At 36.0% G+C, this 470317-nt stretch overlaps 20 protein-coding genes and 2 long non-coding RNA genes across 45 annotated transcripts; 15 read left to right on the plus strand and 7 right to left on the minus strand.

The window, feature by feature from the left end:
- Positions 1-2543: 2543 nt before the first annotated feature.
- LOC135696609 (E3 ubiquitin-protein ligase rfwd3.S) lies at positions 2544-17781 on the plus strand. The gene is made up of 13 exons (XM_065216065.2): positions 2544-3691; positions 4847-5016; positions 5447-5538; positions 5946-6080; positions 8925-9089; positions 9705-9825; positions 12866-12964; positions 13369-13529; positions 13653-13859; positions 14336-14433; positions 15084-15175; positions 15436-15594; positions 16263-17781. The coding sequence occupies exons 1-13, from the start codon at positions 3634-3636 to the stop codon at positions 16413-16415; spliced, it is 1710 nt and encodes a 569-aa protein (XP_065072137.2). The 5' UTR covers positions 2544-3633; the 3' UTR covers positions 16416-17781.
- A 235-nt stretch (positions 17782-18016) lies between these two features.
- Positions 18017-31729, plus strand: LOC135696611 (CCR4-NOT transcription complex subunit 11). Its single transcript, XM_065216067.2, has 16 exons — positions 18017-18227; positions 18749-18857; positions 19578-19712; positions 20179-20274; positions 20955-21008; positions 21233-21345; positions 21935-21987; positions 22562-22641; positions 23168-23243; positions 23666-23730; positions 24511-24576; positions 25575-25654; positions 26378-26447; positions 27449-27553; positions 30001-30051; positions 31206-31729. The coding sequence occupies exons 1-16, from the start codon at positions 18190-18192 to the stop codon at positions 31332-31334; spliced, it is 1320 nt and encodes a 439-aa protein (XP_065072139.2). The 5' UTR covers positions 18017-18189; the 3' UTR covers positions 31335-31729.
- Positions 31730-32752: 1023 nt separating this feature from the next.
- Positions 32753-77537, plus strand: LOC135696607 (mitochondrial potassium channel ATP-binding subunit). Of its 5 annotated transcripts, none has more exons than XR_016144857.1 (17): positions 32753-32778; positions 34048-34238; positions 34372-34974; positions 35791-36093; positions 36702-36905; positions 37207-37472; positions 38401-38534; positions 39050-39121; positions 39562-39618; positions 39745-39803; positions 40730-40792; positions 41370-41428; positions 41897-41947; positions 42788-42825; positions 43326-43424; positions 44926-45025; positions 77340-77537. XR_016144857.1 is itself a non-coding variant. In XM_089113693.1 (16 exons), exons 2-15 carry the CDS (start codon positions 34096-34098, stop codon positions 43416-43418), a joined length of 2145 nt encoding a protein of 714 aa, XP_088969819.1. In that variant the 5' UTR covers positions 32753-32778; positions 34048-34095; the 3' UTR covers positions 43419-43424; positions 44926-45741. The 5 variants fall into 5 exon arrangements, 1 of the variants encoding a protein (XP_088969819.1); XR_016144855.1 differs by lacking the exon at positions 77340-77537 and adding an exon at positions 47455-48477; XR_016144856.1 differs by lacking the exon at positions 77340-77537 and adding an exon at positions 47460-48477.
- LOC135696619 (secreted frizzled-related protein 3) lies at positions 44952-65242 on the minus strand. Of its 2 annotated transcripts, XM_089113702.1 has the most exons (6): positions 65173-65242; positions 62416-63018; positions 53745-53783; positions 52807-52884; positions 46882-46968; positions 44952-46385 (listed from the first exon to the last, which is right to left on the minus strand). In XM_089113702.1, exons 2-6 carry the CDS (start codon positions 62858-62860, stop codon positions 46135-46137), a joined length of 900 nt encoding a protein of 299 aa, XP_088969828.1. In that variant the 5' UTR covers positions 62861-63018; positions 65173-65242; the 3' UTR covers positions 44952-46134. The 2 variants fall into 2 exon arrangements, with proteins under 2 accessions (XP_088969828.1, XP_065072150.2); XM_065216078.2 differs by lacking the exon at positions 65173-65242 and having other exon boundaries at positions 62416-63371.
- Positions 68232-69492, plus strand: LOC135696621 (leucine-rich repeat-containing protein 59). Its single transcript, XM_065216079.2, has one exon. The coding sequence runs from the start codon at positions 68366-68368 to the stop codon at positions 69194-69196; it is 831 nt and encodes a 276-aa protein (XP_065072151.1). The 5' UTR covers positions 68232-68365; the 3' UTR covers positions 69197-69492.
- Positions 71075-89936, minus strand: LOC135696618 (secreted frizzled-related protein 3). Its single transcript, XM_065216077.2, has 5 exons — positions 89157-89936; positions 75922-75957; positions 74679-74774; positions 72716-72802; positions 71075-72197 (listed from the first exon to the last, which is right to left on the minus strand). The coding sequence occupies exons 1-5, from the start codon at positions 89641-89643 to the stop codon at positions 71926-71928; spliced, it is 978 nt and encodes a 325-aa protein (XP_065072149.2). The 5' UTR covers positions 89644-89936; the 3' UTR covers positions 71075-71925.
- Positions 89937-91811: 1875 nt separating this feature from the next.
- LOC135696616 (EARP and GARP complex-interacting protein 1) lies at positions 91812-107384 on the plus strand. Of its 2 annotated transcripts, none has more exons than XM_065216075.2 (11): positions 91812-91960; positions 92555-92638; positions 94995-95071; positions 95951-96006; positions 97417-97588; positions 97883-97976; positions 98608-98744; positions 99481-99648; positions 100402-100545; positions 102629-106989; positions 107188-107384. In XM_065216075.2, exons 1-10 carry the CDS (start codon positions 91919-91921, stop codon positions 102801-102803), a joined length of 1149 nt encoding a protein of 382 aa, XP_065072147.1. In that variant the 5' UTR covers positions 91812-91918; the 3' UTR covers positions 102804-106989; positions 107188-107384. The 2 variants fall into 2 exon arrangements, with proteins under 2 accessions (XP_065072147.1, XP_088969738.1); XM_089113612.1 differs by lacking the exon at positions 91812-91960 and adding an exon at positions 92050-92353.
- A 3838-nt stretch (positions 107385-111222) lies between these two features.
- On the plus strand, positions 111223-116687 carry LOC148958050 (uncharacterized). 3 transcript variants are annotated; one of them, XM_089113614.1, is made up of 7 exons: positions 111223-111446; positions 112048-112164; positions 112549-112626; positions 112869-112931; positions 113490-113711; positions 114762-114919; positions 116548-116687. In XM_089113614.1, the coding sequence occupies exons 2-6, from the start codon at positions 112128-112130 to the stop codon at positions 114860-114862; spliced, it is 501 nt and encodes a 166-aa protein (XP_088969740.1). In that variant the 5' UTR covers positions 111223-111446; positions 112048-112127; the 3' UTR covers positions 114863-114919; positions 116548-116687. The 3 variants fall into 3 exon arrangements, with proteins under 3 accessions (XP_088969740.1, XP_088969739.1, XP_088969741.1); XM_089113613.1 differs by lacking the exon at positions 111223-111446 and adding an exon at positions 111458-111805; XM_089113615.1 differs by lacking the exons at positions 111223-111446; positions 112048-112164 and adding an exon at positions 111458-111805.
- LOC135696605 (uncharacterized) lies at positions 116635-125157 on the plus strand. Its single transcript, XM_089113611.1, has 5 exons — positions 116635-117184; positions 120689-121247; positions 122361-122640; positions 122955-123018; positions 124794-125157. Exons 1-5 carry the CDS (start codon positions 116635-116637, stop codon positions 125090-125092), a joined length of 1752 nt encoding a protein of 583 aa, XP_088969737.1. The 3' UTR covers positions 125093-125157.
- Positions 125158-130310: 5153 nt separating this feature from the next.
- Positions 130311-138170, plus strand: LOC135696601 (uncharacterized). The gene is made up of 5 exons (XR_016144843.1): positions 130311-130732; positions 131322-131389; positions 131463-133736; positions 134395-134439; positions 134795-138170. It is a non-coding gene; the product is annotated as an uncharacterized LOC135696601 (long non-coding RNA).
- Positions 138171-138622: 452 nt separating this feature from the next.
- On the minus strand, positions 138623-158982 carry LOC135696603 (uncharacterized). 2 transcript variants are annotated; one of them, XR_016144842.1, is made up of 5 exons: positions 157972-158982; positions 156834-156880; positions 141347-141411; positions 139752-139840; positions 138623-139354 (listed from the first exon to the last, which is right to left on the minus strand). XR_016144842.1 is itself a non-coding variant. In XM_089113616.1 (4 exons), the coding sequence occupies exons 1-4, from the start codon at positions 158118-158120 to the stop codon at positions 139335-139337; spliced, it is 333 nt and encodes a 110-aa protein (XP_088969742.1). In that variant the 5' UTR covers positions 158121-158982; the 3' UTR covers positions 138623-139334. The 2 variants fall into 2 exon arrangements, 1 of the variants encoding a protein (XP_088969742.1); XM_089113616.1 differs by lacking the exon at positions 141347-141411 and having other exon boundaries at positions 156806-156880.
- Positions 158983-165911: 6929 nt separating this feature from the next.
- On the plus strand, positions 165912-286993 carry LOC135681091 (enhancer of mRNA-decapping protein 3). 3 transcript variants are annotated; one of them, XM_089113861.1, is made up of 18 exons: positions 165912-166128; positions 166672-166763; positions 168140-168203; positions 168486-168637; positions 169155-169202; positions 169855-169948; positions 171356-171460; positions 175989-176066; positions 177050-177171; positions 178123-178222; positions 189174-189332; positions 192753-192796; positions 193236-198914; positions 202581-202625; positions 233972-234032; positions 255349-255418; positions 258851-258933; positions 284022-286993. In XM_089113861.1, exons 1-13 carry the CDS (start codon positions 166011-166013, stop codon positions 193365-193367), a joined length of 1308 nt encoding a protein of 435 aa, XP_088969987.1. In that variant the 5' UTR covers positions 165912-166010; the 3' UTR covers positions 193368-198914; positions 202581-202625; positions 233972-234032; positions 255349-255418; positions 258851-258933; positions 284022-286993. The 3 variants fall into 3 exon arrangements, with proteins under 3 accessions (XP_088969987.1, XP_088969986.1, XP_065051460.1); XM_089113860.1 differs by having other exon boundaries at positions 193236-202625; XM_065195388.2 differs by lacking the exon at positions 233972-234032.
- LOC135681092 (transcription factor Sox-3) lies at positions 235896-241187 on the plus strand. The gene is made up of 2 exons (XM_065195389.2): positions 235896-236476; positions 238874-241187. The coding sequence occupies exon 2, from the start codon at positions 238891-238893 to the stop codon at positions 239680-239682; it is 792 nt and encodes a 263-aa protein (XP_065051461.2). The 5' UTR covers positions 235896-236476; positions 238874-238890; the 3' UTR covers positions 239683-241187.
- Positions 286994-288277: 1284 nt separating the features above from the next.
- LOC135680902 (uncharacterized) lies at positions 288278-294717 on the minus strand. Of its 2 annotated transcripts, XR_016144864.1 has the most exons (5): positions 292968-294717; positions 292536-292592; positions 290703-292106; positions 289058-290364; positions 288278-288696 (listed from the first exon to the last, which is right to left on the minus strand). It is a non-coding gene; the product is annotated as an uncharacterized LOC135680902 (long non-coding RNA). The 2 variants fall into 2 exon arrangements; XR_016144863.1 differs by having other exon boundaries at positions 288278-290364.
- A 3146-nt stretch (positions 294718-297863) lies between these two features.
- LOC135696750 (uncharacterized) lies at positions 297864-310239 on the minus strand. Its single transcript, XM_065216248.2, has 12 exons — positions 309754-310239; positions 308108-308166; positions 306930-306988; positions 306306-306365; positions 303114-305700; positions 302410-302536; positions 301871-301895; positions 301162-301194; positions 300441-300499; positions 299895-299987; positions 299429-299486; positions 297864-299136 (listed from the first exon to the last, which is right to left on the minus strand). The coding sequence occupies exons 1-12, from the start codon at positions 309925-309927 to the stop codon at positions 299036-299038; spliced, it is 3435 nt and encodes a 1144-aa protein (XP_065072320.2). The 5' UTR covers positions 309928-310239; the 3' UTR covers positions 297864-299035.
- Positions 310240-310707: 468 nt separating this feature from the next.
- Positions 310708-312938, plus strand: LOC135696760 (uncharacterized). The gene has a single exon (XM_065216262.2). It carries the CDS (start codon positions 310792-310794, stop codon positions 311851-311853), a length of 1062 nt encoding a protein of 353 aa, XP_065072334.2. The 5' UTR covers positions 310708-310791; the 3' UTR covers positions 311854-312938.
- Positions 312939-331964: 19026 nt separating this feature from the next.
- LOC135696759 (m7GpppX diphosphatase) lies at positions 331965-351106 on the minus strand. 2 transcript variants are annotated; one of them, XM_065216260.2, is made up of 6 exons: positions 351048-351106; positions 338739-338983; positions 336831-337150; positions 336022-336246; positions 335225-335553; positions 331965-334732 (listed from the first exon to the last, which is right to left on the minus strand). In XM_065216260.2, the coding sequence occupies exons 2-5, from the start codon at positions 338980-338982 to the stop codon at positions 335263-335265; spliced, it is 1080 nt and encodes a 359-aa protein (XP_065072332.2). In that variant the 5' UTR covers position 338983; positions 351048-351106; the 3' UTR covers positions 331965-334732; positions 335225-335262. The 2 variants fall into 2 exon arrangements, with proteins under 2 accessions (XP_065072332.2, XP_088969723.1); XM_089113597.1 differs by lacking the exon at positions 351048-351106 and adding an exon at positions 342660-342691.
- Positions 351107-351245: 139 nt separating this feature from the next.
- On the plus strand, positions 351246-369870 carry LOC135696768 (uncharacterized). 2 transcript variants are annotated; one of them, XM_089113594.1, is made up of 14 exons: positions 351246-351653; positions 354251-355612; positions 356997-357136; positions 357599-357866; positions 358453-358620; positions 360969-361181; positions 361688-362218; positions 362508-362791; positions 363759-363978; positions 364381-364641; positions 365005-365402; positions 366018-366174; positions 367370-367717; positions 368447-369870. In XM_089113594.1, exons 1-14 carry the CDS (start codon positions 351584-351586, stop codon positions 368602-368604), a joined length of 4578 nt encoding a protein of 1525 aa, XP_088969720.1. In that variant the 5' UTR covers positions 351246-351583; the 3' UTR covers positions 368605-369870. The 2 variants fall into 2 exon arrangements, with proteins under 2 accessions (XP_088969720.1, XP_088969721.1); XM_089113595.1 differs by lacking the exons at positions 351246-351653; positions 354251-355612 and adding an exon at positions 355630-356811.
- Positions 369871-371415: 1545 nt separating this feature from the next.
- On the minus strand, positions 371416-387126 carry LOC135696762 (protein XRP2). Of its 3 annotated transcripts, none has more exons than XM_065216266.2 (10): positions 386899-387126; positions 386716-386800; positions 382154-382271; positions 376258-376349; positions 375777-375833; positions 375051-375166; positions 373935-374167; positions 373702-373773; positions 373448-373547; positions 371416-372870 (listed from the first exon to the last, which is right to left on the minus strand). In XM_065216266.2, the coding sequence occupies exons 2-10, from the start codon at positions 386790-386792 to the stop codon at positions 372701-372703; spliced, it is 1035 nt and encodes a 344-aa protein (XP_065072338.2). In that variant the 5' UTR covers positions 386793-386800; positions 386899-387126; the 3' UTR covers positions 371416-372700. The 3 variants fall into 3 exon arrangements, with proteins under 3 accessions (XP_065072338.2, XP_065072337.2, XP_065072339.2); XM_065216265.2 differs by having other exon boundaries at positions 386716-386804; XM_065216267.2 differs by lacking the exons at positions 386716-386800; positions 386899-387126 and adding an exon at positions 384354-384666.
- On the plus strand, positions 376561-381744 carry LOC148958051 (uncharacterized). Its single transcript, XM_089113596.1, has one exon. The coding sequence runs from the start codon at positions 378070-378072 to the stop codon at positions 380728-380730; it is 2661 nt and encodes an 886-aa protein (XP_088969722.1). The 5' UTR covers positions 376561-378069; the 3' UTR covers positions 380731-381744.
- Positions 387127-389529: 2403 nt separating the features above from the next.
- LOC135696765 (uncharacterized) lies at positions 389530-397322 on the plus strand. 2 transcript variants are annotated; one of them, XR_010517395.2, is made up of 7 exons: positions 389530-389685; positions 389840-389877; positions 390183-390266; positions 394141-394315; positions 395862-395912; positions 396574-396689; positions 396976-397114. XR_010517395.2 is itself a non-coding variant. In XM_065216270.2 (6 exons), exons 1-6 carry the CDS (start codon positions 389664-389666, stop codon positions 397254-397256), a joined length of 651 nt encoding a protein of 216 aa, XP_065072342.1. In that variant the 5' UTR covers positions 389530-389663; the 3' UTR covers positions 397257-397322. The 2 variants fall into 2 exon arrangements, 1 of the variants encoding a protein (XP_065072342.1); XM_065216270.2 differs by lacking the exon at positions 396574-396689 and having other exon boundaries at positions 396976-397322.
- Positions 397323-399259: 1937 nt separating this feature from the next.
- On the plus strand, positions 399260-469950 carry LOC135696748 (voltage-dependent L-type calcium channel subunit alpha-1D). Of its 7 annotated transcripts, XM_089113598.1 has the most exons (46): positions 415870-417528; positions 418011-418115; positions 429019-429376; positions 431777-431882; positions 433737-433876; positions 434369-434487; positions 435647-435805; positions 436100-436317; positions 436671-436783; positions 437856-437971; positions 439148-439189; positions 439820-439973; positions 440575-440747; positions 441304-441416; positions 444197-444306; positions 444977-445108; positions 445592-445664; positions 446289-446412; positions 447164-447416; positions 447766-447802; positions 448236-448374; positions 449394-449617; positions 451137-451196; positions 451743-451849; positions 452566-452674; positions 453157-453264; positions 453835-453887; positions 454350-454395; positions 455007-455107; positions 455816-456017; positions 456624-456788; positions 457457-457564; positions 457982-458068; positions 458739-458855; positions 459289-459354; positions 459836-459927; positions 460745-460889; positions 461975-462102; positions 462796-462892; positions 463081-463285; positions 463647-463756; positions 464481-464504; positions 464685-464839; positions 465840-465990; positions 466363-466527; positions 467838-469950. In XM_089113598.1, the coding sequence occupies exons 3-46, from the start codon at positions 429036-429038 to the stop codon at positions 468642-468644; spliced, it is 6294 nt and encodes a 2097-aa protein (XP_088969724.1). In that variant the 5' UTR covers positions 415870-417528; positions 418011-418115; positions 429019-429035; the 3' UTR covers positions 468645-469950. The 7 variants fall into 7 exon arrangements, with proteins under 7 accessions (XP_065072316.2, XP_065072314.2, XP_065072317.2 ...); XM_065216244.2 differs by lacking the exons at positions 415870-417528; positions 418011-418115 and adding an exon at positions 399260-401633; XM_065216242.2 differs by lacking the exons at positions 415870-417528; positions 418011-418115 and adding an exon at positions 405002-406886.
- Positions 469951-470317: the final 367 nt, after the last annotated feature.

The following is a 470317-nucleotide window of genomic DNA, read 5'->3' on the forward strand; positions in this document are numbered from 1 at the left end:
TCCTAGAGCGTTGCCAAACGGAAGACATAAGGTCACACACGACAAACACCCACGACGTAAGGAACACAAACATCAGATTATCCAATAGGACGATGACGCAAGTCGGGAATTCTTGGTAAAAGGTGACTTCTGGGCAACGAGGTTAATATAGAATTAGTGTCAGTAGATAAATCAACATGTCTTTGTCAAACAATGGTATGGGTGATAAGAATAAGAAGCAAAGAAATGGGAATATTCCCAAAGAATATTTATAGGAAATCTTGAAGGACACAGTGGGCATCGACAAGAAACGTGACAGTTGCTCCTATGGAGGTTTGATGTAATCGCCAAGAAAAATGTAGCTTGAAACCAATTATGTAATGTTTTCATGGCAAAAAATAAAGGAACAGTCTCATAATAAAGTTGTATACATATATATTTGATATTTTCATTAGTGGCTTTATCTACATAAAGTTGTATACATAAAGTGTAGAATTTGATTTGATTAATTTGATCTCTAAAAAACAAAAGATACGGCTTAGAAATATCTATGGCAACTTCTATCAAACAAACTTGAATAGTCAGATCCCCATAGTGCACCATTTGAATGGATTAATGCTTTCTTGTTTAGGACCGAACATGCATTTAGATTCTGAAGTATAGCATTGAATATGCACTGCTTTGGTTCTTAAAAACCCTCTATCAGGGATCTTTTTGGGCAATTGGCTTTGACGCAAATTTCATGCTCCCTGGTCTTCGTCGTTGTTTTTTTATAAAGGGGCTTTTGTTTCGGCACCAGACAAAGCTGCGTGAAAATCTCTGAAGTTATTTAACCTCAAAGCAGGTCTGTTATACAGACGTGCGCCTGATAGCGTTCATTTATCGGACAAAAGAACGGAGTTTGATTGCGAAACGGTTAGTTGCGATTTGTTCAACGCAAGAAAGGGTGTCGAAGATGTGCAAGGTGTCGACGCTACGAAATGTGGAGCCACCGGTTCCAAAGTTTCCTTGTGGAACAAACCAGTTACCAAAAATAAGAAATGGACAAGACATCAAGATGCCTCTTACTCAAATAAACGAAGACTCTGTGGCGAGGTTTTCGCTGCCAAGCCTAATTGAAAGCCATTTGCCGACACCGTTACCGGCATCACCAAGTCAAGAACCGGAGGGATTTTTGCATGAAGAAGTTGATAGCGAACCTGGACCCATTATAAGCAAGTTGCCTGGTATGCGAAGATGCAGCACTCCTTTTGTCAAAAGGAACGATAGCAAAACCTTGTTTCAGAGAGAGAAAACTGGAAATAAGCTTCTATCATCTAGAGCAAGCATCAAACAAGATGTTGGCATTGCAAGTCCTGTGTTGAAAAGAGCACCATTGCATGCATCAAATAGTTGTCCAAACATGAGCTTCTTTAAATCTGACAGCGTTAAGGTGCCATCTCCGCCCCAGTCACCGCCATCGAAAAACCGACCGTCTACGCCATTTCTGTTAAATCGTGCCAGAATTGCTTGTAATAAACCATCCAAAAAGCATTTTCAGGCATGGGCAGAGAAAGTGGAGGAGGAATCACCTGATAAGGAGGATAGCGAAAGCGCAGATGAGTCAGGAGAAGAGACAGAATCTTCTGATTCAGTGGACTTTGATAGAAAAACCGACAGGGACAAGATCAGGTATGAGGAGTTTGGAAGCACGAAAAACCTGCAACCTTCATACAAGATTCGCATGGATAAAACATCGTTCCAGCAATGGATACAGGAGCATAGATTGCCATGAAATGGACAGAATATGCACTTGGTCTTAAAACAAGGGACAATTCTTTCATTAGAATGTAATGTGCTTGTTTTGAATATGATTACATTGCTGAAAGGAGCTTGACTTTGTTGGTCAGTAAGAAAATATGAATCTAATGCTAGTAAAAAAGACCGAGATAACTAAGCTTTTAGTATCTACAAACTAGCTCCGGTATAGGTGTTAATGTTTGCATAAAATGTGATAATTCCTACTTATGATAGCAACTCATGCTGATCACACCCATTTTTACATTTTGAATGCAGAATGCTTAGGAAGCTCTAGATTCTCCTTCAAGTTTGACGCAGATTTTCAGCGGATTCTTTTCAAATTCTGGCACAGAAGGATCTGATTTTCCAAACTTTCAAACTGGCAGTATTGAGCAATTTTAAAACTTCTTCTCAAACATATATTCAATGCCATCTAAATGCATTGTTTAAAAGAAATATTCGACAAAATGAACAGCTTCATATTTTCTCGCACAAATTATTTCTTGCAAAAAGTAGGAAATTGAAGCAAAATTGATATGTATTATAGAAAAAATAAGCAATGTATAATTTCAACGTTTGTATTTTCCCAATTGTACCATAGTGTAGAAATAGTTTTTCTTGGTTTATCATTCTTAATTCCGTCTTCTAATTCCTGGATTGGCTGTCTAGAAATTCTTTCATTGCACTCGCCTTAAAGAAAGGAACGAAGTTGCTTCAAGTTATGTGCGTATTGTCGACAAATACAAGCGGAAGGCCGTAAAAAGCAGCTTTTTTCGTTGAACGCAAATTATAAATCACTTAATGTTAGCAATAGGAATACCCCAAGAATTTTCCCCCTTCTATGATGTTAACAATTTTGCACCAGGAAAAGACGGTCCTGGTAAGAGCGCAGCCCAAATAAAATGCGCTTTGACTTTACATAAGCATTCACATAAGGCTCCATGTTTCGCAAAAACTATATGTTCAAGAGTTGTAATTTTGAAATTTTTTGGCAAGCAAAGTCGCATTCAAACAATCACTCTTTATGGGGCTAATCAGGGTTAGTGGAACAGCATTAGTGGAACAGAACTTTAAGAAGTTTGGTCCAGGATTACGGACGTTTGGTAATTTCTCGACAGAACGATGGGATTCTCCACACTTGCCGGATGCGGAGCTTCTTGAAAATGGTGCGCGGAATACGAGATTTTTATAATGTTTGCAGAATTCTTAACATGTTGTCTTGAAAAAATAACTAGTCAAGTCCTGTTTTTTTTGTAGCAGGCTAGGTTTTTCTGGTCAACAATTTTGGGACGCGTAATTTTCACTCAAATGACCGGAACGGAGAGACTGCGCAATAAATTGCGCAAAACGGTGGATTTGTACCTCCTTGATGACCCCCCTTTATGAATTCATATGCCAGTGTGATTTTAGCTTTGTAGGACGCACATCCCATTATAAGTATAAAAAACATGATTGGCCTGTTTCGATCCACCACTAGGGGTTTTATTCTCTAAGAAGTGTCAGATGAAAACTTTTTAGCACGCTCTAAATTGCTTGCTTTTTCCAAATCCAATATCAAATTTTGCACCGCTTAGAAGTTGTGAACATAAGGTGTATCCCATTATTTTCCATGTAGGGACAAATGACCAGTGCAAATGACTTGTTAACTGCGAAGGAGCCCATTAACAACAACAACGATATATTGACGCGCCAATGTGAATGTTGTGTGTCCATGCTGGGGCTGCATAAATTTGAAGTCAAATGTAACAATAATCGAAAGATCTGAATATTAACCTGCGATTATTTTCAATATTTGTATAAGATAGTGCAGCAACTGCAAATCGTTCATTGATCTGTTTTGGTTAGGCCGTCTAGGGGCCAGCAAGGTACGGTTCCATGGAAATTGACGAAGAAGATGGCGCTGGTGGTGAAATAAGGCAGACGGTCGATGCTGGTAAACATTTTTTTTTAATTTTTTAAAATGCCTTTCTTATCAAACTCATCTTCCATTAAAACACGTAATTATTAAACCGTCATATATGTATGATGATGCGAGTAGTTTCGCTGAAAGACTGCAAAGTATTTTTTCTGCGCGGGGAACGATTCTGCCACTTATGCTTTTGCGCGGGAACATCACAGATCTTCAATCGTTAACTCCTAAAGGCTATACAACCAATCTGGAGCATTTACTCAAGATTAAAATCGTTTGCTTATTTGTTATACAAAAATATTACAAAAGAAAATCTTTGCGGTAAAACATTTCTTTTGCTTTACTGTCTATTGAGTAAAAATATTTAAAGGGTGAAGGAAATCAGTGATTTTTGTACACTTTTAAAATATTTTCAAATCTTAACTACCAGGGTGCATTCCATGTCAACTGTACGCCGAAGGTCCACAGGGGCATTTGTTTAGGTACCCCAAAAATATAAAAGCAGTTAGTAAAACTGTAAACATTATTGCGCCAGACAAAGAAAACTGATTATTAGAGAAAAATGTGGTGTATGAGTCTTTATTTTACGTTAACTATGTACATGGCTTCATGTTTAGCATGCCAACTAACTAAATTTTAAGTATGCCAAAAAAATTTTTATTGGTTTATATGCTGAACGCCAAAAAAACCTGATTGTACACCAAAGATCTTCGGGCCTAAGTACATGGAATGCACCCTGGTTTCACCGATAGCAAAGTGCAACCTCTTTTAATAACTGGGTGGCTTATTGCTATACAAGGGACTGCGAAGCAGGGGGCTGGGGCTTTAGCCGCCACTTCTTGCCAGAAATGCAAAAAATTAACCAAAGGAATCACCCTTCAAGCCTCTTTTTATTCGTTTTTAGCTACCACTTTTTTTAATGATTGGCACGGCCTGTGCTCTATTCTCTCAAATCCTTTTGTTTTTCAGGTATAAGACAAACATGTTTAGAACATGGAAAATTTATTTGAATAGGGAACTGATTATTTCATCAACAATTCTTTTCTTGTATTTTGTTAATAATTAATGCTTGACTTGTTCCCTGGCACAAACCCAAACTTTGGTGTCTGGCTTGACTAAACAAACCAGTTTATATCTATGCATGCTCTATTTCTTAATTGTTTCTTATCTTGCTGTCAGATGACCCAAATGAAGGTGTAATGCCTGGCATTGAGGAAAACACTAATGATGTTGTAATTATCAGAGATGATGAAGAAATTGATGAACAAAAAGTTACTCCACAGAATGGGGAATCTAAACCCAAAGACGAAGTAGAGGATTTTGATAATGGCCCTGAAAGTGATGCAGAGGTAAATTTTTAGTACATGTCCTACCTTATGCACTTGTGAAATAGAGCATAAAAATTTTGATAGCTTTTTTCTCAATCCAAGCAATCCTCTTGAAGGCGGAAAATTTCTTTGTCTAACTTGTTTACAACTTTCTTGTTACCTACAGGCCTTTTCAAGAAGAACTGTCCACAAGGATGACAGACTGTCCACATGATTTTTGTCATTTCTGTCACATAATTTCTTGCAATAATAATGGCCTGATTTTAGTTAACAGGTTTTGATTTCTAAGTTCTTGAAAGATTGCAACTACTCTAAAGCCACCTAAAATAAATTTGTAAATATATTTCCTATTTGAGTAAAACGTACATAAAAGAAATTTCATATTAAGAACCCTTGACTGAGATTTTGGTTTGTCTATTTTTTAACTGTATGGATTATGGTTGCACCTCAGGAACAAGGCTGTCCTGTATGTTTTGAGCCATGGACCAACTCTGGATCTCACAGACTTGTTTCATTAAAGTGTGGTCATTTATTTGGTAAAAGGTATGTATATTTACACTTGTTTATTGAATATTTGTTGAAGTCTTTCCATGAATATCTATTTATTAATCAGTTCCTATGCTATTCTCATTTACTGCCCTATCTTGTAATGTCTTGTAATAAAGATTATAAAAGGAGCTTTGAACTAGAAAACACATCTAAACTTTGAAAAAGACTTTGTACTGAAAGGGAATGCAAAGTCATGAACAACCCTCATAATCTTTTTATGGCAAGGCAAAAGAAGCAGAACTACAATTAAAAACAATTTTTGTTAAATGCTCAGATTTTCCATGTTTGGTAGAATGATGAAAAAAGAATGACAAGAGAAAAGCTTATTCCCAGATGTCATTCAAAATGATCTGTTTTTGTACTTTTTTATTTTGTAGTAAAAAAACTGATTTTAATTCCAGTTGTATAGAGAGATGGCTTAAAGGTAAAAAAAAGACAAGGAAGTGCCCGCAATGTAATTGTCCAGCCAAGAGGGAAGACATTCGAAATATCTACTGCAAGGCTCTAAAAGCCACTGATACATCAGAGCGGGACAGGTATGATACTGCGTTTTCTCAAATGAATGCAATTGGTCTATGTCCTGTTTTATGCAATCTTCTTGTTGCTTAAGATGGAGTGAGCCTACTAATGATATTTACAAGGCAATTCAGAATAGTAATGCCAAAAAGGTGCTAAATTTTGTTTTATAAATGTATTGCCCCCCCCCCCCAAGAACCAAGACTAAACATTAGCAACATGGATTTCTCCCGCTAACCTGATGACTTAGATACATATATCAACAACTTGTTTTTCTGCCTCTTCTCAAAACTTGTTTTGGAGCCTTTTTCTCAGATCGCCTTTTTATGCAGTAATAGATTCAGCTAGTTTAGCATCACAATAAAATGCTGGGCCAGGCCTTCCAGGGAAAGGCGTGCGATCGCACTCACACGCGCTGGAACACCCCTCCCTACACCGAGAAGTGTTTAATCGCACGCCTATTTTTGTAATCATTCGTTTGTGTTTTAACCAAAGCACCGGAAACTAAGAAGGTAACAAAACAACAATAAATTGTTATGTGTGTTTTATTTTGATGTGTATTACCAGTCTTGCCCACCGTGCTGGCACAGAATAGAAATGACTATTCTGTGGTACTGGGTCACCGTAATCATTTTGAAGAGCTGTTTTGACGACACTTGGAAGCAATCAGACACAGACCAAATTACTCCGGTAAATTTCATTCTTACGTCTAAGGCTGCGGAAACCATTATTATACAACAATTTGCAATCATATTCTAGCCCAGTGTTCGAGAAAACTAAGTCGCATTTTTTATCATAGACCTGTGTTAGCATGCACATATTTCTAAAATACCATTTTCGAAAGATAAACTTCGATAAGATTAAACAAAAGGCTTCCAGTTTAGATTTGTGCCGTACTTATTCTGATCTACACTCGTAAATTTGGTGTCTTCAGCAAAAAAAGTAAAGGGGTCACAAAGGAGCTTGCCATATTCCTGAAATGGGACAACGATGACATTTAAGGCTATACTATTTATGCCCATGACAGTAAGCAATATGTAAAAAAGATTTGGTGCAAGTTGTGTGTGAAATACCTGATCATCAGGCATTGATCATTCGAAGGAGCTACAGTTTTTATGTGAAAGACTTTCGAAGGCCCATGCTTGGAAGCTCGCTTTCTGTACGCCACTGATTTCAGTATCCAGTTTCTACCTCCAGCTGAGTTAAAAATTAGCGGAGCCCAACGCAACGCTAAACAACCCTCCCCAGAAGGGCTTACGCAATCTGGCAGTTCTTTAATAATGGCCCTTCCCCACCTAAAACAGTTTCTGATAGACCTATATATGATCTACTATAGGTTTTAGTACAATATATGGTGTTTTTGGAGTAACCGGAAGTCTTCATACTCGCCGTCCCGGACTTCCACAAACTATTCCATGTAGATCGTTTTCATATGAAAACGGAAAGATTTGAAAAACGGCAGGTTGTGCAAAAGGCATGAAATTTCCAAGAGTTACACTTGGAAACAGAATGATAGTACTCTGGATTCAAAGAGAGGGAAATTTGCAGTAGTATTGTTGTGAAACATTTCGTGCCGTTTTCAAATCGTGCCATTTTTAAATTGTGCCGTTTTCAAAACTTTTTTAATATCCCTTTCGATAAGACACGATTGACAGTTGGGGCCAAAATATTAAAATTTGTCAAGACTGCCACAATGGTTGGTGGCAAGAGGAATTGCTGGGAACTGAATCCAAAGTATTTTCAGTATCAAATTTAGTAAGGATGCCTGGCAATAGTTATAAGCTTTCCTTTATTGTTATGCCGCCAGAGATTTTTATTGTTAATCTTGCGAGAAAATTGAAGAATGGGGGTTTTTCAAGGCTCCATATACTATGTAATTAAACCTTTGAAGAAATAAGGCAAACACCAATAGCACTCCATCACACTCCTGAAACAGTCTAGGGGTGTGAAATGACACACTTGTGCCAATTTATTCCCAGGAAGGCCTGCTGGGCTGAGCCATGTAGTTCATTTCTTCAAAGTATCTAAAAATTGTAGTTCTATCTTATCAAGAGGCTCATAATTTAAAATCAAGATGCTCATTCTGAATGATTGAATTCTTTCCAATTGGCCAACTTATCGTCGTACCACTTTTTTGCTACCTGTCAATAAATCGTATTGTTTTTTATCTATTTAGTGTCTTTGCATATGATAATAAAATTTCTCCTTTGTACTTGAAAGTTTAAATGTACTTGTGACAATTCCTTTGGCTTTATTAACATTGAAGAAAATAGGTCTGCTTTTCCATTTTATAATTATAAAGGAAAACTTTAAGCCTTCCTCTTCTTCAGGCCTTTTCCCTGCTACACAAAGACACTCCATTTACATTCTGTGGGTTTCAACAAGCTTAATGTCACTAGTTATAAAAGACCATGATTTGTATGATATTTCCTTTAAACACCAAAATCCCTTTAACTTGTAAGCTCTTACGTGCAGTTGTCCTGGACACTTCCTCAAGAATGATCGTTCTGTTTTACACCAAGTCTGTTTTTCATCAGTTGCTTTACTGTGCCTTTTGTTGCATTATATAAGCTTTTCTTGACCTACAGAACAAGTTGTTTTTAAACTGTAACTCCAAGTCTCAAAATGCAATCTTTCCTATTAGGTTTATTTTTGGTAACATCTCAAATACCCTGGTATATATATATACAAGAATTATTCTGCACTCTTTGCATGCTAAAAAACTAAAGCACCCAAGCAGACGCTTTCACTGACTTTAAAATCCATTTGCACCTGCTTTCAAGCAAATAGTTACAATGTGGATAATAGGGGATCTTCAGACAGTGCTGCTGAAGTATGTTCACCATAAATCTATTTCTATAAAGGGCTTTGGAAGAGCTGGAGGAGGAGAAAATGAAGAGGATGAGGGCGGAAGACGAATGCTCGAGGACCAGGATTTATTTCGAACAAGCGAAGATAGAACTGATTAAGCTTCGAATGCAGTTGGAGCAAGAATCAATATCGCAAAGGCACAATGCTGCTTTGGAGGAGTACAGGCTTTTAACATTTTATTTGAAAGTTTATTATCTCTTACTCACATGTAAACAACATTATACAGAGATGAAAGCAGAAGACCCAATATCAATACCAATGTATGCATGGACTTTTATATAAGCGAGTATATATCAAGTATACTATAGTAACCCTTTTGATAACAAAGGAGATTGTACTCGTGTCTAGGAAGCAACACGCAGGTAAATCATTTTAAAGCTTACAACCTCTGGAAAAGAATGATGAGTTATGGTACATAATTCGTGAATTTGACAAAGAGAAATTAAGTAGAGAGGCGAAGAGTATTTGGTGTTTCAGGGGAACATGGAAGTTATATTTGACTCCTCAGGGGGCCAGGGAAGATATCCCTGTCTTTTAGGGAGGCAGGGAAAACATCTCGGAACAGGAAAGCTCTATCTGTCTCCTCAGGGGCCAAGGAAAAATATATCTGTCTTCTCTGGGTAATTTCGATGTTCAACGTTTCTTATATGGGGGACTCAAGTCTCTCGAATTATCTCCCTCCATTTTAACCTTGCCCACCATGATTGTCTTTTTCAAAACTTTTGTCAAAATATTGTCGAGTAGGGAACTAATGCGAGTCACTTTCATGACAGACCATCATCGTCACAAACTACGTCATCGCAAGGCCTATCTTCACAGGAAGCGTACCCAAGACCAAGCGAGAATACCACTCGACACAGGCTCATCCACCTAAAAACAATAAAAGTCTCTCAGGTATGATTATTAAAGTTTATATCAAAGCTATTGTTGTGACAAAGGCTATTTGAATAAAAGTGGTAAAAGGACGGTCCTTTTTATTCACAAGCATCAATCGCTGCCAGTGTTGACGTAACGAACCGTTCTTATTACAAACTTCATGACAAACAGGTTACATACAAACTACACGAACAAACCGATGCATGGGCCTGTGTTGCCAGTTGTCGAAGTTTTGCAGATTATCATGTCAAATATCGCCTATTTTCCGCCCTCAAAATACCGAGACTGCTATTGCACGAGGTCGGATCCAAATTGAAACGCGCCCAGTGTCAGATCCAATTATGTTCCCACCCAAACTGGTACGGATAAGCCTTGCGTCACAATAAAACTCGTAGATCGAAATATATATAGATTTGCTATCTGTACCCGTTTGGAATAGAAATTGACAAGTTTGAATCAGATCACAGCGAAGTCTTGCTTGCGTCAACGCGTCTGGATCTGGGCTCAAGTAAACGAGGTCCAGGCTTCGAAAATTTTGCTAATTGTTACACAAGTAAGGAACCGCAATAGCAGGTTACTGCAGAAGCTCACCTTGTTTTTCTTGTTACTTTCTTGCCTTTATCTATCTATTTTGACCAAACATAGCAAAACATTCAAATTTGTTGTTAAAGGTTACTTCTTCCTATCATTCATCATAGTAGCAAGATATACAGATAGAGCTTTGTTTAAAAAATGGATTTTTGCAACTTTTGGGGGCCGTTAACTGCCCCTTGACGTCCCCAAGTTTCGAACACTGATTCTATTGTCGCCTCTCTATCCATTGTGGTCTAAAACGGCTAATCTCCATTCGCAGTTGGAGGAATGTCTCCTAACAGCCGTAAACTCCCTTTATTTTTGCATTTCGATTGCTCCTATCTGTGCTCGAAATTTTCATTCGAAGATACAAAATCTTGAATGCGATCTCTTGTTTGGTTGTAAAGTTCTTATCGAAAGATCATTGACGGATATTCTATTACACACATCTTATAAATCTATGTACCTTATCATTGTTATCAGTTATCGTCTCCAGTCTAGGAGCTTCTTTGTAAGTTGATATCAACAAAATGAAATGAGAAGGATTTTTGTTTACTTTTAGATATATACAATGTCAGGGGGGGGGATGATTTACGCAATGTACTTTGCTGCTTTTAAAGACACAACACAATGTCATCTGATTTGAGCATTTTCCGTTAAAATAAAGTTTGACTTGGAATCTAACCATTAAACCATCTTTGAAGACTGTTGTCGAAGATACATGAATGATATCAAAAAGTAAATTTACAAATTAGCAATCTTTTCTTTCAATTGTTCTCCTTCTTCACCTTCTTCGCCTTCTTCTTCTTCTTCTCCTTCTTCGCCTTCTTCTCCTTCTTCACCTTCTCCTTCTTCTTCTTCGCCTTCTTCTTCTTCTTCTCCATCTTCTCCTCCTCCTTCTTCTCCTCCTTCTCCTCCTTCTTCTCCTCCTTCTTCTCCTCCTTCTTCTCCTCCTTCTCCTGCTCCTCCATCTGCTTCTTCTCTTTCTTCGCCTTCTTCTCCTTCTCCTCCTTCTTCTCCTTCTTCTCCTCCTCCTTCTTCTCCTCCTTCTTCTCCTTCTTCTCCTCCTTCTCTTTCTTCTCCTTCTCCTCCCTCTTCTCCTTCTCCTCCATCTGCTTCTTCTCTTTCTTCGCCTTCTTCTCCTTCTCCTCCTTCTTCTCCTCCTCCTTCTTCTCCTCCTTCTTCTCCTTCTTCTCCTCCTTCTCTTTCTTCTCCTTCTCCTCCCTCTTCTCCTTCTCCTCCTCCTCCTTCTCCTTCTCCTCCTTCTTCTCCTTCTTCTCCCTCTTCTTCTTCTCCTCCCTTTTCTTCTTCTCCCTCTTCACCTTCACCTTCTTCTTCATCTTCTTCCCTTTTCTTCTCTTAAGCTTTGCCTCTTTGCCTTACATTTTTATTTTGTAATTTTGTGACCCGATTAAATTTTATTGAAAAAGTTTTCTATGGTTTTTATCGTAGGCAGAAAAACTGTCAATGTTTCTGAATACTTTCCTTTATTTTCTGTTGGTCATTGTGCAACTTTTTACGTCGTAAATAATTTAAGTCCCATTAGTTTTAAAGTAGTTAAATCGCTTTTTCACAATGAAACTCTCTCCACTTGACTAAAAAGTTGGGGCTTTCTTGCTACCCATTGTAAAAAGTTGAGCGTTTTAAGTTTCGTTGATATTTCAAATACTCGGGTTTTGGTTTGCTTGTATACTCCTCCATCAAATTGGCAGAGGGGTTCGAGTGTCTGACGGAGAAAGCTGTAAATTTGAAATGAAGGCAAACTTAGAATTTATGGTGAGTCGCTTTTGCGATCCCTTTTGAGAGTTTTTTTTAATTCAAGGGTCCAATACACAACAAATTTTTGTAGAAAAATAGAAGCGTCTTTATTAAGGAAAATTAATTAAAATTAATTCCGATCCAAGTTAAGACCCCGTATACACAAAAGGAACTTGCTTCATTTGAGACCTGACTGCTGTTAGATAAATTATTGAGATGAACTCAACTAGATAAGTTTGGACATGAAAATGTTGAGATGGCTGATTGGCTGATGCTCTTTCGTTGCATTCTTAATATGCGACCAAAAATACGTTCAATTATACGTTCGAATTTAGAAATTTAATAAAATTTATTCTCTGGCGTCATCACAAAGCTGCTTTGTCGTTATGGATGCTTGATTGACCATCCAGAGCTCACAAAACGCCTGCAAAAGTTTCATAGCTGTACGGGAAGCCTCATCCTGGGTTCTGTACTGTTCCCAGTTGTACCAAGATACCCACATAAAATGCGATTAAAATGATACAATACAGTGTCAAAAGCAACCTACCATACACGCGTTTCGGGTTAGATGAAAAACACCTGAAAAATGTTCGATTCAGCGTGCACAGATGGTATCATTAGGATTTCCATCGTTTAATAAAGAATACACTTTCCTTTTGCACCTTAAAACGCTCTAGCATTTATTTAAAGAACGTTAAATGATGTGTAATTCTCTCATCTTCTGCAGAGCAAAGCCCGTGTTATGGCCTATGACAAAACCCATGCAATGATGGTTGCCTCAAAACCTTCACCGAATCAAATGTTTCCTGGTTATGGTATTGCCAAGGTAAAAAACGCATTATTTAATTCACAGCATGTTGAGAAAAATCAGATTATTGTGCCATTCAGTTTGAAATTCAGTTCGGCACAGGGGCGTGTACTTGTGCGTCCGTAAAGAGATATATGCAAGGTCTTCGATGCATTTAAAGATAAGGTTTGGAGCAAGGGTAGAAAGGGGAATCATGTCTAAATTGATACTTTTCCGTTGTTCTAAGAGGGTACCTATTGAAAAAGTGGGATTGCTTAAAACCTAGGCACGTGCCTCTGATGTCAATAGTTTTTTGTACATCTTTCTCTGCGCAAACATTACTATGAGCATTCACCCACTCATTCACCCACTCCAGATCTTCTATCGATCGCCCTTCTTCAGTACATAGCAGTTCCATAGATCTCTTTTACAACTGGTTTCAGGTGAGCTCTCTTGAATCACGGACCAGCGAATATGTTCCAGTGCATCAAAGCTGCATCCGCGATATCTGTTTTAATTCAAGCGGTGATCGACTGCTTCTCAGCGCATCAATGGACAAGACTCTAAAGATCACAAGCATGACTAGCAGTATGGTCGTTCTAAGGTATGTTGTTTTATTAACATCAACTTTCTCTCTAGCCTTACTAAACACTTTGTCTGTTAACCTCTCTGTAAAATTTTTGTCGTGCTCGTTTGTTTTAACTGTTGATATTTGGTTTGCATTTAGCTACACATGCCCTGCTTCCGTTTGGTCCTGTCAGTGGAAAAGCACAGACACGAATTACGTATTCGCTGGGTTACAAAACGGTCAGTGCCACGTGTTTGACATCCGCAACACTGATGAGCCTTGCAACATCTTTCAAGCCTCGCAAGATGCGTCTTGTCCCGTAATATCAATGGTTTACCTATCTGATGTTTCAAATGGTGGCGCCGGGTAATCATTTCTGATCAATTTTGATGTGCATGAAATCATAATTTTTGGCAAAGTGGCTTTCTATACTTCAAAATTAGAGATCTATGAGCCAGAAGCTATTTTGTTTTCACAATAATATATAAATTAGAACTGACCAATGTGAGCAGTGTTTCGCAACATTGTCTGCATTTGGTACTGCATCAAAAAGTAGATAGAAGAAGGCTGCAAATAAAGTGAAAGAAGACAGATAGAACGTAAAATTAGTTTGTATCTCATTCATGTCACAGAATCTTTGTTGTTTTCTTAATGTAATATATGTTTTGATATTAAATCATGATTTACGATCTGTTCTATATCACTTGGTGATCAGGGATATTTCAAATGGAAAATGTGAACTCAGTTTCATTAATTTTGCTTGCTCTGAACTTGTATTCATGAAGGATTATTGCCTTGTTTCTGGAGAAATTTAGGATGTATATTTTCTTTTTATCCATCAGCCCAAAAGGCCTTCTCACTTGTTCACTCAACCGACCAGTTTTCTGGGAATTTCGGGATACAGATGGGTTTTACAATCGTCCATTTAATGTTTCTTCAGGTAAGGCTCCTTTTTTATTCATTTTAATCTTAGTACAACGAGTAAATCTTTAAGTGAGGTTTTAAAAGATTTTGTTCTTCAATTTTAAGTATAGTTTTTCTAGGGGTGTGCAATCTAACTACCAATTCAATTTTCTTCTTACAATGCAGCCTAAAAATACAGTTAAAACTGCCTTGGCCTTTTAAGTTCAAATTGACCCATTAAAAGACCTCCAAAGACTGCCTACAAGCGAAAGGTAGCGCAATAAATGTATGGATATAGGAAAGATTTAACTGGAGCAAAATTTGAATTTTTTTCTTTTTATGCATGGGTCTCATTGTTGAGTCGATTTTCTTGAGGCAGGTTAACAAATATAAATGTAGCAAATATGAAACACCGCAATACGACGAGAATAAACAACAATAAAAACACGTAAATCAGTAAAGGCTAATATTCCGCCCCGGCATACGGGGCCTAACCGAAAATTGGAACGCCGCTTGGGGAATACCAAAGGAAATAGCGTTTGTTTGTTCTCTGTTATCATTAGCAATTATTTCTAAAAATTTCTGTAAGAGAAATTTATATTCTTGATGACTTTATTTGTCCTTAGTATGAAACTTGCTGAACAATTTTATCTAGGTTTTAATCTTGAATCTATTCAATCATTCAAGGGCCACTTTGTGGGTTGGCTGTCGACGAAGTTTCAAGGAAGTGTCTTCTATCATATCGCCCTTCAGTGAAATTTCCGAATTTGAGGTACCAGGTATGTTATTGAGACGAAAGAGGTCTTGTTATTTATTCTCACTGTTGTGGTCATTCTTTCGCAACTTTTGTTCTTACGCAGCTTTTTCTTTTGTTTTCTTTTTCGGTTCTCAGACGTTTCGAATTCTTCCTAAAGATATAAAAAATCTTCAATATTTACAAATAAAAATTGGCTTTAACACAAAAGTGTTTTCCACTAAAGAACGAAAACTCCTATAGAAATATTTATTTCCGAAAACTGATTTCACGTTCTTCTTGCAGGTGTATAGTCTGACTAACCTTGGAATCACAAATCCGCTTCCCAATAGACCTTCCGCCCAATTTATTGGAAGCAGCGTAAGCAAAGTGCTATCCCGCTCAGCCTTGTTCAGCTACGATGACGTATTGTATGGGGCTACTGGTGACCAGGCCACTTCCACGGTGAGTCAACTTTACTGTGTTGCTTTATGACATATGAACAATTTTTTTGCGGTACAGAATTTGAAAATGGCTTTAAAAAAGCAAACATTTTACTACATACTAAAAGCTTTTTCGTCTGACACTCCATTGGTAATTTTTCTTTAGGCTTGCAGCACTGATTGGTCAACTATACCGGTCTTGTGCTTGCGTTTTTCTGATTGGCCTATTTCGATCCACAACTGGGTATATATTTTCCATCGTGTTCTCTCGGAACCTTATTCTGACGTTTCATGCTCTGAGAAGTGTCAGATGAAAAAACTTTTAAAATGTCGTAAAATGTTTGCTTTCTTATGATATATCTTGTTTACTTCTTGTAAAAACAGAGGATATGTCTGTATCTGTATAATCTGTCAGTGTGGATTACACTGTATAGTTTAAAAAAAGATAGTGGTACAGCTTGGAAAGCTTGGTAGTGAACGAGGTTGCTTCTTAAGATGATGGCAGATGTTTAAGGAAACATGGAATTTCTCTGTATGACTTTTTATACTCATGTCAGATTAATATTGAGGAACCTTAGGTATTCTTGTCATTGTATTTCAACGTCACAGTCTTTCAGTATTGATAAAGAATTTCCTTCAAATTGTGTTTTATTATGTATTCAGTATCACAGTGTCTGTTCTCATTAATAGACGGTGCTCTGGAATGGCAGAACTGGTGCAGTAAGGCAGAAAATCCAATCATCGGAACCAGTGCTTGATATTGTTGCATTCAACTCAAACGCAGATGTCAGCTTTGTATCTACGCTGACAGAGCAGAAGCTCAGTATCTACAGATGGGAATGAATTGCAAGCAACTCGATTATTGTCATTGAAGAGGCATATAAAAATGGCGGCTTGAATCCAAACTGAGGCAATTTGGAAATGGCTCTTGGCTTCATGACTTTTAATGGGTGAAAGCAATGAAAAATTTATTGGATTGATGTTGAATGAATTTAAACTTCTATAGCGTGGCTAGGTTGGATGATTTTATGAAGGACTCTGGTGCTAAGCTGCTCATGCTGCATTCCATTGCTAGAAGTGGAACCAATGCCTTCATTAAAAGCTGAAAAGCAACAAAGGCTAGCAGCATGCTTGTTATGATTGTGGCCTAATTTAGTATGGTCAGAAGGATTTTTGTGTGGAGACAGAGGAGTGGGAGGGGAAAAAGTTTAACAGAAAACTGATGTCAGGGTAGAGTTTGATAGAAAACTGATGCTATTTCATGTTAAAGAATAATAATGGATAATTGTTCAGACACCCTTTCGAATCTTGGTATGGACTAAAAGACCCCAGAAACGCCTCCCCTCTTCAGTTTGTACTGATATCTAAAGGTGTACATTTTTTAACCAGTTTTTAGTAGCGATGAGTGACTCCCTGAGGGCAACTACTCTCATTTTGAATGAATAACTCAAGATATATGAATCTTTTAGATTTCTTTATGTTATTTATACTTCTATATGAGTAATTGAACAAATTTTAATCGACCTTATCCTACTAGACTTTAATAGCTTGGTCCGATATAACCAGGTTTTTTAAACCTTCGTTTTAACTTTTTGGGAAACACCTCTATTAAACGGCTTGGAATGCTGAAGGTCACCTTCCTAAACTCTTTCTGTTATGACAAAGTAATTGTGCATTTCAATATTTTACATTGTACACGAAAATTTCCCTGTTTTCCTTATATCAGAAATGTTATAGATTGGTTAAACATCCTTTTTAATTTCACTGTTTTTTACTAACTTCTGATGAGAACTTCCTACGATTTCCACGAACCCTGAAGCAAATTTAACAGATATACCCAAGTAAATGGGGCACCAGGGTAATTATCACAACAGGGTAATTATCACACCAGGGCACCAGGGTAACCCTCTACTTCTGCCTCTGAAAATAATAGTTGTATTTGACATATAATATCGAAATTGAATTTTATTTCTAACACTCCAGTATCGAGCAACCTGTATTGAAAATGTAATTTTTCTATTGAATTGTAAATAACTTGACACAATGCCGCTATAATAGTTTTAAATAGAATAAAGAAAAAATGTCAGTTTTGTTTAAATTGTTATGTTGCTACAATATTTTGTTACAAGTTTGTTAAAAATTTAACTTTCTTATGATGTTCTTGCCTTTCAAGGCTAATTTTTAATTCAAATATATGTTCCTTATACGAAAGTTGTTTTTTGGAAATTCTTGTTAATATCTTTCTAGAAAGACCTTTCTTAGCGTGCGTAAAGAATGTTTTGCACTGTGTTTTATCCTGAACAAACCTGCTTTAAAACTCTGCGAGAAATCCAATATTCTCTATCTTTGTGTTTAAAAGTCATTTTAATAATAACGAGTTTTGATTTTCTATCAAAGGTTTTATCTTTCCAATGACTGGGTTACCGAAAACAACGTTTTAGGATACAAAATAGCTTTGATTATATCTCAGCATTGAGCACTCTATGCAGATTGTTTGTGCCATCGTGTTGAAGCACAAGTCTTTTCGTGAGCCTCGTTTGCATTTTTCTCAATATGGTAGGAATTGCCAAAATTGCCAAAATCGATGTAAAAGCATGATAAAAACAAAGAAAGAATAATGACGCTTTCTCCTCCAGAGCTCTCGACGTTGATGAGGTTTGTGTAATTAAGTAACTCTGCTTGTAACTTACCTTAAAAGTCCCTTGAAATGTTCCCCATAGATACAACAGGGCACGACGAATACTCAGTCTCAGAAATGTTTACTACTGCAAAAGAGAATGGTTACTAGAACTGACTTCTGGGGGCACCATAGTCCTGTTATCTCGCGGTATTTCTCCAAATATTGCAAAAAATCAGTAATTTCTTTTGATTGGTTACTTAGTTTTATGTCTATGTCCACAACTCAGCTCAAAAATTGCATGCGATTGCCATAAGTCATACGGTGGCCCAAACCAGGCAGCAAACATATACACCCTCATGGCAAGATATGGTATTTTCTTCATCTTACGCCAGTTCGCCAAGGGAATTGTGAAGTCCATGCCAGATATCTTTGGTGCAAGTTACATAGATTCGACCCTGGAAGCTAACCTGAAAGGGAAGATAATAAACAATAAAAATGAGGCCAAGCTATTTACAATTATTAACATGAATTTATTTAAAAGTTCTTTATGTTGCAGCATACTGACAGAAGATGCAGCTGCAGGCTCTTCATCATTTGAAACATTGGCCAATGCTTTGCATCATCACTTTGGCTCAAATGATTACTTCAGAGTTGGAACAGCAATCGTAGGTGTCCCATACCCTTTAATTTTTCAAATAAAAGCCAATAATAGGAATGTAGTAGCTTTTAAGTTTGATTTGTTGGAGTTTAAACAGAGATTTTGAGCTGGACTCCATGATAATGGATCTTATTCATTGAAAGAGTTGGTACTGTAGACTCTGGTTAATGTTGTTTGAAAACTTGTGACTGTAAAGGGGGTTTGACAAATGAAGCTAAATATGATGGTTTGCATATTTGGGTCTAAATTTTATGTGACTGTAACCAGTAGTTTGACTTTATGAGGAGTAAACTGTATTTCATGCAATTTAACATGAATATTGTATAAATTTTTTATAGCTAGGAATTCATTATATTTGTAATAAAACCTCAAAAAGCACCCCTCTATTGCAAACTTCCAGCACCCGCTAAAACAGGGATACTCATTCAATAATTACAGTAACTGTCTTTACAAGTAATTGTCAATCTGTACTTCTTAAGTATAGTTTCTATCATCATTTCATGTTTTAAAACCTTATTGCATCAATAAATTCATTGCATCAGTAAATAACCACTTTTGTCAGGGTGTTAATGGTGTGATGATAGAGATAACAAAAATTTCATGAGAAATATGTTGTTTGTCAAATTTTAATGAAATGAAGAGCAAATGAAAATTTAATGAAATGAATAGCAAATGAATGTTTCATTATGAAAATAATGGATTAGTTCACTTTTTGTGTCATTTGTAGCTTGTGTGGCTCCAGAATCCAGATTTACTATCTCACCAGTATCAACAAATAACAATGCTGTTTCTGTTACATGAAATGTACAAAACGCAGCCATTTGCAAAGAACCCATTCGCACAAATATTTATAGATGTTTTGGTGAGTACAGAATAACTGCAAAGATATACTGCAAGTCATTTTTTTCTTTTTTTGCAAAATATTAAAGAATCTTCTAAGTAAAATATGAATATGGCCATTTTTTGATGCTGTATGTAACCAATTTTCATTTTTAACTTTTTTCCCTCATACTTCGTTATTTTCTCCCCATTTAATTTCTTAAATCTTCAAAAATTCTCTTACTTTATTTTAATGGAATGATATTGGCCTCACAACAACTTGCTCATCTAGAACAAATATCTTAGATTCATTGCTTATAATTGTTTATGACCTTGAGGGTCATCTTTTTAAGAATAAATTAGTTGTTGAGGTGATTAAAAATAACGAGTATTTTTGTCTTTTTGAATCTTTGAGTCTTTTTGAAAATGCATTTTATTCAAGAGATAACTAAAGAATTAAGGAATGCCAATCTCACCCAGTGATTTGGTGGAATCTTGTTTTCTTTTAGAGTGACAGAAATGCAAGTTCTGGACTACCAAGGCTCACTCTTTCTGAAAAGTATTTCATCTTTCAGTTAGTTACCTCAACAGCATTCACACGCGAGGTAAAGTGCATTTTTTATCAAAGCAATGCTTTTGTAACAATTTTAAAGATAAGGTGATGTTGATGTACCATTGATCAACTCTTAGATAATGTCAAGCACTACCTAAATGCAATAGAGTTTTGCAAAGGAAAGTAAAAAATTTAAAGGCAAGGCAAATTTCAGCCAATGTTTATTGTTTACTAGAGTTGTGAGAATTGAAATGTTTTTGTTTGTGCCAGGGCTGAATAGGAATGCAGCCTAAAGTGAAATTATCTGAAATTTTGGAGTCGGAGAAAATGATTTTTCATGTTGAATTAAAGCTTACTATTGTTATTAAAAGTAAAAGTCTACAAGCACTTCATCAGGATTTCCTTCTCAATTTGTTTCAATTTGTTTGTTTTTTTCAAGACAGCTGGTAATTTAGTTATTATTCAATGAAAATAATTATGTTGAATGTATTTAAAATTATAAACATTTAAGTAATTATCAATGCAAGAATGCTTCATTAATTGATTAAAGAGGTTAATGATTGAATACTGTGTTTCATGTTTACCCCCTCGCTAGGTATTTTAAGGTACATTCCATATTTCACAGAATTCAAAATTTGCCAACTGTTGATGTTTAGCTAAAGATAAAATGAAACATAACGTTGTTACTTATTTTGCAATGAATATGGTAATATCAGATAATTTGTTCTCTAGATGCAAAAGAAGACACCAAAACATATTCTTTCCTTGGATGCAAGCAATGAGAAGGTAAGTTACATATGAAGCCCCGAATGCCAGGGCGAAATATTAGCCTATATACTCCAGCCACAAAAGGCATATGCTCATGGTACAGACAGTTTATTGATTTTACTAAGGCAAACATCCAAGCAGAGTTAGTTAGCTTGATCATGCTGGAAAAACATTTCATAACCAAAACCAATTATTTATTGTTTTGAAACTTATTGTAAAACATTTCATATGTTTGTTGATAGCCCTATGACACCAGTACTCTACAATCTGCCATTAATGAAAAGATGAAAAATCTTTCAGAAGTTAGCAAATCAGGAATAAGTTGTGTGGTTTCAGATCCTGATCCTGACAAAAGGTTTGGAGTTTATTATGCACACTAACATGTTTTTATTTTTGAAACCATACATGCTCGCATGAAGGAACTGGGGAATACCCCCAGTTTAAGTGGGAAATGCTGAACTCATAAATTCATAATGATTCAAGTCCAAAACATTTAGATTTTTATATTTTTTCTCGATCTTGTATGACAAATTGTTTTTCAAAGCCATGCCATCTCTGTAATGTAATTATTGTATGGAGTTATTATTACATAGATTATATAATTTCTTTCAAAAGATATATCTACATTTCAAACTTCCTGAGCTGCTTTTCGACTTGATTGCATCAGAGGTTTAAAGAAAAACTTGAAATTTTATGGATAGAGATCAAATTGCTTTTGCGTCTTTTTTCGTTTCGGCATTTATTTTATCATAATATTCTTATAATTTCAAAGTAATAGTATGTATATTTTTCATTTGTTTGAAGATTAAATTGCAAATCTCATAGCTGTGATCCAAAATAGTTCTATTCCGTGTCACTATCTTAGCATCTTTTTGTCATAATGAAAATTGACCATATGGAGTTTTTTCTTAATAGTAATTGTATCAAATGTTTGTTATTTTTAGTGGTACACTAGACCTGCGTATTATGAGAGAGGTCGTGGAACAACTTATTTGTTGTAAGTGGTTAACTAAATATTTATAATAAAATAGAATATAGGCTAGAAATGAGACATGTTCTCTGTTACTCCGAGTTTTGTGTTTGCGCACTCATCAGACAGACTATAATGAAGAATATTCCTGCTACTGTGGTATAAATATGCAGAAGGTATGATAAAGTTTGACAAAGGAAATTTTATTAGATGAGGTTAATTAGTTAGGTAGAGCTCTATTGTTCATGAGATAAAACTTGTTTTCATGTCGGCATTTGGAGATTAATTCGGATCATTTGTTTAGAAGAGTGTTGTTATTTGCTTTGATGATGTATAGTTTTTCTGTTAAGCATAGGTCGCACCTTTTTGTAATGTTGTTGTATGGTTTGGCTGAGGTGATGATGGTTCATCGTATGTCATAATCCTTGTTATTATAGATGCCTTAGAGATTTTTTATAGACTAAATATTTATAGATGCTATAAAGCTAAATATTTTTGACACTGAAATTTTGTATTGTCTCGTAAATGAAGACATTTTCACACCCAGTTGATATAAAATTGCCTCTTTGTAGGAGTGTATTTTTTTGCTTTCTATTCACAGCTTCAAATCCACCTGCAGAAGATACATTTCAGCCTCCTTTTGTTCGATTGGCTCCTCCATTACACGAAAGTGAAAACGAGGTAACTGTTTCTTGAATATGATTACAAAAAGTTTATCTTCGAAAGTCTTTGCTCAAAGTAATTGTCAATATTAAATCCATATTCTCAAACTTGGTGTTTTCACAAAATGAAGCAATGAATTTTGAAAGCCACTCACACTATTCAACTAGAATTTTTGTTGGAAAAAGTTAGAATAATCATTCTATTTTGAAAAATGAATATTTTGTCGTTGGGGCATTGGGTATTGGCTAAAGAGATTTTGATGAGCATGACTTATCTTTCATGCCGAAAAATTAGAATCCAGACCTTGGAACTATCTTAAATGAGGACATGCTATAGCATTTTTCTCTCTTTGATGTATCAATACTTAATCCACCAATATACTGATTGTCTTCTAAAATGAAGCTTACAATCTTAAACTTTGTGTATATCATAAAGTACCAAACGTGTTACTACAAAGGAACGCCATTTTAGCTCTATAATTCCCTAGAATTGCAAAATTGCAACTTCACATTGTATTATTGTCTCATTATTGAATGATTTGTAGATGATTTGGTTGAATCCGCCAGAATCAAGTTACAAAGTTGAATGGGATCTGATGATGTGTGCTGAGAACACCAAAGGTATTATTTCACAGATATCTATCTGAAGTTGATGATTATGGTTATCACTAAATTGTCACGAAAGAATGTTTTCGGTCCACCTATTTTTAATAGTAAGGTCTTTTAAGGTTTTCTTAGACTTTTCTTGCATCTTCGTGGGTTTGTAAATAATATAATATATAGTGTGGGTTTATATTAAAGCGGCATTGATATGGCAGCCCTCACTGTTATATGTTTGTGTTTACACAGCTGGGATGTGTATATTTCCTAACTTAACCATGATATGATATTTTAGACCTTTAAGGGGTTTCGACGAAAGGCTTAAATTTGTCTTGATAATTTGCTTTTTTCAAAGCTTTTTTGTGTTTGCACTTATCAGACAGGAAGTTTAGAAGTTAATCACAGCTATTTGTGTTATTTATATGAGCTTTTTGAATTTTTAGAAGCAGAGTTGAGACAGCTAATGTCAAAAGCATTTAAGGGTCCGTTGACATTAATGCAACAACAGGTAATGACTTTCAAATTATTTTATCTATGGTTCTATTTTCGTTTACTTTCTTGTGTGGTTTCTGTTGACACTTCAGAGTCATGTTCTTGACATGGTGGGCATACTTTCATGATTGCATACGACGATTTAGAATTGTTGTCATGGTAAGAGAGAAATTACAATAAAAGACAAAGCTTCTTTCCAGATAATTTTGCTGCTTTGTTTTTGGCAAATCAAGGCCAAGAAATGATCATCAAAGATTGCCATATATTTCATATCATGCAAATTTCTTGACAGTAATTTATTATCGCGAAATCCTATTTGTTGACTAGGAAGATTAGATAGTTCCCTAGTCTTAAAGCAGTGTGAGTATTTCAAAATCCTCCGTAATTATGGGATTATGGGCCTTCGTAACTAACATCATCAGAAAAATCTCTACTTAGTGTGTAACGGCAGTTTTTTGTGCATTTATCAAAAGTATCTGTATTTGAAGAAAAAATATTATCTTTCAACATATTTTACAATGTATCTCTTTCTGCGCTGGTTAAAAACAAGAATCAGGCCTAAATCTATCGAGGCATGTTTGTTGTCAAATTCTTAAACTCTGATTGGTAGTATGGTGTGGTGAATTGTCTGTAATCGGAGCTCTTAAAGAGCTAGAACATATGCTTCATCGCTATGTTTACAGAATCAATATTCTGTATGCGTGTAAATTTTATATTCGATTTCGTTACTCGTGGTCAGATGAAGATTCCTGTCAGCCAACTGCTTAGACGTTGACTGCATATTCTTTCTTTTCAGCAACTTTTAAGTGAACTTGATAAAGATCCAAAGCTAGTTTATCACGTTGGACTCACACCAGTCAAGGTAAGTAGAATAAACCTGTCCAATTTTATCAGACGCCCAACGCCCAACGCCCAACGCCAGACGTAAGCCTTTGAGCCGTCACTCCGCTAATTGAATATGGCACAAACTTCCTAATGAAGGTGCTGCTTGAATAACTGGCTAGTGTAGGCTGTTAGCTTTGTTAAGAAACTTAGGAATTTGTCAATATCAAGAGAAACATCTTATGTTGGAGTTTGTATCAAAATGTTGAACGAGGTTAGAGGGTGCTGATTGGCTAAAACAACCAGTCAATTCAGTCTTATTGGCCAACGTCGATTTACGTGACAGTATTAACACAGTCGTCTCTGATTAATCATCGTCCAGCAATTTGATACTCTGATACACGGCTGGTAAAAGAGCTTTTAATTTTGGTGTTGCCCTCTTTCCTAGTCACTGAAAGAATTCCTTGATACGAATCGAGTATTTTGGATATATTGTTAACATGTATTAGGCTCGGTAGCTAATCCATCCCTACTGCAAACATGGCTGGAGCCATGTCTCTAATCGATTATGTCAAAGGTCTACCCTGCATTCGACTCTATAAATCCACTCAGGGATGCCGTGGAGGGGAGGCTCAGGGGGCTTAGCTCCCTTGTTAAAATTCAGAGAGATTTTTTTAGAAGCAAGTATATTTTGGTTGGGCGAACTTCTTACTTTGCAATGTGAAGTAACCCTTTATTTTGCTGTTGATCATCCATGAATTTCGCAAGTTCTGTCAGCCTTTTGGTCTCGCTGAATATTTTGGATCAGAGATGTGCAGTCGGTTAATATGCAGAGCAGAGAATCTTTAACATGCATCTTTAATATTGGGTTGATTATGGGTGTGGTTTTAGATGTGACTTCTAGAAGTTTCCTACAGCAAAGCCCCCCCCCCTCCCACGGTTTAAGGACGGCACCCCTGAACCCATCGGTAAACTTGATATAGCCGAACAGCCATGTAATATCTGTGCATGCATTTATAAAATGTGAACTTCCCGCAGCTTCCTGACCTTGTGGAAAATAACCCTCTAGTTGCGATTGAGGTGTTGTTGAAGATGATGCAGTCAACGCAAATCACAGAGTAAGATATCTTATATATACTAAATGAGACATTTCATTCATGATTTATTTACATCGTTCTGTGATCTGTATGTTTTTAACCTGCTCTCCACTATAATTTTGCAAGCGAGAAAGCTCGAAAAATAACTTTCTAGGAAATGATCATACAATTCTTGGAAATTGTTATAGTATATTCATTGCTACCTTGCTGTGATTGGTACAATTACTGTCAAAAATCTAAGGAATACTCCTGTCGATTTAAAAGTTCTTATTCAACAAATCTCTCTACCTGTACTACAAAGTCACTAGTAACCTAAGATGCGTACTTTTTCACGTAACTTTCCTGATATTTATCTAAGCTGTTCTTAATTTGGTGCGATAGTTATTTGGTGTGACAGTAATTGGTGGGGACAGTATGTGGGTGTGACAGTTATTGAGTGTGTAAGTACTTGGGTGTGGCAGTTAATTGGTGTGATAGTTATTTGGTGTTATTAGGACTATTGACAGTCATCGTATGCTTTAAGTCACCGTACAGCTAAGATTGACGAGTTTTTCTTCTGTCTATATGTTTGAACACCGCGATTTCCCATCCCAGAAAATCTGGCCACTCTCCTCACAAGATATCCTAGTAATCTGAGCCGCATCTGTTTCAGTCTCTTTTTCAGGGCTTCTTGAAGGAAATTTTTATCTTAAACTAATTTTTCTCTCCTCGTCTGGCCATCTTATTTTCTGCGATTGTTTTCAGATATTTCACAGTCCTGGTTAACATGGGGATGTCGTTGCATTCCATGGAGGTTGTCAATAGACTGACAACAGTAAGTTTATTTTACTTTGGTCTGGATTCTTCTTGGACTTAAAAGTCCCAGTGATTACGTATTTCTAGATCTCCTAACCATGGCTACCAACTGTCCGTCTCAATTCTTAGCAGAATGTGTCTGATGACTGTTGAAGCACATTTTCTTGTACCTCTTCGAACCTTCTCTACAGTGTTAACCTGCTAACAAAAAAACGATAAAAAACTCAAGTTACCGAATGCTTAAGTTATATGATTCTCCAGCGTGTTCGGGAAGGTTACAGGGGAATGCAAAACCAGTTCGAGTTATCCAGGTTTCGAGTGACCGAGCGCTGGAATTATTCTCATTATGCTGTTTTTCTTTCTCTTTTTTTCGAATGTTACCTTGACTCTACTGAAAATTGTTTTAATTTTTTTACCGAATATTTCCTTTTGACCTATTTACGAAATTTACACAAGTTTTCTTAGCAAAAAGAGGAAAGTTTTTCTTCACCCCGGAGTCTACCTTTTTGCAATGCTCAAAATTGAAATTCTTATGACTTTGCGATCCGGAAATTTCAGATATCTGCTCAGGGCTATTTTTGTGCATATTACCTTACTGGCCATGGCTATTATTTGCCTCAACATTGTACAGAGCATGACATCTTTACATGGTCAATTAGAGGCCATTTCTACTAGAGGCCATTTCAACTAAAGGCCATTTTATGGTGTTCTATCAATGTCCACAACACAAGCTACTGTTATGTCGATCTAGGGAAATTGCAGATCCATAATCGTTTTACTCTTTTCAATATAAATAACACACGACTCCTGACTATATACAGATCATCATTAAACAGCAAACGAACAGCCCAAGGTTAGGCTTCATAGCAATTCCTTTCTGACGAAGCCTTAGTTTCACTGGACATATCATCGTGACCTTATTGTAAAAAGCACGTGTATTCCAAACAGGGTTCTGAACCATTATCCTCCAACAGCTACTACGAGGTTATAAACTTTGAAATTGACTTTTTCGTATTTTAGGCTGTGGAGCTTCCGCGCGAGTTCATTCACCTTTACATATCAAACTGCATTTCCAAATGCGAGACGATAAAAGACAAGTACACCCAGAGCAGACTTGTGCGACTGGTGAGTCGTGTTTCTATTTATCAATTGCCTTGATAGGTTTTCTTCTAGGAAAGTAATTAAACAGAAATCAGCTGCAATTGCCAACTTAAGTCGACAGCAGACGTGGATGTGTTTGGTCATCTCATTAGTTATATAGTGAAATTTGCAGATGCTACCGTCACCAGTGTATGTCTTAAGGCAATCGAGCATAACATTATTCCCCTATTTAAAATGATTAACGCATCTGGGCAATGTTCATTAAAATGTAAGGGTATTTTTTAGGATTGGTGTTCTATAGAATAGGTAACAATCGCAAGGTGCCTTCACAATAATAAAAGTTGTATTTAAGATGAAATTAAAATCTATCTAGATTGTTTTTCTTTCACAAGGCCATCCTTCCATCCTTCCACAAGGCCATCCTTCCAGCTAGCGCCCTTGTAGTTACTATTCACGTGAGAGTAAACGTGCTCGCTCCAACTTAAAAATGAGAGAAAACAGAGTTATAATCCTTTGCAAAATTTACATTCTATTCAAAAGTAATACAATTAGACATTCATTTACAACTTTTCGTGATAAGAAATATTTTACGTAAGCTAAATCAAGGAATTGATGGCTCCAAGAAGGCTTGCGATTGACTGCAAGGTTTTAAAAAGCATGTTACAAATTATTTAACATTCTTTTTGAGAAGCCTGTGATAGATAGTATCAAATTAAAGTATAGTTTATTGCTTTTAAACAAAATCGCTATATTTATAGTCAATATGATTTTCAACCCATGACTTAAGTCAATCCGGTAAGGTTTTATCTGAAATATCTGAGATGACACTGCCAGTTTTATCTACATTACTTGAGATTTTATTATAAAATGTGAAAAGTCGAGCAATGAACGGATACCAAAAACCAAATTGCTAATGGCAAAGGACTTTAGACAATTATCTGCAGTGCTTGCTAGCTTTATCATGCTTCTTGTAGTCACCTAATGCCTAGGGCAGCGAATAAAGAAGTTGTTGTGGCATTTACATCCACAACCTGGTTTCAAATCTGGCTTTTCAGATTCAGATTCTAAATCGTTTCCCAAATCACAGTGTTTCCCATAAACTTCCATGAAATACAGCGTCTTAAATGCGGGAAGTTCGCAAATGTCTAAAAAGTTAATGCCGTTTTCAGTTTCCTTGACAGTCCTTTTAACCTTACCATCTGGAAGAACGCAAGGTTTTCTCAGATTGGTTACATGATTTGTTGAAAAATACCGCTCATCACACTGGATATAATTAGATGAGTAATCTGAGTCAGGATCTAGACTGGATTCTAATCTTGTGGCGCCATTATTTGATACCAGATTTATGTTTGAATTCCATTTAGTCTCCATATTGTAAATTGGAGTAAAGCTCATTTTGCCATTTTTCAATTCACGATCTGTAGTCTGCATCAGTACCATCGTATTTTCAAATGCCCGATCATCAGTGCTCACGAAATTGATATTTGAATCCCATGTTACGTCCATATTAAAAGCTGGTCGAAATGGTCTAGATTCAGCTTCAGTGTACAATCCAACATGACACTGTTTGTAACGGTTGTTCGAATCCAGCCACCGTTTAACTCTTGATTCATAGCCCTCCTTAAGGCCATCAAGCTTCGATAGCATCTTGGTTATTTTTAGTTGCTTGCTTCCCCCAGTCGCCCTCTCCAATTAAAGCTGATGGATTTTGTGTCTTATTACGTCCAAGTATGTCTTGAGATTTTCTTTGAAAGTTGGTCTAATTGTCTTTGCTTGAGCAGCTTTCAAATTTTGCTATGAAATGCTTTGTACTTTGTCAACTGACTGAGATGTGCTCTAGGCTGTGTTTGATGAGTGAATCGAAGCTCGAATCACGAATAATCGGTTGAATGATTCGAAAAATCGCATTCTCGTCGATTAGTGTAACAATGAATCCGCAAAGCATTTTTTTGGAAAAAAGTTTGTTCGATACATTATGTTTTCCAATTTGCACCTGTAGCATCTTTTCGAAAGATTTCAAAACTGCAGCTGTAGCATCTTTTAAAAAGAATTCAAAACTTGAGGTACTTTTTAATCCCTGATAGAAGGGGGATTGGAACAAGCGGGTGGGGTGAAATAGTCGGGAGGTTGGAAAATTCCCAGAAACTTAATAGCAAGGGGGTGGAGAAAAGCAATAATTCTTTAAATGTTAAATTTTCTTATAGAATATCACAGAAACTGTAATAAAACAGCATATATCAGATATTCTATTCAAAAATTCAAAAATTGGAATAAGAATGTCCTGGGTGGAAAAAATTAAAAAAATAATAAGCGGGGGGCGGGACGTCTATTAGGCACCAAAGAGTACATTGCATACATTTTAATGCATTTAATATTTTAGTTTTAATGATATGAATTTTGGGTGATATAGCTAGGATGTGTTTGTGATAAGAATGTTTGTCATCGTATTACCTATTGTTATTCTATTTTAGGTCTGTGTCTTTCTCCAGTCATTAATTCGCAATAAGATCATCAACATTCAGGTAACTATCTGGTTCAGTTTGTATCGTGCTTACAACTACGCTCCAGTATTTTGTTAATACCAGAATTAAACCGGTATTTGGTTAATACCAGAGTTAAACCGGTATTTGGTTAATACCAGAGTTAAACCGGTATTTGGTTAATACCAGAGTTAAACCGGTATTTGGTTAATACCAGAGTTAAACCGGTATTTGGTTAATACCAGAGTTAAACCGGTATTTGGTTAATACCAGAGTTAAACCGGTATTTGGTTAATACCAGAGTTAAACCGGTATTTGGTTAATACCAGAGTTAAACCGGTATTTGGTTTATAATACCGGTATTTGATACATCTTACGTCATATCTCTTCACGCCAGTTCTCTAACATCGGCCCTCGTCCAAGGTTCCGCCGCTGTATTTTAAAGTTTCCCCGAACTTTGAATTTGTAATAAGAATATTCAATTATCCTTATTTTCCCAACGATAGAAAATTTTCGCAAAAATGTGGAAGAAATACTGATAAAGGCTTTGAATAATTTTTTTTAACACTCAGAATTTATGAAGGTCACCATAATTTTTTATTTGGGCAATTTGGGTTTACTCCGCAAAAGTTTTTCAAACAAATTTTATGACAACTAGTTTATGAGCAATAGCTCCTCCAAAGATTTTGCACTATTTTTGTTTCATCGATCTTCTGCGAATATGAGGTTGCCTCGTTCACGTCTGAGTTTAATGCTTACGGGTTAATATATCAACATGACCCGTTAGAGAGAGGAACGCTTTATGTTCATGTTCATTTGATTTTTCTATCAGCACTCCAGGCTTCCTTTGTTCCCCACGTTCGTTTTTCAAGGATATTTACAAAGCTGTGTATAATAAGAGCAATTTCCGTAAAATTTTGTGGACCTGATTTAGAATAAAGCACAAACCAATTTAAATTCTCTAGATCCAGCGATGAATTGTAGACCCAAGTAAAAAGGTATATCGGGTCTGAATCTGACACTCTTTACTTAATTACTCGTTCTACCACGCCTTAGAAATTACTCCTAAAACTACATGTAGCCTTTTAATTTAATCTAAAGTATAATCATCGATGCACGTTCACTTTCTGCAACCCAGCTGTCTAGTATTAACGACAGTAAACAAAAATGATTAAGCAATGCTTCTTTTATTTCAGGACATACTCATCGAAGTTCAGACATTTTGCCTTGAATTCAGCAGCGTTCGAGAAGCAGTGGCTCTCTACAGATTATTACGCGCCGTTGAAGGCCATGATGTGGACAAGCCCGTGACGTCAAAAGCATAGTTATTAAACAAAGTAGTTCGTTATATTTCGCTGGGTCCAGTGGGGGCTACTTATACCGGGTAAAGGTTACTTTTTAGAAGCAAAGAAAGTAATGGTAGCTCTTTTCTCAGTATCACCTTCATTTTGGACGATAAAAAAGAGAGGGACTGAAGGCCTCGTTTCGATCAATCGGATTCACAAAGAGATCCTTGCTGACAACTTTCATCGTCCTTATAGTCATCAATTTTTCATTTCTCATCGTGTTGCATTTAGACTGCTTTTAAGGACTAAAAGTGATCGAATCTTGGAATAAATTCCCATAAACAAATCATTATAGCCAGTTGTTGTACGTAGCTTGATGACATTATAATAATTGTGTTGGTAAAAGTGTCCAATGAAATTGAACTGTGTCCATATTTTTGTCGTCTTGTCACTTTCATTGCTTTAACTCTAAACTGCTTGCTTCTGAAACATTTCTTACACTTGCCAAAATCTTCAGACACATTGCTTAGCCAAATGCTTCGATACTTTTTTGTATGAGACCATTTTTTTCTTTCCCTGTGTTAAATGTTTGATGTTTTTTCAAAAAATATGGAAACCGCTATCTTTTGTCGCAGTTCTTTTACAAAAAAGGCATCTCCACAGGTCTACTTTTCCTCAGAGGTTTCCATATTCATAATAGAAGTTGCACAAAACTATTGGTTTAAAACTTCTTTAAATGACAAGGGATTGCTTGCAGCTCTTGAAAAAAAATAATCAAGTAATACAGCATAGCAAAGCCACAGCAAAGAATCAATCAAAACCATAAACTTTGTTCTTAAAAGCTGCCTGGTATGTAAGAGTGAATAATTCCTTCTTGGCACCAAGTTGCAACTACTCACCCTTCACAGAAATGCTGTGCTAAAGAGACAATATATTTTTTATGTCTGCACAAGGACTTTTTTGGTACAGATCTGATACAGTCAGACTCCTAATAAAGAAACGGCCTTGCTTGCTAATGATTAAAATGGATATCACGACTCGTTTTAGCGCAGTCTTGATTCTCGAGATAACACTGACTCATGGCCACAGTCACTTTGCCTATGAACGTGTGCTAATTTTGTTCACCATGTGACTATTCTTCTTAGCCAGTTTTTTGTCCAATTCTTGTGCCAGGCCCTAAAAGATTCTGTATAAATCTTGAAATGAAAAAATTAGCAATGCTTTGATTCTAAAGCTGAGAAAACGTGCAAAAAGTCAACAGAGGCTGCCATAAAATGCAGCTGAAACTAAGACTGAAGTTAGTTCAAAACTAATTAAAGTATTATTTGTTGGAAAACCCAATAAATTTTAATCTAAGTAGAATCGTTTTTGAAGCTAAATCTAGTTTGAAAACACTATGCTAAACTGACAGCCCTTTGTTCGTGTGAATATTTACATGAGGTACCTTGTATCATGGCGGTCCAGTTCTAGAGTTCAATGTTTAGTGACTTCGGTACCGCGTACCATTCAGCACCAGATTCATCCCCAGATTCATCCCCAGATTCATCCCCAGATTCGAAAACTTGCTTGTACTGCTCGAAATGTATCGAAATGACAATGATTAGCAAGAAAATATGTTATTTCCAGAGTTTCCTTTCTATTTCCACTCGATAAAAATTTTTTCTTGCCAATTTATTCTTGATGTTTTTAGCGGGCCTAGGCATGCGTATTTTCCATCCCCAGATTCATCCCCAGATTCGCGTTTTGTATAATATGGGTCTAATAACAGCATGAGAGGTGTCAAAATGACAATAATTCGAGAGAATATGTAGCAATATGCGGTTCTCCGTCAATTTCTACTAGATAAATGTCACTTTTCTACCACTTTGTTTCCAATGTTGCTTGTTGGCCTAGGCAGTACTTTTCATCCCCAGATTCGCGGCCACAGGGATACCAAACGACCACAGGGATACCATTGCCAATATTTTTCCATCCCCAGATATGTATATCCCCAGATTCGCGTTTTGTATAACATGGGTCTAAAAACAGCATGAGATGTGTCAAAATGATAATAATTCGAGAGAATGTGTAGCAATATTACGATTGAAACTGCTTGTACTAATGTATCTATTATAATTATCTTAGTTAAACAAGGCTTAGTTACCGCAATTACATAAACTAATCAACATTTTGGTTAAAATACATTAATATTTAAAAAAAGAATTAAATCAAACATTATAATCGTATATATTTTCAATTTATACAAAACGCGAATCTGGGGATATACCTATCTGGGGATGGAAAAATATTGGCAATGGTATCCCTGTGGTCGTTTGGTATCCCTGTGGCCGCGAATCTGGGGATGAAAAGTACTGCCTAGGCCAACAAGCAACATTGGAAACAAAGTGGTAGAAAAGTGACATTTATCTAGTAGAAATTGACGGAGAACCGCATATTGCTACATATTCTCTCGAATTATTGTCATTTTGACACCTCTCATGCTGTTATTAGACCCATATTATACAAAACGCGAATCTGGGGATGAATCTGGGGATGGAAAATACGCATGCCTAGGCCCGCTAAAAACATCAAGAATAAATTGGCAAGAAAAAATTTTTATCGAGTGGAAATAGAAAGGAAACTCTGGAAATAACATATTTTCTTGCTAATCATTGTCATTTCGATACATTTCGAGCAGTACAAGCAAGTTTTCGAATCTGGGGATGAATCTGGGGATGAATCTGGGGATGAATCTGGTGCTGAATGGTACGCGGTGACTTCGGTATTTAGAAAGAGCCGGGCCGATTCTTTCTGTATTAAAATGTCTGTTTTGTTCAGACGTCCTTTGTACAATTTATGTCCAAACTTCAAAACTTTGCGATGTCATGTGTTTTCGCAGAAATGGAGCTCTTCATGTCCGCTTAAAACTGTGAATCGTGGCTTAACTTTAGGCCCAAAATTGCAGTAAGTTTCTTCTTACTATGTGGAACTGAATAATTTTTCAAACTTCAAATGCCATTTAGTAACTTTTCTCTAGAATTTTATGTGTTACATTGTATTTCAAACAAAGTTAAATAATTTTTTTCATTTTCCTTAGAACTCTAAAGAAAAATTTTCAGTTGGAGAAATTTTCAAACTTTTTGACAAACTTGTCAAAAAATGAAAGATTATTTTTCAAATGTTGTGGGACTATTTCATTAATTGGTGGAGTATCTCTGAGAAAGAAAATTGCCAACTGTGAAGGACTGAAGTTGAGTCATAAGAGTAGGATACCTAGAAGCAAAAATGAGGAAAAGAAGGACAAAGACGAGGACCCAGAGCCTGCCTTAGACTGGAAATTGTTTTTTAGACTGCTTCTTCCAGATTTATGGTTGTTTACCTTAGCCTCTTTGACAGCATTTTTGGTTGCACTTGTTAATATCAAACTTCCTCACCTCATTGGCGAACTCATCAATGCAATAAGCTCATTGACGCAAGAGAACTCAACAGGAGATAATGCATTTAATGTGCTTTATAGACCATCAGTAAAACTGATTTTAAACTATGGACTTCAATCTGGACTAACATTTCTATATATTACATTGTTGTCTTCATTTGGTGAGCGATTTGCTGCAAGATTGAGAATCACTTTATTTGAGTCACTGGTTAACCAAGACATAGCCTTCTTTGATGCACATAAAACTGGGGAGATTGTGAACCGGTGAGTGAATTCTATATTATCTTCTCAAGTTAATTTTTGTTGAGAGTTAAATCTGAATCTCTGTAAATCATTATGTTAATTTTATGTCTAGCTTTTTAATGGGAAGAGGCCAGCTGCACAGATTATTTGTGCAACTTACTGAGACACCATCATATCTCAAGAGATCTAACCAGGGCTTGCTACAAAGTGTCGTATGAAGCCCATTTTTGTCTTCAATGAGCCAAAGCCAGATGCAACCTAAAAGATGTTTTGTGCAAATTGGGGTCCTGTGTGGCATATTTGATAGGAATTTCAAACTGTGGTAAAACTAGATAGGAATATCAGAACTAGATAGGAATTTCAAACAGTGGTAAAACATTAACAAAAAAGGGGCACCAGCCATCCATCAATTATTGGAGCTGGGGTCTAGGGCCAGTGAAGGCCATTCAGTGAGGTCCAAGGGCAAAACCTTTTCCCTTTTATGTTGAGAATTTCTTTTAGTCAATGCACTTAAAGCAGTGCTCTTAAACCAGGTTGAACTAATGAGACAGCACATGAAAGTGGTTTAAAATGCAAAATTTTAGAATACAGTCATTGCCATCAGAATTTTGCTCCCATGGACAGTGACAGGGGCCTCAGTCTCTAGGCCACATGCTTATCGTAGCCCTGCACCTAATAAACAAGATAAAAATTGTAAAGAACAAGGTTTAAATAAACAAGGGAGAATTAGTGGTCCCAGGCCTTGCAGTCCCTAAAACCTCCACTGCCTTTATAATATAGGAAATTAATATAGAAATGTGCTTTATCCATATGAACTTTTTATTTACTTTTTTCCAGCCTGACAGCAGATATCCAAGACTTCAAGAGCTCGTTCAAGCAGTGCATATCACAGGGTGTAAAGAGTGTAACTCAAACAGTAGGTTGTGTCTGTATGCTTTACATCGTCTCACCCAAGCTAACATCAGTGATGCTTGTACTGCTCCCTGGCATTGTATTGTTTGGAACTTTTCTTGGCTCAATGCTTAGGAAGATGTCAAGACATGCTCAGGAGCAAGTTGCAAAGGCAACTGCTGTTGCAGAAGAGACACTTGGCAACATGAGGACAGTCAGGGCATTTGCAATGGAGGCAAAAGAAACTGAGTGAGTTCGCTTGTAGAGCCATTGTTCATTGCACATGGAAGTTTGGCAGCCGTGAAAAGCATTTTTTATGATTTAATTTTTAAGGCAACATTTGTCAATTGTACAGAATTATCAAGAGGACACCAATTTTTGAGAACAATAGGGGTTGTTTATTAGAAGCAAGGTATTTTGATAGTTTTTTAGGGCACACTCACAAGAACAATAGTTGCTACAACAGCCCTGTTATATGTAATTTTTCAGGATTATTGGTAGTTGTAAAGAGCATTTGTATAAGCTGACTGCTATCTTAAAGACTCATTGCTAACAATGAGCCATTGCACCACGTAAGCATTCCATAATGCATTTTCAGACTGTCTGAAATCAATTTTGGTTAATCTGTAGAAGTTTATTGCCATTGTTTGGACCTTTGCCACGCTCGCAAAGGCCCATTGCTAGCAATGACTCTTTAAGTCTCACAGAGATTGGATGGTTATTAAAGTTTGTGTATATATGTACCGCATTTTTATATAAAGTTGGATATATCGAAAGAGACACCATAAGAATACCAACTTTCCTTGAATAGAAAATGATCTTTATAAACTGACAAAAAATGATTTATTTCACATCAGGTGGTATAGTGATGAAGTTGAAAAATCAAAAAGCCTCAACGAATATCTAGGAGCTGGAATTGGGGTGTTCCAAGGACTGTCCAACTTTGCAATCAATGGAATGACATTGGTTGTTCTCTACTATGGTGGTATATTACTTGACTCAAAGCAAATCACTCCTGGTGACTTGATGAGCTTTTTAATGGCCACACAGACAATTCAGAGGTATATTTTTAAGAAAATGAGTCAAAAACAATGAATGATAAGTAATATTTTTGTTTGAAATATTTCAGCATTTCACATATGGCCTGTTGATGATTCCAAGTCAGGCCTTTGCTCAGTGCATAGCAGGGTTTAGATTCTATTTCCATCTACCACTTTGCATACAACCAGCAGCCATTTAGAATACTTAGGGAAGACTTTTTCTTGTCTCTTAAGAAATAAATCACAGCTCTTATCATATATTTCAATGTAGTTTTGTTCACAAAATGTTTCATATTTCTTTTATTTGCCTTATCTATTTCAGGTCTCTTGGAACATTATCTGTTCTCTTTGGGCAAGTAATAAGGGGGCTTAGCTCTGGTGCCCGAGTATTTGAGTACATACAAATGAAACCAAAAGTTGAGTTGAAACATGACAAAATAATTCCAACAGGGAGCATCCATGGACATGTCAGGTTTGGGTCTGTCACCTTCTCATACCCAACCAGGCCTGACCAGAAAGTATTGGACAATCTGAGTTTAGATATTGGTGCAGGGAAAGTTATTGCACTTTGTGGACCAAGTGGTTCAGGTTAGTGCTTCCTAGGTATTTGCATAACTCTGTCTAGTTATTTACATATAAAAATATTTATAATCCAACAAAAATTTACAAGTACATATCACAAAATACTTTACATACAGGAAATTCTTCTTCAACACTACTAAGGACGATACCCTGTAGAAAGAAGTATCAGTCTATCCTGGGGCTATTAGAAATATGAAAGAAGAAAAAGGTTTTGTGAAACTTAAACATACATCTACTTACATACATGTGTACTAAAACAGTATAAAATTCAAAAGTGTTGGCATGTTGCAAGTAAGAGACGATCCTAAACAAGTCAACCGTTTTTACGGGTAAACTACAATGTTCATTGTAATATATTTCTATTAATGTCATTGGGTAAGTCTTTATTACCACACAGTAATTGCTCAATTAAAATATTGCCTGAAGGATTGGTATATCCATATGGTCGCAGAAGTGCAAATACTCCAGCGAGAAGATCATTTCATAACTCTGTCTGCCCCATGTGAATACCCCTTTGATTACTCAGTAGACCTTTCTTGGACATGCTGATACACCCTAGATATCTTAATAACCCTGTATGAACCTAATCAGATGTACCCTAGATATCCCTGTCTGGAACAGATGTTTGCCCCATCCTTATGTAACTCTATAACATTGTATTGGTCAATTGAGTACCCATATTTGCCTACCAAAATAACTCTTTTAGAAAAACTCGCTTATGACAATATGAAAAGCTACATTGTCAATGAGGAGCAAAAAAAATATGGAATCGATGTGGCCCCGTCTTTAGTAGCATATCTCCCAATTTTTTCCTGCAACTCGAACTTTCAACATTTTTCTGGTATGTGATGAGGACAGATTTGATACCTAACACTCTTGTGTTTATTTATGACTGGCACCAAATTCAAAGTGTTTTTAATTTGTACATCGGTAGGCAAGTCAACGATAGCATCGCTTCTTGAAAACTTCTACGATTTGGACTCAGGTGCAGTCACTATTGACGGCTATGATGTGAAGGAGCTCGATAAGTCATGGCTAAGAGGCGACCTTATTGGTTTCATAAACCAGGTTTGTATAATAATGATGTTAATGCTTACTTTACAATATCCGAACAGATGAACATTGAAGTTGCAATCTTCCTTTAGGTTCTTTTTCAGTGAAGAAGGCAACATCATTTGCACCACCTTCTCTTAAGACCACGAATACACTGTTTCGTAATAAAGTAATTTATTTGATAGTAAGTGTAGAATTTACGTCTCGACGATTTTCATTAGAATGTACAACTTTGATCGAAAGATGACCAAATAGCTGAAATTTGCAAATACAGTCGTTTTTTGTATTCCGGGAAGATTTTTTAAAGAAATTATAAATCTCATTACTGTACTCAATATCTGATGGGTAGCTCGAGACTTTATTAAATTTACATGTTTCGAGAGCTTTTCCATGGTGGTATTGTCATTCATGTTATTTGTATGTTCTTGCTAGTTTTCTTTTAAGAATCGTTGTCAATGCTTTAAAGGCTTATATTTCTGGTCCGTGTTACAACTTCTTCCTGTTGTACTATTTCTTAATTTTCTTTAAAGGAACCCGTTTTATTTGCCGGAACAGTAAAAGAAAATATTAGGTATGGAAAAACAGATGCCACAGATGAAGAGGTGAGATTTAGCAATGTAACTATTGCGTCATCTTGGTAAGAAATATATCTTGTGATAGGAAAACGTTTTCCCCGTAAATGTATTTTGGAAACCAAGTGAAAATTGCATGATTATTTTGTATTTCGTTACTTACATGGAATATATAAATTTGACATTAGTGACAAAAGATGTAGAATAGATGAAGCAATAAGAATAACATAACAAAGGACATTGAGATAATATTGATACGAATCGATATGATTGGATCAAATTGATTGGTGATGGTACAGAACGAATCGACTTAAAGGAAGCTTCATGGTTGCAATATTTTGTTGCTATTTTGTACCTGCAGGAACTCTCATTTTGGCATAGATTGAACCAGAGCAAAGTCCGTTAGGTTATAAAATGAACTATTGGGTTATTTTGGTAAATTTAATGTACTTCCGTTTTACCTTTCTCAGATATATCAAGCTGCTCGCTTGGCAAATGCTGACGATTTCATAAGAAGTTTTCCAGATGTACGTATAATTAGAAGTATATAACTTTACCCTTCGCTGTTGATACTTTTAATTGTATATTGGTCTTCAGTTTAAGCTATAAAACACCCAGAGCTTGTACCTAATGTCTCTCTCTATACATGCTAGGGTTATGAGACTATAGTTGGAGAAAGAGGCGTCACTGTATCAGGAGGCCAGAAGCAAAGGTAATTCCTCGATCGTCTATAGGTGTATACCAGTCTTTCAGTTTTTGACCTTAAAGAACTGTCAACCAACAAAGATGTTTTTCATTTATGTTATAGGGTCTTCTCTTGTTTAGCAATATGGTGCCTCCTCAATTTCTCAATTCTCAGTGTCAGAAATTCTTCAGTTAACCCAGTAGGAGATGATTCCAATACAGGTTGTTAGCATCGTTTCATTTTGAGTTCAATGGGAGCTGTGATAGCTAACAAAGTTTTTTCATTTCATTTGAAGCTCCTTTCTTTTTACCACCCTCTCCATACTCTACCAAGATATCTGTTGGCCTTGTTAATTGACATTCAAACCCAGATCAACAAAGCTCAAGGGCCTAAATACAGTGGTTCACTATTTTATCATCTTAGTTATGAGCTAGATTATGGCGGAGACGTAGTTCCAGTCGCTGAAGTTGAAACCAGTTTTGTTTTGTCGCTGCGATTTTACCAGCTAGTGTCATCCGGCCTGTGATGTTATTGAAAAACTATTTAAGTTACCAGAATAAAAAAAACGATTACAATCATGAGGATGAAACCAGACCTAATGTAAATCCAAAGGAATAAAAATTTCGCTTAAACACGATTGCAAAATTGGAGTTTGGCAAAAGCCTACACAGAAGACGGTGTCTCCAAAGTCGAGACGCGAGATCAACTAAGGATGAAAGAGAGACAGTTGATCAGTCAGAAGAGATTTCACATAGAAAAGTTTCTAAAAATGAGCAAGGCGTGTATTTGATCGAGGTTTACATGTAACATAAAGTGAATGTTTATTTCAAAATATTAGAGATATTTCTTTGCGTAACTGTTTTAATGATTTGAAAAAGTGAGGAATATAAAGAATATGTTAGGCGTGATTTGAGAGCGAATTCTCATCGATGAATTTTTTTATTTTGTCTTAGGATAGCGATTGCAAGAGCGTTGATTAAAAACCCCAAGATTTTGATACTCGATGAAGCAACAAGGTAGTTTGCAATTCTATTTTTCAGCAAGTTGAATTCCTTTTTGCAATGACAATCAGGGTGGAGTGAATTTGTTTGTAATGTGAAAACTCTTCTCCGTGCTACTCACTGCGGTAATTTAGTAATTTTCAGGGAGGGTTGACTTACAAACTTTTTCGACTGTTCCCTTTAGACCCCTAACCTCCCCTAACCTCCCTGACTAAGTAATGCCTCCCTGACTAAGTAATGCCTCCCTGACTATGTGCTACCCATTTCTGCTTCTTACTCGTTAGACAGTGATGCGCGAATTGGAATGTTTCTTAAGAAACGATAATGGTTTATGCCTGCTTTCAACAGAGAGCTGTTTTCCGCATCTCTAAAAAAGCTAAATTTGTCCAAATTAAAAAAGAAAAACATTTTCTATTCAAGGATTCCTTTTCTTCATTTATAAAGTTTTGTCCCCTAAAAAGTGGCTTTTATTAAAAGGCTTGCTTGTCTGACTTATTATTTCCTTGTACAATGTTGCCTGTTTACGGGTGAGACTTCTATGTAAGGGTGAAACCTTGAACTGACATCTGAAACTTTTGATTGGCTTTTTCAGTGCATTAGATGCTGAATCAGAGCGGATTGTCCAAGATGCTTTAGACAATGTCTCAAAAGGTAATTGTTCGTCTTTGAAAACCTAAGGGCAAAATATGGAGTCTTGATTCTAAAAAGACTTTTGGTTGCATCAAGGGCCTTAAAACGCCTGCTCTTCAAGGGCGACGGGGATAATCGTCCCATCCCTTTGTCTAACTGGCACAGAAGAAGGAGATCTGTCTGCTTCTAGAAATGGTGTCAACTGTAAAATGTACTGCCTAAGTGAGTTTCGCAGTCATATTATAAACAGCTATATCAGCAAGTAGTTTCAATACCAAGGCCTCTTTTTGCTTTCCATATGTCTTGAACTTCACAACTTATTTTTCAAGGTTTTTATTGCTTTTGAGAACCTTGTTTTATTTTATAATGGTAGTAGATAGTTGATGAATAGTTAGTGCTCACGTAATGTCTGCCTAGCATGTTTAATGTGCTTTTTGTTTCAATCTTTTGTACATTTGCTTTTCTGACGAAATAATTGCTTTATTTTAGGGAGGACAGTCCTTGTTATAGCTCACAGACTTAGCACAATTATTAATGCAGGTTGGTTTTGCTGTATGTCTGTACAGATACCTTTGCATGCACAGCCTTGGGTTTAATATATAATCTTTTTTATCCTAAATAGACAATATATCTTTATAATATTTTCAATGGTGATGAAAATTACTGTTTACCTGTCTGTCATAAAGTTCTCCATACCGTATAGGACAACTAATGAATGCCTATTTCAGTTGTTACTTCCTGCTTCAGATTGCCGTCTATTGCAATAGTTGTGAATTTCCTTTATCAAAGATAATAGTTGCGTATATGTTTTGTATGATTTTAAAAGCTTGTCTAGCGGAAGCAATTCTAGTATTAATGCGATACTATTCAATCTTTACTAGTATTGCATCATAGATTTATCAAGACCAGTAATAATAACAACAATCTTAGAAAAACATGGGTGCAAAACCGTCGTTAGACCACTTTGAATAAATTCAAGCAATTTTTCCTTTAAAATTTTTGTTTCCTGCACCTGCATAATATACCTCAGTGTATTATGCCAGAAGTAGGGTAATTTTATCTAACAATTTATTCCTATCAGTTTATCTCCTTGTCCTACACTTTTCGATTGTATATGCCTAGTACCAAAGACCGAGATACAACTTTTGTTTGGGGGGGGGGGGGGGCAGCCCTTATAAATAGGTGTAAAAATAGCCATATTTTACAAAACAAAAGTATTTAACCTATACCAGTTAAGTTTTTTGCGGGGGCCAAGGCCCCCCCGGCCCCCGGTATCTCGGTCCTTGCCTATTACATATCTATTTTCCATTACCTCATCTCAAATGCTTTTATCAGCTGGCATAGCAGTCCAATTGCTCTAAAAGTAATGTATTTTTACAGATCTTATCGCAGTTATTTCAAATGGAAAGATTCGTGAGGTATGCCGCTCTCCTAATGTTTATTCAGTTACTACTGGTTTAAGTTCCTACTTGTTTCCAGTTAGCAATTTAACCTCGTTTTCATTACCTATTTCCCGATTTCTGATCTTATTGTGCGATCTAAACTCGTTTTCACTTCAACAGATGATCTCAATTAAACTATTGTACCTCATCTATACCCTACTCTTTGTTCTGTTACAGACATGTAATTAAGCACTTCTTCCATTTACAAGTTTACTCAACTTATTATAGATTTGTTCTTTTATTCAAGATATTTTTACAGTGATTTCATATGCCAGTTCAAGTGCAGTCGTGCCAAGGCCTGTAGGAGTATTCTCCAAGCTCAGTTTTGTCTGTCAACGAGGCATCTAGTCCATAGTTTGCTGATAAAAGATTTTTTGAAAATTGACGAAATTCTTAGTTTTTAGAAACAATCAAATACGGCTAAGAAAGGCAAAAACTATCGAAACGCATAAATTTTTGTCAACTATTTTCAACAGACTGGAACACATCGGGAGCTGCTTCAAAAAAACGGGTTGTATGCAGAGCTGGTCAGAAGACAGACATCGGAAAAACAAAAAAATAATGTTTAGAAAATGGTATTTATTTTTAGCTATGTTCTAGTGGTTATGATATGATCTTCTGGTTTATTTCTTAATCTTCGACACATACTGGAATAGATTTATCCTGTAAAAATTTCTGCCTTGACCCCTATATTCATTCCACTGAGAACATTTCTCAAAGTTTCCCTCGAATAAGTAAAGTTTTAATCTAGCATTGTTCCTGCACTGTATTTTACGCTAAAGTCAGATCTTATTAAAACGGATAAAGATTTCTAACAATAGGTCTAAATCAGCCATTAGAGAAAGCCAGATGTATACTTTCAATTTCTTGTTATAGCTGGTTCGCTGTCAATTTTTTCAATCTCGCATCTCTTTGATCAGTGTCTAGATAAATACCTCTTATTTCAATCCCTTAAATGATTTTATTTCTACCTATCAAATTTTCCATTCCGAATCCTGATAGGCTCGTAAACAAATTCTTATGTACTCGTAACCCAGTCTTGATCTACTCGTAACCAAATCCTGATCTACTCGTAACCAAATCCTGATCTACTCGTAACCCAGTCCTGATCTACTCGTAACCCAGTCCTGATCTATTCGTAACCAAATCCTGATCTACTCGTAACCCAGTCCTGATCTACTCGTAACCCAGTCCTGATCTACTCGTAAACAAATTCTTATGTACTCGTAACCCAGTCTTGATCTACTCGTAACCAAATCCTGATCTACTCGTAACCAAATCCTGATCTACTCGTAACCCAGTCCTGATCTACTCGTAACCCAGTCCTGATCTATTCGTAACCAAATCCTGATCTACTCGTAACCCAGTCCTGATCTACTCGTAACCCAGTCCTGATCTACTCGTAACCAAATCCTGATCTACTTGTAACCAAATCCTGATCTACTCGTAACCAAATCCTGATCTACTCGTAACCAAATCCTGATCTACTCGTAACCCAGTCCTGATCTACTCGTAACCCAGTCCTGATCTATTCGTAACCAAATCCTGATCTACTCGTAACCCAGTCCTGATCTACTCGTAACCCAGTCCTGATCTATTCGTAACCAAATCCTGATCTACTCGTAACCCAGTCCTGATCTACTCGTAACCCAGTCCTGATCTACTCGTAACCAAATCCTGATCTACTTGTAACCAAATCTTAATCTACTCGTAACCTAGTCCTGATAGGCTCGTAACCAAATCCTTATCTACTCGTAACCTAGTCCTAATCTACCCCTAACCAAATCCTAATCTACTCTTAACAAGTCCTGATAGGCTCATAACCAATCTTGATCTACACGTAACCAATCCTGATCTACTCGTAACCAATCCTGATCTACTCGTAACCAATCCTGATCTACTCGTAACCCAGTCCTTATATACTAGTAAACCAATCCTGATATGCTCAAAACCTAATCCTAACATTCTCGTTACCCCCATAACTCTTCAAGGCCGGGAAGTATCTCTATGCAGTGCCTTCAGAAATTACTCACTTCCCATCCGTTGAAGTCGCTAAATTGGTATTTTCTTTCAAAGAATTGAGTTCAATGAAGAGGCGTTGGTGTGCAGTATGTGTTGATGACAATATTTTGATATGATAAAAGTGAAACAACGAAATCTCAAGAATGAAACAAAGGTACTAAAAGTATATATTTTTGATAATGTCCTAAGAATTATCTCTCAATACGATTACAGCATGCGACACGAAGGAGATTTTAGCCTTTCATGATAAAGGTCCATTCCTATACGATCCCGTACTATCATGAAATTCGAAGTTTTTAGATTTCATTATTCTCGACGGTTTTTATCGTAAATCATTACAAATGAAAGCGATATTTCCTATTATATGATAAAATTTAATCAATATGCGTTGCAAATCTTGATTTTTACATTTTAGATGATAGACAGTAAGTTTTATGAAGGCCTAATGTGTATTATAATTTCGTAAAAACCTCGTATAAACAACAAATCATGTTTGTAGAATTGTTGTTACCTCGTGATCGCACTGCCTCGCATCGAACCCAGCCAACCACGCCTCAGGACCCGTATACTGGTCTCCCACCTTTTATACCCCTGGCAATGGAAAGCAAATACTGTCAACTTGAAGATATATTAATTGCAATACATATTTAAGGATTTGTCGGCTTTTTGATACCTTCGGAACACTCATGAAATGGTCAGTCATAAATAGGTTCACTGTCAGAGATTTTTACCGAATTTTTCTTTGTTTAGACATTAATTGCAAGCACAAATATCGCGAAGGATATGCACTTAAGGACTCTGGGAACGCAATTATGGACTTTGTTTTTAACTTTGTACCAATTTCTTTATCCATTATGAACTTGGCGAAAACTTGATTCCAACTCTGATTCCATCTTTTAGTCCGACTAGTAGAGCCCTTTCAATCTGGTATTTCTTGTATGCCAAGCAAATATTTTCGATCTGTAACCCATATGCAAGGGATTTGGTTCAATCAGGAAGGAGGAAAAATTTCTACGTGGTCATTTTTACACATTTCTAGATTATATAAGGAATACAAAGAGTGAAAACTGTCGTGATCAAGACATTAAAGATATATCTACAAGAAAAAGTCTCACTTCGTACCTAAACTTGTTCACATTGAATTTCTGCTTATGTGTTCAAAGACATGGGTTAGCTCGTGGTGGAAGATTTAAACGTCACGGGTTAAGAAATAAAAACAATGCTTTTAATACATGTCGGATGTTGAGAAGTCCGAATCTAAATTCAAGATGGCTTCTGCTTTCGTTTCTGCTTTCTTGTGACATGACGGCTGTATTTTTTCACCCACTTCTGTAGTTTCTTTTTCGCCTGCTTCGAGGGTAACGCGACTATGGATCTGGGGTCAAAGATCAGCGCTCCTCTTTTCTTGTCCTCGTGTCCAAATATGACTAATTTCTTGTCGAAATCCACCTCTGGACAGACACATCTTGTTGGAGACAAAAGTTGTTGCGGCCCTTTTGCTATCGTCACTGATCCTTGAAAAGAAGATAATGCATTGAACTGATATTGTCATCATAAAATCATTACTGCTGCGGATATGACGTCGAATTTTTGCTTTTGCTGTATGTCTGTACAGATACCTTTACATGCACAGCCTTGGGTTTAATATATAATCTTTTTTATCCTAAATAGACAATGTATCTTTATAAATATTTTGAATGGTGATGAAAATTACTGTTTACCTGTCTGTCATAAAGTGCTCCATACCGTATAGGACAACTAATGAATGCCTATTTCAGTTGTTACTTCCTGCTTACAGATTGCCAAACTAAAAGGTTAGTTTTAATGTTGCTTAAGATATTAGCTAATTTAGGTCACATTTGTGCGAAGGTTATCCTGTATTGGTTCACGGTCTTTCTCGCCTGTTGATCTAATAATCTACTGCCATTTCCTAGGAGTCATTTTAGGAAATACGAAGGGAACTATTAGCACTTCTCTGAAGAATGGTGGTTATAAAATATAGTTAAGAACCTTGTTTGTAGACTTTGCTGACCACGACCATGAGCTTTGTCTCTCCTTCTGCACTTGTCATACGCGACTTCACCTCAGCTTCTACGACTGATAAACATTTTTTGAAATTTGAAGCAGTTACCATATGCCATTGAGATAGCAATGACGCTATTGATATTCAAATGGATTGTAGTGATTTTTAATCGCTGCTACAGAATCGTCAGTGGCAACCGCAGCCTTTGATTTGGCTGCAATTCAACTTCAAAGTGATTGAAAATCAAGATATTTAGCACCTTTTAGTCATCTTTTTACTGAAAAAAATTGATGTGGCCAACACCTGATGCCACTGGACTTATTGGTCCTCTCTACTACGACAGCATCCCCTCCCAAAATCACCAGCAAAGATTAATACAGTTAAATAACGACTTTGTACATGAAAGAAAGATAAGACGAGGTCCAGAGCATAACTCTGCATCAGGTAAAAAGAATAGGAGAAGTAACGTAGTTTAAAGATAGAATGGAAGAATAGAATACCTGTTATCTTGCCATTTTTATTATGTATTCAAATTTTATACATTTCTTATTTTTTAACAGTCTAGAAAACAACTTCAATTCATCTTTTATCAAGACCTACGCTCGAGTTACTGTCATGTACAGAGGCATTTGAGCTGCCATCTTGATTTCATTAAGTTGAGTTACTTTTCATTTCCTCTGTTACGTTATGACTCCAAAGTTCTTTATTGATCAGACGCAAAACCATAATTAAATCATAATGATGCCATGAAAAGATTCATTACGAAAAGAAACATATTGTCAAAATTGCTTGAGATTATTAAGAACTTAACAAGACGAATGATTTAGCTTTTTCTGTGACATCTGTTTCATTCACTTTTCTGGAGCAATGTACTCATCAAATTTGTTCAATCGCTACTTAGACTCATTCATTCATTCATCTATGAATTGGTTATTGTTTTGATCTAATCTTTATAAGCTAGTTCACTTACCAGTTGCTTCAAATTACATTTCTGATTTTTTAAGGTGTTTCTTGAATTACCTACTGAGGCGACAAACATTTGTCAGAACCTTTCTATGTACACTTTGTAAAAGATACACTTGTGAAGAGCGTGCAATGCTTGACCCCTATCTTAAACCCAAAAAAAGCAAAACTTTGGAATTCAAGATCTTTCAGGCTGTTTTTGTCTGAATAAACACCTTGTATTCGCGAACTTATTTTTGCCTGACACCTGAACCATCTGTTTTCAAGAGACACTCTATTTCCAGCGATTTTCAACCGACTTCACCATCAAAACATACCTTCTACAAGTGCCTAATGTGAGTAATCTTGACCCTACCACTGTATTATGCACCTTTAGAACTATAACCATGGACAGTCCTTCTCTTGAGAAGCAGAGTTTTTTTTGCAGAAGTTTAGTTAAACTTATGGTCCGAAAGCTATGTTTTCTCAGCCCTTCAGCTTTGTTTTTATTTTGTTTTTGCTTTTTCCACTTGCTTTAAAGTTGCCTTATTGGATGTGGAGGAGTAGGTATGGAGGAATGTAATGTCAAAAGATTAATGTGGATAACCTAATGTTGATATTAGTGATTCCTCTTCATGTCATCTGCGTAAAGTGTGTTTTCCTATCTTACTTTTCTACTTTCTATTTGGCACTACCTTGAACTAACATTGACATCAAAAACGTAGCTAAGAAACCAATACCTAAGAATTTGCTACAATGAACGATCAATTTATTCATTATTTTAGCGCCATTTTTACATCTTCTACATTTTGTCATTTCGTGCAATGTTGGTCTTTTCGGTTTTCCAGTAAATCAAACATTTATCTGATGCAAAATTCGATAATAATTAAAATACTAATTTCTTTCTGTGCTTTTTCCGTGGTAGTTGAAATTCATATACAGTCACTTCTTTATCTTAAATAGATCTCTACGTGGTTGCACACGAGACTGGGCGGCTAATAATATACTACTTCTACCTTCCAAAACTTTTAAATTAGTGAAAGTGTACAAGTCGATTTTTGAGCTTTGGTGTTGCAAGGTACAGCGCCTAACTTTTCCTGTTTATCAAAATCAAACTTTGTAGCCATTAGTTTTTCAAGCACGCTACACCGCCCTACGCTCTTCAAGACTTGTGATCATTTTTATAAGGAGTGTTATTTGCGGTAAACCATCTAAGGTTATAAATATCCTAGCTGAAATTAATCAAGCTTAGATCCAGATGGGATTAAGGTTCCTCAATCCCAATTAGCGAGTTTCTTTGATAAGATGTCCACAAAGTATTATCGGTAAATACTGTATTATTGAGATCGCGGTTTTCATCAAGTTTGATAATAGGATTTCTTTATAAAGCCCATGATGGGAGTTCTGTGACAAGGATTCAACAGTGGACGTTTCTTGGTGGAGGTTCCTGGGGGTTCCTGAATAGAAGAGATTCTTTGGGGGGTGCTCCTTGAAGAGGGTACCATGTTGGGGGTTCCTTAGTACTGTATCCAAAACTGGGATACCATAGTTAGGCCCCCCCATATGTTCGTGCGTGAAATCTTGAAATCTTGATTTTTAAGCGTGATTTCGTGAATTAAGATTCCTACGTGAAACCTGAAACATGAGTTTTCCTTGCGTTATGTCGTGAAAAGGCTTTAACTATCCGTGAATTCGTGAATGAAATTTTGAATGATAATTTAAAAACTGCCTCAATTTGGTGCGTAATAAACCAATGATAGTTAAATCTCAAATTAGTATTCAAAGTTTGAAACTAATGTTGTAGTCCAGTATTTACATTAATTGTTTGCGTGAGCGTGAAAATTTTGCAGTGCGTGAATGCGTGAAAAGTCAAAAATTTTTGCGTGAATGCGTGAATCACAATCACTATGGGGGAGCCCCGTAGTTGAGGTTTGATAATTTGGTTGCAGAAGGAGCTCTTCACGAGTTTCAGTATAGTCGCTTAACAATCAGTCTAAGAAGATTGTTTCCATCAGCAGAGAGTTTTCTACAATGCAAAGCCTGCCATTCAGTTTAATAATTAGAATATAAGCCACAACAAGATAGTCAGATATTTAGAATATATAACCCAAGTTTAAATTCGGACGCTTTTAACGATCTCTCTCCTCTCATTTTTGTTTTTTTCCTTTCCTTGGGAAAATGTTTTGAAATACTTGCTTCGTTAAACCAAAGCAGAATTTTGAAAGGTGGTATAAATGTATTTCTGACTAATATTTATTTTTCTATGTTATGGAAAGCATAAGTGTAATGAGTCAGGGATAATGCCAAAGTCAATTTGATCTCGCCTGTTCCTTGAGGTGTCCATGGGAACCTAAACGAACTTTTTATCTTTAAAATCTTATTATTCCAATTATCTCTGTAATCTTATAATTCATTTAAAAAAATAATGATGTTGAAAAACAATATTGTTATTACAATCATGATTCAAAAAGGGATTTGTTTATAAAACATTTAGCTAGCTTTGTTTCTGTCAAGTAATGATTAATTAAATTAAGTTATCAGTATTATAATTCAGGTATATAATCAAAATAATCATAAATGTTTATTTTTGCCTTTTGTTGTGTGTTATAACAAAAATGGTTCGAGAAAGCGATTAATGTAAGTTTTTCGATACATTTTGTCAGGTTTTTTGGCGTGAAGCAAACCATGATTATGCCAGCATTTCACTTTTTGAAGTACGCAACCATATCCATGCCATTTTTCTCAGCTTTTGGTCATCGTTCACGTGAAGTCATGTTTTAGGATAGCTGTATTGTTTAAAGTATTCTAACGTGAATTAATATTTTTACATTACGTAATCCGTGTGGGAAGTAGCGGAGCACCATAAATAATTTAACATATAATTAAAATATTTGCAATGCACTGATAGAATAACTTAACATAAATCAACCTATTTGCATTACGCTATATGTTTAAGTTAGTAAACGAGCACAAAGAACACACATGTGTACAAACACTATTTCTCTAAAACTAGGCCAAGTTTCGCTTAGAAGTTTCACTCTCAAGGGGTATTGTCATTGCATTTAAGTAGCATTTAAGCAGCTAAAGTGATGTTTGAGACATCTCGTGAGTGTAAGATTTTAATTGAGTGAACATATATTCCACTTGATTTATCATCTAGTTCTTTGAGCCTCAATTCTGTGCTTAGATTTATTTTTAGGTTTCAAAACGCCCTTCCCGCCCTCCTCACCCCCAGTGTAATATGGTTAAGACAGATTAGAAACAAGAGATTGCTGTTGCTGTTGTATAGCTGTGGGTCTTCAATGCTACTGAAGGATGAAAATTAGAAGAAAAGCATAGATTAATACTTTCCATAAAGTTTGAGCCTGTCTTTTATTCTAAGTTTTTTCTAAGCAGTTATTGTTCTTCGATAAAAATATTCTATTTAGCTCAATCATGTAAAAAAGAATCTAAAAGATGGTTTTTTTCAAAAAGGCGATTGGTATATCACTTCGCATGTCAAATAAATAGATAAAGTCGTGAATTGTAGATCCCATTCTGAAGATGCAATTCTTCAATGCCTCAGATTTGTTGAAAAATATGATTGGAAATACCCTTGCTTTTAAATCCCAAATTTCACGAAGTACTCTTATAGCCATTTGGGGCTTTGGCTGTGTTTCTCACTCGATATTTCACAATATTGAACGTGATCTTTTTCAAAGACGGCAACTTATTAAGAAGATAAATGCATTTACTCCCTCCACTTGTGCGATTTGTGCGGTCCACTCTTTTCCAAAAATCAATATAGCTTTCCCAATCATTTCCTGAGTTTAATCGTGCAATAATTGGATTTTTTTTAAATGTTTCACGTCTTAAAGCCTTCTGTACGTTTTTCCTTCAACGAACTCGAGAGATTAAAACAGATTTAGATAGATTAAAGGAATCCTTTAAATAATAATTAGTTTCAAAATCTCCGCGTCTACCATGATGCCAAGTGTGTGGGTTTTCGTTTATTCTATATCGCAGCCGCGAGATGAATTTTCTACTATTGGATGGTGAGAGAAATTTATCGCAGCCGCGAGATAGGAGTTGTTGGGCAACAGCATAAATTTCGATTTTGCATTCTTTTATTCCCAAGTTTAAACTCAGCTCTATAAAAACTTGTAACAACTATTTTACTCTTAAAAATTATTTAGCAATAACTTTAAACGAAATAAGCTGAAGTCCTTATTCTTCATTCTCTATATTTTCAAATACTTCCATACCTTTGGTACAGTTGTCTTTTGGTACAAGAGCGTTTTTTCTAACAGAAAAAAGGCCTGGCCTAAAGTTTTTTACTTTGTCCCCTCGACAGTGTTAAGAACTGCGAGAGACGCTTTTTTGCAACAGCGAACGCCCGTGTTGTCAATAGCGAATGCCGATAACATTTTTTGTAGTTTTATGGAAGTCTCGATATGATGTAGTTTAATCACGAATTTTTGAAGCACGAAGTAAATATTACCCCTCTCCTCTGCCACTTTTTTTAGGATGCATTACAAAATCAATCCTGCCGAATTTCCCTCTCCTGTGGCCCCACCAAAGTCATTGTCAATTGATTTCCAAATTGTTGCCAAGACTTCAAATTGTTGCTTCAAATAATCTTCATAAAGGTCTGTCGCGGACTAGTTGTTGGAAAGGTCATTGGTTAACTCAATTATTATTCATTGCTTTTGACATCTATCTTAGACATACCTTTGGTACTTCTTAATCTTTCCAAAATTAATGTGCTCAATCCCTTGGTCAGTAAGTATGATTACACGTTGTATATTGTAGGTACAATTCATAGCCAGAACTCAGTGACCCCGTGTCTTTTTTGGCTCTGAATGGTCTTGATTTTATTGAAAGTATTTTGTTAGTTTTTAAATGGCACATAAGAAAAATATTGTTTCTCATAGCGAATGTCTTAATTCTAACTTCATAAAAAGATATCGTAAAGAGAAATTGATTCTTACCATAAGAGGCTCTTTTGAACTGCTTGAATCGTTGCAACTCTTGCTGTTTTTGACATTTTGGACAGGGTGCATTTCGCTCTAATATGATAGAAGAATCGGTTGATAAATTGTAGACTGACATGGGTTCAAAGTTGATAGGGTTTTAAATCCAAAATCAGTTGTAACAACGTGTATAGGAATTATAGAAAATGAAAGGGCATTTTTAATGCAGCCCACTGACTTTCTATGAAATATGCAGTTATTCATCTGATCATTCATCTTTTGCGACGGCTACTACAGCTGTTATTTGACACTAACAAGACCCAGGCCTCAAAAATCCATTCCCAACCTGCGCTGTTCAAACCTCCTTCGCGGTGTTGTCGGAAAAGTCAGACACTCGTTGTTATAGTCACCCTAGCACCAGAAAGATTTTCCTAGTCTAATTTGCCTAAACTCTTATTCCAAGTGCCGTAACAAGCAAATCCAACTTCCAAGTTAACCCTTTCAGGAACCTCGTTAAACCCATGTACCAAACAGTGGGTCCTTTTCCTTGATGTCCTAAACGTCGACCTAAACTGCCTTAGCACCTCTCCTTTGTAGAAAGACTCATCACCTCTGAAGGATAGGCTCATTTTTTGAGAAAATATAACGTCTTTTATCACTGACTGTCATCCACTACTCTCCTCCACAGAGGCTATTGGGGAGGGAGAAATGGTGAAGCTACGGAGAATTTCTCTCTCTCCTTCTCCCTCGCAGTTCCTCCACTTTTCCTTTCTTCCGCAGTTTCTTTTATCCTATCCTTTTTACCTCCAAATCTCCCTCCCCAATAGCCTCTGCGGAGGACAGTAGTCATCCACTTAAATTTCGTCCATGCTTGCAATGATGTGCACTGGAGGTTTTTTTATTGTCAGCCTTTGTTTGTGTTTCTACGTACAAGAATGAAAATCGTAGAAGCATACCCTCTTTGTTAGGTGTTTCTTCGTCCCTATTGGCACCACCTATAACAAAAAAGACACCATTTTATGAAATCTTAAAAAATTAACATTGTTTTGTGATTTGCAAACGTCGCTGCATTTTCAACGTTGATTAACAAACATTTTTTATCTTTTCTTGTGTGCATTCTTTGTTAGCACTTCATCTGCATGGAATAACAGTAAAGGATAGTGTAACACCAAATTGATTGTTTGGATGTCTAAAACCCCCGTTCCAACCTTACAAGACTGTGAAATCTGATGTATGGACGCAGATACTGAATATGAATGCCATTATCTGTGTTGGGTAGTTGGCTGAGCATCCTTGTAAGGATACACGGAAGGTCCTGCGTCCTTAGTTTCCAACATTTACGACAATTGTAAATATTAAGTCCAGCTATAATGACTAAAAGATTGCCAGAAGACGATGATAATAAAACAAACAGTTACATTTTAGACTGTGATGATTTGTGAATGAATAAATGAAATACAGCGTTTCGTTGTGATAATGCGTTCGTTCGCGATGATTTCAGGCGACAACTCTTTCTAACAACTTTAAAGATAACACCTTATACAGAAAAAATAAGAAGGCCCTTACGTAGGCGCTTGTACATAGGGTGACCAACTAAACAAATTCAACACACTCCCCCCGATTGACGAAGTCAATCTTGGAATAATCTATTTACAAAAAAATGTACGTTAGTTGTTATTTAAATAATGTTTGCTATGTGTTCTCGAATGTCTTCATCCCGTACCATAGTAATCGATGGTTCATGTTCTTTTTGACCATTAAGGTGTTCAATTTCAGTTGAGTTTTCTTCGTTAGCATTAACTTCAAGTGGGTATAAACGTTGTATCGGTCTTTTGATATAGATGACTCGTCGCGACTTATCTAATGTTTTGATTTCTGCAGCTCTAACTAGTCCGTCTCTTCCAGTTAGAAGTTTAACGACTTTTCCCATCGCCCATGTATGTTTGGGAACCTTATCTCTGAAAATGTGTACGATGTCTCCGACTTGTATTACGCGTTTCGGGTTTTTCAAACAACGATGTCGTTCGTGTAACGATGGAATATATTCCTTTTTGAACTTTTGGCGAAAATGTTCAATGATTAATTCTAAATAACGAGCGCGTTTTGTTAATGAAGTTTTATCCGAGGACAACGATAGTGATTCCGACTGATCGAGGATTCGTCTTCCGATGACAAGACACGACGGCGTTAATGGTGGTTCCGATATCTCTTCACCAACGTATGTTAAGGGTCTAGAATTTATGATTCCTTCAGTTTCGATCAATGCTGTTTCCAGTTCTTCGTACGAAAGCTTTGCGTTTCCCAGCGTTTTTCTGAGACATTTTTTCGTTAATTTTACGCATATCTCCCACCAGCCACCCCACCAGCTGGCAGTAGGAACGTTGAATTTCCATCGAATGTTCATATTTTGCGCATACATTTGAACGTTTTTATCCAGAAATGTTTTTCCATTGTCTGAAACGATAAGTTTACTTAGTCCTCTCCGAGCTGTAAAACGTTTAAGCGCGCGAATGAATGTTTCTGCGAAAAGATCTGGAACTAACTCAAGGTGTATTGCTCGCGTATTTGCACAACTGAATAATGCAATGTAGCATTTATTCATACGATCAGTTTTGGTGTAGATATCCTTTACATATAAAGGACCTGCAAAATCGACTGCAACGTTGGTAAATGCTGCATCTTCTGATAAGCGATATGCAGGTAACGGTGGCGCATTTGGTGTTTCGTATGGTTTTCCATGTATAGCTTTACATCTGGAACATTTCGCAATTAAGGATTTTACAATCTGACGACCTTTCGTAATCCAGTAATTGGATCGTACTTGCGCGAGTGTTTCATTGACTCCATTGTGTTTGACTGTTAAATGGCTATGCCAGATAACCAATTTTGTAAAATGATGCTGACGTGGCAATAATACGGGGTGTTTACTGTTATACGAAATCGATGCATTTTGAAGTCTACCCCCTACTCTGATTATTCCTTCTTTGTCGACAAAACATCCGAGGTTATTTCTAATTTCTTTATCATTTCCAGATAGATCAAAGACCTTTTGCACTTCTAAGTGCCACATGATTTTCGCTTCGTTGACTTTGGACAAAAAGTCGTCACTTTTGTCTGTTTGTAAATTTTTAACCTTTCCTTTTAAAATTGCCACGAATTTCAATACGAGCGCAGTTACCCGTATTAAGCGAATGAAGCTACTGTAATTTACGCATGGAATGATTTTGTTCAGATTTAGCTGATCGTTATTTTCAGTTACGACAACGTTTGTATTAATTTCGATTTGCTGCGAGGGCGCGATTTCATTTACAGGCCAAAATTCCGAGTCGTTTTCCAAAAACTGTGGCCCGTTCCACCAAAACTCGTTTGATTGCATTTTAGAACAATCAATGCCTCTTGAAGCGATATCAGCTGGATTGTTAGACGTTGGACAATATCGCCAATTTTTCTTTTCGGTTAAATCGCAAATTTCATGCACTCGATTTCTTACAAATACTTGTTTGTGTTCTTTGTTACCTAAAACCCAGTGAAGGACAACCTGTGAATCTGTCCAACAAAAGATTGATTCTAAGTTAATTGTGCTAATCAAGGCATTGTGGACTGACTTTATAAGACGCGAAAGTGTTACTGCGGCCATTAGTTCAAGTCGCGGTATTGTTTCACCTTTCATAGGTGCTACTTTGGTTTTCGCACAAATTAATCGGCTTATTACTAGTTTAGATGATGATTCGACGCGAAGGTATACACAAGCCCCATATGCATATTGACTTGCATCAGAAAAGCCGTGTAGTTGAATCGAAATAGCGTCATTACTGATAATATCTCCCATTAGGCTTCGTGGAAATTCAATTAGTGTTGTGTTTGCAATGTTGTTTACGATTTTGAGCCAATTATTGCAAATGTCGTCAGGGAGTTTTTCATCCCAGGCTGTTTTCAATTTGCACAATTGCTGAAATATCATTTTAAGCGGAAGAATTACCGGCGAAAGTACTCCGAGCGGATCAAAGAACCGCGCGGTAGTTCTTAAAATATTGCGCTTGGTTACTTCAACATTACTGCTAGCGGCTTCGATAAACTCCGAAAAGTCAAACACAAATTTGTCGTTATTTCTGTTCCAAGGCATTCCTAGGATTTTAGATTCGGTACCATTGCATACTGTATTAGAGATCGATTTTGTGAAGGTTTCATCATCGTCGAAAATGACATTACTTTCCTTCGAATTTGCGGTTTTACTATGCATATTTTCAGCTAGTTCAATGCGTTCAATAAGCGAATCATTGTTAGAGGCCCATTTCCTCATATTAAACCCTCCAGAAGCAAAACAAAGTTTGAGTTTACGATAAAGTTCGAAACTTTCCTCCTCAGTATCTAATGAAAACGCAAAATCGTCGATATATAGAGATTTTTCGACGGTTTGCACAAATTCGTTATCTGACTGTCGATAGTTTTCAAGGTGGTGACGTACAGTAGCATTAAGAACATACGGCGAACTCGTAAGTCCAAAAACTAAACGTGAAAACCTCAATGTTGCAAGCTCAGGATCTTTTTCAAAAACGTTATCGTACCACAAGAATCGGAGAAAATTCCTGTCGTTTTCTTGTATAATGATATTCAAAAATGCCTTTTCTAAGTCACCAATTAACGCTATTCGTTTAGCTCTGAGTCTCAAAAGTACATCAAAAATGAGAGGTACCAGATTTGGGCCTGGTTCTAAGCAATCGTTTAAACTTACTTCGCCGTTTTGTTTAGAGCTTGCGTCGTAAACGACTCGAAGTTTTGTAGTTTGCCGCTCTTCTCGAACTACTTCCCTGTGAGGATTATAATACACAGATCCAACAGGAGCTGAGCATAACTCCGTATCCTCTACCTTTTCTACAACACCGGAATTTAGTTGTTCAGAAATTACTTCGTTGTATTGATGCAAAACATCGGGTTTTGAATTTAAGCGTTTTAACAGGCTTTCGAGACGTTTACGTGCTACTTGATAATTGTCTGCAATTACAGGATGATCTTCCTTGAATGGGAGCGAAATCTCATACTTTCCGAGTTTTTGATTAAAATGAATTTTTCCCTCTAATGGATTTTCGCTACAAGTTAGTTCTTGCTCATTAGACTTGATACCCATAGATTCGATATCCCAGAATTTGTGAAGTTCGTTTATCAAATGTTTATCGCTATCAACGACAATATTGTCAGTTTTAAGGACATGTAAAATGATAATGTTCGATGAGTGTTCATTTGTTGACGGTATTTCTACGGGACCGTTAAGTACATACCCGAATCTGGTAAGTGTAGCTACGGGGCCATAACCATGCTCCCCCCGTACTACGTGATCTAACATGAACTGCCAAATGTAGTCCGCCCCAATCAATATGTCAACTTCAAATTCATCCATGCCGCTACCTTTATCAGCTAAAGGCAAATCTTTTATGTGGGGATATTTCAGTTTGGCTACGTCTATGGCTTGATTAGCAACCGGGCTACAAATATTGTCTACCACAAAAGCATTAATAAACACAGTTAGGTTATCTGCTCCTTCGATAGCAATTTGGATTGAATCGCACGTTTTTAATGTCCCACTAACGTTACCGAATTCTTTAATGATTACCTTTTCTGTGCTTATGGTGGGCAACTGTAACTTATCCCTTAGCCTGCGTGAAATATACGATTTCTGGGAGCAAGAGTCTAAAATAAGTCTTACAACGCATTCTTCTGTGTTACTGTCAACTCTTCTTACTTTAGCTCTTGCAGTTTGTAATAAGACAGCGGTATTTGTGGTGTTATTGCGAGACGCTAGTAAAGTACTTACCGATGGTTGTGTGGGCGGTGACTGAGGCGCGGCGACGGTTTCCTTGTACGCTGTTTCTCTTGCTTTTGCAAAACTTGCGGAACTGTCAGCTTTTGAGCCACAAATTGCAACATGGTGCTTTCCTTGGCATTTGAAACATCTAGTATTGCTTCTGCAAAATCTGCTAACATGTCCACCACGTAAACAAACAAAGCATCTCCGTTTCTCGCGTAATGTCTGCTTCCGTGCGTCAGGATTCGAAACCGTTGTGCAGCTCGAAGAAAAATGTTTCTGCCCACAAAATAAACAAGATGGTATTCCATCGTTTGCACTCCTTTCTCGTTTCTGGTTGTTGATTAGCAGTGTAGCTGCTGTGGATTGCTGAAAGGATGGTTTTGATAAAACTGTTTTTGTATTGGTAGCACTACCAATAGGTGCATAAACGCACTTTTCTCGAAGTGAAATTTCTTCACCGAACGCTAATAATAGTCCTTCTAAATCCCATTCATCCGATAGTTTCCTCGAGATAAGAAGTCTTAACTCTACCGGTATTTTTGACATTATGATAGGCGTCAAGATAGTTCCGTAGCTTTCTGCAGATACACCAATTCCATTTAAGCTGCGAACAGTGCTTTCAACTTTGTCGTACATTTGACGCAATTTCTTTAAATCCGCTCCGTTTTCAGTCCTTTGTAAATCCATTAAGGCTTCAATATGTTTTGAAATAATTATTTGACGATTTCCATATCGTTTTCGCAATAAGTCTAGAGCTATTTGATAATTTTCACTTGTGAGTGGAAGACCTGATATCGTTTTAGCGGCTTCGCCAAGCAGCGATTTCTGTAAGTATTTGAATTTGTCGATAGGAGCCAAGCCTTGAGATTTATCAATTGTTGAGGAAAAACTATCCCAAAATGATGGCCATTCTGTCGGGTCTCCATTAAACACCGTTAAAGGTAATTTTGGTAGCTTCACTTTTCCTGCTGTGGCAAAACCTTGTGATTCGAAGCTGCGATTAAGTTCATGTTGCGGGGCGATCGTGTCCTTTTTGCTAACTAGATCTATTTGACATATTATATCTTCCGTTTCTTCTTCCAAATCGCTACGATCTACTATTTCTTTCTCGATATCGACTTCTTCCAAAAGATCCTCAATTTCTGTATCTAGTGTCGTGATAATCAATCGTTTTCGTTCCAGTGTGTTTTTGATTGATTCGAGTTTCGATTGTTGTTCCGGTGGAAGATTTTGACCGCGCGGAGGCAACAGCTCTCGGGCCTTCGCGACATTTTTGCGAACAACCAGGCGATGACCGTTTCGTGCCTGAATTTTCTTCTTTAATGTTTCTTTTTCAGACATTACAGCTCCCGAGTCACGGCACCAAAATGTTGGGTAGTTGGCTGAGCATCCTTGTAAGGATACACGGAAGGTCCTGCGTCCTTAGTTTCCAACATTTACGACAATTGTAAATATTAAGTCCAGCTATAATGACTAAAAGATTGCCAGAAGACGATGATAATAAAACAAACAGTTACATTTTAGACTGTGATGATTTGTGAATGAATAAATGAAATACAGCGTTTCGTTGTGATAATGCGTTCGTTCGCGATGATTTCAGGCGACAACTCTTTCTAACAACTTTAAAGATAACACCTTATACAGAAAAAATAAGAAGGCCCTTACGTAGGCGCTTGTACATAGGGTGACCAACTAAACAAATTCAACAATCTGAAAAAGCCCAGTTAAAAAAACAAGGGGGGGGGGGGGGCGGGCGGAGTGGCCTTTTCCAGAGCCGGAAAAATTCACTATGATGCTATCGGGTATATAGAGTGAAATCGTGAACATTTCAAAACCAAAAAAACCAAATGCATTACCGTTGAGCTAGTCTATCAGTTGTTTAAAAAAATTCACAATTCACAAAGTTTGAAGGCCAAGAAACATTTACCAAGAAATATCATGTTTTTCATTTTCAATTCAAACTTTTGTTTACATGCCTTTACAGATCATCTTGACATGGTCACCAATACGCTTCGAAGTCATAAATGCTCAATTTGATGTCGTCGGCTGTTTGTAAAATTAGCACAAATTTTATCAATCAGCAGCAAGTTTATTCCTGTGAATGAATCAACTCTATTTATCTAAGCTAATCTGAATTCCTTGTTTACAAAAATGCGTTTTAACTATTTAAGAAAACATTTCCTCGCCATGCAGTTGCAAGATTTTATCAGTATTTATTTTGTTCTGAATGTGTACGAGAAGAAATGCTTATCACACTGAAAGTTTACAAGTTTTGTAGAAATTTAACTGAGTGGCTTAAGGTGTAATTTCCTCTTTCCTTTTTCCTGTCTCTAAACTTGTAAATCGTATCTTTCAGGCCATCTTGGGGATCTCGTAATGGAGCTGCAAAGCCTCTTTCCGGAAATTAAGATTCATTGTTGTTGCCAGGTTAATCAAAAGCTCATTTTGACAATGCTAAGGAAGCATTTTGCAAGGCTATTTCAATGGCGCTGTGATATAATTTCCTTTACGTAAAATCGTAAATTTGTGACTATTTGATTAGTTGCTAGGAATGAATAGTTTAAAGTCCGGGAAAAGATACCAGGACGAGCGTAAAGTAAACAAAATCGGTCCAAACCATTTTTGCCTTGAACCTGAGCTTCTAAAAAGGGGACAAAAGAGATTCACAACAAAGACCATCTCCATCGTCGTCCTATTCTTCAGGCACGCCAGGAGCCGGGGGGGGGGGGCTGAGGGCTGGTCTGGGGGCTATAGCCCCATCACTTTTCTTCTAAACTACTACAAAAGTTTGCCAATTTTTCTAGCCCCCCCTCACTCCAAAATTTGCTCGATTCCGGGTCAAGTCCTGATCCCCAAAGTTAAAGATTTTGCCATATTCTTCATTTTGTATCTTTAATGAGTTAGCTCTTCTTCAAAAAAGACTATTTTAGAGTAGGCGAGTTGCTTCAAAGGTTTACCTTTCAAATTTACCTTAATTCATAGACAATATATGATGATATATATCAAGTTGCCTATGTAATCAAGTGGTTATACCATTTTTGTACAAGTAAGCTCTTAAGAATGCGCATCTCAATGCAGCCACTGAAGCTACCAATATTTATAGTCTACTGGTTGCCCTGCTTGGCTGTGTTTCCATGGTGTCTTTTTAGCTGAGTCGATATTTTCCTCTTACTTTCATTAAAGTGATTACCCTTGCAGTAACATAAAACAGATGAAATTATGATTTGTTAAATTATCGAATTCGTTCATAGTAATGTTTATAGTAATCCTGTTAAAATACAAATCCGAGACAGATGTAATGTGTAACTGGCGTTGAAAGATTTCGGAGAGTGGCAGAGAGAAAGCACATTCATTTTTCGTAATATTTAAGCCTACAACTTTGTGAGTAGAATTTTCTTAACGACTTCATGTTTAGCAATATGCAACATGCAGTAAATAAGAATTATCAAGTTGGTTTGTGAATGGAAATTAGCTTTAAAATATTAAATTTTCTACCAGGGTCTTCGTTTGGTTGGCAAAAGTTTTAAGAATACCCTAATGGGACATTTTTGAAAGTCGAAGGCACACAACCTAGGAATACCAAGTCGTGTTCTTGCGAAACTGCGCTATGAACTTCAAAATGGAGGACTTTGAGTATGAATAAAACTTCTTTATCAACTATTTACAATACATTAATTGAAGTGAGAAAGACCATGTCTTCTTTTTTATTCTAAAAAGTACTCTCACACGCAAGGGTCGATAAGATAATCTGCATCTCAACCACTCTGTCCCAGTTTATATCTGTCCCAGATCAGTTTATACAGGTATAAGAAAAGTTAACTTACGTGCAACGATAGCACTTGGTCGGATGCACACTCCAGTGCTATATTCCGGTAGTCCATCGCAATCTAGTTCGCTAGGCCAGGAAAAGCCAGCAATTTTCACAAAGGGCAAGCATCCTTTCTTAACCCGCTCGCAAACGGAGCGACAGGGAAGAACTCTTGGCGTATAAGCTTCGAAACACACAGGGGAATATATTGTACAGAGAAAGAAAAGTGCGTCTTTTGAGCATCGAATGTCATCAATCAGCTTGATGTATTGCTGCAATACCTTTACTGGCCTGCTCAAATACACTTCATCAACTCTCCGTGTTTGATTGTAACCAAGTTTTCGGCAAGATGCGATTTCCAATGGCCGGCATTTGCTTCGATGTGAAAACGTCAGTGCCTCAGTTCTCGATGCCATCCAGACAGCAAAAGAATAAATCAAAACTATAAAGCTTAGCTCCATCTCTCTTCTAGTTCCAGGGCCTGTCTTTTCAGCTTCTACGTAAAACTCTTTTCTGTTTGTAACGTATTCGCTAGGTCGTTCTATTCTGAGTGTTTCCTGTCCGTCTTGCAGCTTTGTAGACTCAGATGACAATCATAAATTTCTTGAACGTAGTTCGACTGTGATGCAAGGAAAATAACATCAACTTTAAGATATTGCGTCGTATCAGTATTGATAAAAAGTTATCTCGGATTAGCCTTGAGCCAACCCTGACTGCCGAGTCGTTTAGAGAGGCTTTCAACCACGCTCGGTCAGTCGTGAAGAGATCGGGTGTCATTCGTCAAATCCCATAGAGCCTCACCAAGAAGCGCCTCTTTCCTTACAAGCCGCCTCAATTGAAAATGTAGGGTCTAAACTTAAAACTGCGTCCTTTGATAACTTTATAAATAGGTCTGTATTCTAGTGAGTGGGACGGGAGTATGCCAACGGCGCAAATACATTTCTGAAGACTGGGAAAGTGGAGTGACTTAGGCCTTTCAAATTGCAGCAGGTTTTACCCTTTCCCACCTTCATTTTGATTTTCAGCACGAGGCTCGCTTTTCAGCCAGCCAACCAGCTCTCAAACGCAAAAGGTAGACGTGCGTCTAAGGGTTGTTTTTTAAAATGTGTTTGAAATTTGCGAACAATTTTTTGTGGCACGGACTTTAAAGTGGCTTTGAAATGAGAAGACATTCTAAAAGCAAAACTCTCCCCTTGTCCCCTTGATAGCGCAGCCTACTTAATGCTGCATCTAAAACAACACGATGATAAGCTTCAGTCCGTCTCAAAATGTCTTCTTTTTAAAAAGCCTTGCTCGGTGGTACTTTGCAATATATTTAATCATTTGAGATGAAGCTGAGCTACAAGTAATGGTCCTAAGTTCAAATTTAAATAACTTAAAACATTGTAGCTTCGACAGTATTCAAGATTACTACGCGAATCGTTGACTACGCTCTCCCTGCATGGATTTAGGCCTGCGTTGAACCTAGCCTCGAGGTGAGCTTATGACGTCATGTAAATATATAGAATGTTTTCTAGTACGAACAAAAGGGCGATGAACACGCCTGCAAGCTCTTCTTCTAAAAGAGTACCGTGAAAGCAATATGTTCCCAGATAGAATGCACTGACACTTATCCGAAGGAGATTTTAATTCGAGCAGTGCGTTTGAAGAAAATATCGGTCAAAATAAACGACACCATCCCAGTTCAGTATTGGTTGTAGAGCTTATCTTCGCAAATATCCGAGAAGAGAATATTGGCCAATATTTAAGCTCACAAATCATATTGATTAATTCAACAGGCATTTTCTTGGACTTATTTCTAAATGATGTCTATCGAATATAAAGCTGATTTTTTTAATGGAATACATTTTTATGAGACTCTGCATGATAAGAAGCATGTAAATTGACGTTTTTCTAGAGTAATGGGGTGAGTGTTTTCTGTTAGGTGGGTGTGTAGCATCCAGACGATTTATACGTTAGGCATAGCAATATCCTGTTTTGGATAGCAAAAGTCTCTTATTTTCCCAAAGGTAACATGTTTCACCCTTTTATGCATCAGGAGCATGGGGCTAGAAGTGCTATCATTTCTGGCCTATCTGTTTGGCTCTCCCTTAAGGCCCTGCAAGAAAATTCAGACCAGGGTCCTATTAGAAACGTCCGTTTTGAGGTTTATATTTGCTTCTAAGGATTGATTGGAATTATTGGATCTTTTTGCTGATCAGGATGATGTGGTTAGAAAGCTTTTTGCTGCTCTTCATCACCTGTCTAACTAACAGTAATATTAGCACTTGTTTAGAATTTAAATCATCAAGGAATCATCGCACTTGGAGGGATCATAGCAATGGGTTTTAGCCACACTGACGTCTTACGACTTTTTATATGTTATCTGATCCTAGACCGAGGGACATATCATTGACCTCCAATCTCTGGAAATCTCTACTATGCATCCCACTCTGAAACATATTTTGCTGTGGACGATTTTGAAAAAAATGGTAACTTGCTGGAAGTCAAAGAAATTTTTCGGCGGAAGATTCGTTCTAATGTGCCTGGTCAATTATGCATGGGATTGCAAAACCTGTCTCAAAGAGTGCTGTCCCAATGAGTGCTGTCCCAAAAAGTGCTGTTGCAACAAGTGCTGTCACTACGAGTGTTGTCGCAACTTATCTTGTCGAGCCCTGTTGTAACCACGTCTAGAAGGGCTTGATAGTGCATAGATCATGTCATTTTTATTCTTGTAAAGAAAGGAACCTTTTTGGATGGTCTAAAGTCTTAAAGCTTGTGAATGCGAACTTACCTCTTTATGTTCTTCGCTATCATCGGGATTTGTCTGTGCTGCCTCTATCTTTTACATTCAGACTTTTCGCGGTCGTCTTTTATACACAATTCTATTGATCGTGTCATTTGATTCCTGGATTACTCCAACTTCTTGCCTCTCAAGTAACTAAATAAATTCTCAAGTGTTTGCTTGTTGTCGCCAAATGAGAAAATTCACTAATGTAAAACTCCTCCTTAAAACGATCGACTCAGCGTCGTTTTTTGAATTCACTGCCTATTTTGTGAATTCGCTTCCCAGGTTGAGAATTGGGGTCACCAATAATTTGTGAAAGAAATGAGTGAGAAGACGTAATTTTGAGAAGGAGGAGGGAGGAAGAAAAAGGTTTTTCCAAGCATGGCTGTGAATTTATAGCAAGCGTGAATGCAAAATTTCAGCCTCAGCTTTTCTGCGCCCTAAGGTCAAAAGTCGTATTCAGATGCCACGATTCTGCTAAGATGTTAGTTTGTATAGGTATGTCACATTGCTTTAATAAAATTTTATATAGCTAAAGCATTCGATATAAACACTTTTATAACATTAAACGGTCCCTAAGAAACCGAGCCTTACTGCCTTAGAATGACTAGAAAGCAGGGTTTATTTTAACGTGCAGTGATAACCAATTTGTGCAGAGGTAAATCGTTATTGTACAGTGATAAACTTAAATTTTGTGCAATGATAAAGCTACAATAAAGAGATTTGCCATTGAAAAAGCAAAATTAAAGCATCTGCCAGTAGATACATAAAGCTTATAAAAGAGCATTACAATATTAAAAACGAAAACGTAACAGTAACAGTGATCACAATCAGGTTGGTTTGATGGGTGTGATCATGAAAATTTTCAAAAGGTGACACCCAAGATATCAAAAGTTTTGAATATGTGCAGTGATAAAAATTCCTTAAAAAAAAGAAAGTTTAGTGCTGATCACCCTCAACCTCAAGCAACTGCTCGAAAATTCGAAATTACGAATTAAGTTCAAACCTGATTTATCAAAGATTTACATTTGCTTTTCTTTTTTTCTTTTCTTAAGCCATTGCTTTCGTAGCTGAGCGAAATTTATCATTATTGTAGAAAATGAGAAAATTATTGGAAGGGTGCGATTATTTGAAAACTAGTACCCTAGGTGCCAGAGCCTCAGAGAGTCAAAGGATGAAGAACGGGGGAAGGAATTGCGAAGGAGAATGAAAGAGGAAAGGGAAGAGACGGAGGGGTAGAAAACTAGGAACAAACTAAAAACAAAGAATTTCTGTGTATTTCGGGGAGCAGGAGCCCCCCCCCTACGAATGTTTGCAATGACGGCCCCTTGTCCACACCCTGTTTCGCAATGTCATACTGAAATAACACTTGTTATAATATAAAAATGCTAGAAGAGGATATTTACTATCACTTTTTATTCTCTATAGAGACCTAAAGAAATCCATCACTGTACACTATTTATTCACTTTCCGTTGTTTATTTGCCAGCCCTGTACATTGTTTTTTGTGCACCATTGTTCAGGGCTATTGTTCTATCCATTTGTCAGAACCAATGAGAAACGTGCATCATACAGGCACTTGCGCATACGGGCGAAGGCTCGCAGAAGAAGTTTCCTTCTTATAGCGTTTTATAGCATGTAATGAAAACTAGTATTCATCATAATGCCATAATATAAACCAGAGTTTTTTTTTCATTTTTTTCGAGACGCTCTTTTCTCTAAATTTTGCTCCTCTTTTGATTCGAGACTGGCTTATTACCACAAGAGCCTCGAATGTTCCTACCCTAGAATACATTATGGTATATAAAAGTAACGTCATCAATTTTAACTTCGAATGTGCAAATGATGCAAAATTTTGAGAGCCAACGGGCCTACGAAGAAATGCGGGTTCGTCTTTTTCCCAACAAGTACGTTGAACAGAAATATTTACATTTATATCGCAGCGCAGCGCAACAGTTGCTGTCTAGGACTTTCCCAAAACTTGAGCAAGTCATAGGCAAGGGTGAGATCCTTTGCTCTATGAAACGTCATCAGATTCACGGTTTACCGTGTAGTTAAGTTTCTAACACTTTGTCAATATTCTTCGAAGCGTTTTTCATAAAATGGTATTCTACATTCTCTGAACCGATATTTCTGGGCGGAGCCAGTAACTCTATGCCTCAATACTAAAGCGTTTGGAAACGCGAAGGTCAAACTCATTCGCTGTTCTGTTTACAACCCACTGTCAACATCACTTATTCGAAGCGCAGTATGTAAAATCAGTAGCAGGGAGCAATATGTACAGAACAAGAAACTACATCTTTGTGAGTTACACCAAGATTGGAAATGGATACCAGTTTTGATATTGGTGAAATACCGACCATTTTCTATCATGCTCAACTTCAATCGAAAATTTCAATGACTTCACGACAAGCATATGAACAAATGTTTGTAACCAGTGCCCAGTTCCCAGTGGTCTTTCATGGCCTGTGATCCTGTGGTGTTAGGTGAGAAGATGCCAGATGTCTTGTACTCGGGTGCTCGAGTTGTTCCGAAATAATAATTATGACTACAGTTGGCTCTGTCTAACTCGATCTTTTACTAATTCGAACTTCTACTAATTCGAACAAACTTTTCAGGTCCCTTGAAAATTCTCTCGTATGAAAACCCTCAAAAATGTCTATTATAATTGGAACCACTATAATTTGAACTGTTCATAGCTCAACCAATTTTGTCGCCTCCCTCAGGAAAATTTCCTTCAATATTGTGGAGATGAAAAGAATAAGTTTGAGGAAGCTTGGCCTGCTCGTTGCAGAATGAAAAACTAACGATATTCCCTACTTTTGTTTTGGAATTTTATTAAAAGACCAAATATGGTAGCAAAAGTGTCTTTCTAATAACACTTGAAAAATTCATATACATAATTCAAAATTTTTGATACAGTTGGAAGTACAGAGCTATCCAATATATAGGGAAACAGGGGTGCAAATTATGGGATATCACGGATGTAACGGTCTCCATTCGTAACTAGGGGGCAGCCAATATCGGGTTTTATCGCCACTAGCAACAATAGCCCTGTCTCGAATCTCTTTTCTGTTATGTGATATTGAAACGAGGTCACTTCTGGGAACGCTTGCACATTTGGCTTAGGCCACGTATTAACTGGAAACCGTTTCAGAAGAAAGGACCCTACTTTACAGTCTAGCTGCAAGCACGTGAAAATGGAAGAGAAGAGCTCATTTTCAAAAGAAGAGCTTAAAAGACGTTTAGATGGAAACGAGCTTGATTTAAGCCTTTGCTCTATCGTCAAGGTTCCTGTGAAGCAAATTTCGAGTTTGCCAAAAGTGACTGTTATTGATTTATCATGTAACAACATCAGAGAGTTGCCAGATTCATTTTGCACCTTGGTGGCTCTAACACAGTTGGATCTTAGCAAAAATGATCTTATTTCACTTCCAGGAATGTTTGGACAACTGAAAAATCTGAAAAGGCTTGATTTGTACAATAATAAATTGGTTAGTCTACCACTGAGCTTCGGGGACTTGAAGGGGTTAAAATGGCTTGATTTGAAGGATAATCCTGTTCAAACAGACTTACCGGATATTGTTGGTGATTGTTTAGAACCGAAGGATTGTGAAAACTGTGCAAAGAGGATGTTATCGTTTATGATGGAAATGAGGGCACAGGAAGAAAAAAAGAAAGCTATAGAAGCTGAAAAGGGAAGACGTAAAAAAGCTGAAGAGGAACTTGAAACTCAAAGGCTGCTTGAATTGAAAAAGAAAGAGAAGCAAGAAGAAAAAGAGAAAAGAAGAAAGGCTTATTTGGAAGAACAAAGAAAGAAAGAAAAGTCACAGCTTCACAATGATACCAAAAGGAAAGATGTATCTAAGCCAAAGGGAGATGATGATTTAAATTTGAAGGTTGTGAAAGATGGCCCAAGAAGCTCTTCAATGGTCTTCTTAGCACTTACTTCATTTTTAGTAGTGATTATAGGAATATTTCTTTATTTGTACAAAGAGGATAAACTAGATTTTGTCTTCAATAGAAAATAAATTGTTACTTTGAGCAAAATGAATTTTTGCCCAAAAAGTTGAATAACTGTTTTGCTGGATGGTCGGGGTACTAATAATAACTTAGAGAGGTAATGCAGTCTTTTTATTATTGTATCAAATCTTTTTGAGAAATTGAGATGGCTAGAAGTTTCCACTTTCTAATTTATCATAACTTTTATTTGGGCCAACTGTTGATGATTGGACATCTTGTTGGTGTAACGTTAATTGGTTCATTTTGTTAAATAATAAAATATAAAAGTATTTGATTAGATTTCTTATGAGAATTTGTGTTTTAAGCAGTTTATGAATATGTGAAATCATGCCCCACCAACAAGGCAGGTGCCATGCAGGTGCAGGTGCAAGTGAGAACTCAAGAATGGGTTCAAATGCTTAAAGGTGGTGCTATTTTGAATATTTTCATGATAAAGCTCTGTTAGAAATCCACAGGCTCTTGGCATAAGAATTACTTTGTTAACAACAAAGTTTTTATTCATTGATAAGTGGAGTACTTTTAGAAAATTGATGAGGAGCTAAAGTTGCTAGATGGATTCTTGGTACACTACACATGGGCTAATAGGACCTCATCCTTGCCTATAATATGTTGGCACATTTAGCTTTTCCTTGTTTTGTTGATAAACGTTGCTGAAGCTCTTTTGATTTCAAAGCCTTGTCATTTTGTGCATATTAGCAGCAACACCTTTTGTGAATTGTTCCAGTCCATTTAACTTTTTAGCTTCTTTTAATCAAAGTCTTGTTTCAATCAATCACTTTAATCAGTCAATCAATCACTCCACTTCAACCAAACAATCACTTCATTCAATTTTTTTGTATTGCTTTTATCTTTAAACTTTATTCTGAAAATCAAAGTGTGCCTGATTTTCAATTTCATCTTTAAACAAACTTCTCAAAATTGTTGTACATAACAGAATTTCTGTTTGATAATACAAGTGGTCTTAGTTTATGCCTGTGAACTTTGAATGTCTCCTCCAGTTACTATTCACCCCATATACTTTGCCTGTACAACCAAATCAGCCCACAAGTCTTAGTCAAGTTCTATGTGAATTCAGTATCTATGTCTTCACACAGAGGACATTTGAGCAATTGTTTTGATGACAAAAAGGTTAACTTATTCCCGGTTTTCTAAAATTATTTAAAAATTCTATTTAGTTGGCATTGGCATTAACTGCATCCAAGAACAAAGACGTTTGCGGTTTGTCATGATTTGTTACCTACTCATAGCTATTGAGCCAGCCATTTTGATTTTCTCTTAGGTGCGAAGCCCCGCCTGGCTACCAAAAGCGCGGGGCCTGAGGCCGTGCCCCCCTCGGGACCCCCTAAAACCGCCGCTGTTTAGAGCCAAAAATGTGAACATAGAATAAACCATAAATGTGATTGCCGCCGTTGTTGGTCTCCCACCAACCATGAGAATTTAGATCTCTGAAAGACCCCACCCACAAGGGTCATGGCTTTCACAAACAAATTTTTCGAAACTTCAGTGATACAAGTGTTAACAGTTTTGTTATTTGCGGCTCGGGATCAAACTTCGATTTAAAATTCTATACTGAGTAAAATTACATCATATTAACTTTAAGAAAGAAAGTTCAAAAGCTGGTAATTAACTGTTAGTCATTTTTTTAAACTATCAAACTGGCATTCGCATCCAACAGAAATCACTTTAAAAGGGATTATTTATAGATTTTCGCTCTCTTTTAAAGAAGGCATGGGTCAGAGATCTCTCCAACGCTTTAAAAACGAAAGTAGAAATGGGGAGGGGTACATGTGATGGACGCTGATACAAGCCATTGTCGTTGAATTCTCGGACAACATCTTTAAAAGTTTGCTTTGGAAGTTCAAATAAAGGAAACGAGTTATTTGTTTGTGATGATGTCTTATCTATACCAAATGCCCTGGTGTAGGAGCCTGCTACACAAATTACTTTGCTTCTTAATATACTTCGATAATGACAGTAACAGCTTACGTGTTGTCTACTTTATAAAAGGTATATGAACCCTACTATATCTGTAAAAGCTATTTGCATACAAGGTTAACTGTTCAATATCAGTTGACTATTTACAGAATACTGCTTTTTAGTTTTTGTTCGGAAACCAAAAGCCCGTTTACATATATAAGTATACCGTATAAAAATGGGTTTCAGAGGTTACAAAATATAAAATAAAGGAATTATAATCTTCTATTTTACCGCTGGTGGCCACATCTTCTAGGGAAAACTATTTCAGTTGTTGCATTTGATATTGATATAAGCAACGACACGATAAAGGTTCTAATGAATGGTACACGGTGTTACATATCGTTAAGAAGAGGAAATCTGGGGACTGGGGCGAACAGTGTCGTCAATCAAGAGTGCAATGTGATAAACGAAATACAGGGGACTGTCGTGCTAACATTCTATTTGCTGTTTTTTATCAAATTTGTGCAAAAGAAGACATGATACCAATCAATCAGGGGCAAAACGAATGTGGTTTGGCGATAATGACTGCATCTTAGGACTTTCCTGTCCTTTCCCGTTGTTAAATTTATGCCCCAATTACAAAAACATTTCTGTGGTCTTTCTGTGGATTATTTGACTACTTGTTCACATAAATACTGGAGCTTCAATTGTCCTTTCGTCCATCAATTCCACAGGATTCACTTAAGCGGCATAGCTTGATGACACTGCCAAAATGCAATTTGCCATTCTTTCAGTAGGGTATGCAATGCAGTGACGATGCTTAGCGTGTCTTCTTTTTCCGCAGCAATCTTAGCTTCTTTTGACGTCTTTTTTGCAGCCGTTCCTGATACCTTAATGCATATTTCATCATTCTTCTTTCAAAAAACGGAGTTGCAACTTCGGCAATGACTCTATCGTCAAAAAGAAGCTGTTTTCTTTTTGCATTCTGATAACCCAATATGATGTAAGTTTTGTCCAACTTCATGTTTGGACAGAAGCATGCACTTTCTGATTTCAGCTCAACGATGCCTGATGTTGGTATTCCAACTTCTCCTGTTGAGATTAAACCATATTTTTACCAGTCAAAGGTGAAAGGAATGTATGTGGTTAGGGCTTGGTTTGCTACAGGAACAAATATCATGATAGATTTAGCAAAAGGGGCAGAGGTAGGCATAGGTTTCATGTACCCATAGAAAATTCGGGGGGCATTGACACTTTATCAATGACCAACCTCAGAAAAGCCCAAATGGATAAAAGTTTTGACTTGGTTTTTGATGTTTCATATATCATATCATGTCTAAATAGAGTAAATACTTCATGGGAAATTCTTCCTTTTTGAATGCGCAAGAGTATCAACTACCCAGAACTCTTGAGCGCAAGCTCTTCTCTTGTTAGTTTGTTAGAGGGGGCTCAGTCAACCCCTAGTAGCTTTTAGATACAGCAGAGAAGCGGGTGTTTTCTCAATTTAAGCAGCAAGATAAAATTTTCTCCATTTGGCAATTGATATAATCACCCACCTCCAATTTGGATGGACATCGTAATGCTGATAGTATTGCTAAAAAGTAACTTACCAATTTTGTATGTCTTCAAAACTTTGACAGACAAAGACGTCTCCCCGTTGGCACCAGTTGATCTCTTTATAAACTGCCCTTGTAATGCTGTTGGAGATAGAATTTTCTATTAGAAAGCTGAATTTGGGATCACAATAACATTACCAGGTAGAGCACACAACACAAGCAAGTAGTTGGAAGGCATGATAGCATGGATGATTTCTGTTATGGGAATGAATTTCTTGGAATTCTAGAGCATTTCTGGGGAATATTAGGGCTGTATGACAGGAATTCGTCTATTTTGATCGCAAAAATCTCTATATGGGCTATGTTCTTAATGCAAATACCTAAATGGTTGGAAAATTGAGGGTGTTGAAACACAACTGGGGTGCTGCAGCACCTCACCTCCAATTGTTTCCAGATAGTAGGGGTTTTAAATTCTATCAAGGGGTTTAGAAACAATATCGTTAGATGAAAAACTGCGACCTTTCAACCAGGTGCCCTTGACTTGGCAAAAGAAAAGGATATTTCTTTAGAAAAAAAGAAGGACCACTCCAGTGTTTTGTTTGATAACGAGATCTAGAAAATTTTGAAACCAAACATGATCACAATTCGCAAAGGTCCACCCCTTTTTTAGTTGAATATAGTTTTTAGCCTGTGTTTTGGATGTTAAAGATATCTCAGAAGTTAGGCATTCTCTTGGTGGTCTTCTTTCCCACGTCGTTCAAATCCCTCTTTTGTCCCTGTGTTCTTATCTTTAGTAGTTGATAATTTCATCAATTTCAGAGATCAATTCCAAGAATCATACTGAGAAAGCAAGATATTAGCCTTGATTGCTCTAATTTTTGGGGTATTATGGGGAATGCTGTCTTGATATATCAAACACGTCCGATAAACTGCAATTTTCTATAGACAATAGTAGTTTAAGGTATCTGCGTCATATAGATAAATGCCCCCCTTTGTCGGTGTCCTTATACTTCTCGTAACCTGATTTCCAATAATTGCCTTCTGATAAACTTGTTTACAAGCTTTAGGTATGCTCTCCTAGCTTTTGATAAATTGAAAATCTTTACCCCATTACTCTTCAGGCTTAAAAAATTGTTAACAACCGAAAGAAAACCCTTTTTATAAAAGTCATCAAATATAACGGACCTAAGCTTACCGAACGGGAGATGAAAACTGCTTCGGGAAAATGTTGTGCCTAAAACATGCAAATCTGAGGGAAAGTTAGATGGGGATGGTGGTACGAGGTTTAAACTGAGTCTGATATTTGGCTTTCGGTGGGGAGCTACGAGGGGCAAATTACGCCATTAAAATCTCGTATGCTTTTGACAAAAATCATTTTATTTTCGAGAATGATCCTCGAAAAATACCTAAAAATCCTATTGTTTGAAAAAGTATGCTGTTTGGAGAAAGTGATACACCTCTCAGGGAGCTAATATGCTCTGATCAGGCGCTGTAGTCCCTATCACCCCCCTCCCCCTGTAGGACTATGTTTAATATTTCGGGAAAATATTTTTGGTTAAATCCGTTTGACAAGTAGCACCATCCTCTTGATACCCACACTTTGCATCAGAAGACGATATCTTGTTAGCAGAGTCCAGCAAAGTTTTGTAACCTTCCTCTAGACAAAAACATCTCAGAAGGCAAACCTTCCTCACAATACCATAGAAAATGGGCGTGGCTTGGATGTGTCACAGGAGCGTCTATTGGTTTTTCGTGGACCTTCCTTCTGTCAGTGGCCGTGCGACCGTAATGCCGACTCTAGCTTGGATCAAAGGGTGACAAACATAATCTCCTATACCCAAATGTGAACCATTGGGTTACAGGTACAGCAGAAACCCGCATTTAAGAACCAACGATTTTTATCATTGAAGCCCTGGCCGACATAAGCCATTGAGTATCTTTTATTGATTGAAGATTTAGACTACAGGTTAAAGACCACTATATGTAAGCATTTTTTGTATTGCCAAAATTGACGTACCAAAGTCGGCTCTCTTGTAATATCTGAATTTCTTCAGACTCCGTGGCTGTGGGCAAAGGGGGCAAGTTGTTGCTGCTGTTTTCTTTTCAGACGAAACTGCAAAGAACAATTGGGTTATTGACTTATAAGTAAGCACATCATTACTGAAAGATAAACAAAAATTGCGATTGCGATAGAATGTAGAGGAAGACCGATGCAATATTTCATTGTTTTCGACGTCGCTCAAATCGTTATTTTAGGGCAGCATGTAAAAGCGGAAACAGTTAAAGTGTATATTTTATAGTCATAAAAGAATTCCCAGCTCTTTAAATATGACGACTCGCCATCATTATTTTAAATAACAAGTCTATTAAACAAGATGAAGATCAATGGGTCCTTCAAGCGACATCTGCGCCTAAAAATAATCTTGTTCAATAATTAATTATCCTGCAATGTTAGAAATCCAAAGCCTCCAAAAGTTTGTATTTTTGAAAACAGAACTTTCCCATCTTCTACCACTAAAGAGACAGTTTTGCAAACTTGGAATCTGAAGAATTTGTTATTGCTTATGATTGCCATAAATGAACAATGCACTGTGTTGTCCGCTTGGCATTTTTACAACGAATGTCATGCACACACTACGACAACAAGCCGAACACCTTATTTACTCCATAGCAAAACCAGGAAATATAAACGAAAAGTTAACAAGACTGTTCCTTCTAATACAAACTACTTTAGCGTTAATCATTAGCAACATTAAGGGACATGTAAGGTTCGCTCCAGCTTGCCAAATAACTCGACAAGCTACAGCCTGCAAAAAAAGCACATTTGTCATCAACCATTCTATCTTGTATGTCAGACAATGTTGAAACTTCGGTTTTCATCGCACATTACGGTTTAAGTATAAATTCTTAGTTTATAGCAGGTTTTTTATGGCAGGTTTATCCCGAGAAAGACTCGGAACTCAATTCAAATTTTCAAAAATTGTTTTCTGTTATGATATGTACCGTTGAATGCAAAATGAGGGCAATACATAGCACATGAAAATCAAGCAATTTCCTTAGTTGGATATGGCGTTGAAGATTATATAAAAAACGGATCAAATTTGCAATTAAAAAACGGATGTATAGGTTGGCTTTGCAAGTAGACCGTTAATTGTAAGGAAGGAAATTTGTCAGAACAAAGATCTTGCGGAACTGTAAAGATTGGAGACTGTGAGGGGCTCCCTATCCAACAAGCAAATGGTGAAAATTAGGACGCTTACCAGAATTCTCAGACTGTTTGCTTTCATGTTCGTAAACTGCAAAAAGAAAGAAATTTAATCATGCATTCCGCTTTTAAAAATGCAATGTGCGGTTTGCAATTAAAAGTGAGGGAAATGTCCCAGAGCTCGGAGACCGGCAATTTAAAAAAGGAAAGCGATGAACAAAAACTGAAAAACAATGCTCTTGTCTGTAATAACGCGTGTTTAATGAAACAAAATAGAAGTTCTTCAGTATCGCATTTCAAATGGTAAACTTTCCATCAGTTTTAAACAGCAAAAGATTACTTTTTTCTATAATAAATGGGCTAGTTGAGATTAGCAGTCGAACGCCAAAACTTAACCCCACTTGTCTTGGGAAGGATTGGACGATAAAACTTGGAAAGCTTTGGTTCAGGGAAAACTTAAGTCTGCTTTAGTGGAAAGCTTTGACCATGCTGTAACGTGCTAACGTCGAAAGTATTTCAAGGTTTCAAAAGAAAATGGGTTGGACGGTACACCTTTTCTTAGTAAAAGCGAAACTATCCAAAAAGTTCAAAGGAGGTAACTTGAAAGAAAAGGGGCATTCTTCCTCATGTTGCGGGGAATATGACCGTGGTGTTCCCAGTTCTGATATCCCTGTAACCATTCCAGAACACTGAGAACTTAATCGGAACATTGCATTTGAGATCAAGTGAATCTTCTGGTTCAGAAGACCAACTATGATCATTTCAGGGCAGGCAAATGCATCACAGTTGCTTTCTGCTTTTTTTATTAAGTAAGATAAAGCAAGCTCCCTTAGCACACGTTTAGTACATGTTGTATTATGGCTCTAAAGAAAAAGATATTTATTTATTGAATTAGATTCAAAGATAATAGGTAGTTATCGATTTGCCCACGGATTTCTATTTTGGGCCAATTTTGAGGGAACCACACTAACAAGATGCATCTTTTATAAAGAGATGCACGAGGCCTTTCTTTTCTTGTTAGACCAGATGCCTGTCCTAGAAAAGATGTTTAGAACTTCGTAACTAGCTAAAATGATACTGCTTTTAAAATGGTTGATAAATTGGTTGTAAAATGATTGTTCCGTGTATAAAAGCTCTTCGCATCTACCCACGCCTTGATATTGGTTTCTATCCTGATTTGACGTAGGATTGCAGAGAATGGAAGGAGTGAAAATGTAGCTGGTTAACGCAAGTCTTTCTCACAACCTGACAAAAGAACACGCCAAAAATTGTCGCATTTCTCTAATGGGTTTAGGGGGAAGGAGGGGGGGAGTTGGTGTGCTACATAGAATTTTTGTTTTTGTCACGAGTCCTATTGTGCATGCGAGTTTGGCCATCTTTATCCGTGGCCCTTGATATTTAGATTGGTTGCCCAATTTTAAACATATCTTTCTGATTTTTCGTATTTTGAAGTATTCTATGACATTCTTTCAGATTGTGTGGTCAAAATTAAGAAATCTATCAAAGATCAAAGATCGAAGATCAAACCTCAATAATTTGACCTGGCCAGAAGAACAGTAAATACGTAAGGAAAACTTTAAACATTTCATTGGCCATACCTGGCCTGTGTTCCAGACCCCTATCTTGAATGGGGCACAGGCTAGCCATATCTTGCCCAATTTTAAACATATCTAGCTGATATTTTGCATATTGAGAAGTAATTTATGTCGCTCTTTCAGATTATGTGGTCAAACTTAAAAAATTTTAAAAAAAATTATTATTGACGTCACACTCCTCTTTGGAAAATCTTGGGAATGAGGCCCTGAAGGCAATGCTCCTTGGTCTCTTAATCAGATACAAGGAAAAACTTCCAAAAATGAAACAATTCCTGGCCCTTTTCGGTATCGAAGTACTACATTGCTCAAAGGCACCTGCGCAACCGGCATGCTTTGCGGCCATAATTCCAAACCGGCCTAATATCGTACTACTTAAAAATACAAAACACAGTCAATTTCTCAAGACAGCTACCGCTAAGCATGCCGGTTGCGGAAGAGCCTTTAAATGGAACTGAAGTTGGCTAAGTGGCATGCCATTTACGTCTAAGAATGGAAGGTCTTTTAACACAACATACGGTAGAGAATCCGATCAACTCTACGGAATTCATTTTGCATTTTACAATACTAAAAAGCTACCCGCTTGGCATCAGTTTGATTATGAAAAAGGAAGCTTTCACACCTCTCCAAAATTTTGCTAGTTGTTTTGTAGGGAAGGGGTGGAAGCTGGAAGCACAACCTTCGCTCGTATTCTATGGTGAAGTTCTAGAAAAAGGCATGCTGGCACCCCTTAGCCTTGTATTATAGTTTGAATTCTTTCTTCATGATGGAATCTCAATCATCATGTCAACATAGGGTAAAGGGGACTGTGGCAACAAATATTGTGGATGCCTATTAGAGTTTTGCAGAACAAAAGGGGCTTGGGGGTTGCTGGGGGTTCATATAAATATTCTAAGCTGTACCATTCCATGAAGGGAACAGAGATTTTGCGGATGTCGTCTAATTTAGTTCGCCCAGAAAAATGCTGTTTGTGGGGATGAGTACAATTAATTGCTTTTCTTCTTTCTACAAACCCACTTTTACTGATTCAGCCCCAAATGCCTTGAGTACAGCCGTATCTGTAAATGGGGAACAGTTCCTTTGGCGTTCCCCAAGAATTCTTGTTCCAGAAACACATCTAGGTTGAAGCAGACAGCGTTCTCACAATTTACCAAAGATTAACCTTAGCATTACCAAATATTAAGTGTTACATGCATTTTGTAATTTCCTAAACAAGCTTCATTGTAAGTCTTCAGACGCCACAAAAAATAAAATAGTGTATCTGCGTCTTGATAGAACCAATTAAGTGTCTAATGCTTTTAATAAAGTCAACGATATGCCGATTCATCAATTACAGAAAAGTATCACATTCCCCGTAATTGTCTCCCTAATATTAAGAGGCTCATTATCTCCTCCGCATTTCCGCTTTCGACATTAATACGCTTGAAGCATAATTAATTTGACAATTAGCTACGGCCAAAAGTTCCCATTCATCGGATTGAAATCATGACTGTCGCAGGTTTTTAATTGGTTTAAGCTAATTAGAAATAAGAAACACAACCGGCCACTTTGTGTACACAAAATTTAGGGTCATTGGAATGCTTTAATGGCGCTGCACACGCCTTTTAAAACGAGTGTAGAAAGTTAATAGGCGTGTGATATTAACTGTATCACTTCATACTATCGTGAATTGGTAATTGGCTACTGATAGAGTTGAATGACTTTGAATGAAGAAAGTATATTAATCGCATTTTTCCTCTTTTGTGTTTAGATTTATTTTTATCTATTAGGCAACCTGATTACGTCTAGGGTATTTTAGAATCATCTGGTTGTTTGTATTTGTTGTTATGGTATTTAGTACGTAGATAATAAATATTTAGCTGGAGGCGTGTGTGTAACCTAGCGACATAGGGCCAACAGCGCCATATGATGTAATCCTTAGTGATGTAATGTAGCTAAATTAATCCTTTATATCGCTATATATTCAGTAGGAATTCGTTTCAGACTTCATTCGGTCGAGAGACACCATAGGCTCTATTTTAGATGCTACCTATGCTAGGGTAAAATCTACATGTGAGTAAAATCTATGTCACTCTAGACTATGATATCTATACAGTCTCTATTCGATTTACCTAATACAGTCCTCTTAAGTTAATCAATTGTTTTTTTTCTAACGAGTTTTAATCTAACGGGTAGTCAGAAGTTAGGCTGGCTAAGCGATTTCTGACATTTTGGTCCACCGAGCCGGATATAAGGAACTACAAAGGAATGAGATGTCTCAACATCAAGAAAATCAAGAACTACAACAACGAGAAGAGTCTGAGCAGAGAGAACAAGAAGAAATCTACCCGCAATCACCAGCAATGATGTTTGGTATCAAGACCCCTGAGATCTTACTAGATGAGAGCCGAAAAATGCGAGATGTGGCGAAACAGACGTTGGACCTATTTCTAGATACAGTGGACGACGTTTTCCAGCGAAACCGGCCATCAGAGTTAAGAAGAACGAAGAAACGAATCGAAGAGAAGCTAGTTTCGTTGAAGAAACTGAATCAACAAATCAGTGAGTACATGATACAGATGGGTGTGTCTTGCGAAGAGGTGGCTCAGTTCAACTTCAGAAGCGAATCCGATTTGGACGCACACGAAGACACGATCGCAGACATCGAAGACGCACTACAGAGACTTGAAAAGAAGAAAGCACCAGAAATCAGAACTAACGTGGTGGCCCAACAGAATGCCAAGCTTCCAAAGCTGCAGATCAACGCATACGCTGGAGAACCTTTGAAGTGGAGGGAATTCTGGGAACAGTTCAAAAACAACATCCATTCAAGTTCTTTGGAAGCTACAACGAAATTCTCATACTTGAGAGAACTACTGATTGGTAAAGCATCTGCTGTCATCAGAGGGTTGTCCCTATCAGCTGAAAACTACGAAGTGGCTATTGATCTACTCCAACAAGAATTCGGAGATGATACAAGACTAAGAAGTGCGCACATAAAGGCCATTCGAGAAGTCCAGCCAGTCGCCAACGCCCACCATCTGAAACAACTGAGGAGATTCTACGAAGATGTTTCGATCAACTTTGCCTCCTTGAGATCCATGGGGTACGAAGCACACGTGATGTGTCTGGTGGAAGAAACCGTGATGAAGTTGCCACGCCCTATTCGATACGAGCTGACGAAAGACGACAGAAGTTGGACGAAATGGGATTTCACCAGATTCTTAGAAAGGTTGTGGATCTACCTGAAGACGTGTGAAGAAATCGAGCCAACAGAGACGTTAAGATTTGAACCATCATCATCAAGACGGCAAGTGGTGAATACGACAATAACAACACGGGTGAATGAATGCGTTTACTGCAAGGGTAGCCATAAAGCCTTCGAATGTACCAACGTCAGTAGTGTGGCGGAAAGAAAATCAATCCTTCAGAACCAGAAGCGGTGTTTCAATTGCACAAGAAACAACCACACCCTCAGAGAATGCAAAAGCCGGAATCTATGCTATCACTGCAAAGGCAAACACCATTCCTCGATTTGTCCCAGATCTGAAGCCAGCCGACCTTCCGCTGAAGCGATCCCAGGCACCACAAGAGCCCCAACTAGAGATCATAATGGACATATACAGAGTGGTCCAGCAGCCTATCAGACGGTCATTGCCAAAGTCGGAGGCCAAAGGTGTCGCATTCTACTCGATGGAGGAAGTGGCAAGTCATATATCAGCAGAGAGCATGGCAGGAAAATAGCAGGAAACCCAGTTCGCACCGAAATTCGAATCATTGGCACAGTAAACGGGGAAAAAGAGGTAAAGTGCCCAGTCTACAACCTTGAAGTTGCTGGAGTTGGCAAGGCAAATGGAAACAGATTCTCAACAGAATTCGCGGAGTTGGATCTTTACATGCTAACCTCGGTCCCGAACGCTCATCCAGAAAAACAGAGGCAGAAGTTTGCTCATCTAGAAGGAATATGGTTCTCAGATGTATCCCAAGAAGACAGCCTACCGATCCATGCCATACTTGGAGTGAGAGACTATGCCCACATCAGAACTGGAAAAATGATCAAGGGAAATGATAACGAACCGATGGCCGAAGAAACCATACTGGGATGGACTCTAATGGGAGCGATTCAAGACCAGCAGTCGAACGCAAAACAGTCCGTGGCAAACCTGATGATCGAGCAGCCGAGATCCGTCCACGACGAATTCAGACAGCTCTATGACTTGGATGTTCTCGGCATTAAAGATAGCGGTGAAGATGTCTTTGAAGAGTTTAAAGACAGCATCTCAAGGGATGAGGAAGGCAGATACTCAGTGAAGCTTCCTTGGAAGAAGGGGAACTTTTTCTTGCCCAGCAACAAACAGATGTGTCAGGCACGATTGACAGGACAGCTCAAGAAACTGAAGAAATCGCCAGAAGATTTGAAGACATATGATGACGTCATTCAGCAACAGTTGAAAGACGGTATAGTAGAGCCTGTACCAGAAAACCCAGATGGCAAGCATGTCCATTACCTACCACACCACGCAGTGATCCGTAGAGAAGCTGAGACGACAAAGTTAAGAATTGTGTATGACTGCTCAGCGAAAGAACGCAAGTATGACAAGTCAATGAACGACTGCCTTCACATTGGACCTCCTCTACAGCCGCTCCTTTACGACATCTTAATCAGGTTCCGGATGTATCCAGTGGCACTGCTTGGGGACATTCAACAAGCATTTTTGCAAATCAAAGTTGACAAAGAAGACCGGGACGCTATGAGATTCCTGTGGCCTAAACATGTTTCGAAGGCAGATTCAGAGATTCAAGAATTGCGCTTCACCCGAGTGATCTTTGGTTCAGGCCCCAGCCCTTTCCTTCTTGGTGCTACCATCAGACAGCACATGGAGCAATACAAAGCAGAAGACCCTGAATTTGTTGACCGTGTCACAAAGAGCCTGTTCGTGGATGATATGGTCTGTGGAGGAGCAAATACAGATGAAGTCAGCAGATTGAAGCAGAAACTGATCGAAAGATTTAAAAACGGTCACTTCAACATGAGGAAATGGAAGTCAAATGTGTCAAAACTGAGAGACCAAATTACTCCAACATCAAGATACAGCGAACAGACTGCGATGCAACCACGGACTGGCAGCACCAGCAGGAACAATGCAAAAGACAAGGTCTTGGGAGTCGCTTGGAATCAAGAAACCGACGTCATGGGTGTCAGCTTCGAAAAAGTCTCAACAATGGAACATGAACCTACACAACGAGGAATTCTAAGAACCGTGGCAGCGATCTACGATCCAATTGGAAGTGCAAGCCCCATCACTATCTTGGCAAAGATCATTTACCATGAAGTGTGTATGCGAAAGTTTGGTTGGGATGGAGAGATTTCAGCAGACTTACTCAAACGGTGGAAGAAATGGCTGGCGAATTTGAAAGATCACCCAGTTTTCACATTCGATAGATGTTTAATTGCACACCCACAAGAACGAATTGAAAGCATCGAAATCCACGGATTCGCAGATTCGAGTGTAGTAGCATGCTGTGCAGTGATCTATTTGAAGATTACACAATCAACTGGAACTTATGTGAAGCAGCTCACAGCGAAGGCAAGAGTAGCCAAACCCAACACATCGGTACCAAGACTAGAACTAATCGGTGCCCAGATGCTAACCAAATTGATTCAGAACGTGAAATCAGTATTGGAACTCGATGTATCGCAAACCTATGGATGGCTGGATAGTCAAACCGTACTTTGCTGGCTTGAAAACAATGGTGAATGGAAGCAGTTTGTTCGTAAACGAGTCGATCAGATTCTGGCTGCAGAGGTGAAATGGATGTACTGCCCTACTGAGTTCAACCCAGCAGACCTTGGAACGAGAGGAACGACTGCAGCTAAACTACAGCATTGTGACAAATGGTGGGAAGGACCGACATGGCTCACGAAAAGAGAAAACTGGCCGACCCAACCTCAAGCAATAGCGAGTGAAGAAGCCAAAGCGGAGATGAGACAAGCTACAGCAGTTATAGCAACAACCGAAGTGACCCTGGGAATAAGCAGCTTCATAGATCCAAGAAAGTACAGCAGTGGGAAGAAACTTTTCAGAATAACAGCCTGGATCTGGCGTTTTGTAAACAAACTGAAAGGAAGATCACTAGAAACAGCGGAAGCTCTGACTATCAGAGAAATCAAAGCAGCAGAAGATGCTTGGATCAAGGATATTCAGAATCAGCACAAGCCAACAAGCGAACAAGTAAACCAGCTTGGCCTCAGAGTTGATGGAAACGGTATACTAAGATGCTTTGGACGATTCCAACAGCACGAAGATCAGCAACCGATCTATCTGCCGAAACAGCACCACCTCACCAGCCTTTTGATTATGGATTCTCACAGACGAGTGTTGCATATGGGGGTGGCATCTACACTGGCAGAGATTAGGAGCAGATTTTGGGTGCCTAAAGGACGGCAAGAAGTAAAAAAGATGATCAGATCATGCAACCATTGCAAACGCTACAGTGCAAAGCCTTATGAACAGCCGGCAACAGCACCAATTCCTGACTTCAGAGTGACACCTGGCTACGCATTCCTAACTACAGGCGTTGATTTCGCTGGACCTTTCTACTGCAAAGACGGAAGGAGACAGAAGAAAACCTACATTACTCTCTTCACCTGTGCTACATCAAGAGCCGTACACATCGAACTTGTAGAGGATCTAACAGCTAAAACATTCAGGAAAAGCCTAAAGTCACTGATGACTCGGAGGGGAACACCGCAGCTAATAGTATCGGACAACGCCAAAACGTTCCAAGCAACTGCAAGATGGCTTCAGTCAATAGTTAAAAATGAAAGGGTCCAAGACTTACTTCAAGAGCAGAAGATCAACTGGAGATTCAACCTATCGAGATCCCCATGGTGGGGCGGTTTCTTCGAGAGAATGATCGGGATGGTGAAAACTACTCTCAAGAAGACCCTTGGCCTAGCGAATCTTACGGTTAGCGAGTTACAAGAAGTTCTGCTGGACATCGAGTTCTGCTTAAACAACCGGCCACTGACTTACCAAACGGATCAGCTAGATGACGAAGTGTTGACTCCTAACCATCTTGTCCATGGCCGGAGAATCAAACCAATCAGAGAGGAAGAGATATTCAGCGACGAAGACAAGATCCCAGCAAGAAAGAGACTAAGGTACCTTCAGAAGTGCAGAGAGAAGTACTGGAAGCGGTGGTCACGAGAATACTTAACCAGTCTCAGAGAATACCACAAAATACGCCACGGAGGGTGCAACGAAATAACGGTTGGAGACATTGTATTGGTGAAGGATGAAAACTTAACGAGAAACAAATGGAAGCTCGGGAAGGTTCTTCACATAATCCGCGGTAGAGATGGCATTGAAAGGGGTGTTACGTTGAAGACTACCACAAGAGGCAGAACATACGAAATAGATCGACCTGTTCAGAACTTGTATCCTTTGGAACTTAGAGCAGATTCGGATGAGAAGAGGGTTCAAGAAACGCGGGAAACGGGAGAAGTAGCCGACGCAAGGCCAAAACGGAAAGCAGCCCTCGATGCGAAGAGTGTGATCAAAGCGACTCAGATGCTGGAAGAAGAAAATCAAACCTAACTTTGATTTGGGGGTGGTGTATCGTGAATTGGTAATTGGCTACTGATAGAGTTGAATGACTTTGAATGAAGAAAGTATATTAATCTCATTTTTCCTCTTTTGTGTTTAGATTTATTTTTATCTATTAGGCAACCTGATTACGTCTAGGGTATTTTAGAATCATCTGGTTGTTTGTATTTGTTGTTATGGTATTTAGTACGTAGATAATAAATATTTAGCTGGAGGCGTGTGTGTAACCTAGCGACATAGGGCCAACAGCGCCATATGATGTAATCCTTAGTGATGTAATGTAGCTAAATTAATCCTTTATATCGCTATATATTCAGTAGGAATTCGTTTCAGACTTCATTCGGTCGAGAGACACCATAGGCTCTATTTTAGATGCTACCTATGCTAGGGTAAAATCTACATGTGAGTAAAATCTATGTCACTCTAGACTATGATATCTATACAGTCTCTATTCGATTTACCTAATACAGTCCTCTTAAGTTAATCAATTGTTTTTTTTCTAACGAGTTTTAATCTAACGGGTAGTCAGAAGTTAGGCTGGCTAAGCGATTTCTGACAATACCCAGACATCAAAAATCTCCCCCAAGAGTGCACCTGACAAGCGACATAATCACGCGGCTCGATTTTGTCGAAAAGCGAAATGTGGATTTATTTCATTTGACAGACCTAACCAAGAATGAATGATTTTTACCAGCCTTCCAAAGTACAGCAGCAGAAATGGAACGAGAGGGTAGCCTGCGGGGTGTTTGGGGGTACAAGAGAGGTGTTTGGGGGCCCATTGTGAATTGACGCACAAACGATTCGTAAAGATCATCGGGCCAAATCTTATTAATGATGCGAGGATGGCACAGTAGTTCAGGTCCTGGACTTCAGATCCAGTGGATCCTTTCGAATCCCAAAACTTTCACTAAGAATGAGAGGAGTCGCTAACTATCAGCAATTCCAGGCGTAGGAATCACGAGGCGGGGACACATCGATAAGCATAGCTTTCCAGGTACAAACAAAAACATTATCAATGGAAATATCGAAATATCGAGTTTATTCTAGCATGAGTATAGGGTGGTTGCTGTGGCACAGTAAACAACATAACAACAACAACATTGAACTTTATACAGTATGCATCCAATGGGTAAATAGTAGCCTTATTCCTGTCATCTTCCCTTACAAGGTATATCCCAGCTTTCAGGTGATGAGACTAACGATAATTGAATTTATTGAATAAAAATGAATTAATGACGGACATAAGAAACTATAATGAGTGATTGATTTGATTTAAAAATGAGTTAAAAAACGGAGTCATGCACTTCAATTGTACGAAGTGCATAACTATGAACTTTTTAATCTTTTTATGCTGTCTTGATGCCAGTCATTCAAGGAAAGCTAAAGTTTGAGTTAGTTATAGTCCATCGAGGGCAATTTACTTGATTTGATCATGCTAATTATATTTTGTGATGATTTCAAAGTGTGCTTAAACAAGATCATTTCTGGGGTCATGCATTAAGGCCCTCTAATGAATTCATATCTCTATTAAAGCATTCACAAATCTAGCATTGTTCAATGTATGTCTTCGGTCCAAGACAGATGTCAAGGGCAGTCTGTCTTGTATTTACTATAGGACGTATTTTGTTAATTTCGGTCTTCTAAATGACAGTTTGAAGGTTGTGGGAGCATGGATGAAAGTTTGATATACTTTTTAATTGATATTCCAGAACTACCACATCAACCCTGAATAGAAGGGCGCTTTTTTGGACCTAACCTAGGGATGTCCGAGAAAAGTCTCTAGGGGAAGTAGGCGTTTTTTTACACCCCCTCCCTAGGTAATATACTAAGAAAAACATTGATATACATCCACGAGGACTCTCCAAGTGAAGTGGACTAGTTCTGACACCAGCTCTACAGCTCTAGGCAATTTGACAGTGTTTTAGCCCCAGCCCTCATCCACAACATGCATCATAACCCTCGCCTAGAGTTTTACAAACCAACATTTATTAACATGGCCAGATATGCTTAAATAGCTTATAATGTGATATGAACAAGATATTAGAACCTGGCAAACTAATAGATTTGGAGTTGGCCTTTATCCTAGCTGGTTTTGCCTGTTTAGTGGCTTATCATTCCACACCATCAAGGATAACATCTTCATTCAATATCTTATTGATAGAACAAAACGAACTACTAAGTGTGGTGTTTTACGTCTTTAAACACACATGGAATTTTGCTGGAATTCGTTATTAGGCCATGGTTGACTTGGTCTGCTCATATTGAAAGAGAGAATGCTTTGCGGATATAATCTGCGGACATTTTTACGACAAGCAATATGAATGCTTTTTAGTTTACTATCATGTTAAAATCGGACAAATCTGCTTATACAAACGGGCGAAACATTGCGTTTGTCCAAAATTGGGGCCTGTTTGATGAAGTTGGGGAGACTCCCAGTGAAGGGTGATTAAAGAAGCTCCTAGCGAGGGGGTAAAATCACTCTAGGGAAATTATGTACACCTTTGGTGGAAATCATATTGTTATATCTGAAAATGTATGGAAATCTCTTTGTTTTCGTGAAAATCTCGTACGCCATTTGCAAGAGTGAATTTCCCTCGGTTCCTAGCAAGATCTCCTTAGCACTCTCTGACTTCTTTTGGGTGAAAACCTTTATTCATTCATATTGCATATTTGATATTAAATTATTTATACACTAAAATAAAAATCCCTTTAGCATTTAAGAAAACTAATTAAATAACATTTACAATCTAAATACCGTAAATTGTTAGGGCCGATTTTACTGTAGGTAACTTAGAACTATTGCTACCTATTGCTGCTTGGGAAGATAGTGGCATTTTTTGTTGCAGCCACTACGTCTTCTTTTCATTCTTCAGTTATCTCTGGAGGAGGTTGACAAAGCTTTTGCGAACAGGCGATTAAAGAAACGAATGACAAGACAAGTACTAAATTCATGTATTCCGTTTTAGGAAATCGGAGTTCATGGGTGATAGTATTACTTTTTCATGCTTGGTCAAACAAATCTAATCATGCCCCAAGCCATACCAAAACCTATCTATGGTATTTTTATTGCACCTGAAAAATTCAAATGAAATGAAATTATATATGCATCAAATGTGGCTTCTTATCGCGATTTCTTTCTAAAATACCAGGAACTAAACTATAAATAGAGGCGATTCTGACGGGTGCAACTATGCACGAGAGGGGAAGGGGAATTAATATGCTGTGCTTAATTCGATTTGAAGAACACGCTTAAAAACTAGTTTTGGAGTAATTCTATTATCAAGATTTTCTTTTAAAGCAAAACTGTAATGGTTCTTTTAGACGTAAAGAATAGATTACAAAGGGAATTGTTTTGTCAACAGTACTGTATTCGCCCCCTCTTCTGTTCACCAACAAAAAATTACCCCTCTTATGTGTTCCTAGCTTCTGCGATTTGTCACAGATAAAATGATGGATGCATGAGACGGAGAGTTTTCTTGCTGATTTTTCTTTCAATTTAGTAAAATTCAGTCACGGCCGGCAGGAAGCGAGCAATGACCTTCGGCTTTTCTTGTAAGAGCTCTGTATTTACAAGGAAAGGCCACGTTCATATAAATTTCCGGTTAACAACAATGCTTCTCGTTGGTTTTGAGTGTTTATTTATTGTTTTCAATAAATTTTCGAATTTGGTGCCACACTTTCCAATCCAAACAGGGATCTCAAACCTTGAGATGGTATAAGGTCTAAAACACAATAGAATAGTAGACTGAAATCAAAGCAAATTTGAGGTACTCTTATCCCGGGGTGATTTTTGGTTGGTATCGATCCTAGAAAATAGAATGCCACAAAGGTATTGGTATTACACAAGGCTGTAGTGCTAGGAGGCTCCAAGGGCTGACCCCCCTTGTTAATGCCGAAATGTAGCCAAATAATACTCTTTGCTATTGTTTTTCGCAAAATGTTGCGCAAGAACCCCCCTTTTGATAGCACTACACCCTTGCTAATACATAATCACTACTTTTAACGACTAGAGCTTGTTCAATGAAAAATTCCAGGCAAATCAACAAAAAGCATTGTGAACTTCTTCGGTCCACGAATAGAATCAAAGCAAAACGTTAGGAGCAACTCACTTTGATTTTTGATAATTGCACTTGGTTTGATGCAAACCCCATTGTGGTGATCGGGCAGCTTCTGGCAGTCGAGCTCTTCTGGCCACTGAAATCCGTATCGTGTGACGATGCCAATGCAGCCGTCCCTGACGTTTTCGCAAACAGATCTGCAGGGTGGAATAACCTTGTCGTAATCTTCGAAACAGATTGGCTGATACATCATGCAGATGAAAAATAACAGATCCTTCGAACATTTTGTCATTCGTAGCAGACCGAAATACTCGAAGACCTCCGACCGTCGTGACGTCAAGTAGATACTTGGAGTATACCGGGTTTTGTTGTACCCCAGTTGACTACAGGTAGACAGCTCTAAAGGGCTGCACTTTTTTCTCGGAAGATCCTTCGCCAGTCCAAAAAGCAAAGCAGTGGCTTGTGTGGAAGCCAAAGTAAGCAGCAGCAATGATGGTATTACTTTTAACTCCATTTTCCCAAAAGTTGATATTTTCATCAGCCTGTCCTTCCGATAACTACAAAACACTACTCGCAAGTCAGTTGTGTTATCTTTTTATAGTTCCCAGATGATTTAAAACTGTCGGCTGAGATTCAAGCGTTCTTGTTAATAGCTAATAAGATAACTTTCAGATTAGAATCTGACCAAGTTTCGCAATGCACATTAACCTTCCCAACGCGCTCATTCACTTCGCAACTGAACCCCTCTGACACCTAAGGGCTGCTTTATACTGTTGGTCGGCTAATGCTACTAATCTTTTAAATTATCATTAACGTGTTTGCGTAATTGACCCATTGTTTTGTTTTATGCCATGCGTATATTGCATCGTGACTGACAATATTATGAATGGTCACTGTACACGATTCAAATTCTCCACAGCAACACCAACAGTGACGTCATAACGATAAGTCTGCTTGCCTTACCGCCGCAATGCAAAGTCGCAGCAATAGCTTGATATTCAAAAATATACATGAATATATTTTATAGGTTTTGGGAGAGTATAAGCGATTGACACGACCAGGGCACGACTCAAACCGAAGAATGTCGTACAGAGTTGCTGGTCTCGGGCGAGAGGTAATTCACACTTGCAATTAGCGTACGAGACTTTCAAGAAAAGAAAAAGATTTCCAGGGATTTCTCTATGCTCACAATGCTTTCTAGGAAGTTTGCGGGAACGGTATATATGATCACACCCATAGAGATCACTCAAACATTTTGTAATCGTCCTACTAAACGAGATTTTGTTTTAGTCTTATTAAATGAGGTCTGACCAAATTGAATTTTGACCAATCTGATCATACATACTGAATATGTTGAACAACATAAGGACACCAGCTCAAAATAAAAGGACAATTAAACTTCCAAAATGTTTGTGGCGCACAATTTGGATCAGGGTTACTTTCCGTTCCATTTTTCGTTAACATAAATTGTTGATAATGGAGAACCCAGACTTATACTAAGGTATCAACTCCCGAGGGGCAATTCACTCTTGCCAATGGCGTACGAGATATTCCTAAAACAAAAGGATTTATGGGGATTTTCAGATAAAACAATAGGATTTTTACTAAAAGTGTACGAGATTTTCTTAGAAAGATTTGTCCCTCGTCAACTCCAAGGCAAGGCCAACAAATGGTCAGGTGCTCGTTTCAGATTTTGCACCAGATTTGAGATTTGGTTCTTGCTTTGTTACGTGCCCGTTACTTTAAACACGAAATAAAGTTGTTAATTACTTTCTTTGTGAACTGCCCACCTCTTGCTTTTGAGAATTTCAATTATTCGCCTCACACTAATTAGGTTGTCTCAAATCATAGGTATCAAACACTTTGTTAATGCTATTAAAATATTTTCGAATCAAATAGTAATTTACTGAATAAAATCACTTTGAAAACTCTCAAGAATTTAATTAGAGCTTCGATACCTCTAATACCTGAAAAATACCTTTCTGCATAGGGCAGAAGGCAGTGGTATGAGTTAATGCAGATTGGTTCGCAAATATTTAAGTTCTAGAGGACTGCGTATATTCAATATAAATATAAGATAAATAATTTAATAGCTTGACAACCGAAAGAAAAGTAGAGGGTAATCACTTGGTTGTCTTTAGAATTAATCAAAACAGTCACAACCTTGACATCAAGAGATCTATTTAGACAGAGTTTAATCAGATTTTTTTCGTGTTTCTTGATCATTTCAATTGCAAATGTTCTCACGTTTTTTATTAGAGGTTCTGTTATTGTCAGAGATATCTTAAAAAAACACTGGTGGGTCTAAAAACCGATACGAGGATCTACCGGGGCGGGAAGCCCTCCGAATGTTTTTAAAGCAGGGTTCGGTTGTACTTACCCCCTCATTCTACAGAAATAAAATTTGAATTTAAAGATTTTCATTCACACATATCATATTAATTTATGAAAATCAAGAGTTTCATAAAAAAATGGAATATGCTTCGATATTTACAAGTTAAACTAGATAGGGAACGGAATAGCAACCCTGGGTGTCAGAATCTCGATAATTTAGTCTCCGAAATATAGTTAGAAATTTTAGCGATTCATACCTTGTCGCAGCGGCCTACAATACTTTACCCCCAGTTTCTTCAGGCTCTGATACCCAAGGTACGGAATAGCTTGAGGGTTGCTTAAAAAATATTTCTGTGACGTCAACGTTTAAAATGTAACCGAGGCAATGCATGCACTTCAATATTATTTTTGGGACATAAGACCTTATCAGGCCTAAGTTTGCTGGCGATGGGTTGTAGGTGAAAATAGACTTGGAGACTATGGATGACGATGCAGCTGTCATCTATGGACTCGAATTCCAGGTAAGAGGAAAGAACCAAGCGAAAATTTGTGATATTTGGTGAATTTACCAATTTGATGCAGATTATGATAGAAATAATTCGTCAACTAAGCGGAGCATAACAAGACCAAATATAAATTTGTTCGTTTGCGCAAGTGTGCAGAAATGTTGTGCAGTCTTGTTTGTGCACATGCCACACTCTCCATTCATAACATAAATGACCCTTTTAAACTCACACTGCAAGCCCAAAGCTCACAGCCTCAAATATCTTTACTTGCATCCTTTCTTTCTGGGGTGCTGCTCGCATGCAATAACCTTTTGAAGCAATAATCTAATGCATTCAGCTACTAAAGTTATCAGTAAGAAATGCAACTGAAAAGTGATCAAACCAAGGGACATTGCTAGCCAGTCAAGAGTACTGACTTTTGATTTGTGCAAATTACATTTTTCTCGTTTAAGGACCATTTTTTCAATATTAGAGTTGTTTCAATCTTTTATCAATCTAGTTATTATGTTAAGACAAAACTTATTATACTTTATGTTGGTATGTTTTTTTATCTTCATCTGATAAGGTTTATAATATTGGTATTGAATTACATTATGTATCATGTTCTAGGCAAGATCACTTTGTCCACAGTATGGTGAAAATGACTCAATCCGGTTTCTGGTTGGCACACAGTCCCTGAGGTCAGATAATCAGGTGGGTTTTTTAGATTTAGAAAGCAAATAACTCATTCATATGGCCACAAATCTTTATTTGCCAGACACATTCACATGGCCACAAATCTTTATTTGCCAGACACATTCACATGGCCACATTCAAATTTCTTAAAAAATAAAAAATCTATCAAATAAAGGAAAAAGAAAGAGGGCAAAGAGCAAACAATTTTTAGGCTCAGGCATACACAAATTTCTGTGAGGCTTTTGTATGTTCTTTGACCACTTGATGTTCTGTGATATAAAGCGTGGCTGTTTGAGGTGAGCAATAGCTCACGCTCATCTCCATGCTCATCTCGCAACCTGAGGCAAGCTCTGAATTGCTCTCCTAAAAAGAACATGAAGAAATAATCACTCCCCTAAAATTTCCATTTATTTGCGCTTTTCATATTCACTGAACCCAGAAAAACTTACAAGGGTTACTTGGTTTATTTTTGTAACAAAGATTTCTCCTGTCATTGCATTTTTGCAATTAATTTTTTGCGTGTCTGGCGGTTTTTGTTATGATAGTCATATACTTAAATCTATTGGGAAAAGGATAGTGAAGTGAAAGGCAGGTGCAGATCCAGAGAAATTTATGACTGGGTTGTATTTGAATGCATTTATTAGGAACCATATTTTGCCCCTGGGATAGTCCAGTACATCCTTAGATCTCTTAGCCACTAAAAATACCTACCATCCTCTCTTCGCTATAAAAATAATGTTCATTTAAACCGTCTTATATCAATCAGCAAATTTTATACAGCAAATTTTGAACTCAAATTTTATGTTGCCAACAAAGGGATTTCAGTAGATTCTTGAAGGGGCTCTGGAGGTTCAGTCCCCCTTGTTAAAGTTCAGAGTTCAGAGTAAAGTTAGCTATATCTATTCACAAAATAGGAAAGTTTTTCCGCATATATTTCCCATGGCTTAGGTAACTGGTAACTTTTTGAACATTTATTTAATATAATGATGAAAAAATCAGCCCCTACCAAATAAAAAATTTACCCTTGGTACCAGAGCTGCAAAACTAATGGCAATTGAAAAAGTTTTTTCTGTTCATGTATTTCTGTTCCTTCGGTTCTTTGCCCTTGTGGGTCTCTGTTAGTCTTCAATAACTTTGCTTTGATTTCAACCGGGTTGAGGTAAAAAAACCTTTAAATGAATAGGTGACCGGGTTAAGTTTATCTTCGGTTATGCAACGTTGAAAACTCTTTTGAATTTCAAAGATACCATTGGCGGCGCGGGTCGGCTTCATTGACTGTGAGTCTGTGACACAAAAAGCACCGTCTATAACTTACTAGCTTCACAAAAAGTCCCCTTGTTTGTGCAATCAAGATGTTGTTTTGTTGGTAAATGGTAAATAACTGAAAAATGCAAACTTGGTGCCAGAGGTGGAGTGATGAAATATCCATAATGAAAATGATTAATGTTGATATTTTTAAGGGAGGTGATAATAATAATCATATTGAGAAACATTCTCTCTATATTTACTAAAACATAAAATAAAAAATTTCTAGACAGTTTTTTTAAACCTGTCAACCCGGTCTAGATCTGCGCCCGTGAAAAATATGTTTTGTCGATCATCATTCCAACTATTTGTTTTGAAATCCATCTACATGAACATGGAAAAGCTGGTATTGCCTAAACAGAAGAAGTTCACTTTCACTTTAGGTCGGTTGGTTACATTTACCATAGGCAAGTAACACTGATTGGGCAACCTCAACATCCATGTGCTCCGTTTCTGATTGGCCCATTTCAATCCACAACTGGATATATATATTTCCTGGCGTAGAGTTTTCAATCTATGTTTTGACATTTTACAGAATATTAGATGAAAAGCTTGTTTCAAAATTTTTTTTAAGCCATTTTTGAATTCTGTACAACAAAAAGATTGTTTGGTAAGATAGTTGTTTTTTTTCTGTTGTGCAAGCTTTACACAAAACTGAAAGAGTCCTTTTTTAAAATCCTTTAAGCAAAGGGGGTGCCTGAGCCACAGTTAAAGCAAATATAAATAGAAAGAATTAAAACAGCATACTCCTTGACTTTTTAAAGGCAATTGGTAGGTACTAAGGGGGCTTAAGCCATCTGTCAACTGCTTTAGAAGTACATTCTATGTTTAACTGATTTAGCTCGCCTCAGCAAATGAGGGGAGCTATTCACAGCTCACCTGCTACAGTTAGTGAATCCCAGCTGATTTCATCAACAAGTATTTGTTGATAAATGTTTAGAAAAAGTAAGCTTGAATTATTAATTTTTGCTAATCATTTTATGAAATGCAAATCAATTTTTATTGTTATTTTATGAAACACATATCTTCTTGAAATTTTATGAAATATGCTAAACAAAATCTTTTGCAGGTACATCTTATTGATTTTGATGATGAGAGCAACCTTGTAAACAAACACATTTTTATGCACAGTGCTGGTGAGATTTGGTTAGTGTCTGATGTACTGAAAACCATCTTTGAATAAATTTTTGCTCTGTTTAAGAGGGACATTAAAAATAGAGGCATGAATATTTTTTTTACAATTTAAGCCATCAATTTTTAGTTTGAACATTCATATCAGAATGAATATATCAAAAATTTTGCATAGAATTGCATGGAAACAAAAGAAAATGATTGAGAAATCTTGATTTTGTAGGCTTTTCTACCCAATTTGAAAGTAACGAATCCTGTATGTTTTGATTAAGGACATCTTGAAAAATTGCTAGATTATAAGGGTAGGATCATAGAAGTGACTGAATTTAAAGAACCTAGCTCTGATAAGGAAATGAAAAATAAAAAGCATGTTTTTTTTAGACTTAATCAAAAATTCTTGAGAATATTGTTCGTCATATTACACAATAAGATATGTATCAGGGATTTATCATATATTCCTTCACATTTATGATGGTGATATTCTATTCTTGTATATGATTCTTTCATTTTAAAGAAAATGTTTTGAATTCTGCAATTCTAATCCTATTATTTTAACACTGGTGTAAATTTTGTATAAATCAGTATTGAGAATAATTGAAAAAATTTCAGTAATTTCTATTCATGTACAAGACAAGTTTGCAACCCTCATCTTGTTCTGTTGGTAGCTACTCGTTTTTTTGAGATTTGCAGAAGTTTTAAAATATCTTGAAGATGTCCATTTTCTATAATATATAGAGTGAATGGCCTTGAATGGAAGAAAAATGAAGTCTCCTTTTCCTTATCTCATTTTGCAATTCCTATTCCAAAAACAAAAATCAATGTTTTTAACTGTGATTTACTGAATTTTTTCGCAAATTCTTGTTCATTTGTTGATTTTTCCATTTTGTTGCACAGGCATATCAATTCAAGTCCATCTGACAAAAGTGTATTGTCAACATGCTACAGCCAAAGTGAGCACACATCTTTTCATATAATATTCTTGCATGCTACTTATTCTTGAGTATGGGATAAATGGGAAGGAGGCAGGGGGAGTATGTTTATTCCGGACTCAAGAGTAGGTTAAGTGATCGGATTCATATTGGCTAAATTCATACCAATGTTTAGAAAAGAGACCAACCAACTTTTCAAAGCTTGAGGACCAAGATGCCAGGAAGATCATTAAGGAATACAAGCAAGTTTCATTAAAGGACACAGATAAACTCTCGCCCTGATGCTTACCATAGCCTGGACCTAACCCTCACCATAAGCTCACCTAACCCTAGCCCAACACTCACATTACCCTTGCACTGTGCTTACACTACCCTCAAGCTGCTTCTCCTAACCTGACACTCACCTTACCAGTATTTGCTAATGTACAGTTGCACAATGCTAACCAGTATTTGCTAATGTACAGTTGCACAATAAAAATGCAACTAAAGATATTTTTTTCAATGTGGGTTCTTTTTTCTAAATACAGATGTTCTTTGAAAATAGTTTAGAATTTCTTTTAAAAAAATGTTAGTCACTTTTTGAAGAATTTTTCGAAATGACCTGTGCTACGAATACTCGGTAATATGTAATTTGTTTGGGTGTTTACAATCGCATGCCTTGTAAAGTTAAAGCGTGGGATGGCGTGAGATCCAAAAAATGGCGACGTTGCGATTTTTTTGATGGCCTAAAGCCTTTTAATTATAATATAAAATATATTTTGAAAGTGTCTATCACTGTTTGAAAAAGGTTATGAGGATTTTGTGAACCAAATAATTTCTACGGAATTTTAAAAGATATTGCATGAATGGAAAATAATTTGACGAAAAGCATACATGTCTTTTAGGCCCTGTTGCCATTAATGCGTTTTTGTATAAAAGTCGAAAAAATCTGTTTTAAATTTTGCATTTCTATTAAAATGCTCGAAAACAGATGCATTTGATGTAAATCCGGAGTCTTTCGAAAAGGCTGTTCAAAGTGGAGTCATACGCAAATGGAGTCATTTTAAAAGGCATTGCTTAATGGGAACGGCAAAAACAGAGTCGTCGGATTACGAAGTCAATCATTCTCAGTTTCAAAATGTGATCCAACCAATGATAGGTGAAGGGATGAAAACAGAGTAATGTGAACATCGTTTGCGTTTTAGCCAAAAGGAGTTGGCCAGAATAACAGGAACGGGTAAAAAGAAAATCAAAAACCGAATGACCTTAAAACGGACATACGGAAGCCGAGTAAATGGCGTACGTGTGTTATCGGACATCTAATATTAACAGGACTAAATACTTTGTAAAGGTTTGGTTGCCCAACTATCTACCTTTAGTGATATTGAGAAGAACATATTCCTTATAATAACTTTGGCTTGTATAAACGCAGAGATTTATTTTATCTTGTAGTTAAAGAAAATAAGAGCGAATTGATAGCCTCGCTTTGGAGAATTCCGCCTCTCGATGACACGGAACCGCCAGGCAGTCCAAATGAACTTGGAAGTCCTATTTCTACTGGCCATCAGAACATCTCCCTAAGAAAGCTGTGTGACTTCAAAGGGGATCATAAGAACATCAAAAAGTAAGTGTGGATTTTGCATCAAGGTCATTCTTATTTAGCCTTATTCTCATTACATCTTCTCGCGAAAGTTTAAGCTCAATTAGCTGATGAACGCCGTATCTCGAGGCGATATATTTAATGTATTTAATTTATTTGTGGTCTTGTTGATTGTTCTAGACGCGTTGCGCTGTCAATTATTTTCTCTATTTTATCGGCTTTTTGTCCCATGTGTTACATCGGAGTCCGTCGCGCAGTCTGGTACCCTGACCTTTCCATTATTGACATATCATATTCTTGTTTTCCTTTATTCTAAAGCGTGCTTTGGAATCCAAGCGGCGATTCAAATGCTGTATTGACGGTAACTGATCAGTTTATTGACGTTTGGGCAGTGGATGAAGGCTCGGCACAGGTTCGTCCTCTTCTATTCTAGGAATTATATGGGGAATTTGGGGGCAGATCTTACTCTAAAGGGTGCCCTTTCACTGTTTGAATACATTTTCAAATACCAAGAAAAACTGATACGTTGCGCGTAATACTAAAAAACTTTTTGTCCCAATAGCATAAAACATTAAATAATATCCAAAAGCTAAATCTATATCAGGTATGCATCTATCAATATCATTGGGAGAATGACACTTTTACTGTTGGGGAGAGGAGTCTATTCCGATATTGTTTCGGGCTATTTTTTTATCCATTTGTCCAAACCAATGAGAAACGTGCGTCTTTTCTCATTAGTTTTCGAACAAATGTTGGTTCATCTCTGAAACTCTAACAACAGTTGGTAGATGCTCTAACTCTCATCAACAGTTGGTTCATATAACGCTTCTTTGATTTTTGAAGGTAAACAAGAGAAGCGATAAACTTATCTTCAGTTGCAGTAAAAAAAAAAGAGCGGTTACATTTGTTGCCGAGTCGTACCTTAAAGCTATACACACGATTTGAACTCGCTATATTTTTGACATGCATGAATTCTCACACAATTCATGGTCAGTGTCTCGCTGTTGCAGTTTGTTAGTATCATTTCTTTCTTTTATCAATAGCTCATTGACACGATGGGACTTGACGGTAAAAGTCAGCCGAAGTTTCTCAATGCCAGATTTAACCCACATCATGCTGGCAAGCAAGTAGCTGCTGCCGTGGAGAACACAATACGAGGCTGGGATCTTAGGTCATCCAGGTGAGGCTATCATCTGATCCTACAGTTAAGCTAAAATTTCAATAACGTTTGCTGTCAGTGGCGGGCACCTGGAGGTGGGGGGTAAAGGGGGGGGCGCCCCAATACTTTAGAGGACAATGGTCTTTTGTTCTAAAACAATGGGGAAATGTGATGTCAACTTATTAAAACAATAGGATTGCCCTCCCCCCCCCCAATATTTGACCAAGTATTCACCCCTGTTTGCTGTGATCAAACAATTGTAGTGTTGCTTCACCAATTATATTAATTAGGTTTTTTGCGACGACTGAAAAATCAATCTTTGCTGTAACTCGAAGAATTATCTTAGGGGTTGATAAACTCGTAGCAAATACTTCAATATTTCAACCTTCCAGCAATGATACTTTAGTAAATAGCAATAACAAATGTTAGAAAATTAGAAGTATATACTAAAGTTTTAGGTTACTTTAGATAAGTTTCTAAAAGTAACTTAAGAATTTAATGTAGTGCCATTAGCTAATGTATCCTAATTAAACTGAAGTGTAAAAAAGGGGTGTTTGAACAAGTCCAATTCCATGTTTGATTAAATTAACCGGACGTTTTATCGTATTCAATTTATGTTTATGATTGCTTGTCAAATGCAATTTCTTGTGGTAGTTTACCGTAAATATTCAAGCTACAAGCCTGCTAACAACAATTTTTTTTCGTTTCCATGACATGACCTTTTGTGAATATAAATGAATTTGTATTGTTTTTTTAGACAAGCCTATGTTATTGAAAATGCTCACAGCCAAACCGTACGAGACATTGATTTCAATCCAAACAAACAATATTGTTTGGTTAGCTGTTCTGATGACTGCAAAACCAAGTTTTGGGACGTCCGAAATATTGAGGCACCACTTATGGTTCGAAATGATCATTCTCATTGGTAAATTTTCGCATATTTTTTTGTATCATATCAATGCAACAGAAACTTTCGATAGTCTACAATAGGCCATGAATTACCTATATCTGATATTTCAACCATGTGAGATTTTCACTCTAATAAAGAACATATAATTGGGGCCTGTTTTGGGAACTTTCATCCCGTTTAGCCCCGAATATTGTTTCGCTTGCTCGGAGGAATTTCAAGCCGTAATCGGATCTGTGGATTAAACATTGAAAGTCACTTAATATCACTTAAGATCGTGGTGGGAACCAAGCCTGCAAATAGGCGGTAAAGTCATTTTTATCCCGGTAGGCTGAATTTTGTGTTTTTTGGAAATATTTTCATCCTACCTACCGAGATTTCACGTGACTTGGCCAAGATCTCATGTGACTTGACCGAGATCTCATGTGACTTGACCGATATCTCACGTGACTTGGCCTAGATCCTAGCAGGCGAAATAGTTTGCCTTTCCATGTGAACCAGAACATAGGTCAGATCTCAGAAAACAGGTTGGAATTTCCTCAATCCCAATAAGTAAGATGGAATTTCCCCACGTTTGCGAAGAGAAAGCATGAATTTGAAGATTTAAGATGACAGTAAATAGAAACACTAGAAAGATGAAGTGAAGCGGGTCTAACTGTGTCAAAATGCCACAACTGTGATATGTTAAGATATTATCTAAAGATTTTTAGTACAATTACCTGATAAATATCAACTGAAAGATACCAAAAGTCCTGCTTTCTGTTTTTGTAGGGTATGGAGTGTTCGTTATAACCATTTTCACGATGAGCTCCTTCTAAGCTCGAGTAGTGACAGCCGCGTGGTTCTTCTCAGCATTCCTTCATTATCTTCTGAACCTTATGGTCATCTTGACGAAGAAGATGAAAACGAAGAAAGGTTTGTTGCTTTCACTAAACAGTGTAATCAATTCTTAATGGTCATCTGCTGCAGCTAAATTCAGTATATGGACACCATAACCATAAAGGATAAATCACCCGGGTTCCTTTTTTACGCGTTAATTCATTTTAATTCTCACTTGATATCCCCGTTTTCTCAACAATGCTCAAAATTCTTAGGTGGACAAATTGTAGGTGGTCAAAAGAAACGTAGGGAGAAGCTATTCAAGTTACTCAGCGAAAGCTTTTCACCTAATAGGCTGTACGTAGGCTACACAGTTGCCTGATGATCGCGTCAAGCGTTAAACTCGGAATAGCAACTTAGAATAGTATTGTTCTATACACCAAAAGCGTATACAGCATTGCCTCTGCTTTGCCACAGCTATGGCGTCGAGCACTTTATGATAGATCGGCAAACAGTAATTTTTACCTAATAGGCTGTTAAACTTCACTGCAATTTCGTTAAGTGAACGGCGGTACTAGAGATGGCAAAGATGCATATGTCGGCCAAAAAACGCACAAAGTTACATTGTTATATCGATGCTAGCAGATGCTGACTTATTAAAGTGTACCTCAAACTTGTAAATGTATTGAGATTTAATATTTTTGGGACGGAGATACACCAAGCATTTACCAGAGTATCCAAGGCTTCTTCAGAAGGTCATTGCATATCTTCTTGATAATCGTATCTATAGCATGCAAGTAGAGAGACAATTGGATTAGAAGAAGTACAAAGTGCGAAGAAATAGCCAGTTTCTTTGCAGGGCAAACTTACTGGGGCTAAAAAAGTGCTGATCACTCCCGCAGACAATCCCCCTGGACAACACCCCCTCCCCTGGATAATTCCCTTAAGCTTCGGAAACCTTCCATAGAAAACAATGACAACAAGGCAGGGCTCTGATGTGGCACTTTACTTTCTTTTGTTTTGATTGGCTTTTATCGCGGTCTTTGACCTTGTGACCGCAATGCATTCTGGGCTCTGAAACTTGCTCACAGTTTTGCCTGTGGCAATCAGTATTGGTTTTTGTTCTAAGTCAGATAACATAATTTAAATTAATCCTCCACTGGGAGTTAGTGGCATACGCATTGTCATCAAAAGTTTTCCTGTTGTCATCGATGATTTGTTTGATACTTAATATATTATAATTATATATTATTCATTTCAGTAATTAGAAAAAAACATTGAATACTACTTTTTCAATGATAAAATGGAATTGCAACCATAGATTTAAGAATTGAAATGTAAGATTTCCAGAACTCCACCAAAGTGTTGCAATGCAAAAAAAACGAAATGCAGTTGCTCATCTGGCTGGGCACTTTGCATCTGCAAAGTTTATTACGCAAGATTAGTTCGAAGGACCTCGTTCTGACAACTTAGCGATTGGAAACTGAACAACAAACTTAAAAATATAGATAGAAATTCTGTAACAAAGTCATATTTCTCATTATACAATAAATTTCATACCATCCCTAGATAATTTTTGGCTGATGAGTTGCTTTTATAATGCCCTCATTTTATTTTCTGCCCTTTTCAAACTAATTGCTCAAATAATTCAAGAGGCACCCGCAACCACTCGCCATCTGAGTTTGAGGCTGCAACAAGGCTTTTTAGTGACTATTCTTTAACGCCCCATTTTTATCTTTTCATTTTGAGTTTTGCAGTTCATTTCTACTCCTTGGTTGTTTAGTTTTTACCCTGTTTGCCCAAAAAAGTTTTGTCAATCTGGGATGAAATATTTTGAAGTTTTCAGTTTTGTATGGCCTCTAATGTGAAAAAGCTTGTTGAATGTTGGAAAATGTATTGCCAAGATTAAAAAAATTTTTTCACAATATCAAGGACCCTTTTATCTGTGAGTTTGGCATTGTTTGTTTATCAACAGATATTAAAAAACTACCCCAACTAGTAGAGACTTGTATAATTTATTAGCCTGTGGGGCTCTGTGACACAGGGTAATAATTTATCTGCTGTTTTCTACTGTGATTGCTTTAAATTGTGTAATGAAAATTGATTGAATCGATTAGAAAGACAAGAAAAATTCAAAGTCTGCATAAAGAGAATATTTGTGTGAATATTATCTTTATAGGTCACGTGTACCGGAATCTGATCGGATTATTGCGACATTTGAGGAGCACGAAGACAGTGTTTATATTGTGGAATGGTCTACGGCTGATCCATGGATATTTGCCTCGCTTTCCTATGACGGACGTATTGTTATTAACAGGGTACCTCGCTCTGAAAAGTACAAGATTCTCCTTTAATAGATCGATGTTGCAGGGGATGTTGATTCGGAGAATACGTAGTCACTTTTTCACTACGTTTATAGCCAATTTTCCCCTTGCAGGCAATTATGTCTTGGCAAATGTTGAAATTTTTGCACAGAATTTGAGCCGTGAACGCTGTTGGGGCTCGGAGCCTATTAGGGACCCAGACTTGAATTAATTTTTGAAAACCATTTGCTAATGGTGGGCTTTGAGCGGATTTCAAGAGGAATTTCAATTCTTTTCTTTCAATCAGACTTCGTTATTGAGGAAAAAAATTGTTACTAGTGGTTTGCTGAGCCCACTAGGTTTGTGTCAATATGTGATTGGTTCATAGTTGCTATTGTGTTTGTCAGGCATGTAATTACCGCATTCGAACCTACAGCAGTCTACAAAGCTTAGAATTCCAAGTTTAATAAATAAAGGGGAAAGAAAATATGATCCTATAATCTGCAAATCACATAATTCTAAAGCTTTTTTAAGGCTTCTCATTAATGCGCTAAATTTTTACTTGGACGCATTACCCCCCTTTTGATGAAACCATGGTATATTGCACAGTCCATAAATGTGGCAGCATTTGTGGACTGGGGCACAGGCTATGGTATACTTGTGGAGCAATTAAAGCACGATACATGTTTTTCAAGATATATAAAGGAATAAAACGTCTCATTTTTGCCAAGATGCAAATTCTGTTCCATAGTTTCACATTAACTTGCTTATTGGCTCCCATTTACCCTGTTATTAATTGATATACCAATGTATTATATTTCATCTTTTTTTCTATTAGAGGAGTGTTGTCTATTTTTATCTTACCTTTAGAATGTAATTCTTTTATTTTCGTTACAATAATTATCTTCAGAAAAATGATAGAATTTAAGAATAGTGTATAATGTAGTAATATCATTGTTATAGATAAGGAAAGTAATGGCCCAAGAACCCTCCCTTGAGGAACACCTTATGTTGTAATAAGGGAACCTGTGCTCATGTCTCGCATTCTAAAAACTTTCTGTTCGGTTTTCCTTCCAAAAGAAACTGTTTGTTGGGCTCATCCATTGTCACCATCGTCAAAGGTTTGGATCCGGGGGACTTTAGTGAACTCGCAAAACTCGCAAAACAAACAAACTCGCAAACAAATAGCAGAGAACACCTTTTGTTTTCAACTTACGCAGTAATTCTTCAGCCCTATTGTTTTCATCTAAATCTTTTCTTTTCCTTTTGTATTAAATTCAATAACTCTCTATTATCAACTTTTGAGTTTGTACAAAGCTATTTTTTTTAAGTTAGTTGGTTACAAAGTTTCAGAGAGACACAGGTGGGAGTTTCTCTTTGGTTTTTCACTTTACCTTAGAGAAACAAGTCAGCTTAGCTTATTAAGATTCATTTAAATTAGTAAACAACCAAGCAACAACATTTACTAAAGGACCTTCAATTTTGAGCATCATTGTTCTCATTTACTTGATTGAGTTGTTGGGTTTTTGCAAATATGAATTAAATTTAAGGTTAATGCATTTCATATTGCATCTAAATTTTAGGATAGGGGTTTTGGATTATTATAAATGTTAGTGTATGTTTTCTTATTTCAATGTGGCATGTCCCCGTCCTTTGCCTATTGAAGTTACCCCCTGCCTTGCTGCTTCCACTAGCAGATTAGAATATAAATTTTTAACGTGTCCCATGTCAATGTGATTCCACCACAAGAAGAAAGACACTAAGGTGAAGCTTTGAAACCGAGCCTGGTTCCACTTTGATTGTAGTTCGGCTTTTGTAATGGAGATCAACATCTGTATCTGTTTGCCTTTGTTTGACTCAAAAGTCATATGATACACGTGTTATAGTATGACTGAATACTGAAATGTTATTCAATTATTCATTCTTTTTGTGGCTCTACTGTTTAGTAGTGTCGTTTGTTAAAAGTTTTTGCTTTATGAAAAAAAGGCCCTGCTAATTGTGCCCAGTCTTGCTTTTGGCAGTTTTTACTATTGTTCTACCATCTTATTTATTAATTCTCCTTCGCAATTCCCCGTTCTTCATCCTTTGACTCTCTCAGGCTCTGGCACCCAGGGTAGTTATTTATAGACGGACACAATTCTTGCGCCTTTTCAACAGTGGAAATTTCAAGGTGCCTATTGATCGGTTTTAAGTATTAAACTCATTTATTCAATCAATTATTAACATGTTAGATAACTCATCATAACTGGTGCTTTTTGTCGTTGGGGTTTTACCCAAGTTTCCAAAATATAGTTCTCTGCATTTACAACGTTTCTTTGTGTTTTCAAGATTTCAAAATCAGCTCAACCAAAGCGGGTAGTGTGTTTTGCAATTTTCTTTTCTAATGATTGCAAAGAACTTGACAATTTATTTATTGTAGAATTCCACCAGGTATAGGTACTTCGAAACAATCTTCTAATGAGGGGATGTTTATTTTTTATGAAAATTAATAGCTGCTTTTCCTTCCATTTAATGCAAAGGAAATAGGTAGTCCTTGTATTTTCAAAGAACAGTTACTCCTAGAGTGTCGAAACCAGAATACGTCTTTCGTTTTGTAGCCTATTAACAAATAGCCGTTTTTGTTTTTATTTTTTAATTTTGGAAACCTGATTTTTGTGATTTTTAGAAAAATTTATGCATTCCTCTGATTCATGATGCAAAATATATTTGGAGGGTAGGCTGTGGATTTGGGGGTGGGAGCTTCAGTTCCTTTCCTAATTGAGTTGATGTGATTTGGACTCAAGGAAACTGATGTTCTCTTAGGATCAAAACAGAAACATCTCTGTATGTAAGCTGTGTCAAAAGAAAATTATTATAAGATTATCAAAGCTCTTAATGGTTCTAATTTAAAATTAGTCGAGAATCATCGTGCCTTGGTGAAAATGAAAGTATTCAATTGAAAAGTGGCTTGATGCACTAGAGACCAACATACTGAAATTTTCAGTGAATTAAATCCGAATGCTTCGCAAGTTACAATAAAGAGCAATAAAAAGTCTAGCAAAGCATATTCTAAATGCCCGCACTTGCAGGAATTATTGCTTACTCAAACATAAAATCTTTTTCACAGTATGAACAAGTTGATTACAATATACTGAAAGGTAACAAGGAACGTATTTTATCTCAATAAAATTATAATGAATATTTTTAAAAATGATATAACAAATAAAATAGATCTATTGATGCCATGCACCCCAGTTGGAATGTTTTAGATTTACAAGCTACTAAAACTTAGTTTGAATACGCAATGGTAAAAACGACTATTTATATATTAGAATGGGAGCAAAAACAATGAAAAATATTAAATGAAACCAATAAATAAGCAACGGAATAACATAATAAAAAGTATTAAGATTATACCGCTATGTACCTATTCAGAAGTTTTATGCAATGAAATATTCCATTTTATTTGTAATAACGTTACTATTGTGATTCAGTGCAGTTAAATGTGTTACACACCACTTAAATAAAAAAGGGAATTCATGTAATAAATAAGAGCTTGAATATTGTGGTAATTTTACATTTAAAATGATATAGAAAGCCTGTTATTGTATTATTTCGCTATCTCTAAGAAAATTTGATAAAAGCTTGCTTAAAAGATACCTTTTGCCATAACAAAAATATGTTTCTACAATTTCGATAAAGGTTAGTGTTACAGGAAATTCAAATAGATTTCTAAAGCCATAGAATGGATTTTGCTGAAAAACTGTAGGGACTTTTTGGATAAACCATGACAAAAACCCTCTATTTTGTTACTATTAAATTTTTCCCTCTTTTGGCTATGTGGCACTATACCCGTGAGCCGAGAGAGGAGAGAGGCTGTGTGCTCGACCTGTAATCAAAACGAAAAAAACGTCTTTGTGATTTGCTGTGACTTCTCGCACTTGCTTGTTCATATTTTATAGCCGTTGTTTTTTTGGAACCAAGCCAAAAAGCCTTTCCCCCGTTTTATGGAACCGAGCCAAACGGAACTAAGTGTCATTCAAATTTTTCTTGGAAATGTCTTTTGCAGCCTTCGTTTGTACACTGCAACTTGCTTTGCTTGAATGACAGGCGATCGACGACTGATGTTTGCTCGGTTCAGAGAGGTCTTACTATCAACCATACCACGAAGCCATCACCGCCTTGCTGCCGCCAGTAGTAGAATTTTCTTACCTGTGCCAGGCCAATATAATTCCATCACGAGAAGAAAGACAAAAAGGTATAGTTTTAGAATCAACCTTGTTTTTCCAATTTGATTGTAGTTCCGCTTTTCTCATTGAGACCAACATTTGTTTGCTTTTGTTTGCTCAGTTTTCAAATACTTGGCTTCTTGGTAAGCAAAAGTACAACCTTTTACGTTACTCAATTTAAAGTAGAGAGTAGAGCTGATCTGCGAAATCATGCTTACTTTTATCAGAGGCGACGAACCTTCATGATGCGGCGGGGGCAGGAACTGCAGAAAGGGCACCTTGGGGATATCAAAGTTTGCTTTTGAAACAGATCGGGAATCGTCGTCTAGCCATCGACGAAGCCAGGTTGTAGGTAAAGGTAATGGAGAGAGGGTCGGTGGTCTTTTCAGGAAAATTTCGCGTTGTTACGCCCTAAAGACGCTCATAAATGGGGACAACACCAATAATGGTACGTTTGAATCGAGACTACAGTCAACTTCATTCTCGAAATTTCTTTCACCACAACATCAGCCATCAAGGGAGGCTGGATCCAATCCTACTTTACATAAAAACACAATTTTGTTCTCATGACCATATACATGGCTTTCGGATATAACTCCTCTGAACACACTGTTTTTTGTTTCTCTATTTATAGTCCAGAGGGACTAGGGAAACATTACCACCCGACGAGGGACTTTACCAGACCAACTTAACCATCCAAAGATGGTCCTTGTCAACATTTATTTTTGAATTCTACGCCAAAAACTGGTCTAGAAAAAATTGGTTTGGTCAAGCTCCTTCTCAGGTGGTCATTGACAGCTCATTCACAGGCTGCATCCCAGTTTTTGGACAAAATCCCCTGTATCTCTAAAAAGCCCCCTCCCCCACCCTATTAACATCCAGATTTGAATTCTACACCAAAAACTGGTCTAGAAAAAGTTGGTTTGATAAAGTCCCTCGTCGGGTGGTAATGCTCCCCCTTGTCCCTCTGGACTATCAGAGTTGGTACAATCTGTAGCTATATCAAGCTAAATAAAGCCAATTAATTCAAATTATCAACGTTGAATATGATTTAAATCAAATTCAACTGATGTTGCATGCTTATTCCTTGCAAAAATCAAAAGTACGATTGAAGGATGAAAATTCTGAGATTTTTTCTTGAATATTCGTAAAGTTGGGGAGTACTTATTTCGTTTGGAACTGAGTTCTACATTTGGGTACATTTGTATGACAAAAGTCTTTACAGCTAAAGCATTCATTTCGTTCTATTGTTGGGACTTCTGAAGAGAAGCAACTTGGCTTCAAAAAGGCTTCAAAAACTCGAAATTTCAGATTTCACCAGGGTCGCAATAAGGATATCATTACAAACTCAAATCACTCAAATCTTTACGAAGCTTTAAGTACTGGCTCATAAAAATAAATTCAAGCCAATCAATTCGAGCCAAGTCTTCAGGATATTTTTTAAGGACTTCAACTAGTGGGGATTCAAAAAGGCCCACCAGGACAAGCCAAAGGGCCCACTTGGACAAATTTCCAATCAGTCGGTGCGTTAAATGCATCGAATAGAAATAGCATGCTACATGAAAACCTCTTGATTAAAAAAACGTCTTGATTTCAGAGACGTAGGAAGTATTGTGGGGGAAGCCTGTCTAAGGGGGCACCCTAACAAACATTCTATAAGGTTTGAAGCCTGTTTAAGGGGCACCCTAATAACAAGACTGGAATTAATCAAATGTAAAAACCATGCCTTAAAAATAGCAAAATGTTTTCAAAAAAGTGACCGCAAGGAATATTCTGAAATGTATTTTAAGCTAGTCTAGAGTGTGTGGTTGCAAAAATTCTCTGCTCGCCTCGCTCGCAAGGAAGTCTCATCTTTGGATATTCCTAAGGCCTCCGACAACCTCTCTCCCGCCTTCCATTGTACCCAGTGGCGTACCCAAGGGGGGGAATAGAGGGGTCCGGACCCCCCCCACTTTTCTAAAATATGGTCCTCGAGTATTGTCCAAAAACGATGTAAAACTCATTGGGGGGGGGGGGGGGGTAGTATACTGTATGTTTGTGTCAATAACAATTGTAAAATACTTTGCTATTTACCGTAGCTAAAATGAATCAAATAATTGGGGAAAATTTGCAAAAAGGGCGTTTCCCCGCATTTGCGAGTGTTTGAAGGGCGTGGTCCAAAAAAATTTCTGGGGCCCGCGCCGCAGACCCCCCCCCCACTGCTAGAGCCCTGGGTACGCCACTGATTGTACCGTTAGCATAACGAGTGCCCTATAAAATCATAGGCATAAAATTTCGTGAAGCATTTCATTGCATTTTATAATGTTATCAACTCGAGCCCCCTCGCTTTGAATTTCTTTGCACCGCCCCTGAATAGAGATTCCAGAAAGGTTATAAAAGGCTGCTACATAAAGCCTGGTTACAATGATAGTTGTAAGCAGTGCCTCCAAAATGTTTTCAGAGGCCTCCCGGCAGGGGCGGATTCAAATTATGTTTACGGGTAACATCGAAGTCTTTTGTGGCAACATTTTCAAGGCTGGCTTAAAAGGCTATTGGAATATTGCCCGAGCAAGGTCCGGGGCCCGTGCTCCGATGGGGCCCGTAATAAAGTAACGAGATCTATTTCCAATGCAAGAGAGCTACTATGCGGAATCAACGCCTGTGTGTTAATCGCAGAGAGATGTCCACACGTCCTTGATTCATGTAAATTGTTTTTGCACATTCTTGAAAAAATTCTTAAAAAACTTTTCAACAATTGTACCTGAAAAGGGCGTTTCCCTTGTTCTCCGGGAGACTGAAGGGCGTGGCATTGAGAAAAGCGGTACTACACACCTTTTTTTATAAAAATTCGTAATTTTTTGCTGAGCCTCAATACTCGTAGCTTTTTGCTGAGCCTCAATTTTTATAATGAGCCTGAGATTATTGTAACGGCCAATCTCCATCGGGCGAATTTTGTTCGCTTTTCGCTGTATGTCGTTTCGTTTTGCCAACTGATACATGCGAATCACCAGAAACAAAGTGTTTAAGAGGCGGAACTTTCAGAGGCAATTGGTTGACGAAACTTCGATTCCTTCACTAAATATGGAACCACCATAGACAAAAATTGCTCAAAAGGCGTCGTACGAAAATAGGTAATAAATAGTTGGTCGTCCAATAATTGTAGATCTATAACCGGATTTCTGTAAGCTCCTTTGCTTTCTTGCTTTCAGTAGAATTTAGGTACCCAAAACCTTTTATTCGCTTTTTGATTTCTTTCTGTGCTCGACCTGTAATCAAAACGTAAAAAACGTCTTTGCCATCTGTTCACATTTAACCAAGCGCTTGCTATTAAAAAAGTTCCAGGAGTGTTTGTTTTTGTTTTTTAATCTTTATCTCCCTCGTTTTGTTCAGAGTCATAAAGTATTGTAGAATCTAGACAAGGTGTACAACAAGGGTCTATGCTGAGTCCCAGCCTGTTTAATATGTGTGTAAGCGATAATTCAATATATGTCATTGCTTATACTTCTCGTGAATTACTAAAACCTATCAATTCAAATGCAAACAAATGCATGGACTGCTTCAAATCTTACGAGGTGACTGCTTATCTATAAAAAAACAACATCACTTTGAAATTTGCTCAAATTCCAGCATCTCAATGAAGAAAGTAAGGTAGCCTTGCTGGAGGGTGGAAAGAAAGGGGAAGGGGAGGCTTGGGGCCCCAATATTCAATATAAATAGCAAATTTGAATAAATACAGACATTATTTTGTTTTACTTGCCTATGCAATAGAGAATCATGATCAAGTATTTGGCGTTATGGTATCTGCCTTTCAATTATTGCCACATATCAACAACGGCCCTTCATGCTGTCTCTCAATATATTATGAACGACAACTTAAATGGAAATCTCACTCTGTGAGATTGGACAATGTGTCCATTTATAAGGTATTTCCAGCCAGAGCTGTAGTATGTTATTTTTGACCAGGAAGGTAAACCAAGCCAATACATTTATCCCATAGTGAGCTCCAGAAATTGACGGCCCAATTGGCTTGTAGCAAACTTTCTGCCACATCCTATAATTTCAAATTTCAGGATATTGATTTTTACTACTGTTGCTTAACTCAATGCCTATGTATATCATCCTTTGATTGGTGATTAAGATAATAGCCTTGATATTAAATGTTATCTTACTTTATTAGATACTAGTAACAAAAAGCAATAATCAGGTTAAGATTGATATCACTTTGGCAGTGCAGATTATACACCTGGAATCAATGATGTCTGACATTCAAGGTGATGAAACATTCAGTGAATTAATCTATGTTTAATTTTCTTTTAATGATCTAAAACTCTGTACTCAAACTCTGAATTCAGTGATGTCTGACAGTAACATAACTACAAAGAAATGTAGTTTTTTATTTGATTCTTTTTGGAAATTTTTTTAATACCTATAGTCTCGGAAGGTGCAGATCATGTAGTTTCGAATTCAGAGAAGCCTGACAGTCTTGCTGATACAAACAGCAACAAACGTAATTGTTTATTTACTGTTTTCGAATCTTCTCTTTCTCAGAACTTGAATACGAGTAGTTTAAAAAGGAATATCTCTTCCAAGAGACTTTAATCTTTTGTACAGTGGAAGGTGGTTTATATCAAATTCAGAATGTTGCAATTTCTAACATTACTGTTCAAATGTCTATCTATGTATATTTGATATCAATCATCGCTAGAGAGAATGGCTTTTGGTGGTACATATAGTTTTTGCTTTTACTTGATGCCAATTCAGCAAATCCAGATTCAGAGAAAAGTGAATCGAACTCAGAAGGTGCAGATCATGTAGTTTCGAATTCAGAGATGCCTGACAGTTTTGCTGATGCAAACAGCAACAAACGTAATTGTTTATTTACTGTTTTCGAATCTTCTCTTTCTCAGAAATTGAATACGAGTAGTTTAAAAAGGAATATCTCTTCCAAGAGACTTTAATCTTTTGTTTAGTGGAAGGTGGTTGATATTAAATTCAGAATGTTGCAATTTCTAACATTACTGTTCAAATGTCTATCTATGTATATTTGACTTCAATCATCGCTAGAGATAATGGCTTTTGGTGGTACATACAGTCTTTGCTTTTACTAGGTGGCAATTCAGCAAATCCAGATTCAGAGAAAAGTGAATCGAACTCAGAAGGTGCAGATCATGCAGTTTTGAATTCAGAGATGCCTGACAGTTTTGCTGATGCAAACAGCAACAAACGTAATTGTTTATTTACTGTTTTCGAATCTTCTCTTTCTCAGAAATTGAATACGAGTAGTTTAAAAGGGAATATCTCTTTCAAGAGACTTTAATCTTTTGTACAGTGGAAAGTGGTTGATATCAAATTCAGAATGTTGCAATTTCTAATATTATTGTTCAAATGTCTATCTATGTATATTTGACCTCAATCATCGCTAGAGAGAATGGCTTTTGGTGGTACATATAGTTTTTGCTTTTACTAGGTGGCAATTCAGCAAATCCAGATTCAGAGAAAAGTGAATCGAGCCCAGAAGTTTTAAACCATACATTCTGTTTATGTATATAAAGAAGAATTTAGCAGTGGATGTAAGAACTTTGGATTTTAAACATAGAATTTTTTACTAGGTACCAATTTAAAAAGTTGCTACAAAGAGAAAGACATTTTATATTCAGAGACGCTTGCCTATCAGATCGATGAAAGAAGTAAGAAACTTAATTCTTCATTTGTTTGTTTTTGGAAATTTTTCTGTCTTCGTTTTAAAATACCTGTAGTTTAAAAGGATATCTTTCCTGAAGGACTCAAATATTTTGCATATTAGAAGAATGTTGATTTGAGATTTAGACAATAGTAATTCTTACTATTTTGGACTTGATATCTATATATATGTATTTGGAGATAGGAAATTTTAGCATTCTATTGTAATTGATCTTTTTTATTTTACTAGGTAGCAATTTAGAAGAACAAGGTATAAGGCAACAAGGACCTGTCAGTTACACTGACGATTTCAGTGAGTAATTCAATCGTTCAACTAACTATTATTAAGGGTTTTCACCCTTTACCTTGACTTTAAAATCTGAATGATGGCAATTCCTAATTAGTTTTACTCAGCTTAGTTGCTAGGGGTATAAGGCTAAGATTTACGCCTGTGAAGATGGTAATTGTTAAAAAAGTTGTTTTGTTTTGGCACAAAATGGTAATTGGTTAAAAAAGATTATAATCCAAGAAAAGACAAAAGGAAAGGAAGCTTTAGAAAACGGTTTTAATAACAAATTCTTTTCAACTACAAGTCTTTTCTAAAGCTAATTTTCTAATTAAGTTATATAAAGATATTCTACAGCAAGCAGTTATGTTAAGTCGTGCATTCTCATGGTTAAGTCATGCATTCTCATGGCAACGAACATTTACTGTTTTTTGTTTTCTCTTTGTCTGTTATTTGACATGCCAGGGCTGATAGCCATTGAGAATACAACGTCACAATATTTTGCTTTGATCTTATTCACCAAACGACTTCGAGTATTTAGCGTTACTTTGATTGAAAATATTGACACTTTGTTCATCGTTGCAGCATGTGTTCCAGTACAGGAAAGTGATGATTCTTTTGGCACAGAAGAAATTACAAACTCTTTTAATGCTTTCAAAGACAACGAAGTCAAAAAAATACTTTCAGAAACACAACCTGTCAGATATGTGGATTTGTTTGTGTTGGGTCCGACGACTGCAGAAACGTCGAGTCTCGTGGAATCACTTTGTGGAAAAGAGTTTGTCCCGGATGGACATACAGCTAAGGGTGTGATTCGATGTTTGTTTATCATTGGAAGTTAATTTTCAGTTTAAAAAGCAGTGCACATTCTCCCCCGGCTTATTTGCCAAAACTTTAAAGCCTTGTGCAAAAAAAGAAGTTATGGCAGGTCTGGGTAACGTAATTACGGTCCTTTGAAAATAATTTTCCCACAGTCGTCAGTTGTTTGAGTGCCACTTGCGCTGAACTGATCTAGTTTATCATTTCTTACACACGAAACCACTTAAATTAGAAAAACATGACAAGTCTGAAAACATTTTTTATATTATCATAACCCGAAAAAGAAAGGCTATTTGCAAACAAACTAGTTTGAATCTATGTTATGACGTTTTACACTCCGACGAGTGTCAGGCGATAATCTTTCGTATTACTCAAAATGTTTTGCATGCACTTTAGAGGGTCGTAAATACCTGTTCAAACGCTCTCGACTTTTCATTCGAAAACTCCCGACTTTTGTCATGAGTTTTGTCGGCATAAAATCGACCCTTAGTTAATCGAGCGACTCTACTTTGATGCTCCTCCGTGGCATTTCGCTCCGACAAGTCTGTTTCGCAAAATGGCCTATCACAATACACACCTCATTGCACAATACTAATTTGTCTATTAGAGAATGCAAAGACTTTTGTGACTTTCTTTCATGACTTATTTGCTACGCGAACAGATTTTTTTCAGGGGAGAGGAGAGGCGTGACAATTGATAACCAGTAGGACTGTCATAGAATTTTAAATCGTCTTCTTTATTTCGTGAGACAAGTAAAATAACAGTGTGATACCGTTGTAAATTTTCTCCATTTGCATATTTGACAGCGCATTTGTGTAAGAATATCTCAATTCTGTCTCATCGTTGCCCAAGAGCACTTTTCGTGAATTTTATTTATGAGATATGAATGTAAAAGACGTATCATTCTTGACCTATTCATAAGCGAATGAAACCTTTAAGGTATACCTTTCTTTTGGCATTGAAAGATACAGAGTATAAGAGTGGCACTCTTTTTCTACGAGATGGCGTGTAGCTGAAATATCTTCCTTTCGTTAATAGGAGCCAAAAAGTCTCGCACTGTAACAGTAAACGATCATTGGAATGAGGAGGATGTCATCGTGAAGATCTTGGATGACTGCTTTAAACGTATGCAGATTTAACCGATTAATGGTTGCGAAGAAAGTGATGGAAATTACCAAGACAGTATTATACCAAAGGCTCGTTGCTTATCATATGTACCTTCTATCTAATCAGTTGTTATCCCTTTAATCACATTATTTCATTTTCATAGCTCTATCCGATAACATATTTTGGTAGACCCAAATCGATTTTAGACTCTGATTTTAGATCTGAGATGCTGCGTTTACACGATACAGGATTTACTTCATATCGGATTGGCTGCACCGTATCGAATTGGTTTCATACCAGATAGGGCTCCTGTTTACACGAAACGGTTACTTCGCACTGCGGGGTGCACTGAAGCAGAGAAAAGTGGAAGGGGCGGGAAAGAAAGTGAAAGAAGTTCTGGGATGAAAATTCGTTTAAGTCAAAGAAAGTGTTCTCAAAAGCCGCCCTCTTCTTAAAGTTAAGCAATAACTTGAAATAAGATAAATATGGTGGGTAGTTATATGAAAAATGCTTTCAAGTCCTTTCATTGTGGTAGGAAAAAACTTCATTTTATCAGCATCCATTTTGTTTTCTTCTTTGATGAAACCACAAGTTGTTGAAAAAGCACGCCAAACGTGGGGTCGAGACCACAGAGTTTTTTAATGAGGTTGCGGAGCAAGTTGATAACGGATTCGAGCGTTTACACAAATTCTCTGCCCCATCCGATACATATCGGTATGGCTACATACCACTTTTCGAAATGGAGCGCAAAATCGGGGTGAAAGCATGTCGGATTAGGTCCTTATCGTGTAAACAGAACGCCTATTTGTTATGAAACGACTCCAATATGAAGTGAATCCGGTATCGTGGAAACGGGGCCTAATTGTTTATACGTGGGTATAGAATGGGAGGGATTAAGTGCGCACTTTTTTGAACAAGATGGGAGGTAAAGAGGCGACTTGTGTAGGCGATTGACTGTTTACACGGGATAAGATGCTAAGCGGAGTATTTAGGGTTGATTTTCACTTCAACTCCAAAGCGAACAGACTTTCCCAACTCATATCTGGCTTGGTGAAGCTCTTCGGATTGCCTCAGCTTTTTGTAGCTGAAACCCCTATCCGAAGTAAAAACAAATCTGGAGTAAACCAAACCCGGTACCGTGAACTCAGGCCTGAGAAAACATCTTTGCCCTTTGCATTTATTTGTATTCGCATAAATAGAGTCCTTCTGTGATGACGTCATAATAATATATTTTTTGAATTTTCGAATTTTGATCACATAACTTGAAGGAGCATCGTGTAATATCCCATCGAAAAGTACAGAATCATTCCATTGTGTTAAAAATCGGCTGAAATATGACCACTTTCGCACATGCTCTTTACCAAGCCAATCGCTAATTTATGACTAATAACGGAATTAGAGACTAACTAGAGCGGACTTTACCTGTACCTCTGTAGGTCTGTCAGGTAGATGCCCCTTCAATTGTAGTATATAGACACAAACTGTTTCAGTAATTATGTATACCTGTGTTCTGTTATTTTTGCATACAAGAGTTGTAGGTTCAACAATGATTGTTCTGTGAAGGTTATGTTGGGTTATGTTTGAAAAAACACTAAGTACTTTCTTCAGTTCACCTTACGAATTACAAAATATTATACCAATATCTTGCAATTAAGTTTCTGTTTAGTGTAATTGCTTTAATATTTAAATGCAAATGATCAGACCATTTGTCCCACAGGAACCTGTACCGGACAACACTTCAACATCAAATTTAATTCAAATTACCAAAATTTGGCATTTCCCTGGAGATTCACCCTGCCAGAAAATGTTCCGGATCTTTGCCAGTGCCAATTCTATGTACCTCCTTTGCTTTGATTTTCGCGAGCACAATAAAGATCCGTATAAGAACCTGGAAAAACTAAAGCACTGGCTGACCTCTGTTCCATCTTACAACAAACACAAGCCTCCTGTTTTTCTTATCGCAACACACATGGACGGTTTTGAGTCTGATAAGATTGACGACGCACAGAAATTTTTACACAAAGAACTATATGAAGGTTTCGGGTCATATTTAGCAAAGAATGAACACTGTATCCTGTTTCCTATAGAGAACAGCAAGGGCCATGAAGGTGTAGATGTATTAAAAAGATGTATTGAAAAAGAGGCTAAGGACATTCTTAGCAGTGATCCCAAAATTGGATGGCTGGTGTGTGAAAATCTTATTCACAAGCAGGTACGAAATGATGGTAAAATTTTTGCCATTGCAAAGGATGTTTTGATAGATAAACTGAAGGAAAGTCGCTGTTTAGGCGATGAAACTCAATTAGAAGGTCTATTAAGACACCTTCATGAAAATAAAATTATCTGTCTTCCAGGTATGTAAATTTTATATTTTTTGCTAACTTTTAAATGAAGATTCTAGAACTTTCTACTTTGAAATGCTTTGTCAAAGATTTGGCAAGGAATGCCATAAATATATTACTTTAAAGTGCATATGACACGAAAATTTTTATTCGCCCCTAAGACGTAATCGAGTATTCTGATCACGAAAATCACCATAAAATTTTCGAAAAACAAACACTTTCGTAATTACAGCTGTTTCAAGGTCGATTTTTTGCATCGAATTCTGTCACAAGGGATTGGGTCGAGTTTAACAGGAAGTGACGTAAAGTAGTTGTGTTGGTGAAAATTTAGATTGCTAAGGCGGAGTTTTACTTGCAAGTTTGCGAACATGTCTCACAGCAAATATTCAAGCTCGAGGGCGTCAGCTTTTGACGAAAGTGAAGGGGAATAGCTTTTAGGTGCTGCTGATGGGCTATTTTTGCCTTGGAAGAACGAACCAGTCTTTTTTCTGCGGATAATTCAGACGCGGAACCAGGCGAAGTTGGCATGGCTCGAAGCTTTCATGACCGGGCAGAGGACGAAGGTGGAACACAACAATCCGAACTGCCTGATCGATGGCGAGGAATTTTTACTTTGAGTCAATGGTGAGTGAAATAAGTTGTCATTGTGTTTTTTAGTGTTATAAATTCAGTACATCTCTGCTGTTTTTAGGCCACCATTCCCTGATCATAGCGGCCTAGCCTATCGCGATGTATGGGCGAATGAAGAAGAAGTTAATCTATCTAGAAATACAAATTCTGTTTGGCACCTTCAATTCTTGGAATTAGCAAATTTAATATTTTATTTTCATTAAATCTAGCAGAAAAGAGTATACCATATACATATAATATATATATGTAATGTTATGATCCTGCCGATTCTAAAGAATGTAAGAGAAACTCAAATCAACCATTATATTAAGTCATACAATGTTTTTGTTCAATAGGTATCTCTGTGCAATGGCATACAGTCTTGGTGTCTGTCAGAGACAAACGTAGATACTTCAATTCCAGAACTTCTGAGAGATTCAAAACCTTGTTGATGCCAAAGCAACTCCATCTGTGCAGAGCTTCCGTTTACGCTGCTTGCCTGTGAAGAACGAGGAACACAAATTTCAATGTTTACATTTAACAACAAACATGATACAAGATTAATTTTTTGGTCTTTGACCAAGGCTGACCAGGTCAAAGACCACTATTTCTGTTATACAGAAACGACTGAGTCCGTGATTTAATTGAAAGTTTTTATATCATGTTTTGCATTTTGCATCTTTATCCCATAGAATATCATTTCCCTGCTTGTTAAATATTTCTTGAGTTTCCAACCCCCTGCTTTTTGAGTTTCCAAAACCTTTTTCGCTTTTGTATAAAATATTGAAGTAGTTTACATTTGTTTAAATGGTTTAAAAAAATAACTTAAAAATTGAATATTTGGGTTATTTTTATGTATTCAAAACGGTGATATGGACCCCACACAGAAAGGCAAAGAGCCCCTTTTTCATAAAATCATTACCAATAACGTATCTCAGCTGTTACACAATATAATGTTGTTAGGCAGTTATAAAAAAAATAGGAATCATATTACTCACCATGCTTTTTTCATTCTTGCTTCGTTCTTTGTCTTGTTTTGGTTTGCGAACTGAAGGTAGATCATCACGTCGAAAAAATGTTTTGGTGTTTTCGGTGTCAAACCAGGAGGAGAGGGAAATGTACGGGGAAAATCAGTCGGAAAAAGGTGCTCTTGAATAAGATGATGGCTCGATAGCTTCACGCTGCATTTTTAATAAGTAATACCAAGCGGCGAACTTCTGTTGGGGCAGGTTTTCCAGGATGGCAGTCGAGCACAACGGTATCTTCCTCAAGGGGGTATTTGTTCCCTAAAGTGATGCACAATGGTTTACCGTAACGCACTTACCTGTTTTATAGTAAAAGTTTTCTAATTATCATGTTTTTGAATAAGCTTTTCTTGCAAACTAACTTGGGTTGGCCATATGATAACATTCTGAGTTGCGAAATTAGGACCATAGCCGGCTCACTTTATTTCAATTTTTATCAATTTTATAATGAACCAAAAAAATTTTCTTAATTACTTTCCGACCTTTGATGGCATTGCTTGAGTTATCTAAATAAAACTTATTACAATTATGGAGGAAAAAAATCTTTAGGGGTACAACAGTAGTGCCCGCACATGGTGAAACCATACAGAAGCCTTGTTCTATTCAACGGATACACAACCACTTTACGTCACAGGGGTCACGTGACCACAGGTTCGACCGCGTTTTTGTTGTGACACATTTTAGCTCGAGTGGCTGCTGGAAAACCCCGTTTTTCGGAGAAAGTAAATCGCAAATGAAAAAACTAATTTCACCACCGTTACGTAGCGATGTTTCTTTGATGATTTAAGCGAATAAAAATTTTCGTGTCATATGCACTTTAAAAGATTATAGATAGCATTTGTGATTCTTCCAGTTTTGCCAGGGAAAATATTTTTCAATTTTAGCCAGGCCCTTGAAAAGTGATAACTTAGATTCTACAGTGAATCTTTCCAATTTTTCAAAAAAGTGACAAAAATCTTTTTAGATGTGGATCAGTCTAATAATTCTCTTATCAGCGTTGTATTAAAAAAATGCTGGTCATGAAAATTTTACAACAATGAAAAAGTTGACATTACCAAAAAGTTTATAAATTCAGAAAAGCTTGTTATCTATGCATTATGTCTATGTGAATAGATTCTCCTATCTGAAGTTTGTTTGCATCAAAATCAATTAGACATATCCTAAACTTCAATATGTCATTGCTCCCCGTCATTACCATTACCCAGATATAAAAATCGGAGTTTGCAGATGAAACAAAATAAAGTGTCACTTTTCCAAGGAGTGCAATTTCCTAAACATTTTAGTAGAGTAGGGACTATTCTGTAAAACTCCTGGAGACAGATGACATCAAACGTCTACAGTTTCTGAAGACCATCAATACGTTACTAGTGACATATGACAACGGCAATGTTTTGGCGTTAGTTGAAGACCAGGGCAATTTTCATAATTTCTATACTGAACTCTTATAGCAGGAAAAGTTAATTTTTTGGCGAAATATTTGCCATTATACTTTCTGTAACTTTGCAATCTGATCATAATGCACAAGAGGTACCTTGACAAAAAATTACAGAAAATATAAAAATTAGATTTTGGAGATAGATGAAAATGAAGTGTCACGTGTAGAAGTAGTTTGTTGTGGACTTGTCATTAAGTGTATCCTGTCATGAAAGTTTGACAGAGTTGCGACGCCTCGTTAAGGTGGTGGAGCACGTTAAGGATCCGCGTTATAGGCTTCAGTTTGTAGCGATATTGCGTTATGTTCATCACTGCCAAGAAATTAAGATAAAATATCTATGTTGAATCATGGTTAAACTGCTTATTGAACTTGGGTAATGAAAGGAATTATTATACTGTTCTTTGACATTGAGTTTTTAGGGCTAAAGTTGTTTTTTATATTTTTTAGAATTAATGAAGTTAAAAAAACGGCCTTTGTCGCTTGAAAAAATAGCTATTGTGAACTTGGATCCTGTCATGGAAGCAATTCACCATCTTTGGAAATTTGCAACCTCTGATCCAGAAAGAAAGATGTACGAATACAAAGTTCGGCTTGCGAAGGAATCAAGGATATCACGCAAAGGTTTGAAGGAGCTGTTTGAAAATAGGCATCCACCTTTTGACAAGTTGATTGGAGTTATGGTTCTATTCAACATCTTGGTGGAATGCGATGTGAATGGTCAGGAGAACAACCGGGTGGAAGATTATTTTGTTCCATTCCTAATGAAGCCCTCCGATAACATGAGCGATAAATGGAAGCGTTTTGAGCATCATGGACAAACTGGCCTTCTTCTTATTGATTTCTTTGGCTTTGTATCGGCGGATGTTTACTGGCAGCTCCTTGCAAGAGTTTATGGGTTCTGCAAGCTTTCGGAGCCGAGTAAATTTGATGCCATTTTCTGTTACGATGAGAAAGCTTTTCGCTTGATCTATGATCCAGCCAACGGGCATATTCGTTGTAAAGTGCGGTGCGTATAACTTACTGCATTTTCATGCTTGGGTATGCGTGTCGTAGCTTAGAAAGGTTGACAAATGTTTATGACCTGACTTCAGACTAAGGATGTAAAAAATTGCCGACAGAAAAAAGTGAAATGAAATTGCTTGCATCTGTTGGAAGTGTTTTCATTTCATATCATATTTTTTACTCATTATAACCCCTCGGATGGGAGCAATGGTAAAATTTACACAGGGCTGGTTAACTGGGAGCAATGAGCAAATATTCAAAAACACGAATTAAGTTACTGCTAAAAGCTTAACTAAAGCTAAAATCAATAGAAAAGTCACAACATTAAGTACATTATGGTTTAACCCAACGTATTGGAAAAAATAGTTTTACTTCAATCCGATATGTTGCCTGTCGTAGAATGCATTTGTGTTACTAATTTACCAAGTATATATCAATCTAGTAGAAATCCATAAAGAGCCAGTATTATAAGTGAAGCTATGTGCTGTGTCTACCGAAGGGTGATGTTATCCGGGGCAGTGGGGTAGGCATATTGCAGACATGTCAGGCATCATATTTGCAGTGCTTTTAGTATCATTTTAATTTTGCTAAGCACTTAAATCTATAAATCCAAATGCTAGAATCTTTGAAAAGATGGCGGCCGGCAGACTCCTGAATTTTCGTGGTAAGATGACCGCCAAGAACGCTTAAAAGCACGACACGAAAAACCCGTCAAAAAGATATGAACGTTTTGGAACATTCAATTGCCAAGGGTTATTAAACATCGCAAAGCAAGCGCCCAGCGCTGACGATTTCGTAATGAACAATCTTACAGCGTTGGCAGTTCAAGAAATACACATGAAAATCAACAGCCTAAACAGAATAAGCGCAAATTTATTTACGAAAAAAGTTGAGGCAAGTAGAAGGAATGGGATGCCTCGAGTATTTTGAAGATTTCGTTGTCCCTTATTGCTACCCTGATAAAAAAACAATTGTAACAGCTAAAGCTATGCCTTATCGCTTTCTTCCAGAAATGTAGAAAGTTTTGCACGAGAAGCTTACATATGCATGTTCAGTCATGTTTTAAGATAATTCAAGACAACTGCATTCTTATCCGATTAACTATTTTGCTTTTTAGAGGGAACAGCGAAGTGCTGATACAGAAGCTTAAAGAGACGTTATGTGAGATTTGCAGCGATTTATTCAATCATCAAAAATTCCAATTTTTGGTACAATGCCCTGAATTCTGCCTTAGAGTAGGAAACTGGTCAAAAAATATATCGGTCAGTTTCCAGGATGATGACATCGATGGCAACGAGCCAATGTTCTTTGCACCATTGGGAGAGGAGCCTTGCATGACTTGCCTAGCCGGTTCTCACCCAAACCAAGATCTGTATTACAAACCTTCCTCTTCTGTGGTAATTATACATCCTATGAAACTTTTCATTCATTGCCTAACTTCCAGAGATACTTCATACGAGATGTTTGCCTTTTTAGGGAAGTAAGAGCTATAGTTAAGGAAAGGTAAATAATTTGAATTATCTAAATAAATGCATTAATTTTATCCAAATAACTTTATTTTTTCTTCCCTGTTCCCTTGGTGGATTACATAAATCTGAATGTCAATGTTCTGACGATGATCATTTATTGATTACGTCCATAATTTTAAACAATTGTTTTATTATTACACTTGTTTTGAAGTTTATTGAAATATTGCAATCTTTGCAATCAGGAGAAGATTGTACCTTCTGTTACCGGCTCTGAAGAAACTCATTTGAATGTCCCAATCGCAAAAAGTAAGTTAAATGATTTGTATTTTTATCCATAAATTTAACTGGGGCACCTTCCTAGTTTTATGTTAGTCGATTTTCGAAATTGCATAAAAAGGTATGAGGTCAGGAAATGCTATCTTCATCTATGCAATGGCTGACTAAAAAAGGGGGTGTTGCAGCCCCTCCTATATTTTGAAAAAGTAATGTTTTGACTCTCAGTAAACCTTGGAGTAAAGATCTTGACTTTTCAACATGTTACCTCAGTTCTTAAAGTAATCTTGCCCTGAAAAGGTTTTTGTCAACGAAGAAATGCTTTTAATGAACAATGAATCTCTGTTATTTTGCAGCAAAATTATTTTGCAAACATATTGTATACGTTCGTTTTCGAGTAAGATCTTAAAATAAAAAGTTTGCTAAGATTACATAAAAAAACTAATTGCATAATTTACAGCTTTTACAGCTAAAAGTAAGTCCACAACACTGTCTAGGGCCGTCGCTAGATATTTTTCCAAAGGGGTGTTTCCAACTTCCATTCACCGACAAGGTGGGCAGGCCATCCTTTATTTGCCGACGAAGCACCCCTAGATGGTAAAATACTCTTCTTGTTGGAGTGCCTTCCCAGACAAAATACCTTCATCTTCACTTATTGTAAATTGTAAAAGCTTATCTGTAAGCCAGTAGCAAATTCTATGTTATCCTCAACAATCATGAAAAATTTTCCTTTGCAACCTGTATATACACAAAAGGGTCTACGGCACGCCATTATAATTCATGTCTTTGTCAGTATAATTCATAAAGCACATTCTTGTAGCCTGTAAGGTAAAGTTCATCTCTTTCGATGAAAAGTAAGCTGAGGTGAAAGAGGTCAGCAAGTCAGTCGTTGTTTGTTTTTGCTCTTTGCTTCTACTTGGTCATAGGCTCTTTCATGTTCCTGTTTTTATTTGAATGAACTTTTATGCATAAATTATAGTCGCTTCTACGAGCCGATGTATATCTAAATCTTATTAATATCTTGCGCGCAGACCGGACTGGTTTTTCCAAAAACGAATTTAGTTGGATTGAAGAATTAGGTTTTTTATTCCCGTAGAGGAAAATTCAAAATTTTCCATTCAACTGTTTTCTTATCTGGAAAAACAAGTTGATTCTGCGCGCAGGATTCCTAATCTCCCCCCTCCTACACTTCTAACACGTTCACGTTCCCGCCAGCGCAAGAATAGCGTCTTGAGCATCTCTTCTCTAGGACCAAGTCTCTTCATATCTTGCTTGATGTTTTCCATCAACTTCGTTCAAGATTGTGATATTGTCCATCAACCTCATACAAGGTCGTCCTATTGGCCTCCTATCTCTCAGTTCTACTTGCTATGTCGCCGTCACATTGCCATTTTATAGTCAGTTCCTATCCTTTTTAGGTGCCCGTACTGTTCATGCATGGTTGTATCACCCTCGTTACCAGTGTGTCAATTCTTAGTTGTTGTTTTATGTATTAAACATATTTAATGTTGTTTTGTTAGAGTTCCACCAAATTTGTGTTGAAGGAACAGTATTGTCTGCTTATAAAAAGTGACAGGATAGATATTGTCTGCTCTAATTCTCTGTCAGTAAATTGGTGTATAGGCCAAAATTTCGCCAGAAATATGAAGTTTATTTGGATTTAGCAAACAGCCGAAGTCACTCAGAATTGTGACTTATCTGTGACAGGTTTGCATGCCTTATCTTTAAATGCTATTGACAAGTTATCTTCTGTTTTAAGAGAAAATTTATGAGATGTTGGAGTTTTTTTTCATTTTTCTCACTTTTAGATATGGGGCTTGTGGACAAGATTGGAGAAAAACTGGGTTCTTGCTGGGAAAATTTCGCGCGCAATTTGGAATGGCCAAAAGATTTGGATTGTAAAACCAAGATTGATAACATTAGATGTGACAACAACGCACATGCTAAACCGCAGGCCAAAGCAGTTGCAATGTTAAGTGAATGGATGCAAGCTTATGGACCTGATGCAAACTTTGGAAAGCTTTTTACTGCGGCTAATAAAATGGGAAATAGGGACATCGCACAATTCATTTCTGAAAATATCGATTTTCACGCTTCCAATCTGTAGACAGTCTTATCAATATTTCACGCCCAGTTTCTGAAGACTGTCTTATCAATATTTGTGAAGAGAAATTTTTCGTGAAAATATCTTGGTTTTCCTAGAATCAGCCAAACGCGTCACAGGTGTTGCCGTACGCAATGCACTGGTCGTTGTGTTTGTTTGAAACCATACAAATAACAAGCTCAGCTTGTCAGAAAACTAAGAAAAAATGCTGTAATACCAACCGCTGCCCTGCTGTACTGGGCGTTGTCCCACAGCCTTTTGCCGAACGAGATCTGGGAGCCAGTGTGCTATTGAAGTACTGTACCCGCATTAAAGGGGCGTGTTTCAGCATAGGCATTCTATACTGTTTATTCTCTTTTATATAGAGTGTTATATGTGTATATAAATATATAAATATATATTTATATATATTCTGTGATTATGAGTCCTTGGTAGCTCCTCAGCTAATCCACCAGGCAGAGCATTTCGGGGCTTATGATCAATATGCTCTTTTACACCTGGGTGCCCCCTCACCCCTGCGTCCAGGGATGATGCCAGCAAAGGTGTGTCAATTTGTTGTAGCAGTGTATATAAAATATGTGTATTGTAGCCATAGAGGCATGTATCATCCTTTGAATGTAGAAGTATATTGCATATGTGTATTAGTGTATATTGTATATTGCATTGCAAAACCACTACTGTGTAGACAAAAGGAGTTCGTTTTCACCTTAGGACTTCATTGGTAACATTCTAATAGGCAAGCGGCACTGATTGGTCAACCTTTACAGTCATGTGCTCGTGTTTCTGATTGGCCTATTTCGATCCACAACTGGGTATATATATTTCTCAGCGTAGAGTTTTCGATCTATGTTCTGACGTTTTAAACTCTGAAGAGTGTCAGACGAAAAGCTTTAGTTCACTAAATGTTTGCTTTTTTCAAAGCCATTTACAAGTTTTGTACCACCAAAAGATTGTTTGCATATATTGCATATATAGACAAATGGTTATAAAATTGGGATATCCTGTTTATGCAGATAAACCGCGAATAGAAAAGGGTACAATGAAGGGTAAAACAGAGCCCTTCGGTGTGGAGAAACTGCCGTCATTTATTTGTTTAGATTCAAGTAGTTGCAATTGCGATAGTCTGTTTTGACAGTCTTAACAGTTGTAAACAGTCTTATTGAACTGTTCATTTATATCATTTAGCAACGTGTACCATCCAAATGAAGAAATCTTGAATCGATTTTGTGATGTCATCACCTAGCCCGTTTGTAGGTCTCAATAGTTCTAGGAGTGCAGTTTTAGGTGAAAAAGGACCCTTGCAAAAATTTCATGATACTGTATTTGTAAGCAAACCTTTGCATAGGCTCAAAACCTGTTGGAAATCCTTTCATAGATGGCGTGTAATTGGGTGCGCTGTGAATAACACATTTGTAGTTTCTACAAAATCACTTCGGGTTTCAACCGTTGCCCGATGATCGTATTAATCGAGAAAATCTGAGTTGCACCTTAGAACCTTCATGCTCTATACAGCAAACCACATATCCAATATGCGATATGAGCATCGCAACTATTTGGGTCGTCGGCCTAAATTTGACACTTTAATAAGTCACCCGTAGTGATGAAGCTTTTATGAAGTTCCCTGTACATGATGTATTTCGAATTGATTCAAGAACTGCCTCAAAACAAAGAGCATTATTCCATCTATCTACAGCAGAATACAAACGGTGCAAATCCCGTCATGGACTTATAGCCAATGCATACAAGGATAAAGTTATTTCAAAATACATTTTGATCTACGGCCTAAAGTGATATAATTGAAATAAGCTGACAGTAACCAATCTTATATGTGGATGCAAAAGCGTTGTGCTACAATTTTTCCATCCCTGAGATCTCTCAACGCATTTTTGATGTTTAAAACATCGAAAGTAAGGATTCAAATCATTTTTTAAAATGCTTATCAGTTTAAAAAAGGCGAAGTTTAGCTGCTTTGTAAATAGGGTGTTCAAAGTGTCAGCACTGTCTTGAAAACGCCAAGAAGCTAATTGAAAGGGCCAATCTGTCCTGGGTAAGTTTGTTATTGTGTCTTGACTCCCTTTGCATGTGTCTAAAAAACAATTTGGAACAATGCGTCTTGACTCCCTTTGCATGTGTCTAAAAAACAATTTAGAACAATGCGTCTTGACTCCCTTTGCCCTGTATCGAATACTCAGGAGATTTGCAAGCAGGCGCAGAATCACTGCTTGCCATCTGAAACAACTGAGCACAAATCAATGGCGCCCGCGTCCCAAGACACTAGTCCCAGGGAAAAAAAGCACGAGATTGGGGTAGTATTTAAGCCACGAGCCTCTAGTTGTTCGGCCTTTGCTTCTCGAGGTTCGTTGGGAAAGGCAGCCCTGTAACACTTGGAAAAAGCAATGTATGTAAAAATCAACTCTAAATTCCCCTACTGTTAATTTTATGCAACTTTCTCATCATTAACAGCACCAAAATAATGTAATGTTTCATTTTTATTGGTTTTCATACTTAGGGACTGCCAGAAAGAAGAATTAAAGAAAGTTTCATCAACAGCGGGTTGAAATATTATTTAGGGCCTAAAGTGCATTAAGATTCAAATTCTATTTCCATTGAAAATTGTTCACCCTTGCCCTTACCCGCCAATATTCAAAGCTAACAAGCCTGTTCTTTACTTACCGATTTCTCTATAATTTTTATTTTTTATAATGATAAAACATATATTCTGTTGAAGCTAAAAAACGCTCTATGTGATTATTTAATTGTTTAATTACGAAGTTTCTATTCCTTATCTACCCTAGGTTGCAAAATTTGTCATATTTATCATGTTTAGGCCACAATAGTGTTTATCCATTTTCCTTTTTTAATTAGTTTGCAATGTTGCTTCGAATTGTTGTATTATAAGAATTGAATACTTTATCCCTGAACAATGTTTTAATATTTTATTGCTTAAAAGGTCTAACTCTGGGTACATCTCTTTTAGATAACCAAAATGGCCAACAGTTGTTGTCAGTAAAAATGATGCGCTAAAGTTAATGTTTGAGAAAACTTCAAAAAAGGTAAGCCTATCGTTTTTCTACTCAACAAATTTATTCGAAAGCTAGTTCGATCTTTTCACGAAAGTCAATTGCTTGATTTCCAATAGGAAATGGAAAGATAGATTTGAAAATAATAGAACTCGATATTTTTTTAAAAATTCCATACTATCGATATTATAGAAGCTATTTCAGGCAAAAGGACTTCATTTTTTCATCAAATCCATATTTGTTGAGGTAAAATTGGAATGTTTAAATCGAACTGGGTTTTAAGATAATTATTTCTGAATTTAAGATATAGTTTTTGTTAATATCATATCATGAAGGCAAACGATTTGATTGTGCTGTGATAAATGTTTTATTCAAACATTAATAAATATCTTAATACAATGTATGAATCAAAGGATGCCTTAAAATTAGTTGAATCCCAAAACTACTTTCAATTAAGTTACAATAACAAATGTTCTAAATTTCCTAACATAATGATAGGTAGTAGATTATAGATAAAATTATAGAGTATCATTTTCGAGTATCATTTTCAAATAAGTGTTTATTTTGCAAAACTTTTTAAGAAAAATATGCAGCATCATTAGACGTTTCAAATCTAAAATGCATTTTTACGCTGTATTACTTTATTCGAATGCAAGATTTGAAAATTTTAAGAAAAAAATCGTATTTTCGAAGCAAATCACGGACTTAAGAAAATTTGTAATTTTGTAATTTTTTGAGTCACTAGTTCTGTTAACGGTGGCAGTTTGGATGTTGGGGTTAGTTTGTTTTGCTATTAGGGCGCTGTTCTAGTTGTTGGTCACGGTTTGGTTGAGTTGCATTGGTTTAGACGTCGGCTAATGGTGAAGGGTGTGAAGGATTGTTGGATGTGGTTGGTCACCTCAAAACAGTCTAGTGATTCAAAGTTTACAAAAATCAAGAACAATCCTAAAAATGCCTTTCTGGATATACCTTCCGTTTTTTCTCTACCAACAATCGTATTTCAGTCAATCTAAAATATTTCCTTGATATAAACATGAAAATTCTATTATATTTTATTCAAAATTTAACACTTTGCATTATATAAAGTACTGAAAAACTTCCTATTTTCCTTCCAAGATCATGCTTTTGTTCAAATACAACTCGTTAGGCTAATATGAACCTGATCCACGGACGAACATCTTTAAGTAAATGTTTATGTTAAATGTTTAAGTAAGTTGATTTTAATTTGAAAAATCTAGTTTATTGTCTCTACTAAATGGTCTTGCTGACATTTTTCCAAATTTCTTTGTCGTTCTCCAGCAAAATATTAATGCAACTGCTTATTTTTTATTATTTGTTTGACAACACTACCCTCACAATTTTATCCACACCAAATTTTCACTGAATTTTTAACTAACTGTATCCTTTAATGACATCATTAAAAAGATTAAAAGGAAAGTTAATTTTCACTCGTTATTTTTAAGTTTAGACTTGTGCTTTGGCCTGCAAACTATGATCAAAACAGAATTAATTAACTCTTCGAACGCCGTTCTACAATTCATAATTGCATGTAAAAAGATGGAAAAATGCTTTATAGTTGTGAAAAGTAAAAGCAAATCATGGTGGCATTGGAAAAGATAAACTCTATATTAAATTTTATATAAATTTTATTCATCTCATGTATACAGCAACGTTTGTAAGTATTATGATAGCCATTCAAACAACTATTGTTTTATGAGAAACAGAATATTTATTGATCAAAAGGCAATTCCTTTTACGGTAACTCTAAATTAACAATTATTGTTCCCTTGTTTCAGAATATGATATATATATATATGTATATATGAATATATGTTCAAGACAAACTTTATCGCATTTCCTTAGGCCTCCTAAGTTTAAAATATTTTTAGATGATTTTCATCTATACTGGATATTTTTTCTTATTTTAATCGGAATCAACTAATTATGAACAACCTCAACTTCAGAAGAAACTTTCATTGAAATTTTGTGAAAGTCTAAACTGAGATATCTACCCTATTTGACGTGTTCTTTATTTTTTCCCTAGGTTTGGTCGCCGAAAGTTTTTCTTTTGTGACAGCTTTTGTTTCCAAGAGGATTTCTGGGCCGAGTTTTAAAGATTTTTTAACCTAATTTGTCTTCAGTTCTTCCCTTCAGGAAAAGAACCTTTTGGAATGGTTGATTTGAAAATATGGTGAGTTTTTTAATGCTAAGTTCAACTTGCTACCCTTGTGGCGAGCGTATAAAGGCCGTTTAATGTTCTATTCTCTATTTATTACGTCACAGAAGTAACAAGCCTAATGAGCATATCAAAACAAGTCTTTTATAGCCTGTAGTAAATATCCTGAGAAGAAAAAACTCAATACTGCAATTCCTTAAGTTCTAGTTGACCAATGATTAATCCAAACGGAGTAAAATATCCATTTGTACACAACAAAAATCCAATCAACCTGATTTTTATAATATCAACAAAACATTACTTTACCATGTTATATTTGCTGTTGTTTTTTACTGTCTTGTATTATTTCACACTTTAGATAATTTATTGTCTCTTTAAAATTCTTTCTAGCTTTGCAATTGAGTACAGTGATGGTCCATGAGATTGAAAACTACTGTTGTTTAGTGGGTGAGTGGATATCAAATTTATACATTTTTGTCAGTTATCGATTTAAGTTTTTTTGACTTTAAACAATTAAAGTAAGCATAATATATCTTGAACCTTGAAATTTCTGGAAAAAAATTCAAAAATAGATGCATCCGTTTGCTGAAGTTTTAATTTAAAAAGGGAAAATGTTTTGAAAAATCCCTGTCATTAATTTATCAAAACATTTTATAAGAAGAGAGAATCAAGGAAAGCCGACAAGTTGCAAGAAAGAAATCAAATTTCGAAAAAACATTCTAATACAAGAAATTTATATTCATTTAGGAAGAATTGTCATTTTGCTCTCATCAAGGATATGACATTATATACAATTGATAATCTTTATATTTTTAATAAACATTTTCTTTGCTATCGCAAAACATTACTCATAAGAAACTTGTACTCACAGTCTATAAAATTTAAAAATATGTACAGTTATTCAGCAAATGTATGAAAAGAAGAGACAACTTGCTGTCATAAGAGTTATAATACTAAAATTTCACACGTTTATCAATATTCACACACCAAAATTTACTCGTTATATTTTTTAACACTAACTTTCTCGCATTTCTAGGTAACTATTGCAGCAAAGTTTGCATCCATAAAATCATAAAATGTTGGTCCGTTTGAACAGATTTAAAGGTAATTCTTTACCAAATAGCTTGCTTTTTTCCAAAATCTTATTTAATACTTTGTTGTTTTTTTTGGTTTTCAGGTTTAATTGACATATATGAAACATTTTGGAGAGTTTTGCGATGTTTTTTGTATCCTTGGCTCTTGGCATTCATATTCTTTCCTTAAAAAACTTATAATTTTAGATCAAATGTTTCTCAGATTGTTCTAGCAGCTTCCAGTGAAAATTCAAGATTAGAAAGAAAGTAAGTAAATTATAACATAATTTTTTTGCTGATTTTTTCTGCGAAAATTAAAAGATAGCCATGATAATAGGATGGATTATTGTTCACCTTCTGGGCGTTTTGATGAACTTGAATATTTATATACTTTGTGCTTTTCATAACGATCAGCATTATTTTTACACAATTTTCATTTTTAGCCATTTCAATTCCAGCTTTAGACATTCAGAGGCAAAGCAGATTGATTTAAAAATGAAATAGAACTGCAATTTTTTGGTATATTCTTTTCCATTCGTTAATAGCAATTATTATAAATATTCAGTTTACAAACATCTTTCTCCTTGGCGATTATATTTTTCAAACATTGGCTTGACAATTGGAAGTTGGTTTGGAGGCGAGATGGTGAAAGACTATATTATCTTACTCGTTGAAGAAGATGCTTATAAAGATTATTTTGTTTGCATGTTTTTTGTCATTTTTGTCTGCCCTTTTGTCATTTAATTATGGATATTGAGGGACATTGAAACGAGAGACATGAAAAAGGTCTGAGGCTGATTTTGGAGCTATGCTAATACCTTCTGGTGAATTGCTGAGTTCTGAGTTTGGAAATGAGTATCATTTGACTTCCTGTATATTTTATGTTTCTAGAAAATAATCTTTGACAACTGTACAGTCATATATTATATCATTAAAATTTCTCTCGTGAGATCTTGGTGAAATGACCAAAATTATACAATTGTCCCTAATTTTGGGCATCTTTCTAATTTTCTTTGTGCCCTTATTGATTTTAGTGACTCAAAGGTTAACTAATCTGCTTTTATATTTTTTACCATTTTTAGGGGTCCAATATACTTCGAAATGAACTTTTGTTGAATTTAAAATTTACTTTGTTTCATCATTTTTCTTCACAACAACAAAGTAGACATAATTATGAAGCTTCAAAATGGCTTTTTGAAACATATAGGCATAATATTTTCAAGTTAAATTTCGATAATATTTGGAAGACCTTTTTTCATTTTTAGGCACATTTTTACAATGTTGAGCTTTTCGTTTCTTCACTGGAGACTGTCTTGGGCTCTTTTTCGTTGTTTTTCACAAGAAATTTTTTTTTTGATGTTTTAACCAACCTTTCCCAAGCTATTTATTTAGGAAGAAGTCTTAACGGATTTCGTGATTTCAAAATTTGGTAAGTTTTCCAATTCTTAAATAAAACTAACTTCAAATTTTAGTACATTCTGAAATCAATTGAACTCTATATTGTTTAATGTGATTATTTTTAAAAACTTTTATATTAATTGAGAATTGTTGAATATATAATGGGCTGTGATTATTATTTCTTTTACAAGAGCATCTAAGTTCCAATCTTTTTATGGTCATAAATGTAGCCACAAAATATATCGCAGTATTAAGTTTTGTCATCCAATTTTCTGACTAATCTTTATCTGACCCTTAGCAAACTTTATAGCCCAATTTTTCTATTATCGTGTATCCTTAAATTGTTCTTGTCACTAACATTATCTTTAACTTATTTCAGCTTCACTAGTGACATTTGTTGAAGCAAATAAAAGCTAATAGTTGTTGGTAAATGGGTATGTTTTTAATCCATAATTTTTTATTTAAACTTTCCTGAGATTTAGCGTGTTAGATGCCTTGTTAAATTGGGAGATCTTTGTTTTCAACTTTTTTTTTTATTTTGTCAGACTTAAAGAAAACAATAGTATTGGAAGAAATTTATGAATGTTTTTAAAGAAGAAAGTTTATTAAACAAATGTGGTTTTTTTAATAAACTTACTAGTTATAAAAAATAACACGTTATTCAATCTGTCTCTAAAAACTTGGATTGGATTAAATCATGGCTAAATTGGTTCATTAGAATCACTCTAAACCTCGATAAAAAGCCATAATGTTGATCCAGTCAATGATATTATCGTTTTTGATATCCCTCAGGAAGGATTTTCTTTTAAACTGACACTGTTTTCTTTTCCTTTCTAGGTATGGTGTTTTCATTTTTGCATTTTTGCAGTTTTTTTGCGAAGGTTTTTCAATGGCCAGTTTTTTATTTTTCTCCAGAAATCAAATTGCTTTTTAGATATCTTTATTTCTTCATCGCAGACTTGAATCAGGATGCGCCAAATGTGAGTTAAAGTTTCAATATTTTGATGCCTTTGCATTAATTCATTGGGAAAAATGTATTTTTCACTAAAAAGACATTATATATTCCAAACTCAAGCTGTTTTAAAGGTTGAGGAATATTGCAACTATTATCTATTCTTTGTGAAAATGATATGTTTATTCGAAACTTATTTTTTGATTTTTGGGAGACATAAAAATGAGCGACATAAAATGGTATGTGGCTAATGCATAACTATGCCACTAGCTTTAAATTAATGAACGTGATTTGAATTTAGAATTTGCGTTTGATAGCCTTCTTTTATCCCAGATTTGCCTCTGATGAAAATTAAAGAATATTTTTTGTGTTTTTTGACAAGTTATTGACAACAATTCCTAAAGAAGTTCTTGCGAGAAGAAATATATTTGAAGACTGATTTTTATGATAAAAAATGAATTAAAATTAAAACCTAGCAAAAATCTACCAATCATTACTTTAACTTTCTTTACTTGGCCATTACTCAAGAATTGAAGTTCTTTTTTGATATAAATTATTCTTTCCGGTTGCAAGTTTTTCTAAAGATTACAGGAATTTATTTTAACATCTAAAATGGATTATTTTTAAAGATTCGTGCATTTTATGACTTTTAAGTATGCTTTTACAATGCTCAACTTTACTTTTAGCTATTGGCCACTCAGAATTCTATTTGTGAAAACATATTGAAAATGGTGAGTTTATTTTGCTGTCCAGTCGTATCACAATTTCTTTCTCTTCATTTTTTTAAATCAGATAAGCTAATGCTAATGATGTCAAATATATTTGCTAGTTGGTTGACTCTCGGATTATGATTATTATTATGGCACTGGCAATGTATCATGGAATGTAATTGTTTAGAATATATTAAATTGTTTGCATTATACACAGAAAACAAGAAAATGATTGAAGAAAAGAGTATTTCTGAAATTCGTATTTAATATGTGTGTTGCATCTAAATCAAATATAAACATCATCTTGAAGCTGAGCTATCCGTTACAGAAAATATTTTTTTAATTCAAATGTAAGAAGTTTTTAAATTTTCTTTAGAAAACTGAATACTGAGTTATGGTCACATTTTGGCAACGTTGAGAAAGAATGTGGCACATAAATAACGGTGAGCTAATTTCAAAGATTTCTTTGGTTTAAAAAAAGCTGCAAATTTAGATGAATTTCTCATTTTCAAAATTTCTTTTCTTAAGTGTCTAAAATGATCAGGTTGTGAACAGAGCAATGTGGTATTAAGATCCAAGCCTATACGTAGAAACACAGTCGAAAAATAAGTTAGATGATTGAAGAATCTTTAAACGAACTTTTCAGCTTTCTAAAAGCAATACAGCCTTCAAGATATCAAGATATGAATCTAGGCATTTGAATGAGGAGATTAAGTTTGTTGGGCATTAAGATCATCTCTGGCCGCTCTTCTGATTAAGAGACAATCAAAGTTGTGAAAATTTCAATATTAAGGGTAAGCAAGTCAAAGGTTTTAAGCATCAACAAAAATAAAAAAGGTTCATTTCTTTCATTTGGAGACATCAAGCAAAGGAAAAAATAAAACGTGACATTTTGATTCATCGTGGAGACAAATTTAAGCTACACAAATTCCAGCCAGTTTCAATCTTGCAGCTTCATAGACCTTTGCTTTCACTTGCCAAAATGTTTCGATGTTTAGATCTGTGGTCTTGAGGTTTTGCTGTTGGTTTGAGGGGGTGGTTGATTTGTTGGTTGGTTTGGTTTTGAGTTTGTTGTTTTGAAGGGCGGAGATTTTGTCGAGTAAGTGGATGGCTGTGAAAGTAAAGGTCGATGTCGACTGCAGAATGTCTTTTATTATTCAAAAATCTCAAAAAGCCATCTTGAATATTTACTTGTCTCCCTTATAAAACAAAAAGGTTTTAAAACAGTAAAGAGACTTTCGTTTATATTGACTTTTTCTAAAAAAAATTGAAATTGCAGAAATAAATACTTTAAAAAAAATCTTCCCCTCTCCAAAACATAAAGGAGCAGGTATAAGGGTGAGGTAATTTACAAATCTATTTGACTCCATAAAACAATCGAGAGCGAAGGCAAATGATATGACAAGTATACTTCTGAAATAAAAGCATCGAAATTGCAATGTTGAACAAAGTCTTTCTAAGCTAAAACGCGAGTACAGATTTAAGGGGGAGCGTTTTTCACTTGAACTTTCTTCAATCAGACCAAAAGTACTCAGAATTGGAAATTGTGATGTGTTTTTGTTTTTCTAATGCCTCTGGTGTATTTTAGCTTTTCATAGGTTTGAAAATTCCCAAGAGAATTTCCAGGGCACTCTACACGAGGCACGCGCATGTGTGTTATTTGAATTGTTCATAACAATAGGAGATTCTAATCATGATAATAAACAACACTGTCGTTTTGAACTAGACCAGATCTTCAGGATTATCGAAAAATTGATAATCTTTAGGATAATTCCCGGTTTGACAGATTAGAGCAAAAAATATATATCAGAATCATATATCAGAATTGCACCTAAATTACCTGACTGCAAAAAGAAACGAAAAAAAACACAACTCGATAGATTTTATGGGGCCTAGATGCTCAAGGGTAGAAGTTGACTTGCATGGATACGAAGTGTCTCTTGTGCACTAGCAAAGAAAAGAAGCACGAAGTTTCTTTTACCTTCTTTCAAAACCATTGCATGTTCAATTTGAAAGGACAGTAAAGCTTGGTTTGTTCTGTCGCTGAATCTTTTAAAATCATCGAAGTTGTTCCTTGACTTAATCTTTAACTTCGATGGAAAATTCTATTTTCACTTCTTGGACATTGATGATATTGTTTTGCAAAGATGTCACATTTAACAACTGCTGCAGTTGATCATTTATTGCGATATTGCTGGCTTCTCTATCATTCTTTCAGATGATCGGTTTGGAAGGAGTCGATCGCATGGAACAAAGCAGAAGTTGAAGTAGAAGATATGAAGATTATGAAAAATTTTTAGAGATTGAACTTGAAATCACAAAATATTATGGTAGATCGCCGCTTATTCTCGACCGGTATTTTATCCCAACATTTATTAGTTTTGAAATCAGGTTCCCTTTTAGAGAGAAATAGAACGCTTTAAGACTCCCATTGGTTGCGAGCGATAGGACAGTTTTTATACGTTTATCGTCAAGGCAAATTACATAATATGAAACTATAGATTGCTAGTGAAAAAGGATAAGTAATTTCCTGAATGATTGATCCCTAAGATGTTTTTTCACCACCCGATAAGGTACGTGAATATCAAACCATAATTTGATCCATCAATTTCATTTACACTAGTTAATTTCTCCTTATTTCCCCCTCCATATCTGAAAACCCCTTTGATGTTTCATCCCGAGTTTTATACATTAACATATAAAGACATTTGATAGCCAAGCATACGACCTTTGCCCATATTAATTTGTTTATTGCCCAATTAGGAAGTTCCCCTTTTTTGAGAAGGTATCCGGTTGAGTTATCTATCGTCTTAATATTGTAAAACATGCATGGGTTTATTCTACGAATGGGTGTAAGCATGGCGCCTGTTTACATTTGTTTTTAGAATAGGCCCTTTCGTTTTTACTTAGATTTGTTTGTAATTGTAGCTTAATTTTGTGTAAGTAGTTTGTAGCTTGCTTAGGAGACTGTTTTCGGTGTTGCGTTAGGAGTTGTGGCACGGCGTTTTAATCGGAGAGTTACCGAGGGGGCCTTGTCCTTCTTGCTAACCCTTTGATTAAAACGCCATGCTAACTTAACCCCTAACACAACATACGAAGGGTTTTCTTGGCAGGGTGTTTTAATCGAAGGGTTAACAAGGGGGAATTCTTTTCCTTCTTGTTAACCCTTTGCTTAAAACACCATGCTTAGACAAACCCCTTTCGAAAACAGTCTCCTCGGCACTTACATAGGTAGAACTTAAAATTGTAAGTAGAGTAAGATCGCTTGAATGAAGAGGAGAAAATCGAGCAAAAATTCTTTCTGACCCCCGTCTTTTGACCGGTCCAAACGAGGCTGTAGCCCCCCGTCTTTACTGAGCATCAAAACGAGGCTAGATGGGCTGAAATGAGCGAATGTGATTGGATAAAAACAATTGAAAATACAATAGAATTCCCTAAACCATGATTGGTCAGGAAACAATGGAAAATTTGAATTGAAGGGTTCTGATTGGTCAGTAAACAATAGAGTGAGGCCGAAATGCCCCATTTTGATTGGTCGAAAGACAATGGTGGCCGCCAGTGGCCGCTGTTTTCTAAAATTTTGCTATATCGTAGGTGACGGCTCCCGCCCGCAGCCACCAAAATGGGCTGTAATAGAGCAACCTGATTGGTAGATAACAATGACCTGTCAATCATTTGCGGCCTCGAGCCCCGATTTCTTCAGCCACTGTCCGCGGGCTTGACCGCCAGTGAAAGACAATAGAAAAACGGGAGATTTCGGTTTCAAATATAAATGGAGATTTAATATAAACAGGGGGAAATTCATTGTAATTTTTTTTCAATTTCAAAGTTAAAACAAAAGAAAACTCGAAAAAATTCAAAGTCATCGCATTGTATATAACAAAGTAAAGTGTTGAAAATACAATGGATATTTAGGTAAAATACAATAGGAAACAGGGGCGAAATTCAAAAGAAATTTCTACAAATTTCAATAGAAAAACGGGGGAAAATTCAAAAGAAATTTTAACAAATTTCAATAGAAAACAGGGGCAAATTCAAAAGAAATTTCTACAAATTTCAATAGAAAACGGGGGGAAATTCAAAAGAAATTTCTACAAATTTCAATAGAAAAACGGGGGGAAATTCAAAAGAAATTTCTACAAATTTTAATAGAAAAACGGGGGGAAATTCAAAAGAAATTTCTACAAATTTTAATAGAAAAACGGGGGGAAATTCAAAAGAAATTTCTACGAATTTCAATAGAAAAACGGGGGGAAATTCAAAAGAAATTTCTACAAATTTCAATAGAAAAACGGGGGGAAATTCAAAAGAAATTTCTTCTAATTCAATAGAAAAACAGGAGGAGATTCTAAAGAAATTACGACAAAATTCAATAGTAAAACGGGGGGTTAATCAAAAGAAATTTCGTTGAAATTCAATAGAAAAACGGGTGGAAATTTAAAAGAAATTCAAGGGTAATGCAATAGAAATAATCAGGGAATCTGATTGAGAAGGTAAAATGTTTAGAGACTCAAAGTATAAAATAAGATTCAAAGGAAAGGGCTTAACGTAAGCGGCTCTGTTGATAAATGGCAAAAGCATGGAGCGCTTTAACTACCTCAAAATATAATAAAGATTAAAGACTCGCGGGGTTGTGCTTGGGGCAGAAAAGTCACAATTTGTAATAAAGGCATCAAGTTGAAAGATGAATATATTTTTTCTTTTACCAACATGAATTTACAAGTTTTCTAATGTTTCTCACAATAAAACATAGCGACAAAAGCGATTGATGTACTTTAAAAAAACAGATTAATTACAGCTTAATTGAAACCTGCAAATATTTCAGTCCATCTGTATAAGGAAAGTCCAAAGGCTTGTAAAATGCTACACCCAGGATGACTTGAATAAACCAAAGTCTTCCGACAAGTGCGATTCGATCAGTCGAATTCTTCCATCGCTAGCAAGGAAATATTAAACTTATTTATTTGAAATAAACAAAAAGGTGCCTTTTTGTACGTGGCGGCAAAAAGATATCATATGGCAAACAAATATAAGACGAAGGGAGATCGATCGCCACATTGGCAACATTCAGTAAATTTGAGAAGCCACTCTCCCAAGGACTCAGCCTCAATGTAAACTTGCTTAGAATCGAAATAGAAATTACTAAGACCTATGCAAAGTCGAACAGAAAATGCGCAACAAAACACCAACGCAAGATTAGGTTTGAAACACGTGGCTCCAAACGGGCGGTGGCAAAAGCGGGGCTTCGAGGGGTATACCTAGTAGATATTGTTCTTAGATAAATCATTCGACAATAAAGACGTCGAAATAAAGTTTGATTAATTCGCACCTACCATTAAATCCGGAGAAAAGTTCATGTAACCAATTTCCAAGCGATGATGAATTCAAATTTTGGCGATTTGTTTGGAAGAGTTGACTACGCCTGTTGGTGTGAAAAACTTTTGTTCTTAATCAAAAGCAGTTTATTCAAATTGAAAAGAGCAGATTCTAAACAATTTACGGTGAAACCTCTTAACAATGGTCACCTCCGTGCGACGGCCACCTCCAGGTCTGCGGCCAGTGGAGAAAGTACCTGCCGAATTTATGGTCAAACTCTCACAAAAAACCTCGCACAGCGGCCACCTGCAATATACGGCCACTGGGAGTGCCCCAGTGCCTTATTTTACTTCCATTAACGGTCAAGCAGATTACCTTTCACAATGAAATGAAAGTAAGATAAAAAAATATTTGCTTCTAATTAGAAAGTATGCATGTTTTTAAAAACCATTAGCTTTTTCCAGCCTTTTAATGTCATCACAGGCATTTCAAGTCCTAATCCAACCCCATGATTTATTTCTATTAAGTGACAGTGCATGATATCATAGATCACGACTTTGTAATATTTGTAAACAAAACTTACGTATAAATTCTTAATTCGCCCCATCCTCCCTCGTCCAGCCATCATTTAAGAAGATAAAAAAAACATAAAAAACCTCCCAATAGTAGCCGCTATTAGAGGTTCCACTGTATTCCAAAAGACTTGGGAAAGAGCTACTACAAGAGCCATCAGTGATGTACCAAGTAAAATTTCAATATTGTAAATTAATGTAGGCAGTGGTCTAGCGAGGGAGCTAGGAGGAGGGGGCAAGCAGAGGCAGCCCTCCGATGCTCAGTTAGTCTCTGAAAAATTGCAAATATGTACCTCAAATTAGTATCTCAGGGAGTGCTGATTGGGACAACAATCAGAAGGGATCCAGGAACTGCATTAGAAGTTGTGCAGGGTTGTGCCATTCTCAGGAAGTACCTTTTCATCAAAGTCCAGATCAATGCATATGCATTTGATGAAGCTGATGGAAATTGCACTGTGCTTTTCTCTTGGGGGGGGAGGGGGTTGTAACTAAGCAAGGGGGGTTGCAACTAAGCAAGGGGGGTTGTAACTAAGCCTAATTTTAGACGGGGACGTGACATTTTGGTTAAGAAATTTGGAACCATAATTCCGCACATGTCTGAAAAAATGTGACCCATAATTCTGCAAACATGATGAAAAATATATCCATAATTCTGCAAAGCAATGACATTTTTAAAGCACAACAAAATCATCAAACAAATTTTTTATGTCTTTTGCCCCAAAATCTCAATATTACACATACCTCATTCACATATAAGTGTATTCATTTCGTTAATGCTTAATCTACCTCCTAATAATTTTGTAATATTTTCCCAATATGGTACCCACAATTCTGCATGTTTTTCCAAATGGTACCAATGACACTTTTCAGAAAAAGGTACCCCTAAAAAGTGACACATCCCCGTACCTTCAAACATGTTAAACTTTTGGCACAAATTTTGATAACAGGCATAAAAGAAAAAAGGTTAAAAGACAATGAGTAAAATGTAAGACCCGAAATGGGAAAATGGGAAACGATGAGATGGAGGGAAAGTTACAAACCACTGGTTGCAGCCACGCATATTTTGAGAAATTGTCTTGAATGTAGCAGAAATAATACGATGGCACTAAAGAAAAAGCAAAGAGAAAGAATGGTTCAGAAATGACTTTGTCATTAAGTTTAGACTAATTTTAGATCGAATGAAAGGGAATTCAGTTGAATCGACGAATGGGAAAGCAAAATTCTATCGTTAAAGAGAGCAGAGAAATAAAAGGGTTTAAAGATGTCTCTGCAAATAAAGCTGGAACATGTTTTGGCACAAAATCATAAAGAGGTTTCAATTAAATCGAGCGGAGGGAAAAATAAAATCTATCTTCAGAGGGAGCAGATGAGAAAAGGGTCTAAAGAAGATTTTCTAAGTCAACTTGGAGCATTTTTTGGGAAGAAAGAAGACAGAGCTTTCAGGTAAACCAAAGAATGGGAAAGCTAAATTCTACCGTTGGAGAAAACAGAGAAATGAGAGGGTCTCAAAAAAATACTTCTAAGTGTGCTTTGAGTAATTTGGGAAAAGTCATAAATAGCGGTTCAATTATATCGAGGGAAGGCAAAAATAAATTCTGAAAAAAGAACGGTCTAGAAAAGATTCTCTCAGTCAATTTACAAAATTTTTTGGAAAAAAATATAGGAGAGAGTAGAGAAACAAAAGGGTCTACAAAAATTTTCTAAGTATATTTCGGGTAATTTCGGAAAAAATTGGGGAGGTGGTTCAATTAAATCAAAAGGAGGGAAAAAAATTTTATATTCAGAAGAAGCTGAAAAAAGGTGTAAAGAAAACTCTCTCAGTCAGGCAGGAGCTTTTTTGGAAGAAAGGACAGCTTTCAGGTAAATAAAAAATTGGGAAAGCAAAACTCTATCGTTAGAGAAAGATGAGAAACAAACGGGTTTAAAGATGATTCTCTAAGTATCCTTGCAGTATATTTTTATAAAGAAATAGGAAAAGAGTTTCAATAAAATCGAGGAATGGGAAAGCTATTTTCTATCATTAGAGAAAGAGAAGAAATAAACGGGTTTAACGTTGATTCTCTAAGTATCTTTGGAGTATATTTTTGTAATGAAAAAAGAAAGGGGTTTCAATAAAATCTAAAAATGGGAAAGCTGAATTTTATCGTTAGAGGGAGCAGAGAAATAAACGGGTTTAAAGATGATTCTCAAAGTATCTTCGGAGAATAATTTTGTAAAGAAATGAGAAAGGGGTTTCAATAAAATCGAAAAATCGGAAAGCTGAATTCTATCGTTAGAGGGAGCAGAGAAATAAACGGGTTTAAAGATGATTCTCAAAGTATCTTTGAAGTATATTTTTGTAAAGAAATAGGACAGGAGTTTCAATAAAATCGAGAAATGGGAAACCTAAATTCTATCGTTAGAGAAAGTTGAAAAATAAACGGATTTTGAGATGATTCTCTAAGTATCTTTCAAGTATATTTTTGTAAAGAAATGAGAAAGGGGTTTCAATAAAATCGTAAAAAGGGAAAGCTGAATTTTATCGTTAGAGGGAGTAGAGAAATAAACGGGTTTAGAGATGATTCTCTAAGTATCTTTGAAGTATATTTTTGTAAAGAAATAGAAAAGGAGTTTCAATAAAATCAAGGAATGGGAAAGCTAATTTCTATCGTTAGAGGAAGTAGAGAAATAAACGGGTTTAAAGATAATTCTCTAAGTATCTTTGAAGTATATTTTTGTAAAGAAATAGGAAAGGAGTTTCAAGAAAATCGAGGAATGGGAAAGCTAAATTCTATCGTTAGAGAGAGCAGAGAAATAAACGGGTTTAAAGATGATTCTCTAAGAAACTTTGGAGTATATTTTTGTGAATAAAAAAAAGGGTTTCAATAAAATCGAGGAATGGGAAAGCTAAATTCTATCGTTAGAGGGAGCAGAGAAATAAACGGGTTTAAAGATGATTCTCTAAGAAACTTTGGAGTATATTTTTGTAAAGAAATAAGAAATGGGTTTCAATAAAATCGAGAAATGGGAAAACTAAATTCTATCGTTAGAGGTAGCAGAGAAATAAACGGGTTTGAAGATGAGTCTCTAAGAAACTTTGGAGTATATTTTTGTAAAGAAAAAAGAAAGGGGTTTCAATAAAATCGAGAAATGGGAAAGCTAAATTCTATCGTTCGAGAGAGCAGAGAAATAAACGGGTTCAAAGATGATTCTCTAAGAAACTTTGGAGTATATTTTTGTAAATAAAAAAGAAAGAGGTTTCAATAAAATGGAGAAATGGGAAAGCTAAATTCTATCGTTAGAGAGAGCAGAGAAATAAACAGGTTTAAAGATAATTCTCTTAGAAACTTTGGAGGATTATTTGTAAAGAAATAAGAAAAGGGTTTCAATAAAATCTAGGAATGGGAAAACTAAATTCTATCGCTAGAAAAAGCAGAGAAAAAAACGGATGTAAAGATGATTCTCTAAGAAACTTTGGAGTATATTTTTGTAAAGAAATTAGAAAGAGGTTTCAATCAAATCGAGGAATGGGAAAGCTAAATTCTATCGTTAGAGAGAGCAGAGAAATAAACAGGTTTAAAGATGATTCTCTAAGAAACTTTGGAGTATATTTTTGTTAATAAAAAAAAAAGAGGTTTCAATCAAATCGAGGAATGGGAAAGCTAAATTCTATCGTTAGAGAGAGCAGAGAAATAAACGGGTTTAAAGATGATTCTCTAAGAAACTTTGGAGGATTATTTCTAAAGAAATAAGAAAAGGGTTTCAATAAAATCGAGGAATGGGAAAACTAAATTCTATCGCTAGAAAAAGCAGAGAAAAAAACGGATGTAAAGATGATTCTCTAAGAAACTTTGGAGTATATTTTTGTTAATAAAAAAGAAAGGGGTTTCAATAAAATCGAGGAATGGGAAAGCTAAATTCTATCGTTAGAGGTAGCAGAGAAATAAACGGGTTTAAAGATGATTCTCTAAGAAACTTTGGTGTATATTTTTGTAAAGAAAAAAGAAAGGGGTTTCAATAAAATCGAGAAAAGGGAAAGCTAAATTCTATCGTTAGAGGTAGCAGAGAAATAAACGGGTTTAAAGATGATTCTCTAAGAAACTTTGGAGTATATTTTTGTAAAGAAATAAGAAATGGGTTTCAATAAAATCGAGAAATGGGAAAACTAAATTCTATCGTTAGAGGTAGCAGAGAAATAAACGGGTTTGAAGATGAGTCTCTAAGAAACTTTGGAGTATATTTTTGTAAAGAAAAAAGAAAGGGGTTTCAATAAAATCGAGAAATGGGAAAGCTAAATTCTATCGTTCGAGAGAGCAGAGAAATAAACGGGTTCAAAGATGATTCTCTAAGAAACTTTGGAGTATATTTTTGTAAATAAAAAAGAAAGAGGTTTCAATAAAATGGAGAAATGGGAAAGCTAAATTCTATCGTTAGAGAGAGCAGAGAAATAAACAGGTTTAAAGATGATTCTCTTAGAAACTTTGGAGGATTATTTGTAAAGAAATAAGAAAAGGGTTTCAATAAAATCTAGGAATGGGAAAACTAAATTCTATCGCTAGAAAAAGCAGAGAAAAAAACGGATGTAAAGATGATTCTCTAAAAAAATTTGGAGTATATTTTTGTAAAGAAATTAGAAAGAGGTTTCAATCAAATCGAGGAATGGGAAAGCTAAATTCTATCGTTAGAAAAAGCAGAGAAAAAAACGGATGTAAAGATGATTCTCTAAGAAACTTTGGAGGATTATTTGTAAAGAAATAAGAAAAGGGTTTCAATAAAATCGAGGAATGGGAAAACTAAATTCTATCGCTAGAAAAAGCAGAGAAAAAAACGGATGTAAAGATGATTCTCTAAGAAACTTTGGAGTATATTTTTGTTAATAAAAAAGAAAGGGGTTTCAATAAAATCGAGGAATGGGAAAGCTAAATTCTATCGTTAGAGGTAGCAGAGAAATAAACGGGTTTAAAGATGATTCTCTAAGAAACTTTGGTGTATATTTTTGTAAAGAAAAAAGAAAGGGGTTTCAATAAAATCGAGAAAAGGGAAAGCTAAATTCTATCGTTAGAGAGAGCAGAGAAATAAACGGGTTTAAAGATGATTCTCTAAGGTTATTTGGATTATATTTTTGTAAAGAAATAAGAAAGGGGTTTCAATAAAATCGAGGAATGGGAAAGCTAAATTCTATCGTTAGAGAGAGCAGAGAAATAAACAGGTTTAAAGATGATTCTCTAAGAAACTTTGGAGTATATTTTTGTAAATAAAAAAGAAAGGGGATTCAATCAAATCGAGGAATGGGAAAGCTAAATTCTATCGTTAGAGAGAGCAGAGAAATAAACGGGTTTAAAGATGATTCTCTAAGAAACTTTGGAGTATATTTTTGTAAATAAAAAAAAAGAGGTTTCAATCAAATCGAGGAATGGGAAAGCTAAATTCTATCGTTAGAGAGAGCAGAGAAATAAACGGGTTTAAAGATGATTCTCTAAGAAACTTTGGAGGATTATTTGTAAAGAAATAAGAAAAGGGTTTCAATAAAATCGAGGAATGGGAAAACTAAATTCTATCGCTAGAAAAAGCAGAGAAAAAAACGGATGTAAAGATGATTCTCTAAGAAACTTTTAAGTATATTTTTGTAAAGAAATTAGAAAGGGGTTTCAAGAAAATCGAGGAATGGGAAAGCTAAATTCTATCGTTAGAGGTAGCAGAGAAATAAACGGGTTAAAAGATGATTCTCTAAGGTTATTTGGATTATATTTTTGTAAAGAAATAGGAAAGGGGTTTCGAGAAAATCGAGGAATGGGAAAGCTAAATTCTATCGTTAGAGAGAGCAGAGAAATAAACGGGTTTAAAGATGATTCTCTAAGAAACTTTGGAGTATATTTTTGTAAATAAAAAAGAAAGAGGTTTCAATCAAATCGAGGAATGGGAAAGCTAAATTCTATCGTTAGAGAGAGCAGAGAAATAAACGGGTTTAAAGATGATTCTCTAAGAAACTTTGGAGGATTATTTGTAAAGAAATAAGAAAAGGGTTTCAATAAAATCGAGGAATGGGAAAACTAAATTCTATCGCTAGAAAAAGCAGAGAAAAAAACGGATGTAAAGATGATTCTCTAAGAAACTTTGGAGTATATTTTTGTAAAGAAATTAGAAAGGGGTTTCAAGAAAATCGAGGAATGGGAAAGCTAAATTCTATCGTTAGAGGTAGCAGAGAAATAAACGGGTTAAAAGATGATTCTCTAAGGTTATTTGGATTATATTTTTGTAAAGAAATAGGAAAGGGGTTTCGAGAAAATCGAGGAATGGGAAAGCTAAATTCTATCGTTAGAGAGAGCAGAGAAATAAACGGATGTAAAGATGATTCTCTAAAAAACTTTGGATTATATTTTTGTAAAGAAATAGGAAAGGGGTTTCAAGAAAATCGAGGAATGGGAAAGCTAAATTCTATCGTTAGAGAGAGTAGAGAAATAAACGGATGTAAAGATGATTCTCTAAAATCTTTGGATTATATTTTTGTAAAGAAATAGGAAAGGGGTTTCAAGAAAATCGAGGAATGGGAAAGCTAAATTCTATCGTTAGAGAGAGCAGAGAAATAAACGGGTTTAAAGATGATTCTCAAAGTATCTTTGGATTATATTTTTGTAAAGAAATAGGAAAGGGGTTTCAATAAAATCGAGAAATGGGAAAGCGAAATTCTATCGCTAGAAAAAGCAGAGAAAAAAACGGATGTAAAGATGATTCTCTAAGAAACTTTGGGGTATATTTTTGTAATGAAAAAAGAGAGGGGTTTCAATAAAATCGAGAAATGGGAAAGCTAAATTCTATCGTTAGAGGTAGCAGAGAAATAAACGGGTTTAAAGATGATTCTCAAAGTATCTTTGGATTATATTTTTGTAAAGAAATAAGAAAGGGGTTTTGAATAAAATCGAGAAATGGGAAAGCGAAATTCTATCGCTAGAAAAAGCAGAGAAAAAAACGGATGTAAAGATGATTCTCTAAGAAACTTTGGGGTATATTTTTGTAATGAAAAAAGAGAGGGGTTTCAATAAAATCGAGAAATGGGAAAGCTAAATTCTATCGTTAGAGGTAGCAGAGAAATAAACGGGTTTAAAGATGATTCTCAAAGTATCTTTGGATTATATTTTTGTAAAGAAATAAGAAAGGGGTTTCAATAAAATCGAGAAATGGGAAAGCTAAATTCTATCGTTAGAGGTAGCAGAGAAATAAATGGGTGTAAAGATGATTCTCTAAGAAACTTTGGGGTTTATTTTTGTAATGAAAAAAGAAAGGGGTTTCAATAAAATCGGGAAATGGGAAAGCTAAATTCTATCGTTAGAGGTAGCAGAGAAATAAACGGGTTTAAAGATGATTCTCTAGGAAATTTTGGTGTATATTTTTGTAAAGAAAAAAGAAAAGGGTTTCAATAAAATCGAGGAATGGGAAAGCTAAATTCTATGGTTAGAGGTAGCAGAGAAATAAACGGGTTTAAAGATGATTCTCTAAGAAACTTTGGTGTATATTTTTGTAATGAAAAAAGAAAGAGGTTTCAATAAAATCGGGAAATGGGAAAGCTAAATTCTATCGTTAGAGAGAGCAGAGAAATAAACGGGTTTAAAGATGATTCTCTAAGAAACTCTGGTGTATATTTTTGTAAAGAAAAAAGAAAGGGGTTTCAATAAAATCGAGAAATGGGAAAGCTAAATTCTATCGTTAGAGAGAGCAGAGAAATAAACGGGTTTAAAGATGATTCTCTAAGGTTATTTGGATTATATTTTTGTAAAGAAATAAGAAAGGGGTTTCAATAAAATCGAGGAATGGGAAAGCTAAATTCTATCGTTAGAGAGAGCAGAGAAATAAACGGATGTAAAGATGATTCTCTAAGAAACTTTGGGGTATATTTTTGTAATGAAAAAAGAAAGGGGTTTCAATAAAATTGAGAAATGGGAAAGCTAAATTCTATCGTTAGAGAGAGCAGAGAAATAAACGGGTTTAAAGATGATTCTCTAAGTAACTTTGGTGTATATTTTTGTAAAGAAAAAAGAAAGGGGTTTCAATAAAATCGAGAAATGGGAAAGCTAAATTCTATCGTTAGAGAGAGCAGAGAAATAAACGGGTTTAAAGATGTTTCTCTAAGAAACTTTGGAGTATATTTTTGTTAATAAAAAAGAAAGGGGTTTCAATAAAATCGAGGAATGGGAAAGCTAAATTCTATCGTTAGAGGTAGCAGAGAAATAAATGGGTGTAAAGATGATTCTCTAAGAAACTTTGGGGTTTATTTTTGTAATGAAAAAAGAAAGGGGTTTCAATAAAATCGGGAAATGGGAAAGCTAAATTCTATCGTTAGAGGTAGCAGAGAAATAAACGGGTTTAAAGATGATTCTCTAGGAAATTTTGGTGTATATTTTTGTAAAGAAAAAAGAAAAGGGTTTCAATAAAATCGAGGAATGGGAAAGCTAAATTCTATGGTTAGAGGTAGCAGAGAAATAAACGGGTTTAAAGATGATTCTCTAAGAAACTTTGGTGTATATTTTTGTAATGAAAAAAGAAAGAGGTTTCAATAAAATCGGGAAATGGGAAAGCTAAATTCTATCGTTAGAGAGAGCAGAGAAATAAACGGGTTTAAAGATGATTCTCTAAGAAACTCTGGTGTATATTTTTGTAAAGAAAAAAGAAAGGGGTTTCAATAAAATCGAGAAATGGGAAAGCTAAATTCTATCGTTAGAGAGAGCAGAGAAATAAACGGGTTTAAAGATGATTCTCTAAGGTTATTTGGATTATATTTTTGTAAAGAAATAAGAAAGGGGTTTCAATAAAATCGAGGAATGGGAAAGCTAAATTCTATCGTTAGAGAGAGCAGAGAAATAAACGGATGTAAAGATGATTCTCTAAGAAACTTTGGGGTATATTTTTGTAATGAAAAAAGAAAGGGGTTTCAATAAAATTGAGAAATGGGAAAGCTAAATTCTATCGTTAGAGAGAGCAGAGAAATAAACGGGTTTAAAGATGATTCTCTAAGTAACTTTGGTGTATATTTTTGTAAAGAAAAAAGAAAGGGGTTTCAATAAAATCGAGAAATGGGAAAGCTAAATTCTATCGTTAGAGAGAGCAGAGAAATAAACGGGTTTAAAGATGTTTCTCTAAGAAACTTTGGAGTATATTTTTGTTAATAAAAAAGAAAGGGGTTTCAATAAAATCGAGGAATGGGAAAGCTAAATTCTATCGTTAGAGGTAGCAGAGAAATAAACGGGTTTAAAGATGATTCTCTAAGAAACTTTGGTGTATATTTTTGTAAAGAAAAAAGAAAGGGGTTTCAATAAAATCGAGAAATGGGAAAGCTAAATTCTATCGTTAGAGAGAGCAGAGAAATAAACGGGTTTAAAGATGATTCTCTAAGGTTATTTGGATTATATTTTTGTAAAGAAATAAGAAAGGGGTTTCAATAAAATCGAGGAATGGGAAAGCTAAATTCTATCGTTAGAGAGAGCAGAGAAATAAACAGGTTTAAAGATGATTCTCTAAGAAACTTTGGAGTATATTTTTGTAAATAAAAAAGAAAGGGGTTTCAATCAAATCGAGGAATGGGAAAGCTAAATTCTATCGTTAGAGAGAGCAGAGAAATAAACGGGTTTAAAGATGATTCTCTAAGAAACTTTGGAGGATTATTTCTAAAGAAATAAGAAAAGGGTTTCAATAAAATCGAGGAATGGGAAAACTAAATTCTATCGCTAGAAAAAGCAGAGAAAAAAACGGATGTAAAGATGATTCTCTAAGAAACTTTGGAGTATATTTTTGTAATGAAAAAAGAAAGGGGTTTCAAGAAAATCGAGGAATGGGAAAGCTAAATTCTATCGTTAGAGGTAGCAGAGAAATAAACGGATGGAAAGATGATTCTCTAAGAAACTTTGGAGTATATTTTTGTAAAGAAATTAGAAAGGGGTTTCAAGAAAATCGAGGAATGGGAAAGCTAAATTCTATCGTTAGAGGTAGCAGAGAAATAAACGGGTTTAAAGATGATTCTCTAAGGTTATTTGGATTATATTTTTGTAAAGAAATAAGAAAGGGGTTTCAATAAAATCGAGGAATGGGAAAGCTAAATTCTATCGTTAGAGAGAGCAGAGAAATAAACGGATGTAAAGATGATTCTCTAAGAAACTTTGGGGTATATTTTTGTAATGAAAAAAGAAAGGGGTTTCAATAAAATCGAGAAAAGGGAAAGCTAAATTCTATCGTTAGAGAGAGCAGAGAAATAAACTGGTTTAAAGATGATTCTCTAAGGTTATTTGGATTATATTTTTGTAAAGAAATAGGAAAGGGGTTTCAAGAAAATCGAGGAATGGGAAAACTAAATTCTATCGCTAGAAAAAGCAGAGAAAAAAACGGATGTAAAGATGATTCTCTAAGAAACTTTGGAGTATATTTTTGTAAAGAAATTAGAAAGGGGTTTCAATAAAATCGAGGAATGGGAAAACTAAATTCTATCGCTAGAAAAAGCAGAGAAAAAAACGGATGTAAAGATGATTCTCTAAGAAACTTTGGAGTATATTTTTGTAAAGAAATTAGAAAGGGGTTTCAAGAAAATCGAGGAATGGGAAAGCTAAATTCTATCGTTAGAGGTAGCAGAGAAATAAACAGGTTTAAAGGTGATTCTCTAAGGTTATTTGGATTAGATTTTTGTAAAGAAATAGGAAAGGGGTTTCAAGAAAATCGAGGAATGGGAAAACTAAATTCTATCGCTAGAAAAAGCAGAGAAAAAAACGGATGTAAAGATGATTCTCTAAGAAACTTTGGAGTATATTTTTGTAAAGAAATTAGAAAGGGGTTTCAATAAAATCCAGGAATGGGAAAACTAAATTCTATCGCTAGAAAAAGCAGAGAAAAAAACGGATGTAAAGATGATTCTCTAAGAAACTTGGGAGTATACTTTTGTAAAGAAATTAGAAAGGGGTTTCAATAAAATCGAGGAATGGGAAAACTAAATTCTATCGCTAGAAAAAGCAGAGAAAAAAACGGATGTAAAGATGATTCTCTAAGAAACTTTGGAGTATATTTTTGTAAAGAAATTAGAAAGGGGTTTCAATAAAATCGAGGAATGGGAAATCTAAATTCTATCGTTAGAGGTAGCAGAGAAATAAACGGGTTTAAAGATGATTCTCTAAGGTTATTTGGATTATATTTTTGTAAAGAAATAGGAAAGGGGTTTCAAGAAAATCGAGGAATGGGAAAACTAAATTCTATCGCTAGAAAAAGCAGAGAAAAAAACGGATGTAAAGATGATTCTCTAAGAAACTTTGGAGTATATTTTTGTAAAGAAATTAGAAAGGGGTTTCAATAAAATCGAGAAATGGGAAAGCTAAATTCTATCGTTCGAGAGAGCAGAGAAATAAACGGGTTCAAAGATGATTCTCTAAGAAACTTTGGAGTTTATTTTTGTAAATAAAAGAGAAAGGGGTTTCAATCAAATCGAGGAATGGGAAAGCTAAATTCTATCGTTAGAGAGAGCAGAGAAATAAACAGGTTTAAAGATGATTCTCTAAGAAACTTTGGAGTTTATTTTTGTAAATAAAAGAGAAAGGGGTTTCAATCAAATCGAGGAATGGGAAGCTAAATTCGATCGTTAGAGAGAGCAGAGAAATAAACGGGTTTAAAGATGATTCTCTAAGAAACTTTGGGGTATATTTTTGTTAATAAAAAAGAAAGGGGTTTCAATCAAATCGAGGAATGGGAAGCTAAATTCTATCGTTAGAGAGAGCAGAGAAATAAACAGGTTTAAAGATGATTCTCTAAGAAACTTTGGAGTTTATTTTTGTAAATAAAAGAGAAAGGGGTTTCAATCAAATCGAGGAATGGGAAAGCTAAATTCGATCGTTAGAGAGAGCAGAGAAATAAACAGGTTTAAAGATGATTCTCTAAGAAACTTTGGAGTATATTTTTGCAAATAAAAGAGAAAGGGGTTTCAATCAAATCGAGGAATGGGAAAGCTAAATTCTATCGTTAGAGAGAGCAGAGAAATAAACGGATGTAAAGATGATTCTCTAAGAAACTTTGGAGTATATTTTTGTAAAGAAATAGGAAAGGGGTTTCAAGAAAATCGAGGAATGGGAAAACTAAATTCTATCGCTAGAAAAAGTAGAGAAAAAAACGGATGTAAAGATGATTCTCTAAGAAACTTTGGAGTATATTTTTGTAAAGAAATTAGAAAGGGGTTTCAATAAAATCGAGGAATGGGAAAGCTAAATTCTATCGTTAGAGAGAGCAGAGAAATAAACAGGTTTAAAGATGATTCTCTAAGGTTATTTGGAGTATATTTTTGTAAAGAAATAGGAAAGGGGTTTCAAGAAAATCGAGGAATGGGAAAACTAAATTCTATCGCTAGAAAAAGCAGAGAAAAAAACGGATGTAAAGATGATTCTCTAAGAAACTTTGGAGTATATTTTTGTAAAGAAATTAGAAAGGGGTTTCAATAAAATCGAGAAATGGGAAAGCTAAATTCTATCGTTCGAGAGAGCAGAGAAATAAACGGGTTCAAAGATGATTCTCTAAGAAACTTTGGAGTTTATTTTTGTAAATAAAAGAGAAAGGGGTTTCAATCAAATCGAGGAATGGGAAAGCTAAATTCGATCGTTAGAGAGAGCAGAGAAATAAACAGGTTTAAAGATGATTCTCTAAGAAACTTTGGAGTTTATTTTTGTAAATAAAAGAGAAAGGGGTTTCAATCAAATCGAGGAATGGGAAGCTAAATTCGATCGTTAGAGAGAGCAGAGAAATAAACGGGTTTAAAGATGATTCTCTAAGAAACTTTGGGGTATATTTTTGTTAATAAAAAAGAAAGGGGTTTCAATCAAATCGAGGAATGGGAAGCTAAATTCTATCGTTAGAGAGAGCAGAGAAATAAACAGGTTTAAAGATGATTCTCTAAGAAACTTTGGAGTTTATTTTTGTAAATAAAAGAGAAAGGGGTTTCAATCAAATCGAGGAATGGGAAAGCTAAATTCGATCGTTAGAGAGAGCAGAGAAATAAACAGGTTTAAAGATGATTCTCTAAGAAACTTTGGAGTATATTTTTGTAAAGAAATAGGAAAGGGGTTTCAAGAAAATCGAGGAATGGGAAAACTAAATTCTATCGCTAGAAAAAGCAGAGAAAAAAACGGATGTAAAGATGATTCTCTAAGAAACTTTGGAGTATATTTTTGTAAAGAAATTAGAAAGGGGTTTCAATAAAATCGAGGAATGGGAAAGCTAAATTCTATCGTTAGAGAGAGCAGAGAAATAAACAGGTTTAAAGATGATTCTCTAAGGTTATTTGGAGTATATTTTTGTAAAGAAATAGGAAAGGGGTTTCAAGAAAATCGAGGAATGGGAAAACTAAATTCTATCGCTAGAAAAAGCAGAGAAAAAAACGGATGTAAAGATGATTCTCTAAGAAACTTTGGAGTATATTTTTGTAAAGAAATTAGAAAGGGGTTTCAATAAAATCGAGGAATGGGAAAGCTAAATTCTATCGTTCGAGAGAGCAGAGAAATAAACGGGTTCAAAGATGATTCTCTAAGAAACTTTGGAGTATATTTTTGTAAATAAAAGAGAAAGGGGTTTCAATGAAATCGAGGAATGGGAAAGCTAAATTCTATCGTTAGAGAGAGCAGAGAAATAAACGGATGTAAAGATGATTCTCTAAAAAACTTTGGAGTATATTTTTGTAAAGAAATAGGAAAGGGGTTTCAAGAAAATCGAGGAATGGGAAAACTAAATTCTATCGCTAGAAAAAGCAGAGAAAAAAACGGATGTAAAGATGATTCTCTAAGAAACTTTGGAGTATATTTTTGTAAAGAAATTAGAAAGGGGTTTCAATAAAATCGAGGAATGGGAAAGCTAAATTCTATCGTTAGAGAGAGCAGAGAAATAAACAGGTTTAAAGATGATTCTCTAAGGTTATTTGGATTAGATTTTTGTAAAGAAATAGGAAAGGGGTTTCAAGAAAATCGAGGAATGGGAAAGCTAAATTCTATCGCTAGAAAAAGCAGAGAAAAAAACGGATGTAAAGATGATTCTCTAAGAAACTTTGGAGTATATTTTTGTAAAGAAATTAGAAAGGGGTTTCAATAAAATCGAGAAATGGGAAAGCTAAATTCTATCGTTCGAGAGAGCAGAGAAATAAACGGGTTCAAAGATGATTCTCTAAGAAACTTTGGAGTTTATTTTTGTAAATAAAAGAGAAAGGGGTTTCAATCAAATCGAGGAATGGGAAAGCTAAATTCGATCGTTAGAGAGAGCAGAGAAATAAACAGGTTTAAAGATGATTCTCTAAGAAACTTTGGAGTTTATTTTTGTAAATAAAAGAGAAAGGGGTTTCAATCAAATCGAGGAATGGGAAAGCTAAATTCGATCGTTAGAGAGAGCAGAGAAATAAACGGGTTTAAAGATGATTCTCTAAGAAACTTTGGGGTATATTTTTGTTAATAAAAAAGAAAGGGGTTTCAATAAAATCGAGGAATGGGAAAGCTAAATTCTATCGTTAGAGAGAGCAGAGAAATAAACGGATGTAAAGATGATTCTCTAAGAAACTTTGGGGTATATTTTTGTTAATAAAAAAGAAAGGGGTTTCAATAAAATCGAGGAATGGGAAAGCTAAATTCTATCGTTAGAGGTAGCAGAGAAATAAACGGGTTTAAAGATGATTCTTTAGGAAATTTTGGTGTATATTTTTGTAAAGAAAAAAGAAAGGGGTTTCAATAAAATCGAGGAATGGGAAAGCTAAATTCTATGGTTAGAGGTAGCAGAGAAATAAACGGGTTTAAAGATGATTCTCTAAGAAACTTTGGAGTATATTTTTGAAATGAAAAAAGAAAGGGGTTTCAATAAAATCGAGGAATGGGAAAGCTAGTTTCTATCATTAGAGAAAGATGAGAAATAAACGGGTTTAGAGATGATTCTGCAAATGAATCTGGAACATTTTTGAGAAGAGATCAGAAGCAAGTGTCAGTTAAATCGCGTAAAAGTTTAAGACAATTTCTATCTTTAAAGATACCAGAGAAAGTGTAGAGGTAGAGATGATTCCCTTAGTCAATTTAGGTACGTAATTTCTTTGGAAGAAACAAGAAAAAGCAGTCAACTCAATCAAAGAGATAGAAAGCTAAACTCCATGGTTTTAAAAAGTAGAGAAGTAAAAGGGCTGAAAGATGATTCTGGCAGCAAATATTTTGAAAGGCAAGGAAAAGAGTTTTGTTCAAAAACAATTTTGTCAATGATAACAAGCACTTTTTGAGGGTAAAGAAAGCTGAATGAGAAACAGTATAGAATAGAGGTTGGATAGAGCCTGGCTCTGCCAGTGAATCAAAAGCAATTTTTTAAGACGAAATTACTAAAGGCATTAGGTTGTATCGAGGAGAAGAAGTAAAAATTCTACTTTTCGAAAGCAGGAAATTTGTTCGAAAATGTTGCTCTAAATTCTCTGAAAAATCATCTTTTAACCCTCCTTTATCCATTCTCCTCTAAGGATTGTTTTTAGTTTTCTTTTATCTCGATTCAGGTATAAAAGCCAGTTTTTGAATTCGTCAAAAATTGTTTTAAGTTAAATGACAGAATCATCCTTGAGCTCTTCTTTTTCTTTAGTCTTTCCAAGGATTGAATTCTTTAGCATTCTTTTAACACGATTCAACCGAATGCCCTTCTTCATTCTTGTCCAAAAATTGCTCTAAATTCGCAGACAGAATCATCCTAGAAACAACCTCTATTATCTGCTATTTCTTCGAAATAATTGCTCAAAATTGAAGAATTAGAAAGAGTAGGGAATAAAGATTGATTTAAGGAGAATTCTGTCAATTAGATAACGAAAGTTAAAAAAGCATTCAGTTGAATTAAAGAAAAAGAGAAAGAGCAAACAAAAAGGAGTGTTAAAAGACAATTCTTTCAGTGAATTTGGGGTTTTTTGGTTAAAATAAAAAAGGCTTCAAGTTGAATAGAAGAAATGAAGGGTAAATTCTATCTTTAGAAAAAGCAGAAAAATACTTTAAAGTTGAAATCAAAAAGTGGATGCTGCGAATCACAAACTTGAAGTTGATGATAATCTCTCTGCTTGAAAAAGCAGATTATTTCAGAAATCTTCTTATATTTGATAAGCTCCTTATTCAATTTATTAAAATAACTTATTTAATTTTTAAAGAAAAGAAGGGTGTTACGATTGGTAACAATTTTTCATGCATGATGGAGATTAATCTTCCACTAAGATAATGTATTCAGCTCAATACGGTTACTGTTTATCAAAATTACTGTTTTACAGTCATAAAGTGTTCAATGCCATTAAATTAGAATTATACACGATTAGAACTTTACATCATAAGTGGTAACTTTGAGTTTCACCTTTTTTACAATAATAAAGAAACAGGTGAATATCATCATTGTTAAAAAAATCATCAGACAATGGGCAAATGGTTTTTTGCATATAAGCAGATAGCAAATAGAGAATAAGAAAACTATGGAATGTTTTGCAAGCATAAAATTCTAATAAGGTTTATGAATATATATGTTAACTATACCTTATATCAAAAAAAAATTTGTCCTTACCAGCAGCTCTTACTCTCTTTCCCTTGTTGTTAAAGATCTTCTTGAATCTAGAAAATATGTGACTGTTAATTGTAACTGTTAATTGTAAAGCATGTAACTTGAACCCTTATAATTTGATAAAATAACCTATTCAAGAGCTACATTGCTAAAAGTACAATTCAAAATTCTATCAAAATTTCCTAGATTCCTGAAAATTTCTTTCTCTCATTATGTGTATTATTGTGATATAAATTATCAATCTGTATTTTATTGTGATGTAAGTTGTTTAATATTTTTGTTTTGTATGTACTGGAATTTTAATAAAATGAACTGAACTGAACAGAATGACTTGATGAAATGGTGGCAAGAATAATATCTGATGCTTTTTTGCGTTGTTATCATCACTGAAAATTTGATTGGGTTCAGGTAGTATTGCTTAGACAGAGCATCTTTTTGTTAATTTAAAAAGGACTTTTGGAACTTTATAGCTGAAAATTAAATCAATGGTAAATTTGCTTTGAAATGTGTAACACAGGATCATTCCATATGAATTCAAGAGCAAAGACAAGACTTTTTAACAATATGTTGTAGCACTGAAAGTGAAGTCCACTAATGCCTAAAGACTGGGCCAGAAAACCTCTGGGTTTGTCTCAATTTCCTTGACAACAATTAATGGAAATTGTATTTGAAATTGTAACTAATTGTTAGTTATTTTCGTATTCTAAAAGAATTGTGGATAGAAAATACTGTGAGAGGAAGTACAACACAATTGGTCCTGTATTTTGACCAATAGGTGATGGCTAGCTTCTGACCTAGTTGAAGTCCAAGAACTCTTTCTATCTACAAAATTTTGGATCTTTCAAACTGCATTCATAATACATTTTGGTACATGCTGGATTCTTGAGCAAATAAGGTATAAGAAATAGGTATATTCTGCCAAAACCTGACCTTTCTTTCTTTTTGTTAAAGCTAATCGAATCACTGTTGAAAACCTCATAAAACAGTCTGCACTGGGATCAGCAGGGGCTCAGGGGGCACTGGGATCGAAAACCTTTTCATTCTTTCAGTTGGTTGTATTTATCAATTGTTAATACTGTATCTTTTACAAGGTACCATTGTTTATCAGGTATTTGAAACATTGTAGATATGCACATTTTACCTTTGTGTCCGAAGTAGTTCTCTAACGTAATTGCTTGCAACATCATTTTCAACTTCTTCCTCGTGATTATTCCCGCCATTTTGCTTTGATACGTGATAATCCAAAACGAGGCCCTGATCTTGGGCCCAAAAGAATTCTCTAGGGGGCATGTCACAGATCAGTGGAGCATGCTCTGGTGGAGAAATTTAGAAAAAGAAGATTTCAAGTGAAGCGAGGACATTGTTTAGGTGTTTAATGAAGACTCTGCCTTGCATGTTGTTACTTCTGAAAGTGAAGTTTCTGATATATTTTAGAAATTATCTGTTTTGTAGAAAGCGCCTATATTTATTCTCTCTGATTTATTTGCGTAGAAACACCCTTTTTAGGAATCTATGGCCCATATTTTGCATTATACACAGGCACCGTGGATCAGAGGGGGGCTGGGGGGCTTTAGCCCCCCCCCACTTTTTGCAAAAAATGCCAAATATCAAGTATCAAACTACCAGAAAAGCCTCTTTTTATACGGTTTTAGCCCCCCCCACTTTTTTTAGACCCCCCACTTTTCTCAACGCTCCGCGGTGCTTGATACATGCCCCTTCAACCATGGTGCTGATGCATAAGCCACAGGAAACTTACATATGATTTTCTAGCAGAATATGTTGTTATAGTCAGGCTTGTATATATGAAGCATGCAAAACTTTAGGGGAAGGAACACTCTTTTTGGAAGGCAAATCATGGTCACAAATCACCAAGAAGTTATGCCAAGAAGGACATTATGACCACAAAAGTGTGAATATGCCAAATTGTGACCACTAAAATGCAACCTTGGGGCCATTTGATCTTTCGGAAAGGATACTTGCAAAAACCCTTGTGTCCTGGCTTCTAAGTTTCTGAATACATTTAGGTTTTTGTAACTCAACTTCCCCTGAAAGAGGTTATCCGATTTTTCCAACTGCCTATCCGATTTGTCCAACTCCTTGGTAAAAAGAAGTTATTCGATTTGATATATAAACTTATGTAAATTTATCTAATTTCAGAATGTCTTCTAAAGAGTCATGTGTATAGAGCCACTATTGTTACCTGATTTCATACTATATTCCTAAATATAGCAATAGGACCTTACCACTGAGTGGCCATATATTTCTATAAATTTTTGAAAACTTGTTATCCAACTTTATCCAACTGCCAGAGAGAACTCCAGTAATTTCAGAACACACAGAATTATAGTATATTATAACTTCATACATATTGCGGATTACCATTTGTATGGAATGCAATTCTTGGAATTCCAATCAAAGACATATTTATATCTATTTACAGAGTTGCATGTGTTATAGGTAGGAAATAAATAACCACTGATATTTGTTAAAAACAGCGTACATATTCTTTACTTCAACAACTGGTCCTAATAATGATAGTTCTCTATAGAAACTAACTTAGCTGTTCTATTGAGCCCTCTTCTCCATTTGTGCCTCGATCAAAGATGCATCTTGTATGTCAGCGTTAAATCCTCCAATTTGCTCAATCAAATTTTTCTGAGCTTGGCAATGTGCATCACATGCCTCTTTCTTTTCTGTTGCTGCATCATTTGATGGCACATCAGCTTCAAAGCCTCCAATTTGCTCAATCAAATTTTTCTGAGCTTGGCAATGTGCATCACATGCTTCTTTCTTTTCTGTTGCTGCATCACTTGATGGCACATCAGCTTTATGTCTTCCAATTTGCTCAATCAATTTCTTTTGAGCTTGGCAATGTGCATCACATGCCTCTTTCTTTTTTGTTGCTGCATCATTTGATGGCACATCAGCTTCAAAACCTCCAATTTGCTCCATTAGCTGTTTCTGAGCTTGGCAATGTGCATCACATGCTTCCTTCTTTTCTGTTGCTGCATCATTTGATGGCACATCAGCTTTATGTCTTCCAATTTGCTCAATCAGATTTTTGTGAGCTTGGCAATGTGCATCACATGCCTCTTTCTTTTCTGTTGCTGCATCATTCGATGGCACATCAGCTTCAAATCCTCCAATTTGCTCCATTAGCTGTTTCTGAGCTTGGCAATGTGCATCACATGCTTCTTTCTTTTCTGTTGCTGCATCATTTGATGGCACATCAGCTTTATGTCTTCCAATTTGCTCAATCAATTTCTTTTGAGCTTGGCAATGTGCATCACATGCCTCTTTCTTTTCTGTTGCTGCATCATTTGATGGCACATCAGCTTTATGTCTTCCAATTTGCTCAATCAATTTCTTTTGAGCTTGGCAATGTGCATCACATGCCTCTTTCTTTTCTGTTGCTGCATCATTTGATGGCACATCAGCTTTATGTCTTCCAATTTGCTCAATCAGATTTTTGTGAGCTTGGCAATGTGCATCACATGCCTCTTTCTTTTCTGTTGCTGCATCATTCGATGGCACATCAGCTTCAAATCCTCCAATTTGCTCAATCAATTTCTTTTGAGCTTGGCAATGTGCATCACATGCCTCTTTCTTTTCTGTTGCTGCATCATTTGATGGCACATCAGCTTCAAAACCTCCAATTTGCTCCATTAGCTGTTTCTGAGCTTGGCAATGTGCATCACATGCTTCCTTCTTTTCTGTTGCTGCATCATTTGATGGCACATCAGCTTTATGTCTTCCAATTTGCTCAATCAGATTTTTGTGAGCTTGGCAATGTGCATCACATGCCTCTTTCTTTTCTGTTGCTGCATCATTCGACGGCACATCAGCTTCAAAACCTCCAATTTGCTCAATCAAATTTTTCTGAGCTTGGCAATGTGCATCACATGCCTCTTTCTTTTCTGTTGCTGCATCATTTGATGGCACATCAGCTTCAAAACCTCCAATTTGCTCCATTAGCTGTTTCTGAGCTTGGCAATGTGCATCACATGCTTCCTTCTTTTCTGTTGCTGCATCATTTGATGGCACATCAGCTTTATGTCTTCCAATTTGCTCAATCAGATTTTTGTGAGCTTGGCAATGTGCATCACATGCCTCTTTCTTTTCTGTTGCTGCACCATTCGATGGCACATCAGCTTCAAAACCTCCAATTTGCTCAATCAAATTTTTCTGAGCTTGGCAATGTGCATCACATGCCTCTTTCTTTTCTGTTGCTGCATCATTTGATGGCACATCAGCTTCAAAACCTCCAATTTGCTCAATCAAATTTTTCTGAGCTTGGCAATGGGCATCGCATGCCTCTTTCTTTTCTGTTGCTGCATCATTTGATGGCACATCAGCTTTAAATCCTCCAATTTGCTCAATCAAATTTTTCTGAGCTTGGCAATCGGCATCACATGCTTCTTTCTTTTGTGTTTGAGCCAAATCTTGTGATGGCTTTACCGCTTCAGGTGCATTCATTCCAAGATGTTTAATCAACTGCTTTTGCATTTGACAGTGTCTGTCACAAGCCTCTCTTTTTTCTGTGCCAACAAAATTTGAAGACGATCGCTTCTGCTTATCAAAGAGACCCAGTTGATATTGAAGTTGTTTTTGCTCTTGGCAATGCTTGTCACATTCCTCTTTATTGTTCTGCTTTTTATCATCTGGGACAGAATCCATTCTACTTCGGGCATCTTTCTCCAGATGTTTAAGCAAATTCTTTTGCTCCTGGCAGTGATCATCGCACGATTCCTTCTTCACGTTGCCATCAAATTTGTGTGAAAGTTCTCCTTGTTTCAAAAAATCACCCTCGTTTGAAATTGGAGGCTCCTTGTCGATTTCTTTACTGCTTTCTTGATATATCTTTTCTTTAATTTTCAAAGGTTTAGCTTCCCCATGCCAGACTATAATTGCCACCATAAACACGCAGACAAGTAACCGACCCCTGTAACAACTATTCCGAGGCATTTTTAACAAAAGTGTCGACTTGGAACAGCAGCCAAGAAAAATTAGACAAGACACTTTGGTAAGAAAGCATACACGATCAAGATGCTTTTATATATCCATATTCTTTTTTCGCAAAACAAATATACTAATTCATGTAGCCCTTTGACGGGGGTGTTGTCCTATTGTATTGAAAACTTCGTTCGCCCATTGTATGTGTGGTAAGTTCTCAGTGTTCTCAGTTTTCCTTTTTCGGTCAGATAATTACCAATGAAGCATGGGTTACTGTATTTGCGTCAATTTGTTTACAAAATCCATACATTTCTTTTCACGTAGGTACTTCTCTTTACTAATTTCATCAAAATTTTGTTAGCAATTAAAACTACAACCCAAGAAAGGTAATATATCTATAGTTCAGAGTATTTCAAGGAGCATTAAGTCAACTTTCAAAGGCTTAAGAAGTTTTTCATAGCCAAAATAGACTGATAGAAAATTTAAATGCCGTGCTTAGAGACTGCTATCATCAACTGGATAGGCTTTAGAGCCCACATATTTGGCATTTTCTATTAAATTTAGAGACGACCTCAAAATGCGGAGTATTTGCTTGACGAGGCAAAGGTAAAACAGCCACAACTCTTTTACGCAAAAAAGTTATAAAACGACGGCCATTTTCAACAAAGCCCTAAAAATCTGAAATTTTTATTCAAAGCATTATATTGAATGAATCAATTACAAATGCAATAACCAGTTTCATCAAAACTTAGATTTGATACTTGGCGCCCCCCCCCTAAATGGCAATGCAATTGAAAAAATTTCACCAGCAGGATATGTGAACTTCCTTTGAAAGTAAAGAGCAAATCAAGATCCATTGCTCTTTTGAAACAAGATATTTGCACAGCTTTGCAAACAGGTGCACGATAGAGCAAAAAGCTGGTAAAATGACTGAAGAGAAAGAAAATAAACATTCTGTGCCCACTGCTCTTGATAACTAGCTTTTAATAAAATTTTGATCTTTTGTTTCATTTATAATCAATTGGCTTTGCAAAAGGTATTGTCAACATACATTGCTATCAAAGTTAGCAACCTGCCCTCATTTTTATTCATTCTATATCGCAAATTGTTTCAGCTGCGTCTTTTCCTTTTGCCTAATGTCTGCCTACTTTGTGCAACAAGTATACGTAGCGATGTTGGCATTGCAGAGGGTTTTTGGCCTGGTGCTAGAGTGTTTAACAGCAATGCTGAGATCGACATGACCCGTAGCAACTGAATGATCCCAGGATCAAACCTTAGATCGACATACTGTGTTGATATGGCTTGGTGAATCTTTTTGCGAACATCTAGGCTTGTTGTTTGATAAGAAACAATTACTTTCTTAATGTAGTCTACAAGGATCCTTTTTCGCCTCTATACTTCTCAACTTTTTCATTCATAGCCCTCATGGTTGTATGAAGCAAGGCGCTGGCTTTTATATATAGTGGTTGGCAATAATTTTGCTAGCATTGTTTTTAATAGTAATTGAAATTTAATAGTGCCAGTATTGTTTTTAACTTGATAAAGCTTGTTACTAGTCTTGTCCTATCATTATTAACAAAGATTGTAATGAAAATCTTTCTGTAAGTTTCATTTTTACGATTATATAATGACAAACTAATCCGAAAGAGATCGGCGAAGTGATGTCTTATAAGGCCAGGGGGGAAATTAGCTGTTCAAGTTTTAAATTGAAAGCTAGGCGTGACTTTTTATGGCAATCGCAGAAGAATGACATAGACATATTCTTATTATCTAGAATTTCACACCAAGAATTTAACACGCTGTTTGATGAATTTAGAACATTAGAATTTAGCACATCTGTTTTAAGAATCAGCACGTGCAAGATTTTTGCAACGAAAGACGTTTTTTAATCTTTATCAACTTCGTTTACAAGTATCGTTAAATAGGCCAAGTTTTTAAATTGCTACCTAGTTATAGCTCCACACTATTCTTTCCTACTTTGAATAAAACAAATATCTATAAAAAGTGGCAAAAAGGCAGAATCAATAGAAGAAGTAGTATATTGTTTTAATCAATGTAATTTTGAAAGAAAGATTTCCTTCTGTTGCAGTTTAATTTTTCATGAAGGAAATTGGGTTGACAACTGTGCAAACATAGAGGTTTTAGGATGTAACTTCTTAAGTTCCTCCACTGAAGCATCAAAAGGTATTCTACATAGAATAAAGATCTGGAAACCTCTTTGACAGCTGTCAAAACAAATCGAACATGCGTTGTACACGCTGATCAGAATGGATTTAATTTTTCTTCAACATTATCAACGATTGAAATTTTGAGCTCAACCAAAGCACGTTAAGATAAAATTTTATGCTTGAATGTGAGGTATTGATAGATGATGAAGTACGAGCTTGTGCATTATCAGGAGACATTGTTTTAAGAATAATCTATAAAAATCTAATCTTTTTTGTCATTTCTTTACCAACAATCGCCAAAATGATTGTACTAATCTTTTGCTAGGCTGATAAGTAGAGCCGTGTCTTACCTTAAACATGTGCATAGCAACAACCATTTAAAATATCGAAAGAGACCGTTTTTATTTTTATGCTAAAATCTTTAAATTTTCATTCTTGTTTTTATCAAAATTCTTATTGCTGTTTCAAACGTAAGAATCCGCTAGATAAACAATTTTTCATAAACAAATAGTCCTTACATAATAGTCTGATGCATTTAAAAAATACCTTCCTCAGTTATCGAACAATCATTGTTTTTACACCTTGCTATTTACTTGCTTGCTACTGCATTTGAAACAGATTTTTAACAGTGCATCCTAGCCCTACATGGCACCTTTCATGTCCTACACTATTGGATGGAACATTCTTTGCTCACAGGGGCACATATCAACCAGGCATCGATATATATCAACGAGTATTCATTTGTCTTTTAGCAATATATATTTGAACATTTCTAATTAATGAAATCATCTTCGATCAATGCACATTATTCGATCTATCATCGATCTGTACAAGGGAGCTTCCTCTTCTTCTCATAACAATTTATAAACCTGAACCCCGTCCTTCCCTAAAGTACTTCTCTCATCTATGGTGTGATGCTCCGGGCTTTTCTGACAAAATCCAATCTAAAGCCATCTGCAACAACTGCAACCTTGTATAGTCTCTCCAACCTCCTTCTCATCGACGAAATGTTGTTGATCTCACTTTTTCACAGATTCTACCGTGGATATTGCTCCGAGAAGACCAAAAATTGGCTCAAGGTCATAAGGATAGGGGGACATGATCTATTACAGGCTCACTCTCCTGTCACATGTCACGCAGGCGCCGTTAGTTAATAGTCACATGGCATTTAGTTAAATACAGGCCCGTCGGAACCGGGGGGGGGGGGTCTTTTGGGGCTGGAGCCCCCCCCCCCCAATAATTGTCAAGCTATAGTATGTTTCCTTTATAACAGTGTACTGAATGAGAGAACAAACAATGGGCAGCCCCCCCCCCCCCCCCCCAATATGAATTTCGTTCCGACGGCACTGAAATATATATTGTAAATAGAGATTTAATCAAGAGTTGATTTTATTCATGAAATATCATTACGCAAGAGTGCGTTATCATTTGCCTCTCGCTCTATCATTAAGTGTTATGAAGCACCTCATACAGATCCAGGGGCTGGGGACTGGGGGCTGGGGAAGGTTGCGCAAATCTACTGAAGAGTGAGTTATTCACGAAACAGGCTTGTAGAGATAAAACATGTAGTTTTGTTTTCTCCAACTCTTTGCTATATCACCCTCTACATGCGAATGTTTTGAGCATTGTGCTACGGAAATATCAACAGACAACTTTCTATATATATATATTTATCTATAAATCATCTCTTCCCTGCATTACTGCTTTATTTTTCACATGTCCGTCAGCACTTGTTTAACTACCTATGAGTAACTTTTGACATTAATATTTTACCTTGGAATTTGTTTTCTTCTTAATTATTAGCATCTTAATATTTATGCAATTTGTAATTAATTGCTGAAAATATGAAATGAAATCAAATGAAATGAATTGAAATGAAATAACCAACTAAAAACTAAACAAGTGTTGAACATAAAGTTTGAGCCAACTTGCCTCGTTTAGGATTGGAATGGTGACCTCGTTTGTGCGCTTCATATTAATCAGCAAAAAGAAAATATTCAAAAAGGTCTGAGACATTTTACCTTTTTTGAAATTCCTGAAAGGCTCGAAAAGCTAGAAAATGGATGCGTTTTCGTTTATTGGAAATATCATCGAGTTTGAATGTGGAGAAGACAATATCTATATTGGTTCTGTTCTAGATATTGATGCACAGAAGCAAGAGATTTCTATCAATAACGGTATGATCTTATTGTTTAGGTTGTAGAGTCAAATACTATTTTTGCCAAGGCTGGTCGTTAAAGTAGCCAAGGAAGTGTTAGCGAAGAGCCTGGAAGAACGGTACCTTTAATTTGCAAAATTAGCTGTTAAGTTAAAAGTATCTAGATTTAGAAAATATTAAAGTACAGGTATATTTGAAGATGTTGCAAGGAAAATTTGTTGCTCAGGAACTTTAAAAGGCTCGAAATTGACTGTCTAGAAATATCCAAAGGGGCTATCTGGAAATGCAAGGAGAATTTGATAAGAAAAGTAACTGAACTAAAGGTTCAAACAAAATTGTCTTGTTGTTTGAGGTTTTAGTCAGTTTTCAATCTCATCACTTTGTTTGATTAATATTAAGTCAACAGGACTACTGGGAAAACAGTGTAAATATGTATATATGCATATTACTACTGAAGTATTATCCTGTATAAATATTCAATAATAATAATAATAATAATAATAATTTAATATATAGATTTTTGTCAACAAAAATCTTATACACTGCTGTATTTTTTTTCAAGTTTCATTAAATGGCACCAAACTAGATGTTGCAAGCTTGAAAATCAAGGCTGAAGATATTAATAACCTCACAATACTTAGTCAAACACCAAAGGTGATGTTATATGTTTTTGGCTATTTTTTGTGTGGTGTCCTGATCTATACACCAAAAAGCATATAGAGCTCTACCTATACCACATCTAGCAAGCATTTTCATTGGCTAATGGAGTATGTAGCAAGCATTTTCATTGGCTAATGGGTCATGCAGAATTTTGGTTGCCAAGCCAATCAAAGATTTGGAACCCATGCTCATCTAGTTCTTTATGACAGACCAGTAGACAGTAATTTTCATTTTTTTCTTGTAAATTTATGTCATTATATGTTTTTGCCGTTTCCCAATGCCACTGTTTTAAAGTTATGTCCAGTGGTGGACACCTGGGGGGGGGGGGGCCCAGGTATTCAAAGTCAGTCCAGAATTCAAGTTCTTAAAAAACTAAAGCTTACGAATGTTAACAAATTGGATTTTACTAATATGAACTGATCTAATTGGATCCATCAAACAATTTCAGTTTCTGCTAAGAATATCAGTTGTATCAAAATAATATACACTTGTTTGATAAAAGTTTCTTGTTTCAAAAAAAATTTGAACTGAACAGCATATGCTTTACTAAAGATTCAGCTACAGTGTCTTTTAGTTTGATTTAATTATATTTTTAGTGAATATTTACCTAGTTTTAGTACTTTTCCTCTGAGGGAGAGGAGTGGCTCCTAATAAATCTCACTGCATTCATGCAGGCGTCTCTTTAAAGATTTTAGTAAGTGCTTGGCATATCGCGCATCTCAGAGCAAAACTTTTCTTCAGGGCAAGTAATTCATAATTTCCTGTTCAAATCGCACGAAAATCCTGTAATATCAGTACTATTGATGTCATTAGCCTTTCTGTTCAATTTTTAAGCTTTGTGGTGCGAAAAGGCATTATACAACTCTTGAATTTAAAATGTCATTGACACCCACAAAATAAACTTGTATGAGATATTATTTTGATCACAACACAAATTTGTTACTGAACAAGCATAGTAGACCATTGACACATTTTTAATCTAAAAGTTACTTCCTGTAAGGGTAACTGTGGCGACGCAGATTTAGAGTAGTCACACCCAACCGGCACAGAGAGTCTTCCATTTTTAAAATTTATTCCGTGTTATGCAATTCCCTAAATGGGGAATGATGACTCCCAGGGCAACAAGACAAAGTTTTTTATAACAATCTTGTCTAGGTGCGTGACGAGGCACGGTGCACAATCATGCACCTTAAACCGAGAGGCCTGTTCATGCTTTATGCTCTGTTCCTTTTTCATTGAATTTTTTTTAATTATGTTGTACTACTAAGTGCAATATATGGGCTTTTATTGTTCTAAGTTAAATCAGTTGTCTTTGTTGAGATGTATTTATTGATATTTGTTACTGAAACTGAAACAAATTTACATTTCAGGAAGAAAAGGCACTTATTCCTGATATAGAACAGAAACCAAGATCTATTGAAAAAAAAGAGAAGAGTAAGTAAAAGAGGCTTTTCTGTATACTAATTTTTTTGTTTTTTAGGGAATTGTGTTTCTCCTTTTTCTTTCAAATCAAAAAGAAACTTCTGAATAAGGAACTTCAAGCAGAGGAACCAATGGAGCTTTTTTAGTAATATGAACAACTCTTGTGATATGGAGGTCCATTTTTTCCTGTCTATTTTGTTAGATGAATTGATCATACCTTCTTTTTCTTGAAAAATGCATTTCTTTAAAGTTTTGATGGCACTTTAAGCAGTGCTCTACATTCTCTTTTTTCAGAGGAAGAAAGATTTAAAAGTAGCCAGGAGCAGATTCCACAAATGAAGAAGAACCAAATCAGAGTTGAGAAGAAGGGCAATAAGAAACAAAAACAGGGAAACCAGGCACTAATGAACAAAGCAGAAAAATACACAACAGAATTTGATTTTGAGGTTTTTGAAGTCATTCTTTATGAAAATTATAAAAGCTCCTAAAATTGTAAGAAGAATTTTGCTTGTTTACTGAAACAACTCTATTTTCAAATGATTTAGCTAATCATCAGCTTATTTCAACTGAATGTTGCTTCTCATATGTACCTAGATATTTTTAATTCATGTGATATAAGATAACTAATGGAGAGTTATGAAACTGAGGGGTGGATTTAGCATTGGAAGAGGGGTTGTACCCCTGTAATTTTTATTGTATCGGAAATAAATTTTGCTTCCATTAGGTAAACAAAAATTTTTTTGGTTGTTAGTAGTAACAAAATAACGCCAAAATTTTACTTTATTGAGCTACTTATTTTCATTACCTTGAAGTTTGAAGCTGAATTTTGAAAATTGGCATTTCCATAATATTCCAGTGACTTGAAGGGTGTTGCACCAAGATTCATTTAGTGTCTAACACCTCCTCTATCATTGTTGCTTGAATTCCCTGGTAAAATATCATAGTTTTCCATTTTTGTATTAGGGAAACCTTGCTCTGTTTGACAAAGAGGCAGAATTCAATGAGCTTAAGGTAGTATTTTTTACCTTTTTTGTGCTATTGTACTCTAATTTCTTATTTTGAATACAGGCTTAAATTATATTTAGATAATATACTTGTATCCTGACAGGAAACATAACAAATTTCATCTTCATTCAAACATTCAAATAAGTTTAGCTAAATAAATTGCTGGTTACACTTAATAAACTACTTGTAAATGATTAAACTAGTTCAGCACAATTGCAAGTTCTTGAATTATTACGTTTTTTCAATGCATGGAAACTAGTCACTTGTTTGGCCCTTTCACAACTAAATTATCATTGTATGCTGCTGATTTTGTCTAGAGCTGGTAGACATGGTAACAACACTCCCCTCCCCTGTGACAATTGTGACAAATCTGGTGGGGAGAAGCTGGTTACCCAATTTTACCAGGTCAATCCCCTGATGGAGCAAAGAATAAAGGGAAAAATCTTGTCTCAAGCATATCAAAACGGCCAAAAATCTTTACCTCCTGTAAACATAAGCCTTTTTGGCCAAAAACTGGCTGCAATTAGGACCAGAACTGGTACTAAGCAGAGTCAGTGTCACTTATGTGAACAGGGTTCCTAATTGCAATTTTATCACACTGCTTAGCTTCTTAACTTTGTAATGCTATTCTTTACTATCTATTTTCATTTTTTCTCAGGAGAACATATTGCAAGGAATCACAAAATCAGTAGTCAGAAATTACAAGGGCAATGAGAATATCCTTGAAAGCGAGCCTGTATCATTGAGACAAAGTAAGTTCAGAGAAGCTTCTACCTGCTTCCCGCCTCTAATATCAGTGTAACACCCCAAATTTAACTTTTTGCTACAACCTTCAGTCTTTAGCACAATTTTTGGTTGCTCAAGGGTATTAGAAAGGTGGTCACGTCTTCATAACTCCAACAACTAAACTTGTGGCTTTATTGGATTATTGCAATGTTTTACCAATAAAAGCAATAACTCCCCCAACTTCAAACTTGTAATTTTGCCTTTACCTTTTTAGTCCATGTGCAAGAAACTATGGTAGTAACAGATAATATATTGGAAATATTTTATTTAGATATTTCCATGTTGATCAGCAAAACCACGCAAGCAAAAAGAAATAGAATGCAAAACATTTTGTTATTTACGTTCATGAATTGCTTTACATTGACAATCATGTTTTTCTCTCATTTTTGATGAGAAACGTTTAAGGTTACGTTTCAAGACATTTTTGGAAAATTCAGAAGTATATTATATGCTATTTCAGTTTTGCAAAATCATAGTTACTGTCTTTTATTCAGGAAAATGACTTGTTTTTCGTTTTCACGAAAATACATTGATTGCTTTCAAATTTTTAGTTCCTAATTGCAGTTATCTTACTTTCTTTAGTCTACATAAAGTAGATGGAGTCCAAGACCAAGCTAGATTATAATTTATGATACTTCAATGCTGTTTCCTGTGAGATGATAGCTCTAGTTCTCTGAGATTTTCACCTGCACTTTTATATAGACTTTCTCGAAGGTTTTGCAGCCTCTTAAGAATTGGCAAAAAAGGATAGTTTGATTAGTATAAACAAATTGAAATAAACCCAGAATGAGCGAAAATAATTTTCACCAATTCTGTGTATTATGTTGTGAAAAGATCAGCATTAGTACTGAAACTGAATTGACATTATGCCCTTTGACCCCAGAAAAGTATGTCGTTGACCTTTAGAAGTGACCTTTGAAGTTTGATCTTTGAATTTTGATTTTTTCCTTTTAAAGGCATTGAGTCATGGTAAATAGGCTTTCTCTATAGGGGGTCATTTGGTTTCGGCGTGATCGCTGCTGCTTCATGTGATATTGGCATCCGTTGTTGACAACTTGCTATTGATGGAAACTGTTATGTTAATCAGTACGAGGTGAGTTCTTGTGACCAGTTCAAGGTCAACCAATAGCATCGCAGTCATGGAAATCATGACTCGGCGGATTTTGGCACTTAGGGTATACCCAGTCTATTTATCATGACTCAATGCCTTTAACTTTTGAATTTTGATTGGCAAATGTTTCTTCCTCAGTTCTAAAAAATCAATGTTTCTAAACAGACTGTTGAGCAGTGCTTCTTTTCGTAGGTTTATTTTGAATGCAGTCATTTGCAGGAAAAAAATCTTTTTATCTCATTATTCTTTTATCTTTTTCTAGTAAAAATACCAGTAGAACATGTTGGCAAAGAGTACGCTACCGATAGTGGCTTTATCGTCCCAGCAATTTCTTCAGAGTTGCGAGATAAACTCTTTACAAAAGCAGGTATTTTTTAATTTTGTTATTGTCGCCAGCCACAATTCTGCTCTTCCTAATCTACTTTTAAATTGACTTAGTTTCCTTTGGTATCAGCCAAGTTAAGATAAGTTCCCTAATTTTTTGCAGTTCCCCATTAACGGTGTTTACATTGGCACATTTTCAGACCCAAACTGTTGATCTAAGGAAAAGATAAATCTGCTGCTGCAAGTTTAAAACTCTTTAAAAGAGACCGATTCTTATTAAGTTTTTGTTTTGATGTTTTTTAGGCTGGAACATTCAGGCATTACAATTTTTAATTTGTCTATCCATATCAGACATCTTGAGCAAAATTTCCATCTCAGAGCTTCTAGACTTTGAAACATTTACCCTGTTATTGAATCCCGGATTCTCAAAACCTGTCTTCTCGAAACGAAATCGACTAACTTGATCTCCTTTCCTCTAGCTTCTCCCGCCTTTCCTTGTTAGGGTTGAGCTTTAGTCCTGCTTCCTCTCTAAATATTGGGGGTTGACTCTGTAACATTATAACCCCATTCCCCCACACATACACACCAAAACACACACACACACACCAACACACACACACACCAACACACACACACACCAACACACACACGCGCTCATCTCTATGTTAAGACTCTAAGACTCTTGTGCATTAGTTTAAAATGACGCATATACTTGTTTCGGAAATCACTGTTGATATCTTGTTGCTTTCATGCAAGCAGTTTTCTCATTATCTCTAGTCATTGTGGTTGGCAGGCATTAAAGATTTAAGATATATTCGATGCCCCGCTATTAAACGGCGCTTAGGCCTACTAACGTAAAATGGCTGAAACCTGTAATTTAATATCGCAAACAAATGGAATCGAGGTCATAGGCCTACAGCCTTTTACGCCTATTATCACGCTTGTCCGGAAATGTTGTCTTTTGGTCAGAAAATCAAATTATTTGATAGCAGTAAGCCGTTAAGTTGATATGCTAAGGCACGTGACATAACATGCCTTGACACACCAGAGTTTTCAGAGTGACTTTTCGTGTAAGCCTGTTAGGCCTCCTTTCTACGTTGGTCATGTTACTGTATTAGCCTTTTAATATCTACATAAGTTCTTTGAAGCTACATTTTGTGGGTTTGGCTCTGTACCTGTTGTCTGTCAAACATTTCTATGCATGTTTCAATAAATGCCACTTTCTTGTCGCTATCGATGTCTGGGTCATTTCTGTCAAAATATTGCACAACATTTTGTCATTGAATTGCATTTAACGTACGGCAGCCCTTCGCTTCATTGTTGCAAGGTGGCATCTCTATTCTGCGGTAGCATCAATGTAAAACTCTGGTGTCGAATTGATATCATAAAAACCAAGGTGGTGTCAAAAAGTCTATGTACAGCTAGTGGTCCCGCGAAGTCCTGCATTGTCCCGCATTTTCCTGCATTGCCTCGCATAGTCCTGCATTGTCTCGAATATACGCTCATTGCTATAAATATGTACCCTGTTTTAGAATTTAATTCAAAGAAGTAAAAGTACATAAGTGAGAAAAGTACAGAATAGTAGATGGTAGAATAAATACATTCAAATTGTTGTTAAAATTTTTGAATATCCAGTCACAAGTTTTTTCGATTAACTTTCAACTTGACGATATTCAATTGGCATGGTAATCTAATTTTTCCACCAATTGAACGTAAGCCAGGCTTTGCTGGATGCAGTTTTTGCTTTTGCATTTTTGCATTTTTTGTTCCATTTTTTCTTGTTTTTCTTTCATGTTTGTTTTTTGGTATTCACTTGTTATTTGGTGTTATCGGAGATCGCTTGTTTCTGTTTGTTTTTTCGATGAAGCTCTAGTCGATGTTACTTAATTCAAAATATTCAAGAAACTTTTGAAGTTTGCTAATGATATGAATTGAGTATTATTTAGAAGTGCTGATTTCAAATAGAAAGTGGTACAGTACAAAGTTTTCCTATATTGTGACCCCTAAAGTTGTTTTCACTCTTTATCGTTTATTACCTGGTTGGTTGGCGAATTAAGAGCGAGAAAAATAATAACTTTTGAATTTTTAGAAAAACTTAGAGATGCACCCTGCTTTTAGTGAAGATGTAGCTCTTAGATCAAGCTTATGATAAAGGGGATAATTTTGAATTTTGGAAGTTGGTGAAGATGAAAATCTGGTCAGGTTTTTGGTTTCCCTGGAGTAACTAGTCACTAAGTAATTAGAGAATACGAGGCTCATCCAGGCTGTGGCAGGGCTTTCTCTGACATGCAAACTAGGGGGACAATGACCTCATCAGTGCCGGTGGCTTTTGCTTTTCTAAAACTATAGACTATTGCTCCTCCTTTCTATGAATAAATGGTTTGGCCTCAACCTGAAGTTCTTCAAAAGGGGTCTCTTTCATTTAAAAAAATCATATAAGTAATTGAAAAAAGGAATGATGAAGAAATTATCAGCTTTTAAGCTTGAATTGCTCAGATAAAAATTTACAAAGTAGCTTGATGTGTTATCAAGACCATGGTGCAATTTGCAGAGGTCTGCTCTTAACTCTAACAGCTCTGATAAATGTTTTTTAAATATATTGTTTTTTTAAAAAAAAATTGCAGTTCTGTAACAACCATGATTTCACAATTTCAAGCATTGTAATAACAAAAATCAACGGTTTCACAATCTAATCTGCTACGATAATATATAAGCAGTTTAAAACTCCAACTAAGTATTACATCAGTTTAAGGTGAGCTGTTTTTTTCTTTGGCATATTTTGTAGGTGGTAACATCCCATTTTTAAAGGAGCTTTATGTGATAAATGGGTTTTTAATTGCATGCCCCTTCTTATGTCACCCCTTATTTGGATGAAACCCTTGGTCACCCCCAACAAGCGCATGACCCATATGTTGAAAACCCACGGTACTCAAGTGTGGCTTGAAGTGGCCTAAGTCGATGCTGTTTGTGCATGAATATATTCTTCACTTATCTGTGAAGAAATAGCTGAGAGCGTTAGTTTTTAATCTTAAGAGAATGCGTGGTTGCATAACGAGATTATTGTGAAGATGAAGGAGAGAGCTAGTTAATACAATTAAACATGTAAAGATGCCCGGTAATTAAGAGTCACAGGTACATCAAAGAACCGCACAAGACAAGCGAATGTAATTTCAATAACAGGATTTCCTCAACACACGTCGCAAAATCAAGTACAACTGTATAGGTCAAGAAAGTCCAGGGTTGATTGAAACGAAAAACAACGCAACGTATGGCAATACAGACAAAGGCAGTGATTTAAAATGCCTGATAGAGGTTCTGTTTGACCATGTTGTAATTGGATTTGGCGAGTTTCTACCAACGGCTCAATGAAAACAATCGCTTGAATAACAACTATTACACAAACAAATAACATATGTTGTCTTAACTAATCTGAGATCGGCCTGTGACACTATAGTTTTCGACGTCATAATATGGTAGCTAATATGTTAGATGATCTGCTTGCCGTTTGTGTGGCAAAGTACGTGGCCCAAAAGATACTACTATTCATTCTCGACTTCAAGTGGATACCCAATGTTTCAATAATTTGCCGTCAAACTCTCACGATACAAGATCCTTTTTGCTTTTGGATTATTTCGCAGGAAGTCAGCAAAAACCATATTGTAATGTCTTGCAAAGCTAATAAAAAGAGACAAAGGTATTTAAGTTAGTACTAGGCCCTAAAGCTAGGACAAATTCGTAGAGAAATACAGGAATTTGGCATTAGCCTCGGTCCCATTGATATTCTCAGCCTCGATGCAAATCTAAATCCATGTTTTGTATGGGGTGTGTAAAGCAAGCAGTAAATCGGTGAGCGACCTAGGGCGCTTGAAATGTAAACAGCGTCGTTTCAGAAGGTGCTTAGCTCTTTGTTGCAATCTTGCAGTGATGAAGAATCATGATTCTTTGTAACAAGAGTCGTGCCAATCTAACAAAATTCATTTTGACGGTAAAAAATTTGAAAATGGATTTGAAAAAACAATCATTTTACAGGATATATTTATATTTTATAAATTGTTCATCTTGTTCTCACGGAACCTTATTCTAACGTTTTATACTCTGAAGAGTGTCAGACGAAAAACTTTCAATAGGCTGTGAAGTGTTTGCTTTTTTCAAAGCCATTTTAAAAATGTTTTCATGGGAAATAGACTTCAAATACCGTATTTTCAATTTGCTTCTAGAAATTTTCTTACCGTGTGTTGTGTAGCAGGCATGTCAACCAAACTTCTTTTTTGAGTGCTGTTAGAAAGAGTTTTTTATCGCAAAACATTGACCCACAAATTGGTATAAAAGTAGGAATTATACTAGAATTATAATAAAATGAATATTACTTTATATAGCATAGCAAATGTTGTGTTATTTATAAAGGTGGCCTATTGGTTTGAAAATCTGGTTTGTTGCTTTTTTATATTAAAAAATAAGTTTTTCTGACATTAAGCATATTTGTTGCGATAAATTTAGAACTAAACAATCCCCAATACCGGTTGAGGAGATATTTATTTGAAATATTCAGTTGCACGTTGTTCATCTTACAGAAAGGGCTGGGCTGAGCGCGATGCAGAGAACAGAGAATGCTGGAGTATGTACGTGCAAAATGGCTTTACAGCTACTCGGTAAGTGTCATTTGCATATATTTAGATATATACAGTTTCCTGAAGATCGCATTGAGCGTGAAACTCTAGGTAGCCTAAGAACCTTCTATGGACCAAAAGATTATGGTGTCTAGTCCATTGAATACTGTCTAAGGCAATAGGAATAATTATGCACCTTAATTATGCACATTGTTTATAGCCTCGATTGCGCATTTATGTTTACTGCAATCATTTATATATATTGAGTCAGTTTTTCCCTGTAACTCTTTTATTTTATCTTGGTTACATCTGATTGTGAATTATTCAAAAGTAACGGACAAGAAACCCAATTCAACAACGAATTCCAGGGGAATACAAAACTTTGTGTTTTCTGCGAAATTGTGTCTTCCTAGGCTGTACAAACTTTTCGGAATAGATGTTAAAGTTATTTGGAAATCAACAGCAAACCTTTGTTCTCTATAAAGCGAGGCTATAGCACCTTTATACATTCTTATGTGATTTTTAACGTGCATAAACTACACTACATAAGAAATTTTGATGAATGAAGTTCGTCTTTTTTGAATATATTTTCTCTAGTTTTGATTTGAGAACCCAGTTCTTCTGTGTATTTGGCTCGTCAATAAGCCTTGATCCTACCTAACTCCAGTTAAGGATACCTTTTCACGATGATACCTGGTTCACCCTTATGCTGCTACTGGGGCCATCAATGCTTCGAACTTCTGACCTGTTCATATTGGCACTGGATAAATGGTTTTAAGAGTTTTTAGTTCTTACGAAGTTATTACATTTTTCTATTTATGATATCGCAATGACTTTAAAAGCTTTGAATTTGGTTATATCTTGGATTGATACTTATTAAATTTTGAAAATCAGATGACTCAAAGCTTGATATATAACGGAACTTGCAGATCTGTCTTTTAAATTTGCAAATCTAGTTTGCTTCTTTGCTTTTCAACTTTTATATTTAGCTTTTTAATCTAGCCTTGATTATTATTTATTGGCAGGCGGAGAGCGACGAATATGTCCGAAAAACGCGCACCAGGCCCCTGAGATTGTTTTGTTAGCCGGACCAAATCTTAGCGGACTTCAAGGTATATGTGCCGCTCGCCATTTGGCAAATCACACGGTAGGTTCTATCTTATATTTCGCTTTTCCTTTTTTTCATTTAGGTAGTTGTTCTGTTTACTTAAGCGTTTAAAACTTGCTAACAAGAACTAAATTAAAAATAGAGAGAGCTTGATCAGGCTGAACTTGGATTCATGATTGCCAGATATGAATTCCTGTCTAGTGAAAATTTTTCTTTAAGGCTGAATTATGAAGTATTTGTAAGTAGGAAAGGTATCGATTTTATTCAAGAAATTTCTAAAAAAACATGCGGGCCTAATTCAGAATTTTCCGAACGAAAGATGATTAAACATAACACATTGTTTGACGTTTTTCACTAAAAAATTTGACTTTTATATGCCTCTGTTTTCTCTTTTGTTAATTTAGCTGAAATCTCCCTCTCGGAGCTTCAATAAAAAGCTAGCAAAGAGGACAGTTGTAAAATATAATTTTGTTCTGTCAAATAAACCATTGCTAACTGGAAAAGTAAAGTTTTTTAAGTAAAGTTTGATTTTTGAAACGTTGAAACTTCCCCTGAGCTATTATCACCAACCGGTTTTAGAATAGGTTGGTGACAATTTGATACTTTTTGTATTTTTCTTAATCATCTTTGTATTTGGATATTTTTTCTTGTAATCTATAAATCTATACTTGTATTTATATTCCCAAATAAAAGTCGATTTCCCTTAACTCAAATTAGTTTCTCCCCGACTCTTTCTTTCCTTTCCACGCCTAATGACATTCACAATCGTAATTATAATGCGCCTCGTATTTCGTGCTTTGAATATACTTTAAATGTTCACTAATCGAAACTAAAAAAGGAAATAGAATTGTTTAGAGTGCACGTAGTAATTTCATGCAGTAAGATATTAGGCCGGTTTTAAAAATATTGTCGCAATGCATGCTGGTTGCGCAAGAGTCTTAAATGATGTATCAATACCTTCATTAAAATAATTCGGTTTTTATTTACTAGGCAACAGTGACATTATTTGTTCCAGAAGTCAATAGCTTGTTGCAGTCGGAGATAGAATTGTTTAAAAAGACAAACGGAGTAATTATCAATACAGTTCAAGGTATGTTTTGCCTTTCTGATTCTTTCCTTATCAACTTTGTTTCTACCAAATGTATGTAATTGCTATACACGAGGAGCTATCTGTGGTCAATTGTCAATCAGTTGACAATAATGTCAATCAATTGACAATAATGTCAATCAATTGACAAGAATGTCAATCAATTGACAAGAATGTCAATCAATTGACAAGAATGTCAATCAATTGACAAGGATGTCAATCAATTTACAAGGATGTCAATCAGGGGTGATATTCTTTTTCTCAATCTATTTTTGATCCGCAACTGGATATCATTCTGTTGTTCACATTCTAATCATTATCAAATTTATAAACTCAGCCATTCGCTGCACCAAAAGTACGTTGATAAAATTACTTGTAATTTCATCAGTTTGTTAAATTATATACTGCTCAAGAATGTGGATTGTATTTGATGTGGTGAAACGCACTGATCTATACAGAGACTGGATCGAGTCTCTCTTATGACCAGAGTGTCGCCATCACAGGAGAGGGCCCCAGAACAGTCCATGCGAGGAGACGGCCTTCGCTGTGATTCCTAGCCATGCTTTCAGCTGCTCTGGCCTTGTTCTTTTTCATTACTCATACACTCAGCATTGCAGCTCTCGCATATCCATATCATTCAAGTATTGGTTTTGAGGAATATCTTCCCGCTTTTGTTTGGGGGCCCTCGCTCATTTGAAAATGAGTGGACTTCACACTTTGGTGTTTCAATTCAAGATAATAGGAACCTTGAACCTTGAGTATTTTTTTTTACCAGCGGTGAAACGTTCTGATTACTGTAAAGCATGGTTTTTCCAAACAAACCCCCAAGATTTTAAGACTTACCCCTGATAGGCGTATATTTAAATGGGTCCCGTACTGCATTGTGTCTCCGTAATAACTCTGCAGCAAAACTCTTAATCTGAGTTTCATCAAACATATTATAGCTACATATCAAATTATGCAGAGATCAGGGATACAACAATGGTCTGATATAACAGGGTGAATCCTCCATACAGAAGTTTGTTTGCTAGTTTTCTGTTTTGATTTACTGGGTCTTTTTATCAAGCAATGATTTATTTTCTGCGGTGAACCTAACAATTTTGTTAAAAGATAAGAACTTTTTGAAAACCTCAAAATTTAATCAGTTTTTGGAAAAAGCCTTAAGGGCTTACACAAGTTGTCATGGCCTTAAAAGGAGCTTTTTCAGCATGGGAACCTTCAGGATTAATGTAACAAGAGGAACAATAAATTGAAATGTTAAAAGCGTTTGATTTTATTGTTGCAGTACCATAAAACTCTTACTTTATATAGAAGGCAATTTGGCCTAATTATTAAAAGCCAGCGCAAAATCGCTTTGCAACTCAAGCGGGGCTGCAAGTCCTTTTTATTAAAGCCAAATCGAAAGTTTTTATTTTCCTGATATTTTCACGTTAAAGTTAGTTATACTTCTCAAGGAGTTTGTAATCGCAAACTCTGTGTAATCGTTAATGTAATCGCAAACTCCGTGTAAACGTTAATGTAATCGCAAATATATCTAGTAATTATAAGGGTTTTGAAAACAATATCCTAACAATAAGAACTCAAGTTTTGATGATACTCAAAGTTCAGACTTTGCTTTTGTCCCCACTCTCGAATAAACCTTCCCTAAAATTGGCACCTACCCTAACAAGCTCGTTTTTACAATATACAATTTTAGTCCATGATAGATAAAACATTCAACGGAAAAAGAAAAACTGACGGAAACAAAAGTTTTTCAGTTTTTATGTCTATTTCCATAGTTTTATGTTGTTCAAAGTGAAAGTGAAAATAGCGAAAAAGCTTCAAAATGGCGATTTTAATATAATTGTTGCAAGCCAACAACTTTTTTCAAGCCTTTCCTTGGATTAGCCCCCAGGAGGGCTTATTAGGAAGATTTTCGGTATCTATTCGATGCACAAAAAAGTTTTGCTCACATAATTGTTTCTATATCACTTTCTGTATCGTTATCAGCTTATCAGCTTTGCTAAAAATATCAAAAACTATATAATACAGCTTGCAACAAGAAATTTTGTCATAAATTTCATCATCTGTTCACTGAGATATATCATGACATCTCCCCCCTAAACCTGAGGCACCAATCCTAACTGTCTACTGATTTTTCTCAATAATTACAGCTGAGTTGAAAATCAACCTTGTTTTAAATTTTTTTTCTTTTCATGAAATAGAAAAAGTTTCTGATTAAACCTTCTAATCAACGCATAAATTCTTACTAAACCTGAGGAGCAGTCAGTAGATGTAGAATTTTGCTGATGTAGAATTTAGCAACTTTGATTAGGTTTAGCTGGTTCGTAGCTTATACAGTATAGCCACAATTTAGTTGTTGGCTATTCTTTAAAACAAAACAATTTCCTAGATTGCCACGAAGACAATTTCAAAAAATTTCTCCGCCTCTCCCCATCGAAATGACGTTGTTTCGCCACCTTCTGCTTGGATCATACATTATCGCTGCTCTCTATTCAAGATGAATTTGCAGGGAAAGTTTGTATATTTCGAACTGTGATAAGTGCAAGGTCCTCCCATATACTGTGTCAACACAGATGTGGAACCCATCTGAGCGTTGAGCACCGCCTCTTTCGTTTAACGAAACATGCAGTTATTGACTTTCAGTCGCTAATCGCACCGTGCATGCATTTATCTTCATTAATCTTTAACAGTTTTCCATTTTTGATTTCGTGATTCTTCAACATAATACGTTCGATAATGAGAGCTGTTATCATTCATCTATTATGTAGATTGATGAAATGAATGGCCAAGAATAAACTGCATGTCACCGTAGCTTTAGCTAAACTGCAGGTCATCTCATAACGATTGTAAACACTATGTGATTCTTCACGTATTCTTCCATCTCGTTGCTACTCTACAAATTTTCTCCATCTCATTCCATTTCTTCACACTTTACTGATTACCTCTTTTTTCTTTCCCGCCCCTTTCTTCCCCTCGATTTTCCTCTCTTCTCCTCTTCTTTTTACTCTCCTCTCTCTCCATTTTTCCTCATATCTCCCCCTTCTCTTTCCCTTCTCCCTTTCTTCCTTTATAAAGATAAATTTCTGAGCTTGGAATAATGATTAAAGGTTGCTTATGATTAAAAAACAAGACAATCCTCAAACCAACATTTAGGAAAGAAATAATTATAGCTTAAAACGTCCACTGTATCCTTAAAAACATATTTTCTCGCGGAAAAAATTTATGGCATAAGCTGCGATATGAATGAATGGGGTCAAAAAATTTAGCCACATTTAAGACTCGTATAAAGAAATGCAATGCAATAGAAGGTGACTGAAACTATATAAGAGCCCTTTGGCTTAGGTTAGGCTCAACCACTTTTTAGTTAAAAATCATTTTCTTACATCATTTGAATTTTTTTGTCTCTTGTAACCAAGCACATTTTCATAACTAATTTGTAATTATTTTTTGTTAATCCATGAGGGTTTGGTTCTTTTTTACTTTTGGCAATGCCTGCACATCTTTTAGCAAAAAGGATATATAAATCAAAACACAAGGGCTGTTCTACCTCCAAATTTTTACAGCATAGCTATTCATACCAATTCCAATGCTTTTTGTTGAAGTATGGAATATAGATAAATCAAGCATTTTTATTCTGATAATTTTTTATCAATTTTTCCTGTTTATAAGTTTTGTTTAATCTTATTTTGATTAAATAATCTAGACCCAGGCTAGCCAGTTGCAATCTAGCTATGTATAAAAGAGGCTCAAACTATTTCTCTCATATACGCAACAAAACGACAAAAGCAATAACGAAGGAAGTCTTTGTGTCCATTGGTTTTTATAACCCATCTTGTAAAGAGGAGCGCGTTTACTATAACAGGAAACAACAGGAAACAACAAGAAACGAATACAAATGAGAAAAACGATAAGGAAACAAGATGAAACGATTTGTGACTTTGCAGACACGACTAGGTCTCTAAAACGAGGCAAGCTTATCCATCCACGTGAGCATTATCATCTTCGCTGCAGTGGCCTAATTGTTCGGTCATGTCGTTCTCCAATAGCTGTTGTCTTAGATGAAGTTACGAAAACCCAGTGATAATGTTTACTTATTTTTTCACAAAGCTAGTTTTAAGCAAAAGCAACAAAAAACTAAAAGAATAAATTCTAATATATTAGAGGAACAGGCTGTATAGGTTGACAATCTACTTCTTGAATAATGTTTGGGGTGGGGGCCTAACCCTAAAGCCTCTATAATGTTTTGGTAAGTTCCTAAAACAGTTGAATTCAGGGGTAAAAGGCTTGATTATTAGCCGATAATTCAAACGAAGAGCGATGCACTCTTGCAAGATTTTGCCTACAACAAAAGGATTTCTAGGGATTTTCAGATAAAACAATAGGATTTTCACAAAAGGTGTACGAGATTTTCTTAGAGTGATTTGCCCCTCGAATTTAAATTGCTTTATTTCGACCTTCACGGTAGTTGTTCCATGTTAATCCCAATGCCAGCGAGATTTTCTCTTGCAATGCTGGCATTTCATATCAGGCTTCCATAGTTTATTTTCTTTTACAAAAATACCATAATGGCTTCTACTATCATAGCTAATAATGCAGGATTTCCACTAAATAAATAAAATTGTTCCGCAGTTAAAATTTTTCCAAATCGTTTCTTCTTGTTTCTTCTTGTTTCCTAGTCGTTTCTACTCAATTCCCGTTATCTTAACCACCCAAAAGGAGTCTAATTCAACTGGACGAAATCTAAACTCTACGCATTTTTCGAATAAGTTAGTTGAGAGTTTAGCCAGTTAATCAAAATTCAGTTATTAAAATTATTCTGCTTATTTCATTGTCATTTTCATTTTAATATATTAATACACGAATACTCTTACAGCTATTTCTAGAAATACCATAGATAGTCATATATAAAATATGTTTCGCTGGCAACCCCCCTGGCTACTCACTTTGATTCAAACATGAGAATCTTTTAGAACAATAGGTGCGTTTGCCGGGCGCGCACGAAAAGACGAACGGTTGCTCCGTAGAGCTTTGCCAATAAACCGCGCAAATATTACGGGCGGATATTAAGATGATAATGGCTTCCAAACAAATTCTAAAACAAGAATTCCCTTTTCAAGACATTGTTTGGTGATAAATATACACGTGTGGTTTCATGTACCATTATCGCTTGTTCTAGTTATATTGAAATAGAGCAGACCCCGCTTCGTGCAATTAATGTTCTGGATGGTGCGGTGTAAATTGGTGCTTGGTACGTGTCGCCTCGTTAAGATAAATGCGGTTGTGTTTTTCCAGTTTTCTGTTTTGTAGCTTTTAAGAGACGGTGCAGAGGCTTGTTCTAGTTTCAACTGTCGTGGTTTCTCGTTAGCTGTTTTGAAGGATATTGTTTCCTTGTTGGATGATAGCAGTTATTCTGGAATCGCAAGTAGGGGCGACGTGGCAAAATTTCCGCGTGGTTAAATTATTGTAACTAAATTAGATTTTTGTCTTATAATGAAACCACTTCTAAACCTGTTTTTGGAACTGTAGTCGCCTCCTTCCTCCAGAAGCAAAATCAATCTTCTTTCAAATATTTCGCGTTTGCTTTATTGCAAACAAGAGGCTTACGCAGAAGAAAACTAAAAAGCAGTGACAAAATATTATCTGAATTGGTCACTATTAATTGGTACTTTAAAGTTTCTAGCTACAGTGCCATTTGTTTCTACTGTGACGTCTTCGTGCAGTTTCTTTGGAGAACAGAATATTACATTTGATTGGTCCCTTGTTTTTGACCAATCAGCAACCGATCCAGAAAAGAGCAGTCGCCGAAGTCTTATGTATGTCCATGGCCGGCCTACTGTAATATTGCCCCCGTCTATTGTCTAACAGTTGTGCGAGATTTTTCTTCAATGCTTTAGGTGTCAATAGTATTTGATACCCTTAAAGCTAAAACTGTGCAATGACCCCCTGACATTCTAAAGAAAAAGGACGATCTGTTCTTTTGCTGATCGGACTATCTCCTTTTTTCTCATTTTTCTATTTTGGATTTTATACTTTGATTCACATATTGGTTTTTTAGTTTTTACCTTCTATGCCTATAAAAACAACAATCTCACAAGGCAAAGGCTGCATCGCTGCCAAATCAACAGGTTGCATCGCATCTTTTTCCCCGCCTATCCCGTACGCGCACTGCTGGTTCACAGGCCAAACAGATGACCCATAATCCACGATAAAAGCATTAATTTTTCAAAGGACACCGCGTCTCTCCAGAAACAGCTGAAATGACCTTTTTTGAATCAAATCATAGGTTATCCGATTTTTCTTTATTTTCGTCGAATAAGGCCAACAAAAGATTCACGGCATTTCTAAAACTGGCCTTTGGATTGTCACCGTTTGAGTCGAATTAATATTTCATAAACTTTATACCAAGCAGCGTTTTCTGTGCGGTTTGTAAATGCTGGACCACAAATTGCCTCACACCTTGGTTCGGAAAAATTGTTAAAAATGTACACAAACTGAGAGAAAGCTCCTGGTTTTAAGACCCTGTAAAGAATTCACTCTTAAAAATTCCGCACGGTAGTATTTCCTTCAATTTTAGCCTTTCGGCCAAGGAGCTAGAGAGGATGCTTGTCGTGCCTCAAATGCTGTGTTTTTCGCTCCATTCTGTCGCAATTTATTTTTTAAGAGTAGGGCAGAAGTTGTTTAACTGTGGTATTTGTATTCCCTTTCCAAAAGCGTTTTTCTACGCATTTTTAAGCAGTCTGTCATGCATACATTACCCAACATTGCTGCCAGGTTAGATTTGAAAGAGAAACCCTTAATTAAAGCTCTTTTAAAGACTTTATTCTTTTTATTGGGCTCTTAAAGCCCACTGACCCGTCTTTTCCCGTCGTTTGATCATGGTAGCTGTCCTCGACACGAAAAACCATCGCCAGATTAAAATCGTGCGTAAATTTACGGACCAATTGGCAACATACCAAGGTCTTTTTAGTCCAGATGCCTTAATTTCAATAGCAATTACTCTAGCATGGGTCTAATCTTAATGAAATTTAACAGAAAACGCTATGTGAAGATTTGTTTTTGCTTTAATTAGACGGATCTGAAAAACAAGCGAAGGTCTCTTTTCTTCACATTTCCGGCTGACTTTGAAGTTTGCTGAGTAAGAAGTTTTATCAGCGATCAATAATAATTATAATTATATGATTTACGCCACATTGCACTGTAAATGAATTTGTTTATCGCATTTCGTATCATCAATTCCCTGTAAGTTTTAAGTCTTAACCGGTTTCCCATGGCATTTTAAACCTTGTTTTGCTAAAGAATTTTACCCTTATTAATAGTTTGAAAATATCTACAATTGGTAACCAAGCCTTTGAGATGTTTGTCACATCCAAATACTGAAATAGAAAGATAAATTAAAGTTAAAAAGAAAAGCAAAAACATATCCACATCAAAACAGAAAAACTAAGAAAATTCACAGAAATTAGGCAATACACCCTTTTTTATAAGAACAATTTTATAAGAACGCGAGCCTCAAAACTGGTCAAAAGGTAAGAACAAATTAAGAACAAGCTGAGGCTGAGCTACTGTAAAATGCAATTTTGAACAACGTTTTTTCTCAAGATCGAGGATTTTTAGCGAGGTGTGGGTGCTTTTTCGGTGCAAATTTGTCAGCAAATTAAGGCTGTCTCACTCACTTTGTTGGCAAATGAGGCCTGAACACCTCCTTAGGGCGAAAAAGCTAGCAATAGGACTGCTTACACCCTTTTAATTTAAGAACAAATTAAGAACAATCCAGCCTCAGATTTTCGAAACAATTAAGAACAATCAGCCTGAACTTAAATTTACTGGTTCTTATGAAAAAAAGAGTGTAATATTTGTCATTTATATATTGAATTGAATTTTGATGACGTCTTTTTAAAAGCAATTTTCTTATGTTTTTCTCAAAAAGCTGGTACTTTTTAGGCAGCCCTTTCATGAAACTAAACGCTTGATCTTTATTTTCTTATTTTTCATTGATATAGTTTCATTTGCTGTGATTTGCGATAATACTTAATCTTTATATACGTTAAAAAATTATATTAAATCACCTAAATCCGTTCTTTTATCGACATTTTTGCAGTTTATATGAATTCAGGTTTGGTAGCAATGCTTTGATATATCAAGTTAAATTTCTCCTAGTAAACATTTCTTAAAATTTGTAAATATTTTACTCTAGCGACCCTGTGGCAAGCGTAGCCACTTTCCGCTAGAACTTGTTGCGTGAACATTAACAATGATGGATAGTTTGATTCAAATTTTGTTCATTTTAAATCCCTAATAATCTTCAAACAAATCGATAACCCAGTGCCCATTTTCAATACATTTCCCACGATATTCTATGCCTTAAATATTGTATTGATTTCCTCGTGCAATTTCTTAGGCCTACTTTATTGCCAGGCACAAGCAACACAAAGTTGTTTGAATCGCGTATTGTACATCGACTGAAAGGCTTCTCCAGTGATCCTTGTCAAACACCCATTCCTATATAGTACTTTGTAATGTTTATTCACCTCCTTTGCTCTTAAAATAATGCCAATACAAATTTGCATTTACGAGCTTTTGCATTATCACCAAGCTAATTGAATGCATTAAGGCGAATGGTGATCGATCTTATCACAAGAGATTTTCGTCTCGCATAACAAAGAATGGGCAGACGATGATTACATGTGACGACGATTCTGTTAGATGTATTCAAAGACTCGAATATGGAATGTTCAGATGGGAGATGCCAATATCGCATTATGAGTTTGCTTAATAATATGCAATTACAGGATACAATAATAGGCATGATAAATGATGCTGTCACACAGTAATAATCTCCTGGGGGGAAGCGAACAATCGAAAGTGTTTTGTCCATTTGGTCATCCCCACTGGTCAGTGGTCATCCTCCTTTTGGGGTAAAGGCAAGCGTAATAATAATTGACCTTAATGCGCATGTCTGCTCATTGGGTGAGCTTCTTGCCTGTTTCATGGCTTTACCCAGGTCGGATAAAGGCACCGCGGTGCAGGGGAGCTGGGGGAGGACTCTACCCCTCTTTTTGCAAAAGATGCCAAATATTAGGTAATTAACTACCAATAAAGCCTCTTTTTATACGGTTTTAGCCCCCCCCCCCCAATTTTTTTAGACTCCCCACTTTTCTCAACGCTTCGCGTGCCTGAAATAGCTTTTTGATATCAACATTGCGTTAAATATAATCTGGATTAAGTCTGTACCGAAGAATAAGTTTGAAAATATGTCTGTTTGAAAATCCTTGTTGTTTTCTTATTATTATTTTTATTTTTTGTAAAAATCTTATGCTTTTCAGGTAGAGTGCTGAACATATTATAAATTAGTATACTCTTTAAGTTTAATTTATTTTGAAAATTTATTTCGTGACATTGGATTCTCGTCGTCGTATTGCTTTGTTCCTGTTTACCTTTCATTTTAAAATCTCATTGCAAGATTCACAGAATCCGGCAGACAGCCTATCCTGCGGTTCTTCCTTCTCACACTTTATATTAAAAATACTTAGGGCTAGAACATCATTTCTCGCCAGTGTATGGAAACAACAAACGCCTGCCCCATCATCCTCAAGTTTTTATCCTCCAAAAATCCCATGCTCTCCTACCTCTAGCGCCTTAATTTCTGCGATTTAATTATGTAAATCTCTTAAGCTGCTTAATGCATCCGGAAATGCGCTGTACCTCCGTGCCGCGCGCTGTTGCCGAACAATTTCTTGTCCCGTTTGTTTATTGCTTCCGTTGTCCATAAATGGTATTGTCAATTTGTTCTGCAAACGTACCAAGATATACTGGCCCAAGTTGATGGATCTAATGGAAGCAATTAAGAGCTTTTAAAGTTCCTCGGATGCCTTTCTTCTTATCACGAAATTTCCTTCATATATAATATTATTTATTGCATCCACAAGTCAACAATACATGTTTATTTCTCTTGAGCCAAACAGGGGAACATGAAATCGGATATTTGAATGTAAATTTCAGTCTGGCACGCCCCAGGCACTGGATCGAAAAACCCTCTAGAATATATTGTAGCTTTTTACCCATCAATTTCTATATTTCGTTATTTTTATGTAGTTCAAAAACGTAATATCATAGATCTTAGCATTTAGTTGTTTAATATCATCGCATTGTTTCATATTGATAGAACAATTTCTAGGACAATTTAGAGACTTGGAACTTGCAAAATATCTTACACTTAATCGCGTGTTCTGTTGCATTTTGCAAACTTGTTAATGATACACGTGTTTTCTTTTAGTTATGGCCAATGTTGGTACTTTATAGTAGTCAGTTTAAACAAAAGCTAGCACTACAACCATGTGCTTGCTCCATCCTTTATTTGAATTATAATGCACTGGATGTCAAAATTTCCCTGCCAATCCAGCTACAAAAAAAGTTGCATTTCTCCAAGAAATGACACCCACAAATTTCCTTTTGCGATTTTATGAAATTTGCAAACCAAATTCTAGCAACTAGTTGCAAGTAATGTTTCGCGTTTATAAAAGTCTGCAAAACGAGTTTTCCTATCGGAGCATTAAGTCGCAAGTGATGTTCCACGTTTATGAAAATTACAAACTTAATTTGGAGCAACTGGTTGCAAGTGAAATTGTACGTTTATAAAAAATTGCAACTCAAATTACCTATTTGAGCAACTAGTTGCAAGTAATGTTGCGATAGTAAAAAAAGTTGCAACCCATAATTTGTTGCAAAGTCGTTGATGAGACAGTTTGCCTTTTTCAATTACAACCCTTTTAGGCCAAAGTTTTGCTTTCCTTCCTAGTTAAAAACGGCTAGTTGCCAGCAACTGGATCAATATTTGCATTCGAAAGATATTTTTATTTGTATTGAATTTCCTATGATCATGGTTTGTTATACTATAATGATGGTAGTATTAATCTTGACTATTTGTTTTAATATCTCTCCATTGATTTCGCAGAGCTTCCTTCACTGCCTGTTGATTTGGTCATTGATGCTTTGACATGCGTTGATAACAATGATACGCAATACGATTGGCTGCCAATTGTTATAGGTTGGGCGAATCACAACAAAGCACCGGTTCTCGCCCTAGATCCTTGCATCCGGACAGCCAAACAAGGTACGTGTGATTAATCCAATTCAATAATTCAATACTAGTTCAGGTAGAGGTTGATAAATACTCATATTCGTATATAAAACCGAGAGTGTGAGGTGTCCGAGGTGTCCGCGAGAATATGGAGTATGGAGTATGGAGTATGGAGTATGGAGTATGGAGTATGGGTTAAGGAGTAGATAGAGAGTAGAGAGTAGAGAGTAGAGAGTAGAGAGTAGAGAGTAGAGAGTAGAGAGTAGAGAGTAGAGAGTAGAGAGTAGAGAGTAGAGAGTAGAGAGTAGAGAGTAGAGAGTAGAGAGTAGAGAGTAGAGAGTAGAGAGTAGAGAGTAGAGAGTAGAGAGTAGAGAGTAGAGAGTAGAGAGTAGAGAGTAGAGAGTAGAGAGTAGAGAGAGAGAGAGAGAGAGAGAGAGATCGATTGGACCCTCCTGTCAGGCCCTATTGGAAGTACCCCCCTTGGGTGATGGACGTGTTAGGCAGGAGCGTCCAATGGTTCCATTTCTTGGCTGAACTGTTGAAAAAATTAAAAAATATCTCCTTGATCCTTAGATAAAATACTATTCAATGATTTTTACTTTTAGCAATGTTTAAAAGTGTTTTAAAGTGTGTTTAATTGTGTCTTGGTTCGGTTTCTTATAAAAAAGTGCCTTATAAAGATTGTCAAAGCCCCCTTTCCTTTTTCGATGCAAATTCTTTAGTTACTAGCTATGAAGTTAATTTCTTCACCTCTTGAACTCACTTCACGGGTAAGAAGCCGAGCACCGAGGAGAAATTTCCTACATCAATGCAGGAGCTTGTCATTTATCTGGAAGTATACGGCCCCTTTGCACATTTTCACGATTTGCCTTTCCAGTGTAGTTAAATTTTCGTGCCTTTGAAAATGTTGGCAGATGTAATCTTTGTTAATATGCAATTAAGATGCATTTGAAAAACTAATGGTTCTTAATTCTGCCAAGCATTCACTGCATTAAGTAAGCCGCCTAATTATCATGGATTGAAACAACCGTTAAATATATTGGCAATTGTTAGTTATCACTTTGGCAGAGTTTACGCCTCCCGTTATCTATGACGCTAGCATATGCCCGCAACGTTATAAGCCTAATTAAGCTGGTCTTCCCTTACGTCAAAGCATAGACCCATTCTTAAAGGTCACTTTCTCTTGGTTGTCTGACGTCATGTGTTATTGTAGCGATACGATAAAGCTTTTAATCGTGTGACTGTTGCCATGAAGTCTATGTTTTTTCCGTAGGGTTCATTGAAATCCCAATTCTACATATCATGATTTTTGAAGTTATCAGTTGCTTTCTAAATTATCAGAGATAATTGTAGCTAGACTGTCGCGGTACATCTCATGACGTTTTTTTGAGTCATAATCACAGAAAAGGAAATATTATATGTCAATGTAAAAAAAATTGTTTTTCCTCTTCTGTGTCACAAGCCTAACAGCGTGAAAAATTTAGAACACTAAGGTCCCTTATAAACGACCCCCTTGTGCTTGTGAATTCTCTGGTTTTTATCCAGCTCCTGAAAGTATTTGAGTACTCTCCTGTTAAGTAATTTCCATGTTTTTGGTGTAGATGCAAAAGAAAATGAATGGCCTGTACACGAAAGAATTTTTGTAACCGAATGGTCTGTACCTAGAAAAGTGTAATACTTGAATTTGGAGATAGAAAGAGGAAAGATGATTTTTGAAGTTCCCAGCTGAGTGGGTCTCCATGGCTTTTTCTAATTCTATCAATCCTCAATGGTAATTTTATCAACATAATTTAATTTATTTTCGTGAAAATTTATTTTAGGCCAGTAAATGAATAAGCTAGCTTAGGCCAGGAAACGAAGGCGATTCAGTTCATGAAAATTTCGTATACTTCTGGTGGAAATTCTATTGTTTCTATCTGATAATCTCGAGAAATTCTTTTGTTTTCTTGGAAAGCTCATACGCTTTTTCCAAAAGTAAATTTTTTCTTAGTGGGAAAATGCGAAAAATATTTCAAAAGCAATACAAGCTGCTGTTGAAAAAAGACCGCCTTCTTTACCCTTGGTCACCCTGGATTATAATTGTGTTTGGGGATTGTTTTGCCCCCAGGCTCAGTTGATTATCCAATTAAGGACTTTATCTTTTTATCTAGAGTAATATATTTTATGACGTCTCCATCTATGTATGTTTAAAGTTGCCCTCCCAGAATCAACATTTCAATTATAAGTATCAATTAAAATAGATCTCATTGTAATGCCATAGATGTTCGGCTCGTGTTTAGCGGGGACATTCCATTAAATCCTTTGAATACCAGTCGATCAAAATAACGTCATTTACAGGCTTAGCCGGATGCTACATCGAATCACCAAGAAATTATGTTCAAATTGCATTCCCCGAAGTTTAGTCAAATAGGACTTCTTATCCTTAGATATATTTCACGGCCTCCGACGTAACTTAAAGGGTGGGCAAATACATATGACAGGCTAATTGCAAATGATACTGAACCCATGTTTACTGCTCTGTTTACATAGTCGGTTTCAACGTCGTCTGAAGCCACCCTGCATTCTGATTTAAAAAACCATTATTTGTTTATTTTTCCTTAAACCATGCTAACCTTAGGTTTCCCTTAAAAACTGGATTTCCAACCTCTTCGACGTGCTTTTTCCTCGCTGGCAGGTTTACAATTATACGATTTGCAGTGCAATGGCGGGTGAGCAGGGGATAGCCCTGAGTTGCATGAAGACCTGCAATAACGCATGGTACACCGGTCGGTTCAGCCTGACCAGTTCAAAAAGACACCACACATGTAAAATAGGGCGATCCTAAAAAATTATTTGCCCTTCCAAAATTAAAAACTATCTTTAGAAAGTAAACGATCCTAGCATTGAGTGGTTACCATGATTCTCTCCAACAAGTTTACCCACGGCCTTAGATCTTGAGCCACCAATGTCCAAGATCTCGCAAAAGGGTCCCTTCTCGCCAATTTGCAAATTTTGCTTCATAGTTTAAATGAAATGAATCTTTCTTACATGACCAGCGTTACTGACACATGATTCTTCGAAAATATATCAGCTATGCGTTTTGTCAGTCTATGATAGTGATAATAATTATAATTATAATTCACTTATTAACCCTCGTGTGCCTGTTTAGGATTCAGTTGAATTTTGATAAAAATGGACCTCTCATCATAATGATTTATTGGAGATCCTCCGCTTGCTGACCTGTACACATTCCATTAACTGTGCAATGCTATTACGCAACAACTCTGCCTTTCTAAGGGCTCTTGATTCTTTCCACGTAATGACTCTGCGGAGGATGTAAAAACTGATCTGTCAAAATGTATTGATTCTTTTCCTGCTTGAAAATCTGTTAAACTTTCATTTCAAACAACGAAGCTCTCATAAATTTTTACATTTTTAATTGGTGCCTTTTGATTTTCTTTATTTTATTTCTAGATTCAATCGTGATAAAATGGTCCATAGCACTGGCATTGCCTTTGGTAAGTAACGTATCTGTTTTGTAGAATTTTCTAAGTTTTAAAGAAAAAAAACATCATGAAAGCATGGACGCTGGATTATCGAAACACTCGCTGAATCCATAACGATATTCATAATCGTGGAATCTCTCCGATTTTATGCTAGATTTTCCATAAAAAAGGGACACCTGGCAACGAGAGACACCTTCCAACGAGAGACACCTTCCAATAAGAGACACCTTCCCATGACAGGCACCTCCCAATGAAAGGACATCCTAATAACAGGCACCTCCAAAGAAGAAACAGGCGATTTTGTACCAATTTTTTCCCTATCTCTAGGCCTAGGGCCTTGTATAAGTAAATGTCCGGACATCGGCTGCAACGAACAGAAGATAGAGTACTATAGGCTTTTGTCATATATATGTTCAGCTTAATGTTCATACATATCAAATTTATCTTGTAGATTGGCTCTTCTAAATGTGGACGCTTGTATCTTGTTGACGTTGGCATTCCATCCGGCATCTTCAAGGATGTGGGCATCACGTACAATTCGCCGTTTGGTGACAAATTCGTTATCCCTTTGCATGAAAGCTAGTTCCAGTTTTCTTAGCGTCGCTATCAGAGACTGTTTGGCTGGTTTTTCTTAGTTCTTGGGAATATGTATGAAAAATGACGCTGGAAGCAAGTTTGAGGAATATCAAATGCTTCACAAGGAAGCAAACATTATGTTAATTTACTTGCTTTTTTTACTGGTAACCTTCATAAAAACGCTTTTCATTTTCTGCAGAATTTGAAGAAAATTATTTGCCCTGTTTTCAAACAGAGAATACTCTTTTTCAGAAGTCTTGCAGAGTTCCATTGGTGTTAGCTGATGTTTAAAGTTTCCCTTTTTAGAATAAATCATTTTCCAGTTTCTGCCAAATCTGCTTGATTTTCTTTGAACAACTTAATCCACCAGGCTTTGATATTATCCACCCAGGGTGTTGAATGGTTAGAAAAGAGACCCTATTTGCCTACCCAATCGCACCTCGTAACAGCAATGTTTTGAAACAGTAAATAAAACCCCTTTTGAAGAGATTTGATATGTGATTGTTTGGCAGCAATAAACTTTTTTTGTTGAGAATAAGATTTTCTAAGATCATTGTGATACTAGAAAGGCTGCTGATGTACGTACCAGAATAACGTTTCGAGAAAGATCAACAATTCTTAGCCGTCAAGTCTAATACCGGATGGATAGTGTAAAATTTGTATCGCAAGTTTACTTTTTGCCTACTTGCATGGCGTGATTTTAGTTTGCTATTTTTTTGTTTCTTCAAAATGAGCAAGACTGCATACTGTTTAACAGAGCTTTTATTTTCTTGGACTCGTATCTGTGGGAGTTGGGTGACAGGGGTGTGATCAGTGAGCAGCTTGACGTGATTAACATGGTTATTGCAATCGATGATAAATGGTACTTTGTTCGCACCAAAATTAGCAAGTCTGGTAGGTGTCCGTGTCCCCGAGATAACACTTCAAAAAGAATTATCGATTTGTTAGGTCCTGTTCAAAGTAACTACCAAACAAAGTAGCAAGAAACTAGAAATTGTTCTTCTTAATTTCCTTTTTTTTGCCTTCATCATTTGTTGTTAAAGCACATTGTTGAGACTCTAGAACCCATTATAATCTAAGACATGCATAGGGGCTTGGTCTTAGAAAAATTGTTATACATTATCTTTTTGTGATTTGTTTCTGATCGAGTGATTTCTAGTATCTAACAAACATCGTTCACAGAATGATTAGCTCTGATTTCTCTTTGTGGCAAAGCTCATTTGAAAAGGTGTCTCTGATAGATGTTTTCAATATGAAGTAATAACGAGGAAGTGTAACTTTAACTGTTTTAAAAAGTTCTTGGCTTGATTTCTCAATTGAACAGATTCCCTTAACTGCCCCCTTCAAATTAGATACCCCCCCCCAATAAAACGTTCCCTTTCATCTTATAATATATCCACCAATGGTCCTCGTATCAAATAGATTTTTATTTACTAAACTTACGCAAGATTTTATTAATAGCAAGGACATCGTCTTAGGTTAATCGCATTTTCTTTTCGTTTCAGCTGCGCTCGCCCATGAGGAAGAGAAGCGTGTTCTTAGCGCACGGGAGATGCGCCAAGGCTGCAACGAGGTCAGTGAAACTTGGCTAATAATCCAAGTAAATTCCTACAGGGAACACAATAAGGCTTCAAATGGCTTCGAGCTTAGGCCGGATTATGCCCTTCAGTTGACTCAAGCATATTCAATTAGAATCCCATGCTCTCCATGAATCCAACGGATTAAAACCCTTCTCGAAATTCCATGCTGTGGACTTCAATTCTAGCGTTACAAACTTTCGTTAGGAACTTAAATTCTGTTAGCAGGTCTTTCATAAACCATAGCGCCAAGGCTTGAGACAGAATCGTTGTTCATTGTATGGGTGCAAAGCTGGTTTAATCTTTAAAATATGTATGCGAGAAGGAAGCAAAAGATGAGTAGTGTAATGTAAGGAAAGGTTTTTGACAAAAGACAGGAACACTTGAAGGGTTTGTTTAGTCACTGGCCTTGTAGTGCTTTTGAAGGTTGTTGAATGAAGTAGAAAGTCCTAAACGATGCATACTAGATACTAAGGGTTAATTAGGCTTGTGGGTTATTTTGTTCCGTGACTTCCGTGATGAGTGATTTCCATAAGGTACATTGTAGAAATATTCTGTTTTTGCTTGCTCTTAGAGAGAGCAACATGTTTCAGGCATCGCAGACAACAAGTATTCACTGCGGTCTATTTGTTTTTTCCTTTTCTATATTTTTCAGATTTCTAAATGGATAGAGAGAGACTTGTAGCAAGTCCAACTCAATGACTACGCTGTAAGGATAGGGATAAGCCTACATAATACATCTTTAACCTTAAAATGTAATTCTTAAACCGGGTTCATACACAAGTCTTCATAAAAAGGTTAGAGAATTCTTAACCTATATTTGCACTGCCTGTTTTTACATTGTGCGTTTGTAGCATCCTTCAGGAATTAATTCCAGAAACATTTTGCTATTATGCTGGTCACAGTATTTCTGATTCTAAAAACGCAGCTGTTTCGATTACTTGAGCTATTCTCATTCACCATGTCATATTTTATGATTGGCCTAGAATCTCAAAGAAATAGCATCGGGAAGAAATCATTTAATCCATACTGTTTACCTTACATAGAGTATCTTTCAAACTATAAAACCCTACTATGCACAAGAGACACTCGATTGTCTTCCCAATGAGGTAGTTTCCATCACCAGTACAAGATTCGATAACTTTCTGGACCCTGAACAAGTACAAAAATAGATTCGAAAAAAAATTGTATTCATGGATATTGACGACGAGACGATCGATTATTCAAAATTCATGCAAATTAAAGAAGGCAAGCGTAGAAACTGCATCATTAAGGCAAATTTTCTTCACTGGGTTTCTAACTGCGTGCTGCTTTCAATTGGTGAACCTGCGACGCCAAGATCATGTTGCTGAGACAGACTCTATGATCCATTTTCCTTCTTTTTGCAGAAGGTCCGAGAACGTCAGCAAGATGGCTGTTCTTTTTTGCCTATCTACCGTAGCGCTGAATCTTGAATGCAAGCATCTGATGCACTGCACTACAGTTGTTTATGTTTGACAAGGTTTCCTTTGACAAGAAAGCCTAAGCTGAACAAGAAAAGAGGAGAGGGCATTTTATACTCATACTTGAGCAGATTTGAAAGGTATGAACTTCTTTTATTTTTATGTGTTCGTTTAGAAATGTAATTGGGTGGAGCAGCAACCACTCGATTCAGCCTTGAAAATCGATATTGTAAGAAGATTCAAATGTGATTTTTCTAGCTGAACAACAGAATGTTGTTCTGAATAAGAACGTAGAAAAAGAATCTGAATAGTTTTTGTTTGCCCAATTTATTTTCTTTTTACCTACTTGCAAGAATGTCCCTAATTGTACCTCATTTGTTTCTGATTGCCATCAAGATAAACAGCCTTGTGAGTAATTTATTCGTACCAAATACTGCCAAATACCCTGCTGTGAATTGCAAGGAGAACCCCCCCCCCCCACCCGTCACCCCACCCTCAAACAATTCTCTTACAAGGACGGTCTGAATAAATCGAATTATTTTCCTGTAATTATTCTTCCTTCTCCGTTTTGCAACTTTTATGGTGATAGCTGTTCAAATGAACAAGTGGCGGATAGGTACCATTTTTGTGAAAGAAAATAGCAACGGGCCCAAACATGATCTTGTGGAGCAGTTATGTTTTTGTAATAGAGCAGCCTCGAGATCAGTAGTATGTTTTTGGCTTTCAAAAGTTGATTTTAAGCTTTCATTAACTCCAAAATCCACAATAGAACAAATTTTACTATCAAGAAGATTGACACGTCACGTTCAAAGGTCCCTTTTATCATACTTTCCATAACTGAATGCAAGGATTGAAACCTAGACAGGTACGATAATACAAAAATTAGAGCGTCATTTAAAAAGCTTCACAGACATCTTATTGTAGATTATCTTAAGAAATCTTTATAAATACAACTGGACATAATTGTATCATGTTAATAGTGTGAATTGACTGCTTTAATCGTAAATTGTTATCAAATTAAAAAATAAAGACAAATATCTGGCTAAATCGTCGCCACTTGATATGAGCTATTTCTAACTTGTAAAAGCCTAGGGCCTTTAGAGGAGTACTGTTTACTTGTCTCTATGCTATGTCTGCTGCAGGGCTGTCGGATGTCCTACAGAGCTTTACACGGGTTAATGTGAAGGAAAGGACAGTTTAAAAGTCGTAACTCCTAGTGTCGCAATAAATTCATAGGACCTTTTTGGCCAAATTAAGACAGATGTCACTTAATGGCACTATGTCCCTTCAGTCAACCGTTCAGAGTTAGCTTTGTAGTTTGTTTAAAGTCTAATCTAACGAATGGGAATTTAAGTGGCCAGTGAAATGCGTCAGGACGGGGCAGTCGTATTCAGGAGTGTAGAGACAGGGGGAGTCAGGGAGCCGAAAAGTTTCTTTTGCTCATAGGGGTGGGGGGAGGGGGGTTGAGCCCTTCGCTTATGCCGAATAGTAGTACTTCTCTACTTGTAGCTATTGGCTTTTAAAAATATTTTAAAGAGATCCCATTGCTCTTTTTATAGCACTGCACCCCTGTTCGTGTCTTATATTTTTTGCCATACTAATCATTTTGGCAACTTAATATGACACATGATAAATGAAAGGTATTTTATAGCACTCTACGATCATTCCTAACAGCAGATGGGCTACATACATTCTGAAGAATCAGTCAAAACAGAGTTTTTTTAAACCTCTATCTTGCAATCTGGACTTTCGAAGACAATAAATATCTTCTAACGAGCATTTGTTGAGAATTTCTTTTTATCTAACAACCCGTTTCTAATCTACCCTAGATTTACACTGTCTTTGGCCGCAGAAATCCGACCGCAAGCTCAAATCTGATCTTGAGTCGTTTTTATAAGCATCAATTTCATTTCAATAGTTTTGAAATAAGTATCAATCTTTCTTGGTAAAGTACATTAAAGGCTTTGTCATCAAATTCCCATTCAATATACTCAAAGCGAATAAACTCTAACAAAACCTGCCCATTTTTTCACAAAGAGACCGGAGAAAACTTGAATAACGACACGAGCGCTACAGTTAAACTTAAACTGCCTTTTTTGCTTCGTCATTAACCGTGTTAGATGGTCTTTCATGTCTGATAAATACATTGATTTTATTCAATGAGGATTTTGGCTGATTTATCTTGTGCTACGCCCCGAATTGTAGTCGAAACAAAACGAAGATAAGATGTGATTCCTATCGCTGTGACATTCACCAGATGTGCCCTCTACACAATTCATAAAAATCGGACTGTTCTGTTCCAATGAGGTACCGCTCGCAGCTAATTTCCGCAACAATGGTACTCGTGGATGGATCTTCCTGACCTCATATCAGTAGCTGGCTTTGCATTTCATTTCAGTGAAGTAGATGTGGAATTTAAAACGCAGCTGCAGTATTTTGAAGGGAATTTCCGTGCTAAAAATGTTCTCTGCAGCCTCCATTATTAGATGTTGGATTCTAAATGTATGCTTTTCGGTAGAACTGGGCTATTAGAAGGTATTTTTAGACGTTTTCTCGACAGCTAGACTCAGAATTGTACACTTTGTACCCGGTTCTTTATCAAAATAAAACAACTCGTAACTAATTGGGTTTATGTTGACCAATAAGTGTCCAGTTTCCTTTCACGTGACCGAAAAATTCAACTAAGAACGAAGTGGTAAGAAAGACACATACAAAACCTGGATCCAGGCCCTTAAAAGCGCTTTTGCTAAAACTCTGTTTTTTTAGTCTTTTCTGCAATCCAGGGCTCGAAAGCTTTAAAATAACATGAATTATCTGACTACAGATATTTATTTTAGACATTTGATTCCAGCATCATTGTCGGATTTCAAATTGAAGATTGAGCGAACAATTCAATGCCTAATGCATTCAGCCTGCAGAAAGATAAAAATCGATTTCATGTTCTGAGTTTATGCACTGCATAGTGCCTTATTGAATCATGTTAAACAGAACCATACTTTCTGGCAACAAGTTTCTCTAATTTGTGCAACCATTTATTTTTTGAGCCGCATTCCATTTCCAGTCAATTAAGTTTTTACACTTCACATTAGAATACATTAGAACGGTGTTAGAAGTCTATTGCCTGCAATTCTATTGCCTTCCTCGCGCCATGCATTTTGCCATGCATTTGACAAGCCCTCTTTTGCATGGCTTAGGGAGAGTTTTACATCAACTTGGGAGTAATTTCAGTACCCATGTGAGTTTCGCAAATCTTTTCGGGTGTCCGAAAGTGTCATTAGGGAGATGACGCCGGCCTGATTCCCAGTACAACATTGCACGTGGTCCTGAACCTTAGTTACATAAATGTTTATGAATTTAGCTAAAGAGGATATTCCAAGTTGCAAACTGTCTGTCTGCCTAAACTGCTTCAAGTTCAAATACTAGCAACAGGTAAAACATAATTTTTTTAAACGTAGCATTTTCGGTGATTTAGAGGCTCTTGTGTAACCGGCATGCTGTGCGACTGTATCATTAAAATTGGCCTAAAATCATACTGCATGAAAAATGCAAAATACAGCCAACTTCTCCTTGCGTAAAAACAAACTACTGCAAGGCATGCCGTTTGCGCAGTTCTGGCTTCTAAACGCTAAAAACAATCTAATATGTGCCATCTTGTTACCTGCTTCACTTTTTTAAAATCTGCACCTTCATATCACTCCCTTCCACTTCTGCTAACATCAAATGCAAAATATAGCGTTTCATGTAATTGATGTTGTTTCATATTGTCTCTTGGAAGTATTTTATGCCGCGTAAACAAAAGCTAATAGTACTAGGTCATCAGCTGCTTTTTGCTATTAACAACTGGAATCCATTGGTTTGCCATATTGTAGTGATTCATTAGGCCCAGCTTCGAGTTTCTGAAATTTAGATGGAATCAACATTTGCTGTATCGATACCAAATATTTTGAGTTTTGCCTTTAATCTGTGTAATATTTTTAAGCTGCGAGCTTCGATCCTTAGCCTGTGGGTGTACCCAAATCTGCAAGCTTCCAAATCTAGCCTGAGGCAGACTGATGGCCTAATAATAATGAAAGTACTTTAAGAGTATACAGCAACCGGATAAAAATTTCCTGCATAAGAGGACCCGATTTATTTAAACTGATTTGATAACCTCGAAAACATTGCTAGTCAAGACATTCTTCTAGTTGATGCAATGGCATGGGGCTACCTAGCTAGGCCTCATTGTAAGAGTTTGATTTTTCTTTCGGACAAACCCAGGGCCCCATTGAACGGTGTAAGTGGATGACAATTTCCACCCTTTGAATTTCCATAACCAGTGTCATTAAAGCCTTTCAGTAAATTGATTAGGTAACGGAATTGCGAAGGAGAATCTCTTCCCTAGTATGTAGCAACTTTTTTTTAAATTTTGCCAAAAGCGACAGTTTTATTTGACACAACGGTGCAGCTGATAAGTAAACGGGATTTTTACAAGATTTGACCATGTTTTGTTTATGCAGGTGCACAGTTGTACAGTGATTTTTCTATAGCAATGGCAACGGAGGCTTTGTGTGTTGTACAATTGATGTAACCGAGTCCAGGAGGCCTAGACCTTAGTGATATTCTTATGGTTGGATTGTTTTGAGTTTCTCTCACCTCAATCAAGCCTTGAATGGAATATATTCGATCGTTTTTATTTCTTTTGTTTTCGATTTAAATAGGATTAATGTGTTTCCTTCACAGGCCTCGTAGCATCGTGAATATTGTTCACTTTTCCTTTTGAAATGGAAGAACAACTTATATGATAACAACATCTGTCACTGATTGTCGCTTAGCAACTCGGCAACATGGCGTCTATGACGAAGCGAAACTCATATGTTAGACACAATGCAATATGAAAACACGGTTAATGAAATCCGAATCGTGGCTTATGGAAAAGCTTTGGTAATCAAAACCAACAGTAATTTGCACGTGACAAAGAATCATACTCCAGAAATGTGTGCGTATTTATCAACAAAGATGCGCGGGCACTGTCATGATAAGCAAACCTATTTAGGCCTTGTGCAAACACTATGATCAATTAGGTCATAAATTATAATATTCTTAGCTTTTTAAGTCAATAGTGGCTTTTCATATAGCCCCTGAGGGATGTTTTCTTTTATTGTTTTTCGTTTAAATAAATCGCATCTCATTCCCGCATCAACCTAAACATCCTTCTTTTTCCTCAAAATACCACAATGAATAATGTTCTATACGCATTGTCCTGTCTCCTGCGCCATTTCACCAGTGGCGGAGGTAACTCATATTACGTCAAGAGAGGCAAGTTTCCTGCCTTATATTAGGAAATTCCCTTCCTCTCTGTTCAGGAATACCTTAACATTACAGGAAAGGAACAACAGAAGTCTTTATATTTGAATCGGTCTTTCTTTTCGTTCTTCGGCATTCTCTTAACTAAGCGTTAGATACCACAATTTCCACCTTTTTTCATTTGCTTGAAAAACTCCATATCGACCACCTATGACCAAATTTGTCACAATATTTTCTACGCACACATCTTTTCCCATACCAGTGAAGACTTTTCAAAAGTCTTGTTTAGACCAAGCGGGACACCGGGGAACGGTCTCCTGACGGGGAAATTTATGAGACTTAGTAACTTTTTTCAATTTTGGGGCCCTGCGTTCGAAAATCGTTGGAATTCAGACAATCGGCGGGACTCGTTTTCAAGATTTAAGCCTCGTTTTGGTTAGAAATGATATTTTCAGGGTTGCAACAAATAACACCAAGATATTGTTGAATAAGGACTAATTAAGCAATGTTGGGTTGCATCATTAACCAATCAACGATTCTGTGATAATATATTTTGCCTATCACTTCTTTCCGTTCCGTTCATTTGCATCGACTTTCCGTTCTTCTTCTGGTTTTAGCTCGTATATCCGATTTTTTTTAACAGAATAGCTAGGGGCGATTGCCTCTCCAGCCCTATTGACATTTTTTTGTTAAGAAATAAGGCTTTTGCCCCCTAACAAAAGTTTGTCACCCTAGGTACAGTCATTTGAAAAAGGCTGTTCGTTCGTAGGATTATCGCTGACTTCCCTACGCCTCATAAATTGCCAAAGTTTTTACTTTGACTTAAATTTTCTTAGGTTTTTTTATTTTGCTAGCCATTAGGTTAGTGTTTTGAAATTTTTAACAAATATAGTTACATTTTCTCTTTTATTCATGTAGTTCCTGATTGGAGACATCAAGTGCCAAACCCTAGCAAGATTTGCGGTAAGTGATTTACTCAATTTGCGTATATCTTATCATTTTTAGCTGTCTTTCATCACTTTAAACATTTAATCAGCGAAAGGTATTTTTTTTAAAAATTATAAAGCTTAAAGCTAGCTGTGCCGGGCCTCCGTTGCTTAGGTTCGCGGAAAACTGTGCTGTTTGGGTCACCGATAATAAAAGACCTGTTCTGTTCTATGTCCACTTAAGATATATAAAACTTTCAAAATCTTCCTAAAACAGTGAATGAAGGTATTTTTTTAAAATTATTTTGCCTTCGATGAACTATATCACAACTATACAACTACCGTTTTTCTGGACTCTTGTATTACGCGGTGTCAGTTGAAACCGAGTTGGAATGTCATTTCAACCAGGGATTTTTGCTGTCAGTTCACCCCTCGACTTGATAGCGTAAACTACAAATGCCAGAAAGGTTAACCATTCTAAAGGTCTCATTCAGATTGAGTTTATCTGTATTGAATCTGACTAAGACGTAAGACCTACAAAATGGTTTACAAAGCACATGTCTAAAAGCCAAATATATCGCTTATAGTCTGGTTTAGTTTAGCATTGCAGACGCTAAATGGGTAGGATAAGAGTGAAGTCACAAAATGAGGAAGCTCGAATTTACTGCAAGTCTTTACTGCAAGTCTTTGTTTTCAGTTCTGCGTTGACGAACGTCTATTGTGAAGTTGCAGCAGCTAACTCTCCTTCGCTGACTCTCTGTTTTTCATACCACATCCATAGAATCCAAAAAACCTATGATTTCTGATTTGATTTGTCGTTCACCTGCTTATTAGTGTTCCCGCAAATTCTGCTGTTTCTGTTAACTGTGACAAGTTTTGTCTACGAGGGCAAGAAAAGAATAAGGTCTAGACGATGAAATGAAAATGTTAACTGTGATTCTTTTATCATAAAGAAAATAAAAGGAGAAATAGGCCTAGTCAAAACCCCATCTGCAACTTTCCCAATTCATTCATTTTCTGCTATTAACAATCACATTCAGCTACTGAAAATAACCAGGAAACGTGACAAGTAATCTATTGATAATCTTTATGGGGTTCAAATTAGCCTTGGATATGCTCTTTAAAAGGAGGGGCGGTTGTACCACAAACCCATACTACACTCTTTTTTTTATAAGAACCAGTAAATTTAAGTTCAGGCTGACTGTTCTTACTTTTTTCGAATATCCGAGGCTGGATTGTTCTTAATTTGTTCTTAAATTAAGAGGGTGTAAGCAGTGCTAGTGCTAGCTTTTTCGCTCTAAGGAGGTGTTCAGGCCAAAGTGAGTGAGACAGCCTTAATTTGCTGAAAAATTAGAATATTCACCGAAAAAGCACCCACACATCGCTAAAAATCCTCGATTTTGAAAAAAACGTTGTTCAAAATTGCATTTTGCAGAAGCTCAGCCTCAGCTTGTTCTTAATTTGTTCTTAACTTTTGACCAGTTTTGAGGCTCGTGTTCTTATAAAATTGTTGTTATAAAAAAAGAGTGTACGTACAGTCTTTTTCTTTTACAAAAATGTTGTTTATAAAAATATCCCGGCTCAGAATCATCGAATTTGTAAAAATGATATAAGAAAATTACTCAGCCCTAGTTTGCATCCTTGTGATTCACTTTTTAGTAGTTACTTGTTTTCACATGTTCAAAACAGAGAATCGCATGATTAACATCTTGTTTTTTTCTAAAAGCGTTGGTTTCCCCTGGTTTATGATCTCCTGGAACAATTTTGAAAATATTAAGAATTCTTTAAGAATGTATTCAGGCTTGAAATGAAAATTTTATAGCTTTTGTATAAAAAATAGCTGTAATGCTTTTGCTTCAAAGTGATCTAAAAATAAGGTTATCTAGAGGATCTAAAAATAAAATAAGAGTATTTCATTTAATTATTAAAGGCGATCTAGAGGTTTCATCTGATAAAAAATCTGTTTGTAAATGATAAAAACTTCATTTCTCCATAAAATCTAAATTACAAGCACAAACAAAATGAAAAATTGTATCCAGCCTAAATCTATTGTGATAAAACCAAATCTGAGCTTAAAAAAGTCATATAATTAATTTGGGAAAAATTTCCAAAACGAGGCCAGAAGTCGAATAGGTCTGCTCTATTTGTACCTAAGAGTAACCTGGGTACAAGTGCCTCATAAATCCGGGGATAAAGTATTGTAGACAGCTGCGGTGGCAAATAATGAATACTCAAAGCATTTTTCTGTGGCTAGTTTCTAACTATAGTTCTGAGACTGAATAATGGAGATTCTGGTACCCAGGGCAACCAAAGGGGTAAGACATTTTTTGCAGTGAAGCATCCATGTTCGCAATTTCACATAAGATGATTGAAGCGAAAGCGCTATTTTTTGGCCGGGAAACTTGTGCCATGATATTCGAGCCAAGCCTATTCTGTAGCTGCGCTTGTCTCCGGCCTAGACGCTATATGGTAACTTTAAATCAGTTAAAATTCTCCGAACCTCCGATCCGATATGAATCAGGCTTCCTTGTTGGAGATCAAAGGAAACCAATACATGCCTTAATGAGATATTGCATGACGCGTGTGTACATGATTTATAAAACTATTGGCTAATTAGAAGGTCGGCCTTTGTAATCAAAGGTCTTTTACCGCGAACGACAAGAAATCTTTTTGAAGTAATATCTTGTGACGTCATCACACGCAAAGGCCAAAAAACTACTAAAGCACATTTAATCCCAATGACTGTTTCTTTTATCCTATGTAATAACCATGTGCCGAGAATATGCACAGAAAATGATCGCCTGCCTCGTTTTCTCAAACCTGCTAATTGGCGCTTCGATATAAAAGAATGAGCATAGAGAGCATTAGAATAAATCGTGGGTTTATACCCGAGTAACATTTTCCCGAAGTTTATTCCTATCCAATGGACCCGTTGTGCATGAAATGGCCCTCGTTTTTTGTGGACACAAATCTCCTCAAAAATACAATGAATTTAATCGGATTCCTTTTTAAGCCGCAAATGATTTCAGGATGATGAATAATTTCTAATTAACCGCCGACGGTGAATATTTGTGAAAATATTACTAAGAAAGGGCCTGCCGGCTTTCTATATATAGCAGTGTACTGTAATTGGTTGATGCATCGTCACTTGTGGTCAGAATACAAAGGACTTTTGTGCACGCGAAATCTTGTTTTTCTTTTCGTGCGTGCACTCTATTTTCTGTAGTAGTCACATGAAACAAATCTCCAATTAAACTGATGAAGCAACATTCAACGAGGCTTTTTACACTGTGCACCAATAGAGGTTACATTAAGCTAATCACCACCTTATCACGGTACATCATTTGTTGCACTCTATGAAGTAGTTAATAATACTTAGAAGTAGTTTAAAACTCTCCTGAATAGTTAATAATAGACTTGCTAATAATAGACATTATAAAGCCTTTCAGTTTCGTTTCTTGTGTTAATATAGCCTCCTATATTCAAATATTCAGAAAATGCCCTGGGCTTTATCAGATAAAGACTTTCCCTAAGTCTATTTTTGTTAAATCCTATAGGCACACGTACTACTCCCAGGGCAAATCAAAGCTGCGAGGGCAAATCTCCTTCGCAGCTAAGATTTATCCTCGCAGTATTTCGAATGCCTTACAGATTTAGCAAAAATAAATATAGGGAAAGTCAACATCAGATATCAAACCTGGCCTTCGTTCATAAAGACAGCTTGCTGCCTGTACCAATATGCGCAGAAACGCCTGTTTTTAATACTGGTAGGCCTACGGGGCAATTGCAAATAGAAAACTTTAGGCATACTGTCTTAAAAAGAGAACAAGCCTTAAAAAGTAAAAATTGTTAGTCTTCCAATTAACTGCCATATATTTCTTTAAATGCCTTATATTTCTACGAATGGATTATTTTTCTATAAAAAGTCTTTAAATGAGAAACCCTCTATTTGGATCCCTCTATAGAAAACTCTCAGCCCACATTTCCAAAGCCTAAGAAACTTTGGTATCTTAATATCTTGTCTGGTTCAAAACAATTAGGAAGCTTAGATTTTGGATTATCAAACATTTAATTACCTTACGTAAATTCTATACCACTAAGTTTGACTAAATTCTATACTTAAGTTGTCAAATTTTGTGGCAAAGGGGGTCCCTGCAAAAATTGTTGGGGTTATCTTTACTTATTGGCTCCAAGTTGATAAGATTTTGTAAATTAAGAAAAACCAAGTTTCCACCTACGAAACTTACTAATAAACCTCTTGTACCAAAATCGGGCATGAAGATAAGAAACCCGTGTACAGGAATTTTGCAAAATGGTTTTAGCATTCTGTTGAAATTTGGACCCCATTGACTCGTTCGAAAAAGCGGCTCCTTAGCCTCAATTGGAGTTTGACTCCACGACGCATTTTTCTGTTAATGGGGTTTCAACGCGAAGGTTCGCGCCGCCCTTGAAAGACAATACTTATAGTTGTCAGATTGTTTCTCTATATTGCTAATACGGTTTTATTTTCATTCAAGGTTTAGGGTGTTATAAATAAATAACACAGTGTTACATGACTCTGTCCTTTATTGATAAAAATCTTATCCAATTTAATTAAGTAAATCTGATGGGATAAACAAGTGATAAAACTCGATTAAGCTGGTAAGGAATCTCACCCAAACATCATTATTTTGAGAGTTTGTGTCTGACGTCAACAAACGTTATTGTTCAAGTGTAATGGGATTTTCAATTGACTCAGATTTGGAATTTTATCTTGATGGCACATCCGTAAAAATGGTACATTTGTTAACAATGGTACAACTGTAAATTATGACACAGCTATGAATGCTGCAAATCACCCTTGGCATTTTCATGACGAGATTTTCTAATTTCAAGCAACTGAACAGAGTACAAGTATTTCAGTATGAAAATTGATATAAACTTGCAATAGAATGCAATAAAGTTCTGGGTATTATCAAAATTAATTGCTTTAGACACTCAAAAGAAATCAAATAGTCCTCTCGAGTCACGTAAGAGTAAATGTGAATTAGAAAAATATTTTTGTAACTGTAAGTGCTGAAATATGAATGTAAGTGCTAAGTGCTCAGAAAAAACAATATTTATAAAAACGATATAGATGAAACAGTTGGCACAAAGATCATTAAGCAGTAAGAATTTCGAAAATATTTTTTTAGTATTGATCGAGCGAGCAGCAACTTCTTGCATCTTTTAGCAAACAGTATTTTTCCTTTCCAAGTAACAGATTTTCAATGGAATCTTTTCAAGTTTGGAGTTACATTAGAAGTCTGTCTTTTAGAGAATTTATGCTTTTCAGAGGTTCATTTAAAGTGGTGCAAATCATCAAAAACTTTCACTTTCCTATAAAACTTTTCACTGTTGTGCAACTTTCGTTCCCGACAACAATGTACAAAGTTGAAGTATAATCCCATTAACTCGTTCCCTCAGTATCTCGAATCCAAAATAACTCTAGCTGTAAGAAATCGGACTATTTTTGCTTTCCATTAGGACCTTCCCACATACGTCCAAATTCTTGACCTCGAACGAAGCGTGAGTTAGCGAGATTGTACTGTATCCTAAAAACCCCTAAGTGTGTTAAACAAACTATATATTGGCTGAGATACTGTGAGCAAAGTTTTTTCCCTATCAAATCCTTGAAGATTGCTCTATCTTTAATCCAGGCTGAAAAACATTTATCTATTAGCAAACTCTGTTTTCGCTTGCTGTCTTCGTGTCAGTGAAGCAGTCAGTCTCGAGAAATGACAATCAAATCCCGATTTCCGGAATATTTCATTTTTCCGCCATAAAAAAAGCAGAGATTACAGGGCTCTGGCGCAGGATGGAAAGTATGGGGGCAAGAGCAAATCTAACACCCAAAACAAAGATTTTATACAAAAACGCTTTATTCTTTTGAAATAAAAGTGGGGAGGGGGGTGCATAGAAACAGAGCAAAGTGTTTTAATGAATGAAGCTCTTATCAGTAGTGACTCTACTGACAATATAACAGTAGATGGGAATTTTTCCTGACCGCTGTTCGTGTTCTTCTTGCAACATTATTGCATCTCTAATGTTGCATGGAAGGCAGTTCACTCTTGTATGAAGCGAACGAGATTTCCACGAAAACGATAGGATTTCAAGGGATTTGCAGATAAAACAACAGGAGCTCCATAAAGAGTGTACGAGATTTTTCATGGAACGATTTGCGGCACGATGTAGGATGCCCACCTTCTTCCCTGCAATAGGTCACTGCGAATCGCATGCTTGAAAACCCAGACATCTTGTGGGGTGATTTAAATTGATAAGGAATGTATTTCAGATTAACTCAACTTTGTTTTTATTTTTGTTTGTATAACGAGCAGTGATTAAGTTATGGACGACGCCTTCGAAAACCAACACCATTGTCTTTAGCTAGAAAATATACTTTGGTGTTTTACAGTATTGTGTTGATCCTTGATTAGCCACCCAATTATATAGAGGCGGTTTAACATAAACAACATACGAATTAAGTTTCACATTTCTCATTAGGTCATACTTTGTTATCTGTGTTCAAGGAGTTTTCGGAAATGTTTCTGCGTTTCGTAAGGTACAATCTCTGCCAAAACTCCTTGGAACACCTACATTTTTTGCTAATTTTTTGCTTTTTTCGTATATTTCCCGTGTTTCTAATAGACAACCCCCCCCCCCTAAAACAATGTTGCTTACAATGCAGTTTATCACAGCGATCGGTAGAAAAAGGTTTGCCACAAAAGCATGTCTTAACTTAGCTGTGAGACAACATTGTTTGAAGGGGGGAGGGGGGAGGGGAACGGATGCATGAAAACGTTGAAAATATCACAAGTGTTCCAAGAGTTTTGGCAGTGATTGTAGGTGTTTCGTAAGCAAAATATCAGTGTGCCCTTACGAATTGCCTTATGAAATTTCTTAAAGTTTTATTGGCGTATTTGATTATTTCTGATGATCATTAGCGTGTTTCGCAAGGAATTAAGCTGGTGCCTATTCAGGGGGCTGCCGAGAGGTTTTGGAGGCCTTTGGTAATAAGGAGAAAGCCCGTTGCTACCATGCTCTTTAAGACTCCGTTTACACTACAAAAAAAAGAATGGAACTCCTTGGTTGAAAAAGCGACGATAGCCCTAGTTTGGTAACGGTTCCGTTCTTCTCTGGTTTTGCAAATCTCTTTGGTTCCGTTTCCAAATTGTGCTTGTTGTTTCTACTGTGAATGGTCAGGAACGGAAATTTTTGGTTACAACTGAAAATGGGGCTTAGTCTAGCGTTGGGGAGAGGCTTTCTAATAATGTCAGACGTCATTGCAACGTCATTGCGCACGCGTCGCGTCAAAGTCCCGTTCTTTTTATTCAATGTAAACGAGCAAAAATTTGCTTCCGTTCCTTTTCCCAGCAGTGTAGACGCGATGGAAAAAGAGGCATCGTGTCCAAATAAGAACGGAACCAAAGAGTCCCGTTCTTCTTTCTGTAGTGTAAACGGGGTCTAAATTAGCTAGCAATACGCTGCTAATCTATATTCTTGCTATCGTTTAAAACTTTTACCCCTTTTAGACCTACTTTTATAAAACTTTATCAATTCCATTTTTAAAACGGAACTCATTTCTTTGTGAGGCCCTCTATACCTCAAGGTCCTGGGACAATTCGCCACATCTGTTTCCCTCTCTGGGCGGCCCTGATTATTTGCGACCTTTCCGATCCCTCCCCAGTCCTGGTCATCGGCAGTTCTTTGATGATCTGTATTGGTGTTTCTCAAGGATGATTCCTGGCGCCTTTTTTCTGAAATTTGATATCTCAACAAAGAGTGATCGATTTTTAAAACTTCTCGAGTTATTACATGTAACCATTTAAATGTAACGTAAACCATTAATTTAACAAAGTGGTGTTTCTCAACGATGTGCCCTGGTGCCTATGGCTACTGATTTTATATAATGCATTCGGAAAGATTCTGGCCGTCTTTGCAATGACCGCACTATTAGCATTTCTTTCTGCTATAAGCTTTCCATTCTGCTATAAGCATTTCTTTACTGAGCAGATGGCCTCTTTATGCTTCTCTACATTCACTTGTGCCGATCTTTAAAGTCTATGTTCGCAACATTTCCATTAATTGAATTGAGGATATTTGCCTGGAGTTCTGTTTCCTATAACAAGCTTTCCACTCTTTTCTGAAACAGAACCTCGCAAAACCATTTTTAAGCCATAGCGAAATTTCAACTTCTATCGCTTTACTCTTCGAATCTCCCAATTAATAAATCATTTTATGTAAAGGCACAAGTTACTGATAGTACTTATGAAAGATTGAAATGTCGCGGAAAGCGATTGGCTCATTATCTCCATTTCCATATGTTACAAAACGCCGATGGCTTCGCATTTTTAGGTCATTACATGCCCGCCACTGTGTCATACCTTTGTTGGACACACTCTCCTTGATTTTATTAGCAATGTTAACGAGATTGTTCCCCATTAATGTTGGTCTAGACAGAATTTCGTGTCCTCATCGCTAAAAGCATCTCCAAGAATATACTGACTTAAATTCGTGATTGAATCGACTACAAAGTTCTGTACGAAATTGCATAGTCGTGTAGGGTTATCTTTTTCTGATAAATCCCAACGGAAATCGTGTTTTGACCTTCAGACGAACAGCCCTTGTCGCAAAGTAAAATTTTCTGAAGATATCTATGGGGTTCTTGAAAAATTATTTTGCTTCTAAACCTTGAAATTTTCTGAGTTAGGGACGTATCAGGAGATTGCGTAAATAAACATCCTTATAATAGCTTTGTTTACGAAGGCCATAAAATACCTGTATTGTGAATTACAGCAGGGTGCACTTTACTCAATTATTTGCCCTATTAAAAGGGAGTCTTTTCCGTCAAATATAATAACTTGGACAAATATGCTTTGTTTCAACTACATTGTTGTAATTGTATAAGAATGTTTGGAATAAAAAGTTGCTTGATAAAAACATCAGGGGAAAATAGCTGTTTTCAAAAGTTGAGGCTGTTAAAGTTAGGTCAAATATTGGAAAGTCATTAAAAAGTTCCTATTTTCAACTTTTTCAATAAAGTACAAAAGTTAGAAATATTTGGAATAGTTCCTTGAGCTAAGATATATATTTTTAAAGTTTTAAAGCTATAGTACATTAGAATAATATTTCTAAGGAAGTTTCATCTTTTTTGAAGTCATGTGTTCGTCAAACATAAACCCTGTTTTTGCCATTTTCAGTGCTCAATACAATAGCAAGCATTAATGTTGTATTGTGCTGATTAAGCTGTTTATGGCGTCGATTATGAGCAACCCATGTCAACAGGAGCATTTTTAAAGGTTTGATTAAAATGCTCTAACAAGATGGAAGGTGTTCGAACAAGCAGATCTGGTTTTTGGTGGTATAGTATGCTTAGCAACCTCGATTGAATCGTTCATTGTTAAAGGTGCTAACAGATTTTTAGGTAGTTACTCATTGAAGGGCTTAAACAATCAAACACATTACAAAATATGCATATTTGATTTTTAGTACAGAGACACATAACCATGTCAACAGCAGCATCATATTACTTATTTAATTCATCCCAAATCATGTTTGTGGCATTTTGAAAAGAACAGTCGTGGCACTGTTAATTGTTTCAACAAAAACTAGCTGTTGGCCGAAAAGCCAGTGATTTCGTAGACCAGTGATCTCGTTGCTGGATAAGAATTAGGAGACTGCTCCCCACCCCCACCTGGAGAACTTGTGAGATTTGTCGTTATTGTTTCTGTCCCTGATATACTTGCTCACATATACTGTCAAAATATAATATTGTTGAAAGATGTATCTTTGTCAGCCATATTGAGTTCACTTGCCATGATGCAACCCGTGTGTAGTATGGTAACCATCACGACACTCCAATCCCAGCAATTTAACAATCGGTGTCAATTCATGTGTTTGGGCCCAAAGGTTTCCACATTTTCCAGTTGTCATATTGCCACTGTGCCTAAATGATCTTGTAAAGACCACCAAGAACATTTCGGCTTCAATGTGACATTGTTTCTTACAAACCACATTTAATATAGGGTTCTAAAAGGCTCTTTTAATCGCTAATAAACGCATTCTTAAGCTTATCGTCCTATCCTGGTAATAAAGGTTGTCTCAACCTGCGCGTGCATTTGGCGGCTCCGTTAGCAAAGGGCATTCGATTCCAAACGAAGTCCTTCTCGTGTTTGGATAATTACCGTACACGGCGTAACGTAGGAACGCAAATAAGACTATTGTTATGTTGTGTCTATGTTTATTAAAAGCTAAATTGGCATAGAGTTGAGAGTTATTCTGTGAGTTATTCTAAATTTGAAGTTATCAACTCGTGCTTAATTCTTCATTTCAGAAAAATTTATACTTAAAATCCCATTTCATTTTTTCTTTAGTGTTTGTATTTTGAGGGCGCGGTTGTTTGAACTGCATAGTGGATAAGATAATTCATCTATCTTGATTTAAAAGAAGCAGTGCCGAGATTGCGTCTTGAACCATAACCGTCCAGTTATTTTATCCACATGCTGACTCTATATTTTCAGTATCAGAGTTTTTCTGTAGGGTGTTGGTTTTTGCATTAGATTCGCAATGTGTTCGACAAGGGTCAAGCATTATAATCAGGGCCCTCCTTACGTTGGGGCTTGGGGGTTTCAACAATTAAAAGTTGACTCATGGCCCTGTGTCATCCCCTTTTTCGGCAAATGGGACCTGTGTCACTGAGCACAGTTGCTAGCAACGGCCCTTATCTTGTTATTGCTTGCAACAAGTTTAGCTGTTTCGGCAAGCAAAAGATGAAGGGCCGATTACCAACTAGCATTAGCTATTCTCAAGAGCCATTAGCTCTGCATTTTTAACAGTTATTAAAGGCCTGCAGCCCACCACCACCTTGCAAGCCTATGATGATTCAGTTATGTGATTGAACCCTGTAAAGGAAGAGGATGATCAAGGAAGAATTAGAGAAGGCGAATGCAGAGATAAAACCTTGTGTTTACTATTGATTCCCGCAAGAAGAGTATGGAATTGAAACACTTACAGGCTGTCTCCCATTTATCAAGCAACTTGTGTTTAAGAACCTATGTGTGCCTGAAAAATCATATGATTTTATCCAAAAGGGTATTGTCTTCTGAACCATTGATTTCAACCCTGCACTTCTATCGCATTTCAGACATTCCCAACAACCTCGTCATCAACATACACTTTTATGATAAGAACCCGACGTAACACTAAGACCATTTGGTCCTGCTTCTAAAGCATCCATATGCACCCTTTAAACCTAAGAACAACCTCGTATGTTCTTTGCGGAGATTCACTGCGTTTTGTACATATGACGGGCATTGTATAGTTAAACGTAGATAGGTAGGTAGCCTTGAGAGCACTTCTGTTCAGCTGCTTGTAAAAAGAAAACATTTTCAGTGTACCAAAGAAGTGGTAAAATTTATTCCATTATAAAATGATTTTTAGATGCAAATTCCCTGATTTGATAAAGGCTACTTTATTAAAGCTACTGAAGAATTCTGGATATTCATTGAAAGGGTAAGCTGGCAGCTCGCTTAGTTTTAAAATTTTGAAACCTGATTTTCCGATAGCATAAACGGTTGTGGCAATTAATACTGTGATGTGATTGATTGCTTGACCTTGAGTGTATAGGATGTTTCATTGTAAAATGACGAAGTAGAGAAATAGGTTTTCTTTCTCCAGTAGGTTTTATGTGCAGTAATGATATCGGCCATAACGGGACTAAAAAAGGCAGGGAAATTGATTGTAATTTCATTAAGTGGCGGCAGGATGTAGTAGAGAGTTTTTACATAAAAGCAGATAACGCATGAATTTTTAATTTTCGGAATCTTCAGATCTTTGTCTGGCTTACTCCAACATGCACATGACAAAGTCTACGATATTTGATATTCAGAGAAAATTTGGATTTACTTTATAATTCTCAAATTACGCCAAATGGTGCAGTTGGTTGTGTGAGTATTAAAGCAAGCAAAGAGGCGACGCGAAGAATGGATTAGGAAGGCGCGGGGACCAATCCTATTCGAATGACTATTAGGAGCCCCGTGTCACGTTTTTACGCCAAAGAATCACGGGAAATAGCTTCACGGACTGTACAAGTAGTACAGTTTGGAAATGCCCATTTTGCCCTCTCACCTTGATATGTAGGGGTAGGAGGCTCTTCTCCCTAAAGGCTGAAAATTCTAATTCAGAAAGCGATGTTTGAGAACTGGATAATCGAAAAACGAAAAATCATCAAGAAGTTGATATTTTGACACCAGAGGGGAGAATATTCATAAAGACTATTCATTGCAATTAAAATTAGTTATGGAGAAAGAGTTTCAATGTACAGATTGTTTCAGGCCAAATCTAATAGACAAACCCACTTCTTAATCTAAAGTGTTTGGGAACAGGATAGGCTTTGTTCATAAGATGGGCGTCCACTGCCTGGTGTCGTAAATGAAACCCATGATGAATCAACAGACAAAATCTAAATTGTTTCGTCTTACTTATATCAATAACAAACAGCGACTCAGATGTTCCTTATTCATACTTTGAGCACCGAGAGTCAATTAGAAAAATCTCTTCCATCTTTATCTTTCATTTATCTTCAGTGACCTGTTGAATCGTCAGAAATAAGTTTCGGTATCTAAAAATTCATCATCGAATCATCGGTATCTAAAAATTTAGTTCTATACCTTTAGTCTTTTCCGTTCCTTAAGAGTGTCTGTTCAGTATCCAAACGTCGAGCCATGCTAAACGTTTTCAGATTCATTTTTGTTGTGGAAGAGGCGATGCAGATTTCCTGTTCACTGATCCTGGTCATTTAGGGCCTTTTTCTCCCAAAATGATTAGGTGAATCAACCACAAGAGCTCCATTTGGATGTGGAATAACCAATGATATGTGTCCTAATATCTTGTCTTATCTTTAGATGACTGTAGTCGCCATTTTCATTCTCTCTGTTACTTTTTAATTGTCTCTGTTATCGTCCTTGCTGTCGTCCTCGTTGTCATCTTCGTTTTCGTTGTCGTCTTCGATGTCGTCTCTGTTTTCTTTGTCGTTGTCATCTTCGTCTTCGATGTCGTCTCTGTTTTCTTTGTCGTTGTCGTCTTCGTTTTCTTTGTCGTCTCTGTTGTCGTGTTTATCATCGACTTCCTCGTCGTTCGCTTTTTTTGTTTTGATACAGAGTTGGGTATATGGAACTTTAAGTTGAATGACATTGGAGCTGAGTTTGAGCAGGTTTTTTGATACTAGATTAACTGTCTGAAAGCAAGGGTTTCTAAGACGAACATCCAAAATAAAGGTTGCGATGTTTGGTATCGAACTTATTTTTGGTCTGAATATCTAATTCAAGTCGCCTGAATATCTAATTCAACTTTAAGATTATTACTTTAGCTTAGGTTTTATTCCAAATATATAACTAATAAATGCGTTTTAACACGAGCCAGTGAAGATAAGCCTCAAAGAGCAAAATCTAATTTAAAAAATAGGTTATTGACATTTGTTTCAGCAGGCAGTGAATTGAAACGATTATCTGTGGTTAACTGCCAAAAACTAGCTTCTAAATTTGGATGTTTTAGCCAGAGATTCTGATAAAAGAGCTTCCAGATTGGGCTTATATTATAAGCCCGATGCTAGATGCGCTGGTTTTGCGTCACTATCGTGCGCCAGATACATCTATTAAGACCATTGGTTCTGTGCAACTACCAGAAATTTCTTTGAAAAGACTTTTAAGCTACATCAAATCTGAGACTGAGCTTCAGATTGTAAACCAGTTGGAGAATTTGCGGTTAATTCTGATTTCATTCCTTGCCTATGTAGAGTCTTCGTAGACAAATGATAGTCGCTGTCAGATCTTGAAGATATGATTAAATCGCTAAAGGCGATTAACTATTTTTACGATGAAAACATTTCGCAGTCAGATGTCTCGTAACTTTCAGTGCATATATTCGGCCTCTGCAAATCAGTTACTCGATATATCATTTAAACTAACACCAATCTATTCCTAGATTGTTCTTGATCATTGAAAATAGTCTCATTTGAAGCTGATCATGTTTTCTATTTAGTGAAAGAGCAAATGTTTTTTACTCTGTGAAATCCTTTTTCTTTGCCTAAGGAAGACAGGTAACTTTTCTCACCAGGAATCGCATTGCATGCTCTCTTGCAAGAAATATCGTGGTTCAGCCAGAGGTGCGGACTGTTTTCGCAAAAAAGGCAAGCATTGTAGATTTTAGACGTTTGGTTGCCAGCAACGAAAATTTAAACATGAAGCGCAGTCGCTGGTGACAAAAATCGCTTGACATTTTCAGCCTAAATAGACAGTCAAAAAATCAGTTATAATTAATTTCAAGTGAATATGAAATATATGCATTTTGATTAGATTTTCAGCACTTCCTGCTTGTACCCGTATGGACTTTTTTGAGAGCTTCTTCACCACTATCCATCAAATACTCAAACTCGACCTGGTCCAATCACCGGATCAGTTTGCAGAGGAGTGTAGGTATCGGTTATTTCAAATTCCGAAAAAAGTTGCCCTAGCTTCGATTAATTTTTGAAAACATCAAAACCTGTCTCTTTAACGATCATCTGATACTAGAATTAAAATCTTTAATGGTTTTGTCGATTCAGCCGCTAACCAGGGCTGATATATGGCACCTGTAAACAACTTATATCATGGTGGTAATCTTTGTCATTGGATTCTAGAAGATTGTAACCTTCACAGCTCACACCACAGAGTTTGTATTAAAGTTATGATGGTCACAATTTCTCTTTTCTTCAAATTAATTAGTTTATTAGAAACCAATATCTTTGCTATTTCAAAATACCACATGTTAACGATGCGTCAGTAAATCTACATCTCGGTAACAGTCGTTGTTTTTTGAGCCTTGTTGTTTCCATAATTCTCAAGATTCGGCCTCTAAAACCTTTTATTGTGTATTTTTTTCAAATCTAAACTATCGGAATAAAAACGAAAGACTTTCCATATAAATGCTTTATTATTAAGACTTAGTAATTTTCTCATAACCTCCCACTGAATTGTTTCAAAACAAACGGCCGGATTAATTCGGACAAAAATTCTTCGGTTGCGTACAAAACATCTTTGTTTTATTTGTTAAGTCATAATAAACAAGCAATGTCGTGCGGACACTTTGTTCAGCCCCAAGGTATCAGCATTTTGGCAGGAAACTCTGGAATTTCCTTCATCCTATTCTAAAATTTTGGCAAGGACTTTTACTTGATAACTTCTCATTATTTGATTATACACTATTCAATGATTATTCGGTTTTGAAAATACTTGGCCTACGCCATTGGCGTACCTTCTGGCGTGGGGTTGGGCTACCTCTTGGCATAGCAGTGGTGTACATTCTGCGTACACCAAGCCTACACCAAATTGATCTCTGCTAGGCCATTGCTACGTCAAATGTACACCATCCTTACACCAAAGGTTACGCCAATGACGTAGTCCACGTTGTGGCAAAACCCCATTTTGGCGACTGCTGTACCATTTGAAGCAACCGTCGAGGTCGAGGTGTTACTAAGAACGATTTATGGAGATCTTCTTGTATACCTTAATCACTTCTAGTATTAAAATATAGCTTTGATTAATTATGGCACCAAATTCGATGTTTCTCAAGGCTCATTTTTAAGTCTCTTTTTGCCGTCTGTGATCGGTCCAGATAGACCTGCTCCCAATTTGATCATCAGAAGAACCTGTATTTACTTATCGTAGAGATCTACAAAAAAATGACATTTAAATATCAGCTTCATAAAGCAAATCTTCGAATAAAATGAATTACCTTACAATCTAAGGCATTCCTATAAACTATAACTACTAAAGGTGAAGCCAGCTTACCTTTTGAATCGATGCATCAGGTTTATAGAAGAAAAGTATTGGAGACACTATCATAAGAATTGAAAAATTCAGACTCTCGTTAGTAACTTTAAAGACTTATTACTAAACCCAAGAAATGCCAAGCTTGAATGACAGATTATGTAGGATATTTTATCTAAATAAAAGTATTTTATTGCAAAGTGTACCTTTCTTATTGTATTTTTCTAATAGTAAATTGTATATTTTTTGAAAAACGTTTTTCTTAACAAGTATTTTAAACTATAATTGATTTGCAAACTTTAAATCAAGGAACTAATAAGCAAATCAAGTTTTTTTCTGCAATAAAATGCCTACTGTCATACGTTGTATTGATATAAGCTAATTAAAGTGGATGGTAATAATATTTCTAGATACCTTTGAAGATGAAGATTACTGTTTGTGCGTGCAAATCAATGCATTAAAGCTCTTTGTATCAAAATAGGAGTCTGTAATATTAAAGCTTTCTATTTACTGATAGGCATTAAGATTTGCATCTGGTTTTTCTTGAAAGATGCTAATCTAGCTTATAATCTCTCATGTTTCAATGAATTGTCACCACTCTTTTCTGTCCGTATCAATCACCTAAGTCTTGCAAAATCTTATCTTTAACGCTGTTTTTGCTGATTCTATGTTTTGACATCCAGGTAATGAAAACTTTTTATAACAGTGGAAAGATTATATTTTGTGAAGAAACAAGGTTTTCCTATCGCTGACAAATGGGCTTTAACAGGATTAATGCATTGGCAAAACTGCAAAATCTGTGAATTCAATAGAAACAGTTATTTCTTTCAGCTTATAAAAATGATACCGATCTTTTCCCAAAACGGAAATCGTTCCATTGTTTTCATATCTTTACTATCTGATTTCATCTCTGCTTATTTGTGACAAAAAAATAATTCTTTCTTACCAATACTTTCCAACTTTTGAAAGTGCTTCTTCATGCAGCCAAACTTTCTAGTAAATATACCAAAATAAAAACAAAAAGCGGTTTTACATATGACTCATGCACAATAATAAAAGTCAGTCATCTAAATCTTCTCCATTGATACAATCATACATAAATTGTCTCCAAGGTATTTTATATGACGTCATACGTTTTTTATCTCTAGCTTACCCCCTGGAATCGATAGAAACCGACACCCCTTCAGGAAATGTTCTCCATGCCCCAAGTATCACCATGAAAACTTTGGTGCTTTGTTCCAGTCTGTCACGATATTCACCTTAAGCGACTGGACTATAGTAACCAGATACAGTAAAAGCCTGTATAAAATAAACTGCAGAAACGAACCCTTTGCACTGTAGATTTGCCTTCGCAGTAGTCTGAATGCCTTACGGATTTTACAAAAATAGACATTGGGAAAGTCTACCCCAATGGTGATGATTCACCAGTCAAGCACCGTCGATAAAGGAACCATTTCTGTAATATTATACCAGTCTGGTTGTCATAGGGGGGAGTGTACTTATATATTCTTAGGGTAGGGGTGCTCAGATTACTTTTTGGGTTTATACTTTTATCCTATCTTTATCTTTAGGTTCTTTTTTGGGACAGTCATCATTTGCACTATTACTTTTTTGGATTCATGAAATTCAGAATAATTCATTAGGTTTCGAACATGAGAAAAAGTTTTTAATAGTAGCATTCCAATTTTGCAGATATCACAGCTACATTCGAAGGTCTTACCCTAAAGCTCACAGAACTGTTTCCCTCTCTGTCCCTCTCCTTCGCCGAGGTCAAAAGAAAGAAAATTATTAGCTGGTCTCTCAGTTACGAAATAGATTTGAGGCAAGTCTTTGAAAGCCCGTGATGATTTTGGATAAATTTCTCATTACTTAAAGTCTTTGGGATATCCTAATACCATTTTGAACAAAAGCAATAAGCCATTCTTGTATTCTTAGCCGCAGTGAGCTGAAGAAATCCACATAGATAACTGAGCAGTGAAATAACAGTTGTTATGCGTTAGATATGAGAAGGCACTCCTCCATCAAAGCTGTCTGTTCGTTCTTATCGATTTTATCAATAACCAGGGGGTATATTAAAGGGCTGCTGTGGTAGAAAGATAGATACGTGAACATTTGATTTATAATTTCAACAAAACTGCTATGCCACTCTAGTTGAATTCAATGATGATTTTTAATTTACTACATTTCGTTGACTGTTAATTTAAAATTTAATTAAACTTCTATGAATTGAAATTACAATGGTAAAAATATTCAAACATGAAGAAAATTAGTTGAGTTGTCATAGTATAACCTTAACGTTTCAAAGAAAATAGAAATATTTGCTTCAAGCTATGAAATATCAATGTCATCACGAATAGGAAATTAATTAAAAAAAATTTAAGTCCTCATTTCGGCTACAAAGAGATGCTAGAAAGTTGAACAATCCCCTTGAAAACACGTGTTGCGACGAAGAATCGCGCAAACCTCGGATGCAAAATGAGCACTCGCCAATTTGATTACGCTCGCAGTAATGACATTACTTCAGCTTAAAACTGTTGGTGACTCGTTTCCATGGCAATTACCTAGATCTGCGGTCTTGTAATAAACAACATCAAAACTTTAATCTAATGCAGGCGTCTTTGGGTTTTGAGATAATCTGAAATTTCAGAAGTCACTGCATCACCGGCCACGCCATTTCATGCTACGTTGCTAGCTGCCATTGAGCTCTTTTACTGATGACTGAATAGACTCATTTTTTTAATACGTAGCCATTTACAAGAAATTCTACAAGCCACTTTAAGGAACTCTATTAGTAGGAAGTAGTGATCTAGTAGAGTTTAAGAAAGTAAACATTTCACCTCGGAATTAATTTCTTTTGGTTTCTGAAAAATGTTTACGCAAATTATTCCAAATTTTGTTCAGTTTCTGATTTTTTTCTAATTTAAAAATGATAAATTGTGTGGGGTTGAGTCCTCTTTGTCAGTTTTGGTACTCAGTTAAGTTCCAAAAACTTTAACTTGGACCATTAGAATTCTCTGCAATAAATATATACCATATTAACTCCTACAAATTTTAGAGCAAATTTTCTTTCTTGGGAAAAGGTATGATACGTGTCTGCTGGCGTGTATAGGATAAATGTTTTCGAAAAATTTGACATTCTTTCAGAAAATGTAATCTTCATGTAGGTGAATGCAAAACGTATACAGTTTCGTAGGTATAAAGCAGAAAGATTTTTTGAGCGAAAAAATGTATATTTCTTGCTACGGACTGGTTGCAAGTATTTTCTAGCGGTCTACGATTTCCTTCTTGCTCAATATAAACAGTTTTTTTTATTTTGCTGTTGATTTGCCCCTTTCTTCCTTTGCATCTATATCATCCAAAAGTTCCTTAGATGAAACATTTTCTTTGGTCTGCTTGAATCAGCAGACTTGAAATGCTCAAAAAATATTTTCCAGCATGCTAATTTTGTCTCTTTGAAATGCTGCTTATTGCAATTACAGTGAAGATAACTATTTTTCAATTTTCAGTTTGATTTTTAGAAGAAAAGTAAAATATACTGAAAATGTGAACCCCAGTGTTAGTTCTCTTAGTCTTTGAAGGAAAAGTGCTGTCTAACTGAGCCTGCTATAAAACTCTTCTGTACGGTAGATGACAGTGAATTATTCCCGAATCTCCTCCTACAGCTCTTATTGTTATCTTAAATGCCTTGGCAGGCTAGCGTGGTTTTTATGACGAGCAGGTTGGATTAGTAAAAGAGCGCTTAAGAACAACTGTGAACTCGGTCGTTATGGTGAATTGTAAGGGATCTGATCGTTATTTCAGCTGTTTTAGCAATCACTCTGTAACCAAACTGCCATCACATGATCTTGCTAATTTCACTCTCTGCTAAGATTTCTCTGATACAACAACAGATGGTTTAAATATAACATTGAGCCTTCACGTGGCTTGGAACCGATATGAATAATCAAATTTACTGCTGTTAGTTTCGAGGCTATAGTTTGCAAAGTAGGCCTGTGAACAATAATTTCCTTCACAGAAGTCAACAGCTGCACAATTTGAATGATATTCACCAGCAATTTTGAATGACAAATCGCAAGAAAGTAGCTTTCGTATTATTAAGAAATTACGCGAATGAGCATAAATTGGAGGGTAAGATAGGTCACTCCCCTCATAGTTTCAAATATCCTTCCAAACATCTGATTTTCCTAAAATTAGATGATCTTTATCTTTAAGTTTCCACCCCTTATGAATAAAGGAAGGTTGCCGTTACACAGCTGCTGAACGAAGGGCGAGATTCTCAACATAAACTTTATTTTCCTCACGATATACAAACTGCCCTCCTACCCCGAATAGAAAGCATCCAAAGGTAGTACAAATGTTTAACAAGAGGAGAGTTTGCTATTTTTATGTTCAGTCTTGATCCCTTTTATTGTTTTTACCCCTCAATCTAACTTCAATTTGCCTTAGGGTTTCTGTCCATTTTCACAACCAAACCGCAGTAGCCGCACGGGTTGTAAACAAAACTGTTCCCATGCATTCAAGATCACTGAGGAGCAACTGCGATTATTTTATATCATTTCGATATATTTTCTTATTGCTTATCAAATATTGTCATCGGTTCAATGTTGTACAGATTTTTAAGAACTTCAAGCATCGATCGTTCTGTTTCCTTTTCTGCTGTTCTTTTCTTTAATAATTAATACTTTGTACCTATTCATCATATATAGATATTTAGATTCAGAGGAGTAAACATTGTAAAAATGTTTTTTTTCCAGGGACAGTTAGAAAACAGATACTTGGTTTGAATTTCTGACTCTGTTGAAGAAAATTGCAATAAATAAAAAAACAGCAATTTTTATACGTAGATACAGTATGCAGCTAGAGTAGCTTTCATACCTATCAGTCTTGAAAAAGCAAATAAAATTATCTTTGTACCCAGGCGAGTTTCCCCCTTCCATGAAAAATGCTTGTCGCTAATTATCCTAGCCAGACCTGTATCCCGCATCCATTGACATGCTTGTCGCTAATTATCCCAGCCGGGCGAGATTCCTGCTTTTTGTTTATTTAGATCTTCTTGCCAACTTGAACAAATACTTTTTTATTATATCATATTATTATGCTGGTTAAAACCGAAGCTAAAGTTTAGCTTTATTTTACGTTATCATGTATTTCCTATCGGTTTTAATGGACTGCGTCTGGAGTTACAGTAATTTTTATATGAGACTAATCTCGGGATGAGCAATCGCTTTCATTATTTCATTTGATGATTTCAGTGCTAAAATTTGCTTGAGTTATTCGTAAAAACCAAGTGCTAAAAAGTAACTTTTTAGTCATAGAATTGGGGGAAGGAAGGTAACGTGAGATAAAACGCCTTATAATTCAGAAGGATATTTTCTTGCTATCTGGCTATTCCAATTAAAAAGGAAATAGGTGCCTAATTTTCGAAAAAAAGCCAATTTAAAAAAAAAATTTTCGAGCAGTTTCTTAAAATTGAGGCTGATCAGAACTATGAGTTTTTAATTTTTTGATCATCTCAAGGCTCGGTCTGTTGAAGAAGGTATCCTGAAAAAATGATTGTACACCTGCAAGAAAGATCCGTCAAAGTTACTGGCTGATGACTGTGATACAGCGCATATTTCCGCCCACTGACTGTTTGATTCCCTCCTTTGAAAGTCTATATTCCATGTTATAATTTTATGTTTTAATGCATGCAAATTCAAACCCAGCCTTAAAATTAATTATTCAAGTTGCAAAATATGGACAAAATCATAAGTTCGTGAAGTTATTGACGTTAATACAAGTCAACAACCACCAAGTTTACCTTATTTGGAAGCAAGGCAATTATCAGTTTGAGGTCGTGTATAGTCAGTACGAGACCTTTAATTGACTGTCCAGATCTGAGACCAACAACTTAGTGCTATCACTTTGGGTAATACGTTTCTACCGCACTACCGCATCCGAGCGCGCGTGCAAACGCTACTACGTCAAATCTATCAACGTTTTGACACTGAATAAAGATTGATAAAATTAGATAACGACTTTGTACAAGAAATGAATGATTGGATGAATTCTTGTTCATTACTGGACGTGCAACTCGCACAACTCCACTGTTTTGATACTGAGGCTGGTTTAGTTCTTTATGACATCGCCGAAAGTACATCCTCTTTGCGAAGTGAAGGCCGAGGTAGGCTGCTTCGATACATGTATTCATAGTAACTTCAGGTTCAAAAAGTCGATCATTTTGTTTGAGTTTGAAATGTCCCAGTGATCTTTGTATTTTTGGAAATTGTATATATACAATAAAATGATTTATCAATTCCCCAGGCATCACGAAAGAAGGGAGCTAGAGAAAATACAGCCCCCTTAAGAATTTCTGAAAGGAGTTTTATGAATTAGAAATTGGATCATAATCAACCTCCATTCAAGAATCCCATTAAATGAAATTTGAAATAAGCACCACTCCTCCAAGTCCTAAAGCCCCTGTTTCTAAAGATCAGGGCGCCCCTTTAGGGTTGAGTTGCTTGGCTGAGTCAGGTATGGAGCATATACGCCAACAGCTGTAGCCCGACCCCAGTGAAATTCAATCACTGACATGATCTATTTAAGAACGATGTGTGGGGTATTTTACTTGGAATCTTATATTAATCACAAAGAAGTGAATTGGCTCTCAAAGAAGATCAAGAACTGCTCATATATTGAGTAGATTGTTTTCGTAAAAGGCGAACAACTGCTTTATAGAAACTACAAGCCACGTATTTATTAGCTCCAAACGGAAAGTCATTAGACTTTCTTTGCACATAATCCTCTGTTCTTATACGCGATTGTCAAGACATTGTTAAAATTTGTATAACCTTCAGAGATCGTTCAAAATTGTCATTGGGGATTTTGGTAAGGCACTGTTAGCGTTTCAAAACAAGAGGTTTTCAAAAGCAGATCTTCTTTATGTCGAATGAAAAGAACAGAACCGTTATCTTGTACAGATAGTCGTTTATCTCAGAAAGCTGATTTATTCAACATTTTCCCACACTTTTCTATTAGGTTTTTGAATTAACTCGCTTTATTCAATCTCAAAAGTACAATGTATGATTTCTTCAGCAAAAGAGATACTTTTTAAACTCTCCATTGTCATTCTAAGTATGTGAATATAAATCCCGCAGTTATCAAGATATGCCACCCTTCAGAAAACAAATTGTTAGCAATTTAATCATTTCCAGCCGGACACTTAATAAAACCTTGTATTTTAATAGGAATTTTATTTCAATACTCATTTGGGCAGGGTTCATTGTGGCTATTTGCATAAAGTGACTTGAAGGAACGTATGCCCTCGCTCTCACTCTTTGACGTAACGCGTGATGTCACAATAGCCTCTGTTATCTGTTGCCTTGAAAACAACACGCAGTGCGTCCCATGAAAGGCTTTCATATGCTGCTGTCATCTTTTCAAATATCTTCGTCATCTTTTAAAATACCCTCAGCAGTGAACACATTCTTTCTGCATGCACAGAAAGGCAGGTGAGGGTTTACATTTTTTATGTAAGAATCATGGTATTGAGATTCAGGCTGTATTGGATTTTCTAAATTTTGAGCTAGATTTTTTTTTATTCTTTTGTTAATTTTTTAATTTCTTAATTTCATACAAGCATTTGAACTGTAACATGCAATAATTGGTTTTTGATACCAAATGGAAATTAACTTCCACAATACTTCAGCTTCAGGTTGTTCTCAGTTTTGAGGATGATTTCTTGCAACGTTTTCCTGATAAGAAAAGTCTATCTTGTGATGAGTTTAAATCTGCCCGATTTTATATGAAGTGTAAACAAAAGTAGAAAAAATATTTCTAGCCGAAAAACAAAAATTGGACGCTCAGAGAATACTGAGGTTGCATATGGGCGTTGGCGGTATTTATATGTGGTGTTGCAAAGGTCCTTTGTTTTTATTTGAAGCAGCGGATAAAGACAGCCAATCAGGAGCTATCTCCAATTAGTGTGAATTAATCTGTGCTAGCACAGTGAGCCTCGATGCGAAGAGGAGGCGAGAGAGAAGTTTCTAGGGGAGAATTTTCATGCAGTGGATAGACAGCATTCAAACCTAGCTGGTTGCGCAATTTCTGTTTACGATCAATCCAGAGGTTCTACAAGTCTTTGTACTGAGCCTCGTTCATGGGCTCCATTTCCGAACGTCTACTGTGGAGGAGCAGCAATGAAAGAGATCCAAATTTGACAAAACATCAGAATTTCGTATGTACTAACCCAAACAAAGGAGCGTCTAGATGAGAGGAAGGAAAATTTGACGCTCCTTCACTTCTCCACTTCTATCTTCTGTTTCCGCTCTTGAATTTATGTAGCTCTCGGTAGGTTAGTGAAGCGTTTCGTAGTCTTTACTGGATACTCTTTCAGTTCGTGTTATTTATTGGCAAAAATACTTATCGAATCGAAATGACATTCCTTTTTCTTTTTATTCGTTACGCGGTGTGTCAAGTACTCACACTTAAGTTCCCTTGAACATTCTACATTGACATGAATGATCTTTTTACTGAAACATGCATGCCAATAAAGTGAGGTAATAGGCATCGAACCAGTCATCTAGGCAAAAGTTCGAAAATCGATTTAGTCTGCAAAAACACTGTGACAATTTATATGGTCAACCATATTCAAAGTACATTTGCATCAAATTCTTCTTGACCGTACCTTCGGCACTTAAACTGTTTGTCGACGATCATTTGGGACGGGAGAGCCTTGATTAAGCTCTTTGGATAAAGTTTTCAGACGAAATTGCAAGGACTGTTCTACCTCTAAGGTAACGCCATGATTCTAGTGCTTGCAAAGGTGTCATGTGCTAGGTCTTGTAAACTATGAGAGAACAAGGATGCTTTGGTAGAGTAGACCGTACCCCTTGCTTAATCTTTATTCAGATTCTCCTGAATTATTCATCGATTGCCGCTTTCTAGTCGTTGAGATCAACTTTCGAGGCGGCAGCGTTAAGCTGAGATCAGACTCGGCTACAAACACCTCAGTCTTGCTATCCCAGCTGTTCCGTGTCAATGCCCAAAGGTATTTTTCCTTTAAAAGCATGGGGCAGGTAGGGTTAGGACTGGACCATCTAGCTCTGCTTTTTATGGCTTCGAATATCCCTAGATTAACAACGTAGTGCTAGAGTATGTTTCTGAGGTACCTTTGAGTAGCAAATTAAATATATTCATCCGGCTTGAATGACTCGATGTGCTTACGCGGTACTGCCAAAATTTGATTACAGACTCATGTTGAGGCAGTAATGTCTCAAGCACTCAAACTGGCCCTATGGACAAAATAAGCCTGATAAATCTCTAATACAGATCTCGAAATACTACAAATGCAACCCCATCCGATCTGAGTAACGCTTCTCAGGAAATATGTACATTAAAAGGTTTCGACAAGCTGATCGGAGAAGCGCATCGGTCTCGATGTGATTCGAAGGCACTACAGTCCAAGTGTACCGCAGCTGCTACATTCAAAAACCACTCCATACCGGACTGAAATCAATCCGATCTGGTCACAGACCGGTATGGTATAACTCAACGTTTAGGATCATACGTTATAATGAATCGCAACTCTATAGACAAAATAACTGCGTATAGTGGTGTTTATGGAATTGAGATCAGTGTTAACATCCCTAGCATAATCTCCAGATGACATCGCTATAATTTGCAAGCTCTAAATTCCCTTTCAAAATTCGAAAACATTAAGAACGTTCTAGGAGAGAGGAAGACTGAAGGTGACAGATAAAACGAGCTTATAGCATGCTATCGCTTGTTTTTGTTTAATGCCGATGCGCACTCTCCAATGTCTCTTCCAAAACCAACGGAAAGATGCTTCCAAACGTGAGATGGTCCCGCCATTTGATTTACGAGCGATCATGTTTTCATAACAAAAGGCATTTGCGCTTTGCGAAGAGAGCTGTCTGATTGAAATAAACAGAGATATTTATAAAATATCTAATCGATTCGAAGCTTTTTTTGCGATCACTTATGATAATTTGTTTTGATGAAGATACGACATCTCTTAGGCCGCGTAAATTATGAATGAGCAAGGCCTACCTGACGAATCTCTTATTCTTTAATGAAACCGCATTGCTTGCAGCATTAGCAAATTAAATGCATATCACGGCAATTTTCTAAAAAGTCGATTTCTCGCCATTTGTTTTGATGCACACTGTTTAATGCTCAGAATAAAGTTGTAGAAAATATGATCATGAACATTGTTTTAAGGACATGATTTATTCATTCTGGTGAGCTCATTGAATAGGCGCAGTTGTTTGAAATTTCCAAAAAACACTGTTGGAAAGCCTCTTCACTCATTAAACGCAATGATTATTAATTACCATTTGCTTATGTCCACGAGGAAGTCCTCAATTTCCTAGACTTGCCCGCTTGGATAGACTCAAGTTTGGGAATCTTCTTTGTTACAACTAACGCTGTTGTTTGTGATTTCCAAAACCAACCGCCTAGCTTCTCTAACCGTTAACACGCATTTTATCAAAAACCTTAGTTAACAACTGTGTATCGTGATATTTTGGTTGATTTCAGCTCTTGAGGCGTCGGCAATGTTTCTTAATGAGGAAATTCTAGATTACCCAAAAGACATGATGTTCAACCTTTAGCAAAGCTAATACATAGCTATAATAACCACCTTAAGATCTTATAGCACTCAGGTTAAAAAGATCGTCAAAAAATTCCAGTATGACTGATTCACATTACATGAGAACGTAAATCTGAGATAATAGGCTTTTCCTAATGTTTGGCTTCTTCTGTAAGCATCTAGAAGTCTCAGCAGAAATAAGTAGCACTCCAATAAAGATCGTCAGCATAGAAGTATTCTGCATTTTATGTTGAGAGCATAATCTTTGCCAATCTTTGTAATGCCCTTTTAAGAGCTAAATGAGTCATAAGAAACGGATATAGTTTACACGAAGCCACAACATTCGAAATGTAAATACAGACAGCTACACCAAAGCATTTAACTGCAGAAGATCTTTTTGCCGTAAAAATGTAATGGATATCTTTATAATTCAGAAGACTAGTTGATGTCTGTTTAAAAATGGGTTATAAAATGAGGAATGTTAATGCTATTATAGGGCGAAATTTATGAGAAAACTACGAGAAATTTAGCAGAGTAGAATCTTTTATTGAGGCGCTAGTTACAATACAGAGACGTTGCATAAAAAACTGCTGACAAAATGCTGAGATGAATCAAGCTTTTTTGTCATTTGATTGGCTTAGACCATGCTACATGTGCGTTGATTGGTTAATACAAAGCAACACTTCTTTTAAGATATGCTAATTGTGCAAACATTGCCTTTATCATGAATATATAAAATAAACTTTGTTGCAACAATCAAGCAAGAAATCGCTGTCTATAACAGTTGCGAATTTTTTCCAAGAGTCAAACCACAGCTGACTCTTATTATTCATAAAAAATCTCTTCGGCTTTCCTTGCAATCGTTGCACCCGCTTTTGCCAACTTGATTCACCTGAAGTGTGCTTGACTATCGTTTTAATGTATGGCGGAATCACCATACAGAACAGAACGCATCACCAATTGTACCACCCACAGTGCTTTGCGTCTTTCGACATGGCCAAATTTTTGCTCATCAGCTCTTCTGCTCAAAAATGTTCAAGACAACGAGAACCCTTTCTCGTACCTATAAGCACATATTGCCATCAACCCAAACATTATCCTATCTAGATATTTTTATCATTACATGACCTGTTTCACTCTGTAATTAAATACAGATGATATTTATACTCTTCACCCTGAGGCAATTATTTGAAAACAAAGTTATTAACAAATAAAACAAAACGCTTGCCGTAAACTGGAATGAAGGACATAATGGAAGATGGAACCCTTTGGCTTTGCTACACTGCGAGAGTGGCTAACGATTGTTTTGACTTCCATCCATTCCCATATATATCCGAAAATAAAAAAAGAATTCTGTTTTTATGAAACTGAAAATCCTAGTTATCATTGCACGAGAAATTCTAGTAAGTTTTTCAACTAATTGAATACGGCAATGACAAGCGTACAGGCTACTGTTTTCAAATATCCTGTGTGCTGCAGTGTCATTGGTGGACCTGAGATCGATCACATGAAAAAGTCCTCGTTCTTTTCAAAGCTAGAATAGTTTTACAAACATCTCGCTATTTGCAAAAACTCGAGCCTTGGCAACGCAAATGAGAATTGCCACGATGGATGTTTTTGAGTGCTGACGTAACTTGACATATTTTGGTCCGGTTATTTTTTCATAACATTCGAATGAATAATATCCGCATTCGCAATAACAAATATATTGTTGTCCTTTGATTCATAAAAACACGAACACCGTTCTGAAATGAATAGCTGATTTGACACCATCTAAAGATGCATTCATGTAAGGCAGTGTTGATATAATTTGATGGATTTAGATATCTATAAAACATATTTAGATATCTATAAAACAAGGGATTCATTGAAATAAAGCATTTTCAGACAGTCAAAAAACGTCATTATAAAAAAGTTCGAAGCAGTTATCCTTGCCAAGCCTTTCAAAACATTACGGTTCATTTATTTTTATTTCCAGTTTTATAATGCATATAAATTTCATCCCCAACAGACAGTGTTAAGAAATGCTAACTAATTCAAAGTTGCTGCTTATTCCATATGTGCTTGCTGTTTTCGTTGAGATCAATAGTTGAAAATTGTTCATACGTTCTTTATAATCATTTTTTCTTTATCAGAGCCCCTATAAACGTTTATGGAGGTCGGCCTACTAAGTGCACCTGATTTCTAACGTTCGCCTAAACAAACAGTTCACTGCGATGCTGCCGATAACCTCCTTGAAAATGTTTTCGAATGCAAAGACGACATATTGAAACTCCCTGATAGATTCATGTTTTTGAAAAAAAATCAGCACCAAATGATTTAAAGAAAGCTTGTTCAACCATGGCAAGACTGCTTTGTTTATTCTACATCAATCCGGGAAAGATGTAAAGCAGTTACCTGGCCGTCTACCCCCGGTTGCTACGCCGTATAATAAAAAATTTCATATACCACACCTTAAATTTGTGCGGCAGATCAAACAAGATATTTAAAAATTAATTTCATAATTGTAGATCCCAGGACATAATGAGCGGCGAAGGGCTGTCTAATTCCATGGAGGGGAATTGCCCCCCAGGGGTTTTAGGCTTGGCAAGTGAGGGATATAGCGAAGTTTGAATCTGAAAATGGGCCATAGGAGACTCTTTGAACGTTGCCCGCTCCACACCCTGAGCAGATTTGTGCAAAATCAGTATTTTCTACCAAGAATTGGCTCTCATCGTTGTTTTCACACACTTCTCTTGCTTATGAATTCCGTAGGTATACTTAAGGTGTTATTTAAGTGTTGGAAGCTGTGGGGTGACAGCCAAAGAGTCCCCAACCCCTCTATTCTACATAGCACAATTGTCGATGAGTAGCTAACCAGATTTTTCGCACATGGAAGAGATTGCTAGAAAAGAACTTCGTATAACCAATCAAAAATTTTTGAATTTCATAACGTTATCATATAAGCACGTCTTTAAAATCAGCATATATAATTAACATTAATATTGCATAAAAACTCCTTGACGAATCTAAACACAGGGTGCTATATTTACATGCAGATATATTGATTGCACATTCGGCTTGAAATTCAAACTAAGATCATTGTAGAGGACATAATATAGTTAGATATTGTCAAAATGTTGTTATTTTGGTGGGAGATGCAATCTGGGTTTATTTAAAGAAATTAAGCGAAAGCCCCTAGTGCGCACAAGTTCCAAAACAATTCCATTTCCTTTCTCGTTGCTTGATATCACAGTCACAAATGCGCATGAATAAAGTTTTGCGTATCATAAAGAGACATGCTGCCCGTTGCATTTCGCGAAATAATGCACGGATAAACGCTACCTAGAAATGTGCTTAGCATCGCCGTTGGCGCCTGACCGCGCGCTTTGTCCATCGATAACAGGAAAATTCCGCCCCGCTGTACTCTTTCTAAAGAGACCTTCGGGGAAAAGCAGATACCCAAGAGGCAAAAATCTCCCCTGCTCGAAACAACTCCTTTGAAATTTTGTTTTTGTCCAACTCATGTTCTCCTTGTTTGCAATTAAAGCTCGCGGATAATTGACTATATCTGTTGGTCTTTGTTTGTGCGCTATGCATGAGATACGAGTCTAGATTTAGACTCGGGGGTGGAGTTTTGTTTATCGCATGGCCTCGGGACTTTTATCAATTATCACATGGTTTTGCAGTGGGCTAAACATCACAAAAAGCGCTTATGAAACCGTATCTGATAAGGAAAACGAAACGAGTTTTTACGTTAGCCACACAAGTGATAGTTAAAAGCTTTCTCCAATATTTTTGCATCGCCAAAAAACAACACCATGATTTTAATATAGAGTAAACATCCGACTACAGATTTTATGCCTCCAAACTTCAGATCTGACTTCAGCTAAAGCTAGCCAGTGAACATGGTTTTGAAACTGAAGTACACAAATGAGCAGAATTTAGTTTAGTTGAAAGTCAGAGCATAAATTCGTGTGAACATGAATCTTGTAGCTTTAAATCAACTCAAACTCAACGAAAGCTAGCTATTCCGCAGGGCCTTTCAACCACGCCTGCAGAAACAGCGAAAACCGCGTTTGAGTAACGTTACGATAACTTACGATTGGTGTCTTGAGTCAGCAGGTCGAATTTAGTTAATTAAATGTGTCGATTCGATGCCATCCGAAGACCATGTTTCCACGGAAGCGTTTATTCGCAAGCGAATCGCCACTTGGACTGTCGATTGACAAAGTCGTACTGCCATTGCTTTGAGCGAACGATTCAGAAATGTGTGTTTATCGTTCGTTACACTAGTTTATTGAGAGGCCATACTTCAACAAGATCATTATATGCATATTCAATAGGAATTTGCCTTATCAACCCATTCGCATATAACAACTTAGCGCGACATTTAACCAAATCTAAAGAAGAAACAATAATCCCTCACAAATTTGTCTTTAATTTTCAGACAAAGCATAGCCAATGCGATTTCAATGTAAAATAATATTATCTAACATATCATTTTATGCGCTTTCTTCCAGCCTTGGTCTATGAATAAAGGAATTGAAAAAACTCACTGTTTTGTGTTTGATTTTAACTCGCCTCTTTACTAAGATCGATTCATAATGTATTGTCTTAAACATAAGATGTACAGATACGTTTGGTTAGAGAAATTATTAATCCTCGTGCTCTTTCAAATGAACGTTGGTGATTTTCTATATCATATTTGCCTGATTATCGCTGTCTGTTTTCCAAAGAAATTTTACAAGCTTACTCGGTGCGCTGTAAGGCTGGATCCTTATTACAAAGCGAATTATGTAGTCTCTTTCGTATTATATCTTTTTAATGCCCTAAAAGATTTGTAATGCAACGGAGCTTTTTGCCTAAGCGTCTGTACCCTTTAGTGTCTGTTGACCATTGGAAACATGGCTATTGACGCCTGTGGTTATTGCAAGTCGGTGGCCCTGTGCGAAATTAGATTTCATGATTTGTTATATTTTCTTACAACAGAATACCACAAGAGAAAGCACCTTCCGTAACTGAGTTCGGCATTACTGAGTCTCTGCAACGGGTACGTTTCGATCTCTTGTTTAAATTTTGACAGATGAAGGAAATTAATATTTGTTACTTTGCTGAAAATTCCTGTATTTAAATATAACACTTAACTGTATCTTAGAAAGAAAAACGTTTCTATCAATATCACTTCATCTTGATATTTGAATCCAAACTATATTTCCCAGAAATTCTAGCACCAAAATTAAATTAAATATTGATTGAATATATATGGATGCCCAATATTTTAGCAATAGAAATCGTGTTATATTAGAGAAATGTTTCAGTTTCCAGTTTCAGTTTTCTTAAAACCGTATTGCAAAATTGAAACCATATTTCTTGAAATCGAAGCATTACTCACACCAAGATATCTCCTTTATTATCTTGCTCACACCCCCACAACTCTTATTTTTCAATATCATTGTTGTGTTACGTTTCCAGTGCATACTTGTTAGGCGAGTTTCTGTCGTTGCAATTTTTGGTCTAGAAAAATGCTAGGGCCAAGGAGCAATTCACAATATCCTTGGCCAAATTTCAACAGACAGACAGATGACATCGCGCTCTGATACCTATTCTAAGTAATTTCAGTATAAGATAGCGGTTTATTTTTGGTCACTTTGCCTTCATGTGTACAATTAAACTTTATCTTCTGCTTTCCTTTTCAATTGACTTTTGATTTACGAAAGTGGGAGCCTGTATTTGAATACGTAATTAATCCGAAAATGCGGTTGATATTTGACATTACTGGCCTGAACTGGAAAGACGGCAAAATCGTTTAAAAGCAAGACTCGCATATTGCTTGTGGCACGGAAAATCTCATTATGTAGATTTAAATTATTTTTTATTAAAGCGTGTCATGGGCGAAACAAATTCACAAAGATGGGCGAACAATTTCAAAAGCAATAGAAATGCTTACTGTTGAGGAAAGGGAACAGCAAAGAATGTCAAGTTTATTTATATAACGGTATCGAACCAAACCGAGTTGCAAATGGGGGGTGCGTAAAGAAGCACATATTTTAGGGGAGGGGGAAGCAGATATCCTGCCCCCTCAAGTCCTAATCACCTTAGAATCTTATAGCTACTTCGGCAACTCTACTCTTTGTTCACTAATTTTGCCAATCCAACATGGACACCTTAAACAGCTCTAAGGTACAACACACACAAATTTCTCATCGTGTTTGATTTTCCATTAGACAACCACGAGACTCTCGGAGACACGAACTTTGCTCGTTGATTCGCCGAGTTAGATTTGACTTCACCTAAAAAGATTTCGTCAACTTTCTGAATTTGTTTCTCAACTGAAAAACAAATTTGAACATGAAACTGAAAAAAACCTCACACTTTCGACATCTGTGATGCTTATTTCAAAATTGGATTGAGTTCCGCTTACAAATTCTTACGACAACTTTATAAATAGAAAATGAAAATTGTTGCCTCGATTTGATAAGGCAAAAAAATAAGTAAAGAAAATATTTCTAAATTTATCATTCTGGAAGCGTTCTCGTCCGTTTGGCGAGAGATAGAATCAATCATAACAACTTTTGTCTGTCAACTTTTGTCTCATCTTGCTCGAGGTCACCCCGGCCTAAATTCGATTTTCACGCCTGACGTAAGATGGAAATTTATCAACTTAACTTTGGTAGCCGACAGTGAATAATTTTTTTGTTCGATTTTTTCATATCTTTCTGTTTTTTGTGTTAAAAACATTATCAGAAACTGTGCTATAAGCCTGCTGAAAAGTCGCCGAACTTTCGAGAAAAATTCATGTTGTAGGCTAAGCTACGAAAGAACCGTTTTCAAAGTTATTTGTTTTATTAGGAACATAAATTTGCGTCATAGTTTCTAAATACTAGTTCATTCCTAGTAAACCTATGTGAATCTTTTTATTATAGATAGATTTTCACAAAGGTGATTAGAAAAGGGATGAGGGTTGAGAACGCGTCTCAATGTAAGCTTTCGTGTCACATCAAGAGATGTAGCGCGGGAAGTAATGTCTCCGCAAAGCGCTGTAACGCCAGAATTTACGATGTAGTAGCAAGATTTGATCAGTGAAGTTACCGTCGCGGACGTGCTATTTCAGATGTTTTTTTAGCATTTTTCTAGTTTTATTGCGATTATCCTTTGAGAACGCCGGTGCATGCTGCTGGCGATTACCCCCGTCTCGATGTTCGCTGCGAATCCCCCTGAGTCTTTATCGGGGGAAAACGCACGTGCTGATTGGCTGGAATTGAATGTAAGAGAGAGTGCGCGCGCTTTCTGGCTGTTGTTCAGCCAGTGAGCGCGATCTGAATAGTCGTGTCATACTTGAATAGACGAGCGGCCTAGTGTCTTTGAATAGCTCGCCCTCCTACCATTCAAAGCATTTCTGAAGAAATTCGAAGAAAAGTTGACCTTTTGGTATCTTATACAAACGAAGAAAGCAGGGTCATAGACAAATACGACAACACAGATTTGTGCGCTGAGGTGAGAATTCAATAGTTTCGTTGATGACTTCTGTTTAGTTTGTCCAATTTTGCTCTACGCAAACTCTACTCTCGTTGCGTTTGCACATCGATTTTATCTCACTTGGGTGAACTGTTCAAATTTAAAAAAATTTGCAGTTCCCCGAATTAATTCCTACTTTAATATTTAGATTTTGAGTATAATTTCATATATAGTCGGTGGAAAATGATTTTCTACCGCATGTTGATTGATGCTAACTGTCGTTTGAGCAACGTTTTAATTCTATGCAAGAAAGGAAACTTATCCTATTTGATTCAGTTCACTGCTTAAATTATGGCCGCTCCTGTCTACTCGCTGAGATATGTTGCCAAATTTCATGTTTACTTCGTCATTAAAAATTCACGTCTGTATTCGAGTGGTAACTTGTGTTGAATGCTCATAGAACTTTTAATCGCAGAGCCCGTATGATTTCCCTATGATTGCCGTAGCTAGCCATTAACAATGTGCTTCGTTTATTGAAAGTTTTTGTTCGCAATTCAAAGCCAATTTTACAGCTTTTTGTTGCCGTATCATAAGATTGTCAATTGAGGCTATCAATCTGTGGTTTCGCACACTTTTTATCCAGGCAAGGGTTTTACAATGACTTTTCAAAGCTAGAGACAAGGTATTCTAACTGTCAGATGTTCGAAAGGTTCCTATACTCTCTTCTAAAACCGAGAAAGGGTATTTCGTTTAGTTGTACACTTTGTCAAGAATTTCTCAGATAAACAAAAACACATTCGTTTACTCGCTAAAAAGTACTTTAAATAACTTGATAGCTAGCGCTATCCGTCCCGTTACGCAAACAAAATTACTTGAACCTGATTCCGCCCATTCGTGTTATGTAAAGATAGGCTGTACAGTCGCAGAACTATTCGGCGTAAATTAAAATCAGCTTTAAGGCTATATTCGCTCCGTTTGTGTTCATAAAATGAGAGTTCCTAAAGATGAATTTACGAGCTAAACTGACGATGTCGTTGTATCTCAGCGCTCCTTGGCTTACCTCGAAAACAAATATTTATTTTCAGTCCAATATTAGAAACAACAATCTATCTTTTACAAGAAACAATCTATCTTTTACATAATAACCATTATAACACTCTGTTTTTTTCTTTTAAGCGTTTTGAATTTTCCCAAGGTTCTCTAAAAACATTAAATTAACTTTGATTTAGTTACTGCTCTGTCTCAACTATTTTTCGCTTACTAAATTAAACTTGATTAGCGAAAGCATCATTGTCAAAAATCTCCCGTAATCGAGTTTTGTTATAAAGTTTATTAGAATAGTCACTTGTAAAACCCACACAAGTCGTACCTTCGACGATGCAAAGGCACTGATATTACTGAGTCGTTAATTCATGTCATTTCAAGGCAACTTACGAATAATCTTAACAAGATAATGTTGAAATGTAGAGGCTTTGTGTTTCGATGTCAGAAGACACAGACTTTCGCTTATTACTCTCCATGCTGTAATAAATGCTTTTTATTGTTCTATAACAATTCTTTTTCACAACCTATTTTAAAGGAAAGATGAACCGGTTGTAAAACTCTTCTGATATCGACAAAATGGTGTCTTTGAATAAATGTTTTAAAAGAATTGGCTGTGCAAAGCTCTGTAACTACTGTATGGATAATTCTTGTGTTCATGTCAGCGCATAAACCCTAACAAAGAATTGTTCTTTACCTGCTTGAATGGGTTCTAATCGCAGTTATACCTTTCTGTGTTTATCTCAACCTCTATTAGACTGACACAGCCTTCAAAAGTTTTAATCAACTGCTCTATATCACGGCATTCAATTTTCAGTTGCTTGGTGTTTTTACACCCTACTATAAACTCCAGCATTTACATCAAACAGTGCATTCTCTTCTTGAGTGCCTTCGATTAGCGAAGAGATACAAGCATTTTTAAAGCTGTTCATACCTTTCTGCATAAAAAAGAAGATAAAATGATCATGTTACACGCTAGTGTAATTCAAACAGAGAAATATGTTCATCGTGGATGTTACTTCGTGTTACGTGTCGTTGCGTGACAATAGCACATAATTTCTGTGATGGGCAATTAAAGTTCCTACAAGAGCTTCATTGTTTGGCAAGTGAAAGACATTTTAAGCTTTTCCTCAATTTCGAAAGATCTTCTTTGTACTGATTCAACTACCCATGCATAACATTATAATCGACCATATTTCGCAATTTTTGCAGGGGTATGACTGAAAATAAAGGATAAGAAAATCCTTTCCGTTGCCGACTTGGTGTTCAATTCTAAAATATATGGTAGAGGCCATGAAAGTTTCATTAATGAAATTTAAAAATTTGAATTTATTTTTGTTCTGCATGTATTAAAATATTCTTAGCAAGACGTTTTTAAAACTTTTTTTCAATTAGGTTCTAGATTCCCAAAGATGAGCCAAATCACACAAATTAAGATGGAGAGCCAACCCTCTCCCCAGGCCTCCGTCAATAACAATCAGACCAACACGAATGCAGACGTGAATAAAAACAAGCAGGAACATGTTAAGCGCCCGATGAATGCTTTTATGGTCTGGTCAAGAGAGAGGAGAAGAAAGATGGCCCAACATAACCCAAGAATGCATAATTCTGAAATCTCTAAGATACTTGGTGCCGAGTGGAAAAGACTCCCCGATTCAGAGAAGAACCCCTACATTGATGAGGCAAAGAGGCTCCAAGCCGAACACAGTGCCCAACACCCTAATTACAAGTACAAGCCAAGGCGCAGGAAAGCCAAACAGATTCTGAAGAAAGATAAAATGGGCTTCCCGTACCCTGGAGCTGACCCCAATGCTATGTCGCCGGCAATCAAATTCCCATACCCATCACCATTTCCACAAGATCCCATGTACCCCCTGTACAATATGAGTCCGAATGCTGCTTATCAGTTGTATGACTCTTGCGTTACGGGGTTACCGAGGCAGACGATGATTACATCGCCGCAACCGAGACATACAAGCGCTCCAAATACACATGACTTCTACTCATCAATGGCGATGCAGTCAAGAGGCTCAACCTCAAGTACCTCTGATATGATGTCACTGCAGACAAGGTATGCTAACCCTATGGATGTGGCCGTTACACAGGCGTTCACGACGACGCAAAGTATGCACGTTCAACAACAGGAATCACCGACAGTGAGCAGTTACTCTCAACTCTATGGACATGCTCAGCGGCACTTGTAGACTGAGATAGTCCTTATGATAATCAAATTGCATTGTGTTGCATCTGGGTTGCATTGTGTTGTTGGTATTTTTGGAAGCCATAATAAATCTAACGCGACACGCATCTTTATTTAGTTGCAACGTCAATGCAGTTTTTTAACAAATGACAATTGCATGTTGATAATAGAACTGATTCGAAAGCAGATTATTGCTAAACGGATGTATATGTTTTTACTGTCAGTCGGTCAGGGTATAGTGGTCAAATTTTACGTTATTATTGTTTAGGCCAAAAGCCGTTAAGAAGAATCTCGTGTTTTTCATGCTTAGAAGAATAGGTGAACATATGAGACTTTAAATACGATCATTTTATCGTATTGGGATAATATTGGTCCATATTATTTGATTAATGTTGTAATATAGCAATAACTTTCCTTCTTTCCTGTATTCAGTGATACCTTACCATGAATTTAGTTCTTTACTGGCTCAAGCCATTGAAGCCTTTCATTTCAATCATCACAATTTTTCTCTCTATGAATCCAATAAAGCCACACATTAACTAGACTCTGTACCCCGTGGGTTTTAAAATGGCCTCATCATTCCAGTACTAGACCTTCGGTTATCAATTCAGTGGCGCTGATGCGAGACATTACAGTATAAATTCGAACTATTCATAAAATCAGGACATTGCAGCGCAAAATACTTTCATCATGAAGTACATTTTATATTAGCTTTTTGTTGCTGCTCACCAGCCATCTTTGGCACAGTAACACGTAAAGGCTAGTTCCCGATACTCACCCACTACAACACTTAAAACACAGCACACTGAAAATATATACAGTAAACTCCAGATAACTCGAACTCCCGGTAACTCAAACATTCACTAAGTCGAACTTATATTGCATTTCTCTTCCAATACAGTCATGCAATAATGTTCCCAATAGCTCGAACATTCTCTATCAAGAAAAAATTTATTAGTTCCTTTGGGAGGTTTGAGTTATTGCGAGTTTACTGTATGCAAAATATCACTTACGACGATTCAATTCACGTTTGCTTATAGCTGAATTGTGATCTTTGAATAACTCTTTCGGGCCTAGCTAGATAATACGAAACTTTGCGTTTCCCACGTTTAACACTTATTTAATCTTTATAATTCTTATCGTTATTTAAGCTCGTACGCACTAATATATATGTATATATATATTTATATGTATGATTTCTGTTATATATGAATATATTATACATATGATAAATTCTCCTGTGTAAGTATGACCGAAGATGATGACGTCATAGAATGAAGAGCCAGTTTGAAAAAAACATAATATAAAAAATATGAAAAAGTTAGATTTTACCAATTTACCTACAAAATTGTGCAAAATGCTTTTATCTCGGGATCACTTACACAGAGTTACTAACATCCATTTTCATAGCATCCAAGCTCTCCTCAGAAATTTAATTTAGAGCAACACGCACGGCTAGTTTTGTGTTTATACCAGGACAAACGTTCATATATAATTTTAAAGATTTGATGTTGTGTCCTTTCTTGTCAGAGGTCTTTTTTTCTTGGATTTACAATTTTAGAAACGTTAGTGATCTCAGTTCATATTGGTTTTTCAAAAGCACTCAAAAAGCAAACTATTTTTGTTAAGTCTTAGCAATTGCGAAGCTATAAAATGATCGAGAAGAATTTTAGGCTTTTAGGGGTTTTCGATAGTGTTTCCATTTATGAAAGTTAGAGATTGTGCAAGTTTTAAAAGGCCATGGTCATTCACAGTCTAAACTAGAGATAAAGCTTCTGATACAGGATGGCGGTCAATTGGATGGTATAATGACTCATTGGCGATGGCCGCTAGAGATGACTCTTACACAATATGCGATTTTGATCCACCAGGCACAGGAAATGGGGCGGAGCAGGGGGGGCTGGGGGCTATAGCCCACTTTTTGCAAAAAATTTCAAATATTCAAGTGTCATACTACAAGAAAAGCCTCTTTTTGTACGGTTTCAGCCCCCCACTTTTTAGACCCCCACTTTTCTCAACGCTCCGCGGTGCTTGTCCACTGATGTCTGTGAATAATGTGCGGTTATCACTTGCTCTACAAGAGATGCAAAACTGCTTTTTAGTTATCATAGAAAGCAATTAATAATCTGAGAATATAGAAAAGTTTATGCTAAACCCCTATTCTCTATTCAACCAATGATAAAAACAACGAGCCTTGTCAAAAATTGTCTGGTTCTTATAAAAATGTATACTGATTCTTTTGGATCTGGGACTTATGTTCAAGGCTCGTTTTTAACAACCAAGAGGTGCTTGCTTTAATCAAGAACGAACTAAAAATGTCTTATGAAGTGAATAGTAACAGAAGAATCTCTGAATTGATCAAATTTCGTTATTTAGATAAAGAGTCTCCAGTTTTCCCCATTTTGATATTCTGGATACCGAAGCCTAAGAAGCTAGGAGAGGACAGGCGCTGGTACCCAGAGTAACAAATTGGTAGATACCCAAAGATAATTTCTTTTTGGCCCAAAAGTTAACCCTTTGATTAAGAGAGGTGGTGCTTAATATAATATAGCTAATCTTACATAGAATAATATTATGATATAATAATTGCTATAACTTAAAGAAAATATCAAGTTGCTACGTAATTTAAAATTTCACGCAGATCGATGAAAATTTTATTAGCATCTTTGTGACCAGACATACTACATAATTTTTTAGCCGTTTTGCTATAATAAACAGTGCAATAATAGACATGGTGCTGTCCATGTGTTTGAAGGATGAATAAAGCAAGCTCACCACCTCTATTACATTTGAGACGCTGTTGAAAATAAGACGACTGTCTATTAACAACATCAAGAGCAGATCGAGAGAAATGTGACCTTGTTCCAGGCGCATCTAGAATCTTGTTGGTCATGCCTTGTACATTTTATAGCAAGTTAACATTATCATTAGTTAGCGGAATCGATTGGCTTTCAGCCCCTTGAAGAGTGCCAGAAGAGAATATTCTTCCTTTTCCCATTAACAATCAAAATAGAATGACGATACAAGCAAATTGTATATCTTCTAGGATTGTAAGTCTTTGTCACAAATTGGTATGTCAATATTTTGAAGGGAATTTTGTATATGCTGAGGTATTTTTCTAATCTTATTGCATTATTTGATTTTGCTGATATTTGATCCTGTTTTCATGTAGTCCAGCAGTTTTAGCAGAAGCTACTGCAATTTTAATATTTTTTGGAATTATGTCCAGATGCATGCATTTTTTTCTGCCAAACTGTAGCAAAAATTAAAATGCGACAGAGTTGTGAATTGATGACAAGATTGACATTTGGGTTTACCATTGTTGCTTTAGGATTTAATAATGCTAACGGACATTCTAAACTTCTTTAAATATGCAAAACAAGATAAATTTGATACACTTTTCCTGATATTATCCGAAGGACTTTACAATGTAGCCCTATTCATTAATATTGTTTCCGATAAAATTTTGTAAAACCAAAACATCCTGAAGTATATTTTGTGACATCGTCATTGAAATTAATTACAACGGCCTAATTCGTCATATATCTGAGACCCAAAGTGATTTTCTGCAAAGTCAGCTAATTTACACTGATGTTAAGCATCTTTTAGAAGGCATTTAGTACCGTAAATCCTCGAATTAGCCCCATGGGGGCTTATATTTTCTTGAAATTTTTGGATTGGGGCCAATTCGAGGATTTACGGTATATAGCTAGATAGAATCGTGAAACAATAGAGCAACAACAACATTGTAACTGGATTTGGTGAACCCAATCATGTCAAAAAACTACTTATTTGCGAGGTCCACATTACATTTTTGTTCTTATAGCCATTTCTGACATGCATATGTAGTGTCAGAGAAGAGAGTCTGACATTTGTATTCTAACTAAATGCCAATGCAGGAAGCACATGACTGCCACTCGCTATTAAACTTAAGAATGGTGTCCAGGTCTGGTTATCTGGAAAATTTAATGAGACATCTTCTATTCCCCAACAAGGTTTAAATCAGCTGAAGAAGCACCCTTTAACGGCAAGAAACTAGTTTTAAGAGGAACTTTCTGTAAGGGAATTTGAAGAAAATATTGCCCAGATTTGATGGTCAAACAATCTTTTCTTACCTTACATTCTTTTCTACAAGAGTACTATAGATTTTTCCCAGCCTAGGTACTCTTAAGAAATATCATTTTTAGCCTGAATATATTCTTAAAGCATTCATATTTTTCAAATCTGATATGGTTTCAGGGGAACATCGCTCGCTTTTTAATAAATACCACGCTCTTTGAAAAACAAGTTCACTTCGATCTGTGATTTTCTGTAACGAACTTCTTAAAACAGACAATTGCTGAAAAATGAGACACAAATATGCAATCTAAGGCTGAGTAATAATTTTACCAACTTTTTATCTTGATAACAAAATTTAGCATATTTTGTCACCGAGGTTTTTAAAAACACGGTCGATGTCTCTAAGCATGAAGAAGATAAACGGATTTCTACAAAGATGTGGGTTGATAGGAAATATCTCAGCAATGACGCAGTAACCACTTCATATGTAATCTTTGACATTTAAAACCTATTATTGTTAACTTTCTGTTCGACTCCCATCGGTGATCATCTAAATTCTCATTGGGTGATATCAACAATGGGCAATTGTTTCTTGTCCTATCATCGCCTATCGTGGCCTGTCGTTTTCCAATTTCTCTATTCTAAACTTGGGGCATTGTCGGTGAACCAATTTTCAACGTGAACAGGATAATTCGCTGAATAATTACTGTGAAAATTCTTTGAGGAAATTCTTTCTTGTTAAAATATTTTTTATATAGATTGAGATCACAGATTTCGGTTGCTAATAATTTCTATTTTGACTTCAATTGTTTGAAAAAAGGAGGCAAATATATCTTAAATAGAATAGCAAAAATAATATAATATTTTTTTGTAAAATGATAAATAAAGGTAAATTTTGTATAAATATATTAAAAACTGAAATCTCAGTAAGGTTGGAAATCTTCATCCTTTTCACCTCCTTCACCCCCTTCACCCCTCCCCTTCATCCCCTCTCCTTCACCCCTTCCCCATTCACCCCCTCCCCATTCACCCCCTCCCCATTCACCCCCTCCCCTTCACACCCTCCCCCTCATACCCTCCCCCTCACCCACCCACCCTTGAGTATCAGTCTTAGAGAAATAAGCCGTGAACTTTGTAAATTTAGCCTGTGTCCCAGACTCTACTTTCAAGTTAGGGGTCTGGAGCATAGGCTATGTACACTCAGAACAACGGTGACGATGTCCTGCATCCGTACCAACAATTGTGTATGATAATGAATTTTCAGTGTCAAATATGCTGAAAATTATTCAAATCTGATTATATTTTGTAATACACCAAAGTCACACAAGAATTTATTATCTTTTTTTATTAATTTTTTTGCCAATTTGCTCTCTTCTTCCAATTAACAAAGAATCTATTATGCGGCAAAACATTGTTCGACTGGGAATAAAACCTTGAGTGGGTTTTCAAGTCATTTCAGCTTGGTTACAGCGCATGTGATCCGCCCTTTAATCTTTTCGTAATAAGTTGCAAATGATTTCCAAAAGATATGCAGATTACATGCAAATAGGCGCAAGGCTGAGACAATGTGGCCACTGCAACAACAATCATCCCAGCCCAACTCAACCTGCTGCCTTCTTCTATGAAATCTTCTACTCTTCCTTTAAACCGAATGTAGGATATCCCTACCAAGTGCAACGAATAGAAAAAATTGTCACAATGTTTGATCCGCGCGATCGTGGCTCGGGGGGAGGGTACCTTAACATATTCGAAGGTACGGGGACGTGCCATTATTTAGGAGGTACCTTTTTTCTGAAAGGTGCAGAATTATCGGTAATAATTTTTGAAATTTGTGCGGAACTATAGGTACCATTTGAAGAAACATGCAGAATTATGGGTACTATTTTGTGGCAATATTGCAAAATTATTAGGAGGGAGATATAGCATTAACAAAATGAATGTCCGGTAAGAAATAAAAGTATGAAATATCTGTAATATTGAGATTTTGGGGCATAGGACATGCAAAATCTGGTTAATGATTTTTTATGTGGTTTAAACATTTTATTTGCTTTGTGGAATTATGGGTATAGTTTTCCTCATGTTTGCGAAACTATGGGTCACACTTTTTCAGACATTTGCGGAATTATGGGTCCAAAATTTTAACCGAAATGGCACGTCCCCGTCCAAAATTAGGCATGGTTTACCCCCTCGAGGATCGTGACAATCCATGGCAATTCGTAGGTGCCAGGACTTAGAAGGAAACTTATTCAGATGAGATTCCTATCATTTCGTTTACTTTCTTGAAATATGTTCTAGCAAAAAGAAGTGCTTTCCTAGAGTCTTCTAATCCCTTCGCGCTCCGAAATTATTCTCTTTTACCACCGATCTCTAGAAACTTTGAGGCTATGAACTTGTATCCTATGGCACTAAAGCATCGGTTACAGACAATCTTGGGTTACAGATTTGGTACAGCACTTGTTTGCTGAAGCTCCCATTGATTTTTGGTGTTTAGAAGCTAGAGAAATTGAAGGCCCCTGAGAAGTAAGCGTCTAATTTTTTGTTATCCAGGCGCGATGTTCGTGGTTGTCTCTTTTCAATACATTGAAATTTGAATTTTACAAGGGCTTTGGTTGATAAGACTACTGGACACATAAGAATCCTAGAATAAGTGATAAGAACGCAGACTGAACGCAGCAAGGTAGCAATATTTTTAACATTATAACCTTGGCAAGAGATATTTTTGCTATGGTCTTTCGATGTCTTCTGAAATCATCTCTTCTGTTCGCTTTGGAACATGATTTCACTGAAATCAAGACCTGGGAAACAATGTTGAAGTCCTTTTATTGTTGAAGCAATTTTTTGACTGTTAACAATATATTTGCAAGGTGGATATTCTTCTACTAGTTAATGATTTTTTACAATTATAAATTACTAAATCAAGCCCGAAATTGAATATTAAAGGATCTGAAATTCATCCTTGGTGAACTGCTCTAGGGTCTAATTATTGCAATTGCCTTCTTTTCTCAAGTCAAGTTTCCTTGTTGATCTTTAGGAAGAAAAGTTCAAATTTTGAAGGGCTTATCCTTACGAGTAAACGTCGAGTTTATATCTTGATTAGAAGAGACTTCATAAAATTACTGCTTCCACTTTAGTCTTAACAAAAGCCTCTGAAATTTTGCATTTGTGAAACTCTACCAGAAACTTTACTAAAGAATGGGCGGCATTTATTTGTTTTCATGGCAACATGTTTCTTTCGCAAAGAATGTTAAGCAAATTTCTCCCATACTGCGACTATTATCAAAGAATAAATAAACAGTAGAGTGAAAAGCTGCATGACCTCAGAACCGTAGGAAAGTCGACCCCGTGAATAGGTTTAAGTCAACCTCCCCCTCCCAAAAAAGGGAAGACCCAAAGGTATAATCTAAGTGAAAATAAAAGTAACAGTAAATTATCCTTGGTTTAAGTCATGCACAGATTTGGGAGCCTGACTACAGACGAGTACAGATGTCAACTCATATAAGTAATTTTTTGTTTTACCTACGTTATGAGACCACTGAACAGTGCCTGGGACCAACCGTTTTGAAATGGTTAACCAAAGTTCTTTTTGATATATATATTTCTGTAGAAAGAGTAAGTAGAGGAAATAGAAAGAACACACACCAGATTGACTGGCCCTCACCAACATATGTTTGGGTAGGTTGGGTCGGGCTTCGTAAGATTGCGTGATCTTTTTAAGACTTTTCGTTAAAAGTTTCAACAATTACCCATTTTTGCTTTTTGTATGAGCGGACACCTCCTAGTGACGGACACCTCCAAGTATCGAACACCCTAGCTCTAAATGTGAATAAAACTCTGCCATAAATTTCTATTACTTATCAAGTGGACTATAATTTATCAAATATTTGTTTCACAATAATAAGTTTGGGTTTAAAATAGTTCTTAACGCAGCAATTTAAATGTTAATGAAAGCTGTCTTCCATTTGACAGCCCTTTCCAGTTCCTGCTGCCATCCCAAACAGCCATGATACCATGGCCGTCTTCTTCTTCCTTTTTCTAAATTTGCGATTATTTCCCTTTGCGTGACGTATCTTGATTCAAAACTTACGTTGAATTTTTTCCGTGAGTTTCTCAACTGCTACTATTGTACGATAAGGTATAAAAGATTCAAATCTCAGAACAATGGTCGCTATTCTGGTTTGAAAGTAAAAGCGAAATCGGCGTCAGAAAATCTGGGAATCAAAACTATAGGATAGAAACTTTTTGCCAAGTTCAATGGATCACGTACGCAAGATAAAAGCAGTTTTTACAAAAACTTTTCCCTCTCCCTACCATATGTTTGATAAATTTCAAATGCAAAAAGTCGAAAGCTGAAAAAATGTAGCGACATAGCTAATAAACAATGTAATTGGAAAGAGAGCAAGAGGGGAAGAGAGGAAAAGGGGAAAAGGGGAAAAGGGGAAGAGGGGAAGAGGAGGAAAGGGGAAAAGGGGAAGAGGGGAAAGAAAGGATAATGGAGAGAAGGGGGAAGAGAGAAAAGAGAGGGCAGAGGACGGAGAGGGCAGAGAGGAGAGAAAGGAGAGAGGGGGGCAGAAAGGAGAGAGAGGGGGCAGAGAGGAGAGGATACTGAGGGGACAAAGGAGACAAAGGGGACAGAGTGGAAAGAAGTTCGATAGCGAAAAGCAAACACAGAGAGCCGAGGATTTTAGTCTCAAATATAATTGCTTTAGACAATTGTGTTAAAAATTTCATAAAGACTTCATAATCGCGAGCTACGTCAAGTAGAAGTTTTCAATTTGCGGTTTGGTAGGTGAATATAGATGGATAAAGACCAACAGCGAATTTGGAATAAATTAGGCAACAAGGAGATGGAATTTTAAATTCACTAATCATGAGGGATGAATGCAAATGCTTCGAATTCATCTAGCTTAAGGGACAAAGGCGCTGTCGTGGGGGCTCACAGGGGAGCATGCAGTTTTATACGTAAAACCACTTTTCAGGACACAATAATAACATCTTTTAACAAAAAACAAAAGGCCTAATTTGACTTGGGCCATCGTTCCCACACTGCGATGAAAAGCCAAAGGCTCTTTGAGCAAATATACCTTTAGTCAGTAGGTTAAAGAAATATACTCCCACCGATGCTTTCTTATTTTTTATAAGTATTTTTTTATCTGTAGTTTTATCTGTTTTTTATCTACAAACCAAAAATGATTTATATAAGAAGGATCCACTAGGACTTGTCTAGCCATAACAGTGTAGCGTCAGTTTTTAGACAGATTAATCATATATATCGGATTAGGCTTGTTCTATAAAAGTATGAACTGTAATATTAGCAAAGTCGAGATGACTGCTATTAGTCTTGCAATAACAGCTACGAAAAAGTGTTTATGTTTATCAAATTGTCATTCGTTAAACGTTTTGTGCTTCTCACAAGCTATTAACCCTGCAAACAGTTTGACTCAATGTGCGAAATCAACTAAATGTGTTGAAAATTGGCTAAGGTAGTACGAAGTAAGCAAATACTCTTTTCCTAACAAATCACTGTAACTTGGTCTGTGTTCATAACTTTATGAACCAAGCCAAATAAAAGTAAGCCGTTAGCCAAGTTCAAATCTTTCATTGGTCATATCTCGCCCAATTATTAACATATTTCATTGAGTTTCCATAGCTAGAGTTATTTCATGATATTTTAATCTGTGTGGTCCAAAATTATCAATTCTGGAAATAGATTATTCATGATGTAACTCTTAAAATTCTATAGTATTTTGCCCTTTTTGATAACTGCTTATTTTTACTGCAGGTTAAGAAGAGTATTTGGTGAATAAGGCTCTAGCTATTCTCTGGTGTAGGTCATATTAGTCAATTTTGCTGTTAGAATAAGGAAGACTTTGAATAGATCAGCAGTCGAGTTTTGATATAAACGTTTTTTGTAAGAAAGTTCTGCTTGATTCTTCAAAAAGTCTGGGCTGAATCTTTGAAACCTGCGAAACTTGAAAAATTTAGATCTTCAGAACTATAATGAAAATTGCCGTGCAAGAGTGAAATGTTTTGTTTTGTGACAATAATGTGCTGAACAGGAATTTCCTAAGGTGCGAAGAAGCGAGGGTACCGAATATGTTTTTCGGGGGAAGCGACATTTTTTGGAGGCGTGAATCGAGAATTATCAAATTTTTATTAGCGCGATTCGGGAATCAATAACACCGAGATTCGGAAATTGATGGTCGAGAATCGGGAATCGGGCTAAAAAATTGCGGGAATTCGGGAATCAGGCGACCTATTGGGTACCCTAAACTGTATGGAAATGGATTCTCTTCGATTGCTTATGTTTTAACGTTATGAGTTTTTTGGACAAATATAGTGTATTTATGGCATTTCACTGCGCATGTTTAGTGACGTAAAATATTTCATTTTTACGTTTAAAAAGTGTTAAGAAAGTTTAAGTGCTGAAATTAGGAAATAGCTAAAAAAGTCGAAAAGCTTGACTTAAAAAACTTCGGAAGATCCTCTTTAATCATATTGCTACCAAATTATGCAAGTTACGTAGGCTGCACAGGTTATACAATGTGTATAAGATACCATTTTGGGAGAAGAAACATATTGACCCCTTGCTCTAAAAAGAGATAGGCAAGGACAAGTCGGTCCTGCCTCCCCCCCCCCCCGGAAGTTGCTCCAATTTCTTTCTATATGTAATCTGGTCTGTCTCTATTTCAAAAATTATCGTGTCTTTTAAGATGTTCTCTCATAGAAAAGCATTGCCAGGTAATTTGAAGATTTGCCAAACATTTGCAGCGCATTATTACAATTTGATTTCCAATCTCTCGTTTTTCCCAGAGTTCCCAGAGTAAAAATTGTCTTAATTCATATCAAATGTGCCATTGTTACAACTTTCTTTGCTTTCAGAAGTCAACATCATTGCTGTCTAGGATTTCGAGTTACATAAGAAAAATAAAGCATGATAAGACATTGACAAGAATTACCACAATGATTTACATGACAATAAGCTTGAATAACATCAGAATTTTTCCCAAGGGTAGAATTTTCCAAGATTAGGTTTACAGCAAAGTTAAATCTTGAAACAATAAAAGAATTTTTACTGGATCCTCCAAAGCGATAGAAACATCAAGTTTCCAATAACAGCAACCTTTTGCTTCGCCAAATGGGGGAGATTCTGCCAAGATATTAAAAAGATATCCTAAAACTTAATGATTTTAAAGTACAGAATACATTGAGTGTAGAGAAAGATTGAATAACTAATATCGTTTTTTATATAAATATTGTACATATTTTTTATTACAAGAACACCATCAAACCCCAACCCACCTTACACTCCAAATTAGTTTGCGACCATTTATATGTTGTTTTTATTTCGTAATCTGGGCTTCCAAAGTTAGGACTGTCTTGAAAAGTTTGGGCTGCCTTATAACTTTCCTTGTAACTCCAAAACTCGTAAATAAACCTATCTCTTCTATGTTTCCTTATTAACTGGTTAACCTCCTTACTTTGTTGTAGGGAGCCATGCCCCCCCCCCCCCACTTTTTTGCGAAGAAAATAGTTTTAAAGCCGTAACTAAAGTTGAAAGAAGCATTTGGCCCAGTGGTGTAGTGCTATCAAAATGACAAAGGGGCTCTTACACAAAATGTTGCGAAAACAATAGCAATAGTAATATGCTGATTTTCGGCATTAACAAGGGGGTCTCAGCTCCCTAAGCCCCCCTAGCACTACACTCCTGATTGGAACCCCAACTTTCGTAATTTTTTGGATTTCACAGGATTGAAATCACAATAATAGGAAGCATTATAATGACTGTCATGTCGGAAAAGCCAATTCAGCTAAAACCCTTTGAATGAATAAAAACATAATTACTAAGAGTTGTTCAATATTTTCAATTAGTAAGTAAGAGTAAATTTTGGTTAAGAACTTGTTACTTCTCGGTTAGCAAAAATTTCGCTGTAGGGCCTTCCATACATTACCCAGGGTACCAGACTCACTATATAAAATAATAGAGTGAGTCTGGTACCCAGGGTATCCACACATCAAGTAACGTTATATGCAGCGCTGACCTGCAACTTGACTACATTGCATTCTAAGTCTTACGAAAATTGTTGTAGATCGGAGGAGCCGGGGTTGATGGGAGGGACGTCAGCCCCATTTTTTTCCAAAACTGTTTTGCACATTATTCAAATAAACAGCCCTTACATAGCTCTGATTTGCTAGCCCCTGAGGTGAGCATATCCTTATAAGGCCCACGGCTTTTGCATTAGCCTTAACAAAATATTTCTGCATGGTTTTGTTGGTTTGGCTTGTAATCAAGGGAGGCTTATAAACAAGGGCGACTTATAAACGAATAGGTACTGCATGTGGGTAATCTGTGTGGCAACAAAAAAGCTGTTTTGCTATGTAACGAAATTCATTGGATAATGCAAAAGTGCAAAATAAGATAAATTTCTTGCAAATTAATATATTAAGTGAAAGAACTGTGCTTGCTAGCTCTGGTCCATAGATTTTAGAACCAAGCCCATGTAACCGATTTTGAACTTTAGAGGTATTTCCTAATTGTTTTTAGGGTTATGTGGTCCAAATTGAAATGTTCTAGAAATAGATTTTTATGAAGTCATCAAATGTTCTCGAATGATTTTGTAGAAAGTTTGTCGTCGTCACCAATTCTCTAGGTCGTTGAATCAACGTTTTGCCATTTCTTGGATTTCCTTTTCTCCAAAAGAATCAAAACAGGCTGATTTTAAAGTCCATTTTCACCTTCTCTGGATTTCAATGCCTACCAACTCTGAATCAATGAAGTATTTTTCATACTGTTGCCTGCACAGGCATTGAGATATGAATAATTTTCGGATCCCCTTGAGCACGGAAGCACATCTGGTGTGCCATTGAGCATTGTCAATTGGATTCTGACTAGTATTTATAATGCGATGAGCTTATAAAGAGGATTCTATTTTGAATTCCAAGATGCTTGAAAATTCACTCTATTGAATTCGCCGAGTTGCGTTCAACGTAATAGGATCTTATTTAGGCAAGTAGTGTAAAGGGTTAAGGCCGTTAAGGAAAATCTACGCAAGGGGTGTGTATGAAATTGACGTAAGTGTACCCTACCTATATTTTTCCTTTTTCTCCTAATAAGTTCATGTTATACAGGGGCAATATGTTGTACCTGTCTCCTAAGACCGGTCCATAAAGTGTAGGGTCCTCCAATTAACGGGGCCCCAAGTAGTTCCGTCGTTATGCCACAATAATAGTAATACACTAAATATCAGTAAACGAGACAATGTAAGTCTGTATTGCGTGACTGTGGAGGCTCCATGAAGTTATACTGATGGGCAATGGGGAAGCACTGAAAACGATTTCGTATTAATCAAGAACCTTATAATTAGTTTTATTAAAGCACAAAGCATGACTCAGCTAATGCAAGGCATTTCTTTGCCCAGTTTGCAGCCTTTAGAAATTCGCCGATTCGAAATTCTTGCACTTGCAGAATCAGATGTGTTTACGCACGATAAGACAACGGATGGTATGCTATGACGTGTGCCGGGTGTCCCTGAAAAAGAATTACATCAAGGATAATATTTTCGCCCACGTCTAGGAAGGAAAGTAATTGTATAATAAGCTTTTACTTTCTAATGAATCAATCGTGAAAATGTTGACGAATTGTCTTTTTCCTTATTATCGTTATCTCTTCCTCCGAACCTCCTGGTTTTTTGCAACAGAAGTTTTGAAGAAAAATATTATGCACCACCTGAGAATAGTATCCAATGGCACAGTAGGTGAGAGAGCAAAGGGCTATGGCCCCTCTACAGAATCAAATAATTAAAATATCCTGAAGACTTTATGACAGAATTCGTCAGAAATATTTTTCTTCAAGCCCCCTTTCAACTCTAACCACACCACACTGGTGCAATTTCTCTTCTTCCATTCAAAGACTGGTATTAGATTATTGGAAGAGAAGTTTTCCAAACTTTTTCCAAAAAGCACTTTTAGCAATCATTTCCAATTAAGTACATTTTTTTTCAATCTAGGTATATTGAGAAATCTTTAGCTCCCAGAAATGCCCCGTAATTCCTAAAGCTCCGAGGGTAACAATAAGAACTCAATCTCGTCACACTAACTTCGCAAAAGAATCATTTCCAAAATGGCAGCAGAACAGCTGCCAAGTGCCACAGCCGATAAAGTTTAAAACAATTTACGCCGTGAATGGGGATTGGCAATGACGTTTATGGCAGAAAAACGCATTTGACATCGGTTGAAAACAAAATTGTTATGCTACAAATAAAATAATTATAATTAGTTGGCTGTTTGAGCTAGAAATTTAGCGAAGTGTTTAAACCACTGTTTCAAAAAGTTTCTGTAAAAGATTACCTAAGAATTCGGAAATGTGACAATGAAACGACGCCTTTTTAGAGAAGAATGAAACATACGTGTTAAAATTCAGAGCAAATTTCTGGAAGCTTTGCTCTGACGATAAAACTATTACTGAGGAGACTTTTGGCAGAAAAATTGGACCTCGAGGTTGCAATATTTTCACAAGGTGTATGCCTCTGCATTTGACTAAATGAATAGTTGTATAAGGCATTTATTGTGATTCTTGAATGATTGTTTTTATTAGCAACGCAAAACAGTAAAGGTTTGCACCTTCTTTGTAAATTGTGTTCAAACGGCAAGTGTTTGGATTTCGATTGAGGATCATTTGATATCGAAATGTTTACTTGTCATGCGCGCATGTTTGCTTGGTGCAGTCCCTTAAACTTTGAAACTGCTGATGATGGAATATCAGGAATATAATCTTGATGTGCTGTCCTAATGAAATTTATCTTGTTGACCTCCATAGTAGGTTCATATTTCCGTTTTATGTTTAATTCAGGAGGCCATAACAGACGCATTGCTGTTTAGAAGACATCGTTTCGAGACATTTTCATGTTCGAAAGGCTTATCACATGGCCTAATCGAGCATTCCATCCGTAATATAACAAACTTGCCAACAAATCTCATTCTTCTGGTTTGATTATAACGCTTCAGTTATTTTTCTTTGATTTTAACAAAAATAAATATCCAAACGAAGCAAAATATTCGTCATGATCATCAAAGATGGCAGCACCTGGTTTCAAGAGTGTTTGCACCCTGCTTTAAAATTCATACCAGAGAAAAACACCTCAAAAGGAACAATTGGAGGAAAGAAAAGCTCTAAAAACTGCTTCATCATAATGCTTTTAGCAATTTTGAAACGTAACTCACATCCAGTTCACTAGCCTGACTGGAGACTTTATGGAGTCAGTGTTGTATATAGATTTCAAGCAATGATAGCAGAAAACAAAAGATTGCTGTGCAAAATGTAGAGTTCACTGATACTAGGCCAGACTTTTGCAAAAGCTTGATTGTTATTGTTACTAATATTGCCAACTTTCTTTTGCAAAATTTCCAAGCAGGGCGACAGCAAAGATTAAACAGTTTTCCTCCACGTCTAGCTCTTGTGTTTACGATTAAAAGGACAAAGCCAATTTTACGTCCGCAATTGTCTAGCTATTGTTTATTCAATAATAGCGCGCTGAAGTTTGACTCTCATTTGTACACGACAGATCACTCGTAGAAATATTGCAGACTGGAGAATTGTTTCATTTTTGCATTCTAGAGACACGATTGTATGATCATTGGAACCACCTGGCAAGCCGACTTTTGGTAACGAACTAACAAAGAATTGCGTGAGTTCTTTTGAGTCTACTGTAAAAATCAAACAAAGAATGCAGGCCACTAAAGTCTTGTTTCGACGATTCCCTTAAAATAAAAGAGTAACTGTTAAATGTCTAATTTGTCTTAGCAAGAAAAAGGTTAATAGACTAATTAAGGCCCTTACAATAATCAAGTTATTTGTGTTGGGTCAGCTATTCTGACGGGGAAGTTTTACCTTAAGCAGCAAGTGTGTCAAATCCAGATAGATCAGTGCTTTTGTAAGGAAAAAGCTTCAAAGCATGAAAATTGATATTTTACCATGATTCAAAAGACAAATGAGGCAACTTATGCATGCTATGCTCTACAAAAATTTGGTGCCCTTTTGGTATAATCGTTTGGTAAGCTTTCTTGAAAAGTGCCTCTTGAATCGTCGTCATCATCATCATCATCAAGTGTCGTCTTCGGTCCAAAAATTAACAACCAGATTCCTCTACAAACTACGATTTTCTGCCTTGAACTTTATTTTTCCTAAATGTTTAGATGTTGCGTCGGCTTATGTGCCTCTCGAAAGCCAAGCAGAAATTAGATTCAGGCAGTGAAATATTCGTCTCAAAATGAATTTTTTAAAAAAAGGCGTCTAAGCCAAGAGGGTCTCTTTCCTAATAACAATTAATTTACAAAACTTTTTTCATAAATCAGACCTACTTATAACTTATAAAAAGTTATGACTTTTGTAAAACACATTCGAAATAATTGTGATTTCGGTCTTTAACTGAGCTTATTTTCAGTAAAAGCTTTACCAAAACCAATATTTTTTCACTTTTATATTATGTATTTTCAGCATAATATTTGTCTGTCTTTAGACGATAAGAAAATAGCACTTTTACCTTTTTAGATTAAAGAGCTTTGAAAGCTTCCTCTATTTCGTGCCATCCTCAAATTTTGCGGTACCAAAAACATTAAAAAGTGACAAAATGTAACTGATAGCTTTGCAGCTTCATAAAACATAATGAATCTCTTTCTAAACATTATCATGTTTATTGTAAGCAAATAAAAGAAAAACGATAAATAACTATTCAATAATAATAGTGTGCCTAGAACTAGCACAAATGAGCATTTCTAAAAAGGAACAAAGCTGAGCCTTTCGTTATGAGATTTTATTTAGCATGAAAATGAAATTGCTTATTAATCCACCTATTATGCTATAAATTAATTCATTATTTTCTCGGGATCATAATTTTTATCTAAAATGGTCGCAAGATTGATAAGGGAAAAACATTCATTCAATAATTCATTAATTCATTTATTCATTCATTAACTCATTCACTAATTATTTAGTTAATTTACTCATGTATTTTTACATTCATTTCATCATCCTCGTCTGGATTCTCTGGCATTTCCAGTCTTCCCTATTTGATGTACTGATCTTCAATAAAGACTTTTTCATAGATCAGTGACTTGGCATGGTAGTTGAGAAGTCAACTGTATCCATCGCCTTCCTAAGTATATACAACAAATATAAATACAAGATCCAGGGTCATTGTGGCGATTAAATCCTAAAGCCTTCTTCCTAACTCCCCAGCCGCCCCCCTTCTCCCTGGTCACGATACCAATATTGAAAGTGTGACAAGTAATCTTCTTGGGTTCTTGCCAGAGCAGAGGACCAACAGTTGTGCCTTGCGGTACCGCGAAAATTATATTGTAGCCTCGATTCGATAAATTTGCCATCAACAAAATGGCGGTCGAAAAAGAGTTGGAGGTTGAAAGATATAGGGAAAAAGGATATGTTATTAGAAGGGGGTGATCTGTTCCTGACAAACAGGTTTGTTGAGATTGTTGATCGATTATTGAATCGATAACTTTTTGTTGGATAACATTTGATTTTCCGCTTGGCAGTTTTTGCAGTTTTAATTAATGGTGTTATTAAATGTTTGCCCCATTACATTTAACGTAAATGAACCGCTAATGAACCCCTCTTCTACCCTTTTAATGGTCAAAACCACTTTTTAAAACCTATATGTGCAACGAAAATGAAGACAATTTGTTAAAATAGTATGTTTAGGTTTTGATTAAAGGATAAACTGTTGGTTCAAATTGAATTACTAATTTGTTCATGTAGAACAGGGAAAGGCAACCTTTTTCTTCCAGTTCTGTTCTTTTTATTTCAAATTCCACTATATACAAATACGCAAAACATTAAATAACTTACAACTATTTTAATATTTACAGGCCACAAATGATATACAAGCATACAGATTAGTCAAAAGAGAAATTTGCTATACACAACTAGAGTATTTTGGTCCATTGTGTTTTATTAATCTGAGAACATGTTGATTGGTAATATTTTCTGAGTTGAAGAGATGTGATCTTTGCCAACTTGACGTGTACCATGGTAATGAACAGATACCACAAATGTAAAGAAGTTATAGAAACAAAAAGGGGTTATTTTATGAACAGATTTGTATACAAAACTAAAAGTTTTAGCTGAAGAGGTTGTGCAGCTTTAAGATTCAGTTCAGTTCAGTTCAGTTCATTTCATTTTTAAAAAATCCATACATGCAAATCTTTTAAAATACAGCAATAGGTTACAAAAAATGAAATAAATTACATACAATGAGAGAAATAGAGAACAAGAAAAAAATATAGATGATTTTACAAAAACAAAAGAGATTTGCATGCAAGAATTTCTTAAAGGAGGGGCTCTCTCAATAGATTTTTATATCAGAGAAGCAAGGACTTGAGTGAGGGTAAGGTTTTCAAATGCAGTCACCCTTAACCTGTTGCTGTAACAGAAACACTGGTTTATAAGTTTCTTATGTAAGACCCCTACCTAAAACTCCAAATTGAAGAAAGGGTGAAAATATAGAATTATAAAGGCACATTAACACATTAATTGGCTAGAAGACCTCATATAAACTAGAACTACAACCCTCCTGGTTCACTAGGTAAGCTCTCTAGATTGGATGTTTTCTTTCTGTTTCCTGATTGGAGCTAAATTTCTCAAAATTTCTTATATTTTCAGAGGAAATTTAAAAGGAAAATAAACTTCATCGTATGTGCTACAATTTAAATCTTCCTGTGATGAAGCAATTGTCAAGACTAAGTTTTAAAGAAGATTAAAGAAGAAAACCTCTTTGTGGAAAAAATTTTAGGCTGAAAGCACAGTGAATCATTGGTTACAATTTCTAAGAAAAGAATCTTGTGTTGACATCACATTATGTTCAAAGTGCAAAATTTTTTTTGATGCAAACCCAAAATTTCTAGGAAAAATACCTTGCATTCCAACAGGGTCTACAGGGCTCTTTACTTGCATTAGCCCCCTTCATTCAAAACCAAACCTTAGTAATATCTTTGGCCTAAACTGCATGTCAAATTTGACTTAACTATGGCCTAAACTTCTTTCATGTGCCATTCACCATTTAACCTGCTAATAAGAATGATGGCATTTTCTAATTTATTTGCAGAGTTTCAAAAAGCTGCTGTTCTTGTCAGAGAATCTGCATCAGCAACAAAAGATGAAGAGGAAGTAATCCTAAAACTATCCAAGGTGCGATGAATTTTTCAATTTTTATGACGTATTCTAACATCAAATTTTGACTTCTTATTTAAGGACCTGACCAGCAGGCAATAGATTGACAAGGAATACAGATATATGAGATATATGAGGGTCATATAAAGTTTCAGTATAGCTCTGCCTTTTTTCTAAGCTAATTTTTGTGACACAAGGTCTTCTTTCTAAACCCTCATAAATTGGATTGGCAGCTTTCTCTCTGATAGGTCCATAGCCTGTAAATTTATTGTTACATCTCCCATATCATTAAATTAATGCTGACATTCCAAGTATCCTGTAGTATTTTATTCACTTTCTTCCTCTGCTAAGCCTGCATGCAGACTCCATTGGAAATTTTTAGAGTCTGCTAGAGGCTACCTCTGCTACAAGTATTTTTTCTTTCTCTGATTACATTTTTCTGAGCTCTACATTCTCCTTCCACTTCCAAATACAATCTTGTTAGGTATAATCAAGCTAAAACCATGCATGTTGACATTTCAGATAGTTACAATCCTGATTTTTCTCCTGTTTCCATGAATTGTGCTGATTTAGTTATTTTCACTTTTTTTCACATCTAGACCTTTTTGTATTATCCATCCTAAATTGGAAACCTGGCAGTTTCAATTGCTGAGCATTCCTCTCTAAAATTTGTGTTCCCCTCTACATGATGGGGATTCTTCTAAACTACACAACTTGACAATTTATGTGTCCCCAAACCACCTTTCCTTGGAGTACTGCTCTCGTATTTTAGGTGTTATCCTAAACCTTGCCCATCCTTTCTTAACAAGATCCAATCCAAGGCCATTAATCTCATCAACAGCTCCGATCTTCTATAATGGACATTGCTCCCAGGAGATCAGAGAAATAACCCTGCATCCCCTAAGATAGACTTCATTACCAGATAGACTTCAAATGCTTACCATTTCCAAGTCTGTTTCCCAAACATAATACCAATGCAATTTGATGCCAACAACAATTGTTGTTTAAACATTCTTTCAATGCAAATCGCTGCCAAAAAAAAGTACTTAAGATTTTCATCACTTTCTTTTATATGCAATATCCCTTCCTTCCAATGCTATTTTCTGTTGATAAATTTGGTCTTTTAGACCTTTTCTTTCCAATGCAGTCTACTGCAAATAAGTATATCCTTTTATCTCATTATTTCTGATGCAGTTTTCTTCGAATAAAGGTAGTGTTAAGGCCCTTGACTTCAAGTGCTTTTCTCTTCTGATCAATGTAGTTTTTCAACTTATTTTTCACCCTATTGATTCCAATGCAGTTTGCTCCAAATAAATGTGGTCTTCTGCACATTTCTTTCATTGCTATTTATTGCTTAGAAATATAATGTTTAAAACCTTTCTTTCAATGCTATTTGCTGTTATTAAATGCCGTCTTTTACCCTGCCCTACAGATGAAGTTTACAAAAAATATCTGTAGTCTTCTACCCCTTGCCTTCAATGCTATTTACTGCTAATAAATGTTCTCTTTTCCCCTGTCCTTTCCAAAAAGTTTACTCCAAATAAATGTAGTATTCTACCCCTTTCTTTTAGTGATTTTTACTGCTAATAAATGTCGTCTTTTACCCTGTCCTTCCAAAAAATTTTACTCCAAATAAATATAGTCTTCTACCCCTTTCGTTTAGCGGTTTTTACTGCTAATAAATTTCCTCTTTTTCTTTATCCGTACAAAAAAGTTTACTCCAAATAAATGTAGTCTTCTACCCGTTCATTTCAATGCTATTTACTGCTTATAAATGTTGTCTTTTAACCTGTCCTTCCAAAAAAGTTTACTCCAAATAAATGTAGTCTTCTACCCCTTTCTTTCGATGCTATTTACTGCTAATAAATGTCCTCTTTTCCCCTGTCCTTTCCAAAAAGTTTACTCCAAATAAATGTAGTCTTCTACCCCTTTCTTTCAATGCTATTTACTGCTAATAAATTTCCTGTTTTTCCCTCTCCTTTCCAAAAAAGTTTTTTCCAAATAAAGGTAGTCTTCCACCCCTTTCTTTCAATGGTATTTATTGCTAATAAATTTCGTCTTTTTCCTTATCTTTACAAAAACGTTTACTCCAAATAAATGTAGTCTTCTACCCCTTTCTTTTAGTGATTTTTACTGCTAATAAATGTCGTCTTTTACCCTGTCCTTACAAAAAGTTTTACTCCAAATAAATGTAGTCTTCTACCCTTTTCTTTCAATGCTATTTACTGCTAATAAATATCGTTTTTTAACCCCTTTCTTTCAATGATTTTTACTGCTAATAAATGTCGTCTTTTACCCTGTCTTTCCTAAAAGGTTTTTTCCAAGTATATGTAGTCTTCTACCCCTTTTTTTCAATGCTATTTATTGCTATTAAATTTCGTATTTTTCCCTGTCGTTCCAAAAAGTTTGCTCCAAATAAATGTAGTCTTCTACCCCTTTCTTTCACTGCTATTTATTGCTATTAAATTTCGTCTTTTTCCCTGTCCTTCCTAAAAAGCTTTTTCCAAATAAATGTAGTCTTCTACCCCTTTTTTTCAATGCTATTTACTGCTAATAAATTTCGTTTTCTACCCCTTTCTTTCACTGCTATTTGCTGTTATTAAATGCCGTCTTTTACCCTGCCCTACAGATGAAGTTTACAAAAAATATCTGTAGTCTTCTACCCCTTGCCTTCAATGCTATTTACTGCTAATAAATGTTCTCTTTTCCCCTGTCCTTTCCAGAAAGTTTACTCCAAATAAATGTAGTATTCTACCCCTTTCTTTTAGTGATATTTACTACTAATAAATTTCGAATTTTACCCCTTTCTTTCAAAGGTATTTATTGCTAATAAATTTCGTCTTTTTCCTTATCTTTACAAAAAGTTTACTCCAAATAAATGTAGTCTTCTACCCCTTTCTTTTAGTGATTTTTACTGCTAATAAATGTCGTCTTTTACCCTGTCTTTCCTAAAAAGTTTTCTCCAAATAAATGTAGTCTTCTACCTTTTTCTTTCACTGCTATTTGTTGCTAATAAATGTTCTCTTTTCCCCTGTCCTTTCCAGAAAGTTTACTCCAAATAAATGTAGTATTCTACCCCTTTCTTTCAATGATTTTTACTGCTAATAAATGTTGTCTTTTACCCTGTCTTTCCTAAAAGGTTTTTTCCAAGTAAAGGTAGTCTTCTACCCCTTTTTTCAATGCTATTTATTGCTATTAAATTTCGTATTTTTCCCTGTCGTTCCAAAAAGCTTTTTCCAAATAAATGTAGTCTTCTACCCCTTTTTTCAATGCTTTTTACTGCTAATAAATTTCGCCTTTTACCCTGTTCTTCCAAAAAAGTTTACTCCAAATAAATGTAGTCTTCTACCCCTTTCTTTTAGTCTTATTTATTGCTAATAAATTTCGTCTTTTACCCTGTTCTTCCAAAAAAGTTTACTTCAAATAAATGTAGTCTTCTACCCCTTTCTTTCAATACTAGTTACTGCTAATAAATTTCGTCTTCTACCCCTTTTTTCAATGTCTTTTACTCCTAATAAATGTCGTCTTTTACCCTTTCTTTCCTAAAAAGTTTTCTCCAAATAAATGTAGTCTTCTACCTTTTTATTTCACTGCTATTTGTTGCTATTAATTTTCGTCTTTTTCCCTGTCCTTTCAAAAAAGTTTACTCCTAATAAATGTAGTCTTCTACCCCTTTCTTTCACCGCTATTTATTGCTATTAAATTTCGTCTATTTCCTTATCCTTCCAAAAAAGTTTGCTCCAAATAAATGTAGTCTTCTACCCCTTTCTTTCAATGCTATTTATTGCTATTAATTTTCGTCTTTTTCCTTGTTCTTTCAAAAACGTTTACTCCAAATAAATGTAGTCTTCTACCCCTTTCTTTCAATCCTATTTATTGCTAATAATTGTCGTCTTTTACCCTGTCCTTCCAAAAAAATTTACTCCAAATAAATGTAGTCTTCTTCCCCTTTCTTTCATTGCTATTTACTGCTAATAAATTTCGTTTTCTACCCCTTTCTTTCAATGCTTTTTACTGCAAATAAATGTCCTCTTTTCCCCTGTCCTTTCCAAAAAATTCACTCCAAATTAATATATTCTTCTACCCCTTTCTTTCAATGCTTTTTACTGCTAATAAATTTTGTTTTTTACCCTCTTCTTCCAAAAAAGTTTTCTCCAAATAAATGTAGTTTTCTACCCCTTTCTTTCAATGCTATTTATTGCTAATAAATTTCGTCTTCTACCCCTTTCTTTCAATGATTTTGACTGCTAATAAATGTTCTCTTTTCCCCTGTCCTTCCAAAAAAGTTTACTCCAAATAAATATAGTCTTCTACCCCTCTCTTTCAACGGTATTTACTGCTTATAAATTTCGTTTTCTACCCCTTTCTTTCACTGCTATTTATTGCTATTAAATTTTGTCTTTTTCCCTTTCGTTCCAAAAAAGCTTGCTCCAATTAAATGTAGTCTTCTGCCCCTTTCTTTCATTGCTATTCATTGCTAATAAATGTCGTTTTTTACCCCTTTCTTTCAATGATTTTTACAGCTAATTAATTTCGTCTTTTTCCCTGTCCTTCCAAAAAAGTTTACTCCAAATAAATGTAGTCTTCTACCCCTTTCTTTCACTGCTATTTATTGCTAATGAATTTCGTCTTTTTCCCTGTCCTTCCAAAAAAGTTTACTCCAAATAAATGTAGTCTTCTACCCCTTTCTTTCAATGTCTTTTACTGATTATAATTTTCGTCTTTTTCTATGTTCTTCCAAAATGGTTTGCTCCATGTAATTGTAGTGCTCTACCCCTTTCTCTCACTGCTATTTATTGCTATTAAATTTCGTCTTATTCCCTGTCCTTACAAAAATGTTTATTCTAAATAAATGTAGTCTTCTACCCCTTTCCTTCAATGCTATTTACTGCTAATAAATTTCCTCTTTTCCCCTGTCCTCTCCAAAAATGTTTATTCTAAATAAATATAGTCTTCTACCCCTTTCTTTCACTGCTATTTATTGCTATTAAATTTCGTCTTTTTCTCTGTCCTTCCAAAAAAGTTTACTCCAAATAAATGTAGTCTTCTACCCCTTGCTTTCAATGCTGTTTACTGCTAATAAATTTCGTTTTCTACCCCTTTCTTTCACTGCTATTTGCTGTTATTAAATGCCGTCTTTTACCCTGCCCTACAGATGAAGTTTACAAAAAATATCTGTAGTCTTCTACCCCTTGCCTTTAATGCTATTTACTGCTAATAAATGTTCTCTTTTCCCCTGTCCTTTCCAGAAAGTTTACTCCAAATAAATGTAGTATTCTACCCCTTTCTTTTAGTGATATTTACTACTAATAAATTTCGAATTTTACCCCTTTCTTTCAAAGGTATTTATTGCTAATAAATTTCGTCTTTTTCCTTATCTTTACAAAAAGTTTACTCCAAATAAATGTAGTCTTCTACCCCTTTCTTTTAGTGATTTTTACTGCTAATAAATGTCGTCTTTTACCCTGTCTTTCCTAAAAAGTTTTCTCCAAATAAATGTAGTCTTCTACCTTTTTCTTTCACTGCTATTTGTTGCTAATAAATGTTCTCTTTTCCCCTGTCCTTTCCAGAAAGTTTACTCCAAATAAATGTAGTATTCTACCCCTTTCTTTCAATGATTTTTACTGCTAATAAATGTTGTCTTTTACCCGGTCTTTCCTAAAAGGTTTTTTCCAAGTAAAGGTAGTCTTCTACCCCTTTTTTCAATGCTTTTTATTGCTATTAAATTTCGTATTTTTCCCTGTCGTTCCAAAAAGCTTTTTCCAAATAAATGTAGTCTTCTACCCCTTTTTTCAATGCTTTTTACTGCTAATAAATTTCGCCTTTTACCCTGTTCTTCCAAAAAAGTTTACTCCAAATAAATGTAGTCTTCTACCCCTTTCTTTTAGTCTTATTTATTGCTAATAAATTTCGTCTTTTACCCTGTTCTTCCAAAAAAGTTTACTTCAAATAAATGTAGTCTTCTACCCCTTTCTTTCAATACTAGTTACTGCTAATAAATTTCGTCTTCTACCCCTTTTTTCAATGTCTTTTACTCCTAATAAATGTCGTCTTTTACCCTTTCTTTCCTAAAAAGTTTTCTCCAAATAAATGTAGTCTTCTACCTTTTTATTTCACTGCTATTTGTTGCTATTAATTTTCGTCTTTTTCCCTGTCCTTTCAAAAAAGTTTACTCCTAATAAATGTAGTCTTCTACCCCTTTCTTTCACCGCTATTTATTGCTATTAAATTTCGTCTATTTCCTTATCCTTCCAAAAAAGTTTGCTCCAAATAAATGTAGTCTTCTACCCCTTTCTTTCAATGCTATTTATTGCTATTAATTTTCGTCTTTTTCCTTGTTCTTTCAAAAACGTTTACTCCAAATAAATGTAGTCTTCTACCCCTTTCTTTCAATCCTATTTATTGCTAATAATTGTCGTCTTTTACCCTGTCCTTCCAAAAAAATTTACTCCAAATAAATGTAGTCTTCTTCCCCTTTCTTTCATTGCTATTTACTGCTAATAAATTTCGTTTTCTACCCCTTTCTTTCAATGCTTTTTACTGCAAATAAATGTCCTCTTTTCCCCTGTCCTTTCCAAAAAATTCACTCCAAATTAATATATTCTTCTACCCCTTTCTTTCAATGCTTTTTACTGCTAATAAATTTTGTTTTTTACCCTCTTCTTCCAAAAAAGTTTTCTCCAAATAAATGTAGTTTTCTACCCCTTTCTTTCAATGCTATTTATTGCTAATAAATTTCTTCTTCTACCCCTTTCTTTCAATGATTTTTACTGCTAATAAATGTTCTCTTTTCCCCTGTCCTTCCAAAAAAGTTTACTCCAAATAAATATAGTCTTCTACCCCTCTCTTTCAACGGTATTTACTGCTTATAAATTTCGTTTTCTACCCCTTTCTTTCACTGCTATTTATTGCTATTAAATTTTGTCTTTTTCCCTTTCGTTCCAAAAAAGCTTGCTCCAATTAAATGTAGTCTTCTGCCCCTTTCTTTCATTGCTATTCATTGCTAATAAATGTCGTTTTTTACCCCTTTCTTTCAATGATTTTTACAGCTAATTAATTTCGTCTTTTTCCCTGTCCTTCCAAAAAAGTTTACTCCAAATAAATGTAGTCTTCTACCCCTTTCTTTCACTGCTATTTATTGCTAATGAATTTCGTCTTTTTCCCTGTCCTTCCAAAAAAGTTTACTCCAAATAAATGTAGTCTTCTACCCCTTTCTTTCAATGTCTTTTACTGATTATAATTTTCGTCTTTTTCTATGTTCTTCCAAAATGGTTTGCTCCATGTAATTGTAGTGCTCTACCCCTTTCTCTCACTGCTATTTATTGCTATTAAATTTCGTCTTATTCCCTGTCCTTACAAAAATGTTTATTCTAAATAAATGTAGTCTTCTACCCCTTTCCTTCAATGCTATTTACTGCTAATAAATTTCCTCTTTTCCCCTGTCCTCTCCAAAAATGTTTATTCTAAATAAATATAGTCTTCTACCCCTTTCTTTCACTGCTATTTATTGCTATTAAATTTCGTCTTTTTCTCTGTCCTTCCAAAAAAGTTTACTCCAAATAAATGTAGTCTTCTACCCCTTGCTTTCAATGCTGTTTACTGCTAATAAATTTCGTTTTCTACCCCTTTCTTTCACTGCTATTTGCTGTTATTAAATGCCGTCTTTTACCCTGCCCTACAGATGAAGTTTACAAAAAATATCTGTAGTCTTCTACCCCTTGCCTTTAATGCTATTTACTGCTAATAAATGTTCTCTTTTCCCCTGTCCTTTCCAGAAAGTTTACTCCAAATAAATGTAGTATTCTACCCCTTTCTTTTAGTGATATTTACTACTAATAAATTTCGAATTTTACCCCTTTCTTTCAAAGGTATTTATTGCTAATAAATTTCGTCTTTTTCCTTATCTTTACAAAAAGTTTACTCCAAATAAATGTAGTCTTCTACCCCTTTCTTTTAGTGATTTTTACTGCTAATAAATGTCGTCTTTTACCCTGTCTTTCCTAAAAAGTTTTCTCCAAATAAATGTAGTCTTCTACCTTTTTCTTTCACTGCTATTTGTTGCTAATAAATGTTCTCTTTTCCCCTGTCCTTTCCAGAAAGTTTACTCCAAATAAATGTAGTATTCTACCCCTTTCTTTCAATGATTTTTACTGCTAATAAATGTTGTCTTTTACCCTGTCTTTCCTAAAAGGTTTTTTCCAAGTAAAGGTAGTCTTCTACCCCTTTTTTCAATGCTATTTATTGCTATTAAATTTCGTATTTTTCCCTGTCGTTCCAAAAAGCTTTTTCCAAATAAATGTAGTCTTCTACCCCTTTTTTCAATGCTTTTTACTGCTAATAAATTTCGCCTTTTACCCTGTTCTTCCAAAAAAGTTTACTCCAAATAAATGTAGTCTTCTACCCCTTTCTTTTAGTCTTATTTATTGCTAATAAATTTCGTCTTTTACCCTGTTCTTCCAAAAAAGTTTACTTCAAATAAATGTAGTCTTCTACCCCTTTCTTTCAATACTAGTTACTGCTAATAAATTTCGTCTTCTACCCCTTTTTTCAATGTCTTTTACTCCTAATAAATGTCGTCTTTTACCCTTTCTTTCCTAAAAAGTTTTCTCCAAATAAATGTAGTCTTCTACCTTTTTATTTCACTGCTATTTGTTGCTATTAATTTTCGTCTTTTTCCCTGTCCTTTCAAAAAAGTTTACTCCTAATAAATGTAGTCTTCTACCCCTTTCTTTCACCGCTATTTATTGCTATTAAATTTCGTCTATTTCCTTATCCTTCCAAAAAAGTTTGCTCCAAATAAATGTAGTCTTCTACCCCTTTCTTTCAATGCTATTTATTGCTATTAATTTTCGTCTTTTTCCTTGTTCTTTCAAAAACGTTTACTCCAAATAAATGTAGTCTTCTACCCCTTTCTTTCAATCCTATTTATTGCTAATAATTGTCGTCTTTTACCCTGTCCTTCCAAAAAAATTTACTCCAAATAAATGTAGTCTTCTTCCCCTTTCTTTCATTGCTATTTACTGCTAATAAATTTCGTTTTCTACCCCTTTCTTTCAATGCTTTTTACTGCAAATAAATGTCCTCTTTTCCCCTGTCCTTTCCAAAAAATTCACTCCAAATTAATATATTCTTCTACCCCTTTCTTTCAATGCTTTTTACTGCTAATAAATTTTGTTTTTTACCCTCTTCTTCCAAAAAAGTTTTCTCCAAATAAATGTAGTTTTCTACCCCTTTCTTTCAATGCTATTTATTGCTAATAAATTTCGTCTTCTACCCCTTTCTTTCAATGATTTTTACTGCTAATAAATGTTCTCTTTTCCCCTGTCCTTCCAAAAAAGTTTACTCCAAATAAATATAGTCTTCTACCCCTCTCTTTCAACGGTATTTACTGCTTATAAATTTCGTTTTCTACCCCTTTCTTTCACTGCTATTTATTGCTATTAAATTTTGTCTTTTTCCCTTTCGTTCCAAAAAAGCTTGCTCCAATTAAATGTAGTCTTCTGCCCCTTTCTTTCATTGCTATTCATTGCTAATAAATGTCGTTTTTTACCCCTTTCTTTCAATGATTTTTACAGCTAATTAATTTCGTCTTTTTCCCTGTCCTTCCAAAAAAGTTTACTCCAAATAAATGTAGTCTTCTACCCCTTTCTTTCACTGCTATTTATTGCTAATGAATTTCGTCTTTTTCCCTGTCCTTCCAAAAAAGTTTACTCCAAATAAATGTAGTCTTCTACCCCTTTCTTTCAATGTCTTTTACTGATTATAATTTTCGTCTTTTTCTATGTTCTTCCAAAATGGTTTGCTCCATGTAATTGTAGTGCTCTACCCCTTTCTCTCACTGCTATTTATTGCTATTAAATTTCGTCTTATTCCCTGTCCTTACAAAAATGTTTATTCTAAATAAATGTAGTCTTCTACCCCTTTCCTTCAATGCTATTTACTGCTAATAAATTTCCTCTTTTCCCCTGTCCTCTCCAAAAATGTTTATTCTAAATAAATATAGTCTTCTACCCCTTTCTTTCACTGCTATTTATTGCTATTAAATTTCGTCTTTTTCTCTGTCCTTCCAAAAAAGTTTACTCCAAATAAATGTAGTCTTCTACCCCTTGCTTTCAATGCTGTTTACTGCTAATAAATTTCGTTTTCTACCCCTTTCTTTCACTGCTATTTGCTGTTATTAAATGCTGTCTTTTACCCTGCCCTACAGATGAAGTTTACAAAAAATATCTGTAGTCTTCTACCCCTTGCCTTTAATGCTATTTACTGCTAATAAATGTTCTCTTTTCCCCTGTCCTTTCCAGAAAGTTTACTCCAAATAAATGTAGTATTCTACCCCTTTCTTTTAGTGATATTTACTACTAATAAATTTCGAATTTTACCCCTTTCTTTCAAAGGTATTTATTGCTAATAAATTTCGTCTTTTTCCTTATCTTTACAAAAAGTTTACTCCAAATAAATGTAGTCTTCTACCCCTTTCTTTTAGTGATTTTTACTGCTAATAAATGTCGTCTTTTACCCTGTCTTTCCTAAAAAGTTTTCTCCAAATAAATGTAGTCTTCTACCTTTTTCTTTCACTGCTATTTGTTGCTAATAAATGTTCTCTTTTCCCCTGTCCTTTCCAGAAAGTTTACTCCAAATAAATGTAGTATTCTACCCCTTTCTTTCAATGATTTTTACTGCTAATAAATGTTGTCTTTTACCCGGTCTTTCCTAAAAGGTTTTTTCCAAGTAAAGGTAGTCTTCTACCCCTTTTTTCAATGCTTTTTATTGCTATTAAATTTCGTATTTTTCCCTGTCGTTCCAAAAAGCTTTTTCCAAATAAATGTAGTCTTCTACCCCTTTTTTCAATGCTTTTTACTGCTAATAAATTTCGCCTTTTACCCTGTTCTTCCAAAAAAGTTTACTCCAAATAAATGTAGTCTTCTACCCCTTTCTTTTAGTCTTATTTATTGCTAATAAATTTCGTCTTTTACCCTGTTCTTCCAAAAAAGTTTACTTCAAATAAATGTAGTCTTCTACCCCTTTCTTTCAATACTAGTTACTGCTAATAAATTTCGTCTTCTACCCCTTTTTTCAATGTCTTTTACTCCTAATAAATGTCGTCTTTTACCCTTTCTTTCCTAAAAAGTTTTCTCCAAATAAATGTAGTCTTCTACCTTTTTATTTCACTGCTATTTGTTGCTATTAATTTTCGTCTTTTTCCCTGTCCTTTCAAAAAAGTTTACTCCTAATAAATGTAGTCTTCTACCCCTTTCTTTCACCGCTATTTATTGCTATTAAATTTCGTCTATTTCCTTATCCTTCCAAAAAAGTTTGCTCCAAATAAATGTAGTCTTCTACCCCTTTCTTTCAATGCTATTTATTGCTATTAATTTTCGTCTTTTTCCTTGTTCTTTCAAAAACGTTTACTCCAAATAAATGTAGTCTTCTACCCCTTTCTTTCAATCCTATTTATTGCTAATAATTGTCGTCTTTTACCCTGTCCTTCCAAAACAATTTACTCCAAATAAATGTAGTCTTCTTCCCCTTTCTTTCATTGCTATTTACTGCTAATAAATTTCGTTTTCTACCCCTTTCTTTCAATGCTTTTTACTGCAAATAAATGTCCTCTTTTCCCCTGTCCTTTCCAAAAAATTCACTCCAAATTAATATATTCTTCTACCCCTTTCTTTCAATGCTTTTTACTGCTAATAAATTTTGTTTTTTACCCTCTTCTTCCAAAAAAGTTTTCTCCAAATAAATGTAGTTTTCTACCCCTTTCTTTCAATGCTATTTATTGCTAATAAATTTCGTCTTCTACCCCTTTCTTTCAATGATTTTGACTGCTAATAAATGTTCTCTTTTCCCCTGTCCTTCCAAAAAAGTTTACTCCAAATAAATATAGTCTTCTACCCCTCTCTTTCAACGGTATTTACTGCTTATAAATTTCGTTTTCTACCCCTTTCTTTCACTGCTATTTATTGCTATTAAATTTTGTCTTTTTCCCTTTCGTTCCAAAAAAGCTTGCTCCAATTAAATGTAGTCTTCTGCCCCTTTCTTTCATTGCTATTCATTGCTAATAAATGTCGTTTTTTACCCCTTTCTTTCAATGATTTTTACAGCTAATTAATTTCGTCTTTTTCCCTGTCCTTCCAAAAAAGTTTACTCCAAATAAATGTAGTCTTCTACCCCTTTCTTTCACTGCTATTTATTGCTAATGAATTTCGTCTTTTTCCCTGTCCTTCCAAAAAAGTTTACTCCAAATAAATGTAGTCTTCTACCCCTTTCTTTCAATGTCTTTTACTGATTATAATTTTCGTCTTTTTCTATGTTCTTCCAAAATGGTTTGCTCCATGTAATTGTAGTGCTCTACCCCTTTCTCTCACTGCTATTTATTGCTATTAAATTTCGTCTTATTCCCTGTCCTTACAAAAATGTTTATTCTAAATAAATGTAGTCTTCTACCCCTTTCCTTCAATGCTATTTACTGCTAATAAATTTCCTCTTTTCCCCTCTCCTTCCAAAAATATTTACTCCAAATAAATGTAGTCTTCTACCCCTTTCTTTCAATGCTGTTTACTGCTAATAAATGTCCTCTTTCCTCCTGTCCTTCCAAAAAAGTTCACTCCAAATAAATGTAATCTTTTACACCTCTCTTTCAATGCTATTTACTCCAAATAAATGTAGTCTTATACCCCTTTCCTTCAATGCTATTTACTGCTAATAAATTTCCTCTTTTCCCCTCTCCTTCCAAAAATATTTACTCCAAATAAATGTAGTCTTCTACCCCTTTCTTTCAATGCTGTTTACTGCTAATAAATGTCCTCTTTCCTCCTGTCCTTCCAAAAAAGTTCACTCCAAATAAATGTAGTCTTTTACACCTCTCTTTCAATGCTATTTACTCCAAATAAATGTAGTCTTCTACCCCTTTCCGTCAATGCTATTTACTGCTAATAAATTTCCTCTTTTCCCCTGTCCTTCCAAAAAAGTTTACTCTAAATAAATGTAGTTTTCTACCCCTTTCTTTCAATGCTGTTTACTGCTAATAAATGTCCTCTTTCCTCCTGTCCTTCCAAAAAAGTTTACTCCAAATAAATGTAGTCTTTTACACCTCTCTTTCAATGCTATTTACTGCTAATAATTTTCGTCTTCTACCCCTTTCTTAATATCTTTTACTGCTTATGATTTTCGTCTTTTACCCTGTCCTTCCAAAAAAGTTTACTCTAAATAAATGTAGTTTTCTACCCCTTTCTTTCAATGCTGTTTACTGCTAATAAATGTCCTCTTTCCTCCTGTCCTTCCACAAAAGTTTACTCCAAATAAATGTAGTCTTTTACACCTCTCTTTCAATGCTATTTACTCCAAATAAATGTAGTCTTCTACCCCTTTCTTTCAATGCTGTTTACTGCTAATAAATGTCCTCTTTCCTCCTGTCCTTCTAAAAAAGTTTACTCCAAATAAATGTAGTCTTTTACACCTCTCTTTCAATGCTATTTACTCCAAATAAATGTAGTCTTTTACCCCTTTCCTTCAATGCTATTTACTGCTAATAAATTTCCTCTTTTCCCCTGTCCTTCCAAAAAAGTTTACTCCAAATAAATGTAGTTTTCTACCCCTTTCTTTCAATGCTATTCATTGCTAATAAATGTCGTTTTTTACCCCTTTCTTTCAATGATTTTTACTGCTAATAAATTTCTTCTTTTTCCCTGTCCTTCCAAAAAAGTTTACTCCAAAAAAATATAGTCTTCTACCCCTTACTTTCACTGCTATTTATTGCTAATGAATTTCGTCTTTTTCCCTGTCCTTCCAAAAAAGTTTACTCCAAATAAATGTAGTCTTCTACCCCTTTCTTTCAATGTCTTTTACTGCTTATAATTTTCGTCTTTTTCTATGTCCTTCCAAAATGGTTTGCTCCATGTAATTGTAGTGCTCTACCCCTTTCTTTCACTGCTATTTATTGCTATTAAATTTCGTCTTATTCCCTGTCCTTACAAAAATGTTTATTCTAAATAAATGTAGTCTTCTGCCACTTTCCTTCAATGCTATTTACTGCTAATAAATTTCCTCTTTTCCCCTGTCCTCTCCAAAAATGTTTATTCTAAATAAATATAGTCTTCTACCCCTTTCTTTCACTGCTATTTATTGCTATTAAATTTCGTCTTTTTCTCTGTACTTCCAAAAAAGTTTACTCCAAATAAATGTAGTCTTCTACCCCTTTCTTTCAATGATTTTTACTGCTAATAAATGTCGTCTTTCACCCCTTTCCTTCAATGCTATTTACTGCTAATAAATGTTCTCTTTTCCCCTGTCTTTTCCAAAAAGTTTACTCCAAATAAATGTAGTCTTCTGCCCCTATCTTTCAATGTCTTTTACTGCTTATAATTTTCGTCTTTTACCCTGTCCTTCCAAAAAAGTTCACTCCAAATAATTGTAGTCTTTTACACCTCTCTTCAATGCTATTTACTCCAAATAAATGTAGTCTTCTACCCCTTTCCTTCAATGCTATTTACTGCTAATAAATGTCCTCTTTCCTCCTATCCTTCCAAAAAAGTTTACTCCAAATAAATGTAGTCTTTTACACCTCTCTTTCAATGCTATTTACTCCAAATAAATGTAGTTTTCTACCCCTTTCCTTCAATGCTATTTACTGCTAATAAATTTCCTCTTTTCCCCTGTCCTTCCAAAAAAGTTTACTCTAAATAAATGTAGTTTTCTACCCCTTTCTTTCAATGCTGTTTACTGCTAATAAATGTCCTCTTTCCTCCTGTCCTTCCAAAAAAGTTTACTCCAAATAAATGTAGTCTTTTACACCTCTCTTTCAATGCTATTTACTGCTAATAATTTTCGTCGTCTTTCAATGCCTTTTACTGCTAATAAATGTCGTTTTTTACCCCTTTCTTTCAAAGATTTTCACTGCTAATAAATGTTCTCTTTTACCCTGTCCTTCCAAAAAAGTTTACTCCAAATAAATGTAATCTTTTACACCTCTCTTTCAATGCTATTTACTCCAAATAAATGTAGTCTTATACCCCTTTCCTTCAATGCTATTTACTGCTAATAAATTTCCTCTTTTCCCCTCTCCTTCCAAAAATATTTACTCCAAATAAATGTAGTCTTCTACCCCTTTCTTTCAATGCTGTTTACTGCTAATAAATGTCCTCTTTCCTCCTGTCCTTCTAAAAAAGTTTACTCCAAATAAATGTAGTCTTTTACACCTCTCTTTCAATGCTATTTACTCCAAATAAATGTAGTCTTTTACCCCTTTCCTTCAATGCTATTTACTGCTAATAAATGTCGTTTCTTACCCCTTTCTTCTAAAGATTTTCACTGCTAATAAATGTTCTCTTTTCCCCTGTCCTTCCAAAAAAGTTTTCTCCAAATAAATGTAGTCTTTTACACCTCTCTTTCAATGCTATTTACTGCTAATAATTTTCGTCGTCTTTCAATGCCTTTTACTGCTAATAAATGTCGTTTTTTACCCCTTTCTTTCAAAGATTTTCACTGCTAATAAATGTTCTCTTTTCCCCTGTCCTTCCAAAAAAGTTTACTCCAAATAAATGTAGTCTTTTACACCTCTCTTTCAATGCTATTTACTGCTAATAATTTTCGTCTTCTACCCCTTTCTTTCAATATCTTTTACTGCTTATGATTTTCGCCTTTTACCCTGTCCTTCCAAAAAAGTTTACTCCAAATAAATGTAGTTTTCTATCCCTTTCTTTCAATGCTATTTATTGCTGATAAATTTCGTCTTCTACCCCTTTCTTTCAATGATTTTTACTGCTACTAAATGTTCTCTTTTCCCCTGTCCTTCCAAAAAAGTTTACTCCAAAAAAATATAGTCTTCTACCCCTCTCTTTCAACGGTATTTACTGCTTATCAATTTCGTTTTCTACCCCTTTCTTTCACTGCTATTTATTGCTATTAAATTTCGTCTTTTTCCCTTTCGTTCCAAAAAAGCTTGCTCCAATTAAATGTAGTCTTCTGCCCCTTTCTTTCACTGCTATTCATTGCTAATAAATATCGTTTTTTACCCCTTTCTTTCAATGATTTTTACTGCTAATAAATTTCGTCTTTTTCCCTGTCCTTCCAAAAAAGTTTACTCCAAATAAATGTAGTCTTCTACCCCTTTCTTTCACTGCTATTTATTGCTATTAAATTTCGTCTTTTTCTCTGTCCTTCCAAAAAAGTTTACTCCAAATAAATGTAGTCTTCTACCCCTTTCTTTCAATGATTTTTACTGCTAATAAATGTCGTCTTTCACCCCTTTCATTCAATGCTATTTACTGCTAATAAATGTTCTCTTTTCCCCTGTCCTTTCCAAAAAGTTTACTCCAAATATATGTAGTCTTCTACCCCTTTCTTTCAATGCTGTTTACTGCTAATAAATGTCCTCTTTCCTCCTGTCCTTCCAAAAAAGTTTACTCCAAATAAATGTAGTCTTTTACACCTCTCTTTCAATGCTATTTACTCCAAATAAATGTAGTCTTCTACCCCTTTCCTTCAATGCTATTTACTGCTAATAAATTTCCTCTTTTCCCATGTCCTTCCAAAAATGTTTACTCCAAATAAATGTAGTCTTCTACCCCTTTCTTTCAATGCTGTTTACTGCTAATAAATGTCCTCTTTCCTCCTGTCCTTCCAAAAAAGTTTACTCCAAATAAATGTAGTCTTTTACCCCTTTCTTTCAATGATTTTTACTGCTAATAAATGTCGTCTTTCACCCCTTTCCTTCAATGCTATTTACTGCTAATAAATTTTCTCTTTTCCCCTGTCCTTTCCAAAAAGTTTACTCCAAATAAATGTAGTCTTCTGCCCCTATCTTTCAATGTCTTTTACTGCTTATAATTTTCGTCTTTTACCCTGTCCTTCCAAAAAAGTTTACTCCAAATAAATGTAATCTTTTACACCTCTCTTTCAATGCTATTTACTCCAAATAAATGTAGTCTTATACCCCTTTCCTTCAATGCTATTTACTGCTAATAAATTTCCTCTTTTCCCCTCTCCTTCCAAAAATGTTTACTCCAAATAAATGTAGTCTTCTACCCCTTTCTTTCAATGCTGTTTACTGCTAATAAATGTCCTCTTTCCTCCTGTCCTTCCAAAAAAGTTCACTCCAAATAAATGTAGTCTTTTACACCTCTCTTTCAATGCTATTTACTCCAAATAAATGTAGTCTTCTACCCCTTTCCGTCAATGCTATTTACTGCTAATAAATGTCCTCTTTCCTCCTGTCCTTCCAAAAAAGTTTACTCCAAATAAATGTAGTCTTTTACACCACTCTTTCAATGCTATTTACTGCTAATAATTTTCGTCTTCTACCCCTTTCTTTCAATATCTTTTACTGCTTATGATTTTCGTCTTTTACCCTGTCCTTCCAAAAAAGTTTACTCTAAATAAATGTAGTTTTCTACCCCTTTCTTTCAATGCTGTTTACTGCTAATAAATGTCCTCTTTCCTCCTGTCCTTCCACAAAAGTTTACTCCAAATAAATGTAGTCTTTTACACCTCTCTTTCAATGCTATTTACTCCAAATAAATGTAGTCTTCTACCCTTTTCCGTCAATGCTATTTACTGCTAATAAATGTCGTCTTTCACCCCTTTCTTTCACTGCTGTTTACTGCTAATAAATGTCCTCTTTCCTCCTGTCCTTCCAAAAAAGTTTACTCCAAATAAATGTAGTCTTCTACCCCTTTCCGTCAATGCTATTTATTGCTAATAAATGTCGTCTTTCACCCCTTTCTTTCACTGCTGTTTACTGCTAATAAATGTCCTCTTTCCTCCTGTCCTTCCAAAAAAGTTTACTCCAAATAAATGTAGTCTTTTACACCACTCTTTCAATGCTATTTACTGCTAATAATTTTCGTCTTCTACCCCTTTCTTTCAATATCTTTTACTGCTTATGCTTTTCGCCTTTTACCCTGTCCTTCCAAAAAAGTTTACTCCAAATAAATGTAGTTTTCTACCCCTTTCTTTCAATGCTATTCATTGCTAATAAATGTCGTTTTTTACCCCTTTCTTTCAATGATTTTTACTGCTAATAAATTTCTTCTTTTTCCCTGTCCTTCCAAAAAAGTTTACTCCAAAAAAATATAGTCTTCTACCCCTTACTTTCACTGCTATTTATTGCTAATGAATTTCGTCTTTTTCCCTGTCCTTCCAAAAAAGTTTACTCCAAATAAATGTAGTCTTCTACCCCTTTCTTTCAATGTCTTTTACTGCTTATAATTTTCGTCTTTTTCTATGTCCTTCCAAAATGGTTTGCTCCATGTAATTGTAGTGCTCTACCCCTTTCTTTCACTGCTATTTATTGCTATTAAATTTCGTCTTATTCCCTGTCCTTACAAAAATGTTTATTCTAAATAAATGTAGTCTTCTGCCACTTTCCTTCAATGCTATTTACTGCTAATAAATTTCCTCTTTTCCCCTGTCCTCTCCAAAAATGTTTATTCTAAATAAATATAGTCTTCTACCCCTTTCTTTCACTGCTATTTATTGCTATTAAATTTCGTCTTTTTCTCTGTCCTTCCAAAAAAGTTTACTCCAAATAAATGTAGTCTTCTACCCCTTTCTTTCAATGATTTTTACTGCTAATAAATGTCGTCTTTCACCCCTTTCCTTCAATGCTATTTACTGCTAATAAATGTTCTCTTTTCCCCTGTCTTTTCCAAAAAGTTTACTCCAAATAAATGTAGTCTTCTGCCCCTATCTTTCAATGTCTTTTACTGCTTATAATTTTCGTCTTTTACCCTGTCCTTCCAAAAAAGTTCACTCCAAATAATTGTAGTCTTTTACACCTCTCTTTCAATGCTATTTACTCCAAATAAATGTAGTCTTCTACCCCTTTCCTTCAATGCTATTTACTGCTAATAAATGTCCTCTTTCCTCCTATCCTTCCAAAAAAGTTTACTCCAAATAAATGTAGTCTTTTACACCTCTCTTTCAATGCTATTTACTCCAAATAAATGTAGTTTTCTACCCCTTTCCTTCAATGCTATTTACTGCTAATAAATTTCCTCTTTTCCCCTGTCCTTCCAAAAAAGTTTACTCTAAATAAATGTAGTTTTCTACCCCTTTCTTTCAATGCTGTTTACTGCTAATAAATGTCCTCTTTCCTCCTGTCCTTCCAAAAAAGTTTACTCCAAATAAATGTAGTCTTTTACACCTCTCTTTCAATGCTATTTACTGCTAATAATTTTCGTCTTCTACCCCTTTCTTTCAATATCTTTTACTGCTTATGATTTTCGTCTTTTACCCTGTCCTTCCAAAAAAGTTTACTCTAAATAAATGTAGTTTTCTACCCCTTTCTTTCAATGCTGTTTACTGCTAATAAATGTCCTCTTTCCTCCTGTCCTTCCAAAAAAGTTTACTCCAAATAAATTTAGTCTTTTACACCTCTCTTTCAATGCTATTTACTCCAAATAAATGTAGTCTTCTACCCCTTTCTTTCAATGATTTTTACTGCTTATAAATGTCATTTTTTACCCCTTTTTTCCAATGCTATTTACTGCTAATAAATGTCATTTTTAACCGCTTTCTTTCAATGCTGTTTACTGCTAATAAATGTCGTCTTTTACCGCTTTCTTTCAATGCTGTTTACTGCTAATAAATTTCGTCTTTTTCCCTGTCCTTCCAAAAAATTTACTCCTAATAAATGTAGTCTTCTACCCCTTTCTTTCAATGATTTTTACTGCTAATAAATGTCGTTTTTTACGCCTTTTTTCCAATGCTATTTACTGCTAATAAATGTCATTATTTACCGCTGTCTTTCAATGCTGTTTACTGCTAATAAATGTCGTCTTTTACCCTGTCCTTCCAAAAAATTTACTCCTAATAAATGTAGTCTTCTACCCCTTTCTTTCACTGCTATTTATTGCTATTAAATTTCGTCTTTTTCCCTGTCCTTCCAAAAAATTTACTCCTAATAAATGTAGTCTTCTACCCCTTTCTTTCACTGCTATTTATTGCTATTAATTTTCGTCTTTTTCCCTGTCCTTCCAAAAAATTTACTCCTAATAAATGTAGTCTTCTACCCCTTTCTTTCACTGCTAATTATTGCTATCAATTTTCTTCTTTTTCCTTGTCCTTCCAAAAAAGTTTACTCCAAATAAATGTAGTCTTCTACCCCTTTCTGTCACTGCTATTTATTGCTATTAATTTTCGTCTTTTTCCCTGTCCTTCCAAAAAATTTACTCCTAATAAATGTAGTCTTCTACCCCTTTCTTTCACTGCTATTTATTGCTATTAATTTTCGTCTTTTTTATCTGTCCTTCCAAAAAATTTACTCCTAATAAATGTAGTCTTCTACCCCTTTCTTTCACTTCTATTTATTGCTATTAATTTTCGTCTTTTTCCCTGTCCTTCCAAAAAATTTACTCCTAATAAATGTAGTCTTCTACCTCTTTCTTTCACTGCTATTTATTGCTATTTATTTTCGTCTTTTTCCCTCTCCTTCCAAAAAATTTACTCCTGATAAATGTAGTCGTCTACCCCTTTCTTTCACTGGTATTAATTTTCGTCTTTTTCCCTGTCCTTCCAAAAAAGTTTACTCCAAATAAATGTAGTCTTCTACCCCTTTCTGTCACTGCTATTTATTGCTATTAATTTTCGTCTTTTTCCCTGTCCTTCCAAAAAATTTACTCCTAATAAATGTAGTCTTCTACCCCTTTCTTTCACTGCTATTTATTGCTATTTATTTTCGTCTTTTTCCCTCTCCTTCCAAAAAATTTACTCCTGATAAATGTAGTCTTCTACCCCTTTCTTTCACTGCTATTAATTTTCGTCTTTTTCCTTGTCCTTCCAAAAAAGTTTACTCCAAATAAATGTAGTCTTCTACCCCTTTCTGTCACTGCTATTTATTGCTATTAATTTTCGTCTTTTTCCCTGTCCTTCCAAAAAATTTACTCCTAATAAATGTAGTCTTCTACCCCTTTCTTTCACTGCTATTTATTGCTATTTATTTTCGTCTTTTTCCCTCTCCTTCCAAAAAATTTACTCCTGATAAATGTAGTCTTCTACCCCTTTCTTTCACTGCTATTAATTTTCGTCTTTTTCCCTGTCCTTCCAAAAAATTTACTCCTAATAAATGTAGTCTTCTACCCCTTTCTTTCACTGCTATTTATTGCTATTAATTTTCGTCTTTTTTATCTGTCCTTCCAAAAAATTTACTCCTAATAAATGTAGTCTTCTACCCCTTTCTTTCACTTCTATTTATTGCTATTAATTTTCGTCTTTTTCCCTGTCCTTCCAAAAAATTTACTCCTAATAAATGTAGTCTTCTACCTCTTTCTTTCACTGCTATTTATTGCTATTTATTTTCGTCTTTTTCCCTCTCCTTCCAAAAAATTTACTCCTGATAAATGTAGTCTTCTACCCCTTTCTTTCACTGCTATTAATTTTCGTCTTTTTCCCTGTCCTTCCAAAATATTTACTCCTAATAAATGTAGTCTTCTACCCCTTTCTGTCACTGCTATTTATTGCTATTAATTTTCGTCTTTTTCCCTGTCCTTCCAAAAAATTTACTCCTAATAAATGTAGTCTTCTACCCCTTTCTTTCACTTCTATTTATTGCTATTAAATTTCGTCTTTTTCCCTGTCCTTCCAAAAAATTTACTCCTAATAAATGTAGTCTTCTACCTCTTTCTTTCACTGCTATTTATTGCTATTAAATTTCGTCTTTTTCCCTGTCCTTCCAAAAAATTTACTCCTAATAAATGTAGTCTTCTACCCCTTTCTGTCACTGCTATTTATTGCTATTAAATTTCGTCTTTTTCCCTGTCCTTCCAAAAAATTTACTCCTAATAAATGTAGTCTTCTACCCCTTTCTTTCACTGCTATTTATTGCTATTAATTTTCGTCTTTTTCCCTGTCCTTCCAAAAAATTTACTCCTAATAAATGTAGTCTTCTACCCCTTTCTTTCACTGCTAATTATTGCTATTAATTTTCGTCTTTTTCCTTGTCCTTCCAAAAAATTTACTCCTAATAAATGTAGTCTTCTACCCCTTTCTGTCACTGCTATTTATTGCTATTAATTTTCGTCTTTTTCCCTGTCCTTCCAAAAAATTTACTCCTAATAAATGTAGTCTTCTACCCCTTTCTTTCACTGCTATTTATTGCTATTAATTTTCGTCTTTTTCCCTGTCCTTCCAAAAAATTTACTCCTAATAAATGTAGTCTTCTACCCCTTTCTTTCACTGCTATTTATTGCTATTAATTTTCGTCTTTTTCCCTGTCCTTCCAAAAAATTTACTCCTAATAAATGTAGTCTTCTACCCCTTTCTGTCACTGCTATTTATTGCTATTAAATTTCGTCTTTTTCTCTGTCCTTCCAAAAAATTTACTCCTAATAAATGTAGTCTTCTACCCCTTTCTTTCACTGCTATTTATTGCTATTAATTTTCGTCTTTTTCCCTGTTCTTCCAAAAAAGTTTACTGCTAATAAATGTAGTCTTCTACCCCTTTCTTTCAATGCTATTTATTGCTATTAAATTTCGTCTTTTTCCTTGTCCTTCCAAAAAAGTTTACTCCAAATAAATGTAGTTTTCTACCACTTTCTTTTATTGCTATTTATTGCTTTTAATTTTTGTTTTTTTCCTTGTCCTTCCAAAAAAGCTTGCTCTAAATAAATGTAGTCTTCTACCCTTTTCTTTCAATGCTATTTATTGCTATTAAATTTCGTCTTTTTCCCTGTCCTTCCAAAAAATTTACTCCTAATAAATGTAGTCTTTACCCCTTTCTGTCACTGCTATTTATTGCTATTAAATTTCGTCTTTTTCCCTGTCCTTCCAAAAAATTTACTCCTAATAAATGTAGTCTTCTACCCCTATCTGTCACTGCTATTTATTTCTAATAATTTTCGTCTTTTTCCCTGTCCTTCCAAAAAATTTACTCCTAATAAATGTAGTCTTCTACCCCTTTCTTTCACTGCTATTTATTGCTATTAATTTTCGTCTTTTTCCCTGTCCTTCCAAAAAATTTACTCCTAATAAATGTAGTCTTCTACCCCTTTCTCTTAGTCCTTTTTACTGCTAATAAATTTATTTTTTACCCCGTCCTTCCAGTACAGATTACTCCAAATAAATGCACTCTTCTTCCCCTTTTTTCATTGCTGTTAACTGTTTAGATAATAGTTTTGTACCCTCTCTTTTTCCAATGACTTTTTTTTGTTAGTAAATGTAATCCTATACCCCCTTTCTTTGCAACGCTGTTTTTTGTTAATATCTGTAATTTTTAGCCCCTCTCTTTTCAATTACGTTCACTGGCAATAAATTTTGTTTTCTATCTCATTCTTTTCATTGATTTCCCTGCATTTTATCATATTCTATTACCCTCTTCTTTCAAATGCAGTTTTCTTTGATTACAGTTTATTATTCATTCTTTTTTTTCCAATGCTACTTTCTGCTAATAAATGTAGTCTTTACCCCCTTTTTTCCAATCCTATTAACTGCTGATAAAGATAGTCTTCTACCCCTCTTTTAATGGAATTGGCTACGAGTGATAACATTTATTCCCTTTTCCTTCCAATGCAACTTTTGCTGCAAATTGTTGTTGTCTTTTCCTCTTTTCTTTTCAATGCAACTGAGTGCCATGTTTTGTGTTTTATCTTTTTCTTGGAATTCTGTGTTTTACCTTTTGTGTTTGTGTTTTTTTTTGAGAAAATTTCTTGAGGGATACAAATTTCTTGATATTTTGAGAGTAATGATAGATTGTCTGATTGATGGTTCCTCAAGCCCTTGTGTTTTTTTTTCGCCAGCTCACGGCTCTGAGATGATGTCATTTATTTTGCATGTTGCTTTGTCCAGACTCTTATTCTATTATCCATTTTCGACAAAACGAAGACAAAATAGACTTTATTGGAGCTATGAATGGTTTCGCTATATTAAGGCTGCTCGAGGTATTAAGACACATTTGTAGTGGAGAGAAAGATTATTTATTCATTCTGAAAATCTCTCAAGAATCCACGTTACAGCGCGCCACTTTAATGCAAGCCCTCTGAAATTGAAATAAATAAAGGCTAAATGCCCTTATCTTTGTAATTTACTTGTTATCTTCAGTATTGTTTTCGCTATTCGCAACCAGAGTATACTAAATTAGCGACAGAATCTGGGTTGCTTTGGGGGCTCGATACGCAGATTCGCTTTCTCGTAGGAAAATTTTGCCTGTCAAATATTTGAGCTTATAGAGTCTGTCCTCTTGTCGGATAACCATAGCATGACCCAAGATCAAACGCCATCTACCGCACCCCCCCCCCCCCAAATGAACCTTTGAATTTTCGACAATTGGCTGCTTCACATAAAGTATAAAATGCATAAGCATTTTTGCTCGTGAACATAGCGATTAAAAGAAAGCTTGGTATCAGTTGAACTGGTGTAAATATAGATAATTATTTAGCGGGAGTAACTTCAATGTTTTCTGTGCCACATCATAAACTGAACCTTTTGTTTGTCATGTAGTCTGCAACAGCAATGACAAATAGCCACGTTCTAGAAATTTCTTTGAATCGAAAACAAAGGTTTTTCACACCAAAAGGTGTAGTAAGGGTTTTGTCAATAGAAAGCAACTGGACTTTAGTGTTCGAAACAAAGGCTTTTTCACACCAAAAGGTACAATCAGGGTTTTGCTAATAGAAAGCAACTGGGCTTTAGATTTCAAAAACAAAGACTTTTCACAACAACAATTAAATAAACAACTTTCGCTACGAACTTCTGTTGCACAAAGATTGTGAGGAATATTCAGCTCATTTAAATACAGGTACAATTTAATATGATTATAAATTTTTCGCTTTCTCAATAGTATTCAAAAGTATCTAATTGGTCGTAGAAACCCCGCTCTGTTTTAGCCCTTTGAATTCCACTGTTTCATGGGTGCTATGTGTGGCTGAACTGCCTTCTAATACATAAGAGAATTATTTAGTAAACCTTTAGAAACATATACATGTAAACATGTACTCGATATTTTTGGTGGTAACTTCACGGGCACTGTTATTTACGAGACGAGTTAGGGAATTGAGTGATAACGCTTGTATATTTTAAACATGGTCTAGAATTGAACGAGTCCTTCTTTTGATTTACAATTTGAGAATTAAAAATCTGTCAACATGGTTTATTTATCTCTTGTTTTCCTTTGCTAGGATTGTATGATTCTACCTGCCCTCAATTCACCCGTGCGAAAGGCTTTGGCTCTCTCGATTCGCGTGCAATTGGACTATGAAAAATATTTTACAGACTTGCGAACATTAGAAATACTTGAGATTAATAGCTGTGAGATTTTTTCAGTTATCTGGTAAAGTATTTTAAAATGCTTGCTTAAATTGGCTATTTATCAGTCGTCACTTCGAAATACATCTCAAGTCTAATTTTTTGAAATAAATTCTGATCAGTGCTACTTGTCAATCTTAATTAAAAATACGTACTTCATATGGTTGTTTGCATCCCGCTAGCCCTGCAAAGAAAGGCCGTTGTTAAAGAGGTCTGCCCTCACTCAAACACAGCCCCGCACAATCTTACCTTCATTTTCAACGCGTCTGGTTTGCCCATATATCCAAGATAACTCCGTAGTTAACGTGCCCCAAACCTTACCTTTATACCGCAGATGTTTTCGCTAACTTCGAATTGCTTTTAATTTTTACAGTATTTATATATCTAATTTCTGTTCGATGTTTTGCATGTAGTTTCATATTGTTGAAAACGAAGTCCCCTATGTATCCTTTTGGATGTAAACTAAATTTCCTTTGAATTACCCAACGTTTTTCATTAAATTATGCCTAGGTTTCTTTAGAATTTCCCCCCGTTTTTTTATTGAAATTTGTAGAAATTTCTTTTGAATTTTCCCCCGTTTTCTATTGAAATTTGTAGAAATTTCTTTTGAATTTGCCCCCGTTTTTCTATTGAAATTTGTAGAAATTTCTTTTGAATTTGCCCCCGTTTTCTATTGAAATTTGTAGAAATTTCTTTTGAATTTGCCCCCGTTTTTCTATTGAGATTTGTAGAAATTTCTTTGGAATTTCCCCCCGTTTTCTATTGAAATTTGTAGAAATTTCTTTTGAATTTCCCCCCGCTTTTCTATTGAATTTCACCTAAATTTCTTTTGAATTCCCCCCGTTTTTCTATTGAAATTTGTAGAAATTTCTTTTGAATTTCCCCCCGTTTTTCTATTGAATTTTACCTAAATTTCTTTTGAATTCCCCCCGTTTTTCTATTGAATCTTCCCCCGTTTTCTATTGTATTTCACCTGATTATTTATTGTATTTTCAACGCACTTAACTTTGTTTTAAACAATGCGATGCCTTTGAATTTTTTCGAGTTTTCTTTTGTCTTACCTTTGAAATTGAAAACAAATTACAATGAATTTTCCCCCTGTTTATATTAAATTTCCATTGATATTTGAAACTTATAACTCCCGTTTTTCTATTGTCTTTCACTGGCGGTCAAGCCCGCGGACGGTGGCTGAACAAATTGCGGCTCGAGGCCGCAAATGATTGACAGGTCATTGTTATCGACCAATCAGATCGCTCTATTACAGCCCATTTGGTGGCTGCGGGCGGGAGCCGTCACCTACGATATAGCAAAATTTTAGGAAACAGCGGCCACTGGCGGCCACTGGCGGCCACCATTGTCTTTCGACCAATCAAAATGGGGCATTTCGGCCTCACTCTATTGTTTACTAGCCAATCAGAACCCTTCAATTCAAATTTTCCATTGTTTCCTGACCAATCATGGTTTAGGGAATTCTATTGTCTTTTCAATTGTTTTTATCCAATCAGATTCGTTCATTTCAGCCAATCTAGCCTCGTTTAGATGCCCAGCAAAGACGGGGGGCTACAGCCTCGTTTGGACCGGTCAAAAGACGGGGGTCAAAAATAATTTTTGCTCGATTTTCTCCTCTTCATTCAAGCGATCTTACTCTACTTACAATTTTAAGTTCTACCTATGTAAGTGCCGAGGAGACTGTTTTCGAAAGGGGTTTGTCTAAGCATGGTGTTTTAAGCAAAGGGTTAACAAGAAGGAAAAGAATTCCCCCTTGTTAACCCTTCGATTAAAACACCCTGCCAAGAAAACCCTTCGTATGTTGTGTTAGGGGTTAAGTTAGCATGGCGTTTTAATCAAAGGGTTAGCAAGAAGGACAAGGCCCCCTCGGTAACTCTCCGATTAAAACGCCGTGCCACAACTCCTAACGCAACACCGAAAACAGTCTCCTAAGCAAGCTACAAACTACTTACACAAAATTAAGCTACAATTACAAACAAATCTAAGTAAAAACGAAAGGGCCTATTCTAAAAACAAATGTAAACAGGCGCCATGCTTACACCCATTCGTAGAATAAACCCATGCATGTTTTACAATATTAAGACGATAGATAACTCAACCGGATACCTTCTCAAAAAAAGGGGAACTTCCTAATTGGGCAATAAACAAATGAATATGGGCAAAGGTCGTATGCTTGGCTATCAAATGTCTTTATATGTTAATGTATAAAACTCGGGATGAAACATCAAAGGGGTTTTCAGATATGGAGGGGGAAATAAGGAGAAATTAACTAGTGTAAATGAAATTGATGGATCAAATTATGGTTTGATATTCACGTACCTTATCGGATGGTTAAAAAACATCTTAGGGATCAATCATTCAGGAAATTACTTATCCTTTTTCACTAGCAATCTATAGTTTCATATTATGTAATTTGCCTTGACGATAAACGTATAAAAACTGTCCTATCGCTCGCAACAAATGGGAGTCTTAAAATGTTCTATTTCTCTCTAAAAGGGAACCTGATTTCAAAACTAATAAATGTTGGGATAAAATACCGGTCGAGAATAAGCGGCGATCTACCATAATATTTTGTGATTTTAAGTTCAATCTCTAAAAATTGTTCATAATCTTCATATCTTCTACTTCAACTTCTGCTTTGTTCCATGCGATCGACTCCTTCCAAACCGATCATCTGAAAGAATGATAGAGAAGCCAGCAATATCGCAATAAATGATCAACTGCAGCAGTTGTTAAATGTGACATCTTTGCAAAACAATATCATCAATGTCCAAGAAGTGAAAATAGAATTTTCCATCGAAGTTAAAGATTAAGTCAAGGAACAACTTCGATGATTTTAAAAGATTCAGCGACAGAACAAACCAAGCTTTACTGTCCTTTCAAATTGAACATGCAATGGTTTTGAAAGAAGGTAAAAGAAACTTCGTGCTTCTTTTCTTTGCTAGTGCACAAGAGACCCTTCGTATCCATGCAAGTCAACTTCTACCCTTGAGCATCTAGGCCCCATAAAATCTATCGAGTTGAGTTTTTTTCGTTTCTTTTTGCAGTCAGGTAATTTAGGTGCAATTCTGATATATGATTCTGATATATATGTGTTGCTCTAATCTGTCAAACCGGGAATTATCCTAAAGATTATCAATTTTTCGATAATCCTGAAGATCTGGTCTAGTTCAAATGACAGTGTTGTTTATTATCATGATTAGAATCTCCTATTGTTGTGTACAATCCAAATAACACACATGCGCGTGCCTCGTGTAGAGTGCCCTGGAAATTCTCTTGGGAATTCTCAAACCTTTGAAAAGCTTCAATAATCCAGAGGCAGTAGAAAAACAAAAACACATCACAATTTCCAATTCTGAGTACTTTTGGTCTGATTGAAGAAAGTTCAAGTGAAAAACGCTTCTACTTAAAGCTGTACTCGCGTATTAGCTTAGAAAGACTTTGTTCAACATTGCAATTTCGATGCTTTTATCTCAGAGAGTATACTTGTCATATCATTTGCCTTCAATCTCGATTGTTTTATGGAGTCAAATAGATTTCTAAATTACCTTACCCTTATACAAATTATCTCACCTCGTTTATGTTTTGGAGAAGGAAAATTTTTCTTAAAGTATTTATTTCTATAGTTTCAATTTTTTTAGAAAAATTTAATATAAACGTCTCTTTACTGTTTTAAAGCCTTTTTGTTTTATAAGGGAGACAAGTAAATATTCAAAATGGGTTTTTGAGATTTTTGAATAATAAAAGACTTTTTGCAGTCGACATCGACCTTTTACTTTCACAGCCATCCACTTACTCGACAAAATCTCCTTCAAAACAACAAACTCAAAACCAAACCAACCAACAAATCAACCACCCCCTCAAACCAACAGCAAAACCTCAAGACCACAGATCTAAACATCGAAACATTTTGGCAAGTGAAAGCAAAGGTCTATGAAGCTGCAAGATTGAAACTGGCTGGAATTTTTGTAGCTACTTTTAGACTCCACGATGAATCAAAATGTCACGTTTCATTTTTCTTTTGTTTTTATGTCTTTAAATGAATAAATTGAATTTTTTCTTTTTTTGTTGCTGCTCAAAATCCTGTTTGTTGCTGCTTAAAGCCTTTGATTGGTTTACAAAGTTGAAATTTTCACAACTTTGATTGTCTCTCTTAATCAGAAGAACGGCCAGAGATTATCTAAATGCCCAAACAAACTTAATCTCCTCATGCAAATGCCTAGATTCATATCTTGATATCTTGAAGGCTGTATTGCTTTTAGAAAGCTGAAAAGTTCGTTAAAAGATTCTTCAATCATCTAACTTATTTTTCGACTGTGTTTCTACGTATAGGCTTGAATCTTAATACCACATTGCTCTTTTCACAGCCTGATCATTTTAGAAACTTAAGAAACGAAATTTTGAAAATGAGAAACAACATTCATCTAAATTTGCAGTTTTTTAAACCAAAGAAATCTTTGAAATTAGCTCACCGTTATTTATGTGCCACATTCTTTCTCAACGTTGCCAAAATCTGACCATAACTCAGTATTCAGTTTTCTAAGGAAAATTTAAAAACTTCTTACATTTGAATTAAAAAAATATTTTCTGCAACGGATAGCTCAGCTTCAAGATGATGCTAACGGATAGCTTTGATTTAAATGCGACACACATGTTAAATATGAATTTCAGAAATACTTTTTTCTTCAATTATTTTCTTGTTTTCTGTGTATAATGCAAACAATTTAATATATTCTAAACAATTACATTGCATGATACATTGCCAGTGCCATAATAATAATCATAATCCGAGAGTCAACCAACTAGCAAATATATTTGACATCATTAGCATTAGCTTATCTGATTTTGAAAAATGAAGAGAAAGAAATTGTGATACGACTGGACAGCAAAATAAACTCACCATTTTCAATATGTTTTCACAAATAGAATTCTGAGTGGCCAATAGCTGAAATTAAAGTTGAGCATTGTAAAAGCATACTTGAAAGTCATAAGATGCACGAATCTTGAAAAATAATATATTTTAGATATTAAAATAAATTCCTGTAATCTTTAGAAAAACTTGCAACCGGAAAGAATAATTTATATCAAAAAAGAAATTAAATTCTCGAGTAATGGCAAAGTAAAGAAGTTAAAGTGGTTATTGGTAGATTTTTGCTAGGTTTTAATTTTAATTCATTTTTTATCATAAAAATCAGTCTTCAAATATATTTCTTCTCGCAAGAACTTCTTTAGGAATTGTTGTCAATAACTTGTCAAAAAACACAAGAAATATTCTTTAATTTATATCAGAGGCAAATCTGGGATAAAAGAAGGCTATCAAACGCAAATTCTAAATTCAAATCACGTTCATTAATTTAAAGCTAGTGGCATAGTTATGCATTAGCCACATACCATTTTTATGTCGCTCATTTTTATATCTCCCAAAAAAACACCAAAAAGTAAGTTTCGAAAGAAACATATCATTTTCACGAAGAATAGATAATAGTTGCAATATTCCTCAACCTTTAAACCAGCTTGAGTTTGGAATATATAATGTCTTTTTAGTGAAAAAAACATTTTTCCCAATGAATTAATGCAAAGGCATCAAAATATTGAAACTTTAACTCACATTTGGCGCATCCTCATTCAAGTCTGCGATGAAGAAATTAAGATATCTAAAAAGCAATTTGATTTCTGGAGAAAAATAAAAAACTGGCCATTGTAAAACCTTCGCAAAAAAACTGCAAAAATGCAAAAATGAAAACAGTATACCTAGAAAGGAAAAGAAGAGTGTCAGTTTAAAAGAAAATCCTTTCTGAGGGATATCAAAAACGATAATATCATTGACTGGATCAACATTATGGCTTGTTATCGAGGTTTAGAGTGATTCTAATGAACCAATTTAGCCATGATTTAATCCAATTCAAGTTTTTAGAGACAGATTGAATAACATGTTATTTTTTAAAACAAGTAAGTTTATTAAAAAAACCACATTTGTTTAATAAACTTTCTTCTTTAAAAACATTCATAAATTTCTTCCAATACTATTGTTTTCTTTAAGTCTGACAAAATAAAGAAAAAAGTTGAAAACAAAGATCTCCCAATTTAACAAGGCATCTAACACGCTAAATCTCAGGAAAGTTTAAATAAAAAATTATGGATTAAAAACATACCCATTTACCAGCAACTATTAGCTTTTATTTGCTTCAACAAATGTCACTAGTGAAGCTGAAATAAGTTAAAGATAATGTTAGTGACAGGGAAAATTTATGGATACATGATAATAGAAAAATTGGGCTATAGAGGTTGCTAAGGGTTAGATAAAGATTAGCCAGAAAATTGGATGACAAAACTTAATACTGCGATATATTTTGTGGCTACATTTATGACCATAAAAAGATTGGAACTTGGATGCTCTTGTAAAAGAAATAATAATCACAGCCCATTAGATATTCAACAATTCTCAATTAATATAAAAGTTTTTAAAAATAATCTCATTAAACAAAATAGAGGTCAGAATGTACTAAAATTTGAAGTTAGTTTTATTTAAGAATTGGAAAACTTACCAAATTTTGAAATCACGAAATCCGTTAAGACTTCTTCCTAAATAAATAGCTTGGGAAAGGTTAGTTAAAACATCAAATCAAAAATTTCTTGTGACAAAGAACGAAAAAGAACCCAAGACAGTCTCCAGTGAAGAAACGAAAAGCTCAACATTGTAAAAATGTGCCTAAAAATTAAAAAAGATCTTCCAAATATTATCGAAATTTAACTTGAAAATATGATACCTATATGTATAAAAAAGCCATTTTAAAGCTTCATAATTATGTTTATTTCGTTGTTGTGAAGAAAAATGATGAAACAAAGTAAACTTTTAATTCAACAAAAATTCATCTCGAAGTACATTGGACCCCTAAAAATGGTAAAAAATGCAAAATACAGATTATTTAATCTTTGAATCACCACGAGAGAAATTTTAATGATATAATATATGACTGTACAGTTGTCAAAGATTATTTTCTAGAAACATAAAATATACAGGAAGTCAAATGATACTCATTTCCAAACTCAGAACTCAGCAATTCACCAGAAGGTATTAGCATAGCTCCAAAATCAGCCTCAGACCTTTTTCATATCTCTCGTTTCAATGTCCCTCAATATCCATAATTAAATGACAAAAGGGCAGACAAAAATGACAAAAAACATGCAAACAAAATGATCTTTATAAGCATCTTCTTCAACGAGTAAGATAATATAGTCTTTCACCAATTCGCCTCCAAACAAACTTCCAATTGTCAAGCCAATGTTTGAAGAATATAATCGCCAAGGAGCAAGATGTTTGTAAACTGAATAATTCATAATAATTGTTATTAACGAATGGAAAATACCAAAAAATTGCAGTTCAATTTCAATTTTGAATCAATCTGCTTTGCCTCTGAATGTCTAAGGCTAGATTTGAAATGGCTAAAAATAAAAATTGTGTAAAAATAATGCTGATCGTTATGAAAAGCACAAAATATATAAATATTTAAGTTCATCAAAACGCCTAGAAGGTGAACTATTATCCATCCTATTATCATGGCTATCTTTTAGTTTTCGCAGAAAAAAAATCAGCATAAAAATTATGTTATAATTTACTTACTTTCTTTCTAATCTTGAATTTTCACTGGAAGCTGCTAGAACAATCTGAGAAACATTTGATCTAAAATTATAAGTTTTTTAAGGAAAGAATATGAATGCCAAGAGCCAAGGATACAAAAAACATCGCAAAACTCTCCAAAATGTTTCATATATATCAATTAAACCTGAAAACCAAAAAAAACAACAGAGTATTAAATAAGATTTAGGAAAATAGGAAACACAATTAGAAAGACTATTAACTACTATTTTGTAAAGAATTACCTTTAAATCAGTTTAAATGGACCAAAATGTTTTGATTTTCTGGATGCAAACTTTGCTGCAATAGTTACCTAGAAATGCAAGAAAGTGTGGCGATATTTAATAGACAGAAAGATATAACGAGTAAATTTTGCTAATATGTAGATTATCAATTGTATATAATGTCATATCCTTGATGAAAGCAAAATGACAATTCTTCCTAAATGAATATAAATTTCTTGTATTAGAATGTTTTTTCGAAATTTGATTTCTTGCTTGCAACTTGTCGGCTTTCCTTGATTCTCTCTTCTTATAATTTTTTTTGATAAATTAATGACAGGGATTTTTTCAAAACATTTTCACTTTTTAAATTAAAACTTCAGCAACCGGATGCATCTATTTTTTGAATTTTTTCCAGACATTTCAAGGCTCAAGATATATTATGCTGATTTTAATTGTTTAAAGTCAAAAAAACTTAAATCGATAACTGACAAAAATGTATAAATTTGATATCCACTCACCCACTAAACAACAGTAGTTTTCAATCTCATGGACCATCACTGTACTCAAATGCAAAGCTAGAAAGAATTTTAAAGAGACAATAAATTATCTAAAGTGTGAAATAATACAAGACAGTAAAAAACAACAGCAAATATAACATGGTAAAGTAATGTTTTGTTGATATTATAAAAATAAGGTTGATTGAACTTTGGTTGTGTACAAGTGGATATTTTACTCCGTTTGGATTAATCATTGGTCAACTAGAGCTGAAGGGATTGCAGTGTTGAGTTTTTTCTTCTCAGGATATTTACTACAGGCTATAAAAGACTTGTTTTGATATGCTCATTAGGCTTGCTACTTCTGTGACGTAATAAGTAGAGAATAGAACATTAAACGGCCTTTATACGCTCGCCACAAGGGTAGCAAGTTGAACTTAGCATTAAAAAACTCACCATATTTTCAAATCAACCATTCCAAAAGGTTCTTTTCCTAAAGGGAAGAACTGAAGACAAATTAGGTTAAAAAAGCTTTAAAACTCGGCCCAGAAATCCTCTTGGAAACAAAAGCTGTCACAAGAGAAAAACTTTCGGCGACCAAACCTAGGGAAAAAATAAAGAACAAGTCAAATGGGGTAGATATCTCAATTTAGACTTTCACAAAATTTCAATGAAAGTTTCTTCTGAAGTTGACGTTGTTCATAATTAGTTGATTCCGATTAAAATGTGAAAAAATATCCAGTATAGCTGAAAATCATCTAAAAATATTTTAAACTAAGGAGGCCTAAGAAATGCGATAAAGTTTGTCTTGAACATATATTCATATATACATATATATATATCATATTCTGAAACAAGGGTACAATAATTGTTCATTTAGAGTTGCCGTAAAAGGAATTGCCTTTTGATCAATAAATATTCTGTTTCTCATAAAACCATAGTTGTTTGGATGGCTATCATAATACTTAGAAACGTTGCTGTAAACATGACATGCACATCCATGACAGTTTAATATAAAATTTATCTTTTCCAATGCCACCATGATTTGCTTTTACTTTTCACAACTATAAAGCATTTTTCCATTTTTTACATGCAATTATGAATTGTAGAACGGCGCTCGAAGAGTTAATTAATTCTGTTTTGATCATAGTTTGCAGGCCAAAGCACAAGTCTAAACTCAAAAATAACGAGTAAAAATTAACTTTCCTTTTAATCTTTTTAATGATGTCATTAAAGGATACAGTTAGTTAAAAATTCAGTAAAAATTTGGTGTGGATAAAATTGTGAGGGTAGTGTTGTCAAACAAATAATAAAAAATAAGCAGTTGCATTAATATTTTGCTGGAGAACGACAAAGAAATTTGGAAAAAATGCCAGCAGGACCATTTAGTAGAGACAATAAACTAGATTTTTCAAATTAAAATCAACTTACTTAAACATTTAACATAAACATTTACTTAAAGATGTTCGTCCGTGGATCAGGTTCATATTAGCCTAACGAGGTGTATTTGAACAAAAGCATGATCTTGGAAGGAGAATAGGAACTTTTTCAGTACTTTATATAATGCAAAGTGTTAAATTTTGAATAGAAGATAATAGAATTTTCATGTTTATATCAAGAAAATTTTTTAGATTGACTGAAATACGATTGTTGGTAGAGAAAAAACGGAAGGTATATCCAGAAAGGCATTTTTAGGATTGTTCTTGATTTTTGTAAACTTTGAATCACTAGACTGTTTTGAGGTGACCAACCACATCCAACAATCCTTCACACCCCTCACCATTAGCCGACGTCTAAACCAATGCAACTCAACCAAACCATGACCAACAACTAGAACAGCGCCCTAATATCAAAACAAACCAACCTCAACATCCCAACTGCCACCGTTAACAGAACTAGTGACTCAAAAAATTACAAAATTACAAATTTTCTTAAGTCCGTGATTTGCTTCGAAAATATGATTTTTTTCTAAAAATTTTCAAATCTTGCATTCGAATAAAGTAATACAGCGTAAAAATGCATTTTAGATTTGAAACGTCTAATGATGCTGCATATTTCTCTTAAAAAGTTTTGCAAAATAAACACCCATTTGAAAATGATACTCTAAAATATTACTCTATAATTTTATCTATAATCTACTACCTATCTTTATGTTAGGAAATTTAGAACATTTGTTATTGTAACTAAATTAAAAGAAGTTTTGGGATTCAACTAATTTTAAGGCATCCTTTGATTCATACATTGTATTAAGATATTTATTAATGTTTGAATGAAATATTTATCATAGCACAATCAAATCGTTTGCCTTCGTGATATGATATTAACGAAAACTATATCTTAAATTCAAAAACAATTATCTTGAAACCTAGTTCGATTTAAACAATCCAATTTTACCTCAACAAATATGGACATGATACAAAAAAGTCCTTTTGCCTGAAATAGCTTCTATAATATCGATAGTATGGAATTTTTAAAAAATTATCGAGTTCTACCATTTTCAAATCTATCTTTCCATTTCCTATTGGAAATCAAGCAATTGACTTTCGCGAAACGATGGATCTAGCTTTCGAAATTAGCTAAATTTGTTGAGTAGAAAAACGATAGGCTTACCTTTTTTGAAATTTTCTTCATTAACTTCAGTGCATCATTTTTACTGACAACAACTGTTGGCCATTTTGGTAATCTAAAAGAGATGTACCCAGAGTTAGACCTTTTTAAACAATAAAATATTAAAACATTGCTCAGGGATGAAGTATTCAATTCTTATAATACAACAATTCGAAGCAACATTGCAAATGGATAATAACTATTGTGGCCTAAACATGATAAATATGACAACTTTTGCAACCTAGTGTAGATAAGAAAGATAAACTTTGTATCTAGTGTAAATAATCACATAGAGCGTTTTTTAGCTTCAACAGAATATATGTTTTATCATCATAAAAAATAAAAATTATAGAGAAATCGGTAAGTAAAAAACAGGCTTGTTAGCTATGAATATTGGCGGGTAAGGGCAAGGGTGAATAATTTTCAATGAAAATAGAATTTGAATCTTAATGCACTTTAGGCCCTAAATAGTATTTCAACCCGCCGTTGATGAAACTTTCTTTAATTCTCCTTTCTGGCAGCCCCTACGTATGAAAACCAATAAAAATGAAACATTACATTATTTTGGTGCTGTTAATGATGAGAAAGTTGCATAAAATTAACAGTAGGGGAATTTAGAGTTGATTTTTACATACATTGCTTTTCCAAGTGTTACAGGGCTGCCTTTCCCAACGAACCTCGAGAAGCAAAGGCCGAACAACTAGAGGCTCGTGGCTTAAATACTACCCCAATCTCATGCTTTTTTTCCCTGGGACTAGTGTCTTGGGACGCGGGCGCCATTGATTTGTGCTCAGTTGTTTCAGATGGCAAGCAGTGATTCTGCGCCTGCTTGCAAATCTCCTGAGTATTCGATACAGGGCAAAGGGAGTCAAGACGCATTGTTCTAAATTGTTTTTTAGACACATGCAAAGGGAGTCAAGACACAATAACAAACTTACCCAGAACAGATTGGCCCTTTCAATTAGCTTCTTGGCGTTTTCAACACAGTGCTGACACTTTGAACACCCTATTTACAAAGCAGCTAAACTTCGCCTTTTTTAAACTGATGCAACATAATAAGCATTTTAAAAAACGATTCGAATCCTTACTTTCGATGTTTTAAACATCAAAAATGCGTTGAGAGATCTCAGGGTTGTAAAAATTGTAGCACAACGCTTTTGCATCCACATATAAGATTGGTTACTGTCAGCTTATTTCTATTATATCACTTTAGGCCGTAGATCAAAATGTATTTTGAAATAACTTTATCCTTGTATGCATTGGCTATAAGTCCATGACGGGATTTGCACCGTTTGTATTCTGCTGTAGATAGATGGTAAAATGCTCTGTGTTTTGAGGTAGTTCTTGAATCAATTCGAAATACATCATGTACATGGAAGCTCATAAAAGCTTCATCACTACGGGTGACTTATTAAAGTGTCAAATTTAGGCCGACGACCCAAATAGTTGCAATGCTCGAATCGCATATTGGATATGTAGTTTAGTGTATAGAACATAAAGGTTCTAAGGTGCAACTCAGATTTTCCCGATTAATACGATCATCGGGCAACGATTGAAACCCAAACGTGTTATTCACAGCGCACCCAATTACACGCCATCTATGAAAGGATTTCCAACAGGTTTTGAGCCTATGCAAAGGTTTGCTTACAAATACAGTAACGCCCTCTCCAATTCCCCAAAAGACCTACAACTTCAAGAGTTAGCTTGTTCTTCCAGCTTGTTTCCTAGCTGCACATTGGAAATGGAAGGTCAAACGCCTTACACTGGATTCTTTAGGTGTACTTTGGCCATGAACTTGATCAGTGAGCATTGGCCTAGCAGACGGTAGTTTAGGGGGGAGGGGCTTAGTATGGATCATGTCTGAATATGGTTTTTTCTTTGGGATGAAAACTGCCCGAATGGAGGCTAAATGCAATAACTTTTTCTTGATTAGGTGTTTACAGCCCCCAGCCACATATATTTCCTACACCCACGCCAGTGATGCATGGCAACAGAGGTATCTAAAGACAATACATTCCCTTTCATAAGAAGCAGAAAATCGAGGTTGTGTCACAATGTTCTAAGATTCTTATGTTTTATAGTTACCCAGCTTGTTCTTTATTTGATTTTAATATTTGATCAATTCTGAGGCTAGTGTTCTTAAAAAATTGTCCTGTGCTTAAAAGAGTGTAAATAGTCCGGTGGATAGTTACCCTGAAAAATATAAAAGGTTTAAAAATAAAGTCCAGGTTCCTAAATTCTTGAGCTACTCTTTGCATTGATCATCTCAAATATGACTTAAAGCATGAATGATGCAATTTTTTTTAGTTAAAGATCAATGGCGAATTCTTGGTTATGGGATTATTCTTAGATTATGTTGCATTTTCCTTTCAATAGGAAATAATGGTCAATAATGATCTAGTGTAATTTTGCATTTGAACTTGCTTGGAGTGGTAAATTTTGGCGAAAAAATAGGAACGAACATTAAGAACGTTTAGTTTGAGACGTGTGGTTTGAAATATAAAAGATTTCAAGGGTCCTATCAATGAAAAAAAACATTAATCGACGCATTTAGTTGGGAAACACTGGAATCGAAGAGAAGATCGTATCGAACATATAACTGGCTTATCTCGATATTATGTGACGTCATTAATCTATTCCCGCTTGAAGGACGTATTTTCGAACGAGGAATGTCAAAGAGCTGTTAATAGGAATGAATGAATGAATGAATGAATGAATAAAGTTATCGAATGAGGATGGCTATAAGCAAGCACGAAGTATACCGAAATAAACAGAAAAACAGTGAAATAAATTGGCCGTTTAGAGTAAGAAAGAAAAAGACAACATCCTTGTATGATTTTCTATCAATTAAATGACAAGACATTTGATTACAATCATTACAAATGTTTAGTTACGAGCAAAATTTCAGAGGCTTAAGAATATGTCACGTACAAGAATCAGTTGATATCAATTGCAAAGAAAAAAAGGTTCTCTTGAATGAAATTGTAGCAGCTGGCTAATAAAAATATCTTAAAAATTTCATACATAATATATGTCTTCCAAAGCAATAGTTATATATTAGTGGTTCCTCGTTGCCTTGCTGACTTGAACCAGGAACGAAAACAGAAAAAGTATTTTAAAATAGCCACTCGTAGTCGAACTAATCAAACTAATCTCAAATCAACTTTTTTAGAGATTGGGGGCATTCGGAGGGTACAAGAGGTGTAGGGGGAGGGGGTAATGAGATGTATTGATTACATTAAGTATTACAATCGACATTGATTACCAGTCAACGCAAAACGTGAACATTAACATAACTGAAATCTGTAAAACAACAGGAACTTCATGACAAGATATTCACAGAACCTGTTTTGTGACAAAACTTTCAAACCTTATTAGTACTGTACAAATGCCCCTGAACATATCATTAAACCCAGGAACAAAAACATTTTTTTTATGAGCAACAATCTGAAATTCCTTTTACAACAAAGTTTCAAATCAACCTGTGGCTTTAATGTTTATTATTTAATCGGTTTTCTTAAGGCCTTTAGCATCAGGTCACTAATGAACTGAATTCCCAAAATTCGCAAGAACATGTCAACAAGAAACCAGCGACTGGCATTAGTTAAGGACATTGATTTATTTCATGATTTTTGTTTGGTGTCCCTATTCGGACGGGTCCCAACGAGGACCGAGACCTGGGCGCTACAGTTGGCCAAGCTCTATTTGTTTCCAGTCCTTTGTTATCCTCTAGGGGCCGGGCCAGCTCATGGGCCGAAGGACCAAGAACATGTCAGTCCACCCCTGTGTAGAACACAGGCCCTTTGGTTAAGTTCAGCCTAAAAGATGATATACTAAAATTATTACAGTCTTTTAACTTTCTAGAAATACGAAACGTAAACCAAATCGTAAAAACCAACAGTAAAATCGTTACGCATTTAATCACTATCGAATTTAATTGAATTAATACTAGTACTTATGAGTCCCCCTCGATAGCTCCCGCGCTTTTTCTTCGTTTTCTCGTGCCTAAAAGATCTCCCTGTAAAAAAAAGGAGAAATGAACCCAATGAAAAAAGACAGCAAAGCAATGATGTACTACATTTTAATGTAATGTAATGTAATGTAATGTAATGTAATGTAATGTAATGTAATGTAATGTAATGTAATGTAATGTAATGTAATGTAATGTAATGTAGTGTAATGTAATGTAATGTAGTGTAATGCAATGCAATGTAATGCAATACAACACAACACAACAAAACAAAACACAGTAAAATACATGCAATACAATGCGCTACGATAAGACACAATATAATGCAGTAGACGCCTACCTTTCGTATGTCTTAAGTCATGATTAGCTTTCTCTCCCCAGTCCCCAGTTGCTCCTCTCTGAGATAAAGGAGAGAACAGTGGTCATTTTCAAGAAAAATAAATATAAAATCAGATATAAAATTAAGATATAATAAAATATTACGATATAGAAAATTTAAGCAAATCTGTTTATAGCAATAAAACATTTTTCAATTATTTCAAAAACAGGATAGAAAAGATATTCTTCATCAAGGAAACATTTTACGGAAACTGTATTCCAAAAACCAACAATCATTCCTGGTTTATCAATTAATAATTTATTCATTGGCCTCAACTCAACAGCAGGAAAAGGTCTAAATTTCTATGAACTGTAGAGATTAAAAGAAAAGGAAATAGAACGTAAGAAACTATTTATCTAAGGCCTTCAGCACAAAGGTTTTTTCCAACAAATCAACTATTACAGAATAATGTGTAGGAATCGATTACCCTCGCTTCAAAACTGTTGTCTGTCAAATCGCGGCGAACCTCAACCTCCTCATCAACGACACGTCTGAATGGCGTATTTGTTTTTACTTGCTTCTGCACAAAGATATGTTATTCCATATAAAATATCTTTCAACTTTAGGTGTATAATTGAAAACCAAATAAAGAAACAAAGAGAACAAAAATATTCGAAGCGTAATATAGATAGGTTGGTTACAGATGTAACGAATTTAGAATTTTTCAGAGTTAAATAAATCAGGTGAAAATGAGATTGGCTAAATTGGTGGTTTTGCCGTCTTTTGATCATTTAACTTATAAATGAATAAATGACAATCATGTCACCAAGATATATTTAATGACGCTTTGACAAATTTGAATCAAAATTTAATCGCAAGATCGGGTTCTTAATCACACAACTTACTGATTCCTCTAATACTGTTTCCATAAAATGTAAATTTTGGTTGGTTTCATATTCAGGATTATTCAGGAATAACACATGTTAAATGCAGGATTAAATAAATTGAAGTAAAATTTAAAAAGAGACCAAACCTTCTTTTTCTCTTTACCACCTAAAGCAGGTGCCGTCAAAGGAGTGTTGAACGCATTTGCTGTAAAGGTAGCAAAAAAATTAGAAATGTGGAATAGAATTCAAAGTAGAATTATACATATAAACAATTTGAAAGTTAAGAGTCTCATGATGGCACCCAACGAGGGAGCAAATTTACTGTTTTCATATCCCTCGTAGAAACAGTTTTATATCCACACTTTTCTTGTCATTAGTTTTTGCATGATAAAAATTGCCTAGTGGAAAGCTACAAAAATATAACGATTCATGTGATCAGCAGGGTTAATGTCTGACGAGGCATCCTTGAAAGCATTGAAGCAGCGTATACCATTACGCATATATATTTTGTGCAAAGCTGTGGTGTCGACAGACAGCGAGGATCACAGCTGCTTGCATGATATGTACGTTACGTGTAGTACTTTTTCCTAATAGTGATAATATATCAAGCAAATTAATTAAGTACCAAAATTAAATAGACTGATTAAACCTTCTTGTTTTAACACATGTTTTAATCCTTTTCCGTTTTGGTATTTAATCTTATCGCTCCTTACTTTACTCTCAGGACAGGCCCTGAGTTTGAAAACGTTACTGGTTTGATCAAAGAAATAATAAAATTTCGTTCATGTAATAAGTGTCATGATGATAAATCGGTCAAATAGTGACATTGTAATAGTGACAATAGAGCAACAGAAAAGTGTCCCTTACCTGATTTCTTCACTTCCGGTGTAATCGCACCAACTGTGTGGATAAAATGAACACATACATAAAGAGATAACACAAATATTTATTAATTTGGCCAATCACATCAATCCTTATCTAAAATAAACTCAAATGAAAATCCTGTACAAATCCTTGGCTTAAACATAAACGAAATCTTACACATGTTTTACTGTTCACAGGTGCATCTTTTTTGATAAACCCTAAAAACATTTTACGATACACTGTTTTGCTTGTTAAGCTGCCTGGATAGTTCAATATGTCTGTGATTGCCTAACTCTCTTCTCCGAGCTTCCAGGTGACATAAGGCATCTGTCACAGCTCAAACGGCTGCATCATCTAACTTAATCCGAGGTGGTTTTAAATCAACGCAAGCACCTGGGTAATTTTCAAATTAAATTTTCATTTGTCTATGTTTTATTTATATGCATATTATTTATGAGAATACACGGGCAACTTCGATGAAACCAGAAAGAAATGCAAGCATCATATTTTGTTTAATATGCTAAGCAGTATTTTTCTTTTTAAATCCCTTTTAAAAGCAATTCTAAAATTGGCAGTCAATCACTGTAAAATTTCAGGTCAGTTCTGAAGAGCGGAACTTTTTGTTACATTGCTTCCACTTTTAACGAAAATTGTTACTTTTAAGCAGGATAAAGAGCAAAGACGCTTTTTACATAAACAAAATAATTTTCACCTGTCTTGTTAATGGGCTTTGTATCCTAGAGCATGAAAAAAACAGTCAAATTTAGGCCGGCAGAAATCAGAAAGTCGATTATTACTTGATAAGAATATGATATTGAATGAGAGTTAAGCAAGATATTGAATGTTTTATCATAAACCAAACATCCTTTACAATCTATTATAGTAACAAGTATGGCATCAAGGTAACAGCGTTTTCAGGCAATTTTTGAGAGGGTAGCAAAATACAGAAAAATGCCTCAGCAAGATCACAACGGGCAGAATTAATAATTAAATAGCAAAGGCCAAAAGTTGCAGACAGACAACGAAGAACTGTTTCCAGATTTCCTGCGACGGAAATTAAATCATTGGTTGGTATGATTAATACTTCAAGGCAGCTGAACTGTGCTTTTTTATGATTTTTGGCAGGAAGTTTGACAAAATTGTTTGAGACTCCATGAAGGAAATATATTATTGACATTTGACAATATGCTTCACCAGATAGTGATCAAATGTAGCAATAAGATTTAATATAAATCAGAAAAGTTCCCAAACCTCAGATTCGGAAGAAGAAGATTCTGAAGAAGTCGATTCATGTTTTCTTTTGCTTCCGGCAGATTGCGGGGCGTAACTTCCATTCAGCACTCTATTCTTTATTGTTACTTCTTCATCTTCTGATGAGCTAAATAACAATATTAAAATCATACAGTGTCAACATTGTACCTGAAGACTATCTTTGATCAAACTAGAAAAAACCACAAAATCATTTGGTGACAAACTTGTTCAAGCAAGCACCAAGCAGCAACCAGTCTTAAGAAACAGTCAAAGTTGCTTTTGTGACCTCTAGAAGACCCCTAGATAACAAAGTACCACTTTGGTTCCAAATCACTGCTTTTAGGCTTGGTCCATAGACTTTAGAGCCAATTTTAAATTACAGAGACTTCAAGGCAAACAACCTTTGCTTATATGGCCATAAAACAACCAACCGCTAACACATTTAACTGATTTAAAGTTACATTAGAATTTTCCAGGTCATGTGGTCCAAATTACAACTTAAGTCTGTACTTGGGTATCTCATAGCTTTGTGGCTTTAATCATAATCTTAACAAACATTGCATCAAAGATGACAAAATATTGATGGCGCATAAAAGACTGTACAACCACAACGACTTACTTCAGTTCTAAACAAATAAGTAAAAGAGAAGCAAAAAATTTCAGCAAAACACAAGCTTTTTCTGAAACTTAAATGCTAATCATACCTAGATTCGGAATCTGACGATTCTTGCTGCTTTTTACTTGAAACCGGAGTTGATTTAATCTCTTTCTTAGAATTTTCCTCGTCTGAACTGTCAGAATCTGAAGAAGAATCCGAATCCTTCTTCGCATTTTCTAGTTTGTTGACTGATTTTTCTACTTCCATAGATTTCTTGTTATTTTTGCTCTTGGAGTCACCTTCGCTACTTTCGGATTCAGAAGAGTCCGACGAATCATCTTTGCTGGTAACCTTCGTCACTGGACCGTTTTTAGGGACAATCTTTGCCACTGTTGTCTCCTTGACTTGAGCCATCTCTTCGTCACTTGAAGAGCTATCCGAAGAACTGCTACTTTTTGCCTTTCTTGCAGCTACTTTTGGTGTTGCAGTTGACTTTGTCACTTTTTTGTCCTCATCGCTGGAGGAACTGTCAGAAGAGCTACTACTGGACTTTTTTGCCTTTTTTGCAGCTACTTTTGGGGCTGGAGTTGATTTTGCTGCTTTCTTGTCATCGTCACTTGAGGAACTGTCAGAAGAGCTACTACTGGACTTTTTTGACTTTTTTGCAGCTACTTTTGGGGCTGGCGTCGATTTTGCTGCCTTCTTGTCATCGTCACTTGAGGAACTGTCAGAAGAGCTACTGCTTGAACTTTTTGCCTTTTTTGCACCTTCTTTCGGGGCTGGAGTTGATTTTGCTGCCTTCTTGTCATCGTCACTTGAAGAACTGTCAGAAGAGCTACTGCTTGAACTTTTTGCCTTTTTTGCAACTACTTTTGGAGCTGGAGTTGATTTGGCTGCCTTCTTGTCATCATCACTTGAAGAACTGTCAGAAGAGCTACTGCTTGAACTTTTTGCCTTTTTTGCAGCTACTTTTGGAGCTGGAGTTGATTTTGCTGCCTTCTTGTCATCATCACTTGAGGAACTGTCAGAAGAGCTACTGCTTGAACTTTTTGTCTTTTTTGCAACTACTTTTGGAGCTGGAGTTGATTTGGCTGCCTTCTTGTCATCGTCACTTGAGGAACTGTCAGAAGAGCTACTACTAGACTTTTTTGCCTTTTTTGCAGCTACTTTTGGGGCTGGAGTTGATTTTGCTGCTTTCTTGTCATCGTCACTTGAGGAACTGTCAGAAGAGCTACTACTGGACTTTTTTGCCTTTTTTGCAGCTACTTTTGGGGCTGGCGTCGATTTTGCTGCCTTCTTGTCATCGTCACTTGAGGAACTGTCAGAAGAGCTACTGCTTGAACTTTTTACTTTTTTTGCAGCTACTTTCGGGGCTGGAGTTGATTTTGCTGCCTTCTTGTCATCGTCACTTGAAGAACTGTCAGAAGAGCTACTGCTTGAACTTTTTGCCTTTTTTGCAGCTACTTTTGAAGCTGGAGTCGATTTTGCTGCCTTTTTGTCATCGTCACTTAAAGAACTGTCAGAAGAGCTACTGCTTGAACTTTTTGCCTTTTTTGCAGCTACTTTTGGAGCTGGAGTTGATTTTGCTGCCTTCTTGTCATCATCACTTGAGGCACTGTCAGAAGAGCTACTGCTTGAACTTTTTGCCTTTTTTGCAACTACTTTTGGAGCTGGAGTTGATTTGGCTGCTTTCTTGTCATCGTCACTTGAGGAACTGTCAGAAGAGCTACTACTAGGCTTTTTTGCCTTTTTTGCAGCTACTTTTGGGGCTGGAGTTGATTTTGCTGCCTTCTTGTCATCATCACTCGAGGAACTGTCAGAAGAGCTACTGCTTGAACTTTTTGCCTTTTTTGCAACTACTTTTGGAGCTGGAGTTGATTTTGCTGCCTTCTTGTCATCATCACTTGAGGAACTGTCAGAAGAGCTACTGCTTGAACTTTTTGCCTTTTTTGCAACTACTTTTGGAGCTGGAGTTGATTTGGCTGCTTTCTTGTCATCGTCACTTGAGGAACTGTCAGAAGAGCTACTACTGGACTTTTTTGCCTTTTTTGCAGCTACTTTTGGGGCTGGAGTTGATTTTGCTGCCTTCTTGTCATCGTCACTTGAAGAACTGTCAGAAGAGCTACTACTGGACTTTTTTGCCTTTTTTACAGCTACTTTTGGGGCTGGAGTTGATTTTGCTGCCTTCTTGTCATTGTCACTTGAGGAACTGTCAGAAGAGCTACTGCTTGAACTTTTTGCCTTTTTTGCGGCTACTTTTGGAGCTGGAGTTGATTTTGCTGCCTTCTTGTCATCGTCACTTGAGGAACTGTCAGAAGAGCTACTGCTTGAACTTTTTGCCTTTTTTGCAGCTACTTTTGGAGCTGGAGTTGATTTCGCTCCCTTCTTATCATCATCATCATCTGAAGAGCTGTCTGAGGAACTGCTACTTGAGCTTTTTGCCTTTTTTGCAGGTAATTTTTGTGGGGATTTTGTCTTTTGAACCTTATTTTGTTCTTTCTTAGCCTCATCACTGTCAGATGAGCTATCCTCTGAAGAATCTGAGCTGGATCCTTTCTTTTTGGCGACTTTGGTAAATTTCTTAGGCGTTTTGGTGTTGCTTTTGCTTTTTGCTGCTTCATTTTCACTTTCCGATGATGAATCAGAAGATGAATCGTCGCTTGATTTACTTATCTTCTTAGATACAGTGACAGCTGCAAAAATGAGAGCAGAGTCTAGCTTTACGGAGAAGTTGCAAGATTATTAACATTCTCTAGATAGTAGTCATTTAAAACAACACAGGGGTTAATGAGACTTAAGCTAGAGTGTGGTTATTCATTAAAGGAGACAAAATACTGTCAAAACCAAAAAGATGTCACTAAGATGTTGATAATGAACTGGTCTTGAAATATCAAATCGATTATAATAAAGCAAGAGATTTTAGCCTTTTGGGTTTGAAGCAAAACAGAGAACTCAGATTGGATACTGCATGAATAGACAATAGAACGCATGAAAAGAGTTCAGGGAAATAAAAGACATTTGCAGGAATAAAATTCTGATCAATGAAGCTCTTCAGCTGCAGTTATTGTTGCATCAAATGGAATTGAAAGACTTTTCAAAAGACAAAATGATACCAAGACAGCATCACAGTAAACATAGTAAAGTGGAATAAAAACAGCTGAATAATGTTTAATCAATTGTAGGTATGGGGAAGGCATATTTTGTTGCAAGAAAAGAATGTGTAAAATAATAAACATTCTATACCAAACGGACATCACACAGACAAAAAGTATCAAGCATTGTTGAGATCCAATCTTACCTGGTGTGCTTGCAGCCTTTGGAGCTGCCAGCTTACTTCCTTTTGACTTTGGTGTTTTGCCTATAAATATACCAAAACAGCAACATATTACCAAAAGTAAATTTGTTAATTGATATAGAAAGAATCTAAAATACCAGCAGATAGGTCTTAAAGTTATGGGGTAAAGAGCAAGATGTATGAATATCAGAAATGCTCCTCTTCTCAACATGATAAAGTTTTACTTTGTATAATCAATCAACACAATGAATAGGCTTGGCTCTGATATTACTACAAGTGGAAACATGGCTTTAAGTTGGCTTAGAAGGTAGATTCAGGTCTCTCTACAGAATTTGAGAAAACATACACTAAAAGATATAAATCACATTTATTAAAAAGGTAGCTGGTTGCTAGGTTTGGTAGGACAAAATGTTCAAATATAAGGAGTAAATATGATCACTTGTACTTGAGAGCGACTTGAAAATAGTCTTTTATGTACATATCAAACCCAAGTAATTTGCCAAAGTATACCAGTAAGAGAAAAACACACTGAGAGAAATTAATTTAAACAAAACCATTAATCAGTAACTTAAACAATCTTGGGAATAAAATGATATTGTTAGTATAAATATTCCTGGGTGGAAATACCTTTAGGGTCAAGTCTTGCCTTCTTTGCAGGTGGTTCTGGTGCTGTGTTGATATTTGAGCTGGAAATGACAAAGAAACATCAATCAAAAACTTTACAGCTAAGCATCTTACATATCATCTATAAAAATTGGCAATACCTTTAGGATATCTCAATAACATAAGCAATATACATTTCTCACAATTCTTTAAACCCAATGTCACCAGTCCTGGTAATATGAAATTTGGCGGCGCGCTGGTAATCGCATGCCTTGAAAAGTTTAGGCGTGCGATCAATAAAATGGAGAGGCTCTGTTGCCATTACTCTGTTTCTGTATGAGAACAGAGTCGAGTGAATCTGCTTTTGAATTTGAGTTTCATTAATACGATCAAAAACGAAAAACGGTGTCATTTGATACCAAACCGAAGTTATTCAAAAATGCTGTTTAAAGTGGAGTCATCGAGAACGAAATCATTTGAATAAGCCTTGTTTTATTGGGAACAGCGAAGACAGAGGCATTCAAAAACTGAGTCATTCAATCTCAGTTTCAAAAAGAGCTCAAGCTAAGGATATGATAACGGACAAATATGGAGTAATGGAAACACCCACTTTATCGTTTTGAACAAAACAGAGTGGCCCGGGGGAATGTGTTCAAGAAAATAAGAAAAGAACAAAGAGAGAGAGAGCGGAGACATACAATAATGGAGTAACGGAATATCGGAGGAATGGAAACCAGGCATAATGGAAACGAAGTAGAGAGTTAAAATGCCTCTGGGAATGCTATGTTTCAAAATGTTTGCTTTTTTCAAAACCTTTCTTTAGAACTAACCCACGAGACAATTGAAGAGATTTGCTTTGAAAAAATCAGAAGAAAATTGATTGCATTTTAAACTGGTCATCTCCTTTCCTCATTTTGATCTTCCTTTTTATTTCTAATTGTCAAACCAACTGTGATATCAAAAAGTGATAAAGGCAAACAAGACAAGATTATTACGGTAGATTAGTCAACTCTGATACAAAACTACAGATTTTCATTTATATTTTATTGTTTTAGCATTGTACAGATTTTACAAAAAAATCCATAAGAATGAACTAACAAATGCAGACCAAAAGCTGTTGCAACACAAACATGAGATTATTTAAGTTGGCAATATAGCATGTAAAGACGAAAGATGAAAACAGTTTTGAAAGCAAAACTTACCAGGTGGAATAGTGCTCTAGTACCTCTTTTATGATTGATTCATTGCCATCTTTAGGTTTCTAAAAAACAAGAAGTTTTCACATTTGAACTTTATATACTGCATTAGGTAAATAAGATATTCAATATGCATAATTTGAAAATGGCTTTTAAAAAAGCGAACATTTTAAAACAAATATACTTAAAGCCTTTTTGTCTGACAGGTCTGACAGCCATTTTCAAATTTTGTACTGCCAAAAGAAGTTAATATGCATAAATGCCCCAACATATGTGGTACTGCTGTAACTCAAAGTTTGGCTCTCCTTTTTTGGAGAACATTTACACATAGATGCCTATATAGACGCCAAATATTTATTTGGGTTATTTTGAATTCTCTCGCGTCTTAAGATACCATTCTATTTTGAACTTAAAGTGCTACTGACATGAAAAATCAAAATTTTCCAAAAGGCTTTTTTTTAGGCATTAAGCATCCCTGATTCTATATCTGCAAATACTTTTTCAAAATAAGGGCCATAAGTTCATTTTTGGGGGGCTTGAGTCATAGAAGATTTTTCGAAAAGAGTCTAGGGAGAATGACGCATTCTGGTGGGTTATTATATGGTTTATAAAAATGGCTTTGAAAAAAGCAAACATTTTACAACATACTAAAAGCTTTTTCGCAAGACACTCCTCAGAGCATAAAACGCCAGAATAAGGTTCTGAAAGAACATGATGGAAAATATATACCCAGTTGTGGATCGAAATAGGCCAATCAGAAGGACGCAACCACAAGACCGGTATAGTTGACCAATCAGTGCAGCGAGCCTAAAGAAAAATTACCAATGGAGTCCAAGAGAGAAAACGAACTCCTTCTGTCTACACAATATGGCGGCTTTTTCGTTTTAATATAGATCAACTCCAAAACTGCTTCATGGAGCCTGGTCGTCCTTAAATGGATTTTATGAAGTTTTTTCATTTTTCACGTCAGTTCCACTTTAATAAGTTGAATGCCTTATAATTTATTCCAGATCAGTCTAGGAGATGAAACATCATACCAGTCAAAATTGATGGGAAAAAGGCCTCCATTGTTTCACTTTCATTTTTGTTAACATGCAAGGATGGGGCCACATAAATAATTTTTTTCAGAAGCTAACTTGAGAGGGGAAATGCTATACAAAGGGGTCAGATCTAAGGGTACTGCATACATTTATCTGGCATGAAGTCTCTGGTTTTCAAATTTTGAAGGTTACCAAAGAGTTTAATTAAGCAAAGCTTTTAGATCAGAGCCTGTTCCAAAACTTTTGATTTTGTTGTGTTCAAAAGCTCAATTTTTTGACAAACCAAATATATCTAACACCCTCATGTGAATCTCATATGTTAAATCTTAATCGGCGTTCTAAAAGTATCTGTACTAAAAACTTGACTAGGTTGTAGGGACTTAGTTATGAAAATAAAAAAAACTAACTAACTGCTAAATTAAATTCTTGATTTGAAGAAAGCAACGATAAATAGTTTGATTGAATGAAGAGGGGTAAAGGTGATTGCAGCAGAATCTGTTCTCTTAAGCCAGTTTCTTTTTAGGCCCCAATAATTTTTTGTAATCGACTTTGTCTTTCAAAAAATAGTGTGAATCGAGGCAATCTCTTAAAGAAAAGTTAAAAAATACTCACTGTGCCACTTTCTCTTGAAAACCATTTTGCAGCTCTTGTAAATTTACAATCAAGAAGGTATTGATATACTTGCTCCTGAACACCTAGGTTTGTCTTGGTAGCCATTTTGTCTCGCGTGGTGTGGGAGCACGCTTCGGCGAATGCACACAGCGGCAACATCATGCGCTTGCGCATTCACTTCAACCCGTAACCTTGACAATAGCATGAAGTTAGGGTTGGGATTTCGATTGTTACCTATAGTTTTTAAGTTTCGCAGGTCTCCAAAAAGTTTAAAATTCTTCAATTCTGAGTTTCACTATTAAAGTAAGTTCGTTTTGTTTAGAACTAGTTGAAAAACTTTTACAAAACATATAACTACCTAAAACTTGAAACACTCTTCTAAACCCCGTAACCCTTTACTTCTTTTTTTTCTTTTTTCCACATTTATCTTGGTTTTTGGAGGCCTTTTCAGTATTATATTTATCATTTAACTTGACTGTTTTTCATGTTCAATTCAAACTAAAATCTAGACTATATATAATCTTACTACGTACGTCGAACAGGGCACATGACTCGATTGCTTATCGTGAATTTTTTAATGTTTCCTTCAGCATAATTAAAAAACAATTGACTTTTTGGACTTACTTATTGCTCTAACTTTTGGACATTCTAGAAACTTTATTTCTGTCTGTGTTTTGTAATCAATACTTGTGTTTGGTGAAAAAAAGGAATTTGAAAAAACTGAGCGCTCTTTTCTCTTCTATTCTGCTTTTTACCTGTTGATTGAGAGAATAATTATTCCAGAGGGTACAAAATCATTGAATTAGCCTCTTTGGGTGAAATTTTAAGTGAATACCTATCCCTCTCTCCAAGGCAAAACCTAAATCTGAGTGAATCTTGTCTCTTGGAAATCAGTGGGCAAAAAGCGTTGCGGAGGAGAAATCAACAAACCGGAAATTGTCCATGCGTTGTTGTTGCTACCTCTAAAGAATGTTCTTTTGCGATATTGTGATTACTACCAATGTGTGATTCTTAAATCGAAAGTATTGTCACGCAAATATGGCTGATGTACAAGAAGAAAGCCCTCCAAGCAGCAGTGATAATAAAGATTCAGATGAAGAGGAAGAGGTGTCTCCAAAGCTAATCAGGCGACGGAAACATGAGGAGAAAAGATCGCAAGTACAGTTAGGCCAATCTGACCAGCAAAAAGACATTGCCAGTAAAGTAAGGAAAAAGAAGAAGAAGGAAGAGAATGTTCTTTGTTCAAGGTTCATTGCATTTCTTATGATATCACCTACAGTTATTTATGTTTTCTCCGTGCTTTATGATTTGGTGTCAAAATATTCTTTCTCGGGACGGATCTATCACATCGGAGCACTTGTTATTGGCTTTTTCTTAGCAGGCCTACTTTGTATCTTTGTATACAAGCCTCTGAAGCCATACCTCAAATATGTGGCATGTGCATCGCTGTTCGTGTTTTTCATACCAACCATACAAGTTTTCAATTGCTCTCCAATATATTTGAACAATTCCGAAATTGGCACATTGGTCAGTCTCAAAGAAGAAGCTGAAGGATTTTTGAAAATTGCATATCAGAATTCAGACTGCTGGAAACGCCAGTACTTCAAAACTCCTGCTCAGATGTCACTTTATTCACCAAAAATAAGCATAGTTTTGAAGCCATACCAAATAATCAACATTGGCATGCAGCATTTTGACCAGCAGGATAAAGAAAGGGAAGATGGCCCACCCCCTGAAGCCTTGCCATATACTCTGTACCTGTTGACATCCAAAAGAAGCGTAAAGAGACAGATTTATTATATAAACCTTTTGACAATGGTTGCAGGAAGAATTCGAGGTATTGCAGATGTTTTGGATTTGAGTGTTGATGACAGAGAAAATGTCACACTTCGCCTGACTGGGTCTTTGAGAAAGCTTGATGCAGGCTTTCAAGAGACAAAGAAAGAATTGGAAGCCATGGAATATTTTGTAAGGCCTGTTGTATATCATGTTCATGAGGTACATGTGCATGGAATGCCCGAAAAAGAAAATGACAAGGAAGGCAATGACTCTAATGGGGGTAGAAGGAATAAAGAGAAAGGCAAAAGAGAGCAAAATTAAGATGAAGATAATGATTACTAAGGCATGTTGAAAACTTAATTCTGCTGCCTCTCTTGTGACGGCAGAAGTGGAAAATTATCTAACAGTTCACTCAATTACAACAATCTTTGCATTACGGAACTCTTTTTGTTCTTTAATAGCCTTTGTATTTACTTTGAATGTGCTTTTTCTACCTACAGTGAAATTATTGTGACATACCAGCCTAAGAGAGACAATAACAAGTAAAGACCCTATTATAAATCTCTCTCTCTCTCTGCTACTCTTATGTGCAGGCAAGGTGGATTGGTGATTAAAGGGTTTGATAGCAGTGCTGAATTAGGTGGACATTAGCAAAGTTTTGACCAATTGTTTTGATACTCACTACATTTCTACCCATAAATGGGTACTTGTTGCTAACAGCATGATAGAAACAGGTAACCATACCTAATATTGAAGCTGGCTCTCAATATGTGTCCTCTAACAAACACTCTGGCATGTATTGATGGTTCATGATACTCCCTTACTTTTGCTCTTATGCTTACCTTTGAACAAATTTATAATATGCTCAAGGTGCAAGATTAAGAAAGTGATTTTAAGAAAAACCTAACAGTCAGCCTCACTTTTAGTCACACATAATCAACAGGAAATTGAGTTTGACTACAAACAGAGCCATAAGTACAGGCTAGGTGGGTGCTTTGGGGCCTAAGGCTCAAAATAGGAGAATTTAAAAGGCCCATCAACAAATCTGTGTTTTGCCCCCTTGATAGTTTTCCATTATCTCATAGACCTGGGGCTGTTTAAATAATCCATGGTACCATTGCATTCTGTCGTTAAATACAAATCTAAAACATTGGAATCTTGAACAAAAAAATCAACATAAATCAGCCCTGCTTGGATGGTACACTTGAAAGAAGCTTATATTAAATACGTTTGCATATCAGAACAAGTAATGCAGAATAGGACAGACAGATCATGGCAACTTCCCTTCCCACATTTCATCAGAAAATTCTATGTTATGAAGCACTTCTCTCTTATTTAATAGTACAGTACAAGTTTGACTGAACAATTAGAAACCTATGGTAACTTGTGAGAAATTTCTCGAGAATTGGCGAGATCAAACAATAAAAAAACTTCGATAGAGAAAAGAGTTTCATCTGTTAGCACTACTCAACCTGCTACTAAGAGTACAAAATGTTGAAAATTATTTTTTTGTGGTTTTTGTATGGTTGAAACAAGTGTTTAATACATGGAAATTAAAATATGATTGATCTCTTTATTGTGAAGTTATTATCAATACCAGGTTTGTATCAAGAATGTACCAACCTTAGGTGATAGTCAAACGGATTTTGATTTCTGCTCTTGATCAGTCCTGTCCACTGACCCTAAACTCCCTAATCCTTCTTTTCCTACATCTATTCACCCTCCCCCACCCTCCCTATCTTCCTCTCCCTGATCTAAAGGACTGGTTGACTCCACGTCACTTGAGTTGGCATTGGTGGCTCTTGTGGGTTGGATGAACCGAAGAAAGCAAAGACCTAATGGAAATCGATTCGCTTTGATGCTGCTAGCATGCCTTTCAGAACTGCGCTGCTCTTAGAATTTCAGCAAAAGATGAATAATTTTTGAGTAATTATTCAAACAATGTTTTCAAATTCAGGAATTTCGGTATAAAAATAGTACTAATTTAAAAAACCTTCTTATAACACTGCAAATCGATATTTTAACTTCATCAACAAAAAAGACCTTTTCTTCCTACTTTAAGAGTTTAACAAATTCTCGTTTTTTCTCAAGTTTCCAGAATACATCAAAAGTGACGTGTGTTAAGGAATGCCTGCTACTGCAGAAGCTCGTAAAGTACCAGGTAAATTGACTTAATGTCCATATGGAAGATTCTTGTCTATTTTTGAAGGCATTTGTCCGAGAAGGTTCGTGGTGAGTGGCTAAGGTCTGTTTGCGGCCAGCTATTTGTTCTCGTGATGTCTCAATTGAACTGGATAAAGACGGTCCATGTTTTGTAATGTTTATGTTAGCAAATTCTCGTGTATTGGTTCTAAGCCACGTAAATTAATTGCCGTGTGCAGACTCATTTCGATGTGTACACAAGAGAACACAAGCAAACACAACATGATGCGCAAGTTGAGCGGCCGAATGACAAAATGTACAGAGACTTACGAACGGATTTAACCATGGTGTGAAAACCCTAGAGAAGAAACGGGACCTTTTTGAACTAGCAATGTCTATAGAGTCTCAGACCTAGAAAATTAGATTTTGAAACGATGCAGATATTTGTGGCTCTATTGCCGCACATTTTGAGTACCTAGGCAGCCAAATTTAAGTCAGAGGAATTTGCTCCGGATCATCCTCGGCCGTCTATTGTTTGTTGAAGCGAATTTGTACTTTATAAGGATTCCGACGACAACTTTTAAGGTACATTGATCGTTTGTGAAGACCGGGCCTGAAATGTTTTCGGAACCATTTTGCTCTGCTTGTAGACTTAGGTTAGTCACCAGATAGATTTGAAGTCTGGCCAAAACAGGACATAAATAAAAAATGATTATACAATTCAATAGCAATGTTCAACATGTTTATGTCTTTGCGTTTCACAACCACCCTGTTCTTTATAATGATATGTTATTTTAAAAAGATCTCCAGACTTCTAAATCCAGGCAGGGACAAAGAGGTGGTCGTAATGACACTTAAACGTCATTGTCGCCAAAGTAGTCTAAGAGCATTACTTTAAGGCCAGGTTTGTCCAAGCAGAACCTTCTGACGATTAGTAAGCATCAAAATACACAAGACTCGTAAAACATGACATTCGAGCTTGTGAAGCACGATAAGCGAGCTTGGCAGTGTACCGTCCAATGCCTGCCTTTGAGGTAATCCTGGGTGGTATAATGCTATAAATCATGGGAATCAAACCTTTCAGCAACCTTTCTTTGTTGTGATTTATTGACAGGCAGCTTGAGGAGAGACCACGAGAAACTTTTGCGGGAAGACACTTTCGCACTTTTCACGTTTTTTACGTGAAAGTTTGATCCGCGAAACTTCCTGAAATACGAAATTCGCTAAAGCTTATTCAGGTGAAATATCCCGATTACTTTGATATTGGCCCTCTTGGAAAATTTGACGACCAACAACTTTTTAACAAATCTTTGAAAAGGTAACCTCGGTTGGATAGAAATGTTTTACGCGCGAAATTCATGATTTTAACTAGAACGCAAAAGTTTATCCTCGCGAAAGATCCTATTTCGCTTCTTCGCGAAAGTAAGTTCAAAACTTTAGTGCTAAAATAGGGAATTATTTGAATGGTGGCTTAATCAAATTATTACGGTACCTGGAAAACTTTGCAACAAATAAAATGGGAATTATGCAACCGCTGATCGTGTTAGTGCAAAAGCTAGCAGTTGGAATTCCAACTGAAGACAAATAAAACATGGCTACGTTCGTGATAATCACCAGCCAAATTAAATTCCTCTCGGCAAGATTCTAAAAAATGTCGATACTAGCACTTTCCCTTCTTCCTGATCTCTATTTTAGTGGGTCTTGTGCCATTACTGTCACCCCCCCCCCCCCCACCCCCAAATCAAGTGAACGTCCCTATTCGTTGAATATCTCTTAATGAGTTGCCTTCAGTGCCCTTAGCAGCAGATGACAGGCACTTCGCTAACGGAATTCGAAGCAGCTAACTCCCATTCAGACCTCATTAATGACAATGATTTAATACCGTAATTTATGCATGCTTTATTTGAGCGATCTTTTAATCTATAAACATTATCCACCAGCACATAAGTAGCTACGACGCTTTATATATCACACTACGAATTGCTAGTGACTTGGCCAACAGATGAGGTCGACGAAAAATTCCATGAATGCAAACGATTCTGTAACTCCTCTGCTTAAACCAGCCGACATTTTACCTAATCCTTCACCTCGCAGACGATTTTGATAAGAATTCTAAATTTGCCTTCAGCTATGGTTGCATTTTTTTTAAAAATCAGTTAAGTATATGTAAAGCTATTAAAATCCCATAGAAAAAGATCCCATATAGAAAAACAAAGTATTTTGGGTGTCTTCATAAATTTCACTACTGAAAAACTTGGAGAGAAGAATTCCTGGTATGACGCCTAACTTTCTCAATGTCTTGTGGAGGTTTTTAAAAATTAAAGTAAAGGGAAATTGGCTCTCTTTCGACTAGTTTTAATTCTACAAACTTCTGTAAAAAAAATTTCTGGTCACTAAAATTTTAACACCACTACTCACTTTCTGGAAAAGAAAACATAGCGATCTCAAGTTACAAATGTGCCCAGAATTTGGCAGCTAGTCAAGACAAATAGCAATCCATAACAGAGCTTCTCGCCTATTCAAATTTAAGCACATTTGGATCAACATCTTAAGAAGACGTACAAAGAATTCTAATTTCTAAGTAGTATTTACTTTAAGATCTTCATATGTTCCACATCAAGTGCAGATGGAAGAGTTTTACTCTGTCATCGCCATTTTTATAGGACTGCATATGGAGGGGCAAAGCCTCTGATTTACAAAGGAGGGGGGCAGTATGTTGTTTGAATCAGGAATGTCTCTGAGGCTGGAAGGGGTCCTTCCCCCCTAACTGGTACGCTAGAAAAGGTCCTGTTATAAACACATCCAACTTTTAGGGAACATTCATTCAGTTCCTATGACCATTTCCAGCACATCCCGATGCTCTCCCGAATAGGCAACCAGGAGCAACACTAGGAATAACAAGAAAAGGACCTGGCCAACCTACTTCCTCATCCTGTAGACCCAGGACTACAGGTGCCTGCTCTTACAGGCACTGCCCCCAAGTAGGGATCAAAGAAGCATTTCTACATTTTCTTCTAATTAGTTAAGGGTGAGTCCATTATATAATCAATACACCACGTAATTGCTTGCTAGACAGGTAAACAATCAAACTGTTTAGCATAGCAACAAGCATAATTTGGTAAGAGGCAAGCTCCATCAAAACTCTCCTAGTGCTCTACCCGATCTACACGATAGGACAAATGTGGCTGAACCAAGGGTCGAAGCTGTATTTGGCAAACGAATGGAAACTTGTAACTTGGAAACTTAGAAACTTGCCTTTGGCAAAAGTGAATCTGTGTCAACTTGCTGATATTTGTGTTTTTTGTAAATTTAGCTTATCCTAACCAAAATTTACATTTTTTGCTTAGGAATTCACATTGCAAGATCCACATTTGATTGTTTCTTTAATAAGAATTTTATAACTGTCAAGAACCGTACTCGAAACATCTACAGTAATCTATTCTTATGATCCAGTCATTTCAAAAGTGCATCACAATAAATATGATGCGAAGAAAAAGACCCCCATGATGGAATTTCGATCCAGTAAAAAGCTTAGAATTTTCAACGCAATATCCGCTACCAAAATAAAGTTTATTTGTACAAACAGCAGCCTAAATGAAAATATTTATTATTCATTAATCATTTGGAGTTGTAAACTGTCGCGAAGAGAAAAAAATCTTGAGGTCACGAAGCAGTCAAACTAGTAATTTCAGTGTGCTTCATCCAAATTTAATCAGCATTTTAACGGTATTTCATTTTAATCAGCATCGAAATTGCTACATGTAGAGAATCTTTTGAAGAACCTGTTGTTTCTTTGATAAAAAGGGTCGACAATGTTTTGTTTATATAAATTGCCTTATAGTCCCAATGCGCTGATTTAGATTTCTAAAAAACTGCTTAAATGGAACTTTAGTAATTTCATGAAGCTCTTCTAGAAATGATGGAAGGTCAACTAAACTTAAAGTAGTTTCAACATCCTTTCTCTAAGAACATACTAAAGGCGTACATGCTATTCTTCCATATGCTAGAGTCTCGTGGAAAAATTGAATAGAATAGTCATAGAATAGGCAATTGAATAGAAGAGCTAAAAAAAACGAGAATATAGAATGGGAATGGCCTATAAGAACACAAACTTGTTCGGACGTAGGAAATTGTACTCTGCCCAGCGAGTCTCGAGCCCCGAAGTATACGACACAGCCCTAAAAATTGATTGTGACTTTACACTGTAGTCAATAAAATAGTCTAAGTAAAACGATTCAAAACATTAGCTTGAATTTTGGATTTGATACCTAAGCTATTAAACTTTGAAATCTCAAATTCTCCTTCATTTCAGCTACGCACGCTCTTTTAAAAGAAATTGTCTAAACGAAACTGAGACGTAAGATGAAACCGCAGTACTGGTCACTCTCAACTTAAGAAAATGCTCGAAAATGAGCACTTTTTTGTACCTGACCAAAGATAATATTTTTGACCAGACGAAACAATGTAATTGGGGGGCTTCCTGTGACATTTTTCTGTTTCAGTGCAGTGCACCATCAAGGCTCTAGCCAAGTTTTCAAGAAAGGTTTTCCTCGCACATTCACATTTTCTTATAAATTTCATTTCCATTATCACATTGACTATTCTAGCCTGACCTTTTAACATTTAACATCCCACCTTTATCACGAATTTGACATGATTTTATTGGTTCTTGGCATCATTGAAGCTTTATTTTAAACAATTGAAATAACAAGAACAAAATAATAAAGTTTCTGTTTTCAATCAAAATTTGCTCATTTTTGGCCAAACCATCCTCCCAACAAAGGCACTTTTGGCCCTTAGGAATAAAAATGAAACAAGGAACTTATCAAGGTATAAAAATTATGATGTATAGCATATTGAATTGATTAGCAAGATGTGAAAAGATAACTTTTCTCTTTTCTAGGGATGCAATGATTTGCCAGCTCCGGTTCAAGACTTGAGCGACGTTTTTAAAGCAGAAGTATAACAAAATTTTGGGCCCTTTAGTTATCGAACCAAAGTACCTTAAACTGCGCCACGCCTCTGCTCTGGAGGCACCTGCTTGATTGACACTGATGATAAAAAGAACTCCTTATGAGTATTCAGGTTATCTCATGTTACGTTTTTCTGTTTTCAAAACGTAGCTCTGTAGCATTTGGCATTGGAAAAACACTAAAAAAATTTTAAGAAACTGAGTATAAATACTTTCTAGGCCTAATTGGCAAAAAAACCATATCGAGAAAATGAACTAGTTTTCATACCGTTAATAGACATTTAACTAAAGTCTTTGTCAAATATGCAAAAAAAATATAAAACCCTTTCTGCAGATATACACAAGCAGAGAGATCTGTAACATCGAGAGATTTACATTTATACCCCTAACATGAGCAGATCATACTAGCTTTTGTTCTCAATTATCTATATTTCCATGTAGACGAAGGTCACAAATGTAAAGTGAAGGGTACAAAAACCACTTTGAACTAACAAACATTCTGGTACGCCACAAAGTTCAGACCAATTTGCGTATAACATAAAAAGTATTTCTATTTGCCTTTCTTAGTTAGACAGTAAATTTGTATTGGCGCGGAATTTCAACTGCAATTTCAGTGAAACTAGAAACTGTTATCTAGACCTTGGTACCAGCCAAATGAACAAACGAAGTGTGCCTGTCGCGAGGTGCATAATCAGAGCAATGCATTCTCAGTCTGTTGAGATCCTTAGGGAAGACAGTCAAGCGATGTCTTTAGGGGAGACGGCCTAGCGTCAGAGAGAAGCGAGTCGTCCTAGGGTCCAATAGATTTGCGTAATGAAGATACATTGCAATGTGCGTGCTCGTTCACCCTGAGAATGTTCTTCAGGGGTGCATCTGATGGAAACTGCAGGAGGCTGTAAACCCCCTTCCCCCCTTCTGCAGTAATAATAGTCGTCATTAAGTAACATATGTAATTATTATGCTAACCTCGCTTTCGTTTGTAGGCAGCACTAAGTCATTTGTCTAGTAATTCAGTCAGTTATTAGCCTCAATACGAGTCACTCGCTTCTATGATCACTCTCGACACCAGCTCGTTTGACTTCTCAAAGTGACAATGGATTCCGAATATTCCGTTTTCATCCCTGTTACATCTGATACAGTTCTCATAAGTTAGTAACAAAAAAATTTAAACTGGTCGGGAAAATCGTTAGTTGGTTAATGATATTGTCTGGTGGTAGGTAATAGAAACAAAGCTCTGATGCTTTTGTCGGTAAACTTTTCATTTCGTGAACCTCCTTGATCAAATCGTAGGAATAACCACAAGTGAACATATAAAAGTAGCCTTGTTCTAAATTGTATAGATATTGTAACTGTTCACCTTTTGATCATGGGCGAAAATCCAGGGGGACTTTAGCATCTCCCCCCCCCCCCCCCCCCAATCTCAAATATAGTGGATTTCAAGAGGCAATCGTAGATTTCGCAGGGCAATCGAAGATTTCGCAGGGCAACCGAAGATTTCGCAGGGCACCAAAAAGAATTTTTATTGCAGCGCAGGAAAACCACCTCTGAAGTTCGTTTGTAATGGATATATCGTATTTGCGATGATGTATCCATTTCTGACATTGCATTCAAGCAAATGGAACAGGTATGTCAAGAAGAGCTCAGTTATTAGCAAGATGTTTATGAGTGCAAAGCTGTGTCCACACAAAAGAATTTAAGTTGTAAATTTTTCATGCAGGCACAGTGCTACTGAGGGCCAGTGGGGCTGAAGCTCCCATATTTTTCAGGAGATAATTTTTTTACCGTCTTTTTATTACTTTTTAAAACAGTATATGAAATAAAAAGATAACAAACTGTTTATATACCGATTAACCTTGTTTGATCTATTTACTAACCTATTTACGTACATATACCTAATTTGTTTACTATTTACATTAATTCAGTAACGATCACATTCTGTGATCACATTGAAAATGTGATGGAAATTGGACCTGAATATGATCGTGTAAACCGGCCTTAAATCACTTTCTGTATCATTGCAATGTCTGCATTTTGGATGTGTAAACATAGCCTTTTCGAGACAAGTAAGATGCACTTTTCTGATTGGTTCTAGGGAGTTGTTGCATATATGCACGTATTTTTACAAGAAATTATGCTCAGGATTAGTTACAAGCCTTTTGTTTACATGATTTAGCATAAATCATCATATTTATTTAGAGGTAATCAGTAGACGTAAATAGCAGAGCGCGGGGCCCAAGAACACGCAAAAATTAGGCCCTTGCAAATAGACTTCAGAACCTTTCCAAAATCCTTCTAATGTTTCTTTGAGTATAGATAGTTTCTTATAAATCAATTTGGAGTGAGCCAGTGTTGCCTTCTCCATATTTTACAAAGAGTCTACTGATTCTTGCTTGTCATGAAAGATTTTATAAACCACACTGTTGCAGGTTTCAATCCTATCTGAATTCGTAAAAATGAACATACATTTGATTTTTTTTAAAGCAGCCCCAATTCGCAGTGTTTTGTAGCAGCACTAATACACTTGTCGTTTGATTTAAACTTGAAAATCAAACATTTCTATGAATACAGCGGCCTCAAAAAAGTCATTGTCATGGCCAACACCACAGACAGGGCGGGGGCATGGCCCTCACTTTCCTTGCTAACTATAGGTATTAAATCCCCTTTTAGGTATTTAATAGGTAATCCCCCTTTTTGCCCCCCCTTACTTTAGAATCGGTAGCGCAGGCCTTGCGGGTTCACCCTTGGCTCGATTTGAGCGAGAAATAATTGTTTTCAAACTAAGGTTTGGTTCAACCTAGGGTGAAATAGCGTCGATTAAAACGGGTTCATGTTTCAAGGGCTCTGTTTCAGGTAAAACTCGCCGCAGTGTCTAGCCTATACTGTAAGTGTCTTCCAAAAGATTTAGGGATTGGTGCCTGTGTATTAAACCTAATCGATTTTGCAACCATCGTCTTCTCTATCAATCGCCCACACCATCTTTAAACGATAGAGCGACGGATAAAAAAGTAATAAAATTTCTTTGCATAGTCTTTCTGGAATATCCAAAGAATTTCAAATTTCTATAATCGGCATATTAATCCGTTTATCTCTTATAAATTTCGCGACAGCTGATAACCTCCTATGAGCTCATCCGTCAATTGGAGCAATGTAAAAATAAATGCAAATTTACATGATTGCATTCAGTTGATTAGAACCTTATTCACATTATCTGAAAATCCCATGAAACTATGGCACACTACACTAAAAACGAATTAATGCATCAGAGATAAGGCCTAGGCTGTCTGAACGAAGCTGAATTAAGTTATATTAATGGGTCTCAGACCTCTCAATTGCAGGTCAACTATTTTATGGGAGGATTATATGTCTGACGAGATTTCGAGCTTGTGTAACAAAAAGAACTATCCCAGGCCTACAGTCAAGTTGTGAATGTAAGCCTGGGATTAAGATTTGAGTCAAATTTTCGTAATTCTAAAAAGTTCCCCCCCCCCTCACTGCAATGAAGCTCAGATTAAAAATGCAATGTTTGTCAATAAAAATGATTAGCAGAGGTGCCCTAAATAAAGTAATCATCATCAAACGAAGGGGCGAAGAAACTTTGAGAAGGATTGGGGAATTAACTCTAGGAGACAGCCAAAGGGACATCGGAGCAGTGTCTTTTTTTCCGAGACAAACCGATTTAAACACTGTAGAAAAAAGTAGAAAAAAAGAATGGTGAAGAAAGATAAATAAAGGTCTCAACGTTTGTTCCTGCAAATTTTCGTACATCATACTGACGTCTTGGTTTCACTGTATTTGGTTTTTTAAGTTTTTGCAATTGGCCAGAGGAGGAATGCAAATTTAAAGCAGCCCTGTCAATTCACCCTCGCTTCTGTCAAAACTGACCTCTCTTTGAAACGCAGTCTTTGAAGCAAGATGTTTTGCATTTCGTGTTGTCGTGATGTAGTTTCGATGAGTGAACGATTCTGACGGAGACTGCAAATTACCGCGAAGCTCCTAAAAAGATTTTTGTTTGTTTAAAAGAGTCATGATTTTCTAAGACCATTGCGAGGATTTCAAAACAAGCAGTCGACCGACAGCGTATAAAAATGCCCTACGAAAAAAACACGATTATGCTAAAAGACAAATCTCAACGAAAAAATACGTTAGAATTCCAGCGACGAGCATCAAAAACCGTGCTTTCTTTTAATGAAACAAACTAACACGAAGATGACCCAAAAATTAAGAACCCTTAATACTGATAACTCATAATCGTAGGAAACGGCTCGAAAATCCTTCTTTTAAAGATGGAGTGGAAATGATTCATTTCGACTATTAGGCGCATATTTCCTGTTTAATTTAAATAGAAAGAACTCCTAACGGCTCTATAGGTGCTCTATCCGTGTTACGTTTTTGTGCTTCTAAAAAGGAGATCTCTAGCAATTTGCTATTTAAGAAACCTTTAATAAATAAACCTTTGGTAATGTAAGATTTGACGACATCACCGAAAAGCGGAATCTCAGAATACTGAATTACTTTTCTTCCGACACTCCTCTGAACATAAACGTCAGATGATAACATTAGGGAAGCAGAGATTTACACCCAGATGCGGATTAAAATCTTTAACAAACTTTTAGCACTGGCATCAACAAAAATAAATAAACTGATTACTAAGCCCTTGCTTAGTTTCTTATGTGTGCAGAACAAGATATTTATGATTATCTACATATCACTCAAGAACGTTGCTTGTAATAAGAAATCTTTAGAAGATTCAATATAGAAGTCAGAATTTCGAGATTTCATTTATTTCTCAAAGGGTTAAAAATTCTGAATAAATAACTGTTAAATTATTGGACATGTGGAGATAAATCCTTACGGTGGTAATTTATTCGAAATTTGAATATCTTACTAGAAGTAGCAACAATAATCATTCATTCTGCAAAAAAAGAAGAGTAAGGATATCGAAAATTTCCTCCATAAATGGTCTGTATTATCATACTGAATCTAAATAAACCCGTCATTGTGACGAGTTTTACCCAGCCCAATAGGTGAAGGACGAGGCCAGCTTTTTTATGTGGAAAACATGTCTAGTTACATTTTTAGAATACTGCAATGTAAAAATTAATTCAATACAAACCAGAAAACTATAGGTAATCAATAAAGCAATTAACATGTAACATAAACCAAAACAAAATGCAAATTTTAGTTTCTCCTCAGACAAAGTTTCCTTTGGAAATTCCCTCTCCTTCCTGAATTCTTAGCATCAAATACAGTATTGATGTTTGTTCATAAAGTATTTGAGTCTGCAAATAACTTAAACAAATATTTTTGCACTTTTGATAGCATCCTGAACAAATTTTAAAAATATCGATACACCGTTTACAAGTCGAATCTTGGGCCTAAATACTACTTTTTGCATGACGAGCAATACTGAAGTCTGACAATGTGTTAGGTGGGCATTTAAGTCTACTGTGCATGTAGTGCTGTATATGAAGCATGTAGTATTTTGACCTACAACCCATTTCAACCAATGTTTTGCACGATAGATAGTAATGACTATGAAGTATTTGGCTTTCGATCCCGCTATTGACACAACCAAGTATCTTACGGTAATGCCTTAAATAAGTGCCCGGGCGCTTATTTAATTTTTGAGGCTCCAGGTTGGGCGCTTATTCGATGGAGGCGCTTAATCGAGGGGAGCGCTTATCTAAAAAGTAGATTTGGGTGCAAATTGTGTTGTTCATTAATCTTTCCTATTGAATTGCCTTCCAATTATGTTTTCGTTGAAAATTCGAATAAGCGCCCGTTTCTGAAGGTTGAAGGATGGGCGCTTATTCGAGTGGTAAGCGCTTATTCGAGGGGGCGCTTATTCAATAATTTCACCTCTATGGTGGGCGCTTATTCGGAGGGGGGGATTTTATTTGAGGGGGCGCTTGTTCGAGGCATTACGGTCCATGCAGTTTGACCTAGTAATACTACGCTCAGTAATGCTTCCTACTTGATATCCAGTAAAAGCATGGAAGTAGCCGTCGTCTCTCGCTTGAGTTGCTATTATTTAATTAATTCTTTCCAAAAATATCAAAGAGATTCTTTTTCTATGCCCGTAGTTCTAAATTCATATCCCATTTTAATTCCTTGTCTAGCCAGATTTCAGTGGCTCCTTATCTAGGCATTTTACTATCGATATTTTATACAAGGAAGAGATTAACTGCCTATGTGCAGTATCTGCGTGATCGTTCTCGTTGTATAACGATGTTTTGCAGTCGCTTATGAGGCTGGATCAACAAATAGCAATATCACCTGGTAGCATTGAAAGGACTCAGAACAAGGCTAGTTCGAAATGGCGCACTTGTTCCTCCAATTTCACCTTCCGACGGCTGGTTTATTTATGTTGTGCTATGCTATGCTATGCTATGCTATGCTATGTTATGCTATGCTATGCTATGCTATGCTATGCTATGCTATGCTATGCTATGCTATGCTATGCTATGCTATGCTATGCTATGCTATGCTATGCTATGCTATGCTATGCTATGCTATGCTATGCTATGCTATGCTATGCTATGCTATGCTATGCTATGCTATGCTATGCTATGCTATGCTATGCTATGCTATGCTATGCTATCCTATGCTATCCTATGCTATCCTATGCTATCCTATGCTATCCTATGCTATCCTATGCTATCCTATGCTATCCTATGCTATCCTATGCTATCCTATGCTATCCTATGCTATCCTATGCTATGCATACAAACTAAGTGTCTGACAGGAATTAACCCTTTTTAATTTCGATTCAGTTCAACTACATATTTAGCCTTGTTACTTCAATAGAACAGTAAAAATTTAAACAAATACACTTGCAATTAGGACCTTTGTAAAAATTATTGAGCCAAACAGAAGTTTTGTTACCATATGAACCTGCCCTCCTTTAAAAAGTACCCATTCGGCCATTACGTATCTGAGTAATCAAAAAGGAAATAACAGGAGTTCTTTACCAGTTGGCCTAGACATGGCGGCGGAAGGTATGTTTGAAGAACTGCCAAAAAAGAAAGCTTGGAGGCCATTACTTTGTTTATTTCCTTTAGTATTTTCAAGCATGTTTTTCACCATTGTGTGACTTCCTAAACTCGGTCCGGGATGTACGCTGTAAGCGGCCTTAAGTTTGAAGACCAAGTGTGGCTCGCGAGTGTAGGGTCTGGACCGGAGGGACGGGCTGTCTCTTTTAAAACAAAAGAACTTGATTACATAGTCTTACCATTAACCTTTTATTTGCCCTTGCCCCTCCACGTTTAGTCTTGTGATAGGTCGGCTCTTGTATAAGATTTCTATAAGCCTTCTCTATATAGGGCTATAAAAGCTCTGGGGAGGGGGAAGTAATATCCATAAAACATCTATACACCTCTGCCAAACCAGGCTGGAAAAAACCATTCCCAGAGAGATGTGAGAAATTCCTGACCGTAGAGTCCCCTCTAGAAAAAGCTGGGTATTTTTCCATTTTCCCACGTCCCCTACAAGCTGAGACTTTTGGTCCTCAGTCATTCTTTAGTTCCCACTCTGCAACGAAACAACAACACGCGAAGCTTTTTGGATTTAGAAACAAATCAAGCGATATGACTCCGATTGACCTGTTTTACCCGATGGGCAAATCATTTGATGAAAATCTCGTACATCTTTGGTGAAAATCCTATTGTTTTATCTGAAAATCCCTGGAAATCCTTTTGTTTTTGGGAAAATCTCGTACGCTATTTGCAATAGTGAACTACCCCTCGGTTTTACCCGACCACATGATTGTGGATTTCAACCTTCTCAAGCCAGTCCCAAACTTTTCCGTCCACTGCCATATTTACCTAGCCTGTGCCCCAGTCCACAATTATGCCACATTTGTAGACTGTGCAATATTGATTATTATCCTGTCTGCAGTAATCTGATGGTAATTTATGCCACCCTCAAAAATTATGCAATTAGCTGAAAATGTGAATGCTTCAAACCTTTCAAGATTCTAACTCATCATGTACCATTTTATCTACGCCCTGTTTGGTTTCAGTGCATATTTCTTCGAGAATTTTCATGGTTTTATTGCAAAAATTATTCTTTATAAACTAGACCCAGCCCTCTGCCTGGACAGGATATTTATCAATATTGCAGTCTATAATAAATTTTGCAGCATTTGTGGACTTGGGCCCAGGCTAGCTAATCCCCTATGGGCTTGTTACACAGGGGTGAATCTATGACAGAAAATTCGCGTGGCCTAACACCGTCCATGACCTTTGGATTTCGTGATTGAAGCCAAAATCTTCAAGGAAAACTAGTAACTACAGCTACCTAAGCTGTTTTGCTTGTTACGTTTTTCAAAGTGCTCCTTATTGTTTAGTTACGATTCCGTTATGTTCTAAAGACTGTCTCTACAAATGGAAGATTATCCTGCCTTTGTCCTACCAAATGTATTTTTAATTGGTATCAACAGATTTGGAACCAAAATATCCTTGTATACAAACATCCTACGCGCTTTTTGTAGAATTTTTGGTCGGCACACAGTGTGGCGAAATGTTGTTATTTTTACACAGTTTTATCATCAACTGAACGGTCTCTAAATCCGCTTCCATCTTTTGATTCAAAACAAAGCAGGTTAACATTTGGATGAATGGATACAGGTACCATGAAAATTCAACATGTTTTTGACAGAACAATAACAACAACTTCAAAATTTTTGAGGCTTTCCGAAGCTTTGGAAAAGGGAAAAAACCAGTTGCTCTGAAGGTGAATCAGTTTGTAATTATCTGCCTGGAATTTTTCACTATGGGATGAGGCAATGTTGGGGACATGAGGGTAACAAACGCTTCATAATAGAAGTAAAGTTAGGTCTTTAAGTTCCATCTATTTAACCCTTCCTCTGCTATGTTTGCAATTGTTAATGGATGGTAAACGTGACTCAAAATGACCTCGTCATTTCCAGTTAATTTGCTTAGAATCATTTGAATTGGAACTCCTTGGCAACTGAAAAAGATCAGCCTTGATCGCCTGAGTGAAACTGCATCCTCCCGGTTTCTTCATCTTTGTTTAAGTGAAAGATGCTGCCTTCGTGTGACTCATAACAGGGTCAGTTGTTATAAAGTAGAGATATAAAGTAAAGTAGAGAAGTATTTTTTTTTGTTTTAACCCCATGGAAACCGGTCTCTTCTTCAAGTGCCCTTTTTAAGAAATATGTGAGACAATTGATGAACAATAACCGTATACCAACACCGAATAGAGGTTACTAAATATTTGATTTGCAATTAAATTTTCAGACAATGTTAAATTTGGGAGCTATGTCTGCAATGGATCTCTTTTTATTGACCAAAACTGTAACATAAAGCATAAAATTTGAATTTTTCTGTAGCCGATTAACATAGGAAACTGTCACGGTCATTTTGTGGAGTGTTACTCTGCGAAGGAGACATAAAAACCGGTACGGATCACGTTGTGAGGGCATGTGGCCGCCAAACAGTAGGGTTGGCGGCTGTCCTTGCAATGACCACGGTATCTGGAGGTCATCCGCGGGTTTTGGACCTGTCTCCCAATGAGTAAACAAAGAGTGATTGCGGACCTCTCAAAGGATGCAGCGAATTCTTCAGTTTATCGCCAACTTGAGTACGAAGTATGCTTGCAAGGGAGAGCTCGTCTGCTCGTAGCGTCTACACCTTGGAGTTGCGTCTTTTCCACTACATAACGATATACAACCTAGATGCGTTTCGAAACAGTGACAAAAGTTTCAGTTGGTAAGTGCTCGCTATGCACGGAAGTATCGTTCTCAACGCTATTACATGCACTTTAATGTTGTTTGTTATAATGGACAATGATAAAGTTTTTGCTTGCTCGCCGCCTGACCATCGCGTAACGAGGTCTTTCCGTGCCAGAGCACATGATGCAGAAATGGTAGTTTTTGCAACCGTGCTACAGACATCATCAAATGCAAAGCTCCATTTGAGAAGGTATTACTCGGCACACTTGACAATCCATTGCATTTTAAAAGGACCCTCTTTACCCAGAGTAATAAAAGTATATGGATTTGGAAATGATGGTGGGGGCTGCACGAGGACTGACGCAGTAGCTCACAAATCGTACATAATTTTAATTAGAAAATTTAACGATCGGTATTATCTTCACAATGTTGAAATTTCAACAGCAGCTAAAAAAGCACGGGAAAAGTTACTTTTGAGAATGTTGCCAGAATTTTGGAGCACAGCACATAGACCATACAGGAAGCTGGGCGATACGAGTAGATTTACACATTGCCCAAATTTGAAAAAAATGAAACGAATTTTACGCAAATCGATGAGAAAATACATTCGATCGAAGCCCGAGCTATCAAAGAAAAGACAGCAGTTGGAAGACTGGTTGAAAAAGCATCGTTTGGAAAGGAAAGAGGCCAAAAATTCCCGTAAAACAGACCTGATAACAATATCAACAACGCTCACAAACAGTGTAAAATCTTTATATACGCTTAAAGCTAATCAAGGTCTTTATACAAGTGATTCGTATGGGGTCAAACGAAAGAGAAGCGGTTTGGTCAGAAGATCCAATACTGAATTTACGGAGGACAAAGCTAATTACGCGGGATATCTCAACTCTGCGAAAGCGGTTTCCATTAGCTTTTGGTCGATAGGTTTCGCGTGGTTGATGATATGTCTTTTGCAGAGCTGAACTTGGTCGTGCTTGAATTCAAAGCAAAGTTGATCACGCTACCTCCACCTGAGCTAACCTTCAAAAGCTGTCTCCCTAGCTAGTTTGGGACAAGCAATCGAGCTAAAACTTGCAAGACAAGCCCTCTGTCCTGTGGAAGGAAATATCAACCCGGTTCTGTAACGATCAGATTTGACAGGCGAGCCTTGCTGAAAGTTTTTTTGATAGCGTGCCATCATAAGCTTGTTTCTGAAACGAAGAATGCAAAGCTGTGTTGGCCCCAATGGCTTAATTATACCACGTTGACAATACTCGGTTAATTAGCCCTTATGCGCTTGGTAACATCAATAACATCATTTATACGGTTGTATCCCCCAGGAGAGTTTCAGTTTCAAAAGCAAGCACGTCGATTGCCTGGAAACAATTGCAGAAAACAATGGTATTGTTAGAATTTGATGTATTTGCCATTTCGAATAAAGTACACACAAGACGTTTTGGGGCCTCGCGTTGTTCAATCACCTTCGAGCGATAGCCGCCGTGTGTCGTATCTTTCGACGTTCACATTTCTATAATGTCTGTACGATTTGGAAGAGCAACTCATATTCTACAGATGATGTCATTTTGTTCATCGAAACAGGAACTGTTCAACCATTTCATTTTAGTCTATCGACGCTGATGTGTGAATGACGTTGAATTTCTAGTTACAGTAGTAAATCATATTTTGCCTCGATGCTCAAATCGACCCCGTTAACCGCCTCGAGCCATACTTAAAAACATTTAATTGTAGCTATAAAGGCTCACCTCTATGGAGTTTGTTTCTTCGAATGCCCCCTTTTTGAGCAATAAACTCGTATTTAAGGAGATACACCCCTGTGTATCTTCCCCTCGCCGTACCCCGTGAGTTCTCTAATCCTGCCACCCAAGAGAGCCTTATGGGTGTTATTAATGTAACAGGGTATTATTTTAATACCAGCACCCGACCCAAGATCAATTTGATTTGTGGTTTACCGAACTGGTTTATATAATTTATAACTAGTGAGTTTGATCGTCCATGTCTCCTCTACCGTTTAACTCAAAGACTATCGCTAATTCTATTGTAATGCATGGTACCATAAAACGTACGAAGTTGGCAGACCATAGTTATAGTATTATTCATTGGAAGTAGCCACTCTCACCCTTACCCTTCCTTTAAAACATCATTTGTTCGAAATCAATGTAGCCGTATACAATAGGCCTTAAAATGTTATCTTGTCTGTATGCTTGACTCATGAAGGCTCGATATAAAGCTCAGTTAGCAGACTGTATATGTTAGCTATATCCCCCACACATCGGTGAAATTGCCCCCGTGGCTATGTTATGTTTACCTCTTAAATATATCCCAATCCTCAAAATGCCACACCCCTTTCGAGCCCAACAGGGACCATGAACATTTTTTAGTTCGGAGTTTTATCTCAGCCAACAGTAGAGGAACGTATAAAAGAATTAACATAGTATATGCTTACAGCCAATGGGAAAGGAACCATAAACACTATAGTAGTTCTTGGCGATGAAGCTCTATCCTTTGAATTGGTTTCCAGATTATTCGATTAACGATTTCTAATCTGAATCTAGACGCCAAATCAGCCTGAGCCAAATATATCTCAAAAAGCCACCTAGACATGCTGTCGGTATCCCACAAAAGAAAACATTTCCACAGTACATTTGAGATATTCAAAAAAAATCTAAGAGAAGTATCGATTTTTATTAATGCAATGTTGACAGTAATAAAAGACAGGGGAATAGAATCGCTGAAATTTTTGCTCTTGACGTAATGTAGATTGTGAAAAGCGTTAAAGGAATCACTTATGTAACAGCATCTCTTCGAGTTCGGCCAGGCTTTCATTTTACTTGCTTTTCCAATAAAAAATTTCCGACGGTGGAAAAGCAATTCAAGATGTTGAAACATAGCAAAGCACACGTCTAATAAATACAGCTAAACACTGTTCGTTGGTCATAAACTCAAATGTTATTTATGTTCAGTGGTCATAAGAGCAAAATATGTGTGTTTGATCGCAGTAGAAATAAAAACAACATTTGAGAATCACTAGTTTCGCAACCCAGTAAAGGTACCCTTCATACACAATGAAGGTACCTTATCGAGCCGTGTTTATCATGAGGCCCTCGTGTCGGGTTGATGTTGTTTCCAGCCGTGCGGTTTGGTATGTTTCAATTTGTGGCTCGCGGCCCAAGCGGCACGCCGTGTTAATAATTGATTTCTATTACTTCGATGTATAGTAATTGTATGATAATGACTTCATTTAATGAACGTGTGTATTTTGAAACCTAAAGGCGATCGAATTAATATGAAAATACCGGCAAACATGGCCTAGACCACGCGTGCTACTCGTTGTCCAAAGAGTAGGGGCTGACGGTCCAAATATGGGGGCCCAGAGCACGTTATAAACTTCCCATAATTCGAAATCCTGATAAATCGAACTGCTTTTGCATTTCAAAATTTTCGGCAACTGATATGCCTCATTAACACCCTTTAAGTCTGGTCTTAAATGGGGTGAGATGCCTCTCCTGTTCCGTGCCAATGCCCTTTACGGCCAGCCCCCTTAAGAGAATCGCCCCCCGAAAGAGCTTCCGGACCACCAAAATCTGTACCAGTATGTAAGACGCGACCCCAACGTGTCTTTTATTAAAAAGCTTCCAAATGTGGGATGCCAGTCAATTATCTAAGTAAATAGCTATGTGTATAAAGTATGCTCTGAACCTATGAATACGACGGAGTCATCGATTGTACATAAACTAGGCCAGTCGTGGTGATATTAAAAATGTGTATTAAATTTTTGAATTGAATACGAAAAAACTCTGAGATCAATAACTTGAACTGACAGTTTCTTTTTTTTCGCTGCTTCCTTTTAACTGCCTTCAAACTGGGCATGGATTACATCTTACAATATCGGTTCTAAGCGTCAAATGCACTTGAGTTTTTTTAAGGCCACTATCATTGATATGGCGTTGGTTTAATTTGCAATGGCTATTTTTTCCACTAAGATTTTCGCATCAGCTTAGTTTCTCTAGATCAAAGCACTAAGAAGAGTTAAAAACAAAGAGTCCAGAAAATATGTTAACCTTCCTCCAGACAAAAACATCCCAGAAGGCAAACCTTCTTCAAAAAACAGTAGAAAGTGGGCGTGGCTTGGGTGTGTCGTAGGAGCTTCTATTGCTTTTCGTGGACCTTCCTCAAGTCAGTGGCCGTGCGACCGTAACGTTTTCCTAACTCTGTTAAAAACGTAAAGAACATAAAAGAGTCTTTAAAACGATGAAAATTGCTGTTTCTCCGATTTATGATCATTTACAAGCTTTTTCAAATAAAGCTCTAACGTTGAAATCTACAACTTGGCTCGCTTCCGCAGATGTTTATACGCAGTAGCCAGTGGCGGAGCCACGGGGGGGAAACTACCTCCTCATCGCCCCCTCCTCCAAAAACTGCTAAAGCTTGCCCCCTTTACTAGCACTTGCTCCGTTAGCGTTCTATTGTACCTGCGTATACCCATATTTGAATAATATCAATGAAAATTGAATAACGTTTACTTCTGAGAGGGAAAATGTTGCAGAAGGAAATAAAGTTACAAAGAGGCAGTGGGAAAAGTCCAGGTTTATAAAATGCATCGCTGGCTCAATTATTTTTGCATCAAGTTCCTTGGAATCCGAGCAGAAGAGTTTGTACGGAAACCAACTTCTCCTTACATGAAGTAGCAGGGTTTTTTCATAGGAATCGAAATGTGTGTTTTGACATTACCAGGTCTTAGAAAAAATGTTACACCTTATGTTTTACTCTTCACGATCAACAAAAAATTCACGTAAAAGTCCTAAGTTCCTGAATACGATGGCTTTTGATAATTGGATTGAAGTGGCAATGCCTAAGAAGTGCAAAGCAATATCGCAATCCTATGCATGTTCTTTAACACGGCAGTCTGTGGTTTCTCTTGCTCTGAAATTATTTCACCTAAAGCAATGCCTGAATGCAGCAATACCCTTCAACGCCGGTTTAATTCTTATATGTGTTGAGTTTTAAGTGTGAACGCTAATTAGTGTAAGAAGATCATAAATGGCGTTAAGCGGGTTTTCGTAACTCGAACCGTTTAAACAAAAGCAATGGCGACATGTAATATTGCCTTATGATCATTCCGATGACCCGTCCCAGTTTTTGCATTTCGTCCCGAATTGCTAACGTCATCGATGCTCTGATGAGCCTCTGCAGACTTAACTGACTTAACTTTGATCTCCCGGGCACCAGGAAGGGCGTGGCATGGCGGTAGAATATTCGGATATTTCGTACAGAAGGTTGAAAAAAGACATCAAGTTTGCACAGTGGCAGAGCCACGGGGGGGAATGGGGGGACTAGTCCCCCCCCCACATTTTCAGAAATTCGGTCTTTTAGATTCTTGCAAACCTGATGAGAAAACTTCGGGGGGGGGGGGGATATGTACGTTATCTAGATTGTCACATTTAAATGACATTTCTTGGGGTATAAGAGTTGTATCCTCCGAGAGAAAATGCTTCAATCACGGGGAAAGGGCGTGGTCCCTGACACACCTTTTGCCCCCCTCCCCCATTTATACCAGGCTGGAGCCGCCACTGAGTTTGCACAATGGAAAGAAAGAAATGTCAAGTAACTGTAAAATTAAACTTAAAACTACATTAATTTCGAGATGAAACTATCGCCGAGAACTTGAAGTTTCTCTAAGTTCTTTATATATTGATCTAGTGCTTGGGGTTTCTTGATAAATCACCCGACAAAGGACGACTTTGGTCGTATGACATGATAAGCCCAGTAATAATTACAGTTGTACATTTTTTTAAAACGAGCCCGACAATTTTTGCCGTACTCGTTGTTCTTATTTTTTTGATATTTTGATGTTCGGATGTTCGTAATTTTGTTTGTAGTTTTCTACATCTACACACAGCAAACAGTTTTTAAGACCGTTAAATAACATTCTTGCAAGTAAGTAAGGTTGATTTTCTTCATTGTTCTTAATTTTTTTTTGCAAATCGAGCCTCAGTCTTCTTAGGAAGTGCATTCACGCAAAACACGTACGAAATCAAGATCAAATAAAGCGTATGAATAATAACGGGGCTACAAAATAGAGAACAGGCCAAGGCTATAATCGGCCAGTTGCAAGGTAACTTGCCTAAGAGCAGTAAGATGGCATAACAACGACATCAATTGGGCAACAGACAACAGATATCAAATTTAGTGTATCTATATAAAAGGTAAGTAAAGTGATAAGATATACATTAAAAGATGTTGGTATTTCTGGATTTGCAGGCAAAGTTTTCAACCCTCTACCTATTGATTAACACGAACGAACCTCAGGCATAGTGAATGCACTTTTCGATGCTGAAATCAGCTCACTAACATGCAGGTCGGTAGATTAGGCCAGTGTGATGACGTTAAAGCATCTAAAATACACAATCAAACTCAAGAAAAATGCAACTCTTAGAATTTTGTTTACAATCACATTAAGCTAAAAATGGAGGACGATGATAAGTGCGACAAACCAATATACTTGACAAATTTGAATTGTTAAAGCAATCTTGATAAAAATCGTTCACCCTAATAGCTATACCAACTTATTCCAGCCAAGGGCTCCAGTCTTTCAGGATCTGCATACTCATTAAAGATACTTGATATTACAGAGATAAAGAGAAGCAAACTTTGTGAAACTTGTGAAACAGACTCTATGCGAAGCATTTCTGCATAGCATCTACAAGTTGGTCTAAAAAAATATAGGTAATGGACTGTTGAGAACAAACACACGAGTCAGAAGACTTATGTAGAAGCTAATCATTGGCTATATAATCAGACAACTTAAACAATGTTAGTACACAATTGGTTTCGATTTTCACCTCTCCCTTCAGGAACTGAAACAAAGTTTTATAAACAAGACGTACCTCTTACATGGAGCAAATAAGTTGATATTGATGCTTGTTCAATCAATATCTTGGGTCTCTTTTAATTTCCCAGCCTTTACAAATTTTCCTAGCAATGGATCTCGATCACCAAGTACCACTGTTAAAGTCTTTTTCTGATAAAAATTATCGTTTATGTTTTCTATATTGTCAATGACATCATCAATAAAGTGTGCTTTCCCAATCGCAATAGATGCTGTTACCGAAGAGACAGAGACGAAATGCACATGCAAGTGATAATATGTTGGGTAGTAATGAAGGAAAACACGCAGTTGGTCCGGGTTCACTCCATACTTTTTCTGTGCTGCTTCCTGAAAATATTGAAAAATAGCAAATTGGGGTTGGTCATCATACAAAACAAAGATCCACTTCTGCCTGACTGTAAGATTTCTCTCCTTGAAAAGCAGTTCAATTAAAATAACGAATACCAAAAAAATCAGATAAGTAAGTGGGCATCTGCCAAAACATTCACTTTGTGAGTTGTGGAAAAAAATTAATTTCAAAGGATGCAGAGGAAAAAAAATTGGCACCAATCTTTTCTTGTTTTCAGTAAGTATAAATACAGGTTTTCACTGCTATGTCTATTGCAGCTTGAATTTGAAAAATTTTTAAAGCATAACTCCACCCCAACGTAACTCTTTGGCTTAATATAACAAAGCGCTTCCCCTACCTCTAAAAATGTATAAAAACAGCAAGACACTCAACAATAGCTTCTTAATTCAATCTATTATCAGGCTATCAAAAAAAGATTTCAAAGTAAAATATAAAGAACAGTTTACCATTCCTTTGCTTCGGATATTTTTTAATAATGGCAAGTGTTCCACTGTTAGACTTCGCAAGGAGTTTATCTCTCGCTTTACTGCAATAGCTGTAAGATGAAGATCTGTCACTTGCTTTTCATTCCACTTCAGATCTGGTAATAACAGAAACCCTGTCTCTGGATCAGCATCTTCATAAATGATGCGGTTAGACTCTGCCTTGTGTTCAATAATGTTGTATACCCACTAAAACACAGAGCCAATGATCACTTGGTGGCTAAAGGGGAAAAACTACAGATGCCATAAGCACCAAAAACAGAAAACTTAAAAATTTTGCTAAATTTACTGGGAATTGTAGTAAAATTTGAGCTTTAGCCCCTACGGTAGCCCCTGCCCTAAGCCAAAGTAGAGCATATTTTCCTAAGCACAGGTGCACTGGAAAGGTTTTACAAACTGGCAGGTACAATCTACTAATGAACTGCCTTATGAATACAACAAGTAGCATGCAGTATTAGTCACTATAAATAAGTTTACAATCTGTCTCAAGCAGCCCTAAGGCCCACTTTTGGGTGAAAATTAACACACTGAATTATTGGTGAATAACGCAAGAGTGGAGCAAAGTCATAAAAAACAACACAAAAAAAGATCAGTAGAACAAAAAATTTGGTATCGTTTTAAGAACATTTTGGGAATTACTGGGGGTTTAGCTCCCTCATTCATCAGCTTCTGCACCCCTTGAGCATTGTATACAATTAATGTAAGGGTTGAAAGGAAGAAAACTGATGACAAATGGGTCATTATTAAACAACTGAATAAACAAAGATTTTTACTTGTAAACTATGTTGATTTTCTTTGATGTGTGGCAATGTGATCTCTGCAAAATCCTGAGGAGTTTCATGTATGAGATAAAAGTTTTGGCTACTGTACTTTAGTATATGTTTTTGTGTTGCTGGGACTATAGTCACAGCTTTGAGGGTATTCAGTTCAGGATCTGCAGTTGCAGTGTATTGAGAATATATATCATTCTGGAATGACAGCTTCAGTTCTGTAGATTTTGCTAAGAATTCTTCAACTTTATTATCATCAAAAGGTGTTTTTTCCAGCTTAATGACAGCATCTTCATCTATTCCTTCAGGGCCTGAGACTTTCCCTTTGAAATAAATTTGAAACCAAAACATATTATAGCAAGATAACTACATTGAAAGAAATTTTTACAAAAAAGTAATTTTTACAAAATTACAATAATTTCCACAAGGACTGACAATGCCAATGTAAGGGTGCCTGTTATACCAAAAATTGCCAGTGTTGATGTGTCTTTCAGGCCAGCTAACTGTCAGGATATTACGCCCCTTTTTTCTTTGATTTAATAACTCAAAGATTCCAACCCTCCCGATTTGGGCAGAAGTCTCCTGATTTGAAAGTTATTTTCCCAGTTCTCCTAATTTAGGATTTTTTTATAAATGATAGAAGACCTACATGAGTGTCAAAAATTTCCAGTTCTGTGAGCAAAGAAGAATGTTGTTTACCTAATCAGAAGTTTTTTTACATGTTGCCCATTCAGCCAATCAGAAGCCGCGATTCATAGGAGGATTTGTTTCTGATTCGTTTTTAGCTGTAAGGATTTTAATAGAAAAAACATGGCCCTCCATTTTGAAAGCATTTTGCATAAGACTCGCACATTTCAGTCCTTTCTCATGCCCACAGGCATCAAAGCAGAATTCTCATGCATTTTGCAAAAAACTTCTTGGTTCATTCAAATTTTTCAATTTTTATTCCCAATCCTAGCAAAATTCTTTTTTCCTAACAAGGCACGGGGCAGAGCGGAGTAACTAAATTATCATCAAGGATGCATTCCTTCCTCTGCATTTCTGGTCCACAGTGTTGTGCAATTTTGCAATCGTTTGCACAAGTGCAGCAGGTTTAACTATTTCATGATTGTGTACTTTTGTAAATTCTTTCTCAAGAAAAATTAAATAAAATTACAAAAAAACAAAGCCCCCTTATGTTGATCTTAAGGAAACGTGATTCTTAATTTAGCTCTAGAAACAGGAGAAACTCATGTCACGCTCAGATCTCAGACTGCACACCCTTTACAAGGTGTGCAGGGGCATTTAAGAAAAAATCTCTTGGATGTGCACTTGTCATACTCTTCAGTCTTGTATGTTACCATATGATACAATGAATGATGCCATACAAGAATCAAGGTCTTGATACCACAGATTATTGGTAGACAGGACTTTGGATAATTTGATGGTGGCATATTTTTTCTGCTTGGAAGGATGCTGGAGCACCTTGGCAAACTTCTAGTTTCTGGCCAGACTGGAAACTTTGCTGCGCGCCCGCAATATATTGCCCGCGCACACCTCTGCGCGCTTTTGCATATTGGCCGCGCAAAATCCCCTAGATCCCTTGACAATGGGATTTAACATTATTAACAATAAAAATAACTAAGAGTGCATGATTTCAGGCGCGCAGTCTCAAATTTTCAAAATAAACTTGCCCGCGCAAGAAGCAAAGTTTCCAGTCTGGGTTTCTGGTATAGTATTTCGCATAAAAAATATCTAATGAGCAATATCATCTATCATAAACAATCATCAGAGTATCATATCAAAGAGAAAGTTAAAAGATGACTACAATGATCATTTGCATTAGTTCTTGGTCTTTGTTCTATCATTAACCACAATGAAAATATAACTACAAGATCGAAAAACACTTTAGTTGATAAGTGTTTTTCTTACCGTGTACGAAAACAGTTTTCGTAATTATGTCATTCCAAAGAACCTTCACCAGTTTGAAACTTTCAAGTGATTTCATGATAAAAATCTGATCATCCACTTGGTCCTTATCTGCAATTTTGGCTTTCTTACTTGGTTTTTCCTCTTCAAATTGCTTCACATCATCATTACAACGAGTCGCCATTTTGAAGTGTTCCCGCCGTAAACTATCCCAGAACTCTCCGCGGGCTACGCAGAAGACGACCATGCTTGAGAGAAAAATATTGCCTCATTCCTTGCAGGTGTAGAGGGTGCAATACATAAATCCCGCGAGCTACACAGGAGAACCCCTGAGCATTTGGGGGCACCTTTGTCGCTGATTTTGTTTTGATCTCCCCGATAAATCAACAAAATTGAACTAAGTAAGTCAAAAAATTTTGGTTTAACTGAGAATTTCATTCACATCTAACCGAAAATTTGATCTTTGCCTCTTCTCTAGAACCATTACTTCTTGATGTAGCCAAGCTCCTAAAACCTACTTTTGGAAGCTATGTTAAAAAAATGTAAAAGATATATAGATACCTTTATATCACACCCTTTCTACATAAGAACGAGGAAATTGAGATTCAGGCTGGCTGTTCTAAGTTTTTATTTTTTAATTACTGGGGTCTAAGGTAAAGATTTAATGAATACATAACAAAGTTTTACAGAAGAAAAACATTTGACGTGACCGTTGGAGTCTGCGAACGAAGTTCAAGGTAGTTGCATCTTTAATAATATCAAATGATAATTATGTGAATAATTATGTCAATGCATAAAAAAGTCCAAGGCCTCTTTTACATTCAAAAAGTTGTTAAGCTGCAATGTCGAAGGTGCTGTTATTTCATTGCTCAGCTGACTGGCATTTTTAGCGATATCCTTTACCAAATTGAAGCATTTCACTATCTCAAGCTTCGAGACATGAAAGTGCATGCCGAAGACAATCCCGATTATGAATATAATCGGCAAAATTTCTCACCTACGTTTGAAAATTCTCCCTTTTGCGTTACAATAAAAACAAAAACAAGGCAATAGTTATGAGAAGAGTACCGACAAAAAGGCTCGTAATTCTGATCAATTCACCGCAGCTGCGTCCACTTCTCTAGAACTTTAGGTTACTTTGGAGTGCGAATGGGCAAATGCTTTTGACAACCCAATTGAAATTATATTCTAAAGCAATGGATCAAGGATAGGGTTGAGGACGAATGTAACAGGACGATGCAAGTGGATGACCACTATTTGGATCCATTACAATAGCGTTTCAGTTTGGATCCAGCACTCTAGTGTAAACGGAAATCTAAAAAATACTTAAAGACTCTTATAAAGACTCTTATATAAGACCAGAACTTTGCTTAATAATTCAAACAAAGTGAAAGCAAGGAAGCCAGTGCATTTTGTGCTGACTTTGCAACATCCCCTCTTCAAAAACTCTGCGCACAGGTTTGGATCTCTACGTTTGGTTCGTCTCTGCTTAGACCCAGTGGCGGATTTAAGGGGGGGGGGCAACTAGGAGAAATTGCCCCTCCCTCAACGAGTTGAAGCATGTCTGGCGCCCCTTTTTTGGAAATTGTGTGCCCCTTTTGAAGAATGAAAATCAGATGAAAAAGGTTCTTGGACCGATAGGTTAATTTGCTTCAAGGATTTCCTCAAAGCTATGTTGTTTATTCTGAAAAGGATCTGAAATTGTTGTATACAGAGCACTCTCGTGACCAATTTTTGAAAATTTACCTATGACTATTTTTTTGCTCCAAAATTAAGAATATATTAAAAACTTGATAATGATTATTATCAAATATCTAGGAATAGTTAAGCCTTGACAATTGCGAATATCCCTATAAAGAATATACGTAAAGATGTGGTACGCCTGTGAATAATAGATGCATCTCCCACTTTTTCTGCAGATGAGACCACGGTACCTCCTAGAGTGACCCCAATAGCCACTATAAAGTATTCCTTTAATGATTTAATAGTGGTTAAAGAATAAATACTGTAAAAATTTCTTAAGGATGAATTATATGTGATTTCATTACAAAAAAGATTACTCTTAGAATGCTGTCTTTTTTGAAGGCCCAGCAAAAACAGGCTTAACGAATTCGAGGATATTTAACCTGGGCCGGTCACCTAGCTTCACAATTGATTCGTTTATTTACCAGTTGAAGTGCAAAAGCGTGTCAAAATTCCAAAGTTTTCGTGGTTCTAATCTCGGGTTCCTTTCTGTACCGCCGCAAAATTATTGAAATTCTTTTTTATATCGAAGATTTAAGATTAAGTTCAGCAGTACTCCCTTCAATGCTTTGTCGTGCATAGTTTTTAAAGACCACATCTTTTTCTGTCTCTGATATTGATTACGATGAAACTCCTTCATCTTGTAAAACCTTTATGCCTATATGTAGTGTCATTGTTGATACATTGGACGAGAACTCATCTATTATAGTTCTCGATTCCAAACATAATTTTGACCTGCCTGGATTTCTTATCACAGGGCCCGCGCCACGAATTCGAAAGTAGGGGAGGGTAAAGTAGGGGGCCAAGGCTTTTTACCCCTTTTATTGCAGCTTCAAAACTACTTGCTTCGCAAAAAAGTTGGACGTCCATCGTTTAAATTTGACTAGAGGCACTTTAAAAAAATTATATCTTTTCATTTTGTAATAAATGATAATATTGAGGGTCTCGATATCAATACGTGCCCAGGTTTGCAGATTTGCTAAGCTCACGCACACATTAAGTTATAGTAACTTTCAGATGAACAGAGAACGCCATTTTGGCAAGCCACAGTAGAAAAAGATGCAACAGAGTGACGTCACCAACAGGGACCTAAGCTATCGTGCGAGTATACTTAATAAAGTTTATCTGATGCCAGAAGTTAGAAAACCGCTTGTTATTCTTGCATAAATGTAATCTTGATGCATACAAACGTCAGTATTCTGATAAACCCAGTGCGTGGCATTTTCAATTCTACAAGAGTCAAAATTTCTTTCTACGAAACCATTCGCTGCAAACCGCTTCACCGTTGAAAACGCACGCAATTCTTTTGCGGCTCCACAGTTTTCTATTGGCTTAATTTCAGATCAGATTGAAGAAATCTTGATAACTAATTTGATTACACTAATTTCAATCCAATTTGTTTGAAACGATTTCAATGATAGCATTTAATTCGTAGTAATGGATTCTTTCCGAAAGTAATAAACAAACATGGCTCCTCTTCCCGAACCCAGGACCATAGGGCCACGGGGTCCATTGGGGCCAGGTCAACAGCCTCCAAATTATCCAAAATATGTTTCGAAATAACTTCTGTATTTTGTGAAATAATAATAAATTCATTGTGTAATAAATGTGAAACAGAGAAATTTAGTAGCCCTCAGATGGGTGGGGGTAGGGTGATCGGCAGAAACATCTTCTGGAGAATTTACCTCTAGTTCCCAGCTTTTGGCTCAATTTTTCCAAATGTTGTTTTCCTGCAAAAGCAAGGCATCGCGTATGGAAGAATTAGAAAAACGTTCTATTGATGTTTGCATGGACTTGTGGAAGGTATCTCCCAAGAATATAATACATATTCCAATGTTAAGGTGAATCTTAAAAACTCTTGGGGGCAGCATGTCATTTACCATTGCCGGACCTCCTGGCCCTCCTGGCCCTCCTGGTGTATTATTTAACAAAAATTTGTTCCACAATCCCTAGATTTTGTTAAAGATCCGTCGTAAAAAAAGCTGTTTGTTTCTTTTCATTGCCTCGTTTCTTTTAATGGCTTATTTCCAAGGAAAAAAATGCGAATCCTTCCTGTAGGATATTCCACAAATCTAGGACCATTTTTCAGAACCAGGTTAGTAAAGCTCAGTGTTCAATTCATGAAAGTACCGCCCTTCTAAGATACTGTACATCTACTGAAGATTCAAATCAGACACATACCTTTTTGGAAAAAACATTTATTCACAATTCACGATCTATTCATCTACCATCGACTGTCTTCATTCTAAGAAGAAGATTCTGACCGAAGCTATTGTTTACTAATTTCCAATTTTGCTCGTCAACCAGAATAACTGTAATAGGAGGAGATATTGTGCAAGCCATCTTGAGTGAAGTAAAGAAGAAGATATTTAAAACGAAGCGAAAAGCTTTCTACCCTGGGTGCCAGGCACACTACCCAGGGTAAAAGCTGTCTAAAACAGGTTTTTGCTGTGCAAAACTTTTCAATCTCCCTTTTTTTAGATCTTCTTTTGTGTAGAAAGCTTTTGTTGATTGTATGAAATTGTTCTAATTATCTTTCATGTACAGTAAAGGTTCTCTATAACCCTGCATACCCTTGGTGTCTCAAAGCCCTAAAAACAAGACTGCAAGAAGTCAGGGTAAACCCTGTTTAATAGTCACCTTAAGAACAAAGTATTTTGTCAATTTTATCTTTTGCAAGGTAACAGCTACCATGAGAAATTTTTTTGAGGGAAAAGTCACTATGTGTTGTTTTGAGGTGTCCCTCATTTGGAGGTGGGTTGTCCCTTATTGGGAGGTGTCTGGTATTTTGAGGTTTCCTGACACTGGAATGAAATGGTAAGCGTATACTTGAATGCATATTAGCATTTCAATCTTGGGTGATCCAAGATATCTGTGGTTGCCCTCGATAGTCATCAACATAATACGCATATTCTGATCTGGGTCATTCCAAATTTTCCTGGTTTATAATCAAGCAATCGAAATCCTCAGGTGAAATAATAACCACTGATGCTTGTTAAAATTATCAGAGAAATACAAACTAGGTTTGCTTTATGTGTATTTGAGGATAGCTGCATGCATTAAATGAAAAATAATTTTGACAAACAGCTTTTAATTTCTGAAATTCGAGCTACAAATGATTTGTTTATCAAGGACAAGATACAATCATTAAAGGGAGGGAGCGTTGGGAAATTCATTCTACGAGCACATCAATTCAGGGCACGAGGGCTACAACATTTTGAGCAGGGGTATAGTTGGAATCATTTTAGGGTGGTATATAGCTAGAAATTTCCAATGTAAATCTTAGATACTTGAACACGAGCATAGCTAAACAAGTTTAAATGATACTGAACTTTCTGAATTTTTGAAGAAAGGGTGGGGGTTGCACCACTGGCCTTCGTGCCCCTCGAAGGAGGTTGTATAGGCCCTTCCCTATCAGCTAGCAAACATTGTTCTGACTTCTGATGCTTGGTCAAATCTTGGTAATGCATATTCCATTTTACATAGTACTTTCACTAGTCCGTTTCTTGAAGAATTTAATTCATCCTCTCAAAGTATCAGCAACTAAGAATGTGCATTGACATATGAGTGGGTTATTCAAGCTGGAAGATTACATTACATAGGATAAAATGGCCCAAAGTACCACCGCACTAGACCTAGCGTTCATTGTAAATTATGGGCATAGTTTGAGTAATAATCAGCTGCGTGTCCCAGAAAAGTGCAAACTTTATTCTAGTCCTTTGTATTGAATTGATACTGTTTTGAATTTGGCTTGCCTAGGCTGAGATCTCCAATGACATCCTTTTCTTAAGGGGGATAATTTAGATAAATAGATAACATATTCGTGTTCAGCACAAAGAAAATTAAAAAAGGTTTAATCAACTTACTTAAAAGTATCTCGATTAAAAAAATTAATTTAATTGTCTAAGGTATCGAATACGAGGTCAAATGCTCCAGGGGAAGAGATTGGTTCCTTGCAAAAAGGATTCACAAAGAGTTTTAAAGTGGAGTTATTGTGCCAATTACCTTAACTTTGCAACTTTATGGACAAGCTGAGATGTGATCAGATGAAATGAGATAAAATGAGATGAAATGAGATGAAATGGGATGAAATGGGATGAAATGGGATGAGATGGGATGAGATGGGATGAAATGGGATAAAATGAGACAAATTGAGATGAAATGGGATAAAATGGGATGGAATGAGATTAAATGGGATTAAATGGGATTAAATAGGATGGAATGAGATGAAATGAGATGAAATGAGATTAAATGAGATTAAATGGGATTAAATGGGATTAAATGGGATGGAATGAGATTAAATGGGATGAAATGAGATGAAGTGAGATGAAATAAGTTTAAATGAGATGAAATGAGACAAAATGGAATGAATGAGATGAGAGTAGATGAGATACAGGGCCCTTATTGATAACAGTGCCTTTGGCACTGAAAAGGTTTTACCCTGTATAAATATTTCTATTATTATTATTATCATTATCAGATGGGATAAAATGGGATCAGATGTGATTAGATGGGAACAGATGAGCACATCAGATGAGACTAGATGGGATGTGATGAGATCAGATGGGGTGAGATGTGATGAGATAAGATGGGGGTGAAATGAGATTAATTGGGATCGATTAGATGAGATCAGATGTGATGAGATGGGATCAGATTTGATGATAAGGTATAGAAGCTCGTAGAGGCAACCAGAAAGCTTATTGTATAAAGATAAGCGTTATTGGATTATTGGCAAAGCCCGATCGTCGTTTCACCTAGCAGTTTTAGAATCTATCTACATAAGCACGAAAAAACCACTACTGAGTAGACAAAAGGACTTCGTTTTTATCTTAGGACTCCATTGGTAACATTCTCAATAGGCAAGCGGCACTGATTGGTCAACCTCAACCGTCATGTGCTCGTGTTTTCTGATTGGCCTATTTCGATCCACAACTGGGTATATATATTTCCTAGCGTGGAGTTTTGATCTATGTTCTGACGTTTTAAACTCTGAAGAGTGTCAGACGAAAAGCTTTAGTTTACTAAATGTTTGCTTTTTTCAAAGCTATTTTAAACTTTGGTTACTTATAACTGCTCTTGATACGAATATTCTGTTTATTATCTGATCATTCAGTCCATTCCAACTTCTAATGGAATTTTGTGTATATCAGAGCTGTTGTCATAATTCAGAAAAACAGGATTCTTGGCAAAAAAACTACACCTGTGAATCAACAACGTAGTTTTCTACTTTATAAGAAATGGGCTTTTTCTTGTGGGTTTCAATCTATGACGTATCTGGAGTACTTACTTGGCTGATTCACTTAAAGAGCGTCTAATGCTTTCTACAGTGTTGTTTACTGTCTTTCATAAATATAATGTAGCTTTAAACTTGATTAAATGAAAGGCTAGTTGTGTTGGAGATCCTTCCTTATTAGAGCCGCTGCCAATGGAACGAAATGAAGCGTGCCTATCAACATATTTGTATCACAGACTGCATTCTCGATATCTCAAGACTAATAGCAGCTTTTAGTAGCTACATCTGTTACTGTAATTCATGCGATTACCTATGACGTCGCTACATTTTCAAGACTTCCGAGAAGGAGAACAAAGAATCAGCCGGGAAATCGAAGAAGTAGCCATTTGTTTCCGAATACGAATGCTCTGTTTATGGAATGAGCAAAAACGTATCCTTGGTGAAGTTTTTGTAAAAAAAGCTTTTGAAAATCAATCACTTTGTAATAGTTACTATAAAGAAGGTAAAAACAAATTTACTTTAAACACTGCTATAAAGTAGTGGAGGATAGTAAGAGAGAACCCCGCCCTTTAATTTCCAATTTCAAAGTATGATGCCCAATGTATGGAAACTGTATTGGGTTTGGCCTCCAGACGTTTCCTACAGCAGAGCCTATTTCCTAAATCATTAGGACGGCACCCCTTTGGGAAAATCCTGTGGGAAAACCCTGTGTAAAAACACCGTGGTCGGTTCCGTCCAAGCCCTTTCACGCCAGTGGCGGCTTTAAGGGGGTTTCCAGGGGGCATGGCCCCAGGCCCCACCTTTATGGTAGCCAAAAGGGGCCCAATAAGAAAAAATATAGAAATTGTAAAGAACAAGGGCCGCGCAGATGTTTTTGGCCCCGGGCCCCGTAGTCCCTAAAACCGCCACTGAATCACGCGATCTAATGGCTTCACAAGAAGACCCACCGAGAAGCAAACGGCTGCTAGCCATTACTATGTTTGCACTGAAGCACATTAAAAGTCATTTTGCAGGTCATAAATCTAGCCTTCCAGGTGGCATGTCTGGAGCCTTTGTCGATTCAACTTGTACCCGGTCTTCTCTTGCTGACGTCATCATGCTAAGTATACCTTTATACAAACCAGATGCATTGTTGTTTAATTGAATGAAAATAATTGATATTTTTAAGAAAAAGGCGGCAGCCAAACGCTTTCATTACAGCGGGAGATAGCGTTACATAAAAAGATTGACTTATTACGAAATGTTCCGATTATATAAAAGCGTCTAAATTTGGCATATTCTACCACAGTAGATGGCATCATCCGCCACGACAATCAAAGCTTGTTTTCTGCTGAAAATATTCTTTTCGATGCAAGCTAAACCGCAAGGCATGATAATAAAGCTCTCAAAGCATGAAATGTGCTTCTACACTACAACTGCTGATATTATTGGAATCATTGTGATCATCCACTGAATCATCAATCAACTGCCCAATCAAGGAATCACCACTACCACGATCATATTATCGAAATCATTAGATCATCATAATAATAATAATCAATCATTTTCAACTGTCAATCAATTGATCAATCACGATAAAAACTTCGAAAAATATTTCGTTGCTTGCATCCGAATGCTTTAAAATCCTAGGGGCAAGTGGCTCCATATAAGTCCCGTAAACCTTTGATGGAATCACTATTGTTTTATCGGAATGGCCCTTGGAAATCCTTCTTCTGGAAATTTCGTAAAACCATTGCCAATTTATGGTAAAACTGAATTGCCCTTCCTTTAAATCCACGTGGGTTCAGAGAAAAGCGCAGTAATTTTTCCCACTGTGACCGAAATTGCGCCTTCTAGAGAAAAGTAGCTTAAAAACATTGCAATTTTAATTTGGTGTTGAGAATTTACAAAAGTGGTATCCAAATTCTCCGGAACAGAGGGCCGGATCAACAGGTTTATATCAAGTTTAATATTCTATTAAAAAGTTTCTATAATTATCTGTGTCCAGTTCCCATCGTATTGTACGGAAATGTGGGTTTTCCTGCGTGAGGTGCTGTAAATCGGGTGTTGATGTTGACTTATTTTTTCCCTCAATAGCATTTTATAGAGTATCAAAGTTAAAGACTGGTACCATTTCAGTTATTTTCTCGTTATTTTAACGTGGCATTACAATGCGTTCAGTTTGGTAAGCCCCTGTCGTGATGTATCGTTTCATCGGCACTCCACATTTGGGATGAAGCATTCAATAAGCAACCAGGGCTGGGGTTGAATTAATATTGAGAAACTTGATGCCAACTTCATGAAAAAGCATAGCATGGGAAATTCTCTTTAAGTCATACTTTATGCTGGTGCATCGTCATTTTTCGTGTTTCCGTTTTTTGTTTGCGACCAAGAAACTTTGTTGATATAAGATAATTCACAGACATCATTGATTTTTTATTTGAAACAATGAAAAGATTGTTTTAAAACTGTGTATGAAAGAAACAAATTTGGTCCAAACTAAACTACCAAGATGGGTTTTTACTCGTTTTCCGTCGTGAGTTCGGAGATAAGCAACTCATGATCAATTTTCAGGTCCGAATCTTCAGGTGTTTGAGCAATTGTGAAGGCCGTTTCTTAATCTAGTCGCTGGTTAAAAAAATTGCATTATTTTTTTCTGTCTCGGATTTCAGGGTATTAAAAAATCTGAACAAAAAAACGATGCTGGTCACAGCTAAGCACCACATAGCTAACAGGCGCAGAAAGCGATAATAAATTAACCCCAAAAACTTCTTTTCCCATCAGTTTTCCGTTTGCGTGTCAAACACACTTGCATGTTACATTGGGTTTTATTGAAAAGGTGATTAGGACACACGCTTTACACTAAGTGACACCGGAAATTATCTTATATTTGCTCAGGAAAACGCTTCATTATCGAATAGGTCTGAGAATTTCAGTAAGCACCTTGTGAAACCAGATTCTTTGGCAACTGAGGCTTTAAAAAAGCGGTCCCAGGATAGCAGCCGTTTGCTACATTTTGTGAGGCCAAGGGGCTACGTTTCATCTGAACCGCAGATATGGTATGACGTAGTATCACTAATAACGCCGCAACGAAGAGTAATATTTGAATTTTCATTTCTTGGACTGGAGATCCGCTTTTGACAGTCGCATAAATACGATAATAACTCGGATACGAGATGAGACAATATTTTAATGAGATAAAAATCTTTTCAAATGAGTCAGAATTATTTTCAGGTCCTCAAATATTAGTTATGATTTCATAAATGTGTCATAGGCCAGATTCGAAGCTCTTGAATTTGTCCTCTAAGCCGATATTAAATGACCACATTAAAGGTTTTTTCTGTTAGTGTGGTACGTGTTTTTCTTCTGGCAAACTAGATGAAAACAACTTTGCGGAATATTTGTTGGCATAATTTGATATTTTCACGAACCTTCAAGCTAGCAGTTGTCAATGCTGAGGAAAACCGTAAAGCAAATATCTCGCTTTTTGACGTACAGAAAATTAAGTTATTTTTCATATAAGGATTGTATTTTATGCAGTAAACATTTTTCTTAGTTACTCATCTCGCTAGTTTGATTCTATATTTTATCAAAAATTCTTTAGTATATTTTCTCGATCGCGGTCTATTAAGGTTTTGAAACTAATCTTTACGTTTATCTTTGATAGCTTGAGATTCAGTTGTGCATGAGCTGCAACATCCCCTCTCCCATTATACAGTGCTGGCTCAACCCGGGCTTACTCAACCCGGGCTGACTCAACCCGGACTAACTTTTCTATTGCACTTGTGGATTAAGGTCGCGAATTGAAAAAGGCGAAAGCATTCCATGAGGAATGCACAAGAGTTTGCAAACCCAGTGCCAGCCCATTTTCCGTTTAGACCGTTTAGACTGGGTGTAGTGTAAACCGGGCTTTAGCTTTTTTCCAAATAATCAGGAATTCGATAATTTTTCTTCTATATAAATATATTTTTTGAACGGCAAGATGATTTTAATCAGACAAAGACTCTACGATAAAAAATACTTTCAAACAATCTTTTCAAGCATTTGTAGGCTCCACATTTTGCTTTCTTCTTAATTCTGAGATGTATGTTTTTGGAGGTGTTTGCTGTTTTAAGGTGTTCGAACGATAATGGTTATACGCAAATGGCCACAGAGTTACGTCAACGAGGGCCCAAGAGTAATCTCCTCCCTAAAGCAAATTTAGCTTTTAAACGAAAAAAAACTAACAAACACTGGAAGGGTAGAATTGATACAGCTATCATATTGTTGGAGATTGGAAGCAGCCACGAGCCACATCCTCCCCGTATCATCACAGGGCATGCGCGTGAAAGGTTTAAAGTCATTGTGCAAGCATGGTGCAAGCATAACTACATATGCGGATGATGGTGCAGGTCAATCGAAAGCTGGCGACTTTTTCTCCGTAGCCATAAGATTAGCAAAGTCGACTTAATGCCCACAGTTAATGAAAATGGTTTACATGGTTTTTGCAATTGACGCTCTAACTTATTGGAGCGTTGTAAAACTTTTTTTGGAGAATGTGAATTATATATCTGTTTCTGTGGTACTTAGGGACTAAAATTTACCTGAAATATTATCGCTGTAGTTTTGTTACGGCTTGGATAAATTGTTTTTTTCTATCTTTTCTCCATACAATTTTTAGTAAAACGGTCTAACCCGGATAAAAATAATACAAAGCTGTAATTTGGCACAGATGTTCTATACTAAGTTGGAAATGACCAGAAAAAAAGCCCCATCAATTGGACATTGGGAATTCCTTATTTGGGCAAATACCATAATGGCGCACTGATCAGCAGTGGTTCAAAATTTTGCTAAAACCACATAGTATGTACATCTTTTGAAAGATAATTTCATGCTAAATAACTTTTATTTAACATGCGTACCCTTAGAATATGCAAATTTAGTGGTGATTGGGCAGAAACAAAGTGGGACGAGTGAATATTGAAAAGCCCTAGCCCTAGCCCTAGCCCTAGCCCTGCCCTGGCGCCACCACTGTATACATTCTATTGCCCAGTTGCCCCCTATCTGCTATTTTTGACTAGAAAGTACTTATTTCCACATTGTAAGGGCGTGTATGTTGAATAAAAGTTGTTCAGCATGAAACTGTCTTTCAGAATATGTACATATAATGTGGTTTTAGCGACATCAAAATTTGAACCCCTGCAGATCAGTGCGCCATATGGGATTTGCCTAAATAAGGAATTCCCAATGACCAATCGATGGGGCTTTTTTCTGATTATTCCCAGTATCGTATGGAACCTTTGTGCCAAATTACAGCTTTTTATAATTTTTGTCCGGGTAAAATCGTTATTTCACCACACCATCTAATTGACACCTACCTTCTCCTTCCCGGTTACTCTACGTTTAACCCTCCGCATCATTGCGGCTTCTACTCCGTTATCTTGGTTTCTGTTTGATCAGTGCTTGGGTACCTGACTCCTATTATAAGTAGCATTGTTTTCGAGTCAGGTCAGAGTGAATTAAACCCTTGACCGGATGATCAATGAATCTATTCCAATGCAACACCTGCAAGTGGGCGATCGATTCTCCGTGATCCGAGTTGAGAAGCGCTTGACCGGACACCATTGCACATGGTTCTTTATGCTCGCCCGTGATTTGATTTAGGCCATATAAAAATTAAATTAATATTTGCAGCGAATTCGACTCAATAAAATCGTAAGTTATTCGTATCACGTTATGTGAAATAGAGATTGCTGCTAACATGAGAATGTTTTTAGACTGCAGTTTATATTGAAGGGAATGGCAATAAGATGGCAAGCACTGGGCTCTCCATTTTGAGATAATGCAACTTCAGTATCACTCACGCGGTATAACACATACGCATAAGATACACCATACAGAGCACTCATATTAAATGTATATTCCATTAAAAATGGCAGCCAGAATTGCAATGTGGATTTCACTGCTGATGCTCATAGGAACAGGTGCGTATTCCTCAATCTTTTATGTTTCACTTTGTTTCTAGTTCCCTACTTTGAACTTGAAGTTATAAGAATATGTATATTCCATCGCAATATTTAGTAAAATTAACAGAGGATTTATCATTTGACATATTTTACGGGATATCTTGTGAGCAACTGATGATTGCCTAGGCCATCCGGACCTTCCTGCACAATGTGCAGTTGCCTGTTCCGAATCGTAATCATGGCTACTGAACCAGAACAATTTAACAGAGCATCCAGGAACACTTAGGAGTATAAGTGGTAATTCTAGCATCAAATACCTTTTTACAGTGACAGAAATAACGCCCTCTACGTTTATTGTTTCCAGCTAGATTTAAGAACCCGGTAAATATGCCATAGGCACTTTTCTGTCTATTGTAGAGTTGAAAAACAATTATTTAAATGTCTTATTTTTGGTGACTTTCTCAAAACTCAGACTTCTTCGACTATCAAATGCTTTCTGTGTTTTCTTGTCCAACCAAACTGTTCTCTTTGTAAGAACAAATAGCAATATTTGCTAAGCAAAACTCTGAAATCTTGCATTAGATGTCGATATTGTAAATAGAATGTGTGCTTTAACCAAACTTGCAGGGCCAGTTTTTCTTATAATCGCGGGACCTAATAATATTTTATCATTTTTACGTTGTCTAGTTATTAGCAATTAATCTTTGATGATGCAATTGCTACAGTTGTCGTGTACTTGATTTTCGATTATCTTACCCCGATAGAAGGTGTTGGTGTATGAATTTTGCAACCCCTCGAGGTATCCTATCTACTCACACTTGAAGCAACAAAACAGTTTTCCTGAAACAATTTGATAGCGTGGGAAAACTTTTTGCTTTCCTCGAGAAATTTGCCAAATTTTTGCCAATTGTCTTGTTTTGAGGCAAACGCGGAAAAATTGGGACTGAAACGCCAACATGCATTTTGCATTGCCATTTTGCTTTACGTTTTGTGGTATACTGGACTGTTATGCAGGACTGTTCTGAATTGCAACTCTGTGCTTCACGTTTATTGGAATTATCAGGCGACTCTACGTGAGACTTTAATTAAGATTTTCACCGCTGCATTTACGTATTTTGATTAATACAAGATCGATAATATTCTGCATCTGAAGCAGTTTTTTTTAATCATATCACGCAGAATTTCTTGCTAGACTTGGGTTTTGAAAATGCCCTTATAATTTTGTCCCAAAAACACTTAAGCTGAAAATGAAAGTTAACTGAGAAAAGCAAAAAATTCTTAATACTTGTGTAATATAAACTTTTAGCAGCACTGCTCCATGTCGACGAAACAACTTGCTCAAAAAATGATTTAGATTTCCAGTTGCATTTTCCGTAAAGCTAAAACCAATATAATTCATTGCCTCTCCGCCCCCTGTTTCTGTGGTCCTTGATGGTTATTCTCCTCATCAAAATCGTTATTGACGCCATAGAAGTGACTTCTGAGAAAACAAGACGGCTCTAATGCAAGATTTGCTCGCCAGCTTAATTCCTCGATAAACCTTTTTTTCTAGTATTGCTGTTTAATTGGATTTGTACCCAATGTCGCTCCCGCAATCATAGAACGGTCGTCTGGTTCCATGTTGTCAGTGGAGCTACTGTTTAGGCCTGGCCCCAAAGATATTGTTGTGAGAAAAAGGGGATTGTCATGCCCCGACTCGTAGCGTTGACTAATCAGATAGACTAATCGAATGGGCGAGTACAAAACTGCTCGCTAACTTAGATTAACCAACAATTTCCGACAAATCAATCAGAAGAAGATGAAATCTCATGCGATCATTTTCAGACGACCACAAATATCATACCGAAACTAATTGAAAAGCCACTATGTTGTCCACTTAATAGATGAATCGATAAACTTTGAAAATGATAAACCCGTGTGTTCTCCTACTTGAGCAAATTCTATCAGACGTCGCAAGTAAACCGCCTCTAACTGTTTCAACCAGCAGTGTCCTAGATTTCCTTTCTCCATCTATCTCTTTTGCACAAGTACCAACAGAGACAGGCACTGCTGTGTTTGGAGTTCAGTGATATTTTCTCACTTTTGTGTTCAACCAATGGCAACTCCTCTCCATATATACATTTCAAAGTTTAAAAAATTTTGGAATATTGTTGAGATATTCTTCCGGGCGGCTCACAAGTGATAAATAGAATTGAAGTACGATGTTTCACGACAATACTTTTGGTTCCAGGGTTGAAAGTTTCTTAACGTTCATTTACGACCGTAGCTACTATTGTTCTTAGAGTACTCAAGCCCCTCACCCTCCCCCCTCCTCCAAAAAACTATGAAAATCCTTTGTTTTATAAAACGATCCCTTTTCTCCAAAAGAACCCACCCATTCCTGATATGCAGAACTGGGGCCTTTAGGACAATATACTAGATAGATGTCGCAAGCACTCTTCAATGTATGATAAGTATTTATTAGTTTACAGGTTCCGATATTTCCTGTATTTACAGATTTCAGATACGGGTGTCTAGAAACAGTAGTCTTTGAAAGACGAGGCTTCAAAACTTTAAATATAAAAAAAGAGAAAACTAATTTAGACTTTTCTTAAACCTTTGAATTTATGTTTCAGATGCAGATTCATCGACTGACCCCCAAAGTGGTGACTCTAATGAAAGTGAACAAGCAGCGAGTATCGACAGTCTGTATATGTTTCCCGATTTTTTAGACTTTCAGAACGCCCCTATTCAGAGCGACAGTAGTGGACTTGATGAAAGCGAATTTCATAATTTCCAAGGAAAGTTTCTTATTATCCCTGAGGACGAAGAAGCGAATATTCTTGAAAATACATTCGATGCTAAACATCGCATCGAGGACCCTCATTTGAGATCTCAAGTAACTTATACTGCCGACGGCACAAAAGTTGTACAATATGAACCTAATGAAAAGTCCGCGAAGACGAATGGTAGCGAAGCGAATAACGCTAACGATTCGTCCGGGGATGGCAATTCATTTGCACTGAAGACAGTAGAAAATAGCGATCCACTTAAACAAGGGCTACAAGTCTCTTTTGCACCAGACGGTACAAAAATTATACAACACGCACCCACAGCTTTACCGCCAAATAAATACAACATGACTACGCCCGTGCCTGGTCCTAAACCAACCATTAGTATTCATAATGGTATAAAGTATCCTAAACCAAACACAACAAAATCGCTATATTTTATACAAGACGGTACGAGAATAACACAATTCAACACCGGTGTTAAGGATAATAATGGAACCATGAAGCCTAAGTGGGCTTTCATACCGGAAGAATATGTGCCCGGATTCAGTGACGATGATAATCAACCCAATGCGGCCGGTTATAAATATCGCAACCGGGCTGGCGAGCAAGAAAAGGTAAAATTGATTAAAGAGCAAATGAACGAAGCTAGCAAAGAACATAACCCCACTTACCAATTTAAGACGGAGGAAGATCTTGTTAACTCTCTAGCAAAGCCTTCAAACAATGGAAGCAGTCCCCGAACTGTGCAAGGAGAAGAAACGCTATCCCAGTCCTTTACAAACAACGGGCCAAGTCAAATCCAGGACGGTTCTGGTATGGCGTCGATACTGCCTAGTGACACTGTTGCTAACAAAAGCGTACGCTTTCACAAAATTAGAAAGCAAGGAGCCCTTAAAACATCCAAAACGAAACATTTTATTGGAAAGCCAGCAAAAGTTGTTCACACGTTTCTATACGATGTTAGGCCGCTGAAGCCAAATCAGTATAAACCTGTTGAGAAAACTCACCAGATAGAGACTGGTAGCAAGCGTGGTGAGCAACAATATAGTAAGAAAATGCAAGGTATATTGAAGGGAAGAAGTGCAAAATCCAAACTGAAAAGAAAGAAGAAGAAGCATGGAAAGATCGGGAAGAAAAACAAGGCAGCATCTCGTTTGAACATTATGCCTGTGCCTGATGCACGAAACGAAACCAAGAAAGAAGGTAAATTAAGAATTACTCTTATACTCAATATGACCTCGTTTCAGATTCGAGATATAGTAGAACTGGATCTATGCGATCGATTGACTTTGGTTTGATTTCTTTCCCATCATGCCATGGACAGCGACCTGTTGCTTTAGATAGAGAAGGGAGAAGAGTGTGTTCGTCCCAGTCAAAAGAGCAGTTTTTACTTGTGAAAGAAACTTACATCTGAAAAAGCATATCTTACTGAAATAAACTCTATTTGATTAAGGACTAACATTGTACATCCTTCTTCAGGGCCCGCACCACGAATTTAAAAGTAGGGGGGCCAAGGCTAGAAAGTAGAGGATCAAGGCTTCTTACCCCTTATACTACAGCTTGATAACTACTTGCTTCGCAAAAAAGTGGGGGGTGGAGGCATAGTCACCACGCCCCCCCCCCCAGTGGCGCGGACTCTGTTCTTACATTAGAATCTTCCCACGCAAATGTTGGAACAGGCAAGACCTACATCTCTCTTTTGCCTTTCGCTTCTTGCTCTTTGCTTACCTTTGCTGATCTTTCTTTTATCTCTCGCCTACACTCTTTAACTCTCTAAACCATTCTTACTTTCTTTCAAAGCTTTAAGAAATGACTTGAAAAAGTCTATTGATGATTGTTCCATACAGAATTTAGTTGTTTTGATGTCACTGTGCCCAGGGTCCTCTGGCCCACAGCCCCAGTCAATTCACTAGCCACAACAAAGATCGCACTTGACACGACTTTATTGCCCCAACATTGATCTCGTAGATTAGGTCTGTCTGATCCGATCGGCAATATATTGGAGAGAATGATTTCGGCGGACCCTAATTGGATTGGTACAACTGGCACCCACAGGTCCAAGATGCTGCTTTTAAACAATGAAACATATTCAGATTTTTATTAAGATGTAAATGCATTAGCAGTCTGCTGTTATGTTTCGTATCCTTTGCTTATTTCGACTGTAAATGTGTCGCAATTTCAGATAATGGTCTTATGCAGAGTATCTGAACATATAGAAATCGCAGCAACCAACTGACGTAAGATCTCAACGAAACTGCTCCAAGCTAAGGCTATCTGTTCCGTGCTCAATCGCTTCCCCGAATCAATAATTTGCTCAATTTCTCTACTGCCTTTGACGACTCAATTTATGCTTGCAGTACTTGACTATTGGATAAATGAATACAAACATTTGGGCATTCCAGGTGCATTTTCTTACTTTTTAACAGGCTGTCTGCAAACTCCGTACAAGAAAAGAATTGTACGCGAAGGGCAATTGAAATTTTTCCCAAACTGTCTGCTTTTTGCAACTGTTAACCTGTACACATTTATCATAACCACTTTTTGCCATGCTTTGTTTTTGTTCCACTGTTTGCTGTTTTCGTTTCAGTTGGTAACTCCGAATCTGACTATCGCCAGGCTCTTCATTCACTAGTGTTTAAAAACGAACCAGGAGTAGTGAGGAAGAAACAGAATTTTGCATATGTTTCACAATGTGGACTGTATACTGAACCACAGAACATATCCCAGGTATGTCTAAATCATTTTAACATTTTAAACTGCAAAAGCATTTATTCGTTTAGAAAAAAGATCATAATGTCATTGAAAAGATGAAAGCTACATTTACACTTTGTTCTGCAACCAGAGGCATTTAATGGGAATTAGGGCATTAATTGATTGTAACAAAACTGATCAGGAGGAATGTCTTACTAATTTCGTAAAAATAGCCACAGTAATCAGTAAAATTTACAAGAAGCATATACAAGACCTGCTGTATGGATCATAAAGTCATCATCTATTGGTCGATATTCTCGACGAAAATTTCGAATGCACGAAAAATATATGCAAATAATTTTTCACTTTCCATTGCCTTCTTGATATTCTTTGTTAGACTTTTAGTATTATTTCTATACTTTTGTTAATTTCCATTTTTTCTACCATTAAGCACAATGCCAACCATACATAATACAATACTGTACCGTTTCCCAATAGGTTCAGCACGCTTGGGCAACAAAAACATATTCGCCGTATTTCTATTTGTATGAAAAACCAAAAAACTATGAGCAATGTAAGCCATCTCCTTGGATGAACAACACGGATATGAGAGGCAATGTCTTCATAAGCTTTGAAGTGAAATCAATTCATGGAAGCAATATGGAAAATAATGCCAAGATATGCCAGAAATACTGCTGCAAGGAACCCCGATGCGCTGCTTGGGTCATGAGAAAACAATCTGCAGCGACTACAAATTGTCCTAAAGGTAACTCTAATGCATAAACCATTTGTGAACAGAACCACGTTCTATTACATGCTGCACGATTATCAAAATGGTACGATGAATTGTATTAGTAACTCAAACCGCCCTGTTTATATCTCCGCGTATTTTGCATGTTGATAAATGTTTTTTAAAAGCTGAAGTTAATGGTGGTTTCCAGATAGATCGCCGACATAAGCATATACTCAACCATCCATCAAAGAAACTTTCTCTATTTATGATAAATTTATATAAGTTACTCTAATGTGCAGCCTTGCGGAAGTTGCACTGCAGATTTAAATTGGCCGTTTATAGCTACAATACAATTATTTTTGATTGGCAACTCAATTATTCAAACATTAGAATCTTGTTTTAATCTTTTTTCCAATTGCGTTGGCTGAAATTTAGACAATCCTTCTACATTTGTAGAATAACATGACATCACTAGTTCCCACTTCCCTTGTGACTTTAGGAATTGAAAAAGATGAAACTGATGGCAACCCTAAAATTTCCCAGAAACGAAGTCTATTTAATGCTGATGAGGTATCAAAGGATTGGAGTCGATTTAAACCTATAAATATTTACTTCGTAGATAGTTTTTGCTGTTGGTTGAAAACAGCAGTGCCAAAGCGAGAGCCGAATGAAGATGCCACTTCAGGAGTGGTACAAAGAGAAAGGTATCGTCACCCACCTACTGGCATGAGGTCGGCCGTGCCTCTTGGCGGCCTTGGGACGGGTTCATTTGAGCTCCGAGCTGATGGTAAGCCAGTTGTTTCTCGTTATCTAGTAGCAAGAGTTTTGCAGTTTTGTTTAGATATCTTTCTGCTCGACAACTTTTTGCTACATTCACAAGAGACAAGCACAAGCACAAGCAAACCAATGAAGTGCCCGTGACGTCATTTCCCAAGCTATCCGCACGTCTCAATTAGTGCTACCTCAATGCGAAAGAAAATTCCAATGTTAAAAATAGATCCTTTTATGATTTTTATGGTATTACTTATCGTTTCAATTTCATCCCAAAAGGATAAAAAGTCGTTACTGTTTTCAAAGTCAATGCTAAATTGAAAACATGAGGTGCTAGAGTAGACCGACTCGCCATTAAAGCAACCAATCTAATAAACATTGACCCTTAACTTCATTTTTGGTTTTTAAAAAAACCTACTGCAAACCATAATCTCCGGGCTCAGACAATCATTTAAGGAATTGCTGTATGTAGGTGAATGATACTTTAAAGTTGAAATGAGATTGCATTTGCCAATTATATCAATCTTCATCGCCAATCTTTTAATGTCATAAAATGCCCTATCAATTAAGAGAAAAAATGCCAACTCAAAATGCAAGTCAAATCTCTAAAGTCAACCGTTCGTAATTTGTGGTGTGGCAAATGCAGATAAAAACTATGAGGTTTTTTCATCCAAATAACTTATAACACAGATGATCATATCATAGTTTTATTATGCATTTTAGTTTGCAGAAAAGAAAGGTTTTAGTGAGTTCCATGTCTCTCTTGGTCTATTCAGCTATTTAAAGAGTCTGCGTTCGCTGATTGGTCAAAATGAGGAACCAATCAAACACACCAATTTCCGTCTCACGCTATTTCTAGCCGTATCTGAACATAAATTTTGGCTCGTCTTCTCTGACATTTATACTGTAAGAAACGGCTTTAGAGCGGCATGTTTTCACATCTTCGTGCTCATTTTAAATTTTGCCGTGCAAAAGGAACGGAAAATCGCAGCCGAACAATAATTTTGCTTATCGATACACTTTACTTTGGACTTTATCGAGTTTGCGCTGTTTTTCAATTTTGATACCAAAACATCATAGTAAATACAGATACGATAGTTATCGTGAAGTCTAAATAATATCAAGATATCCACTTTTTGCCAATACTATTTGGCCTCATAATCCTGCTAAATCTTTTATGCACAACAAATGCGACGATTTAATTAAAAAACATCCATTAATGTTTAATGCAATAAAACCTGCTCGACAGTTCAAGAATAATATATATTTTATAAAGTTTTTTTAATTGAATAGGCACCTGAGTTATACTTGGAAAGATAATGTAAAAGCGAGAAAATTGCCTATTAAAGTATCGACAGTATATACATAATCTTTCAAATCATTTAGTTGATTCTATCTTTGACTAATTCTTAAAAATATATGCAGGTTTATGCCACCAGACATTTAGGCAAAAAAACTGTCACACTCAATCAGAAATAAAATAGGATTTGCTCTTCACTGCATTTATTTTGACAGCGCCACAGACAGCGGTCTTGAGAAGGCCCATTAAACAAGTGATTTTTACTTGACTGCTTAAACAACAACGTCTTAAGATCATCACACAGTGTAGTGCCTTAGCCCCAATGCTCTTACAGCCACAATTCTCATAGGTTTCGGATTTCTGGGAAGGCAACGATAAAATCAAGCAGCTCATCGACCAGTCTTTTTAGAACTATAACAAATTTATAATGAAACTTCTTATATGTTTATTCATGATCTGTAAACCTATATATAGACAATATCTGATGCAAGTAAATGGTTCTACTAGACTAATTCTGCTGCTTTCTGTCATAGTTTAAGTTATAACCTTGTACTATTTAAGCTAAAGCGAAATCATTCATCACAAGCATCAAAAATTTAAGGGGGGAATATTCAAAGTACTAAAGTACTTTTATTTGTCACTTTTCAGAATGTAAAGGTATAAACTTCAGAAAATGACTGAAGATGAGCAGAAATATACCCAGATTTGGGGCTTCTTTCTAACTGATGTTGCTATGAAGAAAGTCCTTCCCATTTGATATCATGCCACCCACTCACTTTTTTAAAGTTCACTTCACCTCCAAGAGGACTCATTTCTGAAACCCTGGGTATATAAAAATTCATAATAGAAGTTTGAGTTGCAGATTCTATACAACCATTACTCGCAAAAAGGATGTCGCTGAAACAAACTATATATTTGGCATAATGTTTTCAAACCTTTAAATTCAATTTTTGCATGTTGAAATACTCAAAAGTTTAAAAAAGGGGTTAGTACTGAAATGGAATCTTTTAAACAAATTGGGGGTTTATTGTTTAATTTCATGTTTGCTTCTATGCTTTTTTTAGGTACATTTCATGAATGGACTATTGAAAACCAGTCCCCAGGAGGTGCAGCAAAACTGAGCAAAACAGCATTGGATTTGATGCTGCTGGCAGTGAGGATTGAGCAAAAAGACAATCACAAATCAGCTGTTCTAAGAACACACGCTCCTCGTGGCTTTGATGGTGTAGAGCAGCTGTCATATTATGGATCATTTCCTGTATCGAGGCTAGATTTCGGTGAGTTGTGTAGAGTGTTTTCTCGATTGTATAGAACTCTAGACTTCTACTTACAACGAGAAATCAGACCTTCAAATGTCTTATGTGGTGGGGTTTTGAAGGCCAAACGTAAAACGAGAAACGAATCATAAACAGTATAAGTGATTACGTCTAATATTCGATTGAGTGATTACTGAATAAAAAACTCTCTTCAAGGAAGGAAATCGAGGCATCCTTTGTACGGGAGCCATAACAACATCTTCTAGATGAAAGGTGATTTAGGCCTCTTCCCTTCTAGCCACGAGAAGTCAGTTTACAAATCTTCGATAAAGTTCTAAAACCCTGTGTCATGAGCTGAAAAAGGTTATTCTCGGCTATCATTGGTCTGTACAAATAAATGAAGGCCTGGCGTATCTTGTAAGTTAGCCACATTGTTCGCCATTCATCTAATCATGTAAAATTTACGTTTACTTTAATACATCTTTCTTTTGTGATATTTTGTAACAGAGCGCTTTTGTTGTTAACAGAACTCCAGCCAATCAATGAAATCAAGATGTCATTGTATGCTCATTCAAGCATGAAGCCACGTGACCCAATAGCCTCGTCTGTGCCTGCCGTGACCTTTAGCCTCAATATCGAGAATCCAACTGATGAAGATGTAGCTGTTTCATTTATGTTAAATCTGCCTCTGGGATATAATGACGACACTATACGGAGAGGCGGCAACTATGCAGAAGTTGCGTATACGAGGTTGGTAACACCAGCTGACTGCATGGAAGCTTGCGCGAAACAGTCAAAGTGCATGTCGTGGACGACGAATGGACCTTTCTCTTGCCTGCTAAAAGACAGCATGCCGTTGAATTCTTACGAGTTCGGCATCATATCAGGCCTGAAGGGCCACTGGACTAGAGTTAATAACACCTTGACTCACAAAAGACCAGGCTTCTATGCACAAAGTGGAGAGACTTCGCTTCGAGTCTTGGGAAGCGATAATGATGAAGTACATTTCATAACTACGAACCACCCCGAGAAGATCTGGAAGACCTTTAAGAAAAATGGTTTGTTGAAAACATAACTTATTAAAATCGCATCAAAATCTTGTAAAATTTGCTTCTGCTGCCATTCTCTTATAATTGCAAGCTAGATCAGCAGAAAACACTCAAGTGTATTTAAATGTTTGGTTGCTATCTTTCAGTAAGTTTTTGCAAGAAAACTCTTTTGTATTTTCCCTCCAGCCCTTGCTTTTATTTTGAAAATGCTTTACCTCTCAAAGCAACAGTAAGTTTTTATTTTCACATGAATCTCGTTGGCAAACTAAAAATTTGATCAAGTGTATTTCTGTTCTAGGCCATTTTGGCAATGGAACATTAGTCAATGCAACTGCCCTTCATGGCACTGCTGCAGTGAAAGCGCGAATTCCCGCGAAAAAATCGCGGACTCTCACAATAATCTTGTCATGGTATTATCCAAACAGAGATATTGCCGATGAACGTGTTGGAAACTACTATTCAAACATATTCAAGTCAAGCGAAGATGTTGCATCTTATGTAGAATCTCACATGACAGATATAGTTCATGATATTGTAAAGTTTCAAAGCAGTATTGTTCCTCCAAGATCAATGTTTTTTAAGGTAACTTTACAGTTTTGCTTTTTCCTATTCCAATGTTCCATAATATCTTTTCTGATCATACCGTCGTAACAATTTTTCAGTTTTAACAAAGAACTATCATTTTTCCAAAAATCTTAATTCGTTTTGTAGTTTGTGATTTTGCATTAGAATAAATCTCCTCAAACTTGTAAAAATTAGAATCACCTATATTTGAATTATTTGAAAAATGCTGTGTGAAAGGCCATGGATTTATTGGCATAGTACTGATCCAGTCAAGTTTCCTTGATGTTCAATGTAATGTCTGACAGATTTTATGGACCAGTAAGATTCATTTGACAAACATTTTCACAAACAAGAAAAAAGTCGAGCTCAACTTTTCTTTGCAATGGAATGTGATCTTATAGAATGATGCACTTTATTGGTTCCTTGTTTTGGACCAATCAGCGATCGCTAACTTGTGTTGCCTGCTGCCAGAAAGAGTTACTTTTACTCTCTTGTTTTCTCTCTTGAACTAGTTGGGTCTTTCAACTAGTTGAGAGGCTAGCAACCGCGTATTGGTCAAAAACATTGAACCGATCAAACATGGCATTCTTCCTCTCACACTATTTAGATTCGTACCTGGATATAGGTTTATGGTTGTTATCCGATGTTTATACCGTGAGGACTGAGGAGTGTCGAAGGAAGTACTTTTGCACACTCTGTCCCCTCTTTTCCTTATACTGGCTACAAAATTACTTGTCACCGAGTAAGATGCTAGATTTCGAGCAGTTTTGATACACTGTAGACATTGTTGTAATTTTCATTGGAATAACAAAGCTGACATTTGTTATTCCTCTACTGCGGGGGCTCAATTCAAATTGCTGGTTTGCCTCGTTTAGATCAGTCAACCGACTCTCTCCGTTGCAGTATTCCTTTTTCTTATATCAACTTCTTAGAGCCTCCCAGACAAAATCCAAAGTTTACCTAATTAATAAAATCCTCGCTTTAGGACAAGATTGCACATCAGAGTTGTGATCCAGTCATTAATGGCGTGAATATGTTGCCAGAGTGCTTACAGGATATTTTAATGAACAGCCTCAGCTACTGGCGCTCCGGCATGTGGATGGAAAATGGCCGCTGGCGGCAGTGGGAAGCCTTCGACTGTGTCAATTTTGACCCGGTTCATGTCGATTTCCATAGATTCATTCCATATGTCATATTCTATCCTGGTACGTTTTTCTTTGCATTTTGTGTCTATAGCTCAGATTAGTAATTGTAGTTCATATTTGTGATAAAGAAAGTTTTCTGAAAGGACGTGATATAGGGTGGGAGATAGAAAGACTCTTGTGAACAGTTCAAGGCTTTAAGAAAACCCATTTCCACCAGAGCAATGGAAATGTGATGATGTTAATAAAACTTTTCAAGAAATTTCTTTATTGACCAGTTGATCTGACATGACATTGCTAAATAGTCCCTGATGTAGAAAGCTTATTATTATTCTTTTAAACCAATGCTAGTCGATGTGTACTTTAAATTGGACGATAATTGATGATTAATGAAATGATTGAATGATTCAGCGATTATTGATTTCTGACCAACGTGATTGTGTCACTACATCTATTTTCTTTTAGAGCTAGCAAAGAATGTGATGCGTGCTTGGGCAGAGCACCAGTTGATTAGTGGTATGATACAAGAATCACTTTCTCAAGGCTGCCTTGAAGAAACCTCAAAAGACGGTGTTGGAGGAGGCAGAAGTATGACAGACGTCAATGTTGCTTTCGTTGTCCAAACCTACCTCATTTACATGTGGACCAACGATACTAAATTTTTTGACGACATGTATCCAGTGGCCTCAAGGGCTTTGACGTGGTTGATCAAAGAAGCAGCACATGGTTAGTTTGCTACTGAATTTAAATTGCTTCAAATTTGAAGCCTGCGCGCAGACTCCACGAAGGATTGACGAAGAGCGATGAGTTCAAATCTCCTCATGGCATCGAATAGTTTTCTTTGAAGAAATTTGATTGATGTTGTTATATGTGATATTTGATTGAATCGCCAGCATAATCATTATCATCATCACCAGCATCATAGTTATTATCAGTATTAATATAATAATCATCAATCATCAAATCGCCATTGCAATCACAATCACAATCACAATCACTATAACAATCTTCATTAGCATGCTAGTGATTTTCACAGCAAAACAATTAGATTCTGTATTCTACATATCTAACGTATGTTGCATATTTCAGGAACTGATTTGCCGTACCGCAAGCCCGATACCTACGACCTCTTTGAGCTGGATAAGTATGATCACTGCGTGTATAACAGCATACTGGCGAAGCTCGCGTTAAGAGCTGGGGAGGAGATGGCGTTTTTGAAGAATGACTTTGCTAAACTTGAAGAAATAGGCAAGGCCTACGACAGAGCACATCTTCGTTTGGAAGTTGAGATGTGGGACGATAAGGATGGCTTCTACCATGCCTGGTTTGACGCCGAATGGGGCTCGCCATCTTGGATTATGTCTGACTCATTTTATGGACAGGTCTGGGCCTACACTCTTGGTCTTGGAGACCTTGTAGACAAGCATAAATTAAAATCGCATTTATTGAAAGAAAGAGAACGAAATGACACGCCGTTTGGATTGAAGGTAACCTAATGTTTCTCTTTATGCAACCATATTTTGTATTGATGTTGTTTTGTGATTTATGTTTGAAAAGCCTTCTGGTGCTCAAGAAAAGAATGAGGAAATTTCTTAAAAAGCTTTACAAGACGAATGAGAATTGACATAAATTATCAAAGAAAAGGTCTTGGCATCACAAATTATGCAACGTGGATGCCTTTTTTAAGTAAATCATAATGGTAGCAAAAGTTTTCTATGTTTTGCTTACCGAGGAAGAAAGACTATTTATAGCTTGACAGGTAATATGCATTAAAAATTTTGAAGTATATCATTCCTCGTACTGCTAGACTTTCTTTCCCATAACCCTTCCACATGTAAAAATCAATTAAAAAATGCTGCTTCTTGAAAAAGCAATGACAAAAATTTGGTTGGATAAGGGGGCTAAAACCCAACAGAGCAAGCCGAAATATTTGGCTTTTTCTTAAAGACAGGGGTAGATCGTCTAATTCACCCTCATGTGCTCCATACCCCCCCCCCCCCCCCCCCATTCACAGTTCTTGCAGCCTTGTCTCCAAACTGATTGAGGAGTGTAGAATTTTCATAAAATGTTCTATATTTTGATACAGTTTCGTTTTGTTTCAGGCTATTTCGAAAAGCGAATCAAAAAAGGTGATACAAGAGGATACAAGTGTAATACTTGGGGAAGAGCCTGGGTGCAAGTCTTTGGAGAATATTACCAAATATGAGTCCATTTGGATGACAGCAAGCACAGATTGGTCGACACTAATGCTGAATCTTGGTATGTATACTCTAGCGAATTTCAAGTGACGGTCTAATAAGTCCCAAATAGATGTCTCAATTTTTAGCTTTTTGTGTCTTAAACCTTCTTATAATACTTTTGAATTCAAAGTATTTTGAAGAGTGATTGCAAGGAAATTTTGAATTTCGAACTTTTTGTCTATGGTTTTTGTCGATAAAGCCGACGGGTTGAAATAAAGAGGGGTGATTCAGGACTTTTGTCAGATTTAACGGAGGGGGTATTTATGCTTGATCTTATGTATATTCATTCTTATTTATATGTATATGTATATTAAGTATATTCATTCATGATGTTCACTAAAGATTGCTGTTGTTAGCTTAACTGCTATAGCATAGCGGTCAAACCTTTGATTGATTGAGAGCTCTGCTCGCTACTATGTTCTAAGCCAATCAGCACACAGGATTCTCACAACAAAAACGCTTCGCAGTTAGAATTAGGCCCATTTTTGCCATTTCAGCGTGTTTTTACCACATTGTCTACAAAAAACATTGCACGCTTCTACAAAGCAAATTTCCAACTTGTTTAACCTATATTGGCGCCACTGTTCGATTGCAAAGAATAATATAAAAAACACCTCGCAAATGATCGCTAAATTTCGTGTCGAGATCCAGGTAAATTTCGTTTTTACCTCTCCCCACCCACCAAAGCGCTTTAGACATTTCACATTTAGACAAAATCAATTATATACTTACCTTAAATCTAGGAATGGTTCATAATCCCGTCGAAGATGCACTCACTGTCCAGCCTTAGATTCGGCGGTGATCGCCAATGTAATTATCACAACGGCACGAAGGCTTTCATATTCACCCTCGAACTCAATAAATGTATCTTTGTCCTCTGGAATCAAAATTGATTTCATAAAAGTGAAAAATTTTCAGCAACAGCCCAAAGTAATTTCAATCATGATTGTCCAAAGATAATTGACCATTATTACTAATTTTATGTAATGAAAATGGCGAATACACTCACGCGGTAAGACTGGGATCTAATAAAATTTGAAAATGGCGGGAAAATTTCGAGGGTGCGTTTTCGTAAATTTTTCTAGACTAATCCTCTTTTTGATAATTCTAAGATTTGACCGCTATGCTTTGTTTTCCTATACCTTTCCCTATCTTCAATCGTACTTGCAATGAAGTAGCTTGGAGTGACATTAAAACTCTTTTGAATTCTACAGACATGCCTCCAAGAATCGCGTTGCATCAAGCAGAGAAATCTCTCGACCACTACCGATCAACCTTGAAAGACCAGTGGAACTTTCACGGTCTGACGTCATCAGAAAACTACGGCCTAGATGGCCTGCCTTGGGCAACTAGTCACTATTCGTTCCAACTAATGCTTTGGCACTTGCCGTTATCATTATCAGGGCAGCAATACAACGCACCAAATGCGACGCTTACATTTAAACCCAAATTTGATGTTCCTTACTGGTTGTCCTTCTACACCCCAGTGGCCCTTGGTAACATAGAAGCCAAATTTAACGAGGCTAACAATGAGACAATGTTCAAATTTACTGTTTCTTCAGGTGAGAAAGCATCTTTACAGCCTTTATACTATTTACTTTGCACTGTGTTGGTCAGGGGATGGTTCTGCATTCTTTTGCAGTCTTATATGGACAAATGTCGATTAACGTGTTTTCGATCACTTATGTTATTCTCAAAGACCCTGATAAACCACAGCGAATCAAGAAACCTTTGCGTTTATGAATTAGTCCCAATTTTTTTATTTTCATGAGGCAGGGTCCAAAAATTGTTCTTGGGACCATCACTGTAGACGTTTTCTTTCAAAGCGGATTTTTTTGCAAAGAATTATTCATCATATATTATTATATATTATCATTTATTAAGTGTGTCGTACCCCTACCTTGTAGGAAGTCGTGCCCTTACCCCTTTAACCTACCATCGCTTTTATGGTGAGCCTGTTTTTCATATCCCTATTTCTTTTAATCCAACATTTTTCATCACCCCATCTCTTATGATCCTTCATTGCTTTCGAGGTGGTCACGTGTTTAAAAATGTTCCCGGAACATCGCTGATTTTTAAATTTTTCTAAATTTTATTGAGCTGTTGTTGTATACAACTTGCAAACTTTCAATGCAAGCTGAAAGCAAATGATTTAAAACCACTGTCTTTGAATGAAGCAACTGGAAAATTTGAAAATGTATGAATTTAAACAGTTTGACGAAATTTCAAATTATTTTAAAACTCGTAGAGAATTTATAAATCAAGTAGGCTAAAACATTTCTTTGTTTTAGGTCAAATATACCTTAAGAACCTATCGATATCTGGATCTCGTTACGGCAGAACAAATTTTGAAGTTTTGGAGGGTGAATCAGTGGAATGGTCTGTGCCAAGTAAAAAGAGCGATTCAAATAAGGAAGTGGAAGAACTTCTAGCAGAGTTAAAAAGGTAGCCATATATTAAGTCTTCGTCTGAACTTTTAGCAATTAGACATATTTTTGTACGTTTTGGTATATTTCTAGTTGCGACTGTGACTAGAGGCATAATGTGTTGTGGGTCTACTTTAGTAGCGAACTTCCCCAATAACTGGGGCTATGTGTACCCTCGCGTGTTTTGAGAATAGCCCATAATGAACTTATACTCTATGGAGAGGGAATAGAGAAAGCTGTGCCAATGGAGCCTTCTGCTCCTTTGGGGGGTGGGGGAGAGGGAATAGAGAAAGCTGTGCCAATGGAGCCTTCTGCTCCTTTGGGGGGGGGGGAGGGGGTTGAAGTTTCATGAATTATGACCATTAATTGATTTTGATCACCGTCAATGTCAAAATCAGCCTCAAAATCAGCCCTTATGAATTTAAAGGTAAATTTTCTAAGAGACCGGAGGGTCTTAAAGGTTCGAGTTTTAACAGCCTCTTAGCATCTCATACGTCTAGAATTATAATTGCATCATGAATTGAATAATTATAATAATACTTCAATAAGATTTTAGTACGATAAACATAATAAAATAACAAACAAACAAAAAATTGTACTTTGAATGTTAACGGATGCACTATGTATGAAATTAAGCTGTAACATTGTTATAGTTCGGGATAATAATTTCTCGAATCCAAAGTAACTTAGGCGTATTTTAGTTGTGTAGACAACTCTAAATGGAGGTAATACTTTTCCATGAATCGTTCTCAAGGCTGGTAAAATAAGTTTCAATACCTTCATCTTGCCAATAGAATTCTTTCATTTCGTTCAAGAGTGCTGTAAGCTCTTGATATTCAACAGGGGCGTAGAAAGGTGTAAAAGGGGGCAAAGCAAAAAGGGGACCTCACTTTGAATTATAATGACCTGGAAAAGGGGGCAAAATATTTGGGGAGTGAAAAGAGTTTCCTGTCTACAAGCCTGCGAGTTTCCTCCGGCAATTATATTTAAATTACCTTTCTTGTGAATTTGATGAAACTTCTGCAATTTGAATTTAGCTTAGTTTTCCACCCCTAAAATCTCCTCACCTTTCCTCCTTGAAACCTTATGAAATCGCCAACCAGGAGGAGAGAACGCCAAGACTGCGAACATATGTTGTATACGAACATCATTTGTACCAAAATATTGTTGGTGAGGTCTTTTGGTTCTTTCGAATTTTTATGTCAATGTCACAAGCATTAGGAAGTAGCAACAGATCTAGTAGCTTTCTAGGCTAGAGAAATGTTTACAAATGCAATGCAGATGATGTATTTCTGTCTTTTTCTGTTTCTTTTCCATTAATAAATGCAGTATTATGTGAAATTCAAGCCAAGAGCTTTCTATCAGTCTCACAAAGTAGGTACTTTTTCCTATGCGTATAGACTTTACAAGCAACCAGATGCCATTCTCGATCAATTCCAAAGGGCAGTTCTATGCATTTGATGATCCTTTCCCCGTGCAGATTGTAGATGCTCAATCGAAATATAAGCCTTTTTAGAAATATCAAATTCAAGTATGATTTTCACAGGTTAGTTAATTAGCAGAGTAAACAAGCGGAACCGTAGAATAAAAAATCAGACATACCTTTTTACTGGCGTTTGAGGGTTCCTTTTCATCTTAGGGAAAAATCAAGCAGCTCCCGAAAAGTTGTATTCTTAACTTCGTAAACCGTTTCCTGTACTGAAGATCGCAGCTTCTCACAATTGTCTGCAATTTTGTATTTTGCTGCATTTTCTTAGTCTGTGCCACACAGCAGGTCGACAATGTTACAATTTATTTAAATAGACACAAAGTTTGGTTTTTTGTAAGCCATTCAAACCAAGGAGGCCAAGAATCCAAACCCTTTCTTCAAAGCAAAACTATTTGTCTTGAGTTTCAGAGACTCTGATAGTCACATGGGATATACGAAAATCCCCTTTGGATGGCGCTGCAAGCAAACCTAAAAAGCTTCCGCAGTTTCTTGGGAAAACTACAACATTCCCCCTTCCCCAAGAGATCTTTGCTCACTATATTTTTCGCACAAGCATTAACAATTAGAATGAAGCTCAAGGCACATATCTATAATAATTTAATGAAAGTTACTGTTTACTGTCTAACATTAAGTGCTCGATGCCGTCTTATAGGTAGAGCTGTATACGTTTTTGGTGTATATAACAGGACTAAGTTGTTTCCCCGACTCGCTAAATGCGACCATCAGGTAAAAGAAAAATTTTCTATAGAAAATACCTCAAGCTTTACATAGATATTGGAACATTTCAAAGTTGAAGGGAAACGGATAAGAAGGGGCAATAAGTGTCAGATCTGGGTTAGAGAAATGGGCACTTAACAATCCGCATTGCCTTGAAAAAAGGGGCAGCAAAGATGGGGGTATTCGGAAACTGAAATGAAAAATCTATACAGAAAAGACTCAAGCCTTTTCATATTCAAATCAATATTATGAAAATTCGCTTTTGGAAATTTTTTTCTCTATAGACTCGTGACTTTTTTATTAATAAATTATCCTAAAATCTTATCTGAATTGTATCTAAGTCGTCTACAAAATTATCCGTGAATTATAAAAAAAATTGCATAAATTATCCCTAAACTCGATACCTCTTTGGTTTTGATGTGATTGTGATTGTGCAAGCCCTTGCCGATTTGACGTGGCAGCAAACTTCTAAAGGTTGGTCCAAAAGACAGTTGTCGTGAAACGTGAATCGCTGTAGCTGCAATTCAGACTGAGATGGGAACTAACCTCTTCGTCTATACGAGAAGATGCCTAACAGTTCACAAAGTTCACCGATTTAAAAGAAGGCTGAAAAAATCAATCGAAAATCTAATCTACATTAAAGTTGTTTGTTGAATAATTACAACAAGTTATTAGTTACTATCAATCCCTTAATGAACTAAGAATTTATACACCACAGTTTCTAATTGTAAATTTACAAACGGCTAGCATAGCATCTTCTACCAAGAGACAGCATTATGCAGAAAATGCTAATAAGCGATTTATTAAAAAGTCACTTTTAAGAAAGGGCACACTCAAAACTTAAAGTCAGTACTTGATGAGATAGGGTGAAGGATAAAACTTTCAAAAATGTAACTTTATTCATATAAGATAGGGTGAAGGATAAAACTTTCAAAAATGTAACTTTATTCATATAAGATAGGGTGAAGGATAAAACTTTCAAAAATGTAACTTTATTCATATAAGATAGGGTGAAGGATAAAACTTTCAAAAATGTAACTTTATTCATATAAGATAGGGTGAAGGATAAAACTTTCAAAAATGTAACTTTATTCATATAAGATAGGGTGAAGGATAAAACTTTCAAAAATGTAATTTTTATTCATATGCAAAAAAGGCGAAACCTCTTCTGTAGTATGGGCAATTAAATGGGTATTAAAACAAAGATAATATAAATGAAATTACTAAAATTTATGTACTTGACTAGAAATCCACATTAGATAAAGACGCACACAATTTCAAAACGGATGTTGAAGAATCGGACAAACTCTTAATTTAGCAACAGCAGTAATTTTACAAGCATATTCGCTCGCAAAATGCATAAATACACTTTTATAAGGTGTCAATGCCATCTTATAGCAATGAATGCTGTAAATCTTAAAAGTATCGTTATATATAAAATGTGGTCATCTTTATAAATAAAACATTGGTATAACTAAACGGAAATTACCGGCTAGGCCTTCTAGCATACGAAAGCAAAATTAGGGAATTTAATCGCAAGACAAGGTTTACGGATTTTAGAGAGTCTGTAGGGAGCTGAATCCATGCATTTTGGCAATGAGATAGTGTAGGTGTGAGCTTTTCACAAATTGTAATGAACCAGGGATTACATATATAAATACTTGTACTACTGGCTATCTTTTATAATCAACACAGTTTTATGGCAAAACGAATCTATTATTAAAACATGGCACCCTAGAGATGGTCTACCACACTTGGAACAGAAAAGGAAAATCCAGTTTCTAAAAGCACTGCGTTTAAAAATCAAGGATTTCTTTAACCAAGACAAAAGAAGCATTTTTGCTTTAGGTAGACTCAAGGATCGGATTCAAAGCAAAATTCACATCACAAACCATCCCGCGCTCTAAGGTTCTTTATGACATTGTAATATCAACGAAGTTATAAAAGGCATCTATCTCCCTTTGTGCTTCATCTTTATTTCCTGAAATATGCAATACCGTCTCTTCAATGCGCATGTCTGACCGAACATCTAAGCAAGCTTGGATCATATTTTCTCCATTCACTTCAACACCAACGGCCGGCCCTAAGAAAATGATAATAACATGGTAGGAGCAGCAAAAACATTAAATTTGAGGGTCTACATAAAAAAGAAATGCTCATACTTTGGAGAAATGCCAATTTCAGTTGATACAATTATTCAATATATACTGTTTTAAAAATTTATGAGGGGTAAAGAGGGGGTGAAGTAGGGGTGGAGTGGTAATTTCTTAAAAAAATTTATAGCAGACATGATCTCTAGATGGTCTAGTAATACAGCTACGAAAAACAATTTCTGATTTCGTACAGGCCTTCCCGTTAAAACAAAGTTTGGACTTTTCATGAGGCTGTCTCGAAAAAGCTGCATCTGAGTCAAAAATTTGAATAAAACAATATGTTCCTTCTATCACTTCTGGTGATAAAACAATTAGTCTTGTAACTAACATTTTTCCAAATTTAGAACCCTTTCATATTGGTCCTTTCATAGAGACAGCAGGCATGCTGTCATACGCCTTTTAAAGAATCAATTACAGTGAAGCTTGTATAAAATAGGAACAGCATAATTTCTTTGGATAATGATCGAAAACCAAACCAGTAAGAACTGTTATATGAATTGATCATACCTTGAGCTACAGCGTCGGCAAAATTTTCATTTCGAAGAATGCGACTAGCATCTTCTGCGGTCATCTTTACTTCTTTAGTTTGCACAATATCAAACGTTGCCTGGAAAAAAATAAATTCATGTCAGTTGATGAAAGCTTGAGTAAATATCAGAATTGAAAATACATGGAGAAGCCAACAGTTAGGTTTTAGAAAAAGGCATTAAAATATGGTAACAAATCGAAAATTTTTGCAATAGTTCAAAATAAATTGTTACCTTTTTCTTCAACTCATTGGTGAATTCCATACATCTTGTGATTGCATTTCCGAAAAATAGCAGCAAGCAAGACTAGAAAACATATGGAAAAGATTAAAGGGAAGGAAGAAAAACAGCAGCCCATAATTCTATATAAAACCTGAAAACTAAGCCAACATTTAGCAGTGCTACCCTTAAAACAGATCCAGCCAGTCTTACATTGGAAACAATAAAAAAAAATGAAAATAACTTACTTCATCATACTTCTTTTCCCTGGAACCTCTGGTTACAGGCACTACAAATTCATCTGCGTTGCTTGAAACGTTAACTGAATTGAATTCCTCAGTATTTGGAAATGGGACATAGTGATCTACAGTGGCTGTCTCTGGCAGAAGAGACCAGTTGGCTTCACCAGCAACTGGCGTAAAGTCATGTATATTGAACCAGTTGTTACTAAACAAGCTTAAACCTGCCTTCTGGAACTGGTCTGCAATTAAAATTGTTACATCCCAATGTATTCTCTTGATAAAAATAAAAGTTTGGATAATTTGAGGCTGAAGTGAGGGTAAACTATTGTTTGTTCATTTGCCAACATCATACAAAGACAAAATATAAATTTTACGAGGCAAAACAATCCGTTCACAGTTCCATGAAGTTTCACATCGTTCATTCAAATATGATTATTCTCTTTGTATATTTTATTGAGGAAATAAAAAGTTGCTTAATGTTAAAATCTCGAAGGATGCTACTCAAAGAATGTGTGATTAATAGAATATGAAAAATAATACAAAATACACATTTTATAGACAAAAGGTTCTAGATAAGGTCTGTTCACAAGTTGTTTGAGGCTGCGAAGATTCTAGATAAGGTATGTTCACAAGTTGTTTGTTGCAATAAACTTTTGGCTCAAGCCAGTTCTTTTTACTTATTAAAAATTGTCTAGACTTTTGACAAAGATTAATCTTAAATTTTCTAAAACTCTAAAACTTATCTTTGGGCCAATGGCAGTGGAAATTATTATGAAACAAAGAGAAATATTGCAAAGTGAAATATCAATTCATTTTTGAATGTATTTTACAAAAAAATGTGTAGCAAGGTAGTTTTGTATCTTCAGTTTGGAGTCTTTGTATATAAGAGTTAAAAAATCTCAGGTATGCAGAGAGACATGATTTTCTCTCTAGAACAGTATTAGCAAAGATTCCAGGTTTGTCAATCTGTAAATCCCCCGGTTCCAAACCTTTTAAAATTTAAGTTGCAGTTCTCTATAAGACAGTGGTCAACCATTTACTTGTTATTAAAGGTTTTTTGTTTTATTTTAAAGATTTCTTCGTTCAAAATTCATTTTCAATCCACAAACAGAAAGCACAAACCTTTGAGTTCTGGATAGGCATACTGGTAACAGGCAAACTTCATTCCTGTTGATGCTTCAATAATTGGCTGGCTGACACAATGCAAGAAGATGTCTAGTTTCTTGCAATCTCTTGTCCTGTTTTAATGAGAAAGCCAAATTCAAGTTAAAAAGTTTAAAATAGAATTTGAACACAATACACCTCTCTATATTCTGTAGTGTTAATAAAAACAAACAACTGGCATCATTCTCTGGCATTTCATTACTTGCTGGCAATGTCTTCTTATAACATATGCGGCTTTTGGGCAGGAAAAGTTACTGGCTTCCTATCCATACTTGAATGTGTGCTTTTCTAATTGCTGACAGTTCTTGATACAACTTGTACACTGTGGTGGAAAGATTTACTTCCAAAAAGCCTCTGATCCAAAATTTAACTTATCTTAAATTTCAATCATTCTGTTTTTCATTGATCATGAATTTTCTTCATAGCATAAAAAGGCAGCAATAATCTTAATGGGCATATTGAAAAAAATGTCATGATTGGAGCAACAGGACTTTGTTTAAGTCACTTTGTTTGTCTATTGGAAACAGCCTTGAAATTTCAATTGCAAAATATCTATTTTTCATTTCAATCGCAATAATTATGCATTTAATACCAGACATTGGTAAACTTGCAAAGTAGTATGGTCAATAATCAACACTTCATTTTCATAATAATCAACATATTCAAATAGCAGATCACTCATACCTAAACTGCTGACAGGCAACAAGTACTTGACAGTCTTTGCAATTTCGAAAAAAGATGCTGAAATTATAAAGATTAGAGATTTTTATGCTATCCAAGTATATTCATTTGGTCAAATCTAAAATACCAGTTTATTATTATAGTAGGTAGATAATGCTTATATCATATTTTTGAAAAAATTTTGCAAGCAAAAGCTTTCTAGGTTACATCCTAAAATTATTTGACAAAGTAAATTTTAGTAAATTTTATATTTATATTTTATTATGACATGTTTATATTTTTAGTAAATTTTAACATGCCAAAAATTAGTTTGTAACAAATTAAAATCAACAAAGTTACAAAAATTTACAAAGTTATGTGAAAACCAAATATGAAATTTGCAATCTTGTCATTCTGCTAAGGTCATGATTCAGTTGGCTGACTGTATGATAATAGATTCTATGGGCAATATGGTGTACTATTTATATAAGTCACATGTACATACCTTCCTTTGATTGGCCCAAAGACAAATTTACACCTTTCACAGTCATCAACAGTTATTGTAGCTGAATGGTCAAAAAGATATATTTGACTATCCTGCAATGACAAATGAAGGTATAACATTAATTTCAATTGGAAATAACCCTACGACCAATTATTAATGTTTTAATGCAAGCAAATACATGGCTTATATGAGCCATTTGTCATATAGTTATAATTCTCTTCAAGAAACAGACTCAAGTTGACACCAAAAATAGCCAACATCACAAGGAGCTGAGCAAAAATGTAATGAAAAATTTACTGGGGTCAGGGGTATTCCATGTCAAATCAACACAGGTATGACACCCATGTACTCAGATTGATTCATAACTTTGGTCAGGTAGTCCCTTTTATAGTTTGAAAATACACAGAAAATTTCAGCTCAGTACCTTGTATTGTTTCCGAGTTATGAGATGTTACATATTGATGACCACACCCTTATGCGAAGAAAGCCACCGCCCATTTTTTACAAGAAATGGCTGTAGAATAATGGTCTGCAATCAAGTACTATACTTAAGATCCTGTTGAAATTATGCAATCTGATGGAACTTGCTATGGAGATTCCAAATATCACATGCAAAATTCTGTAAACCTCACAGTTATCATTCTACAGCTGATTTAAATTGAAATAGTTGGTTAAAATTTTTTCGCAAACATTGCATTCTTTAAGTGTAAATAGCCAAAATGGGTCCAAACAGATCATAATGAAATTTGACATGAATCAAGTTGACATTATGCTTAAACAGACTATGAAGTTTGGTGATGGTGTTCTGTGTGCTTTTAAAGATACAAAGGGTTTAAAAAATAGGTTTATTGTGTTTTTTGTGCACAGACGCTGACATACTGCTATGTTTCAAATACACATAATAATTAGCACTACTTTATATTTATATCTCAGTTATTAAGAGGCATATTTTGTTGTAGCTTTAAAGCAAGCAGAACCCCAATAATAAAAGTATAAAGAGGGTAGGATGACCCTGTAAAATATGGCTTAGTTTTCCTTGTGTAGATTTACAAAGAATAGAAATGAATAACAAGCATAATTCACATATATTTGTGTATGAAAGTTCAGGGTCTGTCCATATTTTTTCCTACAACAAACAATTAAAAGGGGGGTACAGATGGTATTGTAGAAAGCTTTGAATTTGGATATGGCTTGTCTTCATCATTAATGTTACTATTATCATGTAAGAAACAATTTCACTCTCTCAGCTTTGCAATAAACTAGCCTATGGCTAATCTACTCAAACAGGATATTCAGAGAATACAACACACGTTGAAAAGGAAACAGATAAATAAAATCATAGAAAACTTATTGGAATTCCCTGTGCCACCTTGCCTGTTTTGGTACAATATCAATGCATAAACTAATCTGATAAATTTTATCACAGGAACTTACCAGTATTGTAAAAGGGTGCCCTGTTTTATGTAAACATTGTTGCTAGGCAGATTATTTACAAGAGGAAATGGGGTGTGATGTCATACCCATAGGATGAATGGATTGTTGACAGCTATTGATGAGAAGCAAGCTGAGAGGCAAGTCAGGGCATGAATTTGTCACATTTTGTTAGAATTTATATGGAAATGATGCAATGGCCAAGTTTAGTTTCAGATCTGAAGGTGTCATGTGTCATGTGTTATGATGTAATTATACCTAAATTTAGCTGCCTGAAACTATAAAACCCATGCTTGCTAAGTCATAAAGTCAGATTCTGAGAAGTGGAAACAGCAAACTATGGTAAATTTTGGCCAGTTTTAACACTGCATATTGAATTAAATGGAAGCTTCAAAGGAAACCTGCTCAATTGGGTATCATCTGAAGGACCCCTGTCATAAGCTTACATTTATCAAGTTGAAAGGTTTAAAAGAAATTGATACTCTTGATGATATTTCAAAGGAGACTCTTATCTTACGAACGAATTTTGTTGAAAATATAACAGGCCATAACATATGTCTACACCATGAACAAAAGCTGCTCAACAAGTTCCACCTTGGGCAAAAAAAATGCTGCAACCCTTTGGAAAAAGACAGCCATAAAGGAAAAGGGTCATTGCGTGAGGTCACTTTAGAGATGGCAAAAAAACTCAAAGAGAGGAAAATATCAATTGTTCCAGGCAAGAAAATTTGTCCCAGCTGCCGTAAAGATATTAATGAAACATTGATTGATGAACATGAAGAAGCTCTGCCACATTCGGATGAAGAGGTACTTGACTTTGAAGCAAATTTAGATGGTGACAGAAACAGAGAGATCTTGAATTCATCTCTAATTGAAGAAGACATCAGCCCTTTAAAATTACATGCTGTCGCATCTCATTCAAGAGTTGCCCACGGAAAGAGAAAGATAGCTCAGGTTCAATCTAGATTCAGACAAAAACAGCTGGATCTGCAAATTACAATGGCAAAGGCTATAGATGTCGAGCCTAGAGAATTGGATCTAAGTTCAGAGGAGGAAAAGACACTAACCGAAACTGAACAGAAAGCAAAAGATTTTGATGTCTTGCTTTTTCTAATGAAAGAGAAGATAAGGGCCTCATCTCGAAAAGAAATAATAAAAATTTTGACCCTGACACCAAAATCTTGGTCAATACGGAAGACTGCTGACTTTTTCAATGTATCAAATTATCTAGTTAGAAGTGCATTTAAATTAAGAAAAGAGAAGGGCATCTTATCAGAACCACAAACGAAGAGGGGGAAATGTTTACCAACTGAAATTATCCAGCTTGTTGAAGACTTTTACTTGGATGATGAGTTTAGTCGGCAGATGCCAGGAAAGAAAGATTACGTTAGCATTTCACGAGGGGTACATCGACAAAAAAGACTGATCATGATGAATCTGAATGAACTTTATGCGGTCTTTAAAACTAAGTTTCCAGAGGTAAAGATAGGGTTCTCCAAGTTCTGCATGTTGAGACCCAAGTGGTGTGTCACAGTTGGGTCTTCAGGTGCTCACTCAGTCTGTGTTTGTTCAATTCATCAGAATGTAAAGCTGCTACTGAAGGCAGTAGATCTGGAACAATCTTATCATGAACTTATTGAAATGATTGTGTGCAACAGAAACAACAGGGAGTGTATGATACATCGGTGTGTTAATTGTCCAGGAACAAGATGTTTAAAAGATTACCTGATAAGAACATTAAAAGGAGAATTCGAAGAAGACAGTTACAACAGTGACACCATGATGTGTGAAGCAGAGACAGATAAGGACAGTGAGCAGGTAGCTGGATTGCAAAGAGATGATTTTTCTGAAGAGGAGCAAATAATTTTTAATCAATGGTGCAGTACTGACAGAACTGAAATGATTAAACAAACAGCTACTGTTGATGATTTTATTGATTTACTTGTGGAAAAGCTTGATAACATCACAAAGCATTCCTTCATTGCAAAAAAACAGGCTGAATATCTAAAGGAAAGAAAAACAAATTTGAAAGAAGATGAAGTAATTGCTATTCTTGATTTTGCTGAAAACTATCAATTTATTGTTCAAGACGAAGTACAAGGATTCCATTGGAATAAATCACAATGCACATTGCACCCTGTTGTTCTTTACACCAAAGAAAATCTTGATTTGGTATCTGAATCCTTGTGTTTTATCTCTGATGATCTAGATCATGATGTTGGCCTGGTGTATTTTATAATTCAAGAAACAGTCAAATACATAAAAGCACAAAAAACAAACTTTAATAGAATTGAATACTTTTCAGACGGTTGTGCAGCTCAGTATAAGAACTGCAAAAATTTTGTAAATATTTGCCATCACTATTCAGATTTTGGTTCCACATGCTGTTGGTCATTCTTTGCAACAAGTCATGGCAAGTCAGCTTGCGATGGACTGGGTGGCACAGTTAAAAGAATTGCAACAAGAGCAAGCTTGCAAAGAGCATATGATAACCAAATTTTAACAGCGAATCAACTGTTTCATTTCTGCCAAAGTGAGGTTAATGGGATAAAGTTTTTATTTGTGGAAAAGGAGAATTCAGATGTAGTTCGACAAGAATTGAAACCAAGATTTGAAATGGCTAAAACTGTACCTGGAACAAGGTCATATCATTATATTTTTCCTTTGTCCAAGACATGCATTGGAACAAAGCTAACATCCTCAGATAAAGAATTTTCATCAAAATTCGATTTTCTTATAAATTTTGGCTTCAGAAAGGTTTCAACTTCAATAAACTCTTTTGTAATTTGTAAATATGATCTCCAGTACTGGGTTGGCTTCATTGAAGAAACAAATAAAGGTGACAGTGAAGTGAAGGTTAGATTTCTCCATCCTAAATGTCCCGCAAGGTCATATTTTTGGCCAGAGAGAGAAGACACTTGCTGGTTACCAGATGAACAAGTCATTCAAAATCTGCAGGTTCTGTCTACGTCCACTGGAAGGCAATACAAGTTGAGCAATGATGATGAAAAGATATTGTCGAAACTTCTCAAGAACATCTAAAAACCTTTTTGTATCTAAAAACATTTCAATTATTGCTTAGCATTTAAACCTTATTTTATTATTCACCGTGTAGGCTTAAAAGGGGCTCTATTACAAAATCCTTTTTTCTGTTAGCACAAAATTCATGACTCCAGAGTTTCTGGATATAAATGAGTTGTCTGTATTTATGATATTTCTCTTACACTTTGATTCTGAATTTTCAGGTCAAGACCAAGTAATAATGCTAATTATGTGTATTTGAAACATAGCAGTATGTCAGCGTCTGTGCACAAAAAACACAATAAACCTATTTTTTAAACCCTTTGTATCTTTAAAAGCACACAGAACACCATCACCAAACTTCATAGTCTGTTTAAGCATAATGTCAACTTGATTCATGTCAAATTTCATTATGATCTGTTTGGACCCATTTTGGCTATTTACACTTAAAGAATGCAATGTTTGCGAAAAAATTTTAACCAACTATTTCAATTTAAATCAGCTGTAGAATGATAACTGTGAGGTTTACAGAATTTTGCATGTGATATTTGGAATCTCCATAGCAAGTTCCATCAGATTGCATAATTTCAACAGGATCTTAAGTATAGTACTTGATTGCAGACCATTATTCTACAGCCATTTCTTGTAAAAAATGGGCGGTGGCTTTCTTCGCATAAGGGTGTGGTCATCAATATGTAACATCTCATAACTTGGAAACAATACAAGGTACTGAGCTGAAATTTTCTGTGTATTTTCAAACTATAAAAGGGACTACCTGACCAAAGTTATGAATCAATCTGAGTACATGGGTTTCACAGAAGTGAAGGCTGTGTTGATTTGACATGGAATGACCCGTCAATATGATAAGTATAACACAAAATTAATTAAGTTGACTGTTAAAGGACAATCACAATATCTGTGCGTCACCAAGATAAATTCTAAGACTTAAAATCCCTTAAATTTGCTTGCAATAGTTGGGTCACAGAGAGATACTTCATAACTTGGGCCAAAATTCATTGTCCAATTTTGGGTATGGTATATATCGCTAATTGTGACAGTTGTGCTTTATAAGTTCATTACATGACCAAGTCACATATTTTTTGAAATCCTTTATGACAAAAAACACCACAAAGTTTGGACATATGCAACAAAACCAAGATAATGCTATATTTTCTATTTCAAAGACCATCTTATGAAATGCACCTACAAATAATTTTAGATGCTGTACATCCATTATTTATTGATATATCTATTCTGTATATACTTAAGCTGACATAATTAAATTCTTTGCTCTATAGTGCTATCTGTTTTTCATAAGTTCAAAACAACATATATTGAATAAGTCAGATTATTTTGTAATGTCTTGAAATATCTAACTATCTAACATGTTTTTTTCAAAATTGCATTTTTTGGTTTTTAAAACTGAAGAAATAGTATAACTTACTTTGCAATTTTTTATGATAAACTGTTGCCCATCAATTTTTCCTGGGAGTCGACCTGTCACTGTCCCATCTTGATTTTCGATTGTAAAATCAGCAGGATCTGGCCTTCCAGGTCTGTCCCTAAAAATATGATTTTCTCACTATGAATAAACTCTGTCAGTGGCGGCTCAACCCTTTGATAAGTGGGGGGGGGGACAAAAAGTGTGTCAGGGAAAATGCCCTTTTGGACCACGCTCTTTTCCATGTTTGAAACTTTTTCTTCTGGAGAAAACGCCTGTTGTCTCCAAAGAAATGTCATTTACATGTGATGATCTAGATAACGTACATATCCCCCCCCCTCCTGAAGTTTTCTCATCAGGTTTGCAAGAATTTCAAGGACCAACTTTCTGGTCCGCCCCATTCCATCCCCCCCCCGTGGCTCCTGTGGTAAGGTAGCAAGATTGTCTAAGTAGTACAAGTTAAAAACAGATAATGTATGCTGTATAGATTTAATTTAGGCTATAAGATTCAATTTAGCAATTTAGGCTATAAGGTTCATTCAGTTGCAGTTAGAAACTTATGCTTGCATGACTGAAAAAAGGAGGTTTGTGTACATCAAAAACATGGCTGAAATGATTATTTGCGCGATCATGTTGGAAACAACCTCACTTTGCAGTCTGGGATATGAAAGGAGTTTTCTCTTTGAAATTATGAAAATGTTCCTTAGCTTATTCCCTCAGCAGTTGTATGTCTTAAACAGGAAATATTGAAAACTACTTTTTGTCCAACTGATAAATTTCAACCCAAAATTATGAATCAACACCTGCCATTTGGTTTACATAACATTTTAGTAAATTATTGCACCTATCTATAACAAAATATGGATCTGAATTTCCAGAGAGCAAAATTTATACCCTACAATGCTGCTTTCTGAAAAGTGCTGGTATTTAATGTATAATCAGCATCATGGCTTGTGGCTATTTCACCATAAACTGCTGATATCTTTCCAATATGTCCGAGGATCTTTGTTAAAAAAGCAGTTACAGTTATATGCCATCTGCGCATGTTCTTTGTTCAAAATTACTACAAAAATTTATGGTCAAAATGTTTGAATAAATTTTCAATTGGTATATGTAGCAAACTTGGTTGACTGTACCCGAAAAGAAATTATAAACGTTAGATGAGTTACTTTAGAGTTTAATAAACGAAAAGAAAGGATATCCAGATATTGAACAAATAATATGGATGAAATGAGGTAGTTGTTCAGAAATTAGGGAAGCACTTAATTTCAGAAAATCATGAATTAATCTTACAAGCTATCACAAGCAAGTATTATTTTGTAGCAAAATTAAATCTTATGGAAAAAGGAATTGAGATGGTATGGCCTAGCAAACTGGAGCCAGGACATGATCAGTATGGATTCCATGGCAGCTGCACTCCTGAAAAATTTGCATACTTGCTTGCACACACGAAAGATGGACGCATGCGCTCAGGAATCTTTGAATGTGTTTTTGGATGTGGCTCAAATTACAATGTTTTTTTTAAACATGGCAAAGTGTCTTTCTAAATTTGTATGCGACCGAGATTGGAAAAAGTGTGTCATTCTAAATTGAGTGATCCACTTGAGATCAGGGCTGCCAAAAGTTTCAGTAGGCCTGGGGCAAAAATGAGTAGAAAATTGTTGCAATCCCGTTCTCTAGATTAGCTTAAAATACACTTTAGAATATTCTTTGCAGTCATTTTCTTGCAATTGTTTCAATATCACTTTGTTTCAATTGTTTCATTGTCATGTTTTACTATTACCTCCATTCTATAAACTGATTACTATCATTTAACAATAAACAGATTGATCATATTCTTAAAATGAAATTCCTCTCTTTGCGAGGTTCCCTAGACATCGAGGTCCTTAGGAAATTTGCCCCCTTGTCCCCCTCATCTCTTTACCTGACAAACCTTAAAGAATTTGGGTAACTGCCACTGAAGGTAGTGGTAGGTGCATAGTTCAACTCTCAATTCCCTGAGATGTAAAATTGATGTAAACAGGAAAAGTGCCGAAAAAAATATGCACGCACTCAAGAATCACTGAGAAATTTGATGCACACTCAAATGTGCACACTCCCGAGATCTCGTCGAAAACTGCCATGAAATCCAGACACCGGGAACAGGACCAACAAAAGCGGCTCGTTTCTATCGTATACTGAAAAATAAACATTGGAAATTTACCAGCTGTAAACGGTTTCTTCCTTCTTAGATTCTGAGTCAGCCTCCTCATGTTTTGACTGCACACAACCCATATTTGCGTCTAAGATATTCTTAGTTACCAGTTAACAACACTAAATCCATTCGTCCACCCCAAAACAAAATTTGAAATGTCTTACATCAAATCGAGGCTGCAGTCATACAAATCGAGGCTGCTGTGCTCTGTGCTTGGGGGGTTTCCAGGGCCGGCGAAAGCTGGGTGGGGGCCGGGGAGGCCATGGCCCCCCATTTTTCTGTAGAGCTCAAGGAAAATGTTAGCCAAAAGTGGAAATAGTATATCATTCTGCAAGTAACTGTGCATAGTTATCCCTTACAGATGCCTTAAGCTTTAGCTTGGTTGCTATGTCTTTACCATAGAAGACAAATTTGAATATGGGAATAAGATCAAAGAAATCGGTCATTGCCTAAGTGGTGCAACGAGTAACAGCTTAGGTTAGGAAATAGATTGAGCAACCTGATCCAGAATAACTTGGTGCCAGCACAAATGGAAGGAGTTTCGTTTTTTCTATTGCCTAAACTTGGCTCACAAGGTCTATTTGTTAACAAAAAATTTCTCAGGAACATTACAAAAAGAGAGAAATCGCTAGCGATGTGGAAGGGAAAGAAACTGACGAAAATGAAATCTTTGAGGACATGAGAAAGAAAGAATGGGCAGATTTGTTCTATAAAAGTAACATCGAGAAAACTTCAAAATTTGATTGTATCGATAATCCATTCCTACTAAGAAAGAAACTAGGTGCAATTATAAATTCTATTAAAACTATTTTTGACCAGTGCAGTTTGAAAGTTTTAGAATCCAGATTTCTTGTTAAAAGCACCTTTTCTTTTGAAAAATTCAAGATCAGATGTTACAAAACAATATCCCAAGTGTACAAGTTATGCTTAATTTGTTTTCATTTTTGTTGATAGTTCTTCTATTTTGGAAAACTAGCAATATTGATTGAACAAATATATTGCCTCTGATTTTCCTTCAGTCAAAATCCATTTAGATAGAGTCTCTGGCCATCCCTAAAATACAATAATCCTAAAACTTTTCTTTCTGCCAACCATGGTATCAGCCTAACCTAAGCCCTTTCAAGACTTTCATATTTGGCCCCTCCACTTTCAAATATGTTTCGCCAGCCCTGGTTTCATCTAAATTTCAAGGAGGACAGCCCTCTTGCAATATATTGATGGAAGTTTGTAAGAACCTTTGGGCAAAAAATTAAAATGGGTTGACATCGTTTTAAGCCCTGGGAGGTCATTTTGACTTTTTACATGTGGAGGTTCCAAAACAGCTTTTAAGGTTGCAACCAACCCTTCACCTTATACAGCTGGAAACAATGGTAGAAATTAGAGAGGCATGGCATCTTTCAAATTTATTTTCTTGATAGTGGCCATTCCTTTCAAGTTCCTATACAATTTCCTAATTTTTGAAGTACATCAGTATGCAATCAGTATTTTCCATGTATGAGGACATCCCATTCCATGATACCCCAAAATTAAACAATGTTGATCAAATGTGTCACATCTAGATGACATTTAGAGCACAGTTTACGATCCTAATCACCCAAGGGTAGCAATTCAGGCTCCAGTAAAACCCTAACATAAGGGCAGATTAGGAAAAGGAACAAATGTTTTCCTGCAGTTTTCAGAGTGAATTTGTGCAATAGATTGGAAACAGCACCTTTTCATAGGTTTTAGGTTCTAGATTTTTAGGATCGATGGTATTCAAGCACAACTTCAAACTCAAAGCTACATTCATTATCACAATATCAAAAAAAAGAAATTTTGGCAAAGGCCAGGAGGTAACTGCCTCCACTTTCCCTGTTACTTTTGGTTCTGTAAAAAAATTTTCGATACTTTTGGTTGAATTTTGATAATTGCGGATGGACTTCCCCATATATAAAATGGACTACCCCATATACCAAAAAATCAAATTATTTACAGCAAGACAAACCAGACCTTGGGTTAATTCTAATTTATAACGGCATTTAATGTACTTCATTAAATTTGCTCCATACACTTCATTTATTCAGTACTTCACAATAAGATTCCTGAACGCATGTGATATATTTGAAAAGCTACGTTCAATTAAATATTTACAATCTTATGCACAATTGTCTTTCGCTGCATAACAGAACATAAACTGCAATACACACCAAGAAAGCACGGAAAGAAACGTTCCCTCTAATATTACCGACAAAATTTTAAAAAAGCCGAGAGAGTAAATGTAACAAACAAATACAAGCTATGTTGTGGATAAAAGCTACTGTTTCTGGCTCAAGCTTGTCAGTATATCATTTAGGGCCTTCGGGGTATAAAATGAAAGTCAAAAGGATCATACCCGGTTGGTTGGCCGCCATAAATACCCAGTCTACGCAGGCTGAATGGAGGCCAGCACGAGCATTCCTCGTCAATCATTGGCCTTGCTGGCTACGAATGAGAATAAAAACTTATCAAATCTTTATTGTGAATAGAAAGGTATCATAAAGTAACACAGAAATTACTAAGAAAAGTAGGTACTTACGTTAATGGAAATCAAAGCGCGTCACTAGACTTTCCGCCATTATGAGAAGCCATGTTGTTGTCTTCCAAGGGGCTTTATTTTGGTTGCATAGCGATGCTCATGCACAGTCATTGCCGATTGCTGTTACGCATCGGAGATACAGGGGATGCAGATTACCCAAAATACCACACAAGCGTTGCTGTGGGTTGGGGGTAAAGCCCTAAAAGCAACAGGTTTATAGAAAAATTTCGAAAATTGTACTTCTTTGTCGGAGTCGTCAGGAAATTGATATATTTACAGGGACCGCGCAACAGGAGGGACCAGGGGCCATGGCCTCCACACTTTTTTGCTAAATAAAAGAATAAAATCAGCTTGAATTATCTACATAGAGTGTTAGGAAAGGCCGTCACCATGGATGGAGGGAAGAAAATTTTTAGACATATTGTATCTAAGGGGTGGCCAGAAACTGTATCTAAAATGAATTTTAGCTGAAGGAAAATCCGAGGAAATATTTTCAAGCTTTCCTTTATCAATGTGTCGCATAATTTTGTCTATTGTAATGTTGACTATGTAATAGGAAAGGTCATGCAAAATTTTGGAATAACCTGTTAATTGTAATGTAAGTACATGACCTTGCTTTTTTAGATTTAAAAAGGAGCCAAAATGAAATGGAGGAGAAAATAGATGAATCAAGCTTTAACAAAAACATCAACATTGAATTATCATTAGAAGCACTGTCAACTAAAATTGATGGATCATGCAAAAAGGGGTCTGAATCAAAAGCCTTTCAAACTGGACTGATCAAATGAGTTTTGATAGAATTTATGATAACGTATAGATTTTCTCTTTCTTAGTAGGAATGGACTACTGATACAATCAATTTTGAAGCTTTCCCCATGATCAGTCGATTCTTCGTTTCTCATATTTTCAAAAATGTTCTTTCCAGCAATTTATTTTTCTTCAACAGCTGATTTCTCTCTTTTGTAACGACTTTCTGTCAACAAATAGTCCTTTGGAGCCAAATGTAGGCCATAGGAAAGCAAATCTCCATCATTTGGGGCAGGCACCAAATTATTCTGAATCAGGGTTATCGATCCATTTCCTTAGCCAAGCTGTTACTCGCTGTACAACATGGACCATTACTGATTTTTTGACCAAATCCCCATTATCAATTTCTAAGCATAGTTACTTACAGAATGGTAAACTAAATATATTTCCGCCTTTGCCTAAAAAATTACTTTGCTCCGTAGAATAGTGGAGGGGCCATGGCCTCCCAACCCCCTCCCCCGGTTTCTCTGGCTCTGGTTTTTATCAAAACTTTCTCACAACAGATGAAGTTAAGGCCATGCCAAGTAAGATAGAAGACTAGTGTTCAGGCAGCAAATTTACCGAACCGGGGAGGAACGTTATACAGAATCCTTCAGTCATGGTTAAAGGTGATTGATTATCGTTATATAAAGCGTACTCTCATTTATGAAAATTTTCAGGCACCTTTGCATAGAAAAAGACAATGTCTGCATTCGTTTTTCAAATAACTCTGTACGATTTGTCTAGCCTCTACTCTTAGTAAATTTTCAAAGCAGGCACTACTCTAAAAGTGAAGGGGCTGAAATGGATGTGACCGAAATTTGTTTGAGGCCACGCCCTCTTGAACGCCGGCAAACGCCCCTTTTAGAAAATGTTTGCTTATTTCTATTGAACTTTTATAAAGAGTCTGGTTCAGAGAAGATATCAATAACTATAAAAATAGATATAATTAGCTCGAGGGTAATAAAAAACCAAGCTAACCAAGTTAGAGAATACATCATATCATTAAACAAAATGAAACACCTAGAAAAAGAACAAAAATGATCCCCAGTCAATGAGTGCTACTACTACATAGGTGTAAAATAAACAAAGTTGCGTTAGAGTGAACCTTCCAAAAAATTTTCTAGCCCAAAAAATTGCAAAAGGAGGGGGTCTATAGCGCCTGCTAGCCCAATGGCTGCGCGGTGTCTGTGTAGATCCCATAAATTGCATGGTGGTGCCATGACCCACTGCACTCTTTTGCTCTGCTGACCCACCCCTCCTCAAATGACAGATTTGCGTCCCTGATTCTGATCTATTTTCCTGGCACCAAGTTTTAATCAAACTTTGTTAATTCTTTAGAATTTGGGGCTGCTATGAGTTCATCTGGAGTTGAGTACCAGATATTTGACCCATGGACAATGGTCGATAGAAAAAAACAGCCCCTTTTTTCTGAAAAAAGTTGCAAAAATTCCCAAATGTGGAAGATTTGAATTGATGTTGTAAGTTTGAAATAAGAGCTGCACAAGTGATAATTGATTGTTCACAATGAAAACATATGTTAAACTTTTGACGTCATCGACTTCAGTTTATAAAAAGTTTATCAACATAAGGTCGAACACTACTAGTAATTTTAGCATGGTGTTTTATTTCAGAACAACCATTTCACAACGACTTAAACATATCGAACAGTACTTTTATAACTAAAATTTACTTGTAGAAATGTTTACATTATGTTTTTGGACTCAATTTGAATTTTTCGGGTCAATTCAAAAATTTCAGGACCCATTTTAAAATCTATTGTTTTTTAACCAATAGAATTATTTTGATTGTTCATAATTATCCAATCAGAGGCAACGATTCATTAGACTTTCTAACTCAGATCGAAAACCATTAGTGGTGGATGTTGGAGAGTTATCGTGGAGAAGGACAGTGTTTGCTCTCTAGGCATACATTTTAAACTATTATTCTGCACTGGGAAGCATTGCCTTACATCAGGAATGAATGAACTGACCTTTAACGGTATTTAATGCCTTTCTTTTATTTCGATCTAGACTTGTCGTAATGTTTTGGCTCGACTTAGGCCGCTCGTTCATAAATCTAAAGTAAAATTCATTTCATCTTCACGTCTCATTGATGTTATCGTTTATATTTTCTCACCTGAATCATCTTCTAGGTAAAACTAAGTCAAGAATGCTCGAGCAAAGCTTCACTGTAAGTTTTTTCGAATTGTTTCGTTGCATTTGTTGTTGTTCAGTTCAACGTTGATCCGACGATTTTATCTCAGGCCATTTAACGAAAGTGTCCCTAGGTTTTGTTACAATTCTTGCATTTTAAAATGGTTTAGAAAGAATTCTTTGCTTTAGCATGCCAGTCGTGATACATTTAATGCTTTATAAAGTTTGTTTTTTTACAGCAGTCACAATATTTGTTTACGTTTCCTACAAGAAAGTGAAAACTTGTGATGTATCTATTCGACGTTAGAAAAATCGTCAGCTTTGAAGTATCCTTATTTTTAGGCCTTTGACTGTGAAAAGGGTAGACGGTCTTTGGAAGAGTTCAAAACTTTCTGCAATTTCATCTTAGCATATGAAGCGACTGAGGTGAGTTGATTAAACATTTCATCCACTCTGCGATTAATACGTCAACATAATTGATTAGCTATCGTCTAAAATACTCTGTCTCATTTGACGTCCCATTGCTTACTTTTGCGTTCCTTTTTCGTTTTAAATGATGTAGGACTGCAATATTTTTACCATTCTTAGCTTTGCACTTATCTTCAGGACAGTTATTTGATTTCTTTTACTGCACACGCCACTTTGTCGCTATTAAAGATGGCGGAGTCCATGTTTTGAATGTCGTCATTGTTGTGATACGAGGATCAATTGATTCATTAAATTTCCACCAGAAAGGGACTCCAATGTTCGGAGGTTTTGTTTGATAGGAGTATTAAAGCCCTGTTTCAAAGCCAGGTCAAATTTTTTTAATTTCTTTGGCAATCAGCTAAAAAATGTGATCAAATATTAAGCAACCATGTTACATTATTGAAAATTTTTAGATAACAACAATGTTTTTTTGCTAATACTTCTGCATCTTTGAAGAGTACATAGCCAAAAGAAACATTTCCTAAGTTTAGCAATAATTTTGTTTTTGTTTTCAATTAGTTTATTGCATGGAAGTAGATAATTTGAGACAAATGTCATGGAATTTATGCTTATTTCTTTATTTCCATTCTTATCAGATTGAATTGATTTAAGTTTTAGATTGTTTAAAGAAAAGGTAATATATTAAGAGATATTTATTTGGAAAATGCCTGTCATCACCTAAAAGGTTTCTGCTGATCCCAAATAACGCAGACCTAAAACAGAATGCAGTTTTTAATAAGAATGATTGTAAATAAAACAAGTAACTCTTTAAGAAAGCACCACTCAAATAAATGATAGTTTTCTGTCAATGTGTATCTGTCTTCAGTTAGGAGCAATGTTGTTGCATGACAAAAATAGATGTATATTGTTTTAGTTTTTTTCATTTTAGAAAAGTGTAATATAAGCCGCACTGATTCAGGTTTAACCCCTTTTAGTCAACCAGCTCACTCATTTCTTACAATATATATGTTATGAAACAAGTATTGATTATTATGATGAGATGAAATGAAATATCTTTTATCTCATCAAATCTATGTTCCTTTTTTCAAACATTGGCATAGCTGCAGGGTGTCTTAAGGACTCTATGCATTGCATTTCCCCTAGCTTTGTGAGCATAAAGCCCAGTTCATAGTCGCTGCATTACATCAAAACTTTTACCCATACACCTTATTTCTCTGTGGGAGGTGCCAGCTTGTCTGATGTCAGCTTGCAAAGAACTAGTGTACGCTAAATTTCGCCCCATATCAGAGGCATAGGTCTTGCAAACGGAAGTTTATTCTGTTTTCTGCAAACCCGTATGCCTTGAACGTTTCGAGTTGAGAAATCTTCAACTTTTTTTGCCTTCCATTCGGAAAATTTCTTAGCAATGGCTGACTTTGAAGGAAAACTTTGTGAAGAGATACACAAATACCCCCATACATATTATTCCTTGCTAGAGGACCGTTGGTCTGGAACCCAGGGTAAGGATTCGTGACAAGTATTTAATTCTTGGACAGGAGCAAGAAAAATGGCTATTCATACCAGAATCATTGACATAAATTGTGAATCCTTGACAATGATGGTACAATCCTCACAAATGTTTTTTGCAATGTATTTGTAGGTAGAATATACCAGCATGTTTTGCTGTTCCTTTTATTTTTTCTCCGTACAAGTAGAAGGGCAAGAGGAACATTCCTCAACGGCATGTCTGGAAACTATGAACTGAAAAAGCTTATGGCATATTGTGTCAAGCTTCCCGCATAGACATGCAGAAAACGTATGTGTTTACGCTTTTTGGATATGCAAGATGAAAAGGCGTATGCTTCAAAGCTTACCCTTGTGCAGAATTTAAAATAAGCTAATAAGTTCAGAACTATGAACCAGACAGTAAATATGTCTATGATATTAACTAAGCTTGTTTAGAATTCTATCAATTATGTCTTCACATTGTTTTATGTTAAAATTAACATTATTATATAAAAAACAGTGCTCATTCAAGGGTTTTTGTGTTTTTGTAACCCATCTTTATGTTGTATGCCAACTCCATATAATAATTTTCATCACAATTCAGGCCTTGTGAGGAGCAAAAAGCAGGCGCTTGACAAACTGAGCACCTTCAACTTTCTAGGTGCTTTTTAGCTGAGCATCATAAATATCATCGAAAGCATAATTTGGTTTTTCATATTTAGTATATTCAGGTCATAAACATGCTCGGTGCTCAATCAATCAAGCTCCTAGAACTTTCTAGAAGCATGTGTAGGTGCTTGATTGAGCTCAATTGCCTCTCCTTGCAAGGGCTGAACCCATAACCTATTGCACACAGGGACAGTGGGACTGATATTTTATTGGTGGCTCTCAAACTTGTCATATTGTCCACATTGCCAACTTTCCTGTTTCATTGAAGCTCCGTTAAAACTGGTTTGATGATTTCAGAATCCAAGGAAGGACAGGCTCCTGACTTTTTTTTGCTGGTCATTTATTTCTCTCAAAACAGTACTAGATGCACCAGAATTATTACTGTTTTAAGGTCATGAGCTAGATGTTTGATTTTTCTTATTTTTTTGTCTTTCAAACTAGACATTTGCAATGGTAGGTATAATAAGCTTGTCAAAAATTGCCTCAAACCAGAAGTTTGGATTAATTGGTGAAGTGATATTTTGTTAGGACTTGGATAAGCTTATATTGAAATCAAAACCGTTGATTTTCATAAGCTTTTTTAGAACATTCTGCTAGTCTGATGGGGTTTTTCAGCCCATGATAATTTATCTCAAGAGAGCCTAGCTTGAAGTGTGCTTTAGCATTGTCTTATAATTATAGGCCCAACAACGTTGCACCTATAGAATGCCTGATATTAAGTTGGCTTTCTATTTTTTGAGAGGGCTTGTACTTTCTATTTTAAGAATAAAACTTGATTTTGGGTTAGAGTGTCCTTAGAAACAACGAAATTGAATTTGATTTCTTTATTTGTGGTCTACATTAAGACTGTGCTTAGAGAAAAGGTTTTACAAGTACTTCCATTTATAAAAACCTTTTCTTGTTGCTTTTTAAACCTTTGCATGACATTTCTACTTTGCTTGAAAATGAGTTGAGTAGTATACTTGAAATTAATTTGCTTGAAGCTGCAAAAGTAATTTATAAAGTTTTTTCTATTTATACATTCCCCAATATTTGTTTAAATAATGAGCAAGCCAGTGTTTCCACAACATCAACAAAGCACAAGACTTGATTCCAACAAGCACTGAATTAATTTGTTGGGTTTTGGATAAATCTGTAATAACTGGATAACAGTTTCGTTTACCTTAACAAGAAAAGACTTTCAAATTTTGCCTTTTTATGCTTGTTTATTTAGGGTAAAAGTGTAATTGAAATTTCAAAAACACCCAGTTTAGAACTTTTTTAACATACCAGACTATTTACTAATAAGCTCCATTTCCAGTCACATTCTGCTGATCAACCAGACCTTGTCAAGTGTCGTTAAATAAGACTGTAACCAGAACTTATCTAGATTTTCAAAGTTTCTAATCTGCTCTGTGGCAGCTGTCCCTACCCTTCCCAAAGTTAGTTTAATAAGCAAACTTTATTTAGATCAATTTATAAAGCTGTACATGCTATATTTGGTATATAGAACAGGATGGTTCTAAGTTGCTATCTGAGTTTGGTTTACTGTTGAAACTACTCAATGATAGTTTGTCATTATATTTAGTTGTTGTTTCCCTGGAGATAGCAGGAATTACTCTGAGGTTCTTTGAGAAGCAACTTAACACCTTCCTTATCTATACACCAAATAGCATGAGTACCAAGACAGATGGGTAAATGGTAATTTTCATTAAATATCTGTATATATTATTTGCAGGCTAAAAAAGATATTCACAGTAATGAAGACAGGACCCCCAGCAGCCCAAGCAGTACTGGATCAGGGTCCAGCTTGTCATCGGCATCAGATTCTCTAAACGATGATATGAGGAAGCCAAGAAAAAGAAATAAACAAAGAAATGGTAAAAATGTACAAAATGAAGAATATGATTCAGGTGAGTCAGTATGTCCCTTGGAGTCAGTATGCAACAATAAGTTCTAGTTAGCAATTTTCAATGGTACTCAGTGAGAAATGCAAAAGATAAGTGGAACATTTTAACTCAATATTTATGGGCACCTAAATTCTCATTTTACCTCAACTGACTTCACAATGTTGAGAACAGTTGAAAAAGTGAACTGTGCTTGACAACACCAAGAACGATGAAATATTGAATTGATTGACACAACATTTTTTATGCCTGTTAAATTTGCACCAACATCACTGAACATTGATATCATAACTGAACGTTACTCAACCAGATATCAAAACCTACTCAACATTTAATGCTATACAGATTTTGAGCATGGTTGAGTGTAATGTTCTATACAGTTGAAAAGGGCTTCACTGACACTAGTCCATGTTTTTGGGAACCTTTGTTACAAATTTAAATGTTCTTTTGTATACCTTGTGAATGCTAATAAATGTTATCCTTTTTTTAAGATTCCTTCAAATGAAACCTCCTTTATGAAAAGTAAAAAAACAATGCTAATATACTAACTACCTTCCCTCAACCTGCTATTCACTCATTCCAAATGCAGTCTATGTGCAGCTTTCTTGACCTTGTAAAACACTGAACTGCATGCTTTTTTTTGTCCTTGCAATATATTTGTGTATTCATATGCTCTACAGGAAAGAGTTATTTGGAGTTCTCTTTTATCAAGAGAATCCTATCAATGTGCACCCCTTAGGCCATTATCCTCATTCAGCACAATAAAATTAGCACATCAATTAGCCTTTCATCCCAGGCTACAAATTTATTTACAAATGCTTCGGTCCCTCCCAAGTCAGAATGGCAGATATAGGAAAAGAGAGTGCACTAAAGTTTTTCTCAAATAACTCATTAAGATGACTTCAAGCAAATATATTTAATATGAAAGTTACTTGTCATAGATAAAAAAGAAGGTGGATGAAAACTATATACTAAATGAAAACTCTATTTAACTTATTGCAGCCCTTGTGTCAAAATATATATAGTATTGCAGTCAGTGTTCTCATTCAGTTGGCCACCAATCAAGATGAGTTTTGTGGCTGGTTAAGAAGTGTACATTTGCATCTTTATCTGATTATGATGAAAACCACTGTTTATCTATCTATCATATAGTCAGTCATATATGTCATCAGTGTTGTATAGGCAGATCTGTACCATGCTTTGATATGTAGAACAGGATAGCTGAAAGTGCAAATTTCTTGCATAATGAGACCAGGAGACTGCTTTTATCTGGATTCATTCATTAAAGGTGATAATATGTTTCTCACTAAAACTATAAAGGCAGCTAATGCAGATCCAAAAATACTGATTACTGTCAGTCTGGTTGTATAATCCTTTTATTTTTTACCAAGACATTTAAAATGTAATTTTTCTTTTCAAAGGTTTATATTCTTAATGCTGACATTGATTCTGAAAATATTAATTTTAATCATATAGATTATTGATGCCTGACACCAAAGCTAGTATTTAGATTTGAAATTTTCATGTTAATAACCTTCATTTTTTATTACAGATGACGAATCATGGGACCTAGTTACCTGTTTTTGTATGAAACCATTTGCTGGTAAGTTTAAAATATTTTCATTTATATTCATTTGTTTGTGATTTAGCTCCATTAGCAATTGCAACTTTCTACAAATTCTAATTCTACACTAGCACAATCTCTTCCCTGCATCTCAAAAAAAGGCTGTTTGCCCATCATGCATTTCTTCCTCTACAGTGGTGTGAGTTTGAGAAGCCAGGGATGATTGTCTGCACTGATAAGTATTATTTGCACAACTGTTGAAAGATCATGTGTCTGATCTCTGTGTTGTTTGACAAACTGCAGTCTTTACTTCATTTGCTTCCCTGGTTCCTTAGCAACTGTTTGTTTATGGTGGTTAACATAGGTGGACACTTGGTCAAATATGGGGGGCAAGCCTATTGTTTTGATAAGATGACGTCAGATTTTCCAATTGTTTGAGAACAAAAGATCATTGTCCTCAATATTACCCCCTCCCTAGGTGTCCGTCAATGTAGTTAAATGATGGCCAAAGTTGTGGGCATTTAAAACGGTCAAGAATTTTCCTCGACCTAATGGTATTATTTACACTAACACTATCGTTGTTCGAAAGGCCTGACCTGATTGGTCAAAGTTTAACCTGGCAATGACATGATTGGTAAAAATTAGGCTAACAATCAGCAAGTTGAACAACGAGTTGTAACCTCCTCTGGATTTCTTATAGTAAACAGCCTGTCAAATGACGTGACAACCTTCTAACTCACCAGTTATACTCTACTGCTGTTCAAATTATCAAAAAATTGGTGCTTGGTAAATTTCGTAAAGACACGAGAATTAAAGGTGATTTTTTATGGTACTATAAAAATGAAAACTTTGTATGATAGCCTAATTTTTGGTGATGAATGAAAAGGTGGGTATTCTCACATATGCGTAATCAAAGCTAACTGAATAATTCCTAGAGCAAGGCGAACTGACTACAAGTCATCCCAAATGAGAACCGGGCCAATAAACGTTGGTTGTCCAAAGAAATTTTGAGTTATGTGACTATAACCACGAGTATTCGTCCATCCCCCTGGACTGTTTACATATTGCTATATTGTATGTATAATGTTGCTTTGTTTTTCAGGGCGGCCGATGATAGAATGCTCGATATGTCAGATATGGGTGCATTTATCTTGCGCAAAAATACGACGTTCGAATATCCCAGAGTTGTTCATATGTCCAAAATGTCGAGAAGAAAAGCCAACTCAGACGAGAACACTGGTAAATAGATTTGACGAAAAAAACCATCATTTAAATCAAGTTAATCAAGCAAAAACAAAATCAAAGAAGCGTGTATCATTAAGTGGTAATAATGAAGAATCAAGAGGCACAAAGGAGAGGAAGACTGTAGAGGTAGAGCAGTAAGATTTATTAGAAAATATCGTGTACAAAGTTGTATTGTAAAGACGTAGCGTTCTAGTTCGCATTGTACATTTTGTTATTTTTATAACCCTGTCATGCGGCCTCGATTGACACCATTTGACCACGTGTCTAAAAGGTCACTACTTCAGTTACCTTAAGGGCCTACCGTGAAAACCCCAGATTTTGAATTATTGGTTTTATTATGTTATTTTTTCTAACAACGAAGAAACTTGATCTTGTTGATTTATGTTAATCTATTATCTACTTGAATCAGGGTCCCGTGAGCCAATATTCAAAAAGGTTTATATATGCTCGCCCCAACATTTCGAGGCAACTGAAATGTTAACTAAAGAGCAAATAAAAAATGTTCTGAAGTCAGGTAACAGCTAGCCTGATAACTAGCCCATTGTTCTAAAGGAAGAAAGAGTACTTATACCTTTAGAATTATAAGCTGCAATCCTTGCCAAAAATAGTTGGAACGCTTTTCCCTGACGGCATTCAAACACAAATCGCAAATGTAAAACTACCTTACCATATATCATTGGGCATACTGGAAAAACCAGACCCTACCTTACCATTATACCATTGGTCATAGGGGTCCTAGGGTCATAGGGTCTTGTTTTTCCAGTATGCCATATCATTGTTGCTTCCAAAATTTTAACCCAAAATTTTAAGCTTAAGCTTTGCGCAAGTGTTCCAACAATTTTGGCAAGGATTGTGGTTATCAGGTTAGGGAGCAGCCTAAAGAAGAAAACAGGAAATTTTAGTGGCGTAGAAACAAAAGTCTGACTTTAAACTGCCCTGGCCTTTGATGAAATTCGTTCTTTTTACTTTTCGTAAATACATTAATTTTGCGTTTATTTTAATTCAGACTTTTGGGAAAGTAGCATAATTTGCTGACAGTCATATCCCAAAGGCACATGGTGCCTGAACTCCTAGCCCTTAGCCGCTGAATTCCGGTATGCCATGTCTTCATTGAAACCAATAATTTTTGTGTTTTTATCATACATTTAGCTAAAAAGCATTGCCAGGACCCGCGCGGGCTAGCCTGTGCCCTTTCTTCTGTGCCTAGGTGATGCCAAACGAGATCTTTGGGCAATACAGTGAAAAATTATCTTAAGCTTTCAAACCGGATCTAAAAAGGGCGCAAACCCGGAGCTCCTGCCTCGTCCGTCCTCAGAGAGGCATGCTACTTGGGCGTGGCCTTTTGACAGTGTCAATCTAATTATCTAATTATCTTCTTTAACTAATAAGGCCAACAAATTCTGACAAGGTTCTTGTGACTAAAAGCAAAATACGTATTTTGATCCTTTTTTGATATTTTGTGGTTCATTCAGATAACGCAACAATTTCTAACAGGATGATACTTGGGGGCACTCCAATTCTGCCCCTTCCCTGTAGGCCAATTCAGGGCAAGAAAACTTACCTTGTGACTGGAGGGTCGCAGGAAATTTTTCATGAATAAAGTTCTGCAGGAATTTTTGAATGAAAAGATATACTCTTTTGCAAGAACCACTTTTGTTTCTTTCATGTTCATCAAAAGAAAAAACATGAAGACAAAACAAATTTAGCTCCCATTCTCGTAGGAAATTTATTTATGTTTTTTATCTGGCCGCAAGAAGGAAACATTTTTTCAAGCCCTGCCCCAAAAGCCCCTTCTCTCTCGGCGGTCCTGGCACGTCTTTGCAGTTTTTTAGACAATCTGACTTTGTTAAAAGTCTACCCTGGATGTAGGAGTAATCAAACAATTTACGACAAGAATTTGTTAGTATTTTTAGATTTTTAGATTTCGCCAGAGAAATTACAAGCAAACTCATGTTGTAACATCAGTGATGATCACCCTGATATGAACATTTGCGAGAATTTTTATAGTTGCTTTACCTAATGTGCTGTGTCAGAGTTCCTCTTAAAAACGATATCAAACTCTACTTCCCCGCAAGACTTATATTGAATCATACACATTGACACATATGAACACTGAAATATGAATAGTGTATTCCTGTCGCTTTTCTTCATGAATTCATTAGCTGGGTGAGAGATCGAAAATATTTCAGACGTCGCTTAGTTTGCATTTTAAAAGGTATTCCTGAAGACGGGGCAGTATTTTACACACGTAACCAAGTATTTTCTGCCAATATGGTCTTGAATGATGACTGCCAAATGACATCGGCTTCGTTGATATCTAACCGTATCAAATGCTTCTGAATCTGCCCTGAGCACTGTTTAGATTTCCTTATGACGCCATCGCATGATCATACTTTTTATGCCATCGTTCACAAATAATTCAAATAAAAAAGTTAACATATGAATTTGGACCACATAACCTGAAAAAGCATTGGAATACATAGATTTATACTTGAAAGTACTGTTCAAATCAACGAATGAATAGAGAACACCAGACTAGAATTCTTGACATGAAGATGACATGCTCGGATCCAACAATAGTTGCACAAACCGACCCACGAAACAGTAGACGCCCCCCCCCCCCCAGATCCCTCTCTATTTTCTGTCTTTGTGTCAACCGACACAGTTTGTTTCATGCAGACAATTTTCTCTCCGTAAAATTTTCCAGGGGCCTGATCCGACTCTTAAACCTCTTGTGAAACTGACGAGGCGACCTGCTGAAGTAGAAGTTTAATTATTCATTCAGAAGGAATTCGATAGCAGCGTAGGTGTTGTGCACGTTGTACATTACTCTTTAAAACAGCTGGCTACTGTAAGATGTAAGATGTGTCTATGGATATTGTAATATATGTCTTAAAGCTGGATGATTTTGATTGTAGGAGGGGGCTGAAATGTTTGGAGCTCAAGTGTAAACGAAACTTTTAGCGAAATTGACTAGGGGTTCGGAAACTTATCTTCCCCCTAACTTCGTCCCTTAACAAATAGCAATTGGATCCCTATTTAGATGTTTAGTTTTTTGTTGTTGCCATTTTCGAAAACTCATGCGACATAGATCAGTTCGGCTTTATTTTGGCATTATTGATAGAGAATGTTTTGTGCTTTCGGGTTTTTTTTGTCTTTTGTTAACCTTGGAGCGTGTGCATTTATCTACCAGAACTGTGGATGTCTAGAGTATTTCATATTTTGAAGGATATTCGGGTCTAACCCCCTTTAGCTATTCTTGCTTCTATGGCTCCTTCTTGGTTTTGCTTAGAACACATTATTGTTTATTTAGACAGTATTAAGCATTCATTATCAAGTTTACAAGATGATCTGATGATAGCAGATTCCTTGCCTTACATATTTACATGTGCATGAAATGAGATAAAGATGCAAACAGCGATGAATTGATGTAGTAAATACTCTACTGGGAGCTCCGCCTATGCATTCAAAGGATCTGGAATCTGTTTGAAGCGCAATAAACCTTGGTGAGAAAAGGAGGTCTGCAAAATTTTTTTAAGAATGAACACCATGCATTCATTAGCTGCTTTAATAATCTTTGATTCCAGATAAAGTGATTTCATACGGAGTAATTTACATGCCGCTCAAACAAAACTTTCAAGCATGCCAGCATTATAGCATCACTTGGTTTACACAATGTAAGCCTAGCTATTTTGATGTTTTAAATGAAACCATTTCCAGGTGTTTATTGTTAAGCATAGGCCCTTGCTGGGAGAGTCAAGAGTATTGTTGTTGATAAGGAGATGACGATGGTGAGGTAATTATAATGATTGCGAGGATTCCATCATGATGATTATGATTATTCTAATCATGATGATTCTGATAATGATCAGAACAATCATAATGACGATTATGCGGTTTGCATTTTCTCTGATTCTTTCTTGCGCAGATGTCATTATTCAATGCAAATTGGTGTGAACAGTATCAATGGCCTTTTTGTTACAGATGTGCAAACGAACGCCATAAATGAACACCTCTGTACGTTCTCTAGCTCTGGTCTGGCTGTTTGATGTTTGAAAGGCCTGTAAATGAGCTCGGATTGTTTTTTGAGTATTGTTAAGACAGCTGTAGTCTCACAAGCAACTACACGAATATTCCGTCATATCAGTACTCCCCGTTTCTCAAGTAAGCAGGTCGTTGTTATCGCTGTAAACATGTAAATTATCAAAAAAGAAGGACAGCGTATTTCAGCTGAAAAGCGGCAGCCTAAATTTGTTTTGACATTGAAGAATAGGATGTTTACCAATCGATGCATTATCGTGTGGCTGTGATTAGGAATATCTTTGTTGTAATTCTTGTTGATCACAAACGCTACAAGTCATTCTAGCAACAATTTCAACAATGGACCAGAGAAACAATGCCGTGTCGACACGAAGAATTCGGAAATAAGATCATCGATATAGTGAGCTGGGAAATCATTTAAACTGGCTCTGGAACATTCAACGAAGAGTTCTTGCAGCTTAAAACATTGAATCTGTAAGTGATTTGATTTATAATTTAATAATTTGTGACGGGATTTATTTGAGAATATAGAAACAGTTTCATGGCTATTGCATTCGTAAACGGTGCGAAGACTTGTTGTGAACCTTTCCATGTTTTTGCTTTGAGCTGGAAACTTGATTAAAAGTGATCTTAGCTTCAATTAAATCGGAACAAACAAATTTGAATAAGGATCCACACTAGGCAATTTTCCATTCATTAGTTTCTTCTTGATTTTCTTTTTTCATGACAAAAACAATCCATAAAATCACACGTTTCCACTTTACTATTATAGTTAATTCAAAAGATTAAAATGTTACTCTTGCTCTCCACTTCACAATAACTAACTTTCTATAAGTTTTTCTTTTTAGTTTCATTTCTTTTATATATCATAACTTTATTGTATCTTGCAACTATTTGCTCCCAATATATGTGGATGATTTAATAGCAATGCAAGTTATGATTTTCAATTAGCATATAGAAGGGAGTTCCCAAATCAAGCTAAACTTGATAAGAAACCTTATAATTATTGTTATCAGCTGTCAAGCTACTTGAAGAATCGTTTGAAAATGTCGACAAGGTATAAATGCTGCATCGCCATCTGCCACACTCTTGGTCATGCTTTAACTTCCTTAGCATTCTTTTATAAGCAAACTCTTCAACTCAAAAGCCTAAGAGTGTACTTCGCACTTTGCAGCACCTTTCACTTTAGAGCAAATAAGATATCAAAACAACTTTATTTTAGATTTATAATATTCGAGCCTGCGATTTAAGGTGCACGAGACATTACTTGTAGTCAGATAACAGATTTTAAAGTTGCAGCCATGCTTGATCATAGCAAAACAATAAATCTAATATTTCAAGTTCATATTGCAAGGGTTCTCAAGTCAAACTAGACTTTGGCTCATTATACCTTCTACCAAATGTTATTATCTATAAGCTCTAGAAAAACAGTTCAGTTTATCATAAATATTTTATCATAAAATTGCACCATATTTTACGTAATGCTGAAAGATTTGTGCTGGGAGTGCAATGATCCAGTACCGTACAGCAACAGCAACATAACTAGCTTCACTTTCAAAAGGGTGGTCGGACGAAAAGTCAGGCATTGATCCCTTCATACCATCGTTGACTTTTCATTAACCTCTAGAAATGTGCAAAAATGATCTAGATGATTAAAAGGTCAATGTGGAGCTTCCATAAATGTTTATCTCCTTTCGATTATTTTGCAGACATAGGAACCTATGTCTTTCTACTCAATAGTGTAGTGTTATCAAAATACCAGGGGGGTCTCTTGCCCCAAAATGTTGCAAAAAACAATATTTGCCAATTTTCGGCATTAACAAGGAGGGCTCGGAAGTTCAACAGTCCCCTAGCTCTACATCCCTGTTTCTACTCAAAGTCTAGCTACAAGAAAAAATATAGCGCAATGAATCAAAAACAGCGCCTGTAAAGAAATAAAATCGACCTATCTCGATCCGTTCCCGTGCTATTGCAATAGTAGGTTATAAATTTTTAGAAAGTTGACTCTAATGCAACTTTGGAAAGTTTACCCTAACGGATCCCAAGTATTAGCAGTTTGTATTGACTAGGAACCGTTTTTTGTTCATTTTCTTGGTGTCTTATCTTACTAAATCTACTTTCATATTTCATAGACCTCAAAAAAATATCGGTCACACCTTTTTCAGCCCACCTTCTTTTAGAATGGTGCGTGGTGCTTGAAGAAATGTCAATGTCAAGGCTGCAGTAGGAAAGGATGCATTTGCCAGATAAATAATGTTTTTGGGGTCCAGGGGTGTCGCTTGAACTTTTTATATACGAGAGATACATTCAATATTTATGGGTAAAAACGTTCTTTGTGATCTTTTGACACTTCAATCAAGGTATCTGCTACTTTTGACACTTAAGGGTTCAATCAACACATTACGAAATAAATTAATAGATTGTTTTTTTTCATTCAGTTGCTAAATAGACTGCAACAGTTGGATCTGCGTACTACTTTGTATCCGTCTTCTAATAACTGTATCTACCTCAACTTGGATTCATTTCCTCTTTATGGCAATATACAATTTAGTGATGTTATAAAAAACACTATTATGAAAGATTATTAGAAACTATGAAAGGTTTTGCTGCCGAAAATCGATTTGCTTAATCGGTCGCATGCTTTTACTTACTTTTTTTTAAAACCTGCCCAAAAATCTGCTTCTTCCTTTTGTTTTTTCTTTTTTTGTAATTTTTCATTGTTTGGTCACAGAGGAGATGTTCATGCGGTATCATCTTATATAGTTGAACTTCGTATATAGGTCAATATCTTAAGTTATGTTGCTAATATTTGCTACCGGGGATTAAATTGAGGATATATTTTACTTATACCTGTGCTGCGCTGGTGGCTTTAGATTTAAACTCCCCTAGTTTATAATCATTATTTCACTTGCTTTTTTCTCGAGTGTTGTCATTCATCGTATCTGGATTGTAAAGTAGTTTATTATTTTGTGTATAGTTTTGTAAAATGTTTGTATTGTTATTGGATTGGTTTAAAAAATCGCTTTTCATGTAACAAATTTGGTTTAAAATGATAATTTTATGAAACAATTTAATTTACTATACCTGCTTGTCTTATGTGGATAGCACCAATAATTGAAGTTTTGATATTTCTGGGTCTTATTCAAACTTTAAAGCATATATTTCTATGGTCTGTCAAATTTTATAGTGACTTTGTAGCATTATGGATAGACCGTCCCCATCCCCATTTAAATAAAATCAAAGTTTCCCCCCATCCCTCAAGGTTGGACTCAGAATAGAAATACCATATGCTTTACGATTTGAAACGGGAAGACCTGATTCGCAGAGTCTTCAGATGTCTGTAGGCTATTTTTACATTTCAGTATGATGCAGCGATATCAGAAAGATTTAAAGCAACTTTTGTCACTAGTTATTTGCTGGAAGATATATCAACAGATTCCTAGCAAGCTTAAAGCGCATCTCTTTCACCTTTCGTTTTGAATAATTCCTTCAATCATGTCTCAAAGCGTTTAGTTGCCTTACAAAGCAAATCAAAATTGAATTATTTCATATTAGAATAAGCCTACGTAATAATGTAGTCAATGTGATCCAGTTGTAACACAGCTTATCTACACTGTCCCGCAAACGTTATTGCTTTCAAAAGAAAGAGATTTTAAGCCAGAAAAATTATGCACGTACACTTTAAAAACATCCATCCAGTGGGGGAGGGGTAGGGTTTGAGGGCCAAAGGGGTTATAGGGAAAGTATTTCTCGCAACATCAAAATAAACCTCATAAATTATTTTATAAATGTGCGAAAGCATGTTTTATTTTTTGGCTTTTACAAATACAATATACTTTTGTGTTAAAAAGGGTGTCATTATGAAAAAGTGGAAACGGAGGTTATGCGTCGTGAAGAGAGGGACATAATGTGTCCCTAGAACTCTTGAAAATATGAAATCAAACTTAAAGTATCTTGCTGAAATCATTAAAGTGTATAACATTTCTTTACTTTTCTGATGAAAAAAAATTGATCCAAAGGAATTCTTTCTACAAAGTCAACAGATCTTTTTAACCCCAAACCACCGTTTTGATCTGCTGGTTATTAACAAATCATAAATATTAACCTATGAATTAGTAAATAAGATGAATCTGTTTAACTTTAGAAGAGAGAGGCAAGGTTAAGATTTGATCAATTACGCAAAAAACGATGGCCAAGATTCGGTTTTGCTGCATGCCTTCGCAATCACCATATATAATTCATATGTAGCTCGTTGAACATAGCTTAAGAGGTGTGCAAACTAAGGGCTGGCTAAGACTAGAGCATTAACAACTGATATTAGCAAAGCTGAAATTATTAAAGGGTTTTTCTAAGAGCTGGAAAGTGATAAAGACCTGAAAACAGAAAGCAGATGTTAAACAGAAACCAACGTAATACTTGTAAGACTATAACAAAATTTGAAAAGCAGTGGAATCCAATTTAAATATCACAAATTAAAGTTTAAACAGAATTCCAAAATTTCATATTTCCCAGGGCATTGATAATATATCTGTAATGAAAAGTTTTTTGTTTTTATAATTTCTGCTTCTGTTTCGTGAAACTAAAGCTTTCACATCTTAAAGAATATGCATTTGTTTGTGAAGAATATACATTCATTCTTGAGCAAATCTTCAGCAGGTATGATGGAAGAATTTGAAGAGAAATTTCAATCTTTGAGAAAATAATGAAAAAGAAAAGCTTGATTTAAATGTTTCCAAGCTTGTTGACGATCAACAATTATTTTTTTCAAAATGAGCGGAGTAGCGCATTAATTTCTAATCTGCAAAGGGAGTGGACTTAAAACAATTTTTGCTTAACAAGTCAATCTAATAGAATCTCTTTACAAGTCTTCTGCCTATTAATTTTTATCTATTTCCCGCCAGGAAAATTTAATTGATTGGCTAATCACTCAAAATTAACTCAACAATTTCAAAAACGAATTTAACCATTTCCTTTAAATAGCCCTGTTCTCAACCCCACCCTGATCATTCCAACACCCTTTGGCTAGAAATTTTTGAGAACAGAGTGGCAAAGCGATAACATCATAAAACCAATGCTTAGAAATGCGGATTTTGTGCATAAAACCTAAAAGAATTCCCTTGAATATTTCTAAATATGCAAAATCAGCTAGATTTGTTACAAATTACCTGGGATATTGCTACATAAGTACATGCTTTTTCCTTATAAAACAGTGTATTTTTGCCCTGATTTTACAACTTAAGAACCTACCTTAAATAACGGTAATCCGTCGACAAACCTCAAATCTTTCTTTGGTAATATCTTAAGGAATATGAAACAGATTAAACTGGTTTAGACATTTAGAAGTATTTTACTGTGTTCTTTGTGGTCGTGTGGTCAAAATTTATCTTCACTTCAAAAGTCTTCACTTTGCTACTTGACTGCAAAATGAATTTTTGTACCATGTCAGCAAAGATGACGGAGGAGCACCGCATTTCCCGCCAGTGAACCGGGAAGCATTTGTCCAAAATGGCAAAACCAGGTTTAAGAAAGTCGTGTGGGCTGCTTAAGGCAATTTATGGAAAAAATCAAAACATTATTCTCAGTTACAAGGATACAGGCCTTTCGTGGTTTCTTTGGCACTGTACAAGCTTTCTCAACATGAAGCCCACGAGACAAAATGGCTTCAAATTTATCAAGGAAAGTTTCAACAAAGATGTAAGTGCAAAATACTGTTGCCGCATAATTATGGTTAGTTCACAGTTTTATGGATATTTTTATGCTTAAATTGTTTCTTAATGAGTAAAACAATAATGAAGTAAAATGCATCATACTTTCAAGAGGATAACTGCTGGTAAACTTCTTTTTAGGCCTGGCCTACCATACTTCAAGGTAATTAATTGCATATAGGCCTATGGTTGATTTAGATCATGCTTAAAATATTTTTAACTTGATGCAAGATTAGAAGTATCACACAGCGCAAGCCTCCCCCCCTACTTTTTTGGGAAGTAAGTAATTTCAAAGCTGAAAGAAGACTTGACCCCACTTTCAAACTCGTGCGGTGCACCCTGCAGCAATATCTTAGGTATAATCACTGGGAGGGAAGCCTGCACTCAAGGGGGGCAACAGGGGTAAAGCACCAAAAAATGGGCAAATCAATAGTTAAACAAAGCAAATTGAAGATTAAGACATAAATGAAAGAAACAGGTAATCTGAGAAAAACTCAAAAAAAGGAATGAGAATTGGTCGTTTCTTGGTATTTATTTCTATACCAAAATTTCTAGAATATGGTACAAAAAGATCTATTTGGAAGTTTTGAGATAGAACAGTCATTTTGTTTCTGTTTCTGAGAGAATGGCAATGTTAATAATGTACTAAAGATAATGAACATAAGATAATGATTATGGTGTAAATCCTGGCTATGACCCTGAGCTGCCATGAGTTAAGTTCACATTGTAAAGATCAGTATGAATTGTAGGTATCATCATCATATACAAGATGGTTGATTTATTAGGTAGACAAAACCATCATCAAAGGAATGGTGAAGCAGTCAGTAGATAGCTTTTCAGCTGAAGCTTCCTTTGGTAGACAGAGGAGCCCAACCCACAGCTGGGAGTAAATTCTTGCACCTAAACTCAAGAATGCAAATATATAAGCTATTTACAATTACTGTTGTGTGGGAAATGTTTCTTTGTGACAGATGAGTGGGTGTTGCACTTGTTGCTAGTAGAAATAGCAAGTAATTAATAACATTCTGCCTCTGTGTGTAAGTAAATTCTGTGTGACTAGCTTTTACTAGTCTTTATTAAGGATATAGCAGGTCTGTTTTAGTGGCTCTATGGAATCATACTAGTTTCTATACCGTGTTAAAAAATTAAAACCCTTCAAAATACATTTGTACTCTGCATTTATTATCATGTCTCCATGTGCCCCAGAAAACTGGGGGGATTTGGATAAATGAAAATAAACACACCAGTCAATACCTTTTTTTATTGGATTTGGCTGATACTACAGTACACTGTCTCCAAGCAACTCTAGAATTTAAAATAAAAATATTAAAGTCTGCAAGCAGTTTTACTTCTACTTAACTGTCATGGAATTTATTTTGAGGTGTAAAGAGAGTATGTTCTTAAGCAACACACAATCCTATTACAGAGAAAGAATGTTCTTAAGCAAGTTATGTAAGAATTATCAAAAGTATGAGAAGGAATAAAAAATGTCATTTTTATTCTAAAGTATTGAAATTACTATGCCCTTTTTGAAGTTATGGGAATGGAAAGTCAAAGCTTCGATCACCTTATCTAACAAGAGAGAATTAAAGGAGCCACAACATCTAAGACTGTGGCAACAACTATGGGGCTCTCCGCTGCATTTGTCTTCAACAAATATGGAAGCAGTTTTATTTTTGACTAGGCAGGAGATGTCATTATTTTATTATTTGTTTTACTACATCTAGTTTCCACTGCCCTAGAAACAAACATTTGTTGAAAATTTGCTAAACTTTCAGAAAATCATCATAATCATGATTATCATTTCTCTGCTGTAGGTCGACACATGCTCACCTGCCTCACGTAAATTTAACAATATTTTTTTATCTATTGATTCATCACTGATAATTATCAAAAGTCCCACCAAACGCTCTGGTGAGAATATCCCATCGACTCTTTCAAATTCAAAAATAAGATAACATCGCTTTCATAACGAATGGACCTAACAGAGTATATTTTACTTGCAGGGTAGCCAGCTCATAGTTTTAGCAGATGGTTTGACCACACGTGGAAAATTACCATCCGTCATCTTTCAAGCGTTTTTACGCATTTTTGCTTAAGCGCTGTTAAAAATTGGAGCCTTTTTAGGAAAGACGAAGCATTTTGTCTTTTCTTTGCTAATAGGTTTATTGACATGAGAGATCGTTTAAAAGCAACTTGACAGAGCTAAGGCTGTAGCTAGGCAATCCGTCCGTAGATGTTTGTTTGAAAACGAAATCTTCGCAGTACCTCGTGCAGAAATTGGCTTTTGTTGCTGCGTAACCTCTTTTACTTCATCTTCTACTGTTCCCTGACTTTAATCCAGATTATCCTACGATCAGCTGCTTTGACCCTGTCTCTTCACCTACCCCTATTGCCGGCACCCTCCAAATCAATCTTTTTTAGCCTCTAGAGAACGCATCTCTCCTCCTCTGCTTAGAATTAGATCTACCTCTGTTCCCTTCATCCTTTATATCCATACTGGTTGCTAGTTCTCATCTTCTAAACATCACCTACCTAAACAACATAAACAGTGCCTACGTCATTTCTCCGCAATATCCGCTATGATCCTTCCAGGTTTTTGCTAAAGAAATTTAAGTTCTGTTGGTAAATTCTTCTTACTAAAAGGCGCGCCCCTGGTTAATTTATGTATAAAGTAGATCAAAAACAGCGAATTGTTCACTTTCTCAAATGTCTGAATATTTGGTGTCTGAGAAAAGCCCAAATCTAAATTAAGGTTATGCGAAGCCAAATAAATTAGTAAAAAGGAGCGTTCTCCAGGATTCAAAAAAGGCATGATCACAAAACTTAGTTAAAACTGTTCTTAAACCATGTATTTATTTTACTTCTTTCAAGCATCCCTAACATCTTTCCTATAGAAGAACTTCTCTACCCAGAGAATTGCATTTGTTTCTATTCTGGTAAACAGTTATTGTCCCAGGCTGTTCTGAAACCATGTACTGATTGTATTACTTTCACCTTCTCTCACCCAAGCTTCGTTAACACCTTTTTAAAGAGGTACTTCTCTAACAAAAAAAGTCGCGTTTGGTCTCTTTCCGCTACGCAGAGTTTGTCACAAGCTGTTCTTAATTCATACACCTTCTTAAAAATGTACTTCTCCAGCAAGTAAGTTACGTTTGGTCTCTTTCCGCTACGCAGATTTTGTCCCAGCCTGTTCGTAATTCATACACCCTCTTATACGTGCACTTTTGTAACAAGAAAGTTGCGTTTGGTTTCCTTTGGCTATAAACAGATATTGTCCCAGACTGTTTTGAAATCATGTACTGATTGTATTTCTTTAATCATGCATTTTTAAACGTCCTCAACATTTCTTTATAGATGCAATTCTCTACCATGTATCGACTGTGTTTCCATTACGCTGATGTTCTGCGATATGATTAAGGCCAAACAGATACGAGCGAAAGCTATTCTTTGAACGAGGGATTGGCTTTGAAGCCTTTCTCCAGCCTTTATTTTACAAAGCCTTGTTTGCATGTGCTTGCTCATTAGAATATCGCTGTTTATATGCATTAAGCGCATGTTCGCAGAGAAATTTTAAAGTTATCATAATTTATTCATGAATCGAGATTTTTATGTACTTGTGCATTTGATTATGAAGAAAAGTAAAGACTACTGTTTGCTCAATTATTTGCCAGTAGTCCTTGTAAATAAGCTACCATAAGGCCAACCAACAGTGGTTTTATCTTTATAGATTTTTGCAACAATCATTTTTTTAGAATCTCTGCTTTCTGTCACGTGGCACGATAAAATGAGAATAGGATTCACAGCTAACGAAGCAGTGTTTCCTCTTATCAGTGTACCTGTTTGTTGCAAGAATAAAAAGAGTAAAGTTTGGCCGAACAATGCAAAATTGAAAAGTTTGCGCCATTTTATCATTAGAAACAAAGTTAAAGTACCTATTTGCAGCTCACGGAGATGCGCCTTTTTTTACCTACAAATGCCCCCATTTTTAAAATGCCTCCTACGTCTATGACTTTACCACAAACCGCCACTTTCATCCTTGCGCTACTGTGATGGCCATGATGATTTTCTGATGGTCCAGATGAGTTTCTGATGGTCCGAATGAATTTCTGATGGTCCGGATGAGTTTCTGATGGTCCGGATGAGTTTTGATTAGTTTCTGATAGTCCGGATTAGTTTCTCGCGAATCTTTAGTGTTTTTTATACACTCCATTAAAAAGTTATGATACAAAGCTACAGGCTACACTACTAACAAAAACTACTTTACAACAATACAGGGAACGATACCCCGGGGAGCAAAAGGCTGTGATTACCCCAGGGCCATTACATAAAGTTAAACTGCAACAATCTGTCTCAAACAGTTTGCTTAAGTAAAAAGTTAAAACAAAACAGAATAGAGCCAAAAGAGACTTTACTTTAAGTAGGACCTGGTGGCTGCCATTGGTGGTTCATAACGGAGAAGGTTTAGTCAGATCGGCCAGTTGGTATATTAGATCGAATCTTTAGTTAGTAGAACCGGAGGAAATTTCTCTTCCTTCTATTGTGCGTCTTGACATCAAGGCATCAACCTCCCACGTTCATTATTGCCTGGCTGCACAATGAAATCTATGTAAGGCTGGTTGTGATCTTTTGAGCGCAAGCATTCGATACATATCACTTTGTGTCCTGCCTCCTGGTACACTCACTTTGTCTAAAAATGCTGTGTTTTGTTATCTTTATCTTTGTTATGTTATCATACGAATCATATATGCAGCTGGATAGCCAACATCATTGTAGGGTTCCCGTCCTGTCTTTGTTCCAACGCATTATAACGTCACGCTCTCACAGTCCTTGCTCTCTATATGATCATTTAAGATTCCACATATTTCCGTTTATCTGTGCATAATCTTCTGCTCACTTGCTTTTTTATGGAATCTTCGACATAGATGACGTCACACTGCTACACCTTCGGTCTTATCGTTCAATTACGCTGAGTCTCCTCATTATTACATAATTTAGTGCTCTAGTAACAAAGTTGTCAGAAGTCTGTTATCTAATTATAAATACAGTCATTTACGACATTGAAGCATTGAATATAAGGTCTTTAGTTGAGACAACTTGGTGTGGTATCATGACGTTTCTCCAAATATCGATTCGGTGAACAGAGATTGTGTCATTCCATGTCGTATAAACAAAGGACACTTTGAAACTTACTTTGTCGGTCGTTATACTTTCTTTAAACTTCCCCGAAGCCTATTTTTATTCTAAATCAATACGTGAAAATATACGCACTTCTCAGGAAAATTTGAGTTGTTGGAAGGGAATATGACTGGAAGGAGAAGTAATAGAGGTTGGAGGAAAGATAATGTTCCTCCTCCCTTCTATTTTTCCTCAACCAGTGAACTTCCCTTTTTTTGATTCCAGTTCTTTTACAGTAAGAATGTTTGCCAGTTTGGAAAAAACTACACTTTCTTCAAAGAAGATAGTCCGGCTTTATATACGTTAGTGTACCCTATGCATTTGTGTAACATAGTGAAGTGCATTGTGTTACAAAGCATTTTATCATAGTGTGATGTAAATGGCACCTCGTACAAAAGGTACTTTATCTAAAGTTCTAAAAAGTGGGGGTGGGGATGGGGTGAGGGGATACGTGCCTACGTCCATGGCTTTAAATAATGAAATTATTTATAAAGGCTGGCTACTTAGCTTTAAAACAACATTTCTGTACATAGAATATTCAAAGGGTGTTCTTTGTTCAATTTCTACCCTTCATCTATTTGTTCAAAGTCTTCAGCATAGGCAGCATCTCTGGTTGCCCTAACCAAGGATATGCGCGTAATAGACCCCGTATCCACTTAATGATTTTTGTTGTTTGTCGGTCGAAATACGCCTGAAAGAGAATTTCTGAGCAGATACAGTATTTTACATCTACTATGGCCATCAAATAGCGGGAAACAAACAAAACTGAAGGTAGTCACGGCAGCCGATAGCATGTCATCGAAATGATGCCAAATTATTCTTGTGTGTAATCCTCGCTTGTTGTGATCAGACGTGAGCGAACCGATACCAAATCTTCACCTTGGCAAACTCTCCTTTCGATATAACGCAGGCAAAAAGAATTGTCGATGAGGTACTTGGAGGGAATAGTGAATATTTCTGTTTAAATTATGCCATTTTTGATAGTGAATAATTAGCCGATAGCAATCAGAACTTTTTATAGCCGTGCTTTGCTGCTGTAGAAATGACTGCCGAAAGAGGGCGACTGTCTTTTTTCGTTTTTGTTAAAATTATTTCGATAATTACTTTTTCCTTCTATTATCAACTTTCACTCTTCATTTTGACACCTTTATTTGATAAAATTTTACAGTAAAGCTTATAATAATATAAACAGTAATTTTGTCTAATAAATTTTGGCAGAAAACACAATTTTTCGTAAGATTTTCATTATGTTTATGTGAAATGTAATATATTTCAAATGAAATAAATGTAGAAAATACGATACAAACAAATTAAAAAGAAAAACGTAAGCGATTTGAACCAGAACTACAACAAAAATTGTCGATACAAACTAAATAAAGAGTTGTTGTGGATACTTAACCAATGTATTAACTCGCTACCTGTCTGAAACTTGGAAATATGATTTTAACTCACTTGCTTTTAAAAATTGATTTTGTTTAATCTTTTCTTGATTATTAATAATTTGATTAATTGATTGCTTCTCATGGTTATTTATTTTACACACTTTTGTGTGTTTATTTGTTTTTTTTGTTTATGAATAATGGAACAGCTAGTTAATAAGAAGAGAATGGGGAAAATGTCACGTGAACGTTGATAATTTATGTAAAGAAACAAACAGAACTGTAGCTACAAATGAGCCTTGGGGTACTCTATGATTATTCATCGCTCAGATTTATTTTCATGTTACAAATTTTATTCTCTAAGGCAGTTAGCAGTGAGAGTAGCATAATCGTTTTTTGCTCTTGGATAGACATTGTTTGCCGGTCTGTTCCAACAAAAGTGTTAGAAATTGTACCTACGAGTTTCAACAATTGTCCAATTGTTTCTTTAGGACTGTTCCAATGACGACATAATTCCAATAACATATATCTGTATAATTAAACAGTCAATTCTGATTACCAAATATAACTATTTTATCGGGGGTGTAAAGCAAGTTGCTTACAAGTTGCAACTATGATTTCTACGCCTTATGCTGTGGTCTTCCAACATGTTACTGTTATTTACCTGTCAGAATCTCGCTTGTATACCGGTCTGTTTTGAAGTGGTTCTTTTAATACTGGCCGTGTAGTGCTAGTTGGGCCGGTTAATGGAGGTTGGCTTGATAATTAGCTCTCTTATTACAACCAAACAACTTGTAACTGAATAACAAGTCATCTTGTGACTACAGGATTAGAACACGAGCCTCAAAATTGGTCAAAAGTTAAGAACAAATTAAGAACAAGCTGAGGCTGAACTACTATAAAATGCAATTTTGAACAACGTTTTATCTCAAAACGAGGATTTTTAGTCATGCGTAAGTGCTTTTTCTGTGAATATTCAAACTTTTCGGCAAATGAAGGATGCCTAACTCACTTTTTTGGCAAAGGAGGCCTTAATACCTCCCTAGATCGAATAAGCTAGCAATTGCACTGCTTACACTCTATTGATTTAAGAACGAATCAAGAACAATCCAGCCTCAGATTTTCGAAAAATTAAAAACAGCCAGCCTGAACTTAAATTTACTGGTTCTAATAAAAAAGAGTGTATGCTAAATGTGAAACTAATTCTGGTACTATGTGAAAAACCCCAGGTATGGGGTTCGAGATAAAATTAGTAAATAAGGACTCCATTCTATGAACTTTTCATGCCATTATGGTCTGCATTTTCGTGTAACGGTATTTATACCATTAAATCTGGGTTTTGTGCTTTGAAAATTGTGCATCGTTTGTTTGACGCAGCCATGAAAACAGGACGAAGGCACTTCCACAAGCAGCACATTTCAAATACGCCAGCAAATAAGATCCGTCAATGGACATTAACAATCATTTTTACATTTTTTCGTCGCTGAAACACACTTAAGCCTCACAACCATTTGTAAGATACGTGGCCCGTTTTCTTTTTCCGAAAAAGTTGTTTATGTCAAAATGCTTGTATTTCATTCAGATTATTTTAAAGATATTTTTTGTGCTGTCCACCTGCTTCAGCTTCTTTGTTTTGATTTAGATATCACCATAAAATGTTTATTTTTTCAGATAATTTTATTCTCGTTTTTCGGTTATAACAAGATCAGGAATAATCTAGTATCTACTGATAACATGTGTACTCACTTTGTAACAATGGCCATTATTTTTGTTTTTAACCAGAACGATAAACGCACCTAGAAAACCAAACCATACAATGCTTTTATCGTTCCATTCTCTTTCCTTGTTACATTTCATAACATTTTCACTCTGTTTCGGCAATCAATTTTGACAAAAAACAGCGAAAAGGGCAATTCGTTGTGCAGCTCAAAGGCATATGACGTCACGATTTCATTTTTAGTTGTTGAATCGCTCATAGCAGAGGCTACATTTTCATCCTTCATCTCAACATATTTCTCAAGCATTCGAATCCTTTCCGATAGATCTAGTATGATAAAGCAGGGTTTAGGCGTGTTGATTCGATTTATTCTGTCTTATTGCCCTTTTGCACGATATAACCGGATGATCGCCATTTTTGCGGACTTCAACTCTTAAAGCTTTCTCCTCGCTAGCGATACAAGTACAAGCACAAACGCAAGTGAAGACCTGCGTTAGAATAGGGACGGTTTTTGCAAAAGCATCAGACTTGGCTTGATTTCTCAGATCAGAAACACAAGCACATGACAGTGAAAATTGCCATATCATAGTGCTGATTTACTATAAAATGATATATTACCAATACAAACAAAGATACTTCGAGTCCCGTCCATTCGGACGTTCATAGGGGGGGGGGGGGGGGGGGGGGAGGAATAGGTTTGTGTTGATTAATGTCAACTTTATCTATTGTCCGAATTTTTACTTGAATAAGGCCAGAAATCCAACCGTTATCAAAAATCAGTCCGACCTATTCGAAGTCTGATTTGTTCGGGATACGACATCGCGGGATGCAACTGTACATCGAATCCCACGGTATCGAAAACCCTTTTCCGTGTTTGGAACAGAGGCGCGCCTGCCCACACCCATTCTCTTGTCTCTGTTTTCCAGTGATCCTTTGAAACTTTGAGCTTTCTTGGCAGCACTGATAGGAACATCATAGGTAGCAATTTCGGTAATGGTCACACGAGTACTATTACAAAAATTGTTTTAGCAGCCGTTGCTTGTCTCTGTTTTTTCCTCAGAAGCCAGAAGGAATCAGCATGCCTCTACAAAAGACCTTTTCCAGCAAAAGAGTATATCGAGCGAATTGGGGATTTTGGCCACATAATTTGGTATTGTTTGTATTGTACAAGAAGGCGATTGCCATGTGTTACACAAACTAGTGCCCCTCTCCCCCCCCCCCCCTACCCGATCTTTGCTAAAGTCCAATGTAAATGTGGTTTATTCCACTTCGATTTGCAAGCCTTAAGTCAGTGGCCATGGCAAGGGGTGGTATGGGAGGGGGGTAATTACCACCCTTCATTTTTCCTAAGGAAAGTTAGCCTAGTACGAATCACTGAAACGAGGCAAAAAGGGCGTGGTCCTACTGGCCGCACCCATTAGCCTCGCACTCTGTAATAGCTGGCGCTGCCACTACCTGGGTACCTGGGTACCTTACCTCAAATAACATATATTTTTGAGACGGTTTCAAGAATTAGGTAGCTAGGGGCTTTATGCCGAGGCTTTAGGCTCTGGAGTTTAAAAAACCTTCATAATGAACAGCAAATCGGGCAATAAGGCCTCCATACTCGGCGAGAAGTCTAAAAAACACAATATATAATTACCCTCACTTTGCTTTTACCTGTGCAACTTTGTTTCTTTCGGTGGAAAGGGAAAAAACAAAACACAGAAACGCGCAGTAAAAAGCCATATTCAAGTAACGCTATACAACTGCATTTTAAAAATGGCATTAGGGCCCCTAATTCACGGGCCTCTATCCGTTAGCCCTGGCTTAGCCTGCGACTATCCCGCCCCTAGATTCCAAGGGAAACTGCTACAGCTTGAAGGAACCTTTTCAATAGAAGTGAAAAAGCATTCTCGTATATGCGCTTGTTGAAATTGACCCTGCATTGATTGGCCGGTAACTTAGTCATAGATCCCTTTTAGCTGCTGGCTTCAAATCACCCCAGTGTTGCGCTACATCACTGCATAAATCAGATGTTTGCAGTAGATTTTGAGGAAAACAAATTTTTCCAGAAGCAGGTGATGTAAGGTTTTCTGCCAAAGTCTCCGAAATATTCGAGAAGTAAGCTCTGTAAAAACAAATGCCATATTTGTTGTCTTTCATGGAGCAACTGTGCATTTTATGCTAGCTATTTTTGTGCTGTTAGCAGACAAAGAAGTTCGCTATTGACGCGAAATATTCAAAACTCTGAATCTCTGATCGAATGTCGTTCGGTGACAGGTGTTTCTGACTTGCGTGGAGAGGCAGCCTTACTGTAACACGCAGATTGTGAATATGGTGGATCTGTTGTCTTGTGGCTAGTATATATCACGTCTTCGCCGCCTAATAGCGACAAAAATCTCGTCAAGGTATGTTGTTATTTCAAGCTTTAGAACAAGTATACTTTGCCAGGTACTATGGCGGGAAATGCTTCATCTATTTCGAGTATAGTCGGTGTGTTCTGATTTAGCTTTCAAAGTCGGAGTGAAATTCTGGTTGTATTCTCCATCTCAAGGCTCACAAATGTTAGGAAGCGAAAATAAATATTTGATCTTCAATTTGCTGGCTCTGCTTATTTTTAACATTGCTATTTTATAGATTATAATTTTTTCAACAAATCCCAGATATTTTATTTCGGGAAGCTCCAGCAATTATTTATTTTCTTAGAACCCGTAGCATGTGCAATTTTTTAAAAAAATTTTTGATCAGAACTCAAACATTCCAAACCTAAGTTTCTTCTTCTTTTGTGTTTTTAGTTATATTGACTATTAAATCAATGTCCGTTCAGTATTAGTAGATGCATTTTTCAAAAGCTCAACTTTTGCGAGCCATATTTCCTTTAACTTTGTAGCGAAAATTTTTGACGTGTTCATAAAGGAATCACTAAGTTGCTTTTGGAAAATGCTGCCTCTTTGAAAACTTTTTCGTCAAATTTCAAGGCTGACAGCTTTGAGAGGTTTGTGTTGTGAGCAATCTTTGTTGTATATGTTTGTAACCTTCTTGATTCTTTAATTCGAAGAAAAAAATGCTGTAGCGTCATAATGAGCTTTTTCTCAAGCAATGTTGGATATATTTTCTATTTCTTTGCTTGCTACGAATATGTAACTGAGTCAGCCTTAGTGGTCGGAGGTCACAGGCTGCAAATTCAAGAGTCTTGGGTTCTAATCCCTGTCGTGACCGAACCTTTAGGTCGAGGTGTGTTGCCAGCTCTCTGTATTCCCAAGCAGAAAAATGATGAAGTGTTTTCACGCCGAAAAGAAGGTCCAGGACACTGCTCGATAGAAATAGCTTTTCAGTTTCGTGAAAAATACATACGGGGGCAAGGTAGAAACACACATATACAAATTTGCAAAAGCTTTGTTCGAATCACATTTGTCTCAAGTTTCTCTTATCTTGAACCCAAACTGCTCAACAGTTTTGTTTTTGCTGTTATGTTTATCGTTGTGGTTTTTTAATTTTGTTATTTGTTTTTACATTTTCTCTGTGCTTAGTTGAAGCGCAAACAGTAAGTCTCTGTGCATGTATTTATTTAAGAATTGCAAATGTTGAGACATAACCAAGCTAAACAAGTATTTCACAGTCTACTTTTTCCAACTTTAAAGTATGTAATATGGCTCCGTATAAATTGCAGGGATATAATATTGTTTTATCCTCAACCATGTCTATTTAAGACCATTCTGGAAGTTTATTACATGCAAAGTTTACAAAAATTTACAGTTGCACCTATTTCTTTCCATGAGCCTATGCTCAGAACGTTATGCCAACATCTAAGATCTTTTTTAGACCCTTTGTTGTCTGAGATTCTATCAGTCATCAATGACAATCGTCATTCGACCGACCGAGTCGATGTCAACAGTCCTTCAGGAGTATAAAATTATATTTATTCTTGTTCAAATTTCGGTTTTTTAAGCATGTCAGGATGTTACGAATTTTCAAGTTTTGCCACCACTATTTTGTTATTGCTCCAGGCCATTTTTGACAATATTTGCCAAAGGCTGTCTCCTGTATACTTTGCTCTGTTTATCTAACGACTTTAATTGTTTGATTGTTGAAAACATTCATCCTTCAGCTTTCTTTGAAGATACATTTTTCTTTTTTGATCCTTTTTGATCTGATATAACGATAAATTGCGTTTTAAGCAGGATAATCCATTCTGCATCTCTCGTGGTTTTACCACAAAAGTTAGGACACCCATCTTTATGCAATCAAGACAGACAGTTCGATTCAGAAAACTACTGCTTATCGTTTCAAGCGATTTAGATGAATATAGAATTGAATTAATTCGATTATGATTAGAGGCAAAGACGCGATCACCAAATTATGATTGATTAAAGACGTTTCAGCAACTATGCTCTGATTCTGAGTTTGAATTATTGACACTAATAAACCCAATTATTAAATCATATTGTTAGTATTTTGCCCTCGTTAGTCTTACCCGCTAATGTTATTGTGATTTGATTCAGAATGGTTTTAAAATTATCCTTTGCATACAAATGTGATTCGAACAAAGCTTTTGCAAATTTTTATATGTTTGTTTCTACCTAGCCCCCGTATGTATTTTTCACGAAACTGAAAAGCTATGCCTATCGAGCAGTGTCCTGGTTGGCAAAATTGAGTGTTGGTTCTTCCAGTGTGATATTTCATAGTTTGCTTCTACGGACTTGGTAGGTAGGGCAGGCTGATAAAGAATGATGACGTAATTGGACCTAGTCTAATTGGTGCAGTAGATAGGATGGTAATAGGTTCTAGAAGAAATCAGATTAAAAGTAGCGAGCAATGTAACTTTCTAAATCTTGCATTGAAATGCCAACTCATCTGAAATGTAAGTAGCCTTCTGATTGATATGGATCTGAAGATTACAATGGTTTATTATGCTTTCACAATTGTATTTAATTGCTCTTTATTTGTTCAAATTCTGACCAATTTCAAGGTTCGTGTCCTTATAAAATTGTTCTTATAGATTTTTATCCAAACAACGGGAACCCCCTTTTTGCCTATTTTCTTGGTAACATTGTCTTTGAATATTTTGCTTTCCAGGGGTGCTTCGTCGGCATATTTTCAACCTTGCCGGCAAAGAAGGGTTGCCCACTCACTTTAACGGCAAATGGAATCTAAGCACCTCTTTTGGTAGAATATCTAGCGATGGTCATGTCCCAAGATAAGAGACAATTTTATTACGACACAGGTGCTAGCTCTATTGCTATCTCGGTCAATATCTGTCCGCATATATGTCCGCATATATAATCCGCATATATAAGTCCGGTTTCTTATAAGCGAGACATGCTTAGCAAACACACTGAGCAAACTATTCTGTTCGATTACCTTATCTTTTGAAGAGCAATTAAGCTCTAATGACTTAAAGCTCTCTTTTGGACGTCCCTTGTTTATTTAGAAATCAAACTGTAGCCTGATTGTACAGCCAACAGTTGTTCGGATTCCCATCCCCGGTTCGCGTTTCATTTTTGTGCGGTTCATCGCACGACTGCATACTGAATCCGGGCCAGCTTCGCTGAATTTTCTTGACTGGGACTTTTGAAAGCTTTTGAGCTGTTTTGATTACGCACATTTTATCCAAGAAAGGACCAGAATAAAACTCTGTAAATAACAGAAAAATAAATGAAAATTAATTAAAAAAGATGAGGAAAACCGAAAAAGTGAAGAATTGACATTTATATTGGCAGCATTAAAATAGATCAAACTTTGAAACTACGATAATTTTCATAAATCGCTGCTTTTTCTTATCGCTAGCAGTTGAAAAGATTTTGCTTGAACTTTTCACGAGCACGTGTCAAGTGAGCTACCAAATAGCAACGGTTACACCTGCGCCCAAGGTAACGATATTTTAAGAACATAATATTTTCAACTTTAAGGAATCAAAAATTCTTTCCAGAAAGAGCACGGGGATAAATTTTTCACTAAGATTTTTACGTTTATTTGCAAATGTTCAACCATTTTGCACTGTCACAAAAGCTGCATCTAATAAAATCGCCACATCGTGGTTGCATTTTGTACGTTCTGAATTCAGTTTTTTCAGCAGTTTAGAATTTTTAACAGGTGAAAATAGAGAGAGAGCACAACCAAAGCTTTAGGCCGATGTGATGTTTGATGTTTGCTCAGCCTTTAAGAATCAGTAATTTGGTGGGATGTTAGAAGGAGGTCAGATATAAATTTGCGTTGATTGAATCAGGGTTCAGGAGCTCCACAATTTAAAAAAAGTCAATTTTAGCGTAAAAGAAAAAGTGTCGCTAAACACCTGTCGTTTCAAAATCTTTTCTCCAGAATTCTTCGACAAACCCGACTAAATTCAAATAAAGGGCGATGGCCCCCTCAGAATATATTTCTTACCAGCCACGTAGCTGCAGGGGGCACGGGGGGGGGGCTGTGCTCCCCTAAATGAAAATTTTGACAACAACTTGCCCCCTATGGCTACAGTTTTTCCAAATGATATTTTGAAAATTTGGCATATTTATAATTCCATGGCCTTGAAAAAACCAAACTCCGTCAATTTGTGCTTTCACCAAGTTATTCTGGACTAGGTTTCTCGATCTATTTGCTAAGTCAAGCTGTTGCTCGCTGTAAAACTTAGACAATGACCGATTTCTTCGATCTAATTCCCATTTTCAATTTTATGGTGTCTTCTATGATAAAGACATAGCAACCAACGTAAAACTCAGACACGTCTAAGAGAATACTAGTCAAAGTTACTTACAGAATCATATACTACATTTATTTTCACTTCTGCCTAAAATTTCTTTTTAGCTCTGCAGAAAAGTGGGGGGGGGGAGGGTTTCGCCGGCCCTTTAAAGTATCGAAAACAGCAGGCTTAAAAAACCTTAATGTAAATGATTTAATAAGGCTAAAATTAAGAACCCCATACTGAAGTCAAATTCTACAACATCCCTCGTGAAGGTAATTCTGGTAAACTTTCATTTAATCAAAATGATATTGTGTCATATATGTCAAACTCAATTTTAATCAATCGCTATGGATAACGTTGCTTTCTTCAAGGGAATGCTCTCTCATCTTCACGTCGCCTTTCGATAGACGGCAACAGTGAAAATATCACAGTCGATTGCTAATTTCTTTTCTTAAATAAACGTCGTTTTTATTGCAATGCATGTTGCCACATGCTGCTAAATTATAACTTTTTGTTTAGCATTCTTCTATCAGTTTGAGGTCCCTATGCAACCACCTTCTTTTGCTTTCAACTTTTGGAAGACCGTTTGACGCCCGTTTTGTTCACAGTATCTTACCCGTGGCCATCGTTATTCGGGGCATCAGATTTCTATCACTTCATCTTAGAAGCATTTATCAGTGCACGCTTGCTTCGTTTATTGATCTCATCCAGGGCCCGCGCCACAAATTTGAAAGTGGGGGTGCCAAGGCTAAAAATATAGGGGGTCAAGGCTTCTTACCCCTTAAACTACAGCTTTAAAACTACTTGCTTCGCAAAAAAGTGGAGGGGGCATGGCCACCGCGGCCCCCCCCTCCCGGTGACGCGGGCCCTGTCATCCTACTGAAATCTTTTAATCCTTTTTCATTCAATTCCAATTTTTTGATTCTTTAAGTGCAGTAAGTGCGGGTGCGGATGCGGGGACTGAGAAGCAGGGGTGCAGTGCTATACCCTGGGTACCAGACTAAAGTGAGTAGTGCTAGCGAGTAGTAGCAGTGCTAGTGCTATGGGGGCTCAGGGGCTGAGACTCCCTTGTTAATGCCGAAAATTTGCAAATTTCTGCTTTTGGGCTCATTGCGAAAATTTTTGCACCACGCGAAAATACTAAATTTTGCAAAATACAAGTTGCGAGTTAAAACTTATTTAAGAAGCTTTATCCTAACCCTAGCCCTAACCCTTATCAACGACTGAAAACAAGCAATTCACATTTAGGGCAGCTCTGCTCATGCAAATAGCCTAGTCATGTTCCATTTAAGGTTTGTTAACTCATTGACACATTTTGGAAAATGGCCCAGAAACCAATCCACACCAAAGTCCTGAACGGCCTAATTGTGAGTTGCCCATCCCAGGTAAAGACGATAACAGTAAGCATCCCTGTTGTTGGTAAATATCCACAGTTCTGTGTGTACAGTGTTGTTTTAACCAGGGGCATCGTGGCGAATGAATTCTAGAGGGAATTCTAGAAAGAAAGATTTTCCGACAAAAATTCTTTGATTTTTTTTAAATAGAAGCATTTCATGTGAGTATAAAGGGGTGTGGGGCAGAAAAAATCATAACTTTTGCCTTAGCTGGAACGAAATTTAAAATGCACTTTATCTTGTCTTTGTTTCTTCATACTTACAGTGAACGCCCCTGACATCCATCTAATGCTTCAATTTCGTCAGAAATTGTATTATTTGAAGTAAAATTTAATGATAAAATCTTATTCTTAAATTGAATATCCACTGGGGGAAATCGATGGTTTTGATCGACTCCTTCCTTGTTTTACCTTGCGCAACATAACTGCATAAATTTTCAAATCTGGGAGACAATTTTCAAAAATCTTGTGATGGCACAAATTTGGCACTGTCCCGGTCTTCAATGTCAAATAAAGATAAAATTTATACCAATTTTGACCAATTTCCATAACCAAATTTGGCCCTTGAAGTTTCGGATTTTAACTGACAAAATCCGAACTGCAAATCACTCTATGGTAGGAATCGGTAAATCCTGAGAAATCATTTTGTTTTGTGGAAATCTAGTATTTTCTTTACCAAAGTGAATTGCCTCTTTAATTTACGGTAAGTACTTTAGTCTAAGTAATTTATGGTGCCAAGAGTGTGAGAATTACCCACAGCTCAAGTTGGAGAATTTCCGACAAAATAACGATATTCCCGAAAATCCATCAGATTTTGAGAGCAGAGGGGGTCAAAGGCTCGATCAAAATAAAGAATTTGCGCAAAATACAAAATGGCTTGTGATTTTTGTATTTTGCGAAAACTCGCCCAACAATAGACCAAACAAATATCAACTGCAACATACAATGCCTGCCAAAAGCTTGGAACACTGACGTCAATTTCCAAGGTCAAAATCAAACCTCCCCCTCTCCCCTACAGAACAATGTCGGTTTATTATCAAACGGGTTAGGATTTTAGGAAGCACATTCTTTTGCGCTTCTTTTATGATATTTCTCTAAATTATTAACATTGTTTCAGGGGGAAGGAGGCAGATGTAGTAGATTATGTTCTGTATGAAAGGAATGAAAGATATCGAATGCAGCGTAAATTGCTGGGTGTTCCAAGTACTTTTGGCAGGCATTTTATCTATTATCCTGAATATGGTAATAGCTATTTTCAGTAAAAATATATGACGTACTTTGAATACAAAGGAACAGTTTTGTGTACAAAATTTGATTAAGTAACATTCTGCATGTTGTCAGAGACCAATTTAATTGATTGGGATGCGCCATTTCATTTCACAAGACCACACAGTGCATATTGTTTTCAGGGCCTACGCCACGAATTTGAAAGTGGGGACGCCAAGACTAGCAAAAGTAGAGGGCCAAGTCTTTTTCCCCCTTTTACTGCAGCTTTAAAACTATTTACCTCGCAAAAAAATGGGGGACCATGGCCCCTTCCCCATGCCCCCCCCCCCGGTGGCGTGGGCCCTGGTTTTAGCAAGCAAATGGCATAATATCGGGTGGAATATTGTATGTATTGATTGGTTAAACATAATCATATACCGCGGGGTAATCAACTGATGCATTAAGAAGTATAGATCCAACATTAGATCCTTGTAGAACACTCTAAGTTTCTTTTTGAAAACAAAGGAAGCGTTTGTTTCTACCCATTCTCGCTCATTTCTAATATTCATAAAATATTATTGATGCCTACTGATTTTTATTTTTAACTGACAATGACGTTGTCAATAGGTTGCAGATTTTTAATGGATGCATTCTGCGATATGTCTTTTTCTTGATATTTGTCTTGAAAAAGTCAGCACCAATTCTGCACTTCCTGCTCATCTATAATGTCTGTTTTCAAGTAAGATAACTTGAAAATGGATATAAAAGGAAACTGTTTAATACAGAGCTGTTTGAAACGATAAATGGCTGAACTTGCTACCAGAGTCATTAATCCTTGTACGCATGTCAGGTATCTCAAATTACACGTCTGTGTTATGCTCACGTCGAAAAGAGAGGTTTCTCTCCAGTCTCGAACGGTATTTTCCTCAACAATATGTAAATAATTAATGAAATTTGAATTTTTTTCAATAGCAACCATCTCGACGTATTTCATGTTCGCATGCTTATCCAGGAAACGATCGGTGTTTTCGTTCGAGCGTAATCTCGACGAACACTTTTTTAGCATATGAAATGGATTAGAGTCGCCTGTCTGTGATTTTCCATTGTGAACACGTGGAAGCTAGTCCCGTTATTATATCGCGCTAGACACACAACGTTGAGACGAGGAGTTTAGCTTGTGTGAAGTATCACAATTTTGAGCAGCAAAACACTGGAAGAGGCACCGGGCAGCCATTGGGCTAGCACGGGCTATAGCCCTCCCACTTCTTGCAATAACATGTCAGAAAATGTTTTGAAAAGTTTACTCCAACGCAACTTTGGAAAGTTATTCTAACGGAATCTTAGTAATAGCAGTTCCTTTTCACTGGGAACCCTTTTTATTCATTTTCTAGGTGTTTTATCTTGCTTAATGATATGATGTATTTTATAACTTGGTTAGCTTGGTGTTTTATTATCCCCAAACTAATTTTGGCCTATTTTTACAATTATCTATATCTTCTCTGAAAAAGACGGCTTATAAAAAATCGATGAAAATAAGCAAGTATTTTCTAAAAAGGGTGTTTTTCTAACGTTCTAGAGGGCATGGCCTCAAATAATTTTCAGTCATGCCTTTCTCAGCCCCCCCCCCCCACTTTTAGACTGGTGCGCGGTGCCTGCACTGGAACGTCTGTCATGGTTATTGGAAACACCCGAATGAAACAGAAAAGTATTTAAAGGCTTCACTGACACAGGATTTAAAATCTTATTCCCTTAAACACAGACAAACGCTATTTGAGATTGGCCAGAGTTAAGCAAGAGGCCCAAAAATATCAAGTAAGCTATATTTCATGTCCTTCATTTCAGAAGCTCGGGAAAATGAAGTAGGGGCATGGGATGTTTTGCGGTACTTCTGTTATTGCCAACCCCCGAAACTTTGAAATCGGAAACAAAAAATAGAGAGGAAGTACAATTTTTTATTTGGAATTCGGAGTAGCAACTTGGAGCCGTCTTGTTCTATACACTGAAACTTTGTAATATTTAATAAATGTTTTAAAATTTTTTTTTCAAAAAGTATAATTTTATCTAGATTAATTCGCGAACCTTTAAAATTTACCCATAGCTAGAGATATTTTGCTATGGAAGGTTTGACAGCTTTACAAACTTGTAAAGGCTATCACATGTCAGCTACTAATGATCAGATGTCTGATTGGTCAAAATTGAATGAAGAACGGCCAATTACATAACGAGATGAGATGTGAACAGTTAGAATATTTATCTTTCTTTAAAGGACCTGGGCAACTAGCAGCCTTTGCGCGCTTGCATTTGTTTTGTTTTTCTAACTGTGTTCTTCTATGCAAGACAAAAATGGCGAGGAGAATTCGATGAGAAATTTCTGGTATCAATTTAGGGCTTCAGATCGCTTTGGACGGCTTCTATTTGAATTCGTTTTGCGCGCAGCTTGTGCTAACAGCTTTCCAACATTTTCATGGACCACGAAAATGGCCGCCTTTCCAGCTTACGCCCGCAAAGACTACTTATTGCCAACGCCCCTTTAACAAGACGATCTTCTAAGAACTTAGTATTTCTTCTGTTGATTTAGAAACAGTTTACAATTCATATTAGTTAGGCTAAACCAGCTGCCAATAAGTTGGCGGGGGTTGGTCGGTTGGGGGGTTGGTTGATTGGGAGGGGGGCTGGCTGGAATAGGATTTGTTAGGTTAGGGTGTTGGTTGGCTGGAGGTTTGGTTGGTTCGGGGGAGGACTAGTTTGAGGTTGTTGGTTATAGCGATGGTTTTGGAGAGGGATTAGTTAAGGGGGCGTGTGTTCGTTTAGTTACCGAATAAAGCATTTTATGGAAAAGCGGAATTAAGTATTCGAAAATTTTCTGGGGAGCGGGAGTTTACTTCGATGACCAAGAATTTTCTAATCGAATTAGCACAGATCTCGAGGGTTATCCTGGAAAAGCGGGGCGGAGGGTGCTCCGTGGTAGGACCTTATCTCCCAAACCAATTGGAGGTCCTGTCATGGTTTCAATTTGGTTTTCTCCAAATATTTTCAATGCGTTTCCTCCTTGGAATCTAATTTATGTCATAAACGAAAATTTGCTTATCCTTTCAAAAAAATCGTTTAAAAGGAAAGAGTTATCAAATCTGCAATCGAGCTAAATTTTATTGTTTATATGAATAATAGATGCAAGTTTATCATATATGAGTTGGAATATTCTTAGTGATCGCATTGTGGGAACAAATACAAAAGAATTCTTGGCGTATCCTTATCGTTATTGTCTAGTTTTATGTGCATTTCGGCACAACTTTAAGTCCAGATTACAAAACTTTCAATTCACACTTTACATTTCCAATAGTTAATCATGCTGCCTTAAAACGCGGGATGAAGAATGTGTAATGCGGTTGACCGGTTCATGTTTAATTAACCTTGGCATAGCTCAGTGTTTCCAATTTCTTGGCCAACTTTGCTGCAAAATGGTCGGCATTGGTCTGTGTAATGTTTAAACAACCTTAGTAGTGCGTTGTTAACATAAGCAGACCTTGTGTTTGGAAAAGTCACGTTATTCTATTCAGCGTTCTTAGAGCACGATTTGTCAAGACTTTGGGTTTTTTGTTGTAACTCGAGGTTACACGATGTAACGCAATATTAGACGCCTGGCTTTTCCTTTCCGGAACTTCAATTAAAACTTCTCATCAATCTTAATTTTTGGCTATCATTATTTCTTTTAAACTCAGTTTTTGGCAATTGTGACTCGAGCTTTCTTCTGATCCAACCCTGGCTGACCTAAAGAGAGACTGGGCGGAAATTATATTTTAACCTAGGATAGCATCATAAAGAGGCCCCCAGGAGAGAGCCACCCAGTTGCTGGGTGCGTGGGAATCAAGAATTAAGACCTTTTTTCGAGGTCCTTTGCTGTAATTCAAATCTTTTCCCTGTCACCTGTCCTGTTTAATTTTTTTAGCTCCTTGTATGATTTTTACAACCTTAGCTTTTGAGTACGAATTATCTTTTTCTTAATCTTTTAGAGCTCATAACAATACAGCGTTCGGAAATGTTTAAATACGGTATCAATTATTCATCGTTTTCTTGAGTGTTCAGAGCTTGTGTACTTTTTTTAAATGAGATCTCGGTTTTTTGGTTTTAAATATAGACATAATCATGTGCAGAACTATGTTTTATTATACCAGAATAATCCAATATAATATTTAGTGCCGAAGTTTTATGTGAAAACAGGACATCATTTTGACAAGAAAGAGAAATCTTAAATTTAAGTGTTTAGTTCTCTATCTTGAAATGCAGAGATTCAATAAAATTAAGCAATTGTTCAAGCATAAGGAGCAGGAAATAAAACCTTGATTTGAATAAATAAATGATCGATTGTGTTTTAAGAACGATACCACTTTTGAAGTTATATGGAGGCTTGAAAGAAGACAAATTTTCTTCGAATGCACATTGATTGTACATATGATTATCGGAATTGTTTTTTTGTTGAAGATATTTTCTGTGCAGTATATATTGTTAGCAGATATAGTGATGTACCTTACAAGAGTTGTTAGTGTTATGTAAACACCGTTTAGGGTGATAAGGAGAAATAATATGAGCATCGTCAAGTTTGAATCAAGTTTTTTTGCTTGATAGATAACCTCATTTGAAGAATGTCGATGGAGCGTAGAATGTCGTTTGGCCAAGATCGCCGCACTTGGAGAAAGAAGTTCAAGAACGATAGCAATGATAATAATGAGTCCAAATCAAAGGAAACTTCAAGAAACCAGTCCAGGGACCAGTCTATGGATTTAAAAGACGAAGAGATGCCTCTTGAGTCAGGTGACTCTAGCCGTCTACAAATTGCAGTTGGTGCCTTTCAGCGAAAATACCGCTCCATGTCTGTGTATGGTGAACATGTCATCGACATAGCGGAAAGATCCAAAAAGGCATTGTTTATTTTTCCTGAAAGAAATTCGATCAGGATGTTCTGTAAAAGGGTCGTGGAGAACAAGTATCCTTTTCTGCTTTTGATTTTGAATGTTTTCTTATTTTTTTATGTTAGTTTATGTTTCAGAATCAATCGCATGAAGAATTATCAGCCGCACTCAGGGTAAGCATTTGATGTTTAGTGCCTTTCTTAATGCCCCCTATAGATTTTCCCACCTGTCACGTGACTAACTTATCGCCGCCATGATGATCACAAGCTAGTCCTGGATATACAGTTACGGTGTAATCCAGAGTTTCAAATTAACTGTTGCCGGAAAATGTAACCTGAGAGTTATGACTTAATAGATACCTTCAAGCTCTGCAGATCCCATGAGCATTTATCATTATCTGTTTTTTACATTGTCATACATGTAAAGCATCTTTAGTCACTTGACATTGAGATTCTTTCAGGAAAGGCCAATAACTCCAATTGATACTTCACTGGTAGATATTCTTTTATAAACTTTCAATTTTTGAGAAAATCTTTATCCTTCTAAACCCAGAAGCAAAAATTTTTCAAAATGTTAGATTCTTTATGCTAAAACTTTAATGAATTCTTTTCCAAGACCGAAGCACTTTGATAACTAGCTAAACGACAGGCCCGTTGTTATAATGACGCTCGTTCACTCCTCGAAAACTTTTAATGAAAATATGTTTAAAAATTGTTATCAGGAAAAATGCAAAACGACAAAGACCAAACCAGCAAAATATTCGTTTATAATTTGATTGTTTATTTTATTTATATTTTTAACCTAACAAGATTATTTATCGTGATCTCAGACTGGTATTTGTTGTCTTTTTCTCTTGTCCAAACGGCAATTTCTCATTGATAATACTGTCGTAATGACAATGAGATCATCAACGTATAACAACACGTTACGCTCTTGTAATATGTGCCTTTTGTCACGTAATCGCCTACAAGCAGTAAATCATATCTCGACTTTTTCTTTGCAAATTAATCTTCTTTTGCCATTATCCCAAATTTTGTCCAACAATACGAACAGCAGACTAATAGTACTGTGCTCTTTTGAATCAGACGATTTTAAATCGCACTCAATCATTTTTCTTCCTATGTAAACATGACGCTCTATTTGTCATGTCTTTCCTGCGACATCCAATCACCTCAAATTAAAGGCCTACCGAAATACATGGACTGTAGATGTAAAGCTACTAATCCTATTGACTTTTAATTCAACAAGACGTCGTTACAGCCCATATTTTCCTGATCAAAATTAGAAGCAATACAGGACTATTGTTTCGCTTGATCAATGCACGATGACCTATGCCAATGAATCACTTATTCTTTCTTTGAGCTTTTTCCTTCTCCTTCTGTCATGGCAGAAATTGTTTGCAAATCCCAATCTCAGTCAATACTTTTTATCTTTTTTGGTTGATCCGCTGCGGGCTCTTGCTAAATCCTTTCTTATTTCAAGCAGTTTGAATGACAATAATGAAGTAAGCAAATAAATTGAGTACCAGAATAAAATGAAATAGTTTGCTTGTTATAAACACGACGTTTTGAGCGTGTACTCGTTTTGACTTGATGCTCTACGTCGAGTTTATAACAATCAAACTATTTTATTTCATTCTGGTACTCAATTTATTTGCTTGCTATACTATCGTTATTGTGGATGAAGTACCACACGCAACGTGCATATTTAGTTTGAATAACAGCCTGTTGTACAAGCTACAAAGAAGAGTACAGCAAGAAAATTTGTTTCTATTTATTGAAGAGAGATCTGTTTATTTTGTCAGGGATGTGCTATCACGTTAGGAAGTATAAAAAGAATATATGTGATAAATTTAAAAAATTTGGACTTGCATGTCATGAAGTTGATAAGCCGATTATGCAAGATTCTTTTCTAGGTTCCATTTTATTCAAGACCTTGTTTGCCTTGTTTGAAAATTGTATTTCAGGTCAAATGATTCCTGTAATAGTAAGCGAAAGTCCTTCAAATTTCGTTGATTCCTGTCAGATTAAAGCTATGAACTTTAGAAACTGTAGTCTTGTTTTAATAAATCGAAAACTCTGTTCCTGTAAATCCTTTAGTCTTTTTATTGGGATATACAATCCAGAAGACTGATGTTAAAACAAACTCCTAAACGAATATAAGATAGCATTAATGATCAATGCGACTTCCTTGTCTTTCCCCCGTTTAAAGGTGAAGTGTATGTATTTGATACCAGGTTATCAGCATTAAACTGGGGGTGAAGATCTTAACAATGCCTGTCAGGATTGCAAGACACCCTGTTTTGCCTCTTTGCTAGACGCTTTGGACCTTAAACTAACTTACTATTTTCTCTTTAATAGCACCTCTTTCAATATGTTTATGAATTTATTACTCCCTCTTGCTGCTATGGATTTTTTTATTCTTATTTATGATATCTTACAGCTGCTCAGTGATTCATCCTTAACTAAATGTAGAATTTTCGAGTATTTTATCCTGCTAACAATTGCTACCAACTGTGTGGTGCTGATGATTGCAAAGCCTCTACCGAATGATGACTTAACAAAGCTCAATGCACAGTTGGTAAGTCTTCCACGATTCACAGATAAGAACTTTTGAAAAGGGCAGGGGATAAGAAGGAGGGGCGAAAATGGGTGGAGGAAGGCGGAATGGGGTAGATGAAAGCGGCAGTGGAAAGTGGAAGGTGGAAGTGGGAGAGAGGATGACGACCGATACTTATAAACAAGCTTAAACCCCCATCGTAGCTACCCTTTACCAGCCTCCCTATCCGAGCTACTCTTTACCTGCCTCCCCGTCCTAGCTACCCTTTACCAGCCTCCCTATCCGAGCTACTCTTTACCTGCCTCCCCGTCCTAGCAACTCTTTACCAGCCTCCCTATCCGAGCTACTCTTTACCTGCCTCCGCGTCCTAGCAACTCTTTACCAGCCTCCCTGTCCGAGCTACTCTTTACCTGCCTCCCCGTACTAGCAGCTCTCTACTTGCCTCCCTGAAAAAGGCTTGTTTATGATCACTTTTTCATTAAGATCGACATTGTGCTTGAATTTCTGTCCTGCCTGCTAAGATTCTCCTTCGTGTTTACGTCACAGTGTCCCAGCTAAAAAGACCTTTGCCACCAAAGATCATTAAGCCTTGTTCTCATATTGCGTGGACTTTCGCCGACGCATTACGATATAAATAATAAGGTTTGAAGAGTCGAGGGAAAAATATGTGATGGTGACAAAAAAAACGTTTCCTCATCGGACAGGAGGTGAAGTCAGTTAAGGTGAAAGTGCGTCAAGAGGAGATAAACGAGGACACGTGTATCTAATTCTGTAACCTGCAGCAGCTGCTGACAACGAAAAGGAGAGAAGATCATGTTAATTGATGAGATAACGTAGTTTCCGTGTGCAGCAAACAGTAGTTGTTGTGATTTGAGAATCTAGCGACTTATTCACTGCGAAACTGAAAAAACTACGAACTCTACGTGACGCATGATAAAACAGCTCTATCTCAGCGATCGTTAGAACTTTCTAGAAGCTTCTACGCTATTCTTAGTCAGCTAACAATAGAACAGCAATCCATCTACACTAACTACGTGTGCTAGACTAGCTAGTACTTACGAAAGTCATTAGCTCATTTACATAATCAGCAATTTGCAAAACTGTTGAGTGCAAGTTCCCAACAGTAGTTTACAGTTGTCGTGATGTCACCGTTTATATACAAATCGCATTATGAGCAACATCCAACGGTATTGCTAAAGACAAAAGGGATAAATCTATCTAGCCTAGGATCAGAACTCTTGGTGATATCAGAACCAAAATATTATGATTGTCACTATCAATGTGGTAGTTATTGTTGCCAGTAATATTGCAAACATGATAATCACAAATCATCCATAGGATTATTTCAAATCGTCATATTGATAATCAAACCCACCTCAAGATGGATCTAATCCCGAAATCGTGATGAAGATCATTCCCATTGCTATCACGGCTACGCATACATCATAATCATCGTAATCATTAACGTAATCATCAGCGCAGAAATCGTAAATTTCATAATAATCGTAATAATCATCGTAATCATTAACGTAATCTTTATCACAGTAAATTTAAACATCATAATAATCGTAATCATTAAAGCAATAGCACGTAATCATCAACGAAATCATATCGTAATCATCATCGTAATAATCGCAAATTTCATGTCATAATTATAATCGTAATCATTAACGAAATAATCATCGTTATCATCATCGTAATAATCGCAAACATCATCAGCATTACCAATTACCATCAATCACTGTCAGCTTCTCCATGATCGACAGAATCGAAATCATCGTGACCATAATGATTATGATCATTTTAATCAACATATCAATTATCAAAATATTCTCGCAAAATCTTTATTGATTCAAAATCTTTTTATATTTTTAGGAAAATGCAGATGCTGTTTTTGTAGCAATTTTCACTTTAGAAGCGATTTTGAAAATAATTGCATACGGTTTCTTTTTCCATTCGGATTCGTATTTACGAAGTGGTTGGAATATTCTTGATTTTGTTGTAGTCGTTGTAGGGTGAGTTGAGCTTATAATTAAACTTGCTTCTCCGTCTACATTACCAATTAAAGATTACCTATTTGAAGACATCGCTGAAAAACAGAGGCATAGCATGCTTAAATTTTTTTCGCCTATTACGCCTGTGGTCACAAAGAACGAACCATTCAATTCGCCATTCTCCCTCTCGCATTAGTTTCGATCTGCAAATGGAGATTTATTTCGTCGGTTATATTCAAAAAATAAGCTCTTTAGTGTGTTTTTTTTGCTTTTCATGCTGCCTTCAAGTTCTGCATTATCAGACGTTTATTCATTTAAGGTTTCTATTATATTACTTGCTCTGAATGTTTTCAATGCTATACCCTTTCTTTATACTAATAATACATTCATCTAAATATGCATTTCATTTCATATCAACAATTTTTCTTATTTCTTTTACGTAAACCAGTTGTATTTATTTATTGATTATGATGAAATATTTTCATCAATTATGTTTCTCTTTTCTTTTGACAGTTTAGTTCAAGTTTCTAGTCTTAGCAATGATTCTGACACGAAACGAAATTCAGAGTCGATAAGAGCCCTGAGAGCCATTCGAGTTCTTCGTCCTTTAAAACTGGTATCTGGGATACCAAGTACGTATTCCAGTCTAATACTATTATTTTATTTGTAATTCCGTAGATACCTTACAAGACCTCGTAGAATGGGTTCAGCGCAGCTCCTTATTCTATAGATAATTATATTGTACTGGTTCTTTAGTCCTTTAGTCTTTCAGTCCTTTAGTCCTTTAGTTCTTTAGTCCTTCAGTTCTTTAGTTCTTTAGTCTTTCAGTCCTTCAGTTCTTTAGTTCTTCAGTCCTTTAGTCCTTTAGTTCTTCAGTTCTTTAGTTCTTTAGTCCTTCAGTTCTTTAGTCTTTCAGTCCTTCAGTTCTTTAGTTCTTCAATCCTTTAGTCCTTTAGTTCTTTAGTCCTTTAGTTCTTCAGTTCTTTAGTTCTTTAGTTCTTAAGTTCTTTAGTTCTTTAGTCCTTCAGTTCTTTAGTTCTTTAGTCTTTCAGTCCTTCAGTCCTTCAGTCTTTTAGTCTTTTAGTCCTTTGGTCTTTTAGATTTTAGATCTTTATTTCTTTAGTTCTTTAGTTTCGTTGGGTGTCTAGTTCTTTAGTCTTTTAGTCCTTCAGTTCTCTAGTCCTTCAGTTCTTCAGCCCTTTTGTCCTTCAGTTCTTTGGTTCTTTTTAGTTTCGTTTGGTTCTTAGTTACTTAGTTCTTCAGTTCTAAGTATATAATTAGTATATTTAATAAGAATATTTCAATAACTACTCTCTATCGAAATTCCACTTCCATTTTCTGTTGTTCCGAGAGATTTGCGGTCTGATTCCCTATCTCAGTAGAGAGAGGGCACCAGTTTTTATCAAAAATTAAGTCCAATACTATTACTCAGTTTCTTGGTTTTTTTATTGACTTTAGTGCTCAAAGTTTCTCAATGGTTTTTAAAATACCAGGTTCTAAAGAGCTACTTTTTAGAACGACTAAAACGCTGTATAAGTTATCACAAAACACTGCCCTTTGAAACGCATATTTCACTGGCAACGATAATGTCATAACATACGCAAGTGGCAACAAATTGAATTAGGCATGGTTGTTGGTGCTTCTCTGTACAGGTTACGGCATCTACGTAAATTTTTTAGTACTTAAAGACAACTATTTATTGATTGCTTTTAGCAATGTGTTTAGGTTATTTCGATTGTCACAGTTATGACTAACAGTAAAGCTTTGCTAACAGCTTTTTTCCCTTCACAGGCCTCCAGGTTGTGATGAAGTCGCTTATAAGGGCAATGGTGCCCCTTTTACAGATTTTGTTGCTGGTCCTTTTTGTTATTGTCATTTACGCCATCGTTGGTTTGGAGTTGCTTCGAGACAGCTTCAATTTCACTTGCTTTAGGAATACTTCTAGCGGATGTAAGCGAAAACTTTGAATACTTTTCTGTTGCATAGAAACACTGCGACCTTGAGATTTTTATACCCCCTCCCCCAGTAGTGGGACTGGGGTTAAGTTATTAAGAGGACCTTAATACGAACTTTAAGCCTCTTTCACAGCAACCTGCTTCAAATCTGGAAACCCTTTATTACAGAACCAGGACTCTGTCCTGGAGTCCTCAACCTTTTGATCATTTCGCCATTAAGTATCTTTATGTTTTTTACTGGCCTATTATACTTTCTCGTTAATCTTTTTTCTGCCTCTCGTACTTTCAGTTGTTTTGGCTCTGAATGCAGACGAAAGACCGCGTCCTTGTGATAAGAAAAATGGTTGGGGCAGAGCGTGTGGTTTTGGCGAAATCTGCCGCAAAGCATCTCCCAGCGAGTGGGAAGGGCCTAACGATGGTATAACAACATTTGACAACATGTTTTTGGCAATGTTGACTGTGTTCCAATGCATCACACTTGAAGGATGGTCAGATGTGCTGTATCTTGTGAGTGCTGCAATTGTGCTTGTATTTTGACGTAAACCATACATGATCAATTTTGTTCTTTACTTAGACTATAAAAGCAATAATGTTTCTTCCTAATTTTAAGCAACCTAAAGTTTATTATCGTAAAATAGGGAACAATTAAACAAGTATTGGGGAAAACAGTGTTAATTGTTTCCTCTTGCCCCCCCCCCCCCTTTATCGTCACATATTTCTAAAGACTTTTGAAGCCCAAAGTATTCTTTTGTGAGAAACTGCTCCTTTTTGGATTGTTTTTCAGTTTATCTTCGGCTCCAAAACATCTATTTTAAGAATTTTCGCAGATTCAAATTTTTACAATAAAAATTGTTTTACAGACCATCGATGCAAAGAATCAGAAATACTCGTTGATAACATGGGGTGCTTTCACGCTTCTTATTGTCATTGGCTCGTTCTTCATGTTGAATCTCGTTCTTGGAGTTCTTAGTGGGTGAGTATGTTACAAATAAAGTTTTTAAATGATGACCTCATAACGTTTTTTAGTTTGGCCCACATATCCTCAAAGGCTATTAAAAAATCTCTAAATGTGCTAAACCAGTTAAGATGTTTCAAATTTGATGAAATATTGCCACATGAGAACAGGCTCTTTCTCCTTGAAATCATGATAATGTTGTTTTTTGTTCTAATATCTTTGGCCTGGGACTGCAGCAGATTTAGCTTATTATGCACTTTGGAGGTGTTTCTTGGTGTTCGTTAAGTCGATCTGACCAAAGTAAAAACTCTGAAGATACGAATTCAACCAGCACAGCTCGCAGTCTATCACAGTGCACTCCAGTTAAATTTAGATCTACAAGAATTTGACTTCATCTTCGACTGAGTACCACGAGGAGATTTAACAGATTTCCGCCTGCCCTGGAAAGACATAAAGTCGTTGCATTACAATATGGCACCTTGCTTTGAATCTTCACAGAGTTTCGTCACAGTGTTTTGTGTCGAGCCTTGTGCTTTCTTATTGTATGTTGACTCGAATCTTGAGCTTTATTTGCGTTATCCCTTCTCGAATCTTGAGCCTTCTTCACTGTACCTTGACTCAACCTCGACATCTACTCGACCTTGACCTTGACTCTACCATGACCTTGACTCGACCTTGACCTTGACTCGATTTTGACCTTGACTCGACCTTGATCTTAACTCGACCTTGACCTTGACTCGATCTTGACCTTGACTCGACCTTGACTCGATCTTGACCTTGATTCGACCTTGACTCGACCTTGACTCGACCTTGACACGACCTTGACCTTGACCTTGACCTTGACCTTTACTCGACCTCGATTCGACTATGATTCGAACATTGAACTCTCCTCACAGTCCTTCACTAGAACTTTGAACTTTCTTACACGTACCTTGACTTGAACCTTCGCAAATTTCCCAAGGGTTCAATGGCTTGAGTGATCGACAAAAGTGACACTCAAATGCTGATTCTGACCCTTATGAATTTTATGCTTCTATTTGTGGTTTGGGCAATAAATAATACTAGCAAGTGTGTATTTTTTCAACAACAGAGAATTTGCGAAAGAAAGGGAACGCGTAGAGAAGCGAAAGTCGTTTATGAAACTACGGCGTCAGCGACAATTAGACCGCCAAGTTGATCAATACTTGGACTGGATAAACAAAGCAGGTAAAGTTGCAATCTTGTCTCTTGCTGCCTTTTTTTGTCCTGCAGGTTTAGCTCTTTGCAGGAGATATGCCTAATTTCTAACTGTGGGTTCAATAGTTTTTATCAATGTTCGTTTGTTTAATTCTCAAACCGGAGTGGTACCACAAATTTTGTCAAGAAGGGGTTGAATTACCCAACCGAAGGGAACAAAATAAGTTCCCTAATCCAGACTCATAGTATTGTGATTTTAATCTTTGTTTTCTAAAAATGATGGGCTATAGTTCCTTAGTCTCCCTATAAGAAAATTTTTCTTCTCAGCAAATAAAATTTACAAGACGAGACATATCAACTTACTAACTTCCTCCTACGAAGGCGGTTATTGTACCTACCGTAAATCCTCGAATTAATCCCGGGGGCTTATTTATTTTTGATTTTTTGGATGGGGGCTTATTCGAGGGGGGGGGCTTAAACGAGGGGGGGCTTATAGAATCATTGTTGACATTAAGAAGACATTATTAAAAGACCTCGTTTATTTTAGTAGAACTTTCTTTATGAGCATTTAATTAATTACTACCAAAAGTATGAATTTGTTGTGGTAATTCAATAAAACGCCAAGTTTGAGAACTTACGGTAGAAGTGGGGGCTTATTCGCAGGGGGGGAGGCTTTTTTGAGGGGGGGGCAATTCGAGGATTTACAGTATATGTATAACAATTAGCTTAGCTCCCTCTCTTCTCCCTCCCTTCCCCCTTCCCTTCTCCCCTTATTTCTTCTCCACCCTTCTCTCCTACTCTTCTCCCCCACCCTTCTCCCCCACTCTTTTCCCCCACCCTTCTCCCCCACTCTTTTCCCCCACCCTTCTCCCCCACCCTTCTCCCCCACCCTTCTCCCCTACCCTTCTCCCCCTCCTTTCTCCCCCACCCTTCTCCCCCACTGTTCTCCCCTACCCTCCTTCCCCTCCCTTCTCCCCCTTTCTTCTCCCCCTCCCTTCTCTCCCATTCTTCTCCCCCACTGTTCTCCTCTACCCTTCTCCCCCTCCCTTCTCCCCCTCCCTTCCTCCCGAATTTGTAAAACTTACAATTTTATGTATGCATGCAAGTCGTACAATTTCGGAGTACTTATGCGTTTTATCCTGAGAAATTCAAGTAATTTTACATCAAGTTTATCAAATTTGAAAATTTTTCTTTTCTCAATGGTAGAGGAGATTATACTTACTGATGAAGTATTCGAAGATAATAAAGGTAAGTAGATACTTATCATGAATGAAATTGAAGTTTAACAATATTTTCCTATTAATATACAAAATCTTTGACGTTAAACCTATTTTCTTTCATTCATGTCATTTCAGTTTTTAATAAACTGATTTATATACGGCAGTTCTCTATATGCACTAGTAGTAAGGTGCAATCAATATTTTTGTCTTTTATTTTTTTTTCAATTTTTATGTAATATTTTGCTGACCGCTAAATTTTGATACAAAAATTAGCCGAATTAAATAATTAATTATTTCTCTAATTTTGCTCTTGAAATTTCTTCTCCGTGAACGTATTTGGCAAATTGAGGTGTCCTCGTTTGTTCGAAATATTCTTAAATAATTTTAGAGAAAAGGAAAGCCCATTTTTCTATTTTGTGTTCAGAATCCTTGATGAAATCCTACCACTAAAGGGACCACGAATTGACTTTCTGGAAAAGTTAATTCGTGAAGGCATTTTAATACTAGAAAAGAATTAATCATTGAAAAAAACGCAATATAATTATTCAGACAAAGCTAAAATATAACATTTTTAAAAAAGCTAAAGCTTATTATTTTTAAAGATTAAAATGCAGTTTATTCACTTACAGTTCTGTAAAATCTCTCGCTTCCTTGACAGAGGACCCCCTGGGAACCCAATTAGCAACCGCTTCGCAGAATGCGATGACCCCCGGTTGCTCGACAAGGCAACTGTTACAGGAAGAAAAAGAAGAACTGAAGAATATGCAGAATTCGGTGATGAGTCAAAACATGATCACGACCCCCCGTAAAAAGTAAGTTGATGGCTTACATATATTGAGCCAGCCTGCTTAATAAAGGATGGAGCCACTGATCACTTTTGCTCTGATTAAGCCCCGTATGCCGGGGTGAAGTATTAGCCATAACTGATTTATGTGTGTTTGTTGTTGCTCATTCCTGTCGCGTTGCATTGTTCCTTATTCACTACTGCTTAATAAAGGATGGGGTTTTCGTAGATGAAAACTGCATTAAAACACTGTCGATTTGAACAGATTTCGCTTAACCAATGGACCAAAGTGTAAGAATTGCTCAGTATTTAGGGTCGCAGACTAGAGAGCCGAGAATTTGTGATTTGAGTCACAGACACTTGCAGGCGTCGAAAGAATAAGATTTTGTAACAATCCGATAGTAACATGTTGTATGACTGCTGGGCCCGAGCCCCGGACCTTTTACCCCTCTTAACCCCTCCTCTCGACGCTCCTGTAGAATATCAATCAATCTTGATGATAGAGTAACCAGGTAGCCATGCCTGTCGGTTTCATCCGCAAAAGTTAGAGATGTTTAACATGTTTTAGTCTAGCAATTATTAGTTTTAATCTTTATCTATTATTCAAGCTCATGCCATCTCTTTTGCAGAAAAAGCTGCTTTGTGATGATCAAGAAATGCGAGAAGCGATTCCGTCTGCTTATAAGAAAATTGAGCAAGAATCAAATTTTCAATTGGGCTGTTCTTGTACTGGTTTTTCTCAACACTGCTGTGATGTCATTGCAAGAGTACGGACAAGAGGAATGGCTAAGCCGGTTGCTTGGTATGTTTGTCTGCCAAGATGCCGAATGAAATTCAAAGTCTAACGTACATACGACCTTAAAAACATTGGGTATAGTGTGCACGTTTTGATTTAGGGGGGAGGAAAAACACTGATTTCCGTGATAAATGAATGCTGTAGCATCTTGGTATAGCAAGAAGCCTTGAGGGGGGAAGGGACGGCTGGCTGGCTGGCCCTCAGACGCTAAACCTTGAAGTGAACATACCCTCTGATTATTTCACGTATAAAGAAATTTGATCATTTCACGCATCATGTAGGATATGAGACCCAAAAAATGCTAATACAAATTTAGGAAAAGTTCGGTAAACACATTTTATTTATGAAAAAAACAAATACCCTTTTCCCAGCCCAAATTCAAAACTGCGTTGCTATGCTCGATTGTTAACAATAAAGCAACATTGGTCCAGAGGTACTGGAGGGCCTTTTAGTAAATTTCAATTTCTTTAATCGCCACATATAGCCAAATCCATGGACTATTTTGCTTATGTTGTTTTGAAGTAGAAGCTAGAAGTCAATTTTTCTGTCTTCTCCTTTATAGATTTATCCGAAAAAGTTTTCACTGCTTTATTTTTTGCCGAAATGCTATTGCGAGTTTATGGACTGGGACTCAAAGTTTATCTGCGTTCAGCTTTCAACAAATTTGACTTTACAGTACGTATTGCCTTTATATACTGTTCTTTATTTTGCATTGCGTCAATTTTTGCACCATTCATCAAATCTAATGAATTTAACTCATATTTGCGTATGTTTTACTGCAATCATCAATCAAAGCTTTTAGTCCCACGTTGGGCGCCAGGTTTTTATATCATGTGTTGCGAGAGCATAGAAGAACGCCTGTACTGAGTGCTGTTTATTTCATAAGTCTGATTATTGATATACAGCGAGTGATTTAACTCATGCGGCATACATCTTGCGATTCTAATTTTTTTGCCCCGCGTTGGGCGCAATTTTCTTATAGCATGTGAATCAATAGCTGAGAAACGCATGTCTTACATTTTGTTTATTCCATTAGTATAAACGTTTTCAGCATAGAGCCAGCAGTACAATACCCCTGTGTAACAAGTCTAGTGAAAACGTCCCAGATATCAATTTCTTTCGCAAAATCGAATGACCCCTGATATTTTCCCATTTCCCCGCGTCCCCTGCAAGCTAATTTTTTGTTCCCAATAAGTATTAATTTTCTTTTGGACATCCGATCCCCCGCCAGTCCAAGACAAATTTTGCAGCCCCTGCAATGTTTACTTGCTATCCCCTGTGACCAGTCTGTAGAGTATGGCATGTGCACACCGGAGATATTTTTGTGCAAAACCTGTTGCACACCGGGTATTTTTAGGTGTGGCAAATAAGATTGGTGTGGCTTGGTGTGGTCCCATAGAAAATGTCAGCTGATAAAAACAAGCACAGTCGTGTATGAACAATTTGAGATATCATGAATCTTACTTGACAAATATACAAATAAAAACTTGCGCTATCTTCAACAGTATACTTCACACGCATTTTTACGGTGAAATGCGAATTCACAAATTTTAACCACAACGGGAAAATAGTCGGTGCACACCAGCACGCCAGACATTTTTGGTGGTGCACACCGGCACACCAGGCTTTTTGCTCGTGCACACCGGAGATCTCGTCGAAAAGTGCCACACTCTGCAGACCGGCCCTGTGAAGAAAAAAGCTTACCGAGCTTGTTACACGGGGGTATTGTACATCAGAGCAGCTGCAAACAGTTATTGCTTTACTTTCAACCAGCTCAGATGGTCTTGCATTTATGAGTGTCATCCTGTTTTTTCAATGATAATTCAAATGTAGAATGGACTAGATTTGTTAAGGCCCCAGAAATGCTATTTTCATTTTAAATCAGAATACAATTCCGGTAATAAACCTATTCTATGGGTAATACAGAAAATTAAAAGAGTATTGCTCAAATTTTACGTAAGATTGCAACGATTACCTATCTTTCAACGTTCCTAACAAATTAAGTCTCTAACTCATCATAAGCGGCATATTGATAAAAGCAAATAGGTGTACTCAGGTTTATATTTCCCAAAGATCAAACGATTATATCAGTGCGTCACACGTTTTATAGACTTACGAAATGAGTAGGTGTTCGGTGAAGCGGGTTTTCTGCATTTGCAAGGCGTCTGTATTCAAGCGGGAAACTTTATTGACAGATGGAAAAGCAGTTTTTCCATTACCGCCAATTGATAAAATCTGATTGATTTTTGAAGAAGGAATCAGACACCATTGACGTCATTCGTTATTTGGCCTCGCGTTATCAATTAGCGAAGAATTGAAGCTTCAACCTTTGCATGTTCTTTTTCCGATAACTGTTGTCTTTGAAGCTCTGGTTTTCAGGTTTGTGCCCATTAAAGAGTCATTGCTAACAATGAGCCATTGCGCTACGCAAGCATTCCATAATGCATTTTTAGACAGTCTGAAATCAATTTTGGTTAATCCGTAGAAGTTTACTGCCATTGTTTGGATCGTCGCCACGCTCGCAAAGGCCCATTGTTAGCAATTTGTCTTTAAAGCGAGATTGGGAAGGACAGATCCTCCTTACATATGCTGATAAGAAAAGCAACACGAACCTTTCTGCCAAAACAGTAGAATGAACATGTAGCATGAAAACGAGACCCGTGCTTTGATTGGTTGACTTGGTTATGACATATGACCGGGCCACAATGGTACACAAAGCTCTCAAGGAGATGTGCCCAGAAACTCTCAAGGGGAAGTTGACAAGGAGAACTCAGATCTCAAAATACTAAACTCGGAGAATAAACGATCTCAAAATACCTAAACAACGGCTGGAACTCTCAAAGAAAAGTTTTTCCTACGTCAAAGCAAAGGTCTGGAATGATATCCCGAATGACATATAAAATGTGGAATCTACTGACCTTTTTAAGCACAAAATGAAAACCTATCTCTTGGGCCAATAAAGTAAAATCTATACAGGAATAAGAGGTAATAATAGCATGACCTCCTGGTAGACCAGTTTAAGTTTGTTAAAGTTTTTGTTTTTGTTTCATATGTAACTAACTCTAATTATTTTTTAGTAAATCTGTAACTGAAGGAGGATCATGAATGATATGAAAATATGAATATGACTACCAGGCTTTCTAGCACGTGTTCCGCTATCAACCTGAGTTAAGGAGATGCGGTCGTTGAACAATAAAGATTGATCCAGCCGTTCCATTCAATATATATATACGGCTTTGAAGTGCAAGTTTGCTCTGTTTGTCAATTGGACTTGTTAAAAAAATTTCTTCTGCGGTTGACGTTTTATGCCGGTTACCACCAAGTTAAATATATACCCCCAAATTGTCTGTAATGCTGGTCCGATCTTGTCCGCTATAAAGAGGTTTAACTATCTTTTTCGAATGTTGAGAATAGTCTGTTTCTGTACTCTCTCATATTGTGAATTCTTTTAACAGGTTGTATGGCTAAGTATTGGTGATTTAATCTTGTACAAATATGCCAACGAGGAGCTTGGAATAAGTGTGCTGCGGTCGTTCCGGTTGCTGCGAGTTTTCAAGATCACAAGGTAGGCGCCGTAGCTACGTCACAAGCTACAAAGACTTCAAAACACTTAAACACTGCGCTGGTTTGATTGTATTAAAATGCTATTGGCCAGCATTAATTCCAAGGGCTTACAATCACTGTTTGTAGCTCTTGGTGTCAAGAAAAGTTTATTGCGGTCAACAGAAAGTTCAAAGATTTAGCGATATTTTAGAAGCAAAACATTAAAAAATCATTGATGGCAAATTTTGAGTTTAATTATCAGACATTTTCGGCAATTGATAAATAACGATTTGGACGTAGAATTTGTCTAGGCAATGTCTATTTAAAACAGTCATCTGTCAAGGGGCGGGGGAAGAATTTCTCTTTAAAAACAATCATACCGTAGCTTCTAAAGCTTACTTCAATATAAGAAGAGTACTCCCTCCCTGGCTAATCTTTGTAATCCACTATGGAGTCAATTGATTTTTGGCAAGAAAGACACTTCTGCTGAAAATCATAAAGGTGCACGTTTTCGTGCTTTTCATACGAAATACAAAAATTTTTTTAAAAAAAAGCCAAAGTTAGAGATACTTTGTACCCTTTTCCTTCCCTTTGTACCCCTAGTCCCCGGATCGTCCATTCCGGGACTTCTTATCACATAGATTACTTGTTTATGATAACAATTAGCTGATGTTTATGTAATTGTTCTTTAGGTTTTGGCGATCAATGCAAAATGTGGTGACGTCACTGATGAACAGCATCAAGTCGATTTTGAGTTTGATTTTGCTGCTGTTGCTGTTCATTCTCATTTTTGCCCTGCTAGGCATGCAGCTTTTCGGGGGAATGTATGTTTTGATCAGATTTTCCATTTACGCGCTAATGGATTTTTCATGAATCAGTAGTTCGTGATTTCATACTTGCTAATAGCTTGCCATGATACTGAGCCTCAAAATACAGTTTTATTTCTTGTTGGAGGCCAGGTAACATACTTATGTGTCTCAATATCATCATTATCATCATCATCATCATCAACATCATCATCATCATTATCATCATCATCATCATCATCATCATCATCGTCATCATCATCATCATGATCATCATCATCATCATCATCAATCATCATCACCCTAACATCCTTCCTCCACCCGTCTCTAGTTTCTCTGATTAAATCCTACATTTGGCATCCTGTCCACTCTCTAATGTCATCTAACCACGTTCGTTTTGGCCTTCCTTTCGGTCTATCACCCTCTACGTCTCAATATACGTCTCAATAAACAAGAGTGTGTTCTTCTTGACTGGAACTCAATTTCAACTTTCTACTTCAGGTTCCATAAAAGTATGACTCAAGCAAGAACGAATTTTGACGACTTTGTCAAAGCAATGTTGGCTGTATTTCAGGTGGGTTTTTTGCCTTTTTTATATGGTGACAAAAGTTGATAGAATAACAAACTCTGGTATGGTGGTGAAATTTCATTTGATAAAGAATTTGATTTGATTAAAAAAAATAAATGATGGTAAAGTCTGGTATGATGACGAAATTTGATAGCATCCTGAACTTTTTTATGATGATGGGATTTCATACAACAAAGTACCCTGATATGATGACAAAATTTGATATGATTACAAAATTAAATTGATGACGATATTTGACGTGACGAAAATTTTGATTTGATGAAAAAATTTGACATGATGGCGAAATTGATATTTCTTCAAAATTGAGTCGAGCAGCTATCTATGTTTTGGTAGTCTTTTAGCTTTATACCAAAGCAAGCTCTTTCAGAGAACATCAGACCATGAATTTGATATTGTTGTTTCCAATACCATGACATCACGAGGTAGAAAAGAATTCCAGGGCTCAAGACTTTGTGAACTCATTAATTTTGAGGTCATGAAGATGTCAACGCATTAAGACCTTGCAATACATATGGTTGAGTTTTTGAAACTTTCCTATCGGAAACTTGTTTTCTTCTTCTTTACTTGGTAGCCATCGCTAAAGCAATTGATTTTAATCGTTAATGACAGATAATGACAGGAGAAGATTGGAATTCGGTGATGTACAATGGTATCAGTGCTGCAGGGGGACCAAAATCATTCAAAGGAATGCTGGTGTCTCTTTATTTTGTGGCACTTGTTATCATTGGCAATTGTATCCTCTTCTAACAAATGTTTGTAATCAAAATAAAACGGATAATCTAATTTCAAAGATCAACCTCTTTCTTTTCTTTTTCCTCTTTATTTACAATGCCTCTTCAAGTCTTGACTGCTCGTATTCTTTTCCTAAGAAGTGTCAATATTCATTCCCACTTTTTGCAGATCATTTTTAACTTTGCTTCTGCTTTTCATTTTCGATCTTCCTCTTGATAAAGCCATGTCTATATTCGTCTTTGTCGGATGACCATCATTTTTTCAAGAACTGAAATTACCTGATGCTCTAATTGAATACCTTAATCTAACTTTGAGGTATTCTTTCTTATCCTTTGAAAAAATTAAATTTTGTTATTTATCATTTCTAGCTCCAGCCAGTTCGTTTGAAAAATCAGATATTATCCATAACGCCTTTTTCTATTGTGTTTACTTCTATTTAAAGGCAATCTGTCACGACGTTGATTGATTATGAGAACAAAGGGATTTTTCATTGTTTCCAGTCCCCCTTTAATTTATCGCATTGTAAAAAATATGGGGGAGCGCTGGAATCGTGTTTCGGCTATTGTTCCAGCTATTGTTCTCGTTAACCAATCCACAACGAGACAGATTGCCTTTAGGCTATAGATTTATACCTCTCTAAAAGAATTTTCTCAACCATACCCTTTTTACGTTGGCTGTCTGGAGAGTACTTCGTTAGTCCGGCGAGTATTAAGTGCAAGGAACTAATTTAAGGGTCCTTAACCCGTTTGCAGACACACTGCTGAATGTGTTTCTTGCTATCGCCGTTGACAATTTAGCGAACGCGCAGGCTTTGACACGTGACGAAGAACTTGAAATGAAGAAGCAAGAAGAAGCAAAACAAATGAGACGGAAGAAGATGAATGAAGATAAATGGAGCAAAGTACGCGCCGTGCCGAAGATCCTGGCAATAAGAAGGAGATCAGACATGAATGACAACCCATTTTCTGGGATGACATTTCAAAGAAGAGACCAAAATAATACAAGGTGTGGAAAACAGGCCAAGTTTGTTCTTAACTTTGATTAATCAAAATATTCCTATCCTCATTCAGTAGGAAGTGATAGGAGAATGAGAAGATTTCCAATGAATGAAATCACAAAAAGCTGCTGAAAATTGATGTGACTCAGGACAGACCTATATCTGTTTCGATATGTAAAAAGTTAGAACCATGTAAGTTGCCCCTTGAGACATTTGTGATTGACACCACATTCTTTAGGGCTGCATTGAGAATCGGAGAGAATGCAAGAACAGAATTGCTTCAGACAAGATTGGTTTTTTATGCGAGCCAAAATTCATAACGAAAAATAATTTTTTCCTTTGATAATTATCTTCTAGAAAAAGACCCGCAGATGTATCTAAGCAAAAAGAGTCGGTATGTTTATCATTGAATTAGAATTTAGATATTTTAATAAATAAATTAGACTAGATTCATTTCACAATATTTCACGCATGTTTCTTGCATGTTTCAAGCATTTTCCCGCAGATTTCCCGCGTTGCCTGTACTTGTTGACAGTGTTCCAGCAACCCATTCGAAGACCGTTTGCATATTAGATTATTTGTAATGTGAGCTTATTCTTTGTCATCAGTGCGCCAAACTCTGTTTTCTTTTGAAAAATGTTTCCTTACATAAGCAAATGTCTTTAGTCCTTTATTTGTGATTCTTTTTCGGCCAGTTTTAGGAATTGCAGATGTTTTTTACATTCTGCTTGCTTCCCAACACTGCGCACTGTAGATATCCAAAAAGCTTTGTTGAACAGATTTGATATCGTCTTTGAAATATGTTTCCGCTTCGTTTGAAAAATTAGGCCGGTGCTGAGAAGTTGTGCGACGTCGTGTTTGAATATCGCCGAACGAAGAAAGACGCTGCATCTCTAGGGGAATCTTCTCAAAGAACAGGGGAAGCTTCCCAAAGAACAAGAAACAGGTCCCGACCACATGGCTCAGGTTTGTTTTATTTTTTTTTAAAGCATCTAATTTTTAAATGCAGTCCCATTAAAACAATCTAGATTGAGACAGAGGTGTCGATGGCCTCATTTCCCTGCAGAATGTAAAGATTTTCCAAAAATCTTCTTCAAAATTCTTAAACTTTAAACTTTAAATTTTTTTAAACTTTAAACTCAGAGTCGCCCACAATGCAAAAAATATTCCACTCAAATTAAAAGACAATCCACGGTAGCGGATGGGTTTCTGTAGTAAATTAAAAAGGGGTGTCTCTTTTTAAAATCATCGAGTTTGCTATCCTTAGCAATGGCTATTTGAAAAGTTTGTCTCGGAGTTCGAATGATAAAATAGTGTGTTTTCATATCTCTGGTTTCATATGATCAAGACTTCCCTGTAGAAATACTTTCTTTAATTGTAGACTCTCATTGTTTCATCGTCCTAATGCAAACCCAAATAATATCAGTAAGATACTGTAAGTGAAGTTTTGTAAAAGGAAAGCAGGCCAATGGCGTTTTCAAGTAATAAAGGCGTTCAAATTTTGGTGTTTATCGCTGTATATGAAGAAAAGTGTTTTCTATGTTTCATGGAAATATATGCAAATGAGTGAACAGGCTCAACATATCTTCATGTTCTAGGTTGTTTTTACTCTGTTGTAGAGTAATGAGCCTTCTAGCTACCAACCACAGCTCCCTAAAATAACTGGATTTTCTAAAAGAAAAGCCCTGCAAAGAAGGGGCGTGAACATCCCTTGACTGGGCTTAAGCCAGAACTGGACCTTTAAATAGGGAATTTACACTCCCGGTGTGTACACTCTCATTCAGTGGTTTGCCTGAGCTCATCCGAGATGTGAAATGAACCCCTGTTCTCTCTGACTTGTCTGTGAACTTTCTATATCGTTAGATTGCTGTGTTTTATTCTAGAGCGAATCATTCGGTGTCATTACCTTATTCTTTTTTCTTTTGCTCTTATTTCTTGTACTAGCTAATAAACTATCCTTATCAATCTTTTCTCTTTTGCAACAGGAAGCTCTCAAACCAAAATTCTGCAGAGAAGACAGCTGTCCGCCGTAAAAATCATCCACGGACGCTCCCTGTTTCTCTTCTCGACGAACAACAGGTTCCGGCTATTTTGTCACAGCTTGGTGAGCCTGAAGCATTTTGATCATATCATGCTTGTTATTATCATACTGAGCAGCATTATCTTGGCAATGGAAGATCCGCTGGTTGTTTCATCCAAGCACAATGATGTAAGTTTTCCTGTTTGTTGACATCCATTTCACGCCATTGTACAAAATATTATATATGGGCTGTGCCAAGCAGGGGTAGGGTAGGGTTGTAGTGCTATGACGGGGCTCTTCCAATATAATGCTCAAAATCTGTCGCAAGAACTAGAGAAGGGTTACGTTTTGTTACTAACAAGCCCCTGACTGGGCCCCGTGCATCCATGTAGCCTCCCCTATTTCCTCGAAGGGCCCCTCATTTTTGAGTCTGCATGCAGCCTCTACTCTTTCTGTGGCTTAGGCTATTTTTCCACGTTCAATTTGGAACCGTAACGATTTTGGCACGGATATGCCTCGAATTTAACGGGATCATGGCAAATTTGGCTACTTATGAATTAGATTCTAATTGGAACAGGACTCGTGGAAACGGGAGGAACGGTTCCAATTGGGCATGGATGGCACACAAGGACCATGGAAAATCCTCTCTTTCCTTCTCTCTAACTGGGTACTGTTTTTTGAACATTGCGGTCAAGTCTTTTGCAGTAAATAATTGTCTCCCCGTCTTTTTCCTTAGCAAACTTTGCAGATTTGTAGTCTAGGAGAGCTGTTATCTAAATAGGAGAGCTGTTTCTTCTCCGTAAGGCTAAAAGATCTAACTTGATTGATTTTCGATTTTTGCTCTTGACCTAAATGAACGAAGCTTGAAGAAAAGAAATTGGGGTGCTTTGCAGCTTTGTAGGCGAGGATTTTCTGAGTAGGAGAGCTCCTTCTTCTTCCATACAGCTAAAAATATTGAACTTGGTTTGCCATGCTGATTGCTTTTAGATCATTGCTCTTGGCCGAAAGGAACAAAGTTCAAAGAAAAGAAACTGGGATGCTTTGCAGTTTTGCCAGAACCGGCTTCGTGTAGACGCAAGGCCTAACTGTACTCTCTTTGATACTGTTGCATTTTATTTGCTTTTTTAATCATTTCAAGTAATTTACGTCAAATTCCTTCAAAGCGGAAAATTTGTGGTACAACCGTTGAGGCTAAAGGCACCAAGCACTTTACATGGAATAAGGCCTTGCCGCTTTTTCGAGAGGGGGGCTTTCTCGAGAAGGGGGGGGCGTTTCGAGGATTTACGGTAACATGGAAAAGGGCCTTGCCGCTACTTCCCTAATCACCATGCTCTTGGTTTGAAAGTTCATGCCGAATCACCGTTTTAGTGTGCATTTAATTGACGCCGCTTTGTCCGTTACGCTGCCTGTTGGAAGAAGCAACTTTACCTAGGCGAATGGAATGATATGCTCATGTATATGCTAATTCTCAGGCGTGGCAAATTAAGATCCCAAAAAAACATTTTTTTACGAACGTGGTTACAAATGCTGCTGAGTGCTGAAAGAAAAAATAATATTTGCTTTCAAAGCGCATTGTGCAGATTAGATAGAAAGTCGCACCAGGCGTCGTTTTTTAGCTGCAAGAAAAATGCTGTTTTCCGTAGCCTTTGACGTCGTAATATGCCAAGGTTTCTTCAAAACATCAAATTTATCTCTCTCTCTTTTGCAGCTGCTGAGAGACATCGATATTGCATTTGTGTCAATTTTTACTTTTGAAGTGTTGTTAAAGGTATTTCTGATTATGTTTATCAATTCTCACCTTGACTGAATTTCTTAATTTTCATTTTTAAAAATTTCAGCTTTTTCAATATCTTTATTTGTTTTTCGATTCATCTGAATGGGGTTTTACAAATACTTTGGTGTGTTTCCAAAGTTTCCGCTAGATAAATTTGCTCCAAAAAACAGCAGAAATTGGAATTCTCCACGCAGTCCTTTAGGGTTTACTTAGTTGATAGTCCATTTATTGTTTCTACTTTTAGTTCAAAGGGAATAATTTTGAGAACTTAATTTGAATAGTATACAACTATTTTAATTATGTTTCAGTAGATTGTGTTTTAGTAAAAATTTATCAACACTCTTTCTCATGCCTATGCGAAGCTGCAGATTTCTTGGTCCTAAGACTATATAAACCAAAATCAATTTTTTGTTCGCTAAAACTTTTACCCCCAACTCTGAAGGGTGTTTTGCAGTCCCTATGGATACATAAACAGGAAGATACACAGTTCCCTCCCGTTTTTTCTTGGTTTTATTTCAAAATTTGTTTACTTTTTCATAGATAGTTGCTCATGGTTTTATATTACATAAAGGCTCATATCTTCGAGATTGGTGGAATGTTATTGATACCTTTATCGTCGCCTGCAATATCACGGCTATAGTATTAAGGTTTCATTTTCTTTCTTATAACATTTTATTTGCTTTGCGATTTTGTCTTTCATGTTTTTTCTTCCTGATTTGCTTTTTCTTTTCTTAATTCTTCTCTTTACTTCTTGGTTTTCTTTATCATTTCTATCTTCCTTTCTTGTTCACTTGCTATCTTTCTTGCTTTCTCTCTTCTTTTGCTTTTTTGCTCTTCTCTTTTTCATTTCTCTCTCTTCGCTTAACAATTTTTAGCGTCTCACATTTCCAAGAGCGAGCAGCCTCAACCTTCTATTTCAGCGCATTTCTAGCCTTTCATATATTTATTTATTTCTCTGGTTTTCTCTTGATCTTTTATAGTCCATTTTTCAAATTGTCTGTTTTGTGATTTAAATTGTTCTCAACTACAATGTGTATAAAAGGCTCAAAAAATGAGATGAGACACTGAGATGGCTGAAAAATTAGCTAACGTTCTCAGAATAAGTGAGCTGATTGTTTGAGTAATAATGATATTTTAATTCTTATTATTTTAAAGATTAATTATATGATAAATGTTTTTAATGATTTATTCACTATTTTAAGTCAAACGATTGTTTATTCATTCTTTCATTTGATGGTTTTCTTCTTAATTGTATATAATTCATTAATTGTTTGTTTGTTTATTAATTTGTTTCTTAACATAGTTCCATTCTTAGCAAATTAACATTAAACATGGTTCTTATCAAAGCTTGTTTATTTTTCAGTTACCAGGGTGACGACTTAGCTTCGGGTGGAGGCCAGACGTTAAAGTCAATGAGGGTTTTGCGAGTTTTTAGGCCACTAAGAGTTGTAAACAAGCTGGAAAAATTAAAGGTTTTTAGTTTGCAGTTTTTTTACGAATATAGTTAAATGAATTTTTGTTTCAATTTGCGATCATTAATCCAGCATACTAACTCATATTTCAATTTTCAATAAGAATAACCAATGCATTTTTGCCAAACATTGTCGATCTTTTTGAGAAGCAAATAATATTAATAAAATATTAGCTCTTCATATTCCACTGCTAGAGGTTCTCCATCAACTATTTTTTCATTTTCATTTCATTTTCAAATAATTTAAGGAGGGTAGACCTTAGGTGAATGCGGGTTTACAAGGGGCCCTCCATCTGATTTTTCAATTTTACAATAAAAACAAAGCTAAATTTTAATTGTGTTCTAGTTTAACCAGTTGTTTGCAATTGCTTTAAACACCTTGGAAGTTGATTATTTCGACGTTTTCAGCGAATTTATCTTGCATCTCATTCACTGTACAAGAAGAAGTAACATCAAATTAATTCATGACATTTTTATTTTCAGGTCGTATTCCAGTGCATGGTTTTCTCGTTGAAAAGAGTGATAAACATAATAATCATCACCATGCTGTGTTTGTTTATGTTTGCTGTTATTGGTGTACATCTATTTCAAGTACGATTTAATTTAAATATTTTGTTAATGATAATACTTTTAAAAACTACCTGAGTTCAAATTTACTTTTGTTTAGAAAGAAATCGTCTCTTTTTGGCGAGCCTTTTCAACTTTGCTAATGGCGCAGGGACATGTTCGAAGCGATTCCATTTGCTTTCAATTGGCCTACTTCGAGGACATTATTTTCCTCAACTTTTGGTCGCTTTCATAGAATGTTTTTCTATCTCATTAGTTGCGGGTGATAAATCTTAAATCTACGCTAGGATATACTTCCTTTTCGTTTTTCACTCTTGAAAAATAAATTTATTAACAATGTAGCTTTTTCTACGTTTTCTGTCTATGTTTCAATTATTATTATTTTATTACCGCTCAAGTTTGTTTTGTAGCAATTATTGCTACCGCTCAAGTTTGTTTTGAAAAAAATATGCAAGTATTTGTTGCTGTAGCTAAATTCCGAAACACAACTTCACAAAACTTCTTATGTAAAAAGGCTCTTGATATTCTTGATTCTGTTCTTTCGTCAACCTTCCATGTCGTGTTCCCTTCTAACCAAGCCATCACATTTTTTAGGGCAAGTTTCAAAGCTGTAATGACGTCACAAAACTAACCAGAGAGGAATGCCAGTATGATAATTGATTTTTCATTCAATTTTGTGGCTGAAAATTGAACTTGTTATCATATATGATGCATATATCATCATTATTTTCTATTTTTTACCTTTAGTTTAATCGTCCGGTTGTTTTAGCAGTCTTGTGGTTTTTAAGACCCCGGTTTCAAATCTGAAGCATCTGAAATCCATCAAATATGATATTTCTATACAGTGGTTATCAATGGAGTTGAGCGTGTTGTACTTCGAGTAATGAGCAAAATACCATAAAATAACGACTTTGAACAAGAACGAAATTAAAGTACGATGTTTCAAGCATATCTCTTCATAAGTTAAAAAGAGTACCGTTACTCCTCCTATTGTTTTACCTTATGAAGAGATATGCTTGAAACGTCGCACTTTAATTTCATTTTTGTTCAAAGTCGTCATTTCATTGCATTAATGATATTGCTATAGACTGTCGTTATTTTTACTACAGGGGAGAATTCTTCATGATGAAAAACTGGCATCTCTCTGAACTAGCGGTAATAATCATTTTTATCATATCTAGTATTTGAATTTTTTATTGCAGATATTAATATAGAGATAAAAACGTTTAACTATCTTACTTTCTTAAAAATATACAGAATCGAAAAGTAAAAGTTATGGCTGGTATGGGTAATAAGGTTAAGGGAAGTATGGGTAATATAGTGAAGGGCAGTATGTGTAATATAGTGAAGGGCAGTATGGGTAATATAGTGAAAGGCAGTATGGGTAATATGGTGAAGGGCAGAATGGGTAATATAGTGAAGGGCAGTATGGGAATTACCAGAGGCGCCCTTCAATAATATTTTTCTCTTTGTTAGTAAAACATGCAAAAGAGTGCTTAAATTATATATATATATGTTACGATATCGAAATCATTCAGTCGCCAGAGGTAACTGGTAGCTAATTGAATAATCAAAAGGTAAACTAACTGTATTTTTTAGATCTGTATGATTTATGGATATAATCTCAATGTACCGTATTTAGATCATACGAGAGACTTGCCATCTTTGTTAGTATCTGATTTAGATATTAAATTTCCTTCTATTGTCCACCATATTCGAAAGTACTTCTTCTTTGCAAAATACTTAAAGTTTTGTTTTATTATCAGGTCCTGCCTCGTGTCTGGAAAACATTTGAATTCAATTTTGATACAGTGCCTTCTGCCATGCTGACACTTTTTACATCTGCAACTGGCGAAGACTGGCCCAGGTAAATCTTCATGTGTATTTGGGACTGTTCTTTCTATTCCAGCCATGTGCATAACTCCCTTTAACGGCACAACACTTTTTATGCTTGTTTGATGCTTGCAGTTGATATAAAGCATAGCTTTGTGTTCCAATCAGTTTAGTAATATTCTTAATGACGTCAGTATGATCTTGTCCTACCCAGTCCCCTAGCTCTAGCTTCATTTTCTGACCTGAAGATTTTGTACAGCTATCAGTGATTTTTTCGCCGCCTTTTTATGAAATCTACACCAGGACTAATTTAAGTCACCTACTTCAATTCTAGTCTATATTAGTGCCAATTCCACTTCAGTCCCACTATGAACGAACGTGTTTATAATGGCTTTTGTTTCAATTCACTAATCATTTTGCTGCATCATCTTTTTGATACAATACTGAAAGTATTTTCAGGAGTAATCTAATTTAAAGAATAAAAACGGAAGTTTGATTGCGCTATAGTTTCATATTTCATAGTTTCATAGTTTCGTGAATTCTATATAATGCGCAAAACAATGTTTTAAACAGACAAAACGCATAGTAGAGAGTACAAGAGAGACAGCAGTAATGAATGAAACAGACTAATGAATCACCACTGGCCTAATGCTCTGTGAGGCTTTTCGACTTCACTACTTCAATATAATAGTACACAAGTACAATCAAAAGTCGCCAATCACTTGCCTATTTTTGTTTGCAGAGTCATGCATATAACAATCGATTCAACCAAAGTCGATCATGGCCCAGTACTAGACAACCGTGTGCACATGTCCCTGTACTACGTCTGTTTCGTTGTCATCTTCAGTTTCTTCTTCCTGAATATTTTTGTTGCTTTGATCATTGTCACATTTCAAGAAAGAGGCGAACGGGAGCTGACTGGATGCGAATTAACAAAAAACCAGGTAACGCCTCACCTCCCCCCCCCCCTGATTTACCTTCTATTTTCCATTTTTTATGTTTTTACGATGCTCAAGAGTATTGGTGATCAAGACCTCCAGCGAAGCACCAATCTCTAGCTAACAAGAAAATGCAATTACCCCCGTGCTGGAGCGCGAATCTACTACTTTTTTTGTTATGATTCTTCTCTTAAACAAGCAAAGCATTGTCTATTTAACTTACTTGAGGCAATTCATGATCTTTCACAGGTCTTTGCACCTTCCATTGATACCTTTATACTTCATACTTTATACTCCAGAGTGATCATTGGGTCCTCACGTATTTATTCTGCCAAAACGTTTTTGGTTTTTCGCGTTTCATTTTCTTGTGAACTGTTCTTTGTTGGTTTTTCTGTCAAGGCGATTGTTATCTGCTTCTGAATTGTTGAAAGCATTTCTTGACTAATTTTTTTTTCTAGAATATATATTCATAATTCAGATGCAAAGCATTATATCTTGTTAAAAAGACTCATAAGAAGTCAGACACGAAAATTCGGCTATCCATCTAAAACCCATCTTTATGTACTGAGTAATGATTTTGATTAATGGTTTGTTTTCTGTTCGCATATCCAGCGAGCCTGTCTGCAGTTTGTGCTACAAGCAAAGCCAAGACAAAGATTCATGCCACAAAACAAAGACGGCGTCTGCTACAAAGTCTGGCGAGTTGTAGACTCAAAACTGTTTGAGATCGCCATCATGACGCTGATTGCTCTCAACGCCATTGTGCTTATGCTTTCGGTAGGAGATACTATATAGTTTTAGAAGACTTCCCACTTTAATGTTTAATGATACTCTAATATGTTGCAGAAGTATGCAAATCATATTGTGTTTGTTTACAGATTTGTGTTGAAAGTATCCACTCCTATATGAGTTTCTGAGAACCATTATTTTACCGGTTTTTTCTATAATTTTAAACGTTAAACGTTTTTTCTATAATTTTTTCTATAATTTTTTCTATAAGTTTACAGCGTAGAAAGGGCTGTAAACGCTTTCGTTTGTAGATCAGGATGGTTCTAAGGTGCTTCTCCGAATTTCATTCTTATTTTTGTTTGAAGTTGTTTTTATCATGTTGGCCAATATGATGAAAAATGCCACACGAGCTTGGTCCGAAATTGTGCTTTTATTATCTATCTTATTGCGACCGTCTTATATTCTTGTTTATTACTAAGAATTATTTTATGACTAAGACTAAATTGACATAATCTGCTGACTTCTAAACATTTTTGCATTTTTACTTTCTCCGGAAATCTTTTGCTCACCCACTTCCCCAATAAAACTATTTGAAATGCACCCCTGGTATATCCTAAGTGTAACTCATGTCTTAGTTTGTGCTGTTGAGTTTTAATTTTCATCGAAAACAAAACAAAAGTGTATCAGCGTCTTAAAAAGCACTTTACTTTTGTCAGACTGCAGATGAGAGTCCCACGTATAGAGATACTCTGGAGATGCTCAACCTCTTTTTCACGCTGATATTCACCTTAGAAGCCTGCCTCAAACTCATTGCTTACAAACTGGTATGGTTTTTTGTATCTCTGGTAGCACATCCTCGGCTTGACTACTAGAATAATACAGCTGATGTGTATCACGCAATTTATTGTTGGTGTTTACGAAGAAACCCCAAATATGCTGGGGTTCTTTGTTGATTTTTACATTAAGAATCTCGGGTTTGCATCACTGGTCTTGTGGGGAAATTTCTAACAGTTTTCTTCCATTAATGGAAGTTCAAGAGACAAATCTTTTACCATATGAAAGGAAATCTTTCCATTACTATACATATTTTGTGATCATGACTAACCTAGTGCTGTCAAAGAATATTTAGCTCACCTGAGTATGTATATTTAAATCCTAACAATAGATTAAAAACCTGTTTAGCCTTTTAAGCTAAATATTATTTTAAACAGCTCCCTTTTACACGATGTTCTATTTTTCAGAATTATTTCAGAGATGGATGGAATGTCTTTGACTTCTTAATTGTTTTCATGACCTTAATTGGTGCTTTTGTCAACCATTACAAGAATGTAAGTTACACTGTTTAAAGAACCATAATTCTGTTTCAAGGGCTTGTGATATCTTTGGAACACTTTTGTACATTTACAAGTGTTTGCAAAAGGTTACCAAAAAAAAATTAAACGTTTGTTAACCTTCTTCAATTCTTGTAGACCTTGCTAGACCTTTGTTGACGTTGCTTGAAGTTTTTAGACGTTGTTCTACATTAGCAGAGTTGTTGCTCGATGTTTGTGGTTGTTGCTCGACACTTGTAGTTGTTGCTTGACGTTTGTAAACAGTGCTCGATGTTTGTAGACATCGCTCTAGGCTAGCAGACGTTGCTGGACTTTGTTTGCAGACCTTGCTCGATATTTTTGGACATTACTCGACTTGTTGTAGAAGCTGTTCGACACTTTTAGACGTTGTTCGACGTTTTAAGACAGTGCTCGACCCGCTTGTAGACGCTGTTCAAAACTTTTAGACGTTGTTCAACTTTTATAGACAATGTTTGACACTCTTTGTAGACGCTGTTCGACGCTTTTAGACGTTGCTCGACCTAAGAAGACACGTTTGTAGACGTTGCTCGACATTTGTAAACATCAGGAGACAGATTCTTCGATTGTGTATAATATTTTTCCTCTAGTTGGCGTGAGTAGCTTTTCATTTCACAAACGTTCTGATATTATATATTATTGCTTTCAGGATTCAACTATCGACCCGAGTTTCTTCAGGCTTTTCCGTGCCTTCAGGTTGATCAAACTTCTGAAGCAAGGCTACAATATTCGTGTTTTGTTATGGACATTCTTACAATCTTTTAAGGTTTGCGATTTCAATTCTTGCCAGTACGACTAAATTTATATCAAAGCAGGAAAATAAAACCTAGCATTTTATCAAAGCTGGGTTTCAGCTTTACCTTAATTGAGGTTTTATTTGATCCAGTTCAATCTTTCTTTTGGCTCATTTCTTTTCATTTTCTGGATTCAGCGATAATGGCAATGTCTGATTTTTTGGTAAAAATCGTCATACATTTTGCAGGATAACTTAAAAAATCTGTGTGAACATTTCAGGCAGAAGGAAGCCTTCAGTGTAATGTTATTTTGGACTGGGACTGTTCCAGATGATATATGTTTGTTTCAATGAAAACAATGCAAATCAGCTTAATGTTTAACGACCCTTTGGTGCACGTAAAGTGACGTCATCCTATACCAGGAATCTTGCAGCTGTTTGATTTGTTAAACATTACTTCTTGCAGGCCTTACCCTATGTCATGCTCCTGATATTGATGCTGTTCTTCATATACGCTGTTATTGGAATGCAAGTAAGTAGCATTGTTTTGTATCTTATGAAGGACAGTCACGTGTTTTTAAGAGGAGGGCAATACGTTTTTGAAGCTCCTAGCTGCACAATCTTGACTTAATTGATGAGATAAGTCTAGTTAACAAATGTTATTTCCTTCTGTGTAAGGATTGTTATGATTCTAGTTCATTTGAAATCTTAGAGAAGTGAACCCAATATAAGATGGATCAAAAGTTTCTAGTTTACTCAATCAATTTCTTTATCGTATTATCTTTAAACAGAAATGAAAATTTTTATCTTTAGAAGAAAAAGTTGTAGGAAAAATTTGAATTCTGAAGACTCACTCAGCTAGCTACAAATGACACCTTCCTTCCTTCTGATTTCTTTTCGTTTTATTCTTTCTTGCCTTCTTTTTCTTCGAATAAGTCTGGTTTTAACTTATAAATTCATTTTCCCCGTGTAATGATTATTATGTTTAAATTTTCAATTTGTTTTATTTTTAGCTGTTTGGAAGAGTTAAGTTAGACCGGAAAACACAACTGAATGATTTCAACAATTTCACCTCCTTTTCGAAGGCTTTGCAAGTCCTCTTCAGGTAATTAACAAAAAAATTTATTGGTTGATGTAAAAGAACATTCATCTCTCTTAGGCTAGGCAGTAATGATTACCACGAGCGATCTGATAAATTGTTTTGTTTTGAATCTTTGTCTTCTGTCGTTGGTTTTTCGAAGTATGAATTTGTGAAGTAAAAACTTCTGTTTGAGACTTATTGTATTGTATCAATTGGTCATATGGTATTTTGAATCACCTTTAAGTTAAAACCTCTAAAAATCTCTTAGAGAAATAGAAAACAAAAAAATAAAATTTGTTTACGATGCATCACATTTCAGACACTCAGATCTTCCCTTTCCAGAGGGTTGAGATGCTGCTATGCTTAGAAATTATTGGAACATTGTAGCCTAATGGCTGATTAAGATCACTTAATAATTGCTCTAGCTGGTACCATGTAAACAACTCTTTTAGACTGGTACCATTATAAGTGTAAGCGTGCAGGTAGCTTTGTATTGCTAATTTTCTATTTGTAATTTTTTCACTTGGCCTCTTGAAACCAAGTGATATCACTGGCAAGGTGACCATGTAAAAAATGCTGAAAATGAAATGAAACTGCATTTCTGAGTTTAAAACATGGCACCCAAACACAACCTTTATATTAGATCAAATGTTGCTCCTTGCTTGTGTAAATGAAATGTTTCCTTACAGTTTTTAAAGCCATTAAGCTTTTTTCCAAAAAGGGTTTGGTTTGCCCATGTTATCCTCTTTGGCTTCAACTAGGCCCCGTCGTTACTGCGTAGCAGCTTACCTCTTTGCTGTTAGCAAACATTGCTTATTTATATTAATACCCTCCTCCACAGGTGTGCAACGGGTGAAGCTTGGCACATGGTGATGCTTGCATGTTCCAGTCATGCTGTTTGTTATGATGACGAGAGCAAAATATGTGGATCGACAATAGCAGCGAGCATCTATTTCTGTTCCTTCTATTTCTTCTGCTCCTTTTTGGTATGTTTCTTTTTAAGAGATTTCATCGTGTCAGTTCAGAGCCTTTAGCAGTAAGTAAAAAAAGTGAGATCTTACTGCAAGCTGAAGCTTTTCGTCTGACATCCTTCATACTATAAAACGTCAGAATAAGGCCCGAAAAGATCAAGAAGGAAAATATACACCAAGTTGTGGATCGAAATAGGCGTGATCGAAATAGTTATTTGTAAAACACAATGATGTTTGTGTATTGCAGACACCTGTGGCCTTAATGGAACCGTCGGTTTTCTGGTGGTTTGTGAACAAGGCCTTTTCAGTAGAAAATGAATTTCGGGATAGAACTATTTGTCCGTTGCTTTGAAACGTCTGTCTGTTTTTAGTAGCCTTGAATGAAAAGGAATTTCTGTAACGTTTAAGGGATTTTCTGTAATGGTTTATGCTTTGAAAAATCCATTTTTCAGCCACCCCCTACTCTACTACCCTCTACCCCCTTCCCCTCTACCCCCTACTTCCTACCCCTTCCCCTCTACCCTCTACTTCCTACCCCTTACCCCTACCCCCATTTCATTTTCGTGACCCTTTCATCCAGGCTGCTCAATAATTAAATTTTGTTGAAATTGTATGCAAAAGTTATTCTGGAAGATCTGGAATAAACTCCCTCGAAAGAGCTATTTCAAGAGGACCTCTTCGACTATTCAAACATTATATTTAACGAAAAGATTCGTTTGATAAATTATTTTTGCACCGTTGGTGGAATTTACCGAAAAACAGATTTTCTTAACCTCCATTTCTTGCTTGGCCTGAAGTCTAGTAATTAGAGAAGCCGGTAGCAAATCGGACAAGGGACATCAAGTACCAAGGAAAAGGGAAATGATAGTAAAATGAAGGAAAATACCAATTTTTTTAAGGGAAGGGTTCAAAAGCCCTGCTGTCCCTGTGGTGCTTAATAATATTCTAATAATTCTTCATGATATTCTTAAAAGGCTATATATTCAAGTTTTGATTGTAGGTTACAAATATATCTTGTAGCTATGCTCTTGAAACTGTTTTTAGGATACTTAACAATGGTTTATTCATACATTTACTAATGATAAATTCAATTTTAACAGCTTCTGAATCTATTCGTTGCTGTCATTATGGACAATTTCGACTACCTGACTCGGGATAAATCAATTCTCGGTCCGCATCACATGGATGAGTTCGTCCGGGTTTGGTCTGAATATGATCCTTCCGCTTCGTAAGTACAGTTTAGCAGTTCACAAATGAAATGGCTTTCGGAAAAGAAGTATTCATCTTGCAATATCAAGTTTTTTAAAAATAAAAAAACCAAATTGGATTCCATATTCAAAATTTAGGGCTTTGTATTGTTTGGTATAAAGCTGCTTTAGATTCTATTCTTGTTTGCTAAAGTATGGAAATTGTCAACCAAAGAAGGGACCAGATGTCCTTTCCTGCTTTGGATGGCACACTAGAATGTATCAACCTTTTGTGTTTTAACTTTTTATTATTGATAGAAAAAAATATCAGGTTAAACCAACTCTATGTTTATGTTTACTTTTTTAAACCCAAGCGAAATTGGAAAAATTAAAGATAAATTGTCTATGAACATAAATAATGGTTTTGAACTATGTCGTTTCATCTCAATAGCCGCTATTTCCTAAAAACACTTTTTACGATAGAAGAGGTTTCCGGAACGAAACAGCATAATCTTTTGAATCCACGGAAAGAATTTTTATTTCAAGCTAAAGGTTTATTTTAGCAAGAAACAAACCATGGTAGTTGAAACACAGGCTGTTGAAAACAAACGATTGTAGAAAGTCTTTTCTAGTGCTTTCGACCTGATTGGCAAAATTGTTATGAGAACTCTTTTGGTAAACTGATACGTTTATAAGTATATAGCTGTTAGATCTTTGTTTACATCAAATTTTAGAGGCAGAATTCCACATACTGAGGTGTACTATCTTATGTGCGATATGCAGCCTCCTGTTGGCTTTGGAAGAAAATGTCCGAAGTTCCTTGCATACAAGGTCAGTTGCTCATTGATCATTTTCCATAGTAGTGCCTTTCATTTGCAGTGGTTTTGTCCCTTTTTATCGTATCTCGGAGCAGCATATCTTACATGTGACCCAATGCGAAGAGATGTGAAGTTCGTAGTCTAATATTACTTTTTCAATGTTTTTGTAAGCAAAATTGATTGATTTTATTAAAATTTCAGCGTTTGATGAGAATGAACATGCCAGTCAGCGGCGATAACACAGTTTTGTTCAGAACAACATTATTTGCACTGGTTAGAACCTCGATGAACATGACACCGAAAGACAAGGGCTGCTTCAGAGATAATAACTTTCGACGTATCATACGCAAGCTTTGGCCCAATACAACACAGAGGATGCTGGATGTCATACTTCCAGAGCAGTCAGGTTTGAACTAGATGAGCTTCTTGAGATGTTCCAATGCTTATTACTACTGTATATGCAAAATTTATAGAAAATTGAAGATATGTAAGATAGATAACTATGTAATGTGGCTGTAACCGAGTGCTGAAGTGAAGACTGAACCGTATTTTTAATAGTGGATGTCTAGCCACAAAATATAAAGGCATCCCTGTTATAAACGCTTCCTTGGTCATTTTTATAAAAATATAATTGTTTCGTCAAAGAAAAGTTGGCGAGTTACAGGGTACTGTCGACGCCCATGCATCATAAATTTTATCTATGACAATTTATTCTTCTGATATATGATTAATTAATAAAATATGATAATTTCTGCATATTATTCTAGTGCTAAGCTCGCAACAAATAACGATTGGAAAAATTTATGCAGCGAAACTGATATACGAAAGTTTCAAAGAAATGAAAAGACGACGAGGCAGCAGTACCTCTACTGAAACCGTAAGAGCAGCATCTTATTTGATTATATGTAGATGTTGCGTATTGATAAAATTTAGAATTGACAAAGACGTAGGAACCGCGGGCACATTGGGCGTGTGCCGAGGAAAAGTCCCTTTTTCAAGCTGAAAGATATTGCTTTTTACAAATGCCCCCTGCCCACTTTTGAAATGCTCCCTACGTCTTTGATTCTAATAAAATGTTAAGGCATGCTAAACCCCCGATTTCTGCCGGGTGGTTAATGAATTTTCCTCCTTCGCATGAGGAGCGTCAGTATAAGAGGTTGTTAAGAAATGTTAGTACACATTGCTTACACTTGTTAGTTTTTATTAGCGTCTATCTGAAAGATGTTATTAGAGGCGTCTATCTGAAAGATGTTCTCGGAGACGTACTGTATTTTATAAAGGGGAATTTAAACGTTGAGCCAATCTCAGCTTTTATGCTCTTCTACCCTTTCAGTAGGTAATGAATATTCTTATAAAATAGCTTACAAAATGACGTGTTAACAAGATTGGGTGATATATTCAAATAGATAAAGAACTCAATATATTGAATGAGGGTAGTAAAATCATTGGATTTATATAAAATATTTGCCGTATCAAATGCACATGTTACCACTGTTTTAAAATTTAAGGGTGTGACAACCTTCCGGTGTCAGTGCGTATAACTTGATGAAAGTTGGAATTTGTTATTGGAAGAAATCCAATGTTTATTGTTTTCGTTACAGGCTCATGAAGGGAACTCGCAGAAGGTACAGTTTTTATTTATAAAATTCTTAAAAGAAAATGAATTTTCTCTCAACTCTAAGTTTCAGAAAGTCGGCATTTTTAGTTAAAACCATTTTGTTTTTTATCAAAATGAAAAGCATGTTGTATTACTGAACATGGTCATATAGGTGTCGCTCTCTCATTCCCTTTAACTCTTCTTGCAGAGAGGAACTTCGATCCTTCGGAAGATGATTGGTGTTTTCAGAACATCTTCTCACCCTCTTCGTCTCAATGCGGATGGGCAGAAGAAACCCGAGCAGAGTTATCTTGCTCAAAGGCGAAGGTCAAAGAGTTTTGATGCATTCCCTATTTTCACAGGGTAAGTTAAAGAAGTAACGGAATAACAACGCCCTACCACACATTGCAAAAGCAGATACTTTCACGAATTTTAAGGCTGTCTACTAGATATGCCCGATTGAATAGGGCAAGTTAGGTCGAATGAGGTCTGTTTGCACTCTATGACCCCCACTCCCTACTTCCCTTATCTTCAGTAGCGTAGCGAGGGGGGCTGCGCCCCCCCCATGCTTAGAAAGATGGTGTCTGAGACAAGTGCCAATTTGAAATGAAATTTTGAAATGAAACAACGTTTTAAAGACCACAAGCAAACGACTGTAAGAAATATTCTGAGATTTTAAGCAAATCGCTTGGCTCGCAGGGGACCCTCGTCTGTACCTCTACTGAATGGTTTACAATATCCCCTCGTTTTAGGGTTTTTATAGAAAAGTCCGTTGCGTTCTTTAGAAATTCCCGATCAAATATGAATTAGGATTTTAAATCTTGTCCGGGATTTTGCAGATTTTTCTCCAAGGATAACGGACTTGGTTTGAAACTTCCGAATACTGCTTATAATTGTTAGATATTTGCTTACATCTTTGGAAAATCAGTTTTTTCACGCAGCGCTTCCTCGCCTTCACAATTCAGAATATAAACTTAGAGGAAATGTGAAGGAAATAGACAGTTGTAGAATGCGGGTCAGCCACAAAAAAGCTACATATGACGGTTATTGTGTTTGATTAGCTATCCATTGTCACGTAAAAAAGCCATAGCGTTTCCGAACGCATTTATAAAATAGGGCGTTTTCCCAAATTCTTAAAGGTATGATCAGCAAAAGTTTTCCCAGGGTAAAGCCCCGGATCCTCTGCTGTTGGACTCCTCGTTGCCCCTCCAATCTTCCAACCCTAGCTACTCCACCGCTTATATTGATCCAAGGTAGTTCTGGCCCCCTGCTTTGCTTGCTTTCTGCCAACCTCCCCCCCCCTCTACTTACGCTTTTTCATATCACAGACACAAGTATGAAGCTTTAATATTTTCCCCAACAGTCTTGAAGATGCTCATAAAACGCCACCAACAGACGCACGTGTAAAAAGAACGCAATGGCGATCGAGGTCGCTAAGACTCGGAACTTTAACTGATCCGGAAGACAGCTTTGATTTTGATGAAGATGAAATGAGACAGTCTAGCATTTCGAGAGTAAGACATTTGTGTTTTTACCTTGTATATAGTCTAATAACCCTTTCTGTCTTTACTTTAAAACGGTAATTGTTCTTATTAAACGGTAATTTTAAAACCCTTACTATGTAATTTGTTTTGTTGTAAAGTATTGCCATCATTTCAGCCAGAGGCATTTTTTACCTCTCCCCCCTCCCTATAAATTTTGATGTAACTTCTTACACTAGTTTATTGCCTTGAATTTTAATGTGTTTGCAATTAGCAACAATCGAACAACGAAGGGATTCAATGACTAGATTTGTGTGGATACTTTTTAAGGCCTCTAAATGTACAACCGAATGAAAATGTCGGAGTGGTCCAACTTGCAGCCAACAAATCTATCTCTTGTTCTAGGCCACAGGAATGACTGATATTTCACCTAGGGGAGAAAGTCCTCCCACAAGGATTGACCTTGTTGAAGAGAAAAATTCAACTCGAATAACGGACAGTTTGATAACAGCTTTGCGGGATCCTTCCAAGCCAATTTTATGCTTTGTCAACTCACATCTCCCCCAAGAGGTAAGTATATTATATTATATTGCATTGTATTGTGTTATATTATATTATATTATATTATATTATATTATATTATATTATATTATATTATATTATATTATATTATATTATATTATATTATATTATATTATATTATATTATATTATATTATATTATATTATATTATATTATATTATATTATATTATATTATATTATATTATATTATATTATATTATATTATATTATATTATATTTTATTATATTATATTATATTATATTTTACTATTCTATACGTATGCTGTACTGTACCATTCTATACTATACTTTACTATACCATTCTATACTATACTATACCATTCTATGCTATACTATACTGTACTATCCTATACTATACTATACTATTCTATACTATTCTATACTATTCTATACTATACTATACTATACTATACTATACTATACTATACTATACTATACTATACTATACTATACTATACTATACTATACTATACTATACTATACTATACTATACTATACTATACTATACTATACTATACTATACTATACTATACTATACTATACTATACTATTCCACACTATACTATACTATACTATACTATACTATACTATACTATACTATACTATACTATACTATACTATACTATACTATACTATACTATACTTTACTATACTATACTATACTATACTATACTTTTCTATACTATTCTTTACTATTCTATACTATTCTATACTATACTTTACTATACCATACTATACTATACTATACTATACTATACTATACTATACTATACTATACTATACTATACTATACTATACTATACTATACTGTACTATTCTATACTATATTATATTATTCTATACTATTCTATACTATTCTATACTATACTATACTATACTATTCTATACTATTCTATACTATACTATACTATACTATACTATACTATACTATACTATACTATTCTATACTATACTATTCTATGCTATTCTTTACTATTCTATACTATTCTATACTGTACTTTACTATACCATACTATACTATACTATACTATACTATACTATACTATACTATACTATACTATACTATACTATACTATACTATACTATACTATACTATACTATACTATACTAGTCTATACTATACTATACTATACTATACTATACTATACTATACTATACTATACTATACTATACTATACTATACTATACTATACTATACTATACTATACTATACTATACTATACTATACTATACTATACTATACTATACTATACTATACTATACTATACTAAATCATGTAAATTTATTTGCACCGTAGAGGTTGGAGGAGAGAGGGGATGTTCACGCGAGGCATCGTCCAGTTAGACCACGTGCTTCGACTTTGACTGTCTCTTTGCCAATGATTAAGTTGGAAATTCCTGTCGAACATGACGAAGACATTATGAACATGTCTATAAGCAGGGAGGACGTTGAGCAATTTCTTCCGCAAGCAGCGAATGATTCTATTCCGGACTTGATTCTCTCTGCTACCGGTATACAACGACCAAGAACGTATTCTGGGCAATCATTAGGTAAAGAGTCGGTTTCTTCCATGAGCAATCCGTCCGGAGAATGCTCATCAATGGCTGAAAATTCTAACAATGAATTCCAGCGTGGAACGACTGAGGTTACTGTACATAGGAATGATTTTAACGTTCCTAAATCGGAACCATGTGAAAAGTCCGAGATAGCAAAGAAAAGAGACTCTCTAAGACGAAGTAAGCAGCTTCACGCTGCGATATCAGATGACAGTCCGATACATCCAAAGCGGCGACGCGCGTTTGAGCGGGAAGCGGAGCTTGCGGAAAGCAGCCTAGAAGATTTACAATTGCTATCAATGGAAGAGAAACAGTGTGCAGATGAGAGTGTAGGGAAAAATCGTGATAATTTGAGTAGTTTTATAATAGCCAACACTGATGCAGCAGAACCGACATTTCACAACGATAATACTTCTTTAAGTGACAATAATACAATTGAGTTGCAGTTTCTTAGAACTTTGCAAAGCGAAATAAACCGCGCGGCACAAGCACCTCGCAGGGTATTAGACTTTGATCCAAAAGCTAATGATGATGAAACATGGTGTTAAAACATCCTTCGTGGTCAGCTTTCATAGTCCAGTCGTTTCAGAAAATTGTTATGGACGTTAAAGAAGTTCAATTTTTAATGGAATAATTACAGTGACATCTTTAATAACAATGTTTATACTCTTGGTTTTAGCATAAATTATTGTAAATAGAATTCTTTGATAATTAGTTGACAGAGAATTGTTTCATGGGTATTTGTTAACACATTGTGATGAGCAGATGACGTCATGTTTGGTATTCAATTCCCGTTGCAGACTTAGTTAACATAACACCAAGATTGTCAGGTAATTTACAGTTTACAACATTACAGCCAAGACTTTAGATGACGTCATTTGAACCAAACATGTAGCTACATCCAAACTGCCCTTTTTTTGTTCCCTTTGAATGGCTATAGTGATTTTATGTAAGACACCATTCAATTCTTTCAGACATATGTGCAATGAGAAATTGCTTGTTGCTAAATGATGTTGATACCACTTACCCTCTCTTGTTAGTGAGAGAAATATTCTTGATGTTTTTGGCAGATCAGGTAATCTTTTTTCAATGCCAGCAAACAGAGATAATTAGGCAGTTTTTAAAATACAAATATGATTAAACTGACACTTTTAGTGATCCTTGCCCCTATAATCCAGGTTTCTTGTTCCTCTCCACTTCTCTGTTTTACGACCAGTTTTTTGTAAGTTTCAATTTTTTGTATGAGTTGATGTAAAATTATATCCATAGAAATTTAAATGGATTAGGGGTGGGGCCAGGCAGTTGCATGGCAATACTTCGAACAAATTATGATGACCACCCCCACCCCTCCATTGAATCAGCAAGCTATGAGGGGGGGCATGTTGCCTTCCCCATAACCCAACCTCTATGGGCCTATTTGATACGTAGCAGAGCGACCATGTTATAATTGTAATTGAGAATTTTATCGATCTAAGATTCATATACATATAGTATACATATTTATTCGTGACGTTTTGTAATCAAATCTTACGCAATTAAAACTTTTCTTTAAAGACAATATGGGAAGATTTTTAGAACCTGACAAAGCATTAAAAAAAAGTTTTTTTTCTTTCTTCGTTTAAACCCTTTGCCAATTAACAGCACTCAAACCGCAAGTCTGGTGGCGGATTTCCTTTGTAGCGGTGGATAGCTTACCAGTGCTTGGCCCTGAGGTCAACAAATTGACGCATGGCTTTTTTAAGTAAGATTTTGAGCTACAGAAACAAAAACAATTTTAAAAGTGAAAATAAACTTTCAAATGTATGACAATTCAAAATTCTATAATGTAACTATATTGGCTGAAATGGAAAGAAATCAACACCCCCCCCCAACCCCCCCCCCCCAACCCCCCCCCCCCCCCCCCCCCAGTCTAGCTAATTGTCGAGCATATGAAGTTTCTTGCCATTGTAAACATTTGGAAATTCAGTGGGCTACCCAGAAGAACTCGCTGCTCAAAGCATAAATTAGCAAATTGTTCAAAATCTTCTTACTTTTGAGATCTGCATGCAATTTGTTTCATTCTTGGTTAAGAAGCAATTATATATGATAATCTACATTGATAAGCTACATAGGAACGAACAAGTTTTCTTTCCTAGAAAAGTGAGACGTCTTTGTAGAATATGAGGAACTAACTAAATATATACGCAACATTCGATTTTTATTGCAATCATGATGTGATTTT

Source organism: Rhopilema esculentum, chromosome 18 (genome assembly GCF_057945365.1).
Source record: "Rhopilema esculentum isolate cy_ngs chromosome 18, ASM5794536v1, whole genome shotgun sequence".
Taxonomy (NCBI): domain Eukaryota; kingdom Metazoa; phylum Cnidaria; class Scyphozoa; order Rhizostomeae; family Rhizostomatidae; genus Rhopilema; species Rhopilema esculentum.

Coding starts and splice junctions, on each gene's coding strand:
- LOC135696762 (XM_065216266.2), bottom strand. CDS start 386,792: ATGATTGACGAGGAATGCTCGTGCTGGCCTCCATTCAGCCTGCGTAGA. Junction 374,168..375,050: donor TGCCTATCCAGAACTCAAAG/GTTTGTGCTTTC, acceptor TTTTAATTGCAG/ACCAGTTCCAGAAGGCAGGT. Junction 373,548..373,701: donor CCAATGAGTTGAAGAAAAAG/GTAACAATTTAT, acceptor ATTTTTTTCCAG/GCAACGTTTGATATTGTGCA.
- LOC135696609 (XM_065216065.2), top strand. CDS start 3,634: ATGGAAATTGACGAAGAAGATGGCGCTGGTGGTGAAATAAGGCAGACG. Junction 3,692..4,846: donor AAGGCAGACGGTCGATGCTG/GTAAACATTTTT, acceptor TCTTGCTGTCAG/ATGACCCAAATGAAGGTGTA. Junction 9,826..12,865: donor AAACAATAAAAGTCTCTCAG/GTATGATTATTA, acceptor CATCTTCTGCAG/AGCAAAGCCCGTGTTATGGC.
- LOC135696760 (XM_065216262.2), top strand. CDS start 310,792: ATGGCTGATGTACAAGAAGAAAGCCCTCCAAGCAGCAGTGATAATAAA.
- LOC135696618 (XM_065216077.2), bottom strand. CDS start 89,643: ATGAAAATATCAACTTTTGGGAAAATGGAGTTAAAAGTAATACCATCA. Junction 74,775..75,921: donor CAAACAGTCTGAGAATTCTG/GTAAGCGTCCTA, acceptor TGTTCTTTGCAG/TTTCGTCTGAAAAGAAAACA. Junction 72,198..72,715: donor TTTGAAGACATACAAAATTG/GTAAGTTACTTT, acceptor TAATCTCAACAG/GAGAAGTTGGAATACCAACA.
- LOC135696603 (XM_089113616.1), bottom strand. CDS start 158,120: ATGCCCCCTAGAGAATTCTTTTGGGCCCAAGATCAGGGCCTCGTTTTG. Junction 139,841..156,805: donor AAATTTTTTTTTGATATAAG/GTATAGTTAACA, acceptor TCACACCAACAG/GCGTAGTCAACTCTTCCAAA. Junction 139,355..139,751: donor ACTTTTCTCCGGATTTAATG/GTAGGTGCGAAT, acceptor TTTCCTTGCTAG/CGATGGAAGAATTCGACTGA.
- LOC135696750 (XM_065216248.2), bottom strand. CDS start 309,927: ATGCGCAAGCGCATGATGTTGCCGCTGTGTGCATTCGCCGAAGCGTGC. Junction 305,701..306,305: donor AAAGGCTGCAAGCACACCAG/GTAAGATTGGAT, acceptor TCATTTTTGCAG/CTGTCACTGTATCTAAGAAG. Junction 299,487..299,894: donor ACAACAGTTTTGAAGCGAGG/GTAATCGATTCC, acceptor CCTTTATCTCAG/AGAGGAGCAACTGGGGACTG.
- LOC135681091 (XM_089113860.1), top strand. CDS start 166,011: ATGGATGCGTTTTCGTTTATTGGAAATATCATCGAGTTTGAATGTGGA. Junction 178,223..189,173: donor AATTATCAATACAGTTCAAG/GTATGTTTTGCC, acceptor TTGATTTCGCAG/AGCTTCCTTCACTGCCTGTT. Junction 189,333..192,752: donor CATCCGGACAGCCAAACAAG/GTACGTGTGATT, acceptor TTTTATTTCTAG/ATTCAATCGTGATAAAATGG.
- LOC135696621 (XM_065216079.2), top strand. CDS start 68,366: ATGGAAGAGAAGAGCTCATTTTCAAAAGAAGAGCTTAAAAGACGTTTA.
- LOC135696765 (XM_065216270.2), top strand. CDS start 389,664: ATGAATGAACTGACCTTTAACG. Junction 389,686..389,839: donor GAATGAACTGACCTTTAACG/GTATTTAATGCC, acceptor ATCATCTTCTAG/GTAAAACTAAGTCAAGAATG. Junction 394,316..395,861: donor AAATGAAGAATATGATTCAG/GTGAGTCAGTAT, acceptor TTTTTATTACAG/ATGACGAATCATGGGACCTA.
- LOC135696748 (XM_065216244.2), top strand. CDS start 429,036: ATGTCGATGGAGCGTAGAATGTCGTTTGGCCAAGATCGCCGCACTTGG. Junction 447,803..448,235: donor TATCTAAGCAAAAAGAGTCG/GTATGTTTATCA, acceptor TTGAAAAATTAG/GCCGGTGCTGAGAAGTTGTG. Junction 451,197..451,742: donor CTTTTGAAGTGTTGTTAAAG/GTATTTCTGATT, acceptor ACTTTTTCATAG/ATAGTTGCTCATGGTTTTAT.
- LOC135696759 (XM_089113597.1), bottom strand. Junction 336,247..336,830: donor AAAATCAACATAGTTTACAA/GTAAAAATCTTT, acceptor TCTGTGTTTTAG/TGGGTATACAACATTATTGA. Junction 335,554..336,021: donor ATATCCGAAGCAAAGGAATG/GTAAACTGTTCT, acceptor CAATATTTTCAG/GAAGCAGCACAGAAAAAGTA.
- LOC135696611 (XM_065216067.2), top strand. CDS start 18,190: ATGACGCTTTCTCCTCCAGAGCTCTCGACGTTGATGAG. Junction 18,858..19,577: donor TCAGAGTTGGAACAGCAATC/GTAGGTGTCCCA, acceptor TGTCATTTGTAG/CTTGTGTGGCTCCAGAATCC. Junction 19,713..20,178: donor AAATATTTATAGATGTTTTG/GTGAGTACAGAA, acceptor GTTTTCTTTTAG/AGTGACAGAAATGCAAGTTC.
- LOC135696619 (XM_089113702.1), bottom strand. CDS start 62,860: ATGGAGCTAAGCTTTATAGTTTTGATTTATTCTTTTGCTGTCTGGATG. Junction 46,969..52,806: donor GTTCAAAAGAGCCTCTTATG/GTAAGAATCAAT, acceptor AATGTTTATCAG/TCGTAGAAGCTGAGGTGAAG. Junction 46,386..46,881: donor CAGCAAAGTCTACAAACAAG/GTTCTTAACTAT, acceptor CTTCTTTTCAAG/GATCAGTGACGATAGCAAAA.
- LOC148958050 (XM_089113613.1), top strand. CDS start 111,769: ATGCCTGACAGTTTTGCTGATGCAAACAGCAACAAAC. Junction 112,627..112,868: donor CTATCAGATCGATGAAAGAA/GTAAGAAACTTA, acceptor TTATTTTACTAG/GTAGCAATTTAGAAGAACAA. Junction 112,932..113,489: donor CAGTTACACTGACGATTTCA/GTGAGTAATTCA, acceptor TCATCGTTGCAG/CATGTGTTCCAGTACAGGAA.
- LOC135696768 (XM_089113594.1), top strand. CDS start 351,584: ATGTATATTCCATTAAAAATGGCAGCCAGAATTGCAATGTGGATTTCA. Junction 361,182..361,687: donor TGTATCGAGGCTAGATTTCG/GTGAGTTGTGTA, acceptor TGTTGTTAACAG/AACTCCAGCCAATCAATGAA. Junction 366,175..367,369: donor GACACTAATGCTGAATCTTG/GTATGTATACTC, acceptor TGAATTCTACAG/ACATGCCTCCAAGAATCGCG.
- LOC148958051 (XM_089113596.1), top strand. CDS start 378,070: ATGGAAGCTTCAAAGGAAACCTGCTCAATTGGGTATCATCTGAAGGAC.
- LOC135696605 (XM_089113611.1), top strand. CDS start 116,635: ATGTTCCGGATCTTTGCCAGTGCCAATTCTATGTACCTCCTTTGCTTT. Junction 122,641..122,954: donor ACAAACCTTCCTCTTCTGTG/GTAATTATACAT, acceptor CTTTGCAATCAG/GAGAAGATTGTACCTTCTGT. Junction 123,019..124,793: donor GAATGTCCCAATCGCAAAAA/GTAAGTTAAATG, acceptor TCTCACTTTTAG/ATATGGGGCTTGTGGACAAG.
- LOC135681092 (XM_065195389.2), top strand. CDS start 238,891: ATGAGCCAAATCACACAAATTAAGATGGAGAGCCAACCCTCTCCCCAG.
- LOC135696616 (XM_065216075.2), top strand. CDS start 91,919: ATGGATGACGATGCAGCTGTCATCTATGGACTCGAATTCCAG. Junction 95,072..95,950: donor CACAGTGCTGGTGAGATTTG/GTTAGTGTCTGA, acceptor TTTGTTGCACAG/GCATATCAATTCAAGTCCAT. Junction 97,589..97,882: donor GATCATAAGAACATCAAAAA/GTAAGTGTGGAT, acceptor TTTATTCTAAAG/CGTGCTTTGGAATCCAAGCG.
- LOC135696607 (XM_089113693.1), top strand. CDS start 34,096: ATGTCTGTTTTGTTCAGACGTCCTTTGTACAATTTATGTCCAAACTTC. Junction 34,239..34,371: donor ACTTTAGGCCCAAAATTGCA/GTAAGTTTCTTC, acceptor CATTTTCCTTAG/AACTCTAAAGAAAAATTTTC. Junction 38,535..39,049: donor TTATTGGTTTCATAAACCAG/GTTTGTATAATA, acceptor TTTTCTTTAAAG/GAACCCGTTTTATTTGCCGG.